Source organism: Leishmania major, chromosome 6 (assembly GCF_000002725.2).
Source record: "Leishmania major strain Friedlin complete genome, chromosome 6".
In the NCBI taxonomy this organism is placed as follows: Eukaryota; Euglenozoa; class Kinetoplastea; order Trypanosomatida; family Trypanosomatidae; genus Leishmania; species Leishmania major.
The window spans coordinates 1-516,869 of NC_007247.2; the positions used below are offsets into that span (position 1 = coordinate 1).

A 516,869-nucleotide genomic window follows, 5' to 3' on the forward strand; every position below is an offset into this window, starting at 1 on the left:
CCTAACCCTAACCCTAACCCTAACCCTAACCCTAACCCTAACCCTAACCCTAACCAGTACAGTTGTACACCAGTATACTAGTACACCAGTACACCGTCACGCACTTGTTCAGCTGGAGAGGGTGTCGCTGTGCAAGGAATCAGTGGAGATAAAGACCCTAACCCTGGCCCTGGCCCCTGCCAGCGGCGTTGGCAGCGTTCAGTTCCTCAACGCCAATTAGTATCGCTGCTGCCATCTTGTAGTGCACGTGCACCGCAGTGCTGGTGGTTCGGAGGTTCGCATAGCCGTGGGCTCCCGATGATGGATGCTGTAAGAGTCGTGCTAGAGATTCACGGATGGTGAGGCCAGGCTTCGCTGGAGCGGTGTTGTGAGGAACGATCGTGTCCTTGGTGGTGCTCGCCGTCTTCACTGGCGCGTGAGGCGCACTGGATGAAGTGTACAAGACTGTTCGGGCAGCAAGGTCCGTCGTTCTTGGAGAAAGTGCAGAAGAGTGAGAGGGAGGAGAGCGTGCGGCTCAGTTTTGTAAAGGCGCGGTTCGACTGCAGAGCATGCAGACAAAAGTGCACGATCACGCCAGAGAGAAAGATAGTGAAGAATTCCAAGAGCACACGCGGAAGAGAGATTCGGATGCACAAATCGCTTAAGGGAGAGATATTGAGAGAAGAAATGGGATTGTTCGGGTGTGAGAGTGCACCTTAGCACGCAGACGTGCGGTCTTATTCTTGGCATACGTTTTCTATGTCTCCTGTGGCGTTTCGTGGGGGTTGAGAAATGAGGTAGACGCGTTGATGGCGGTATTTGGCATCACATCGCTGAAGCAGCTTTGGAGCAGAGAGGGAAGAACAACAGTTGATGGGTATGCTGGAGAGACCGCCTGAATGGTGCGAGGCGATAATACTGTGAAGGCGATGCCAGGGAATCAAAAACGCACCACCATGTTCATCCGAGGTGACCAGTACAGTGGAGGCAGTGCAAAACAAATGGTCATGAAAAGAGAGACGTGAAGGCGGCCGTGGATGGAACAGAGAAAAGAGGAGTGGAGAGTACATCACAGATAAATGAAGGGTGCAGACGGCATCCAGTGACACCAGCCGTACGCCAGCAATGTAGTGCCCGATCGGTGGGTTTGCGAATTGAACTGGGCCATAGCGTTGCTAACGGGCAGGCGAGCGGCAAAGAAGCGGTGCGGTCTGCAGGTGCGCGGATATGAGGGGTGAAGCGTTTTGTATGGCCGCTTTGTCGTGTCGAGAGACGCTGGGGGAAGACGAACGGAGGAAAGAGAAGACAACGCGAGAGTCAGAGGTAACTGTTCTGATGTCTGGGAAAGGCAATGCCACTACAGGAGCGTATTCCACTTTTCCGTCCTTCAAGTGCATGAAAGATGCGCACAAACATAGGGAAATACGAAGAAATAGTCTTGGTGTGTGCTCAAGACCACATGAGCGTCGGTTGTGGCTGCAGAGATTCGCATCGTTGCCTAAGCGCAGCTCTCCTCTTCACCTCTGTTTGCTCCTCGTTGGCTTTCTTGCTCACGGTTTCAGGTGTCTTTTTTGTTCTCGTTTGGGTTGATGTTAGTCTCCTCCTCCGACAGCTTCACACTCAAACGCACACAGAGACACGCACGTCCATCGGCAATCACGTGTTTTTGTTGTGGTGAAACGGGGTGGCGGAGTGGCGGAGAGGGGGGAAGAAGGGGTAGGGCAGGGTAGGCCGGAAGGGAAGGGGAAATAGAGAAGAAAAGTACGGAAGCAAAAAAGAAGTCTATCGGTGGGTGTGGGCTGCGGGGAGTGCTGGTGTGCTGCCGACATGCCCAGTACAAGCTATGGTGTGGCGATTGCCTCACGCATAGCCGTACAGGATGTGGCCTTTCTGGCGCAGCGCGTTCACAACATCGCACGCCGTCACGGTCTTCTTGCGCGCGTACTCGGTGTAGGCCGTGCTGCAGCGCACAATGTCCTCCAAGTAGGCCTTCAGCACGCGGCGCACCTCTCCGTACACCTCGCTCGAGATGCGCTTCACGCCACCGCGGCGCGCCATGCGGCGGACGCAGCCGCGAGTGATGCCGCGGATGTTGTCGCGCAGCACCTTCTTCTGGCGCTTCTGGCTGCTCTTGGCATCAGCGGAGCGCTTGCCCTTGGCCATGTTTGGATAGGGTTCGGGGGGTTGGTGGAAAAGGGAGTAGTGAGAAGATGAACTGAGAACGCAGAAAGAGTCGAAGAGCTGTCGCCGCAAGCAGCGGGAGTTCGTTCAAAAGGAGTGAGGGGCGGTTGCATAAGGGACGGGGGAGAGAGGGTGAGAGCGAGTGGGAGAAGAGGCGAACTGGATGGAGGCCATTGGATCTGGGTAAGGAGGGCGTGCGAAGTTAAAAGAGCAGCGGTGTCAGCAGCCACAGGTGTTGTGGGGAACGAGGAAAATCACCACTCGACGCCGTACACGAGGTCAGTGCACCTTGGGAGTGGGGCGCAGCGGCTAAGGCAAACAAAAAGGCACTGCAGTTTTTCCCTTATCCAAGGGAAAAGACGCCAGAGCCACAGACGTAGGAGTCGACTGTACACCTGCGGGGGCGTTTACACATCTGGCCGGACAAGTCGATACACACCAGATGCACGATGGGGTAGTCGCTGACAGACGAGCAACAGGTCACGCGAAGATATTCGCGCATGCATGTGCATTTATGTGGCACAGACACATCGAGGGAGTGTGTGAGTGAAGCATGGGGAACAATGATGAAATGCGAAGAACGGAAGAGCTGAGTCAAACGTCAGGAATGTGTCACACAGGCACAGTGAAAGAAACAGAGAGGCACAGATGTCCAGTAAGAAAGAGTCGTGAGGCTCGAGGCGAGGGGGAAGTGCGCGTGGCGTCACAGAAGAGAGGCAACGAAAGAGAGAGAAGAAAAGGGGAAATAGCAAAAGGTAGAGCAGATGGTGCCGTTCGTTTGATCGTGTGTGTGCCGTGGTGTGTCCGATGGGGCATGCATGAGTCGGGGTGGGGGTGCTGAGTGTGAAATATGACGTAGCCTCCACCTCCACGCTCAGAGGCAGAAACAGAGATGGTTGATGAACGCCGGCACGACACTCACGATAAAGGCAGTGATCACTGTAGTGGACAAGGCGAAGCAAGAAGTAACCAAGAGAGAAGGGCTATCAGGGAGCACACACACACACACATAGAAGCACACCCATACAGCACGGAACGCAGCAACAGAAGATACACACGGAGATGGAAGGGTCACGGAATGAACGAGCGGTGAGTGGGAAGAGCATAAAAGGACATAAAGAAAGAGGCGTTTTCAGTAAAATGGATGGGTCCGCATCCTTCTTTGTGCCTTCGCGTAGGGGGATGTCGGTATTTCTGTTGATATAACGAAAATGGGAGGCGCGAAGAAGTGCTCGTGTGGGGAGAGTTGTGGAGGCTATGCTGACGAGCACATTCGAAGGAAGAGAAGGGAAGAGGAGGGGGGAGCAGACGCTGCCATCCTTGTTGTGCGATGAGAGCTGAACGTGGACTGGCACTGGACAGCATGTGTGCATAAGAAGCCCAGACTTCCGTGCCTCAGGCTGCTGTGCTCATGTATGAACATGTATATGTGTGTATCCGAGTGCACACGGGTTCCGCACTTGTGCATCTCACCGCACGGCACGATTCCAACAAACACGAGGAAGACAAATGAGAAGCAGATCCTACGCAAGACAGTGAGAGAAGGAGATACGCGAAAAGCTGAAGAAGAGCGAGAAGCAGAGATGTTTGTTGCACAGGTGACAGAGTGTAAGAGAGGAAAAAAAAACAGAGCCTCATGTTGTACCGCCGTAAGCGGCAAAAGGCAGCCATAGAACTGGTGCCACGGAGCAGAGTAATAAGCGAAGAAAGAGCGTGAGAACAAGACAGAAATGGAAAGTACAATTGAGGGCTGGATAGAAAGTGAGAGAGCAGCGAGGGTCTGCCTACGGGTTCCCTGACACCGTGACGGCTTTGGTGAACAAGATGTGAGAGCACATCAGCTCCTCCCACAACGCTGAAAAAAAAAAAAGAGAGGAAGGGGAAGGGAGTTATGAGACAGTGCATGCGTGCGCGCAGACACAAACACACATATATCCACTGGTGTCACGCGTACATGAAGGGTGTTTGAAGAAAGAAGAGGAAAAGAGCAGCATCCAAGGAAACGAAAGAAAAGAGTCTAATCACCAAATGAGAGATGCAGATAGCCCTTGCTAGCGGTGCCACTGTCTCTTCCGCTCTTGAACACACTGGAGTCATCTCCATCAAAGTGCACAGGGGGGGGCGCTGCAGGGAAGGTGGTCTGGTGCAATGCGTGTGACACCACATCAAGGGGCGCCTAAAAGTCCGTGCCAAGAAACACCTGATGGCTGAGCCGCACGCCGCGCTCCTGGAGAGAGGCGCCCTCGCGCTCAGAAGCAGTGCTCGAGAAACGCGTGCCACCGATGCCGAGGTAGATGAGGTGAGAACAAGCCGCCAAGGGGGTCAACGATGTGAGTCCGGTGCACACGTGCAGGTGCAGCTTTGTCAGCTGCGGACACTGCGCCACGGCCTCGAGGGCGGCGTCGTTGAAGGCCGTGTCGCAGGCGCCGACCTCCTCGAGTGATCCGAGGCTGCCAAGCGGCGTGAAGTCGCTGACAAGACGACACCCATTGAGCAGGAAGACGCGTAGACTCGACGCAGCGGTGCAGAGAGTTGCTAGGCACGTGTCCGTCACCGGCGAGCAAGAGAGGTTAAGCTCTTCCAGCAACGAGAGCCTTGCAAGTGGAGAGAAGTGCTCGATGGCGGGGCAGGCGCTCATGTTGAGGCGTAGCAGCTGGCAGCACCGCGCGACAGCCTCGACGCCGGCGTCGTCCATCCACGTGTCCCGCACGTCAAGCATCCGCAGCGTTCGCAGAGCCGCCAGCGGCGTGAAAATGTCGACGACGCGGCATGATGACATGTGCACTTCCTCTAGCTCTGGGAGAGCATGGATACGCTCGAGGTCAGCGTTGCGGAAGCGCGTTCGGGCCACGTGGAGGTACGTCAGATCATGTAGCAGCGCTAGAGGAGAGAAGTCGGTGATGCGGTTGCAGCTATTCAGTGCTAGAAAGAACAGCTGTGGACAGCTGCAGCAGAGGTGGAGAAGGTCCGTGTTGTCGAGGCGCGTGTGCGACAAGTCAAGCTGAGACAGGCGCGTCAGCGCTGTCAAGGGAGCGAAGGAGTCGATGCCGACGCAACCGCTTAGTGTGAGGGTGTGCACGCGGTGGCAGCTTGACAGTGCCTGCACGACGCCGTTCGTGGCACCGGTTCCACTCAGGTCTACTTCCTCCAACTCTGGCAGGTCGTGCAGGGGGAGATGCTTAACTAGGTAGAAGTCACCAACAACGAGCTTGCGCAGCTTACGGAAGACCGCGTGTAGCTCCTGTGTCATGATCATGGGTAGCTGGCGAGTGGACTGCAGCACCGTCGTGTTCTTCATCATGAGCTCGCGCAAGTGGACGAGGCGAGAGATGGCACCGAGGCTCGAGATGTGATTGTGGCTGTCGCAGCGGGCATTCAGGTTGAGTTTCGTTACTGTGGACGCGCAGAGAGGCACACGGGCGAGGACATCCACAGACAGTTCCAGTGCCGAGCTCAGACAGAAGTACACACTGCGGAGAGGGTATGGGTACGGGTCGTTGTCGACGGGGCAGCGGCTCCGCACCATCCACCACTCCGCATTCTTCAAGTGCTGCGTGTCAGTTATCACAGCAACGCGCTCCATGAGGGACGGGTCCATGCTCAGCATTGGCGTGTGCGGTGACGCAGCATGGCCATAGCAGTGCGCAGGGCAGGCGAAGGCAGCGAGTTCCCCTGCAACTCGCCCAGCAGGCGACACGCTTGTGAAGGCGAGGGGGACGGAGGCGGAGTCGAAAAAGTCTGCGATCGCGGTCAGCCCCTCCAGAGGCAGTGAGCTAATGGACATGGATGGGGGTGGGCAGCAACAGCGGTGCGGCTGTTGGCCGTGATACACGTGTGCAGTAACGAAGTGCGTCTCTGTGACAGCATGCACAGGGGTGCACGCAAGGAACTGGTGGTGGACCAGAGAGAGGGAAGAGAGAAAACAGCGGAGGTTGCGGCGGTAGTTGTGCTGAGAAATTGGGGAAGAAGGTCTTGGAAGCTGTGGAAGAGTTCCCGTGAAACAGCCGACAATATAAAAGCATCGTCACGGGTTCGGTTGTGCACTCCCTCCGTTATGGCGGCGAGAGGAGAGCGACAGGGAGCCTCGCGATGTGGTGAGTGAAGTGCAGGGGATACGGAGACCGGGAAACAGGCAACTGTTGGCCTTTCACTCCACGCGAGTACGATTTTTTCTTCAACGCATCATTCCATCATGAGCAGGTCAGCAAGTGCGGACATACACAACCACAGCTCACCTGCCTCTGTCGCGCTGCGGCTAGATCCCTCTCCTCTAGGACAAGCTGTCCGCCGTCGAATCAGGAGTGGCGTCAAAAGGGATTGACTTGTCCTTCCTTACCACACCCACCCGCTTCACATACGTGCGGCGCCATCGGCGCTAGACGAGCCTGGCTGCACTGCACCCTCTCATACAAGCAGGACGCGCGCCGAGTCCTGCTCCAAGGTACGAGGTGGTGACGTCTGTCGTGCGGGTAATAGGGGGTCGCCTGGGTGCAGGCTGGATGTGCTCAGGGAGGAAGCTGGCCAGCGTCCGGTTAGGAACCTCGGATACCCTGCGCCCATTCGTTGTGTCCTGTATTCCCAGTTTTCCCTGGCGCATTTATCAAGCTCCCCGATGACGTGGGGCCACCTCAGCGCGTGGTGTCTCAATGTCCAGTGATGCCACGCTCTGTGTGGGGAGAAGCCGAAGCAGCCCCCCCCCCTCCCCTCCCACTCTTCTTATCCCCTGCCAGTGCCGAGCTACCTGTGGTGGTGACAGGGTCAAGCGCCTACAACGGAGGGTGCGATCAGAGCGATGTATCGCTGCTGATGTCGGCGGTCAGGCCGTGGACGGCGCTGCGCACGAGCGACCGGCGACAGTGAACGCGTCTGCGCGAGCCGTAGAATAGGCGGAGTGTCAACGTGACTCGAACGTCTCACACCCGGCCCTCTCGCACTGCCTGCTGGTGTGGGGAGCCTGGGCCGCCGCGAGGGGGACGCGCCAGGGGTGGCGGCCGGCGTGATGTGGGAGCGGCTGTGGAGCGACCTGCGGAGCGGATGGTGGGTAGAGTATGCTGCACAAGCCTTGCTCCAATAGCGGAGTCGGCGCATGGCTGTAAAACACGTATCTAGGGCTGCTTGGCGGCGCACGATGGGGCCTGTGGCAGGCCGAGGGGGGGAGGGGGTCGAGTGGGGTTGCGCTCGTGTTCTATGGATGAACGCGCAGGTTTACAGATATAAAATGATATGGTCAGCCGCAGGCACGATGTTTAGTGCGGTGCTACAGAAGTGAGCATGACCCCAAGTCTCTTCGGCACAGCGCTAGCGGAGACGTCTCCATCAATACCGTGTGTCGGCAGCCGTACCCTAAGGCAGGCTACGGCCTCATGGCTGCCTCACAGATGGAGGCACCAGACCCTGATACAACGGTGAGGTGGCTGGCATCATCAGGGCTCCCAGGCAATACGTGAATATATGTATACATTTTTTTTTCGGTTGCAACGGCGGTGCGGATGAGAAAGAGGTTCATACGCAGAGACGCAAAAACAAAGAACAAACGCAAGCAGGGAAGGTGAAGGAGGAGAGGGGTGCTGTGTCTATATGTCACCCGCCGAACATCCCTCATGATAGTGCAACGACAAGAGCAGCAAGGTGTGCTCAGCGGCACGAGCAGCTGGACCGTGGTGCACACCCGCTGGGTGTTGTATGCACGGGGTGCCGCGCGCACTCGTTGCTGTCGATGACGGCGAGCAGAGGTGAAAGACGCGGTGGCCGGGTGAGTCATGGTGGTTCTCATCTGGAAGCACGCAGTTCGAGGGGGGAATGAGACGAGGGACAGCAGAGAAGCGTTCCACCGCCTCCCTCTTCCTCGCCTTTTCCTCACACGACACATCCGCTGTGTGTGTGCACGCGCAACCAAGTATAGAGAACGTTTTCAAGGGACCGAGCAATGGTGTGAGGCATTGTTCGTTGCAGTGACTTGTTGAAGAGATTTGTGTTCGGAAGTGGGTAGAAGACACCAGCAAACAATAAAAAAGAAGCGAGGACGAGAAAAAAAAAGCACAGCTCGCAGAAGCACGCATACACATGAACTCACACACAAGTGCACACGCAGAGATAGAGAGAGAGAGATCGAAATAAACAAGAAAGAGAAACGGCGAAGAGCGACCACACGAAGGAGCCTGAGTAGTCAGGAAAAGGGTTGATTCCGAGTCAGCTGACAGAAGCGCGCGACAATGTAAAGGGTTGCTGTCAGAAATGGAGTCGTAAGCATCGCACTCGTGTGTGTGTGTGTGTGTGTGTGCCCATCCTCCACTCTTATTTCTCTTTTGCGGTTTTGTATGCTCATCCGTTTCGCTAGCATCCTCCTCCAATGGGGTGGATGTGGCGGTCGATGTCCGTGGTGTTACACGCCAGCTACGGTGAGTAGCTCTTTTCCTTTTTCCAAGCACCGCTACGTTTGTTTGCCGGTCCGTCGCTGCCGTTTGGCACCACCCGTCGGCATAACAAGAGCGACAAGGGAAAACGGAACGAAAGAAAACGGCTAAGGAGAGACACACAGAGAGATGCCGACACACGGCAAGACGAGGCCAACAACGGCGCCGAGCACTAACGCACACATGCGTGTGTGCACTCCACATCCCTCCATGATGAGGGAAGTGAAAGAAAGAGAAGAGCGTCACTACGAAAGAAAGATCGAAAGGAAAGCGGACAAAGCACAGACCGGCAACGCAGCAAGAAAAGAGCAGAGGAGGAGGAGGAGGAGGAATACGTGAGAGGGGCAAATCGAAAGTGGGGGGGGGGGGGGGGGGGCGATGGCAATGGCGATGCTTCGCGCGCGCACACACACACACAAAGACACTCGCAGAGAGAGAGAGAGAGAGACAAAAACAACGGTCAATCCCAAAAATGACAGAGGAGGAGGAGGGAGATAAGAACAGGATGTAAAGGAGGTATCACAATAGGGAAAGGCAGTAGGAGAGCGTTTTGCGGGTGCCTGTGTAACGTGTTGGTCTGTTTGTTTGTCGTTTGCCTCTTTCATTGTGGTGCCTTGTCCGTGGTCCCTGCTGGATTCTTGTCTGTGTGTGCGAGCGTGTGTTGCGTGCGTTTCTTCGGTTATCTTTTTTATGTCTGTCCGCTTCTCCTCGGCTCTGCGCGGTCGATCTTCTTGTTTGGGCAACAGTAAATTGGGGAAGGGAGGGGGATGAGACAAAACAAAAAACGAAGAGATAACGACAATAAAGAGCATGGAAGAAGAACGGAAAAATGGGGGAACAGCGATACACAAGACGCTCACGATTGTTCTTCATGTTTGTCCTTTTTTTCCCGGCACACGTGCAAACAGTCTACAGTCACCCAGCACAACCAAACCAAATCAGTACAAAGGAAAAAGAGGTAAGCGAGGAGGCCGCGTAGTGAAGGTGAGAGAGAGAGAGAGAGAGACATAGCAAGAAGAAAAAAGAGCTGCCTCCGTCCCGTGGATAGAAAACAAGTGTAGCGAGACGAAAGGAAGGAGGGGGAGACAAAACAGCAGCAACAGCAACAACATAGAGGGAAGTAGACAAGTTGGGGAAGAGGCATTGTTGCCCCGTTTTTACGTCCCCCGGTAGTGGTGAGTACAATGCGCATGTGTGGGGCGCTGTGTGCCAAAAGTGAGGCAGTATTGTGCATGGGGGGTGTTCTCGGGGGTATGAGACGCAAGCTCGTCCTTGAAGAGCACACGGAACGTGTAGCAGCGTGTACCACCCACGCACATCACGCGCACAATCCACATAGAGTGTCCAACACTGGCCTACGTGTCAGCACACAAACGCACATCCACCAACAAACGAAGCGCGCTCACTGAAGCACATCACGCATACATGTGCGCAGCCGTATTGGAAAGTTGGGGGTTCGCCGGTCGGCCGCCCAATAATGACGTCACGCGTGAAAGAAAGAAAGAGCACACGAAAGGAGAGAGAAGTGGAAGGAAGGAACCACACTCTCACATGGCGGGTGTGCACACCAGCGTGTGCGACAACAAAACAAACACCTCTAAAAATAAGAGTTTGTCCATCGGCATTTGAGAATGGCGTCTAGGCGAGAGAGCAAGAATGAACAGCAAAGAGAAATGCACCAGAAAAAAAAAGGGGCGGCACCGGTGCATCACGCGGGTACGGGGATCTGTGGAGTGGGAAAGACAAGCACGCAAACACAAGATGCTAAAAGAGGGCACAAGAAAAGAGAAGAAGCGTCAAGAGTCGGCAGAAGTAAGAAACGAACCAAACAAAAAAGGGAGGGAGGGAGAGAGAGAGAGAGAGAGACGCGTGGAGGGCTGGGGTGACGAGGGAGGTGGAGGAATAGGAAGGAGTAGACGAGAGACGGAGGGGAGTGGGTGCTCCACTCCAAAGGAGAACGGAAAAAAAATTGCCCTCGAGAGGTGCCCCGACTGCGGATACCTGTGCACCGCCCTCCCACCTCTGTCATTCTCGTCGTGGTGACATCGACGCGCGCGATCACCTCTCTCTCCTTCTCCCTTTTTCCGCTATCGAGCGTTCGTTAGCAATGGAAAGGTGGAAAAGAGGGAAAGAACAGAGCAACATCCTTGACACCGATAAAGAGAATCGAAAAAAAAAAGAATAAGAAACACCGAGAGCGAATCGAGATTGAGTCACGAAGAGCTGCTGTGCTGGCATCATCAGCCACAGAGAGAGACACAAAGGCATGAGCGAGCAAACTCCCACAAACACAGAGAAAGAGACGGGTAAGGCACCGCAGCAAAGTAAACGAATGAAAGAAGCAAAAGGGGTGAAAGAGATGAGAGAGAAGTGGCGGGATGGATATGACTGGACGTGTATAATCTGTTGTATCTCGTCCACCCACCCTCCGATCGTCTTTTTTGTTGTTGTTTCCGTTTCCTTTGAGGCATCACTTTAAGAGGGCGCACAAAAGAGAAAAAGGCCGGGGGAGAGACGGAGTTGGAGGGGGGAGAAGCATGGAAGAGAGAAGCACGCCGAAGTTGTGGGGTAGGGAAGCGAGGAGCGTGGTGCCACTGGGCCGCAACAATGGCAGCAAAGGGGAAAAAGAGTGAAAGAAAGGACACGGCTAAGTGATATCCTCTGCCAGAGGTCGATGCGCTGCGAGCAGGACGTAGAGGCACGAAAAGCAAAAAAGACGCAAGAAAACGAAAAGGGCCAACCAACGGTGGTACTCATGCATTCGCACGCATGGCACCAAAACCCAATCAGGACTCGGTGGAACTGACGAGAGCGACGCGAAGAAAAGGAGAAAAGACAGTAAAGTGCGTGTGTGGGAGTGAATTTTCCAGTGTCGGTGGAGGGAGGAGGGCGGTAGGTGCGAGCGCTCTCTTCTTGAGATCGTCTTCAGCCCCGCATGATCTGCACAAGAAAAATGCGACCGTCGTTGTGCGTGTGCGTATCTGCATGCATGACTGCTGCCAAAAGGAGGAATGGTGTACGAGTACGGTGCCTGTATCACCTACCGTGTGCCTTCCCGCCCACACCTCTTTCTCAGTTTCGGCTGGTGCGTGTCCCTCCCGCCAGTGCTCACACTGCCACATTTTCCGCTGGTGCTCGACCTCAGCGGTGCCTGATACTCCACAGCTTGATCTTGTCATCAAGAGAGGAGGTGAGCAGCTTGTCCTCCCTGATGTCCATGTGGTAGACAGTGCTGAGGTGGCCGATGATGGTCTCTATGTGCTCGCCATCTGTGGTGCGCCACACCATGACACTCCAGTCGCGGGCGCAGGAGAAGATGTATGCATCGTCTTCAGAGAAGATGGCGTGGTGCACCGATGCCTTGTGCCCGTCCATCGAGCGCAGGCGCGTGCCAGAGATTGAATCCCAGAGAATGAGTTCATAGTCCATGCTGCCGCTGAGAACGTACCTGTCGTTGTGGGAGAAGACAACCGTCCAGACGGTGCCGATGTGGCCCACCAGCGACATGATCTCTCTGTTGGCGCCCCAGTCCCACAGCTTTATAACGCGGTCATCGCTGCCGGACACGACGAACTTGCCACTATCAGTGTTGCTGAAGGCGCACGAAAAAACGGCGAGGGAGTGACCCCTCAGCGTCATCAGCTTCGCCTGACTTTCGGCGTTCCACACGCGCACTGTTGTATCGCAGGAGGCGGACACAAGGAGTTCTCCGGTAGCGTTGTACTTGACGCAGTACACCTTGTCCTCGTGCCCTTTGAGTGTGGCAACCTTGTTGCATGATGACGTGCTCCACAGCTTGATAGTGCGGTCATCGGAAGAGGAAGCGACGCGGTTGCCCTTGGGCGAGTAGTCGCAAGATAGCACAAAGCCGTTGTGCCCCCCTTTCATCATGGTGGAGACACCGGTGCGCAAGTTCCACAGGCGGACGGTGCGGTCACGGCTGGCAGTAACGAACATGTCACCCCTGGGCGAGAAGCAGCAGCAGTAGACGGCGAGGGAGTGACCAGAGTAGCTTCGGATCTCGCTGACGTTGAGCTCGCCGCTCGAGTACGCCAATGCCTTGGTCGTTGAGACCTGCACACCGCCGAGGGACTGCTGACGGGTGTCCGTCAACCGGTCGTCCACCACCTTCTTTGGGTGCTCAGGGTTTGAGCAAATGAGGCGGACCTTCTTTGGGTCGTTCTGCATCGTCATTTCGAGGAACATGGTCAGCACGTCGTCATCATCCATCATGATGATGTCGTCTCCGTCGTAGAAGGACATGGTCATCCTGCGGCCAAACTTCTTCTCGACAATGTTATGAAAATCTTCGAAGCTCATGTGAGCCGTGGCGTAGATAAGCTTCGTGTTGCTGCTGTTCTCTTCCTGAAGGTAAACCGGAATCTTACCCGACATGCGCGCTGTCAGTGCCAGCTCCGTGTTGTCGTCCACGTCTTTGTGCCGTTTCGGATTTCCACGCAAGAGTTCGGCCACATCCGGCGCCGGCTGCTGCAGCACCTGAAGAATAAAGTTGTCCAGGTCGTCGCGCTCCCTCTCGGACATACCGGTTATGCTGTCCATGGTGTTGCTGCCCGCCGTGCGCGACGCAGCCGCGCCGTTGCCGGAGGAGCCTTCGGTATCCGTGCCCTTCGATTGGTTCTTCCTACTCTTGCGATCTTTGACTGCCTGCACCAAGAGCCAAATCTGCTCATCCGTGGACGGATCGTCGGGCAGGTTCATGTGGAACGTCTCCACTGCAAGCTCCTTGGTGAGCTCCTCCTGCTTGGAGAGGAGTTGCAGCACAGCGTTGCGCTTGCCGCTGAGCAGACCAGTGTAGGAGAGTTGCTTGCCGCGGTAGTTCAGTAAGATCTTCTGCGGCCTCTCCGCCTCATCGGCGGTATCCGGCTGCGGAGGGGCGGCGGCAGCAGCTGACTGGCCGGGGCTGCTGCTGGCCTTCGCGCGAGTCTTCTTCTCGCGCGCCGATTTTGCTTCGCTGTACATCCCCATCACCTGCGTGTCGCTGTACTCTTGGTGGTTCTCGATGTTTTCGCGAAAGGTGGTCACCACGACAGCTTGATCGACGCCCATTTTGACCAGGATGTCCATCAGGTCCTTTGGGCGACGCTCAGGGTAGCCCTCGTAGGAGACGTTCTTCCCCTTGATCTTGAAGCCGAGCTTCTGCTTGGCCATGGTTGATGCTGGTGTTGCGAAACGTGAAAGAGAGTAGGAGAGGTACAGTCACAGTAAGAGGTGGGGGAAGGAAAGGGCGCTGCAAGATAGTGTACGGAGAGGAAGAGTGCCTCTCTATGTATCTGTGCCGCTGTGCGTGCGTGTGCGAGAGGGGGGGCGCTGAGAGGAGAGGAAGCACAGCAAAGACTAAGGGAACGAGCGGTTGATGAAACAGAGAATCGCTCGCGCCGGATGTATACAATGAAAAACAATATGCTATCGCAAACTCCGCGGTAGTGGGAGGACTGCGTAGGAGCGAGGGAAGTGCGGAGGCACACACAACCGGGAGCGAGAGAAGCAAGAGAGGCGAGAAAGAGGAGGAGGTCATGAAGTAGGGGGAGCAGGGAAGAAAGCACGCGTGGTAAGGATGTAGACAGACAGAGACACAGACAGATATGTTGACAGAGTGAAGAGAGGTGAAGAAGGATGCAGCAGAAAAGATGCGCACAAAAAAATGTGCAAGGTGGAGAGAGCGGGCCTAGTCGCTGGCCTCTCTCCACGACAATGCGGCTGCGCAGTGTGTCGTGGATGCACGCGTCTGTGCGTGGGTCGTTTGGCCCTTTTACTTCGGCGGCTTTCAAGCGCGTATGATTAATGAAGAAGGTAGGCGCCCACTCACACGCACGCAAACCTAGACCCGACGTCTTCGTCGTCGTCATCCTCGGACAGCCGACCCGGTAACGCTCAGGAAGGGAGAAAATCGGAGCTGTGACGGCGAGGGAACAAGGGACCATGAAAAAAACAAAGGGGCACGCGCTCAAGGCCACACTACGCAAGATCGAAGAGAGAGAGAGAGAGAGCGACAGCGGCGTTCTCATTAAGCCTCGAAGGTGCCGTCGGCGCTGATGTCGAGGAGAGCCTTGAGCAGCTCTGCGCTCTTGAAGGTGTCGCTGTACTGCAGCAGCTCGTGCCGGGTCACCCACGCGTGATCCTTCGGCTTGGGCTCGAACGAGGCAAACTGCGGGCGGCCGGCGAGGTACGTTGCCGCGTAGATGAATAGACGTGTGTTGTCGTCCTTCAGGAACACTGTCGCCTGCGGCGCGTTCGACCATACGTAGCAGTCCAGTCCCTCGCTGTTCTGGGAGGAGATGGCGCGATCGGCCGTCATGCGGAGCGACTCATCGTCCTTGCGCGCCGTGTGTGGAATGGTCCACTTGCCTGTTGCCCCCTCCTGGACGATAAGGTACAGAAAGTCATCTAGCTTGCGGTGCAGCGTGTGGCGCGGCGGCGGCGCGTCGCCCAAGGCGTTCGGTTGCCACAGGTCAGCGGATGTCAAGCGCTTCTCTGGGGTGTAGCGCTGCATCACCACCTTCATGGCATCCTGGTAGAGCTCCAGCCCGAAGAAGTTGCCTTTGATCTGATTGGGGTCAGTGCGGCCGAGAATGTCTATAGTCTGCCCGCGACTCGCGAAGAAGGCTGTTGCCGACTCGGCAGACTCGTGCCGGCTGTACCGCTGCTGTTCGCGCTCGAGAAGGTAGCCCATCTCTGTTTCAAGGGGGTGTGGAGAGTGCTTCACAACCGGATGACGATGAAGGTAATAGCCAACGTGGATTCGCTGCGCCGTGGGCTCGTCATGGACGTGTACTTGAGGGATGATGGGAGTGCGATGCTGCGAGTGAAAGGTGCGGCTCGACGAGAGCACTGACGACGCCCTTGCCAGGACCAGCGGGCGGCTTGGTCTGCAGTAGCGCATCCTCCTTGTTGGTACGGTCTCTTTCTACCGGTGTGCGTGTGTGCGCACGAGACTACAACGAAGCATGAGACAGCGTCTGGACCGCTGTCAGAAGAGGTGGTGAGGAGGTGGCAACGACCCTGCGGAGAAAATTGGCGCGGTGCCCTTCGGACAACGCGGGGGGAGGAGGAAAGCAAGGTGCGGGTGGTGAAATAGACGCAGCTGACTGAGGATACGCGCAAGAGAAACAGTCGCGGAGGTAAGCGGCGACGGCGCCGATGGGATCGAGGGTCGCAGCGTTGGAGGCGAGAGACAAAAACAGAAAAAGGAAGGTTGTCGCTGGACGGTGAAGCGCACTTCACTCACCGAGAATGTGTGATGTGAGGACTGAGGTCGCGGGAGAGGTTGTTTTGCTTTCTTCTTCGTTGATGGCGTCTGCGAGGGACGAAAAGGGAGCAGTCAGACACACACAGTACCAGTGCAACCCCGCGCATGTGTACGAGTGAGCGGGGGAGAGTGCCGTAGAGCGAAACACGGTAGACCGTCAGCTGCCGTCGGCGTGCACAGCAGCTGAAGAAGTCTGTGTACACCGATCAACGACCTCCGCCTTGTGGGAGTCGGAAGAAGTCTTGAAGCGGCAGGCACGCCCTTCTAGATTCGTGGCGCACTGTACATAGTCGGTGAAAGCAGCGTCTACGCGGCTCTCCGCCACGAGGTGCTGTTGTTGGAGCGCGCAGGGAACTTCGATGAAGAGCGCGACGTGGGGGAAGAGAGGTGGAGATTGCAGGGCTCGGGGGGATGCACCGCCACTTGACTGCCACAGATCTCAGATGGTTCTTTTGCACCGAGTTCGGCGGAAGATGAGGGCGGACGGGAGAACAGGGCTACGTGAGCTGCCGCTGCGGTAGCGCTTGCCTTGGGCGTCCGTGCAAGCAGCTTGAGACGGTACGGGCGCTGTGGTTGCAACAGCGCCCCACCACCACCACCACGGCACAGGAAACGGACGCGGAGATCGGTCGCGGGGTTCGAGAGCTACGCGTCCTGAGTGACCAGTGCCTCTAAAGTGTCATAGCCGGCGTCTTGGATCTCCAGAACTCTTGCATTGATCCCCATGCTCAGTGTCACGACGCCCGCATGCATGACTCGTAGCTTCAGACACGGGGAGACAGCGTCGATGTGAAAGGAGAGTGAGGGATTGAGCGACGTCGCTGGGGCCTCCCGCACCGCTGTCTCTGCCCCCTAATCCCGCCTTCATCCACAAACGCATAGCATCAGCGGCTCGGAAACACATCGCTGTCGCCTCAGCTGCACACAATGGAGCACACCACCTCAATACTCATGGCGGAGTCGTTCAACAAAGAAAATGAGAGGAGAGGGAGAGAGAGACTTACAGCGAACGGGGAGAAGGCGCGGCGGTAACGGAAATCGCAGCCGTATTGTGTGTATGTATGTGTGTGTGTGTGTGTGTGTATGTGTGTGTGTGTGTATGTGTGTGTGTATGTGTGTGTGTGTGTGTGTATGTGTGTGTGTGTGTATGTGTGTGTGTATGTGTGTGTGTATGTGTGTATGTATGTGTGTGTGTGTGTGTGTGTATGTGTGTGTGTGTATGTGTGTGTGTATGTGTGTGTGTGTGTATGTGTGTGTGTATGTGTGTGTGTGTGTGTGTGTATGTGTGTGTGTGTGTATGTGTGTGTGTATGTGTGTGTGTGTGTGTGTATGTGTGTGTGTGTGTATGTGTGTGTGTGTGTGTGTGTATGTGTGTGTGTGTGTATGTGTGTGTGTGTATGTGTGTGTGTGTGTATGTGTGTGTGTGTGTGTGTGTGTGTGGCCGCCACGGTGTTTACAGTCGCGGCGTCAGATGGCAAGTGCTCAGGAGAGGCTTTCGCATCCTAAGAGCAGGGGGGGGAGAAAAAAAAAAAAAAGAAAGCCGGGAAATGAGAAACATGGACAGTGAGGGGTTCAGATCGGAGATCAGGGGCGTCAGCCTCAGGAACCGCTCGCAAATGCTGCCTGGGCGCGCAGCAGCTACATAATGGCAGAATGCGCGGGTTGAAGTAGAGCTAGCGGCACGCGGGCTGTTGAGCGATGAGTGCCTGCTCATGGAAAGAGAGAGAAGCATCTGCCCACCACCTTGATATGCGACTCCCACTTCCCTTTTCGTCTTTCCCTGCACGCGTGTGTCCTGTCTTCACGCATGCTGCGCAATACGCCATACTCGGTGTTACCCTGAGTAACCACCTACGGCACTACCGCAGCCACCTCTCTCATTCATAAGGGCATTCTCCGCATTGTGTCTCTGTTTCACGTTCTGCTCGTAGTTTTTTGATTGACGCTCAGCCTAGTCACCCCTACTGCACTGAATTCCGCTGCTAATCCAGAGTACCACACCAGCGAGACACATGAAGGAGCATGCCCTTATGCACCTACATAGGCGCACACAAGACAACCAACTCGTTCATGTCGCACGCGTTGCTTCACACGTGCGTGTGCCCAAGCCGAGCGACTCAACAGTCTCTGGTCGCTCCATCCGTCGCCCCCGCGGTGCATGCATATATGTCTGTGGGTGCCTGGATAGATCAAGAAAGCAGAAAAGGGGGAAGGATAACAACATCCATGTCCGCCTCAGGACCCCACATTCTCGACACCTGAGAAAAACAAAGACTCCTCGCGTGTCTATAGTCCTTCTCTTCAACGCATCGTCACCGCGGTGTGCTTGCGCGGGTTCGGGGAAGAAGGTCGGACTCTACTCCTTTACGGTCTGTTTCTGTGTCTACACTCAAATCTACGCACGCTTCTCCATAGACACACACACACACGTACTGGAGAGTGCGCTACTACTATGTGCGCTCTCTTGGGAGACGGAGACTGAAGTAGGAGAAGAGAAGGCCGAATGGGCTATCAAGACACGAAAAGACGCGAGCGAGCAGCACCCATAGAGGAGAGAGAGAGAGAGAGAATCGGGCATGGAGGACGCTGATAAGAAGGAGAAGGCTGAGTATGGGCAACATCAGCGTGAAAACAACGCGACGTGCGACTCACCGCCGGATGGAGAAGAGAGGAAAAAGGTGGAAAAAGAAAGCCCAGAAGAAAAGGGACAGAATCAGCGTATACAAACGCGGGCGCGCGCACCACCACAAGCCTCGCAACCCTGTGTCAACATGTTTCTGTCTGTGTGTTTGCACACCGACAAGACGCTACACACACACGTACATGCACCGTTGGATGCCTCAGTCTCCTTCCGAGACCGAGACCCACGTGCTCAACACCAGCAACAGCGAGAAGATCGCGACTTCAGCCCGCACGTAACACCGAAGTGAAACAAAGACAAAACGAAGCAGCATGGGAATACGCCCTTACAGCTACGGCTCGAAAACGTGCGCATCTGGGTGTGTGCGGGTGCGGGTGCACAAGCATATCGACACATCTTCGCCTTTCTGCTGCCGCGCCTCACCGCAGACGCACACAGGAAACAACTATGCCTAAAACCCACATTCGCCACTAAGTGTTTCACATGGCACACCTTCTTCGCAACGGCGTTGGCGGTTTCCTTGCTTATCGTCCCCCTCCGCACACAGCCCACCCTCTCTCCTTTCACACGCGCACGTGACAGTGACGTCGAGGACAGCCGCCTCCGTACGTCAGGACGGGGTGCATGTATGGCGCCAGACACGTTCTTTATCGAGTCGCTGAGTGCCTTGTCTCCCCATCTTACTCCTTTTTTTCCCTCCCCTCCCGTTTCAACTACGTCGTTAGAAATAGCTCGGGCAAGGAAGGAAAGGGCAAGGTGGCGGTGTGTGCACCAGCGCGCTCGTAAGCAGGGAACGGGGGTAGAAGAGAAAAACACGAGAAGATGCCGAAGTGCCGAACAGGAACGATGCAGCAGCACACAACACAGAAAACAAATTCAGCAACAGCGAGCCACAGACGCCGTCCAACACTGTGAGCGACACGCAGGTGATTCACATCCCACGTACCTACAGCTTCCGGGAAGAATGCACGCAGAGACGCGCGCACACACACACACACACAGAGAGAGAGAGAGAGGAGCGAGCACGAGAGCCATTTATGAAAAGGGAAACAAAGGCAAGAAAGCCGAGGCGCACATCAGAAAATCTGGACAGAGGGCACAGCCTGCCTAGCCGGGGGGATCGAGGAGGAGCACCACACAAATCAGCAAGCACATACGGACAGAGAAAACATCACAGGTGTGGAGACGTGTGCACTTGTGTCCGTGCACGGGCACTCCGACAGGCACCGACAAAGGCAAACATTGTGGGTTACCAGCTACGCACAGGCGACGCTGAAACCCCGCTGACGGCGTCACCAGCGTTGCGGCCGCTAGCGCGGGGTGAGCTACAGGTCCGAGAAGAAGGGGAAGATAAGGGGAGACAGAAAGGGAAGCGAGTGAAAGGGGTGTGAAGAGATGATAGAGGCCTTTCCCCTTCGTGGCCACTCTCTGTCATGGAACACGAGCGCAACCCCACTCGACCCCCTCCCCCCCCCCTCGGCCTGCCACAGGCCCCATCGTGCGCCGCCAAGCAGCCCTAGATACGTGTTTTACAGCCATGCGCCGACTCCGCTATTGGAGCAAGGCTTGTGCAGCACACTCTACCCACCATCCGCTCCGCAGGTCGCTCCACAGCCGCTCCCACATCACGCCGGCCGCCACCCCTGGCGCGTCCCCCTCGCGGCGGCCCAGGCTCCCCACACCAGCGGGCAGTGCGAGAGGGCCGGGTGTGAGACGTTCGAGTCACGTTGACACTCCGCCTATTCTACGGCTCGCGCAGACGCGTTCACTGTCGCCGGTCGCTCGTGCGCAGCGCCGTCCACGGCCTGACCGCCGACATCAGCAGCGATACATCGCTCTGATCGCACCCTCCGTTGTAGGCGCTTGACCCTGTCACCACCACAGGTAGCTCGGCACTGGCAGGGGATAAGAAGAGTGGGAGGGGAGGGGAGGGGGGGGCTGCTTCGGCTTCTCCCCACACAGAGCGTGGCATCACTGGACATTGAGACACCACGCGCTGAGGTGGCCCCACGTCATCAAAGCCTGACACAAACACAGGTACGAAAAAGAAGACGGGATGGGCAAGTCGTGCGGAGCACGCGAGCGGGGAAGGGGGGCAACAGTGCAGACAGAGCAGGTAAACAGAGGCTGGGGATGCGGAGGAGGAATAGAGTTGCGGCGCTCCCTTGGAAATGCTTGCCACCAGTGTCAATCGCCTCTTACCCTCCCTCCTTTATTCCCCCCCCCCTGCTTGTTTATCTGAGAAAGAGGGGTAGAGAGATAAGACGTATCGGAAGTGGGGCTCGCGCGTGCATGTCGGTGATCCAAAGGAAAGAGAGAGGAGGGAGCTGAACAGAGGCGGCGGCGGTGAAGAGGAGAGGAGCAGAGAAAAGATGGCGTGTAGTAAAGGCAGATGAAAAGAAACAGATAGAGAACAGGAAAACATGCGTTGTTGCAAGCACAAACACACGCACATCGTAGAAAAGAAGGGAAGGAATCAACGAGGAACCATTGTACAAGAGAAGGACAGTGGAATCGAGAGAAGACAAAAGAAAGAAGAAAGGGGGCCATCCATCACTACCATCATCGTCACCAAGGAGCTTGTCATTGCGTTGGCACCTATATATACATATACATAAACACGCAAACCCGCGCCGAAACGCAAGCACTCGCACAGAAGCGCGTGAACGTCGCGTCGTATGATGGAGGAGGAGTCAACACGGACACACACGCAGCGATTTCACGGAAAGCCCGCTTGCTTTCGTTGGTGTCAGCCACCGTTTGCACCCACGACTCGAATGACTCGCGTGTGCTGTGTTTCGCTTGTTTCTTCGCTATCAAGTAGGCGGCTTCCGTTCCCCGCGTAGCTCCTTCGCTTTGCACTCCCTCTCATACGGTTGCGCGCGGGGGGAGGGGAGGGGGGAACAGGAAGGAGACGGGGCTAGGAGGGAGGAAGCCGTTTGCCGCTCTCTACTTGTTCATGGCATCCACTGGAGTGGTGCCTGCGGGGGCCGCCTTGCTGTAGAGAGCGTCACAGCGACTCTTCAGCTTCGCCTCGATCCGGTGCCCGTACGGACTCGTGTGCAAGAGCGGCGTGACGGCGTCGTAAATCAGCCCATACTCGTACTGGTTCACCGCGCTGCCAATCACAGCCTGCAGGACGTAGTTGCCGAAGCTGTTCTGCATGAGGCACTGGAGGTGCGCGACATCAAAGATGAGTTCATTCACGATGCGCTGGCGCAAGCTCCCCTGAAGCATTCCGACAATCTTCTCCATCACGTTGGAGCTGTACTTGTCACACGACAGCTCCACCCAGTGCCCCTGGAAGCTTCCAACCAAGTCGTTCAGCGAGACGTACCCCTCCATGTTCTTGAGGATGCACTGCACCACGTAGTTGCCGAACTGGTTCTTAGCCAGTGTGGAGAGGAGCGGCACAAGGGCGCTGATGAGCGTCCGCTTCTGCGCCGGCTTCGCGTACTCGATAATGCGAATGATCGCTATGCAGCCCTGCTGCGTGACCGAGAGACGTTGGCAGTCCGACGTCACCACCTCAACGATCGGCATAAGCGCATCAGACTTGTGGTGCTCGAAGATCGCCTGCAGAACGCGGCGTGTGTGCTGCGTGGTGGTGGCCATCTGCCGAATGACATGTAGGTCTATGTACGGCACCAGCGCCTCCATTTGAGGGGTCGAAATGTATTCGATGAGCGTGCGCGCCACGTGGCAGCCGTGCTGGTCCATAGCTATGATGTTGAACTGCGGCACAAGCTCGTCGTAAATCATCTGAATCTTATCCATGTGCTGCAGCCGGAGCACGTTGAGGAGAACATGGCGGCCACGCGACGACATCGCCGTCGAGGGAATGTTGCCGAGGACGCTGAGGAACTGGTCCTCCAGCATGTTCGCCAGTGCGCCGGCCTCACAGCAGCTGCCCTCCGACGCGGCGTACACCGGGAAGGTGCTGGCGCAGCTGAAGTGCGGCGGCGTCATGGCAGTGGTGCGAGGTACCATTGCAGTCACGTAGGGCGAGGTGAAGCTGCTGCTCTCCATACTGGTGCTCTGCGCAAGGCACGCGGACGGGGTGGTGCAGGTAGAGGCGTAGGGGTTGTGGGTGTACATCTTGCCCGACTGCTTCGAGGATTCGATAGTCTCGTGGCCGGAAATCGGAATGAGCACCGTCGGGCGGGGACCGTGCGACGGCAGCATCCGCGGGCTCTGCAGCGCCATGGGCAGAGAAAAAGGCTGCACCAGCGTAGAGGCAGCGGTGGGGTTTGCCGATGCGCTGCTGTAGCACGGGCTGCGATACGGCTGGGGGCCTTTCTTCGGTGGCGCCCCCATCGCCGTCGGCGGCTGGGCATCGGGGTAGTTCGACTTCAAAACCATCGAGGCGTAGAAGTTCTTCGATCCGGCAGACATGGCTGTGAATGAAGGGGGGGGGGGACGGAAGGCAGAACACAATGTGCGGTGGGTCTGGAAGGAGGAGCAGAAAAGAGCGGAAAGGGTTCGCCAGATGATGGCCACAAGCGCGCACGGTGAGAGAGGGAGAGGGAGGGAGGGAGGGAGACGCTGCAGCGAGGTACGGCCCTTCCACCGAATCGCAGCACAAAGGGAAAAAGCTGCTCTGCCTCTTCTACCGTAGTGGCCGGTGTCGCTGCGCGGGGAGGGGGAGGGGGAGGGGTTGGGAAGCACAAAATAAAGGGAAATAGAAACAGGAGAAGAACACAAAGTCAGAGGCGGGAGGAGATACGTAAGGCGCGATGTATCCGAGCTGGGAAGTGGCGGCGGGGGAAGGGAGGGAGGGAAGGACTCGACAAAAGAGAGAGAGACCAAGAAGAAAGTGCGCGGAGGGAGGGCGAGGGGAGCGAGGAAGGGAAAGGAGGGCAACAAAGAAAGAAAGGGGGACAGAGGGGAGTGGTGATGATAGTGAGAAGTGTACACACACGCACGCGCATGCAAAGCCACAGAGAGGGAGACGGAGAACGAGAACCACCTTGAAACTCCCTCGTAGGCACTACTACTACCGCTAGACGCTGGCTCACAGGCACACGTAAAGATAGAGAGCAGAGAGGCTAAACGGGGGATGAGGAAGGGAAGAAGTAGAATTGTAGACTTACCTCGTGTGTGTGTGTGTGTGTGTGTGTGTGTCTGACTGTGTGTCTGACTGTGTGTCTAACTGTGTGAATGGAAAAGGACAGGAACAAAGAGGTAGCAGAGCCCCTTGGGGGTGGGGGGGTTCTGTCAGCGATCAGCCGTCGGGGAGGCGAAAAATACGAAACGAAGTGGGGGAAGGAAGGCGATGGACAGCGCAGCGGAACGAAAAAGGAAGGGGAGGGGAAGAACGAGGAAGAGAAAAGGCAAGATGGTTTTGTATGGCTGCCGGGGAGCTACAGTGGTAAACAGAAAACAAGAGAGGGTCACTGAAGCGGGGGAGAGGGAAGGGGGCGAGAAGGACAGCCAACGAGAGGAGATGAGAAAGAGCCAAGGCAGAAGGAGGGGAACGCAGTCTGAGTTTGCTTGCTCCGTTCTTGTTTAACGCGCTCTCTTTCTTCTCGTGTGTGTGTGTGTGTGTGTGTGTGTGTGTGTCGCGTAACGATGCGTATCTTTTCGCTTGTCGACTGTCCTCCCAATGTGTATCTCTCCTGTGCGAGTATCTTCTCAGGACACAAGAAAGGAGCAGAGCGCGTAAGACGGCGGTGGGGGGAGGGCAGAAGAGTAACGCAACAAGGACGAGAGAGAGAAAGAACGCGAGCGAGAAGGGGTGTGGGGAAGTAAAGAGCGTACGTTGATAGGTTCGTGGAGGAAATCGGGGCGGAGAGAAAAGGAAAGGGAAGGGGAGAGAGACACTCGATCAAGCATACACACGCACGCACACGCACGAAACAAAAAAAAGAGCGCAATCAACGTATGACTGATTTTTCTGCGTTGGGGGTGGGCGGGTGGTCGTCGTCGAGTGGATGGCTATATAAGGAGAGAGCGGAGGGGAGGAGGACACACACACACACAGTAGTGATGAATCTCACGCAGGGGGCTCACACTGGATCTGTAGAGCTGCACGAGATGCGTGGCGGCAGTGGTGATGCGAGAGTGAGCAAACCGGGGAAAAGATGGTCAAAGAGAAGAGATGAAAAAAAAGGGAGGTAAGAGGACGATGGAGACGCATGAGCGAGGCAGGCAGAAGGGGGAGGGGTAGATCGGCCCATGCGCCGGGAGGTAAAGGGGGGGGGGGGCGATGTGGCCAAGCGAGTAGCCAGGGATGTGGAGGGAGGAAGCAGAGACGGGGAACACAGGTGTGTACAAGAGAGACAGAGATACACACAAAGGTCGAAGGAGGGAGGGAGAGAGGGGCGGCACAGGAAGCCTTCTGCGAAGGCGCGTTGGCAAGGTATAACCACACTCCCGGCACAACACGTTTCTCAGCCCCCACCCCCACCCGCTCTCTCCATATTTTAAGGGCTAATCGTGTCGTCTTTTTCTTTCCGGCTACTGTACACGCGCGCGCACGCGGAGTACAAGACAAGTCACAGGCGGGATGAGCAGCGGTGGACAGAGAGAGGAGGGAATAGGAAAGGACGAGGTCACCTTAGCGGCAGTGGAGAGGAACACAGAGAAAAAACGAGCCACAGGAAGAGCGAAGCAGAATAGGTAGACGGTGTGTGGGGGAGGGGGAGGGGGTACGCGGCGAGCCAGGCACACACACAAGAAGAGGGGGACAATGAGCAACGACAGCATAAAGTGGGCTTGGAGATTTGAACGCAGGAGAAAAGGCAAAAGAAAATCACATCAAAGCGGTAAAAGTATATAGAAGAGACGGACTGTGCGTCGAGGGAGAGCACAGCAGCACCGCAGATAGTGCAAGCGTGAGGTGACTCCGGCGACGGCGCTACGGACAGCTGCCACGGTTCTGCGGCGGCAGGGAGCACAGAGAGAAAGTAAGCGAAAAAAAAGAGGAGGGCAACCGACACACAACCGCAGCTGGAGAGAGAGAGGGGCGGAATTGCCCACCAACGACGACAACACGCAAAATGACTAAGCGAGGCGGTGGCAGGAACAATGCAGGGAAAAGGAGCAACTCAAAGCGATGCAGGTGCGACAACGTCATGAGAAGATAGCGAAAGAAACAGACGTATACAAACAAGTGTCTAGTAGGAAGGGATGAAACAGTGCTGCCCACCCACTCCCTCCCATCCCTTCCCACTTGATCAGCATCCTCTTTTTCCTTCGTGTTTGGGAGGGGGGCCGCTGTTGCTGCCTACATATGTGCGGGGCAAAGGCAGTGCGCTCTCCCTCTCGTTTCCGTGTTCTTCCTCGGCGGCTGTGAAGCTTGCGCCCAGAGACGCGCCTCTGTGCACCGTCGAACAGCGGCACGTTTCGCTTCATAGAAGCAGCAGCCGAGATTGCGAAGAGAGCACCGAACAGGAAAGGGGGCGGAGAAGAGGCGAGTGATGAGGGTGACAGAGACATACTGGCAAAGCCCCTGCCTCTCCCCCGCCCCTTCCCTTTCGGCCTCTGCGTCGATGTATGCGTGCGGAATTTCAGCTGGGCATTCGCGGGTTGCTGTCTCTCTGTCCCTGCGGCTGCCTGCCCCTCCTTCCATCGATGGCTGCGCAGCAGCACCTGCGAATGCCACTGCACGGCTGCTGTTGTTTGCCCGCTCGCTTCCGTCTGTCAAGGACGAGGGAGAAGACGCGAGAGAGTTGGTGAACGGACTGGCAGATACGCACGCTACGTGCGCCAACTACTACGGCGTCATACAGAAACGAGGGAACAGGCGGAACGCTGCACATGATGAGCGCCGCGGGAAAGAAATACAACAGAGAAGGCAGAGGAAAGCAGGGCAAGACAGGAACAGACTGGCAGCCATCCTCCCGCGAACTCCGCCTACCCACGCATCAGTAGGCAACCGGCATAACTCAGTAGACCATCACGAAGGACTCTACTGAAGTCGCAGAAGACAGTGAGGCAGAGAGAGAAGAGGAGAGAAGAGAGAAGCGAGGAAAGGAGGAGCAGCGAGGAGGAGTAGGAGGGGTTGCGGACGAAGAGTGCGAGGTTGGGCATGGGAGAGCGTCTGCAGTCACAGAACCAAAATCGAAAAAGGACAACAGAAAGCGTGCGGCGGGTGCCTTGAGCATAGGATGTACACAAAGTGGCACGCAGACATGGCGAGAGAGAGAGAGAGAGCGAGTGCGCGCGGTGTACGCACGCGGTGAGCTGCGGGGTTTCTTCGCGGCAGCATCGCGTAGTGAGAAGCCCCGCAGTGAGCCTCGTACCCGTCCACTCACGCGTCGCCAGCACCGACACCCATGACTGCACATTCACACCAACCCCGCCGAAACCTGTCGTTTGAAATGGCCAAATATCACCACAAGAGACGCGAAGTTGACCGAGCTCGGCAGCGGCCAGAGCCATCGCCTAGCCTCCGTCTTGACACTACGGTCTGCGGGGCCGCAGTGTGTAGAGAACGGTGGAGCGTGGGAACATGACGCTTCCCTGCTCGATAAGGCCGAGCAGGTCGAGGGTGCTGGTAGGCATCCAGAGTTGGCGACGTGACGGCGTGCGTCTTGTCCTCGATCTCTGCAGGGGAGGGTACCACCTCTATCGTCTTGAGCGCCGCCGGCGGAGTGCTCATGTTTGTGCGAGAGCGGCGCAATGCGACGGCGACAGATGCGTCTCCGCGTTCACGTGTTCGGCTGTTGGCGGGGGCAACGAGTACGATGTCGTGGGCTGGGGTGGTTGACAAGGGAGCAGCTGTGAGAGTGGCCGTTTGTACGACACGTGAAGTGGCGAGCACACCGGCTCCTGCTGCTGCTGCTGAAATACCTGCGGTGCGGGATGCAACTTCGGTAGCTGCGCGCTGCGGCTCCATATTTTTCGGGTCTCCTCCGGCGTCCCGCTGTCAAGTGATAAAGAAGCCGATGCGGCGACACGCACCAAGCGAAGCCGGTTTACGGCATAGCGATGCACATCCTCCTCAATGGAGTTGATCTGGGCTCTTGCGTAGCGCTGGTTTGCGTGATCAAGATGACTGACCGCGGTGGTCGCCAGTGATCGCCACTGCGTGCACTCGTACGCGCTGACCTCGCCTTCCCTACGGAGCGTTTCGAGGTGGTGGACTAGTTGTTGGTTGCGCTTGCCCGTCGCCTCTAGAAGGTGCGCGGTGGCGACACTCTTCGCTTCGGCGCTGCTCACCTTGGCCTTCCACACATCCTTCTCGCTCTGCGTGTGCAGTTGCTGGGCGCACAGCTGCGCTGAAATGGCGCTCACCTCCGCGCGCAGCTCGTCGACGAGGTCGCTGAGCTTCTTGTTCTCGTCCTCCAGCGTCCTCACGCGGCGTCGCAGTTGCATCTCAGATACGTAGGAAAGTGTGCCTTTGCACCCATCCTCCTTCTGCGCGGCCTCTAGCGGTTTCACGCCGGCCCGCCGCAGTTGGGCCCCGAGCTCCTCTACGCACTCCTTGAGGGTGCTGACGAGCTCCTTCTGGCGAAGGATGATGAGTTGCTGCTCATTGATGGTCTGCAGCGTGAGGGCATCAGGGCCGCCAACGAGTGGTGCCTCGGCACCAGCACTCCCGCTACTGCCCAGAGTGTTCATGACACCAGGCCCTTCAAAGGGGAGCCGCGTGGTGCGTGTGCGTGTGAGTGAGGGCGAGCAGAGGATCTGAGCAAGCGAATACAATCCCGTGCCCGCACATCTGTGACCTTTGCGCCAACAGAAGAGAGGAGCGGAGCGCACAACCACACAGGCGCACCGAGAGAGTAGGATCTATAAACACCCAAAACAAAGAAGAGGAAGAGAGGGAGGGACGGCACGCACAGCCACAGCAGCAGCACTGTGGGGGGAGGGGGTCAGTAAAGCCCTCAGTAGCGTTCTAAGAAGGCGAGAGCGTCTAGGACGAGCGCGAGGATTGGTAGAGCAAGCAATGTACACACATGGAGATCGGCACAGAACGCGCGCTGGCAGACCGTGCGTGATGGAGAGATCAGCCGCTGAAGAGCGATGAGCGGGAACGCGTGTGGCGCGTTGTGTTTTGGCTGCCTAGTTGGTGTTTTTCTCGTTTTCCGTCTTGGATGTCTAGAGACGAGGCGCCCGCGTGCGAGTGCAGGTGGTGGGGGCGTACGGTCGTGCGCAGTCGTGAATCGATCGATGGTGTGCACGACGGCAGAAACAGAGGCAGAGCCGGAGAGAGAGAGAGAGGTGGAGGAGAGACTCAGTCACGGACACATACACAGAGACAGTGATCAGAAAGCACGCACTCGCTCGGTACATTAACGAAACTAAAGTACGCGGGACTTCTGCGGATGTACTCGACGTTTCTGTATGCCTGTACGCATGAGAGTACGAGAGAGGCGTAGGCTAGAAGGTGATGATAAACTACGACACCGACTCGGACCGAGGGCGCCGATGTACGACTAGCACAGGAAGAGGGGAGAGACATGTCGGTACGACAGGCCACAACAAAATGGCCAGCGATAATGGCGGTGGTATGGGGCGGAAGAAAGAAGGAGAGTAAGTGTGCCGCAGCCACCACAGAGGAAGAAGAGAGCAAGAGAAACAAGCGGATGGAAAGGGGTGAGAGAGATGAAAGGGAGAGAGAGGGGGCGATCTCTGAAAGGTGCACACATACAGAAGAAAGGCTTAACGCGCATTAGTAGCAGAGATTGCGTTTGCGTGTGTCTGTGTCTGTGTCTGTGTGTGTGTGTCTGTGTCTGTGTGTCTGTGTGTGTGTCTGTGTCTGCGTCTCTCTGATCGCGCATGCGTGAGAGTCCGTCGGCGAACGATGTGCGAGCCGTATCAGCTGGTGATGGGCCCGCTGCACCCCCTTCAGATTCGAAGGCAGCCACGCACACATGCATCCATGACGACGATCGACGTGATGCACGCAAACCAGAGGGAGAGAAATCGAGAGGTCAAAGTCCATGCGGGGTGGCGCAGCGGAGAGGGAGGCACAAAATTAAAGCGGGGGGCACATCGCGTATACGCATTGACCCGGTCCGCCAAGAAAATGAAGACAGAGGAGGGCGTGCGGCACAACAGCGGAGAGTTCGGCGAGAGCGCAGAGGCAACTCCGAGAATCTTGGCCGGAGAGTAGCAAGCCAAGCAGCAAAGCGCGCACACGCGCGCGCTGACGCGGACCGACACAAAACACTGCGCCACACCCACACACTCGCGAGATGCTGGCCGTGGTACACAACGAAAGCAAGCGAGCGAATAACGCGAACAATGTGAGCTTGCACGCGTGGAGTCACAGCGCTAACGTGAAGAAAACAAAAATCGGCAGCCGGCTCAACAACACACACGCCGCTCTCCGCCGTATCCCGGTGCGCGCTCAGGCCAGGGCCGCGGAACCCGACATGCACTCGAGTGTCTCGCGCACCACTATGACGCGCAGATCCTCAACATCGAGGAAGCCGTCATCGTCCTTGCGCATACTCGAGGCGCTCCTTGAGAACTTCACCCTGCGAGAGACCGTTGCGCCGTGTTGGGCATCCAGGTACTGGTTGCACGTCGTCTCCACTGACGGGAATTCATCACCGCTCTGGTAGTGGAGGCCAATGGTAAAGCTCATCGCTGTGGTGCGATCCACAACACAGAACGTGGCCGTCCTGCGCATCGGCGGTGGGTGCTGCTGCTGCTGCTGTTGCGGCGACCACGGCAATGGCAGTTGCGGCGTGGCACTGTCAACCGTCGCGGTCAATGCTCTGCAGCTCGCGCTGACGTCGATTGGGCTGCCAAAGTCTGCCATGAGCCCTAGAACCAGCTTCATAAAGTGCAGCGGCTCGCGGATGCGGCGGTACAGCGTATGCTCCAGTCGTGGAATATGATCCAGGAAGCCGGCACCCTGCTGCGCCATAGATAGTCGCGGAAGGCCGTACAAATCGACACAGCTGTGCAAAAATGAGATGAGGGAGTCGGCAGCACGCCCCTCCGTTGTGGCACCCGCTTCTCCGCCAGCAGCAGCAGCGTCGCGAAGGCGCAGCACTACCGACTCTGCAATGAGAGTAATCCTGCCAGTGCGCTGAGCCGTGCGGAAGCGCGTGTGCACGTCGGCCTCGACGCTGGTCAGCTGGTACGATGGCTTCCACTTGACATGGGACATCGTGCAATACAGCACTGCAACGTTGTTCAGCGATTGAAACACCTTCGCTGCCCGCCCCGTCACGAACAACGGTACGGTGAAGCTGATGAGATGGTGGCCGCTGCCGTCCAATGCAGGCGCGACAAGACCACGCACCGTGCGCTGCCCATCTGCCGAGCTGATCAGCTTCAGCACCGAGTCGTATTCGAAAGAAAGTGCTGGGGAGGCGCTGCGCAGGTGGTCAATGAAGCGTGCGGCGTAGTGCGCCGCATAACAGGTCTCCATCCAGTGCTTTAAGCGCGCCTGGTACGCTACCAGAGCCTCGCCAGGCACCCGTGATGGCTGCGGCTGCGCTGTGAGGAAGGTGTAGTCGACGACCTCACTCGTATCGTTCATGGCACTCGCCTTCGCGCCGTAAAGCACAAAGTCGAGCTGAACATCTTCGTTCTCCGTCCATGTGCCCCCATCATGTGGTCTTTGCTGCTGCCACCGGTCTTTCTGAGAGATTCGTGCTGCATCAGCGGTGGCGGAGGCCAGCAGCAGGCTGTGGGTATCTACGGCAAACCACGACACATGGCACACGGACACTCCGGCGACAACGAGCACGTCGTCGTGCATGAGGGTCATGCTGATAGTGGTGGAGCGCCGTCTCCCTTCCGAGTCGCCCCAATGGATGTATTGGTGTCGTGTGACGACCGTGGGCCTTTGCGTGGAGGGGGGAGGGGGAGAGCGAGCCAACCGCCGAGCAGGCACGGGCACGCACACTACACGCGCATGTCGGGAGGGGGCGAAGAGGAGCGCGGTGCACCGTCCGTTTGCACGCGTATACACGCACAATCCTGCGAACAGAAAGACGCTCGGTGAAGCGATGCAAGGTATGAGTGGGGGGACCACACAGGAGCAGCGAGCACTCAACTGGGCTGTCAGGTTCGCTCTTGTCTGTGCGATGCCGTGTGGCAGGGTGGTCCAGAAGAAAGTGGGGGAGAGGGGGTGGGGGCATCGATGAAGGAGGCGCGTGAGGGAGGGAGGGACATGGATGGCGCCGTGGAAAACCGCAGAAAAGAGAAAGGGAAGAGGTGCAACGACCTTCCCACGAGAAGGGCACTTCAACACATTGGACAGCAAGCGCGAGCTACCAAGACCGTTGGCGCAGAAAGAGACAAGCCCACACGTAGTCCGTGACGCCCGCTTCCATGCATCTTCAGTATCGAGGGCCACGTCAAGGTGCTCCGACATTGCCGACAGAAGCGGCTACCTTCTCGCACGCGCTTGCGCCGTGGCTGTTGACTTCGTCATGCATGTTCTGTGGCGCGCATGGCGGAATGCATGCATCTCGGTACGGAACCGGCCCACGAGAACAACCACAAGTAGGGCACACTGAAAGAAAGAGTGTGGGCTGGGCAAGCTGGCGCGTCACCGGGTATATGTGATGGCGGAGCGTCGCCAGAGGTCGAAAGAAGGAGATGCGCAGGAGTAACACGAGTTGAGTGGTCTTTGCCGGAGAGCGGCTGCAGCTGCGGGTGTCGAAGTGAGCTCGCCCACCCTTTCCCACGGTGACACCCCGTCCAGACAGAGACGCGCAGCCATCTCCCACTCACGGCGGTAACCTGGACACAAGAGGAAGTCGTAGCGCGAAGAGGTGGGAGCGCGCCAACACCTGTCGCACTGAAATAAAACGAAGCAGCGGTTGCAACGAAAACACAGCACATGAAAAGGAAGCAGAGAGAGGGAGAGAGAGCAAGCGAGAGGGAGCAGCCGCTTGGCGTCACCTCTCATCTCTCTCCTCCTCCCCATACCACAGCACGTCCCTCGCTTCAGGGGACTCGCATGCACGAGCATCCCCACAAAGGCGCTCACAACCGCCAACCACTCCACGGCGCACAACCGTAGTTGTGATGAGCACACGCCTCACCTGCATAACATCCCTCGCCGTGCGCACTTCTGCTAAGACCCTCATCCAGTCCGTCCCCCACCGCCACCACCACCCACGACCCCGAAATGCAATCACTCCCGATTTCTTTTTCTCCTCTCTAATCCGTCGCTTCTCCGGGCTTTCGATCTCGTTGTTTGTCCGCGTCGGCGTGCGCGTCTCCTCGTGAGACACGTCGGCTGTCCTCGGCTTCGAGGCGCTGACGGAGCGAGAGATGAGGGGGAGGAGGCGTGAGGGAGACGGAAACACACATACATATACACATACGTGTATGTATGTGCATATGTATGCACACGTATACACGTAGAGATGTGCAGATATTTTATTCAAGCGAGAAGACGAGGGAGACAGCGCCGGCGCGGGTTCGACCAACCTCATACGCCTGTGCAGGACGAGAGAGTGGGGAATCCAACGAACGAAAAAAAAAAAAATGAAAGCGCTGCGCTCATGGATGTATGCCCAGACGCACACGCACAGACACGTGCGAACGCGGAGAGCCGCCTCACTATCGTCGAGAAGACGAAGGAGTGGTTGATGGGAAGCTCCGGCCCCACTCCACAAGCCGACGTGCTTCACATCGGGGCATGCCGCTGGAGGGAGAGAGACAAATTTGAAGCGAGAGCTTCCTGGTCACTGCGTGAGGATTGCCGCACGCAGGAGCGGCGAATAGGGGAGTGGGGAAGAGGGGAGGCACAACAGTCGTCGCCGTACTCAAGATGACCGGGGCGCCGTGCCGCACGCGACTGTGCATGCAGATGAACGCATCGGTGCCCGTCCGTGCGCACCTCTCTTGTTGTACGCCGGTAGACGCACGCTCCATCGCCCCGTCCAGCTCACCCCCTTCGCCTCTCGGCGCCCTCCACCTCGGCCACTTCCTTTCCTCACATCGTCAGAAAGCCAAAGCAGGCGAGCACAGAAAAGGGCGTGGGGGCCACGCGCTGAAGCAGCGGAGATGATGGAGCAGATCGCACACAGGCGCACACGCGCGTAGGAAAGCAGTTCGCATGATGAGCGGTGCACGCTGGACAAGCGCGCGCAGTGATGCCCGTAGCCCCCACACAGCGGGCAGCCGCAAAAGATCAGCGCAACAGGGGAGCGCCTGTGTGTCTGCGTGGAGTCGAGCGAGAACGAAGACGAGGGGCACGAAGGCCAACAGAACGTAAAGAAAGATGGGCGAGAGGAAAGTGGCACACAGCACTGCAGGCAACCAACACACACCGCAAGCGGGGGCACAGCCGTGCTGCACGCGACACAACAAATATGTGACTACGAGGGGGGGGGGAAGAGAGAGAGGGAAGGCGGGTGGATGTGCGCTGGGGACGGTACAAGTGGTATGCGGTCACCCTGGCAAAACAAGCAGGAGGAGCACAGAGAGCGTCCGGCACAACACCCGCACGCAGACGCGACCCACCAACAGAGAGAGCAGAGGCGTGCCAAGGAAGCAGAAGGCAATGGAAGAGAGAGAGAAATCAATTCCTGCTAGCCCACGACGGGGCACCGGGAGAAGAGAGGTGGGCAAAGCTCTCCATGCAAGCACAAACGACACCAGCATCACGGCCATACGCCGAAAAACAAATATGTATAAATAAATATATATATATATGTAGCACAGGAAGTGCAAGAAAGAGGGAGGGGGCTAGAGTGGCAGGGGCAGCCAAACATCACGGGCACCCACATACCAACGCACACAAACCGATGCACGTGAGTGCATCCCCACCCCGCCTGCCCACGAAAAGAGAAAAAAAATGAGAACCGCGGTGAGTGTGCGACGCGGTCATGCGAGAGCGTTCCCCTTCTCGATCTCTCGTCGTGACAGCGACAGCGAGAGAGCGAGAGAGCTATAAAAGTTCAGCAGGAAAGAGAGAAGCAGACACCGGCAGCGGCCGTCGGAGAATAAGAGCAGATCTCATACACACAGCGTGATGTGCACCGAGAGGCGGGCTCCAGCGCACCTTGCCTCATCCCGTGTTCACGCGCATCACCTGTTGAAACAAGAGGGCGGCAACGCATCCGCTGCCGACTCACGACCTGACAGTGAGAGGAGTGGTCGAGAGGGGTGCGGCACCGCGAAAAAAAAGCAGAAAGCACTAAAGGTGTCCGCAGCGCCCTCGACAGAGCACGGCACAACTCGGCAAGAGCGATCAGAGCGCGCATATATATTCATAGGCTGCCGTGCGCGGACAGGGGGTCTCCCGACCTGAGATTGGCCTGCCCCACATTCACCGTCACTGCACATCGATGAATCAATACCAGCTATACACCGCTCCACCTTCTGTCCTTAACCACCACTAGGCCCACCGGAAGGCGAAGCGGTGTCCTCATTCTCCCTCTGCCAGCTTTCACCACGGCCAGACGCCACAAAGCCGCATGCTGCATTACCCAAAACACCCGTTACGCCGCACAGCAGCTTACAACACTAAGTCTTCTCGCGAGCGGCCACCATCAGCACGATCACGCTGATACTGCGGAGCAGGAAGAACATAATCGCAAGCGACACCCACATGTACACACTCGCCGACTGCGGATCCCCGTCAAACCCAAGCAGACGCATCACCGTGCGTCCGTCACGCGCCTGGTTGATGCAGTACCCGTCGCCCCAGCGGTAGTAGTCGCACGCAATGTGGGGCACATTGTGCAGCTCATTGCGCAGCACGAGGATGTATGCGTGGCGCATGAAGGACGGCTTCTCCAACCAGTACCAGTACGGGCGCAGACGGTCCGTGCTGGCGAGCAGACCACCACCTAGATACAACACCATTAAGGAGACCGACGCCAGGGCAGAGCTCACCACAACCGACGGGCACGAGGCGGAGATCGCGAAGCCGAGACCAGTTGCCACCTGCGACAGCAGCGCAATCACACCAAAGTAGTAGAAGAAGGAGCCAGGATGACGATGCAGCCCCACCATCCAGTAGAGGATGCAGCTCTCCACCAGCACTGCAAGAATCTGCACGGGAAACTCGGCGAAACTACGACCAAGGAAGAACATCAGCGGCGAGTAGGCACCAGCTTGCTGCTCACGCATGAACACGGCACGCACGTTGTTGAACGTATTGATCATGATGAACGTCGAGCTCATCGCGCGGTTCATCACGGTCATGAACAGCACGCCCTGGCGATCCTGGATCCCTTCTACGTTGGCCCGCACATTCAAGAAGATCAGGCCTACAACGATGGCGAAGAAGATCGCCTGCGCCATGTACGAGAACAGATACAGGTAGTCGCGCGAGATCTCCGTCATCGTGCGCCGCGTCAGCTCGTACAACTGCACAGCCGGCGAGCTGCCGAACTTCGCAATGTATGCATCCAGGAACCGCGCAGCAGACGACTCACCGCGGCTCTTCGCGAGGCGCACAGCGGCAGTGTGCGGCGTGCGAGGTCCGTTCTTCAGGTACTTGCGCCAACGCTTGATCAGGACCTTGCTCGTCACGCTGTCCTGCAGCAACACCATGTAGTAGTCCGTCGGCGTGTACTTGCTCGGGCACGAGAACCCGATGGACTCGAAGTAGTCCAGCGACGCAGCCATCGTCCCGTGGTACGCAATGCGGCCCTGCGTCATCAGCATCACGTCGTCGAAGTACGACAGCACCTCCGCAGTCGGCTGATGGATCGTGTAGATCACAGTGCGGCCCGTCCGCGACAGCTGGCGCAGCAGGTGCACCACCTTCGCAGACGTCACGGAGTCCAGCCCAGACGTCGGCTCATCAAGCAGCAGGATCTTCAGGTCGCAGATCAGCTCGATCCCGATGCTGCACCGCTTGCGCTCCCCACCAGACAGCCCAGACTCCAGGCCGGGAATGCCGACCTTCGTGTCGCGGCAGTGCTGCAACCGCAGGACGTTCAGCATCTCCTGCACACGCTCCTCCGTCTCCGCACGGCTCGTCCCGCGCCGCGTGCGCAGCGAGAACCACAGCGCGTCGTACGGCGTCGACAGCGGCGAGATGATGTCGTCCTGCGCCACAAACCCCATCGCCTTGCGAAAGTGCCGCTCGAACTCACAGTCGCCCAGCTGGCGCCTCCCGCTCAGCCTCAGCTCACCGCCAGACGCTAGTCGGTCGCAGATCGCGTTCAGGAACGTTGTCTTGCCGGCACCGGACGACCCGAGGATCGCGAGGCATCGCCCGGGCAGTGCCGTCCCCGTCAGCCCGCACAGGATACGCTTCTTGCCAACGCTGTAGCTCAGCCGGTGCCACGACAGCGGCAGCGAGTAGCTGCTCGGCACACCAATGGCACGCCGCGTGCTGGAGTCGGATTCCGCGATGGAGCCGTGCAGCTGGGAGTCTACCTTGCCATAGGAGAGGGTTTGGTGACCGTGGTTGCTGGTACCCTCTTGGTCCTCCGCATCGATGGAGATCCCGTTGCATATTGGTTCGTTGCGTAAGCGGGGCATCTGGGTGGAAGGGAGGGAGAGCGCAGTAGGGCAGAGCAGGCCGCCAGTAGGATCTTTGAGGAGACGCGCTGTCCGCACCACTGTAGGGACGTCGGTGACATGCGCGGTAACGGACAGAGAGGAGAGGTGACGAGAGGAGGCAAAAGAGAGACAGTGGCCCCAGCGCAACGGGGCGAGGCGGGGAGAGTGAGGGATGCGGGTGGGTGCCGAAAAGGGAGAGAGCGGCGCTGCGCGTGACGAAGTAGTAGCGCCAATACTCGGATAAACGAGCACTCTCCAGGACGGTTGCAGGGGCATCATCCCCCCTCTCCCTCTTGTCTGCCCCCACACTCAAGCCGACTTGCACGATAAAGTTTGATCAGAACGCCTACGGTGTTGAAGTGAGTGGGTGCGGAGAGTGCGCGCAGTCGGCAGAGATGCAAGACAGCGGCAAGCCGGTTGTTCCAGAGAAGGCTGAGGGGGCGACGCACTATCGTCATACCATCCCAGCGGGACGCGCTCCGTTGTTTTCTCTTTTTCGTTTCTAACATTCAATGAGTAAGACGTATGCTGGTGCAGTGGCGCGGCTTGTTGGGGGACGGTTGCCTCCGCACGCCCCACCCGCCCCACAGGCGCAGACGCAGGGGTTTATGTCGATGCAGCATGCACGCGTGCCGGTAACAGCGATGCGCGAAACGAGAAAGAAAGAGGGGTCGCAGAGACTGGGAGGGCATGCTGCTGGATGGGCACGGTGGATGGAAGAAATAGCGCGCAGTGGTGGTGGATAAGAGCGGGTTCGATGGAGCGACAAAGATGGGGCGGGGGAGGGGAAACGGAAGGAGCGCACGCTCGCGCAGACGCGTGCGCAAGTGGAGGCGAACAATGACAAGTACAAAAAGAGCATCCGCACACGCGAGCGTGAGAAATCGAGACGAGGGAGATGAAAGATGAGAGAGAGGCGCAGGTGAGCGCGCAAAGACGCTGATGAATGCTGGAAGGTGAAGACGCACGCGCACAGAGAGAAGAAAACCAAACAAAAAAACGGCAGTTAAACAAATTGAACCACGTTATGAGAATGGAGAATGGAGAGAGCGGACGAGAGCATCGGCAGCGTGCGTGCCCCCTCCCCCCTCCCCCTTCGTGTCCCTCATCACAATCCCGACGATCACCGCGGCCGCCGCCTCCCCCATTCCGCATCTGCAGACGCACAGAGAGAGAGAGAGAGAAACGAGTGCGGGGGAGAGGGGCTGCATGCAGATTAAGATGAGCAGCCGAACAACTCCGCGACGGGAGGCATTGAGAGGAGCGCGGAAGGAGAGAGAGTGGGAGGATGGAGAAGGAAAGAGAAGCGCGCCAACGAAAAGGCACAAGAAGAATAAGTGCGCAGGCGCTGAAGATGTTCAGTGAGCGCAGGCAGGCGTGCAGGGAGACACACACACACACACACACACAACGCACATGCACGCACACCTGTAAGCAAGTTCTTGGCGCATAAAAACTTGCCTTCTGTCCTTTCAGAAGAGCAACGTGTCCCTCGCACTCCATCCCTCCCTCTCGCTCTTTCTCCACCCTATTCTTGGGGTCCTCTCTCTCTCTCTCTCGTCAGTGACGCTCTGCCCTTCTCTCGTCCTCCCTCTCTGTGCAGGACTGGGCTGCGAAGGACGAAGACCAAGATACAAGACGCATGACAAGAAGCGAGGGATGGGAAGAGGGAGTCGTGCGTGAAGTCCGCGCATGCGCGCTGGCCAATGGCGGCGGCAGCGGTGGGGGGAAGGGAAGGGAAGGGAAGGGGGGGGGTGGGAAAGGGAAGGGATGGACGGGGAAAGCTGAGAGAAGCAGCACAATACAACAACAGCCAGCCGCTGCAGCACGGAAAGCAAAAAAAAAAAGACAGACAGACAGACAAAGGAAAGCTTAAGGAGAGGGAGAGAGAGAGAGAGAAAGGCTGGGCAATCCAAGAAAAACGGGGCGCAAGACACACACCCGAGCACAGCCAAAGACGCGCACACAGGATAGACAACCACGGCATCCCCACCCCTTCACCAATCGCGTTGATAGGCAGCCTGTGCGTGCATGTCCAGTTGGCTAGAGGAAGACGAGAGCGTGTGGGTGTGTGTGTGTGGGTGGGTGGGTGCGGTTCGACGGAGGAGGGTGGTGGCTCTGGAAGCAGAGGGGTCCGTGTAGTGCCCCACCCCCTGGAAACGCACAAGTAGAAAGCATAACAGTCAACACCGCCGCCACCACCACAAAGCACACAGATACAATTTCGAGCGAGAAACACAGTTGAAAAAAGGGAAACACGAGAGGCCACACTCACGCACACAAAGCAAAACACACGAAAAGGCCTGTCAGTACAGCGGGATGGCAGCAGTGCGATAACATCCACCCGTCGACACATGCATGTGTCTGCAGATGACGGTGGCGTAGATGTCGGTGAGAGAGAGAGAGAGGCTTGTGTCTGTTTTTCTCCCCATCGGCCTTGTACTCCGCTCCTCTGCACCCGTATTGTGCGACGGGGCATACCGTCCCCGTGAACAACATCACCGGCCATAAGCGTACTCGCAGTGACAGCAGCCACCACACCCACAACTCGCCCTCCTGCCCCGAAACCCTCACAGTCCCTCTTTCAATCCACAAAAAAAAATACACCTCTGCGTACGCGTGAACGCCGGAAAGGGAATGCGAGGGAGAGCCAGAGCGGCACACATCAGCAGCACTCGATGCGAGAGAGAGAGGGGCACGAAGACGAAAACGTTGCTGAGGCAAACACACAGAGCGATGACGAGGCCAAGACGAAAAGCAGAAAAACGGCACAAACTAATCGTGCACATGATGTGCCACTGCCATCCACAGCACTGACAAAGGCGATGCCCCCGCCGTGCCGGCCGCTCTCTACGCCCATCTTCCGCCTCCTCGCCTACACCCCCCCCCTTCACGGATTCCATCTACCTCTGATGCTCTACCCACTTACCCCTCCCCCTCCCTCTCTTCTGCGGCTGATACCGCCGCGTCATCAGGCGCATGCGCACGCACCCGCAGAGACAGACAGACAGGCACAGCGATCTATGATGTTACAGTGAGCCCCGGAAACGTATCAACGCACCACAAACGGAAGGACAGCGAGTCAGCGCACACGGGCAGTGGAAGCGCGTGTCAACAACACGCCGACACAAAACACAAAAACATAGAAGAGAAGCGTGCGCGCGCCCGCACCGACGCGCACAGAAAAACAAGAACAATCGGATGAGACAAGAGACGCACGTTCGCGCATCGCGGTCACACGCACACACACGCCCACACACATACACCTCATCACAGCTGCCCAGATGCGCTGCTCATGCGCGCGACACGTCACGGCCAGCTCATGGCACAGGCACCGCAAAACAGAAAGCTCGAAGCTTCGCCACAGTCACCATTTTCACCCGAGTGCTCATGCCGTTCTCGCACAGCTCGCCACGGTGAGCGCGATCACGCTGATACTGCGGAGCAGGAAGAACATAATCGCAAGCGACACCCACATGTACACACTCACCGACTGCGGATCCCCGTCAAACCCAAGCAGACGCATCACCGTGCGTCCGTCACGCGCCTGGTTGATGCAGTACCCGTCGCCCCAGCGGTAGTAGTCGCACGCAATGTGGGGCACATTGTGCAGCTCATTGCGCAGCACGAGGATGTATGCGTGGCGCATGAAGGACGGCTTCTCCAACCAGTACCAGTACGGGCGCAGACGGTCCGTGCTGGCGAGCAGACCACCACCTAGAGCCAGCGGAATCAAGACCAGCGGCGCCAGGGCAGAGCTCACCACAACCGACGGGCACGAGGCGGAGATCGCGAAGCCGAGACCAGTTGCCACCTGCGACAGCAGCGCAATCACACCAAAGTAGTAGAAGAAGGAGCCAGGATGACGATGCAGCCCCACCATCCAGTAGAGGATGCAGCTCTCCACCAGCACTGCAAGAATCTGCACGGGAAACTCGGCGAAACTACGACCAAGGAAGAACATCAGCGGCGAGTAGGCACCAGCTTGCTGCTCACGCATGAACACGGCACGCACGTTGTTGAACGTATTGATCATGATGAACGTCGAGCTCATCGCGCGGTTCATCACGGTCATGAACAGCACGCCCTGGCGATCCTGGATCCCTTCTACGTTGGCCCGCACATTCAAGAAGATCAGGCCTACAACGATGGCGAAGAAGATCGCCTGCGCCATGTACGAGAACAGATACAGGTAGTCGCGCGAGATCTCCGTCATCGTGCGCCGCGTCAGCTCGTACAACTGCACAGCCGGCGAGCTGCCGAACTTCGCAATGTATGCATCCAGGAACCGCGCAGCAGACGACTCACCGCGGCTCTTCGCGAGGCGCACAGCGGCAGTGTGCGGCGTGCGAGGTCCGTTCTTCAGGTACTTGCGCCAACGCTTGATCAGGACCTTGCTCGTCACGCTGTCCTGCAGCAACACCATGTAGTAGTCCGTCGGCGTGTACTTGCTCGGGCACGAGAACCCGATGGACTCGAAGTAGTCCAGCGACGCAGCCATCGTCCCGTGGTACGCAATGCGGCCCTGCGTCATCAGCATCACGTCGTCGAAGTACGACAGCACCTCCGCAGTCGGCTGATGGATCGTGTAGATCACAGTGCGGCCCGTCCGCGACAGCTGGCGCAGCAGGTGCACCACCTTCGCAGACGTCACGGAGTCCAGCCCAGACGTCGGCTCATCAAGCAGCAGGATCTTCAGGTCGCAGATCAGCTCGATCCCGATGCTGCACCGCTTGCGCTCCCCACCAGACAGCCCAGACTCCAGGCCGGGAATGCCGACCTTCGTGTCGCGGCAGTGCTGCAACCGCAGGACGTTCAGCATCTCCTGCACACGCTCCTCCGTCTCCGCACGGCTCGTCCCGCGCCGCGTGCGCAGCGAGAACCACAGCGCGTCGTACGGCGTCGACAGCGGCGAGATGATGTCGTCCTGCGCCACAAACCCCATCGCCTTGCGAAAGTGCCGCTCGAACTCACAGTCGCCCAGCTGGCGCCTCCCGCTCAGCCTCAGCTCACCGCCAGACGCTAGTCGGTCGCAGATCGCGTTCAGGAACGTTGTCTTGCCGGCACCGGACGACCCGAGGATCGCGAGGCATCGCCCGGGCAGTGCCGTCCCCGTCAGCCCGCACAGGATGCGCTTCTTGCCAACGCTGTAGCTCAGCCGGTGCCACGACAGCGGCAGCGAGTAGCTGCTCGGCACACCAATGGCACGCTGCGTGCTGGAGTCGAATTCCGCGATGGAGCCGTGCAGCTGGGAGTCTACCTTGCCAGAATCCCTTCGCTGGTGATGGTGTACATCAGGCTCGTCGATGCTTATGGGAGTAAAGGAGTAGTCGGTGTAGGTGTCCTCTGTAGGCGCACGTGTTGCTGCGGGAGGGGGCATCTCGAAGGCAGAGTGTCACGGGGACGGCGCCGGCGAACGAGAAGCCAGTGGAAGGATGTGCAGGAAGGAAAACAAGACACAAACAGGGCCTGGGAGACGCTGGCCGGTAGACAGGCGGAGAAGGCAGGGAGAAGAGAGTTTAAGAAGATCGTCCGAGCGCGTAGGGACACCGGGCGGCCACTCGAGAGAGAAGCCGCGAAACGGGCGAGGATAGATAAAAGTGGTAGCCAGAGAGAGGGAGACGAGAGGAATGTAGGACCAACAAAAACGCGTGTCCGCGACGGAGGGAGAGGTGACAGCAACAGGGATAGCGGCCATGGCACGAGCGCCGTGAGCAGCGCGGTCGAAAGCAAGCGCGCGGAACTGGGGCACACGGGGAGTGACGAGCGACACCCAAAAAAAACGTGAAAGGGCGTAAGGAAGACCCGGGTCCAGGAAGGGGCGCACGAAGCAGCTGGCGATGGGCAACGCGGGGCGGGGTGTCAGGCTGCGCGAGACGCACACTCGCACACACACAGAAATGTGCAGAAACAGGTGTGAAGTCGACAGGGAAGACGGATGTCGGAAAGAAGAAGTGAGCAGGCACAGAGCAGCGGTTAGGCAACTAGGAAAGAGAATTCGACCCCATGAAGGCGAATGAGCACGAAGGGCACACGCTCGCACGAGCCAGACGTTGCTGAGCGAGACCCGCTGCTGGAAATGAATGGCGGCTGTAAGAGACGAGAGAGAGAGAGAGAGAGACAGCGAAGGCAGCTACAAATGCGCTGGTGAGTCAAGAGAAAACGTGGAAGGAGTGCGAAGGGACGAGCCGCTCCGTGGCTCGATGCACAACCGTGTCCGACGCAGAGACAGCGATATCTGCGCACTGGCAGAGAGAAGGCAGAGTGGGTGGGGGTGGGGAAAGACCCCACACGCCATGTTACCTCGGCGCACCGGCGTACACCAAGGGCGAAAAGAGGCGGAAGGAGACGTTACGGGCCCTGAGGAGGGTCCGAAGCGACAGACACCGTGTGGAGGGGATGGAGAAGGACGCGGAGATGAGTGTCGGCCGGCCGGCACGCCTGCCCGTCTGTATCTATCGGGGAAGGTAGTGGGGGGCATCTCTGTGCGTCGTTGCGCGTCGCCGGCTAGGTAGGACGTCGTCTTCACAGAAGCGCACGCCGGCACACTTCCCTCCACCACATAACAGCGAGTCCACATGGTGCCGTGCTGGACCCCGTGCACTTCCCGCTCATGTAGGAGTGCAGGTAACGAGAGAGAGACGCGCACGCTGTAATGCGCAAGGGACACCGAACCGATAACACAGATAAACAGCGATCGAGAGATACGCCGCACCAAACAGCCCACACAGACAGCGTGAGGGGAAGAATGGAAAAGAAAGAGGGGGCGCTGTCTACGTGAACACACGAAAAAACGATGAAGATCAGGCCTACAACGATGGCGAAGAAGATCGCCTGCGCCATGTACGAGAACAGATACAGGTAGTCGCGCGAGATCTCCGTCATCGTGCGCCGCGTCAGCTCGTACAACTGCACAGCCGGCGAGCTGCCGAACTTCGCAATGTATGCATCCAGGAACCGCGCAGCAGACGACTCACCGCGGCTCTTCGCGAGGCGCACAGCGGCAGTGTGCGGCGTGCGAGGTCCGTTCTTCAGGTACTTGCGCCAACGCTTGATCAGGACCTTGCTCGTCACGCTGTCCTGCAGCAACACCATGTAGTAGTCCGTCGGCGTGTACTTGCTCGGGCACGAGAACCCGATGGACTCGAAGTAGTCCAGCGACGCAGCCATCGTCCCGTGGTACGCAATGCGGCCCTGCGTCATCAGCATCACGTCGTCGAAGTACGACAGCACCTCCGCAGTCGGCTGATGGATCGTGTAGATCACAGTGCGGCCCGTCCGCGACAGCTGGCGCAGCAGGTGCACCACCTTCGCAGACGTCACGGAGTCCAGCCCAGACGTCGGCTCATCAAGCAGCAGGATCTTCAGGTCGCAGATCAGCTCGATCCCGATGCTGCACCGCTTGCGCTCCCCACCAGACAGCCCAGACTCCAGGCCGGGAATGCCGACCTTCGTGTCGCGGCAGTGCTGCAACCGCAGGACGTTCAGCATCTCCTGCACACGCTCCTCCGTCTCCGCACGGCTCGTCCCGCGCCGCGTGCGCAGCGAGAACCACAGCGCGTCGTACGGCGTCGACAGCGGCGAGATGATGTCGTCCTGCGCCACAAACCCCATCGCCTTGCGAAAGTGCCGCTCGAACTCACAGTCGCCCAGCTGGCGCCTCCCGCTCAGCCTCAGCTCACCGCCAGACGCTAGTCGGTCGCAGATCGCGTTCAGGAACGTTGTCTTGCCGGCACCGGACGACCCGAGGATCGCGAGGCATCGCCCGGGCAGTGCCGTCCCCGTCAGCCCGCACAGGATGCGCTTCTTGCCAACGCTGTAGCTCAGCCGGTGCCACGACAGCGGCAGCGAGTCGGGGAGGGAGGCGGTATAGGTCGCCTAACGCGCCGCCCTAAAGCTCCTCAGCGGATGCTGGCCAGCAGAGGGCCTACTCGACAGGCGATTTGAACGCCGGCTCGTGCGGCTCATCATAGCCAGGCGCGCGGCGGTCAGAAGTCTCATCTGTCTGCCAGTAATGCGCTGCGTGCTTGTTGCTCTGCGGGCGGCGAGTGCGTCGTGTGCCGACAGCCGCCATCAGTCTATGTCATGCTTGGCGCTCCGGTAGTGTCCGTCGTGCAGAGCCAGGAAGGAAAAGGTGTGGCGGAGAGGCGAAAGTGGACGGCGGGAGAAGAAGACACGCACGGCGTCGATGCAAAAACAGAAGCAGATAGAGGGTACGTGTCCAAACACAATGGTGTATTCCCTGTAGAGAGAGCTGCAGGGCCGGAGAGAAGTCGGCGAACCAACGTCGTCAGTCGAGCACGCCGCGTGCGCGTACTGTCATTGCTTCGGTGGTGTTGTCGTCGGTAAGAGAGGAAGGAAGGACGGAGAAGAGAGCCGAACAACGCAGGGTGTGCGGTGGCGGTGGCGGGTGAAGAGACGGAGTAGTCGGACGCAGGCACGGAAAAGAAACCGCCAGAGAGTAAGAGAGAGTGAGTGCAAGAGTCGCCTGGTAGAGGAAGGGGGAGGGGTTGTTCGACGTGTGTTGGACCGTATACACGCGCGGAGAAGATGGGAAAGGGATGGAGGAGGAGGATGGGGTGGGTGGGTGGGCGGTAATGGTGGTGGTGACCAATCACACTAACGATACCACCACCACCACCACCACCCTCCTTTCGTAGTTGAGCGCGGGTCTTCCAGTTCGTCTTTGCCAGACTGCTTATCTTCTGCGAGTACATGGCTTGATGCACACGCAGAGGTACCGAGGGAGAAAGACGAAGCCAAGGGCTGAGGAGCGGAAAGGCAAGAGGCGAGGGTGGGCAGCGGGCTGTTCGGGGAGCGTTATGCCTCCCGTTTTCGTGGTTCTCTCTCCTAACCTCCTCGCGCTCGCCCTCCGATTGGGCGCATCGCCGCCGCCGTTGCAGTTTTTCTCCCTTCAGCTCGCTGCCTTCCGCTTCAGTTTTTATATGTAGATTCTAAGCCGTGCAGAGCTGCTGTGGCTGTAGGGTGCTCATGTGTGTGCGGCTCACGCTCGTCGCCGTCTTCCGGATGCCTCTGACATCTGTGCACCGGAAGAGTCCACTGGTGCGTGTGTGCGCTCTGGAAGGAGGGGGACGTTGACGTATCGACACCAACGGAAGGGTTGGCGGGGGGGGGGGGGGGGGAGTGGGGGCTGCAAGTGCAGTTGAACGGGCGGTGTGAAGACGTGCGCAACAAGTGCAGAGAGGACGTAACACACTAGAGTCCACATGCACTACCGCGCTTGTCACGCGCATCGTCACGACTCGCCTCCGGTGCTGGTCCAATCGACACGACGACCCTCCGTCACCACCTTCAGCAGCCCCACCTCGTTCAGGTCCACCGTGCTGCGCACCCCGCCGTACACGTCGTGGTAGTAGACGTGCACCACCGCGGCAAAGGCTAGTATGGCCTCCATGAGCGACGTTGGGCCTTGTCGGGTGGACAAGAGCGTCTCGTTGCTGCCCTGGCGGAAGCGTACGTAGAAGTACGGTTCGCCTGTGTCGCCAACGTAGAGCGCAAGGTCCTGCGCCTGCAGTCCTGTCTGGTAGCCGAACAGCACGTATTCCTTTAGCCCCTTCACCGACGTACGCAGGACGTGCAGGAGGAGATGGGCGTCGCAGGGGAAGCCGCTGCGCCACGTCTCCACATCACCGCCGCTACTGTTGTACGAGATGAGATAGCGTTGCTTGGCGAACGTCCGCAAACGCTGCAGCACGTACTCGCGGCAGGCCGTCAGCTCGGCATTCGAGGGTGGCGCCGCAGACGAGGAGGAGAAGGTCCCGCTGACGTCGAGACGCACTTCTAGCGTGAGGCGCTGATCGTAGCGCAGCGCCATATCCAGATCCTGCATCCCCTGCTGCGTCTGGCGACAGCGCCCCTTCTCCCTCAAGAGGGAGACCAACTTGGTTTCGTGCTGAGGAGCGGCGGCTACGGAGGGTACCGGTGCCGGGGGACCCCAGCGCATTGTGGGCGCCGGGGCCATCGCTGCCGGCTGTGGATGCGATGGCGGCGCCGGTGCAAGCTCCTGCAGGGAGTGGTGGCAGTCGTACGCCTCGATCTGATGCTCGTTGAACCAGCGGTCGCACTGCTCCACGTCGGCCACTAGGCGGCGACACACATCGCTCATCCACTCCCGTGTGCGCTGGAGGGTCTCCTCGAGGTGGAAGATCCCGAGGTCCGCCCAGGGGATGGACAACGACGACGACGAGGGCGAGGAGCTGTGCACGCCGAAGGCGGCGGGTGCCGCAGTGCCGCTGCGGCCGCGCTGATGCAACGGCTTGCTTTCATACAGTACTGAGATGACATCGCGCTCGGCAGCGTCCACTGGACCGCTGTCCACGCCACCGCCACCCGCCGCAGAAGCCCCAACCCTATCGCGGTAGTGAAGCGCGACTGCGCCGGAGAGGGCAGCTTCCGCCGAGCGCCACTGCTGCTGCTGTGCGTTCTCGCACGCCAGGAACCACTCGAGGTCCTTCTCAGTGCGCATGGGCCGCGTTGGGTCAAATGTGCTCTTCTGCGGGGCCAAGGCGGCGGCGGCAGCGGTCGCATCCGCCGGCACAGCGCCGCGAGTGCCACGTGGCAGGTTGCCATCAGATCGGCGCCGAGCCCATGCCGGCACCGCAATCGTGCTGATCTCCTTCATGAGTGATGGCTGACTTGCGTTGTGGGCGGTTGCGGTGGCGGCCCTCGTTCGGCCACCTCGCGTTCTCTCGCGAGCAGTTGCCGTGGCCCCAGTGTTGCCGGCCGGCGCTGCGCTCGCAGCGGGGCATAAGACGCAGTGTAGGAGGACGCGGAGGGCGCCGCAGCCGAAGCTGCCGTAGAGCAGCCAGGGTCGTGCCCTCTCCACCCAGTCGTCCTCCACCACCTCCACGAGCACACTGTCGATCCACACATGACGCACCGGCCGCGGGTACCGCCACACGTTGTACGTGCAGACGACGTAGAAGCCGAGAAGCACCAAGGTGAGCCACGTCAGGTGCCACATGCGAGCCTGCCACCCGTGGCGGCCGTCCCGCTGCTGCCGCTCCACGTCGAGAAGCGTGCGGGAGTGCGAGTAGCGCATTACGGACTATAGGCGTCACGTCGAAGTCTGCCTAAACTGCTCCCTCGAAGATGTGGGAGGGACGCGCGGGTGGCAGTCAGCGGCGGCGTTCCTCAGAGCGCACAGCAGCGCCAAGTCCCCCCTCCTCTTCCCGATCACTGCCGAACTGGCCAGTGGAGGTGGAGAGTGAGAGAGAGAGAGAGAGAGTTATGGCTGGAAAACAAGAGGCCACAATGATACGCGATGACAATGATGTGCGAGTGGCCCAACACGGCATGAAGAGAAAGACGGGGAGGTGGTGGCCGACGCCCCCGCCTAAACAGGGGGTGAATGTAGAGGGGAGGCAATAGCAGCCCACCTGAGCCTTATCTGCGTTTCTCTGCGCGCACACGCTCACGCAGCCACAAACAAGGATGCGTGAGAGATTGCTGAAGACGTGCACGGGCGAGTTGGAAAGAGAGAAGGGGGGATTTGGGGAGTATCTTACTCACATCGACGTGCACGCACTTATGGCTGCAGGGCCTGCATAGGGGCAGGAGAGGGAGGTGTGAGGGAGGACGTGGTGTGTGTTTATGTGCGCGCCGTTCGCCGCAGACCATCCGCGTGAAGCAAGAGCAAGGCAGAGGGCAGGGGAAGGAAGCACAGAAGGAAGAGGTACATCTTGCTGCTATCCCTCCCTCCCTCACCCTCCCCCACTTGGAGACACGGACGCGCATACGTGTGCACGATGGCAGTCACGACTCAGAGGGCGTACACACCCCTAGCACTGCCGTTGCACGTTTAATTGTTCCTTCCGTGCCTACACAACCACAGCACCGCCACACCCGTACACGAGGGGGAGAGAACAGAGAAAGAGCCCATGCGAGACGACAATGAGGGGAGTACTGGCATCGACAATCGGGAGGAGAGGACCATTCTATCGGGCACGTGCGCGTGCACCACCTCCATCTCGAGCATACGCACAAGAAGGAGAAGGGGGCGGACGTGTGTGTGTGTGTGTGGGGGGGGGGGGGGGGGCATGGAAGAGAAAGAAGAGGGAAAGCACGAACAGAGAAGATCACCAGAAGGCACATGTACACACACACACACACGCATGAAGAACAAAATGAAAAAAAGATTACGAGCTAGAGGAGAAAGGGGAAGACATGCAGCGAGAGGCGAAGAGCGGGGCGGAGCACGCACACGCACTCTTGAAGCAGAAAATCGAAAACGAGGAGAGGGAGGGCACCGCACTGTCGGTTTGAGCGACCTCTCGCCTCAACCTCCCCCTTCCTTTCTACGCCTCTCCCCATGCTGCTTCTCCGTGCACCTGACACCACATCACATGAGCACATCTTCACACCCAACACTGCCACCACCCAACGCACTCCTTCACGCTCTACAGGTCACCACTGGCAACGATCTTTACAGGCTTCACCGGGCGATCGTGGCTGTTCGTCTTTGCCTTCTCGATGCGAAGCACCACGTCCATACCATCAAGCACCTTGCCGAACACCACATGGCGGCCATCAAGCCACGGCGTCGGCGCTGTCGTGATGAAGAACTGCGAGCCGTTGGTGTTGGGGCCGGCGTTTGCCATGGACAGCGCACCCACAAAGTGTTTTATCTTCAAGTTCTCATCCGCAAACTTTTCGCCGTAGATCGACTTGCCGCCCGTGCCATCGAAGTTGGTGAAGTCGCCGCCCTGGATCATGAAGTTGGGGATGACGCGGTGGAAGATGGAGTCCTTGTAGCCGAACCCATGCTCACCCGTGCAGAGCTGCCGGAAGTTCTCTGTCGTGAGCGGCGCATCCTTGCCGAACAGGCCGATGGTGATGCGGCCAAGCGGCTCGCTATCCATCATCACATCAAAGTACACCTTCGAGGTCACCTCCGGCTCCGCGGCGACGTTGAGAAAGGAGAGGGCGCACAGCACCACCGCCACGACAGCCACAGCACGCATGATGAGGCGCACCGAGACAACTCCGCGGAGCGATGTGATAAAGAGTGAAAGTGACGGAGGGCAAGAAAGAGGGGAGGCAAAGACACGCATGCAGACCCCTACGCCACCACGAAGATGAGAAGCTTGTCTTATCGTCTGTCGACCTGTTCGCGGCGGTGGTGGTCGGTTGGTATCGTCGAATGGGAAGAGGAGGAAGAGATGCTGTATTGTGTTCGCTGAAATCTACGTTGCCATCGTCATTGCCGCGGTGGCAGGGCGGATGCACAGATGTGGGGTGGGCGAGAGAGAAAAATAGAGCGACGTGGCGAAGGGGAGAGGAGTCGGTGTCCTTGCTTACGCGCCAACTCACATCAACGCATACATTCCGACATCCATACCAGCTCACGCGTGTGCATGCTTGGTTGCCGCTGTCCATGGGAAACTATGGGCCGACGTGGCGAGCCGTGGCGTCGTTGATGCGAACGCGGACACCCACGCTTACGGGCATGCACTCCGACGCACACACGCGCCACTCGCGCACGAGTGCTGTTGATCGCAGTAATCGGCTCTTGCTGCCGAGATGACAGAGATCGGCAGAGGGGAAGGGAGGGGAGGGCATGCCCGGTCCGAGAAGCTTAGACACCGACGCGCAAAAAAAAAAACAGAAACATGCGCGCCTAAGAGGAGAGCGCGTATGTGTGCCGCGGTAGGGCCAGGGCGGACATCGATCCCGCCACCACCACCACCACCACCTCGTATTGTACATGATCATAGCCCCCCCCTCCCTCCCTCCCTCCCTTCACGAGCACGTACCCCCATTTGACATGGACAGACGCCAGCGAGGCTCCGGTAGCGCGCCAATACATGTAAGAGGCAGTCGACAGTAAAGGGAAGAACGCCCGTGAAGTGTTGGAGGGACCACGACAAGAGGTGAGGCACCTCGAAAACGAGCGTCGCGCCCTTCAGCGTCCTCGGACCCGCATACTATGTGCGGGTGGCAGGGAGAGCGGGAGACTTGGCGGCTGCAGACTTACTATGCCTGCCAGAGGCCGGCGGACGTTGCTTCTGCCGCTCCTCCTCGCTATGTAGACGTGCACGGACCGCCATGCTCACAACGCCGAGCACGTTCTTACCCTTACCGTCGCCGCCATCGCCCCAGAAGTCGTCTGTCGGCGTGTGGTAGAGCAGCAGTGAGGGCTGCGTGCTGAGGAGCACCGCCCGCGCTGCTTCGTTCTGCTTGAACTTGAAGTACGTGCCAAGCAGCATCACGTCCACCTTCACCTTGTTCCAGTTATGGCGCTGATACCCCTCCTCCTCCGCCGTCTTGACGAGGCGTTCCAGCGACCATACCGTCGTCGCCTCCGCCATCCACTGCTCCGCCGGCGAGCCTTTAAAGCGTTCGCAGAGGAAGTAGTGGTGCAGCGAGGGATACTGGACGTGGCGCACGACGAGGGGGCTGGGGGAGAGCGGACTCAGCATGCCGTACAGCGGATCATGCACTTCAGAGAAAGTGACCACATTCTGCTTCTTTGAGGACGACGGCATCTTGCCGGGCGTGACAGACGGCCGCCCTCTTCCACCACTACTACCAGGAGTACTGCTACAGCCTCCACTACTGTAGTGGGTGGAGGCAGCGAGTGCTGTAGTCGGTGGCTCTTGTGAGGAAAGTGTACAAGTGGAGAGACGGAGGCCGAGAGGTACGTGGGAGCTGAAATACGTAGCAGCCAGCAACGTCGCCCTCGCTGGAGGAGTGGGGGGGGGGGGGTTGCAACGAGGTGTGTCGGGGGGGGGAGGGGGGGGAGGGCTACGTAGTCTCGTTTGGGTATGCACGCATGTGGCTCTAGAGTGGAGGTTTATGGGTGTTGGTGTCGGTGCAGCAGAGTCTTCGATGAGAGGGGGGAGGGGGGCATCACCGGGCGGAGAAGACGATAGAACGAGAGAGAGAGAATGCGCACATCACACAACGCCCAGCGGAGCCTGTCCTTCCACAGCAAGCGTGAGCAGGTGTGCATGTGTGGGAGTGAGCACACACACACACACAGAGGCACCGGAAGCGCTCTACGCACCCACCCACCGGCAGCTGCGACGCTGGTTGGAAAGAAAACGGCGGTGGAGAGACGCCGGAGGTGAGGCTGAGGCGCAGCAGACACTCTCACACATAACACGAGAGGAAGACGCGCTCTGTTCCTCTCCATGTCCACGGCCTGTCGCGCACCTGCCCCCCCCCTCTCTCCCTTACCTGAGCCGCTCGTTAGCGATCCACTTCCGCCTGTACGTGTGTGTGTGTGTGTGTGTGTGTGTGTGTGTGTGTCTGTGAGAATGCGATACATAAACACAGACACACACACGCGCGCTCCTCATCCACGTTTTTTGGTTTATGTGGAGGCGTGCCGCTGCGACACGGCGGCTTTCCAGTGCCTTCCCTGTTGCCGTTTCACCAGATATGCAGACACGCACACGCGGCGTCACAAGACAGAGAGAGATACGTGCTCACATGCTTTTCCACGAGCAGCACCGCTCAGCCCCCATCGCGCACCGCCATCACGCGCGTCTCACAGGAATAGAGGCACATCTAAAAGGGTGCGCGCCCACGCACACAAACGGAGCCGCAGAGACACCACGTGCGTGGGCCCGCAGCGTGTACAGCGCACACACATACGCAGAGAGAGAGAGGTGGAAGACAGACAGAGAGACAAGAGCGGGGGGCAGGGGAGGGCGATAGGGGCTGGCCGGCTGCAATCAACACCGCCGTCACTATCATCATCGAGCATCGCACATCAGGCGGCATCATTCAACAAGGACAACAACAGAATAGAAGGAAAGGGGGGAGAGAGACGAGACGAGGCGAGGCGAGGCAAGGCGAGACGCCGCAGTAGTCAAGAACGGAAACGAAAAACAAAACATGTTGTGCATGCACAGTCGATGCGGGAGGGAGACGCGAGAGGAGGACAGCGCTGGCCTCCTCTCACCACCTGGCTGGCTGCCCCTTCCCCCTCCTCTCGTGCTCGCTCTCTGGTGCACGCACACAGAGACGGAGGGAGGGGAGAGGCAAGGGGATGCAGCCACGGCTACTCGCGTGCGCGTGCGCATCAGTCCTTGCGCAGCTCGAAGCTCTCCCGCTGCACGCCGTCCTTCGTGATGATGAAGAAGGAGACGGAGTCGCCAGTGTAAATGTCGCGCTCGGCTGCGCCGGTGAAGGCGTTCTTGAGCAGCGCCAGCGTCTCCTCCTTTGTCATCTCCGGCGGTGCCTGAGCGGTCATATGCTGGCGGTTGATGAGGCAGTCGAGCACCGGCTCCAAGAAGCTGGCCGCACTACCCCGGGTGCCGTACAGGAAGGGCTCCGTTGAGCCGACGGCGTCGTAGCTGTAGCACACGCCGTGCCCCTCTTCATCCAGACCAACGACCATATTGAATGTGTAGTAAGGGAAGAAGCGACGGTGGTACAGCATCGTGGACATGAGCTGCGCAATCGCCTTGGTCGGCGGCACCTTACCGCCGTTGTTGTACTGGTACCACTTGACGCGGTACTTGAGCATCTGCTGGAGCTGCAGTCGGTCCGCCTGCATGCCGTTGCTCGCCATATACGTGTACGGCGTCAGCTGGAAGATCTTGCTCTGATCATGGCGGCTGTGAAGGCAGTAGTCACCGTTCAGACGAGTGTCACCAGCGAGGATGACGAAGTCCTTGCCAGCGATAGCGGCCGTCGTGCCGCCATTGTCATGGTAGGGGCTCCACTGCTGCTGCTTCACCCCCTGCTTCGGCAGGGTGAGGGTAGAGCTGGCCAGCTTCTGGGGGTAGTGGCTGTGGCCGTACTCGGCGTGGTCCTCGATCATGACTGCGTGGTGGGGAAGAGAGAGAGAGAGAGTGGGTGTATAAATAGCGGTGGGCGGGTGGGTGCGCTTGTGGATGAGCGGAGGGGCACTACGACGTCGTCGACGGAAACAGGCGGCGATGATGACGTGTACAGCGGTGGCACGCACGCAGGTACACAGAACGAGAACCGCAGAGAGGATGTGCACAACACGACAGAGTACTCAGAAGGAGAGGTGGATGACAACAACAACTGCGAAAGCGATGGGGAGGAGGGCGATGAGATGGTGAGGTAAGGGCAGGGAGATGCAGCCACAAGCAATGAGTAGTGAAAGAAGGGCAAGAGAGAGGAAGCGAAAGAGCGGGAGGTGCACAGAGACACGCACACACAGTCGTGCGCGGATACTGCACTGCGCGCTGGTGAGTCAGCGCGCGACAGCAGCACCTGCGCTGTACATGATGCGTGGCTGTCGTCGCAGAATGGGGTGCACAGACACGAGGCTTATATACCCAGCCCCACAAGGAGGTCTGCGCCCCCGCCCTCCCTCTCCTCCCTTTCAGTGTTTTCTTTTCTTCTTTCGCTTCCTTCTGCACACAGGCACACACGCGTGTGTGATCCGACGCCAAGAGCTGCAAGCCACCAACTACACAGACGCTAATCTCACAGGCGTGCCGTCCGCCTCGATCCTCATCACTGCACGGAGCACTGCGTGAGCCGTGCCCTCTCCCAAAGGGGAAGCACCAAAGGACATGACCAAGAGGATGAGCGAGAGGCGGAGAGGGGGCGAAAGGGGCAGGCGGCAGCAGCGCTTGAGCCGCCACAGCAGCAGTAGAACGAGAAAGAGAAGGTTGCCGCCTCCGTGTGCTAAGACGCATGCGGTTTGCGCAGCTTCAGGCTGTACTGCGTCTGAGCTTCCGTCTCCCGCTCTCGCTCCTCGACACGCTTCCGGTAGTGCGCCCGCGCAGCCTCGCAGGCGCTGCAGGTGTCGCCGCGCTGAAAGATGCGCTGGATCTGCTGGTACACCTCGAAGGCGAGCATCGAGGTGAAGACGACCGCCGTGCCGAGCCACATCATGTAGTTCTGCGACCCCTCGTGGTAACCAAAGTCGCGCACGTTAAAGATCTCCCATGGCCGCTCACGTGGACGGCGGCACTTGGGCAAGCGCACAAGCAGCCGACTATTGCGCCGAAACATTCTCGTGGTCCACGTGCACGCCCGCAAGCTGGCAAGAGGAGCAGCGCAAACAAGAAGATGAACGCAGGAGAAGACGGAAGAGGGGGGGAGCGATGCGGGGAAAACGAGCGAAGGAGACGACGCATGGGCATCATGGGGCTCGAAACAACAACCATACGCGACGCGCAGCACATGCACGCACACGCAGGCGGGCCCGCGGACATCGATATGCGTGATAAACGTGTGTCCGAAAGTGAAGACCGCCCCGCACGGAGTAGCAAGGGTGTTCACTGACCGTAGCGTCAGACATGGGTGGCGAAGCTGTGGCGGAGTTGAATGCTGGACGCCTCGCAGAACGCACATGTGCGGGCCCTCGAGTCCTTACTCTCGCCTACGGGACATGGCGTCACGTTTCACGGTGGGGCGTTGGTGTGTTTGTGTCATCGTCGTCGCACTGGCATGGCAGGAAGACAAGAGCGGCGAGGAACGGAAACGGCGGCGGCGGCGCACACGCCTCCAGCACGATTGGCTGGCTATAGAGAGAGCGCGCGCGCACACGCCTCCACCCGGGCTACATCGCCTACCACCACCTTACCCAAAGCGCTGCCGCTCCCTCTCTCTTTCTCGCCCGCCTCATTTTGTGTTGTAGAAGGGCAGGGAATCGGTGAAGAAGGCGGCGTACTTGGGGTCGGCGTTGAGTCGCTCGCAGGCGCGCTGCACCGCCCCGTTCGTTGGGCGGCGCTCAAACACCATCAGCGTACGCTCTTCAAACTGGAGCGGGGTGAAGAGCGGGCTGCCGTGTTTTAGGTCCTCTGCAGGCTTCAGTCGCGTGAGAGGCTGTGACGGCTTCTTGGGGTTGAAGAAGAGCACGGACTCCAGCGGATCTTCCGTGCCCTTGCCCTGGTTGATTACGACCACCTCCGCAATAAAGTCGTCCGCATTGAGCGGGAACGACGGGTGGGCGTGCTCGAGAATGGCCGCCGGCCAGTCCACCGCCGCCATTGGCGCCCGCATCGTGATGTCCAGAGCGGACGAGTAGGCGACGCGGTAGATGTCGCGGGTGCGGAGGCGGTGCAGAATGGCATGCGCCTCGGCCAGATGCGGGGCCTCGCTCGCCTCAATCGCCTCCAAGATCCAGTCGCCGAGCTTCAGAAAGAGCGTCTCGTCCTGAGCACACTCGACGAGGGTGTGGCCGCCCACCCTAAAGTGCGGCGCCGCAGCATGGATGACGTCGCCGATCATGTGGCCAATTGCCTTTGTGACTTGATGCTGGTACACGTTCTTGTGCAGCTTCGCCCGCAGCGTAAAGATCTCGCGGAGGGAGAGGGCCAGCTTCTGCTCAAAGCCCAGCTGCCACTGACCCTCTTCGCACACTATGCGTGCAGAGTTGAAGAGTCGATTTACGCGCACGTCGACGGTGGGCTTGCCGAAACAGCACATCGAGTCACGAATGAAGTAGTCGAGACGGTCCACATCGATGCCGTTCCGCTTGTTGCTGATGATCTCGCCGTATGTGATACCCAGCAACGCCTTGCCGCGCATCAGGCCCACCACCACGTCCACGTGCGTCTGCGGGACCAGGTCGCGGAGCACACGTCGCGCAATCTTCTCCGACATGTCTTCATGGTTGAACTCGATGCCGCAGCGGCGCGAGACGACGTCCTCGAACAAGTGAGAAAAGGGGCCGTGGCCGACGTCGTGGAGCAGCCCCGCCAGCATGCCGAGCTCAATGTCCACCTCACTCAGCCCCAGGTCCGGCTGGTGGTGTTGGATATTTAGCAGAAGGGTGCGGGCCATGTGGGCAACACCGATGCTGTGCTCGAAGCGCGTGTGCACGGCGCCGGGGTACAGGAAGGAGGATGCGCCGAGCTGGTGCAACGACCGCAGTCGCTGGAACGCCGGCGTGTCGATTGCCGCCACGACGAGCGGCGGCAGGCTAATGTGCTCATAGACGCGATCCAGGATGGTGAGCTCCCGGGGACGGTGCTTGCGCAACATCTCTTCCCGTTTGGTCCACGCCCCCCCACACACACACATACCACACACACCCTAGCCTATTTTGAAACGCGCCTTGACGGTAGGTGCGAAGGTGCGGTGGAGACGCATGCACGCGCAAGCGTGCAGCGCGCGACTCGCTGCGAGCTCCTGAAGGGTGCGCCCTAGATGCGTGCGTGTGCGACTCTATCTCGCTCTCTCGCTGCTGCTTCTAAGTACGTCAGTAGGCGTGTGGCAGCTTTGGAATGGGGACGAGAGATGGGGGCTCCATGTACGCGCACACACGAACACACGCCCGCTTGGTGCGCACGTGTCCTCTACACGAGAGTCGAATAGAGTACACGAAACGAGCAACGGCAACTCCTGCGCCAGAGCGGCGGGGAGTCACTCGACGGATACAGAGTAGGGAGCTGGTGTCCCTGTGTCGCTGGCTGTGAGTGCTTGCTGGCGTGTCTGCGTGTGTGTAGGCCACGCGTGAAACGGCTCGCGCAGATGCACGAAGAGTCTAACACAACAGGCATGCCCGCGTGCAACATGGCGGTGGGAGGAGACCGGAAGGAGAAGCGCACGAGCAGCAGCAGAATAGCAGCAACAGAAAAATGGACAGAACAAACAGGCGCGAGAGGTGTGGAAGTGGATGGCAAGGTGGATGTGAGGAAAGACGGAGAGGGGGCAGTGGATCCGTGCCGCGCACCCGCCGCCGATCATTACTGGTGGAGAAGGTGTGGGAGGGATGCTTCACAGGGGGCAGCACCAGCTGCCACGCAAGTAACTGAGCGTGCTCGTCACAAGCGCGCACACTCACGACCCCCAGGGGCTACTCGTTGTCACTGTCGCACATGCAAAGATCTACTAAATCGTAGCCTTTGAGGGCGCTCGTGCCCTACATTTTCCTCCTCTCGCTCGCCCTCCTCCTCCCCCCCCCCCACGCGCACGCGCATATGAGGAGGATCATAACGGTGGAATGAAGAGAGACAGACGGAATCGATCTCTGTCAATGTGTGCCTGTCGGTGGTTAAGTGCATGCCTGCTGCTGCTGCTGCTGCTGCTGTGTGTGTGTGTGTGTGTGTGTGTGTGTGTGTGCCTGCGCACCTTATCCGAGACGGCTTACGCGATTACATGAACGCCTCGGCTAAAAGATATTTAAGTACAGAGAAGAGTGCATCTGAGCGCGCACACGCACGGCCTCGCCACTCGTCACACGCCACGCCACACCCGCCGTGCCATGGCCTTCACCCCCTCGCTCGTGCACGAGGCAACAACGGCGAGACAGGCGAAAGCTTGAAGGGAAGAGGGCGATGATACGGAGAGGGCAGGGAAGGAATGAGAGAGGCACATCGGCGCACTCGCTCACTCAGCGACGCACACTACTTCGCCTCCGGCACGAAGTTGGGAATGAAATCGTTAATCGAAAACGTCGTCTTGCACGCCGGGCACTCCAGTGTGCCATTGCGCACCGCCACGACATTCATGGCGTAGTGCGCTGTGCGCAGGAACGCGCTGTGGTCGCTGAAATCAGCGCCCTCCATCGTCTCTGGCAGCTCAGAAGATGCCAACGCCCCCTCGGCCGTATCAGCGCCCTCGTCGTGGGACGGCCCACGCACAGACTCGTGCGCCTCGCGCAGCGCGTGAAAGGTGGTGCGCAGACTTGCGTAGTCGACACGCGCCAGCATGCGGCGCGTGAACTCGGCGTCGTACTCCACCGGAATCTCCTCCATCTCCGCGGCGGTCACAAGGAGAGGGTACGTGTCGCACTTCAGGCAGGCGAGAAAGTTATGCGTAAGCAGCCGCATTATGTAGACGGCAGTAGAAGCAGGAGTGAAGGCCTTGAAGGGAGATCAGTGGCGGCAGCAGCGTTGCACGCCTTTTACCAAGCGGGTGCGAGCAGCTGAAGCACATGTGCACGCACGCCGCCGGTTGCCGTAGAGAAGAAAGGAGAGCGCATAAAAGATGATGCGAGAATGAGAAGTGAATGGGGCAGTCCGTGCTAGCTCATGTGTGGACGCGAAGTCACTGACAGAGAGGCAGCAGGGAGGAGGAGCATGCGCGCGATAGAGCGCCGGGGAGGCGGCGTGCACCCCAGTGACACCACCATCCTCTACGCCTAGATCTGTGCGCACTCACACGCCCGCGCGCCGTCAGCAGCAGAATTGGCCTGACATGCCCTGAGGTGCCCTCATGGATGCGAGTGCATCCGGCAGAAGGCCCTGAAACGGGAAGCAGAGATGCAGTCCAACGGGGGGGGGGAAGACGTGTACGAACCGCTGCAGAGGCGCACGCACCAGCAGCAGCGACAGACAGCTGCGCGTACACTTACTATGTCTGCATCAACCGTGTGTCCGGAAGCGCCTCCAGCAGGTCCAAGATGCTCACCGCGGCGGCTCGCGGGACACTCGACGGTAGATCGGCGTTGCCCGTGGCGCTTGGCGACCCATCATCCGCTTCGCTCTCCGTGGAGGACATCACCACCGTCTGCGGTGATGATGTCCGGAGGCCGACTGCGCCTGATGCGGCAGTGGCTCCATTCGACACGAGTGGCACGGCAGGGCGCGACGGACTCACCCACGTCGCCGGTCGCTGTTGTGGCGGCGGTTCCTTTCGTGAAGTCGAGGACAGCTGTGGAGAAGTGGCAGCACTCCGTGGCGATGCCTCATGCGGAGGTGTAGCAAGCTGAGCCGCGGCCCACGCGCGATGTAGCTCTTCCAGCCGCGCGTCGACTTGCCCGTCCTGCAATTTGCCGACTCGCGGAAGCCCCAGCGCGCGGCGCAGCAGCGCATTCTCCTGCCGCAGTTCCTGCACCTTCTCCTCAAGGGCCATCCGCGCCTGCGTCGCGGCGTCGACGTGCACGACCGGTGTCGCGCGAATGTGGCGCGCCCGCTCCGCGTAGTGGAGCGTGCGCAGGGACTCCTCGAGGTGCAGCGCGCTCGGACTCACGCAGGCGACCATCACGGTTCGGCCGTGCCCATCCAGGCTGTGCATGAGGAGCTGAGTGAGAACGCTGGAACGGTAGGGAATGAATGGCGGCTGCTGCGTTGACGCCTTCGCCGGTGGCATAGCGTCGGACGGTGCTGCTGATGTGGGCACCTGCGTAGACGGTGCAGGCGGCGAGGCGGAGAGGAGCTCCAGCACACGACCGAGGGTGAAGAGGGACTTGTTGATAGACCCCGCCTCCGCATTACTAGTCGAAAGCGTCTTCTTGAGCCGCTCCGATCCAGCCAGATCCACAAAGACGAGTCGCCCGTACCGGGTGGACGAGAGGGGAGCTGAGGCGCCAGGCGGCGGAGAGGACGACGGTGCGCCGTCACTGTCGACACCCTCGGCAGAGGTTGCGACGACCGCCTCGTCTCGCACTTCGAAGAAGACGGTGAAGACGACGTGCGAGCGGCTGCTGTCCAGGTTGAGTGCGTGGCTGCCGCGCTGCCGATTTCTCTGTCCCTCGCGCAGCACAAGCAGGAAGTCCTCGCGGCCGCGGCACTCCACCATCAGTGAGCCCTCTACAAAGAAAGACGAGGCCGCGGCCGACCAGCGGCACCGCACCCCGTCGCCACCGTCTGGCTGGAGCAAGTCGTAGAGGGACTCTTGGTAGAGTTCGACGTAGGAGCACTTCGCCGTCACCACCGTGGCCCCGGAGGCAGAAGCTCCAACAGACGCGCCGCTGACGCCACCATCATCGCCGCAATCGGCAGAGCCCTTTCCGGCGCAGTCGCTGTCTCCGCGCTTGCTCTTGAGCCTCCTTGACGACCGACGCAGCTCCTTGAGTCGACGCGCGATGTAGTGCACGGCCTGGTACTGCAGCCCATCCTCGGCGACCAGCGGCGTAGGGGCGTCGGAGACTGGCCCCGCAGTCGCCGGCGCCGGGAGCGTCCGGCCGCTTAGCGAGTACGTCTTGCCGCTGCCTGTTTGCCCAAAGCACAGTACCGTCACCGTCTCACCCGTCAGCGCAGCCTCGCAGAGCGCCGGCATCTCCAACATGTCGAAGAACTCCTCCTGCGTCGTGCTGGGGCCGGCGCAGTAGTCAAAGGCGTAGACCCTCGCTGCTTTGCTGCTGCCCCCGCCGCCACTGCCGCCGTTCCCGAGGCGATGCGGTAGTGATTGACGGGTAGGCATGGAGGGCCGATGAGCGCTGCGGCCATGGTCGGTCCCCCCGGCCGGCGGCCGCAGCACCTCCAGCATGTACGGACTAGAGATGGGTCGCGTGAGTCGGCCCGCAGCTGTGACCACACGAATGACTTCGGAATACAGCAACTTCGTCTCGCCGGTGTCGCGCGTGTGGCCGTCGCCCTGCAGCTGTGTCGGTGACGATGCGCTTGGCGCGGGTGCCATCTCGGTCTCCATCAAGGGGCGGACACGCACCGCAGCCTTCACACGAGTCGGCGGCGGTGGCGGAGGCAACGGAGCGACCGAAGCAGTGGAGGAGCCAGTGGTCGCCACTGCAGAGATGCTACTAGGTCCATCTGTGTTGCCTTCAGTGACGGAGCTGAGGCGCGAGCCACGCCGCGTTATCATCCTGCCCAAAGTCGATATAGTTTGACGTCGGCCTGGCCTGCGCGCCTATCTGTATGTGTGTGTGTGTGTGTGGGGGGGGGGGGGGAGTGTCAAAGGACTGCCTGTGGTACGACTGCTGCACGGACGTGGTCGTTCGTGTTCGGCTGTGAGTGACGTCGACGAAGGTCAGTTGACCGCTGAGCCCACCCACCGCCTCCTGCGCTCTTCGCTCTTCCCCCGTCACGCAGTCCGCCCTCCGTCTTTCACCCTCGATACGTTTTACGAGAAGACGCACCGCCGCCACAGTCGAATGCACAGAACAACGCAGAAAAGGTCGGGTGCGTCTCTTTATTTCTTCAGCGCGTCACTCCACAACGAGCAAGTTGATACGTGCGCGCATGCACGACTGCAGCTCACCTGCCTCTGTGGCACGGCCGCAATGTCAAGGGAAACAGGGCTGGCCAACACCGCCTGGCGTCGTTCAGCCCACCTCAGACAGCGCAGGCTCAGTCCAGGGCGGCGCTCAACGCCACCCGAAACGCAGCGAAGGCAGAGGAGCGGCCGACAGATGCGTGCGATCGTCGAGAGAGAGGAGATACCAAGGAAGGAAGGGAGGAGTGATGAGTGAAGGATATAGTCGGGGGAGGGGTGGAGGGCGCGCGCATGCAGACATACGCGGCGGAGGTGTTTGCGAAGAGTGGCCGTAGTAGAGCCGGTGCACCAGCAAGAGAGACCCGTGTGCATACGGCTCCAGACCCAGGAGGGGTAGGAAGTGCTCGCGGAGCTTCATGATCGCGCCAGCAGTAGCAGAAACTATCCTCACGCGCGCCTCCGTCCGCCTGCACGGATCGGCAGAAGGTCTGAAAGGAGCTCGTTCGCCCCCCCCCCTCCGCGTTTGCACAGGCAGGCGCGGATACGCATCTCTCTCTCTCTCTCTCTCTGTTCACACATCAGTGCTTGGCGCGTCACCAGCAGTGCTCACTGTAAGATGAGAGCACCCCGTACCTCTGCGCAAAACAATACACCATAGATGCGAAAGGAGAAGGGCAAGGCAGGAGACGGGGCGCCAGCACAACGCCCGAGCGAGGAGACATCGACAGGCGGCACCTCCGCCTCATACCCATCACATTCAACGCTTCCCTCACCACCACCGCCCCCCCCTCCCTCCTCCTCCTCCTCTCCCTATCGCGCCTCCCCGGCATCGTCTTTCGGTCCAATGAAAAACATGCAGTGAAGGGGCATATGTACATGGGTGAGTTGGTGGGGAGACCTCTCCCCCGCCCCCGACAGCGATGACACCGTGGGCGTTCCATGCGACGGAGCGTGGCGCCCCCCCCCCGGTGTGTGGGAAGCGCTGGCATCACTTTGCCGGTCGTGGCGCAAGTCCCTTGCACTTGAAGAAGCCGCCCTTTATTTCACTGCAATGAGGCGCAGGCGCAGGCAGCTGAGGAAGATGCACAGGGGCGCAGGCGCCGCTACTTCGCCTTCCTTTTCCTGGGGGTGCTGACGCCGCTGCTGCTCGCCCCGCGTGAGGTCGTCGGCTTTGATGCTGCCGCAGCAGCGCCGCTGCCGTCGGGGCTAGCGCCAGCGCTATTGAGACGATCACTTTCTGCCGATGGCGTTGACAGCCCAAGCGCGCGCTCCAGAGCCACAACACGCTGAAGAATGCGTTGCTGCCGCGCAGCCAACGCACACTCGATGCTTGCGTACACCGCCTGCACGGCCTCGTTTGTTCTCGGCTTCTCGAAGAAGAGATGAACATCGGCGGCGTGCTGCTCGGCTCGCTGATGTGCCGCCGTTTGCGCAAGCTCCTCCTCGTAGGCGGCCTGGTACGCCGCCGCCTCCTTAGCCTGCTCCGCGCGTAAGGCCTCCATGGCTGTCGGCGGTACCGTCAACTCAGGCGCTGCGGGGAGATTAGAGGCGGCAACAGCCGCGGCCTCGGCGGCAGTAGCGGCGGCGGCGTCCTTGGAGGCGCCCTTGATGGCGCGCTTAGAGTGTGCACGAGGCCGCCCGCTCACCGGTTTGCCGTGCCCCGGGGCGGCTGTCGGGCGAGGAGGCTGCTGCGGCGTCGCGGCACCACCAACGGTCGCATCGCCACCCGCTACTTCATCGCGTGTCGCGGACAAGGCGGAAACGTTACCGCTGCCACTACTTCGTTGAAGAGCAGAGAGACGAGCGGCCTCCCGCAGCGGCAGCACAGACATTGGCGTCTCTACCTGCACTGAGAAATGCACGGGCGCGCGCGCCGACCGCGAGAGGGTGTTCATCGGCTGCTGAGCATGCGAGGTCATACACATGTGCAGGGCAGTGTGCGAGAGGAGATCCTCCTCGACGACAAACTGCAAGAAGCCGTCAAGCTCGTCCTTTGTCAAGAAGATGTTCTCCGGCGGCATGGCCGCCACGCGTGCCAGCCGCTGCTCCTCAGCCTCCATCTCCTGCTGCTGTAGCTGCTGCAGTTTCGCCTTCTCGGCGCGAGACGGCTTTGCCACGCCGGCCGCAGTCATGCCGGAGGTGCTGCGCGTAGGGCCGCTGCTCAAGCTTGTCGACCGTGGTAACGTAAGGGCCACAGCTGCGCTCACGACCGGTTCGCGGGGCACCTGCCGCCACGCCCACTCGTGCTCCAGCTCCCATTGAACAAATCGCTGCAGCTCCCCATGGAGCGCCTCGGCGTGCGTCGCGTACAGCAGTGGCGTGGGAGCGGCGGCGGCGAGGCTGGCCGCTGTCCCCGCAAGGCCATCCTGCTCTGAGCTAGGCATAGTTCCCGCCGCCGTGATCGTGCTCAAGCGGCGCCCCTTCTTGGACGCCCTGCCGCCGCTGCCCTCCTTGCCGTGAGACAAGGCCGAACCGCCGGCCGATCCGTGCTCCCCACCACCGGCGCTCCCACAACTCGCATTGCCGCTGTGGAAGTGAAACGGTATGGTGTTCCTCTGCGGGTTGCCGTCAGACAGCAGCAGCGGTGTGATGGGCGTCTCTGCGCATACATCGGCATCGCCACGGACCAGCGAGCGGTACTGCCGCCACCAGTTGAGCAGATGCATCGTCTTGAGCGCCCCGAAGCCCTCTCTGGCGCAGTACTGAATGAACTCGACGTGCTGGTCCACCTCGATCTGATGGCCAAGGTGCACCCAGTAATCCTCGAGGCGCAGCGCCTGGGCGACGAGGGCGGTGAGGTAGAAGGCACTGGCCTCCGCATTGGTGAGCGTGCTAGTGGCGCCCCCGCGGCAGGAGCGATCTAGCATCGCGTTCGCAACGCTGAGCTCACTCCAAGTAGACGCCGCTCCTGAGAACGTCGAGGCAGATGGGGAGACCGAGCAAGGGCCGGCGGGCGCTGCTGCCGTCGTGGGCGTCGTCAACCGCGTCTCCCCACCGACACTAGCGGCGCGAGCGATGTTGGCAGAGGACGAGAAGGGCGCCATGGAGGCGCCGAAGGCGTGCTCCGAGCCATCTGCCACCCCGCTCTTTGCGGGGCCACCGGCGCCGTTCGGCGCCGTGTTCAGGCCCTCGGCAGCGGCGATACTCGAGAAGTCGCCCCCAGCAATGGACAAGAGCTGCTGTACAGTGTCGGTGGTATCGAGGGAGGGATCGGCGAAGTTGAGCCCGGGGGCGTCGTTCAGGCCGCGGTGGGAGCCGCCGATGCTGCCCTTGGGCGGCCCCATTTTGTGGGCGCTCGCCGGCGAGATGGCAGCCACACGAAGCGCACCGCAGCGCGAGATGCAAGAGCGAAGAGGATATGAGAAGAGGGAGAACTCACTATAGTGCTTCCGATCTGTCTGTGTGTGTGTGTGTGTGTGTGTGTGTCGGGAAAAAGGAGGAGTTCGGGTGGTGTGAAGATTGCAGCGGGCAGTTCGTGTGTGCGCGTTGGTTGGTATCAATGCGATCGCTGCGCAATCAGAGAGAGAGAGAGAAAGAGTGGAAAGAGAAGTACAAGAGAGGGGAGAGTCGCGCATGCGCACATCCGCACACTCGAGGGCACAGACATACGCATGCGTATGTGCCTGTGGGAGGCAAGAGAGAGAGAGACAGGGGGGAGCAGGAGGGATACCTGTAACGGTGTGCGTCTGCGAGAGAGCCGCCATGGGCACACGCCTGCGGTCCCTCACCCGTCCTCCACCATCACCACAGGTAAGTCATCGGAGTACGGCAGTGTTAGTGCGAGGGCGAGGGCGAGTGCCGCCCCCGGGCATTCCAAGTGAACTGGCGCACACAGACGCGCACATCCCCCCCACCGCCACCACCACTAGGGATCACCTCCTCACTGCATGCCACGCACGCCCAACCGTGACGACGACCACGATGATGCCACGGCAGTGGCGGGCACTGTGTGCGTCCCCTTCATTCGTGTAGTTGCCTTTCTTTGCGAGGTCAAGAGAAAGAGAGAGTCTATGTCGAGATCTAAGTGGAAGACAGCGAGCGAGTGAGTGAGAAGAAGAAGGGGCGGTAGACACGTGCCTGCATGCACGTGCACACACACACACACACACACGCAGGGCCAGGAGTCGCTGGACAGCACAAGGAAGAGATGACACTATTTTGGCAGGGGCGCGAATGCGGTGTCGGCCAATCAAAGAGAGGGGGAGGGCACCGACGCGGCCTTGCGGAGGCGTCGTCTACACTGCAGCCATGCAGACCAGCGCGTCGTCAGGCAACGCCGCACGGAGGCAAAAGCTGAACGAGTCAGTAGAGTGGGATGTGAGAGAGTGAGAAAGGGAGAGAGGGATAGGCGTGTATGTATGTGGGTGGATGGAGGCGCCATGCACACTATGGTGATGCGCCTGCACGTGCGCCTCTGCGTCTTGTATCTTTTCATTCCTCGTCGCACAACCAGGTGGACTGTTGGGGAGGGGGGAAGGCTTCGGCAAGCCACCGATTCGCCCCACCCCCTCACGTACACAAAACACGTACCGCCTCACACCACGTGTCCCTGATGCCTTCCCACACCTGTCGCCGACCGCATACACCTTTATTGATGCGCTTGCACGCATGCACACAGTACAGGCCAGCCCTTCTCGATGATTGCGACACCAACAGCAGAGAAGAGATACAGATACAGGAATGAGCTGAGCGGAGCGGAAAAAGATGCGTACGCGAGCATCGACGTATGTGTGTGTGTGTGTGTGTGTGTGTGTGTGTGTGTGTGTGTGTGTGTGTGTGTGTGTGTGTGTGTGTGTGTGCGTCACCGGGAGGAGGGAGGGGGTGTGCGGCGGCGTCAGCGTCGCTTTAGGACGTTGCGCAGGTGATTCGCCTCCGTCGCCGTCGCAAAGCCGAAGACCACCTGCGAGGGTCGAGTCGAAGTGCGCGCGACGACGGTGTACTGCCGCTCTTCGATGTGCTCGTCCTCCTGCACTACTCTCGTCGTGAAGACGTCCAACACGCTGGCCAGTGGAACCTTGATGGTCTGCTTCCCTCCCTTCGGATTGCGCTGCGACCATTGCAGGCACTCCTGCTTCAAGTTGATCGTGACGAGGCCGCTCAGCGACGTTTTGAAGGTCCCGACCAGACTCCAGAGGGGGCGGACGCAGTAGCGCTGCTGCACTGGACCACCACCCGCGGCGGAAGCGGTGGCAGCATCCATCACGGGTGCAGCGCAGACGGTAGAAGTACAGTTCGGGTGCAACGCATCCGCACCAACAAACAGCTCCTCACCGACTGGAATCGCGCTGAGCCCGGCGAACATCCCGGGGCAGACGCGTGGCGCGGTAAGACGCTGCGCCACGCTCTCCGCCGCTGGCTGCGCCACATAGAATGACGGTCGAGAGGCGGACGTTGGCTGCTGCGATGCTGCCTGCACCGGCGGCGGCGGCGGCTCTGCCCAAGAGCGTGCACGCTTGTAGGAGCTCACGGTGCTGCCCATGCTACTGTCGTTACCGCTGTAGTCGCTGTACTCGCTGCGGTGGCGGCGCGTGTGCGAGGTGATCGGGATCGTGGGAGGCAGGCACAGGCCTCGACGTTCCGGCTGCTGTACCGGCAGCGAGGACGTGTTGCCACCCAGCGCAGAGGTAGCTGCGCGGCCTTCGTCGCGGGTGGCGTTGCCACCGCTGAAGGGGCGGCGCAGGACGGCACCCCCGGCGTGCTCGAGGGCGGCCGTCGCGCGGCGGACCGCCTCTTCGTCCTCGGCTCGCTGGCGAGACGTTGGCTGCTGCCGCTGCTTCACCGCAGAAGCATCCGCGTGGTGAAACGTAGAGTGGCTGCGCGAGGTGCTCGTCTTAAGCGGCCACTGTCGCCTCTCCGTGCCGCTGTTGTTGCTGAAACCCGCCTCCTCAAAGAAGTTGGGCAACGAGCGACGAGGGTGCGCGTCTTTGCCGCCACTGCCACTGCTGCCGCAGCCGCTGGCAGTGGTGGTGATGGTGGTGGTGCGCGTTACCGACTGCGCTGACGATGGCGCGAGACTGCACGGAGCGCTCTTGTCATGGGATGGCCCGGTCTCGTGCAACATGTTCACGTCCATCGCACGCAGCGCAGTACGTCTTGACGGGAGAGCGACACCCGTGACTTCCGGGCGGCCGCCGTACGCCATCTCGTCGCCGCCCCGCTGCGGCTCTCCGCGACGGAACCCAGAACGCAGGAGAGAGGCGGTGCCTGGCGTGACGTGTCCGCTGCTGTAGGCCGAGGAGGCGACGCTGAGGGAGCGGGATACGGTAACAGCCTCCGAGTTGGGCGAGATCACCTTCACGCGGGGGCCAGTACGAGGCGCCATCGTGCTCTCCTTCTAAAGGTGGCCTTTTGCTTGTTTGTTTGTTTTTGGAGGGGAGTGTAGATGCGTGTGCCGGTTGCTGGGTGAATCGTTCTGGGCGGTTGCCTTCCCTCCGTCTATATGCTGCCTCGATAGGGCACTCAGCCAAACGTGAAAGCGTGCGAATGCTGCCGCGTGCGCTGCTCACTCGTCGCCCTGGGGAGCATCTACGTTGTGCGGGTGAGGGGGAGGACGAGGGGTCAAAGAGGGGAGAGGAGAGCAAGGAGAGATGAGGCGCGCAAGTACAGCAACAACACGCATACAGAAGAGAGGCGAGAAAGGGATGGAGGAAGGCTGCGAAAGCACTGCAGGGGCACCGGCACGCGCCTGTTAGCCTATGAGTGCGTGGTGGACGAAGAGAGAGGGCGAGGGGAGGGCGCGTGCATGTCTACGATGATCCGCTGCTTTGGCCGAGCGCGCTGACAGCAGCGCGTAAACACACACAGACAGACAGAGAGGGAGGCTGCCAAAAAAGAGAGTGAGTCGCGCAAGCAGTGCCGCATGGGGAAGGGCGGAAGAGCAACCCGCGTGTGTGAGGCACACACAGGCGTATCTGTATATGGCGTGCACCCACCACACACACATACACACATCTGCACACGCCCTTCGTCATTCCTTTAATCGCTGTCCTTTCTTGGACGTCCTCTCCGCCTCTCTCTCTCTGTTGGGCATTCCTACGCCTCTCGTACCGTATCCCTTTCGCTGCCGCTGCTCGGCGATGGAAACGGTGATGGAGGAGCGACACGCGCACGGGCGCGTGCTCCTCCCCCTCGCGCCCCTCCCCACCACCACTACCCCGACCCGCCGCTCACCATGAGAATATCGACGTAGTGGAGGGGGGTCAAGATGGAGTGATGGGCGCGCGCATGTGTACCCGGGTGTGTAAAGCTGCGTGGACGGTACGAAAACCAATGGTACGAGCACACAAGCCCACACGCACGCGTCCTACTGGGTTGTGGGGGAAGCAGGGCCTTTAGCGCCCAACAGGCTCTGTTTGATGGCCGCCATGAAACCATCCGAGGCGGCAACTGGCTGCATCGGCTTCCACGCCAGCTCGCCCGCCGCGTCCTTCGGCACGCCCCTGCCTACGGTGGGGTCCTCGTCGAAGTACTCACCATCATCGTCGAGCACCACGTGCTGAGGCGGCAACGGAGACGATGACGCTGGTGCAGATGGCATGGATGTATGTGGAGGGCTATGTGTCGTTGTGTGTGTGTGTGTGTGGATAGCGAGGCGGGATCGCTCATCATACCGTAGACGTGCTCAGCCAGCGAAAGAGAGAGCGAAAGGCGGAGGGCAGTGAATGAGCAAGCATGGAGAAAGAGAGGCAAGTCGGTATCACACGGGGCAGCGCATACGTTTCGGAGTCCTGCGAGAACAGAACCGACTGACAGTCACCAGTCGGCGATCCTCGACGACGTCGCTATGGCGCGCCATCACCCGCTGCTGGAGCGGATATATCTGCCCCTGGGCCGTTGGAGGGGGAGGGCTGCGATTCACCTACGTAGCGACGCACGCGGAGATAGCGTGGGTTCGGAGCGAAAAGGAAAATGGCACGCCACGAAGGCCGAATCGAACGGCTGTGAGAGCAACTCACCTACGGGTTTGAAGCCCGCACCCAGCACCAGCTGAGCTCATCGCGGCTCTCGCTTTTCTCAAACAAATCACCTCAGCGCGGGAATCGAACCCGCGACCCAATCTGGGTCGAAAGGCGCATCCGTTGCAGCCAGCATCCGGATATGCTACCGCGGCATCAGTATCAGTGTGCACCTCGGGCACACTGACTCCGCAGGGCTGTGAAGAAGACGTTTGTGTGCGTGTGTGTGTGTGTGGGGGGGGGGGTCGAACGAGTACGAGTTGATGAAGGCAGCCGGCAGGAGAAGGATGAGGGTCAGACTCGATGGCAGCAACAGTGGGCAGCACGACTAGAGACGTGTACGCGATTCGGTGCCTCGACGCATGGAGAGCGCGGCAGAGGAGGTGCTCCGCGGCGGACTCACCGAAGGAGACGCGCTAGCAGAGAGGGGGGGGGGGGCTGCACACGGAAGGGTGCACAGCTGCCACCGCAGACCCGCCGGCGCTCAGGTGTTTACTGGTGTCATGTCGCTGCTGCGTCTTTTCGCTCGCTCTCTCTATACCGCCTCGCGTGTGAGGCAGCGAAGCGGGTGGGCGGGAGGGGTGTATACGGCGCACGCGTCCCCGGAGAACAGGTAACAGACAACATGAACAAGGAACGCTGGAGGCGGGCGAACGCACCCACGCGCACATCCCGCTCACCGCCTCAGTCGCGTCAGGGGTGGAAAAAGATGTACACAATGGCGGCTCTATGAAGCGCTGCCTCGGAGGAGGAAGCGAAGGGGCAGCGGCAGCTGCTGCCGAAGTAACTCAACGGTGGATGGTCGGAGGTGGCCGCGAGGGGGGCCGGGTGACCTCGCAGAGAGAGAGAGAGGGAGGCGCACACAGGCACATGCACATACGCAGGTGGACAGAAACGCGCGTGGTCTGAGACACACTTCACTCTTCTTCCAAATCCTCCACAGAGCACGTTTGTGGGGCATCTCCCTCTATCTCGCTGCTGCTGCTGCTGCTCGCGCGGAGACGGCGCTGGCGGGTGCAGCAAGAGAAGGGGATAAGATCACGTCAAAGGCAGCGCCATCCACAACAACCGGCGCCGGCACCTTCTGCGCTGCGTAGTACAGCTTAAAGTGCATGAGCCACGCCTCGAAGCGCGCGGCAGGCGTTAGCGGCGACTTCACCACATCAGCAGCCGCAGTATGAGTCGGCTGCGCCGCTACAGAGGGGGTCTTCTCCGTCCTCTTGCAGAACTTGCGTGTGTTGCCTTTGGTCACTTTAGAGCGGCCGCGACCGCTGCTTCGGGCTTCATCAGCGGGAGCCGGCGCAGCTGCGGTCCGCTGCGACAACTCCCACACCACCCACCGGCTCTCCGCTGACCCGCTCAGCACCGCGGCGTCCACGAGGGGCAGCTGGCACCCGTCCTTCAGCTCTACAGCGATGCCCAGCCGCTCCGGGCAGACAACAACCGTTGCCAGAGACGTCACAGGGAGCATGACATGGAAAGGCTTCGTCGCTCTGCCACTCCCACCACTGTCGTGGGGTGCAGCAGCAGCAGCAGCGGCAGCGGCGGCCTTGTCCGACGGCGACCGCTGAAGACGCGACCACATCTCGTTGGGGTTCGGCATCGTCCACTTAATGTGCATCGGCGTGAACGTGAGCTGGGTCAGCGCGACGACGGCAGCATCCTCGTGGCGTACCCGCTTTTGCTCCTGCGGAGTTGCCGATGCGGGCGAGTCACGAAGGCGTCGCTTGCCGCTCGGCGTGGCCGACTCAACGTCCTCGTCGACGTCAGCATCCGGGTCCGCCTCCAGGTCGCGCTCCTCCCTCGCCACCCCACGTGCGTAGTAGCTGACGTTGCCAAGCCGCACTGCGTCGTACACGACTGCAGCAGGTGGATCAGCAGGGACAGCTATGGCGACGGGATCATCCAAAGGCGTGTGAGTACTGTTGGCTGTGTCTTCCACACCGCTCGTCTCCTCTGCCGCCTCCATGGAAGTCACCTGTGCGTCCTGCGAAGCGACTAGAGACACGCTGCGCCGTCCGCTGCTACTAGGCTTCTGCGCCTCCCCCACTTCTTCCACCGCCGTCTCTCGCGTCGCGTCCTTTTCATGAGAAATCGGCGAGGTGAATAGCTGCTGCGGTACGCCGCGAGGGGGCGTGTCGCATCGGGTGTCGAAGGCAGCCAAGCAATGAGCAGCTGAATCCCCCGCCGCTAGGTCAAGGGAACGCTGATCTATCACCGCCGCCACAGTAGAAACCGCTGGCGTCGCCGAGGCTGGCGTGCGCATTGACGGCAGCATCGGCTTTGCGAGTGAGCGCTGGGCCGTGTCCAACAGCGCACGCTCCTCCACCTCTAGCACGCTCCTCGCCGGCAGTACCAGCGGCGTGGATGTGTACGCAAATGTCTCCGGCGGCCGCTCCGCCGACAGGCGCAAGTCCACGCGCCACTGCACTAGCTCAGGGCCGTCGTAGGCGTCTGGCGGAAGAGCCTCGCCCACGGCCACGTCACGCATGCCGCCAAAGATGCACACGTCGCCGTGATTCAGCTCGGTCGGGTCGGTGCCGCTAATGCGAATGCCCTTCACGAAGGTCCCGTTCGAGCTGCACATGTCCGTTATGTACACTCGAGTGGTACGGTCGGCGTGCCCGCCATCACGGAGGGTAGGCTGATGGAGCGGGGTGCTTGGCGTGTCGGCTGCGTCGATGGGGGTGTCCTCGCAGTGCGGAGCTGTGCCACCAGCGCAGGAATGGTTAGGCGTGGAGCTGGCGTCGGCCGTCATCGGGGTGTCGGTGGCAGTGGTTGTGGTTGACGTTGACGGTGCTGTTACCACGCCCTTCACCTGCATGGCGAAGAGGCTGCACTGCACCTGGGAGGAGAAGAGCAGAGACGGATCAAGTAGCACGGCGCAGTGCGTGGCGCGACCCACCGTCACGGGTGTACCGTTACTCGGGAGTGTGACACGCATGCGCCGGTCCAGCGACCAGGGCCCGCGCACGAGCACAAAGTCCACCTCTATGTCATTCGCCATCTCGAAAAACGTGTATGCAGGCGCTATGCTACCCTGCTCCTCTATGTGTGTGTGTGTGTGTGTGTGTGTGTGTACGAGCACTCTCGTCTTCTCTGAGCGGCGGTGTGTTGGCCTTCGATCGTTATTTCGGTGCAGATATACCTTCTTGTCTGCGGGTGTGGATCTGTGTACGCATGCCCCTACGCGTGCGTCTCCCCACACATGCTCTGAGGGGCAATGGTTGATTTGGTTGTTGCTGATCAGCCGTGTCCACGTTTGTGTGTGTGTGTGTGTGTTGGGGTGGCGGGTGGAGAGAGGCGGGATGGAAGTACCAACGGGAAAGAGAGAAGTGAAGAGGAGGGATGCACCAGGCAAGGGCAGGAGCGCAACAAACACATCGCGGCCCGTCTGCAGCACCGCATCGCCGCTCTCTTCGCCGGTGTGGGAAGCTTCGGTGAGGGAGGATGGGGCTGGGGGAGGACCTCAGAGGTGCGTGTGTGCGTGTGTGTGTGTGTGTGTCCGGGATGAAAACAAAGGTGACGGGAGTGGCGCTTGCCGCTCCCTCCTTTCATGTGTGGCGGTCCTCTTAACATATCCGCCTTTGTTGTTGGTGTTATTCGCCCTCGTGCCGGGATGGGCAATGTGTGGGTGGTGGGTGTGTGGGTAAGGTGTTCATGGAAGACGCGAGGGGTGGCTGAGACCCTCACGGGAGAGAAGAGAGGGGGTAGAAGAACTCGGCACACACACACACACACACACCTTCCCCTCCCCTCCTTCGCCATGAAGACAACACCCAACACACACGGAGACACGTGCACGCACCCTTTTCCTATTGTACATGCTGAGCCCCAGCTTGGCGCACACACGGGTGTTTGTGAAGGCACGTCTGCGCAGAGTTGCTGCCAGACTCGAGAGGTGGCCTACCTTGTTTCCTTCTCCCTCCATCCCAGTCTACATGTTCATAGATGTCGCCCCACCAGTGCGCCGCTTCAAGTTGCGTGTGAACTGCTGTGGGCGGCCGTGCTGCGGCAGCTTGTAGTCCGACGGCGTCAACTCCTTTCCGTACTCCTCGTTTGTTGTCGTGTAGAGCGGGTGCTGGCGGCCCTCGCCGAGCAGACGGCTCAGACGGGAGTGGCTGCGGGAGCCGGTCAGCTGCGCCGTCGCCTGGCTCTGGTCTAGCTTCGGTCGATCGAGGCAAAACGCCCGCGTGCACCACAGCTCAAAGTCGGTGTCATCCTTGATCCGCATCGAAACACCGACGCAGTACATGCGCATCTCTGCCGCCGTCAGCTGCACCATGGGTGTGCCGTCGGCCGCGCAGAAGTTGTCGAAGAAAGCAAGCAGCACATCGTCCTCGGAGCGCGCGCCGTTTCGCACCTCCGGATGCCGCAGCACGTCGTAGTGGTCGCTGAGGGTCATGTAGGAGATAGTACCGGTGCCCTTGGGGTCTAGCTTGCGGATAACAAGGTCCACCACGTGCTTCCTGCGCGGCGTCAGCGGGGCTGTGCTCAGACTCTCAAGGAGAGCCGACGTGTCGATCATCCTACAATCCGGCTGCCGTCCGTCCGTGGCGCCGGCGGCGTAGGCCTCGCACAGGTGCGCATCCTCCTCGTCGGAGAGGAAGACGCAAATGTCCCGCAGCGCATCGCGCACCACATCGGCCGGGGCAGGCGATGGGAGACGCTCCAGCTGGCTCGCGAGGCGCCACAGCCGTTTCTGGCACAGCCGCTCTGCAGCCCTGCGGAGGATTTCGGCCAGAAATGGCTTCGTCGTCAGCTCTAGCGACGAGGACGGGGCCACCGTTGAGTGCTTCATGTGTGTGTGTGTGTGTGTGTGTGTGGGGGGGGGGGGGGGGGGTATATGTGAGAGGCGACGGGCAACAGTGAAGCTGCTCCCTGTAAAGGATGAAGGGGAGGGGAGGAAGGAGGAAGGAGGGAGGAGGGAAGAGGTGGGGTGGTGCCCAGCATCTCTATCAACGGAAACACGCCCGTCTGCCTTTGCCCGTTGCGTCTCTATGGGGTTCCTCCCTTCCCCCCCCCACACACACACACATGGGAAGGGAGAGGAGGGGAAGGGGGCGACAACCAAGAGGGAGACAAGGGCATTGTCGAGCTGCACCCGCGGAGCGCCCCTTCTCCTTGAGATACACAGCCGTGGAGCTAACGGGTGCGGGGCCGAGATCCAGAATTCGCGTCGTGTCCGCTGCACCGCGCCTCCCTTGCTTACTGCCTCTCCATTCTTCTTCCCTGTTACGTTAAGCGGCGTGTGAGTGGGGGGGTGTGGCACCGGTGCACACGTCTCCAGTTTGAGGGGCGAAAAGACGGTGGAGGGTGACGCCGCTTCGGGGTGAGCTTCAGTGCATGTGCTTGTCTCGCTTGGCAGGCAGAACAACCACAGCGAAAAGAGGTGGGAGGAAGCGAGGATAGCAGCCACACACCCTCGCCTTCGGAAAACGATAAGCATAAGGAAGCACACGCGCGCAAGCAACACGACCTTCAACGATGTGGCCATCCGCCATCGTCGGCTGAGCGCCTTGCCCGCTAATCTTCCTTGTTCCCCCTCCCCTCCGCCGGGGCACGGAAGGCAGTGGCCGACGCCGCCGTCATCAAGGCAGTCGTCAAGACAGTACCCGCCATCGGCATGCCTGCCGCGGCGCCAGCAACGGCACCGACGACGTGCAGGCCCCACGCAGCCGTCGCGGCCACAGGCTGCCCGGTAGTGAAGCTCCGGCACATAGCAAGCATCGTGATAAGGGTAAGGTATGCCTCGGCGCCAGACGCCAAGTTGGCCGCCTCGAAGCCGCGGCTGGACATCGAGTGGTACCACGGGAACCAGCGGAAGAGCACTGTGTAGCACAGGCACCACATCGTCGCCACCGCCGCACCTGTATCGCCGTCTCCGCAGTCGTGCAGGTGCATCACCTTTACCGCCTTGGCGTCGTTCAAGATGAAGAAACAAAACGCGACCGTCACCAGCGGCAGCAGCGCGCCCTGCACGCAAACCTGCGCCGCCACCACGTCAGGTGGCACTGCCATGGTGATGGTGGACTGCGCTAGCTGCACCGCGGCCATCACAATGCTCAATTTCGCCAGTCTCCTCAGCGAGATGTTGTGCCCCTTCACCATGGCGGCTAGCGGGATGATCATGAGACCATACACGCTCATGTTCAATATGATGCCCATGTTGCCTCCTTGTTGTATGACCGCGTGTGTGTGGGTGTGGGTGTCCTTGTCTAGCTCACGTCGATGGTGGAGCACCGTCGAGTGCCTGTGCGAGTAAGCAGGCGAGCGGGTGGGTGGGTTTCCTTTTCTCTGTATGTTGCAACACTGCGCGTCTTGTGATTTGCGTCCCTTGTTGCGTTGCTCCTTCACATCCAAGCACGGAAACACCTTCGACAGATAGAAGGACGTGGACGTAGGTCGTGCGGCCGATTGGCAGTGAGCGAGAGAGAGGGAGAGGGGGGGGAGGAAGGTAAGAGGGGAGGGGCAGAGTGCTGCAAGAGCAGCACGCACGGGCAGACGCCTACACATGCATACACCGGTGCACATGAAGGGGAGGCGGCGGGCAAAACATGCGGTCTTTCATCAAAAAGGAGGCGCGTAGGAAAGGAGGGGGTGTGGTGAAGCGGTGTCCGCCCTCACACACACTACACACACCCTTTCTTCAGCCTGTCGTCTTGAGTGGTGTTCCATACCCTTCTTGTGGCAGCTGTTCTCTGTCTCGATTCGAAGTTCAGGATTGTACGCACCTCATCACCATCACCATCATCCGTCCTGCTGCACGCATGCACACACACACACACACGTGAAGAATCAGAACCCGAGCGAGCGAGGTGCACGTGGGTGCGCCATCTCGGAAGCATGTGCATTCTCATGCACCGATGCGCAGCAACAACCGCGAAGACCAAGCAAGTCCGGGGCGAGGAGAGCTGCTCAAAGGCGATACGCACGAGCGCCCACAACCTTCGGCACTACGAGAATCGAGAATATCAAGGACGATGCACACGACATCGGCGCACGTCGGACAGAGAGCGAAGCGGGTGGAGAACGGCGATGGAAAGGCTCATGAGGGGAGGGGAAGGGATACATCGGTGCCACGTGTCCACTGTGAAACGAGGAGAGCAGCGGCGAGGTGCGCCGTGGTCGTGCCACGCCCTCCCTCTCCTCCCTTGCCCACCTCCACAGCGACCACCGCCACGCGCATCGCGCATCGCGTCACAATCTCCATGGCGTCCGCACCCCCCTCCTTGCCCTCTTCTTCAACGCTTCAGTTACCGCGCGGAATGGGTGCCAAGTACATCGCAAGTGTTTGAACCGCTTGCATTGACATGCCCAGCGTGTACTCAGAGGCAGAAGCCTGGAAGAGGAAGGCATTGCCCTCGCAGCAGACGACGATGGCGACGCGCAGCGGGTCGTCCAGCTCCTCTTGCGAGTGCTGCAACTCGTCACCCCGCGGTCCGTAGTAGGGCTGACTCTCCTGATCGTCCCTCGTGCTTGCCTCGGCACCACCACTCGCCGCAGCACCGGCGACAGCGGCCTTCCGCAACGACGCAGCTGTCACTGAAGTGCTCGCCTTCCCGATCGTGCCGGAGGACGCAGGCGTGAGTTGTGGCTGCTGTTGCTGGCCCCAGAGGTAGCTCGCTGGCGGGGGTGGAGGTGGGAAGTACTGCGCGAAGGGGTTCAGCTGGCCGATCTCCTCCTCCAACAGGGCATCCCGGGCCCCTACCCAGTCGGACGTGGCCTGCGAGCTGCCACCGCCACCACCACCGCCACAAGCCTCGTCCCAGCTGGTCACTGAGGACGCCGGTGGCGCGGCGCTGCCGCTACCCCCGCCGGTGCGTTGCGCGCCTCCGTCCCCAATGTCCCCCGCGTACCACAGAGGCTTGAAGCACACACGGATGGCCGGCATCGCGTCCACCGTAGTGCGCTCCTGTGACACAATGTGCACGCCGCCGGGGAACTGGGAAAGGTAGTAGCGGATCATGTGCTGCAGTTGTCGGAAGATGGAGCGTTGACGAGTACCTCGGCGCTCTGCAATGGGGCGCGGTGGGAGCGCCTTGGACGGCGTCAGGGGCCGGCCATCCGTCGTTGCCGTGGCCGCAGCAAAGCCAGTACCACCGCCGCCACTGCTGCCGTCCTCTACCGGTGACGTGGTAGACGTGAAGAGCGGAAACACGCGCACTGTCACGCCGACCTTCTCCACCCCGTACGTGGCCTGCACCACACAGAGTGGATCAGCCAGCATGGGCTCCTCGACAGTCGCCATCCCAGTCGGCGGCAGCGACAGACGGAAAGGCAGCACGTCATGCCGGATGTTGCAGTACAGCACCGACACGCTCTGGCCGTAGTGGTTGCCGAGCGACACAGAGTTCATGACGGCGGCACAAAAGGAAACAAACTCCGTCGAGGTGTGCCGCAGCGCCGAGGCAATGAAGTGGAAGCTCACGCATGCCGTGCCGACGGGCACGTAGAAGGCGCTCCAGTACGCCTTAACGGTGCAAGCCGTCAAGTCGGCCACCCCCGTGAAAGACCGCGAGCGAGCAGCCGCAGCAGCAGCAGCAACGCTCTCTAACGCGTCCGGGACGAGGGTCAGATAGGCACTGTTAACGTCCACGCGCACTTCGCGGAAGAGGGAGAAGGCGGTGACGAGCGCCACTGCGTCGCTGTCCTCCTCGCGGGCATCGTCACCAGCGCTGAAGTTCCCCTTGAGCGCGATCGACAGCGGGTACGGCTCTACCAGCAACGTCTGGCGCGAAGGCGGGTGCGCGGCGTCGGGGGCCTGAAAGACGACGTGCGGTGCACAGTCATCATCGCTGCTGCCAAGCACGAGGCCCAGCTGGCGCACAGCCTTGCACACCTGCTGTTCGAGGTACGTTTGCCATGCATACGGGACCCCGCTGCCACTCGTCGCAGCTGCCGCGCCGCCGCCGTCGAGGGTGCACGTCGCCGTGGCGACACCCGCTGGCTCGTACGAAGCAATGAGCCCCATGCGGCGACCTCCACGACTCATCGCCGTTGCGTATGGCACCATCCACGCGCCTTCATCGCCGCCGCCGCCAGCGTGGCCAGTGTAGTAGCAAGAGGGATGGCAGTAGGGCGGGTATGCGGCCTCGTCCGCACCTGCAGTACCTCGTGTGTACGGCTGGGGTGCATTGATGCCGCCGGGGAAGGTTGACAGAGGCCCGCCACCACCGGCAGTCATAGAGGAGGTGAAGAGGCGGTCCTCGACGCCGTCGCTCTCCGCAAGGCCCTCGTGGACGAGGAAGTCCAGAGGCAGGTGGTACCCCAGGCCTAGCCGCGGTTCAGACACGAGAAGGTACGACGGTGACGGAGACGGCGTGGCAAAGGCAAGGAAGCGCACAATGTCGTAGACGGCTGTCGGCATCACGCTGCGCACGCGAGTCGGGGCCACGTACTGCACCGTCACCGCGAGCCGCCTGTGTACTACGAAGATGGAGAAGACACAGTTCATGGCCTGATGGTCATCGACGTAGCAGTACTCCGCTGCTGGATGATCCTTGCTACCGATGCGCGTGGTCGATTGCCCTACAATCTTGGCGCAGTCGGCAATCCGGCCGAGACTAGCCTCTCTATACGCCGCCGCTGTCTGTGGCTCGTAGAGCTCCTCGACAGTGATCGCCATGCGGTGCGTTGGCTCCCGCACCGTGCAGAAGGTTAGCAGGATCAGCGGCGCCTGCCGCTCCTCTTGCTTCAACTCGAAGAAGACGGGGGAGAAGGGCAGCTGAATGCCGAGCTGGGCGTCGTACCACTCCATCAACTTCGCATTATGCCGCTTCACGTGCATGGAGGCGCGAACGGTGAAGTAGTTTCGCGGTGGTAGCTGAGGCCGCTCCGGGGGGGTTCGCGTCCCCGTCGCTGCCACCCCACCAGCGCTGCCGCTGCTGCCCGCTACCACCACCTCGCTGTTATTGCCACCACCACCACCACCACCACCACCAGCAGCAGCGGCGGTGGCGGCGGCGGCGGCGGTGGCGGCGCGTTTAGCTAGCCATGTCCGCACATTGACGTAGGTGGCGACGCCGAGCATGACGGCGGCGCACAGCGACACCTTGCCGAGTGAGCCTGGAAGGGCATCCAGCCGTGAAAACGCCGTCGGGTTTACCACACCCTTCGTGTCCGGCATTTCCAGTGCCTTCTCGGACAAGCGTGCGCGTGGGCCCGCGTGGGCGAGAGAGATGCCCTGCGAAACTGCGGCTGCTGCTTGAATGCAAGGGCTCTTGCCCACTTCCCTTTTCCTCAGCGCATGAGACAGACTCTTCGCCTGTGTGTGTGTGTGTGTGTGTGTGTGCGCGCGTGTGTGTATGTGTGCGTGCGCTCTAGCCCTAGTGGTGGTCGTCGTGAGCACCAGAGCATGCAGGGAGAAGAGAAGAGAGGGTGGATGGAAGGAGACTCCAAGAGCTGTGGCTGTTGCCGCGGTTGCGCGCAGAATCCTACTCAGGGCTAGTACACGAAGAGCAAGACACGCACGCAGCTACTGCCATCTCCCAGGCAGGCATACGTGCATGATGGCTGATGAGGAGACGACGTCGGCGATGGTAGTCGCCGACGTTGTCGTGGCCTCTTTTACACGGTTGGCGGGGCGAGCGGGTCGTGCAGGGTGCACTTGACGATGAAGAGAGACGAGGGAGAGAGAGAAAACCATCCGTGAGCGAGTGGCCAGTGCTTGCGCAGGGTCCTGTAGGCGGATGTGTGTGTGTGTGTGTGTGTGTGTATGTATGTATGTAGGGAAGGGGGTTGTCCGTGCCTTCACTTCGAAGACGCACACGTACGTGCACACGCACGGGGAGGGAGGAAGAGGCGCATACACCCCCCCCTCACGCACATATGAAAGCACCAGGACAGAGGCGGAGGCGGGAGCGCGGCACCTCCTTGGAGGGGAGAGCGATCGAAAGATAGGGCGAAAGAGGTGCGGCAAGGCGAAACACAGTTGCTGACTTAGACACCGTCATCCACTCGGGTTTGAGTGAAAGGGGTGGCGGGCGGCGCGGACGGAGGCGCCGTCGTGCGAGAGGATGGACGTGAGAGGGAGGGAGGAGACAGACAGAGGATGCACACGCACACACATGCAAGGCGGCAAGAAGAGCACACAACCGAGGAAAGGGCACACAAAAGCGGCTGCTCACCGTCCATCTGCCCGTGTCGAGAGCAGCACACACACACACACACACACACACACACACGCAGACACAGGGCCACATGCAAGCAAGCAGTGTCGCCTGATGTTCAACTCCTCACCTCCTCTTCCTCATCGCAACCCGTTCACCCCATCCATTCCATCCACTCCATTCTCTACGACGCCACAGCCGTCTCCCGCTCAGTCGTCCTCGGCATTGATATCGTCGCCGTAACGGGCGAACGACGGGTCGTAAGCAGCCAGCCGCTCACGCATCATCTTGAGCTGCTCGTTGCGCTGTGCCAAGAGATGCTTCACTTGCTGATACTGCGTCGACTGGTGCAGCCGCGATGCGAGCTCTCGCTTCGCCTCGGCCACCTCGGCGCGCAGCTCCTGTACGGTCGCCGCGAGCGATGGGTCCTGTCCCTGGCACCGGCGCGCCAGCTCGGCGGCAAGGCGCTCCTTGTCGTTCATTGCATCCTGCATCGACAGCAAGTTCTCCGTGTCCGACGAGCGGCCCCTCATCACCTGTGTATAGGCGTCTGTCACTTGCTGCAGTTTCGCCTGTAGCCGCTTCACCTCTGCGTTCGCCTCTGCCAGCTGCCGTGCCGCCTCCCCAGAGGCCTCCTCCACGGTGAGGGGCGCCAAACGCCCTGTCGGGCCGCTCATCAACTGACGGCCGTGCTCCCCCATCGCGTTCACGCCGCCGGCGTTGTTCAGGACCGATTTCACGTCAATGTCCAGAGTCACCCGCTGCCGGTCAGCCTCGCGCAGCACCGCGCGCATGAGTTCGGCTGAGGCCGCCGTCGTTCCCTCCATCTGCGTGTCCACGACACCGAGCATCAATGCCAGCTGTCCATTCAGCATCTGCGCCACCTCTGCCTTTGTGTATTGCTCCCGCCACAAGTTGCCGGCCTGAAACGCGCTCGCCTCGACGGTCAAGTCGCGCTTGAACTTGTCGAGGGAGAGGCGCGACCAGCGGAAGAAGTCGTCGATCACATTTCGCGACCCCGTCGTGAGTCCCGCCAACGGGTCCATTAGTGCCTCTCTTCGCGTGGGTTGTATAGGATGACTCTATGTGGGCGGTGTCCCATGCAGGCGAGAGTAGGGAGACGGGAGGGAGCCGTCCGCGATGTGTGGTTCGGTGTATGTAAGGAGCTACTACTACCGCAAAGACGGCGACGAGGATACGGCCGATGCTCGGGATTCGGGGTGGCCGTGAGGTTGGAGGGGCCGCCAACGGGCGCGGCGGTGACGTTCTCAGAGCAAAGTGTGTATATGTGGCGGGAAAAGGCAGCCGCAGGGCGAGGGAGAAGCAGCGATCAATCGCCTCCGCGAGCGCCTCTACACGAGCGCACGACAGCAACACGCAGACACACGCGGGTGACTGGGGAAAAGAGAGAGAACGTGCGTGACGTGTGTGTGCGTGTGTGTGTGCGTGTGTGTGTGTGTGTGTGCGCGGTGCGTGATTCTTGACAAGACGAAGGCCGTGAGAGCATGCGTAGCAAGACGAGGGGCAAGAGGAGCAAGAGGTGGTGGCGTACAGCGATCGCAATCTAATCAAAAGAAAGCGAGGCGTTCCTGCCTGGTCGTCGTCGCGGTTGTGTGCGTGTGTGGACGTCCATACATGGATAACAAAGGACCCGTCTTCGCGGAGACGACGGAGAGAGAAGAAAGGACGGGGGAGGGGCAACTTGGCGGCAACACCTAAAGGTGCGTGCGTCTCGAGTCCCCTCTCCGGGTAGCGCTCTGATGGAGAAATGGCGGGCAAACATGCCCGAAAAGGTACACGCACACACACTTGGATGCAGCTCGCAGCAAAGGACTCCCACCCCACCCCTCCTCCCTCACTCCGGATACATCTCGACGAGGCACTACTTGTCCGTAGGCGTTGAGGGGTGTAGCTGGCGTGTGAGAGCAGCATAGCGGAGGGGATGGGCAAGGAAGACGAAGAGCAAGCGAAGGAGGCCACATCAACACGCACGCGCATGCAGCTCTGCCGCCGACCTCACCAGATCACACACGCGAGTGGTCTGTGATGGGTATGGTGCTGCTGCTGCTTCCTTATCCTTCGTAATGGTATTTCTGCTGTGTGTATGTTAAGATAGAACAGTGACAAGGATGGAAGGGGGGAAGGAGGGCGCAAGACACCCGCGGCACGCCAACACATGAACGCCCTCCTACAGGCAGCAACATACACAGAAAGAGCGCGTGCGTGCGCGCTTGAAAAGCAACCAGAGAAGTGTTGGAGGCGGTGAAGAGAGGGAGAGGCGATAGACACGTCCTACGCGACTCACCATTACGGAGAGTGGAGAGGGAGGGCGAGGCCGCACGGGTACAACTCTCTTCCTCGCCTCTTACGTACCGCTATCATGGCTGTACTCGCTTCTTTCATTTCGCTGATCCCATCGTGTCATCACCAGAGCACCATCGCTCTCGCGGGGAGGGAGCGATGGCATCAGGGGGCACGAGCAACGCTGATGCGACCACATGAGCACGTACGCCGCACACGCGTACACGCTCTCGCTGTGTAGAGAAGACGATGGGGGCAAACACACCGGCTGGGACGGAGGCAGGCAGAGGATGAGGGACGGGTGTGCTGGTGCTGGTCCTGGTGCTGGTGGCACACGCACGGGTGACACACCATCATCGACCGAAGACAACAGAAAATGGGGGAAGGGGAGGGCGCTGGTGAGACACGGAAGACGGCAGACGCGACACAGCTAAACGAAACAGCACAGAGAGAGAAGCTCACACAGAGGCGATCATGCGCGTCAACGACAACAGTGGCACGCACCCACGCATACGCGCTGACTAGCGCGCGCGCATCCTTAAGCAGCCTTCACACGGGATTCGCATTCCCCTCTGCCTCCAGCTCGGCGAGGGTCTTGCGCACCGCCTCCGCCGTGAAGGTGTCCAGCCAGCTGCGGAACAACGAGCCTGTGTTCGTGTACTTGATCTTGAACCGTCCACTGACGAAGTCGTCCGGGATGACGTGCAGGTCGCGCGACTTGCGGCGCGTGTTCGAGTCGGAGGCAGTCTCGTCCGACTCGTTGCTTTGGCTTGGCAAGGCGGGATGCACCGGGTGCTGGTGCTGCTGCACAGACTTGGGGGCCGGGATGGTGATGCCGCTGGGCGCCGCTGTCGTTGTTGCCGCAACTGCAGCCGACGGTGGAGCGTGACTAGCCGGCGAGGCGACAGTGGCGGGTGAGCGCTGGGATGTGGAGGCCGGCAAGTGTTTGGCCAAGTCTTGCAGGCTGATCCCGCTGCTCCCTGGGGCAGCCGTGATTTTGAGGCTCGCGGGACTGCCGTGGGTCTCTCTGGTGATTGGCGTTACCGAAGAGGTGGAGGACAAGTGGGCGGTGGCGGAGGCAGGGGTGGAGCGCTTGCCTAGTGTCGCTGGTGCCGATGTCTGCTCCGTCGCAACGGCACTGCGCGGCCGCGGCACAACGCTTGTACCGGCGCCAGCGGTGCTGCTATGGCTCGCACCAGAGTCGGCCGGGGCAGTGCGAGCCGCCGCAATCGTGGGGCTCTGAAACGCTGCAGGCAGCGATGGCGGCGACACCGTGGACTTGCCCGAGGGGTCTACGTGAATGCCGTTCGCCTGCAGGAGGAACTCCAGCTCCCGCAGCTTGGCCGACCCGTTCGTGGCGGCGGTCGCAGCGGCCCTCATGTCCGACTGTGTCTGTGGCTGCGGCTGTGGCTGCTGCACATCCGTCGACTTGAGCACTAGCAGCGCCGACAGCTTCGTAATGGCGGCGCGAGTGTCCTTGAGGCGGCCATCGAGTCGCGTGCCTCCCGTGAAGGGGGTATCGTACACGACCTCTGCTTCCCTGCCGCTGGCCAGCAAGCGCACGATCGTGCCTTGCGTGCCGAAGGGAACGATGCCCGTGGCGCGGCAGTTCGCGACCCGCGAGCCCAGGTAGAAAGTCTGCTCCTGCGGCAGTGGCAGCGGCACGAGGTGGCCGCAGCTGCTGCGCGTGACAGGAAAGTAGAGCTGGTTGCGGCTTACCTGCCGCAGCGAGAGCTCCTTGAAGCTGCGGTTCTGCTGCTGCTGCAGCGACGCCTCGAGCTGCTCGAGAAGCTGCTGCGGAAAGGCCTCCTCCGTGGCCGTGATCATCGGCGTTTCGCGCAGCCCCGACTCGATTAAGAATGTCTCGATCTCCGTTAGCACGTCGTCGACATCCCTGTCGCGCCACTTGCCCGTCAGGAACTGCTGCGGCTCAACGCTGTTCGAGTTTACGCCGCCCGCCTCGATGTACTGGATGAGTGGGCGGAACCGCTTCACGTAGTCGCAGATCAGCTCCTGCGCGTCGCGGGAGAAGTACCACGTACCGCTGCCCCCACGGTTGCTGCTCGAATTGCCCGCGAAGTCGCCCTTCTCGCCCATCTCCAAGTGGTAGCCAATATCCTCCGTATCCTTTTCCATGCGGGCGAAGATGTCCTTGTTTCCAACGTACCACGGGTTCAGACTGTGCTGGACTAGCTTCGCGTACCCGACCTTGGCGATGCACCGCCCGGTGAACTTTAGACACAGCCCCAGCTCGCGAGAGCCGAACTGCGGCGACGTGACGATGGAACTGCAGATGCTCGTCAGAGTGTGCGGTAAAATGTCGAGACTGATCGCCACCTGCGGTAGCGCCGTCCAGTTCCGCTGCGCGGCAAACTGCAGCAGCTCCGCCGGCAGCCGCAGCGGCTCCTGAAACACCTTGAGGCGAACCGTCATCTGATCGCCCTGCTGCGTCGTCGTGTCGTGCTGGCCAGCCGTCACGACCGTGCCACAGCTGCCGTACACGTCCATCTGCGACTTCTTCGACTTGGGCTGCGGACCGATGTAGACGCAGCGGGCACCAAAGGCACTGTCGCCTTCGCTTCGGTCGCGCTCGATGCAACGGCTGTCCTCCTGCATGTCTATGCTATCCAAGGTGCAGATTAGCTGGATTGGGTAGCACGTCCAGGTGGTGGCGAAGTGTCGCTCAATGTGCCCCTTGCGCGTCACCTGCATTCCGTTGAAGCGGTGCACGTACACGAGAACGTCGACCTGCTCCACAGCGAGGCCCAGCTGCGACTTCATGAAGCGCGCGTGCGTGTCCGCCTCCTTCACGAAGGCAGCCGACTCGTCGCGGTTGTTCTTGTGCTCCTCGGTGCCGCTGAAGGTGCCCTCCTTGCTGTACGAAGCAGTGATGGACTTGTGCGCATCCTTGAGGGAGGCGATGCGGGCACGCTTGTAGTGCGGGAAGCCGACGAGCACCTCCTTGCCGACGAGAGTCGCCACCTGGTCGACCGACTTGGCCTTGAAGAAGTCGCGCATCTGCAGGATGAGACTGTCGTTCTTGGTGGGACGACCAAAGATCGACACGACCCCAGCCTCGAAGACCGGCTGGATTAGGTCACGCTTCGACTGGAGGGTGCTGAAACCCTCCAGCTGCCGCGTGCCAACGCGCACGCCAGAGCACAGCTGCGGAATGAACTTGTCGATGTGAGGGAACGCGTACGTCTCGCGCCTCACGAGGACGTTCCGGAGAGAGCCGAACATCTCATCCTCCAGGTCGTACAGCGGCATCTTGCCGTCGTAGCAGAACCGCAGCGGGGGGCCATTCACGTTGTTCGCGGCGTCCTCGGGGCTGACGTTCTTCTGCACCGACTCGTAGGCGGCGAGCAGCGTGCGCTCGTCGATGAAGGGGATCAGCACAATCCCCTCCCACGGCGCGCGCGCGCCCTCGCGGTCAATAACGATGTGCTCGGGCAGGTACTTGGCGAGCGGGCTACTCGGGCTGCGCAGAAGGGGCCAGTAGGCCTTCGGCATGGACAGGTATGACATGGGCGGCAGCACGGCCAGCAGCTGCTGGTGCGGCTGGAAGGGCTTGCCGAGTTCGAACGAGACGTTGGCGGCAATAGCGGGGAGGTTCACCATGTCGCTCGCCATGGGTGCGTAGTAGTGCGGAAAGAACCACTTCCATGAAGGCACGCCTTGATAGTAGTAATGCATGACCCACATGAGCCCCTCCACGTAGTGCTCCCGCAGTCGGCGCATGTCTTCGCTGCTCGCGTCCCAGCCGCCAGCGAAGCCGTGCTTCTCGCCGTAGTAGCGCTGCTTGAACTCCAGGATCGATGTGATAGGTATTACGGAGGTGGTGTCCACCTCGTGGGTAGGGTCGCGGCGAGCGCGGTTCTTCTGGAACTCCGCCTCCTCCTGCTGACGTCGGCGCAGCGTCTCAAACTCGAGCTTGCCGACCTCGTTCAACCACACCTCGGCGCTGCGCCAGTCGATCTCGCCTTTGTGCGTCAGGTACTTGTTCTTGCTGAGCATGTTGTCCACGTAGATGCGCAGGAGCGCCGGTATACTGCCATCGTTAATGCCGATGGTCGGCAGCGTCGGCAGGAAGTCGTTGCCGATAAAGAAGCACATGAAGACGAAGTCGTCGATCACTCGCTCAAAGTCGACACTCACGCTGCTCTTCGCCTTCGCCAGGTAGCTCTTCACCTCCAGCTGCAGGTAGTCGCGGAAGACGTTGATGTGCAGCAGCACAAACTCGTCTGCCTTGTGGTACGCCTTGTCCTTCACGAGGCCCTTCGCCTCATCCTCCTCTTGCCGCTCCCGCTCCTTGCGAGAGCCGGGGCCGAACGCAACCACCTCGCGCAGCAGTACAAAGTGCGGCTCGTGCGTGGCGAGCGCCAGCATGACGAGATCGGCGTCGAGGCCGTACATGCAGTGGGTCTCGTTGGGGTCGTAGTTCGGCTGCATCTTGCGCCGGCGAATAAAATCGACGATCTTGTGCTCACCCTCGCCGGGGCAGTCGTGGCCGGAGAAGATGATCTGACACCCCTGCCACGCCGGATCGGTGGACAGCTTCATGGTGATGAAGTACTGAAACTCCTTGCTCACGCGCACCATGAACGGGGTGCCGGGGGTGATGCAGTTGCTGTCGAACACGTCCTTCTCCTCCGGCACCTCCTCGCCCATCGCGAGCGCCTCCTCACGCGCGATCATCATCTCGTAACCGGCGCGGTAGCGGCGCTGGCGCTGCTGATTCATTTTCGCGCGCGGCGCGACACCATCGACAGCAAGCAGGAAGTACTTGCGCGGCTGGATGGCGTTGAAGAGCTTCTCCAGATAGACGAACATCGCCTGAATCATCTCCTTCTCTGTCGGACTGCGCCGCGTCGCGTCGACATCGTTCGGGTGCGTGCAGTTGTGGATGATACCATTGATATCGAGGTAGAGGTTGTCCACCGGCGGTGGCGAGTCCTTAAAGGGGGTGATGATGGAGGGGAAGCGCTCCGCCGCCCAGCGGAAGAACTTGGGAACACCCATGACGGCACCTGCTTCGGCGCAACAAGAGCGGCAGCACCTAATTCAGCTATCACGCACTGGTGCGCGTAGCCGCGAGTGCGGCGACAGTGGCTGATGGAGAACGAAAACGAGGGACAGCGAGAAAGAAGAAGCCCCCGCAAGGCTGCACGGAGATGGTGTGTATGCGTGTTAGCCCCTGTGCGCGTGTGCGTTGGTGCCTGCGTGCGCCAACGGCAACCCGCTCCAGTGGATGCTGTGGAGTGGTGGGATGGTGGTTATCTCGCTGTCCCCTCCCCTTCTCGCTGCAGTGGGCACCGGAGAGGAACACGTTAAAGCGGAAAAGATGTGAGGAGCCCTGCAGACCGAGAAGTGAGAGAAGCGAAATCACACAAATGCCGAAGTCGCACTTGAATGGGCGCTTACCTGCGAAGAGGGAAGAGAGGGGTCGGTCAAGCACACTCACGCACGTAAGCCTCCGCCAAGGCAACGCCAACAACAGCAGCAACAACGAGCAAGAAGAAAATACCGCCGTCCCCACTGCCCCCCCCATGTGTGTCAGCAGGGCGTTCTCGCACAACGTCAGTCACAACCACAGCAGCGCGCAACAACAACGCACGCACGCACAGCGCGAGAGAAAGAGAAACACACACACACAGACACGCAGGCAGACAGACAGAGTGATCGCGGTCACGTGCTCATGTACCTTTCCACGCACACACACACACACACAGGGGGCAGATGACGATGCGCGTGAGCAACACTCGATATGGCTGCCCCAAAACGTACTCGAGAACGTGTGTGTGTGTGTATGTGTGTTTGGGTGGGAGGAGGCGTTGTGCTCCGATGTGTTGGCAAGGCGCGTATCGATACCCTCCTCCAGAGCGGAGACACACACGCACGCACAACGAAACGAACGAGGTAGCCGTCGAGTGATAGAGATGGCTTGGGGGTGGGGAGACGATCGTGAAGCTGAGAGAGAGAGACGGGGATGCCAACAGAGAAAGACAACAGAAGATGTATACGTATGTATGCGTGTACACTGTATCCGGCACACTCACGTGCGCGCGTGTGTGGAAGTGGGAGTGGGAATGGGAGTGGGAGTAGTGCACGCACAAGCAGGAGACCGAGAGACACACACGCAAGACGAAGAATGGGTGTGGTGGTGGTGATGGTGCGAATTAGGCAGGGACGAGGAGGGATGCGCCATGCAGTGGTGGCGGCGCATGAATCGATCGCGAGCCGTCCATTTAAGATGGGTGAGGCGGAGATTGCATCACGATGCCAAGCGTCACCGAGGGAAGTGATGCAATGAGAGGGTGGGAGGGGATGCTATGTGGCCGAGCACGTTGATGTTACCCAGCGTGGCATCGCCGCCTCTCCACGAAGTGCACGCGCACGTATAGAGGGGAGGTACAGGGTAGCAGAGGGCCACCTCTACCCACGTATACGTGTGCGCATATGGGTGTGTCAGCCTGTGTGCATCCATGTATGGGCATATGGACAGATACACGCGCGCACAGACATCAGTCTGTCTCTACAGTTCTTTCAACTCGGGTGCTGCGATGTGCTTTCCCTGTTGCCTCCGTCATTGCTGCTGTTTGTGGATCTCGGAGGACAACTTTACATATACAGGCACATACACACATACACAACACACATGTATATGCATATTCTGCCTTGCTCAACGTCCCATGTCGACGCACATGCACGCGCGTGAAGACTTGGATCGCGTCTCGCTCTCCCGATCTCCATCTCTTAGATGCGTGTCGCTGGCGCACCTGTGTCTCTCCGCAGCCCACGCGCGCACACACGCCACGAAGAGGAAGACCGAGAAAGAGCGACGGCAACGGGGAGGGCGGCTAACGCGCGTGCTGCAACGGGGGCGCGAAGAGCAGGCGATCTCCGGAATGCAAAACACATGGAACAAAAAACGGGCGGGAAAGATACACAACGATGGAGAAGACCAAGCAACGACTGTACATCAGCAAGCCAAGGAGGCCATCACTCCTTCCCCTCCCTCGCTGTGCATGCGTGCGTGTGTGTGTGTGTGTGTGCGCGCGCGCGCATGCGCTTCTGGCCGCACGAGTGCGAAGGAAGAGAAGAGGCGACACGGGGTGACAGTGGATCTAAGGGCGCGGAGAAGTGAGAGAGAAGCAAAGAGCAAACCGCGGTGGGGGGCGGCGGTGCTGCACACCGTACAACAGAGAAGGATCACAACCCGTCCTATCCGTACACTCATACACACATACACACACACACACGCACGCATGCACGTCCACCTCCGCCTTTAACAGGTGAATACATACTCCTACGCCGTCTCCTCGTCGGCTGCCGGGGCGACCGCGGCAGCGACAGTTTGGCTGTCCGCCACTCCCGTACAGCCGAAGCGCGGCTTGCGGGCGTGGCGGCGGCCAACAATGGAGGAGTTCGCCTTCAACGTACCAACGGGCGAGTAATCCTTCTTCACGAGACGGTTGCGGTGGTCGACCGTCGTCCCTTCGCACGCGAAGTCCATCGTGTGGTCGCCGACCTGAAACACTTCGTTGCAGTGGCAGTGGCGGCTGGCGTGCGATGTCCCCGTCGCCTGCTCCGGGCGGAGGTACGAGCGCGGGCGGTAGTCGCAGCTGCTGTGCATGAAATTGCTCTGCACATTGCGCACCCCGTGCGGCGGGTCCTGAGGATTCAGCAGGAAAGTGTTGTAGCTGATCGGAGTGAAGTCATAGCCGGGCTGGGACAACACCGGCGGAGGGCAGTTCTTGTAGAGCTCCTCTGGAGCGAAGGTGCGTGGGATGGGCTTGTTGCTAAGGTGGTGGCCGCGCTCGTCCACCAGCGGGCGAAGGCGCGGCTGCTGCTGTGCGCGGCGCATCGTCGACAGCGAGAGTGTCTCTGCCTTGAAGGCATCATTGGGACTGTACGTCGTGGTGCTCTGAAGCGAGTCCATGACGGACGGCGCCACCCGCTCGAACTGCTCGTACCGGCCATCGGAGAAGTTGAGGCGGATCTTGATCGGTCCCCACGGCTTCGCGTTGGCCGTCTGCACCGCCGACACGGCATCCTTGTACGTGCACCCGTCTGGAAGGCTGAACGTCTTCCAGGTGGCGAGCGGGTGCGTGGCAAGGCCGCCGTTGTAGTTCACCTCATCCGGGTTGTAGCCTTTGCGGCGCATGGTCGCCTTGCTCGGCAGGCTCAGCACCGCGTAGCTGGTCGGCACGGCGGCGCTGCTTGGCTCCTTGTACGTCGAGTCCATACCTAGAGGGAGAGGGGTGAAGCGGATGATGTGATGTGCACGTGTGTGCGGTTCGGTGCACCGGGAAATGGTACAAAATACAAGCACACGCGGAGACACGCAGAGGCAGACGACGGGGGGAAAGGGGAAGAGCTGTTGCACGTGCCTTAAGACGCGCACGGCTATATAGATGTGTGTGGTGTGTGCGTGCGTTGATGGATATGATTGCTGAAAGTGGCGAGAATCGACGGTGCATTATTGGGCATGCACAGGCGCGAGTGCGTGTGGTAGGCGTTGATGCGCGATGGTGGTGTCATGCACGCATCCAAATGAGAAGAGTCGAAGGAGAAGGTCATCGTGGCCATGGGGACAACGAGTAGGCAGAGGTGTGCATGTACACCCGAGGAAAGACCAAAAGAGAGGAAGAGATGCAGATGGAACACAGAGAAGGGGGCGGCAGGCGCCTCAATCGTTCCGTCCGCCCCCTTCCTCCTTCTGTGGATCACTGCGTAACACGTGACGACGGAGGTGATGAAGCCGCCGCCTCCCTCCCCCCCCCCTTTCCTCTCCTCTCCTCTATACACCGGTGGCAGTGTCACGGCCCGCAGCGAGCATAGGCGGCAACAGTTCTTCTTGGTTTTGCCGACTTTGCCGATGGTACGCACACGCGTGCACACGCACGCCCAGAGAGGGACAGACACGGGCATTCTCAGAAGATGCCGTCAATGTCGAATATGTGAAACACGGCCGAGTCTTCAGCTGAGGCGGGCACGTCCCCGCCACGACCACTACGCGTGGCGGTCGCTTCGAAAGACCCTGCCGTCATGTCCTCCTCGTCTTCCACAGACACGATGTTGTCCGCTGGACAACGGCTCGCCACGCGTGCCATGCCGCCGCGGGGAAGACGATTGGCAGGTGTCCTGGCTGCTGCAGCAGAAGCGCCGCCACGGCGTCCTCCCCGTCGTGCAGCTGTTCCCCTCCGCCTGCTAGATGCATGGTGCGCCACGGTGTCGAAGGCGTTAAAGGCAGCACTGGTCGCCTCCGCAACGCGACTCGCCAGCCCGCCGTTGCCCATCACCACCTGCTCTGGCACGACATTCTCGGCGTCCACCGTGGGCACGCGAGCTGTCAGCATGCTGGCCGCCAGCTGACGCCGAGCGCGGTGCTCCTCAAGCTCCACCAGCGGTTCAGGAGGAGGAAGCGCCTGCTTCACAAAGAGCTTCGCACCGCGTGCAGACCCGACGGCGGCAGCGGCAGTTGCGCTCGCATCGGCGGAGGCGGCGTTGGCGTCCTCGAAGCAGGGATAGGGGGGCAAGGAGTAGGGCCCCACAAGCAACTCCACTGTGCGCACAGTTGCACTGCCGTTGGGCTTCTTGTCCGTTGAGAGCCCCGTGGCCAAGGGTGCAACGGTGGCAGGCCTCTCGAAGCTCACCCACCCATCTACGTCCTCCTTGCGTGGTCTTCGATGGACACCAGTGTCGCGCATATGACTGTGGCCCACGCCGGCGTCGCTGCCTCCTACCAGCTCCGGGAAGAGCGGCTGCGCATCAGTCCGGCGTCCCTCATCACTGTCTTGCGTGTGCTCCTCCGCCGCCTCCTGCGCCGTGGCCGCGGGCAGGGTGGATACCAATGCCGTCGCCGCCGACACGCGAGCCTCCACCTCCTCGAAGGTCCGCGGCATCTGCGCATCGGCCGGGTAGGGGGGCAGCGGCAAGGGCCGCATTGTCACAATCGCCTCGATCAGCGTGCCGTACTCGACACTGCAGAGGCTCAGGCCGTGCCGCACAACATCCATGCACCCCGGCCATGGCAGCAGCGGCTCTGTTTCGTTGAAGAGCAGGACATGCCGCTGGTGACGCACAAAAAATGACTGTAGCGCCTCAAGCGCCGCTCGCGAGGACGAGGTGGACGCGCAGAGCGGGCCTGAGAGGCCGCCAACACCGCTATCTTCCCACACCACACGGGCACCAGTGCCGTCGAGGTAGCTCAGCACCTCCTCGTACAGCGGCCACTGGAGAAGGAGAAAGGTGATACCGCTAAACAGCTCTCGGCGCCGCGGGTGTGGGGCGAAGTAGCGCAGGTGCGACGCCGCGGCAGCTGCAGCGGCTGACTCGCCTGCCACCGATGTCACCGTGGTGGCGGGGGGTGTGAGAGTGAACGCGGTCACCGAGGCGTCGCCCCCACAGTGGCGCGGTTCGTCGGCGGACGGCCGCACGTGCGTCAGGAAGTCACGCCACCACGAAGACAGGGGTGGCAAGTAGCGCGACGGATCGGGCAGCGGAATCTGCGGCGAGGCGCGGTCACAAACGGCCATGAAGAAGGCGGGGGTGACGATGGGCACAGCCCTGCAGAGCATCGCAACGACCGCGGTCGAGGGCTGCACCGTGCTCGTCACCAGAAAGTTCACCGTGTTGTAGCAGCGTAAAACGCGTGAGGAGAGCGCTGCTTCGCCAACAGCCGCGGCAGCAGCGGTCACGGCAGTGGGAGACGGAGTCGCCGAAGGCGTGCCTGCCACCGCTGACCGCTGGCTCAGGGAAAGGCCGCTGCCATCGGTGCGCGAGCGTCCCACAGCGCTGCCTTGAGTCTCGGTCGCACTCAAGGCTTGGGTACTGCCAGAGACGGTCTCCTGCCGCACACCGCAGCAGTGCAGCGCGTGCAACAGGTTTGGCTGCACCTCCACGTCTACGTCCTCGCACAGGGCCGACACGTCTAGCCACACTAGCTTCAGTGCAGCGCCATGATGGCCTAGGTGAATGGTAAACTGGTGCCAGGAGGAGCGATACACCGGCACATGGAAAGGGACTTCCTTGGTCAGCTGCAGGGCAGGCTGGGGTGCCCCGCGGCCCGAGGTCGAGCCGGAGCGCTGCCGCTTGCGGGGTGCCGCTGCTGCAGCGGCCGCGGCGGGGGCGTAGCACAAGCCGAGAACACCCATCTCTGGTGCAGGCGACGCCGCCCCCCCGGCACCGCCGGCATGGCTATCACCTCCGTTGTGTGGAGTGTCGTCGAGTGTCTCGGCGTCGTCGGCATCCTCTCCGCATGCTACGATGGCAGTGCCGTAAGTGGATGAGTCGAGCAGCGAAATGGGCTGTGGGGCCCACTCCCCGGCATCACGGGCCCCCGTGGACGACTGCAAGCCTACGGTGATGGTGAGGTGGGTGCGGCTGATGCTGCGGTCATCCTGAATGACGACGTGGCAGTTCGCCTTGCCGACTCGGTAGGACTCCCCGCCGACCAACCAAAAGTGCGGCGTGTCGTGGAAGAGGACGATCCACATCGGTGGGGGCGGGGCCGTGGCAGAAGCCAGAGGGGAGGGCGGTGCAGCTGCGCTCAATCGGCAACGAATGTAACGCAAAGGAGATGAAAGTCGTAGTCGGTGCACCGCTCACCCACTCGCTCCTTCTCGGTATCGATGTATGGGTGTCTGTGTGTCTGTAGTGCTGGTGGAGGTCTATGAACGGGGGGAGGGGGGAGGGGAGGGGCCTAGTGCGTGTGCACACACACGCACAGACGCAGACACTGGTGGACGCGTGTGCTGCTCACTCCTGTGGTGGTGTCACTGTATCAGCCTCCCTCTATGCGTGTGTGTGTGTGTGTGTGTCAATTGGGCTCCGCCCGGAAGCCGTGAGGGGCAGCTGCAGAGGATGAAAACCGAAAGACAATGGAAAGTCACCACCGCACCACGAAATTGACATGAAAACACAGGAGAGCGGAGGCGCAGGAGAAGACCGCGATGGGCAGATGGCGTGGGTGATATCGACGATGGTGCACACGCACCGGCGGTAGATACCCTACCCTCCCAGCTTTGGGTGCATTCGTAGCATCGCAAGAGAGGACAAGCACACGCACGTGTACAAGAGTCTGCCCAAGTCGCTCACTCGCGTGTTTTTGTGTATGTGTGGTTGTCTCTCAGCTTGCATGGCGCAGCTACACAGCAACAGCAACAGCCAGAGAGCGGTGAGGGGGGGGTGCAGGCCCTCCTCCACGTTTGTGGAGGGAGCTTCTCCAGCACTCTACCACCGAGACACGTCGAACATGCGACAGTGACTAAGGCAACTTCTTCCTTCAGCACACCTCAAAAGCCCCTCGCCCTCGACCACAGCAGCCAGATACTGTGCGCCGCAACCAGCGTCAAGATCGTCATCAACACGGTGCCAATCACGTCGTAGCATCGTATGAGAGGGTCCACTAGTTCGGCGGGGCACTCGGCCGCCGCAGCAATGCAGTGGCCCCCGCGACAGGTGGCGTTCGAGCAGGTGAGCAACGCTGCATTCAGCGCAGCAGCAACCGCGGAGCCGAGAGGAGACTGCCCCCCTCTGCCTCCCACGTCGGCTCTTGCGAGAGGGCTGGCAGCGGTGGGGGCGTAGCACCGAATCAAGGGCTTCTGTGAAACAGGCTCAGCTGGTGCTTTCGTCGCGGCGACGGACTTTTCGCCAGCGCGGCAGTATACCCCACCGCTTTCGACACACTCGCGGCAGGTGGGTCGGCTGCCGTAGAAGCACGTGTTGAGGTCAATGCACGGTGTTTGCCCCTCACACGTGCAGTCGCTCGCCGAGTAGCACCGCATCGTTGTCGGGCACCATCGCTGCGATGCATTGATGGTGCACTCGCTACAGCTCGTGACGGTGTACAGTGTCGGCAGGTCGCCTGAGACGGGAGCAGAGGAAGAGGAGGATGACAACGGCGTCCTAGACCTCTTTGCAACGGCCAAACTGCCCGACTGCGTCAGCAACAGTGCCCCCACAAGCAGCACATGCATCACCGAAATCAGCAGCCTCGAGAAGCTCGTCAACGACGCCAGTGCCCGGCATCGACCTCCATGAGCCCCGCAGGCCTCCCGTCTTACAGCAACGGACAGCCACCAACACCTTCTACTAGCATACATCGTGTACACGCCGAGGGGATAGCGATAGAAGCATTGTGTGTGTGTGTGTGTGTGTAGGTGGCTGCACCCCGTGGCACTCTCTCTGTCACCTATGAACTTGCGATATCGGCGCTGTACCAGGTAGCCGTGTGCATGCGGGGTAACTTCGGACGGCGCACCACGAAAGCGGAGTGGAGAAGCCGCGACCAACAGACGAGCTGACGGCAAGGTAGCGAAGTACGCAGAGACGCAGGTCGAACAGCAGGATGCATGGGGTGTTGAGGTGTGGTGGGTAAACGGAGTCGGAGGGAGTGAGAAGGGCCAATGCCGACTGTGATCAGCAAAGAGATGGTACGCGACGAGTGACCTCTCGGGGAGGGGGTGGCGCAGCGTCCGACAGCGCAGGGAAGAAGCACCTCGGGTATGTCGGTGAAGGCTTATGTGCTTGCAAGAAACGCTCGTGCGCAGCGAGCGGGACGCCAAGACAGGCGCGTGTGCTTGTGTAGTCGTTTGCGCATACATGCAGCTGTTACCTCGCGCTCCCTGTGTCACGCATCCGTCACGGGTACCTCCGCGTCTACACACACGCACGCACGCACGTGCCGCGCTACGATCTGTGCAGCCGAGACCCCATCACCGCCAGAGAGTCAGCCATCTCGTTACCGTGCACCTTCGAGTGACCTCGTACGTGAATCAGCTCAACGCCCTCACTCTTGTCGTTCCGGGCGTTCTGGCACGTGTACCGTACCAGCTGTGCAAGGTCCGCCTCGCTGTGGTGCCCGTCACCCCATTGACACGCGCGCTGCTGGTCGTGCTGCTGCCTCGCGTAAAGCGTGTTGTACCGGTCGCGCAGCCGGATCAGCTGCCTCCACAAGTCCTGGTTTTGCACCGGCTCATTCGTCGACAGCACGAAGCCATTCTGCACCCATTTCTTTGCGTACCGGGTGAGCCCATCAATAACGTAGCGGCTGTCTGTGTAGATGATGAGATGCGGCAGTGGTCGTGTGAGGTCGACGAGGCGCCACGCCGACGGGTCGACGAGATGGGTCGCCTCCAGCGCATCTGCAGGGGCGCCGGCATCGACGAAAGCCTGCACAATCGCATGTATGACGGCACGCACCTCTCCACGGTTGTTCGTCTGCGACTCCGTCAGCGGCACCGGACACGAGAAGTTGCGCGGATCTGACATGGAGCCGTAGTACCCGCCGTAGCCGGCCCGCGCCTGGGAAGTTCCATTGTGGCTGCACGCACCGTCCACGTAGACCACCTCGAAAGCCCCGGGTGAGCTGGTCGTGGTGGTGGTGGCAAGCGGCTTCGAGGCTGTCGTCGAGGGAGTCGCTGCAGAGAGAGAGGCCGACATTGAGGACAATTCAGGAGGAGCAACGGCAATCTGTGCATGATCCGCGCGGCGCCGTCGTGCCTGCCGCTCTGCCACCGATTCTTCACCCGCCAAGAGGTCTTCCCTCGTCTCTCGCTTCAGCCTCCCCTTGAAATAGTTGCTTCCGAGGGCGGCATGCTCGCTACTGGATGGATACGGGGCAGCGACACTGCTGCTGCTGCCGCCGCCAAGGCTCACGGCGGAGCCAGTGGAGGGCAAGGGATGCGCGGCCAAGAAGCTTCGGGCCTCGTCCAAAGTCCGGAAGCCCTTGTAGATGCACCCTGGATACCCCGTCACCTGCTCGGAGCACTGAGCCCACGTTGAGTAAATGCCACGCGCTTTGCCGACGGCCACGGCGTAGAAGGACGGCTTCATGCGAGACGCAGAGGATACGCCCGTGGTCTTAGCAGGAGCGGCGGCGGCGGTGACGGTGGCGATGCGTTCCGCTGAGAGAGGCCAAGAGACCGGACAAGAAGAAGCTCTGCAGGCCTTCCAGCTTGCCTGACGCGACGATTGGATCGAAGCCAGTCTCCCCCCCCCGCCTCACGCTCAGATGCCGGCTTCACATGCGGCCTGCACGCCCTCCATATCCCCTCCCGGCCTCCTCTACTCTACCCTGCCGAGGAGAGCCGCGCTGGGGTAGGAGGAGAGACCGGGTGACGAGGCAAGCGCACGATACGACGCGGAGCAGCGGCAGCCGCGGCACGTGACGGAGTCTTTCGTGACCGGAGCCCCACGTGAGGAGAGCGATGAACAGGGGAGGTGGGCACGCCAACAACGAGCGAAAAGACCCATGCACAGCGTACGGCACTTTTCCAAGGGAAGACACGGCGGTGCCGGAGAGAGGGGAAGGGAGCGGGTTCTGAGGCGTTGTGTGGTACGGTGGCGATGAGCACCGAGACAGTGGCAAGCTCAACGTTGAAACGGCAGAGTAGCGCGATAAGCAAGAGCAAAGAAAACGGCGCGCTCCGCTCCGCACTCGTACACGTATGTGTGTCGGTGTGTATGTGTGTATGTCAGCCTGTATCGCGCTGTTTATACGAGAAGCAGCCACAGAAGTGGTCGCGGGGAGAGAGGTGATGCGACGTAAAACGGGAAGGAGAGGAGGGGAGCAGCGGGTGTTGCGTTAGGCCTGTTCTCAGTGAAGCGACTGGATCTTGCTTTGCACCGCCCTCCCTCTTGCGCGCACTTGTATTTCCTGTGATCGGCTTGCACTGCGGATTGGATGTGCACACGTAGCCCATCAGACGAAGGCATATGTGTATGTGTGTGCATGTGTGTGTGTGTGTGTGTGTGTGTGTGCCGATGATGCGTAGAGAGGGGGAAAGCGAAGTACATTAGTGGATGGCGTTGCCAAGGAGGTGATGGCGCGCGCGAGAGGCATACTCAGAGAAGGTAGAAAAAAACAAGCGCACACGCATGGAGACGTGCACGCCCAGACAGAGGGGGGGGTGCATGTTGTTGCGGTGTAGTCCCCGCTCAATCGCGTTGCGCTAGAGCAGTGCACCGCTCTTTATCATCCAAAAGGTCATCTGCCACTGCCACTGCCTCGCCTCCCGTTGAGCGCACGTCTCCCCACCTCATGTGCATGCGCCTGAGGCAAGACACACACACACACACACAGAAGTTCGCGTAAAACGAACCACAGTGCCGCTCTCTCTTTCTCTGCCCGTCTTTGTTTACTTTTCTCGCCTCGGCGCATTCGCACGAGGCCCGGTGCGCCATGTCAAGCGACTGTCCGGTCCGTCTTCTTGTCTGCGTGCAGCATACACACAGGCAGCTCACGCCGCGATATACAAGATGTATACTGCAGCGATAGATATGAACTATGGAGTTATGATGACGAACAGAGGCTGGAGAGGGAGAGGGAGGGAGGGGGGAGGAAGCAGAACGCGATTCATGTGACTGTCCTTCCCCCTCCCTCCCTCTCCCCCATGTCCGTCCGTCACCGCTGCCCAGCCCCCTCCATCCGCCCTTTTCGAAGCCATGCACGTGTATTCTCATGTGCGGCTGGGCGAAACAGCACGGGTGTACGTGTGCGACGCGCACTCTGCAGAAACGAAAGCGGCACACACGTGCGCACACATGGAGACAGCAGACCCTTCGTGCGATGGGCGTGAGCTGGGGGGAGATGCAGTGGGTCGGAACAGTTAGCAGCAGCAGCAGCAGCGCTGCGGTGTCGAGAGCAAGAAGCAGCACGAAGAACCTGAAGGGGGTCACCAGAAAGAGAGGCACGCGAGCGTGTGTGTGTGTGTGTGTGTGTGTGTGTGTGTGTGTGTGTGTCAGTCGACACTGCGCACGTCTACCGCTTCTAACCTTCCCTCTCTCCCTCTGCGTCATTCTTCACCTACCCGGGGGCACACACCTGCTTGTGCACCTTCCAGTCTGCCTTCTGGCACTCGACACTGCAATACTTGGCCACCTTGCACCGACTGCAGCGCTGAAGCGGTACTGTGGCTGCGCCCCGCGCCCCCTTGTGACAATGAAAGCACCCGTTGGGACTCGGCATCCCCTGTGCTGTGGTGGCATCCTCCATGTCCATCAAGTACCGCGACTTGGCCACTGCCTCGCAGTTGGCAGAGTTGCACACCGGCTGCGGCAGGTCCTCCACACGTGGAGGAAAGGTCTCGGCAAAGAGCATCGTGTGGTGAATCAGTCGTGTCGCAGGTGCTGCCTTGCACTCGCAGCAGAGCGCATCCTCGCCCGTCAGCTGCTCGAGAATGGTGGAGCTGACCTCCTCGATGGCTTCGTTCACGTCGAGCTCGTACGTCTCCTGCGTGAGCTTGTTGATGTTGGTGGAAAACTGAAACTCCTTCTCCCCCACGGCGGCGTGGTAGATGTGAAGCACCATCGGAAGGCGCGGTAGGCTAGCACGAAACCTGGGAAAGGATGACGTGGACACGTGTGTGGTTATATGTGCGTGCGTGCGGGTGTGGGGTGTATGTGGGTGTTGCGAAGAAGAATGACGCAGAGGAAAAGGAGGAGAGACAAGAGTGGCAGCAGATCAGCAGGGGTCTGGTCGACTCATGGAAGGCATGGCAGCATACACCCTTCACTGGCGAAGGACATCGGCAACTCTCTCAGACAACGCGGAAGAGAGAGAGAGAGAGAGCGTGCAGAAGAGGAGAAGGCCATGAAAAAAAGGGGGGTGGAACAGCGCTCGTGTTGGCTGCAAGCACACATCTAGAAAACAGGGCGAGATGGACTTGAGTCACACCCGTACGTGTACCTCGTCCAGCACTGAGCTGAGAAGGAGCTACCTTGTTTCTCGTTTTCTTTTGAAGTTTCTCCCGGTAGACTCCTGGACTCGTGGGTGTGGGTGGTCGGTGCCTCTCTCGCTCTCTCGTTAACCACCCTTCCTCTTCTTCCCCCGCTTGCAGGCGCGCGCGTGGGCAGGAGGAGGGAGCAACCAAGAAAATGCTATTGGGTGCAACGGAGGAGAGGCACACACACACACATGCGTACGCAGAGAGGGGGAGAAAGACGCGCTGTAGAGGGGAGGAGCAGGAAAACAGAAGTGACAAGCCGTTGAAGGCAAGAAAGGTGCTCACGATGCTAACCGTTACGATCAACGCCCGACACACACACACACAGGCACACGCATACGCATATGTAATAGAATGTGAGAGTAACCCTCATCCTAGCTTGTCCGCGTGTGTGTGCGTGATGAGGTGTCGGTGTGTCGAGAGCGGAGGAGGAGGGGGGCAAGAGAGCGCGCGTAAGATGGCACAATGCCTGCGCGCGTCTGAGTCTCTCGCTGCCAGCTCTTCCCTCTCACAGAGTTGCAGCCGTGCACCTGCAGCGAAGGCCCGAGCCGCCTCTACGTTCCTCCTTCCTCTTCAGTCCCCCCCCCCTCCCCCTGTTCGTCTGCCTCACACACCTTCTCTCTCCGACAGCACAAACACACACAGGCCCATGGACAGGCGCTGAGACAAACCCACCGCGACCGCCACCACCATCACCGTCAGCAGCCGGCGGCCTTCAAACAAGACAACAAGGGAGAAAGGGGGCAAGAAAAACGGAGGCACACGTCACACATGTCAATGCATATAAGAGGGGAGCACAAGAGGGAGGGAGGCGAATTTTTTGTTCTGTTCGACGTGTACAACACACGCACTCCCACGCCTGATGCCGCGGCTACCGCACCCCTTGAAATCAGAGTCGCGTATCTGCTCTCCGTGGGGGAAGGCGCTCCCGGTGTCCGCGGGACAGGTTTGGACTGGCGGTATGCCGAAGAGACGTGCGGTCAAGATGGCATTGGCACCAGCTCACTACGGAATCGTGTCGCCGATTCCACAAAGATCGACACACCCACGCCTGTGAAAGGCGTGCGGGTGCAGAAGGTGGAGTACTCCATCCCGCCACGAACTCATGGCAACGTCCGCCTGTCGAGACAGGTGAGGGCAAGACATCCAGACACGCCTCCCCTGGCGATATCGACGGAAACAAAAAACGAAGACAGCGAGTCACACCTTCCCCAGACTCCCATGCGAAGAGACGCCGCACCATACTGTGGAATACCGCAGCTTTAAGCGAACCAGGTCGAAGCATGGCACACAGGCAGAGTGCAGTGTTTCAGAGGTCCCTGACCTGAGGCTGGCCAAACATTCTCCTTGAGACTCATCTGGCACGCACCTAGACTACCCCCTACCACCCTGCACGACGCCCGCCACCGCTTTCTGCCCTCGAGCAGGACCCTGCACGAGGCCCGCCTGAATCGGAACACGCAGTGCAGCCAGGTCTCCATCTGGTGCCCATCGCACAGCACGTATGCGAAGAAGGGACGAGAAGAGCACGCTAGACGCATGGTCCGATGCAACAGCGGACGACTCGTCCGAGATGAGAAGGGCGTAGCCACAGTGCCACATAGTTGTGACGCAGGTGTGTGTGTGTGTGTGTGTGTGCACACTTATCGACTTGCTCGTGGTGGAATGCCGCGTTGAAGCAGAAAAGAGTCGCGCCCTTCGTTCGGCGTAGGGGGGGGGTGCGAAGAAGTGCACAAGTCAAGTCATGCGTCGCTCCGTCCAGCGAACAAGCGACGAAACGGAGAAGCGACCGGGATGCATGCATGCGTATGCATGGTCGTGGGGGGGGGGAAGTGATGGAATGGAAGGATGAAAAGGAGAGCTGTAAAATAAGAAAACAAGCAGTCGTCATCGACGGAACAAAGCACAGAGAGAGAGGCACACACACGCACATGCAGCCACACCTACACATACACACACCTGCGTGCACACCGTACAGAGAGAAGAGAAACAGCACTAGAAGCTGAACAAGAAAAAGGGGGTGAAAAACAACAACAAGGAAAAGGATGCAGAGGGAGGGAGGGAGGAGAGAGGGGGTGCGCGCAGTGGCGGTGGTGATACCGGTGATCGCTGCGGCTGCTACGGTGTTGCTGCTGGTCACCTCCTGCTTAGTGGGTTTTCGAGAGTGAGTGAGGGTATTTAGGTGTATTGTATGTAACGCGCTCCACTATGGTGCATACACACGCCCCTCTATAATTCTCATGCGGACCTCCCTCTTGCCTCGCGAGACGCAGTGGCCCTCCTCGCCTCCCCTTCCCCCCTCCCCCCCCGCCCCTCTTGTTGCTTTCAAAAAGGGGAAACCAGGGGCCGCTGCGTTCGCTGTCCGGACGACGGTTGGGAGGAGGGAGTCACCATTCGGGCAGATGACGAAAAGCTACACGTTGCGGCAGAGGTTCGACTCGGTACACCCAATGCACCCGACTGACGCGACTGCGGGTGCCGTTGCACCTCCACATAGAAGCGGGCTGGCTTTGCTGTGACCATTCGGCCCCTGTCGCTGGCGCACGACTGTGACGACGACGACCACATTCGTGGGTTCCCCCTTTAACGACCACAAGAGCATGAAAAGAGAAGACGCTCGGAGGCAGGCGCCTTCGTCTGCTCGAGCGTGGCGAGTGGGAAGAGAGGGAGTGTCCTGAAAACGAAACAAAAAATTTTGAAGTTTCCGTGCACCGACGCGTATAGAAAAAAAAGGAAAAAGAGGAGGAGGGCGTGTGTGTGTGTGTGTGTGGGGGGGGGGGGGGGGTGCTGCCGCTGACACGATAGACAGAGGCACAAACAGACGGGCAGACGGGTGGTCTTTTAAGGGTTGTCGACGATGGCGGTCGGTGTGAGAGAGAAGAAAAGAAGGCGGGAGTGGACACAGACCGTCGTCACACTTGGCACCTTCACTTCTTGCGCTAGCCACATCCTCTACCAGCCCCATCGCTCACCCACTTATTCACTGCCACCGTAGCTCCCCTCACGTCTTCTCACCAATGCCGCTGTGTGCGGGGAGAGGGGGGAGAAGGAAGGGGGACATTTGCAAGCGGCCGCTCACTCTTTCAGTCGCCCTCGCACACTCACCCTTTATAGAGGTAACTCGTTGATCGGCTCCCCGGCCTCGCGGCGCTGCTTGTGGTGCAGCGACTGCGCCGTTTGCTTGATGATGTTGCCGCTGACGTCGATGTCATCGCAGATGCGCGCGGCCGGCACCAGCACGAAGCTCAGCGGCACAATCAGCATCGGCAGCAGGATGTGCCCAATCAAGAGCAGCATCGGCACATTCGAGAAGTCGCACGTGCCCTTCGTCGTGATGGGCCACTTAAACTCCATCAGCAGGGAGCCCACCGTGTTGGACATGGAGGCACCCAGGTTGCCGAAGCCGGCGACCAGCGCGTACACCATGCTCTCGGAGCCGCGTGGGCAGATGCGGGACAGCAATATCACCGTTGGCATCCAGGCGAGGTAGTAGCTCACCTCGTACACAATGGCGTCGCCTAAGAGGTACATGGCATGGTCTGGGATGCCAATGTATAGGTTCCAGCGCTTCACGATGATGATGTCGAAGGCGGAGGCGAGCACCTGGATGAAGTACGTGAACATGAGCGTGAAGCGGAGGCTGTGCTTCGAGAAAAGGTAGGGGAACGCAGCGACAGCCGCGATACCAGCCAGGTTGCCAATAACGGCACTGATCGTGTTGTAGAAGACGTAGGAGAAGTGCGGGCCCTCCGGGTAGCACTCCTTCGACGCCATGTAGAAGCTGTCCAGCGCGCCAGGCAGCTGCAGGTACAGGAAGGCGTAGCTGAAGAAGTAGATGCTCACCTTGGCGATGAGAAATGGCAGGGCCCAGAAGGCGCAAGTCCCACACGCCAACACCACTGCAATGCAGGAGTACAGCAGTTGCCAGCGCGTGCCCAGGATGGTGACGCACATCATGGTGATCACCGAGCACACCATCAGTAAGCTGTACACAAAGATGCGCCAGTTGCGCATGCAGATGCCCTTGTTGATCTCCACGATGCCGCCGCAGCAGCTCACAATGCTCAGCGCGGGGGCCTCGTCCTCGGCCGTCTCCCCGTCGTCGTGCAGCGTGTCAAGAGCAAAGTCGCCGCTCAGCTCCCCCTCAGGGTTGTAATAAGCAGCCGCCTCTGCCGACATGGGCTTCTCGAGTCCTGAGTCCGCCTTGTCCTCCTCCTTGCCGCTGCCCGTGGCCCGGAACGACGACGCCAGCTGGCGCTCCCGCAGCGCGCGGTTCAGTTCCCTCTTCAGTGTCAGAGCATCTGCCAGCTGCTCCTCGCGGTTCGTCCCCTCACCATACCAGTTCCACACAAAGAAGACAGCGCTGAGGAGCTGCGTCGCAGCGGCAATGAACAAGCCCACCTGAGGTAGCTTCTTGTCCGAAAGCGGCCCCTGGATAACGGCACCGAAGATGGTCGCCGACAGGATAAACCACCAGATCCAGCTGATGAGGGAGGGGCCCGACGAGGGGCGACGGCGCATGAGGCGGCTGTAGTGGCCCTCGGAGAGAATATCCACGTTCGCGACGCAGAAGCTCGTGAGAAAGATGAATCCGGCCGCGATGTCAGCACTGGACTCCTTCTTCGGCAGGCAGCCGTACCCTACGGTGAGGGCGGCGCCAACGATGCAGGCCGCCGCGCAGTACCAGCGCTTCGTGTAGCCGAAAATCGCGACCGAGTCGGACGTCATGGCAGCAAAGGCCTTGATGGAGAATCCCAGCTTGGCAATGCTGGCCAGGCGCTGGTAACGCACACCCGACACGCCGAAGCGGGAGGTGAACATAGCGAAACACGCGTAGTTGATCAGGCTGTACCCGAGACCCTTATTCAGGAAGTACACGAGGCCCAGAGACAAGGTGCACCGAGGGCCGTAGGCCTGGCAACTCTTGCCGAAGATCGGGATGTGCTCCAGGCACGGCGTCTTTGCGAACAGCGCACGTGCATCGGGGTGGATGTAGTGGCCCTCCTCCCCGACAACCTCGTCGGGTTTGTCATCAGCCTGATTCACATTGTCGATGTAATCGATCGCAGACAGGTTTACGCGAAGGCGGCTGTTAAACTCATTGTCCTTCTCACGGTCTTCTCGGTAGTTCGCTGCCATGGCTGCAGGCTTGTTGAGCTCAGGAAAGAGAAAATGGCGGCGAGGGGGAGAGGGAGGATGCCGCGTGCGTGAGAATCGGTGTTGGTGGGTGGGAAGTACAGAGACACACAAACTGGCGTGTGGCGAGTGGAAAGGGATCAGCGATCGTGACAACAAGAAAGGGGAGCAGAACCCCGAAAAAGCGAAGAAGAACCGAGAAAGAAGAACACCGGAGATCAGGTAGGTGAAGGAAGAGTGAGCGCCAGAGAAACAAGGAGGGAAGGATTGCGTGGAGGGACAGCGGTGGGCAGATGGAAGAGGCAGAGAAGAAGCTTGATGCGCGGGGAGCGGGGGGAGGGGACGACCTGAGTGCAGAGAATCTCTCTCCTCAGAGCCGCCTCTACCCACCCAGCCCTCGCCAACCCCCCTCCTCTGTGTCCGTGCAAAGCCGATGGCAGAAGGAGAGATGTACGCATACGTGGGAAGAGCAGAGGCCTTTGTGTAAGTGCACAAACACCGAAAAAACGGGGTGGGAGGGGGAGGGGTATCCACGTCTTTCACCAGAAGCGCACCCCTCTCGGAATTACGTCAGCAGTGACGCGTACCCTGCCGCCCAACTTGCTGTTCTTTCGCCGTCGTTTCGGCCCCAAAGCACGGCGCAAGTGAGGATACGGGGGGTGCTCCTTGCTGCACTTGCTGAGCTCGCCCCGTACGTGCACCAGAAAGAGAAGGTGGTGTGAGTGCGTGTGTGTGTGTGTCTTGAGGTGGCGGCTGCACCTCGATAATCACTCTGCGGCACCGACGCACACGCACAGAGAGGGGGAGACGGAGCAGCACAGAAGCCAACAACAAGAAAAATTGCCGTGCGAGCACACGGAACAGAGCTGGCGAATCATCCGCACTCGCGGTCTGCACGCGCTAGCCCGGGTACTGCTCAGCAAACTCCATCACGGAGGAAACAAACGTGGCGTACTCCACAGAGGCCTCATCCGCCGTACCACGCAGCGAGTCCAGCAGCGACGCACCCTGAGTGAGCAGGCTGTGGCCCCTGTGGTGGTGTTGGCACCAGGCAACCACACGGCGACACAACTCTCGGGTGGCACGGACCCTAGTAACACCATGTCTCTCCAGCACGCAGTTCACCGCCTCGGCGCACGTGCCGTACGTGACTCGGCTCTCCTCCCACACCGACGAGTCAAGGTGCGAGCTGTAGGCAGTGCCGCGGTCCGATGTCGGGTTGCTGCGACGTTGCGCCTGCCCTCGTCCCCCATGGCGACGTCGCATATTCGACTCCTCCACAAGGAGGAGGAACATGAGAAGCAGGTCCCGCGCATGCGGCCGCACTGCCTCGCACACGTCCAGCACCAGACTCAGTCGTGCTCGTTCTTCCTCCGCTGCAAGTCGCTGCCCCCGCAGCTGCTCCTGCGTCGCCACGTAGTCCGCCGCCGGCGCGATGAGCCGCGCGGAGCGCACGCTCGCTCGCGCATCGGCGTACTCGTGTGACGTGGTAGTGCACCTGCTGCTGTTTGGAGAGCACATCTGTCGTGCGAGCAGCGTGTGCAAAGCTTTCCTACGCCCTCGCTGCAGCGTGAGTGAGCTGCGCTCATCAAACCGAGTGGCGGAGCTCGACGACAACGGAGTGGCTTGAATACACTCAACGGAATTGTTGACATGGCGTGATTTACGGAAGGACGGCGTGGAGTTCCGGCCCCCCCGCACCTCGGCTCCTTCGCAAGGCATATCGGTGATCCGCAGTGGAGGGTGGAAGCCGCGGCCAGGTGCCGGCGCCTCCTCAACCGATTCGATCAGGTGCCGCACGTCGTGCAGATCCGGAGATGAGGCTTGTGGGAGGTCGTCATCAAAGCCAGCAGCACGATTTGCCTCGCGTGATGGCCGGTGAGTGTACGTCCGAGGCAACCATTCCCGCGACACCGTCTGAACGGCGTCACACTCGAGGTGGCTGGGCTGTGGCAACCATGAAGCCTCTCCCCGCGGCCAGGCCCAACCCTCTTCCCCGCCTTCCCCCGTCGCCTGCAGTTGCTCCACATCCTGCGAGGCCGCACACCCTTCTCTGCCCTTCTTTGAGAAGGCTGCAGCTGACGCAGTGGCATCAGTCGCGCTGGTTTTGAAGAAGGGCTGACACGGCGGCACTCGGTGACGAGGACGGACCTCAGGCGGTGCACTTGCGCCGCGGCTGGCACAAATCGGCTCTACAGAGTACCCGCACAAGATGAGGGACTCATCCTGCCGGCTGGGCTCCAGCTCCTCGGTTTGCACGCTGAAGTCGATCAAGTCCGGCATCGTGTCCACCACCTCCTCCTCCTCCTCCCACGTCTTGGGAGGTGACAGAGAAGGCGAGGCATCGATGTCGTGGTGGTGCGGCTCCGGCTGCTGGTAGGCCACTGTGGCTGGGTCGCCCCCAATGAACTGTGCGTCTGTCAGTGAGACCAGTGGGCTACCAGAGCGAGCGACTCGGTAGGTGCGGCCGTGGAGCACGCCCGGGCTTGGCGTGGGTGAACCGTTCGAGGCGTCACGACCACCACGGCCGCCTCGCCCTCCACTTCTCAGCAATAACACCCCCTCCGCTGAGACGGACGAAGAGTAAGAGAGGTCGGATCTGTCACCCGTCTCCTTGTAAACGCTTGTGTGGAGACCAGCTGTCACGGTATCCTCCCCATCGCCCTCGTCGTCATCCATCATTGTGTCGTCGACAAGAATGGTCCGCGTTCGGGTCGGGAAGTGCCCTGTGCACTGAAGAATCAGTGGCACCCCGCGCGGCGGACGGTCTCGCACCACACGCGTCCGCGGACCCATCAGCGCCGTGGTCTCTAGGGCTGGGAGCATCGTGCGCGTGCGAGGGTCGTTTCCACGTGTGTGCTGCGCTGCGGTCGGCGTCGCCGTCACGGTAATAGGGCGTGGGGGCGGCGAGTTGGCGGCAACACTGGTGTCATCGGGCGAGAACGAGACGCGAGCGTCACAGTCACGCGGAGTCACGCGTGGGGGTGTTGTCGGTGTAGCCGCAGAGGCCCCCTTGCCTCCATCGCAGCCTTTGTGGTTGCCGTTCGTCAGCACATCTGTAAGTGACAGCACGTGCACTGCATCGATAGTGGCCAGAGTAGACGCGCGAGAAGACGAGGCATAGTTTGTTTGTCGGTACCCACGTGCGCCTTGATCAGCCGTGCAAGAAGCGGCACCGTTCAGCTCTGACACTGGTGGCGGCGACGGCGCCGCTGTACCCCCGCGCACCATGACCGAAGAAGATCCTCCGTGGTAGGGCAGTGTGTCGGTCCGCCGCTCGAAGCGACTCTCGGGCCTGCGAGCAGGGGTGTGTGGTAGCACTTGGCGCCGAACGGGCACGTCTTCCGACAGCTGTGGCTTCTTGGGGTGAGCCGCAGCTACATCCTTGGAGTACGGTGTGGACAGGGCACGCAGCGGGTCAAGCCAGCTGTTCCTGCGCCCTCCCTCGCTCTTCATAGGCGGGGAGGGCCCTATCGTTTCGGCCGAACGGCCAGCAGCGTCCAGTGCTAGCGCAGGCGCCGGGAAGGAATCCTTTCTATGGTTCGCCATGATGGACTCATCATCGACGTCGCAGAAGCCGTCTGCATCCCCCTCCGCAACAACGTCCGTCACCACCTGCACGCTGTTGTCATCGCTACAGAGGTGCGGTAGCAGTTTTCGACTGCATGCATCGCCCTCTTTCTCGACCTCACTGCCAAGTGGCGCTGGAGGCGGCAACGCTGCCTGTTCATCGCACCTCGCTTCCCCTCCTGCGAAGTCACTGAAGTACGATGCGTCCACATCCCTTCTCACCCCCTCCACATCAGTCGAGCCGTCGTGCTGAGGGGGGCTGGCCTCCACCTCAAGGTCCGGCGCTCTCTCATCGTCACTGCTGCAACGATCAGTCGAAATCGTAGACGCGTACAACTCGTCCGCATCGGCCTCATTAGTAGACGCGTGATATGCAGCAATGCGCATACACTGACTGACGGGCATGGCATGTCAACGTCGATGTCACAGCACTGTAGAGGTGGAAGAAACTGAGCCAACACGTGGAGCGACGTAATGGATTGACGGAGACGTGCAGAGACACGCGAGCGGCACACGCGCACGTGACCCAACCAAAGAGAAAGGGATAGAAAACCTTCCACCACGGGAAGAAGACGAGAGAGAATAGGACTGGGGATAGATACAGCAGTGGCGGCGGCTCTCGGTAAAGGTAAAGGTGCCAATCAAAGACGAGGTTGTCGCGGTCGATAAGGGCTTCCGTGTGACGGTCCCTGTGGCAGCGTGCGGGTGCGGCTGTGTCTACACGCAAGAGGCGTTTAGTCACACGCACACACACACACACAAAGAAAAAGAGGTGTGTTCGTTGCCTATGCGTGTATGCTCCCGGCAGCGGAGGAAGAGGAAGGCTGAGAAACCCCGAAACGAGACTGAGGGTGAGGAGAGATCTACAAGGCACACATACACACACACACACACACACAGAGATGCATACATGCACGCGTCTCTGTCGGAGGCGGGAGGAGGGAGTAAGGAAGGGTTGACCAAGAGACAAAAAATGAAAGAGAGCCAGGTTGGGCAGAGTGCCAAATCATAGAGAAAGAGAGGGGCGGAAGAGAAAGGAATGACGAGGAGACGGCACGGAGAGATGCGCGCGTCTCTACACCTCTCTCCCTCCCTCCCTCCCCCCCCCCCACACACACAAAAAAAAAACGTGAGGCGATCCTTATTCACTTCCTTTCTGCGTTCCTCCTCTGTGCTGTACGCGGGAGGTGAGCCGTGTGCCCATACACACACCACACACGCGCCTCACACCGCCCTCGAATGTGCTCGCACGTGGGCGCGGAAAGAGGATGACGGGGTAGATGGGTTCGAAAGAACACAAAGAAGAAGAGGGAGGAAGGGGGTGTCTCTTCCCTGCTCGTGCTTCCCGTGGGCAAAATGTGGGTGTGGGTGTGGAGGGGGGAGGCTATGCGTGCCTGCTTGAGCATCCATGCCGCTACCGGCGGGTGTGGGTGCGCCAGTAATTGAGGGGCAGGTGGAGAGGTAGGAAGGGAGGACCGAAAGAAGGAAACAGAGGAGGTGGGGCAGCACGGAAGAGCGGTGGGGTCGCAGACATATCCAGGGAAGGTGGGTGCGCACCGTCGGCCACCGGGAAGGCGAACGAGGAAGACGGTGGGTTCATTGGTTGTAGCGGTACATGAATGCGTCCTCCTCCTAGAAAGGACGCTGGAGTTAGAAGAGAAATGGGGAGCAGTGAGTTGCGGATGCCTGTCCATGAGCTTCTCCCCGCTGCCCCGCGGCCTTTCCGCAGACATAACGTAGGCAGTGTGAGCGGTCAGCCGCTGTGCACCCATATGCGCTTGCCTCCTCGCCCCCGATCCCCTCTCGCCGCCGCTGGACGCGAGCGGGTGATGTGGGCGTCGTCTGCCGTTACTACTGCCGAGAAGTAGAAGCGACAAGCCTAGACCGCAACTCCCGGGCCCGGGCACCTGCTACTGCGTCGCCGAGTGCAGCGGCGCGGTCGTACAGTTGCAGAGCCTCCTGCGGCTTGTCGAGCAGCGCCTCCAGAAGCACGCCGTAGTTGTATGCGGTCATGCGGTCCTGCGGGTCTAGCTGCAGCGAGCGGGCATACCACTGCGCAGCTGCCGCATAGTCCTTCTCGATCGCCTCCGCAATGTACGCGTGAGCCTTTGTGCCCATCACGTCGTTGGTGCCGTGAACGCGGCACACCGCCGTCCACGCACGATGCGCTGCGGCGACGTCCCCGCGCCTTAGTAGCGCCCATCCACGCGTGAGCGCCTCCTTCGCAGAGAGGGCGCTCATCTCACCCCCACCATCCCTGTCATCGCTGGCGGGGACGGGGACGGGACGAGGGCGGCTAGCAAAAACCGCCGTGCTGAGATCCAGACTCGGTTGCTCGATGCGAGACGATCCTTCTGCAGCAGCCTTTTTTCCATCTGCGTCAGCAATCGCAAGATACTGGGCGTACAAGCTGCCCGGCAGCGGTGAAGCGTGCTTTGTATGACGCGTGGACGGGGCACGCGACGCGTGTGGCGCTGCGGATCCTGGCACGCGGGATTCACGCCCGTCGTCAGCCGAGGCCTCCGGCAAGCGACTCTCATTCAATCCCACCACCACCGGCGAGCCTTTTGAGCGCACTCTGGAGGTGGGCGAAGAACGAGGCGGCAATGCCGCCGGCGGCCCATCCAAGGGTAGAACAAGCTCCAATGGAGCCGACGGCACCCGCTCCTGGGCCCTTGCCATGAGCTGCTCCACCTGTCTCTCCTGCTGGATGTGCTGCAGCGCATTCACAGCGGCAACTGGCGTACGCTGCTGCATAGCAAACGTCAGACGCTCACCAAGCCCATCCACAGCTTCCAGGGCCGCCTGCACCTCGGTGCGCTCGGCATTGATGCGGGAGAGCTGCGCCTCATCCTCTAGTTGCACCTGTCTGCGAATCCTGCGAACGCGCTCCTCCGTCTCTTTCTGCAGCCGGTCAATCTCGCGCTCCGCCTCTACGCGGCGAGGCGCGGTGGGCATGCTGCTCTCTTCGTTTTGGAGCTGGTTGGCGTAGGCGAGCATGCTCTCTTTCAGCGCGCTGACCGTCCGCTCGACCTCTGCCAGACCCGCCCGCGCCATCACCGCGGCTTCCTCGATCGGCGTCACCTCCTTGCCCTTGTAGGCACCCATCACTACACAGCGGCTGCACGCGAATGCGTGGCTTTCCATCACGTAGTATTCAACCGGTCTATCGGGGTGCGCGGGGCACGGCTGCAGCTGCGGGTCGACGACACACTGCAGAAGAAGTCGCGGTAACACCTGCTGGCGAAAGTAGACAGCAACAACTGGCCCGTTGGCTTCGTCAACGTAGGCGCAGCTGTCGTACTTGGCGAGGAAGTCGGCGGCTGGCCTCCGCGGTGCGTGCGCGGTGGTAGGGCATGAGTACATCTCACCCACCGCGACCTCGCAGACGAGAAGGGCACAGGAGTGCTTCTCCGTGCAGTGCCGGAAAGGCTCGCGTAGGAAGATAAACGGGCTGTCGCCTGTTGTCGCACTTGCGTCGTGGACCGTGGCCGAGGAGGATGCAAGCACATCTCCGTAGCGACCTGCGGGGTCCGCCGCGGCGCGAAGGCCAAAACGGGCGACGTCCATGAGATTCTTCCAGCTTCCGACCAGTACCAGGCGCTCCGTCTTGGCCCGTTTCGCCTGCCCTTCCACGTACGCCACGAACCCGGCGTACTGCTCCTTGTGAAAGAAAGAGCTGACACTCATCACCTGCAGATGCAGCGGCTGGAGTCCGGTCAGACGCACTGCCTCCTGCACGGCAGCCGCGTAGTACGCATCGCCTGAACCCAGTGCTTCTGTGCGAAAAGCGTGATCCAGGCGGTGAGACCACTCCTCTACCAGCACCTGCACCTCCCCTCCGTCCGGTGCCTCACTGAACGCATGCAGGGCGCGCACCGCCGCTGCAAACTCGTCTTGGTCTAAAAAAAAAAGAAGGTGCTCCCGCCACGGCTTCGAGTGCTGCTGCCGGGTCTGCATCATCGAACACATCTTGCGCCACAAAGCGTCCCGCAATGCGGTGACGTCTCGCCGGCTCGCACCGATGGTCGTGCCCGACACGATCACTTGGTCCTTTGGTGTGGTGACGGGCTTCGTTTCATGCCGATCACCCGTCACAGTAGCCTTGTGTTCGCCGCCACGTGGAGCACCGCCATCAACGGCAAAGCTAGGCGATCGATCAAGCGAGCGCGCCGTCTCCAGCGGTGCCTCCCGATTTGGAATCGGTGTGGGGAACATGGGCACAGAAACATACGGGCGCTCCGAGGCAGGCGTCGGCGGACAGCGCTGTGGAGCAGCGGCGGCGGCAGCACTCGCTCCTGCGCTACTTCTCGCGAGCGACGGGGAGCCGTGATGCAAAGAAGAGTGGGAGTGGCGGTGGCTGCCGGTCCCCACCGAGACTCCACTAGTCCGCGGGGGTGATGGTGGTGCGGGGGTGTACCGAGGCGTGGCGAACAGGTACGTGCGCGGATCGGGCTCCGGGCCGTAGCGCTGCACTAGAGCAGAAAACAGTCCCGCTGGTATGCTCGCCTCCTTCTCGCCCGCATGTGCGGCCAATATCTCTTGTACGGCAGGGGAGTTTTGATCAAGCTGATAGGCAGCCAGGTACGCGGTCAGTCGCTGGTGTTGATCGATCGTGGTCACATCTGGGCCATTGTCGAGCACCAAGTTGCGCATCAGTTCCTCCTCTCGGCCTTCCCACTGCCGCAGTAGTGATGGGATTTCGCTCTTGTACTGAGGGCCGTAGACGTCAAAGAAGCGTGCCAGCCGTTCCTCGTAGTTTTGAATCGAGTAGCGCCGATACAGCTTTGTGAATGTGTCCAGCTCCGAGACGACCTCCACCACGTTGGGCACAAGCCGCAATCCTTGCGGGTTGTACGCGCGCAAGAAGCTCTCCAGGCGGTGGCGGTACCCCGCCTTGTCGCCTGGGTCTACGGTGAAGGAAAGCCCCACCTGACCCATTTCCGTCCCCACGATCCGTGTGGTGAGTTTGTGCACCTCCACAATGTCCTTCGCGTTGAGCGGCAGTGGAGCTGAGGTGCCCACGACGCGCGTGCCATCGAGATCTCCGTCTGCGCGACGACCTGGACGATAAGGAGAGGAAGAGCCTCTGATACTGCGAGTGATTTCTCTCACCACCACCACCACCTCAAGCTCCGGCACCGCGCATCGCCACACCTTTGGCCCGCCCCCGTCTCCGTCAGAAGTGCACCGAGCGACATCGTCGAAACGCACTTCAAATAGGTTTGGAGTGGTTGACACCACGTCGTCCGTGGTGAACGTCGCCGTGGCCACTGGAGCAGAGTAAGCGGACACGCGAAGCACCATGTGTGCCTCCACGACGAACGACCGCAGGCCGTTCTCACAGGCAGACAACGGGACATTCACGAGGTTGTGGATGGTAACGAGTATCGGCCATGACGGCATGATGATAGCGCCAGTGCACGTTTCTCGCACCACTCGTCGTTTGATTCGCTGCTAGTTGAGGTGAGCCGATGTGTGTGCACGAGTGCCCTCTCGGATGCCGGCACGCTCTTTATGTGTGTGCGTGTGTGTCTATGCGTGTGAGTGCCGCTGTGTAGCGTGAGGATGGCGCGCCGTGGCCGCGCGCGCATGTGCTGAGCCGATTCTGTCGGAGGCGAGAAAGGAAAGAAAGGGCAGGAGGGAGAGAAACGTAGTACGCAAATTTTAGTGTGCCTGTGTGTGGGTGCACGGCACCGCCTCTCGCCGCGCATGAGCACAGATGTAGACACCCCCTTCTTTGCCCCGTACCATGGAGGCATTGCACACAAGGTCTTGTGTGAAAAGTCGAGAAAGGAAAAGAGGTGTGACCCCGCATGGCGGCCATGGCGGCGGCACAAGTACCTTCGATGTTTGCCCCCACCTCCACTCCCTTTCGCCGTTCGTGCCCGTCTCTGTGTTCTCCCACACTGCAGCCATGGAGGCTTCACGAACAGGGGGCGCGTCGGCTTCGGCGACGGGGGTTTGGAACACAACATGTGAGTAAGCACTGTTATCTTTTCATTGGTTTTCTGTGAGAGCTACGGTAGCTCACGACGATTGTACACATCTGAATCATCCTAACGCACACAGGGTCGACGCCATCCCTGCGCGCACATACCACCGCCACGGAGGCACTTTGCACACGCCATCGTAGACTACGGCTTCCCGCGTTGCTCCTCTTGATAGAGGTTGCGACCGGTTGCCCTGCCAAAGCCCCCCACCTTCGCCCCAGAGCGAACGCTCTCTCGGGCGTCGCGTTCCTTTGCACGAAAAATTTCGTCCACCTTTTTCTGATCAAGCTCCGAGTCCGTCGGCACCCAGAAGAACGGCTCCTTCCGAGCCTTCACCGCGCGGAAGTTCGGCTCCCAATTGAAGGAGTTCAGCTTCACGTGGTAGTCGATGCGCTCCCTCTCCCAGTTATCCCATTTCAGGAACACCTTTTGCTGGTCGTCGTGATCCATGGCACCGGTGACGGTAAGGTTATGCATGTGGGTCATGACATCCATGTCGTTAAGCATCTTGCCAGGACCCTCAAGGTCCAACTGCGAACACAGAAACGCAAGCTCCTCGCAGATGTTCTCTGTATCGCCCCAGAAGTAGTGGCCGCCGCTTGGCCGCATGCGCAGCACCAGAGGGCGAGCAACCGGGTCCACGTCCTTGCGGGTGCGCTGCTGCCGCAGTTTTGCCACGTACTTGAGCGCGTTCCAAGCCGGAACACGGTCGTCATCGAGGCAGGCCGATATCATCATTCCAGGGTACGTCACACGGTCGTTCAAGTTGTAGTACGGGTCGTACTGCTTGAGCAAGTCCAGGTCTCTCTTGTTGTTGAGCGGGTCACCCCAGTCCTCGCGCTCGGCGATTGAAAGCGGGAGGTTAGAATCTATCATGGTGTTGATGATATCCAGGAACGGCGACCGCATTAGTACATTGCCGAACAGCCCACACCCGCGCATGTTCATGGCTGCCGCAATCGGTACACAGCCGGCGCTGGCCCCCGCAGCCACCATCAGCTCCGGCTTTGTGTAGCCCATGTCCACCATGTGCTCGCAGCACGCAATAAAATCCTGGATAGACTTGATTTTGTTCTCTCCCTTCCCCAGCTGTGCCCAGTTGGGCAGCTCGCCGCCGCCGCGGACGTGCGCGAAGGCAACGGTCCAACGTCGTCGCAGCATCCACATGTACGGGGCCAGCTGGAAGTGCATCGACGGAACTTCGCCGTAGGAGCCGTACACGTAGATGAGGCAGTGCTTGGGCGTGTTGGGCTGCGCCTCAAAGTCCGTCGCTTCCTGAATGAACGCGTCACGGCGCTGGCATATCGTGATTGGGATCTCCGTCCCGTCTTCCGAGACGCAGACATCGCGGTAGATGCTGTAGGGCCACATGTAATCCCACGGCGTGAAGTGCTCCGACTGGCGTTGTGTGAAGAGCGCCTCAGACGCGCACAGCCTCGCCTGGCTAGACGTTATGTCCGAGTCGAAGTTGAAGACGCAGTCGCGCGGCGGCTGAATCAGGCTGCTGTAGACGAAGCTCATTGCCTTCTGCCTAAAGTTCTTGTTCAGGCCTGGGGTCACCGTGCTTAGCGGGGGAAAGTGCAACACCACGTCCTCGCTCCGTGGCGTCTGCGCAGCGGCGTCGAGGCCGCCGTCGCACTTGATGACGCGGATGTGCTGAATGCGCTCGAAGGCGAAGTGCGACTCGTGAAGAATGATGCGACCGTGGAACAGATCGACGTCATCGATTTGCACGTTGTCGCGGTGCGGCACAAGCTCTTTCCACTCTGCCTCCTTCCCATAAGCCAGCGCCACCTCGTCGCGAATGTACACCACACGGTAGTTCGGCCCCTTGTCGGATGTCACCATGACAAAGTTGCCGTTGTAGTGATCCAGCCAGTTCCATCCTGACTTCCCTGCAATCTCGAGCGGCTTGCCCTCCTTGAAGAAGGATTTGAGAGGGGTCGGAATTGCAGGGAAGGACGCGGGCACGACTAGCGCGTTGCAGTTCACCTTCGAGTCCGACGTTATCGTGACGTACTTGTTATCTTTCGTCTTGCGCACATCCACGAAAAACTGCTCGTCGTCGTCACGGTAAATCTCCACCGGTGGCTCTAATATGCCGGGTCTTATTTCCTGCATCATGACGCGGTGAGGCCGGTTCAACTCGTTCGACTCGGTGTAGAAAAACTGGTTGCCGGAGCCAAACTCGATGCTCACGATGTTTGTCCCGCGAATCACGTGAAACAGAGTGGCGTTGTCAACACTGCGAATGTGGCACAAGTACCTGTCGCCACCCTCCACCGAAAGGGTGTATGCGAGGTAGCGGCCGTCTTCTGAGACGCGGCAGATACCAATGGAACAGTCCTTGTAGCCGAAGTGTTGCTGAAGGAAGAGAGGGTTGATGAGTTCCTCGGCCAGGAGATCAACTTCCCCAAATCGCTTCCGGTAAAACCCTATCGCATTCGAGTCGTGCCCGGGTACGACACGGGTAAAGTACACGTAATCACCGATGCGCTCCTCGCCCTTGTCGTATCCGCCCTCACGACTGCTCACCACCACCTTGGCATCAAGCTCCGCCCACAAACGACCCTTGGAATGTCGAAAGTCAAACTTGCTGCTAATCAGGGAAAAGTGCTGCATCTCCTTTTTCGTATATTCTTGAGTGTTCCGGTCGAACAAGTCTTCCATGTAGCGGAACGGGTCCGGTTTCTGGGTCTCTCCATGCAGCTCGAGACCCTCAGGCTTCTCGGTGGGGAGCGGTCCGTCCAGCATAGGAAGCGGATACGAAGTGCGGAGTTGTGGGCACCATTTGTTCACCGCCCTACGCGATAAAGAGTAGCCCAGATTCGACGTCGGCACCCACGGAAAAAGTGCAGCCATTATTCCCACCTGCCATGCGTCTTGCAGTCGGGCTAGGCTCGGGAGAGTTGCTTTGTGTTTTTGGGTCGGCGAAAAGGGGGGAGGGAGGCAAGGCCTATAGACCGTCGTGAGCAACGTTCGATTATGAAATCCTCAAAGACGCAGAGGAAACGCTACGTGAAGTAAAAAGAAGAAGCGAAGCCGAAGGAAGGAAAACTGTCAAGCGAGCGTGAGTGAGCCAAAGAGGTTGAATCAGCCTCCCTACTGGCTGCGCATGATGCTCTGTCACGCGAACACCCGATGGTAAGACGCTAGCGTCGACCACGAGCGCTTGCCAGTGAGAAGTGTGGGTAATAGCACAAAGAGATCGCATGATATGTACTTTCGTCTGCGGGGCGATATCACAGCCCTAAGGTCAGAGAACTGCAGCGCGCAGCAGCATTGCTTCAAAACAGAAAAGCATCATGCACTGTTTTTTTGCTGCTGCCCGTTTCCTCTGGCGCGGCGCGCAGTATATTGTCAGCACCTTCAGGCTTTCCACCGTCCGGGTAGTGGGCTGTCTAAAATACACAAGGGAGTCAGATTTCAGAAAATCCACAGAGCCGATCGCATACCAGTGATTATTCTTCATTCTGTTCGTTGATAGTGAGCCGGAGCTTGCCAATAAAACGGGAGCTTGTGGCACGCACACGCACGCACACACAGGCGAGAACAAAGAGATAGGAGCCGAAAAGTGGCGTTGCATCAACGTTTTTCTGTTGCTTTTCCGGTTTGTTACTTGTCCTTGCGGGCTTGGATGTTGATCTTCTGCTGCGATCCGGAAGAAATGCCGACTATAGAGCTGTGATCCTGCTTCTTGAACTTAGGCAACCAATTCAGCCTGAACCATTCGATCGTATCGTTCCAGCCATCCCCAAAAGGAATGATGGGTTGAAACTCGAGATCGCGCTTCGCCGCGTCGACCCGAAACCAGCGATTCATCGTGAGAACAAAAACGTTGAAGACGTTGAGCTTGAACGTTGTCCCCATCACCCACCCCGCCAGTTCCGCGAAAAGCGCTGCAATGTAGAGGAACCAGAACGGGTAGTGAACTTTGTTCATGATGGACCCAAACCCCATCCTCACGATAGCCTTGTCGACCTCCTTCCAGAAAATGCAGTACGCCCCCGGCTCAGGATGCGTGTCAGCATCGGTCACAATGTAGAACCGCCCAAGGTACGGCGAATTCTTGTACAACTGCTTCTCCGCAATGATGAGGCCATGACAGTAGTTGTCCACGTGGGTGAAGCAGATGCGGTTGTCGCCTTTGCCGAAGACGCGCAGCTTACCTGTACCCGCAGCCTCCAGCATGTTGGGCAAAAACAGGTTGTCGCGTGGGCCATACACCTGATGCGGAGCGACCGCAATAGACCAAAAGTCATCGTCGATGGACTCCCGCATCGCCATTTCACCCTCCGCCTTTGTCTGCGCATACATTTGCATGTAACGCTCAAGCGGCAGTTTCGGCATTTCATCCTCCGTAAGCCCGTCGACGTTCGGGCGGTGGAAGAGACTACCGTTGAACCGAGTTGAAGGCGATGAGCTGAAAATCATCTTCTTCACACCGTGCTCCTTGCACGCGCGGATCACGTTCACTGTGCCCCCATAATTGACACGCCTGTATAAGTCGTGTGGGTGAAAAGGCCCCACAGCAGCTGCAAGGTGCCAAACGCAGTCACTCCCCTCTATGGCTGCCGAAACATCAGAGTAGGACGTGATATCCCCAACAACGTACTCGATTGCCGGGTGGTCCCAGACACCAATAGCCTTTTCTTTTGGAACTATATCAAAGCACACTACTTTCTCGGCGCCTCGTTCGACTAGCATCTCCACCAAACGAGTTCCCACAAACCCCGTTCCCCCGGTTATCATGCATTTCTTGGGAACCGGGGGGTAGCTCTGGCTCGCCGCCCTCTTCTGCTCAGGTGAAAGCAGTGGATTCAGCTCTTTCGGCGGCATTGAAGATTCTGAAAAGGCCTTAACCTGGTTGCCTGAATTTAACAGGCCTTTTGATGCGCCACAACACTATTGTTCTGGTGCAAGTGATAGAAAGACTATTGTAAAAAGAGCAGCGCCGCCGATAAAAATCAAGCAGTCGATGGGAAAAAGAACGAAACAAGGCTATGACAGTTCTTTCACCAAAAATACGTCCTTTCCAATTTTGGAAGCTTGCCGATTTGGTTGTGGATGAGAGGAAAAGAAATGAAATTAAGTGCATATGCGTGCAATGCAAAGCAAGGAACAAAATGCTAGAAGTAGCTACAAAAGTGAGACAGCTCTCATGCCGCTGTTGTTTGCGTTACAAGGCAGAAAAAAACACTGGCAAGCCCTGTGGGATACAAATTGCTTCTTGCACGATTCGCTTCGTATCACTTCACCGCCCTGCGTTCAGAAGTAAAATAGTGAAAGCAGTCGGTATCATTTGTTGTTTTTGTTCGTTTGTTTGTTTGTTTGTTTTTATCACTATTTCTGTGCGTCACATGAAAAACGACAGAAAACCAAGAACAATACTTGCACAGTCAACAAAAGTAGACAACATCATGCCGCATCTTCCCTCCACTTGCAACATAGCCTTTCTAGTGTCACTAACGCATCAGTATCAGTTTTTTCAAGCATGTTGGTCACAGCAGACTTGACAGGAATAAAGCAAGGCCCATCCGAGCTTGATATACCTCGCGTCCTTTTCCTGTTGAACAGCATATCACGGCGCCTGGAAGCGGAAATTCCGCTTGCTATATTTTTGGCGGTTGGCACAAAAAGACAATCTCGGCATAAATATGCCAGTTGGTCAAAATCACGACAAGAGGAGCTGGTGCCCATAAATCCGATCTCATTTGGGATACTCTCCATTAGCTGTTCCTTTACGCAGTCTGCACGACGAAGCGTCAACGACTTTTTGCCTTCTGTTGCTGGTTTCGCGCTGTACTCCGTTGCAAAGCTTGCGCCGATCTCGTAGTGCTCTTCCTTGATACCACTACCCATTAGAAAGGGCATGACACGCGGATCGATGAGCGGTACTGTGTCCACAGAGGCTGAAGCAGATCGCGGATTCACAGACAGGCACAATGAGCAAATGTCCAGAAGAGGAGACAGGAGCTCACTGTAGCTAACCTTACGTCCATCTAGTTCAACCAGGCGCGTCGACCAGCGCGAGCTGCAGAGGAATAAAGAGAGGTTTCTAGCTTCTGGAAGGCTCAGGTACTCGGCAGCAACAAGAAGGCACCAAAGTGTGAGGAGAAAAATTCTCCCAGACGACCAGTCACATGTGGGACTGTCCCAAAGAATGTGCACTTCTCCTCTTGTTTGCTTCGGGAGCTCGCCGCGATGAGAGATAAGCGTGCACCTTGGGAGCACAGTGTTGATAAACGTGCGCACCGCAGAGGCGACTGCTGCGGACTCCTTCACATTTGTGTAATTTCCAACTGTCGCTATTCTCAAGATACGTTGGGCGGCCTTCACGTATTCGAGGTTTTGTTCAGCGTTGGAATTATCAGGAACGAGCATTTGAATTGGTACGTGTGTGCTCAGTGGTACTGCAGTCTGGCTATTGTTTCCATAACAGCTGAGCTGCTGGAACACGCATCGGCGGTCCTTTGACTTGGGGTACATTGAGCTCAGCAGCTGGACGGCGATAGCTTTCTCTGGTGTTGCAGAGAGCGCGCATGCGCTTGTGTGTTGATTCAAAAGCTCCCATATTGGCATGCAAGACACTGTCGCGAGGGCCGATCCATCTGCGCTGTTCATTGGAGCCTCGCACCACACATGCAGCAGAAATCGTTGATATGTCGCACTAAGCCTATCGTGGACCTCGTTGCTGAAGAGACTATCAGAGGACGCTAACACGTCCTCGATGTCATCGACACAAGTTTTCACTTTGTTCTGAAGCTGAGACATCTTTGCCTCTTCTTCACAGAATGAGGTGGCTACTGAAAGGAAAAAAAGTGGGAGAGGAGCAAAAGTAACGAAAGTGGATTGGCAAAATAGTTTGATGAAGGGCAGTGCGAAAAACAAAACGCCCACGTTCGCGGAGATCAAGTGCCTATTGCTCCTGTGGCGAGTTAGGCAGGACGCTGCGTTTCTAAATTCAGAACTTTGTTCCTAGTTTGGCTGGCACTCCACTGTGTTACCACAGTCTTTTGAGAAAGGGGCAGGAAACGATCCCCTAGAAACCACTCGATAGTCGTGGTCGCAGCTGCTATGCAAAAATAAAGATCTGTTTTTAGCAAAGATATTTAAAAACTCACGAAGCAGCATGAATACTGGGCAGAAGTGAACCGTAAGAACAGAATGCGGCTCTTTGCCAACGCGTCCTTTAATGCTAGGCCTTTTGGCTGCTGACCTGCTCCAGTTTAGAACCATTTGCCGCAGTTTCCTTGCAGCGTCGAAACCATCAACTTTTGCAGTTTGTGTTACTCATCTTCACGAGCCCCGTGGGCCTCTTGCTTGAAGCTCTGCGCTAATGCTGCGGAAAAAAGCTTTGTTCGCGCCTGTGGGGCTGCCATGGTTGCACATGCTCTTTCAAACCACAGCGATCACTTCCACCAACTCTTTTCATACTTTTGCCCCCCCCCCTTGCCGCACAATGCCCTTGGCAACCCCAACGCCCCAACATGGCCCAGCCCCAAAGCCACACCAGCACAGTGCAAAAGCGCAACCAGCATGACCACAGAGATTGATGCAGTCCATGCCATTTTTCTTTCGAAGCAGTTATATGTGTAGCACATTCAACAGCCTTCCAGCAACCAAGCCCAAAACGAAATAAGAGGATTGCCCAAAAGCAAAAACGCCCCACCTTCCCAACCATAAAGCTGGAAGCAAAACTACCAGAACGCGCTTGAGCGGGCGTGTGCCTGGATTTGGCCTTCGTAGAAATTCAGCTAGTCCCCCTGAACCGCCAAACCCACCACCATTTCGCAAGCCCAAACCCACAAACACAGCCGCAAAGCCCCCCGAAGGCCCGGCGGCCCACCAAACCCGCACAGAAAGCACGGACCATCCAATCAAAAGAGTATCCCGAGGGAACCCCCGAGCGCCCAGCGCACCTCTTTCCCTAGGAGTTCCGCGGCTGCCTCAGCGCGTTTATTTTTTGCCCGCTGTCAGCCAAAAAGACCCGCTAGTTTTCAAGCGGGCCGAAGAACCAGCCGGACACAAGCTAATCGACTTTTCATGTACCATGGCCCTTGAAAAGAAGGGGCAGGGCACGCCATAACCCCCTTTTCTCTGCAAACACACTTCCCCCCCCTTTTTTTGACCATTTCGAACGCACCTGGCGCCCCACACGGCGTTTCGTTTACCCAGCTCTCGCAGCCCCCGTTCCTGCAACCCAGAAAAGCCCACATCCCCCTTCAAAGTATCTATGACATCCGACCCAAAGAAAAACCTGAAAGCACACATGGCGCCGTTCAACGGCAGCCTGCTCGAGAAGAATCCGTGGCACGACGGCCTGGCCAAGCGGCCCCGCAAGCCCCACAGAAAAGCAAGCGGGCTGCACAAATTGCCGGACCCCTTTTTTGGAATCAAATGTATGCGGAGAACCGCTATGCGCAATTGATGGAAGAACATTCAGTGGTGTGAGTGGAGGGATGCCGTGCTTTCCTGTGCGCGCGAAAAAAGCCCGCGCAAAAGCCGCTTGGGGAGGGATAGCCGGGGCCGGCCGGTGGGGCTGCGTTCATGCGTTAGGGGGGCCGCGCGGACCTCTTCAAAAAAAAAATGTGCGGAAGAAGAGGCTATCTTGCAAGAAGAGGCGCTGTGTCATTTTTCCATGCAAACAGGTTTTTGTGTTGATGCCACCACTGTGCTCCAGACTCTTCCCACTCATAAACCCGCCAAGAGTTTTGCGTGGCAGGGCCGGGGCGGGCCCTTTAGAATGACCCCCACCCACCACCCGGCGCCGAAACGCACACCGACAGCCCTCTGGCGACTATAAGCCCCACAAAACCGTATAATGAAAAAGTTAGCTTACAACACCCGGATGCCCCATGTGTTGTCCAACCCGGGGGTATGGCATCGCGGTGTCAAAAAGGCACTCGGCGCGCCTAGTTTGCTCGATTGGCAAAAACCATGGCGGCTTTTCGCCGTTCAAAAATTGGCAAAAGGTTTAGAGCAGATCCCCCCGTCACACTGTGCTGCAACAAGCGCGCCGGCTTGGCCTCGCCCAGGGGCGGGTTTGGCGAGGCGGCCGCAGCACAGGGAATGGGAGCTGGCGGGCCAAGGCCTGCCAACGTCATCCGCGGCACCCGCGGACCCCCACTGCCGCAAAAAAGCCGCAGGGGGGGGGAGCCATACCACCCCCTGCGGCGACTTCCGGTAAGACCAAACCCCAATCGTCGATTACGGCTTTATACTGCAGGTGCGCATGCTTGGGAACCCTGTTGGTGCCTCGCGGCGCGCCGTCAACGCCGACGCCGTACGCCTCAGCGGCGCAAATAGGAGCAAGGTGGTCACCGAATGGGCACTGTTTTTTTTCCCAAATTCTCACGCATTCATTGAATGCTTGGGCCTCTGTCGCCAGACTGTAAGGAGTGGCTAAGCCTGGGTTTAGGCAGCTGAGCATCATTTTGGTACGTGCCAGAAGAAGCGAGCCACACTTTCAGCCCCTCCCCCCCCCTCCTCCCCCGAAATTATCGCCACATGGGGGCCTGGTGCGGAAAAGGCAAGAATGAAATCAGCCCACGTTTGAAAATTTCTGCGCTTTCTGCTTTTGTTAGCTGAATCACTGGATCCAACGATAACACAGGAGAACCACAGGGGTTTGTGGCCTGGGCTCCGGCGCGGTGTGTGTGTTTTGGCGCTCTCCACGGCTTCCTCGTGACTACGCCGCCTGGCGGGGTGATGAAAACGGCGGGGGGGGGGGGGCGGCACCCCCCAGCCCAAAGGACGAGGACAAGCGGCAAGGCCACGGAAACGCCCCCCTCTTACGCGAACGAGCTGGCGCGCAGATATGCGGCCAACCGGTTGTGCAGCGCGGCGTGCCAAAGAGTATTTGTGTGGCCGCGGGTCGGTTTTGTGATGTGGCTCGGGGCGGCGGCTGGTTCTGTCCTCGCGACCCCCCACGCAAAAAAAGGAAGGCACGAGGCGCACCGGATACCCAAGATAACGACTGCTGAGAAAAACTAGCTTGGTGGGCTTCCTGGGAAATTTTCCCAAAAGCTTTCAATACACCAAAGGTTTTTGCGCGCTCGTGGCCTGGGGGTGGCTTGTGCGCGGGCGCCGGGGCGGTTGGGAGCATGTGGCCGGCTGGCCTGGGCAGAAAAAAAGACCCAGGGGGGCGAGTGGGGGGGGGGGGGCAGCGCGTCTTTTCGCTGGCTTTTGTGGAAAAAAAATCCCGCGCGGCGCCGCGGGGGTGTCTGGGTTGTGGGCGCCGTTTTGTGGTTGGGGCTCGGGGCGGCGCGGCCTGGGCCCCAGCAAGGGAGAGGTGACAAAGCCAAGCCGCCCAGGACCGACGGGCCCCGCAGACAACAAAACCGAGCAGAAGCACCCCACTTTCGAAAATGAGAACAAAAAACCCCACCCGCGCCTGGGAGGGAAGAAAACCGGGCAAAGCACCAGACGAAAAGGTCACTGGAAAATTTTTGTTTGATAAGAGTGAAGGCCTAACATGGTGACGGCGCAGGGTTCGCCGACAACGTGCGCCCCGCCGCCGCGACGGGCTTATGCTTACGCGATGGCTTTCCATGCCGCCAAAGCAAAAAAGGGGACCGCTTGGATGTCCTTAGAGCCATTCTGGTGGGCGGGTTTGGGCCCGTGCCAAAGGGCGCCGCCATTTATGACCCTTTTCCTAAGCACGGCGCACGCAATGTGAACATGCTTGCGGTGGAAAACGGGGGGGGACAAAAGGTCTTGAACTGGGCCTGTGCTCTTTTTCCCAGAAAAGTTTGCTTATAGCCAAACCTATGGGGCGGAGGAAAAGGACAGGCGGGTTTAGCAAAGTTTGGGGCGCATTGGGGCTGGGCTTTCGGTGGCGATCATTATGCTTCCCCCAATTCCTTTGTGAAAAAGCCAGTCGTTTTTTTCGGTGGAAGCAGGGTGCTTTCTCGGTTTTTTATCCGCATGGGCCGGCCGCAGGAAGATCCCAGGCAAATCAAAAAGCCACGGCGCCGGATCTGCGCCGCTTTTAATCTTTTTTCACCGCGTGGTTTCCTCTTTCATGTTCTGTGGCCTCCTTAATTTTCGCAACGGTTGGCGCGGCTTCCTGGTTCTGGTGGGTGTCTTCGCTAGGCGAATTTGAAGAAGAGGGGCTGGGGCCGCGGGCTTGCGTGTTTTGCACGGGCTTTTCCAAAAATGCGCAGGGGCTCCCCAGCACGTTTTTTGTGGATTTTGCGCGGGGCTATAAAATCCTGGGTTGCTTTGCACCGCCCCGGGGCAGATAAAATAACAGCAATTTCATATCATGGGCCCGTTCCCGGCGGTGGTGCGGTAAGGTTTTCTGCGGTTGGGGTGGGCTTGGGATTTCTCGAAAATTCCGCGGTGGCTGCCGGAAGTTCTGCGGGGCCGCGGCATCGGCTACCCTTTGGCGGCTGGTCGGGGTATGGGGTCGCATTCGTGAAAATTTGTGGGTGCTCGCTGAAGCGGTTCTCTGCGTGTTTGGGTTGCGTGGGTGGGGCTTGTTGTCTGGCCTTTCGTCTCCGGCGGCCGCGGGCACAGCGCGCCGCTGAGCCGACGGCGCCCGCGGCGGGCCCTCTTTTTTTATGCGCGATAATACCGTGCCGGGGACGGCGGGGGCAGCACACTCCTGCTGATTAAAATGGTGTGTGCGCTGCTGGTAGCGCTGTGTCCGGTGTGAAATGGGTCCTTTGCAAGCAGTCACCGGTTGAGGATTTTGTCGAAATGAATGGTGGTGAAGGCGTGTTGGAAAAGCGGTCGGTTTCGTCAGGGGAATGGGAAGTCTTGGCGGCTTGTTGGGTGGTGGTGTCTTCCTTCTCGGCATTTAAAAGCAGCTTTGGGCGATGAGGGGGGATACCGTGGGCTTTCGGCGGGCACGGCGGTATCGAGCACTACGGGCAGCTGTTGCCGTGCGTGCTGTTAGTGCTCGGTTTCGCCGCGCTTTTTTCGCAGCGGTGGATTACGGAAACAATCTGGGACTTTTCATGCTGCGTTCTGAGCGGTTCCGCAGTGCTGCTGCTGGTGAATTTTTGGTGTTGGCTATATGTGTGCTTCTTTCTCAACGTGGGATTCGGGTTCGTGAGAAAGGGAATCGCATGGTTTAGGATGATGGAGGGGGAAGAGAGGAGCATTGCGGAGTTATTGCTTCATTTCGATGCGGAGCTTTCCGCTTCGCTTCGGCAGGTGTTGCCACGCCGATTGTGAGTCACCCGAAGGGGTGTGAGTTGGGGGGCTGGGCCCTGACACGCGAGATTCATAAAGTTTGCTTGCGAACTGTGAACAGTTGAATGATGTTGCGGTTCCTTTGGCGACGGCTGGCATGCGCAGGGGGGTTGTGGCGAGCGCAAAGAAGGGGGGGGGGACATGGATCTTATTGCCGTGAACTCTTTTTTTTCCCGACCACAACGCTACGGATGACCTGCGAAGGCGGGTCGATGATATCCAGGGGACCGTTTATCACAACGACACATTTCTGTCCAAATAGGTTGCTTTTCAGGTGGGTAAATGTGGCTTCGCGTGTTTACAGACATCGAATAGCATGCCGAGAACGCTGATGAAAGCAGCTGTGGATGCGGTGGAAGCGATGGACTGTTCTGGAATCGCTTTTCGTTTGACTGGAAAATCAATTTCTGTAAACATCTTCAGAAGCTGCCGCAAAGCCGATCCCACCGAACTTTTTCCCCTTTGCCAAATAATTAAGTCTATGGGTGACAGACATACACAGAGGAGTGAGAGAGGATTTGAAAGATGGCATTGGGTTTGTGTGCGTATGCTGCGAGGCGGAGCTGCTACAGATGAATCTCGGTGCAGCTTTCTTTGCTGCACTTGGTTGCTTGACGTACTTCCTCATCTTTGCCACTCTTCTTTCAATCACGTCCCTTTTTTCAACCGCTATAAGTATCGACAGGTAGTGTATTATCCACTCCTAAGGCTGGGTGATTGCCTAAAAGCGCATTGCTCTTCTCCCACTACCGACAACACGGCAACAGCAGCAACAAACTCAATCACAATGTCCTCGTCAAATAAGCAGACCGTGCGTGTCACTTACATCTGGCTGTCCGGCAAAGATTCACACCATGATATTCGCAGCAAGGACCGAACTATGTACCTGTCTCAGGAGAATGTCGCAAAGCACCCGAAGGACCTGCTTGCCAATGGCGTTTTCCCGGTCTGGAATTTTGACGGCTCTTCCACTGGTCAGGCGAAGGGGGTAGACACTGAAATTCTGCTGAAGCCTGTTAATGCGTTTCCGTGCTGCCTCCCAAGGACGTCGTCGAAGATTCCGTGGATCTTGGTGCTCGCCGAGTGCTACCTTCCTAGCGGCGAGCCGACAAGAGACAATTCTCGTGCCACAGCTCGCGAAACATTCGAGCAGTGCCCCGAGGAGCATCCGTGGTTTGGCCTGGAGCAAGAGTACTTCATCATGGGACGTGATGGGCGCCCTTATGGATGGCCCGCTCACGGATTTCCCGCGCCGCAAGGGGCGTACTACTGCAGCACCGGCTCGAAGTCAGCGTGGGGTCGAAAGTTCTGCGACCAGCACTACGAGGTGTGCCTCCAGATGGGGCTGAACATATCAGGCACCAACGCGGAGGTGACTCCTGGGCAGTGGGAGTTCCAGATAGGCCCCTGCGAAGGCCTCGAGATGGGTGATCAGCTGACTGTTGCGCGCTGGGTGCTTTTGCGTCTGCTGGAGGAAGAGAGTCTGGATGCGGACTACCACGCGAAGCCGATTCAGGGTGACTGGAATGGAAGCGGTCTGCATACAAACTTCTCGACTGAATCGACCCGCGCTGAAAACGGCCTTGAGGTCATTCATCAGTATATCGACCGCCTCAGCAAGACCGTTAGCAAAGATATTGTATTTTATGGCTCCGAGAACAACGAGCGGCTTACAGGCAAGCACGAGACGTCGAAGGTATCAGAGTTCAGCGCTGGCGTGGGTACCCGCTGTACTTCGATTCGCATCCCCAACGCGGTCGCCAGTGAGGGGAAGGGGTACATGGAGGACCGCCGCCCTGCCGGTGATGCCGACCCGTACTTGGTGACCTCACGTCTTTTTGCCTCGTGCATCGGCTTGGAGACACCGTCTCTCGATCTGGCGTCTCCAACACACGAGAAGGACTGGATGCGTAATGCTTTCAAGTAAAGAGAAGCGACAGTGCGTAAGCTTGCGTCGGTATATCGCAGCCCCAGAGTTGTGAACTCTTTGGTCGACTCATCCGTGTGACGAAAGTTTTATTTCAAGTTGCTTTGGGGCGTTCGAATTTGATACCTTGCCCATTTCCAAATCGTATTTGCAACATCAGGACCGACCTTCGGCAGAGTTAGGAGGCACAAAGAAACACCGGGCGACAAAAAGAATGTAAACGATGACAGATAAATGATTCGCTTCCTGTACGGCTACTACTGTGACTCTTTATGGAGACTCGAGTGTGTTCAGCCAGTGCGAGAATGTTTTGCCGTTATAATTAAAACAAAAAACGGTGTGGTCGCATCTCTGTGATTTCAAACTCTTTTTTGCGTTTTTTGTCTCTTTTTTATCATCTACCCTTTAACCAAAAGAGCCTATTTTTCGCTATGGCCCAACTTGATTGAACCGTTGGGCATAGAGACGGACTTTGTCTTGAGTGTTTAAAAGGAGTGAGGTCTGTGAAAAGCAACGCGACCGTGAATGCTGTAGTAAGTTTGCTTTTTTTTTTCGTTCCCCGAGGAGTCCTATCGATAGCGTCTCTTTTCGGTACCATTGAGAATGTTTGGGGTCGAATTGCCAATTGAGAGAAACTGAAAGGCAGTGGCCCTGAATGCTGAAGTATTGCACGCTAACCACGTCCTTTGCTCAGGCATACTTTTTTTTTTACGATGTGCCATACCTTGATGAGGACTAAGGCAGTGGCTGTTCCTCAATCCAATGGGCTTGGGGTTTGTACTGCAATGTTGTTGCCAATAAATGTCTCAGCTACTACCGCGCCTTTTCCTGGCCTTCTTGTTCTCTCCAACCGACACACTGATTAGCTTCCCTTCAGCAGCAATGATACCTCAAAGACAAAAACCAGGCGGCAGGATAAAAAGGAACTGGCAAAAGAAGAAGAGTCTTTATGATGAGTACCTTGCTGACTCCGGGGACAGCGAAGGCACGGGAGCCGATGAAGAGCGGGAAGAGACGTTCGAGTGCGAGCAGTACTGTGTGCATATGGACGTGAATATTCTTATCCAGCAAACGGTGCAGAACATCGTTCAAAGCGTATGTCTCGAAGACCCAGATGGCTTCGCTATCTTTGGCGATCATGAGCTGATTTGTTTTGCGGCTGCGGTGAAGCACAACAGCTCGATCATGTCTCTGCAAATACGCTACTTGGACGTTTCCGATGTGTCGCTGATTCCGCTTTGCAAGGCTCTTGAGCAGCACCCTAGCATTCGGGCTTTAGATCTTTCTGGGACTCACGGTGGAGAGGGCACTAGCAAGGCATTGCGACAGCTGGTGTGTACGAATCCAAACATCATTTTCATGCGCCTTGAAGACACCATTGTGAATCCAAAGGATGCAAGTATCATTGAGAAAGCAACTCGGTACAACTCAATGCCATGTCCAGATCCCAACAACAACCCCTTTCATTTAGGTCTGCTACGACGAATGGGCGCGATGGATGAGGAGCACAAGTTTCACGAGCAGCTTCACGCGCGCCCTTGGCTGCTCGGAAACGGGTCGTCCAATCAGAGGAGATTCAAAAAGACGGTTTTGAGCACAGCTGCGTCATCTCATATCGGCGGCGAAATCTGCGCTCAATTCATTCAAGGAAGATGCCCTTACGGCTCGCGGTGCAAGTACATTCACCCCGAGCGTACTGTTGCTCTGAAGAACGTCGTTGCGTCTAGTCTGTACAGCCGTGCAGAGCAAAGTGGAGGCGGCGACGCTGTTTCTACAGCCTTTTCAACTACATCCGTGTCTCGGCAAAGGTTGCAGAGTCGCCTACGACCACCTGCATTTATGCTGAAGAAGCCGGAGCAATGCGAGAGGGAGCAAGAGAATTATGAAATATCAATGGAGTCTCCACCGGCGGCAGACGTTACTTCCACCCAACCTCCGGTTTCTTCATGGTGGGCGATGAGTGTAACCGTCGTGTGTTGCTGCGTGATAATAGTTGCAGCTTTGTAAACGAGCAGACCGCTTGTCACAAAGAACAATACTATTCATTATAGCAGTTGCTCCCTTTCTCCTGCGACCACTTTCAAACAGATGTGACGGAAAGTAAAAGTGTCACACAGTGCTGTTGTCATCGCAGCTCTACAAAGAGCAATCCTTTTTTGTGTTGGAATGCACACACTTCTCAACTCCCCACTTGCAAGCCTTTCTCAATTCCCATTTACGTCTTTTTTTTTTCTTGGCCTCTCTTTCCACACTACTCTAAATCTCCACATCGAATGTAGCGACTTAAGCAACTCAATCACACTCTAGTGTTCCTCAGAATGGCAGAGATACGCGGAGGACAGCATGTAATTGTCATTCTGCTCTGCCCTAGACCGGTCGCCCTCTGCGTGGGATGATATGCGAACCGAGGCGATTTCTGCGACGCACTATATTTCCTTTCCAATGACGAGGCTGAGGGTGTGACCATTGGCTTACTCGTAGCCGTTTCGGCTCGAGTATGAAACTGGAGACTGTTTTGTGCAAGCACCCCACCTTTTTGGGGAAGGCTGCCTGCACTCACGCACTAGCATCCTTACTCTCTCCCTAGTGAAGTGTGCGTGCAGAAGCTGTTGGTGACACGTTCTACTTTTTTTTGTTCTCCAATGGTCGTTAGAGGGAACGGACAACATTAGCGAGATGTCGAATGGCGGTTTGCTCTTCACAGATGCCGATTCTACCTTTTCGTTGACTAGATGAGCCTTCTTTCCGCGCTGCGTAAGGGCGCCTATTTGTTGACTTTGCCGACTGGATTTCAGTCCATGCATGTATCACGACAACTTTCTTTCTCCTTTGCATTTCTTTGTTTGCCCCTCTCGCAGCCGCGAATTCAGTTTTCGGTTCTCGAGTTCATTTTAGCAGGCCAAGTAAGCGGTAGAAAACGCTTAGCTCATTCTTCGACATCAGCAGTTCTTGGCTCGATATGGCCTACTGCATACCACCACGCGTAGTGCGGCGGCTGTGTGACTCGGAGTGGTTCAAAACAGAGTTTGTAGACAAGGAGACTGGGACTGTCAACAACGATCTCGCCGTGGTCAGCAGCCAGTGCAGAAGTGTGGGTCAAGCAAGCAACCATGAGTATGCCCAGCTCATTTCTTCATCCTTTCGGCCGTTCATTGAGAAAGTGCTTCCTTTACCGGCAAGTGCATGCGACAGCGGTGCGGCAGAGTGCGGCGGGTGCTGGTTTTGGGAAACGTATCGGCATGCTCTGTTCGGCGAGAACGTGCTCATTCATCTGGGCGGCTCTGGCATTTCATTGGCAGAAGACAGACTCGACGCACAAGTCGAGCTGCGATTGAGGATGTGCGCAAGCAACAACTTGGCTTTGCCACCCCAGCACCGCACAAAGGCGCTGCTGCATGGGTCAGCAAAGCTAGAGGTTGTTTACGCTCTCGCTCTGTCTGTCGCGCTGCATGTGGCAAAACAGCCGCTGCTAGAGCATGGGGAAGGGCCTCAGGCGCTGGTCTTGTGCGCGACCAAGGACCAGTGCGATGAGATAGCGTGCGCTTTGAACGAGTTCTGCGCCTCACTACATCTAATTGTGCACAACCTCTTTGAGCCATATCCACCGATGCCGGCAGACAAGCGCGCTGAGGTTGTCGTCGCCACTCCGCCGTTATGGGAAAGCTTGGCAAAGTTTGCACAGCACCCCAGTCATGCACGCCTGAGCACCGCGTCCCAAAACGAAGGATTGGAGGACTTGCTTCTGAAGGTGGAAGGAGAAGGCCAGGTACCACCAACGTATGACCTCACACGATGGCGTCCTTACAGTCTTACGCACGTGGCGCAGCTTGTCATCTTCGATGTGGAACTGCAGATAAACATGGGGTTTGGGGCTCTTCTACAGCATCTTCTCGGACTTCCACATGAGCCATCTCCTGTACGCTGCAAATCGGAGAGCTCCTCCGCCGTGGGCAAGCTGCCTCTCTCGTGTCAACTGTATGCCGTTGCAGGTGGCGATCGGTTTGCCGTCGCAGCAGATACCGTGAGTTCAGTGCTCGAAGCAATCCGCACCAATGGACGACTCCGGTTCAATCATGGTACTGCAGAGCTTTCACTGATCAGCCCCTGTCCTGTACTTGATTCTGATGAAGACGGTCGCGCACCGCTCTCGCACGGCGTTCGCAAACGACAACGGACGGTGGACGGGGTGGGTGATCACAGCGGGGAGGAAAGGCCGTGGAAAGCCAATGCCACCACCTCACGGCATGGCAACGGCACGACTTTCGAAGGCATTCTTATCCGCAGCGCATTGTCGCACGGACGACTCCTCGCCGACTTCACTGCGTTTACTGATTTTGTCAGTCGCGTGATGCAGGAGGCCAGCACCTTTTGGGAGAGCTTTGAGAGCGGCATTTGCGACGACTCGGGCTCGCACGGGACGCCGTCACCGGCCTCGTCACCCCTGACGACTGGAAACAAGGTGAGGGATGTAGATCACTTTCCTACCTCAGCCGCTTCCGCATCTTTTCTCCAGTGCGCGCGCGTGGAGCTGGCTCTCATTTGCGCTAACTCAGCCAGCCCTGGTTCCCAGTCATGCCTTGCAGCGTCCGAGACCTACCGTGCGCAGGAGGTGGGTGTGTGGGTGCATTCTGCCCCGTCCTCTCCCGCAAGCCTCTCGTCCCGTCTGACGCTCTTGTTCCAGCACTTGAATGATCGGTTGAATGGCGAGCTGTTTGACGGCAGCGTTGTACAGTGCGTTCTGGCAAGTGACGTGGCGCGTCTGCCCTTCACACTTAGCCCCATCACCGCATCAGCAACAGACGGCCAAGGCAGTCGTTTGGTGCAGCACCATGAACTGTTCTGTTATGGCCCCAATCTCATGCAGCCAGCTCTGCTGTGTGTTGCCCGAAAAAGTGGGGATGAGGCTGCGGCTGCAGCAGCGACGCGCAACGCCGAACGCATTGAGACTCTATCTGTGGTGGAAGAGCTCACCGCTGTTGCGAGGGGCGCAGAGAGGTCTCCTGGATGTGTGCCGAGGTGTTGCTTCTTGTCAACGCCTCCCCACGCAGGCCAGGCCGCCTCATCATCGCTGGCGAGCACCGTTGCTCCATCGGATGTCAGCACTGTGTTGGTGGTGCGCCACGTAGCCCCATCGAGCGTTGCCTTGTGCGGTGGAGAGAGAACCACCAGCTCACAAACGCGTCCACCAGGGGAGGTGAAACCGCTTGCGCTTTACTTGCTGGAGGAGTGCTGCCAATACGGACGCGTTTTGTCGTACTACGCTTATGAAGCCACTCGGACGACGGTCATGGACACCGTAGAGGACGGGCAGGAAGCTGGAGGTAGTGACGGGGAGGGGCTTGCAGCGCAAACAGAAACAGCGATGGAGCGAGGGCAGCCATGTGCCACTGAGGGACAGCTCACAACTGCGTCTCTCTTTATTGAGTTCGCCAGCGCCGATTCTGCCGTAGAGGCGGTTCGGCTCCTTTCGCGCCGTTTTGCCTTCCAACACCAGCAGCCGCAGTCGCAAGGTGCAACTGCTCGCCTTCCGCGGGCTCGCCTGTTCACCAATCGCACGTACTACGAGGGGGTGCTGCAGGAGTTGTCATCGCAGAAGCGTTACGACGGAGCTATGGGCAGAGACCAGAGCAGCGATGACGACAGTCGCTTCAGTGACCTTCACATATCCTTACTCGCGGAGTAGCTTCACGGCCGATTAGCTGCACAGCCGAACACCATTACGCTTCCTTTTGACCTTTCTCTGCCACAGCTCGTAAACCCTGAAAACAGGTAGCTCCGGAAATGAGGGCCCTGACACGCTTAGGGCTTTCCTCTACCCTCCACGTTGTACCGCGTTGCGACGTCTTTCCTTCCGCTACCCCATCCTCTCTGCCCTTCTCTCGACTTGTCCACCCTTCTCCGCCTCACGCACACGCACACATGTTTCTAAGCCCCACCACCCCCGCCATTTCGCTCGTATCCACTCTCGCACTTTTTCACCCTCGCGCCTTGCCTCTCCCTTCCACAAGTAACCAGCCGAGCATGTCTACTACTACTAAGGTACTATGGTCGCAGCTGCCCGCGTATGGCCGCATGCGCAGAGGCTACGAGGAGAAGCTACTGGAGACGGCGCTCATCCTCGGGGCGGACGAGCCGAACGTTGTGTAACGCGCCGTTCACGCCGATGGGGTTGGGGAACACGCTGGAGAACCGCCGCAAGTTCCGCGTGATCCTGCTGGAGACGGAGGACCTGGGCAAGAACGTTGGCGGCGTGATTCTGAGCAAGGAGACCGCGGAGAAGAACTGCCGCAGCGGGACGATGTTTGCAGAGATGCTGCCGAAGAACAGGATCATGTCCGGCATGAACGTCGACGGCGAGCTGCACCCGTTCTACAAGGGTGCGCCAGGCGAGGAGATCATTGCCAGCATGGGGCGGCTACGTGGAGAGCGTGCAGCACTACTACAAGCTTGGCTGCCGCTCGTGTAAGTGACGCAACGTGTTCAAGATCCAAAATGGGAGCGTGCCTGAGTTGCTGATCCAGTTCAACGCAGACACGCAGGTGCGTTATGCTGTGCTATCGCCGCTGAACGGGCTTGTGCCGGTCGTGGAGCCGGAAGTGATGGAAGGCACGCACGGCGTGATCCTGACGGGCATGTTCCTGAAGCCGAGCATGGTAGTTGCGGGGCTCCAGGCGGGGCGCAAGTGAGCACCGGATGAGGTTGCGCTTGCGACAGTGCATGTGCTGTCGCGCGTGGTGCCGCCGGCGGGGCCTGCGATAGGATCCCCCGTCTTGCGGCCTGAGCGAGCTGCAGTCTTCGGGGGTACCTGAGAGCGGTCAGCGACACGCCTGTGCCGCGGCTGCGGGACCTGACGTTCGCGTTTTTGGGTGCGCTTTCCTGCAGGGGAGCGCGGTGAGGACGTGGAAGGGCAAGGACGAGCGCACCCCCGAGACGCGCAAGGCGTCCCTGCATCGTGCGAAGGTGAGCTTGCTTGCTGCGTCCGGCAAGTACGATGCGGAGCTGGACACGTCGGCGTAAGTGCGGTGCGCACGTGAAGTGTCGGCCTCTGTGTGTGTTGTTTGGACTCGCGAATCTCGTCTGACACTTCCGGGTTTTCAGCTCTCCCCTGTCAACGTATGCCAAGCTGTAGTGCACGGATGCATACATTGGGCCCAAGATCTTTGCGAGGCTTCATGAAAGCGACTGATCCTCATTCCGTCCCAAGGCGGCGACGTCGCCGGATCGAACGCCTTTTTCCATGCACGTCTCTCCCTTGCATTGTCTGGTTGATAGTGATGTGTGTTTGCCGCCGTCATCACATCTGTTTTCTGCTTGTCAGGTTTGCTGTAGTCTTACCCGGTTCGTCCGTGTGCTTGCTTTTCACTGGGGTCCAAAGACGCCTCTCTTGCTCGGCAAAGGCTGGGAGGAGGGCGCGCGATGTCGGGATCACGTGGACTCCCGGCAGCACCATCGCTGGAGGGTGCCGCACACGATTTCACATACATCCAACGGTGCGTTGATTTATCATGGCACATGTGCGTGTGCAGAGGATGCTTGTCCCGCTCTTGGTATTTGTGTTGCTTCTCCACACACATTTTCGTGTCCCGGATGAAGGGGAACACGCACACACGCTTCTCAGTGCGTGCTGTCTCCGGGTCCGGTACAACCGCACTCTCTCTGCCTGGGGAGAAGCCGAAGCAGTCCCCCTTCTCTCCCCTCCTATGCCTGCCGAATGCCGAGCTCACCTCTGGTGGGTGACACAGGGTCAAGTGTCTGTGACGTAGGCGGAGGTCCGCGCGATGCATCGGTGCTGATGTCGGCGGCGAGGGCCTGGGTGGCGTTGCATCGGGGCGACCTGCGACCGTGTGCACACGCCTGCACACCGTCTGTGTGATGGGCGAAGCGTCAGCGTGGCTCGAACGCACGCCGCACGGCCCTCACACTGGCCACTGGTGGGGGCAGCCTGAGTGCCACGCCGAGGGGTGTGCATCAGGGGTGGCGACCGGCGCAATGGGGGAGCGGCTGTGAGGGCGACCTGCTCAGCGGGCATGTGGGCAGGGCTCGAGGCAGAGGCGGTGCTGAGACGACTGGGTCGGCGCATTGCTGTCGTGCGCGCGTGTCTCGGGCTGCTTCAAGTTCACTCTGCCTGGTCTGCCACAGGCCCATTTCGTGGTACGAACTCGTGTTGTAGGGAAGAATATGGAGACGTTGACGAGAAGACCCCCACGCCACCGTATTTTGTTTGCTGATGGCCTGGAGTCTCTCTCGCCTTCGCTGTATGTGTGTGTGCGCTTACGTATTCCTCATCACCATTTCTGGCCCGGCAAACCAGGAACACAGAGTGGGAGAACGAGGGCGATGTGCACGCTATGGACATGGTCGCCTTCAGCCAGAGCCGCCGCCGCCATTGCAGACACACCCACATGCACGTACACCCTCACCCCGCGTACGTGGGTCTCGGCGACTCGCAACCATCCTGCTTGCGTGTACACATTGTGTACCCTAGTTCACAGAACGTAGGTCTTGCGTGCACGGGCTTGCTTCCAGGACAAGTAAAACCTGTGCTTTTCCTAATGCAGGAATGTCTCCTGTCTGAACGCTCGCACTCGCTTCTTCGGCACTGGATGATAGGGAGAGGCGGATTGTAGCGGTGGTAATGACAAGCACATGCGTTACGACAGCTCTGTGCGCGCTGGTCGATCCTTGGGTTGCAGTTAAGGTTGTGCGGGGTAGCGAAGGGGTGGGGGATGCATCTCCTTGATCTCGGAGCTGCTCGACGTAGCCTCTGCGTCCTCCCGCCTATCTCCCACCGATTACCCAGCCTGCCTGCACTCCCTTCTTGTACATGGCACTGCTAGGGCACCGCCACCCCCTTCTACGCGCCAGATGCTACAGTCCTATCCTCCACGCCCTCTGTTCATCGCTTTCCTACTCTCTCGCCTCTACTCGTTTCTCTCCGCCACTGCCACCACACACATTGATGACCCCTCTCTCCCTCTCTTCCTCCCGCCACAGTTTTAAGCAGAACGAAACGCAGAACATGGTGTCTCTGAAGCTGCAGGCTCGCCTTGCGTCGAGCATCCTCGGCTGCGGCCGCGCCCGCGTGTGGCTGGACCCCAACGAGGCGGTGGAGATCCAGAACGCGAACTCGCGCAAGAGCGTGCGCAAGCTGATCAAGGATGGCTTCATCATCCGCAAGCCGGTGAAGGTGCACTCGCGCGCGCGGTGGCGTAAAATGAAGGAGGCGAAGGACATGGGGCGCCACAACGGCGTTGGGCGCCGCGAGGGTAGCCGCGAGGCCCGCATGCCGAGCAAGGAGTTGTGGATGCGCCGCCTGCGCATTCTGCGCCGCCTGCTGCGCAAGTACCGCGCGGACAAGAAGATTGACCGCCACGTGTACCGCGACCTGTACATGCGCGCGAAGGGTAACGTGTTCCGCAACAAGCGCAACCTTGTGGAGCACATCCACAAGATCAAGAATGAGAAGAAGAAGGAGCGCCAGCTGGCGGAGCAGCTCGCGGCGAAGCACCTGCGCGACGAGCAGAACCGCAACAAGGCTCGCAAGCAGGAGCTGAAGAAGCGCGAGAAGGAGCGCGAGCGCGCGAGGCGCGACGACGCTGCTGCCGCTGCGCAGAAGAAGAAGGCGGACGCCGCGAAGAAGTCCGCCGCGCCTGCTGCGAAGTCCGCCGCGCCTGCCGCGAAGGCTGCTGCCCCCGCCACGAAGGCCGCTGCTGCTGCCCCCGCCACGAAGGGTGCTGCGCCGGTGAAGAAGTCGAAGAAGTAAGGTGGTGGACCTGGGGTGTGTGCGTGCCTGCGCGCTCACGCTCGCCCTCCGCCTCTCTGTGCGCACGTCCGTGTGGGTGCCGCTCTCTTTTGTGGCGAGCGCACGCGTGCGCTCACAGGTGTGGGGAGGGCGAGCGAGGTGTGCGTGTTTGTGCGCGTCATGATGCTGCCGCCGCCGTTGCTCTCCCTCGCTCTCGCGTCTCTTCGCCGCTGCTTCGGTGATGCGTCGCGTGCCGGCTCTCTGTCTCTCTTTTTTTTGGTTTTCGCTCTCATTTTGGTAATTTTCTCGCCGAACAAAACAACACGCAAGCGAAAGGGGTGTGTGTGGGGTGTGGGGTGGGGTGGAGGCGCAACATCACCGCGTCGAACTACACACACACACACACACACACGCACAGACAGACAGACACGGACTAAGACGAGGATACGGGAACACACCGACATCTTCGTGACGTGACACGCAGCATCGGGCTCTCTTGTTTCTCCCTTCGCTTCTTCCCTTTTTGTGCGCCTCTCGTCTCTCTCTCTCTCTGCTCTCCTATGCGGATGATGGAGGGGGGTCGAGAAGCCTGCGCAACCAAGGAAGGAGGAGGAGGAGCGGGAGGCGGCCAGTGCTGTTGGTGAGGTCTGTAGAAGCGGGGCGGTGGTGCAAAGGTGTCTCGCGATATGGTGGACGTCTGTGTGGAAGATGTCACAACGTGCCTGGGTGTATGCACGTGTGTGTGTGTGCGTAGCGCACTGCTCGCGTGAAGCTGCCTACTGAGCGTCCACTCGCGCATGCGCGTGTCGTGGGCATTCTTGGCGCTGCTGCTGCCGCCTGCTCGCGCAAGAAGGGGGTGTGCTTGCAAACAACTGCACGAGATGCTCTGCCGTTTCACTACAACTCGTCTTTCCTCAGCCGGTGTCGACTGTGTGGGAGCACTTCTTTCTCGTCCTTTTTTCTCTCGAACAACAAGTACGGTTATCGGCGGCAGCAGACGATAAAAGTCGCACGGCGCCGCTGCTGCCCCGCCCCGCTGCACACCCATCGAGAAACACCATCACCGATTCGTATTGTCTTTGTGACGGTACACCTCCCTTCCCTCGACCGACGGCCTACACGGTCCCCTCCACACACACACACACACACACACACACACACACACATACACCTCCCTATCACCCTTTCTCTCTCTCGGCCACGTAGCCGAGGTACGTTTCGAATCCGCCGCCTTCCTGGCCACGCACGCACGCACGCACCCTCTTCTTCTGATCATCATTATTGGTTCTCTTCCTCCAACTCAGACGTTCGTCACTCGTTCTCAGTTCCACACCCCTCGTCTCCCTTTTTCTTTTCGCTGGTGACACCCACACGCCTATACATCTGTGGCCAGCATGTCTCACATGACCGCCGATCTCGAGTACTTCAAGTGCGACATGTGCGGGGTGTACATGCATCGAGAAATCTTCTGTGATCATCGACGGGACTGCCACGGTCTGGGTAGCACGCAGCTGAAGCGCGGTGAGTGCCAGCGAATTGCCGAAGCGCTCGGGCGGGAGACCCGCGAGCTGCTGCTGAGAAAGGATGGCGGTGGCATGCGTGCGGCCTCTTCGAGCCAAGGTAGTACACACGCTCAGACTTGCGCTGCTTGCACGACCACGGTGACTGCTGGGGAACGCAAAGACCTAGAAGCGCATGCTGAGTCGACCAGGGATGCCGAAGGAGCGGCGGCGGGGTCCTCCGGACACGTGCCGCTCCCATCTTCTGCTGCCGTGTCGAGCGTCCGTGCCGGCGGCGCGGTGCCGATCAGTGTGACGTTGTCGACGAAGGCGATGGAGAAGCGGCAGGAGGCGCGAACGCGGCGCGCCGTGTCGGATCGCTATCAAGCCGGTGTTGATGCGAAGATCAGCTCATTGCTGACGGAGGGCAAAAAGGCAGCGTTGCTAGACTTCTTGAATTCTTGAGAGAGAGGAGCGAGCGCCTGCACTTGTCTCCCAGGTCCCGAGAAGGACCGCATGTGTGCGTGTGTGCCTGTCGTTGATGTAGAGTACGTTATGCGTTGGCCCTCGCCGTTTGTGTGTGCGTGCGTGTGTGTGTGTCTTGGCGCGAGCAAGGCGTTGATGCCCTTCTCTGTATGCCTTTGTCCCCCTCCCCCGCTGTTCGCTCACCGTCATGTTCTTCCCCTTCTTCCCCTCTATGCTCCCTCTCTGGGCGTCACGATAGGGCGGGGAGAGGCTCAGAACACTTGGTGGTGCAGGGGTGCAGGTGCTGACGAGTAGAAACACACGCGAAGCAAGCAAAAAGCAACCGAAGGTGAATATGCACCCGTTCGCCACAAGGACGCGCCTACCAGCCACGCGACCCTCAACCTCCGGGTGATCGCACGCTCCCCCCTCCGTCCGCCTGCGCCGCGCGTTTCCTTTGCGCAGGCCATCTCGAGTCAGCATCCACGGCGATGATGCCATCCAGTGGTCTCCACAGCCACCGTTTCTGCTGCCCTCACTGTCTTCTCTCTCTCTTTTCATTGCCCTACTTGCTGTCGCTGTCGCATGCACCACTGCTGCTACACGCGAATGCGTGTGCGCGTGCATGTGTCTCTGTTTGTTCCTCACTGACTTCTTAACTGTGTATGCTTCCACTCGTTCCCACCTCTACCAAACACACATGCGCTGAAACCTCACCTTCACTAGGAGAACATCCGCAAACCCTCCCCCTCCCCCCACAAGGCAATGGTGTCTCTGAAACTGCAGGCTCGCCTTGCGTCGAGCATCCTCGGCTGCGGCCGCGCCCGCGTGTGGCTGGACCCCAACGAGGCGGTGGAGATCCAGAACGCGAACTCGCGCAAGAGCGTGCGCAAGCTGATCAAGGATGGCTTCATCATCCGCAAGCCGGTGAAGGTGCACTCGCGCGCGCGGTGGCGTAAAATGAAGGAGGCGAAGGACATGGGGCGCCACAACGGCGTTGGGCGCCGCGAGGGTAGCCGCGAGGCCCGCATGCCGAGCAAGGAGTTGTGGATGCGCCGCCTGCGCATTCTGCGCCGCCTGCTGCGCAAGTACCGCGCGGACAAGAAGATTGACCGCCACGTGTACCGCGACCTGTACATGCGCGCGAAGGGTAACGTGTTCCGCAACAAGCGCAACCTTGTGGAGCACATCCACAAGATCAAGAATGAGAAGAAGAAGGAGCGCCAGCTGGCGGAGCAGCTCGCGGCGAAGCACCTGCGCGACGAGCAGAACCGCAACAAGGCTCGCAAGCAGGAGCTGAAGAAGCGCGAGAAGGAGCGCGAGCGCGCGAGGCGCGACGACGCTGCTGCCGCTGCGCAGAAGAAGAAGGCGGACGCCGCGAAGAAGTCCGCCGCGCCTGCTGCGAAGTCCGCCGCGCCTGCCGCGAAGGCTGCTGCTCCCGCCACGAAGGCTGCTGCCCCCGCCACGAAGGCCGCTGCTGCTGCCCCCGCCACGAAGGGTGCTGCGCCGGTGAAGAAGTCGAAGAAGTAAGGTGGTGGACCTGGGGTGTGTGCGTGCCTGCGCGCTCACGCTCGCCCTCCGCCTCTCTGTGCGCACGTCCGTGTGGGTGCCGCTCTCTTTTGTGGCGAGCGCACGCGTGCGCTCACAGGTGTGGGGAGGGCGAGCGAGGTGTGCGTGTTTGTGCGCGTCATGATGCTGCCGCCGCCGTTGCTCTCCCTCGCTCTCGCGTCTCTTCGCCGCTGCTTCGGTGATGCGTCGCGTGCCGGCTCTCTCTTTTCCTCATCTGTGGTTCGCTGATGGTGTGCGGTCCCCCTTCCCCTCTTTTCTGCCCACCGGGCTTTTCATCGCAGGTGCAGTGCCTACAGATGCGCACACACCGCACGAGAGGGTTTGCGCCCATATGGGAAGCACTCCGCGTCCGTGCGTGTGTGGGTGTGTAGACGCGGGATCGGTTTGTGTGTCTCTCTTTATTTCGTCCTTTTCATCCTTTTCGAATGTCATTGTCCTTGAACGAAGGCGCCAAACAGCCCTGCGGCACCCACCGGGAGACAGTGGTGGGGTGGGCAAGCACCGCCGGAGTGGACGAACAGCCAGCATGGGGCGGCTCTCGCCACGGAGCGAGAGGGAGAAGAGACGGTCGCTATGTTCTCCTCTCCTGCTGCGGGGGGGGGGGTGCGAGCATTAGCGGCGGCTGGGCGCTCATTGTGCCGCTACCGTTCCTGTCCTCGCACCTCTCACGACGCAAGCGCCGCGAGGGGGAAGGCATGCAAGTGTCGGCTGTGTGTGTGTGCAAGAGGAGCAGATATAACGGCACACACACACACACACACAGCTGAAACACAAAGAAGCACGCATACGTCTCTCTGTTTCGTTGTGCAGTGCTGCACCGCTCCTTGTATGAACTGGGGCGCATATGATGCCTCCATCTAACTCTCTGTATCTAAGCAGCGCACTCCTCCCTCTCCCCGTCTTGCGCCCGCCTCTTTCTCTCTTGCACACACCTGAGCACACACGCACACGTACATAGGATTGCTGATGCACCCCTTCATGCACAAGTGACCGCCTGCGCTGTACTTTACCACGGCCAGCGTCTATACCGATCTACACATATATATATACACGCCTCTGTGATCATCATAGAGAGCGGCTCCCTGCCCCCCGCTGTCTAACTGCTGGTGGGCACACCAAGCGCGTGTGCACGACGGGCTCTTTGCTCCTTCTCAGCATTCCCTCATCTCTCCTACATCTCTCTCTCTCTCTGTGTGTGTGTGTGTGTGCGTGTTTCCTTTCTTCTTCTTTGGCTTCTGGGCTCTCTACTCTCTCTACGTGCTCGCGTACACATCACACGTCAGCGTGTGCCTGTGTGCACCAAGGGCACGTCTGCAACATATATGCTGTTCCCTTCTACATGTTGGGCTGACTGTTATGCCATTGTGTCTCGCCACCCCGTCATTGTTTCCCGTGTCTGTCTGCCTGTCTTTGTTTGTACTGCTGCTGCTGCTTCTCGCGCCATCTGGAGGGTCCGAGACACACGGCTACATATCGCCCATATCCCATCACCGCATCTTCTGCTCGTGCACACCTACGCAGAAGTTGTTGTCGCCTAGCTCGCGGTCTGTTTTTGTGTGCGCCCTGCTTTTCTTCTTCAGCGGTGTGTGTCGGTGCTCTTCTCCGTGCTTTCCTTCTTTTTGTAAACTTGTTGAACATTCTCGGAAGAGAGAGCGCGTGTGCGTGAGTGCGTGTGCTACAACCACTCCTACCACTTTTGGCTTCGTTTCCGGCCTGCTTCTCGTCTCTTCTTGTTTCGCTTCGCTCAGCTGCGCGTGGTCGGAGGGCGAGAGGTCTGACGAGGGGAGAAAGTCGGCGCGTGCCTTCTTGCCGTCCTCCCCAGTCGGTCCTTCCACCTCCTACCCCTTGCATCTCGGTGTCTCCTTTTTGAAGGACACCCTCCTTGTCTTCCTCTTCTAACGCATACATCAACGCAGCGCTCTGCGTGTCGCCCTCTCTCCCTGCCGTGCGCTAGGACTCGCTCAGTGCCACAGAGCAACGAAAATGATCCCTGTGCTCAACATGAACAGCATCCATTGCCACACCACCGTGGCTATCCCTGCAGTTGGTGGCAGTGGCGGGGCAGGCTTGAACAGCAGCGGTTCTGGCAGCGGCGGTCCACGGTTGGCGACAGGGCGGCAAATCTCTCCTCGAACCTCGTACCTGACCTCCCCGGGAGAGACGTCGAGCTTGCCGTCGGCGCACCTCCAGCGGCGTGCGGCGGATGTGGCCAGCGTGCTAGAGATGAACCCGCTACAATGCCACAGCGTCGGCGACCTGCAGCGCAAGCTGATCGAGACAGCGGAGTGGGTGGTGAAGCTGCGCCACTGGTACACACATCAGCTCCAGGAGCGAGATCTGTGGTGCGAGAACCGCCTGAGAGGCTTGGAGGACTCCTTCCGTGCAGCCTTGGCCGCCTCCACCGCAGCGGGAACGGCACACGCCACGGCTGGTGCGGGTGCGGTCTACACCGCCACAGAGGGCAGCTTCACGGAGCACGCGGCCCCTTCTACTATCTCCGCCTCCCGCGCCGTCGCCAGCGGGGCGCCTGCGGGCAGTGCGATAGCGGCGACTGCTTCTGCGCCCGCGGACAAGGAGGCCGGTAGTGGCACACCGCTGCGGCACCGTAGTCGCGCCCACAAGAACTCGGCTTCAGAGGTATCCGAAGCTGGCGCCAACGCTGCAAAAAGTTCTCATCCAGTCGAACGGAACCAGGCAGCAGCAGCAGCAGGCACTGCCGCTGGCGTAGCGGGCGGCGGTCACAGTGGCGACGGATGCGGCAGCGCCCCACTACGCGCGGGCTCGCCAAAGCGGTCAGCGCTGTTGCCCATCGCGCAAGACCGCCTCACAGCCTCTGCCGGTTCCCCTGGTCGGCAGCCGCTGCACCCGGAGGACAACGAGCCTCCGTGCACTAGCGTGGCAGCCATCGTGATCAATCGAGGTGAGTCTCGTCCGACCCTCGCGGCGCGCGCCGTTGCAGTCACGACGCCGGGGATTGTGGAAGGCGACTACGACGCACCCGGTGTACCACACCATCCATCAGCGTCCCCGCACCCACGCGTCAGCCGCGCCGGAAGCATCTCTTTCACATCCTCCACCGTGCGTACACAGGTCATCGGCATCCCTGCGGCCAGTGCTGTCAGAGTGCGCAGGGATGTACACTCTTCCAGGATACCGCTGAGTGGTCGGCCGGCGTCAGCGAATGCACTGCTGTCGACTGCTGGTGCTGCGACAGAGTCCCCGGGCCGCCTCTCCGCCAGAGCGGGTGGCAGCGGAGGCCGCAGGAGTGATGTCGCGCAGAGCGAGCGTAGGGGATACTACGCTTCCTTATCACGCACGGGGTCTGGCAGCATCAATATCAGCTTGCCGCACTGTGCCCAGTACTTGGACGCCAACACTTCACGGAACCCCATCGCGGCAGAGGTAAACACGGGAAACAGCGCCACTGACGTTGCCGCCCCGGCGTTCCACAAGACGGCTCCTCACTTCAGCAAGTACCTCTATCTCCTAACCAGCGGCGACGACAACCACAGTCGCAAACCGAAGCGGCGCAGCCTCAGCAGCAGTGGAGGTCGTCACGTGAGTCGAGTGTACCCAACCAGGGAGGTGAAGCAGAGCGCCACGGGTCACGGCGCCTCTAGCCAACACCGAAAAGGAACCGGGAACACCGACGCAAGTCGGCACAGCTCGCCCAGTTGTTTCATCCGCCAGCAGTCGTGGACATGAAGGAAGCCCTCGCCTCGCACAACACAAACACACACACACACACACACACACAGATGTGCGCCCGGTACATGCGCGTCTTCACACCCACACATGGGCGCATTCGGAGTATTGGACGACGGCCTGTGTGTGGGCTGTGATGCGCGTGCCCGGTGTGTGCGTGGCGGCGCGGATGACCATCGTCATGTCTGCCGCATCTCGGGTTATAGCTTTCTCTCTTCTCATGCCGTCTTGTTCTTCTTTACGCTTGCGCCCTTCACACGATGACGTATTCTCATCCTCTTTACCAAGAGCAGCAGCAGGACCGAAGCGTCGCACACGGACACGGCGACTGGTGCGGCCGTAAAGGGCTGGAAGAGAGAGAAGGATTGCTTTGGTGAGCTCCATCATTCTTCGGCTGGGCGCGTGCGTTTGTGTGTGTGTGTGTGTGTTTAACCGCGCTGGTGTTGGTGAAAGCCGGCCCATGGGGACCGTTTCCCTTCCCCTCTTTGTGCCTCTCACATCGCCTTCGCATCTTGTCGCGTCTCACGAGTACCACACGCGCGCGCCTCAAGCGTGTGCCGGTGCATGTCAGCGACGACATGAGAGGGAGGGAGCGCAGAAGCACATACACACACACACACACACGCACATTCTTGGAATGTCCTCCATCTTCATCGCCTCCTTTTCGTTCTCTCCTTCGCTCTGTCTCCTACGAATGGTGTTTGCTTTGCCGCAGCCGTAACGGCGTGTAGGAGAAGCTGGTGCCTCTCTCTCTCTCTCTCTTTTCCCCTCTGTGCTGCCCACGCACACGCACACACGCGCAGAGAACAAAGGACCTCTCTTTCCCTCTCCGCAGGGCGCGCTCAATTTTTTGTTCTTTGTTTTTGTGTGTGTGTGTGTCCTGTTGATCTCACTCCGGCAGCACCGTGCACGCACCTCACTTGTGACTCGTGGCCCCGCGTGTGTTATTGAGTGACGTCTTGACGCAACGAACGAAGGGCACGTGTGTTGCTGGCCCTCGCTCCACGAGTCCAGGCGTGCGCCGCCCCCCCCCCTTTCACCTCTCAAAGACCGAAAAAGAGAGAGCGATCTCTCTTGCGAACGTCGTTGTTGCAGCCGACGGGGCAAACGTGGGCAGAGGCCCCCTCCCCCCCCCCACACACACACACACAAGCCGACGCACGCACTGAAAGACGAGGAGATCATATGCATATGCAGAGGCCGACACGGACGTCTTCGTTTCTTTCTCGCGGATTCCTTCGCGTATTGTGTTGCTGTTAGCTCATCCCTTAGACTGCTATATCTACAGAGACTCGCGTAGGTAAGTGTGTGTGTGTTTATCACCAAATCCACCCGCACCACGTCTCTCCGCTTCCGCCCTGAACTCGAGTCACGCATCAGCACGTACAGAGGCAGGCACACCGCCATCAGGCAAGTCTACTTGACGCCTTAGCGCGTCAGTCTGTGTGTTTCCGTTGGTCGGATACGAGCAGAATATCGCCGCCTTATCGTGGAGGGCAAGCCGTGTACGGCGTCGGGTGCGGACCGAACCGCAAGCCGCATCCGCGACTCTGTCAATATGGACGCCTTCAGCCGCAGCAAGTCCTACAGCCAGGCAGCCTCGACCTCCACCCCACCCCCATCGCGTTCTGGGGCCGCCGCGCCAGGTTCCACCGCCGCCCAACAGCAGCAACATGTCTTCAAAAACATTTTGAAGAGCGTGGAGAGCCACGTGCGGATCATGTCCGCGGTGGAGCGGACGGCGACGTCGTCGAGCTACACGTCTTTGCGTGTTCGCCAGCCAGACAGCGACGGCGTAGGTGACAGCCGCACCGCTTCTTCATCGCAGAGCCCGCAGAGCAGCCAGTCCGCCGGCGGGTGGTCGCAGCCGTTCAACGTCACCCGCGTTCACCGTGGTGGGACGACAGCGCGCTTCTACGAGGAGGTGGTGGCGCCGTGCGTGTCGAACTGCACATCCGGGCAGAGCTACGTCTTTCTAGTGAACGGGCCACCTGAGAGCGGTCGTAGCCAGACCCTCTACGGCAGCCCTCACCACAGCGAGCTGGGCATCGTCGAGCTGGCGGCAGCCGACTTTCTGGAGCGGATGGCGTCCCGCGGCAAGGTCATCATGCGGAACCATCGTGATCGCCCGGACGCCACCGGGAAGGAAAACGAAGCAGCCAGCGGCACACAGTCGTCGACCACCGCCAACAGCGGGCGGGAGGATGTGTCGGAGGTGGCCACGACTGGTGGCATCACCGTGACCTACGCTGCCTTCACCACCCGCGGTGGCAAGATGCTTGAGACGGAAACGGGCGAGCCTGTCCCGCTCGTCGAGTTCCCGCCGCCCCTGGGGCTGGTGCCGCTCCCCCGCATGCGGCTGCTCGAAGATGCCAGCAAGTCGGTCCTGCTCCCGGAGCGCAAGCATGTGGATACGTCGTGTGTGATCCAGTTCCACGTGTACGCGCCTGTGGACACAACAGGGCGGCGCTCCATGGCGACGCTGACCTTCGTCGATGTCGCTGCGATCCGCGAGCCGCTGTGCAAGGAGGTGTCGCATCTCATCGAGACTGTCGAGCGGGTGGCCGGTGTGTCCACCAGCGGAGGCGACCCTAACTTCAAGGAGACGAAGCTGACGACCTTGCTAGAGCCCGTGCTAGTGGGGTACATCACCCTCGTCTCCATCACCACCGTCAGCGGCCGCGCCGACCTCTACGAGTCCACATGCACGGCACTGCGCTTCGCCAGCCACCTCAGTCGCATTCACCAAGTTCTTATGCTCATCCACATGAACGCGCCGCGATGGATCTTCGACACGGCGGTGAACCTGGAGCAGCTGCGGGTGCGCCGTGATCAGCTCATGGCGGAGCACTACGCCCGTGGCGTGTACGACTGCTATCAGCGCACCTCCCGCTGGCTGCAGGCCAACGTGAGCGATGTTGGCGGCAGTGTCGATGACCTGCTGCAGGAGACGGCGCGTCTTCGCAAGGACATTGCGCGGGCTGTGGAGGACATCGCAAAGGAGCTGCAGGCAACCATCGAGAGAGAGGATGCGAACTGCCGGGCCGAGGTGGAGGCGGCGCGGACGGCGTACGAGGCCACGTCGCAGCTGTTCGAGGAGGTGCGGCGGTTGGATGAGATCATCACTGCCCAGCAGCAGAAAATATCTCAGACGGACATGCAGAGCAGCCAGCGCATTAGTGAGATGCGGCTAGAGATATCCGCCCTAGAGGCCAAGGCTAACAACCGCCAGCAGCAGCTTCAGCAGCTCGAGAAGGAGATGAGGCTCTATTTGCTCAAGAGCGGCGAGGTGGCCGCGACGTTGAGCAAGGCCGCGGAGGACACGCAGTATGTGCAGAGTAGCTACGCCATGTCGCACGAGCTGCTGCAGATTGGATGCAAGCGCAAGCGTCTCGAGGCTGATTTGGAGCTGGCGTCGCACGTGGCGCAACGTACGACGGACACAATGCGGGTAGATCGGGAGCGACGCTCGCGCATTTCGCGACTGAGCGCGATGCAGCAGCGTGTCCATTCCCTGCGCGATACAGTGTGCTGCTCCACAAGTAACCCGACGGCGGCACCGTCGCAGCACCCACAACAGCCGCCGCAACGCACGTTCTCCGCGGGGGGTCGCTCCGGTCAGACCCAATAGGCGAGTGTGTGTGTTTTAGGGACATCAGCCAATGGCTGTGGGGCGTAGTACGTGTTAGCGATGCAGAGAGCGATGACGTGCGTAATCGTGTGTGTGCGTGCGCATGCTTCCCTTCCCCTCCTTTCGCACTTGTACAACTCTTTCTTATTTTGAAATTTAGATTCTTGTGCGTGCAACGCGTGCGCGCTTGCTTGTCTGTCCTGTTGCGGGTGTCGATGCTTCGCATCCGTTGTCGACGGCCGGCACAGACACGCATACCCACGCATGCAATGGCAGCATTATGTGCGCGTGCGCATGAGTGTGTCTCTGTGTGTGTGTGTGTGTGGTCTCCGTGCCGTGTTCTCTGTTTTTGTGTTCTCTTCCTTCTCTCTCCCCTCCGTCTCCGTCTCAGTCTCTTGTACGCGCTACTCAATACTTCAGTTTTGTGTTTCGCTGTCTACGTCTGTTGCGGATGTGATGCCGCTCGCCTCCCCTCCTCGTCGCCCTTCTCGATGTCTACGCTGTCTTTGCAAGCCGTGAAAGCCAGCAAGTAAAGGACTCACCGCTGACAGTCAGGGATACTACGTCAGGCTGCGGTTCATGGACGTTGAACTCGTGGCGGTGAAGGAGTATGCGTGTGTGCAATGCTACCCATTGTGGGCTCTCTCTCGCCGTAGCCTCCTTCTCTTCTCCCCCGAAGTTGTTGCTCGGTGGATGCCTCGTGTATCGTAATCACGGATGTCTGTGCGCGCTTGTGCCTCGCAGAATGTGCTGTCGTCTCCAGATCTACTGCTGAAGTAGGGCAGCAGAGCGAGAGAAGAGCGGTGTGTGTTGGGGGGGGGGGCGTTGCCGGTGCTGCGCCTTGATGCGTACAAAAACGGAAACGCATTATCCTTCGCTGCTTCTCTTGTCTTTTCCTTCCTCCATTCTCTCCTGCCATCACGTCACCTTCGTTGTCTGTCCGTCTCCGTCTGTGTGTGTGTGTGTTTGTGTGTTCGTACGTACTTACGTACGATACCCCAACGCTGCACATCGACACCAACTACAGCGCCACACTTGCTCGTTTTTTTTTTCAGTGCCAGCGCACACACACACACACACACACACACACACACACATACACCCGCACGCACGCACGCACGCACGCACCCGCACAGATACACGCGTGTTGCTCGCACTCGAGTTAGGGGGAGGGGCGGTCACCGAAGCCATCGAAGATTTCCGTTGCGTGGCTGAGCCGAATCTTCGATTTACCATCCAAAAACCCGTCACCGCACCCCGACACGCACGCTTTGAACACACAAATACAAGACGCAGTCTCAGTGATGTTGCACGAAGGCCAACCCATGTACGACACTGCGCCGCTCAGCGTCTTAGACACGGCGGACGCTGCGGAGAGGGACATGCTCGCCTCTGTGGACAACACTTACTCCCCCTGCCACAGCAACTTATCGACTTGCCAACAGCAGCGGCACCAGCAGCGCATGCTGCGTCACAGCATGAGCGCCAGCGGATCCTGCATTGCGGCGATGCGCTGCATCAGCTCATTGCCGGTACCGCAGGGCAGCGTTGGCTCTAATCCACTCTCGCCGCCAGCCGCCGCCCAGCCTCAGCTGCCCTTTGCGCCAGCCGCTGCGGCTGGCACGGCAGACTGGGTTGACCATGAGCACTCCATCCCCCAACAGCTGCGGCAGTTGCAGGAGCGAAACCCGCCGCTGGGGGTGCCTCCGCTAGCCCCCGCCGCCGAGGACTTTGTGCACGAGATACTGGCAATGAACACGTTGGCGATGGAGCAGTGCTACGCTGGCATTGCCGCGACCAATGGTGCTACCCTTGTCGGCGCTGCCGTCGCCAACTCCACCCCCAACGTCACCGCTGCCTCGGAGGAGCCCATGAGGATCCTGAGTGAGGCCTACATGCGAGTCGACGAGACTTCCGCGCAGGATTTCCCGGTGCCGTTGCTTGATGAGCTGAAGACCACGACCCTCAATAACATGGGTGTTGTGGAGTGCAATCGCGGCCAGCCACGGCAGGCGCTTAGTCACTTTGAGGCTGCTCGGCAGCTGGAGGAGAACAACGGCATGGCCTCGCCCTCCATCGCTCTCAATATGTGCGCTGCGTACAATGCGTTGCGCATGTTTGACAAGGCAACAGCGGCCGCGCTGGAGACGATCGACCTGCTGCGCTCGTTGGCGCTGCAGCGACGGCGTAATCGTCGACTGAATGCTACCGCGACCGCCCTTCTCGGCGGCAGCAGTCTTCCGTGGCACGGCAGCGGTGGCGGCGCGATGGACGGCGCAAAGGACGGAGACACGTCAACGACGGACCTGCTGCTCGAGGCCGCTGCGGCGCCGAAGATTGCGGACTCGCAGAACGAGGCGCTGTGGGGTGCCGCGTGGAACAACTTGGCAGTTGCGCAGATCAACACAGCTCGCGGCACCAAGGACATGAGTGAATATACGAACGCGCTGTCCCTCTTCCAAAACGCGATGCGGGCGACGCAGGAGCTGCTCGGAATGCAGCATCCCATGTCGAAGGCAGTCGTCGAGACATTCCGCGCGGTGCGGCGAGCCTTGCGCTATCACGGTGCCTTCAAGCAGCACCGCTCGCTGCTGCGTGCGCCGCTGCCGCCGGTGGACCCGCGGGAGCAAGAGTGGGAGGAGAGGCAGATCGAGGTGATGCCGGGCCGCACCCGCCACGGCACCCTGCAGCAACAGAGGCAGCAGCTGACCATTACGTTTCGCGGCGAGGTTACAGGCGGGCAGAAGGTGGTGGAGCGGGTGGACAGCACCCCATACCCCGGCGCCGCCTCCGAGCCATACCAGAAGCAGCAGCGCATGTGTGGCTCGAACAGCGGTCGTGGCAACACCGCCGCTGCGACTGGTAGCCGCAACCGCAGCCGCTCCGGCAGCAAGAAGCAGCCCAAGGAGCAGAGTGGCATATCGCAGCTGATGCGCAGCATACCACTCAGTAGCACCCTATGTCACGCTAGCGCCGTGTACGGCAATCCGCACCCTCTTTTCTACTCCCCACCACCGTCAGGGCAGTACGCGGAGTCGGCCCCGCTCTCCTTTTCGGGCAGCGTGCGTATGACAGTCAACCAGTACGACGGCTTTGCCGCCGCCCCTGGACGTGCCATGTCCGCCGCCGACTCGAGCCGCCAAGGCCGCGACAGGGGCCAACACAGTCACACCACTAGAAGCCGCAGCGGTGCAACAGGGCGCACATCGCCGCAGCGGCAGCGGCAGCAGCAGCAGCACCCGCCAGCCACAGCAGCAACGGAGAAGGGTGGAGGCAAGCGGAACAAGTCCCGGAGAACAGGAAACCACCACTTTCAGATGGCCCCGCACCCGAGCTCCTCGCGTAGCTACCCGCATGACAACGTGGTAAGTGCAGCTGCAGCGCCTCCTGCACCGCAGCCAACTCGGCCACCGGTGTCCAAGACGCTGCCACCTATCGATATGGGCGCCGCTGCTGGTGGTGCTGCCGCTACTGCCGCCGCCTTAGCAGAGTCTAATGAAGGCTATGCAGGTGCTGCTGGTGCCGTGCCTCTTGGGTACGCCAGTGGCATATTCAGCGACAGGTCCAGCAAGCCCACCGTCACATCTGTCTTCACGCAGCATCAGCCGCAGCGGCCGTCGACAATTACTCCGTCAGCACCGCATGAGTCTAGGTCTGTCTCTCCTTCAGCGGGTGTTGCCCACAGTGGCGCTGCGGCCACCGCACATGTGCAGCAGTCGAAAATGCTTCTGCTGGCCACGCCGTCGAGCGGCGTGGCCACGACGACGACCTACTACCCGCTCGAGGTCCCGTCAGAGGCAGTAGCGAAGTCTGCGGAGCACTGCGGGACGATGCCCACGCCGGCGACGGCGCAGTCCGCTTGGCACGACGCCGGCGACCCGAGCGCGGGCACCCACGAGCTGTTCCGGGGCATGTGGGTTACCGCTGACCCACACTACGTACACCGCGGCCCGCGTGTATTCGGCCGACCGGCGTACTATACCATTGCAACAACGCTGGGCGTGACTGAGGATGGCGTAGGCGGTGGCGCTAGTGTCGCCGGCACCGGCGCTGCGGCTTCAACGACACAGACGGATCCAGCACCTCGCCCAGTGCTGCCTACGCTGACGTACAGCAGCAGCGGCAGCGAGGAGGACAATGACGCTGAGGGTGAGGACGGCCATGGGTGCGAAGGCGGCGCGATGGATGTGCGCCACCACACCTCCGTCTCCACCGATGCGCCGTCGTCGTCTGCGACGCCAAAGAGGAACACGCTGGCGGAGACATCACGGATGGCGAGCAACTGAGTTTTTGTGTGTGTGTGTGTGTGTGTGTCTGCGTTGCCGCGCATCGAGCACAGTGTGGGTGGACGAACGCCCTTCACCCTTTTTTTTGGACTTGCTTGCTTGCTGCGCTTCTCAGGTGCCACTACTGTGGCGGGGTGGTGCTAAGCGTCGAGGGACGCCAAGCCGTCTTGTCTTTGCCTTTTTGTGCAGCACACATTAGTGGCATCGCCATCATCGCACGTGCCCGTCTGCGTCTATCCTTCCCCCCTCCCCCCTCTCTGTGTGTGTGTGGGGGGGGGGGCGCACGATGGCCGGTCGGGTCGACTGTTTTTCTTCCTCAGTGTGGTGTCTTCTGTGTTCGACGGGCCTTGGACGCATCGGCCTTCGTGCGGACCCTCCGGCTGCTCCCCCCCTCCCCTCCCCCCGTATCATCGTTGTTCTGCCTGTCTGTGTGTATACCAGAACATTGCCGCTAGTGTCTGTGCCTGTATCTCTCTCTCTGTGTTGGATGTACAGTAGCCGTTTATTCGGTTTGTCTTTTCTTCGGATCGTTCAAGTGGAAAAGCAAGGGGCGGAGGGGGGCGTGTGGGGTGGGTATGGGGGCTGTCCATGCGTGTGCGTGCGTGTGTGTCGGCATCGCCTTCCGCCCACGCCGCCCTCCCTTCTCCGTTCATCTCCTTATCTTCTGTTTGCGTGGTCCTCTTCGCATTTCATGTATCAGCACCGCTTGCCACCTCCACCCGCAACGAGTGTGCGCGACGTGTGCCGATGAAGGAGGATGGTCTCATGTACATCTTTCGTGCGCGCCGACTTGAGAGGGGCCACTGGTCAGTGCGTCTCTGGTTCGCTCTATCTCTGGCTGGCTGCCTCTCTCGCGTCGCCTTAGACTACCCACACCGACGTGCGCATAGACGCGACGTTTCTCTCTGCGCATGCGTGTGTGTGTGTGTGTGCCGGTGCCGCGCTCAACCTGTCAATCAAGAGCAACAGCAGCGGCAAAGATATGCGCACAAGAGTGCGACAGCGGCAGGGGTCGACGAAGCTGGTTTTTGGTGGTGGTTCGCCGGTGGTGGGAGGGTGGATGGCTGTGGACTGTGGCGTAGTGGCGCCTCTGTCCGCCCTACCTTCGGCAACACGTCCTCCTCCTGCTCTTCGCCAACGGAGCGTTGAATTTCCCAGGGCGTCGTCGTCTTTCTCTTGGTGTATGTGCGAACGCATGCTGTGGTGAGGGTGTCCTGTGCGGGCGCGAGTGCGCAGCTGCGGATCGCCTCCGCGCATGTCCCTCTCACCTCTTCTCTTCCCCCGCTCCCCCACACACCTTACAGCGTATTCCGCATGTGCATGGGAGGGTATGCGTGACTGTCGCAGACGCCCTGTCTTTCTTCACCACCCTCTCCCTTTCTCTCTGCCCCTCTTCTCGTTCTTCTGCCGACTCGCAACGGTCACGGCACCTTCCCTCCGCATAGAGCTCCTCTGCACGCGTCGTGTCGGGCTCCGCGATGACTAGACCTGCTGCAACGCACTTCTTTCGTGGCAATAAACACAAAAAAACAGAACGTACTCTAGTGCGTGTGCGTACACACAGCGCCGTGCATCGCGTGTGAGAATGCGTACTTGTGTGTGGCCGCTCCCCCGCCTCTGTCACCGTTTGTTTGTGCGTCTGTGCGTCCTGCGGGCAGTGGAGGCAAATACCACAGCGGCAGACGCACATCGTGTCGTTTCGGGGGAGGAGGCCCTGGGTCTCACCCATTTCCGCGAGAACGAAAAGCAGAGCACACACGCGCACGACATGCTCGTGTAAGCTCTCTTGGGCTGCCTTTCTTCGTTCGCATTCTCCCGTCCCTGTCCATCCGCAACGCCAATCACACACACACACACACACACATACACACACACACACACATACACACACACACACACACACACACACACTGAAGAGTACGCTGGCTGCCTATAAAAAAAAACGTATAGGGTGCGGCTCGCGATTAAGCGGCAGCTCTCCGCCATGCCCGCTCATCGCCGCTACTCGAGCGTATCATCCTCGTCGTCTCGTGCCTTCAGCGAGCCGAGTGATGGCGGCACCAGCAGCGTCAATGATAGCAACTCTTACTACTCCGAAGGATCCGGCTCCTACCGCTCCGTGTCGTCCGTGTTGGCCTCTCGGTCCGGGGCGAAGACCACCGCAGCCACGACAGCCAGCTCCACCTCAGCCGTCGACTCGTCGTCCACAAATACATTCTCAGATGTGCTGACAACATCGTCGGCGTACTCGCACTCCTCAGCACCGCCCAGGCGCGCAGTGACCCGCCCCGCTGCCTCCAGATCCGAGGCCGTTGGGCACAAAACTACCAAAGGTGCCAGTGGCGTCGTCGTCGCCGACCACAATAACACGGGGGTAGGGGAGACGCTGGCGCAGCGGACAGCCTCCACTTTCACGGCGCCCACCACCGCCAGCAGTGTCACTGTGGACGGCACCGACGGGCTCGTGCGTGCGCCGCAGTCGCTGATGCTGCAAGCGGCACTCGCACCCGTCTCCAACCGCACCGCGAACGTCGCCAGGGTGAAGCCTTGCAACGTCTCTGAGGAAGAGCTGGTGCACCACCCATGGGCACCGGTGGACTGCGACACGACCGTGGACGCGAGCAAGGAGGGCGGCGATCGCGGTGGGTTGGCGCTCAATGTGTTGGACACGATCCACACGGTCCCGATAGCGGTGCCGCTGCCGCCAGAGGAGGCGCCGCGACGCCGCGAAGAGGGCAGCCCGACCTACCCGAGCCGTCTGGCGTTCCGCGTTGTGCCCAGCTCGTCACCATTGCGCCACAGCGACAGCGCTGTGACGGAGGACAAGGACGGCACGGGAAACGGCGGCGGGGGAGCGGCGTTGGGAGCCGACGGCGCCACCGCCCCACGTGCGCGCAAGACCTCCATCGCCTGCTGCTGCTGCTGCTGCCTCCATGGTTGCGGTGAAAAGGCTCCGTGCAACACGAAACGTTACACGGCGACGCGGCAGAAGCCTCACCATCCCCTGCGCAGCCATCACGTGCCACTGGTGAGCTTCCGCACGACGCGTGAGCATGGGATTCCGATGGAGGGCGTACAAAACGTGTTGCCGAGCGTCGAGGAAGCTGCCCGCTACCAAAACCTCAAAGTCGACATGATGGGCACAGAGGAGTTCCCGAAGCTGATGCGGAAGGCAATACAGCCACGGGATCGACTTGCCGGCGGCTTGCGCCTTGAAAAGTCGTACGCCTTTGGCCACGGAGCTGGCGGAGGGCGGGGCGGGGCCGGGCAGTCTGCCTTTGTGCGCGACGGCGATCCGCAGGGCTTCTGGATCGCGCATCTGCACAGGTGCGCAATCGTGCGCCTCGAGCCTATCGGGGCTGAGTGAGGCTTTCATCAGCACATGACGGGGGGGGCGAGAGCGCGCGTGAGAAGGTGAGGTGGGGAGAGCTGGGCTGGAGGGTGCGTAGTGGTGCGTACGGTTTGTGTGCGTTGGCGGGAGGGGTGCCGCACAGGCATGGACGGAGACGCTCACGGCACCATGCTCTCCCTTGTCTCCTCTCTGGCGCAGCTTCTGCAGCCCCCACAGGCGTGTGTGTGTGTCTCTTCTTCCGCCTCGACCTAGCGTTCTTTTTCCGGGTACGTGAAGCGCACAGCTATACACGTCACGACGTTGCCTGTTCATGCGCTTGCATACAGGCGTGTTTGTGGATGTCTGCTAACTACCCCATCCACCCCACCCCATCCTCTCTCTCCGTGTGTTTTGCACCTGCGTCTATACCACTACACCTCTCTGCTGCGGTTGTCTTGTTCTGCGATCTCTTTCTCTCTCTGTGTGTGTCTCTTTCTGTCTTTCTGATGCCCCCCTTCCCCCATCCTTCTTCTCCAATCCTTGACACTGTCACGACGCCTCAGCGCCCTTGTGGGCCTCTCTCTTCCCCCCCCCCCCCCCCCCACCCACACTCGCTCCGCACGTGCCTCCAGCCCCTCCGCCGCCCGACACGCGTCTCTCTCTCTCCCCGATCTCACGTGTTGGAGTCGTTTTATTCGTCCAAAGCCCCCGTTCCCGTCGCGCTCGTACGCCCTGGTTGCACACCGGCTCTCTCCATTCTGCGTCTCCTCGTGCGTGTGTGATGGAGCAAAGCTGGTACGCAGAGCTTTAGGCGAGAGACTGGTGCGGTTGTGTTCGTGCGCCGGGCGAGGTATACTGTTGGCAGAGCGAGCGAGCCCGAGAAGACACGAAAGAAGTGTGCATCTGTGCATTGTGTGTGTGTAGGTGACGGATGGCAAGCACATACATACGCACCGAGGGGTGGGGTTGGGTGGGGTGGGGAGGGCCATCACTGCCTTGTACACCTGCATCTCTCTTCCGCTAGAACAAAGTAATGGACAAGACGGAGGCTCGCCAGCCGAACACGCTTGCACGCCGCTGCGTGAAACAGACGGCAGCTTCCGCATGGGGGATACCCTTGGCCTTCTTGTTCGTTTCTCTTCCGCGCGCCTCCACCTTTCTCGGCGTGTCGGTCAGCCCGTCTCCGGCGCCTTCGCGCATCGGCAGTTGCCGCAGCTCTTCCACACATACGAAGAAGGTGGAGGGTAAGAGCGGAGGCCACGCAAGGTGGGAGGAAGAGAGGTCAGAGAGCCGGTGACGGCACACTGCCAAGCGCGCGCGCAGGTCTACCAGGAACCTGTGCGACCCGCGTCATCGTCGTCTTCTCCTTGCCACAACCGCAACCGCGACACGTGCAGGCGGGGTGGCGATGGTGGCTGTTCAATGGATGAGACTCGTTGCGCCTCTTGTATTCGAATCCTTTTCTGCTGCACACAGACAGACGGCGACCGACTGGTGCACACCTATCTATCTCTTCCTCCGCTCTCCTCTCTCCGTTCCCTCTCGCCCTTTCACACGCCCCCCATACACACACGCACACAGCTGCCTTGCACATTCCGTGCTTTCCTTCTTCTGTAGCTTTCCTTCCTCCCTCGCCCTGTGTGCGCACGCCTCTTTTGCCTTGTCTCTCCATCTTCTTCGCTGGCACCACCACCATCTGCTGCAGTGTGTGCGTGCGCGTGTGTGGGCACATCTCTTCTTCCCTCCCTTGTGTGTGTGTGTGTGTGTGTGTGTGTGTGTGAGGGTCGAGAACCCCAACTCGGTCGTCTTGCCGTTCACACGCGTAACGCGTGCAACACGCGTGTGAACGGCGTGACGCTTCGCAGCGCTCCCCTTGTCGTTCTTTTTGGCATCATTCGTTGTGCCTACCTACTCGCTCACTGATATCCCCACACCCCCCACACTCCCCACACGTATATGTATACGTATATACATGTCTTGCGCAGCAATCGGAGCAGCTCTCTCCCCCCTCCTCCTCCTCCTCTTCCTTCTCTCTGTGTCGTTGTGTGTGCGTGTGTGGGTATTTCTTAGTCAACTCCTCTTCTCCTCTCCTTCCTGTAGGCTGCTGCTACTTCTTATCATCGCAGCCATAGCAATCATCGCTGCTGTGTGCCATTGTGTTGGTACTACTGTTGCTCTTGTAGGGCGCCACTGTGTGTCTGCTCGTGTATGGGAGAGGGGCAAGAATCCAGAGGAAGATCTGCTGCCGACTTTCAGGATAGCGAAGGGTGTGTCCCACCACGACCAACCTGCCGCTTCTCTCCTCGCCTCTCGCCGTCTCTCTCTCTCTCTCTCTGTGGGTGAGTGTGGGTGTGGGTGCTTGCCCTTTTCCTCGTGTGTTGGTCACGCGGTATTTCGCGCGGAGCACCACTGACACGTTACCGTCACCGCTGTTCCCCTCCCCTTCCCCCCTCCCCTCCCGCATCGAAAGCCGCCGGCTGAGCGAGACGCGCCAATGCGCCGAATGCAGGTGGCGCTGTGCACCAGCGGTGACCCGTATCACGTGCCGTCGCTTGCACGTGTCGCACTTTTCCCGCTGCATCTGGACCCGCCAACGAAGCAACATCGCGAGCTGTTCCGGCTGCTGCTCGGCGCGCCAGATCTCGCCGCTGGGCCGTCGATGCCCTCCTCTACAGCATCAAACCTCGCTTCGCCATCGTCGAGCATTTCTACTGCTGCCAAGTCGGCGGCAGCGGTGGCCGCGTCGTCTTCTCCCTTCCCTCCGCAGTCGCCTTGTGTTTCTCCCGGGTTCTTATCCGCCGCCGCGGCTCCTTCTCATGCGAAGGCGATCCAGTCCGGCGTCACTGCGCGGGGGCTGAACATGTTCGATTGCTCCACTGAGGGGACCATGAGTACGTCATTGCCACCGTCACCGGTGGCACAGACCGAGTCTGGTGGCGAATGGCAGCAGGGCATTCATTTCGCGAGTGCGACAGCACCAACGCCGTCGACCGACACCGCGTCGTCCTCTGGCATCTCCAGCGTCAACGACTTTGACCCCATCTCCTGCGGCACCTCGTCGCCGTACTGGTACATGGAGGCGTTCGCAACGAGCCTGCGCGAGGACAGTCAGCTGGCGCCCTTTGACTACATCATCCTTATCCCCAACACCCGATACCCTGTCAGCCTGCGTCAATCGACGCACCTCGCGGCGCTGGCGGTACTTGCGGCGCGCGGCTTGGCCCGCGTGCACGTCGACTTCACCGCGCTGGAGCACCCAGACGAGTCGATGCCCATCGTATACGAGCTCATCTGCCGCTACCCCAACAGCGTGCTGGTCCACTGGCTGCATGACGCGTACGAGGTGCTCAACTGGAGCCACTTCGCCGACTTCAAGTCGACGGTGCCGATGCTGCTTCTGCAGACGCAGAGCTACCCACCGAAGGCGCTGGAGCGACAGCGGCCGGTGGGCAGCGTGTCGCGGCTCACGTCACGACAGTATCACTCGCCGATGGGCCAGTACATGCGCAGTCCGGAGGAGGCGGACTACTACCGGCGTGCACAGCGCTTTATGAAAGCTGCATCCAAGTACCGCCGACGCAACGCGACGCCCATGCCGACGGCGACAGCAGACGGCGTCGATGCGGAGAGGCGCTACGAGAGTGCCTCGGTGGTGGATCTGGAGTCGGACTACTTCGACAACGTTCCCAACGTGCCGTCGCCGCGACGTAAGCTCGACGAAGACGTGCCAGAGAGCGGCACCGAGGCGACCTCTTCGTCGCTACAGCCGGAGTACGCGAAGGTGCAGGCCCGCTCGCCGCTGCTGCGCGGCGTCGACACCACGACGCGGACAGCCTCCACGGCCTCCAGCTCGGTCTCTATCTCCACCGCTGGAGGCCGCGCGACAGGCCTGAAAGCGGGACTCCCGTGGCGGGAGTCCTCGTCGGTGCACGGGGAGCCGGGGGTGAGCTACGTGAACTGCGCCAAGGGTCGCTGGTGGAACACGCCTGGCGGCCGCGGCGATGACGAGGTCGAGGTGAGCCGCTCGTACTGGAGCTCCACTAGCAGCAGCTGGCTCGGCGGCGGCACTGCATCATCTGCGGCTCCGCCCGAGTGGATGGAGGAGGAAGGGGTGACGACGGCGGACCACGCGCGGGAGAGGCACCAGCGCCGCCGCGTCAGAGACGCTTCTACCGCCGCTGCCGAGGTCCACGAAGCCGGTGACGTCTTCGAGACGGGCGACCGTTCCGGTGAGAATGATCAGCAGTCGCAGAAAATGGACACGGTGGTGTCTGACGACGGCTTTGCGCTCATGGAGGACACTCCGGCGGACGAGGGAGTCGGGGTCGGGGTCCCTCGAGCAGGCTCGAAAACGAACACAGAGAGGAGGCAGCTCTCTGTGACCAAGTCAGCGGCTGATACGGCGTCTACAGCCACGAGAGCAGGCACTGCGCCCGCCGTACCCACCTCGCCGGAGGGTCGCGAGGCCGCCGACGAAGACACGCGCAAGCGCTTTCTAACGCGCGAGATCGAGGAGGTGCGTGCGGAGCTGAAGCGCATGCTGAGGCCGGCCAGCGCCGCCGCCGCCACCGCGGTTTCCATGATCACCACGGGTGGCGTCACCACGGGTGCTGCCGCGGCTGCTGCAGGCGGGAACTCCCCTGACGGGGTCGCAGTGGCGAAGTCGAGCCCAGCATCGGGCGGCCGGGTATCGAAGACGCGCGCCAGCATCACGGCTCGTCTTGCCGCCCACTGCGCTGCCGGTCCTTTCGGCGCCGAGGATGCTCGCCACGAAGAACACTACCCGGCGCGACGCCGCAACCGCACCGTGCGCCAGCTGATCGACGAGCTCTACCCGCCGCGCGCGTATGCCTCCGTGAGCGCTGGGACTAGCGCGAACGCCGCGTCCGCGGCCACAGAAGCCGGCGTGGTGGGCGCCACATTCGCCACGGACTCATCGCACTTCTTTTCGTCGCCGCATCCGATGCTGAAGCCCAGGGCAGAGCCGCAGTCCTGTGCGGCTGCGATGCCGTCCGACCAACACGACGGCAGCAGCCACAGCTACGAGAGCGGCGACCGCAATAGCAGCAGCTGCAACGCGTTCATGGACCTCAGCGCGTGGTTGGACGCGCCAATGGTGGAGGTCCACCCCATCACGCGGAGCACCGGCGCGGATGTGCGACAGGCGCTTTGGGAGCAGGAGATCCACCCCTCTTTCATCTTAACTGATTGCGTGCAGCGGTACGTTGAGGGGCATGGCCTCTACCGCGACCCCCGTAAGGCAACAGCCGCCTCTCTCTACGGCAGCGTCGGCGTCAGCGGCGACTACGGCAACGGCGCCCGCAGCGGCAGCGGTGGCGGTGGCGGCGCCTCCGGACTGGGCGGCAGCGCCGGGGCGGCGGGACAGATGGGTGGCCCCGATGCCGGGTTCCGCGACTCGGCGGCGGCCGGCGTGTGTGGTGCTACCAGTGGCGTCGGCGGTGGCATGGGCAGCAGCGCCGGTGGCAGTATTGGCATCCGCCGTGTCGTTGCCCCACGCGACACGGCCACTCTCTCCTTTCCTGGGCTCATCCCTCGTCTGGAACTCCACTACGATCGCAACAACCTCCTTGCACGGGAGCAGTACGAGAAGCTGCGCATCTTCCAGTGTCAGGACGGCGAGGAGCCGGACCTGATTGTGCCTATCGGCGGCGATGGGTACATGATGCACTGCGTCCGCAAGAACTGGCGACGCTTCATCCCCTTCTACGGTGTCAACGCCGGCCACGTCGGCTACTTGCTGAACGACCGCTCGACCTTGGAGGAGCTTTTTTCCTCGCCGCTGAAGCTGCACTTCACGACAATGCTATACTGCCAGGCGGAGAAGGAGGGCGACACGGGCGAGCGGATGTTGCTGTCGGAGCTGGCGTTCAACGATGCCTGGGTGGAGCGGTCGAGCGGGCAGACGGCGCTGATCCGCATCCTCGTCAACGGGCAGGAGCGCATTCGGCGGCTGCGTGGTGATGGCGTGCTTGTCTCCACGGCCGCCGGGAGCACGGCCTACAGCCAGGCCCTGGGCGCGTCCCCTGTGCCGGTGGGCGCACCGCTCATCCAAATCGTCGGAAGCAACGTTGTGTCGCCCGCGCAGTGGCGACCGGCGCATCTCGATCAGGAGGACCAGGTGGAGTTCGAGGTCATCGACAGCACAAAGAGGCCGTGCCGCTGCTACGTCGACTCCGTCGATGCTGGTAACGTAACGCGCTTGCTCGTCCGGTCCAGCCGAGTCGCCGGCGTGACCCTCGCCTTCTCGAAGAGCTGCGATCTGCAGCACAAGTTGTACCAGATGCAGTTCCCCAAGACGCTGTGAAGGTAGCCAGGTAGTCGGGGCCTGAGGGGGAGGGAGGGGATGGGTCGTGGCCGATTCTGCTCATGCATGTCTGTCTCTGCTTCTGCCGTGTGTATGCGTGCGCGTGTGCTGAAAAGGAGTCCGCCACTACCACGGCCGCGGCGGAAGCAGGCGCAGCTTACGATCTGCGTGCACCCCGTGCCCACATCGGCCGACACACGCGCCACGGCGGTTTTCCTCGCCGGCCTCGCCGTCTTCCTCAAACAATCGTATGGCTTCTTCTTTCCGTTGCTTGGGTCATCGTGTGTGTGTGCGTGCGTGTGTGTGTGTGTGTGTGATGCTCACGGCGCATCTCTGTCGCTGCCGTCTCTCTCTCTCTCTCTTTGTGGTGCGCATTATCCATCTTCAAACCACGATGTGGCGGATGCCGCAACCCTCTCGCACTCCCTGGCGCAGCCGTGCAGTGAAGGAAGGGGTCAATGAGGTGATGGTGCAAGAGGTGAGGAGGTTGTGCGCATACAAGCATACACACAGTGGCGTGTGCGTGCGTACTCCCTCCGTCTCTCCTCCACCGCCACCTCTCTGTCGAGCGTGCAACTGCGCACAGGAACGCAAGGCCCACTGCTTGCTGCTCCCGCCAAGCGCACCGACAGCATCTCCACTTATTCTCCTCCTCACCTTCCCTCCCCCGCCTTTCGTCGCGCACCGCTGCTCTGTCTGTCGCTCTTGCGCGAGCGGGTGTGTGCCTGTGTTCCTGAAGTGCGGTCGTAGCCAATCGACGGCCACTGCTCACACGCAAGCGCATCCATACAGAGGGGGAGACTTGGGCATGGATTTGGTTGGTCTGATACTTCGAGTATTTCTCTACCTGTTAGCATAGATAGAAGGTGGGGGCGGCGGGGACATCGACCAACTCCGCCCCCGCCCCTCTTCGGCGCTCTGCTCGATGATTTTCCCCCTTTTTCATCGGTGTTAGCACTATTTTCGCTTTGGGTGTGCTTGTGTGTGTGCGCGCGCGCCTGTGCTTGTGCAGACCCTCGCATCGCGCGCTGAGCTTCTCGGGTGCCATCACATCAAAGCAGGCGCGTCGCACATCAAGGCCTCTCTTGCGGGAGGACGTACGCACGGTTTCTCGTTTCCTCTGTCCGTGCCGGCCTCCTTGGAGCTGCTGCGTTCGCATCGCGTGAGGGCATCGGCGCGGCGTGTGTGTCTGTCCTGGGCCTTGTTCCTTCGCCGACCCTTTGCCGGCGAGAGAGTAAGGGTGCACGCCTCTCCCCCTCCCCAAGCACGGATAATATGCACACGCCAGAGCCGCGGCCCCGCAGCGGCTGTGGCGGGGCCGCGAGTACCACTCCCCAGGTCGACTCGAGCAACGCCACGCCGACGCCGCGGGCTGGTTTTCTGCGCCGCGGCGGTGGCGACGGTGGCGGCCACACGCTACACGACGCCATCGCCGCCGGGCCGTCTGTCCTGTTCGACGAGGAGACAGGCACGGCCGTTGCCGTCAATGGCTCTCCTCAGCCCACTCAGCTGACGCAGCAGCAGCAGCAGCAGCAGCTGTATCCTGGTCAGACCCGACTGCCGCGCCAGCGCCCGCGCTTTCACACCGTGCAGGACCTTGATGTCGCCCTGAATCAGGCCATTGAGGGCAAGATCACCAGCCGCAATGCGTGGGCCAGCAAGGAGGCGAGCGACCTACTGGAGGGCATCACGCACACCATCGAGACGACGCTGGACAACGCGTCGACGGACGACTACGCTGGCTTCGCTAAGGCGGCGACGGTTGTGGAGGGCTGCTCGAAGGTGTGGACGAGCCGCGTGGACAGCACGTATCAGCGGAGCAACCAGATGGTGCAGCGCCTGCTACGCAACGATGACACGCCAGGCAAACCGCCGACCGGCGACAGAGACGACGGGGAAGGTGGAGACGGCGAGGAGGGGGAGGAGCAGCAGCGCGCGAAGAGCCGCTCGCGTAGCGTGGCGGCCGCCACTGCGGCTGCCGCTGCCACACGTACTCTGGCAATGGAGGCTGCGGAGATCAACCTCGACAGCAAGAGCCGCACGGCGCTCACGCAGACCCACGTCAACGCGCAGTTCCGCGCGATCACCTCGAAGTTCGATCAAGGCAACGCGCAGGGTCTTCTCATGAACAATGCGCCGATGGGCCGGGCCGGCAACATCATCTTAGACGTTGACTACTCCGTCATGCCTGTTTCGGATGCCGTCGACGGTTGCAGCCGGCAGGGTAGCCGCTGCATCTCCGGCACCAGCGCGCCATCGCCGTCGGGGGGCAGTGGTGCGGAAGGCCAGGAAGCTCAGGCGGGGACGGTCACGCCCTCGCGCGTGTCGCAGCACGCCTCCGTTGAGCTCGACACAGCCGTCTACGAGACCGTCGCTGATTTGCCCCCGTACCACGGCGTGACGACAGCTGTGCCGCTTACTGGCCAGCTGAGGAGCACCCGCGGCTCCGAGTCCTTCCCACAGGCGCGTGACAGCGCCGGCGGAGTCAGTTCTGCCGGCGACGCGCGTGGCAGTCAAGCAAGCGCCATCGACCCGCTGCTGCTCCTCCCACACGCCTCGCCGCCGAGGCAGGACTTGAGTAACCTTGCCCGCGTGTCGCTCAAGTCCGACGCACGTGAGGGCTACAACGGCAGCGGCGCCACCGCTGAGGCAAACAGAGAGAGCCGAAGTCGCATCACGTCTCACAGTGACAGGACGGCGACCGCCGCTGGTTTCGATGATGCAGCAATGAGTGCCTACGACAGCCAGCAGGAGCAGGAGGCTGAGGGCGGGTTTGCCACCCGCGGCAACGGCAACGACGACGGTGTCGATGGCGATAACGCCGACTTCGATAATTGGGGCGGCGTCGGCGACGACGACGACACCGACAGCAGGTACTACAACAACAAGGCAGACACCAGTGCCCGCACGGACAGTGAAGGTGCCGACCGCGGCGCCGAGGCCCGCCGTCTTGTGTCAGGCGCTGCGGAGATGGAGCTGCTGGACACTCTCTTCCACGGCCACACCCAGCTGGCTCTTGAGGCAGAGGACCCGACGTCTTGGTGCCCGCTGAGTGAGGTCTCTGCGAACCCGCTGGCAGGCGTGCAAGGGCTTTCGGCACTGTCTCGGCTGCACCGCGAGCATCGCTTCGCACAGTCGCCAAAAGGCGCTGGCGGCGACGACGCCGCCCGAAACAGGGACGGGGGCGACCGAGGAAGCAACCGCAGCAGCCCAGTCGGAGCTCAGCTGCAGCCGCCGACAAGGCGCGTGCGCAAGGAACGCACCGTGGTGTTTCAGTTGCCACAGTCGCCGAGCTGTGGCCGGGGGGCTGGCGCCAGCAGCGTCGCCTCTGCGACAGCCACGTTCGCGACGGAGTCGAAGCTGCTCCTCGATGACAGTGCGCTGCGTCAGGCGACCACCGCCGCGCGCAATATCACCCCGCTCGGCAAGCAGCTCCTCTTCGCGAGGAATGCCGCGCAGGAGGTGCTGCTCTACACGCAGGGCGCTGTGCAGCGCAGCAAGGCGGAGCAGGCGGGGCTGCTGCTGCCTGAAGCGCCGATCCGAGGGAAGACGATCCCGTCGTACATGCCGTTCCCGGTGCACACGCAGGACTACTTCCAGCCCTTCAGCACCTCGCTGACGCACTGGAACCTTCTGCGCAAATCCGCGACCGGTCACCTCGTCGACAGCACCGCCGGCGCGCGCAACAACGAAGGGCCGTCGTCGTCATCCGTGATGGCGGGGGGCGGCAGCAGCAGCGGCATCGCTGGGGACCGCAGCAGCCACCTTGCTCTGGCAACACGCACCGGCGACTACTTCAGCGCCGACGCTCTGGACGAGGATAGCTACGGCGGTGTCGGTGCCCGGTACGGCGACGACAACATGCCAGTCGAGTTCTTCCCTGGCGGGGCGGAGGTAGAGGCTCAGGATGGCGGTGAGGCCGGCGGCGACTATGCTGACTACGCTGAGCTCTACGGCCCCGACGACAACGACAGCGACGAGGAGGAGGAGAGCCGCTACGTGCAGGGCGGCTTCCGCAGTTCTGCAGATGCGCGCCTCATCGCGGAGATGGAGCTGGCTGCGGCTGCTGCGACATCCGCGACGGCCTCTGGCGACTCCTCGACGCGTGGCAGCGGCACCAGCACTCATGCCCTTCTTGCCGACCCTCTGGAGCTGCTGAAGGTGCTGAGCCCACCCGAGGCAACCCTACCGAACCAGGTGGACGTGGTGAAGCTCCGGCAGCTCATGTGGGAGGCGCTGCAGGGGCGTCTGGCGGCGAACCAGCAGGAGAATGCCGTAGACCTCGCGACGCTGCGCACCGGTGCCGCAGCGGCGGTATCGCAGATGGCGGAGGAAGACGAGAATGGCGTCGCCACCTTGCGGGAAAAACGCAAGGTGGCGATGGTGAAGGCGCACGCACAGACGGCGCTCAACGCGCTTCGAAAGCGTGTCCGCACGACGGACGTCGGCGAAGATGCGCAGTCTGCTAACCGCACCGAGGACACCGTGGCAGACCCGTTCCTCGCTGCAGAGTCAGCCGCCACTAGCGTCGCTGCTGCTGCTGTGACGCCGGCGGGGGTGCCACCGACGCGGTTCAGCGACGTTGTCCGCTCCGTCCTGCCACATATCTCAGGTGTGTCGTCTACCAACACGCTTTCGCCTGCCTTTTTCTTCTTTTCCATCCTCTTCCTCGCGAATGAGCACAACGTGGTGCTGCAGAGCGTTGAGGAATTGAATGATTTGGTGGCCTGCGGCATCGCCGGCCGCGTCGGTGAGTGATAGCGTGCCTGTGCGCCTCCTGCCCTCCTCCTCTCATCACGCAGCCTCTCTCTCTCTCTCTCTCTGTGTACGTGGGTGCGTGTGTATGCCGCAGGGCACTGTGGGGACTGCGTGGATTGGATCACGGGTGAAGAGAGAGAGGGTGAGGCGAGGCGAGGAGGAGGAGAAGGGGGAGCCTCAGGCGCTGTAGACATGCGCATGCACATGCACCCAACAGACGCGTGCCTTAGAAGTCTTCAAGCACACACCACTTTCTGTGTGCGATGCTTTCGCTTACTTCTTCTCAGAGCTCATAGAACAAGGACAAGACGTGTCGCTAAGCGAACAGCCGTGCAAGCAGAGATGCGGGAGGAGGAGGAAGAGTGGGGCTTGTTGCGAAGTGTCGGTGGCATGCAGACCTGCGAAACTACACACACGCACACCCACACGTACACACACACACACACACGGTGCAGTGACACTTCCTCCCTCTCGAGTCTGTGCTGCTGCGTTCCGTTGCGGAGCGGAGGCAGTGCAAAGCAAGACAAGACGGACCCGCGCGGTGTAGCGGGATGTGTTGGGTCGCTCACTGCGTATGCGGGTGCGTGCGTGCGTGTGTTGCTGTGATTGCAGTGCCAGACGTGAGGGGGGGGAGCGACAGCGTGGCGCCTCTTATCATTTTTGTCCTGCCCTCCCACGCTGCGGCGGTGCTACTGCTGAAAGGCTTCTGCGCCACCCACGCGCCTCTGTCCACCTCATCTCTCTGCTTTGACTCCTTGATGGCTGCCACGACGCCCGTATAGCGTTAGTTTCGCCACTTGATGGGCCCGAGACACCCACCCACACAGGCCCCGCCAACCAGCAAACTGGGGAGACAGGTGGAGACCAGAGGAGGGGTACGACCCCCGAGGGCAACAGTAACAGCACCCGCCTCTCTCTCTCTCTCTCTGAGCGTGTGCGTACGCGGCCGCTTACGCACACGCACACGGACATATACGTATCACTCGTCACGCCGTATCTGAAGTCATGCCGCACATCCCACGCAACCATTATCTCGTCGTCCACGACGCCATTCGCAAGCTTCTCGGCCCCGATGCGCAGCTGGCGGCGTTCGTGAAGGCACAGCATGCTTTCCAGTGCGACATGCTTGTGAACGACGCTCGCACGGATCCAGAGGAGCTCACGCGCGCAGGGGCGCGGCACAGCGGTGGAGGCATCGGTGACGATGCAGCCGCCAAGGCTGGCGTCGGCGAGCTGGCGCGTGGACTGCAGGCGGTGCTAGGCATTTGCGACGTGGTGCCCCACACCCGCCGTGTCGACGTCATCTTCCGTGATCGCAGCTTGATCCAGCTCGCCCTCGGCGCCGCGAAGAGGGACCTTCCCTATGCACTGGAGACCGGCGCGGACGTCAACCAAGAGCCGGACTGGCGCCTACGCAATCGACTTCGTATCTCCCTCGGGTACGACGAGGAGCTCTTCCTCGCGCAATGCACCCGCAGCATGAACGTGGCAGCGCGCATCTTGGAGAAGTGTGCCTTCGACTATGCTCGCTACTCGGCCTTGATGAGTACTAACGCGGCGATGGCGGCGATGTACGAGGCGAGCGGCCAGCGGTGGCAGGCGGTGCTGCCTCCGGTGACCTACTGGCAGGCGCACTGCTACTCACTGATGAAGGCGTACCCGTGTCGCCACTATCAGCAGATCGTCGCAACTGTCGAGCACAACTTCGCTGCGTACTATGGCGAGTTCCCAATGACGAACCCGTACTGCGACGGCGAGGACCTCAACACGATTCAGGTGGTGAGGTGGTTGTGTGAGGCATTCAACGCGGGAGCGGCGGTGTCGCACGTCACATCGGCTGCATCATCACCGGTTACCGTCAACGAGTGGCAGACCGTGGATTGTTCCATGCCTGCAGCGATGGAAGACGGTGATGCGGAGAAGGGTGCTGCAGTCATGGACAATATGGCTGATGGCAGGTCGAGCCAGGAGGGGCGACACTGATGCACTCGATGGGGGATGTGTCGGATATCACGGGACAAAGGCAGCGTCCTACTCGTTCCTGTGTATGTGTGCGCCTCTTTCCATCGCTGTGCGGGACACACAATACAGTACAGTGGACAGGAAGGCGGCGGTGCTTCTTCTACACACACACACACACACACAACTTCGAGCTACCACCCCCTTCATTGTGTGCTTCGCAGATGAGCAGCCTCTTGTGCCTCCACCTCTCCCGCCCCGAACGCCCGTTGCACTGGAAGGGTCAGGAGGGGACGCGGAGGCGAGACGGGGACCACCTCAAAAGTGAACAGGAACACCAAAAAGAGTCATGGGGCACGTTGGAAGGCACCAGCGGCAGCACCGCACCGCACAACGGCGGTGACGGCCACAACGGGAGCAAGAGAGAGAGGGAGGGAGGGAGAGAGGAGGCGAAGATCAAAACAGCAAGCCGGTGACAGGGCGGCGCACCGCACATGAGCACCTTCTCCGACACCCTCCCCCTCCCTCTCCCTCTCCTCTCGACGCCGTTCACCGTTGCTCATTGCATACATGCGTAGGCTGTCCTGCTCGCCTCTCTTCTCTCCGAGCACACGGCTTTCAATGGGCCCTCTCTCCCTTCCATGGTGTTCTCCTTTTCGGTCTTAGGCGGCGTGCGGTGTCTCTCCGTTGTCGACGCCCCACCTGTAGTAAATCTTCACCTACGCCTGCTGCACCATCGCTCCACTGGCGAGCGACACACAGGCAACGACACCCTCACGCGCGAACACACGCACACACGCACATAAACAGTAAGCATATCGTCTAGCAAGGGGGGGGGGCGACATGGCAGCGGACAAGGACACGCCCGACTCGCTAGGGCATTCGCAGACAATGGCAGCAGAGGGCACCAAAGGAGTTGCGACGGAGCAGCAGCCACAGGCCTCTCCATCCAGTTCTTCCGCCGCCGCTGCCGCAACGTCCATGTCTGTCGCAGAGACGACTGCGACCGACGCGACGACAGCGGCGGCCTCGCGCAAGGCACCGGCTCCGCACGACAAGGCGGTCGCGGTGAATGAAGGTAGCACTGCGAGAGTTGCTGCCGCATCTTCCTCCTCTTCCACTGCGTCGTCGTCGGCGAGCGTCGATGAGCAGCGTCGCCGCCGCCTGGCCCTGTACGGCAGCCGTGCTATGGCTGCAGGTGGCAAGAAAGGCCCTGCCCTGGCGGCGGACCCGCATCACCCGTCCACCCCGCATGGAAGCGCGCACGGCCGCCACGCCCTCACTGCCTTCGGCGCTCGCCGCGGCGGCGAGCTCGCCTTCTACATCCAGCAAGGCGGCGATCTCACCTCTCAAGGTCGCTATCTAGTCATCGGCGACGGCTTGATGGCGCCGTTCATGGCGCTCTGCCTGCGTGTGCATGGGCTCGAGTGCGATCTCGCACACCACCCGTCGCAGAACGACCTCGACCGCGGCACAGTTGTGCTGACGCCGTCCGTCACGCAGCTTATGGGCGATGTGCTCAACGTCTCCGTGCCGTCTGGCAGCGTCGTTGGGCGGGTGCTCACGTTCGATCACGTCGGCAACGACATGTGCGACGTCGACCTCAACGAGTTTCGCGAGAAGGGCGAGAGCCCGACGTTCTTCTGCTGTGACCGGCTGAAGGTGGAATCAGCGTTGATGTCGCTGTGCCGAATCGGCGCGCACAGCTGCATGGTGCTGCCGAAGCCTCAGATTGACAAAGGTGGCCTCGAGCCCCTCGAGAGCGGTGGGGTGCGGGTGCGCTTTACCAGCGGTCTGCAGCAGGATTACCTCGGCGTCATCTGCACGGCACGCAACCAGGAGCTGGTACCGGAGCTGACGATCACAAACGAAGAGCTGCAAGCGCGCGCGGAGAACGCGGAGAAGTACCGCGATACTTTCAGCAAGTCCGTGCGGTGGATGGAGTTGTGTGTGCCGCCGCTGCCGGAGCTTGGTAAGTTCGAGAAGCGCTTCACCCCCGGTTCGCAGGAGATTGTCGAGATCCTAACGCCGCGCGACGCCAAGATGACGGTGCGGCCGACGATGATGGCCACAAAGCTGTTCTACAATGTCACGCTCACCATCCCAGACGGCACGGCGGACCCGCGGCTGAAGAGCACCAGCACGAAGCTGTTCTGGGACGATGTTGTCATGCACTGGACGTCGGGTGTGCCGGGGTACATCTCGCACACGATGTTTCGGCCGATGTTCACACACCTGCAGCAGAACTTCACGAAGTCCAGCGCGCTTGTTTACCGTACGCCGCTCTTCTTGATGCCGCACTGGTCGGAGGGTGGCGGTCGCGTGATCAAGGTCGCCCATGCCGCGCACGGCTCGTGCTTCGACGCGGTGGACGTGTCCGACGCGCAGGGCTTCACCGACTGCTTCACCCTGGCGCGCACGATTGCCGGCGGCGAGGACGTGGCGGCGTTTCTCAAGGAGCGGCGGCTGCAGGTAATGGAGGAGATGGACCACCACTCCCGCCTCACCTATTACGGTCTCAAGGAGCGGGGGCAGATGGCGTACATGATGTCCCGCTTCAACATGAAGATTATGCGCAAGTACAAGAAGAGCTGGCGGTCCATCCTGCAGAACTATGTTACGCTGATGCCCAAGAGCATCCCGCGATGAACACGCGTGTGCGGTATGGCGCGTCAGGCGCACTGTTGCCGTCGGCTCCGTCGTCCAACCCTTCTGCGCGACTCCTGTCTGTGTGTGTGTGTGTGTGTCTGTGCCTGGGTGTGACGGAGAGCCGGGGATGAGGGGAGGAGTGATGGCTGTGTGCTGGAGTGGAGGAAATGTCAAGTGCGAAAGCCCATGCACGCACGCACTCATACGCAGGGAGGAGGAGGAGGAGGCCGACGGCGCTTGTTAACAGCAAGGACTTCTCACACTCCTCCACGAAAAAAGGGCGTAAGCCGTGAAGCGAAGCGGGTGCAATCGAGCCATCCATCGTGAGCCACATCGCGCGATGATGTCAGGGATGGAAAGGGGTGCGGGATGAAGTGCGTATGGAGGTCGACGGCACTGCTCTCTCGCGCGCATGTTTGCGTGCAAGTGGGTGTATGGATGGGTGTCTCCTTTTGCCGCTGGTTGTCAGTGACTCACCGAACTCGCCGCGTATGCGGCGTGTCTCTCGCCCTCCAAAGTTGTGTTCTCTCCCCCGCCCGCGTCGACCCCAGGCGCCGCCCTCTCTCTTCCCCGGTCTCTACGCCAGCGTGGCGAGGACGGTCGTCAGGCTGGCGGTGCGCCGACCTTTCAAGAGGTAGAGAAGAGGTGGGGGTGAGGCGGTGGATCAAGATGCCTTAAGGATACGGCGGCTCTGCTCCCCCCCCCCCCCCACACACACACATGCACACAATACACTTGTTCGTCTCCCTACTCGTAACTCCTCACCACCCTTTCTTTTGCTCGCTCGTTCTCGCTCTCTCTCTCTCTCTCTCTGCGTATGTGTGCCAACGCGCATCTCCATCTTGCATCCGCCATGGTGCCGCGGCTTGTTGGATGACTTCCACTACACGCGCACATCTGCGGTTGACGGATGACGCTTCGCACCGCTGCCCCACTGACGGGCCTTCGCTCCAACCTTCTCTTCGCGACGAGAAGAGGGGTGGAGATTTCTGTGTGTGTTCGTCGACGCATCGTCCGGTCACACTCCCATCATCATTTGACAGCCACGCCGCAACCTCCTCGCCGCACGACGTGCAGCATGGCTGCGCCGGCCTCCGCATTCGTGCTGCGGTGCACGCGGCCACTGCTGGCGTACAATAAGTCTAGCGGCTACCGCTGGAGCCCCATCCCAAAGCCACCTCCCCCGCACTACGATCGCCTCTACGGTGTCCACTCGGTGCTGAACACGCTGCGTGTGGCGGCGCAGCGGCAGCAACAGCAACAGGAGACCGATCCACTCCGAGAGACCGCAGACACACCAGACTCGACCTCTGCAGCTACAGCTGCAGCTTCCACTGCTCGCCATGACGCCCATCAGTCGTCAGCGGCCGCAACGCCTGTGCCGCTGCTTCACCCGCATCGCGCGCACCTCGCGTGCCTGTACGTTCGCGATTTCAGCCTCGAGGAGGGTGGAAAGGGCGTAGAGGAGCTGGGGGGCTGCAACGCCGACGATGCCGTTGCCGATGATGCGGTGAGCAGCACCGATCCTGGGTCCCGGCCGGACAAGCACAGCCACTGCCCAGGGCGAGGGCGGCACATTCGCAGGAAGAAGGTCATTCCTTCTCGCTACACGGCGGTGCGCTGCATCACTGCCCTGGCCAAATCGTTGAATGTTCCTGTGCGGTTTGTGCCACGCGCGGAGCTGGTGCAGCTCTGCGGGGAGCGACGGAACCAGAACATCGTTCTCGAGGCGTCGTCGTATAAGCCGCAGCGGATACGACACCTCGGTGAGATATGGGGAGCGGAGGGCACGGCGGCAACGACCACAGCTGCCGCCTCCGCTGGCCTCGTCACGGTACTCTTCCTCGAGCACATCGTCGACCCCGCCAACATCGGGGGCATCCTTCGCACCGCGTTTTTCTTCGGGGTCGATCATGTGATTCTGAGCCGGCAGTGCGCGAGTTGCACGGCAGCCGTCTCGCGCACAAGCACGGGCTTTCTGGAGCACCTGCGCGTGTATCAGGCCTCCACATCCTCCACCGCCTTCCTGCGGGCCTCACAGCAGGCCTGGGCATCGGCGGCGCCATCGTTGTCGTCGTCCATCACCGGTGCCAGCGGGCTGGAAGTGGTCGCGAGTATGGTGGTGTCGCGCACGAAGGTGCAGCGACGCGACCCGAACGAGAGCGCTCCGGCATTGCAGTCTCCCGCCTCCGACGAGTGCGCGCCGTCCGAGGTGAGCGTCGAGAGCGGCAGCGACCACGTGCGCGTGTGTGCCCAGCAGCCGAACTCGTGTCCCCCTGCTGTGCGCGTGCTGCTGCTCGGTAACGAGGACGCCGGCTTGCCGCCAGATCTCCTGCAGTGGTGCACACATGTGGCGCACATCCGCTCTCCACGGCAGGCGCGTCTGCGTCACACGCGCACCAGCATGCAGGGAGCGTCGCACGAGGAAGAACCAGAGACGTGCGTTGTCGATGCCGCGGTGGGCGCGACAGACGTGCAGCTCTCCTCCAACCCCCTCGACAGCACCGCCGTCGCATCCGCGGCTTCAGCGGAGGCGTTCGATAAACACCAGCACAACATGCGCCGCCTGGCACGTCTCCGCGACAAGGAGGTGTCGCTGAACGTCAACACAGCCGCGGCAACACTGCTGTCCGCCTTGTGCGGGGTGGAGGGGCCGCTGGGGAACGGCGGCGGTCAGCTGGGGTTGGTGGATGTGCAGCCGCTGTGCTCGCCCTGAACCCCATCCCTCACCCCTGCCTCGTCGGTTTGCTTATCCATCCTCACCGGCCTTCACAGTAACGCCCCGTGTAACTCCCTTCCAAGAGATACGCATGAGCACAAGCCTCAATGCGAAACGTTAATCGAATACGCAGAGGTGGATAAGGCCTCCCCCCTCCCCCACAGACCCACACGCACAGACACATACGACTATGGACTCGATGCATAGCAGTGCTCATGAGGGAGGGGGGGGGACAGGGGGCCTCTTGCGCCTCCTTCACCGTTGGAGAGGAGTGCGCCTTGCCCGCGGTGCGTCCAGCGTTTCTCTTGTGAAGCGCTGCTCCCTCATGCTCCCTGGCCAGCGCGCGAGTACGTTCTTGATGGTTATCGCGACCACGATACATGATGCGCGTTGCACACCCCATATCAAGAGGCGTCTCTGTGCGTGCTTTTCAGGGCTCTGCTGCTCAACTCCGTCTCTCTCGCTCTCCGTCTTTCGTGTCCGTCTCTCGCGGCGTGTAGGAGTGGGTGTGTCTCGGTGCACTGTACGCGCTTAATTACGCAGTACTTTCACACACACACACAGGACGTGCGCGCGTGTGTGTGTGTCTGCGAGTTGTGCCGATCGGGGGAGGACTGCCTCCGCCTTCTACCGCCACCAACCACCTTTGCTCCTCAGCTCGTCTGGCGCACGGCTGTCTCCATGTTTCTTCTCCCTCCACGCGCATCACCGTCACCGTCTTCTCAGTCATGCAGACAACGAACTCACCTCTTGTCTCGAGAGCTGTGGCGCGCCTATGCGCCATCCTCGGCGATGAGCTGCTCCCGGTCGTGATTTGGCTTTCCATGTTTGGCGCCACGCGTCTCGCACCCTCCCTGGTGCTGCACTTATCAATGTCTCTCCCGCAGGTGATGGACGTGCCGCGACTGCTGCTGTGGCGACGAAGGCGCGGCGTCTACGACGGTGCCCGGAACAGCAGTTATTTGGGCACAAGCATCAGCGCCGCTGCCGACGCCGCCGCCGCGCATCTTGCGGAGCTGATCAAGAGCACACCTCCGGGCTCCAGCAGCGACGGTATTCTCCTCGGTGGCGACAGCAGCAGCGGTGGAGCTTATGACGCAGCGCTCCGCGCGTCGTGGCAGCGTATTTACCATCAGTCGCTCGAGGTGCTCGTCTCCCTCGTCACGTACCCGACACGTTTGTGGACGTATTTTCTTTTCCAGCGCGGCCAGCGCGCGTCGCTCAGGGGTGCAGCCGATGCAGCGCGCAGTGGCGGGAACGGCCGAGCAGCGGTGGCGGAGCTTCTCGTGCGCCTCGTAACCAGCTTCACCTCCACGTGGATTCACGCGAGCGGCAGCATGCTCTTGGACACCATCGTCACTTACCTCAGTACTCGCATCGGCAGCTGGGGTAGCGGCAGCGTCGGTGGTGGCAGCGCCATCGGAGGCCGTGGCAGACGCCACAGCGGCTGGCGTGACCTGCTCGTCGCGTCGTGCGTGTCGACCGGGCTCAACTTTGTACTGCAGACATACTGGGTAGAGGCATTGACGAGCATGGGCGAGCTGCGGGCGCTGCCGCTGGCGACCACAGCTCAAGAGGCGCTGTCGCTGTCCTTCAGCGAGCGGATACAGCTTGCGCTCTCAGCCCTCTCTCGCCTAGGCAGCAAGGAATTCCTGTACCGCTTGTGCCGCGTGGCGCTGCAGCCGCAGCCGGACCAGCGGACTAGCCCCGCCGAGGGGGAGCGGGTGTACGCGTCGCCGCCGTCGCCCTCAAACACAGCAGCGCTGCAACCACGCACTCCCGCGGCCGATTCGTCGCTGCTGTCCTTCCCAGCTTCCGCTACGCCGCGAGCGCAGTCCCAACCGGCGCGTGTATATCTTTGTGGCGGCAACGCCCTCGTCTTCGCCCTCAGCGGCTTTCGCTTTGCCTACTACGGCGACCCGCAGCAGCTCACGACGGCTGCGTCCAACTGGTTTACGGACGCCTTGGACCTCGTGCTGCGGCAGGCGCGCCAGCGGGCCGCGGCGCAGGACGGCCGTGTGACCGAGGCGCTGCTGGAGGGGCAGGTGTGGCGACCACCTGTGTCGTCGTCGTCGCCCTCACACACCCACGACGTCGTTCTTGCTCCCGCCGCCTCCCTGCAGCTCCTCCCTGTGTATATAGCGAACTTTGCCGTTGGCGCCGGCGTCGGCCTTGTGTGGCGGAGGCGCCACCTCCTCACCGCGGCCCGCCGTGTGCCGCTGCTGAGAAAAGTTGTGAAGCTGCTGTTCCCGCTGCCGCCGCCGCCACTACGGCTGCCTGAGGCGTTGCAGGAGCTGAGTCCGGAGTGCCATGTGCTGCTGGTGCACCCGGATGGCCGGGTCGAGGTTTCCGGGGACGCGCCGCTGCCGGAGTCTATTTCGAAGGCCGATGCGCCGGCAGCGACGACGACGATGCCAGACACGTCCTCTGCGGATGCCTCCCCCTCGCCAAGAGTAACACGCATTGTAGCGGCGCAGGACTTGTTCTGCCCTATCAAGCGCACACTGATGTGTGACCCGGTGCAGACCGCTGACGGTTTCACGTACGACCGTGACAGCATCGAGGAGTGGCTGCTGGCGCACGACAGGGCGCCGCTCACGAACTTGCGTCTCGATAGCACGGCGCTGCGTGTGAACTGGCGAGCGCGGCAGCTAATCAGCGGACTTGTTCTGCAGTACACCGCTGCGGCAGGAATGACAAGCATCTGAGGAGGCCAGTGAGCGCAACAGGGCGGACTTGATGGACGGGGGGTGGAGAGGGGGGGGGGTGAGGGATTCGGAGAATGCAGGAGAGAGAATTTCGGCGAATGTGCGTGTATGTATGCGACCCCTTCCTCCTCCTCCTCCTCCCTGCGTCCGGGTCCGCTCCGGCTGCTCCATATTATGTGCTTTATCACCGGTCACCGCCTTGATGAATCACCGATCGCGATGACGATGACGACACACGCACACAGGTGTTTTTTCTGTTGACATGCTTGCTTGATTCTCTGTCTCTCTCTATGTGTGTGTATACGCACCCTCTTTCTCTGCTTGCTTCGTGTCTGTCTCTCCGCTATCAACCCATCTGCCCCTCCCCCTTCCACATGCCTGTGTATTTCTCTCACGTCCGCACCACCCCCACCTCTCCTTTCCATGCACTCGCCCTTGTTCCGTCTCTCTCTGCCTGCGGTCCCGTCTCCTCGATCCGCGAGAGGCCTCATCACCGGCTTCATGATGCGTACACAGACACGCACAACACACCGACGACAGAGCTGCGCATGTGAACTTACGCATGCGTGAGAGTGGGCAGGCGCGTGTCTGTGCGGGGGTGGGTGGGTGGGCCTGCCTTTGATGGCGTCTGGTTGCCGCTACTGCGGAGACTGCTTCTGCTCCTCCTCCATCTTCGTACACGGCCGTGCCGTCGCGGGTGCGTCAGCACGTGTCTGGTCGCCCTCTACTTTGATGCTGCGCCATCTCGCCGCCTCGATGACGTGGGAGGTTACACCGGACCCCCACACACGCTTCTCAGTGCGTGCTGTCTCCGGGTCCGGTACAACCGCACTCTCTCTGCCTGGGGAGAAGCCGAAGCAGTCCCCCTTCTCTCCCCTCCTATGCCTGCCGAATGCCGAGCTCACCTCTGGTGGGTGACACAGGGTCAAGTGTCTGTGACGTAGGCGGAGGTCCGCGCGATGCATCGGTGCTGATGTCGGCGGCGAGGGCCTGGGTGGCGTTGCATCGGGGCGACCTGCGACCGTGTGCACACGCCTGCACACCGTCTGTGTGATGGGCGAAGCGTCAGCGTGGCTCGAACGCACGCCGCACGGCCCTCACACTGGCCACTGGTGGGGGCAGCCTGAGTGCCACGCCGAGGGGTGTGCACCAGGGGTGGCGACCGGCGCAATGGGGGAGCGGCTGTGAGGGCGACCTGCTCAGCGGGCATGTGGGCAGGGCTCGAGGCAGAGGCGGTGCTGAGACGACTGGGTCGGCGCATTGCTGTCGTGCGCGCGTGTCTCGGGCTGCTTGGCGCCAGGCGGATGGGGCACCTGAGGTGGTGCGCGGTGGGCGGAGCAGCACGGCGTGGCGTTCGAGCTCGTGCTGCATGGTGGAGAGTGAGCCAGCTGAAGGAATGTCTTCTTGCCACCCCCTCTGCAGTGCCGGCGGTGGGCGGAGCGGGTCGGGGAGGAAGGGGTGATGGTGAGAGCGAGAGGACAGACACGACACCACCATTGTCACACCGAAGAAACCAAAGAAATGCGTTGGCTGCTCATCCCTTTACTCCGCCGTGGGTGGCACTCTAACAGGAGGGTGGAGAGTCGGTGAAACTGTTACCCGACTCGCCGTGCCCGCAGTCGTCGTAGACACGCGCGTGCGCGTTGGTCTGCACATCACCGTCAACTCCATGTAGCCACGCATGCGTGCACACACCCACATGCAGATGCATGAACACATTCACACATACGTGCGGTGCCAATCACATTGATGAGGTGCGCTGTGGGACTGCATGCAGGCGCCGCGCATAGACTTCTATCATATTTCTCTCCATCTCTTCTCAAGTGACCTCGTTCTCCGCATACACCTCGACGCAGTCTCACCGCTGCCGCTACGTCACCACAGCCACGACCACCGCCACCACTAACCACCCCTTACACAGTCACTGCCACACCGTGTTTCAGTTGAGGAACGTCGCCACACACTCACACACCCGCGCATATTCCCCATCCACGCACGCGTGCGTGCCTGTCTGCGTTGCTGCGTGTGTGTTTGTGCAGAAGCCTGCTCTCGAGCTGAGCCGTCACGGCGAGTTCGATGCGTTTCCCCTTCCCTCCTTCCTTCTGTTGGCCTGCTGTCGACTTCATCATCTCCGTGACTCGCTCGCTCGCGCCTTGTTCTTTTTCTTCGTTCAAACGCGTATGTATGTATCCGCAGTGCGTGCACGTCTTGCTCGTGCGTGTGTGCTTCGTTTCTTCATGGTTTGAGAGTGCTTAGGCGGTGGCGACTTCGTTGAGCGCCCCGCCCTGCGCCTCTTCCCTCCTCTGCTTTCTCTTCGCGGGCGGCGTGGCGGAGACACACACGCACACACACACACACACATTTATTTATATTGGCTCATTCATGATTTTGCCTATGGTGCTCTCCTCCGTCTCTGCCGGCGCATCTGTTTCTCCCTCTACCCACCCCCGCTGCTAGCACCCAACAGACACCAGACACATACACACACACACACACACAAACACAAGACACGCGTGCAGCTCAAGGTGTGAAGGAAGGATGGCGTCATTGCCGCCGTCGCAGCCGCGGTGCGAAGTGCCCGCTGCCGTAGCAACACATGCGCTGCGGCCGCTTCATTCTCTTCCTCCGCTGCCCACTTCAGCGCCTGCTGGCTCGAGTGCTGCGTTGTATGAAGGTGTGCGCCTTACCCCCAGTGCGCTGAAGTCCATCATCGGGTACTTGCCATGCAACGCCACCGCTACCATCGGCAACACAGCTAACGTCCACAGCAACGGCGGTGCCGTGATCAGTGTCAGAGGTGATGCAGACGGCCGACTAGCATACTCACCGCTCATCATGGCCGACACGCTCTTTGCAGCGGCGGCACAGGCGCCATCCACATCCGCAGCGACCGCTACCTCCGCTGGCGCACCGTTGACACCGCCGGTGCCGGTGACCGCGACGAGACCGCTGGCATTCATGGCGGCGTCTCCGCAGTCGCGGCGCGGGCTGGAGATGCACCTCACCGGTGGCTGCGCGCTGCCGCCACTTGGCTCGCTGGTTCTGCAGGTTCAGTCACATAGACCGTCGCCGGTCACCGCGATGCGTCCGTTGCGAGTGGGTGCGCTGCACGCGTCTCGACGCCGCATGGCCTCCCCAGCGCAAATCGCGGCTGCCCATCGCGATGAGAGGGCGTCAGCCGCGTTACTCCCGGCACTTATTGTATCGTCTACAAACGTGGCCATCCCGGCGCTGCCGTTTCAGCCAGCGCGCTCGCTCTCGAGCTCGCCAGTCACGCAGCCGCAGACGGCAGCGATGCAGTCGACGTCATCAACTCCGTTACCACCAGCAATGGCAGCGACCCTCGGCGACGATGATGTCCGCACATCGGGCAGCTTTTCGCCAGCACCCCAACCGCCGCCGCTACCCTCGGGGTCTGCTGTTCGTCAGAGTCGCCGACTTCCAGTGGTTGCCGCAACGCCGCCCGCTGGCTGGTCTCCATTCACCTCGGCACTGGTGGCGCGGACACGCACCAGCCCAGTCTCGGCTTCGCGCCGCTCGCTGAACACTGCGTCACCGACCTCGCCAGCGCAGGAGGTCTTCGGTGCGGTGGCGGCGGGGCCCGACAGCAAAGCCACCTTTCCGTTAGGTGCCAGCGAAACCCCCACAACGCCCGCCTGTGCTTCCACCGGCGCGTCGCCATCGCTGCGGCCTGCGCGTGTAACACCGCCTGCTACTCCTCCTCCGCTGGTGCCGCCTCCGTCGTGTAAGTCCGCCGCTCTGCAGACGCTCTGCCACGCGCTGTGGTGGGTGCGCCGCGGTCCGTTGCCAGTGTCGCTGAGTCTCTGGCGGTACAAGCAAGCGGACATGCCGTTTGTGTGGGCGATGCTGTCAGAGTCACCTCCGCCACTCCTGCAGGAGGCGGCGGGGCTGGTGATGAGGGAAAAAAACACGGAGAAACCACGACCTCCTCCCTCATCACCAATGCACGAGCGTCGCGGTCAGGCGGCACACGCGCTTGATGAGCCTCGGGAAAACTGTCATCCTACTCCAGCGAGAGAGGGCGATGACGTGCGCGGCTTTAGGGCCCCTGTCCATGACCCGGGCCATGGTCTCGTGGCTGATGTGAGTGGCGCGGCAGTGGTGGCTCCCAGCGCCGAAGGGGTGACCGACACAACACAGTCGCCTGGCATCACGGAAGTCACTACGACCACCGCTGCCTGCAGTGGGCACTTGTGCCTTGCGTGTCATTCTCCGAACTTCAATCCTGCATCGACACAGCCGATATGGCCCCCAGGAGCACCAGAAGGAGAGGGAGCAGCTGCCAACGCCAACAACAACGACGCACTTGCGCATCGACTGGGCAGCCCTGCCGACACCCTGCTGCCGTCGTCTTGTGCACCGGCGGCACCAGCGAACCCCATGCTTCGCTCCCCTGTGATGCAGCTGCATGTCCACGGCAAGGCGGCCGATGCCGCGCTGACGGAGCTGCTGCCAGCCCATCCGGAGGTGCGTTCGCTGCGTCTCACGCATGGCACCCTGTCTGACGCGCAGCTGCGACACCTCGCCCGCGTCTGCCCCGACGTGACGCATCTGTCGCTGGCCATGAACAGTCGAATCCAGACAACTGCCTTTCTGTGCCCGCCAATGTCGGATACCTCATCCGTATCGCCCTCGGTCACCACGGTCACCACGACGGCGACCTCGCGGACGGCGACCGTGGGCTTGCCCAAGCAGGACTTTCAGCACCAACTCACTCGCCTGCATCCGGGAGGGGTGTACCACACTGCCGCCACCACCGCCCAGACGGCACCGCCGGTCTTGTCACCACTCTCCTCTCGGCCTCCCTTTGCGACGCGTGGCGTGAGCGACGACGCCTCGCACGCGCGGCAACGCAGCCTGCTGCGGGGGGCAGCGGCAGCGAGCGACACGGCGGACGCGCTTGGCACTCGCAGCGAGGGCAGCCGTGGGACGGACGCCTCCCCGGCGCAGTCACCGTCGTATCTGCCACACAGCCTGTGCCCGCCGTACCAGAGCAGCCAACTCGACCTCTTCGCCCCGGACGAGGAAGGGGAGCTGGAGATGCGGATATCACTTTGGCAGGCGGCGCAGACGAATGCGGAGGAACGGCGCCAGCCCGTCTTCATTGTGCGCCCGCAGGATGTCATGCTGGGCAGATATGGCGGAGCAGCAGGCAAGGACAGCAGCCGTCCTGGTGCCTCGCCGACTGGTGGTGGCAGGGATGTTGCTGCTGGCGCTACCGCTGCGGCATCCTCGCGCACGCTGCAGGACAGCGCCATTGAGCAGTGGACGGCGTCGCACCAGCGGCCCTTACCGCACACTAAGGCTGCCACCGTCGGAGGCACGTCGACAAGCACAGAATCAGCTCACGCTTCTCGGAGGGCTGCACCAGGGGCGCCACCCCTGATGACCAGCACAGCGGCCTGCCCTGCGGATGTGTCCGGCACGATACTCAGCCCGCTTCACCTGTCTTCAGCCGCACATACACCGACGCTAGCTTCAGCTTCAGTTTGGGCTCACACAGACCCTCGACACGGCCTGCGGCCGCGGTCGAGCAACGCGTCGTACCCGGAGCTGGTGGTGTCGCTGCGGCAGCCCTCCGCGCCGACGTCGACCTCCGTCACTGCGGCGGCCTCGCCGTTAGCCTTGCCTTTGTCCACGCCTCCCACTGCTGCTGCTGCTGCTGCTGCTGACAAGGCAGGGCGCAGTGCGACTTCAGACGCAAACCAAGCCGATGGGCATGCGTTTGCCGTGCCAGCCGGCCTGCCCGCACCTGCAGCGCCTGTGCATCCCAGCTCACCATCCAGTGGCAGTGCCATGGAACCCGCTGCGCCGTCTGCTTCCCCACGCCATCGCTCTCGCGAGCGCCGCCGTCATTGCGAGGGTTACGCCGGCTCTTTGTTTCGGCCGCGCCCCACGTACTGGGCCGACACCTTGGTTGACCTCGACCTCTCTTACACACAGGTGTCTGACGAGGACGCCACCCGTGATCTGCCACAGCTGCGCTGCTTGCATCGCCTCTCTCTGGAGGGATGCATGCGCCTTTCGCAGGTCACATGGGCGCCGCTGCTGCTCCACCTGCGCGAGCTGAACTTGTCGCTGTCCTCCCTCCAAGGGCACGCACTGCACCCGCTGGGGCGCTGCCCACGGCTGGTGTGGCTGAAGCTAGAGGGGTGCTCGTCATTCACCGCCGTTCATCAGCTGTGGAACAGGGAGGCAGACACGGTCGATGCAGGAGCGGGGGGCGATGGCAGCGGTTCGTCAGCCGCAGTCGCGCGCATTGTCGCTTCCGCCACGCCTTTGGTTCGTCACACCACCATCGGCGGTATTCCAGCCATCACGGTGCTGCCCCCGCCTGCAGGGCTGATTACGACTTCCACAGCAACAGCCGCGCCAACGGCGGCACCAGCTCTGAAAACCTCTCCCTCTACCGGTGCGCGCGCGGCGACAGCAGCCGGGGGTGTGGCGGTGGCGGATGCTCATGGCGAGGGCAGCGCCGCCGCCGCTGTCGACGAAGCGATGGCAGCAGGAAGTGCCGAGCCCGTTCCTCTGCTGAGTGCGCTCTGCGTCCTCATCGCCACCAGCACAGGTCTGACCGATGCCGGGCTTCGTTTCCTCAACAGGTTGGTCGGGCTCGACTGCTTGGTGCTGGACCGGTGCCCTGGGGTAACAGACGTTAACGTCGCTGCAACGCTGCCGTCTCTGCACACCCTGGACGCCAGTCGCACCCGCGTGACGTCGGAGGGGGTAGCGGGCTTGCGCCTCTCTCGCACACTGAAGCAGCTGCGGCTGCAGGAGTGCCTGGCGTTGTCGCGCCTACCGGTGCTCTTGCTTGAGCCCGGCAACCGTGAGACTACCACGGCTGGTGGTGCTGGAGACGAGGCATCGGGGCCACGTCGACCGGAGGCGAAAACGCCCGGCATCTCGCGTCGTCTGTTCCACAAGTACCCTCCCTTGACGGTGCTGGACCTTTCCTACACAAGGCAGCTCACAGCCGACGGGTTGGCGGGGCTTGTGGGCGACGAGGCAGCCGTGACGGCGCAGGCTGCTGCTGCCGTGGTAGAGCAGCTTGGAAGGCGAGAGGTGGACAGTGACGACATGGGCTTCGCCCTGGCTACAGACGAGTCGCTGTCGCCGGTATCGATCTTTCCGCACGTACGTCACGTGCTGCTGCGTTCGTGCGACGCCGTGACGCAGCTTCGTCCACTGCGCGGCTTCACGAACGTCGTAGAGCTTGATCTCTACCACACCAGCGTCACGGAAGCTGCTCTGACGGCTGCGCTGGCGTCTTGGACGTGTCTGGAGGTGCTCAACGTTGCAAGTACGCGAGTGCGCTCGCTGGCGGCGTGGTGTCCGTACGAGCCAAGCGAGGCGGTGGTGACTGTTGCAGCGACTACCGGACGGGGCGGGGATGGGGGTACAGCGGAAGGCGACGGCGACCTGCATGCGCCGCTGCCACCGCTGCCGTGGCACGGTCGACTTCCCGCCTTCGCAGCCACGCTGCGCGTACTCGTGCTTTCGAATACCGACGTCACGGCCTCGGGGCTCGCGGCGTTGACGTTCTTCCCTCAGCTGGAGGTTCTGCAGCTGTCGAGCTGTCCGCGACTCTTGTCCTTGCAGTTCCTGGCGCTGGCTGCCGGCGGTGCAGCGCGGCGCTCAGCCCTGGGTGAGCTTACCGTCACTGAAGCAGCGTACCTCACAAACGCCGAAGCTTTCCCGTACATCGCGCGCTGCCCTGGTCTTCGCCTTCTCTCGCTAGTGGGGTGCGTGCAGCTGGGGAGTAGCGGTACTGCACCGTCGGCGCGAGGGACGCAGCACAAGCATCTGTCGTCCCCAACTGACGACGACGTGGGCGTGCTTGGCCGTCTGCGGGGGCTGGCAGAGCTGAACCTGTCCAGTACCGGCGTCAACCTTCTCGACCTGAAGACGATCCTGTATGCGTCGACGTCTCCGAGTTTGCTGACAGCGACCGCATCGCAGCACAAGCATCTCTATCAGCGCGTGTCCTCGTCGCTGCAGCGCCTGTGGCTGCGCGGGTGCCGCCACCTGGACGAGGGCGCGCTCATGTCCACAGCTGCTACAGCCCTTGAGGACAGCGAACACCCATGCGACGGATCTGGCAGCGGCAGCGGGCGTCCCATGACATGTCGGCTGCTGCCTCTGCTACGCGAGGTGTACCTCAGCCATGGCAAGTACGGCGCTGCAGTGCTTTCTGGTCTGCTCAGCTGATGGACTCGCGTGCCACCGTCCCTGCTGCTTCTCCCCCCTCCCCTCACACACATGTGCGTAGCTCTTCTCCCTTGAAAGGTACCAGGTCTGCAAAAGGTCGGAAAGACGACAGAGCGCGCGGCGTGTGCTCCCCCCTTTCTCACCATGACCTCTTCCCCTCCACGCGCGCGCAGGCATCGACCACGCGGTGTCGGACATGTTTCCATGCATTTGCCGTTGCGTGATGAGGACGGAAATGTACGTGATCACGCGCACGCATATGCATGCCCCTCCCCCTTTTCGGAGGCACTGACACCACTTCTCCGTCGCCCTTTTCCATCTTCCCCCCCCCCCTCTCACGCTTGGCGTGTTGACGCAAGTGCTCGCGTCAACACGGAGCATACACGCATTACGCACGCAGCAGCAGCGGCCCGAAATAGGAACCACAGCCCTCCGGCCTCGCCTTCGCAGCGAACACCACTTTCGTTTTGTTTCCTCCCTCTTCTCTGACACCATTTTGCAGCGCGGAGGTCGTTGACGTCCGGACGGCATCGTCTGCCCGCCCCATATCTGCCTCGTTTCTGCCACGGCACTATTGCTGGGCGTCTGGGTGCGAGGGCGCTCCTCCAGTAAACCACCGGCCTTCTCCGCAAGCTCTCACTCCTACTTCCCGTCCCTTCTTCCTCTCTACGCAATCCTCTGCGCTGGCACAGGAACGATGAGCAGTCACGCGCTCTCGTCTGGGTCGGCGCCGAACGTGAGCTCGGCCACCACCGGCACTGTGGCGCAGCAGGCTGACAGCCTCACCCGCAACTTGCTCTTGGGTATTCCGAAAGAGGGGCTCTCGCCGGACAGCCCCGAGGCGGCGGACCTGCAGGCCGCCGAGGCCTTCGTCAGCGACATTCAGCAGGAGATCCTCGCCTACGACATTGCCAACGCGAAGGCCATCGAGTTGTACGCGGTGCGTTGGTGGAGCGCCGTGCCCTTCTTTGGCCGCCACGCGAAGCGCGCACTGGCGGCCGAGTCAACTGCGGCTGCCGCGGCAGCGGCAGGGGAGACCCACGAGAGCACAGAGGCTGCTGCTGCTGCTGTGGCGGTGGACGGCAGCGCGAACTCTTCGGAAGGGCACGGACTTCGCCTCTCCCCCGAGGAGGCCGCCGCTGCACTTCAGTCAGGCGGCGCCTACCTGCATCGGCAGACGTCGCAAACACCACGTGGCTTCAAGGTGGAGCGGACATCAGCACTAGACCCGGGGCAGCTGTCGCAGCTGGCTGGCGGTGCCAGCGGCGCATCTGAGTCGAAGGCTGTACCTGTGCCGAAGGTGAACACGTGGCTCTTCCGTCGGCAGCATCCGAGCTGGGTGCCGCTGATGCAGCGCTGGTGGGTGCCGTGGCTCTGCTGCGGCAGCATCGTGCTGATTTGGACCCCCGACGTGTGGAAGCTGCGCACACTGTACTTCTGCGATCACCAGTACGCGCTCCTCCGGCAGTCGATCCACAAGGCGTACTGGTGGGCGACGATGAGACCGGAGGACTACGCGGAACACATAGCCGCCATCGCGGCGGAGCGGCCGTCGAGGGTGAGGGGTACGAGTTGCCCATTCGAGTAGGTATTGCTTGCATGCGTAGGGTGAGATCACCAGCTACCACAAGCACTGCGCGTGCAGCCAAAATGGAGGGCGAGTGCTGATGGCCGCTCTCCTCTTAAGGGGGTCTTCTCTGTCAGGTCTGTGTGTGTGTGTGTGTGTGTATGCGAGAGAGAAAGTCCCGGCCAGGGAGGCGCTTCGCGGATGTGTTGATGTCGCTGATGAGGGAGGGGGGAGGAGGAGGAGGAGGAGGACGCCCATCGGCATCGGCGCCCGAGTACCTGTCTGTGTCTGTGTGTTATCATTACTATTTCACATGTCTCTCTATGCTTTCATGTGCGTGTGCAGCTGACGTGGGGGCTGCAGGCTGCGCCATCTCGCCGCCTCGATGACGTGGGAGGTTACACCGGACCCCCCCACACGCTTCTCAGTGCGTGCTGTCTCCGGGTCCGGTACAACCGCACTCTCTCTGCCTGGGGAGAAGCCGAAGCAGTCCCCCTTCTCTCCCCTCCTATGCCTGCCGAATGCCGAGCTCACCTCTGGTGGGTGACACAGGGTCAAGTGTCTGTGACGTAGGCGGAGGTCCGCGCGATGCATCGGTGCTGATGTCGGCGGCGAGGGCCTGGGTGGCGTTGCATCGGGGCGACCTGCGACCGTGTGCACACGCCTGCACACCGTCTGTGTGATGGGCGAAGCGTCAGCGTGGCTCGAACGCACGCCGCACGGCCCTCACACTGGCCACTGGTGGGGGCAGCCTGAGTGCCACGCCGAGGGGTGTGCACCAGGGGTGGCGACCGGCGCAATGGGGGAGCGGCTGTGAGGGCGACCTGTTCAGCGGGCATGTGAGCAGGGCTCGAGGCAGAGGCGGTGCTGAGACGACTGGGTCGGCGCATTGCTGTCGTGCGCGCGTGTCTCGGGCTGCTTGGCGCCAGGCGGATGGGGCACCTGAGGTGGTGCGCGGTGATTTAGGCGTGCAAGTCACGCAGAAAGCTTGCATCTCGTGCGGTGATCCTTCACTGGCGTGTATCCTCCTCTCTCTACCCTCCACCACCTCCGCCCTCCGGCTGCAGTCCTCTTCTTCTCAGAGTACGCATGCCCCCCCTTCCCCTTCCGCCCTACGCCACCGTCATTGCATGTTCTCCTCCTCACTTCACCCTCTCCCACTCCTACTCCTCCTCCTCTTGCAACGACTCGTGGGCGCACTCTCCAGCACCGAATAAACGACACCGATAGACACTCTACACGCGGGGCTTCGAGGGCGGCTGGTCTCGTGCAGCGCTCACCCTCCCTCCCCATCTGTCGAGGTATGCAGTCCACTGCAACAGCGGCAGCAGCCGCGATAGATTCTCTGTGTGCAGACGCCCACGATGCTGCCACCGCTAGCGAAGTGGAGACAAGTGAGGCCGATGGCGCACCTGACACCACTGCTGCCGTACTCCCTGTGCAGCAGGCAGTGGATGCGTCAACCCCAGCGCAGGAAGGGCAGCAGGCAAGCGCAGGCGAAGCGGGCGATGACTTCGGACATGGCTTGTGCGAGGTGCAGGTCACGGCTCAGGAGTCTCTGCAAGCTCCTTCTGACCAGCCGGCATCGCCGCAGCTGAGTGCACCGACACACGAGGTCGCGATGACACCGCTGAACTCCACGGGGGTTGTGCCGAATATGCCGGCTGTGTCGGCGGTGAATGAGGTTTATGTGCGGGGACTGCCTTACATCGATGCGACGACGACGGCAAGCAACGCACACAGTGCTGCTGCTCCGGAAGACGACGCCGGACCACTGGAATCGAGGATCTCTTCCGCGGAGACGAGGCTCGCCACGGCAGCAACAGCCGATGGAAGTGACAGCCAGCAGCAGCAGGATCATGATCAGGTGGATGTCACCGCATCCAGCCCGCGTGGAGTACCAACGGCTGCTGCGGCGGTGGCCGACTCGCAGGCCTGGGTGATCAGCTTCGCACCCAAGAAGCCGATCCCGACGCGCAAGATGACGAAGAAGGAGAAGGAAACAATCGAGCAGTTGCGGCTGCGCAGTCAGACTATCGGCGCAGGTGCACCGACTGCCACCATGACTGCGCTGGCAGCCGGTGGCGGCCTCGGCGCGGACAGCGAGGGAAACACTGTTGTCACGCTTGGCGTCGGCACGTCAGCCGCATTGCCGTCTTCGCCGCTGCAGGTAGTTCACCTCGAAACCCCCGCCGTAGACCTCGGGGCGCTCATTCCAACGAACCTGCCGACGACGCGGGCCGACCTCGAGGAGCGGCTAGTACTGCGCCTTCCACGCCTGCTGTGTGTAAGCAAGCAGTACCCGCGCGGCTGCGGCATAGCCTCGCTGGCGTCCGTGTACAACTACCTGTACAGCTGGCTGGGCGAGAGCGCCGTCGGGGCCAACCGTGCACCGCACTCGCAGGAGGAGCTCATGTCAATCCTCGGCTTTGAGCCGCCCTTCGGCGACATTGCGTGGGGGCCGTTCACTGGCAACGCCACGCTGATCCGCTGGTTCCACGCGCTGAACCGACACTTCGGCGTGCGCGGGCGTGCGTATATTTTATACAAGGCCCACGGTAGTGGCAACACAGCGCACCTCTACGCCAACAACACCGAGGCGCTGGCAGCCGTGAAGGCGGCGCTGCGCGACCCGCACTGCGCCCTCATATACCACTGCTACAACCACTACATGGTGCCAATCGGTTACCAGGACATTCCGCTTGCGCAGACGGACTTCCTGAAGCCGGACGTGCCCGAGTCGAACTGTGACACGACCATCTTCATTGGGGAGGTCAGCCGCGGTCGGCACGAGGCGATGTACGCGCGCAAGTGGTCGCAGATCGTGAAGGATATCGAGTGCAAGTCACCCTTCTTCTTCAACATTCGCCATCCTGAGCAGGGCGTGCAGCGGCGCGGGCCCAAGAAGTCGTGCAAGGAGGGGGTGAGCGAAGGTGCTGGCGCCGCTGCCCCGCATGCGATCACCGGCGCTACCACCGCGGCGGCAGCGGCAGCGGCAACGGAAGCGACGAAGGAGGTAGAGGCATCGCAGCCACCGCAGCCGGAGCCGGAGGGCCAAGGGCAGAAGGACAGGAGCTCAAGCGGGGCATACAGCGCCGCTGCGACCATCCTAGTTGCATCGACGAACGCCCCTCCGGGCAGCGCCGCTACTGTGCCGTGCGACATCGACGACAACGATGTCGACGTCGACGTCCTTGAGAATGCAGCGCGCAGCACAAACAGCGATACGGTCGAGATGATGCCCTTCGCCGCCGCCGCCACACCATCGCTGCCGTCGGCGGCGTCGCCGGCACCTTTGCAGCAGCCGCTGTCGCACTCCTCCCCGACCCCAGGGGTGTCAACCAGAGTCGTTCTCAAGCCTGACTTCGCTGAGCCGTCGGGGGACGCAGCCGGCAGCTTGTTCGTCACGGCAGAGCTGCAGCCGCAGGTAGTAGCGGAGGAAGAGCTGGTGGCTGCGGAGTGTGGTGCAACCTGTGAGGAGAGCGCTGGTGCGTCTCCCGCCACTCGGTCGGCATCACTGTCGCTCAGCGACGCGCGTGGAGCTCCTCTTGCGGACAATGCCATGGCTTCGGTGAACGAAGCCATCGGCTCAGTGCCCGTACCCTCATCTCCACCAGCGTCGTCCTCACCGAGGCAAAAGCCGACGCAGCTTGGCAATGCGTGTGCGGGTGCAGGCAAGACAGCGGAGCCTCCACACTCTTCGCAACCGGCGCGGTCGCCAGCCAAGTCGAAGAAGGGGCAGGGCAACTTGCACTGCATCATCTGCTTCCGCAATGACGAGGTGGAGCCGCACCTGGAGCGGTACGAGGACGCACCGGTGCCACTTGCCGGAGCCGCCGAAGAACCGCTGTGGAGGTCGTTGTCCTTGTCATCCGGCGACAACAGCTCGAGTAGTAATGCGGACGACGCATGACCATGTCTGTCAATGCGTGCCACGTGCAGAGTTGCCGCCAGCCGATGCGATGAGGACGTGCACGAGAGGGTACGCCGTTGAGGGTGGGGGTGCATGTGCATGCGTGTATGTGGCTGCTGCCTCTCCGAGGAGCTTGCTCGCCCGCTCCCACACTCGCTCTGTGCACGTGCGCCAGCCACTGCGTTAAATACGTGTGTCTGTAGCCGCCGTATCGTTACGCTCTCCCTCCTCCATAGACACCAGGCGAACAGGATGAAGCTCCCCGTGCCTCCCGTCATCACGATGGTGCCGATGCCGACTCCTCCCGTCCTTGGTGGTTCACCTTTATATACGTATGTGTATGCGTGCGTGTGTGTGTGCCTCTCTGTCGACCGTACCACGCTCCTTCCCCTGTGCTGAGGTGGGCATATGGTGACTTCCTGCACGCCTTTCGACTTCTCTCTGCACTCCCTTCCTCTTCCCCTTCCGTCGTATCGAAATCTCTCCGCGGATTTGGAAACCCATCATCCACGCCCCTGCACTGCCTGCGATGCACTGCAGTTGGACAGAGGGCATCGGTGCACCCTGCGATAGACGCGCACCACCACCACCAGCACCACATCCACTTACCACTCCGTACGTTTCCCGCCGCCTCTCTACAGCACACTCACACACCAACACACCCACTCTGTGCGCGTGTGCAACACCCCTGGTAAGGTGGTCCACTGCCGGCCTAGTCGCCTACACGAGCAAGACGTAGGCACGTCCAGTCCTGCGCCTCGCAGCCTCTCCCGCCTTCCCTTTCTGTTCTCCAGCCCTTGCTCGTCCATACGGCGAGGACAGTCCTCTGGAGGCATAGACGTCTGCGTGGGAGACCCCGTTACACACGGCAGCGTTAACGAAGAGGGGGCTGCTGGCGATGGACACCGGCCGCCGCCGCCAGGTGCGCAATGCGCGTCGGCTGCGGCGTCATCAGCGCAGTGGGGCCGATGGCAACGACGCCCAGGAGATGCGCACCGGCTCGGCCGCTGACAGCGGCCGCTCTATTCCGCCACCACCCAACTCTGCCCCAGGTGTGATGATGGGTGCTGGCGCAGCGGCATCTGGAGCTGTTGGTCACCGTACCTTGGTCGTCGCGAGTCGCGACGAGGCGCAGCGACTCTCCGAGCGTATGAAGCAACAGCGGCAAGTGAAGAGCCGCGCGGATCAGATACTGTCGCAGCGCGAAGCGCTCATCCGAGAGCGGTACGCTCCAAACGCGGTCGCCGCCACCGCTCACGGGCAGTCGCAGCAGCAACAGCAAGCCTCTGCCTACGCTTTCGACAAGGATGACTTGCTGGCAAACCTTATCGGTGAGAGCAAAGCGAACTTTCTCAAGCTGGACCACGACCTGACGGAAGACCACACGATTGCCACGCATCGACTGCACACCTCCGTCTTTTCCCACGCGAAGAGCTTCCTGCTTCTGTTCCGCGACGTCGACCGTGCCAGTGACCTCGTTGAAGCCCTCAAAGCCAACGTGCAGGGCACCAAGGCCGCAATCTCCAGCATCAGCAAGTACTCTGCAAACTTCGTGGCTGGTGGGTCGATATCTTCGGCAGGCAAGCTGCCTGGCTCCACCACTGCCGACGTGCGTGGTTGCAGTGCCGGGAGTGGCAGCGTGTTCAGCGCAGCGCTCGGTGGAACCTCTAGCGATGGCGATCCGCGATGGTTAGCACGACCGAGTCTCGTATCTCGCCGCATCACGCAGCGCTACGCCTCAGGCGGCAGCAGCGATATGGCGTGGCTGAATGACGGCGATATCGGCCTCGGCTGGAGCACCGGAGGCGCCGACAGGTCCAGCCGCACCACAACTTGGGCCTCGACGGTGCATCGCAGCGTCGTGGCGGATGAGGAGGGAGCGGCGGCCGACGGTGGCGCGGATGCCGTGACCACGAACGCCGGCGCCTCGCGGCCGACGACGCGCGGGCTGAACGTCTCTTCGGTGCGACAGTGGAGACACACAATCGGCATGGGAATCGGCCTCGCCGCTAGGGGCAGTGCCGGTGACCGCGAGGCGGCGGAGAGCAGACTCACAGCTCCGGGGCGACAGTTGCGAGGTGGGTCTGGGCCGAGGGCGAAGTCCCGCGCATCGACAGGGCACACCACCACCGCTGCCAGGTCAGAAAAGGAAGCCGCCGACACCACCGCCTTCGTGGACATCCTGCGCGAGGAGGTGAACCAGCTCCTTACGGAGCGGCGTCATGTCGACGCGGCGGAGCTGCTGTACCGCCTTGCCGACGAGGCGACGGCGAAGGGGTGCGTGCCGTTCCTGCTGGACCTCGAGGCGGCCCTCGTCAGCAGTGTCATCACGAACGTTGTCAAGATTCCAATCACGCCCATGTACGTTGAGAGCCTGCACGTGCCGCTCATCCAGCTGCTCCTCCGCTTTGGCCGCTCCCGCAGCGCGGCTGCCGTGTACCTGACGATGCATACGTCGTGGCTGCATAGCGAGGTGCAGAGACTGCAGTCGCGTGTGGACCCACGGTACGCCAGCCTCATCGCCGTTGACTTTCTTGTGCGAGCGACACGGGCGACGGTGCGGCGGCAGCGCACCCTCGGCCTTGCCCTCGCCGCAGCGCGGCCTTTCATGGAGGACGGTGGCGCCGGCACGGCCGGGGCGGCTGCGGCGGACAAAACAGACGGAGGGCGACCTGCCGTGGGAGCCAGCCGCGCCGCTGCCAGTGATGGTGCTGGCGCTGCCACAACGCCGAAGCCTGCGCCGCTGAGGGGGGCGACGGCCGCTTCACCGGGATCATTGATCCCGCCGAACTCGGCGGTGCTGTTGTGGGTGCGCCGCAACGTGGAGCTCTTTGCGTGCGACGTGCTGGCGACGCACCTGCTGAGCTTCGGCAGCGGCACCGACGGTGGCGACCCGACTCGCCTGCGTCAGGCGGCGCTAATGATCGCGCAAACTTCGCGCGTGATGCAGACGCTCAGCAGCGACGGATTCGCCGGCTGCGACACCCTCATCATGCGTCAGCTGACGCCGAGCCTGGTCATCCTCGAGGACGACTTCACGCGGCTGACCGGGGAGCGGGTGGAGCACGGCGGGCGCGCGATGATGGAGCAGCTGATCATGGGCAGCCTTGCATTCTATGAGACGCACGCGGCGAACACGGCGGCCGCTGCGACAGGTGCTGCTACCACGACCGCAGACGCGAAGGCGGCGACAGCGACGCCGCCGCTGTCGCCGATGCGGGTGCAATCAGCGCCGCGACTCGACACGCCTCCCTATCAGCCCTCCCGCTGCGATGACGTCGCTCGAAAGGTGCGGGTGCAGTGCCAAGGGCTGGTGCAGCTGATTCGGTCCCTCCCGCTCTCTGGCCATTCGCTGCTGGTCCAGCTGCTGCTGGCGCCTGCCTCATCTTCATTGTTCAAGAACGTGACCTCAGCTGGCAGCGCAGCGCAGGGCACATCGTCGCCGCTGAGGCCCGGGTCGGCGTCGCGTAGCTTCGGGTCCGCCTCCGGCGCGACTGGCGGTGCAGCCGCCTATCGCGCGCGTGGTGGCGGTGGCGCGACGGCGCTGCTCAGCAAGGCTGGTGCGACCTCTGCGGCGCCACCCGCTGCCTCCCTCACCACCCCTCTGTTCTCCACGGCTCCGCCGCCACTGCTGTCGTCGGAGTGCTTCCGGTTCCTGCGCTACGCAAACGGCTGCTCCAGCACGCACGTGCGCCTGCTGCAGTCCTTATGTGGCTACGTGGCCGCGCTGACAGGGACGGACCAGCTGCCCGCGGAAGTCATGGCATCTGCGGCGGCGCAGGAGCAGGAGAGCACCAACTCGGCCGCAGCTATGGCGATGCGGGTGCAGCAGGCGGAGTGCGTAGCGTGCCTGCTCACGAGCGCGGTGGTAACGGAGTCGATCGACGCGGTGCTCTGCAACTTGCTCTCGCACATGATGGTGGTACTTCTGCGCCAACGTAAGGCGCTCGTGCGGTTCCTGTCGTCAGAGGCGTTCCTGACGAACCACCGCCGTGCCTTTCCATCGGCGGCCGCGAAGTCAGCCGTGCCCGACGCGCCGTTCTTCTCCGACCCTGCCTCGTCGCCGGCGTGGGTGCTGGATAGCACGCTGTGCCTGCTCTCAGACGTACTCGGCCTCGGCACGTGGGTGTCGTTCTTCACCAGAGGCGGGGCGATGGCGCATATGCTGGCCGACGCGCAGTTCGGCTTCCGCACGCAGCACTTGGAGCGTGTGCAGTGGGAGATGCCGCGACTTGTGCAGGGGTGGATGTGTGCGGCACTGCTGCTCAACGCTGATGTGACTCGCGCCAATACCGTGCTCGCCCCGCCGACGACGTCGGTAAGGGCTTCGGCGCCATCCACGGCGTCCGGGCGGGGCTTGCCGGCACCTACGCCGCTCCTGACACCGCAGCAAAGCATCCTGTTCGGCTCGCAGCCGCCAGACCGCGTCGATGGCCGGTCGCCGACGCTGTGGTCGAACAGCAGCGTCTCGTTTTCTGCAGTTGCCGCCGTCGCCGCAACGGCAGCCGGGGCGACAGCGGTCACTGCGGCAAAGAAGGCGAGCAAGGCGGGCGCAGACGCGGCCTCGGTGCTGCTGTCTATTCCCATCACGTCGCCTTCTTCAGCCACGTCGCTGTCCGCAGCGGCAGCTGACAAGAGGGACGCCATCACTGCCCCGTTCTTCGCTGACGCCGGCGTCCGGGAGGAGCGGGTGCTGAAGCTCATCATGGCGTTTCTTGATCGCAAGTACTCTACCCCCGCCGGCTACACGGTGCACCGCTACGTTGTTGACTCGGCCAACGCGTCGTCCGACGGGAGCGCGGGCGCCGGACTGAACGGTGTGTGGGCGGTTCGCAGTCGGCTGAGCAGCTACCCCGAGTTCCCGATCGGCGAGATGCGCGAGCACCGCGGCGACGAGGTATTTCTGTTTCACTGGTGCGTGCAGGTCTCGTTGCACCTGCTCACCTTCTTCCAGGAGCGTCTCATCACGCCGAGTTACGTGATGAACCAGCGCGCAGCAGAGGCGCAGGGCGGCATGACGTCCTTTCTGAATGCGGGGCTGCCGTTCCCCTTGGAGGGCTGCATCACGCCGCAGGAGGACACTGTACTCGCCGGGTGGTGCGCCGGCGGTGGCAACTACGTGACAGCTGTGGCACTGTTGCAGTTTTTAGTGATGCGGGTGCTGCGCGACGGTCTCTGCCGTGCCGACACGTGGTCGGCGGTGTACGGCTGCCCCATGGCGCAGTGGCGCAGCGACGAGGCGGTGCTGCGGCAGCAGCTCTTCTTCTTCTCGCTCTTTGCTTACCTATGGGCGCCACTGTTTACTGGCGGTCGCACACCGCGAGCGCGCGCAGCAGCGGCCGGCTCGTCTCCGACCAAGGAGGAGACGCCGGTGAGTTCGTATGTGGTGGACGGCCTCCCCTCTCTGGCGGTGCTGGAGTGGATGACGTGCGGTGGGGTTCTCAACCCGTCGACGAACGCGGATTCCGTCGCTGCAGCGATGGCGTCTGCCGCGCTCGCCACTATACCGGCCAACCTCACTGCCGTGGATGTGCTGTTTGCCACAGAGGGCACCATCCACATGTCATCGGGAGGCGGCGAAGGCGCGGGTGCTGGTGCTGCGGGCGCTGCTTACACCGCAACTGGCGGTGGTGCGGCGTCATGGAGGGCTAAGGCGGCTGGCAGAGGTACCACGGCGCCGGCGGTGGCGACAGGTGCATCGGTCGCCTCGCCGGCAACGCCCACCAACGCGATGCTGGCAAGGCGCGAGCTCTTTGGCTCATGCGCCTCCCACATTCCAGATGGCCCGTTGCGGGTGCTTCGACACTTTTTCGAGGAGCAGCTGGGCGAAAGCCGCGCCGCTCGCGCCATCACGTCGGATATCATGCGCACCCGCGTCGAGCGAGCCATGGCGGAGATCAACCTACTTGACTTTGTCGGCACATCGCTCGGCGTGGGCGACGAGGGGGGGAGCGAGGATGACGCCACTTCATCGACGGCGACCCGCTCCACCGCAGACGCCGGCTCAGCGAACAGGATGTCGTCGTCGTCGCAGAAGGTGACCTTGCAGAACTTGCGCGACTTGATTGCCGTGTACACAGTGCCGCTTTCTTAGCCCCACAGCGACAGTCGATGCGCTGCTGTAGTGTTTGTGTCGCTGCGCACCCCCATGATGATGGCAGCAGCTTGCTTGCGTGAGACTTTGTATTAGAGCCTTTTGTTTGTCTTCGCCTCACTTCCGCCGAGTGCACCCCGAAGATGGGCACCCGCAAGTCTTGGTCGCACAAAGGGCCGTTCGGGTGCGCCGCCGCCCCTGTTGCCTCCGCGCCGCGCCCCGGCATCGCAGGGGTGGGGGCGTTGGGCGATGTGCGCGGCCTGCGTTGTCGTCGGGTTTCTCCACTCTCCCCGCTTTCCCTTCGCTTTCCCGTCCCCCGCCTCAGCGCCACGGGTGGGCCGGCCGCTTGGTCGGTGTTTCTCCTTCGCCCTGGAGGCTCGGGCGCCGCGCCTCGGGGGTTGCGCCAGGGCGTGGCCGCGGGTTTTTTTGGGGCGGGGCCCAGGGCCCGCGCTTGGTGGCCACGGCCCACCGGCCCCCCCCCCTCCTCTTGGGGCGAGGCGGAGGGAGCCCTGCCGCCGAAACCTCGGCGGCAGCGCCAGGCGGCAAACGGAGCGGAGCCGCAAATAGCGCTGCCGAGGCGCCCCGCCATCGTGTTGGTAGTTTTTTTTTAGTGGTGCCAAACAGATGGGGATACAACGGTGTTCGCCAAGTGCTTATTGCCGAAGCGACAGACACCACCTAATGTGTATTTCTTCTCGATCTACGATGGTCACTCCCGACTGTTGAGTATATGCTCCGCTGCTTGATGCATGTTTTTGTCCTCTTGCTGGTAACATGCACTCCTTCTCGCTGCACAAGCTGCTTACTGGTTCCTTTTAACCCCTGCTCCTTCTTCTCGGGCCACCCGTAAAGTTCAAATCCCCTACTTGCTCGCTCACAATAGAAGCATAAAACTACTGCACTCAAAAAGGGAGAAAGACGATGAAGCGCGCTCGCAGCGCCAATATTCCAGGTGCGATTCTGCACTCCTTGGCAGAGCTGCAGGATGGCCTGAACGCGATGATCGACCCTTCCTGGCGCGCTGTTCGCTCGCTGGACAATTGGGCTCTAGCCATCACGATGGAGTCGACGGAGCTGCTGGACTCCTATCCGTGGAAGTGGTGGAAGAACCTCAACGCTACGCCTGATTTGGCCAACGTTAGGATTGAACTGGTCGACATCTTTCACTTTTCCCTTTCGGGCGCTATGCAAATGCGGTCTACCCCGGACGATGAGATTCCCGCCGCTTCGCTCAAGCCTCTGAAGGAGGTCATGACAACTTTTCTGCCGGCTAAGGAGTGCACGAGCGACCCTTACGGCTTTGTGTTCTTTCCCCTCACCGATACACAGAACGCCATTGCGAGCTTTCGTAACATCATTCAGCTCGCAAACGCCTATCGCTTCGATGTCATCATAGAGTGCATCATATACGCCGCTGAGGACCTGGGGTTTAACTTGGTGGCGTACTATATTGCAAAACACACTCTGAACTGCATTCGCCAGCTGAGTGGCTACAAAGACGGCTCTTACGTGAAGGTGAACAATGGTGTTGAGGACAATTCACTTCTGCACAACTGCATCAAAGACGTATCCCTCGATGAAGTTCTCGACGCTGACAAGTATGTCCAGGCGTGGAACAGCATCATGGCTAACGTTTACGAAGCTTTCCAGATTAAGGAGTCTGACCGAAAGGATGCGGAGCGCTGGTTTGCCCTCGCAAAGGAAAATCGGCTGGCGATCAAGGCATAAAGCTCTTCTTCCCAAATCCTCTCATGCGAAAGGATCGACTTTTGTTTTCTGCTTAACTACCAAGCTTCAGACAGTCAAGTTGTAGACATGCCTTTTCTTCCGACATCCATTTTACGCCTTTAGGCGAGAGCTCATCGAGGAGGTAAGCGCTTCTTTCTCCCCTCTTTTTTCGTCTCTTCGATGTCTTGCTTCCGCCATAAACGTATCCATCGAGGATCTTTCTCCTGAAAGGGTCAGAGGATCTCATCGATATGAAGTGAAAGTGCTCACCGCTTTTCGGCTCTGTTTCGCTCATCCATGTCCATTTCCTTTGCTATATGTATATATATATATATACATAAAGACATAGAATTTTATAAAGGAAGGAGGGAAACGAAAAGAAAGATAAGCGAGGCGGTCGAACGGCCGTGCCCTTCTCAAGAACAATAGAAACAAAAAAAACAAACATGAAGCTCAACACTGTGAAATGAAGAGTTCATCTGATTTTATTTTGCGTTTTTGCACACGGTCTTCACCCACGTGTTTGGCACGTTGGAAGGGTGTTTTCAAAACGTGTGATTGGGTTTCGGGGATTCTGCCTCAACGGCGTGATTCCCCTATCTGCGGCCACAACATCGTGAGGGTAAATCTAACCGGGTGTTTTTCCCCCTTTGACTACACTATTTCTCGCCCAATACCTCTGCACCAGCGGATTGCAGCTCAAGCATCACACCGAACGTTTCAAACGCAGCAGCCCGTTGCGAGCTAACTGGATATCTAACAGGAATACCTTGCAGCTGGCTTGATTCTCACTTTTATCCTTACAGGAGCAGATTCAGTGGGAATACCTTGAAGGCTTGTTAGTTCTCCTTGCTCGACAAACTTACAGGGTGTGGGCGATGTTTCAAACAACATCTGCGTTCGACAAAAGCAATAGGTTTGCTTAGACGAATATGCTGAGTCTGCTCTTCCCTTTTTGTTCGAGAGTCTGCGTGGGCCCCTCATAGCAGAGAAGAATGCATCAATAAGGTTGCCTGGCTTGGTTACGACTTAGGCCCAGATATTTTGTCGGATATGCAAACAAGGAAGCACTGGAAGGAAAGTCGAAGGGCTTCAACTTTCTGAATCTCTCACCAGCGTTTTCGCATCAATGGCCCAATGCGAAAAACAATCCCTGTACCACGCATGAGTGTACTGCACTTGCCTGTATGCTATTGTCTGTATCTGAGCCCCACTCTCCTTTTCTCCTGCCCTCTCTTTTGTTCCTCAACACTTTTTTCGCTTTGGTGTCTCCACATTATTTCTAAAACGGCCTCTTCTCGCTGAATCTAATACCGCGTGCTCATTTCCCAGCAGCCATTCATTTTCATCATGCCTCCTGCTCAGAAGACCGCCAAGAAGGCCGCGCCAAAGGATGCGAAGGCGACCAAGGTCGTCAAGGTGACGACGCGCAAGTCGTACACCCGCCCCCAGTTTCGCCGCCCTCACACCTACCGCAAGCCGGCAATGGCAAAGCCGAGCAACCGCGTGACCGTGGAGTCGAAGGATATTGCGGCCTTCAATGTGATCCGCTACCCGCTGACGACAGACAAGGCGATGAAGAAGATCGAGGAGAACAACACCCTGACCTTCATCGTTGATTCCCGCGCCAACAAGACTGAGATCAAGAAGGCAATGCGCAAGCTGTACCAGGTGAAGGCCGTGAAGGTCAACACCCTGATCCGTCCGGATGGTCTGAAGAAGGCGTACATCCGCCTGTCTGCGGCCCACGATGCTCTGGACACTGCCAACAAGATCGGTCTTGTCTAAGCAGAATTTGGATGATGCGATTACTTGAGATAATTTCATTTTATCAACAACGAAAAAGAAGTGCTACGGTAACTTTGGTGCACCAGAGGCTGGCGACGGCTCTTAGGGTGGTTTAATGAGGTGTTACCTCTATGGTAAACTGAAGCGATCAGCTGCGGTATCTTTGTGCGCGTCGAGGGTGCGCTGGTTTCTGCATCTCCGAGTTTGTGATTCTCTCTGAAGATGTATTGCAAAAAGCGCGCTGCGGCGCTGCTTTTCTACTCCTGCGCTGCTGTTCCTTCAAATGTGTCGACATGTCCGACTTTCTGCAGCTGCTCACCTCCACTTTCATCTCTCCCTCTTCCTTTTTTTTTCTGTGTGTCCATGCGTCTCGTGTGCGTCTCAACTTGCGACAACTTTTCTTGCGCCCTTCTGTGGAATACCATCTGAACAGCTTTAGGGCTTCATTCGCAACGGATCATGCCTCCTGCTCAGAAGACCGCCAAGAAGGCCGCGCCAAAGGATGCGAAGGCGACCAAGGTCGTCAAGGTGACGACGCGCAAGTCGTACACCCGCCCCCAGTTTCGCCGCCCTCACACCTACCGCAAGCCGGCAATGGCAAAGCCGAGCAACCGCGTGACCGTGGAGTCGAAGGATATTGCGGCCTTCAATGTGATCCGCTACCCGCTGACGACAGACAAGGCGATGAAGAAGATCGAGGAGAACAACACCCTGACCTTCATCGTTGATTCCCGCGCCAACAAGACTGAGATCAAGAAGGCAATGCGCAAGCTGTACCAGGTGAAGGCCGTGAAGGTCAACACCCTGATCCGTCCGGATGGTCTGAAGAAGGCGTACATCCGCCTGTCTGCGGCCCACGATGCTCTGGACACTGCCAACAAGATCGGTCTTGTCTAAGCACGTTAGCTGACACTTCTTCCATGGACAAGGTTGTGAGGCGACTTGAGGTATCTCTGTCTCTCTCTCTCTCTGCGCCTTGCCTCGGACTCACATCTTGCTTTGCTGCGAGAAGCTGTGGATGCGCCGTGGCTGTGTTTTTCATTTTCTCAGTTTCTACGCCTTTACGAAGAAAAGTGATAACAGAAGGTAGTCAGTGCTGTGAAGCCGGGGGAGAGCCGGAGCACTTTGATGGCGCGAGGAAAGGGGATAACCAAATCTCTTCTTTCAAGCGTCACGCTTCGCCGTCACTTTTCCGTCGCTTCAAGTGCTGGCGAGACGCCATCCCGGGACGTTCTACCCCTGCTTCGCCTCTTGATAAGAATGAGCCGAGGCCAGAGGACGCTATGACGGACCCACCCCTGTTTGCGTTGCTGCCTTCGGCACTGCAGCGGCAGGGTAGCTATTGTCTGCCGGCGGCTTGAGGAGAGGCAAATTTTTTGCGCGATTTTTTCTGTCACGGGTGTCGCTATGCAGCCCCGCACATCATATTCACGGATTTGTTTCCATCACCTCTCCGTTGACCGTTCCCGTCTCGCTCTCGCTCTCCCTCTCCCTTTCCCTTTCCCTCCATCTTTTAATCTGGCACATATTCTTTCGTGGTGTTACTGCGTGGGCGCACCTTCTTGCACCCACTCGCATCTGCCCTCTATGATTCCTCATTATATATATACACGCATATATATATATATATATATGTTTGATTGTTTGCTGCTTGGAAAACAAATCAACACATACTCGGACATTGCGGTTTTCCTCCCTCTTGCACGCGAGCATCATGTAAAGCTAACCACGTACTCATCTCTTGGAAGAGTGGAAGAGGAAGCACGCATCTTCCACAACGAGAGCTTCGCATTCATTGTCGGCGATATTGCTCCCTCTCCACGGAAACTGTTTTGCCTGTCTCGTAGTGACTTCTCCCCACCCTCGCTTGCTTGTTGTGTACACAGCTTTGAGTCAGCGTTCGCCGTGTAAAAGGGAGGACGAGGAAGGAGAGAGTGCTTCGACGGGGATGTCGGACCGCCTCTGCGCCCCATGTGACGAACGCACACCAAGACGCGCACTCACGCACCTTCTGCCTTTCCCATTCTGTCGTGCTTGCGCGTAGATCGGGGCTCGCCATCACAGACGCTGGAAGGGAACAATAGAGGGCGAGAGAGCGACAGGAGGAACGCACCGGCGTTGCCCATTTTGTTTTGCTTTGCCTCCCTTTCTTTTTCCCTTGCTTGGACTCGCAGAGTCGATAGAAACCTGCCCCGGCGGTGTGTGTGTGTGTGTGTGTGTGTCTGAGGGCTGGATAGAAGGCTGCACACACAAGGTTGGGTTGGGTTGGGGAAGGGAACAGGTGCCGTATCACATCCGTTGTCGCCGTCTTCTTTGTCCTGCTTGTCTCGCCCTTTGCTGTGACCTGCCGCATTGCTGCCGTTCTTCCGTTTACTCGCGTGCGCGCCGTGGTGAACCTTTCCGACGCCGCGCACGATGGACTTTCGACGTATTGTGCGCATCCCCGGCTATCGGGGATGCGCACCAGCTGCGCACGGTGATGCGCTCAAATCCTGTCCTGATAGCTACGTCATGTGCGAGTATCTTAGCTTCTCTTCCGGCGGGGAGCACTCCTCGCGTGATGATCAAGCGGCAGTAGTGTCGAGGTTGCATGTGCTCACCTCCAAGTACGCTCAGTTTCAGCGCAGCATCGAAGGCTGCGTCTTCGCCATGAGCAGCGGTATTTCGGCGTCTCTGTTGGGGTCCGCACCTGCAGCACGCCAGGCATCCTCGCGTTCGCCCAGCGAAGGACTCGTGCCTTTCAGTGCTGCCGACAAGGGACGAGCGGCAGCTGCGAGCAGGATGGGGGCCATCGCCACATCGGCATCCACCGGATCGACCTCACAGGTGCCAGACTTGGAGTCGTGCTGGATGTCGACCTCTCCGCTTCCCCCGACGGCGGTGCTTGCGGCGCTGTACGGCATGACACCTCTACATAGGATTTCCTGGAGCGGCAGTGGCGGAAGAGACCCCGATGCCGGCGCCGGGGAGAACGTGCGCACTGTGCCGACTGTGGATGCCCGCAACCTCGGCGACACTGACTCATCGACGTCTTCGTTCGAGCTTCAGTGGTCGCTCTGTCGATGCACCACGGACGCGATGGCAGCGCAGGGGCGGTATCAAGTCACTTTCAGGGACGCGTTTGCCATGACAACGGTGGTTACCCACATGGCGGCCTCTAGCGCTGACGGCGGCAGTAGTTGGCAAGGCTCTACCTCGCTTCTGCCGCCGCCGTCGTCGTCATCGTCAACGTCGTCGTATTCCCTCGCGCAGCAGCTGCGACGGGCCTCTGCCCTGCTCGGTATGGACAGTGAAGGGTCGCTGCCAGAAGCGTCGGCGGCCGCGGCACCGTCCACGTCGTTGCTGGATTGGCCAGAGGAGTTCTTGTGGAACTTGCTGGTGTCACTGTTATCCAGTCTTGCGCTTGTGCACAGTGCCGGCCTTCACTTGTTCGGCCAACTGACCGCAGCTGATGTGATGTGCGTGGCCTGCGCGCCAACACTGCCGCGGCAGCTCGAACAGACGTGGGCTGATGTTGCCGCAGCGACGGCAGCGGCGGCCAGCAAGGAGGATGTGAGGGGGGCGGTGTCCGGCACCGTCTCCAGCAGCAATATTGATGATGATCGTGTGTCGATGCACAAGGAGGAGGATGCCATCTTCCAGCGCTTCTGCTCGACAGCTGTGCCTAGCGTGTTGCTGCCGCAGGCGATCGTCACCGCCGCCACTCCGTGTCATCACGTCTTCTTCGTCCTTCATCCATCGCCGGAGTTGTTGCAACAGCAGGGCGATGGCCGCGCACACGTCCCGCGACAAAGCATGTCGAGTCTCTCCGCAGCGCCGGAAGCAGAGCAGGCGACACCGGCGCAACAGGCACAGCACCAGGCGTCGGACTTGGCGAGCGTGGGCCGCTTGATGAGCCTCTTGATGGAGCTGCGAGCGCGGTGGCGTCAGCGTCGCAGTGGGCACGCGGAACCAGCAGCAGCAGCCCCTAGCTCAGAGCTGGCGTTTCTGGTTGGGCGGCTGTGCGAATGTGGTGGGGCGAGCGCGGGCCTTGCAGCGCCAAGGCAGAGCCCTACGGCTCTGCAGCTTCTGCAACTCCAGGCGCTGCGGCTGCGCACGGAGTCGTGGTACTACCGCCGCCTGGCCGAGGAAGCGTGCGATCGCCTGCTGCTTGCGCGGCGGCGGCTGGACAGCACAGATGCCACACTGCCGCAACCCTCGTGGGACACGGACACAAAGGAGCAGAGTCGCGAGGCGCAGCTTGCGGCGCGAGAGTCCAAGTTAAATCTCCTGCTGGGGCTCTACGAGCTCACGCATGAGCACTTGGACGCGCTCAAGCTGCCGCAGCTGCCCCCAGCTCAAGGGGGGACAAAGTTGGCAACGCTTTCGTCAGCGTTGCCATCGGCTGCAGCGGCAGCAGCGGCGGTCCATGCCTCGGCAACTTCGACGGCGCACAACGGGGGTACTCGCGGCGCTGACGGCGTTGAGGCAGAGCAGCGAATGGCGTCGCAGGTGTCACAGGAGGACTCGCTAGACCGCCTGCTAATTCAAACTCTACTCCAGCAGCAGCACCAGCTAGCAGGTTCCGCGGGAGCACTGTTGGCAGGCGCGCCTGCCGCATCCGGGGCTACACCGGCAGGCGTCCGCGATGGTAGCCATTTGAGTCCCCAAGCCACCACCACGGCGACCTCCGTTGCTGCTGCCGACGACGAGTTGCTCGGCTTGTCTCCTCTTGCGTGTTGCACCACCGCGGATGACGGACTGCTCTCGACAAGCGCTGCTACGCCGTCAGTGGTGGCGGAGACACTGCCAGCGCTCACCACGCATCGCCATGTGGACGTCGAGAGCGTCCCTGGAGGCGGTGTTGCGACACTGACGGCGGCGGCATCGACCGGCCATCACCCCAACAACGAATCCCGCGTTGCCGTGGTGGAGGTAGACCTGGATGCAGCAGAGAATGATGGGTATGGCATCAGCATGGCAAGCCAAGGGAGCGCAAGTCCGACGGCGATTCACGCTACACCTGCTGGGGGATTCGAAACACGCGCGGTGTGCGGGTGGACGCCAACGACGACGTCCCCGTCTGCGTCGCTCTCGACTTCAGCTGCCGCTACGCTTCGGCAGGGGGCTCATGGCTCGCCACCGCCGACCTCCCAGCAGCAACGACAGCAGCGACAACTTTTCTCGCCCCCGCTGCACGCCTCCCCGTGCCAAGACATGCAGACTCCCATGCGCACCCCTGCGCTGCCCAACATGGGCTACGTGGGGGGTGCAGCCGGCGGTGCCGTGGCTTCCCCTGGCGCAGGCTTCAACGGTGGTGGTGGTCGTAGCCACAGCAAGTACAGCGCGCTGTCGCTACTGCGCACGCCTCCGTCGGCCCGCCGCGTTGGCACGGGGCCGGGAGCTGCTGCTGATGCTGCAGTAGCCACAGCAGTGATGAGGGCCGCGCCGTCCTTCTTCCGTTCTCCATCGTTGCACTCGCCAGACAGCTATCGCTCCTCTACTAGACCGCATAACGCTGCCACGGTCGATGTCTCGGCTACCGCCGCTGCGGCGTCCTTTCCACATGACACGGCGGAACGTTTCCTTCCGCAGCCGCGCCAGCAGCGACGCCGATCAGGCTCTCGTGGTAACACCAGCAATAACAGCGGCGGCGCGTACACGGCGACCTTGGGTGGTCGCTCACCACGCACGGAGGACCATCACCAGCACAAGGATGGTGTCGCTGCATCATGGGCACATCAGCAGTTGACAACGCTGGAGGAGATGCAGACGGCGCTGAGAGCGCAACAGTCATCAACACCGCGTAGTCGTGCGTTAGCCGCGGCGGCGATCCGCAGCCGCAGTGCGGACATGGCGGCGCCTCCGCGCATGCGGTCCCCGGCGACCCCACCGCTTGCGCCGCGCGGTGCACCGCGGCTGCATTCCGCGTCCACGCTCGCATCCTCGGATGTGACACCGGTACGCGGCACAACGCCATCGTACTACGGTGATGACTCCGCAGAGATGTTTCGCGTGGAGAGCGCTCACATGCGCAGCAGTGACAGCCGCAGCGGAGTCCGCCGTGGTGATGACTGGGGCGGTTCCGCTGGCGCTGCTCGCGACTTTGGTGGCGTCGTCACTGCTGCACCTCCTCGGGTGCTTTTGTCCTTCACGCCTCCGTACAACACGCCGCCGACGTCGTCGCCTTACATCTACGAGGCCCCTACAGCGACGACGACGGCCGCTGAAAGTGGTGCGAGCCTCGCCTACGCAGCTACTGGACCCTCAGCAGCACGAGATGGTGCCGCCGGGCAGCATGCACCACCGCAAACGCAGAAGCCTACCGCAACGGCGCTGTATCGGAGTGCGCCACAGGAGCCCGACTCCTCTCTCTCGCCGCAGATACTGGCGAAGCTTGTCGGCAGTGAGACCGTTGCAGCCACCAGACGAGGCAACAGCAGCCGCAGCGGTGTCCCGAATGCCTTTCACGCATCCGCCCCGTCAGCGCGCGGGGCTTCAGCACGTGGCAACGGCGCAGCTGACCTGCACCAGCGCACTCCGCCACATCATGCGACCTCGTCTTCCGCCATAGTGTCTACGGTGAGGGCGGCGGCGTCCGCTTTCGGTGTCTCCGCGGGGATATCCGCTCAGGGTACGGGTGGCAAAGGTTCTCACCGCTCTCTTAGCTCACGAACGGCGTCCGCAAACGCCACCGGACACAGCGCAGGTGGCACGAGCGCTCGAGGGACCACAGTGAGCACCTCTAGCGGTCGCGCTAGCGGTGGCCATGGCGGCGGAGGTGGACTGCTGCAGCGGTTTGGCGCTGCCTATTCTCCGTCATCTTCGTCGGCATCCTTCGCCCATGCCGGCGCCTCGCGTACGAGTTCCACGACGGCGGTGGAGCTGCTGCGGCGACTGCGCGCCAACACAGGGGCGTGATGGGGAGAAGCGTGGGTGGGCCTGCGTGTACGCTGCCGCTGGCACGTACAGCATACACGTACCTAGCCAAACGGAGGCCGAGTTTACCGCGAGCAACGTGCAGCGCGTAGCGCGTGAGCACACGCCCGCTCGCTTGGGTAGCGTGTTGAGAGTTGTTCAAGTGGTGAGACGAGTTGGTTGCGGGAAGGAGAGGGTTTGGGACTCCGTCGATGACCGCAGCTAGCCTGTAACGGCGGCCGCCACCTTTCGACCTTCCTCCCCCTGCCTCCTGCCTTTCTCTCTCGTCCTTTGTGACTATGCCCCCCTCCTCCCTCCCAACATCATCGCTGCCTCTTCCTCCCCATCTCTCCTATCTCTCCGCCGGACCACTACCACAGGCTTTCATCCTTCCTCACCTCAGGGCGCACCGCAGCGAGACACACGCACACGCACGCATAGGCGTACACCACTCGATAGACTTGCATCAAGACACATCCGCGTACCCCACACAAGGCGTGCATCACTGAAACTGCTGCTGCGGGCGGTGTGGGCGAGGAGAGGACCACAAGCGCGTCGATCCGCGGTAGCAGTGCTGTGTGCATCCGCCTTTCGTGTTGCCGACCAGGCGGACTTCCTCTTCATCGTAGCACACACGCACGCATGCAGGAGCAGTATGTGCGCAAGGCGTGTGTGACCATTGCTAGCCAGATCATCCTTGTGACGGCTGGCGATGGCACCAAGCACGCGAACACCACCACAGGCAACAACAGCAGCAGGGTGATGGCGGCGACGCGCATGGCTACCACTCACCCTTCAGCGACATCAGCGGAGACCAAGGCTGTCACTGGTCTTGATGATCTGCAACGTGCCTGCGACGCGGTGGTGCGGCACGCCATGACGCTCTATCGGCTGTGTCGCCGCCCCGGTGGAAGCACCATCGACATCGTCTCCGTTGGCACAAGCAGCGGTGGCAGCGGCTCCGGGGCGGCGAGTGCAACCGAGGAGGCCGCGTATTGCGTCTGCGCGGCAGTCATGGCGCTGGAGCCGAATCTGTGGGGGTCTCTGGTGCGACGAGCACAGCTGCTGCGCCCACGCAAACCAAGCTTTCTCTTCGTCGCCCCTGTCGCCGTTCCACCGGTCGTGGTGAAGGACGTGGTGCGTTTTTTTGGGCGGAGCCGCCATCTGATGCGTTCCACCGCAGCACCTACAGTGCTCACAGGTGGCACCCCCACTAGGGCAGACGCAAACACTGGCGCTGCAACGTTGTCCTTGGCTTGCACAGGGGTGGCAAGGGCACCCGCACCAGCCACTTCCGCATCCGCTTCGCCTTTTGCCACCACCAGCACTGCAGCCACCTTTGGACTGCCGGCCCGGCAGGCGGAGGCTGTTGCTGCATGTTTCTTCTTCAAGACCATGTCGACAGCGGAGAGACTGCGACGTCGTGACGTCTTTGAGGTGCACGTTCGGCTACCCGATGCAAGTCGCGCTGTGGGGGCGTCGGCCGACGCCAATACGCTCACCACAGCAGCAGCACTCGCCAGCGCTGCGGTGGGCGCGCCTGCCGTGGATGAAAGGGATGGTGTCATCGCGTCGTCTTCTCTGAGAAAGCTCACCGGTGCGGTAACAGCTGCCACGGCTGCGAGCGCGCAGGAGCCGACTGCAGACCCCGGGAAAGGAGGGCGTCGGTCCGGGCTTCGAGCAATGGCACGGGGCGCTGCTGCTCCGGGTGACACCGATCGCTCCTTGCACACACGTCCGACACGATCAGCGGCTTCACTGCTGCTGTCGCACTTGTCTGCTACATCGATGCTCTTCAACGACGGTTTGGGTGGCTGGGGTGGCCAGCAGGTAGCTGGCAGCACTCACACGAATCCCTTGCCGCTCTCGAGTACGCGCAGACCCGGTTGCGTGGACGGCGCTGAGGATGACGCCGGGGTCGGTGGCTGGCCAAGCGGGATCAGCAGTGGGAGCAGCTCGCAGAGTCGGGGCTCGAGCCCAGGCGACGGAGACATCGGCGCGGGAAAGGCCCAGGGTCGCCATCCGTTGGCCGTCAAGGGCGATTCTGCACATAACCAGCAAGCGGCCGACACCGTTGCCGTGCTTACGCGACTGTACGCGTTGGCACTATCGGCAGAGGACCCAGCCGCCGATTTGCCTCTGAATACCGAGGCCGCCACACAGCAGCAGCAGCAGAGCAGTGGTGGCAGCGACCAACATCGTGTCGGCGATGCGGCCGCCTTGTCCATGGGCACTCACACCCTCTTCTCAGCTGCTGTCCCCCCAGCCATGCTCTCGTCGGACAGCGGGCTGAATCTTGTTGCACTCGGCGCCTCCGTCACGCACGCATGTGATGCGCTGCACTGGGGTCGGCTCCAGATGCTGGTGCGGTACCCGCTACTGTTTCGGACCATTCCAGCTCCTGCCGAGGCGAGCACCACTGTCGCGCTCGCAGGCGGTGGTGAGGCACTCACGGTGGAGGCGATGGCACGCATGAGTGGCACCTTAGGTAGCGCGTGCACCGCCGCCACCGTCTTCTCGCCGGCTTCAGAAACGCCGCCTGACTCGATTGCACGCAACTGCGACGGGACGCCTTCCCCCTCTGCTTCTCTTCTCGCCTACATGTCGTCTGTGTACGGTGCTGCCGACTCCATCTTCAGCCCGGCGCGTCTGCGCACGTCATGGCCGCCGCTGCTCTTGCCTCCTTCACCGAGCCGCGTCACGGATGGCTTCTTGTTTGCTCGGCTGCTGATCTGCAGTGCGTGGCTGCTCGTCTACGCTGACGGTCTCTTTGGCAGCGACGACAACGCAGCGAATGTGGAACCGACCCAGTCTGCCAGTAGCGGCAGAGGCCGCGGTGGCGGCGTCTGGCCACGAGTACGCCCCACCCCAGCCGTGCAGGCCATCGTTGCCTACTGCGTTGCGGTCGTGCGTGAGGCTCGTGAGATGAGCGCCGGCGTGACCGCCGCTGCCCGCTCAGGTCACGGCCGCCTCAATGGCACTGTTTGTTGCCCCGTGTGCGATGACCTGGTCAAGGAGAAGCAGCCGGTGCTGTGGTGGTCAACGCTGTGTGATGACCGCGCTTCATGGCGAGCGCAAGTTCGCTCTGTGCTGGAGAACAGCAGCACCAACGGCGATGAGGCGGAGATTGCGGCGGCTCTGACCGATCATCTCTCCTGCGAAGGACGCGGCCGCCGGTGTGCGACACCGTTGCTGAGTGGGTCTGAAGGGGCGCCGTGCCGAGTAACCGCGCTGCAGCAGCGATGGGGGGCGTACATAATGCGGGCCGATACTTCGGCGACCGATTACCGCTCCACCGCCTCCACTTCTGTCACACGCCGTGGCGCAGAAGCTAAATCCGTTAGGGTTGACGCTGTGGAGGCTGATGCGGACTTGCGAACGGGCGGCGCCGCCGCTGACGCGCGTGGCACGGCTGGTGACAGCGCGAAAGAGGTGGCAGCGTCAGCGGAGGCGCTGTGGACGGCGCTCACGCAGCGCATCGCAGCCGCCACAGACTTCTGTGTCTTTCTCTCGGCGCACCCGACCGAGTCCGCCACTTTTGATTCGCCTGCGGCAGCGTCAGTGACCAGTGGCCGCCCGAAGCGTCCTCGAGCCGAGTACGACGAGGACGCGGCATCCCGAACTTTTCTCCGCCATCGGCGGCAGGATAAGCACCACCGTGGTGAGCACGCAGTCGGCTCTGACGACAGCGGCGACGGCGAGTGGAGCGATGGAGACGGCACTCGAGCCGACAAAGCCTCGCGTGCCGGCGTCGCGCTGCGGGGGAGCCGACACGCCGTCGAGGAGGCCGAGGAGTGGAGCCGGCTGCTCTGCCGGTGCGGCTGGGCAAACGCGGCCCCACCCTCTGGTGCGACCTCCCCGCGCGTGTACGAGGAGTGGGCATTGTCATTGTTTTTGCCGTCTGCCATCCCAACACCTCAGCAGGCGGCCACGCTGCGTCGCCGACTCTCGCGCTACAGCCTCGAGGAAGTTGTGCGTAAGCTAGTGCTTGGCCGTGGAGGCAGCTGGGATCGCTATGCGCGGCTACTGTTTGGCGACGACGTGCGCACCGATGCCACCGCATCACCGCTCTGCCCACCGCCAGCCATGGAGGTAGGTGCTGCTGCCACGAACGACGCTCCTGCGCAGCCGATGGCACAACCACCAGAGTCACATTCCCCTCCGCGGCCGAGGGCGCCGTCTCTCTCGCTACTAGAAGAGCCAGTGCCAGACGCGGAAGGCGTGTACGTACCACACACGCATGTGAACCCGCGTGCTACGCAGCTATCGCCTCCCCCGCGGCAGCTGATAGCCGCAGCGCAATCAACTCCGCACTGTTCTTCAGGCTTCGCGCTATCCCCACCGTTGTCCTCCGACGCAGCCCCTGCCAACGCTGACGCCGACGCGAACCACGCCGTTGCTGCGGAGCGGTGGGCAGCAACGCCAGTCGGTAAGGGAAAGGTGCCGTCCATCCCGCTGCTCGTCTCGCCGCTGACGCGGCAGCACCAGATGAGGGCTGCTTTGGGTGCTGCTGCTGCACCACCACCACCGCTGCCGTCGCCGGCAGATGCGGTTGATCGCGCGACAAGCGTGGAGCCCGAGTGCGTTTCCGAGGCAGACGCGGCACCTGCGCGGCAGAAGGATGCATCGGCGAGGATGTCTCTCTCTGTGCCTCTAGAGCAGCTTCGTGCTCAGCAAGCTGCCTTGTACGACCTGCTGCGTTTCCGACCACGCCTGCCGCCGTTGCGAGAGGAGGACGCCGTGCTGGAGTGCGCCTCGTGCTTCTCGCTCTTTCACCAGGAGTGCATCGCGCCGGTGCAGCGGAACTTTATGGGGCAGACATTCCTGTGCCACACATGCCGATTGCGGTGGGCGCGGCCCTACGCAGCAGGATGTGGGCTCGTGCACCAAGCACCAGAGCAACACCACGACCCTGAGGTGGCAGGTAGCCGCTGTGCAGCTGATCGGCCTTGAAGCTTTGGTGAGGGTGGGAGGCACCGCTCGCGATGCTTCGTGAAGCGACGCGCTTCACTGAGCGTTGTCCTGCAGCGCAGAGATGCGTCTGCGGTGCCTCACTTGCCTTTTCACACACGCGCTGAGACACACACGCACACAGACGCCAGTTCTGCTGATTTGCTTCGCGGCCCCTCCCGGTTTCCCACTGCTGCAGTCCCGCCATCAAACGTCCTGCCCGATTTCTTCGGCTCTCTCGCACTATTTCTTGCCATTTTGGACCCGTGTGTGTGTGTGTGTGTCCGCACATGTGCTTGGTGGCACGCCTAGTTTCGATGGGCAGTCCACACAGCTGCACCCTCCGTCACGCACAACGTCTGCCATACATGCGCGTCCCTGTGGATTAGTGTCATAATTCACCGGCGCGCTGCTAGCAGCCGGCACCCGGCCTACACGCAGACACAGACACGCCCGTGCCTTCGCCACGCACGCATTGCGGCTCACTGCTGTTCTAGACGCCCCGACTGCATCTCTCACGGCACAAATACACACACACACACACACAAACACACACACACACGCACACACGTTGACTGCTCTCGGCTTACACTGCTCTCCCTTCTCCACTCCCCGACTCTTCTGTTATCACCTCGCAGGTGCTGCTGCTTTCCTGTGTCTATCTCCTCTCCGTCTGGCCGTCAACACTCTCGTTTCGGGTGGGGGAGCATCGTTTTCCTTTCGTTCTGCCGCGGCGCGGCTGCACACGCTTTATACGAACGCCCGCACGAACTATTGAGCACATGCTCGCTAAGCCTCTCGGCTTGGGTTCCGGGGGTGCGCTGCGTCGCACTGCCGGCGCCGCGGCTGGGGTCGCTTCGATGCACCCATCGGCGGCGGCTGTCGTCGCGTCGCGTCGCACGCACTCCAAGGTGACTCATCCGCCGCATCCTCCGCCCCGCCAGAACGATCGTGCACGCCAAGCTTCCGCGGGGCTGTCGCCGAGCAGTGACCTCTTTCCTGCGTTACCCTGCAGCGCACCCATGTCGCTGTGCAGCTGCGGCTGCCCGCACCCCACGAAGCCGACGCTTGACGTGCCCTCCATGTACTTCTCCACCACACCGGAGTTGCTGTGCAACCGCAACGTGTCGGAACCCTCGGCGAATGCGACTCCTACGAAGGAAAAGCTTGCCAACCTCGTTGGCGGCCGCCTTGTTCAGTCTGTGCAGCGTGAGCAGCCGCCGCGCGGTAGCGGTATCCAGCCGCTGCTGGACTTCAACAAGCACTGGGCCGGCGAGATCGTGCAGCTGAACCCGGACTACTTTGTGGAGCTTGCGAAGCAGCAGAAGCCGCAGTACCTGTGGATCGGCTGCAGTGACAGCCGCGTGCCCGCCAACGAAATCGTCGGTCTCTACCCCGGCGACATCTTTGTTCACCGTAACATTGCGAACATCGTCTGCAACAGCGACCTCAACGCACTCGCTGTTATCCAGTACGCAATCGACTGCCTGAAAGTGGAACACGTGATTGTATCGGGGCATTACAAGTGCGGTGGCGTGACAGCCGCACTGCACGAGGACCGCGTGGGTCTTGCCGATCACTGGATCCTGCACGTGTCGGCCGTGAAGAAGCGTCACTGGCGGCGCATGCTCACTGAGCTTCCCACACGCAACCACCTCAACGCCCTGTGCGAGCTGAATGTCTTGGCGCAGATGGAGCACATCGTGGAGACGCACCTGATCCAGCGTGTATGGTCAAGGCGGAACGCAGAGGATGCCGCGGCGAAGCGCGAGAACCGCCCGTCGCAGAACAAGCCTGAGAACGAGGTGGAGATTCATGGTTGGGTATACGGGCTGGAGGATGGCTTGATTCGGCCGCTGCTGACGCTGAACCGCCGGTCAAACGCGGAGAAGGAGCTGCACAACGCCGCTGATGCACTCTTCTGGCGCTACGGGCAGCTGTAGCTGCTCCTTTCCTCCTCTGCGCGCTCGCCTGCCGGCTGCTACGTGACGTGCGGTACATGCAGATGGAGAGGCAGGAGGAGAGGGCCAGGAATTGTCCTTGGGGAAGGGGTGATCATGGATGGATGAGGTGGCGAGCTTGCGCGGGGGCAAGGGGGCGTTGCATCGGGGCGACCTGCGACCGTGTGCACACGCCTGCACACCGTCTGTGTGATGGGCGAAGCGTCAGCGTGGCTCGAACGCACGCCGCACGGCCCTCACACTGGCCACTGGTGGGGGCAGCCTGAGTGCCACGCCGAGGGGTGTGCACCAGGGGTGGCGACCGGCGCATTGGGGGAGCGGCTGTGAGGCCGACCTGCTCAGCGGGCATGTGAGCAGGGCTCGAGGCAGAGGCGGTGCTGAGACGACTGGGTCGGCGCATTGCTGTCGTGCGCGCGTGTCTCGGGCTGCTTGGCGCCAGGCGGATGGGGCACCTGAGGTGGTGCGCGGTGGGCGGAGCAGCACGGCGTGGCGTTCGAGCTCGTGTCGCATGGTGGAGGGAACGTGTATGCCCGCTCTCTGGCAAGCAATAGGCACATCGTCTCATCACTTCTCCCCCTACTTCCCTGTTGGTGTTTCTCATCCTCTTCAGAATTGTGCTGCTGTCTCCGACTCACGCACGCGCGCACGGGCACAAGAACAAAATCAGCGAGGGCAACCAGCGAACGGGGAAGGATCGATGGTGCCGTTGTGCAACCTTCCCCCCTTCCCCCGCTCCGCTGTCGTTCTTCTCGTTATCACCATTGCCGCCATCATCCGCGTCATTCGCGGCGGTCCTCCACCTTCTCCCTCATCTCCCCAAATTTCTGTGCTGGTGCCTTCCCTTTCGTTCTCTGTTCTTCCGTTTGGCGAGTTCGTGGGGCCCCTCCGACGAAGATTCTGTAGATTTGCAGCCCTCCCCCTCCCCCTCACACACACACGCGCACGCATCCATCTTTGCCCGCATTGCTCTCTCACATACACACATACACACTAGAGAGCTCTAAAATGAAGGGCATCGGCCGCCAGTCGTTCCTCATTGTGTTTGACTTTGACCACACCATTGTCGACTGTAATACGGATGAGGTCATCCCGGCGGCGCTGGGCCGCCGCGATATGCAGCGGCGCATGATGCTGGAGAAGAATCGAATTCAGTGGACGAAGCTGATGGACACCATCATCGCGCCCTTCGACAAGGAGGAGCTGAGGAAGGCGGCGCAGGACAGTGTCACCATCGATCCGAAGATGCCCGAAGTCTTTCAGTATCTGAGAGATGCACAGAAGCAGTACGTCGTCGTGGCGCCTGGGTCAGCGTCACCTGGCGATGCGCGTGCGGCGGCGGTGCAGGACCACGTGCCGGGTTTTATAGAGATGAACATTGCCAGTGATTCAAACCTTCTGTTCATTGACGCGGCGCTCGATGCGCGCCTCCCGGGTGTGAAAGAGTGCATGTCGCAGATTCACAGCAACCCGTACTACGACCTGACCGCGCCTGGCGTGTCTCAGCATGCCGGCTTCGACGCTTGCTATGGCGCACACCGGCCGGCCGGCAGCCTCAACGTGAACGATGAGGCGGACCGTAACGCAATGCACAACCCGGGTATGACGCGCAAGTCGCGCGTGTGCTGGTACGAGCCGTACGGCCACCAGTGTCAGTGCTGCCTCGCCGGCGGAAAGCCGAACATGTGCAAGTCCATTATCATCGAACGTCTGCTGCAGACCACGTCGCTCATCGATCCAACGCTCATCTTCATCGGCGACGGCGCGAACGACTACTGCCCCGTGCTGAACGTGCTGCGGCCGCGCGACTACATGTTCGCCCGCCGCGACTTTCCGATCCACCACATCCTCGCCGGTGCGCCGCATCCGGCATCCAGCAAGAACGGCGGCACCGGCGACGTTGGCGGGTGCTGCCACATAGGCCTGTGGAGGAACGCTGCGGAGCTGCGAGAGCTCTTCCAGGTTGCCATGGAGCACCCTGGCGCACGACTCCCGACGCTCGTGCGGTTCCGCGATGCGGCTGCAACGGAGTTCCGCTCTGTCACGATGGCAAAGCGCATACCATCCGTGCTGAGGCGTACTTTGGAGGATCTGCGCAACGCGTCCGCGGTGTCCGAGAAGGGACGCCAGCGTGTCATGGAGCTCATGCGCGATGTAGAGGCGAACGGCATGGTGCCGCCGCTGCCGGGTCAGGCGTGCGTGCCGGCGTGGCTGCGCAACTACGCATACGTCTCTGAATACGACAACGTCAACGCCACTGATGTGGCACGGCGCGTGAGCCCGCCGGCGGCAAAGGGAAAGGAGCATCTGATGGTGCCGCGCTGGGGCCAGTTGCCGTGGCTGCATGGGGAGATCTACTTTTACCATTTGCTGTGGCAGTGCTTGATGATGCAGGACGTGGCCGAGGGGGCAGCGAAAGAGGACGCGACAGCCGCCGCGGGGACGGCGGCCACCTTCAACGTTGTTACTCAGCACGCCTTGCACAACCCGCTGTTCTCGCAGGAGTGCCGCGTTACGTCGACGCCGGGATTGGTCAGCCCGCCGGCGATCGCGCTGCAGAGCGCACGGAACGTGGCGCCGCTGGTGTGCCGGCCTGCCTCGATCGCCGAGAGTGTCGTGGTACGGCGGGTGCAGCCCGGCAGCGATCGCCCCGCTAGGCAGGTGCCATACGCGGAGATGGTGCGGCAGCCGAGCGGCTGCGCCATCCCCCCAGCCGCAACGTTCTTCTCCCAATACCGCGACATCTTTGCCCACGAGAAGCACGATGTCTTGATGGACTTCTTGAAAGTACGCGTGGTGCCGATGCTGGCGTGCCAACCGTGGGGCGCAGATCGCGACTACGGCGGCATCTTGCTGCGGTGGATGCTCTGGGGTAATGGCATCGACCTCTCCATGTTCACGCTCGATCAGCTGGCCGACTCGCATGGCAAGGCAGCGGGCGGCGAGGACAAGTCACACGCAGGCGATGTGGCGGCGCTGCGGGAGGCCGAGAAGGCTGCGTCCCTGGCGCAGGATGCGAAGCTGGTTGGTAACGAGGTGGCCAAGGTGGAGGCCTACCTGCAGCGGCTGCTGGACCCTGACGACGCGTGCATCGGCACTCGTCAGGTGGACGTCGTCATGGACAACGTTGGCGTGGAGTGCATCTCTGACCTGTGCTTTGGTTTGTGGTACGTGAACCAGGCGGCCAAGCTCGGCGCTGCGGCTGCTGCCGGCAGCGCGCGTGTTGTGTTTCACGTCAAGTCAATGCCGTACTACGTCTCCGACGTGACGCCGCGCGACTTCGACCTCACACTCGCCGCCTTAGAGGATTCCTACACAAGCGAGGCCTTCGAGCCGGATGCGGCGAAGCGGATGACGCTGAAAGCCGTGCTGGAGCCGTTCATTGCGCAGGTGCGGGACTGCTTCGCGCGTGGCACCTTCGCTGTCGACGCCGACACCGTGTGGACGCAGCCGTCCGAGTACCGAGACCTGCCGCCGCGTGTGATAAACCTGTACTTCTTTACCCAGTGCGTGTCGGCACCGACTTCTGCTCGTGATGCTGCCACGGCGATGGCGGGGTCGGGTGTGGCTGCGGCGCTGGCCGACACGGCCTGCCCCGCCTCCTCGGCGGCCGGGCTCTACCGCATGAACAAGGCGCACGTCCAGGCCCGCAGCGGGTTGGTGCTCTTCAAGGGCGACCTTAACTACCGCCGCCTGGTTGGTGATCGCTACTGGAACCGCACCGACTTTTTGGCGACGCTGGCGAAGGAGGAGAGGCCTGACCTGCGCAAGGCGCCAGAGAGCTACAGCGCAGCGGAGCAGTCCATCGTGGCGGAGTTGACGCAGGACACGCCGGCGACCGCGCTGATGGACGCACCGACCTTTGCCGAGGTGATGTCGGCATATTGGCCAACGCAGGTCGTTCCAGTGTGCTCGATCCGCACGATCAAGAGCGAGTGCTGTCTCGGCGTGCCTGGCGACGTGAAGGCGAGGCTGGACCAGGAGCTAGGGCTGCCGTGGCGCGTCAGCGGCACGTACGGAGAAATTCTTTTTGCGTGCTGAGGGCAGTCGCGGCCCCGGCGTATGGGCACCGTGACGGGTCCAGGAGGTGGAGGGCACGGGTGGTCCGCGCGCGCGCGCAAGTGAAGGACGCGCTCGATTCCTTGCATCCCTTCTCCGTCTTCTCGCACCCTCCTCCCCCCCTCCCCCCTCCCCCCTCCACGCACACACACGGCGCGACTGATCGTCGTACGATGCGCCTGCCTTCTTCTCTGGTTGGATGTCGTCGGCATCCTCTCCCGCCTTCTGGGGGTGGCCAAGACGGGGAAGCTCAGCAAACGACGAGGCCCACCCCCACCCACTCCTCATCGTCATCACTTGCCGAAAACGCAGAGGACCGCGCGGAACGCGGACAGGCACTTCCGCCTCCAAAAGGGAGACGCACACGCGCCATGCCCCTGCATGGCGCGTGTGCGTGTGTGCAGGGCCGCTGCTGCCGCGCGACTGTGGCTTTCGCGTCCCCCTGCTTGCTTAAGGGGTGTTGCTTCTCTCGTTACCGGATTCCTGACCTCTGTTCCGCCATGACGCATGCCCGTTGGAGGCACGCGTGCGTCTCTCTCTCTCTCTCTCTTCCTCTCCGTATGCCGTTGGTCTTCATCTTACGAAAGAAACATGTCGTACGTGAGCAGGGGCGGGGGCGCGCTGTAATGGTGATGCACGCGACTTCCCCGCCACACCCCCTGCCGGATTCCTCGCCACCTCCCGGGCACCTTCCCCGATTTCTGGCCCTATCCTCCTCTCCCTGCGTCATGGGCCTTTATGGATCGGCTGCCCGCCCACCCTTCATTCTCTTCATCTCGCTTGACGGCGAACACGTCTTCTCACTATTGTTCCTCCTCCCTGCTCTTGGCGTACGCGCTTCGGTCGTTGTTATGTGAAGGATGATGGCGGCGCCGAATCCCTGATTCGCCGGTCCGGTCACCAAGTTCATGCGCGCATGCGCACAATCATGAACTCACACAGATGCACACAGCTATCGTTTAGCAACCCTATCGCAGGAGAGCGCTGTCGACCGCGACTGCAACGGCGAACACCGAGGGAAAGGGCTCGAACCCCTCTTGGTACTACTACCTCCCACTGCTACTGCCTATACGTTAGAATTGTATCCCCCCTCCCTCCACCCCCTCCATCAGCCACCTTGCTCTCGCCCTCTCCACACCTCCATAACACTGGCCCAGACCCACACAGACACACGCGCGCACCTCTCTCTCTCTCTCTTTCTTATCGTTCCTCCTCCCTCTCTTAAGCTTACGAGCCCGACTTCACTGAGACGACGATCACCACCACCGCTGCTGCGCGCGCGCGTGCGTGTGCGTGTGTGTATGCATCGGAGCTTCTCTTCTGCGGTTATGTTTCTGTACTGTTTTCTCTCGCACTCCTCTTCGGGTTCGTGACTGAGTGTCGCTGGACGCCCTTGTCCGATTACTCTCCATCGCGATTTCTCTCTCTCTCTCTCTCTCACTCTCACTGAGGGCTCTGTGCGCGCGTGTGCGTGCTCTGTGTCGTCTTGTCTCTCCCCTCTCCCTCCTTTCCAGTTCCCCCGGCATCGTTGGCAGTGTGTTTCACGTCGACCACGCCATCAGCCAACTCCCGTCCCGCTGCACGCCTCTCTTCCTCTTTTCCATACCGTTGAGCACACTTAACAACAACGTACGAACGCATGCCGCGACTTCATCGACAGCAGGCGCGTGGCGTGCGTGCTTCGTGCACCGCCGCGCCTCTTGCGCATCCGTCTCGGGCTCTCGGCAATGCCGGCGGCGCAGAAGTCAGCCGTCGCCGTGTTGCAGTGCCACCCGAACATGCTCCTTCGAATGGCTCTTTATCGTTGTTGCGGTCGTCATCGCAGTCGCTGCCGCCTCAGTCACTGTCGGCGGCGCCGGTAGGGCGGGCGCAGGTATCTTGCAGACACCAAGGGAGACGCCGCGGGCATCAATGGACACTGATCTGTGTCTCGTTCGCTCTCGTGGTGCTTGTCGCCCTAATACAGATGCTCGCGGGACCGGCAAGTACAAGCACCAGCCACGTCGGCGGCAAGGCTATCATCTCTAGCGGTCTTCGCGGCCGCGTGGGAACCGCCACGGCTGTGAGGGCGCACTGGTTATGTGCGCACGATAAATACACAGCACCCGCGCCGCCACAATGTAAGGAGTTTGCACCAAATATCTCCAGTGCGGGCGACGCGCTGTGGAAGGCAGCTGATGCAGAAGGGCATCTCGCCGCATGCCCTCCGCGAGGCGATGGCGACAACGTGAGCGGCACCGACGCCGACGGGGCGGTGGAGCACATGGAGGAGGTGGTCTGCGGCGGATCAGAGGCACAGGGGGACCGTGGGCGCGGCCGTTACGAGGACGCTCGGCAAATGGACGGTTACATGCCCACCTTTGATGGCTCGTGGACCCGCCTGCACTCGTCTTCGTCATCGTGGTGGCTTTCACACAGCAGATCCTCCACTGGCTGCAACGCTGCGCCGCCCTCCGCGACGCGACGAGGCGTGTCAGGTACTCCCGGCGCCACTGCGTCCGCCGCATCGGCTGCCGTGAACCCCGAAGTCGCACCGCAGAACGAGGTTACCCTCAACCTCGCGCGTAACGCGCAGACCCGGTGGCGGGAGCACCGCTTGAGCTACCCGACGCTCCGTGAAATCGTACACCAGCTTGCGCAGGCGTGCAAGGAGGAGCAGTGGATGAAGCACGCATGCTTGTCCGCCATGAGGGCCGCTGCGGCCGCGCGGTATGGCGGAAGGACCAGTGATAACGGCATCAGCAGCTACCGCTGCTGTGGAGGTGATGGAGATGCACACGATGTTGCTAACAGGACCCATAACGATGCGTCACCGAAAGCAGCACCGGCGGCAGCCACGTGTGCCGCTCTCCCAACCCTTCGCACCTCTCTGGACTGGGTGCGGCACCTGCTCTACGTGCCCATGTACCCCATCGAAGAAGCGATCGAGCACCTCGAGCACAAGCAGGACGACGACATCCTCTTGGCTCTCTTCTACTCCCCCGACTTGTTCAGCGCGTACAACTACGTGCAGTGGATTGGCCTGATGGTGACGACGACCTGCTCGCTGCTGCGGGCTGGCGTGCTGGACCCGATCACGCACATCCGCGGCGACGACGACGTCGACGGCGTCTTCCCCAGCCGGTTTCCGCCGAGTAATTCTACGGGAGCCATGAGGAATAGCGGCAACCGCCGCCAGCCTCCTCTCTTCTGCCGTGATCTTGCGCTACCATCGTTGGAGGGCATGCTTAGCCCGGGGGACACCACGCACATGCGCGACAACAAAGTTCGTGTCGCCATCATCGATGGCTATTATCCTCTGTGGAACGTCACGCGCACGGTGCGGCGGCACATGGGCCGCGACACGTTCCACGTGCACGAGCGGTACTGGGGCTTCGGGTCAAACGACGGCGACGACAGCGACCACTATGCCGAGGCAGAGGCGACCGAGGCAGCGGAGACGGTGGAGGCGCCAACAGCGAGCGGCGTCGGAAGCCTTGGCGTGCCCCTCGATGTAGAGGGGCATGAGGAGCTGCAGGCACATGCGAGCGCGGCGGCGTTCACTGGCTCATCTGCATCAACCTACTCGTCGACATCCGACTCAACATCGACCGCGCCAGACCCCGCGGGTGACTGGGGACTGACATCTGCGCAGTACCGCAGTGCCCTTCTCCATCTGCTCGCCCGCGAAGGTGGCCGGTCGGACGACATTTGTGACGCACTGAGGTCGATGTCGTCGCCAGCTCAACGTGGTGACGCTACTAGCATGGCGGAGACCGCCGAGGACGAGATTCACGACGCGCGTGCGCAGTGCGACCAAGGCTGCGGTGACAGTCGGCGGGACTGGAGAGAGCAGCAGCGAAACACGCACCGGCCGCACGCCCGTGAAGATGCGACAGTGCAGACCGCGACGGTGGCAGAAGCGAAGGCAGGCAGTTCAGAGGTAAAAGAGCACACGGAGGCGGCGCGCAAGACGTCCATCACCGCCGCAACCGCCGACACCTCCTCCACAGCTGCTCCGTTTTTGTCGCTTCACCCTTTCATGCGTGCAGAGGAGGCACGCTTCTGCCCGAGCGAGGGCATCCACTTGCTCGCTCGCCACATCATCGACGAAAGCGAAACGTTTCTGCTCAACCGCCCCAGCGTCCTCTTGGACGCGCTGCAGAATTCGCTTCACCGCGTGCGGCATCGGAGGCAGCTTCTGGTAGAGCGGATCGTCAGCTGGAGCCAGAGAATGACGTGCCGGCTGCACGTTAACGTGTCCGCGCAGCGCATTGACGCGTTGTTCTCAGACCACCTGGGCGATGCGCGCTATCAGGCGATGCCGCACGCGAGTGGGGTTACTGCATCCGCCGCAGGAGGTGGCGACACCGAAGAGGAGTTGGAGGACGAGGAGGCGATGGGCGACGACGTCGTCATCGATGCTGGACTAGTGCAGAGTGGCTTGAGTGCCAGGACGAGCTACTTCTATCACCAGCGCCTGTGCAGCTCTCACATGTCGGCAGCGCTCGACTCTGCATCGGCGCTGCAGTGCGGAAAGAAGAAACGCCGGTATCGTCGGAATGGGCCTTCCGCCCCCATGTCCCTCTTAACTGAAGCAACGGCTACGCTGTCGACCCCGAAGCTGCAGCCTCAGCAGCACACCGCACCGGCCTCGCCGCCACCTTCTGTTCTGTCGTTCACGCACGACAGTGCCGACGAGTCATGCGAGTCGCTTGATGTGCGTGTCGCGGACGCTTCTGTCGCAGCCACCCTGACGACTTTGGCGACGGCAACTGCAATGGCCTCAGGGGCGCAGGGCGACGGCGGCGACAGCAGCGGCGCAGACAATGTCAGCGACGACGCAGAGGGCGAGGACGAGGTGCTTGAGGATGAGGCGTCTGGCTTAGACGACGATGCGGATGACGAGTACGGCGCACATGAGCTGAGCGCGCAGGACATCGACGGCATGCGGGAGCTCGAGTCGGAGGAGAAGGTGTTTGTTGTACGCCGAGCGGATGAAGGAGCTGCTGGCAGGCCCACGGCGGAGGCATTATCGATGTACCCCGACAACGGAGCTTCCGTTCAGGGGGCTGGATCAGCATGCGGTGGTGGCGACGCGAGTGGGAGCGCAACCGGCACGCAGGGTCTTTCCGGCACGAGCACCGCGAGGTCTTCCGCCACCTGTGGGTGGTGTCTGCTCGGCACGGCGGCGCATCGCCACTACCTGCTGCGGCAAAGCCCCCCGGTGCTGCTCTTTCCACGCAAGCAGGGCAGCCGCCCGTACCTCTTTCCGCAGACGCTACTGCGCCTCGCGCACCTGAGATTCCCAAAGCTGCGAGGGCCGCCGCCGCCGCACGAGCACGCGCGTCCTATGCGGTCGCGGTGGGGCTGCATGCCTGTCGCCAGTTCGTCCACCACAGAGGGGGTTGCGGGAGAACCGTCGATGCCTTGTGGCGGCGCCGCTGCCAATGGTGGCGGGGGTGGCGACAGCGAAGACGTTCGTAGGGGGCCCAACGGTGCATGGGCGGTGGCAGAAGGCGAAGGGCAGCCGCAAGGCAGCTCGACACGCTCGGGCCCGCGTCCCCACAACGGAGGTGACGGCAGCAGCGTGGGTGCCGGCGCAGCGTCGTCGTCGGCGTCAGAGGCAGCCTCGCCGACACTACTGCCGACGCCGGCGACGTACCGCGTGATCAGCGTGCTTGACAACCCGTTCAGTCGCATCGGGGTGGAGCATCTGCACTACGACTTTCTGCTCAGCGGTCCGTCCTCGCCGATGTCGACCGTGCAGCTGCTCGTGGAGGAGTCGAGGCAAGCTTCGGCCCCAGGCGAGCTGGAGGCCTGTACGCATTGCGAGTCTGTCTACCGCCTGCAACGACGGCAGTGGATGGAGGCGCGCGCGAAGGCTGCTGAGGTGACTGCCGCGGCTAGCAGCGATGGGAAGGTCGACAGCGATGACGGTGCCGGGGGTGCTGGTAGCGCAGACACAGATAGCGCAACGGAGGCAGTGTCGCGGCAGCTCAGCAGCGAAATGACTGAGTTCTTCTCGCATCGACGCCCAACGCACGCGACCGGCGCGTCAGGCGACCACGGCGAACCCCGCAACACCACCGACAGCCACCGATTGCATGACCGACTTCACCGCAGTCGCCAGCACCGCCTCAACAGTAGTGTCTGGACCCGTGCCGAGGCGGCCGAGACCTTCTTTAATCACGACGCCTCCTTCCGCCCTGACCCCGACCGCTTCACCGAGAGCGCCCCGCTGACGCTAGAGTTCTTCCTGCGCACGCCAATGCACATCATCGAGGAAGCGATCATCGCGCCACTGCGGCAGCAGGTAAAGACACTGCACCAGCGCTTGCTGGACGCGATTGTGGAGGAGGCGCTCCGCTACGGACGCTGTGAAATCAGCGGCCAGCGCTACATGCAGCTGCTGGCCGACGGCAGCAATGCTGTGTGCGCCAACGGCACGCGCCAGCCGGCGCTGGCGAAGAGGGTGACGACGCCCGTGGCTGAGTGCTCGGTGGAGGGGGCCTTGGATGCGGTCACGGAGAGGAGCACCTCGGGCGGGGTGCTGGATGATGATGAGACGCCTGCCATCCCATATGGGTGCACGGACGACGGCAAGCTGCTCCTGCATTCGCTTCGCCACAGCGCCGCGTTGTCCGTATGGCGCCTTACAGCGGACCTTCAGCAGCAGCTCTTGCAGGCCCTTCGCGCCAGCCGCGCCAGGACCTCGGCATCCGCGTCGCACCCTCCCTCGAACGACGACGAGATGCGCGAGCCCATCCCACTCCCCCGTGATCTCACCTCTGTTGTGGAGCTGCTGCACCAGCCGCACGATGTGCTCCACAGTAGTCCACCCCAGTTCCGGTCTTCGTCATCGTCATCCTGTTTTTCGGAGCTCTCAGTGTTGCGGACCACTGATGCCGCAGACCCGGCCACGGCACCAACAAGTGGCGCCGGCAGCACGAATGCGGGCGAGGAAGACGGCGACGGCGACGACGACGCGGGCACGCCGTTCTTCCTTGCCCATCTTTTCGGGTGGGAGCACGACGCTATGGGCCTCGACATGTCCCACGGCGGGTCGGCGGCGAGGCATCAGACGTTCCTCCAGCGTCGGCAACTGCAGGAGCGCCTGTCCATGCTGCAGGTGGCGGTGCGCGCGCTTCTGAAGCGGTCGAGCCCGTGGTCGATGGACTCGTTCTTCCAGCTGATCTCGGTCGAGCCAGGGGCGGCGCTGCTCGTGGAGACGTCGCCGCGGCCACCCGAGCCCGCCGCCACCACGACACCGGGCGACGGCTCTGAACCGTCTCCGTCACCATCAAAGCCACCAGATTGCCTGGGGCAGTACAACGCCAGCTACCTCGCGGTCGCGTACCTCTTCTTCAACGGCACCGCCGAGGCGTACTTCCGCACCCACTCCCTCAACCAGCGTCGCATGCACTTGCTGCACCGGCTCGACGAGGCGGTGCGGCTCTCACTGAGGGCGCGCTTGATCCTATTAACGGCGACAGAGGAGGACTACCGGGCGCGCCACGTCGAGACCGCGATTCAAGACGCGGCCCGACGCCACTGCATCTTTCGGCGTACTCGCTCCTCTCACGAGGAGAAGCAGTCCTTCCCGTCTTAGCAAAGCGGCGGGGTGTCGACGCGGGTGGTGGCGGTGTGCTGGCGAGCATCGCGTCGTCGTTGGTGATCATCACCGGGCCGGGCGACGGCGGTGGCAGTGATGTGGGCGGAGTGCAGCGCTACCACCTCGACAGCACCGCCTTGATCTATGCTTCCACTGGGACCCCGATCGACGGCAACAGTCCGAACTACGATCGTCTTATCGGGCACTGCGTGCGTCGTCTGGCGAGGGTGGACGAGGAGCCGGAGAGAGGTGACGTTTCTTGGAGCCTCCCCGACAGCGGCGCGAAGGCTGCCACCGCCGGTGACGGAAAGATGGCGGATGACGACGACACCGAGTCGCATAGGCCGGAGGTACCACCGCCGTCTGCGGTGATCACGGACACAGACGCCACCGAGCGAAGCTTATTCGAGGAAGAGATACTCACCTGAGAGCGCCAACATCGGCGGCAGCGACGACGACAATGATGGGTGACGTATGGCAGGCGGAAGCCAAAGGTGGCTCGGCCGACGCGCACCATTTCGTGGACGACAGCAGCGACATTGAAGCAAGGGTCTGCGACGACGTCGGCTTGCCGAGCACTACCGTCATGTCCTGAAGCTGAAGCAACGGCTTATTCATCAGCGGCTGCGGTGGGTGGCTTCCCTTTGGGCTGACCAGCAGCGTCGATGGGCGCCGGCGCACGCAGAGCAAACCCACTCGCAGTGCGGCTGCGAGGCGGCGCAGCGGCAGCGGTGCTGCATGTGTGTGTGTGTGATATATATATATATATATAGTTCGGATGCGAGTGTCGCTCATGCGCCGTTTATATTCTCTCTCGCCTCTATTCTCTTCGGTGCCTGTGTCGCCATCCTATCGTGAGATGCATACAGTACAAGAAAAAGAAGCTCATCAGGAGCTGCAGCCGCAACGGCGTCAATGATGCCAACGCGCACTGATGGGATGATGGCTAAACGCGGGAGTGATGATGGCTATGAGCATCACTTGACCAGGGGGAGGGGGATAGCGTATGTGCCAACGTCCCGTGCATCACTTCGGCTTTGCCTCTCTGTCTCTCCTCATTGTCGCTGTGCATGTGTGTGCGCACTCGCGGGCGTGTCCGCTCAGGGGGTCTCGCCCGCCTCTCCTCTCCACACCTCTCATCACCTTCTCTTCTGTTCTTCGGTCGCTGTCCCTCTCGCTCCCAAACGGACTCAACACGGCACCATTCACCGCTGCTCTGTCCTTCTCACCACGCCCGGCCCCATCCGGCACTTTGCCGGCTCGCTTCGCCCTTCCCGCCCTGCGTTGCCGCACACGCCCCCCAACCCTTCCACCTCCCCCCCCCCACACACACACGTGCATGCTGTGTCCTCAGCATTCTTCGCAAATCGCCTTCCATTTCCTCCACCACCACTGTGTGCACACCGCACTCACAGGAATCGAGCGTGGGCAGCATTGCTCACTGCACATTGGCGCGTGTCGCTTGCTCCCTCCCTTTCTCTCCGCGCGCGCTGTGATTGACTTACACGCGTCTCCTCGCCACAACCCCTCCTCTTCGGCACTTCCAACTGACACCACTACACTCAGGCGGGCAGCCTTGTTTCCTCCGTCGCTCCCTCTCTCATCGTGCGTGTGTGCACGCGTGTCTTGTGTTCAAACCCCACACCTGTTGTAGCCACCGCGACGGCTGACATCGCTCTTGCTGCCCCGCGTTTTCTCCTTTTTCTTCTGTCGTACCCGCGCCTGTCCGTCTCTTTCCTGCTCTCCTCAGCACCCCCCACCCCCAACAGAAGGCAGAGAGGGGCGAGGGAGGGAGGGAGGGAGAGAGAGAGAGAGAGGAGGGGTCGCCTCATCATCATCATCCATAGCAGACGCCGTCTTGCACGTGCGCCCCTGAATGTGATAGCGGCTTGTGTTTTCTCTCTTCTCTGTTCGTTGGTGCTCGCCTTTTGTTTTTTTTGTTGCTCGTTTTCCGTGCGCGCCATACCCCGTTGGCTGCTGCTGCTGCTGCTGCATCTTCCTCTGTTAGATTTGCAGGCACCTCTTCCCCCCCCCTCTTCCCCCCTCCCTCCTTCCAGCCCCGCTTGTGCTGGCGCCTGCATGTTCTCCTGTGCGCCTGTCAGTGCTTCGTTGTCTTAGCGGAGAATGCAGCCGCCTCAGCTCAAACCTGCGCTAGCGGGTACCGCCGATGTGACCCCGCCGGCTGCCTTTGCGGGGCCCAGCATGACCTACGATGTGAGCAGCGGCAAGTGCGAAAACTTAGACTCGAATCCGTGCTCATGCGAGGAGAGGGACGAGGGCGCCGGCACTTACTCGGCGGACTACCGCGTCCACCAACAGCGCCCTGGCGACATGCACGACGCGACGCGGCGACGATCTTCATCGGTAGGGCAGCTCTCCGTTGTGCAGGTGCTGACATCGGCTGCCCCGCTCTCCTCTCCTCCCCAGCCTATGGCCGCGCGAACGCGTAGCAGCCGCTTGCCGCATGTCGACAGCACCTCTGCGGATCGCTCTGCGTCTGTATCACTGCCGCCAGCCTATCCAGATCGATTCAGCACCCATGCTGTGGGCGACTGCCCAGCGCATCATGGCACTGGCTCCTCATGGTGGTGCTGCGGCAACACCTGTGCGAAGTGCACAGGTGAAGCGAATGGAAAGGTGCCGCCAGAGGGTGACGGCTGTAGCGAGCGCTTCTCGCCGCATCGCGTCGGCTCAGCATTGCTGAGCTCCACAGCGGAGACTGCACCTGGATACATGCTGACACTGATCGGTGTTGTAACAGGGGTGCTGCTGTTCCTGCCATGGTCATCGAATCCGGTGCACATTGCACTGATGGTGCTGTCGTCAGTGGTAGGGTGCGTGTGTGGCCTGCTCTACTGGATTTCGGAACGGCGGTGGTACCGGCGGTGGCGGCGTGGCTTCTACGACGCAAGCGGCGCAGCAGCGGCTTCCTGCAGCGCCGGCAGTGCCTATGGCTGGCACGTCGAGTCTGCCGCTGGCAGCGCTGCCCCGCGGTATCACGACCACGACGCCGATGATGAGGTGAGAAGCGTTGATATGTGCTGCTGCGCTGGCTGCATGGGCCACCTTATTGATCGCCAGCACTTCTGCGTTGTGCTGCCGACGGTTCAGCTGCTGCTGCTTGGCATCTTTGTGCTGGTGTCACCCCAGGTGATGGCAACGTGGACGGCCCCGATGGCGTCAAGGACTGGCCGCGGCGGCGGTGCCATCCTCGCCGACGGTGGAGCAGGACATGAGGCTCGCTACGGGGCCACGCTTTATCCTGTCGAGGCGGTATGGAAGACTTGCCTGCTGCACGCGTGGATTGGCATGAGGTTTTCACTGCCGCTCCTCTGGAGCTTGCTGGTGGGCCTCGTGCACATGGCGGTGCTGCTGGCGCAGTGCCAACACGCCGGCCCTGGCACGCTGCTCACGCTGGTGGTGTGGATGAGCGTGCCGCTGCTCTGCTTCGCTTTTGCGATGTGCATCACCAAGCCCCGACCGGCAATCGTGGAGGAACAGCAGCAGCACCGACTGCTGCGAGGCCTCGCCTCTGGTGGGGGAGCTGCTGGCTACTCAGCCAGCTACGGCGCTGGTGTGGGTGTGCCGCTGCCGCCTTTTGTGAACACCACCATCGGCCGGGGCCGTGACGCGCTCGAGGCCACGTGCACTTCCGTGTCGTACTCCAGTCCTCCGACGGTGACACCAGCTGCTCCTGCCCCAGCCACGCAGTACAGTGCCCACCCATCTCGCCGGGCGGTCCTCCCTCCGCCACCGGTCGCGGCGTACTCGCCTGCTTCATACGCACAGATGCTCTCCGCTGAAGGCATCGTCGGCAGTTACCTTGCCAGGCTGAAGGTGGGCGAGTTCGGGAGTCTTGTACGCGGCGGCGGCGGCGGAGTGGGCATGGCAGCTGCCCGGTACCCCCACGCCAACTACGGTGGCCTTGGCACGGCAGTGTTCAGCCGTTACGAGTCCGGACAGCGACTCATTGCGCCGCAGCGGCCCTTGCGCCCACGCTACAATGCCGCCGCACGATCGCCGGCGCCGTGTGTGCAGCAGGGCGCGCTGCTGTCGGCGCCAGAATTTCTCGACAGTGCGGGTGTGCCGCCGCGCGACGACCTCATCGGCCTCGCGACCCCACGTGGCACGACCCTGCCTCCGCAGCACGGGCAAGCACGCAACCCGTCTGCACCCTTGTACTCTCCCAGTTCTCCTCGGGCAGTGCGCGAGGCGCGCTACGAGCCTGCCCATCGCCCCATCAGCACCACGGTTGAGGTGACGTATCCCACGACATCAGCAGCAGCGATGCTCCCATCGTCTGGAGACGGCACCCATCCATCTCTGTCACCCCCGCAGGCGTCGCGCCAGCTCGCTCCGCCCTCGCGCTTGTCTATCGTCAGCAGCAGCACCCCTTCGACAATGTTTGCAAGCAATCTGGAGCCGGCGCCTCAACCGCGGCGGCAGCTGCGCAAGCACGTGCAGCAGGCGGCGGCTGGAGAGGTCGAGGAGGCCGGTGCGTTTCGTGACGACGCGGTCGACAGCGACGGCGCCGCGGCGGCGATAGTGCCAGCAGACTCGTCGCATCAGGAAACTCTGCAGCATCGGCGAACAGGATCGGCGGCCGCCGAGGGGCAGAGAACGTGGAGCGGGGTCGCCCCCACCGCCGCAGCCGCTAAGAGCATGTCTGCAGCTGCGCTCGCGGCGGATGAAGAGGGCTTCGCGAACGGCGTTGATGTTTCTAATTTTCCTGTCAACGGCCGCGGTGACGACGGAGAGGAGTGGGACGGCGAGCCACCCGTACCGGCTGGGGCCTCGCTGGAGGACGCGTGCGCGCCGTACCTTATCCTCGACGCTGCCCTAGTCATTGTGGACGTTGGCCCGTCCCTCTGTCAGCTTCTCGGCACCACCGTCGACGCTATCTTGTTCCGCCGGCTGCCGGACGTGCTCGCGTGGCTCGATGTTGTGGAGCGGGAGAAGGCGGTGATGCTGGTGAGCGCTGTCGCGCGGCCCCTGCGCACCGCAGCCGCCGCAGGGCGAGGCGAGAAGTGCGGCGCAGGTGCCCACCCTACCAGGGACGAGAAGGCGAAGAAGAAGAGCATGAAAGGGCGTCACAGCGGCGCCCAGGACGGCATGCAAGAGAATCATCACGACACGAACGAGAACCGCAACGCGCCATCGGGGGCGGCGAAGCAGCTCCCAAAACCGTCGGAGAAGGAGGTGCGCGACAACGTCGTCGAGGGGGCGCCTGTGCGGCGGATCACGCTGCGGGGACACTGCCCTTACTACGTAAAGGCTAGCGGCAGCACGAGGGAGAGCAGCGCCGGTCGATGCAGCCGACGGCCGCCGTTCGCTCTTTGCTTCGACGTCTGGGCGGAGCGTCTCGCCGCACCAGCACCCTGCGCTGCCGGCTCTTGGCGGAAGCACAGGTCCTCGGCGGTGGGTGGCGGCCAGCCGGTGCCGACACCCTTCGTGATCATCCTTCGGCGTCCTTTATTGCATGGCTTGTGCGATGCGCTGCCGCTGCCTGTTGCACTGGTGCACCCCCGAACGGGAGAGGTGCTGTGCTGGAATCGCTACGCCGCGCGGCTGACGGGGTGCACCGCTTATGACATGCTGGGGACGCCTGCGTACAGCAGTTTCGTGTACGAGGGATTGCCCGGTGCTGCCACGACGGCGGCAAGCCAGGGAGGCTTCTCAAGCACTGGCCGCCATCTCCTGCCGCCGCCGCCATCGCCGAGTGAGGAGTTCGCGTCCTCCGCGCATCGGCGACAGCGATCACCCAACACGGCTGCGCTGTCCGCGGCGGCAGCGGTCGGCACCGTGCCCGATGGCGAGGTCGCCTCGAATGGCTTTGCGCCTCCGCCTGTCAAGTCAACGTCGCCCACTACCGCGGTGCTGCTGCTCTCCTCACAACAGACAGCGTCGACAGCCTTCTCTCCCCTCCACAACGCTCGGCTGCAGCGGCAGCACGGCGGCGCCGGTAGCCCAACCTTCGTAGACCAGGCATCACCGCCGCCGCACGCGGCTGGCCTCTATGGTACTTTCACCGTTGCGGCCTCGCAGCAGCATCGCGACACTCCGCTTCCTGGCTTCTTTTACGTGCCCTGCACACGTGCTGCGGCTGCGTTGGCGGACGTGCCGCTCTCCGCTGCTGGCCACAGCGGGGAGCTTGCAACGACGAGCGCTAGTGGTGGTGGCGGCGCTCGACCAAGCAGCGCCTCGAGCACTAGCGGCGGGCCGCACCAGATCTCGTCTTTGCAGCTGCCTTGGTCGCTGGCCGGCCGTGTCGGTACTGCAGCAGCAGCTTCCGGGCACGCAGATCGACTGTCCTCGCAGCTGAGCACCGCCTCACAGTCTCCTCTTTCCTTCGGAGTCGATGGCGGTGGTGGCGGCAACAAGAACAGCACCAGCGGCGTAGCAGTGGGTGTGCGCTGTCCTCGCCCACCACCGCCACCGCCCCTCGCGGCAGGACTTGAGCGTGGGACCGACCCCTACGCCGAGGCCGGAGTCGCCACCGCCTTTGAGACAGACGGGGACAAGGAGGCGCAGGGAGACGGCGACGAGGATGTGATGGCGGCACCGTACTGCTCTTCACCTGTCATGGTGCATGGACTGCTGTTTCGCGCCACCTTGCGACCACTGCGCGGCGTTTTGTGCAGCGAGGAGGGTGGCGTAGTCGAGAACCAGCTCGGCGGGCCGCTGCGGACGAGCGCTAGCGCCGTGGAAGGCAAGCACACCGGCGGCTGTGGCGCGGAAGGAAACCCCTTCTTCAATCAGCCGCCGCGTGCGGCGGTGGAAGGAGAGGACGCAGAGGAAGGGCAAGCGCTCGCTCGGAAGAACACGCAGGCCTATGACGACGACAAGAGCGGCGACGACAACAGCGGTGAAGCATTGCTGTCAGAGCGGCAGCCGCATCACCGAGACCACCGTCTACACCGCACTGCCGCAGGTGCACGCATGCGGAGCAGCGAGTGTCAGAAAGACAGCGGCGCCGAAGACCAGTCGGTCATGGACGACGACGATGATGACGATACTCCCTTCGACGAGGACGACCTCCCGAAGGCGATGGCCGGGACGATGAGCGGCGGACCGACGCTCGCGGCGACGCTAGAGCAGCTCTTCGCGACCAAGGCGATGGCGTGCAACTTCGGGTTGGACAAGGAGTCCGCAGCAGGTCCACGTTGCAGTGCGGCATCGACCGTGACAACGACGGCGACCGCGGCCTCTGGAGCGCTGCTAAGCTCCGAGCTGCTGCCTCAGTACAGCCTCCGTGAGGCACTGAAGCAGCTTGCCGCAAGTGAGTCACCTCTCTTGCTCACATTTTCCGAGCCCCCCGTCTATGCCACCGCGTGTGCAAGTGCCGAGGCGTTGCTGCAGGAGCGACGGTTAAGCCACCGCCGCGTAAGCAGCGCTTCCCTGGACGAGCACGGCCACTCGGGCGTGCTCACGCACGCGAATGACAACGGCGTTGCTGCGGCGGCCAGCGGCGGTGGCTGCACCAGCGGGGTGCCGGAGAGTTACCTCGGCACCCCGCTGGTGCCTTTTCTTCGCCGGCAGCGCCCGCAGGTGCCGGCGTTGTGGGGTGACGGTTCAGCCAGCCTCAAGTTCGTGGCGGCCGTGAAGGAGGCGGTGGATTCGTACCGGGAAAGCATCGAGGAAGATTCGAGCGGCTACACGGACCTCCTCGGCCTTCTCTCACTCAGCGGTGGCAACGACGGTTGCTGCCCCAGCAGCGGCTATGCGGCGCGTAACTCGGCGTCCTCTCTGACGCCCACATCCTTCGGCGGTGCTCCGGATGCCGCCGTGACGACTGCCATCACCGCCGACGCGGTGCGGCAGCTGCGCCTCCTCAAGTCCCTCTCTGATCACCTGCTGCAGGCGACGGCCGCGTACAACCGCACGCGTCAGTCGATGAGTTTCGCCACGTACGGGCTCAGCGGCGGCGATGGCGGCGGCGGCGGTGTTGCCGCGCGCGTGTCCCCCTCCTCCTCCGCCTCCTCCCCCCCATCACTCTTACTGGGGCTCTTTGCAGCCCCTTCCGTGCCGGACGCCGACGCTGCACACGAACGCCACCTTCACGCGCGTCGCCCCCGCTCCGCCAAAACGCCGTCGCCGTACAAGGACCGCCCTGCCGGCGGGCCGCTGGGAGTCTCTGTGCACCAGTCCCCGTTCCAGCCACCGCCGCCGCCTCCACAGCTCGCTTTCACCGCCGAGGAACCGGGGGGCGCGCATCGGCGCCTACAAGGCGACGGCTCACACTGGCGTCAGCCGGGTGAGCCAGCAGCGAGTGCGAGCACGGGCGGCAGTGGGGCACATACGGGCATCTACCGTGACCCCAACAGCACGCCGTTCTCCGTTGCATCGGAGGATGTCACCGGTGTGGCCCCCAGCGCCGTCGGCGATAGCAGAAACTGGGCGCTGAAGGAACCACCGCCGCCGCCACATCGCGGCGCCACACGCCCCAGGGGCAGCGGTGGGAGGAGAGACATACAGGATGGCGGCGTGTCTCCCGTCAAATCGCGGCCACGCCATGCAGCGAAGTCGTCTACGGCAAGCGCGCCGCTGAAGGCGAGCAGGGGCAGGCATACTGGTGCCCGTCACGGCCGCCGAGGCGGCGCCGGCGCCTCTACCCCAGCCCCCAGCCCGCCACTCGTGCCATTGGACGCGGCGGTGGACGTAACGAAGGAGCTGCGCAGCTTTGGTTACATGGCGGAGATCAGCGGCAGCACGCCGCCTTCTGCCTCGCCTTGCGGTGGCGGAGGGTCGGGTCGCACCGCTGCCGCCGCCCCTGCCGCGATGTCTTCCTTGAACGCCAGCACATTAGTGGCGGCGGGGTCGGAACCGGCGATGTCTACCCCTCGCCCGCACGCCACGGGTACCGGCGCCTCTGCCCTCGATGTGGCAACGCCGCAGACGGAGTTGCACCCCTCTCCGCGGCGCTGCGACACCGTTGTGACCTCCGGCGAAGGCGAGGCGAGCGGTGGCGGTGGCGGAGCGGGCGAAGACGCTGCCGCTGCGGGAGGCGTTGCCAGCCGCTTGGCGACTTCGCCGCGTTACAGGGGCAGCCTCTTGCTGAGTCCATCCTTGGCCACAGCGGAGATGGGGGAGCTGGAGGCCAGCTACGGCACCGAGTCGCGCCACCAGCAGCCGCAGCATCGTAGCAGTCCCAACATCATTTCTGGTGCTGGCAGTGGCAGTGGCGCCACCGCAGCCATGCGAGATGCGTCGCCGCGGCGTTGCTCCAGCGCCGTGTACAGGCGGGAGAGCTCGCTCGACGTGCTGCCAAGCGCGCCGGTTGGCAGCGGCAGCTTCCGTGGCAACGGCGGACTCGTGCCATCGAGCAGCAGCGTGTCACTGTCGGCGGGTGCGGGCGCGGGAGGGCAGGGGACAGGCTCGCCGTCGCCGCATCCGGCCCGGACTGGCAGCGGTAGCCTCAACGCCAACGCTACTGCCACTGCGGCTGCCACCGCCGCGGTGCGGTCGACACCGCGGCGGCCCGGCGAGGGCGCCGTCTGGGCAGTTCTTGTTTCACGTGATGAGGCGACGATTCCGTCGTGCTGCATCAGCGTCAATCTCGGGGATGAATTTCGGCTCGGCCGCAGCAGCAAGTGCACGGCTGTCGTGTCGGACAGTTTTGTGAGCAGCACGCAGTTCTCCATTGTGCGAACCGTGTCAGCGTCGACAACGGCGCAGGACTTGTGTCCCGGCAGCGGCCGCAGCGAGCGAGGCTCGCGTCGAAGCAAGGCTTTCACGGTTACTCTGTACGACCGCAGCGCCAACGGCACGTACGTCAACGTGAAGAAGCTTGGCAAGGACAAGAGCTGTGTACTGCGCGATAAGGCTCTCATCACGTTCCGCCTCAGCACCTCGCAGTTCTTCTTGGGCTTCGTCTTTATGCTGACTGACGAGCGTGGCGTGCCGCTGGACGACCGCACTGGCATGGGGGGTGGCAGCGGGCTGCGCAGTTTGCTCGACGCACGGCTCTCACCGCAACCGCAGACAGGGCGGCGAACCAACGCCTCGTCGGCCGGCGGTGGCGGCAAGGAGAGCAGCAGTAGCCAGAACACGGTCATGGCCTCGCCCACCGCCCTCTCCACTAGCGCCGCCCGCCGCAACACCCCACGCGCGGTCTCCACCCCGGACAACTCGAGCTTCGCGAGCGGCACCCCGAACGGCTCGCGGCGCGCCGGCGGTGGGGCCCCGCGCAGCAGCCGCCACGCTCATCGCGAGACCATCGAGTGGAAGATTGGCGAGGAAATGCTCGGCAAGGGCGGCAACGCAGAGGTGTACCTTGGCATCAACCTGACCAACGGCCAGCTGATTGCGGTGAAGCGGGTGCGGCTGCCGACGTTTGCCCACGGCAGCGACGCCGAGCAGGACCCGGAGGCGAAGGCGATCCTGCAGCAGTACCGCTCTCTCCAGGAGGAGATCAGCGTCTTGTCCAAGGCGACGCACCCGAACATTGTGCAGTACTACGGCTCCTCGCAAAACAGTGCGTACTTCAACATTCTGCTGGAGTTCGTGCCAGGCGGATCGCTGCGGCACCTGCTCGACAACTTCGGCGCCCTGAGCCCTGGGGTCATCCTCTCCTACGTGCATCAGGCTCTCGAGGGGCTGGCGTATCTGCACCGGCACAACATCGTCCACAGCGACTTCAAGGCAGCGAACATCCTCATCACAGAGAAGGGCAAGGTGAAGCTGACTGACTTCGGCACCGCGCGGCTGCTGAACCGACCGCATGCCACCGCCGCCCGCGGAGGCGGTGGGGAGGCGCAAAGTGTGACCTCGCGCACTACCCCTGGGCAGCGCAAGGACGACGTTGTTTCTGCTGGCGCCGGAGGCACGTTGCACATCGCCGGCACCCTGCGCTGGATGGATCCGGCCCTCTTCCACAACCCCCACTCGAGCGGCGCCGCCGACGTCACGGCTGCCGTCGCGGCGAAGGACTCGTCCAACAAGCTCGGCGGCCCGACGAAGGCAGGCGATATTTGGTCCGTCGGCTGCACGATGATTGAAATGATGTCAGGGGAGGCGCCATGGTTCGAGTACGACTTTGAGAGCGAGGAGCAGATCGTGAACCTGCTCACCTACACAGCGGAGCCGCCGGAGATACCCGAGTGCCCGGAGTGTCCTGACTTGGTGACTATCGCGCAGACGTGTCTCAAGATGGACCCAGCGCAGCGCCCCACATGCGAGGAGCTCCTCCGCATTGTCGAGGAGGCGACGGCACGACTGCAGGCGCAATCGACGAGTCCGTCAGTGAGCCCGTCGCGCGAGGTGTCGCAGCTGCAGCCTGCAGCCCGGGGCTCTGTGTCAGGCACCGGTACGGGTGTGCGGTCCAACAGCACTCTGTTGTGTCCTCAAACGGAACCTGGCACGAGCCATGCATTCGCGTCACTCGCGGCCAACCCGGCGGCGGCCGCCTCCGGCCCAGGGACGGACGACCGCCGCCGGGCAGAGCGTGTCGGTCGCCCGAGCGACTCCACGCCGCTTTCATTGGCCGTTGGCGGCGACGGAGGCAGCCCCGCTCCGCTGTCTGCCCGCGACGCCGCCTCCTCCACGGCGCTCTAGCGCCCCTCGGGCGGGAGAGGCAGAAGAGTGGGGTTGGGATGGGTGATGATCGTTGTGTCTGTGTCCGTGTCTGTATCTCTCTCTCTCTGTGTGTGTGTGTGTGTAAGCTGTTCGCGGCTCGCAATCGACGTGTGCGAGCATGGCGGCTGCCGGTGGTGCTCCTTCCTCTACGTCTGTGTTGCCGCCATCGCCTCCCCCGCTTCTTTTCATCTATCAGTGCCTGTGTGCAGGCCTCTGCGTGCTTGTGCACATCCACGGAGCTTTGCCTACGTTGTACAACAAGACGAGCAAGCGAGTAGGGCGGAGGGAACGCGTGTGCAACCGGCTACCCCATGCACAGGCGGGGATGGCAGGGGGTGGCAGATGTATCGCAGGCAGCAAGTCTCATGCGCGCGGCAACGGAGCGTCTGCTGCGCTTGCTGTCATGATGTCTGCTGTGCAGGTGCTGCGAGAGTGACGGGGAGGGTGGGTGGTGGTGGTGGTGGTGGTAGGACGGGACAGAGACGGAGAGGAGGCGGGTACGAACTTGCTGTACGCAATACTATGTGTGCATGTGTGCGTTCGCGAGCACGGCTTTCGCTCGCTCTTGCTACCGTTAGCGGATAGATCCCCTCCGACGGAAGCCCTTTGCCATGCCCCTTCTCTCGCTTCCCTCATCCTGCTCTGCCACTGGCATGCCATCATCTTCAGCTGTCCACTAAGCGCACTCGCTCTCTCTTACACTACTCCTCTCTCCACACCTTCCACGCTTGCTGCACGACAACTCGTCGCTGCGCGCACATGCATGTGTGCGCCTATGCGTGCGCATCCGTCCTTTGCGCGCCACCTTGACGCCCACGCCTCCACACCAACCACACGCGCTGCAACACACACACGTCGGTGCAGCCGCAAGCAGCTTGCGTATTCGTCCGCTCATCACTTCTTCGTCTTGCTTCTTTTTTTTTTTACTGTTTCGGTGCTTCGCCTTGTGGCGTGCGCGTGTGCGCAGGTGCACGTCATCGTTGCTTGGGTGCGTCTCTGTTTCCCCTCGTCTGCACGGCCTCTCTCTATCTCGCTGTGCGTGCGTGCGTGTGTGTGTGTGTGTGTCGGCAGTGTAGGGGACCTTTCGGGGTAGGCATATGTATATATATATATATATATATATATAGGTATCTATATCTTGTTGCTCTTCACCGGCCGTGACCTTCTCTCGCTCGCCTTCGTCGTCCAGCCTGCCCACGTGACACACACACACACACACACAAGGTGAGCGAGGAAAGTATGCACACCAACAACGGACAGTCCTCCTCGTCGAGGGCCGCCGTGTCGGGTTCGCCGACCAAGCCACACGAGACACGCGTGAATGGCCTCACCACCAGTAGCTGCGACAAACAACGCAACCGACCGCGAGGCGCCGTCACGAGCGCCGCTGACTTCGTCCCGGACATCCTGCGCAGTTTCTACGCGTGCGTTGCGGCCATCGCCCAGCCCTATGCGGCGGAGCACACGTCCTTTGTCGAGTACCAGCGTACCCTGCCCGTGCGCACCGTCGTACCGGAGCCGCCGAACACGCTGCGCGACTACATCCGGCGTCAGCTGTGGCGCGTCGGCCGCACTTGTCTTCTCTTCTTCTTTTTTCTGTTCACGTGGCCAGTGTGGTTGACGCTGCATCTGCTCCTGAAGCTGCTTGACGTGCATCAGCGGCGGTTGCGGCTGCAGCATCACCGCGCTTGGGTGCACCCAAGCATGCCCCACGTCCGCGCCAATGTGCACAAGCCCTCGAAGGAGTTCCCGCTGGACTCGTGGCACCTGCGCTGTGAGGATGGGCGCCAGCGGTGGTACTTTGGCGAGCCGCTGCGCGAAGGGGAGGAGCACAACGAGCTCGCCATGGCGCAGCTGTGTGGCTTGCACACCGTCGGCGACTATCATGCGCTGCTTCGCCAGCGCGCCGCATCGGACTCGGGTGGTGGTGACGAAGCGCAAGACAGCAGAGGTAGTGAGCTCAACGGCACCGGCGTCATCAACAGTCGCGTGCCCTGGCTGCCCGACATCCTCCAGGAAAAATGCTTGAAGCGGTCCTTTGTGGAGCGTTACCACATCGGCCTCATCCCCGCCTCGCCCCCGCAGCCGCGCACGACGTCGGAGGCGGCCATGGACGACGGCATCCGCTTCCTGGTCCAGCTGCAGGACCCCTTCTCGGGCCACTGGCCGAACAACTACAGCGGCTGCATGTTCCTCGTGGCCGGCTTCGTCATCACCAAGTTCATCGTGGCGGGAGGTGAGACAAACCGCCTGTTCCCGCCGCTCCCCGACCACCACCACGTCCGGCTGGACTCCAGCGGCGCGAAACGACGCAGCAGTGGGGGCGACATCCCAGAGCGCGTCTTGGGTGTCCCCGCCTCCGAACATGCCGGCCAGGTGGGCTGCCGGTGCGGCGAGGCCACGCGTCAGGAGCTGATTCGGTACATCCGCAATCACCAGAACCTGGATGGCGGGTGGGGGCAACACACGGAGGGCCACAGCACGATGATGGGAACGGTGCTGAACTACGTCAGCATCCGTCTGCTGGGGGTGCCGGCGAGCGACCCGCAGGCGACGTGCGCACGCAACTGGATCCTGGCCCACGGCGGCGCCACCAAGACGCCGATGTGGGGCCGCGTGTGGCTGAGCATCCTCGGCGTGTACAGTTGGGACGGCGTGAACCCGATCCCGCCGGAGATGATTTTGATGCCGGACTGGATTCCATTCTCGCTGGGTAAGATGTGGTGCCACAGCCGCGTCATCGCCATGCCCTTTTCATACTTCTACGGCCTGCGCTGGTCGGCGCCGGCGTTCCCGACGACGCTGGCGCTGCGCAAGGAGCTCTACACAGAGCCGTACGACGCCATCCCGTGGCGCAGCTTCCGCGGTGTGGCGTGCGAGCTGGACGTGTACACGCCGACCTCACCGCTGCTACGCGTCGCCATGGGCCTGTTCGACTTCTACGAGCGGCACCCCATCCCATTCTTGCGGCGGTACGCGCTGGAGGAGAATTGGCGGCACATCGCCTACGACGACGAGAGCACGAGTTTTATATGTCTGGGCCCTGTGAATAAGTGGCTCAACATGCTCGTCACGTGGCTGCGCGAGGGCGAGCACAGTGCCCGCTTCCAGAAGCACTGCCATCGCGTGCAGGACTACTTCTACTTGGAGAACACCGGCTTGTCCATGAGCGGGTACAACGGCTCACAGCTGTGGGACACGTCCTTTGCCGTGCAAGCGATCTGCGCGTGCCGCCGCGAGATGATGTTCCCGGCGGAGATGGAGCTGGCGCACCACTACATCGATGTTGCCCAGGTGCAGATGGACCCGATGGCGGCCGCCGACTTCTACCGTCATCGCACGAAGGGGGCGTGGAACTTCTCTACCAGGGCGCAAGGGTGGCAGGTGTCGGACTGCACGGCGGAGGGGCTGCGGGTGCTGCTGCTCCTGCCGCAGTACGAGTTTCCAGTGCGGCGCATCTTTGACGGCGTGGACGAGGTGCTGTCGCTGCGCAATAGCGGCTTCGGCGGCGATGGCGGATGGGCGTCGTATGAGCCGTCACGCGGCCCGGCGTACTGCGAGCTGCTGGACTGTGCGGAGCTCTTCAAGGACGTCATGATCGACTACAGCTACGTCGAGTGCAGCAGCAGCTGCATCCACACGCTGTCACTTTTCCGCGAGCACTACCCGCACTATCGCCGCCGTGACGTGGACCGCGCCATCAGCGAGGGTATCGCGTACGTGCTGGGCCAGCAGCAGCCGGACGGTGGCTTCTACGGCAGCTGGGGCATCTGCTACACGTACGCGGCGTGGCTCGTCGCCGATGCGCTGCAGGCGTCGAAAGAGCTACCGGACATGGCCGTGCACCCGCACTGTGTGAAGCTCGTAGACTTCCTTCTCTCCCACCAAGGTGCCGACGGCGGCTGGAGCGAGGACGTCAGCGCATCAGCGCGGCAGACGTGGGTGGACAGCCCGGACGGAAGCCAAGTGGTGAACACGGCTTGGGCAGTCATGGCCATTATCTGCGCCGCGGGCAAGGCCGCGCACACGGAGCCGACGCGTCAGCGCAACATCCGCAGAGCCGTGGACCGTGGGGTGCAGCTCATCATGTCCCGCCAACTTGCGAGTGGTGATTGGCCGCAGGAGCGCATCAGCGGCGTCTTCAACGGCAACAACCCGATTCACTACCCCGGCTATAAAAACAGCATGACCGTGTGGGCGCTCGGCAAGTACAACAGCTGGAAGCGCGAGTATGTGGTGGCTGCGTAGCGGTGGACGCTGGCGGGTTGATGCGTATGTGTGTGCGTGTGCGTGTGTGCCGAGGCCGCGAGAAGGCCCGTTTCAGCGCAGGTAGAGTGGGACGTGAGACCAACAGACACACACACACACACACGCTTCTCAGTGCGTGCTGTCTCCGGGTCCGGTACAACCGCACTCTCTCTGCCTGGGGAGAAGCCGAAGCAGTCCCCCTTCTCTCCCCTCCTATGCCTGCCGAATGCCGAGCTCACCTCTGGTGGGTGACACAGGGTCAAGTGTCTGTGACGTAGGCGGAGGTCCGCGCGATGCATCGGTGCTGATGTCGGCGGCGAGGGCCTGGGTGGCGTTGCATCGGGGCGACCTGCGACCGTGTGCACACGCCTGCACACCGTCTGTGTGATGGGCGAAGCGTCAGCGTGGCTCGAACGCACGCCGCACGGCCCTCACACTGGCCACTGGTGGGGGCAGCCTGAGTGCCACGCCGAGGGGTGTGCACCAGGGGTGGCGACCGGCGCAATGGGGGAGCGGCTGTGAGGGCGACCTGCTCAGCGGGCATGTGGGCAGGGCTCGAGGCAGAGGCGGTGCTGAGACGACTGGGTCGGCGCATTGCTGTCGTGCGCGCGTGTCTCGGGCTGCTTGGCGCCAGGCGGATGGGGCACCTGAGGTGGTGTGCGGTGGGCGGAGCAGCACGGCGTGGCGTTGGACTTGTGTCGTGTGGCAAAGAAACGGAAGCGTGAAGCAAAGGAACTCTCTCCCCCTGATGGCGGGTTGGAGTGCATGTGGCGCGGTTCACCTGCATCATCGCCGCTTCATCGCTGTCCCGCCCCACACGTGCACCCATCAGCCAAGCACAACTGCCGCATAGACGGACATGCGAAAACGCAAAGCCGCTCTCAGGCTCACGGCCACGCATGCAGCGTCTCGCACCCCTCCCTCCCTCTCTTGTTCTGTTCTCTTCTGTTCTGTCTGCCGCCTTACCGCCGCGCAGTGCCGCCTCCGTTAAACAGCGCCTCGCGTTACTCTTACTTTGCTTGTGGGCACCATCCACGACGAGCGTCCACACATCCGCGCGCGAACTCGCCGCAGATGCTTTCCTTGCGCGACTCCCCCCCCTCCCCCCGCGTCTCTGTCGTCTCTCCACACGCAGACACCAACACGCGATCTCTTGACCAAGTACCCATTGTCACCCCGTCGTCTTCCTTATTCCCTCTGCCTCGCTCACGACCCTCTTCGTGGGCCTCCCCTCGCCGCTGCACACCAGCTCACCGACGCACACGCGAGCAAGGAAGGCCGCTCACGCGACACGAGTCACATCAGCATCAACACCATCAGTGCCACGAAGGCGACGCGCGCATTCGGATTGTATCTACATATATATATATATATGTATATACACACACACGCATACACGCGAGGGTTTTCGATCTGCCCGTTTCCCGTAGCCCCACATCCGCATCGACTCGTTGTTGGGTCACGTGTGTCGCCTGCCACACCTCTGTCTCCCTCCGCCTCCCCCCATCCCCCGCCTCGCTCTCGTGCGGATACAGCGACACACGGCGGTGCCACGCATCACGCCCAGCCACCGAAGCGACTCGCAGAAGGGGGGAATGGGCTGCAAGTCCACAAAGACCAAGGATAAGAGGACGCACGAGGGGCCGCCAGGTGCCTCCGCAGAGGACGCAGGGCACGAGGCGGTGCAGTACGCCAGCACTTCCGAGCTGGATGAAGCGATCGTGGCCGAATCGGCGCAGCCCTCCGCGACAGCGAGCACCCCCCAAAGAAGGGATGAGGGGAGTCCCAGATCGCTGGAGCGACTGCCGGAGGAGGCCGTAGCGGAGCAGCAAGCAGACGATGCGGCGGCTGCCGTTGGTGCGCCTGATGACTCGACGCAGACGACGGCAGAGATGTCGGTGAAGCCGAAGCAAGGTGATAATGCTCCAGCAGAGGCCGACGACGCATCCAAGAGTGTCGGTGTGGTGCCGCGCTCGTCCACAAGCCGCACCTGGACGCCATCAGAGCAGCAGAAGCCCGAGCGGGAGGTGGAAAGGGTTGGCAGCCAGTTCGACTTCGAGGTGGAGAGCAACGACAGTGAGGAGAAGGCGGCGGCAGATGATTGGGAGGTGGAGCTCTCGCAGCCGCGCTCCTTACCGCCATCGACGCAGCAGCAACCGGAGCCCGCACCCGTTCCACCAGATGCAGTTACAGCGACGTTGAACGACGCGGAGGCAACAACGCCGGTCGCCATGGAAAGTGTCCCGCAGCCGATACCGAAGCGCGAGTCACCACGCTCGCTGCCGGACGTTGCCAATGGTCAGAGCACGAGCGCTGCAACGTCGTCGAACGCACCCACTCCCGCGCCGCGCCGCCTTTCGCGGAAGCCGAGCATCGCGAGCTCTTCGCCCGTTTCCGTGCGGCCGTCACAACGACCGTCGCAGCGCAAGCTGCTGCGGCCATCGACGCACAACGGCGGTAGCATGCGGGCTGCCCAGTACGTCGCCTCTCCCGTAGCTGCTGCTCCACCCCCGCCTCTCGCCCTCCCTAGAGACAAATATTGCGCTGCGGCAGCGGTGCCGCCGTCACCGACACCGTCGATGGCCTCGACTTCGGTGACACGCATCAGTAACAAAGCCTTGATACCGGTCGGCAAGCCGTCTGAACGCATGGAGGCACTTCACCACGGCGCTGACACCGGCCGCGAGACGGTGGCGTCGCAACAGCACCTGAACCGGTTTCTCTACCGCGAGAGCTCGGTTGGCCTGGGCACGCCATATTCGCAGCTGCCGCTGCAGCCTGTGTCTGGACAGTGGCGGCGCGGCTTTCGTTCGCCCATCCCGTATCGTCGAGGCTACACGGACCCGAACCCCGGCGCTGCCCCTCAAAGGCACCGCGTATCAGCGACGACGTACATGCCCCCGCCCACGGCGTACATAATGGGGGCTGCCGGGGGTGCGCCGCCGCGGCTTTTGCTCGACGCTGCAATGCTTGCCACCATCAAGGCGTCCACGACTCGACTGCTCGAAGCGCACACGCTGCGCCTAGCCGGCGCCCACAACGGCGCGGCGGCGATGATAACGGGCAGCGGCCGCGTGAACGGGGCGTCCGTTTCTGTGCCGCGATGCGTTGCGGCGCCACCGATGTCGGTGCCACTCCCATCACGACTGCCGATGTCGCACCTAAGCGATCCCGTGTCTACCCTCGCTGCGTCGGCAGCAGGGGCGGCTGCTGGTGCTTCCGCGCCACCGTCGACAAACGCTGGCTCTTCGTACTTGCGCGGCAGCCAGAAACCAAAGTTGGCCATGCCAGCACCTCGAGCGCAGCACCAGCACTTTTTCGCCGCTCTCCACGCTGCAGAGCCGTCCCCGGTGCAGCACACGTCTAATCGCGCAGGCATGCCAGCACGAGCTGCGGTAAACCGGACGGCGAGGTACGACGACGATGGCGTCGACGCTCTGAGTGCGGATGTCTCGTACGGCGCGGTGCAGGAGCCGGGCGTGTACGGGCAGCAGTACTGCAACACGCTCGAGCCCTGTGAGGACAGCGTCACCACCTACGAACCGTCGGCCACGGATGAGGTGCCGACAAACGCGGCCGCGCTGCTGCCTGTAGGCTGCGATGAAGGCAGCTCATCCATTTTCCAGTATCCTTGACGACGCGGACCCTGACAACACTCACGCCCGAAAAGGCGGCGGCCACGCACGCGAGTCTCCGTCAGCGGGGGCCAATCGGGGCAGCTGCGGCGCCTAACACCGCCACAACACGAGCCGAAGTAGCCTGCGGCAGTGGCCAGGCGAATGGTGCGCAAGGACCCTGCGTTGCAGCCGCTGCCGCCGCCGCCGCCGTAGAGGGGCGAAAGGCTTTAGAATGTGGCCAAGATCGTGGCGCAGATGTGCATCATCGCGCCCATGTAGCTGGAAGCAGCGAAAGGACTGCGGGAGAGTGTAGATGCGTCGCAGTTGATAGGAAGTGCAGCCGCCTTGCTCTCCCTCGGCACCATACAGCCGTGTGGGAGCGGCGCCGCGGACGCTGAGGCGGGTAGACGAGGGAGCGAAAGTCGAGAGGCAAGCGTAGGGCAGGCCTCTCGCCTCATCAGAGAGCACATGTGAGCGTGCATCACCGAGCCTAGGTCACTGTGCAGCTGTCTGCGTCTCTCTACTCTCTGCCTGCTTTGTTCGCGTCTCGCTTCGCTTCCTTACTTCCACGTGCCGTTGCCATTCTCTTGTCGCTTTGGTTGTTGATGACTTTGCATGAGAGAGCAAGAGAGGAGGGTGCGGAGGGGGATGGTGGTGGGTGGGGGGTGGGGCGCAGCACCTTCCTTCGGCCCTCCGGCCCTCCGGCCCCTCCTCTGTCGCTGTGTGCGAGTGTGCACGTGCCTGTATCGATGTTCCTGTGTGTCTTCTATTTCGCTCCCCCAACGCCGCCACCACCGCTTGCGTGCGTCGTCTCTGACTTTGTATGTTTGGTCTCTTAGAAACTCTCTTCTCTCCCATTGTGCTGCGATGGCGGGCGTGCATGCGGCAAGCCCTCCCCCACCTCATGCATCTTCCCCTTCTACTCACCGCCTTTGCAGCTGCGTCGATGAACGGATGACGAGTGGATGTTTTGGAGCTTGCAACGTTGTGGTAGGCCATGCACGTGCTTGTGTTGTGTGCAGCGCCTTCGTGGTGTGTGTGTGTGTATGAGTGGGAGGCGGGTCCCTCTCTCCTTCTCTCTCTCTCTCGCGCGCTCGCGCGCTCTCGTTTCGTTTCTTCGCATCTCCGCCGCTGGTCTCCCGATCTCCATGCGCGTGTCTTCTATGCGCCTGCCTTGCCTGCTGCGTGCAGCGGCACTGCTGTCATCGAAGCCGCGCCTCGTCATCCTTTCTGTGGCGCCGTGCGGATGCAGGACGCGCATGGCCGGTCGGCGCGTAGAGGCGTACGTGTGCCTCGATAGCCCTGCTGTGAGGGGCCACCCCACGCCACGCCACCCCATCACGACCCGACCCTCTTAACACCTCTTGCGCCCCTTCTGTACTTCTTCTCCATCCCTGACGACACACCCACACGAGCGCATTACCAAAATCTGTTTCTTGTTACCGAAAACGCTTAACCCGCCCTCGCCGGTGCAGGAATTCCTGAGGTGCTTCGCACCCACCCACCCACCCACCCACCCACACACACACACATATATATATATATATATACGGCAGCACACGCGGCACTCCCCACCCCTGCCCATGCAAGCCAGTGCACGCATCTCTCTCTCTCCTTGTCTCGTCTCCCCTTTTATATCGATCTATCTATCTACCTGTCTGTTTCGCCTTGCCGTCCCCTCGCCTGAGCGTCCATCACCACCGGCTTCCACACATTCTTGTTGTGTTCTCTTAACTGTCTTTCCCCACTTCCTGCGCAGGTGTGCGTCTTTCGTCACGCGTCGCACTCACCACCACCACCACCACCAACACCCGCCACCGGAGGAGGAGAGCGTGCTTCTTTCCGCCCTCTTCGTCCGTACGCGTGCCACAGCGCACTTGTCGAGACGGGGTAAGCTCGAGAAGGTGCGACGTGGCAAATCTTGCGTGTGCTCACCACCTAACACACACACACACACACACACACACACACACACACACACACACACACACACACAAACGCCGCCGCGTGCACAGAGGGAGAGCGCGCGCACGCCATATATCTATCACCTTCTCGCCGCCTTCTCTCCTTTGCTTTCCGTGGTCGTGACTGTAGGTGCCTCACTGCCGCCACTACCACCGCCGACCCGCACTCACAGATCACGCACACCGACCGCCCCATCGTCGCCTGTGGAAGCGTTGCGATCACCAGTGCTCACATCATCATCATCATTGCCGTCAGTGCTGATTTTCATCATCCACAGCGCAACACGCATCGCGGCTGCTTTATCAGCGCATTTCGTTGTCGGCGTCGTTGCCTGTGCGCTCCCCGCGCTGCGCCCCCCCCCCCTCCCCCCCTCCCCCCTCTCTCTCTCTCCCATTCTAGCACGTTTCGCTGTCGACTCTTACCACACCCCAAGACGGGAGAAGAGGAACGGACGACAGAGGCGAAGCAGCACGCGTCGGGCCGTCTCCGCCCATCCCTTCCCCCCACTCCGCCCCCGGGTCTTATCATTGCCAGCTCAGCCGCTCTTGCCATCGTCGGTGTCGTGGCTCTCTGCTGAATTGTGGCTTCCTTCAGCGTCGGTAGTAGTGAGGGATCAGGCGAAAAAAGATGGGCGGCGTCTGCTCATGCGCCACAACGAAGCGCGCGCCCCACGACCGGGGAAGCGCGGCTGGTAAGGACGCCAACCCAAACCATGGCAGCTTGCCAGAGTCACCGGCTGCGAGCGCTGCGCTGGGCGGGAGCTCGAGCACTCACGTGCGCGTCACCGACCGAAACGGTGGTGCCGGCAATCCTGAGGCCGGTGTCTCGGAGCGGCTGCTCAGTGGCAGCGCCCTGGTCCTCCCCGCCAGCGTCGACGCCCGAAGCAGCAACGCCAGCAGCGACTTCACCAGGAACACCGACCTTCTCTCGGGGAAAGCAATGTTGCGTGACACGGAGACAAAGACGAGCAGCGTCGTCACCGCCATCAGCTCCGCCGGCGGTAACTTGGCCCCGCTGATGAACAACGGCGGCGCATGCCCAAGTTCTGCGCAAGCGGGATCCCGCTGCGACGCCTACTTCCCTCCAGGCCACGACGCAGGGATGAGGCTAGGGGCTGACAAGTACACCGGCGTCGGCGCGAGCCCGCTTTCAGCGTTCAACTCACCCGATCTGCAGAGTGTCGCCTCCACCGCGTCCACCGACAAGGAGAGAAAACCGTGCGACCAAGTCGCATACCCCGGCATGGCGCGGCCGCATGAGAACCCGATGATTTTCACGGACGATGACACGTGCGTGGTGGAGACAGCGAGCTCGGCGTTTGGCACGCCGAGGGAGCTACGCAAGAGCTCGAGCAGTATTGCTGGCCTCCCTCGCAGTGCCTCCATTGTCAGCTGCGGCAGCATGACGAGCCAGCAACCACACGGCTACAACTACTATAACAGCACCGCGATATGCGCGGAGTACCGCCCGATGCTTCCGCCTGCGTCGCTTCCACTGAGCGCGGCCACGGCATCCCTCACCCCAGCCGCGCCGAAAGGAAGCGAGAGGCAGCAGCTTCAACAGAAGTCGAAGCTCTTCTCCCCCGGCCCACACTCCCGCACGACCCTCGCAAACGTGCGCGCGAGCCAGCAGGTGCTGGCGACGAGGAGCTCCGGCAGTGCACGCACGCCGCTCACTCGCGAGAGCTCCATCGTAGGGTCGGACTGCTTCCACAGCTGCTGCAGCTACACTGACCTGACTCCCGCCACCCCAGCAGGTGCGGCTGCAGAGGCGGACGTGCACCTCCTCTCTGGCGGCTACCCGGCGAGCACCGCCAGCGGAGCCTCTTCGAAGGGGCGACAGCTCTACACATGCCGCAGCGCCTACACGCCGTCCACTCATGCCCGATCACTCTCTTCCCCTGCGGCAATCACCCACAGCCAAGGCGGGACGATGCCCTCCAGCGCGCGGGACGCGTCGCTGTTGCCCCCACGCTCCCCGCTGCTGACCCCGGGTAGCGCTGCGGGGCCGTGCAGCACACCGAATGCGCAGCAGCTGTACCTGAGGCGGCAAGCAAGCCTCTGCTCCGGTATCGAGGACGCGCCTGCGTCTGAGGACTTCTTCTCAGTCCCGCCGACCGCCCGCAGCTTCTTCCTCGAGCGGTCCTCCGCCGCTGCATCGACGCCGGCCAACCACTCTGCCCTTGGCAGGGGCTTCGCCGATACCGCGGCGGCGGCGGCGAACGCAAAGAAGTCGAGAAGGGTAGCGAAGCGCAGCATTACCTCTCCCGAGTCACGCTACTCGCGCGCCCTCGACGAGGCAGCATCACGATCATCGTCGAAGCCCTTTTCAGAGTCCTTCAACTCCGGCTCTGCTCCGTTGTCGTGGACGGACGCATCACCGCTGACCGAGAAGACGCTGTCAGAGGAGCAGCAGCTCAGCCACACGTCCGCTGTGACCGGAAAGCAGGCCGCCAGCCACGGCACGAACAACGGCGGCAGCAGAAAGGGAAGGCGGCTGCGGAAGCGGCGCCACTCCCGCGGCAACTTCCTGCTCGACCTGAACCCGCCGCCACAGGCGGCGCTTGAGATGGCGGCAGCAGCGACCAGCAAGGCGAACCCTTCGCCGTCGTCCGCCTCTGCTGCAGATGCTATGGAGACGCCGCCGCTGCCGAGTGTCACCTCGAACACTGTCGCGTTGGTCGACAACCACGGCACCGAAGCGGCCTTTGTATCCTCCTCGACCGCGAGCAAAACAAGCATGCGCAAGTCCGGCGCTGATGATGACCCTGTAGCTGCAAGGGGAGTACGGTTGACTCAGGCATACACCGAGACCCTTCCGCTCGCGTCAGATGCTGCCGATGCTGGTGGTAGTGGTGGCAATACCGCGGCGTTGCCCACCTCGCCCTCTGGGAGCATGAGCTCCTTCTCCACGGTTGCCTCGTCGTACCAGCGCGACGTCCTTGTGAGGGCGTCGTGGCGGGGTTCGTCGGAGGTACCGCGGCAGTTGCAGCGGCCGGAGAGCGACACTGCTCCTTGCAGGCGGCGGCACTCCTCCCGTGGCGCAGGCGGTGGCGCTTCGAAGCTGCGTTCCAAGGAAGCCTCTGCCACCTTCAGTGATTCCGTGGCACATGGCGGGCCGGCAAGCCACGCTCCGGCTGCCAAGGCCACCAGGGGTGCCGGCGCTGCTGCTGGTGCTGAGGCAACGTCTGCGTCATCGGTGGTGCCGCTCACAACGAACCCAAAGCCGTGGGTGCCGAGCGGCAGATCGGCGGCGGCTACTGCCGTCCGTGCTGACCCACGCAGCACCGCGCACGTGATGACCACCGCCGCCACCACAACAGGGCCGCCCGGTGACACCAGCCGTCGCTCGTCGCTGACTCACGGCAGCTCGCCTCCAGAAAAAAGTGGCGGCGCGCGGCCCGCTTCTGCCACGACGGCTGCGACTGGGCGTCGCTCCCTTGGCGGCGCTGCCAAGCCTGGCTCCGGGAAAGGAGCGCCGCGGCGGACCTCGACGTCGGGCTCCCTCGTGCCTCCGTCGCCCACCGATGCGCGCAAGCCGACAGTGAAACGGACAGCCGCGGCCGCAGCTCTAGCGGCAACAGCCGCCGCCGCCGACAGAGAGCCATCGGATGCTGAGAAGGCCGAGTCCGTCGTTGAGTACGCCATCGATATTGGCGATACAGGGGAGAGCGAGGGGTCAGGGATGGACGCCGTGCACATTGGCGGTGGCAGCAGCGACAACGGTCTGCAGACCGCGCTAGGGGCCACTTCTCCACAACCACCGCTACCGCAGCAGCACGCGGACAGGACGGAGGACGCCGTAAAATTCAACGACATCAACGATGGCTTCCCGGCGCAAGAGCGCGTGCCGCAGCCGTGTGGCAGCAGCGCAGATGGCGCTGATGAGCCACGTCTCGCGGGCTTCCAAGCCTCGCCTGATGTCTCCAACGCCACGGTTATCACGTCGTTGGCGGATAGCGCCTTCCTCCAGTCGTACACGGAGGCGCAGCTGGTGACGATATTCGGCGGCTCCGCAGCTGCGTTGCGCGGTTGTGACAACGACTATCAACACCTTTGGGTCTCTGATGAAGGAAGGGGCGGGGATGGCGCGGCCCAGGATGGCGACGACTCTGAGGGCGACCGCGCCGCACTTCCCGCCGACATGGCGGTGGTGGTGGCCCACCGAGCGGTGTCCTCCACTGACAGCGACGGTCAGGGGTCGTACTCGGTCTCCGCAACCTCTGCGGAGGAGGCGATGCTGGCGGCGACACCCAGTAGTGCTGCACGGAGTAATGCCGGATCACCCACCGCAAAGGACAGGGACGCACTAACGCTGCCGAAGGAGGATGCGGTGCCCCCAGCGCTCGCCGTCAGCAACGGCGGCAACAGGTGCGAGGAGGCCACGGAGTGCTCACCGGTGAATATGTCGCGCCGCTCTTTTTCCCCCGGGTCCGACTCACACGCCTCAGAGGTGCAGGTGACCACACCGCGCTGATGACGCCGCGATTGAAAAGTGGATATAAGCCCACTGGCTCTTTCTCGGTCCGCCCCGCTCCCACTTGCTGGATTTTGTGTGTGTGTGTGTGTGTGTATGCAGAAAGAGTGCCTCATCTTCGTTTTCCCTCCCTCCCTCTCCATTGTGGTAATGCCGTCCTTAATCGACTCACCTGCGCACGTCGCTCTTCACGGTGTGAGAGCAACAACACACAGAAAAAATCAATGTTGGTCGCGTGCAAGTATGTGTGAGTGCATGCGCTTCCCCCTTCCTTCCTTTTCCTTCCCCTCGACACATCCATCCCGTCGTTCACCTTGTGATGTAACGGTGTGTGTGTGTGTGTATGTTTTTGAATGCCGATGCTGCTGCTGCGGCGGCGCTTACTTTTCCGTTCCATCGTTCTCTGCGGTTGCTTCTTTCCCCCTTTCGGTGTACGTGTGTGTGTGTGTGTGTGTGTGTGTGCGCCCATGCACCCCGCCGTCCGCTTTATCTGATCGACTTTGCTTGCGCTGCTTTCTGATGCCTCTGTCTTCCGTCCACTTCCTTTCTTCGTAAAGAGCCTCCGCTCTCCCTCTGTGCGTCTCTGCGCATCTGTGTGCGCGCACCGTGTGCAGTCGGTGCGAGCGGTGCGCACGCATCTGTACCTCTCTCTCTCTCTCGCTCGCTGTGCGCGCGTCTGTCTTGGTGCTTGTAGAGAGAGGGGTCTTCACGGAACCGGAGCCGATGGGCGTGCGGCTCTCCAACCGCACAAGCACCATCGCACGTGCACGCACCCAGGCGTAGGCACACGCGTGTGCACGCTCAATACCAGCGCCCATCCGAGGTATTGCGCGGTGGCGCGGTGGAGGCGTGCACGCACGTGTGTGTGTGTATTTTCTCTTTGGGTACTTTGGCACATCGGCGCTCTCCCTCTCTCCTCCTCCCTGCCGCCCTACCTGTGGGCGTGCGTGCTCATGCGCATAGGTCTGCCTTTCTCTGTCCGTCAGCTGTGAGAAGGAGGGAAGGGGGAAGGGGGGAGGGAGGCGGCGTGTCGCGTCGCGTCCCTTTCCGTCCTGTCTCGCTCTGTCTGTCTCTGGCTTGTGGTGTGCGTGCGTGTGTGTGTGTGTGTGTGTGTCTGTGTGTGCTCTCCATCTCACGTAGATAACGGAACACAGGGAAAAGGAAACCCTCGACTATTCTTTGAGCGGATGGCCAGGCACCACAGTGCATGCGCGCAGACGCACACATGAATCGCTCTCTCTCTCTCTCTCTGTTTCTGCCTCCCCACACGCCATTCTGCACGCACCACGCGCTGCTCTCCTGCTCCTCGTACAACGCCCCGGCGTCTTCTCCATCTCTGCCCTCCTCCTCTCGCATCTTCCTTCTGACACCTTCCCTCTCTGCCGCTCCCCCACAGTAAAAACGATTCGGAAGCGGTGAAACCACAGAGTCTCCCTCTCTCTGCGCGTGTCTGTCTGTGTGTGTGTGTGTGTCTGTGTGTGTGTGTGTGTCTGTGTGCCTGCGTTCTGCCACCGCTGCCGTCCCCTCCTCCTCCCGAGCACCTTCATCACCGCCACCAGCGGGGTCTACAAGGAGAGCGCCTTCTCGCAGGTCTCCCTCACTTCCTGCTGATCGACTGGCGTCTGTGCTACCAACGCAGAGATGGGCGCCAACGGCTCAAAGACGGCGTCCTCGTCATCGGCAGTGCCGGCTGCCACGACCACCACTGGCGACAACAAAGGCACGGTCAACCGGTGGTATGGCGCGGTGAGTGATGCGAGCGACGCCGACCTCGGCCTCGCGCCAGACGTCTCGCTCAGCTCAGATATTAGCACGCCAGAGGAGAACGCGGCGAAGCGCAAGGCCTACGCGCACCTGCAATCGCCATATGCGAGGCACCAACTAGCAGCATCGATGAAGGGGCGTGGCAGCAGCGGTAACAACGGGGCGGAGGCATCCGCTACCGCACACGTCAACCTCATCGAGCAGATCTACAACGAAGACTTTGAGACTATCGACCACATCCAGGCACTGCGCCTGCCGCCCATGGTGTCGCAGCAACTGAAGAACACTGTGCGGAGCGAGGCGGAGAGGCGCTGCGCGGAGGTAGAAAAGACGATGGCACGCTGCCTGCAGGACAAGATGTGGACCTCGTGGAAGTGCCAGAAGGAGCGCGACACGTACTACCACTGCGTCGAGGAGATCGAGCAGCGCAATCTTCGGCCGGACCCGACGAACCCGCACTGGGTTGACATGCTCACATCCTTCCGTTGGAAGTATAACCTTGGCGTCTTCCATGGCGAGATTATCGGGCGCAACAACATTATGAAACAGATTTGGCGTGAGCACTACCCAGATCGCGAGTTGCCGCATCCGTGGGTGAAGGATGCATAAGCCATGTAAGCGCATGTGTTGCGCGCCCCCTATCCCCTCCCGCGTCGTCGTCGTTGTGGCCAGCGAGAGAGGAGGGCGAGGGGACGCGCCCCTCTTTGTCTTGTGCCTCATGTCAGGGCTGTTCCTCGCGTGTTTTGCGCTCACGTTGTGGCGTGTGCTCTGTTCTCTGTTCGACGTCCGTAACACGTCCCACCTGTTCACATCCGCACTCTTCGCCGGTGCGCCCCGACACACACACACACACTTAGTGATGGCTCAAGCAGGACGTGACGGGTGGTACACAAGCAGAGAAGGGCGCTTGCGCACTCGCGCGGGTGTGCATCTGCCGACATGTGCACTATCATACGCTCTTGCTCTCCTGCTACGACGCACACCAGGCGCGAGCTGCCCTCTCTTACCCCATCTTCCCCCCTCCGCCGACCTTTGCCTCTCACGCGCGCACGCCCTCACCATCTCCTCTCAACCGCTCCTCGTGCTTGCTTCTTTGGGCCCCTCCATCTCCCTCCCTCCCTCCATCTCCCTCCCTCCCTCCATCTCCCTCCCTCCCCTCCCCACTGGCTCGCATGTGTGCGTGAGCTGATGTGGCTGGTGTTTCGTTCATCAGCGGACGTCCACAGTGACGACAACAAGCACCGTGCAGCGCAGCAGCACTACCAAAACAGCATTAGCGTGAGAGCACAACGGAACCCTTCGGCAGCACGAGCTACCGTGTTCGCCCCTCACCCCTCACCCCACCCCGCCCCAACGGATGATCCGCGTCTTTGCGAAAACCGATGTGCCAGTGATGGACATCATCGAGCTGCAAGGCAAGATCGTCATCACAGAGGAGGCACTGAGGGCCGCACGAGACGCCAAGGAGCGGCGACGTGCGTCACGGCGTGAGCGGCGCAGGAGGGGGGCAGCCAATAGCGACACCGCGGTAGGAGAGGACGCCAGCGGCACGGGCGACGATCTCATGCCTCTCTCTTCGGCCCCGTCGTCATCGTATCCCTCCTCCAGCTGCAGCAGCAGTCGCTCTAGTAACAGCACCGGTGGCGATGATGACGACGAGGGCGGAGATCGTGCCACGGCAGATCCCGGCGAGCTCGTAGATGTCGTGATGCCCTGGTATACTTCACACAATAGCGGCGAGCAGCGCGGCGCTGCAGACTCGACAAGTACAGCTGCATCAGCGCTGCGTGGCACATCGTCCCCAGGCTGCCCTTCTCCCGCCAGCCCTCGACGGCCGCGACCGAATTCGCCCACCGCCTCCCGTTGCGCCGCCGTCGTGGAGGTGCCGCTCGGCCACGTGGAGCAGGACCGCCTCGACGAGAAGCGATGCACCCTCTGTATCGAAACGCTGCGGGTGCACGGCAGCCGGTCCAGCTTCAAGCGCCCGTGGCTTGTACTGCGGGAGTGCACGCCTGCGCGTATGCGAAAGCTGCGTCGGCAGATGGCACGGTCACAGATATCGCGTGATATCACAGAGCCGCGCGAGCTGCTGGCGACAGGGGATGGTGGTGGTGGTGGTGGTGGGGGTGCAGGAGTCGCGGAGCCGGCCGATGGCGCGTCATCGTCACCGACGTCGGAGACAACAATACTGTTCTCAGAGTGGCTCGGGCAGCACCCAGAGGCGCTCTCCCTCAACTCGCTTTTTCTCGACGACTTCGCTACCGGTGACGGGGACGACGTGAGCACACGCAGGCCGACTGCAGCCGATCCCGCATGTGCTGCGTTGGCATCGGCGTCTTCGGGGAGAAGCGGTAACGGTGTCGGGGCACGCAAGCGCCCTCGCGAGGCGGAAAATGTCGAGGGTACCGTACTGGGCGGCCCACCGTTTTCACCTCAGTTGCCACAGAGCGCCTCCGACGTCCCCTCAGCGGCACAGACGACGAGAGCGACGGCGTACAAAGACTACGAACTGGTCGGCGTTGTGCGCGGCTCCGTCCTGTTCAATTCTAAGCCGGCGCGTGTCTTTCAGTGAGGACGCGGATGCCGTGAGAGGCGTGCGTCTGTGCGCGTGTCTGTGTGAGGAGAGTCCTGGCGGCCCATGTGAGATCGGAGGGGAGGCGGCCAGCAGCCTTCTATGGATATATATATATATATATATATGCGGTCAGGTGCGTCCGCCGCGACAGAGGCTGCCGTGGCGACAAGTGGGGAAGAGGATGGCAACGACAAGGGGCCGCTGGCCCATGTCGGTGGCTGCCTGCCTGCGTTGCACTTGCGGGCCTGTCTGCCTGTCCGTTGCTCTTGTCGTGTCGCATGGTGGCGGGGAAGGCACACGGTCGTCATATCCTACCAGTGCTCTTCCTTACCTCCCCTCTCCCTAAAGCGTTCACGGCTGCAAGACGAAGTACACGAAGGCAGCTACGCAAGCATGGCTACTCACCACTGCGCTTGTGCGGAGCATCGTGTGGCCGCCTCATTCTTCTCTCGGAATGCCACCCCTCCTCGCTTCTACAGACGCGAGCCCACCTCCGTTGGTGCCTGCCGTTCAAGGGCCCGAGGGTGGACATCGATGGCGTGAGGGTTGGGGGCGCGGCACCGCTCTCTTCATGTGCTCAAATGTCACGGACGTGTATGCTTTTTTCTCCCTGTGTGCGTCGTGCTCTTGCGCCATCCCGCCCTCTCCTCCCCGCTCTCTCGTTCCATCGTGGGGCAGTAGTAGGCGTAGCAGCAAGGTGTGCTTCGCTCACCAGGCACTCCCCCCCCCCTCTCAACACACACACACACACACACACGCGCAGAGTTACCGCTATCGTCACCGTCGTCGTCATCCTTCTCGAAGCTCTCGTTAAGCTGCGCCGAAACACAAAATTGAGCTGTCATCACCGCCAAAGGTACACACCCACACACCTGCACGTTTTCGGGGAGATTTCTTTCTGTTTCAAGTCGGTTTCCATCTGCACCACCGCACGCGCGTGCGGCGGCTGAGACAACCGAGAACGAGCTTGCTCGCGCACCAGCGGAAGCCCGGCGACCCCCTTGCCACGTCGGTGAGAGTGCGCGCGTTAGAGGTACCGCCCCCTTCCTACCCTCAGGACCCGCACTCGCGCGTCAACACCGGACAGCGGAAAAAGCCCGACGGGCTCGTGCCGCCCCCCTCGACGCTTCGGTCTTCGCCGTCAAGACACCCACAGTGGGCTTGGCGCTGCCCGACACCGCCGCCGTCACTGCAAGCTGGTTCTTCTGCGTACGAGGCAACCGCCTTGAGTAGGTACGCTGCCATGGCCACGGTCACCGCTGTTGTAACCGCTGCATACTCGGGACGCTGCGCCAGCGTGTGTGCAGCGCCGTCGCGAGCCCAGATATCGTCCTCCTCGCTGCTGACGGCCCCAGTGGGCTCAAACGTGACACCGCTGCCGTGCGGTGACGGTGGAGGCCACGCTGTCTGCGTACCCGTGGCGCGTGCCGCGACCACGATGACGGCGGTTTTTTTTCTGCCGGGCATCACGCCGCTGGACGGCGTTCTGCTCCGCCGCAATGGCGGCGATGATGGTAGCTACTGGCGCACAAGTGCTTGTCGGAGCGTGGCAGGGCTGCGAACGCTCGCCTTGGCGTCGACGATACTTGCAGCGCCCGCTGGCCTTCCCGCGGCGTCGCCGCTCGGCCACGCAGCGCGACACGCAAGCACCTACACCGGACGTAGCAGCACCGGCGCAGAGGCGTCCTCTCACGAGCCTTCAACGCAGTCGTACGCAGCGGCCGCCACGCACAGCCGCGGCCATGCCGAGGAGGAAAGTGGCGACGGCGAGGCCGTGCAGACCACCTTCAGATCGGCGCATCACCGAGGCTGCTCAGCATCGCCTGCCACATCTTCTCGTTCTCCTCCCACGACGCTGCGCCACGCGGCTGCTAAAGCTGCTGTTACGCGTGGCGGGGGCGGTGACAGGGTCTCTGGTGCGGCGCTTGCGGCGGCCATCATGCGGCATCACCGCCTTCACACATCTCTCCACTACCTCGCCATGTCCTCTGGCGCTGAGGTGCCGGAGTGCGCTGGTGGCGCCTACCACCTCCAAGAACGGCCACCGCTGCTCCACAGCGCCTTCGACACTTCTGCGGCTGCTGTCAGCGGTGACCGTGGCGGCTATCTCACCCGCTCCCGCACCTGTGCTAACAATGTGCGCATCTCTGTATTCCCCGCGGCGTCGTTGCGGCCTGCTCCCGGCACCGGCGGCGTTTCGTCATCTTCTGCTCCCTCGCCAGATGGGTGGTCCTCATCCCCGTCGACGTCGTCGGCCACGGCTGCGCGCGCGTCGCCGACGGTGCTGCATCGCGATGCGGTGCACCTGCGCGCACAGCAGTACGAGCCCTTTGACCGCCTCCTGCACCGCTACCTCGAGCGCGGCCACGTGGCACACATCACGCAGCGACTCCTTCACCACCCTGATGCCCCCGCACCGGCCGTCCTCCTCGACACGATCCTGCGGCATCGGCTTCCCGCGCCGTCGTTTGTGTGCCAGGCGTTACTCGCCACGATACACACGGCTCGTCGAGATCGCAGCACAGCTGCCGCCGCGGGCTTAGCGCTCGACCGCGTTGCGGTGCGCCTGCGCACCGACGAGAAGGCGCGCCTGCTCTACCAGACTCCCCAGGTGCGGGCTTTGCTGCTGGAGGCGACGCTGCAAGAGTCACTCTTCGACACCGCTGTCGATGTCGTGACAGACATGCCGGTTGAGTGGATCACGCCGCATGCGTGGTCGCAGCTGGTGGTGATGGCAGGGAAGTCGAAGTTGCCACACTCGCAGCTGCTGTGGCGGCTCTTGAGCCTGCGCGAAGGGGCTTCGTCAACGTTGCGGAGCTCTTGTGAAACTCCGACGTCTGCGCGTCCAGTTTTGACGCGTGCCGGTGAAAGCGCGCTCCTCGGCGCACTGCGCCAGCGTCCACTGAGTGCTTCCCCGAGTGCTGTGCACTTTCGCGACGTGGTGGCGACAGTGGCCGCCACCGCAGTGCCAGATGGGGCGCTCGACGCTCGCGCGTGCGCCACAGTCCTCGCACCTGCGAACGGTGCGATCGGAAGTGCCGTCTTCGCCGACGCGACTGTCGCGGGCGAAGAGCTGCCTAGGGACGAGAGGGGTGAGGAGAGCGCACAGCTAGCATCAGAAGGCAGCGAAGACCAGCCGTCAGCAACACCGGTGACGGCGGTGGTGCCTGCAGGCAGTGCTGCAGGCGGTAGCGACGGAGCCCGCTGGTGCGCGGTAGGAGCGGTGGAGCTCGGCTACGCGGTGGAACACCACAACGGCGACGCAACGCCTGCGGCAGGCGACTTCCGGGCCACCGGTGCAGCCGGCGCGCTCTACAGCCACTCGTCCTTCCAAGCACTGCTGGCGGATGTGGAGCGGGAGGGAATGCAGGGGGGCGGCGCTGCTGCAACGTCGCCGGCGGCTCGGGCGCGTGCACTGTGGGAGACGACAGCGCTGCGCATGATCAACTCGCGCCACGGCATCGTCTACGGTCTCAACGCCACGATGGCGGCGCAAGTGATGCTGCGCTGCGGTGTCTCCTTCGCGGCGCAGGCCTCGCCGCTGCTGGCGTTGCACGTGCTGCGCCGTTACCTGCGTAGTTGCCATCTCCTGCGCGATCAGGTGGTGGCGGCACAACGCCTGGTGGAGGCCCAGCTCGAGGCGGCAGCGGAGGGCTCTAAAGACAGAGCTGCAAGAGCTGCCACCACCACCACCACCATCGCCTCGACGGAAAACCAGCCAGGATCACACCATCACGGCGCGACGGTGGCAGACGCCGACTCCTACCCGCGCCTCGCACGCGCTGTCGTGCCACACCCCGCACCTTTCCTGGTCTTCTTCAAGGTGATGCGGGATGCCCGCGACGTGCTTGCGCACGCCGTCTACGGCGGCGACGAAGAGGACGACGCTGTGGCCGCGCTGTCCGCGGCGCGACGGTATCGTGGCACGGCCGCCGCTGCCGCCGGCCGAGCGCACGCGTCTCTGCCGATGATGCACTGGGAACTCGTCTGGCACACGTTCCAGCAGCTAAATCGCGAGAATCCGCACTGGTACACGCAGCTGGATGTGCCGGAGGCGGGCGACCTGTGCCTCGACGCGATGGAGGTGCTCTGTCACGGCGCGGATCCGTGGCTGACGCTGAACGTTGCACGTCGCGTGTCGGCGCGGCATATCATCGACGGCGTGGACATGTCGCTGTGGTTGCTAAATCGCTTGGACCCGTCACACCACACCGACGAGGCCCGCGAAGTGGCGCGCAAGCTGTTCCGCTGGCTGCTCGTCGACGTTGGCGTGCACGTGCAGCCGCCGCTGCATCGCCACCTCGTCCCCGCCGCACGAGCGTTGATCCGGCTCGGATTGCAGGAGGAGCTGAGCACCCTGTACAACGCCGTGCTCGACAACGTCTTTCTGTTCACCTCAGAGCACCGCGACGCCTTCATCCACGTGTTGCGCGACCTCATCTGCCCCGCGTGCGCCAGTGTACTGCCGGAGGTCGACGTGTACGTCGACCGTGCGTGTCCGAACTGCATGGCAGTCGTACCTGCGAAGGACCCCGACACCATCCCAAGTTTTCGGCTGTCGGCAGAGCATGTGGAGCGGCAGCGCGCGCAGCGCAAGCAGCGGCGACAGAGGACTCGCCAGCGACTCTCGGCCAGTGTGCGTCGACTGCAGCAGGGCGGCGAGGGATGGACGCGCAGCGACGTCGCACTGTGCCCTCCGCCACGCGACGCGGCTGACATTCTCCGGTGGCACCTTAAGCGTGACGGCACCGAGCAGGGAGGAGAGAACGGCGCACTTGACGTGTCGCTGTCGTCGGCGCTGCTAATGGCCACCGGCGCCGCCGAAGAGGCGACTTTGGTGCCTGGTGTCTCTGTGTCGACAGAGTTGGCGCTGTTCCCCGTTGCAGGCGAGGCGGCGAGCGGTGTACAGGTACTGGGCGTTCGGGCAGCCATGGAGGAGTCGTCACGCCGTCTTGAGCTACAGCGCGCCGCACGGCGGCACGTGCTGGCGCAGCGCGGGGTGCGTGACGTCGCAGACGACGGCGCCGCCGGCGCCGCATCGCGCGTCGTCTTCGCGACACTTCCAACAAAGCTGCCCGTCTCTGCACAGGCGCTGGATGCGTCGACACTCAAGTACTTATCCACTCCGGCGAACGCCGCCGCGGCAGCGGGGTCGACATTGACGTCTGCGCAGGCTGTTGACGGCGCCTGGGTGTGCGTGTGGTGCCATGAGCACAATACCGAGTGGAGCAGTCGAGTGCACTGCAGCGCGTGCGGGGCTGAGACCGGGCCGGCAGCGCCCTGGCGGAACTTTTTGTACGCGGCAGCGAGCGGCGATGCCATGGAAGAGCTTCGCGGACGCATGTCTAACTGCGAGGCGCGTCCCGTTGACGCGATTGTGGCTGGCTACTTGCTGATGTTGTACCGGCGCACCTTCCAGCTGCGTGCGACGCCGGCAGATCAGGACCGCCTGCTGCGGCTGGTGGAGGTACTCTGTCGGCTGCAGGAGCGCGTGCTAGCCGGCTACGTGTACACGAGGTTCATCCCTGTTTCTCAGCGGCGCCTCGGCATTCCGCTGTCTTCACTGGCGCAGGCATGTGGCCAGGATGTGTCGCCTGCCTACCAGGCGCTGACGCAGGCAGACCTCACGCGGCCAGACGCGGACGACATCTTCTTCAACGCCGTCTTCGGCGCGCAGACGTGCCGTGTCTGCCTTGGCCAGCACGACTGGCGCCTGTGCCCGATTGTCACCCGAAACTTTGCCGTGTCAGCGTCGGCGGCCGGGGAGGGCCGTCCGCGCACCGCCATCAGCCTCAGCCCGGAGGAGAAGCAGCGCGCTGTGCTGGAGCGACTGTCGCAGCGCATCCAGCAAGCAGTCACGTCACTGGCGCCGTCCGTCGCGGATCCCGAGTCTGCGGCGTCGTCGTCATCTTCTTCCCCGCCGGTGCTGCTGCCGCCGGGAAAGCCGAGTGCGCGGCTTGTCGTGGACGCCTACACGGCCTTCGTATCCTCACCTTTCCGCGAGATCTTCGCCGAGCTGCACTCGTCCGACGCCAACCGTCTGTCGCTGCTTCTGAGCCGTGTGCAGCAGTATCGCCGCGCCGCGTTCGTCCTCTGCCACGTGCCGCCGCCGCAGCGCGCGACGGAGGCCTACCTGCGCATGGTGCACTACTTCAACGTCACGGAGGCGGAGGCGCTAGCGCTGCTGGAGCGGTCATCGACACCGACGACGCCGTTGAAGGGACCCGCCGCCAGCGGCAGCAGTAGAATCGGCCACCCCACCTCGGCAGCGAGGCAGGTCAACTTTGTCCAGGTGACGCAGACGTGCTGCATGTGCCTTGACGCACGCCATGCATCACACATGTGCCCGCGCCTCGACGAGTGGCTCAAGGGGGTACAACGTCTGGCCCTGTCTGGCAGCCGCAGCACCAGCAGCGGAGCCGCTGGAGAGTCTTCGCTGTCACCCGCTGCCGCAGCTTTACTCGACATTGAGGGCGACGCGCGCCTGCGGCGGCGACTGAAGGCGCAGGTGGACGGCTGGACCACGGCGGGGCCGGAGCGGCTGCATGCCTTTTACCGGTACTTGATTGCCCACATTGATCTTCTCCGGCCCGCGGCGTTCGCGTCTACCGGCGCTGGGCAGCAACCGGCTCGCCGACGTGCCGACTTCGACGACCCGCTCGTGTACGCCGTGAACAAGACGATAGCGAAGCTGTCCGCGGTGGGACAATGTAGTGAGACGTACCGTCTCTACGCACACGCGCCAGTGGAGTGCGTGTCCACGGCGACAACGGCGACGGTGTTGCGCATGAACGGCTTCTCGGACGAAAGTGTGCGGGTGTTGCTGACACGCGCGTCTTCTTCCTCCACCGACGGCACAGCGATCGCCAGCGACAGCGACAGCTTCGCCAGCTCGCATTGCTCGTCTCTAACGCAGCCCGCCCCGCTCGCGGCTCGCGCGGCAGCTGTGCCGGTGCGGCAATACTGCCTTATCTGTTTCTCGCCCGATCACGCCTATGTGGAGTGTCCAGAGCTGGCGGCGGCGTCAACAGAAGTGGAGCGGCTGCTGCTCGTACTACGCAACGTCGCCGGGATTGCCTGCGTGCACGACGGCATCGGTGCGGCGGCGGCGTACGTCTACAGCGAATACAACCGCGGTCGGCTCTCGGCGGACATGATGCGCTCGCATCCGGAGCTTGTGACGGAACTGCTGACGTTGACGCGCCGCTGCTTCGCCACGCGTCAGCTGTACCACGGCGTGCGAGTTCTGCGGCGTATTCCAGTCGAAATGGTGCCGCCCGACGCCGCCTACGTCGATCTCTGGCGCGCGGCTGGCCTGCCGGAGGCTGAGGTGGAGCAGAAACACGCGCAGCTGCTGGCCCTCTTGGATGCGGAGGCGGTGCGGCCATCCATCGACCCACCACCACCGCGGCCGACCTACACGAATGCTTTTTTGTCGAAGCTGAGCCGCACCCTGCACGACGACTTGTGCCGGCACTGCTACGAGCACGGCCACACCATCGCCACCTGCCCTCTCTTCCATGCGGAAGTGAGTTTCGGCCGCGACTACGTGGCCGCGTACCGCATGAGCATGATGTCGGAGCAGCTGGATCGCGCCTGGCAGGAGGCGTACTTGCTAAAGCTCGTGGACTTCTTTGCCGCGCACTACCTCTTCATGCCGTACCACATCGCCGGCGTGGTGAACGCCCTGAACGCGATCGCCTCCATGTGGAGCTTCCGCGGCGAACCGGGCATCGCGCTGCGCCATCTGCTGCGCATCCCGCCCGCCTACCGTCGCCGGCAAGCCTTCAAGCACCTGCTGCACTGCCTGCGTGTGCCACCGGCGGAGATGACGAAGCTGCTGGGCGACTTCTACTTTGCCCCTGATGGCAACGCCACGGCGGTGCCGCCACCGCAGCAGAAAGGTAGCGGCCCACACAACACAAGTAAGTACCACGCACAACAGCAGCAGGAGGTGGTGATGGCGCAGCATCTGCTGCTGCCAAAGCCCGCCATTCGCGATTTGGCGCGCAAGCAGATATTCGATCAGATCCCGGCGGCGATCGCGGCGCTCGAGGAAAGCGAGGAGCGCATGGCGGAGATCCGTGCCTGTCACGAGCGGCGTGGCGAGGGCGGCGGCAGCATCACCGCGGACGTGCGAGAGCGTCTTCTTCGCCAGCAGAAAAGAGAACAGCCGGGCCGGCGTTCTGCAGAAATAGGCGACGCAGACTTGCCGCACGCCGCGGCGTCCTTTCACGCCCCCGCGCTGCGGAACGTCATGCAGAGCGGCGACATTGCTCAACTGCGTGAAGACTTCGACCCGATTCTGTCCGAGCTGGAGGACGCCGTTGGCATGAAACTCGGCAGCCGCCACACGCTCTTCACAAGCACCGTCGACATATTGTCCGCTGCTGCGGCTGCGGCTGCCGCGTCGAACCCGGCGCCGGCACCGCTGTCGCCATCAGCGCTCTCAAGCTCGGCTTCGTCCAGTGCGAGCACCGGCGAGAGGAGTGGCATAAACGCGACTGCGTCGTCGGCGGCAGCGCCCTCGTCGCCGACCTTCTCGCAGACGCCCGAGGCGGAGGTGGTGACGGAGGTGCAGACGCGCCACGCTCCGCCGCGTCGCCCCGGCTCCTCGGGAGACCGGTCGCACAGCTTCCGTCAGCCAAGCGCCACCAAGGCGCCTACGACTTCGTCGGCTGCCGCTGCTGCTGCTGGTGCGGCACCGTTATCAGAGAAGATCCAGCACCACGCGGGAGAGGGTGATGCTTCCAAACCTGCGGGTGCGTCTCCAGGGCGCAGCAGCGACAGCAAAGACAACGACCGTGGCCGTGGCAACATGAGCGGCCGCGGCAGCCGCGCTGATGATGGGAGGAATGAGCGCCGCGACGCTCGTGACTGGCACAGCAATCGCGAGCGAAAACCGCGCCATCGAGGCGGTAGCCAGTCGCCGTCGCACGCCTACAAACACGACCGCGGCAGCCGCTCCCGCCATCACGGCAACCACCGCAATCGCAACGATGCCTCGTAGGGCAACGAACAGCGGAAAGCGAGCGGCGCCACTCAGGTGAGACGGGCACGCGCCTTGGCGGCTCGTACGTTGGGCTGCACAGACACAGACACAGGCACATATATATATATATACATAGGTAGGTAGGTAGATCGAAATGGGTGCGCAGGCACCACCCCGTCACCGTCACCATCGTCCTTTCTCTCTGTGTGGGTGCATGTATGCGATTCTAACGGGAAAATAAAATATATTCGTAACTCTCTTGTGTTTCAATGATCCCTAACCCGAAGTCCTCCCCCCTTCGCCACACCACCCCCACCACCACTAGCACACATCGACAGCAGAGCTTGTACGTGCAGCTGTAAGCATCCACACGCACGCAAGGACATATCTATGTACAGATAGAGGGCATGTATGTACGCAGTCGTCGGTGCGTTCCTGTCTCTCCATGCCCTGTCATACATGCATATATATATATATATATATGGGTGTGGATGATGGCCTTCCTCGAACCGGAGAAAGGAAGGGGGAGGACTAAGACCTCACTGCACGAAGCATTGTATGCGTGTCTCGGTCACACTCCTCTGCAAAGGAGATGGAGTGCACGCGTCACACGCGTGCGCACCCTCCCCCCTCCCCCTGTCGCCGCCGTAGCTGAAGGCTGCAGGGGCAACGGCCACTCTTCGTGCACTGCCGTTCACCCTGCCGTTTTCCTTCGCTGACCACCGACTTGCCTCACAATCTCTCCCTGTGCTTCTTCACGGTATCACAACGCTCACTAACGTCTACACATCCGGACATACACACGCTCGTCGGTTCGGCTCATCATCGTCATTACTCTCTCTTTCTCTCTCACTTCCATGCGCACACGCAGTCTCTCTCGTCTTCTGCGACTCTCCTCCCCACCACCACCGCCGCGGCCGCCGCTTGCACGACAAACATCCGCTACTCATCATCGTCGTTGTCTTTCCTTCCTCACTTCCTCACTTCCTCGCCCTCCCCCTTCCTCTTCCTTCCCTCTGATCAATTCTCTTCTTCAGCCCCCCCCCCCCCCCCCCCCCTCACTCTTCCCCCACTCCTCGCTCGCCGCCGCTTTGGTACGCTGCAATGCCGAACGCCGTTGTCACGCTGACCATTGTAAAGGCGGAGGCCCTCGTCGCGCTCAACCCTGGTGGCACGTCGAACCCGTTCTTCACTGCCACGATCGGTGCCCAGAGCGTGACAACGCCGGTGGTGTGCAAGACAGTGAACCCGGAATTCAATACGACCTTTACTTTCTACGGCTGCCCGCTTCCGGCCATGTTGACGCTGCGCGCCTTCAACAAAATCCAGTTTGTGGACATCGAGGACCCGCTCGGCACCGCCACGGTCACCCTCTTCGACGTGCAGCCGGAGACGTCGACGAAGGTGGTTCAGCTCAGCCACGGCGGCGTCGCTGCGCTGGCGCAGCGCGCACTGAACGGGTGCGGCGCGGTTACCATCACCTACAGCGTCGCGCCGATGCCCGCTGAGGAGGCGGACCCCACCGTGGAAAACTCGGCGTCCAAGCCGAGCAGCCTGCCTTCTTCCACCGCCGCGCCCCTATCCGTGCCCGCTGCCCACAACATCGATGGCACCGGCCCGGTGTCTATCCCCGTCGCCTCAGTCCCGCGTGAGAGCGCTGCCGGCACGCTGGGCTCCGTCACACACGTCGGCAGCAGCAACCTGCTCGCCTCCGATCCCAGTGCCACGAATCCAGCCGCGACCACCGCGAGACTGAAGCCGGACGAGGGTGCGACGGCCGCTGCCATGGAGGGCGCAGCCCCGTCTTTCCCGGTGCTTGGTGCGACGCCGCAGCAGAAAAGCCAGCTTACGCCGCCCAGCCTCGCGCCTGCTCGGCCGCCGGCGATCGCCACCTACCTCGTGCCGCAGGTAGCGCCACCCCCATCGTCTCCCGCCACTATGCACATGTCCGTGAAAACGGTGCCGACGAACGGATACGAGAGCTACGCTGTGCAGGGCGCGAAGCTCCCGCCGCCGCCGCCGATGCCCGAGGAGGCCGCCGCCGCCGATCAGGTGCCGCCATCCACGTCAGCGGAATCTTACTACGCGAACAACACCGCTCACAACGCCTCCGCGGCGCCGCCATCGAGCGCCGCTGATGCGCAGTCCTTGGGCAACCTCGCTATGCTTCCGGTAGCGCCCAACATCCCAGCCTCGACTCGCTTCGCCTCCCTGCAGGAGTCCACAAGTGCCGCGCTTTCGTTTGATACCCAGCAGCAGACGGCGTCTGCCAGCTCCCTGTACACCAGCGCAGCGCAGGCCCCGGCCACGGCGTCGCAAGCGAAGCTGCTCGTGATACCGCCGCACATCAGCAGTGCCGCGACTCCGACGCTCCTCCACGCCTCGCAAGCCTCGTCTCTCGAGGGCTCGCGTCTCCCCTCCGCCGCCCAGCTCCCGGCTTCTACGAAAAACCCAAGCGAGTGCTTTCCTGCTCACGTCCAACCGCCGCCACTGGCTGGCGCGCTCCCGGTGGCGACGGCACCTCGGTCGCCGTCGCTTACCTCGAGCACGACCAGCACCCTTCGCTCCACCCCCGCCGCGCAGTCTGCGCACAGACCCCACCATACCGTTTCCTTCGCGGCCAGTCCGTTTCCTGCCGAGAACTTCGTCGCTGCCCCTGCCTCTGCGTGGACCGGTGCCACCGCAACGTGTCGTGGTGTCGCACCGGCGTCTGCGACCGCCGGCCCGCAGCGCAGCGCTGGCGCCGCCTTCCCCAGCGGTGCCGACCACTGCGCCACCTACGCGTCGGCTTCTGTGGCCAGCGGCACGACCTCGCCGAGGCGCCGCAGTCCCCGCAGCGAGACCGAGCCCGGCGCCGAGGCCTCCGCCATCACATCTGCCTCGGAGCTCTACGCGGACAAGGAGTACCTGTTTGAGGTCGCCGCCACTGGTGCTGACGTCGAGGTGTTCCGGAGGCTCCGCCACGTCGATCCCACCCTCACGAACGGTTTCCTCGAGTGCTTGGACTACTCGGGCCGAAGCCTTTTGCACATCGCGGCATGGAACGGACAGCTGCGCGTGCTGCAGATCCTGCTATGCCCCCAGCCCGCCGAGCCGATGATTGACCTGCGCTCGGTTGTGGCGGCGAAGAGTGGCAACACAATCCTGCACGCGGCAGCGTGTGGCGGCCAGGCCGAGGTGGCGCAGTGGTTGCGCTACTCGCATCCCACGGCTGGTCCACTGCTGCTGTCGATGCGCAACGCCCGCAGCATGACTGCGGCCGAGTGTGCCATGGAGGCAGGCTTTCCGCATGTGGCACGCCTGCTGATGCCTAACTGAGCTGTGCTCTGGAACCGTTTCTGTCGACCCTCAGCCGCGGGTGGCCCCTGCGCACCCTGCACGGCTTGAAAAAACGGAAGCGGCGGGGGGTTTGAGCAGCAGCAGCAGCAGCACCGCAGCAGCGACGGCGCGCCTACCCACGGCTCGCACACGCATGCGCGCATACCTTCGTGCGTATGAGCGCGTATGCGTGTGTGCGCTTCCGTGTGCCCGTCTCGCTCGCTCTCTCTCGCTCTGCTACACGACTTTCGTTCTTTTTCCATCGCTCGCACACACACACACAAACGCAACTACACACACACACACACACACACACACACACACACACACACACACATGGATAGCCTCCAGCAAGGGGAGCGAAGGAAAAGCACTCCCAAGCCGAAGAGAGTGGCGTTGATGACGCACATGCGTAGATGTCACGTGTGTGTGTGTAGACGTGTGTGTGTGTGTGTGTAGGTGAGTGCTCGTCTGCGACAGGCGGTGTACGCTGTACGTTGTACGAGTCGATTCTCTGCGTCCTGCACGTCTGTGGCGGTGTGTCTGTGCGCGTATTACGGGCAACATGCACGTAGGTAGGTAGGTAGGTAGGTAGGTAGGTATGTGTGTGTGCACGTCTACATAACAGCTCTCGTCGTTGTTCTCTGCTCCGCTGTCGACGACGTGTGTTGTGGTCGTCCCGCGCACCTCTCTTCTTCGTCGTCCCTGTTCTGTCCTGTAACCTCCCTCGCCCTTGCAGGGAGACCTCATCGATGTTGTTGTCAGTTGTGTATGCGTGTATGTATGTGTGTGTGTGTGTCGATATAGCTTCGACCCCTCCCCCTCTCCCTCCCCCATTAACATATAGAGCGAAGGCAGGCGACTAACTGATGGCGGCGGTGATGACGGCCACCCAGTGGTCCTCGGCTCTCTTCTCTCTCCTCTCTGTTTCTTCTTGTTTTTCTCCGGTGTTGGTGATGCCCCCCTCGCACTTTCTTTGCCTGCACGTGTTGACTGCTTCGTGTGGCGCTTGCATGCGTCTGTCCACCACTCCTCCCCGCTACGGAGAGCGAGAGGGCGAGTGAGGCAGTGGTGCAGGCGTGTACCCTACACCCGCCCCTCCTCCACACAACGACAAAATACGGACATACAGGGGGAGGCGGAGGGGGAGGGCAGGCATGGTTATGGTCTTCCGCTCCTTTACGCGCTCGCTGTTTAACCGAAAGACGCGGAGTAGAGTCGTCGTGCGCACACGCGGGCTCAGGAGAGAGAAGAAGCGACGCACACTAGAAGGCAACACCAACGAGGGCAAGAGCAGGGGGCGGGCACGAACATCCAGCCAGCGAGCACCTGTGGTGCAGTGGAGGCGAAGGCGAAGAGGGAGGTGCGAGCATGAGAACGGGTCGGAGAGGAACAGCGACAGTGCGGAGCCACAACGCAACAAGGGAGGTGCGCACCTCCTTGCTTCCTCCTTGTAGCCTTCCCTCCCTCATCGCCTCTTATACCTTCTCACGTGCGCGTGCGTGTGCGTTGGACAGCTTCATCGCCCACGCTCCTCCCGTTCTCTTCATCGCCGTTCAGCTCTCCCTTCTCCCGCCTTGACTTGAACGACGTGGCCTCGCGTCCTCCTTCCCTCCTTTTCTGTGTTTACATTCATTTTGTATATCTCTGTCGTCGTGGTCGATGTTGATGCTGGCGATGTTGTCGGCTTCGTTGATGGCCACCGCGACTTCTACGCATCTCTCTCTCTCTCTTGCTCTTATCGCCAATGTGCGGGCCTGCGCCATGTTTGCATGCCGACACGTGCGTGGTATCTTTCGCATCAGTGATGAGCAGCTACGTGTCTGCTCATCTCTGGACTGGTCTCACTGCTGGTGTGCGTGCTTGTGAAGGCCGACAGGGAGCATGAGGGGCGAACCTGGGATCGGCCTGTCCTGCTTCGCCGCCCCGCATTGCTTTCCTCAACCGCCTCCAGTGGGGCACATGCGGTTCTGCATCTGTGCAGGTGCGCGTGAGTGTACGTGTGTCGGTGTGGTGCTTCACCTGCATGCCCGTATATATATATATATACCCTCTGTTGTTCTTGTGCTTCTCTCTCTCGCCTGCTCTCACGCGTCCGTCGGCGAGGCTCCCCACCGCCGCCGCCACCGCTGTCACCACCTCTCCGCTTGGCCCCTTTGCACTCAAAAACAGCTGACGGCGCCCGTTGGCAGCAAGCGGTGTGTGTGTGTGTGTGGGGGGGGTGGATAACGCATGTTCCACAGCGCGAATGGGTGTGGGGCGGGGGCTAGAACAGGCGCACGCAGGCAGCAGCACACCCGCACAAGTAGGCACATATGCGTATGCACACGCGCGTGCGCACAGGTAGCGATGATGCTACGAAGCAGATGCTGTCACACTGGGTCAGCAGTGGGAGCTAGAGAGCTACAGCAAGCGAGCGATCAAGAGAGAGAGAGAGAGACTGCCGCATCAGCAACCGCTTGGTGTGTCTGGAAAAGGATACATGCACCCTAATCTGCAGGTGGCAGAGAGGGAGGGAGGCTGTGGCTAATCCAAGTGGGTGTGAGGGCGAACAAAACAACTCGAGCCACCCCCCCCTTCCCTCCCTCCCGCCTTCCCTCTCTGCACGCATACCCGCCGGAGTCTGCTGTAGTGTTGTACTACGACTGAATGCTTGCCTCTGTGTTTTGTGCCCGTTACGCGAAGGGGAAGCGGCGACGAAACCTGTATAGAGTGCTTGAGTGTGTGTGTGTGTGAGTGTGTATGTGCTGGAGCTCCGCTGTTCCTCCACAAGTTTTCCTTCTTTCCCGTTTGGCGGATGTGCTTGGTGTGCGGCGTCCGCGTGACACCTCTTTTTTCGAGCACGCAAACATTAGTGTTGCGGTCGTCCTGTACGCTTTGATTCCCTTCAGTTGCGTCTGTCGCGTTGCTGCCCCCCTCCTCCTCCCTCCTCCTCCCTCCTCCCCCCACCCCTACTCCCCACCCCGCCCATCGCAGACGGTCATGGGTAAGAGTACGTAGGTGTGCGTTGACTGTGCGGTGCCAGTGCCGCCACTACCGCCTTCTCCGTCGGCCTCGTCTTCCCTTGCCGTTCTTCGTCCCTCCCTCTCTGGAGATCACGCTCACGCCGACCCCTCCTCCTCATCCCCCTCCCTCCCACGCCTCTCTGTTGATGGTCGATTTCGAGCAGCTCTCTGTGTCCCTCCCCCGGTCTGTCTTCCTTTGCCTGGCCTGCTTTCTTGCAAAGACGCGCGCACACACGGAGAGGAGGGCGCGATGCTCTGGACATCCGTTTTACCGACTTCCAACGCCTGTGTCGCCCCCCTTCCCCCCGCGTGCCTCTTCTCGGGAGTGGTTTTCCGTGTTCGTCTCGCCGCTCTTTCTCCGTCTATTCGGTGACACAAACACACGGGACCTCCCCCCTCCTTCTTCGTCTTGTTCTTCGTCTTCTTCGTCTTGTTGCTGGACTTTTAAATTTCCATCTCCACCGCCACACCTGGCTAACTAAAGCAGGCAAGCACACACACACAAGCACACACATTCTTATTCGCGTGTATGTGTGTGTGCTTGTGTGTGCTTGTGTGTGTGCATGAGCACGCGCGCTGTACATGCACGGATGGCAATTTCTTTGTGGCCGACTCTTGAGCAGGCGGTTGCAACGCAAAACTGTAAGAGGGGGGGGGCAGGCAGGCAGCCACAGGCACGCGCACCAAAAAACAACGTGCAGAAGGGGTGTGCACCAGCGTTGGCCTTGGTGTGCTGGTGCGTCTGCCTGTGTCTGCCTGCCTGCCCCCCTTCCCCCCTCTCTTTCTCTCCTCTGCGTGAGAAGACTTTGTGGTCATCACGCGCGCACACGTACAGCGCGCTGAACTGTTTTTAGGGTGCCTCCACAACGCCCTCCCTAACTGATGCAGGAATAGGAGACCGCGCGCAGAAAACGGGTTATCAAACACACACAGCGCCTCCAGCGCGGGCGCTGTGCTGGTGTGCATGCCGGTCAGCAGCAGCGACGACGCAGCGGCGTTGGACGTTTCGCGCGCGCGTGCCCGCGCAGGCAATGAGGGGGTCGTTAGTGAGTGTCAACTTTCGTCATTGGTGTGTGTGTGTGTGTGTGTGTGTGTGTGCAGGAGGGCTCCAGCGACAGCGCGGCGCTCCTCAATCATGAAGGGACATGGTTGAAAAGGGAAGACGCGAGCGTGCAACGCGTCAGGATCCGCAAGTGAGTACCGACGACACCGCTAAGGTGGCGGGGAGACACACACACACACACATGAACAGACGCCCGCAGAGGTGTGAGTCAGTGTCTCGCTCTCGCTCTCTGACGATCTCGTGCATCACGGCGACTGCTACTTCTTTCCCACCATGCTACACCACTCTCTCTCATGTGCTAACGCACGTGCTCGCTCTTCAGCTACTCTGGAATCTCTGTCGTCGTCTCGCGCCTCTTCTCCTCGATCGTTTCTTCACTTTTATTTTCGTCTCGCGTCCCATGTCGATGGCTTCACCTGGCAGACGCAACTCACGCACGCACAACACCCGACGCGGCGCCCAACGAGTCGTGCAGCGCCTGCCCCTTGCCCTTGTCTTCTCACGATATCCTGGCCGTGCGTGCATGCGCTTCCCCTTCTCCGATCATCATATTTTTTTTTTGTTGCTGCTCTTGCTCACGTTTGTGCCAGCCACCGCGAATCCACCACCACCCACCACCGCCACCGAAGCGACCGCTGACGGCCTTGTGTGGCTGCTCCGAGGCCCGCCGTTGCGAGCCGACGGGGATGGTCTACTGCACGTGCAGCCACGGTGCCCCGCGACTTCAGAAGCCGCAAATGATGAGGGCGGGGGCAGAGGCGCGAATACCGACAGCGGTGGCGGCGATGGCAGCGCCGCGGACACGGTGCTGACCACGCTCTCTCCAACAATGGCCACAGAGACAGCGGCCGCCAGCCGCAGCAGTGCCACGGCAGTGGATGGCACAACTCAGACGAGGGACCTCTGGATGCCACCCCTCCCACTCCAGGACCTGGTTAAGCAGTTCACCCACCCACACCATTACGGCCTCACCGAACATGCGCCGAAGGCGCTCGTTGGTGCTACGGCTATGGTCAGTGCTGTCGCTGACGCCGCCAAGGACGAGGCCGGCAGCAGCAACGGTGAACTGCATCGTGCTCTAGAGGACTTCTCCCAGTACACCCACGAGACGGTCTCGGTCGAGTTCAGCGTTGATGTCTTCGACCCGATTCGGGGCGCATGCGTGCCCTACATGCACCCGCTTCGTGCGGCAGCAGCTCGAACTGCAAAGGCTGACGACGCTGGTGAGACAGCGTCGCCGCGGCACGCGTCAGACCTGTCCATCGTGCATGGCTGCAGCGGCTGCGCCCTCCACTCCCTGCCGGGTAGACGTGGCGCTTCAGGCTGGGCGGCACCGGTGGCGGCAGCGACATCCATGTCGTCACGCAAGGCTAACCAGCGGAGACGGAGGAGCGCATGTTTATGCGCTCAAATCTTCAACAATGCCGCGGACGAGGCGCTGTCCTCCTTGCGCGGGCTCCAAACAGCGATCGCGACAGACTCGGAGGGGGCGGCCGCCGCGCCGGCTAACGAGGACGGGGGGGGCCGGCGCTGTAGCTGTCGGCCGTCCTTGCACTGCCTCCTCAGACGCAGCAAACACCAACAAGTCTGTCGAAGCCTCCGTACCGATGGTGGTCGGGCCGTTGTCAGCCCCCGAGCAGAGCACCGGGCAAGCACGCCGATGCAGTGAACACCACGACAGCGCTGAGAGGGCAGAACTCTTGGCTCGGCGGCGCCTGTCAGGGAGCGCACAACCGCGTAAAAGGTGCCGCGCTCAGCAACGGTACTGCGTGCGTCTGCATGCTTGCGACCGGCTACTCTCCCCCGGCAGTTTTTCGCCATCTCGTGGAGGGAGGACCTTGCGGCGGCACGCGCACTGCTGGTCGATGCATCCGCGCTGCTGCAGTGCTGCTAAGAGGTTCTCGACACCCTCCTGACCACCTCGCCTGCCGGGCCGTCGTCGCCTTTCTCGGCGTCCTCTGCATCTCTGCGCGGCCTCTCCGGGATCCGCATGCGCGGCTGCCGTTCCAGCCGCACTGCGACGCGGGTCCCCGTTCGAGGTGCGCGGCCAACGGTTGCGTCAGCGGCTGCCTTACCTGCTCTGTGGCGAGGAACCGGCCCCGCTCATAACGGCAGCGGCGGCCCCTGCTGAGGCGATGGGGGTCCGCTGCACCGTGTCGTGTGGTACACACTTTGGCAGCGAAGCTGCCGTCAGCCCCGTCGTCGGCGCTGTCTGTCGCTTCTTCGCTGAACGCGAGGAGAACGACCGCAGCGACGGCGACAGCGCCGTCCGGCGGCGTGCTGGAAGACGGCTGTGGTGTGCCTGCGGGAGGGGGGTCCGCTGCGACTCCGCCCATTGAACTACTCGCCGCGGCGTTGATGTTTTCAGCACCGTCCGCAGCAGCTTGAGCGACGACGCTGGTCGCCCGTGTTCCGCTCGCTCTCGACCGTATCCTCCTCACGGCGCTCCCATAGCTGCATCCGGCCATCCTAGTGCTCACGCTTGACGTCCGCGAGGACGCTGTGGTGCCGACGGCACTGCTGGAACGCGTACACAGCGGATGGCAGACGCGTGCGGCGGCAACGCCCGTGCAAGGCGCGTGCAGCGCTGCCGCTGGCCACCACGACCGCTGCACCCATCACCGCATCTGCCGCGTCGAAAAGCTCGCGCGCTAGGGCTGTGAGGCGCAAGCGTGCGGCTGCATCTGCTGGCGCTGGTGATGTGGGAGACGAGGAGGGCATGAATCTATTTCACCATCGCTACGTCTACTTCCGTGAGTGCTTCAGCTCTCTGGCCCACCTGTACGCCGAGCTTCCAAAGTTGCGCTTGAGTGGAAGGGAGGCGTGCACGATGGCACTCTTCTGCCTGCCGCGTAACGCGTCGCTGCGGGCGCCGTCGGGGGACACAGGCGCATCGGCCGGGCTGTTCAGCCGAGGCTCAGGACAACGTGCGTGTCGCCATCGCGCTCACAGCGCTGGAAGAGTCGGCTGAAGACGCACTAGCCGTCGACTTGGCCGTGGCAGCTCCCCTGCCCCCAACCCCATCCATCCGCCACGTCGCCCGCCGGGGATGCTTCCTTTACGCTTGAAGTCACCACTGCCGCGTTGCCTCACGGCGGCAGGGTGGACCTGCTCAAGGACGCCCGTGCGTTTCTCGCTCGCTGAGGTGTCTGTGCGCGCTGTCGCCGCCGCGGCCGCCATTGACGTCATCATTGCACCTCTTTCCCACTCTTCACATTTCGCTCCGCCCCCGTTGCCGCCCTCGAAGCGTCGTGACACCACACACACACACACACACACGCACACGTGTCCGCAGACAGAGCCAGGTAGGCGTGCATGCGCATGCGTCTCCTCGCTCTTGCACGGTATACCTCTTGCACTACGGCAGTGCCACCGGACCGGCGCTGATCATGATGCTGCTCATCAGCTGCATCGCACGCGCGCGCGCTGTCTGCCTCTCTGCGCCCGTGCATGTGATGTGCGCTCTGTCGGTGGCGAAGGTAAGGCGAAGTGCGAGCATGGCGTGCCAAGCGCTCGCGAGCACCAGCAGCAGCAGCATCAAGCAGCGAGGCCTTGGAAACGAAGAGAAAGACGGCGCAGCTGCAAGGAGTGCGCGCGCGACCTCATGATCTGCAGGAACAGGCAACAGAGAGCGGACGAGCGCATGGCCATGCGCACGTGTAAAGTTGCGTCATTTCGTTTCCCCATAACACCGAGACAGCACTCTTGCCGTCGTGTTGCGTGCATCTGCGTGTGCGTGTCGCTCTCCCTCCTATGACGCGGCACCGACCTTGAGTGAACGCACTGCACGGATGCGTCACCACCACCACCTTAGCGGGAGATCGGAACCCCGCCCTTTCCATTCCTCCAGTGACAGCAGTTGTGCTGAAGTTCAGCCCTGCTATCTTCCTCCTCCTACGTATGTGTCTCCAGCTACTTCTCAGCCTGTGCTGCACGTCACGACGGCGACGACGATGACATTGCACAACACTTCATTGCCCTTCCGCCGCCGCTGTTGCTGCTGCTACCCTCTCCCTTCTCCCCCTCTCTCGCTCGGCCTGTATCTCTTGCCCAACCTCTGCCGCAACGCCTCTCCCTGCTCCCCACAACACACATACGCACACACACACACACTCACGCATGCGTGATCCTCGGCAACAAGCATTCACGCGCGTGTCGGTGCCACCTCTCCATCGTGACCACCTCTCCCTCTCCCCCCTTCTCTCCCTCTCAGCGCAGCCTCAGAAAGCGAGTCAGCGGAGGGGACGCGGAGAAACGGAGCCCAAAGTGGAGACGAGCAGAGAAGCGGAGGCTGGCCCCCCCCCCCCCCGACACGAGATCACTGGTGCGCGACCGAAACCCACGCACGCACCCCCCGGCGTCCTTATCTCGCTCTGTCCGCGTGCGGGTGCGGGTGCGTTTTTCCATTACCCGATAAGTGCACGGCGACCGAGGGCTGAGCTCAGCCGCTGCCGCTCCTCCAGCTGCTCCACGTCTTCGTGAGCAGACAGCGGTCTGCCTTTGGGTGAGCTCTGTCCTGCTGTTCGTCAGCGCGCACACGCGTAGAGGCACGCGAGCAGTTCCAGTAGGAGACCACCACCAGCCATGTACCATCCTCTCCCGCATGGGGGTGGGGGCAGCTCGAAGAGTGTTGAGCTGCACGTGGACGGCCGCGTCTCGCAGGTTTCCCTGCAGGCGGCGGCACAAGCCACCGTGGCGGACCTTCTCTCGACTGCCGTCGCAGCCTCATCGTCCACCATCCCAGCAAACACGCTTTCATCGCGGGAGTTGGCGAGGGGGTTTGCCTGCACCGATACGGCGGGCAACAGGGTCAACCTGAGCGCTCTGGCGGTCTCCGTTCCACCACAGCTGGTGGTGACGCACATCGGGACTGCCGGCCGCGGTGGTGACGGTAGCGCGAGCGTTGTATCAACCGGCGCGGGCCGTAGCGGCGGCTCTGGCCGCTCGGTGTTGTCAGCGTCGGCCCCTGGCCGTGGGCGCGGCCGTGGTAGGGGGCGCGGGCGTGGGCGAGGCAGCGGGCGGGGACGTGGCGGCGCCGCCGCTGCTGCCAAGGCTCAGATCGCGGCCGGTGACGAGGAGGACGGCGTAGATGGTGTTGACGCCGAGGACGGAGATGACGGCGAAGAGGCGGAGCCCGGCGGTGCTTTCAGAGGCATCGCGAGCGACGGCGCCACAGCAGAGGACGACGAGAGTGGCAGTGATGAGTCCGACGGTACGTCGGAGAGCTACAGCTCCGACGACGAGGACAGCTCCGAGGACGAGGACAGCGACAACGCCGACTCTTCGCTGACCACAACGAACACAAGCACCACCACGACGCGCTCACGGGGCGACCACGGCGGAGCGACCACGAGTGCCGGTCGTGGGCGTGGACGTGGTCGCAGCGGCAGTGGGCGAGTCGCGAGTCGGACGTCAGCCACGTCTTCGCGCGGCTCCTCGGCGCCCCCCACGCCGACAGCGGCGAGTGCCACGGCTGCGCGGCGCACTCGCAGGCGCAGTGCCTCGGGATCGCCGCTGCTCCTCACCCCTGACGGGCTACCTATCAAGCGCAAGCGCGGGCGACCACCAAAGAGTCAGCAGCTGGCGTTTGCGACCGCCGCTGCAGCTGCTGCTGACGCCGCGGCCGCGTCGAGCGGCACCATGAGCACTGCCGCTGGTGAGAAGCTGCCGCGACGGACGCGGCGGGGCGTCAAGGAGGCGCCAGCTGAGGCTTCAACGAGGGAGGTGAAGCCACGCCGGGGTGGGCGACGCCGTCGCGCCGACGCGGAGTCGGAGGAGGTGAAGGGGCAACAACGCGCAAGTGCCAGTTGCAAACTCAAGGGTCGCAGCTCTGCCGTCACCGTCGCGTCAGTTGACGACATTACCGGCACTCTTAGCGGCAGCTGCCGACGAGGTGGATGGCGGAGGGGTGTCGATGACGCGGCCACTAAGCGCAGTCGGTCGCCGTCACCGCCCTTACAGCCGTCTGGAAGCAGCAGCGCCACCACCACCACGGCGGCGGCCCCGCTATTTACTGCGTCCGCTGTGATCGTGACCGCTGTCGATGGCACGGGGGGCGGATGCGCCACTCCGCTTGCCCCAGGCGCCCTCACCGCATCGGCGAGCGGTGCAGCCACGGATGCGGCCGGTGCGACGTCTGCTCCTGGCGCTCGCACGATCGCCCCCCTCGAGCAGCAGCAGGAGCAGCTGCTACGTCAGCAGCGCCGCCGTGTGCGCCTTACGTACAACGCTTTCTACCCATCATCCACTTTACACGCTGCGGTGCCAGCCACCATGGGCACCCACAGGGGTGGCGGAGCGGGCGAGGGCACCGCGGGGGCACGCGCGCATCAGGCACACAGCGCCGCCGCTGCAGCACCGCTGGAGGATCCTTCGGCGAGGCTGATGAGGCCGCGCTACGTGTGGAACGGCGGAGACCGCCCCCGGCAGCACAGCTTGTCCTCCGCGGCGTCATCGTCACCTGTCGACGACGTGCAACTTGGTGGTCGTGGCGTGCCGACGATTTTCAACGAGGCGTGGACCACCCTGTGTTCTTGTCTCAGCAGCGCTACAGAGCGCCGAGGCGCTTCATCCGCTGCGAGCGCGTCCCCCACGATGGTGGACCCCTCACACACGGCGAGTGCAAGCCAGCTTTACGTGCAGGCGCAGCGGATCGTCTCCTTGTGGCGCGCCGAGCAGCACCGCACGCCGTCAATGTTGCTTAGCCACCCCTACAGCCCGCTGTTGATGCCTGGACTGCGCGTGTATCAGCACCCGCTGCCGCTGCTGGCGGCGACACCCGCACCTCTCGCAGCGCCGGCGGACGCCAACACGGCGACGCTCAGCACTGATCGGCTCAGTGCCGTAAAGGTGGAAGTGGATGACGAGGAAAGCAACGCGGTGTCGCGTCATCGCCGCCATCATCGATGTGGCGCTGCGCCACACACAGCATCGGTGGCGGCCGCTGGGCCCGGTGCGGAGTGCGGCAGCAGCCGTGTGCACTGCTATCCGAACCAGACGCTGGTTGTTCCCGTGGTCGTCGGCGGCTGCGTGCAGCTCGTCAACCCGGAGAGCAAGGACAAGAGCCACCAGTGGACGGTGTACGTGCGCGGCTTGTGGAACGGCCATCCGGAGGAGGTCGCTGGTGCGAATGTGCGGCCGCCCTCGTCGTCGCACGTGCAGCAGCTCAGGGCATTCCCCTCGTCGCCGTCCTCGACACCACCTGCTCGGTCGAACAACTCGCGCGTCAGCCTCGGCGATAGCAGCGCGGCTGCTGACCGTGGTGGTGGCGGGGGCGCTGCTGCGACTGCTGCCGCCCTTGGCGCGATGGGCGATTCTCAGACCTCCGTCTTCAGCGCCTCGACCGCATCGCCGGACGACTACCTGTCGGACTTCATCGATAGGGTGGTGTTCGTACTGGACGAGAGCTTCGTGCCGTGTGTGCGCACCGTCTCCTCGGCTCCGTTTGAGCTGACGGAGGTGGGGTGGGGCGAGTTCATTGTGTCCATGCACGTGTACCTGAAGGTGCCGGTGCACACCAGCGCCTCCCGGCGGGCACAGGGGCAGCTCCTCGAGTACTACTGCGGGTTCAACGGCCGCACTGCAATGCAGACGTGCGACGGTCGTGGCACGAAGCCGCACGACCCCGTCTCGACGTACGTCACTGGCGGCGTGCGTGGCCCGAGCCACTTGTGGAATGCACTGACGACGCCACCGCCGAGCACGTCGGGCACTGTACCGCCCACTCCGGCGCTGTCGCTGCACGAGCTGCGCCACGAGTGTCACTACGACAGCTTGCTCGACATCAACTCGAACAGCGGGGCGCGCGCGACCTACTACCGTGGCCCATACCTGCCGGTGCACTTGGTGACATGCGACGCGACGTCTTCCTCAGCCTCCTCGCAGTCGTCATTGTCATCGAGTGACAGCGACGCGGATGGTGGCGGTGGTAGCGACGGCGCACGCGGCCGCAGCGGCAGCGAGGTGTCTATCTGTGGTGGCAGTCCCACGGACAGCGCCCACGCACTCTCGTACCCGACCAAGTCCGACATGAGCGGTGACGGGTCGTTTTCCTCTTCCTGCAGCGGAAGCGTCACTCCCAGTCCGGCGCCAGCGCCTCAGCATCACGCGAATCTGTCCTCGCAGCAGCACGAGGCGAGGATGGGTGGGTCGAACACGGCACACATCAGCAGCAATAGCATCGCTGATGGGCTGCCGCTCGCCGGCATCGCCGCCGGCGTGATGGACGCGTCTTCGCCGCACGCGCGACCGCCACCGCTGCCGGTGCCGCCTGTCGGTCGCGGCACCGGCCGGCGTCCCCGCCGTTTTGGGGCTTCGCGAGCGCGCAGTGGCACGCCCCGCAGCCCTGCCAACTCAGGCGCTCCCGGCGCTGCCGGTGGCGGCGGCGTGCACCGCACCTTCACAGAGGTGCACGTCGGCCACGGCAGCAACGTGGTGGTGCTGCAGCACTTGCTGCGATTTAGCCACCGTCCTCGCTACGCAGCCGCTGTTCCGCCAGCTCGAGACCCGCGCACGCAGGGAGTGCACCCGGAGCTGCTGGGCTACACGATGGTGGCCGAGCCCGTCGTGACGGAGCAGTACGACGAACTCGTCATCCCGCTGGAGCCTTTTGCTGCCGTGGCAGGGCGGATGCGCAGGCAGGCCAGCCGCCGGCGGCAGACGACGCAGCGAAAGGGTGGCAACACATCGCCGAAGAAGCCTGACGCCGCGGGTGTCGAGGCGAAGCTGCACCACCTGATGGCAGCATTGGGCAGTCTCGAGAGCCACCTGCGCGCCACGTTGCGGCGCCAGCTCTCCTTGATGGGCGATGACTCGCCATCCCAGTCGTGCCACGCGCTGCCACCCCTTTCCAACAGCGAGGCACAGGCGCTCGGCCACCCGGGCGGCATCTCTTGCTGGCCGCACGTCCTCGACTACGGCAACGGCATCGAGCGTGACACATCCTACACCGCTGCCTACCTCGCGAGCATCGCGACGAGCGCAGAGACGGAGGGCTGGTTGTCGCAAGCACTCGCGGCACGGCGGGTGGCGCTGTTTGGCTGGCCGGCGGCGTCTTGTGCCTGGGTCAACACCGTCGGCGACGCTGAAGAGCCTCAGCCGCAGCGTCACGGCGAGGCAGCGGGAAGGTGTAAGACGGAGGGTGAGGGCTGCGATGGAGTGGCGAAGCGACTGCCCGGCCGAGTGGCCATTCCATCCACCATCCCGAATCCGACCACCACCGGGACGTGGCTGACCGCGCTGGAGTACGACATGGCGAGTGCACTCTTGCGCCTCGCCGCCAGTACCTCCGTGGTGACGGCACACGACATCTTCTTCCACGTTGTTCTGCCGCGCGCCGACGACATTGGTGCAGCCGTCTGGTGCAACCTCCACGAAGGAACCCACGCAGCACTGACACGGGCGAGCGCGGTCGGAGACTTCTCTTCGGATTCCACTGGCGCCACCGCGCTCAGGGCTGAGCCGGCGCTTGGGTGTACCACAGAACTGCAGCAGGAGGCCAAGAAAGGTGCAGACGTTCGAATGGGGCAGGCGCACGTCGACGAGGCGCGTGGTGGTGACGAGTTGCCGTCTGCGCCCTCAGCGACGGCACTTTCTCGCGGATATCCCCTCTGCTCCCTGCGCCCTAGTGACACCGGCATTGCCGCGCTGCGGAACGTGCTCTGCTCCAACAAAGGCAGCGGCTCCGTCAGCGCCGCTCACCACCCAAGCCAGGAAGCGTTCATGGCGTCGCTGCTCCGCGACGGCCAAAGTCGCGGTAGCTTCGGCCACGACAGCGATGTGGCGCAGCTGCTGACATGGAAGGCGGCGCTGGAGGACGTCATCGACACCATGCGCGTCGAAGCGGCGCGCCGGCAGGCCACCGCAGTCATGGAGGAACTGTAAGCCGACGTGGGCGTGGTGGCAGCGATGCAGGTGAGCGGGGCGAGATCAGCGCGGCAACGCCGCTAGGTCTTGTCTGCGCAGGTACGCGCGTGCCACACAGCAAGGGAAGGGGGACAACCCAGCCGGCGAGGCTCCCTCAACGCAGCAGAGACTAAGAAAGTCAACAGGAACAACACCAACGTCGAATTCAACGACGTAGACAAGAGTGAGACATGCGGGGGGTAAGTGGCACCGATGCACCTCTGCTGCACTCACAGCAGGGTGTAGAGCTACGAGAGGGAGGCAGGAGAGTGGTCGATGATGGAAGTGGGGACTCGCACACGCCGACACCAAACACAGCGGCCCAGGTGCTCGGCTCCATCAGCGCCACTCTGAACGGTGCAGCAGACACCTTCTCTCGCTCTCCTACCCACGCTCTCACACGCCTTCCTGCTGATGTGCAACAGCCCCCTCCCTGCCCTTTCCTTTCGACGCATCAAACACAAGCAATTCGCGTGTTTTCATTGCGTCTGTCTGTCGCTCTCGCTCTCGCACACACTTCTCCTCCTCCTCCTCCTCTTCTCTCGACCTCGCGCCACACATCACCGCCGCCAAACACACGCAGCAGGTGCAGCCACATTCTTCGACTGCCTCTCTCTCTCTCTCTCTTCGCGTGATCAGCGCCACTCTGCCTTCTCTCTGTTTTCCTTTTCAGTTTTAGTTGCCGAACGCCCATTCCTTCACGACTTCCCCCCCCCCCCCCCCCACCCCCTCCACGGCATCCGACACGTCTTACCTAGCCCCCCTCACCCTCTCCGCCCTCCTCTTAGGTGTAGCCGAGACACGATCAACGAATCCTGCGGAGGTCTGCGCAACCCTTTTGCTCTGAAGCCTTCTATATACACCCACGCACAGTCACAGTGGCGCGCGGGCTTGCTGCCTTTCCACCTCCTTTCCACCGCCGCCGCCTCTGTCGTTTTCCCTCGCCAGCACACGCGCGTCTCGCTCGCTCACTCGCGCCGTCTCTGATCTCGTGAGCGCGTGCGTGGATGCGTGTCTGTCTCTGCAGCCGGCCGCGCAAAACTGCTGCTGCTGCTACGCGCGGATTACACTCTTGGCGTGCCTGTGGTTGTCTTGAAGGGCGCTGCTTGCCTTGCACTGCTTTCGCTTGTCGTGTTGTGGGCCCGTAAGCAGAGTAGCCGTGCATCGCCAGCGCTTCGCTCGCACGCACTCGACCATCTGCAGCCCTCTTCCCCAACGGTGCGACGTACCCCGCATTCCACCCAGCCCTGCACGCGGAAGGGTCTCGCAGAGACAGTATGCCGACCTTTAGCGACATCATGGCGGCGCGCAAGGCGCTGGACGGCTACGTTTATGAGACACCGATCATCGAGAGCAACGCCCTGCATGGCAAGACGCGGCACGAGAGTGTCCTGCTCAAGTGCGAGAACCTGCAGCGCACCGGCAGCTACCACGTCCGCGGCATGACATACCGCGTGATCCGCGCCAAGGAGGAGGATCTGGGTATCAACAATTTTGTTACCCACAGCAGCGGCAACGGCGGTGCAGCGCTGGCGTGCGCGGCGAGCAACTTCCAGAGCACGGCGCACGTCGTCGTGCCGGAGGACACCAACGCCCTCATCACGCGCAGCATCCGCCTCTACCACGGTAACTTCTACTACTGCAAGCCCGACCTGAAGAGCCGTGTCGAAATGGAGGCGCGGCTCCACTCGGAGTTCAACAAGGTGGCCGGCAAGAAGCGCAACCAGTGCATGCTCGTGAATCCGTACAGCGACGAGGCCATCATCGCCGGCCACGGCACGACCGGCATCGAGATCATGCTCCAGACAGACTGCTCGGTGGACTGCGTTGTTATCCCGGTCGGCGGTGGTGCACTGCTAGCGGGGGCGGCGATCGCTGTGAAGGGCATGAAGCCGCATGTCGGCGTCTTTGCGGCCGAACTGGCTGTGCCTCCGGATCACTACACGGTTTTCAAGCGCGGCGAGGTCATCGAGGCACGCAAGCTCAAGGGCGATGAGAAGCGCCCCAAGGGCAACAAGCACGGCATCCGAACGGAGCTGACGGACCTTGCGAACAGCTACATTGATCGCTACGTCGACGGCGTCGTGCACGTGTCGAAGGAGGAGATGTGCTACGCCTTCCGATATGTGTACGAACGCTGCAAACTCGTCGTAGACACGAATGCTGCCATCGCCGTGGCAGCGGTGCTGGCCTGCCCGCAGGAGCTGAGCAACTACCGCCGCATCTGCATTGTGCTTTCAGGCGGTAACGTGGACCTCAACGATGTGCCGAAGATTGCGACGGCGCGGCTGTGAGGTGTGTGTGCGTGGGTGTGTCGGACGCCTGTAGCAGGCCTGTGCCCGTGATCACGCTCACGCTCGCTCCTCGTGCAGCGGCGGCGATTGTATAAGCGCTGCTTCTCTCTCTTTCCCGGTTTCACCTTCCAACGCCCGTGTGCGCGGCTGCTCAAGTCGTTGACACAGCCGCACGGACGCACACACACACACACACACACACACACGTGCACGCACGCACGCACGCACCCATGCGATCTCTTCTTTTCGCCGTCGTCCTCCCAATCAATCTGCCCACACCAGCCCACCGACTGAAACAAGCAGGGAGAGAGAGAGAGAGCGCAAGAGGGGGAGGAGCTGAGAACGAGCGAGTGAGCGCGCTGTGAGCGTATCGGTGCAGCCGTTTGGGCGCGTCTCGCTCTCACTCCAGACGCCTGTGCGTGTGCGTGTGCGTGTGTGTGTGTGTGCGTGTGTGCCGGCGCCAAGACTGCGGAGAAAGACGAGTTCACACGCATCCATGGCGGCAACGGATTAAAAGAAGTGATGTATACGCTTATAGCAACTTGTTAGCTTTTTGTTTTACAGAGCATGAGTTCAGTTCTACTCGACCCCGCCGGCCCTGTCGCCGGTGTCCAATCGCGTGGTGCGAGGCAGCCCTAGGCACACACGCGCTGTAGAAGCGCTTCAGCCCAGTCACCTTAGCACGGCCTCTGCCTCGAACCCTGCCCCGCATGCCCGCCTCGCACGTCGCACCGACGCCGCGCTATCCGGGCCGTGACGGCTGACGCCCGTAGCGATACATTGCTCTGACCTCCCCCACGTTATGGGCGCTCGACCTCGTCACCGCCAGAAGTGGCTGTGCGTTGGTAGAGATAGGGTGAAAAGTGTGTGTGTGTGTGTGTGCCGGGCCCTAAGACACCACGCACTGAGAGGCGTGTGCGTGTGCGTGCGGGTGGCCTCCCCCCTACCCCACCCCACGTCATCGAAGACGCCTCTGAGAAAGAAGGAAGGAAGTTTGGCTGTGGTAGAAGACTCCCCCTTCCACTTCTTTCCCCGATTTTTCACTTGCTTCACCGGCCGTCATCGCGCCCTGATGGCGCAGCAGACGTCTGCCGGTCAATTCGTGCCAGCGCAGGGCATCTTGGCATGAGGCGCAGGACGCCGCTGCTCGATGTATTGGGGCTTGTGTGGCGGGCCACCTGCTGTTAGCGGAGTACCCTGATCAGCCTCTCCGTCTTTTGTCTGCTCCTGCGTTCGTTGCTGCTGCGTGGTCAAGTGTTCGTCGCCCCACTTCCTCTTCCTTCCGCTTTCGTCCTCGCCACCCTCACGCGCCCGCGCCGCTGTTGTGTTGTACGCTCACACAGTTAGACACATATATATATATATATACGAGTGAGCGTGAGTCACCGAGCTGGTATATATGTGTGTGCATGTGTGTCCTCTTCTGGGGCTACTGCAGGACCTCTTCCCTCCCCTCCCTTCTTCCACCCCGTCCCCTCGCATCAGAAGGCGGTTATATCCGCGTGAGACGAGCGAGACGCGAAGCGCAGCGAAGTGGCGGCACTTTCGAGTTGCAACATTATCCTGTTTCGTGTTGTTTGGTGCCTCCCTGTGGCTCATGCTGGAGGGGGGCTTATCCATTGATGCATACCAACCGAACAAAACTCGATGACGGGGGCGCTGAGCGGATGTGGGCGAGGGCTGACGCCGACGCAGTGAGGGAGGGGAAGTGAGGGAGAGGGAGAGGGAGAGGGGCATCTGTGTGTTATCGTCCTCGCCCTTCTCGCTCTCTTTTCTCACACTGTCCGCGTTGGCACTTGTGTGGACGGGTGTGCTCGTGGCGCTTCCGAACGATGTGTACGCCTGCATTCTCGTCTCGCAGTGGCCATGCCTCTCTTCAGGCGCGCGTGCGGCGTCTGCGAGCGACTCCCACCCTCCCTCCCCGCCATCTGTGAGGCGTGCGAATTCTCGTCGCCTGAACACTTTGTGTGCGCGCAGCCGAGCCTGCGTGCTTGCGTGAGTTGCTCTCTCCCTCTCTCACGTGCAACCCCGCGTGTGACGACGCTCTCTCCGTACACGTTTGCACGTGTGCGAGCATGTGTCTCCTGCGTGCGCCGCTCCCGTATCTCTACATGTCCCCATCTTTCTCCCTGCTGGTTCTCGGTGCGACCTCCTATCCTCTGTCGCACACACACACACACACACACACACACACACACGCGCACGCACGCACGCTCTCTCTCTCTCTATCTCTCGCTATGCAAGCCATTCTCGCGCTCCGCCATGATGCTTTCTTCATCCTCGAGCTCGTCGTGTCGGTGGTGGCCACCACTCGCGCGGCCAGCCTCTCCACAGCATCCTCAGCAGCAGCAGCAGGGGGTGCTGCAGGGGAATGCCCATTTTATGTCTCTCCTGCAGCGACCTCCAGAGGGCCCTCCGCTGCCCCAGGCGCCCGCGCACAACGCCGTCCATGCTCCGCGTGTCGCCGCCGCCTTGCCGCCGCAGGAGCAGGAGCAGCAGCAGCAGCAGCAGCCGTCCTACAAGTCATCCTCCTCTGCCGCCGCTGCGGCCCTCTCGCCGAACGCGTTTGTGCAGGCGCCGCCGCAGCGGCAGCGTGAAGGCGAGCATCCGCAGCACCGACGTGTGCCGGCCGATGGCACCAGCGCGACAGCGACGAGTGGTGGCGGTGGCGGCGGCATCGATGACTCATCTTCTGCCCTGAGCGCTGCCAGCGTGCCGGCGTCGTGGTCGTGCGAGAGTTCTGTTCTACCGCACCACGATGAGGACAGCGGCAGGTCCAGCGACGGCACGTACCAGTTCACCACGACCAGCTCCACGATGACCGAGCGACGCCCGGTTTCACTCAAACACGCTATATCAGTGGGGTCGAGCGATGATACGATGCGCTTGGCTGACCTGCGGCGGCGAGCGGCCGCTCAGGTTGAGAAGCGCGGCCCTAGACACCCAGCAGCGCCGGGTGCCGTCGGCGCCAGCGCCGCTGTTGTGTCACCATCGTTTTCGACGTCGTCGTGCGGGTGCCCAACGAATTGCGCGTGTCGAAGCGACGCGTCAGACGACGACGTCTTTGGTGTTTCGGTCGATTTTCACGGAAGAGCGAGGCCGGCGTGGCGTGTGCGCCCTGCAAGTCGGCCACGCGTGGCAAGCGCTGATGCGCGACGTGACGCGTGCACGGACTGCACAATGAGAGCTGCACAGGACATGACACTCTGCAGCGACACCTCCTCGGAGACAGGCACAACACCGCTGCAGCGGAGCAGTGAAGAGGACAGCGATGACCTCTGCAGCTCCTGCCGTCAGCATCGCTGTGTTTGCGGTCATCCTTTCTTTGAGTGGCGTCCAGCTCAGCACGGCGACGGGGAGGTTTCACTTAAGCTGTCAAGTCAGGGCAGTTCCGAGGGCGACAGCGGGGGCGGCGACGACGCTTCACTCTGCAGACTCTGCAGAGCCGCCGCTCGCACACGTGCAGTGCACCAGGATGGTACTGCCGCATCCTTCGCTCACCACGAGGACCCGCTCAGCGAAGGTGTGCGCGAGGATAGACGGTGCACGGGGGTGCCCCCGCTCCTACGCCTTTCTATCCCATGTTCGTCTGCTGCGACCAAGCGCGACAGCGCGAGCGACGCCGCGACGATGACGCAGCGCGAGCGGGCTGATCGACGGATGATATACGTACAGAGCGCCGCCGCACTCGCCAGTGACGCCGGCGGTGAGCGCCGTGGTGCGCACGACGCTACCGTTGCAGCGGCAAGAGAGCTGGATCGTTGTACGGGCAGCACGCAGACAGACGCCGTCGTCCCAGCTGCCGCGACGGCTAGTCTATCGGATGAGCAGCGCCGCCGCCACGCGGAGCAAGAGGCCGCGGCGGTGAAGAGCATCGCTGCTGCTCACTGCGCCGAGGTGACACTGCCCCTGCTGCAGGGCGAGCTGGCCAACTTTGAGGCCCGCGCGGCCGTGCAACAGCAGGCGCGCTTCCATGTAGTGGAATCGCAGCTGCGGGTGTACCTTGACGAGTTTCGGCAGCGCGTGCAGGAGCTGAGTGATCTCCAGATGCAGCAGCATGCTGATCGGCAAGCAGAAGCGGAAGTGGCACGGCGCGCTGCTGCCCGTGTCGACCGTGCCACCTCCCCGATGGACAGTGCTCTCATCGCCGACGCGGCTGATTCCACCCCGCAAGCTGCTCCGTCGCCCGTGCCACCACAGCGCACCGTCGGGACACAGCACTCGGACGGAACCCTCGAGTTGTTGACAGTCGTGCGCACAGAGGCCGCATCATGGATGGCGCAGCTGCTTCTCTCCATCGAAGCCGAGCGACGTGATGCCGTGACGCAGGACGAGACCGAGTCTCGCGACCGGCTCCTACACGTTGTGGAAGAGCCTCGCCGGCGTCAGCTGCTGCGCTATCAAGCGGAACTGCTCCACTGGCAGCAAGAGTGCGCGGCAGTACGTCACCGAGCCTCCTTCGTGTCTGATTTACGTGCGCTGGAGCTACGTGAGCGGCTTGCGCGGCAGGAGCTGAATGAGGAGGCGTCCGCGGTGCGGCGCGAGCTTGGCGAAGTCTTTGAGCGGCAACGCTGCCAAGCTGCGGAGGCGGCGGCGCACTCTCAGATGAAAGCACTCGAGGACGAGCTCGCCAAGGTGCGATCGAAGCTGTCCATTGTTGAAGCCGAACACGCCGACACCCTTGAGCACGCGAAGCAGCTTCGCCTGCAGCTTATCCACGCGTTGCGCATGCCCACCGTGACGCTCGTCGATTGCTCGGGCGTGTCTGCAGCAGCTCGTGGCGCTGGTGACGCCGCCGCCGCCGCGTACGCCTGCCCCAACGCGAAAACAGAAATGGGGCGCGGCGACACGTTGGACATGCGTGGGAACACTCATCAAGGCTGTGAGGATCGCGCTCCGAAGGCTCACGCTGCTTCATCGACGGGCTCAGCCACCGGCGTGGCCCCGTGGCACACTGTGCCGAACGGAATCCACGGAGGCTGGGAGGACTTGCCTGTGCATCAGCGTTTTGCCCGCGCGCATCAGGAGGCGCTGCGCGTGACCCGGGCACAGTGCCGCACCGTCTGATGCCTCTCCCGATGCCCGGAGCGGTTCTGTCGAGTCTTTTGCTGTCATTGTGCTGTGCGATCGACTGTGGCGCGCGCGTGCCCGGCGGCTGTCGCCCCCCTCCCTCCTCCCTGTCGCCCCTCATAGAAGAGCACCATAGACTGTAACGGAGCGGCAGCGTGCACGTTCTTTCTCCTTCTCTTGTGTGTTTTCGCTCCTCACGGACGGCAGAGGGAGTGTACTTGTCAAAGACAGCGGCGTTTCCGCGTGCGAGCACGGAGGCCCTCGTGACCACTGTTCACAGCATAATGGCAAGGGCCGCGTGTAGTGTTGGCGTACGTGGCCCACCCTCTACGCCCTTTGATGCGGCACGTCCGCCGCGCCATCCTTCTTGCCGTGCCGTCATCCTCCCCTTCGCGTGCTTCGCCTCTGCCGGCGCACGCTCTTCGAAGGCTAACAGGGGAAACGGAAAACAAGAACGTTGATTGGCGCGCATGCGCATGCGCTCCGACTGCATGTGCTGCGTCTCTGCGAATGATGCTTCCGCTCACATGACGCACCCCCTCTCCCTCCTCCTCCTCACGCGCGCATGAGGCAGAGAGAGAGAGAGAGCGCAAGGCCAAAGGTGCCGCGTGGCGCACCGCGCGCACACACGCCTGGTGACCTCCCTCAACGCCTTCGCCCTCTTCTCGCCCTCTTCTCCTTCCCTCCCTTCTGCGTGCACCTCACGCAGTCAGCGTGTGTCTCGCCATCTCCCTCTCTCTCTCTCTCTGTGTGTGCCTGCTTTCAGCGGGAGGTGTGCGACTCCAGCAGCCACTGTCCATCGCTACCGATGGACCCAAAGCACACGAGACGCGCCGGCCTCCCCACTCGGCCAGGCGCACCGCATAGCGGCGATGACGGTGCTCCTGTTGCGCCAGCCGTGGCGATGCAGCGAGGCCATGGAGGCTCTTCGTTATCGTCGTCTGATGGCCCTTCTCCAGCTGTTCTGTCCTCTGCTGGGTCGTTGTGGTCGCGTGTGGGCCGCGAGGTCGCCAGCTGGCGCCGTGGCACTGTCTCGATCCACGAGGTGGACGCGTGGCTACGCTTCAACCCGTACATCCGCCGCGGCTTCCGACATCGCTTCTTGCGCAAGCGCGAGGCCCTCGGCTCGATCGTGCTTTACTTCCATAACGAAACCTTCAACATTGTGTCCCACCTGGCCATGGCGGTGCTGCTGGTGCTGCTGCTGCTATGGCCGCCGCGGTCGACGGCAATGAGCAGCGGTGGTGGGGCGTCGGAAATCTACGACGGAGCTGACGGGGGCTATGGGCTGTACACCGCCGCCGCTTCTGCCGGCGGGCAGGGCGGCGGCGGCGCACATTTCGGAGAACACGCAGCGGGTGCGCCGTTTCGTGGGCACCGCAGCGAAGCAGCAGAGGTGCCCTCGTGGCTACGTGGGTTGCACGGACTCGCTGCTGCATCTGGCGCAACCGCGGCGGGCACTGACAAGGACGGCGCGCAGGGATACGTGCCTTCCCGTGATGAGGCTGCCTCCCCACGACATGCGCTGAGCGACGCCGCTGCTGGTGCCGCAGCGTCTTCGCCATCGTTTCGCGTCTTTGCCTCTCTCTCGGGAGACTCGGCAGCGCCATCGTCGCCGGCATGGATCGTGTCAGGCATCGACACCGCGCTGCCACCGCCGCCCATGAGCGTCGCCGCCCGTCTCTCCCTCTCCCTCACACCACTGGTGTTCAGCCTCCTGCTGACGTTCGTGCTGTCGGTGCTGTATCACACCTTCATGCCATGCTGCCGCTCCCGCCGCGGCTATCAGCAGCTCCTGCAGTGCGACGTCATGGGCGTCGTCTGCGCCATCTCTGGCAGCGCCTACGCGTACTTCACATGTGGGATGCCGTGCGCCGGTGAGTATGTTCAGGGATGGACGGCGGCACTCATGGTGGTAGCGACGCTGCTGTGCATCTACGTTGTCGTGTTGGCGCCGATGTGGGACGTGGTGGCAGATGTGTGTGCGCTGGCGCTGCACCTGGTGCAGTGGGTTGCAGCTGTTGTCATCGCTGCTGTGCTGGAATTCTTGATGGGCTGTCCGCTACCCTCTGCGCCGCCATGCCCGCCACCGCTGCAGCGTAGCGGGCGTGAGCGTGATCGTCAGCCGCGCCCGTCGCCACCGCCAGCGCACCACTCGCGCCAGCACCTTCTACCAGCCTGGGTGCAGCAGCATCGACACCTATCCTCCGCTCGACTCGGTGACCCGCCGACGACTGCCGCGACAGCGGTGGCGGCAAACACCGGCGTCGATCCGGTACCCCTCAGCGCACTCCAGCGCGCCACCGTCGTCGGCGTCTACTGCCTCCTGCATCTTTGTGTGTACGTGGCGCTGGTCTATCCCAAGAGTCGCGCAGCCATGGGCGGGTTCACGCAAGCCACGCACTACCACAACGCCTCCTACGTGTGGCTATGCCTCGGCGGCCTCATCAACGCCGCTCGCTTTCCTGAGGTGGTTGTGTTTCACTGGACACGACGAGCGGCGCGTCACACGCGGCGTGTGGCGGCGGCAGAGGCGGCCGCTCGGTGCGCCGAGGCGCTAGGAAGGGATGCCGCTGTGGCGGAGATGGATGCACGAGGTGCACCGGCGGCTTCGTCGTCGTCGCGCGGCTCTGCGCGCCCGCTTCGTGCCTCCCCCGGCGGCGTTGCAACCGAGCTGGCAGCGCAGGCGCCCTCCGTGTTAATCACGTCTTCGCCGCCCGCCACCGCGCCTACCTTGTGGGACCGCCTCTGCGTCCCGAAGCTGATGGTCACCTACGTCGTCTCTGCCTCCACTCTCGACTACATCGGCAACAGTCACAACATCTGGCACGTGTGCACCGCACTGAGCGCCTTGTCAGCCATCCTCGGCGTCTACCACGACTGCATGGAGTACGACCTCGTCCAGTGCGGCTGATGCGTGGCGTCGGCACTGTCTCGTTCTCTCGACCAGGGGAGAGACGGAGACGGTGAGCGAGAGGGCGGGTCGCCCCTCCCCCGTCCTCCTTTTGCCTCGGAGCGAGCTGATGGCGGTCACAGGGCACCAGCCCTGCATCTCTCTCCACGAGCCCCGAACTCGGAGCTCCAACACACCGAAGGCAACGTGTGGAAGCTCATCGACGTCTCCGCGGCGGCGTACAGGAAGCTCGCCAGCGGGGCTGTGTCGACTCACGAAGGCCGCGCCGGCTTGGGAGCGGTGCGAGCTGAGATTGCCGCACTGCGCGCACGCGCGTCACACAGCAGCCTCAGCCGTTGCCTTCCCGCCCCGGCACAAGCGACCAACGCCTTACGGGGCTGCTCCCCACTCCCCATGCGACGTCTGTGTCATGGTGCAAGGCGCTGCGATGGCGCTCGCTTCCGCGAATTCACAAGAGCGGGGCGGGCAGCCGAAGAGACTGCAGTGCGTGGCACACCGTGTGCGAAGGCCGTGGCGCGCTCGGGCCGCCGTGAGATGCGATTCCGTGGTGACGCTCGCCAGCACGGACTCACGCTGATGGAGACAGTGCGCAGAGCACAATGGTGCGCCCCGCTTCCTCTCCAACGAGCGAGGCCGCTGAACTGAACTGGCGTGCGTCGGATGTGCCGCCGCACGCCACCTGCTGTGGCGCGAAAAAAAACCAACGACGAATCGATGGCACAAGGTCCAACGCCTCGAGCTACGGACGCACCGTCCGCCTACCGGGCGACGCCCCAAGACGCTTGGTGGCATCGCCCCTATACCCGGCTAGACAATGATGATGGAGCCCCTTCCCACCCCTCATCCACACAACAAACGCCTTCTCGTACCTCCTCCACCCTTCTTTTCTCACACCGGCGAGGGCAGGCGTTCTACACGTGCATAGATCAAGTGCTCGTGTGTGGGTCGGAGCTATCAGCGCATCCCGCTGGTCTCGTGCGAACCGGCGCACCTGTGCTGACTCTCGCTCTCTCTATCTGGATTGCCTCCCTCCCCCTCCCCCTGCTTTGCTCCTTCACTCTGCAACGCGAGACACACACACACACACACACACACACACACATACACAATGATGTTTGGGCTGCACCATCGACATCAGCCGCTGGCACGAGAGCGTCTGCTGCCACAGCCGAAACCAGTACAGCTGCACGAGTTTGGGCAAGAGGTGGGCTCTTCGCCAGAGGCATCACAGTCATCAAGAACGTTTTCGCCGTCGTGCAATGTAGCCGCTGCTCGTCACAGCGCATGCCCGATAGGCAGCGACCTCGTGAGCAGAGCCGCATCAGATGCACCCATGCACCCACCGGCGCCGAAGACAACGCTTGCGCAGCTGACTCATCCGGGCCACATCTCTGGTTGTCCGCCAGCCGAGCGGCCGTGGTCGTGCACCACACCGCCAGGCAGCGACGGGGCGACGAGGGTGTTCTTGCCGTGTGCGGACAACACCAGTGCCACCACCGCGGCCACCCCTTCTGCGTCGCGATATCCGTCCGCGTGGCAGACGTTAATGGCGGCCACACAGGCCACCGCGGCGTACGCGGCGAGCGTGCAGCAAGCGCAACAACTCCTCCGTGACTTTGAGGGCTATCAGCGCAGCGTCGGTGCGTCACCGCTCAACCACGACCAGCGGCGCGCGAAACTCACACCCGGGTGTCTCGAGAGCGGCAGGGGTTCTGCTGGCACAACGAACTGTCCTCGCTTAGACGTAGATGCGCTGGGGCAGCGTGGCACACCTTCAGCTATCATCTCGACCAAGGCGCGCGGGAGCGTACCCAGCGTCGGCACTGGGCATCCTGCGCAGCCGCCCCGCGCATCGCCATCTTCATCGCCGTATCTCAGCTTCCCGCTTGATCCCGCTGCGTACGAGCTCGCGAGGCGGCGTTCCCTGCAGGCGCTGCACGACAACGCGCAGGCACGCGCTGCGTGCATTGATCAGGGGCTGTGGCTCTCACGGGCAGTGCACGCGGGGTTGCTGAAGCGTCCGGGGACGGCGATAGGCGATGTGGTTACTATGGAGGGCTCATCAGGCCACCTCAAGAGTACCGCGGTGGCACATAACGATGGACAGGCGCTTCCGCCCGCTGCGGGGGCCGGTCATGCGCCGCCGACCTCGAACGCCGCCGCCGGCCAGCAAAAGACGGATCAGCCGCCTATCGCTGCGGTGCCGGTAATGAGTGTAGCGGAGCGGGCGGCTGCCACGGCAGAGGCGGAGCGTGCCCTGTCTCTTCTCTGCACCATCCGTGCGGTGCGGAGGCAGACGGAAGAGCTGACCGTGCTGCTGCTGCACGCCTGTGGTGAGTGGGGCTGCTGGTCGGTGCCCACCGCCGAGGAAGGTGTTGCCTGTGAGACGACACGCACGCCGCTGCCTTCATCACCGCTGCCAGGGCGCATCAGACACTCGCAGCACCTTTTCGCTGACCTGTTCGTGGCAGCACCTCTGGCACCGACAGCGTTCTGCACATCCTCATCCGTGTCTCTCGTGGGCGTCAGCGACGGCACCGCCAAAGCAGATCTGCTAGATCTCAGCGCGGGGGAGGATGCTGACCCGGCGCGACTCAGCGCGGCGAGCGTCTTCGCCAAGGAGTCGGCCTGCCGTCGGGAGAGGGCGTGCCAGGCGCTTCGGCAAGCGCTGCAGCAGCAACAGCAGCGATGGTCGCTGTCCACGGCGGCGGCCGCCACTGCGACCCTAGCTGCTGGTGCTGCTTTCTTGGAGATGGCTTTGGCACCGCCGCAGCGTGCGGTGCCGCCGCCACCACCGATGTCTGTGCAGCTAGACCTCTACGCTGTGCAACCGTGTGCTCTGCAACGTTCGATTCAGGAGTGGCGACCACGGGCTGCGCAGACGACTGCCGCCGGTGCTACGAAGGCAGGTGGCACGTCACCGCCGGAGGAGGCAGCGTCTCTGCACTGCTCCCTGCAGCAGCTGCTGCACACCCTGGGAAGGCAAGGACCCCAGCTCCAGAGCAGCTACGATGTGCTCCACGCGGCTGCAGGGCAGCGGCACCGCACAAACACCCGCTCGTGCACTGATGAGCAGCGAGGGGTGCCGCCTCGCGAGGCGACCACCGGAGTCATCAAGGCTGCCGAAGCGAGAGCAGTGGTGCACAAGACGCACGGCACGTCGGCGGCCGCGTCTGATGCACCACAGGAGGTCGAGGTGCCGCCGCTGCCATCTTCGTCGTCCCCACTAGCAGTTGCGCCTGACACGCTGCGCCGCACACCTTCCTCCTTGCCACGGCAGCACTCTTCCACTACCCCCAGCAGCAGTTCACAGGCTTTGCCATCCTCCGACACGCTGCTGAGCTCGCCTGTGCAGCTGGCTGTAGACCACACGCGGCTGTGGGCGGACCCGCCGACGCCATTGCAGCGGGCCGATTTCTCGTGCGCTGCAGCCGCCGCGCCGACGAGCACCGAAATATCAGAGAGGGGTGCACGAATCCCGGTACATCAGGCGGGTCGGTCGGTGCTGGAGGACGCGAGCTCGCATCGCACGAAGGGCAAGCCGGAGCTGGAGGCACACGTCGAGGTGGAGGTCATTGGTGGGAACGCGGATGGAAGCCATGCTGCGGCCGGTGCATCCTCATCCAACTCGACACAGGTGACTAATATGCGGCGCACATCCTTGTCTTCGTCGACGTTTTTCCATTCCCCCGTCGCCGTAGATGCGCGCGGCGGCGTCGTTGGTGCACTGCGAGAGGTATATGAGGCATCGTGGCAACCATGCTCGAACGCCAGGCCCTCCACGCGCCCCGAGGCAGCACACGCCGTGGCAGTGGCAGAGGAGAAGCTAGCGTCCCAGCATCAGGAGGAGCGCCGAAGCCGAAGATGTGATCGAGGAGGCAGCGCCACCGCTGTCGAGCTCGAGGACTCTGTGCGGCGCCACCTCACGCGCTGGATCTCTCAACAGCCGAAGCATACGGCGTCTGACGCAGCAGCATCGCTGTCATCGCTAGCACTCAGCCCACATGACCTCAGCGCTGCTGCTGGGTGGCTGCGCTCGACGAGTCCGCGTTTTGCCATCAGCCAGACGGCCGCTGCTCCACCTCCGGCGGTGGTGCGGATCCTGAAGCATGCGTTCCCAGATTTTGTGGCGCCTTCATCCTGGAACACGCTGAGGGCGGCCACGACTGCCGCTGTGGTAGTTGAAGCGGACCAGCCGGACGGAGATGAAGAGCCACGAGCACCACAGCAGCCGCAAGGGCACCCGCCTTCGTCGACCATCACCTCTACCACGCCCTCCCATCCTTACTCTGCGGAGACCTCATCCGTGCCGGAGGCGGCAAAGCTTCCAAGGCGGTCACTTCCGCAAGCAGCCCTTGATGGCCCCGCCGTTTCCCATTCGCCGACGTCGTCGATGCAGTCCTCTCAGACTCCTTCTGGGGGAAACCACACTGCGGCCGTTGCGCCTCCCGGCCGGCTGCTTCTCGCACCTGTAGCAGCTGCCAATCCTCGCCCGGCACCGCTGAGCGCGCCGCCGCCACCGCCGCCGGCGTCATTGCCCAAGGCCAAGCCGACGAAGGATGGCGGCTCTGCGGGGGTGACGAAGCTGCCGCAGCGGCAGCGGCACCGTAGCTTCTTCAGTCGTCTCTTCAGGTGCGGCGGATGAGCGACATGGGGGAGAGTCGAGAGGAACACGCACGCCGCGCATAGAAGGGCGGAGGGCTAGGTGAGGTCCATCCTCTGTGTGTGCGTGCCTGGCAGAGCGCCGCATCTGTGCACGCTCTCTTACGTTTCCTGCCATCGCTCATCCGTGTACAGGTGTCGGGCCAGCTCGGTGGCGATTGCAGTGCGTAGAGAAGGCAGACGGGGATGGAAGAGGCGGCGCTCAATCTCTGCGCGTGTGTGCGTGAGCCTGAGCGGGCAGGAGCGTGCGGCAGGGGGGGGGATAGAGTCAGGCGCAAGCGCAGCGCACGGGTTGGGGCAACCAACGGAGAACTAACGAAAAGCATTGGAGACGCCAGCACAGGACCGCTAACGGCTTCAGCATCACCATCTGAAGAACGGCTAGATATTGAGAACATGCGAAGTTGCGAAACTTACTAGGAAAAGACGCGATAGACATGTCTGTTGCTGCGAACGTCGGTCAGCATGGGCGTCCGTATGTGTCACGACGTACTGCTGTGCTTTAGCCCACGATCACCGCGCTTGTCTCTCCACGTACGCGTGCTGGCTTGCGTGCTCGTGCATGTGCATCGTGGCACATGGATAGTTGCACACTCCCGACCTACACCGACGCCCACGTGTGCAGCAGTCGCTCTTCCTTCCCTTTCCTTGAATTTGCCCACAGCTCTCCCTGCGTGTGTCTGTGTGTCGCCACCCCTCCCCCATCCTTCTCACATCTCCTCTTCTCGCGCTGCCCATGTGCGTAGTCTCCGCCTGCCGCCTCGTCCCTTTTCTTTTCCTGACAACGCCCCCGAACGTGAACTCACTCGCACTGACTTCCTCACAAGCGCACGTACACACCTTGACCCCCCCCCCCCCGCCACTACACTCCCCCTTCTCACCGCTGCACTGAAGCACTCACAAGAACACAGGTAGCACGCATTACGAAGGTTTGGCCGTGTGGCTTCTCTTTTATATTATTTCTCGGCATCCAAGGAGCCCTCCCCCCTTCCCTCTCCCCATTCTCTTCTCCCACTTTCCTCTTCAGCGTATATACGAGAGGGAGACGTTCATAGACCCGTCTCACTCTCACACTGTGTCTAGCCCCGTGTGCGTGCGTGTGCCAACGGGGTCGGCGTAGCGTCTTTTGCTTTTGTCTGCTGTTCGCATCATTCTTTCGTCGCTGCACCACACTACCCAGACCACCACCACCCACCCACCCACCCACCCACCACTGCCACACCGACAGGGCCCCCTCCTTCCATCCCTCCTCCAGGCCACCCCACCATCCCACCCACACCTACATCCCTCCCCCCCTCCCCCCTCACCGGTACGCCTCCGGCAACCACGCACGCTTCCCACACCTCCCACCTCGATACATCCCATCGCATATCTTTTCGTTTTTCGTTTTTCGTTTCCCTCTCCTCCCTCTCCTCCTCCTTTTGCTCGCCCGCGCACGCACCGCACGCACGCGCGCTCTCTCTCTCTCTCTCTTCGCCTTCCCCTGCAGGGAGAACGTACTTGTATCCATAGCAGCAACGTACCCTCTCACGCCCATACGCGCACGCGCACCCCCCCTCCCCCACGCACACACACACACACACACACACATCATATACCAGAGGCCGTCTATCTTTTTCATTGTTTTCTCCCTCTCTCTCTCTTTCTCTTTCTCTGGTTGTCTGTCTCCGAGTGCCATTGTTGGTGTCCATTGTCATCTTTTTCCCGCTTGCGCCCGTCCACCGCCACCGTCGCGCCATTGCTTTGACTGCTTCCTCTGGCGTTCGTACGTCGCCATCATCATCATCATCACCGGCGCACCTCCGCTCCGCCTCCCTTCCTCGTCTTCAGTTCGTTGCTTTCCGCCATTTTTATTATCTCTGTTGGTCGTTGTTGCTGGTTGTTGTTGGTGTTGGTGGTTGTCTCTGTCCTCCTCCTCTCCCTCTCTCTCCCTCCCTGTGTGTGTTTGTGTGTGTGCATACTCCCTTGCCGTCATCCTTCATCGTTTCGCCTCGCCTCGCTTCGTCTCTCGAGGCCATCCTCCTCCTCCTCCTCCTCCTCCCCCCCGCTCCTCCCTCTTACTCCCCTACTCCCTCCTGAACAAGCGGCAGATTCTGCTTTCGTCTGTATCTCTATTTACCTTGATGGGGGGGGTTCCCCACAGTATCACTAGCTTCTTCCCTCCACTATCCTCTTGGGCTGTTGGTGCCCACCCTGTGTACAGCTGCGCGCATCCCCCCCTCCCTCCCTCCCTTCCCTCCTTCCCTCTCTGTGTGTCTGTGTGTGCCTGCGCGTGTCGGTCTCGAACACCTTCGTCGGGGTGTCCCTCCCTCCCTCGCTTGCACAGGTGGCGGCGTCGGGGTCCCTTGCGCTCCTGCATGCGTGCTCACACACACACACACACACGCATACACATACACATATGCATACATATATGCTGTACACATATATTTTCTATACCAGAGCTTCCTCCTGTCCCTCCCCCTCTCCCTCCCTCGAAAAACAAAATTGATTTGCGTGCGTGGCGGCGTGCGTGCCAGACCCACCACCCACCCACCCCTTCTTCCCCCTGCCCGCGTGTGTCTCTTATCTGATCGTACATTTTTTTTTTAGTTAACGCGCCCTGCACGGCCTTCTTCTCCTCCGACTGTCCTCCTCGCTCTCCGCCTGTTACAGATATTGGCGACACGCTATTCGTCGCGTCGGTGTCGTGGTGGCTACGGTGGTTGCCGCTGCTGCCAGCCCCCCCCCCCCCCCCTCCTCCCCCTCCCCACTCCTTCCTCTGCGCTGCATCGTTGTCCTTGCCGTTCTTCTATCGTGAGGCGCGCATTGACGTCACACACACACACACATGTATGTATATATATATATATATATACATATATATATGTGTGTGTGTGCGTACATGTGGATGTAAAACGAAACCGGAACACACACAGCAGCAACAGCGGTCTTTCCGAGAGCGAGCACACGAAGCAGCGAGGGGCGACGAGGGATCGAGGGGTACAGAGACAGCGCGAGAGATTCGGTAGCGAGCAGAGCAGGAGCGCCACATCCTTGTGCGTATATACATGCACACACATATATACACATATATACACACACATATATATATATATGCATGACAAACTGAATACGTCAAGCACAAGGTCAAGGCTATACTCCTAGGTGCACGCAGACACAACAGCATCACCGCCGCCGCCGCCGCCGCCCTCTCCTCTCCTCTCTTCAATCTTTTCTTGCCTTTTTCTGCTTTTCTCCGCGTGTGCGTGTGCGTGCTTTCACATCATCTCTGTTGGGGGCAGCAGCTGCTGAGAAGAGCCGCGTGTGTCTGTCTCCGGGTTTGATCGCTCCGGCTCTGCCTCTGTGCTCTCCTCTGCGACGCCGCGAGACTCTTCGATTCGTCGAATGGTATCGTGCGCTCCTCCCCACACGTGTCTTCGCTGTGGTTGGTCTTCTTGCTTTCTTCTCCTCTTCCTCGTGCGTGCGTGTGCCTGCCTTCTTGTTCTCTCCATCCATCTAGCTCTCCCACTCTGCGTGACTGCCCGTGGCGCGCGCTTGTGGGAGCGCACAGCGCGTCAGGCGTCGTTCTCTTCTGCCTTTCAGTTCCTGTTGCTGTTGCGTTCTCTCGCGTGCGCTCCTTTCGTTGCCGGACGCGGTGGCTGCTTCCTCTGCGCGTGTGCCGCCCTGCCCCAATCCCACGCTCGTCGCCTTCCGTGTGTTCTGCGGTCTTCCTAGCCTCCTTGCCTCGGTCTCTCGCGCGCTGTCGCGCGCAGGCATTGAGAAGAAAACGAGGGCGCGGAGACGTCGACCACCGCGGGCGTGCATCGCGAGGGATGGAGAGGAGAGAAACATCGAGACCGAACGCCTGCTCGAAAGGGCAGCTGCTGCACATCTCGTATGCAATGCGCGCCACTGACGACTCCGACATGGCGGCGCCGGGTGGTGGTGATGGCGCTGACCGCCACGCTCTCGGATCACCTGGGGAGGGTGTCGGTGGCGCCGGGCCGCAGCCGCATCCGCTGCGAGGACAGTTTGGTCTTGAAGAATGCACGGATGCGTTTAGAAGCGACGAGGGATACGCATCAGCGGTACCGGAAACAGCCAGCGGTGCGCCTCTCCGTGGTGAAGTCGACGTCTGCAGTTCTTCCCTCACCGCCACGGCGCGTCATCAGAACCTCTTGAATCATGGGCTGCTGGGTGGTGATGGCGAGTTCGCGCCAACAGGTGGGCCCGCCATTCATAGTGCACCGTCATCAGAGCAGGAGCTGATGGCATCCGGACCAGCTGTTGCGGCGACTGTGACGCATCTGCCTGTTTCTTCGGCGCCATCGCCCTCTTTTTCCTCCCAAGGCCAGCCCCTCTCCGCCATCTTGGTGCCAGCCAGCCGGAGCGACGACTCAGCAGCAGCAGCACGCTGTTACATTGACCCGTTCGCGGCAGCAGTTGGTGGTAGTGGTTCCACCAGCCGTAGTAGCAGCGTCGGCATCGCTCGCGCAGGTACGAGCACAGGGATGGACGGCCTGTACGGCGACCACTACGTAAATCCACTGCTGCGGTCGCGAAGTAGGCGGAGCAGTGGCAGCGGCGGCTTCTTCGGGGGAGCAGACGACGATGAGGACGGATCGGCTGCCCTTCAAGCGGCCGTCGATGCTGCCGTGCGCTTCGACGACCTCGCGAGCGAGGACGATGTGGTGAGTGGCGGCGGTGAGCGGCGCACATTGCTGCGCGCTGGCCCCACAACAGTGTCTCACTTGCTTGCGGTGGCGAGCGACACCGACGACGGCGCGCTCACGTGCGCTCACCGCGCAAAAACGGATTTCTCCACCTCCTTCGGTACACCCGGCGGCCCCGGCGATGGTGAAAACGAGCGGCATCCGCCCCACTCGCCGCAGACGCCCGGTATGCCGCAGTGCAGTCGCTGGGGAGACCGGAGCGCCGATGGTTGCCCGCAGATGCCGAACCGCGCCGCTATCGGAGCGGCTGCGGTGCCATCGTCGGCGCCCTACTTTGTGGCCTCCGGCAGCGCGATCGTGTCGCCACTCCAGTCGATGCAGCCCCTGCCCTCGCCGGTTACTGCCGCTGCCGATCCTGCGACGGCCATCGTGACGTCCGCTCATCCGGGCTACACAGCTGCGCACGCACAACAGTCGCAGCAACAGCCGCTCTATCCGTACATCTTAACCAGCGCCGGCACCGTAGCCAAACCCTCCGCCCCGGCATCTTTGACCTCGCCGCAGCAGCCCTCCATCCCTGTGCCGCCGTCTCGGAACGAAGCTCAGCAGCTACAACAACAGCCGCAGCTACAACAACAGCCGCAGCTACAACAACAGCCGCAGCCGCGGCACCACCACCACCACCAGTGCTCTTCCTCGCTGCATCCCTCGCCGCATGGCCGGAGAGCGTCGCCGGTAGCGGTGCCGCGCACCTGCCCTGCTGGTACGGCTGCGATGCCAACGCTGGGCGACGTTGACAGCTTTCGGTACGTGTCTCCGCCGCAGGCGTCCATCGCGGCCACCCACTACCACAGCGTCGGCGGCGCCTCGATGTGCGGCAGCACTGCGGCACAGAACAGCACCGACGTCGGCTTTGCCGTTCAGCCTGACACAGCGGGCATTGGGACGGGCACGGGCATGGGGGGGCAGATGCTGAGCAGCTCGCTCTTGTCCTCGCCCAACGCTCAGCCGTTTTACTTGTATCAGGTACCACAGGCGACCGTCGCCATGGAGTCGCCGCCGCCACCAGGCAGCACGAATGTGCTGCTTTACTCCCCACCACAGGCATACGTTGGGTCAGGCCAGGTGGTGGCGGCACATCTGCATCCCGCGCCACCCACCACAGCCGCTGCGACCGCCGTGCTCAGCGACTCGTCGAGGGCGCGTTCGACGTCGACTCCGAGCGGCTCGTATGAGCGTCCTGCTGTCACTCAACAGCAACAGCCGCAGGTCGTCGGAGGGTACACACTGACGCCGAGCGCCACCGCCGCCGCCGCGGCCGCCGCGGCGGCCGCTGCTGCCGCCACCCTGTCGGGGGAGTCGGGCCGTGCGTCGCGCAACTTGTACTTCCGCAACCTCCCACACTCGTGGAACACGTCGATGCTGCGTGAGCTGTGCAGCCGCTACGGCGCTGTCCTGTCGGCGAAGGTTGCCCACCATTCCACAACGAATGCGTCGCTAGGGTACGGCTTTGTGCTATTCGAGCATAAACAGAGTGCTGTGACATGCATGGCGATGCTGAACCAGGCCCATGTTCACGCGGAGGGCGAGGAGTCGCGCACGCTGCTCGTGCGGATGGCCCACGCGACAGCCGCGCCGGGCTTTCGGGAAGAGGGCGCTAGCGACAGCACGGCCTCCAGCCTTCGCCAGCCGACGGAGCTGACGCCGCCGTCGGGCTCGGCCAGCCGGGCGGGCGCGGTCGGGGGCAGGCTGCCGCAGTGGATCTTGCAGCAGCAGCAGCAGCAGACGACAACGAGTGGGCTCCGTTCCCCGCGCACACCGCCGTCCGGCTCTGCGTCGGTGATGCTACTGTCGCCCGGCTCTGCGCCGCAGTTTTACAGCCGTGAGCTCTCCGGTGCCAATGTGGCCGATGCACATCGGGCGCAGGCGCGCCGCCACTCGATTTGTGACAGCAGCAGGACGAACGCGAATGCCTCGTCGAACACCTCGTGCGCCGGCGGTGACTCGCTGCGTTGCACCTCTCCAGTCGGCGGCACCGGCAACAACAGCTGCATGGCCATCTCCAGGACGTCCATGCCACCGTCCTTCTCCGAGATATGCAACTTCATGGGTGGCAAGGGGGTAGCGAAGGCCTCGGCGCCGCCACTGCGTGGCCTTTATCGTGTTCCCTCAACGAGTACGACGCCATCGCTCTTGTCCCCTCATCAGCCACACCAATTGCAGCAGCAGCAGCAGCAGCAGCAGGAGGGCTCTCTCTCGTACTTGTCCGCGTCGGCGAGCAGGTCCGCCACGGCCGGAGAGACCGTGACAGCGACCGCCATGGCAGCAGCGGCGGCCCAACGCGCCGGCTGCAACTTCTGCAGTCCTCTCTCGCTCTCCCCCAACGACACCGCCTCGCTGCTGCTACTATCGCCGTCCGTGTCGCACCCGACGGTGCAGCTGCCACAGTCGTTCCGCGCGCCTTGCACATCCGTGTCCGGCAAGGCGTCCTCGGCAACGCCCGCCCCCGCTGCCTCCGCCTCCGCGACCACGTCGACCCGTAATGTGTACATCACGAACCTCCCTCTCACCTGGAACACAACGAAACTGCGTGAGCTGTGCTGTCGGTACGGCGAGATCGTCTCCGCGTCGGTGGCGCACCACCCGGAGACAAACGGGTCGCGCGGCTACGGCTTTGTGTTGTTCGCGGAGGAGCGCGACGCGGCCTCCTGCGTGATGGGGCTGCACCAGTACCGCGTGCCGGCCTCGTCCCATGTGCTGCGCTGCCGCTTCGCGAAGGACAAGGCGACGCCGTCCATCGCGCACACGCTTCTGTCGCCGTCGCCGGAGTCCGGCCGGGACTCCGGCGGCAGTGGGTGCGGTAGCCCCCTCCCCACGGCCACCGTTGGCGGGTCGCCAACTGCCGCAACGTCAAGGACGATGGTGCCGATGATCGCGGTGGGCGGCGATGCCGATGTCTTGGAAAGCAGCCTCGTCAGCAGCGGCACCGGCAACACCACCCGCTGCAGCGTCAAGGGCGCTGTCCAGGATGCGGTCTGCATGCCGATCGACGTCTTCTGCACACTGCAGCAGCGGGTGCACGCACAGTGCGTGCAGTACCTCACCCAGAAGCATCAGCTGCAGCGCAAGGACACGGAGGACAACAACGAGCCCACGAGTGCCGTGGTCGCGGCAGAGGTGCAGTCGGAGGAGCTGGAGAGAATGATGCAGTGCTGCGTCGTCTACGGCGCTCATGTGCCGACAGAAGGATACGGCTGCGTGCGCCCGATGGACTGCCGCAAGGCATCCTTCCGGAGGGCTGTCGCTCGAGCACCCACAGCCGCCGTTGCCGACGACGCCGAGCAGCTGCTCAGTGGACCTCCTGCAGAGCCGTCGACGCCGGCCTCATCAGGGCTGCGGTCAGTTGGCTCCGCCCTCTCCACCGAACGTGGCGACCCGAGTGGCGAAGTCCTTGACGCCACCGACACGGCCGCGCCAGTGACGCTGTCGGGAACGGTAGTTTGTACGCATGCCATTGCCGTCGGCCGCGCGCAGCCGGCCTCCCCCACACTCACCGGTACAACCACGATGCCGGCAGCCCCGAGCACCCGACGTAGCATGAGCGACGAGCCGTCGTGTGCGCCGCCGCGTGGCGTTGGCGTGTCAGACGCGGAGAGCGCGCGTGGGGTCGCGACGCCAGAGGTGGCGGCATGGCCAGGTGCTCTGGTGGCGCTGTGGTACACCGGCACGCTCTTCACCACCGAGGCAGCGGCAGCGGCGTTTGTCCGGGCGGCAGCTGAGGCATCGTCGGGCTCCGGCGCAACCACCATCGCAGAGCGTGGCAATTTCGGCACCCACAGCGGATGCGTTGTGGAGGCGTCGACGGTGCCGCTCTCCTCTAATGGCAGGGACACGCCGGCGGATACCACTCTTCCCTCTCCGTCGCCGGCTCTCGACAAGACGGCCAACCTTCAACAGACACGCTTTGGGCTCTGGGATCAGGTAATGGTGCTCAGCAGCGCGCCGTTGGCGGTGCCGGCGGCCCCGCCTTCCACCTCCTCCGCGAACAACACGGCAGCCAACAGCACGCGCCTGCACCCTACAGAGGAGCCGTATTCACAGCACCGACCCACAGCCACGCCTCCCCAACAGCAGCACCAGCGGCATCACTTGCGCCCGTCACATCAGCTACCGCCACCAACGGCGCTGCGTGCACAGACGAGGGCCGGCAGCGCGGCCGCATCCACGACGCAGCCGCGCGGCTCCAGTCTCTTCCCTGCAACAGGCATCGCTGCGGTTGCTGCGTACTCCTCGGCTTCCACGGCTGAGCTGCCGCCAAAGCCTTCGCAACCGCCGCACCTACAGCAGCAGCAGCTGCTGTGCTCGCCGTCCCCTGCCGAGACGCTCCTCTGCTCTCCGCCATCGCATGCAGCACACTACACCTCCGCGCGCGTGGCGCTGACAAGCCCTGCCGATGGTGTATCGCTGACGAGTCCGACACCGCTGATGATGGTGATGGGCGGTGACGGTGATGGCAGCAGCAGCACCAGCAGCACCGCTGCACCGTTGACTTTCCCGAAAGACTTTGTGGCCAGCGCTTCCGCCGGCGTGACTGGCCGATATCCATCAGCGACAGCCGCGGAGTGCGCCTACCTGCTCGGCTCTCCTGCGTCTACCTCGCCCGTTAGCTTGAGCACGGGCACCCACATCCTTTCCGGCTCGGCGACGCCGCCGCTGGGTGTGGCGCTGAACTTCCCAAGCGCATCGAGTGGGTACTCGACGCTGTTCAATGCGGCAGGAGCGGGTATCCCTTCGGGGCATCCGGCGTCGGCGGTGCACGCAGCCCCCGCTGTCTTTGCCGCTGCGCCTTCACACATGGCCGCCGCACACGCTTGGAGGGCCGCTACTAGTGGTACGACAGCTGCGATGTCGAATGTGCTCAGCGCACCCCCACCGGTGACTTCTGGACCGTCGTCGCTGTTGTCCACCGAGCAGGCACCGCCACCGCCACCGCCCATTTCTTACCCGTTTGGCAGCGTCATCTATGCGGTGCCGGAGGCGGCGGCCCTGACGGCGTTGGCCACCGGCGGGCCGCCGGTGTTGTTCAGTGCCGCCCCGATCAGCGATGTGGCCAGTCCGGCGACGCCAGCCTCGTCGGCGCAAGTGTCGTGCGCGACGCCCGACGCTACGTCTCAACGCTCCGCGTAGCCACTGCACCCCTAGCAACACAAGCAGCAGCGCCCACTCAAGCAGAGGCGCCAGCCCCAGCCGCATTCGCTCAACCTGCTCCACGCCGGCGCCGTCTGGAGCAGGGTGGGGTAGGTGGGCGGGGGAGTGCTGCCTGGTCCTTCTCTCTGGCGCTACAGTACCCTCCCGACCCTTGCTGTGCGGCCCATCATCGTGATAGTTGACGTTGCGATCCGTCCGCCTGCGCCCAGCCCTCCGTCTCTCCCTCTCTCTCTCTCTTTCTCTCTCTCCAGTGGCCAAAGAGCTGCGCACGCGTGATGGCGTGGAAGCCGCACTTCCGTCATGCGTGTTTCGTATATGTTTCGTTTTTTTCTGCTCCTTCGCGCGGTGCGTGTGTGTGCCGGTGCTGGGAGAGCACACTGCGCTCTCCCCACCGCACACCCCCGCCCCCTCCTCGTCTTCTGTCTCGCGATCCTCTCCTTCGCTGAGTGGTACGTTTCTGCGTTGATGTGGATGGTACGCGTGCATGCATGCGTGCGTGCCCTTCTCTCTGTTTCTCCTCCCTGCGTCTTCCCTCCTGTGCGCGTCTGTTGTTCTGTAGAATGTTGCTTCAGTTTTGCTTCGTGTGCTGTGGCACCGCCTCGTCGCCCCCCCGCTCCTTCTCTCTCCACGCGCGCGTCTGCCTACATGCCTGCCTGCCTGTGTGTGTGTGTGTGTGTGTGCACGAGGCAGGCGACAAGGAGGTGGGGTGGGGTGGGGGCTCTTCCTCCCTTGCATCGGTCTTCTGTTGGTAGTCGTCGTCGTTGCCGCCTTTGATGTACGCCACTGAATATGCGGTGCGTGCCCGAGCAAGGCGGGGCGCTGTCGACGTGCGAAACGGCAATGAGCGGTCGTGATGGCGAGGGAGGGAGGGGGGGGGGAAGAAGTAGAGCAAGAAACTCAGTCGGGCTGCTGCTGCTGCTGCGGCGGCGGCGGCAGCTTATTGTCGTGCAGGTATGCCCACTTGCATGCCTTTCTCTTCCCCTTCCCACTTCCTTCCCTTCCCTTTCTTCTCTCTCTCTACATGTGCTGTGTTGTGAACCTGTTGCTAAGCCTCCTCTTCTCTCTCCCTCCCCTTCCCACTTCCTTTCTCCTCTCGTTCTTTGCTTTAGCGTGTGCTCATGCGCGCACGTCTGTGTCGGTGATGGGTCCGCGATGCCGCGAGTCAGTGTCCGCGAGCGTGTGCGTGTTGGTCTGTGTTTCTGCGTCTTCTCCCTCCCTCCCTCCCTCCCTCCCTCCCTCATGTCATGGCGTGCGTGTCGGCTGTTGTTCGGCGCGACCGTCATCATTGTCGTTCCTCTTTCTATGTGCATGTGTATGTATGTGTGTGTGTGTTTTCGTCTACCGTCGTTGCTGCTCTCTAACACCGGTATCGCCCCTGTTGGCTTCTCTGTCTCGCCCTCCCTCTCTTTCACGCACACGCACACATCCACACGCACACGCACACGCACACGCACACGCACACGCACACGCGCACATACACGCGCGCGCTTGCCTGCCTGCCGGCGTGTCAGAAAGAAAGCGGCCGCAGCACGTTGGTACACCGCAGGGCCCATGCCTACACCTCTCTCTCTCTCCTCCTGCGGCTGCTGCTGCGCAGCCAGCGCAGCGCTTGCACCCATCACTTCTAGCCCTGCCCCCGCCCGCACACCTATGCCGCGTCTTGTCGTATCTACAGCAAGGTACGAAGCAACAGGCCAGGCGAGGAGAGGGCCCGGCGACAGGGCACTCGTGACCGGCGGCAACGCCGTCGTCTTGGAGGCAGGCGTGCTCGAGAGCCGCCTGGAAAGACAAAGAGCGAGACGCGGCCATCGGAGGAACCGGATGGCATATGTGCGAGTACCGATGTATCACGTCACATTGTGTAATGCGCCGTGAGGGGGCAGAGGCTGAGGAATGGGTTCCGTAAAGGGTTGCCACTCCTGTGTGCGTGCTGGATGCTGGCGGCATCTAATGCCGTTGCCCGCCCCGTGAATGGGGGGGGGAGCCGTGTTGGGAAGAAGGGACGGGCGTTGTGGAGATGAGGACAGCGGCGTAGCGGCACCTGCAGCAGCACAGTGCCGTCTCCTTCTTTTGATTCCTGTTCATACGCGCGTTGTTGATACGCCCCCGCTCCTCTTGTTCTGCTGCGTGACCCCGCGTACGGGGAGGGGCGTCCATCCTGCCCTGAGTTGTCAGAGGACCAGCCATGGAAAGAGCAAGAGCACGTGCCAGTGAGCCACGCGGCAAACACATGCGACTCAGGAGGCGAGCGGTAGGCTGGGTGGGCCAGAGGTCGCGTGTGGAGGGAGGAAGCGCTGGGGAGCCGACAGGGCACCAACGCCGCACCACCGTGGCCGGCGGTCCTCGTAGCAGCGAGCTAGTGGATCTGCCGGTTCGTGTGGGCGCATCTGTGCATTCGCTTGTGACGCAGCAGTGCATCGATGCGGGTCCTCTGATCGCCACTCCGTCTCTTCAGATATATTCTGCTTGTCTGTCTCTACCTCCCCTCTCGCGACTAAGCGATGGAAAGAGTGACTGGCCGGGGTTTCGCGGTCTGCCTGGAGCTCCTCTCGCCCTCTCCGCCCGCTGAGCTCTTCCTCGTCTCGAGAGACAGGACACGTGCACCGCAGAGGCCAGGGCACCCATGCCCGATATCGATCTACCTCTCTCCTCCTCGCTTACTCGAGTGACTGATGCATGCTGCGGTGTTTTCGTCTGCCTAACCCACTCCTCTCTGCCTTCTCCACTTTACTTGGTCTCTCCTTTCCATTTTCCGGGGCTCGCATGCGCTGCTGCCCCCACGACTCTCGTACTCGCTCACTGAAGTCGAAGGGAAGCCACAGGCACAACCAGGGCGGGGAGTAGTCGTGTGCGCGCTGTAGCGGGCTCGGTGCTTCGGTTCTTGTGGTGTGGCGTGCTTGTCAAGGCAGAGGCACAGCTGGAGAGGAGGAGGGTGCAGTCACTCATAGCCCCCCCCCCTCCCTCTGCCCCAAGCTCACCCCCCACAAGGGCACACCGTTGCGGACTTGTTCGTGTGTTGCGGCGCGGCCCCAAAGGTGCAGGCACCGGACAGTGTGTGCACCCACCTCATCCTTCCTTGCCCTCCCTCCCCAAACAGGAGCGCAGTCGCCTCGTCCTTTGTGCGGCGCGTGGCGTCCTTGATAGCTGCGAAGTTGTGAGAAGGGGGAGGGGGCTACGACTCCGCTCCTGTACGACTGTAGCTCTTGGTGTGGCAACGGAGTTGAACGGACACCAGTTGTGCCCTACCCCCCTCCCGTCCCTCTGCTCTCGCTTCTCACCGACGTGAACGGATTTGTACCTCTTCCGGAGACCGTCTTTTCCTGCAATTCGCATTCGCGTGTGGCGCCTCTCTCTCTTCCCCAGCCCACTTCTCTCCGGTGTGTGTGCGTGTGATCGGATTTTGGGTGTCTCCTTTAGTCTGTTGAACGCTCTACACATATTCTCTCTTGATATGTGCCTACTTCTCCCTCGTACACCCCTCCCGTTCTTTTCATTTTTGTTGGTTTCGTGTGTGCGTGCGTGTGTATTCCGTTGTTGGGGCTCGCGTCGGAACGCACTCGCGTGCCATCCCCCTATCTCCTTTCCCCCCTCCATCTCTTCCCTCCCTTCCGTCCTCGACGACGACGACGACGACGGTAGCAGCCGCAGTCACGTCAGTCACCGCCACCACCCGCATCTCATCCACAGCGGGAAAGGGCACGTTCTGCCGGCTCGCCCGCTCTATTTACACGGTCCGCCTGCTTCTCTTTTCGGCCGTGCTGTTGCCGTGATACATCTTCTGATTGCCCCCTCCCCCCAAAGCAAAAAGAAGGGGCACGCGTGCCAACTCCACGTACGCTGCCGCCTCGATTTTGTGGAGGGTGGAGCCCCCCCCCCCCCCCCCACACACACACACACCCATACATGTATAGCTCTCTCTGCCTTCGTTATACACATCTCTCTCTCTCTCTCTAGCAGTGTGCACGTGTGTGCGGTGGTCGTTGTTAAACATCATTTGTGTATACCTTGTCATCAATATTGGTCTCGGCGGCGAATCGACATCTGCCAAGCTCACTGTCGGACGCACGCAGGCGAGCCGTGGCGCGTGGTGCGCGGTGCCCGCGATACTTCAACTTCCGTGGCCCGAAGACGACACCTTTCCAACTGTTCTTGTTGGGGTTTTGGGCGCTTCCCCTCCTTGTTGCTTCTCTTCACGTGTTTGTTGGTCGCCACCTCTAAGACGGCTAGGACTGCCGCGCCTGCGGCAACATCAACGGGCTCTACTCTGCCGCGTGCGCGGTACTGCGATCGACTACACCTGCACCCCTCACCCTCGCTCGCTCGCCGACCTGTTTAGGTTTCTTGCGTGTGCTTCCTTTTGTTTTCCTTCGGTTGTCGTTGTGTCAGACTTGTTACACGTGCGTGTGTGCGCCGCTGTCCCTCGGCTGGTTCCTACGTCACATTCTTGTTCGCCCTTGTTGCTCTCTCTCTCTCTGTGCATAGTGTGTCGGCCTTCTCACGCTCAGAACTCAGCCGAACGTCTCGGACGCACGCGTATTCGCAACGTCTTGCGGTCTCCTCCCCTTCCCCCCCCCCCCCCCCCCCCACGCCCACGCCCCTGCCGGGGTGTTGTGCGTGTAGCCGCTTGTGACTTTCGGCCGTTGCTGCTATTTCCTGTTGGTGGTGGTGGAGCTGTCGCCACTGCGCGTGGTGGCGGTAATTCAGGCACATCTGCGGCTGCTGCTGCTGCGGCCCTTTGCGCACGCGCGCGCGTGTGTGTGTGTGCTTCTTCTTGAGGGAGACAGGGAGGCAGGGGGACGGGCCTTCGTGTCTATCGAGTTCTCAGGTAGCGCATGGTGTATAGAGACGCGCAAGCGTCTCGAATTTCTCTGTTCATCTTTTCTGTTGTTTGTACTGGTTGGGTTGCTCGTGCGCGTGGCCTCACTTGTGCGTCGTCGTCGTTGGCCCACTCGCCAACACACGGGCGCGCACACGTCGGCCATCCAGCGATGCCGCCTCCCTCACTCTCGTTTATGTGAACTTACTGGTCTGAGAGTTTGCTTCTGGCCACGGTTTGAGTGTGGCGGCGCCTGTGCGTCCGTGTGTGTGCGCCCTGCTTGGGTCCTTCTAGCTCTCTACACATCACTTGTGTAGTGCACAGGTGGACTTCCCGCAGCGTTCTCTCTGAACGCTTCCGTGACAGGCGTCATCCATCATCATGGACGGAACCCTCAGCAACGCCAAGGGCGGTGATGGCGTTGCCGTCTCTGGTCCTCCTCCGGCTCAAGTGACACGTCTGTCAGCCGCCCCTGTTGTCGGTGCGAGCGGCAGCAGACGCGGTAACCGCACCCGTTCCCCAGGGTTGAATGCAATCACTAGCCGCGTTAGCCGCAGCAACAGCCGCAGCAACAGCCGCAGCAACAGCCGCAGCAACAGCCGCAGCGGCGTCACTGTCGGCGGAGCTCATTCCGGCGTTAAGTCTACCGGCGCCGTTGCCCCCGCGGTGGCTTCGAAGGCGTTTGACATGAGGCGGCACAGCGGCAGTGATGCTCCGACTTCCCCTCTGCCGCCTAGCGTCCCATCGGCGCCGGAGGCACCACTCAAGAAGCCACGACGCGGCATGGGTGAGGCCGTGGCAAGTAGAGACTCGTCTGCCTGCGTGTCCTCCCTCAGCGTCGGCATCAGCATCCCATCGCACGCCCCGGGTGACACCCCTCCCGTGCCCACAAAGGAGGAGAAGAGCAACGAGCAAACACAACAGAGAGAGCTCTCTGGTCAGCAGTCGCCAAACTGGTGCGCCGCGCGCACGTCGCGGGTGCACCACGGCAGAATCGGGGTCTCGGCACAGCTGCGCCGCCTTAGCGTGACGAACTGCAACAACCATGCAAGCCTTCTTAGCGGCAGCGGTAGTCACATCGGCTGCTCTCCTGTTCTGAGGGAGCTTGCACGTGGCAGCTTCAGCCACGCCACCGCATCGGATGACCATGCTGTGAAGGAGGGCTCTGCTTGTGGACAACGCGGTGGCACCACGGCCACCTCGTCCTTGTCGTCGTCGTCAACGGCGCCGCGCAGACACAGTCTGATGCCACATAACACGGACGCCAAATATGGCGTCAGGGCTGCCCTTGTACCCACTCCACCTGCTGTCGCCGCAGTTGGGGCGTCGTCGTCGTCACCACCGCACGACATCGGAGGTGGAGCGCGCCCGGACACTCACTCCTCGGCTTACCATGGGAGCGACGCTGCACGGCGGCCGAGTCTCCTTGCAGGGGTGCACCCGGCACACGTGAGCAGCGGCGGCGTAGGCGGCGAGGGCAGTGGCGAGGGCGGGTGCGCTCAGCTGCCATCCGTGAATAGAGCGGGTCTCTCGTCTTCGCCCTTTGCGCGCTGTCCGAGCTTGGTGTCGAGCACGAACGCGGGTGGCCCCCGTGGTGGGCCGGCGAAGCGCTCTGTGGCTGGTTGCCCCTTCGCCGCGGCCCAGCCAACCCCTCGATCACCGTCGGTATCCTTCGCCGACACCACCACAGGCGCCAACACGACCGCCTCCTCGCCTGGCTCTCACACGGAGTCGACGATGACTTTTGGCACCTCCGCGACGGTGAGGGCGCTCGCCTCAGCCACCGGCACCGCAGCCATGCCGCGGTTAGACAACGCGGCTGTCAAGAAGCCGTTGATGACTTCAGCTGTCGCGTCGCCGCACTTGATGGTGCCGCAACGCCTTGCCCGATTGGCTTCCGGCCTCCCCGCCAGAACGTGCTCGGCAGCGACGACGAGCATCATCCGCACCGCCACGAGAAACCCCAAGAACATCTGCAAGGCAGCGCTTACTACGAGCACGACCGCCACCTCGGTAACCCCAACGAAGGGGCGGCGTTTCAATTTGCGGCTGTCGATGTTCCCCGCGACAGCTACCGTCGCGACCACCACCGCAGCCGACTGTCGACTCGGGAGCACGTTGCCAGACGCAACGCATGCCATTACAGAGTCTGCCGCCGTAGCGGTCATGACGAGAGCCTCTGCCACTGCTCAGTACACCGTCTTGGAGCCGCTCACCTCGCCATCCTCGTCCAAGTTCATCGCCTCCAGTATAACCTCGGCGATGTCGCCCGACAAGCTTCACCCAGACCGTGACAGCGCTCAGCTCTGCCGTCGCCTGCGCGGCTCCTCAGAGCTCGTCGCGAGCATGCCCAGTATGCCGTCCGCCCCCGAACATTTCTCCGGACGAACGCCGCTGGCTGAGGTTAGCACTTCGACACAAGGCTCTCATCAGTCATCGCCGACACAACTGTCTCGACAGAGCCAGCCGGCCGACGACGTGAGCAAGGAGGGTGGTAGCACCGTGGACATGCCGGTCCTCACTGGCCGCGCGGCTTCCGCGCACATTCCGGCCGCCTCGGCAGCGCCGCCGCCGCCGCTGATGCGCAGCCCCCTCTCAAGCGCATGCTCATCGTCCGCGGTGAATCCGTCCTTCGTGCGCAGGCAAGGCTCAATGCCGCTGCTTTCAGCCTCGCATGCCGGGGCTGCCATGACGGAGGCCATCGAAGACGACCACGGTGGACAACAGGCGCCCATGATTGCAAAGTGCGGTTCTGCCGCGTCGCCGCTGCGCATGCCCCATCATCCGCGGCACGCCAGCAGCGAGGACGGCGCCGCATCGAAAACTGAGGTGCTAGAGGTACGCGCGCGCCGCACCGCGAGCCCGCATCTGCGGAGCACTACCATCACATCTAAGCTGAGTGCCAGCGGCGGTGGCGGGACGCAGTACGAAGCGCCGCTGACGCTCTCATCACTCGACATTGTTGGCGTTGGCGAAGACGAAGAGGGCGGAGTGGATGTGGATGTTGCCTTCGTTGATGGATCAAGCCCACTCGGGGGGAAGCCAATGTCTGTCCCTGCCCACCACAGCAGTGGCGGCAACGACAGGGAGGACGCGCTAACGCTGACCCCGCGCCTCGGGGAGGCGGAGCGGGGGCTGCAGCAGCAGGATGGTACCACACCTCCTCCCACTTTCTCGTCTCACGCAGCAGAGGTTCCTGCTCTGGCGGCTTGTGCTTCGTCAGCTGATGGTGCCGATGTGGTGGCCAGAGCCAAGGATGCAGCAGCTGCCAAGGCGATGCCACCAAGCAGCCGCTCCGCGGGGCCGCTTGCCGAGGTGGGGCTCGCGACAACGCTCCGCACCGTCCCAGGGCGGCCGAAGCCAGGAACCTCGGGCAGCCGCATCGACTCACGCCTCTCCACGCCTTCTTTCGACACCTCCTTCCACGAGTCTAAGGCAGGCAGGTTCATCTGTTCCTCGGCGCGGTCGTCTGTGCCGATGGCGTCTTTGGTGAGCACGACGCAGCTGCAGAGCAACAGTGCCACGGCCCTTCTGCCCACGCCGGGCCTCGCGACGCCGCGGGCGCCGTCGGCGTACCCGTGCGGCACCCACTCGTCCCCCAAGACCCTTTCTTCTGCTTCTTCTTCCGCGGCGTCGTCGCTCCTGATGCGGGGGTCTGCTGCCAAGAGCCCCGTGGCCGGCGCATCGGGGCCTCGGCCATCCTTGCCCCACCTTGCCGCGGCGGCGGCGGCGTCAACTCCCTCGATCGCGAGCGATATCGCCCCAGTCGCGTTGCTGGCACTGGCCGATGTTGCTTCGCGTTCACCGCGTCCTGCTTCGCTCGGGGACGGCAACAAGGTCGCACTGGCTGTCACGCAGCACCGGCGGACGCTGAACGCGTTGGCGGCTGGCACGTCGCGCAGCACGGCCGGCTCCGTGTCTATGCGTCAGCCGTCCTCGCTCTCTCCTTTCCCAGCAGCGAGGGCGCCAGACGACGACACCACTACCTGGGTCACGCCACCTTCGGGCACTAACAGCGGGGTTGCCGTGTCTACGCAGAACCCGCCCCAGCGAGCAGATGTATTTCCATCGATGCCACCGCCGTCCTCCTTGAGCAGCACCGCCGGCGTCAGCAGCCTCGCATCTCACGGCGTGCGTCCAACGACGACGGCGAACGCGCACAGGTTTTGTGGCTGCTCCGACGGCTCATTGAGCGACGTCGGCGGCTCCATACTTACTCACCGCTTCGTGCCGTCCCCGCGGCTTGTCTTCGACGCTCCCACTACCCCGAAGCCGCCCCTTCACACGGGCACGAGCGCCGCAACAGCAGCGACGGCGGGGGCGGCCGGCTCATCTGCGGGTGTGTCCGGTGACGACGTCACAGTAGCGGTGGGGACGAGTCGCGGTCACGACGAGCCGCCCGCACACGACCGCCTCACGCTCACAGAGGACGCAAAGGGGGATGAGAGGGCGGCGGTCGGCGGTGGTGGCAACAGCGCAGCCACTGTCTCCACGGAAGCCGGATGCGCCGCTCAGAATCCTGCACACACCCAGAAGACGGAGAGCTCACTGTCGAGCGGACGAGACAACAGCACCGGCGGCAGCGGTGGCGATGGGGGCCACCACCCCAGTGCGGCGCGGTCGTTCTCTGGTCAAGCGACACCAACGCACCGTGCCGCAACGGACAACACGGTGCACCACCTTAGCGCGGCATGCGTGATGGAACTACCTGCATACCGGCCCATCGCATGCCTCTCGGTGGAAAAGAAGAGAGAGCCGCACTGCCGCCATCACGATGACTCGAAGCAGCAGCAGCAGCAGATTGAGCAGATGACGTCCTCGCACACAGTGCAGAGCGACAGCGGCGCAGGACGGCCACGGCTCACCTCTCTCTCTTCCATGACCGCCTCTGCGAACGGTGACCCACTCCACCTATCGACTTCCGCGTGTTCGTCGAGCAAGGGTGTACCCGCAACGCCATCGCAGCGCATCGTCATGGATGGCGGAGGCGACTCTTCCAGGCGACTCCACAAGTCGAAGCTGCCCTCGCTGTTGACCGTCGATCGGCTTGTGTCGTGGTTGCGCAGTACCTCGGCAAATGGAAAGTCGTCGATGGTGAGGTCATCCGCAGAGGCGGACATCGGCGCGGACGGCAGCGCCACCGAAGGGCCGGGGAACGATGCACTGCTGCAAGCCAGCAGCACCACCGCCGTCGCCACCTTGGCCGTGAGCAGTGCGAAGGGTACCTCGCTCCGCGGCAACGCATCCAAGACGATGTCATGTGCCGATGGCTCCACCTCCACGAACTCCCCGCTGCTGGTGCGTGACGGGACGCGGGCGGGGTCATCTATGTGCGCCCCCTCTCTGGTGAAGCAGTGCTGCTTTGGTGACCCGCACACAACAGCCCACATCGCGCCCACTGTGCCGAACACGGCTGTCGTTGTGACGGCGACGGCCTTATCACTGCGGCTCTCGCAGTCTTCCACTGTGTCGGTGCATGCGTCCATACCTGCGGATGTGGGCGGCACGCTCTGCGACGGCAATGACGCCCTTTCTCGTGCGCCGCTGCGCGGCATGGCGCTGTGTGGGTCGCTGGGTGCAAGGGGCAGCGTGTACCCGCATGCAGTGCCTTCGCTTCCTGCGGTGTGTCAGCCGCATAGACAGCGCGCGGCGTCCACGCTCGGCTGCGGTGGGCCCCACGCGAAGACCATGGGGTCGTCCGAAGGGGTGCAGGTCATTGTCAACAAGAACGCATCGGCAGCGGAGTGCGACCGCGAGACTGACGACACCCGAGGCGCAGCCGCCGAGTTTTCGGCCTCCACCGCTGTGGCCGCGTCTCAGCTGTCAGTGGCGCAAGGGAACCACAATCCCCGATCGTCGTCGCGACTGCCCGTTGCCCCATCAGCCCCCAGCGACACCGCGAAAGCAGCCGAAGCTGCTGCCGGGTGCTGCTCTGCGGCGTCCGCACCGGCATTGACCGAAGTGCGTGGCGCTGGCGACACACATGCCAACGGCAGATGCGGTGGTGGCCCGTCACGACCGTTACCGTTGAGCTCAGTGATGATCAGCGACGGCCACAGAACCGATGCCGCCGCCTCTCACACGCAGTCGCAGCTGCATGGGAGCTCGAACAGCAGCTTACCGACGCTACGATCTACCTTCTTGGGCAGCGTGCAGGGCGCGATAAAGCGGTGGGCGATTGCTGTGCTGCGCCGACACCGCCACTCGCGCAGCAGCGGCAGATGCATCGGCACAGAGAAGGACGGCGCGGGCTCTGAAGTGTCATCGTCGTCGTCGCAAGTGTCGTCCCTCCGCGCGCGAGCCGGCGAAGGCAGGAACCACCCACCTGCCGCGTGGAAAGGGGTGGAGGTGAAGTCAGTGAGGCCGCTCTACGCTGGGCAAGGCCAACAGGCAGGCAACCTCGTCCAGAGCGGCGTCGGCGTTGCCATGGCGAACGGTCCGGGTGCCGCACCGCTGTTGTTGCCAGCACGGCCGCTCGTGCCGGCGGCGTCTTCGCTGTCAGAGGCACCGCTGCCGGAGGTCAGGGGCAACTACACCTCCTGGAGCAGCTCAGCGACGTCACGGAGCTCCTTCATCGGCACAGCCTCATTGACGCCGTTGTTTTATTCTGTGCTTGACTACGCCGCCGCCAGCGCCGATAATGGTGGACCGCACACAGCTGAGGTGTCCTACAGCGTGCTCGGAAGTGCGGCGAGGGCTTTTAGGCGCCGCTTCAACAGCGCGACTGCCGGTGGCGACGGCACGAAGACCGCCGAACACAAGCGGGCCTCCGACGCTACCACCACCTCTGGCTCGCTCGCGTCTCTGCGAATCAGGCACGCCGCGTCGCCTACCAGCAGCACAGTCGTGGTACCGCCGGGGGCACGGAACTCCGTCATCACACTGGCTGCCGCGGCGCAACGGAAAGTCTTTCGGGGAACGCCGCTGAGTAGGCGCACCTTCCGGAGCGTCCTCTCTGGCACCACTGCACCAACGCTCGATGCCGCAGACGACACAGACGAGATATCACTCGCTCCGCCAATGCCCGATCTGCCCGCCTGTCCTGTTACTACGAAGACGGTTTCGATGCTACAACCGGGTAGTGACCAGCTCAGCGGACGGACCTCTACTCTGCGCGTCACGGACTCGACTGCTACCTCCTTGTCGACGACAATGACGGCGCCATCATCGTCTTCACTGCGCACGACCCAGCCCTCCAGCAGCTTCGGTGCCGCTGCTGCCACGGCCTTGTCCTCGCTTTCGCCAGAGCCCAAGTACACACCGACGCCGACTAACGCGGCAGGCGGCGCACAGTCGCCCGGGTCGGCGTCACGGCTTCTGGAGAGGCGGCGGAGGCACCACAGGTCAACGGGCGACCGCGATAATCCGTTGGGCGGCACTGCCGCCCATCGAACCCTCAAAGCCGACAAGTACGACCAACAGCCGCACCACTCTTGCCACCTCGCTGCCGCCCGTCTGTCGCTGGAGCCGCAGCCGCAGAATACGCGCGCGCCAGCTACGGCGAGGCGTCCGTTCAGCGGCTGCTACGGCGAAGACACGACCACCGTAGCATCGATGAGTAGGAGAGGTAGCGCAGCCGTCACGCTAGAGGGCTGCGGCGGCAATACGGTTGTGGTGCTCGATGCAGCACACGCGAGCCCTCTACACACGTCGCTGGCACCGAGCACGCGGTGCTTCGCCACTACCACGCCAACTGTCGCTGCCAAGACGTCGTGCGGGCGCCGTGGTGGCAATCGCTGCTTCAGCGCCGGCCGCTCACCTCTGCACCCGCTCTCGGCACATGAGCGGTGGCCTGTGCCGACCGAGAAAGCCGAGTCCGCGTCGGTGGCGCACGACAAGATGCCGTTGCAGAGCGTGCTCGCCACCGCGGCGACGACCAGCACCATCACCACCTCCACACCATACTCGGTGAGCTTGACCGACACGAGCAGCGGCGGCGGCGGCTTCGAGCGTGGCGCCGCTGGCGACCCTGTCACCGCAGACGCGACAGAGAACAGAGCGTGCGGCACCCTTTCCAACAGCGCGGCTGTGCCTTCCAGCCGGCAGCGCTCGCACACGGGCAGCGTCGGCGGTGGAACGGTCAACGTCGCTGCGACGACGTCGTCGCGCGTGATCGTGCGCCCCCTTGCGCCATCGTCATCTCTACCCTTCACAGACTCCGCCGGGCTGGTGCACCGAAGCAGCGGCAGTGGTGGCAGCATCGCTGGCGGTAGAGAGGGTGCCGTGAGCCAGGCATCCGTCATCACAGCAACGGCTCCATCGATGGGTGCTGACGAAGACAGATCTGATGACGACGCCACAAATGAAAACGCCGCCACTCCGCCGCCAGCGTCCACGAGGACGGCTGGTGCGAACTATTCGCCGCCGCCGGTGCTCTCGTGTGACGCCTCGCCGGCGCTGTTTCCCCTGTCGAGTCCCTTGGCCTTTCTCCACGATTGCCATGAGAGCTTTACGAACGGTGGAATCCCGGTGCTCATGCCCGGTGACCACGAGCGGAACTCGCAATTGAGTTCACCGAAACGACCGCGCAGCGACACAGAGGTGCCGCAGCCCGCTGCTCTGTGCAGTGCAGCTGCGCGCGGTAGTGTCTCGCGACAGCAGCAGCAGCAGCAGCAGGACCGAGTCGTGCCGGTGCCGGCGCCCCTCAACTCGCCAGCGCGACCCTCACGGGCCCCGTCATGCGCCGGCGCGACCGCAGTTATTCCTTCCCCACCAGCAGCAGCATCCGATTAAGGCGTGTACGCGATCACCCGAACGACGGGGGCAGGCGGAGCCTACACGATGCTGTGCGGAGGCAACAGCGGTACTGCTGGTGCTCGCGCGGGCAGCTTAACCACGACGAGTCATAGCGTCCACGACGCTCCCTCCTCTACAGTCGATGCCAGGGCGTCGGCAGCCGGGGCTGCGTGGCCGTCAGCGAACACACCGCCGTTCCACTACTCGCTCGCACACAGTCCTCGTGCAAATCCGTCATCGCCACCGAGTGGTGCCGAGTGCGACCTTTCGACACCTGTGCCGCCGTGAGACGCCTCCGGCAGTGGAACCCGCAGCGGGAGCGGCAGTCTTGGGGGCGGCCACAGCGTGCGTACGTCATCTGAGTTCCCCAGCCGCACGCTCTCGTCGCTTCTCTACATCCCCCCCTGAGCTACGCCGCGGGCCGCAATGGCGTCATCTCAAGCAGCACTTGGGGGGTCTCAACATCTCCTCGCCCTCCCTATCGGCGATCGCACCGCATCGCAGAGGCCGCGTCGGTGATGCTCGCCGCAGCTTCTCACATCGACAGGCGGCACCAACGTCGTCTCCATCGTCGGCGGCCCTCGCCGCCGCACCAGGCGTAGGCGCGGGTGCGAAGATGCCGACACGTGTTTCCTCGCCGCGGTCGCCCAGTGAGCGCTGCATCGCGGCAACGGCGTCGTCGGCCAGGCGGCGGCGCGTCAGGGACGGGTGCGGCGACAGACTCGACTGAGGAGCAGCGCTTCTCGCACTCGTTTAAAGCGGATCGCAGCTACAAAACGTTTTTCCTATCAGGTGATCGGCATGCGTCCTCTCAGCGACGACGTGAGTGAGCTCTCCCTCGTTTCTGCCGTCGACAACGCGACAGTGGCAACGATGATGTCGGAGTGGCCGAGCGGGAATAACGCGAGCAGCCCGGCAATGTCGCGCGAGAGCACGAGCATGCACGCGAGTGACGTGCTGCCGACCACTGCAGCTGCAGCGGGGCCCGTGGTAGGTGCGCGTCCGTCGCACGCTAGCAGCTCCAATGCTGTGCACAGCAGCGAGGAGGATGAGGCGAACAGGGATACTGCTGCCGTGACGGCTGCTGCGCGCGGCGGCTTGCCATCGCGGTTGCTGCTGCGCCCGACGCACGAGCGACGCTCAACTCGGTTGCGCGAAGTGGTAGGCGATGGGCGGCCGCTCCGCGTTCCCGCTGTTGTGATACAGAGCAACGCCGACGTCGACGAAGGCCACAACCACCCTGATAGGGGCAGCAGGGATGACGACAGCGACACGGAAGCCAGCGCGAACACGCCTACGGCGTCTGGGAGCATGCTCTGTCACCCTCGTCTACCGAGGTGATGGCCGCCACGCCGACGGCGCTGCAAGGGGCGGGTCTTGCTCGCCATTGCCTTCCACTCTAGCACCACTGGCTGCTCCGAGTGGTTTCAGGACGTGACATCCCGAGAAGGCGACTAGGATAGCCGGTGCAACAGCACCTCGGGGGGCCGTCCTCGGTCGATCGCGAGCGGCGCCACCAGCCGTCCTGGGGGCCGGGCGTGCCACAGCAACGACCCATCTTCTACGTCGCTGCCGCACACGATGGCCACGGATCCCGTGCGTCACATGCGCGTGACGCGAAGCGTCCGCAACGACAGCACGGAGACGTCGTGTTGAGCGCAGCTGAGCCACGGCCTCTGGCGGAACTCTGCAGCAACAGCATCAGCCATCTCCCGTGCCCACGCGTCATTCTGCGTCGGATCCCAGGAGGCCCACCCTCCCTCTTCGAGATGGATCGTCCAGGCCTTCTTTCTATGGCAGCCGAAGCAGCGGAGCGACGCGATCGTGAAGGCGACATCGGCGCCCTCGAACATGCCTCTCACCACTGAGCGGCGACGTATGCCGCACCCTTCCTTCTCCTCTTATGCAGCCACCGCGCTCGTCGCATCGAGGCAGCTGTAGGAAGTGAGGCCACCGGCGCGCGCAGGGCCGTCAGCGATAGCGGTGGTGTGTGGCTGTGTCCTGTGTCGCCGCTGCTGCCGCATCCGACCACTAAAATGTAGCTCGGTGAGCTGCCTGCGCCGTTATCGTCGTCTTGGGCCCAACTTCTAGTGATTACCGTGGCAGGTGACGCAGTTGTCGACGTCCGAGTGATGGCTGCTGTGCTGCAGATACAAGGCGGGGCCGAGCATCCGGCGCGACGGTCTTTGGGCGCGGTGTGGCAAGCAGCAAGGCGTTGTCGTGCGGCCGAAGAGTGTGGCCAAGGGGAGAAGTGCAGGGAGAGGAATAACGGATCGTGGCAGACGGGCGGCGCGCCAATGAAGCACACGGTACAAAGAGCCGCCGCAGAACCGGCGGCAGCAGCAGCGGTGGCAGGTCGCCTCCCCGCACGTTGCTCCGCACTCGAGTGGGCGAGTTGTACCACCGAGGCTTCAGCCTCGGTGGAGAGGTGATAGACGATGATGTGCATACTGGCTTAATCTTTTTGGCGGCTTCGTCAGCACGCTGCTGCGATAGCCTCTCACTCTCCCCCCTCCCCGTCTTCGTGGTTGTGTAGGCGTGTACATGCAGTGTTGCCTCCCTATATATATATATATATACGTGGGATGGATATATGTTTTGCTCTTCAAGTAACCGGCCGAATCGCTCTCTCCCCCGACCGAATCGTGTAGGCCTTGCCGACCCCCCCCCCTCTCGCCGTGACTAGACGGCGGCGAGCGCTGCCTCTCTCACGCTCTCTATCTTTTCTGATTGGTTCTGTTGTGCCTTATCCAGCCGTTGAACGACCGTCGGCTGCGTAAGCCGACATGGACGCGGACTGTAGACAGGCCTGCCCATTCCTAAGCGATTTGAAGACGAAGGTGGGCAAGTACACGTGCCGTCTCTCCTTGTCCAAGGGCGTTTATGGGTTGGAGCACGCGCGAAAACAGACCCAATGGTGCCGTGCGCGTGCCTCTTCATATTTTCTTCGGCTCCCGTCTCACGTCCGTGCGCACGGCACCTGTGTGCGTCTGTCCGTCTGTGAAGGGGGGACGTCGTGGACGGCGCGAAGACCCAAAGCTCACAGCCGATGTACACACGCGACAACACGCATGCCGTGTGACATCACCGCCTCCGCGTTTTCTCCTTGCTTATCATCGCCACCTTTTGCATGCGTGTGTGTGCGTGGGGGGGGGGAGGCACCGGCTTTACAAGGTACGTTTCACTTTTATCGTCCGTGATGCCATCCCGGATGCTGCGGATGCTGACGCGCACGCCCGACGAGACTAAAACACGACGCAAGGAGCCAGAGAGGAGCTGCCTTGGTGAGTCTAGGTGCAACGAGATGCTCAACGCGCCATGGCGACGGTGTGCCGTGATGCTTGGGGTAGTGGTGGTGGTGATGAGGAGAGATGAGACGGCTGTTATCTGGGTGCCGCCACCAACACCCGTCGGCATGCGCGACTCTGCGATGTGAGCTGGTTCACAGACGGCGTGTGGCGCCCCCTTCCACCTCTCCCCCCTCCCCACGTCCTCACGGCCACTTTCTGTTCGGTGCGCACCTTCCCATCCGAAGCCTGCGATTAGCGGCTTTAGTCATGGACCGCAGGGGCATCCAGAAGGGTTGTCTACTTCGCCCTGTCTACGCAAGAGCAAGCTTCCACCACCGCTGCACACCTACAGCTCCGTATCGGCGCTTGCGCACCTGGAACGAGTGAGGCTCCTTCTGCAGGCAGAGAGAGCATCCTCTCTCGATAGGCGGCGCACCTACATGCAACCCCTATCGCCTCGCCGCGCCTCTCCCCTTTCCTCTCTCGACGTGCCCCGGGGCCACTCATTGCATTCCTCTCTCCCTGAACATCGACACCCGAATCCACACCCGCGCAAGCGAAGGGGCGCGTTCAGGCAAACATCAGCAGCAGCCGAGCGAAGAGCGAAATAGAGGAGGTGCCCTCCTTTTCAGACTCCCGCAGCGAAGGCGTCCGACCCGTGCAGGAGGAGACCCCACACTCTCCCTCCCTCCCTACCAAAGGCCTCCTCTTCTCAGTCCGTCGACGTCATTACCGCTGGAGCCGAGTCATGCCCACGGGCACAGAGAAGGGACGGACACAGCCGTGTTGCTCCCTTTTTTCTGTTCGGTGACGTAGTTCGGAGCTTGTGCGTGCTGTTCGTAGCTCCTCGACCACCGTCTCTTTCCGTGCACCGCGCCCCAACGCCGCCACTGCGGCGTTGGGGCGTCCTCGTCGCTGTCCCTCGCTGTTGCTGCTGCAGTTTCCATTGCCTGTGCTCTCTCTGCTTTTAACGCACCCGCTCTGCAGACGCGTCGTGATGTGAGCACGCTGGCGCATACGTCTGCGCCTGCTTACATGTCTATGCGAGGAGAGGGGGGGGGGAAGAGGTCGATACGCCGGCGGTGTGCGTTGTGGTGGGCGTGAGTGGCTTTCTGTTGCGGCGTGCACCCCGTCCACCGGTATGCAATTCATCGGTCGCCACCTTCTCAACCATGAAGCTTACCCCACGTCTCCTTCTCACTCCTCCTTGCTGTGATTTTATTTTTTTTTGTGCTGATGCGTTGCATTCCGTGCTGCATGCCGCCACGTGTGGTTGACAGTTTTTACCGCATATCTCGTCTTCCGCTGGGCGCCTTGTCCGCACTGCGCTCGTCTGCGTGCCGTGCACGCACGGGCGTGTCCGTTTCTGTGCGCTTGTCTGTCGGCGTCTCTGCTGTGCGGAGCTTCGCGCTCATGTCTCTGGCTTCGTTACTGCTTGCTAGCACACGCGCTTGCGTGCTGACCTGCTGTCGCGCGCGCGCCGGCTCTCCCTCCTGCTCGTATCTTGTCGTGCTGCTCACTTGCCTCATCTCCACCCACTGGCCCACACGCACACCGGCGCATGTGGACACAACATCGTGCAAAGTGAACCACGCGTGAAACCCCCTTCACAAGCCACTCGGCTGCACCCCCTTCCTCCATCCGAATGTGGCCTTCCCAGACGCAGCAGAGGCTACCGCGACTGCTACTCGTGGCTACGGGGACGGCGACGGTGGCGACGGCTGCGGGCGAGACAGCGGACGGCATCAGCCATGATTTTTGGTGGTGGCTCGCCCTCGGGTTTTCCGGTTTCTTCATCGTGTTGCTCATGTTCACGCTGCTGTTCTCCTGGAGCCGCTCCCTCGATGCGTCTGCCTCGGTGCCAGCATCGTCGCTCCACAGCAGGCGCCGCCAGGAGAAGCAGGACAGCGTAGGACTTTTCGATAGCGCGACCTCCGTCTCGCCAGCCATGACTGCGGTGCGTCACGCCAGCACCGGTATGGTTGGCACAAACCACGGCTCTGGTGAGGCTTCTGTGAGCTTGCTGCAGCACGCGGATCATACAAACCGTTGCGAAAACACCGAGATGATGGCGGCTGCCCTCGAAGGCGGCGTCATGCCACTCTCGCACTACGGTGAGCCTCCAGCACCGCGGCCGCCGGTGACGACGACCGTGCTCTTGGAAGGGCACAGGCCCAAGAAGGTAACGCCGGCATCGTCAAGACGATCACCCGACATCCATTTTCGCAGTGCTGCTACCGTGTCTCCGCGTGCGGCGTTGGATACTCCGCCTGCCGCCGCCAGCCTTCCCAAGCAGCCTCAGTCGTCTACGCGAGCGCAGCGGCATCGTCGTCCGAACGACCTGGGAGAGGTGACGCCCGAGGCGGACGTGGATGCCGCTGTCAGCTCATTAGAAAACCCACTGACTGCCGCTGGTCTTCACAGAGCGGGGCCGAAGCTGCTAGTAGACCTCGTAGGCGGCTCCACGCTACACTCCACACCAGGCGCAGCGGCAGGGGAGGGGAGGGGTGGCAACGACACCCCTCGCGACTTCTCTTTGGACGAGCCAACATTCTCTGGTGTGCCTGCGCTTGCGTGGCATGGCAAGCCCGCAACGCAACCCATACCCCCAGTGCCGTTGCAGCGAGCGTCTTCGCAGCCGCAGCGGAGCAGCTCGTCTGATGCGGTGAAGCAGTACTACTTCGGCTTCAAGCGCTCGCAGGATACTGCCGCCACGGCAGCATGCTCGGAGTTCATGCCGCGACGTGCGTGGCACGAGGCCGCACACGCACCGGCGCAACGCCGCTCCTCGCAGGCTCGGCGGCGTCCTGTTGACGTTGAGTCAGAGCCAGCGCCGGGCGCAAGCCGTGAAGCGCCGCTCACGAACGCACCCTTCACGACCGCGGCTGCGGCTGCACTGGCTTTGACGCCACACGACGGCGCCGTGTTCAAACCACTGACGCTGACGCTGGCGACGATGTGCCCGTTTGCCGCGCGTGAGAGTGGTGACGCCACCTCGCTGACGGAGCTGGAGCCATCTCCGCAGAGGCTTCACGTGGCTGGCGAGGATGGCGCTGCTGCAGCGGGTGCGGCCGCGTGCCGGTCGTCGCCCTGCGAGTTGCAGCACGTCTCGTCGCTTTCACCGCGGAGGCTTCGCTCGGAACTGTTTCGTGCGAGCGGTGAATGCGGCCCTGCAACAGTGAAGGCAGCTGTGTGCCGCGCGCAGCTCGACAAGCGCCCTGTCGCACGGCTGCATTCCACAGATGCGAGGCCCACTCGGCAGCTGCTCATTCTACATGCTGCGCCTGCATTGGCTAACTCGAAACTACGTGGGCACTGGCGTGACCGCCCTTTGTCGTCGCAGCCGCCCGTGCGCTCACGCAGCGGTGCTTCGTCGTCGTCGGCAGCTCAGCGAACCGCATCGGCTGGCAGCGCGACAGCGGAGCGGTCGGTGAGCACAACAGTGACGAAGGGCGTGCCGCAGCTGTTCTTCGGCAAGCGTGGCGCATCGCCGGTACGGCCGCCAGTGGCAGCAGCATCTTCCCAGCCCACCACGGCGGCGGCGAAGGGAACTCGGAGCGGCAGTGGCGTCGCAGCCGCGCGTAGGCCGCCCATTGCAAAGCCTCTGTCGGTAGACTATCTCACCGAGGCCCTCACGCCTGCTCTGGTGTCGCCGTCGGCTCTCTCCTCTGTGAGCCCGCAGCCAGCGGCAGCCTCGGCGGCGCGGGGCTCGTCCACACCAACAAGGTTCACCGCTACCGGCGGCGCATCCGTCAGCCCGTCGGGTTGGGCGGTCGCGCCGCACCGCGGCTCCTTCAGCTCCTCGATGAACGGCCGCTCGCCGCTCCGTAACAGCCCGCGACGAAAGCGGAGCGCAAGCCTGGTAACGTTCCTCGACAAGGATGATGTCCGTGTCGGCAGCGGATCTCGTGGGGGCCACGCGCCGCCGCCGCTCGCGCAGCAGGTGCAGTTGCCACAGTCGTGCGAGCTCTCTGCCGGGTCGCCCTCCTCATTCTATGCCTCTCTCTCTGTAAGCGGCAGTGGTGGAGCAGCTCGGCTGGAGCGTCTTTCCGACCCTGCAGCGGGTATCGCCGCAACCGGCGTTGATGTCGCGCCAGTCCTGCGGAATGCCGGCGTGAGTGTCGCACAGGGGCATCGCAGCTGCACGCTGCCGAGCGCCGCCGCGGCGGTAGAGCGACGCCAGGTGCAGAGCCCTGCTACTCGTGAGCCAAGCGCTGCTGCTCCAGCGACGCCGCCCCACTCGGCGACGACAGCAACGCCGCTGGAGCTGGCTACCGACGTGGCAGCGCGCCGCGCGCCGGCGGCGTTGGGACCACCTGCGTTTGCCAGCACCCGCCACCGGGGAGGTGGTGCAACAGCGGCTGCTGCTCTGACGGCAGGCCCAGCTGAAGAAGGCGGCCGTGTCGGCGCCGAAGAGAGCTGCGACGGCGATGATGGTGACTCTGTGAGCAGCGGGGCAAGCACCATTGCCGCTGGCATGTTACCAGATGCTCCACGCTGCCGGCGAGGCACGTTCGCCATAGTGCCGCCTGCTCCAACGGTTGCCTCGCAACAGCAGCAGCTGCATTCGACTGCGTCAGGCTACTCCGACGGTCGTCAGCAGCTTTTCTGCACCTCTGGAATCGAGGTGCCGCGCATCACGCACCCGACCGGTGTGGTACAGGAGTCACCTGCACCGCCTTCTACCCTGGCACGAGATCCCCGACACTGTGACCTGACGCACACCGCCTCGTACTACCCGTCCACAACATCAAGCCGCCGCCTCCTTGCTGCCCACAGCAACGCAGCACTGCCGGCTCGCCCCCACTTCTCAGGCGTTCAAGTCGCGCAGGCGTCGGCGACCCGCAGCAACGGCAGCATACATTAGAGGGTGTTGGAGCGGATTTAGGGAAGGGGGAGGGGAGGCTCTGTCAGCACACGTACTCTACGGACAGCAGCGGGTCCGCGAGTAAGCGGGTGGGTGCACCCGCACCACATGTGCACGGCAACGTGCCTCCCGCCTCCCTCTCCCTTCCTTTCTCTCGCCGCACTGGGCGGGTGGTGGTGGTGGGGGGGGGGAGGACGCCTGGCGAGGTGAGGTGGTGCTTGGTGCTGGTGGTGGTGGTAGTGGAAAAGGGGGGAGCAACGCCTGTGTGCGTGCGCGATTGTGTCTGTGTGTCTGTCTTGGTGATCGCTGATGCTGGATGTCTCTCTCCTTCTCACTCTCCGCTGCCGTCGATCTCGTCCTCGTCTCGCTCCGTCGTGTTCGTCTCTGTCGGCCCATATGCGTATATTCTTTTGTTGGTATAAGGTTCTGTCCATCCTCATCCTTATTGCGGTGCGCGTAAGACACCCCTTCCGCCGATGCGTCCCCCCGCCCTCTCCCATCCGCTTGCCCCTCCGCCTTGACTGATGGGTGGGGGGCTGGTGTGGGTGGGCGGGGGAGTACAGGGCACTCGTGCGGTTGCTTACTTGGTGTTCATCACTGTCGCTCCTTTACGCGGTCTTCGTGTTCTCCTTTCATCTGGTATTGTTGCGGGAGGGACCCCTCCCCAGACGTCCCTTGATTGCTGATGAACCTTCCAGCCGTCGGTGGTGCTCGCGGCAACGCATACACGTGCACTAGCACACCCCGGCGCACGCCAAGACAGGCGTTCCTGTGGAGTGCTCGCGTTACCTGTGTCTGCCCCTTTACTCATCTTGATCGTCACCGGCGATGTGACGCATGTGGGGTCTGCCCCCTTCCCTCCCTCCCCACATTGCCCATCATCCACTGTGTCTCGCTCTCCTCTCCTCTCCTCTCTCGCGCCCTCTGCCTCTCTGTGCTCGGCATGTAAGCGCGCAGACGCATGGCTGCTGGCGGCTCAGCTGTCGCTGTTTAACATTCTCAACGGAATACAACCAGCAGTGCTAGCACCCCCTCCCCCCTCCCACACCTCCTCCCCGCCCTCGCGCATCGATCACGTGTCATGGCAGCGACAGCGTCGAACGGCACCGCAGGGGCGGCTGCCGCGGAGATAGGGCCGTACATGAACCCCCTATCACCGCCACAGGAGTCATCCACGAGTGTACAGCAGTGGCAGCTTGTGGATGCTGACAGAAACTTTGCAGCGTCGGCACGCCCCTCCACTGTTGTGTGGTCCATGGATTCTTTCAGAGAAACCACTCTAAGCTCTCCGAGGAGCGACGACGTGGAGCCAGCGATGGTGGCGCCGCCACTATCGTGGAAGGAGGAGCGGCGGCAAACGTCGCAGGCCACCGCTGCTGGGCGCCAATCACCGCTGTTGTTAGACGACCCCCTGCCCTTGCAGGATCATGCGGCGGTATTGCACCGACCGCAGGATCGTCGGATCAGAAACAGGGCTCAGAGGCAGGCCGTGTGCAGCAGCGACGCGAAGGAGGATATCACCGCCGCCGGTGATGGAGAGTGCCGCTCCTTCACAAGGTGCATGGCGCACTCGGAGGCCACAGTGGAGAAGCGGTTGGTCTCCGCGGCGAGAACCCCTAGCACCGCTGCGCCACAGCCTCGCCTGACCGGCGAGCACCCGCAGCGTGCGCCCCCCTCGCAGGCGCAGCAACCCCACCCAAAGCAGTCGCTGTTGCCGTCCTTCTGCCAGCCCGCACCTCACCGGCTGCCACCGCAGGCGGCGTGGGTCTCCGGCGGCGGCGGTGGCGGCCGTGCCGCCTTGAACTCAGGGGACGAGCCACTTAGCACAACGTACACAGCGGCGGCCACCTCGGAGGCAAACAACAACACATCAGGCATCTTTTCTGCTTCACAGTGGATCCGGGCTACGCTGGGGGTCACCACAACGCGTTCTCGTCCCTACAAGGAGACGGTGGCCACATCACCGTCGCCTCCACAACCGGCGACGTTGGCGTCTCGCAAGAGCCCGCCTGCAGCACAGGTGGCCGCGCAGCTGCACGAGCGTCGCGTGGCCGCGGCCCTGCAGTCCCAAAAGGAGATGCGCGAGTTCATGGCGATCATGCGGCGTATGGAGGCTGCGGGCGGAGCCAACGCGGCACGTCAGCGTCGCCGCCGCAGGCCCTGCGGCGGCGCCGAGAATGGCGCTATGGCGTGTTGGCGCGCGTCGCGCCAGGCCAGCACGCCCCGAAGCAACAGCACAGTCAGCCATCCATCCGAGCAGCCATCGCTGCAGGGCAGCGCTGGGGCTCGTGACGGCGGCCGCGCCAGCATGCACGGCGAGGGGACAGACGAAGACGAGGCCAGGTCCTCGGTCACCTTCTCCGAGATGACGGAGCTCGACGAAGACGACCAGATTGTCGCCACCCCAAGCCCCTACCTTCGCACGGATAGTGCAGCTAGGTCTGTGCAGGCTAGGCGGGTTCGCGGACGTCGCCGCGGAGCGCGCGGCGCTTCTGAAGTGGTGTCCCCCGAAACGTCAGCTGCCTCGGCGGAGGTAGCTGCTGCTGTAACCACGTCCCGCATGGCCGTCTACAAGCTGCGCGATCGGACGGCGCGGGGGTGGGTTGCGCTGCAGCACAGACGGGTAGCGCGCATGCGCGCCGGGACGCCGGTGCTACAGCGCGAGATTCAAGCGAGTCAGCAACGACTGCTGCGCGCCTACAAGGGCAACACAGAAGGCGGTGGTTCGGGAGCGCGGGCGCAAGCGGTGCCCCGCAAGGCCATTGTGGACGCCGCGAACACGGAAGACGGGCTGATGAGCGTGGCAGGACTCCCAGATGGTACACCGAAGCTCTTTAAGATACCGGTGGCTGGCAATCTGATGGCGCTGACCGTCTCGTGGGGCGGCATCCCCGAAGATGTGCAGCCCGACGACGGCGCTGCCGGTAGCGACGGCGACAGCGTTGATAGCGATTTCTCGAGCATGAAGCACTCAGCGGCGAATGCGAAGCGTGTGTCGCAGGCACCAGAGGTGGACGGAGAGGCAGAGGAGGTCAGTAGGATGAAGAATAGCGGTGCTGGTAGTGGCATCGGCGGCGGCAAGGACTCGGACTCGCTTTGGGTCGGCGGTGATGCACCCCTCGCGCCGATTGCGGCGCCGGACCAGCGCAGTACATCGCTGGCGCGATCCTCTTCTACGCTCAGCAATGGCACCTTGCGCACCGCCAACGCCCAGACGCTGACATCCACTTCGCGTCTTCTCGGTGGCGACGTGGCGACTTTAGAGCAGGCGGCAGACAGCACCACGTGCCTCTCAGCTCGTGCGTCCGTGGCCGCTGCCGCACCTGAAGCCGCGGCAGCGGCGAAAGAGGAGCAGTACCTACGCAACGAGCTACAGCGACGCCTGGCACAGGCAAGCGAGTGCACCATATACGGGCTGCACAATGCGCTGTGCGGCGCGCGGGGTGGCCGCCCATCCAAGTCTGTGAGGACGGCAGCTGCTGCTACAAGCGCCGGCGTCGTTGTTGGTGGTGCTGCTGCGGCCCCGCTCAGCTCACCGATGGTGGCGGCGCGTCGGCATCACTCGGGGCAGTGCGCTACGTCACCCGCTCTGCGATTCTCAGCGCAGCAGACGTTGAGTCGGAGCACGTCTGTAAAGATGCCTTCCATCATACAGACACGCAACGCCGTGGTCACCACTCCTGCATCCGCGGCAGCTGCCGGCGCGCTGGAGCGACGTGCCGACGCATCCCTCTCTCCCCCTGACTCCTGCGGCTCCCCGAATCGGCGAAACCGTCAGAGTGGCGCCCAGCTCGGAAGCGACGCGACAAACTCGATGAGCATACTCAGCTCCGTCCCCGCTGCACCGCTTTCGTGCGTCGGGGGCGGCGACGGCACGGCGGCGGCTGCGCGACCGCGCGCTGTGGCGGCGCAGACACCCGCGGGCAGCGTTGCCGCCGCCGCCGTCTTGCCGCCGCCGTCCGGCCGCCCCCGACGCAAGAAGAGCGTTCGAAAGCGGAGCACCCTGCATCGACGCAAGCCGTTGCTGCCTGTCATCGGCGTCGGCGAGCACTCAGCGGTGCTGCTCCAGCAGGAGTTGCTGGCGACGCGACGGTGGGAGCTGGAGGCGGACGAGGCGCGCGCCCACGATATTGAATGTACCTGCGCCATGCTGCAGCGACTGCGCCCACTGCGAGAACAGATGATGGTGGGCGACACGTGCCCGGGCACGCAGCGCACTGGCGCGGCGAAGCGTGTCGCTGAGGAGCCAGCCGATCCACTGCTGCTGATGCGCAGCCGCACACTGTTATCACAGATGGAGACGCCACCGGACACGGCGCTCGCGACGCCCACGCCGTTGCCGCCGCCGCCGGGGCTCTCGAATGCACGACTCCGCAGCACCGCTGCGACTGCCGCGGGGATAGCGCCATCCCCGCCCCTGCAACGCAACGAGGCGGACGCCGCCATCGCCCGTTCGCACCTGCCGCAGGCGGCGTTGTGCCGTCAACGGCAGCTGATCTACGACGAGGCGGTGCGGCTGGACACAGGGAACCGACTCGAGGCGCGCACCGCCTACCTCGATGCCCTCACTCAGCTCGCGCACAAGCACGTGTCCTCCGTGTCGTGGCCTGCGGTGTTGGCGCTCATAAGCGAGTTACGTGATCGATTGCAGCGCGAAGCGCAGCTGACGATCGGCGTTTCGTCAGCCACGCGGGATGGCACAGCTAGCAAGCCGACTGTGCAGGCGGCCGCGATATCGTCGTCCTCGTCGGCGCTGGCGCTGACGGCGACGAAGCCAACCGCGAAGCGGCGCAGCTCATCCTCCACGATGTCCTCACTGTTGCGGACCTCTGCGGCACTCCAAGCAAACCCACCAGCGCTACCGCCATCCGCACAACAGTATGGTGGTCTGCAGCAGCTCATCGCCACCCACCTCGGCGTGCTCGAGTTGACGCAGTGGCCGGTGCAGGAGGTGTTGCAGCACCTCGCAGCTCTCTATAGCGTCCCGCTCTCCCTCCTGCACGAGTGGATCGCTGAGCAGCAGCGGCGCTACTCGCGCTCGTACAGCTACGAGGAACGGTTTCTTGCGATTGATTGCACCATTGCCGGACGCGCGGCCACGACCGACACGGTGCTGCGGCTCACACTGCACCGTTGCCGTCGACCACCATTGGCACCGCTTCAAAACTCGCCGAGGGCGGCGGGTAGCGAGAGAATGGGCTACGCCAGCGGCGTCCAGCAGCAGCAGCAGCCTTCTGGAGAGGAAGGGGGCCTGTACTACATTCGGGTGCGGTCGCTAGTGCAGTCCGTGGCGTCCACGGCGGTCCCGCTGAGTTTGACGGCAGCGGCCCCGTTCTCGGGGGCGGCCGCGCCCCTGCGCGCCTTTTCGGCGTCGCCCAGGAAAGTCGCGCACTCGTCGACGGTGCGCTCGCTCTCTGCGATGGCCTCCGATGCCTCCGCGCTGCCGCCCTCATCGTGTGCCAGGGCTCTCAACTTCCTCGGCCAGACCTTGATTGTGAACTTGCTCTCCGCTGCCGCTACCGCCTCCGGCCGCTCAAGGGATCACCGGCGCCGCACCGTGACCAGGAGAACCCTTGTGCACCGCAGCAATGGCAGCGGCGGTGCTGACGCCGACGCGGAGACCGACGACTCTGTACTGGCGGTGGAGCTGATGCAGGCAGGTAGCACAACCCCTCTGGCGTGCGGCGCGCTGAACCTGCGCAAGCTCGGCTTCAACGCGCACAACCCGAACAACGGTGGCGGCGGCGGTCAGATGCGCGCGCAGAACGTGCAGATCGCGCTGAGGCGCAAAGGTTACCGAAGCGCGATGCTGAGTGCAACGCTGGAGATGATGTGAAACGGTGGCGGTGGTGGTGCTGGCGCGTGCCTTCACCACCACGTGGGGATCTCCTTGACGACAATGTCGCACGCGTCATTCCTTCCTTGCCATCTTTTGCGATGTATGTGCCGGAATGCCTGCTTGCGCGCATGATGTACGCTATCCAATGTAGAGAGAGAGAGAGAAAGAGAAAGAGCCTGAGGCGAGTCAACACACAGGCGCTGGCCTCATTTACCATCCTCCTCCCTCCTCCCTCCTCCCTCCTCCCTCCTCCCTCCTCCCTCCTCCCTCCTCCCTCCTCCCTCCTCCCTCCTCCCTCCCCCCTCCCCCCCGACACGCGTTTCTGTGTCGGCTCTGTGTAAAACTGCCGCTTCTGAACACCAGGCCCCGCACCTCCTCTCTTTTCTCCCTTGCTCTCCCCGCAGATTTGCTCAACTCGGTTGGCGCTCGGCAGGAGCGCAGGCGGGTGAAGGGACTGCCAGCATCGTTCGGAGCAGCGGGGGCGAGAGAGCGGTGGGCCAGGCGGGTGCCTGCCTGCCTGTCTTTCCAACTCTCTCTCTCTCTGTCTCGCCCTCCTCTATGGCGTGAACACGAACACAGGCACGCAGGCAGCGGCACGCACGACGCGTGCTGGCACTCCGCGAACGTGCGCTCATGTAACAAATATGTGCCGTCCATGGTCTTGTGGCTTCCTTGCTTCTGGCTTGTTCCCCCACCCCCACCTCCACCCGCTTCCGCCGGCGCGCATGTGCCTTTACGTGATTTGTGCAGCCTCACGCTCCCTTCGCGGCCGCGTCGAACGTTGGCGTTCGGCTTGCGGTCGACTCCGCATCGTGCCCGTGCCTGATGGCGTAGGCTATCGCCCTACTCCCTTGCCTTCACCCCGGACCCGATGTGGCGACCTCTGGCGGTCCATTCCTCTCCTCGTCTCTGTCTGTCTCGTAAACGCTCGCTTGCGAATTGCTCAGCAGCCAAGCTGAAGGAGAGGCTCGGCCACGATACTGCGTGCATGACAAGACAGAGGGAGGGGGAGGAGAAGACGCTGAAGTGGCGGAGCCCCATCGATGGGTGCGCTGACCAGGGGTGGGGCGTGGCAGCTGGGATACGTTGTGCACACGCGTCCATGTGCTCGCGCGGGACAACCCTCCTACCGTTGCTGCACCATCGTGCCGTTTGCCTTCCAGGCCTCCGGCTGTTCTTCTTTCTTGTCCAAGTGGATGGCGCACGCATCCGCATGCGCGCACACCTCCCCTCCCACTGATCCCCCCGCTCTTCTTCACTCTCCGTCTACTTCCATGGTGGCAGTGCAAAGCCAGCCGACACCCCCACCCCCGAGAAGAGCGGTTGGCACCTTCAACACCACCACCACCACCACCACCAGCGCGATCATCAGCGCGTGTTGTCTGTCTCCGTCTCTGTCGGCCTCCTCGTGTGCTGCCCTCGAGCGCTCTTTCCTGCCCTCCACATCCTTCGTCCATCACCCTATCACGAGCGTCTACCTCGTGTGACTAAAGTAACGCAGCGGCGCGAAGGCAACAGGCGCAGACGACATCTAAGACGGTCGACGGAGAGGTGGTGCGCTGTGTGGGGCGAGAGAAGAAGGGAGGGAGAGAGGGGGGCCTGTCAACGTGCGAAGGCTATACCAGCGCGCACACATACGCCCCTTCATCTTGTCTGTCTCGCTGCGGGGGCGGGTAGCGGCTCAGCGAGACGGCGGGTCTTTGACGCTGTCTGCGGGTCGACTGCATTGCTTCACCGGTGTTGTCTGCCCTCGTGCGTGCGTGCGACACGCTCCGCGCACCCGTCCGTCACCCCCACTCCTCTTCTTCCCGTTGTGTTTCTGTTCGGTCTTCGCTCCCGCTCGACCACCGTGTGCTTCGCGGCGTTGTCCTTGTAGCGGGCTCGAGGCACACGAGTAAGGAGAGGGCTGCTGCGGCTGCGATGCAGCGACGCGGTTGGCGCCCTGGCCATGACCCTTCATGGTTCTCACCAGTGACCTCGCCTGCTAATGCGCGTCGCACTTTCTCCTACGCTTCATCGTTGGCGGCGCAGGGCGCGCTGGTCGGTGGCACCGCCGCCGCCGCCTCGATGGTGCAGCAGCAGCTGGCGGGCGCAGCGGCAACGCAAGCGAGATGTCGCCGCGTTTGCCGCTGCGGAGGCGCCGCCACGCCGCTACGGCGATCGAGCCTTCCGTCGCCGACTCGGCGCCTGCAGTCCTCCACACTTGCCAGTGCCCCGTTTATGGTCACGCACAAGCGCCCACTGCACACGGCGTCGTCGCCACCGCCATCTGCCGAGCCTGCGCCGCCGGGCCACAGCGGCGATGACGGCCGTCTTTCTGTGCCGACCCCATCAGTTGCAGCGGCTGCGACGGCCTCGACGCAGCGGCACGTGGTGCCCCGCAGACGACAGGCGAAGCGCGCCGAGCAGCGCGCGAGTGAGGAGGCGGATCGACACGGTTGTGATGTGCGTGACGCCCGCAGTGGTCACCCCCGACTCACCAACCAGCCCCTGTCGGCCGCCGCCGCCGCCTCACAGAGGGTGCTCACGCCAGCGCGGCAAGACGAACGCATCCCGGGCGACGGGCCAGCACTTCTGGATGCGGCCCGACTTCCTGCTCCGCCGACGCGGTGCAACGCCACGCCGGAGTCCATCTGCAGCTACCTTCTCACCCTTCGCCGTGCGGTCAGCTGCAACCGCGCCGGAACACACCTCTCAAGTATGACGCGCCGATCTGCCATGGTGTTCATGCATCAAATCCTGCCGACACTCATGACGATGCCTCCGGTACCGGAGGCTGATCTGCTGACTGGGTCAACGGTGCCAACACCCGGGGGCGACGCCGCAGCTAAGCGACATGATGTGGAATCGGGGGCAAGCATTCACAGTGCCGACGCCGCGCGCGCGAGCTGCGACGTCGAGCCGCTCGCTCATCCTTCTTTTCCGCCTCCGCCGCCCCCGCCCGCGCCTCATCCGAACGCGCTCGAGTCGCTTCCTGCCAGTGTCGATGCGTCCCGGCAGCTGAGGGAGTGGGGCAAGGGGACCGTTCCGTGGACAGAGCCGCTTGCGGAGGCCATTCTGCTGATGTGCAACAAACTTGATTGCGAGATGCGTCAGATGTGGGTCGCGCGCGCCGCGCTGCTCTACCTCGTGTTCGAAGAGGGGAAGGACTGTGCCGACGCCCTGCAGCCACAGCCCGCTGCGTTGGGCGCCCCTGCGAGCAGCCTGACGCGCACGCCAAGGAGTACTCTGAACGACAAGGCGCAGCTGGCGCTCGCGCTGATGCGGACGCTGGAGGTGCATCGTCGTCAGAGTCGCCTGATGCGTGAAGTGCTGCGCCCGGTGACCATGCGGTTTGCGGTGCACTTGCGTGAGAAAGCCAATGCTGCTGTGTCTTCCGACGCGCTCGGCAGCCGCAGTGAAGCTGCAGCGGGGGCGCTCTCGGAGCTGAAGAGCCGTGATACGCGTGCTGCAGGCGTGAGTGGCGACGGCAAGGTAACCACGCATGTATCATCCGTGCCGCGCGCCGTTGCCGCGCCCTTGCCCCGGCGTGAGGGTTCCTTTGTGAATCTCGAGCGCTACCTTGCAGATGGGCTGCTGCCGCTGCTCTACGGCGAGTTCGTCCACTACTGCCGCGCCGTTGAGCAGTGGCATGACTGTAACTACCGTGCGGTGGTCTGTACCACCGTGGAGGCGACGACGGCGGCCGCTGCACCACAGCAGCAGCACGCTCCCCGACCAAGTGCACAGGACGGCCGCACGTGCTTGCCTTACATGTCGCGCGCTGACATCGAAACGTTTTCACTGCTCGCCGCGGTGCTGCACCGGGCGCTCGGCCTGCACAGCGTGGCTCGCTGCGGCGACGAGGTTCATTTTGACTTGAACGGGCACAGCGCAGATGCGTACACGTCTGTGGCGCCGAGGTCTCACGGGGTCGCCAGCGACCCGAGCGGCGGTGTGGGAGCTTCTGCCGATCATCTCCAATGCGGACGAGAGCGGTTGCGTGGGTCCATGGCAGATGCTGCACCTGCTGGCGCACCGCGGCCTCCTCGGAGGCCGCGGTGCCAGCCGGCGGTGTCACTGCGGGCATTGCGGCTCACGATTGAGGCCATCACCGCGCGACTCGACGCGGATGGCGGGCCTCACACCGGAGCGCAGGAGTTGGTCTCCCGGAATTTGATGCAGCAGGCGGGCGCGGGCTACGATGTGCGAGCCTATTCCCCGCCGCCGTTTGTGCCGCCGCTGCACGCCCGGGGAGCGCGCGGCGGCGGCGGCGGCCCATCGTCGTCGTCAGCGTCATCGCCCACATCGAGGTTTGGCGGGGCAGCAGCGTCCTCTTCCGCGCGATCACCGCGCACGCCCTCGGCAACGGCGCCATCGCTGGAGGCCATGCGAGAGGGACGCTGCAGTGGTGGCAAGGGCCACGACTGCATGACGACAGGCAGTGGATCACCGCGCTCGACGGCGACGACGCCGCCGCTGTCGGACAGATTTGGGAACTTTAACATCGGTAGCTTCTTGCCGATTCTCAGCCTATGCGCCCACGACCGGTCTTTCACCATTTTCGTGACGACTGCAGCAGACGGGACCGGTGTCCATGCTGCGACGACATCGGCCACTGGCAGCAGCAGCCCCGCAAGTCCGACGCCAGCGGCGGAGCCCAGTGCACCGTCCGAGGAGGACGTGTCGGCGCTCGCCGCCGCCATCTCGAGGCTTCTCCTCCTTGGTGTATACTGGGCACCGCTCTGCCGGACGTACCAGCTGCCCGCGGTGCTGACCTTCTTCGCTCGGGCGACGACAGCGGAGCTGACGCACGCCGCTGCAGAGAAGAGCACGTCAGCAGCAGCAGCAGCGTCCAGCCCGCACCCCGCTTCGTCACACCCGACCGCAGCCTCGCGGAGCACAGGGCCGGCGCGAGAGGCGGAAGCGGCGCCAGTGGACACGAAGGTACTTCAGCTAGTCCGTGACGCGCTTCTGCCCCCAAGTGACGATCTTGCCGCGCCGTCGTCGCCGTTCGTGCAGCAGCTGAGCCGCCTAGTCTACTCGAGCGGGCGCTACATTGAGTGGTTGAACTTTGGCACATGTGCGACCATCGCCGCCACTCTCGACCGAGTGCTGTCCCAGTGGCCGGTGCATCGTGCCGACGTCGCAACGGCGGCCCCGGCGCGCTTCCTCAGCGGTAACGCTGATGTGGGATGTGGTTGCGCAAGCGACGACCGCGGGGGCGGCGGTGGCGATGTCCGTGTGGCTACGGCCGGCACGACGCCAGTGGCTGATGCGGCTGGCACTGTTGCGGTACCACATGCCACGGGATCGTGCGTCGTCTTCCGTGCGCCGGTCGCGGCTGGGATGGCTACCTTGCATGTTTTCGCCGCCATCGCAGATGAGTTCTGGTCTCGGGAGCGCGGACGCATCATGTGGCAAGCGATTTCCAGACAAGCGAGACAACGCCTGGCTGTCATGTCGAGCACGGCGCTCATGCGGGCGCACTCGACGAGATTCTTAGGGTTTAGCACGCACACCTGCACTTACACACGACTTCGAGTGGCAGTACCGAAGGTCAACGGCGATGGCACGACAACGACGACGGCGGCGGCGGCGAACGGGGTTCGAGAAATTCTGAAGGCGCCCTTCTACATACTGCGGTTAATGGGAGTGCGCAGCGCGGCTGCCGAGCGTATGGGCACGCCTGATGAGGTGCTGAGGGTGTACCGCACGAGCGAGCGTGCGGAGTCCTACATGGCGGTGCTGAACGCCCTCGGCTGCACTACGGCAGCGCGTCCGCTTATCGGCGAGTATCTGAGGAGCGACTTTATGTGGCGCACCATCCCGAACGACACCTTTGTGCCGCTGGTCACGGCTTTGGTGGAGCTGGAGTTGACAAGTATGACGGTGCCGGAGCTCTTGTTGGTAAGTGGCAGCCTGGAGCACAGCACTGGCGCGAAGCATGGCTGGACCGCCAGCTGGAGCCTGCCGGGACGGTTGGCTGGATGCTGCTCGTCGCACACGATGACGAGCTTGAACGCACGCGTCGAGCCACACGAGCTGCGACTGCTGACCGCAGACGATGAGGATGCTTACACCTTCTGCATGGAAACCGATGCTCGCGAGCTGCAAGAGATGGCTGGCACGGACACTCGCCACGGCGGTGGCAAGCTCCCTCTTCTCCAGTTCACACTGCGCCGGATCAGCAGCGATGGCCGTGTGCTGGATCCGCCGCTGTCAGCGACAACGACATCCAGTGCCGCGCACGGGCACACGGGTGTGCGAGGCAGTGCCACGCCATCGTCCACCGTCCGTCAGGTTTCCCGCCAAGGCGCTGGTGGGGCTCGAACACGGACACGCTTCGTCGGCGCACCGACGTGCTACAACCTCGAATCGGTGGCGAAGTTGCTGTGGGAGCCTGCCTACTCAAAGTCGCCCAACGAGAGCGCACGAATGCCGCTGACAGCCTTTCCGCCGCTACTTCGATCTATAACGCTGCTGGCGGAAGCGGAACGCCGCGTTGGCGACGCCATGCTGCATGACGCCGCCGACCTCCGCCGCGATGGCGCCTCGCCCGGCAGCAGCAAGTGTCACGCAGGCGCAGCGCCCCTGCGTATTTGCAGCGTCGAGCTCATCTTGCGCATGGCCTGGCGGTTACTCTTCAGCTCTGCCTCTGAGGCCTCCGCAGTGGCAGCGCCAACGGAGGCGGTGTCGCTGGAGGCCCTCGTGACGTTGTACCTGAGCCTCACCAGTGTCGCGAGTCAATGGACCGTTTCATCGAACACGCGCGCTCTCGACGCGCGTGCTGCGTCGCGTGAGCTGGCCGAGACGTCTCCCGCCGCGGGCGAGCGCGCGCGCAAGATCGGGGGCGCCGCCAAGGCGTTGGCGCCGCCGTCCATCTTACTGGCGGTGGATTGTTGTTTGGCGCACTGCGAAGTCGCCCTGCGACCGCGGCTGATGGCGATCGCGCTTCACACGGCCGGCAGCAGCGCGGGTGACGCTGCACACATAAAGCCGGAACACGTAGCGACAGACCTACGGGTATTGCTGCAGCTGGCGGTGCTGACGGAGAGACTCCTGCCATGCCCGGCAAATATGGCTGCACCGGCGACGGCGACGGCGGTGGCGGGTATGCCCGTTCACGAGCTGATCCACCGGCAGTTGTTTCGTGAGCTGGGGGCGAGTCTGCGCGAGGCACCGCTACAGCGGATCGCTGGAGAGGTGTCGCGGCTGCCGTGGTGGGTAACGCGGCGCGCGCATGCCGAAGTGAGCGGGGACGGCACGTCGCCGCTGTCGCCCCCGACCTCATGGGTCGAGACGCTTTTGCTACGGGAGATTGGTGCCCAACGGCTGCCGGTGGCCGAGCGCGCCCCTACCGCCGCCGCCGCGCCATCGGCGGCGTCGTGCTCGAGCACGAGTCACCACAGCTTCGAGCTCTTCGAGTGGGCATTGCTGCCGTTCTACACGAAGCTGGAAGCACGCCAGCACGATGCGAACGCCGCCGCCACGACGGCCGATAAGGCTGCGGCTGCTCCATCGCAGTCACATTCGACAGCAGCGCCGATGATGGATAGCTTCTTGTGCCTGGAAGATGCGTACCGTGACTGTGCCGCTGGGCTTTCCACCGGCTCACCGTCCGGCGCCACCACGGATGCCACTAGCGTCAACGGCGACGGCAGCACGACGGCGTTCCAGGCCAATGACCGCTCCGCTGCGCCACACATGGCGACGCTCGAGGCTGCTCTGCACGCCTTGCCAGCCCAATGCGACTCGTTTCACATCCTTCTGCACGTGGTCCGGCAGCTGTTCCTGTCGCACCCGGTTCTCCTCTCTACCGCACCTGACGCCGCGCTTTACTATGAACTACGCACTGCCCGCACGGCGCCCGACCACGCAACGAGCATCGCGTCGGCCACTTCAAGTGCCTCAGCGCCGGAGCACGTTCTGGGGGCGGCAGTGGGACGGCAGGCGTGGGCAACGCTGCCGACGCAGCGAGTGGAGCTGCCACACGACCTGCGCCAGCGCTACGTCGACGCCCTCTTCCGTTGCTTCAAGCGACTTGTGCCCCACCACAGCTGCACCGCAGAGGAGCTGGTGGAGCTGCTCCACCTTCTGTGGCTGGCGGACCCACACGCCTCCCGCGTGGCTTCCTCGGCTCCGTCGTCGTCGACGAAGGCATCGACGTCGCAGTGGGCGAGCCTCTTCGCACGATGCCGCGACTTCGTAAAGGGGTCGATGGCTGAGCTGGATGCTGCCGTCGAGATGCACGACACAAATCCCAGCTGGAAGGATGGCAAAGACGTCGGCGCATCACCGTGGCTACTCCGGAGTGTGCCGGATGTGCTTCAAACGGTGTACCGCACTGTGCACTACGGCCTCACCAAGAGCATCGTGCTCAAGCCTCGAGAGATGCACTGGCTCTCCGTTAACGCCATGGCTCTTCACCCACGATCGATGGTGCTCTTCCTGCACTGCCTCAACATTGTAAAAGGGCTGGAGGAGCAGCGCCAGCAGTGTGCCTCCACGCCACAGCCACCGTCAGAGCCGCCGTTGCCGCCGCGGCAGCAGCGAGCACAGCACTCGCTGAGCAGATGGCACCAGAGCACACTCGAGTTCTTCCAGCCCTTCGTCGTGTATGCCGCGATCACCGGAGAGGCGATATCGGGAGTGGCGACGATGCGCTACATGCCGCTGATGCTGGGCTCTTTGAGCGAGATGGACCCACAGCTGGTGCTCGTCCTCATGCAAGCCACGTTTGCAGGGGCCATGTGGTCCGGCGATGCTGGAAAGAATCCACATGGCCGTGGCGGGGGCAGCAGCCGGCGTGAGCGAGCGAACGCGGTGAACACCGTCTTCTATCGTAAGATGCTTGCTGCCTCACAGACGGGCGTAGGCTCCGGGCGGATAGGCCAACATGGTCATCTCCAGCCCGCCCGCGCGTTGAGTGATGGAGGTGTGCAGAATGCAGGACGACTTTCGGAGAGCATTGCGGCAACGATGGCGGCGTTGCTGATGGTGGCAAGCCACGTGCAAGCGTCGTCGACGGTGTGGGCCTCGAGCAGAGGAGCAGGAGGGCACGAGGACGCATATTCGGCCATGACCACACGTGCGGCGCCGCAGCAAGCGCCATCGGCGCACATAGGCAGGGCACATCATAGCGCGCTCATTTTCCTTCGCAATTCTCTTTATGAGCTGCTCCTGATGGCGCGCTCGCGCCGACCGCTGCAGTGCGCGTCCGCCGTCACGGTCGTCCAGGTAATGCAGCTGGCGGTGGTGCAAGAGAGCCCGCGAATGGTGAGGCTGCTGGATTGGCTCTTCTTGAGCCTGCTGATACCACCCGTGCAGATCATAGAGACGGCGATCGTGCCCGCCGCCACCAATGGACCGCCTCACCGCGGGAGCGGGCTCGCCGCAGCTCCTCTGGAGCACCTCTCCTCGCCTGCCACCACCACCACCGCTGCTACTCTCGCTCACGGCGACAGCGGCAGCGACGGCGAGAGCAGTGACAAGCACAGCCTCGTCATCCGTGCGGACACTGTCGGGGCCACACGCTTCCCAGCCGCGCACGAGGCCGTGCTGCTGCTTCGCCTGCTGCCGGTGCAGTATTGGCGCTCCCTGCTGCACCGTGATGTCTGTTGGCCCAGGTACCGCGGGTACGCGCTGCAGAAGTTCAACAGGCGTTGGCAGTCGCTGGCCGTGGCGAGAAGCGGTGACTACACGGCTGATACGATGCGACATCCCACACTCAACAAGTGGAATCAACTTCGCGGCTCGCTGTCGTCACTCTTGCTTTCACTGGACGTCGAGTCGATCGCGTGCCTCGTGGCGGAGGCGATGGGGCCGATGGTGCTATTGGTGGTGACGACGGAGCTGCTGCGCGTGTTGGCGCGGCAGCGCGCCTGCTCGGGCGACAGCCCTACCACCGCACGCAAGGAGGCGGAGGGCACGCCACGTGCCGTATGCGCTGCGATGCGAACTGTGTCACGCACCGATGGCTGCCAGCGCGCGCAAGCTGACGAGTGGCCAGCGGGGAACGCTGCGCAGAGTGACGCAGGCGACGACACCCCCTCGCCCGCATCGTTGACGTCGTTTGAGGTGGTGCGTTGTTATGCCTCTCCTAGGTCTGTGCTGACCGACGAGGCGGTCCAGCCATGGCTGGAGGCGGCGTGCAATGTAATCGATCAGCTGGCGAGTACGCGGCATACCGACTTCGTGGCAATACTTGAGCGGGAGGCAGAATGGCAGAGGCGTGTGACGGAGGCCTCTTCATATCGCGGCGCGGCGGCGGAGGAGGTGCCCCTCGGCGTCTTCCGCCAGACTGCCGTTGAGGCAATGGCGGCGGCGAGAGCGCCTACCAAGGGAGGTGCCCGTGAACCCGCTGCGCCCGTGCTTGACGTCGGTGAGGATGGCGTGACTGAGGTCAGCGACGCCGTCGACCGTGCTGGGGCGCGCGATAAGGCTGCGCTTGGCTCCGCCGCCGGTGCGCCGGCGGCAGGCGACGATGTGAGCGCTCTTGGAGGCAGCGACGGATGCGGTGCGCCGACGACGGACCTCTTCACTACCACGGCCACCGCGCCGGACGACGCCGTGGGCGAATGGCCTGATGACTCGGACACGACGGCAGAGCGGCCGCTCGTGCTTGACTGGAGGCCAATCGCCGAGTTTGTGCGCGCAGTGCGTGAGGTGGATCCAGGCATCGTACAACGACAGGTGCGACTGGAGTGTTGGATGCGACAGCCGGAGCTGGCGGTGGGCGCGCCAGCGGAGGCACGGGCGCTGCCAACGGCGCGCACTCGCCCCTTCTCGCCAGCAACGACACCAGCCGCTCCGTCAGCCTCACTCGCAGAGGCAGCCGTGGCGGGCGTTATGGATGATGCTCGTGATGCGTTGCACAACGCTGCTGGTGCCATCCTGCAACATGCACGCGCGTACTGGCAGGCGGCGGATCGAGCACATGGTGTGCGGCCGCTGCTGATGATGAACTTGTGCGACGCGCTGAACCTTTATTCTCTCGATGCGCAGCAGGTCTGCCATGCCGGTGACAGCGCCGCTGGCGGGCAGCTGGTAAGCCCCACTTACGAGGGCGATGCAGCCAAAGACCCGAGCGACACAGCCTCCTCCGCAGCCAGGGTCAGCACCCGTGACTCTGCCGAGGTCGTGGAACAGGCTCGCTGGCTAGAATACGTCACTGGCGGCAGCGGCTTCGACCGCGGCAACGGTCCTGCTGCGTCCTGGAGCAGTCTCTCCACGACGATGGTACTCGGGCTGGTACGCCCCTGCCCCGCCCTCTCGGTGCCGTCGATTTGCGCGCCCAGGGCAGCGGGTGAGGCGACGACGGTGGGCGAGCACAAGCGTCGGCGGATTGCCCTGCTCCGACGCGCCGGTGTGTTAGCCTCGGCGCAGGAGATGGCAGAGCGGTGTCGCGCGTACGGGCTGCGCTGTGCGATGCGGCATGACGGCGCGCACACCTGGCAAGCCAGGTGTGCGACGGATTTCTGGCGCCGGAAGTCTTGGCGGCTGCAGCGCGAAATTTTCGAGTGTGTTGTCGGTGACGAGGTCGTCGCGGCGGCTGCCCGCGCACGCTTGCACGCCTCGGACAGTGGCGTTTCAGCGAATCGCCATGCAGAGGCGGCCAGGCAGGAGACCGCAGCAGCCGCGTCTGCGGCCGGGCGGCCCGTGACGGATGGGTGCATGTCTGACGTGGAGCGTCGTGCTCGCCACCGACTCCAGCTTCTCCGTTGCGATGACCTCGCGCAGCTGCTGTTGCTCATGACGGCCAAGACGTCGGCGGCGCCACCGTTGCCGAGTGCAGAGGCTGGCGCTAACATGGAAACGGATGCATCGCTCTCGCTTCTAAGGCTTAAGATGCGTGTCGTGATTGAAACAATGGCGGAGCTGCTGCCGAGCGCCTCCACGAACGAACTGATGCAGGTGGTGCTCGCGCTTCTCAAGCTCTCGATCTCTGCCGCAGCGACTGACGCCAGCAGCACCGACGCGACCGCGTCCCAGCTTCTTCACTACGTGTGTCTCGAGGCGCGGCGCGTGCTGGCGAATGTGGCGGTGCTCGTCGCCAACGATGTGGAACGCTTCACCTCTGGCGAGTTGCTTTGGCTCATCACGCGGCTGCACACCCCATGCATTCGGGCGGCGGTACCGCCTCACGCACAGTCGGCTCAGCAGGCGGAAGGTGGCGCGGCGGCGCGGAGCGAGACGTTTCCGAGGCCTACGCATGACAAGACGTCGGGAGACGAGCCTCTCGATGTGTCGATGTCTTTCGTGTCAGCAGCTGTCGCGCGCGCCATCCGCGTTGTCATCGAGGGCACCAGCGACCCCACGGGCAGTGAGCGAGGCGACAGCGCTGACCCTGCAGATGAGATCGGCGATGGCACTGATACCCCGACTAACAGGACAGCTGCTGTCGACGACGAGGTGCCAGTCAATGCTCAGTCGGCGTCACCCGTGACAGTGGCGCTGTGGGCCAACGCCGTCGCTGCGGCAGAGCAGCTGCAAGGGAAGTCGCAGATGCAATACCTGCTGCAGCTGGTGGAGCGCTCGGCGGTGTAAACGAGCGCTTGCCATTGTTGTGTGTGTGTGTGTGTGTGTGTGTGTGTGCGTGCCATTGCTTGTGTGCCGGGTGTAATGTCTTGGGGCGTGGATGCCGCATATTCGGCAACGTGATGGGCAGGAAAGGGGCGGCCGGCGGCACATATCTGTGGCACCAATCACCGAAATGCGAGCAACGTTGAGGTTGCAGAGGGGCCAGGGCAGTGCTGCGAGCAGAGTATGGAGGAACGCGGAGGACTGCGGACGGATGCGCACGCAAGAGAACACGTGAACTCATGAATATATCCAAAGAGGCTCTGCTGTCGTTGCTGCTGCTGCTGCGGATGATGATGATGATGCTGCTCCGAGTTGCTGGTGCCAGCAGGCTCCATCAGAGGACGCGCCGCCCGTGATTTGAGGCGAGACTGATATTCATACACGTCTGAACGTGTGCGTGCGTATGCGTCAGCTCCCATCGTGCTCTGCATGCTTGACACCAACAGCTACAACACGCCGCCATGCTCTCGTTGCTTCTCGGAGCTGTAGGTGCGTCTTTGCATGCTCCCCATGCTTCGCGTCTTCCCCCTTCTGCCTCCTCAGCGTCTCCCGTCTTTCGCCGTACCACTCTCTTTCTCTCTCTCTCTCTCTCTCTCTGCGTGTGTGTGTGTGTGTTTCAAGACCACTCGCCTGAGCCTCCAAACCTCTGCTTCCCCCCCCCCCATCTCCATCCCCATTCCACCCCAGCCGACCATCTAGCGGCGCGATGAAGCGCTCCATACATACACTCGAACAGCTGCAACTGCGCTTAAGAAGTGACGCGGCGACCACCGGCGGCGGCAGCGGCCGCACTGGGACCACCGTTGAGCAGCGCCGTACCGCTGAGGCAGCCAAGCAGAAGCGATTGGCAACGCTGACCCCATACAAGCAGGCAGAGTACCGCTGCGTCGAATGTGTTGCAGAGCTGCGGCAGGCGTTGCGCGACGTGGAGGAGTTTGAGGCTGCGTTGGGGCGCCGAACCAGCGCCGGCGTCGGTCGATCGAGAGAAGCGGAAGAGACAGGAGACGCCGTGGACGCGGACGATGACGAGAGCATGAGGCTGCTCCGCCGACAGGAAGGGCGCCAAGGGTCGTCAAGCTCCACTGAAACCGCTCTGCTAGAGCAGGAGCTCGCTCGTAGCCGGCAGCAGGCAAGGCGTGCTCATCAGCGCCTTCAGCAGCTGCAGCGTGAAGCCGCGCGACTCGCCTCCAGGGCGGCTGCCAAGGCGCCCGCAGTTACGTCCTCCGCTGCCGTTGCATCTGTCGGCGACGCCTCGGCTCCCTCAGCAGCACTGGAGGCGCTTGAGTGGCAACGGGCACTGCCGCACGTCGAGCGGGCCAAAGGGTGGTACCGTGGCGTGTTTGGGATAAGGGTGGTCTCGTCTCTCGACGATCCGGTGCTGCAGCTGAACAGACCCGCACAGCCGCAGCAGTCGGCTGGCAGCATGGCGCACTTCGGCAGAGGCGCCAATGCCGTTCCGTCGTGTGTGACCGCTGCCGCAGAGGGCTCCTCCTCTCCCTCCGCACAGGCGCGGGGCAGTGAGGCGCGCGCAGACGGCGCCGCGACGGCATCGCCGCTACTGATGCTCGAAAGCGCCCGCGAGGATGCGGAGTTTCGCGAGTTCTTTGCCTCGGTGCAGGCCAACGACGAGCTTATCGACGCGGCCATGGATCGCATCAGCGACGGCGTTCACCGACTCCTGGAGAACGCGCGTGGCATACAGGACGAGTTGGTGGTGCAGGAGGCGCTGCTGCAGCAGACAGAGGCCTCTGCGGAGGCGGCCGAGGCGCAGCTCACGCAGATGAGCCGCCGCCTCAGCCGTGCCATCCGCGAGCTGGAAGATTCGTCGATCTGCATGTATGTCGTGTGCCTGCTCGTGCTGCTACTCGTCCTTGGGTTGCTGTTGCGCGTTGCGAGCTGAAGCGCGTACACCCGCCTTGAGGGTCCGGGCCCGCGTGTATCGTGGCCGGCTAGCTTTTCTGCGCCCGTGGCCTAGACATTGCTCACTTCTCGTTGCGTGTTCGCCTCCTTTGCTCTGACTGAGCTCGGCACCGCACCGCGCTGTCGGTTGCTTCTTCTCGCTGAGGTTCCTGCTGGTTTTCGTCTCGGTGGCTGCCGTCGGCGCCGCCGCCCTGCTGTTATGCCGTGGCTTCGCCACACGTGTGCTTGGACCTACAGCGCCCCCCCCCCCCCTCCCCCTTTTGTGTGCGCCATCACATGTGCGTGATGTCTGCGCTTGTTGTCTTGAGTGGACCGCGGGGACGAGCGAGCGGTGTGCACGCGCAAAGAAAGTGGAAAACAGACGTGCGGCACCTGCGCGTCACGCAGCGCGAGCGCTAGCGTGTACGACGTAGCTAGCCATTCTTTCTCTCCTTCGGTTCTGTCGGTCAGTGTCGCCGTGTGGGATCGGAGGCCCAGGGAAGGCGAGGACGGCGTGCGGCGCACGCGTTTTCCGCGCAAAAGGGTGTGGGGGAGGGGAGGTCGATGGTGATGTGTAGGCGCTTGCGTACGCGTGCCTAGGTGTGCGCGCTGCCAGATCATATTCGAAGCGTCCACAGTGCCATCCACTGCGTCTCTTTTCCGCTTCCACCGTTGCGCTGCATCCCAGTCACCGTGACGACGTGTTGAGCCGCTCGCCGGCGCTCCTTCGACTCGCACCAACGCCTCTACCACTCGCTCTCCCGGCCTCGGTGACTCGTGTGAATATGGGTGCCCTTCCAGCTCTGCGGCGCACACCCTCAGACACTCCGTATGTGTGTATCCGTGTACACATGCGCGTGCAACGGCGAACATGCCCCAGCCTTCCCTTCCCATCCCAACGCTTCTCAGCCTGTGTCTCCGCGAAAGCGAGTAGCGCACGCGCGCACACGAATGCCCGCCGTGTGGCAGCGCCGTTGTCTGGCCCCAGATGGCCAGCGGGGTGGCGCACGGAAGACCAAAGCGGAAAAAGAAGCGTCGCCACAGCCATTGCCCACCAGCTGCTGCGGCGGCAGTCGTTCGATTTTCCATCAGGAGAGCCCCTCTTCTACCTTGCTCCGCTGTGGAACGGGTGAGGGGGAGCGTCGCCGATCTCTTTCAGGTGTCGCACGCACGTACACGGCCACTTCGATACTTGCCCAGCGACCGATGTGCACATATGCGTGTCTGTGTACGGTTGATGGTGAAAGGCGTGCCCGTGGACTGTGAGCGCTGCCGACGAAGTATCCCCCGCACGCTTGCCCCCTCCGTCTGCTGAGCCAGCGCGTGAGTGCGCACCGGGCCCCGGCGGCTGACATGTTTTTGGTGCCGTTCTCCTGCGCGTTCACGGAATGTCTTGCGGTTGCACGCGTTTCCGTGGGCGCAACACGGCGGCGAGATCGGGTGGGCTGACCGATGGCGTCCTCGTTTCTTCGCCTCCGTGGAGGTGCGACGTCTGTCCCGCCCCTCAGCGACACGTGTGGCCTTCTACTCTCTGTGGGCACGGCCCCCTCCCTTCTCCCTCGTCATCTGCATGGTCCGTGCCTTCAGAGGGCGTCCGACCACGCCCCTCGTGTCTCCGCTTGGTGGGCAGGTAGCGGGCAGGACGAAGCGGGGGCGATGTCCCACACGCCCACGCACCGCCCAGAAGTCGGATGCCTTGCGACGAATCTGCGGACTCGCTCCGTGGCCTCGCGCTACCATGCACGCCGTCTCTGCCTCTCCACCGCCACTCTCTCTCTCTCTCTCTCTTCTCCCTCACACGCTGCTGAAGGAGCGAAGGTACGCGCATGCGCACTGGCCTTGTCACACGCACACACACACACACACACACACACACACGCACACACACACACGCACGCACAGGCACACACTTTATCGGCGTCTCGGTGCGCGTGCGTCGTTGTTGCTGACCTTCGTCACGCCCGCTCTTTTCCCCACCTGCGGCGCCCTCGCACGCCGTCGAAAAACGATGATCTCGACCCTGGGCGGCCTCTTCAACCTCAACCACTTCGACCAGTCGAGCTGTGCCAACGATGTCATCGTGATACGCCACAAGGACGGCTCGCTGCGCAGCACCCCCTTCAACGTGCGCTTCGGGCGGGCGCAGATGTGGAGCTACGTCGGCCGCGTCGTGCAGGTGGAGGTGAATGGTGAGCTGACGGCTGCTGTGATGAAGATCGGCAAGGGTGGCAAGGCCTACTGGCTGCAGCCAACCTACGGCGCCTTCGGTGAGGCCAGCCACGGTGCGGCGGCAGCCAAGCAACCTGAGAACGCCGGAGGCGGCATACCGCCTGCCGCCGCTGCCCTGGCGGGGGTGTCGGGCGCCGGCTGTGCCGCAAAGGGCGACGACGAGGAGCTGGACATCGTGGGCACGCTCGTCAGTGCTGTGGAGGAAGTCGAGGCGTTGGTGCTGAGCACGGCGGAGCTGCAGCACCTCCCTATCCGCCCCGAGTCGCCCCCAGGGCTGCTGTCCTTTTCAGCAGCGGATTGCGACGCTTGGGAAACCGGCGAAAACGCAGCTGCTGAAGTTTCGCCGCCATCGGGGGCGCTGCCACCTGTCCAGCGGCACTCTGCGACTGGCGCCCCTCGCCCTGCTAAAGAAAGTGACGTCAAGTTGCATTCTCGCGATGCGGGCTGTCAACGGAGGCCCGGCGATCCCCACTCCGGCTTGCAGGACCCCGGCTCCAGTCTACCGCTTCTCCACACGGCCGATGATGGGCACCTCACCATCGAGACGCGCGCTATCCACTCGGCCGGCGACGCACAGGAGGCGCGACTCGCCCTTCGTGCCATGGTGGCAGCCGAGAAGTCGCGAAAGCGGTTGTCGAAGATGAGCTTCGGCGACGACCCATACCTGCTGAAGACTGCGCGGGAGGAGGGCCACCTGGGCGACGACGAGGGCGACGACGAGGGGAGCGATGTCGGCGCGCTGGGCAATGAGGGCGCTGTCGGTGACGATGACGACGGCGACCACCACCTCGGTGGCAGCCGTCCCGAACCGCCTGCGGTCGAGATCGTGGTGGACGCTGCCGATGTGTCGCCATCTTTGCGTGAAGCGACAGTGAGGGCTGCCGGTGGCGGCCGTTTCGCACAGGCATCGCTCATCGTCACGCCGGCGGCTGCAGATGATGGCACGGACACGCAAGCCACCGACCAGCTTGTGGCCCAACCCGCGACGGGGACGAAGGAAGGTGAGTCAGCGGGCCTGGCCCCGGCGCCGTCGTCGCCGCAACCGCCTGTGGAAGCAGCCACTGCAGCGTCATCAGCCACCTCGGTGACGGGGAGCACGGATAGCTACAAGGTGGTGGACGAGGATGCCTACTTTCTCGACCCCATGGACACCGACCCCGACTACGCCGCGCTCTACGGAGAGGAAGAACTGGCTCTGCTGAAGGGCGCGTCCTTCGAAAGCAGCGTCACGAGCGGTGTGTCGCTGCCTGACGTTTCCATTACGCTGGGCACCATCGCTGGTGACGCAGCCACCGCGCACCGCGGATCGGCGAGTGCCAGCGAAGGTGAATTGTGCACTGCAGTGGAAGGCAGTCGTGCGAGCCGCATCAGCGCGTCGCTTCTCCTGGAGCCACAGACTGTCGAGGCAGCGATCTCCTCCCTCAAGCAGCTGCCGCTGCCATCTTTGCCATCGCCATCACAACCGACAGTCGAGAACCAGGTCAGCAGCAGCGCCAAGGACGCCGACAAGGTCGCTGTGCCTCACGCGAGCACCGGCGTGCCCTTCACCACCGTTAAGGGCGGCACCGCGTCTTCCGGCGTCTTGAACGCCCCCGAGGAGGTCACGGATGCGGAGGGGCGCCCTGTGAAGCTGACGCCCACCGCGGGCGGCGCCGGTGGTGGCCCGTACTTCATTCGCACCCTTATCCCGGTCGAGGCGGATCTGTGGAAGCTGCACCTCAAGGAGGGCTGCAACACTGTCCGCTACCTCGCCCGCAAGGACAAGGGCGACATCGTGTCCATCTCGTGCAACATATTCCTCTGGAACTGGACGGACCGTCTCGTGGTGAGCGACGTGGACGGCACAATCACGAAGAGCGACTTGCTCGGCCACTTCTATGCGATGCTGGGCAAAGGTGCAGACTGGACGCACCCCGGCATCTGCAATCTCTACTCCAAGATTGAGCGCAACGGGTATCGCATGGTGTACCTGACGGCCCGCAGCGTGTCGCAGATCAACCAAACGAAGTCGTACCTCTTCACACTGCAGCAGGACGGGGTGCGGCTGCCGATGGGCCCGGTGCTGACGGCGCCGCAGCGCTTCTTCACGGCACTCACGCAAGAGGTGTCGAAGCAGTCTCACGTCTTCAAGATCGCCTGCCTCGCGAGTGTGCGCGCCACCTTTCCGCCCAGCACAAAGCCCTTCTTCGCCGGCTTCGGCAACCGCTACAACGACGTCATCAGCTACGATGCGGCGGGAATCCCGACGCACAAGATCTTCATTATCGACCCCTCGAGCGTGCTGCACGTGTGCCTGGTGCGGCAGACGTACCGCGACCTCGGGCACCTTGTCGACGTGACGTTTCCGCCTGTTAAGCGGCACCCCGTCGTGCTGCGCGCGCCACGGCATCTTCAGCGAACCCAGGACACAGGGGCGAGTACGTCGCCGGCTAAGGATGTCGCACCCGGTGGGTGCGACCGACACGTCTACACGCGCAGTCTGCTACACCGATCCTCCTCTGCCTTGTCGTCCTCGGCCACTTCGCTCTCTTCCGCAGCGTCGTCGTCATTGGACTCTCTGGATCTGCACGGGGAGGCGAGCGGCGGCTCCTCCGACCGTGGCGCGGAGGGCCCTCCACATCACACGTCCGGGTCTGGGGCCTCCTCCGGCGACGGCTTTGTCGCGGGCCGTCATGCATCCGCGGCGTTCAGCTTGGTGGACTCGGAGCGTGTCGAAATGATCGCCGCGAGGGCCCTGAGCGGCTCCGCTGCCAGCCCGGGAGAGCCACCGGAACTCGCCAAGGGCGGCGGCCCCACGTTTACCGGACTGCTTTCGGGGACTGCTGCTGAGCTATTTGCCGCTCCAGTCCCAACAACGGCCTCCTCCGCAGCGTTCTCGAGCCGCCCGCCCGGGGCCGAAAAACCAGGGGCTCCTTCGACCGCTTCTGCCTTGCCTGCAGTGAAGCCCAGCACCAGCGCCGCCAGCGTGCACAGGCCCAAGTACAACTATGGCCGGCGCACAACCTTTGCTGAGCTGAACGACGACGACGATGACGTGTTCCAGGAGGAGGAGGAGGTGCCGGCGGACCCCGAGTTTTCGTCCTTCGTGTACTGGCGCATGGACCCACGCGACCTCATCACCGTCCCCGCGGCGACATGGAAGTCCTCTGTCTCTGCGACCCGTGCCAACACCAAGGAGACATCGGAGAAGGAGAAGCCGGGCGCGGCGGCCAGTAGCACTGATGCGCCGAAGAAGGTCGCCACAACCACCACGGCTGCCGCAGCTTCCACCGAAGACAATGGCCACGCGAAGTCAGCGGCGGCAGCAGCACCCTCCGCACCTACACAGACGGGAGGCGCTGCCTTCGACACGGCGATCTCCGGTGCGGCGTCGCCGAGCGGAGTCGCAGCTGCCAGCGATGCAGCAGCACCGAGGCCCGGCGGCGGTGACGGCAGCTGCCTTTCGCCTTCCTCACTTACGGTTTCGAACCCCGGCAACGGGCCGCCGATGCAAGGTGCGACGAACTCGCTCGACAAAGGCCGCGCGAGAGGCTCTGCCACGGGCGCGGCGGCGGCGACGACGGGGATGACTTCACCCGATACCCTCTCGGCAACGCAGAAGGCGCAGCCGCGGACCTCCAGCAATCCCGGCAGCAACCAAGCTGCTGCCGCCCGCCCGTGCGACGACTGGAGGGGAGCGGCGGAGACGAACGCGGACGCGGCCGGGCGATCACTCCCGCCGCAATCGCTAACACCGCTGCTGCCGCCGCCGCCGCCGCCGCCGCCGCCGACGACGACGACGACGACGACGACGACGACGACGACGACGACGACGACGACGACGACGACGCAGCCTGCCGCGATCTCGCCGTCCACCAGCGGGGGTGGCGGCACCCGCGGCTTCTTTTCCGCTTTCTCATTCGGACGCAGTCGCGTCGTCGAGTCGCCGTTGTCGCCCACCTCGCAGAGGGCCGCGCAGGTGCGCGAGAACGCAAAGCAGCGCGCGTTATCGCACCCCGACGCGCAGTACTACTATGCGGCACTGCAGCAGCAGCAGCAGCAGCAGCAGCAGCCCGCGTCGCAGCTGGCGCCGCTCCCTGGTGACGGCGCATCATCGACGGCGAAAGCTAGCGCTCCGGCACCGCCGCCGAAGTGAAGCGGCGCTGCCGCGGCGGCGAAGGCGATGGTTCGCTTAACGACCGAGTTTGACGGCGCTACATCAGCACTCTCCATCGGTCCGTTGTCGCCCCCTCCCCTTCCTCTCCCTCCTCTATCTCTCTCTCCCTTCCGCCCGCCCACCCGCAAACCTTCTCTGTCCGTCTATCAGTGTTTCCATCTCTCTCTGTATCTCTGTGTGCGTGCGTGTGTATATATATATATACATATATATGTGCGTACGCTTGTCTGCAGCTTGCAGTGCTGTTTCGTGCCCAGGTATTGCACACCCCGCCTTCCTTCCCTTTTTCCTGCCCTCGTCCTCTCGCCTTTCGGTTCACACCGCTGTACGTGTGCGTCTGTGTCCTGGATGTTGCCCTTGGGTGAGGGAAGAGGAAGAGGTCGCGGGGGAGGGTGTGCGCACGGCGCAGCTCTCTCCTGTAAGGAGAAGGGCCGCATGTATGTGGGCACGCGCCCAAGGCAGTCTCGCGCGCGCTGGGAGAGTGTGCATGCTCGTGTGAGCGTTCGCGGAATCGGTCGCTCGTGTTTATGCCCGTCTTGGTGTTGTGCTCGCAAGGCGGTGCAGCAGGATACCGTCGCCCTCCTCTCTCCTTGCTTCTCTGTTCTTCAATTCGCGATCTCACAGAGGCCGGCTGTGCACGCCCTTCCTCACCCTCCTTTTCCCACCTCTCGGCCACCGGTCGGCTCCGTTCCGTCTGCCGTCGAGAAGGGACGGGCATGTGCAGCTCCTCCCTTTCTCTCGCGCGCGCATCTTCTCTTGCTTGTGGCACTCACGCTCATGCGTCAAGGCGGCCCCACGCCGAGCCCCTGCGCTCCCTTCCCTCTTGCGCATCCGTAGCGCGGATGCCGTCGATGCGCAAGGCCGGCATGAAGGAGCGCGTGCCCTCAAGAGGGCACACTATCATGCCCTACGTGGGCCACGCAGCGATGAGGCCGGCTTCGGCGGAGATGCGTCACGCACGTGCCAGATGATGCGCTACGCCTTCCTTGACTTGCGCCCCCCTCTCTTCCTCCGTCTCTCACTCTCTCTCTCACACACACACACACACACACACACACACAAAGCTTCCTTGCACACAACGTCCCCCTCGTTGTGCGGGCTGACGCCTCCCGTTGACAACTTGCCTTACGCACGCAGCACTCGGCCAGCCAACGAGGCCGCAGCGGCATCACGTGTATCTTTCCACAGAAACCGCGTGCTTTCGGATACTCTAGTATTTTTGTTTGTGGTCGACGTTGGTTTGTCTCCTCCGCGCGTCCGTGTTTTGGAGCCTCGCTACCGCACTGCCTGTTCTGACTCTGTCTCGCCTCTGCCCCCAATTCCAGCTCTCGCGCAGGCACACACACACACACACACACACACACACACACAGACAGACGTGTACGAGGACCCTTCCGTGCCATGGACGTGGACAGTGAGGTGGAGCCACTGCTGCGGGAGATGTCGAGGCGGCTGGCCGTCGTGCGCGCCGATCTCCTGCCAGCACTGCGGCGTCTGGACGAAGACACACTTCTTTCGCACTACTCTGTCGATGAGCAGGCGCGCCTGTACCTCTCTGCTGCCTTTGCGTTGACGCTGTCCCTCTACTCGCTGGACAAGATCACCCATCGACAGGTGGCATCCGGGGGCGGCGCGGCGGCATCCGTCATGGCAGCCTCGCCATCAGTATCGTCGGCTTCCACAGACACGCAGCTGGCGCTGAAGATCGAGCGTATTACGGAGTACATCAAGAAGTTGCAGGAGCTCGTAACACTGGAAAGGCAGAGGAGGCGTGCCGCCACTGCCGCGGCTTCTGCGGCCGATGCGTCGACTGGCGTTGTCGCTGCCACTGCTCCCGGTGCGAAGCGTTCACGTCAGAGCGCTTCGGCCGACACTGCCTCCATCGCCGCCACCGCTGCTGAGCAGCCTGCGAAGAAGGCAAGGAGTGAGAACGGCGCGAGCGTCGCGACGGCACCGGCGCGCGACGAGGAGGATGCCTTTGGCGATGCGCAGATGTTCAGCGTCGTGTCGCGGGTTGCGGGCGAGACAGGAACGCTGGTGAGCCGCTTGGTGAAGCAGGCCAAGTCATCCTCCTCCGCGTTAGCAGCAAGCAAGGCCGAGTAGGGCGCGCACTGTCTGCAGTAGCTGAAGCATGCCGTCGCCTCGTCGGCCCTCGTTCTGTCGAGACTCGGACAGGCACATGTAAGAGGAAAGGGGGTACGGCGTCATGAACTCCACCCCTGAGCCGACCGCTTTAACCCCCCTCCCCTCCCCTCCCCTCCCCCCGCCTCTCCTACCGACCGTCTCCCACGCCCTCACTCCGCCTTCCGTTGTCTCGCGCCACGCAGCATTTCGTTCGTTGACAGTGGGAGGAGGGGGGGGGGAGGCGTGACGTGCAAGGGCGGGCGGGTGCGCAGAGCACACTAAACCGTTAAGTCGAGAATACGGCGACAACGGGTATATGCCACGACGCCATGTAAGGATGGGAAAGGAAAGGTGCACGCACCAAGAGAAAACGAACGTAGGACACATCGACCGAAGCAAGGTTGCTGTGTCTGCCAGCGTGTGCGGGTGTGTACATGTGTGTGTCTGAGTGTGGCACCCCGCGCGGCACCTTTGTTGTCTCCTCCTCACCCAACGAAAACGAAAAGTCTTTCTCGCTCTTCACCAGCATCCCCTCCTGCTGCCTTCTCACCTCTCTCTTCAGTGTCTGTGGTCTCTGATGGCAGAGATGCGCATGCGTTGCCCACAAGTGCGTGCGCATCTCTCGCGCGCTCTCTGCGTGTATGTGGTGGTGGTGGTGGCAGCGCCTGACAGCTCACCTGATCCTTCCCTTCTTGACACTGCACCAAATCGCTCCTGTCTCTTGCCACTTGCGCTTCTCTCCTATGCGGGGCTCATCGCGCGGCGCCCCCTCCTTTTCTTGGTGTCGGTCATGCACGTCCGCCCCCTGCGCTCGCCGAGGTCGGAGGACGCGTGCTCGAACACCTCAATCGCTGGACGATACACGTACTACGCCACCCCCGTGACGCTCACCGCACACACGCGCGCGCGCGAGAACACGAAATTGTAGTGTTGCATACACACGGCATCCCGCGTTTTGGTTCATGTGTTTTCTTTCCCGTCGCTGCTCTCGTCGCTGTTCCTGTGCTGACTTGGGGGCTGCGAGCGCGTGCGTGCACCACATTCTTGCTCGCTCCAGTAACGACATTATCTGCTGCGGTGTGGCCTCATTCTCTCTCCCTCTCTCTCTCTCTCTGCGTGCGTGTGCGCACGCCACGGTGAGCTCCTTACCCACTCGCACGCGTTCGACGTAGCTTCCTGCGCACGTGCACGCGCATATCCGCACACACCGCTGCACGCCGTTCTCCGCGGTGTGAGAGACTCTGCGTGTGCGTGTGTGGGTGAGGTAGGAAAGGGCAAGCGCAACACGGTGCCGAGAGTGCGACACAAGTGCCGCTGCCTCCGCGTCTCTCTCTCTCTCTCTCCCTCTCTCTCACCCTCTGCAACCGCAATCATCGTCCCTCTCTCCCCGCGTGTTTCCTCAGTGGACGCGGCAGAGCGTCGACAGACACAGGCACATCTCTCCCTCTCTCTCTCTCTCTCTATATATATATATATATCAGCGTTCTCCCTGGTGCCGCGTGCATCGCTCTCACTGTTTGTCGCCTCCTGCCCTGAAGCGTTTCGGCCATCGCATATCGTCATTACCGTTGTTGGTGCGCATCTCGCTCGCTCGCCCTCCTCCTTCCCCCCCCCCGCCCCCAAACACGCCGACCCTCGCGACCCGCACCGCAGCCCGCAGCATCATTCAGCTGCAACGCAGCAAGAGACAGAGAGACAGAGGACGGAGTTGCATCACAGTCGACTGCGCAGGTGCACCTTGCCAATCCTTTCTTATATCTGCTCACCACATACACGCACACACACACACACACACACACACACACACACACACACAGCGAGAGGAGCAAGCCCCGTCTTCGTTTCTGGAGCCTCGCGACAGTTGACGCGCACGAGGGAGGAAAAGAGACGGCGTGTGTGTGTGTGTGTGTGTGTGTGTGCGTGTCCTCGCCTGTACTTCCGAGCGTAAGCGCGGCGGCTGCTCAGATGCGAAGAACGGTGCCGAAGACAAGGACCTACGAGAGGACCGAAATCCCCGAAACAAGACGACATAGCAACGCAGCGCACCCCGGTCAGCGGCTTCTCTTGCTCTTCCCTCTTCACCCGCGTTCACCCTCGTCATGGCGACGACGGTATCCATGGAGTCTGCGTTGCCAGAGTCGGTGATGTCAGCGCCGGTGGCCATGTCCTCCTCCTCCTCATCCTTGACTAGGCTTCGAACATGCCTTGCAATAGGCTGCGGCGTGGGGCTGCTGCTCTGCGCCGGTGTCGTGCTGCGGCACCGCCTCGCTCGTCCGCGGCCACCACCGCCGTGCCCGTGCCCGATGGCGGACAACACGATTGCCCTGCTGCGCGACCTGCACGACGGCCCGTTCCGCTTCGGCGATCCCACGCCGTTTGCCGTGGCCGCGCGGGCAGAGGCGACGCGGCGTATTCGACGTCAGCAGCGGGAGCGCCGACGGCTGCGCCGGCGCATGCGGTCGCAGTTGTGTCGCGCAAGGAGTTCTCAGCAGTTGCCGTCATGGCGTGCGGGAGCGACCGCGGCGGCCTCCGCGCCTGTCAGAAACGTCCTCGGAGCCGGCGGCAAGCAGACGTTTTTGCGAACGGCGGAGAACGCACCCGCGCCGCAAGACCCGCTGCGGCAGGGGCGCGATACCCCCAGCAACGAGCCCACGAGCGGCGAGGCAGCAACGGCGGCGGCGAAAGAAAGAGAAGGCCGCGCTATGGCAGAGGTGCTGTCAGAGCGAGAGGGCTCCCTGTTGCCCTTTGCCAACTCCGTTGCCTCGTTGTGCGCCGTCGACTACGACGACGACGACCCACGCGACAACGACGGCTATGATGAGGGCGCGTACTCCGCGAACGGGACACTGATGGCGAGGAGCGGCGGCTTCCGAAAGATGGCATCGAGCGAGGTGTCGTTCATCTCATCGACGACGACGGTGAGCAGTTCCTACGACTCGGACCACTCGCGCTCGCCGAGTACCAGTGCCAGCAGCGCCACCGCCAGCGGCAGCAGCTACTACTCCCGCATCAGCACCCCATCACTCATGCAGTCCACGGGGTCGTCTGTAGACTCGCAGGGTGGCGCGTCGTCGCTGCTGGCCATGACGGCCGGCTCTGTGGCGAGCCCCGACGGCATCCCATGGGTGAAGGCCACGCTCGATGGCGGCAGCGTCACGTGGGGCGGCCTTCACGGCTCCCACGACGCACCACAGCCAGCGCAGCAACACAGCCAACGCCATAACCACCAGCCACCGCCGAATGATCCAGCCGGAAGCTTCAGCAACATCGCTCAGAACATGGTGTGTGGGTCGATGTCTAACCCACAATCGTCTTCGTCCCCACACTCTATGCCCGGCGCGATGGCTGGCCAAGGGGGTCGCTATCCGGCGCAACCGCTGTGGTGTGGTGCCTCCTCGTCGGCCCCGAGCATCCGTGCATCTGGCGGGATGCCGTGGCCGGGAGCAAACACGACATCCTCGTGGACCTTCGGTGGTGGCGGCGGAGGTGACAGCAGCGGGTCCCCAGAGGTAGCGTGCGCAGCGACCTTTGCCTTCGTGCCCGGGCCGGCGCCATCGCTGCTGGCCAGTGGGAGATGGGGCGGCGGGGCGGAGGACGAGGAGCCGCATCGGTACACAGCGTCTGCCCTCATGTATGGGCCGCCGCTGTTCTCGACGGAGATGGACGTCACGGATGCACTGGCGGAACTGCGCAGCTCGGTGTGCTGCAGCGGGGACCGGCAAGGCAGCAGCTGTCTCGCCGGCGGTGCCTCCAGTGCAATAAACACCACCTCCTCTCCCTTCGTGAACTGCAACGTCACCGGCAGCGGCAGCGGCATCATGGCGCGCATAAACTCCTCAAACAACGCCACCTCCCTCCATCAGCAGCAACTAGGGATGTCGTTGTCCTCGGCGCACTACCGCTCTCAGCAGCAGCAGAGCACTCACCATCACACTTGGAGCCACCCGCGAAGTCAGGGCTACTTCTCGGGCACGTCCATGAGCGCAGCCAGCGCAAGCGTTGCGCTCCCCGCGTACGCTCGGCACACGGTGCACTACCCGGGCGGTGGCAGTGGCAGTAGTAGTGTCCAGCCGCCGAAGCATCAGCACCATCACCATCACAGTAGCAGCGGCTACCATCGCGTATCTTCTCGCACCAGCGTTCGACGTAGCGCGAACTGGTCGCCTGCGATCTCGCAGTGGCTACCTGAGACGCTATCGACCGTGCAGCCTGTCTACGGCTACGACAGCGCGCCTCGCGGTTTGGGCAGCGGCGGCAGCGAAGGTGCCACAGGCGAGAGCACGACCAGCGGCGGGAACGGCTCCTTCACCCACGCTCCCACCGAAACACCCATTTCGCAAGCGTCGTCGGCTCTGCGTCGTTTCATGACGACTGGTGGCCGCGCGCACCACTCATCAGTGCACGGTGACATCAACAGCAATGCCCACCGCTCCTTCCGCTCCGTGAACTCCGCGCTGCGCCACCTCTGCCAGTACGGACGGCACTGCTGTAGCGGGCGGCTGCGCCGGTGCTGGCGTCGGTGCCGGCGACTGGTGCGTCGTCGCGTCATCGTCAGCTGCGCCGCCGTCCAACTATGGGTGACGCGCATATTGTGTGCGATGCGGCGCGGCTCCAGTGCGCTCGGCGGAGGCTGCGCGAGAGGGTGGCGCTGGGTCATCCGCCAGTGGCGGGAGAGCGCCTCCGCTGCGTCTGGCAAGGTGTTGGCGTGGCTGCGTCGACCACGATGGTCATTATTGAAGACTGGCGCGATGGCAGCCGACGAGACAAGTTGCACCGCGGCTGCTTCTGTGCCATCGAGTGAAGCAGCCAAGCGACATCCAGGGCACACTTCCACGGGTGCCGATACTGCGGCGGAAGCGGCAGCGGCGGAGGCCAAGCGTGGTGGCCTTCTGATGACGGACACGGCCGACGAGGCTATTAACAAGATCGTGCAGCTGCTGGAGCCGACACCTGGGCGTGTGCCAACGGTCGTGGTTATTCGTGCCCCGCTCGGCTATGACGTGTCGACTGATGCGGCGAGTCTCTGGAAGGCGCTCCACCTCGACAGCACCTCATCCGAAGAGGGCCTGATCGACATTATCATCATGGAGGAGCTAAAGACGGGTCCACTGCCACCGGCGCAGGCCCGGGCAGCAGCCGCGGCTACAGGGACATCATCACAGGTGGTCAGCTTCTCTGCGAACCCGGCGGCGCCGCCGATGCCGCCGTGCACCGGCACATCCGACGGTGAGAGGGCGGCAGCAACTGCGGCACCAGCGAAACCGCCGACGTCACCGCTACAGCGGAGGCGGCCACCGCCGGAGCCGTCTCAAGCATCCGCTGTTGTTGCTGCTGCTGCCACGACGGCGGCAAGAGCACAGGCCCAGCTGCGCATCTCCTTCGAAATCTACCCAGCACACCTGTTTTACTCGTTGATCTTCCGCGCAGCGGTGCTGCAAGAGAAGGACTGGGCGTTGCGACGTGCGGCTGCGGAGCTCTTCGGCGGTTCCGCTGAGATCGAAGGCAGCGGCAAGGGTCTCGGCGCCAGCGCAGGAGCCAACGCCAGCGCCGGCGGCGGTGTCAGTGTCACGCCGGGGTCGCCTCTGTCACTCGTGCGCGCGCTGTCCTTCACCTTCGGCGTCCAGGCGCCGGCGGGAGACTGCGGCAACAACAACAACTCGATGGACCCCTTCAGCCACCACCCACACCACGGCACAGCCCCCGTGGGGGGCAGTGCCACCGGCTTGGAAAACTACTGCCTCTCTCCACTGTCGCCGGGGCATTTCTGTCGAGTACCGGTCTCCCCGAAGCTGACGACGCCGTCGCTGCACGTGGGTATCAGCGGTGGTGGTGGTGGTGCTGCGGCTGCGGCGGCCGGCGTCGGTGTTGCTAATGCGTCCCCCGGGATGGCGGGCGCCACTGTTGCGTCGCCTGTGACCTTGCCAGCGTCTGCCTTCTCCTCCGTGGCGGCGACGACATCGCCCCAGGTTGTGGTGCGCCTCTCGGAGAGCTACAGCTTCCCAGCTCAGCCGCCGCAGATGGTGATGTCACCGCCGCTTGGGACGCAGCCCGGGTTCAAGGCGCCGCTCGGTGCGCTGCCGGCGGGCTTGCGCTGCTCCGCATACGGCGGGGGTGGCAGTGCATTCTCTGGTGTGAGCCCTGCCGGGGGCGCCAGCGGCACTGGTGTGCTGCCGTCCAGCGCCGCAGGTCGCATCATCTCCGACAACGAGCTTCTTTTCTACATCCACGTGCTGCGCACGGCTGTCGGTGACGGTGTCAACACGACGGCGCTGCCATCGAGCAGGGCCTCCGAGGTGGACGACGACGACGCGGATGCGAATAGTGCGGGCGCGAAGGCAGCAGGCGCGCAGCGGGGCGGCGCCGATCCCGGGAAGCGAAATCCGCGGACGCCGAGTGGCATCAGCGACGCGGCCCTTGTCAGCCGCGACGGGCGGGACGCTGTGGAGGAGGACGACGATGACAGCGAGGACCTCACCTTGTTGGATCTGCGACAGCGCGAGATCGAGCCACAGGTGCTGCTACGCTATCGTTTTCGTGTGTTCCAGCAAGGCTGTCGCTCCCGCAAGGCCCTCGACGCCGTTGTGCTGTACACGCAGGACCACGTGGAGCCCTGGTACGAGGAAGCCAAGGCGATGCTGCAGGCTCTGCCGGCCACGGAGAGCTGCCAGCCCCTCTCCTCGTTCTCTACGCCGTCGCTGCGAGTGAACGGGAGCAGCCCCGCGCTGCCGCCGTCCGACAGCGTGGGGCGGATGACGTCGCTGAGTGGGGGTGGCGAGGCGACGACAGGCGTTGCTTCAGGCCGCCCGCAGCGTCGTTCCTGTCCGCGTCCGGCAGGACTGCCGCTGCTTTCTCTCGGCACCGCGGCGCTGGCAAGCACGCCGGAGCTCGACCGGGTGGACTGCCGCACCACCGTGGAGAACAGTGGCCCGCTGCAGCTGCCGGCGTGGGCGATGGAGGTGCTCATCCGACGCGAGAGCATGCGCGAGACGCTTGTGCGCGACCTGAAGGAAAAGGCCTTCCGCGTGTGTGCCGTTCCACTTCCGGACATGCGGGTGCACTGCATCTTGCCACCGGCAGTGCCGCGCTACGTCACCGCCCACGCGCGCGGCTTCCCTCTCAGCCGCACCTTTGCCGAGGAGGTCCTCTCACAGCAGCGTGCGCTGCAGTTCATTCTGCTGCAGAGGGAGCAGGAGAACCAGCGCGCCATCGCAGCGCGCATCCGCCAGGAGCAGCGCCGGCAGCAACGCCGGGATCGGAGGCGACGAGAGCGCCGCGCTCGCGAGGAGGCGTCTAGGCGGGCGCAGCAAGAGCGGAAGCAGCAGAAGCGGAGCCTGAACTCCCAGAGGCGCGAGTCGGGCGGCGGCGACAGTTTGAAAAAGTGTCTGACGGGGACCCTGAATCCGGCGACCGTCGTGTCGCGCGTCGTGTCCATGGTGAAGCGTGCCAGCGTGGGGAGCGCCGGCCGCGACTTTGGCGACCTGTTCGTGCGTGTGCCACCTCGGGGTAGCGACAGCGTGCGCAAGACGTGCACAAGCGCCGACGCGGCTTATCGGCAAGAGTCTCGAGCGCCAGCGCCGCTTGGTGAGCCGGACGCGCCGAGGACCTCGCCACCCCTACTGCCGCCGCCGTACCGACACGGCTACCCGGCTGCCAGCGGCGGCTTCTACGGTGCCTCTTCGCCAGCTCGGCGGCAGAGCGCCGCACCAGAGGGCAGCGCGCGAGCTGGTGTCGTCCTCTCCCACGGCGAAAGCGGCCGCGCTGGCTACGGTGATGCGGAATGCAGGAACACCGCCAGTGCTGCCTCACCCACCGTCTGCAGCGTTAGGCAACACCAGCGCTCGACCGATGAGCCGAGCAGCTCCTTGCAGGTGTACGCGGTGCAGCCGCCGCGCGGACTTCAGGGCATGCACGCCCCCTCTACCGCTGCCGTCACTGCGACGTCGGTGCAGATCTCGCCGACGCTGACGGAGGTGGACATACACTTCCTCGGTGGCAGCTCCGGCAGCGTCTCCGTTGAGGTCTCCGCTGATGCTTCGCTGACGGCGAATGCGGCGGGTGTGAGTGCCCCGTCCTGCGCCGCGGACGCGGCACCGCGCTCGAGCGAGCGCGGCGCGGGCGGCGACACAGGCGGCAGCGATCGAGGACGCGCGCTTGCCTCAGCTGGAGCGCCGAGTCCTTCGGCGACATCACCGACACCGTACACCGCCACGGCACCGATGATGCTACTGGCGCCGCCGCAGCCCTTGTCGGGGTCGCCGCCGCCGCAGTCGCAAACCTGTCAAGGCGACCACAGTGGTGGCGGAGGCAGCAGCAACTCACCCAAGCCAGTTTCACTGGCGTCTGCAAGCTCCACCCGCAGCGCCCACTGGACTGCCGTGCACACGGCAACCAATGCAAACACTTGCGTCACGCCACCGCCACCCTCCTCAACGGCCTCCGCAGCCGGCAGCCCCGCGGTGCACGTCAGCAATAGTGGTAGCAACGGTGGCGGCGCCGCCAACGCCGTTGGCCACGGCCACGCTCAGATGACGCCCGCCTCCGTCAGCGTCGCTCTGCAGAACCACTTCGGCTCCTCGCCTGCGACGACCACGACAACCTCGTCATCGGTGAGTGGGGCCAACAACACTATGCCGAGCTTTAGCAGCAAGGGCGCCGCCGGCTTCCACTCCGGCACCACTTCGATGTCGGAGCGCGGCTTTCCGTTGATGCCATTGCCGCCACCCCCCCTACTACTGCCCGCGCTCAGCTCATCCTCTCCTCCCGCGCTTGGCGCGGGGACCACTTCGTCCTCGTGCATGCTTTCCGTGCCAGACGCATCGGCCGCCACACTTGTGACCACCCGCGATGCGAGCCTCGACGTCTCAGCGGGCGACCATGGTCACCATCAGGACGCGACTGTACTGTCGCTGCCGCCGCAACAGCTATCGAACACCAGTCAGCCGCATCGCTCGGTGCAGAACTCGGCGTCACCTGCGCCCGACACTTCGCTTCTCAACGCGGAAGGTGCCACGCACCTCACCGTGAGCGGCGGTACCGCGCCGAAGCACATGAGCAGCCGCAACAACCACTCGCTCCAGCTGCCCGACGATGGTGGAGTGCCGGCCGCCTCGCTGACGCCCATGCCGCTTGCAGTGCCCAACAACAGTATGTACGGCACCTTTGACGCGTATTACGGCCACAGCGTCGTGACACCGCAGGCAGTGCTGCTGCGCCAGCAGGCCCAGGTGGCGGCGACGGCCTCTGTTGCGCCCTCGTCGGCCATCCGAGCGCTGACCTCACCGCGGCACCGGGCAACCGCCAACACAGCAGCGCCGCTGCCAGCAACCGTGACACTGGCGGCGGAGCGAGACGCTCGAAAGGGTGAGCTGCACAACGGTGGGTGCGCCGGTGATCACGACGTCAGAGGCCCTGCTGGTATGCTCGGCAGCGCCACGTCGACGCCAGCTGCTGCAGGGGCTGCCGCTGCTGCTGCTGCTGCTGCTGGGGGCAATGCGCAGCAGCTGCCTCCGCCGCCGCCGCATTTGCAGGCCCCACGCAGCGGGCCGCGGCGAACCAGCTCTGGGCTGCTGCCGTACACGTACTCAGCCGACTCCGTGAGCAGCATGTATGGCACGACGCACTATCCTCTCTACCAGTACCCGGACGACCCGAGCGGCGCAGCGGCAGCGGTGCACACGGGAGTCTCGCCGCCCACGTTATCGATGCCCGGCGCGGCAGTGATGGGTGGTGGCAGCAGCGCCACAACGACCGCGCTGGCTGGGTCCACCCACGCCGGCGCCTCCGGGGTTCACACGTACAAATCTTCGGGCTGTAGCAGCAGCCACGTCTTCGGGGTGAGCGCCACCGGCGTCACGCAGGTCTACACGTCTCCCGGCAACTCCGCCGCGCTCTTGGGCATCGGTGGGGCTGGTCGCCCCGAGAACTGGAGTTCTCACTCACAATCGCCGCGCGTGCCGGACTCGCCGGTGGACGTGAACGCCAGCGTCATCGCCCCTCTGTCGCTGCCGCTTGCGCAGGATACGCACATGAACCGCCTGAAGCAGTACAACAAGCTTCTATCCGACCTCCTCGGCGTCGCCGGTGGCCCGATGCGCAGCGGCATCTCCTTTTACTACACCTACGGCGATGCCACGGCGCTGCTGTACAACGCGTCCATCCGGGCTCCCTGTGACGAGAACATTCTCGAGCTGCTAGACCGTCAGCAATGGGAGAAGCAGCAGGAACTTCGGCAGCTGTCACGCACCGACGGCGGTGGCGGCGGTGCTTTCTCCAACTCTGGGGGTGCGTCAGACAGCAGCACGTCGGGCGGCGATAAGATACCGATGCACACCAGCAGCGGATCCTACTCCATGTCCAGCTCAGCGACAGACAACACTGGCACCTGGCGTGTTCCAGTCACCTTAGCCGGCATTGGCGCGTCTCCTCCAGCTGCACCGCCGCCTGCGCCTCAACTGCAGGCCACGCTCCACGGCAGCGGCAGCGCAGCTGGAGAAGACGCGAATGCCGCTGGTCAAGGGGTGTGCAATGCTCGAGAGGACTCCACCGCTGCCCGCGCTGCCGCTGCCGCGGCAACCGAAGATGAGGGCTGCTCGTATCTTGAGTACGGCGGCCTTGCCGGGTTGCAGAACACGATGGACGCTCTGGAGTCCGAGCAGATCGAGGCGCAGCGGGCACGCAACACACGCTTTTACTCCGTCTTTGAGCACCTCCATCACGCCTACCACGACACTGTGTTGGAGGCAATCGGCAACGGCAGTGCCCAGTCTGTCGGGCTCAGCCCCGTCACGGCCGCCACCGCGACCGGCTCCCTCTACACGGGGCTCACTGGAGGGGTCGGCACAGAGTACTTCTTCCCTTCCGCCGCGTCTGCCGCCGGCGCGGCGGGTGCGGAGCGGCACACTGCGTCTCCACACTGCGTCGGCCACGCCACCGCGCCGGGATCGGTTACCCCTCCACCTGGCCTGCTGTGTGGCGGGACGGGTGTGGCGGACACAGTGGGCCTGTCGCGCTGGAGACGGCGGCTTTGGGGCCGCGTGTGCGCGCTTGTGGCATGGGTGGGCTCCCTCGTGGGCCTCGCGCGCACGCCGCGCGCCGACTCGGCCGCTGCGGGAGTGCATGTTGCGGGTGGCGCCACCGATAGTGGTGTGGGGATGCTGTGGCGCTTGTCGCAGCTCGCCCCAGACGGCGCGAAGTTTGGTTTCGATCCAGCCAAACTCGCCGAGTACTTCCCGGGCGAGCGCATCGTGACGTTCGGGGACGAGTGGTGCATCGCCTCGCGGCTGGACATGCACAATGGACACTTCGGCCTCTCGCCTCTGCAGGTGTGGATGGCCACGCGCTACTCGCGCCGCTTCGCAGGCGAGGTGTACCTGATGGACGTGATCGCAGCCGGCGGCGACCCGTACTACCCAGCTGTCCGTGTCTTGGATGAGATCGTCGCGCATGCCGTGCTCTACTACCACAACCACAGCCTGCGGGACTTTGTGGAGGATCTAGAGGCGGAGCTGGGGCTCGTGTACGTGCCGCAGACGCTCTGGGGCAGGCGCGCGCTGGGGCTCCCAGATGACGATGCCGAGGTGCAAGAGCTGGAAGGGCTGCTGTACACTGCCACCCGACGTCGGCAAGACCGCCGCCGCCGGCAACGCGCTCAGGAAAAGTATCGGCAGCGCCGCCGCTGTAGCGACGGTGCAGGGGGCGGTTTCGAGAAGGGCCGCGCTGCGACGCCCCGAATTCCACTGCCTACCACGACAGGCGTCTCACGCTCGGCCGCCGCTGACGGGCTCCGCCACACGGATGGGGCACCGCCGCCGCCGCCGTTTCCTCCGCTTGCGGCCGACGCGGCGCGTGAGGGTACGAGGCAGGGAGGCCCGACGGCGGGCAGCCGCCTCGACCGACGCCGCTTTAACAGCCCCCAAGCTCCGCCGATCAGCAGCGCAGCTACTCAGGGCAGCGTCGGCGGCGCCAGCGATGCCTGCCCGCTACTGCCGAGCCCGGTGAGCAACGGCGATGACCTACCGTCTGTCGCGGCGATCGCGGCAACAACGCCAGCGAACCTCTCCCCACCGCTCCAGCCGTATCACCGTCCTCGGCGCCACGCTAATGCCCGCCTCGAGGATGAAGAGATGGCCGAGTACACCTGGATCCAACTGCAGGGCAAGGACCAGGAGGAAGACGAGGAGGTCTTCTACGGCGCAACGGCCGCAGCCGCCGCGGGACTTGGCGGTGGCGACATCAACATCGCGCCCCACGTGTACGACGCGGTGATGGAGCGTGAGGTGTATGACGAGCGCATGCTGCTGCGCGAGCTGGACCACTTGAAGGAGTTTCTCGTTGACAACCGCAACGTCCTGTCGTCGGCGATGCTCACCACGGCTGGCTCCAACTCGCTTGAGGCCGTCTTTGGTGTCCCGGCGACCGTGTTCCCGTTTCTGCTGTGCGCGCGCGAGAGCGTGCCGTTCGTAGCTTCCATCTTCGAGTCCCTCTCTTACCACTACGGCCCTCTCACCTACGACAACTTCTCCAAGTACGCCTACGATGTCTACCACCGTGAACGGCCCGACGTGCTGCGCCACACCCCGCGCATGTTCCGCATGGTCAACAAGAGCCGCCGCGGCTGCATTACTTACGAGGAGCTGTGCCGGTGGATGGCGCGAAAGCTGAGCTGCGGCAACAATGTTCAGCCGAACGGGCACCTGCTGGCGACGAGTATGTCGCTGCGGCTGCCGCTCGCCCTGGTGGCCGAGTCTCGCGACGAGTGGGACGCGTACCGTTGCGTACTCAAGTCGCTCTCCGACGGCGATGACGAGGAGTACTGAGGGTTGTCGATGACGACGAGGTACATTACACATATCGTTGGGTTGATGTGTGCGTGTATGTGTATGCGTGTATGTGTGCCGGTCGAGGTGGTCGGGCTTCGTGGGGCGATGACCGCACGGTCGCGCTCGGTTTCTCTAACGTTATTAGCGTGTGTGTACCTCCGCGTTTTAGGTATGCGGGGGTAGCCCTTTCCGTCGACGGGGTGATGGAGAGAATGGTTGACCATGAGGACGCCGATGGGCGATGCGCCAGCGCGTGCTTGCGTACTTCAATCGTTTTTCATCTTGATTCAGAGCTAAGTAGTAGCACACCACAGCAAGCGTAATCATGTAGCATGTATGCAGGTGTACGAGTAGGCACTCTCTGTCTCTGTCCGGCATCTATGATGCTCTCCGGCCGCGTGCGCGCGACGCCTCTGTGTGAGTGCTCGTGTGAGTGTGTGAGAGCTGTCCAGGCCTTTCCTCTGCCTACTCGTCCCACGCTCAGGCAGGCACAGAGGAATGAAAAGGAAGACGAGGACGCAACGCCAGGCGCATCGACATCGCGCACGTGTTTGCGGTGTACTGTGCGTCGATGATCGAGCGGCCAAGCGTCCAGCTTCACGCGAGGAGGACTGCATCGCTGCTCCTGTGCGCGTGCGTGCACGCGTCAAGGCACGCTCGATTCGTTCCCAGGGTGGATACCCTCCCCCCTCCCCCAGCTGCAGACAACCCCCACCCTCTCGAGGCTTGCACCCAGGCTCGTCAGTCTCTCTACCACTTTCTGCCTTCTGTAGTGCACCCCACCCCTGCATTCTCCTCTCTCTCACACACACACACACACACACACACACACACACACGTACACACGTACACACACGTGCGCATGCTTGACGCATACGCGACGAATTCGAAAGCTCACCTCATTCCTCCCTCCTCACACCATCATCGGCATCCATAGAGACACGTGCGCGTAGAACGATACAGCTCACGCGCACAGAGAGGCGTGTTCTGGTCGTGCGCATCATCGGCACAGCACTGGCGGACGAAACTCGCACACAGGCACGCCGCCTCCTTTCACCCGTCATAGATAGTTGAATTAGACGCCCTCCTCCTCCCTCATCATCGCCGTCGTCATCCGGGTCCGAGCACTACGAAGATGTCCAGGGCAGCTGCGAGGTTTAAGATTCCGATGCCGGAGACGAAGGCAGACTTTGCTTTCCCCTCCCTGCGCGCCTTCTCCATCGTCGTGGCCCTCGATATGCAGCACGGCATCGGCGACGGCGAGTCGATCCCGTGGCGGGTGCCGGAGGACATGACGTTCTTCAAGAACCAGACGACGCTGCTGCGCAACAAGAAGCCGCCGACGGAGAAGAAGCGCAACGCCGTCGTGATGGGCCGCAAGACTTGGGAGAGCGTCCCGGTAAAGTTCCGACCACTCAAGGGACGGCTGAACATCGTGTTATCCTCGAAGGCCACCGTCGAGGAGCTTCTGGCGCCGCTGCCGGAGGGACAGCGCGCGGCGGCGGCGCAGGATGTGGTGGTGGTGAACGGCGGTCTGGCCGAGGCGCTCCGCCTCCTCGCACGCCCGCTGTACTGCAGCTCCATCGAGACAGCGTATTGCGTCGGTGGTGCGCAGGTTTACGCGGACGCCATGCTGTCGCCGTGCATCGAGAAACTGCAGGAAGTGTACCTGACCCGCATCTACGCGACGGCGCCTGCGTGTACGCGCTTCTTTCCGTTTCCGCCCGAGAACGCGGCCACGGCGTGGGACCTGGCGTCGTCTCAGGGACGCCGCAAGAGCGAGGCGGAGGGCCTCGAGTTCGAGATCTGCAAGTACGTGCCGCGCAACCACGAGGAGCGGCAGTACCTTGAGCTGATTGACCGCATCATGAAGACGGGGATCGTGAAGGAGGACCGCACCGGCGTGGGCACCATCAGCCTCTTCGGCGCCCAGATGCGCTTCTCCCTACGCGACAACCGCCTGCCGCTGCTGACGACGAAGCGTGTCTTCTGGCGCGGCGTGTGCGAGGAGCTGCTGTGGTTCCTGCGCGGGGAGACGAGTGCGCAGCTGCTGGCAGACAAGGACATTCACATCTGGGACGGCAACGGTTCGCGCGAGTTTCTCGACAGCCGCGGCTTGACAGAGAATAAGGAGATGGACCTCGGCCCTGTCTACGGCTTCCAGTGGCGCCACTTCGGGGCAGATTACAAGGGGTTTGAAGCGAACTACGACGGCGAAGGGGTGGACCAGATCAAGCTCATCGTGGAGACCATCAAGACGAACCCGAACGACCGCCGCCTCCTAGTCACTGCCTGGAACCCGTGCGCGCTGCAAAAGATGGCGCTGCCGCCGTGCCACTTGCTTGCTCAGTTCTACGTGAACACAGACACGAGCGAGCTATCCTGCATGTTGTACCAGCGCTCGTGTGACATGGGTCTTGGCGTCCCCTTCAACATTGCCTCCTACGCGCTGCTCACCATCCTCATTGCCAAGGCGACGGGTCTGCGGCCTGGTGAGCTTGTGCACACCCTCGGCGACGCCCACGTCTACCGCAACCACGTTGATGCCCTCAAGGCGCAGCTCGAGCGAGTCCCGCACGCGTTCCCGACCCTCATCTTCAAGGAGGAGCGGCAGTACCTCGAGGACTACGAGTTGACGGACATGGAGGTGATCGACTACGTTCCACACCCGGCGATCAAGATGGAGATGGCCGTATAGAGAGAGGGAGGGTGTCATGTGCGTTGTATGCATGCAGCCACCGCCGCGACGCTGCCACTCACCTGGCTCCCACCTCCTCGTCGCACGACGACCGCCCCTTGCGCAGACTCGTTGGGTAACCATGAGCGGCGCGGAGGGGTACGCGCCTGCGTTTTCTCGCACATGGCTGCGGCTGATATCCCGCCCGCACCCGCGCGCGCTCAGGCCGCGTGTCGTCGTGCTCTTTCCATTTTTTTTTTGTGTGTGGTGGTGATTTGAGCTGCTCTCCGTTGTGTGCTGGGGACCCTCCTTCCCTCGATCTCCTCGTGCGGGGTCTCCGACGCCGCAGACGCGGTGCGTGCGAGCGTGCACGTGGCTGTCGCCGTGGCTGTAGTTGCGAGCGGAGAGAGAGAGAGAGGGAGGGAGGGAGGGCAGAGGGCAGAGGACATGCGGGTGGGAACGTGCACCGGCCTCGTCTCACGCAGCTGGAGCCCACGAATGCCACCACCACACCCTTCTTCCCCCCCCCCCTCCCTCTTCTTCCCACGGCGGCGACGACGACGGGGCTCAGCTCACGCTTCTGTAGGGTATTATATTAAAGCACATGTGCGTGCTGTGCTTCGGCTTCTTGTTGGTGGTCGTTCGCTTTCAAGTCCACGACTCCTGCCGTTGCTCACCGCCGGGCTGTCTTCTTTCGCCCCTCCCTCGGTGCCTCTTCCGCCGCCGCACGCGTGCGCTGATCACGCGTCTTGCGTGATGTGCCTGTGTGTATACACACCGTGCACGGAGAGAGCGAGCGAGCGAGAGAGAGAGAGGGCGAGAGGAAGAATGGCCGGTGCCTCGCGTGGGCAAGCGTGCGCGAGTTTGTCGTGTCGCTGCGCCGCGTGGATGTCGCGCAGCGCAAGACCCCGTGCGCCTGAAACGTGAAGGGAGGTCGAGAAGCGTGCCGCATGAGGCCTTAAGGCAGGAAAGTGAAAAGAGCTCGACGCGAGTGCAGCACGCGCGCATCGACAGGACGGAATAGACACTCAGCCCCTTCCCCTTTCAAAAACTGAATGGACGGACATCGTAACGCGCTTCTCTCCCCTCCACTCCCCCTGTCCCTGTCTCCTTGACGTGTGCTGCTCTCGTGAGCGACAGATGAAGCGAGGCGTAGAAGGAAAGGGGGGGGGGGAGCAGGCCTGCACACACACACACACACACACACACACACACACACACACACACGAAAAGCAAGTTTGAGGCAGACGTGGTTTCACACGATTCCTGTGCAAGATGCGTGCCTGCGTGACGGGTGTGGCTGTGTATGCATGCGTGAAGGGTTACCGCAACGATGCGCAATGGACTCCCCCGCTTTCCATTTCGTCACCTTCCGCCTCTCTCTCTCTCTCTCACCATCTACGCGTGCACATCATCAACTGTCTCTTGTCGGTGCTCACCACCCTCAACCACCCCTCACTTTCAAGGCTTCCCGAACGCACACAAAAGGCGTGAAAACCGCTCGCGGTGTGTTGAGCCGTCCACCGTGCCCTCCCCCTGTCCCCGGGCTTCGCGTGCCGCGCGCACATCTTCTTTGTCCTTCGCTTCTCATCAGCATCAGCACGTCGTCGCCTCTACGATCCCTTCGCGCGACCGGCTGCCTTGACAGGGCTCCCGACGCACTTGTGAAGGCTATCCGTGCGTTCGCGACCTTGGACCGCACGCCCCCCCCCCCCCCCCCCCGGCCTGAGCACCGCGCCCCTCGGCGTCTCGTCATCACTGTCCCACCCTCGCCAATCTTCCAGCAGCCTCCTCCTCCTGTATCCCGCCGACGCGCGCGCACACGCCATGCCGCCGAAGCAGACTTCCGCCGGGGGCGCCAAGAAGAAGACGTCGACGGCCGCGACCCGTAACAACCGACACGCGCACCCGCAAGCAGACATCGGCTTCCTGCCGCCAGGTGCGAAGTACCCAGCTGAGGCTTCCTGGAACCACCATGAGCACCAGCAGCGAAACTCGGCCTCCTACAACAAGCAGGGGGACCGCGACCGCAACAAAGACTTCGACTACCGCTTCGAACAGCACATCTTCGTGCCGCCGCGGCTGCGTCGCGTGCCGGCGGCGCTCGTCGAGGCCGTTAACGACTTCCACTACGCGATGATGAACGACCTGCCGCGCAACGAGTTCTACTACAACATGCTGAAGAAGCACATCGTGCCTGGCGAGTCGGGCGTGCTCGAGATCGGCGCCGGGTCGGGTCTGCTGTCGATGATGGCGGCGAAGTTGAATGCGAAGTGGGTCGTGGCGGTGGAGGGGTCGTCGGAGATGGCGTCGCTGGCGCGTTCAAACATTGCAACGAACAGGCTGCAGGACAAGGTCAAGGTGCTGAACATGCTAAGCACGGAGCTGAAACCGTGTGATCTGCCGGAGCCGCCGAGCATCCTCGTCTCCGAGATCTTCGGCACACTACTGCTCGGCGAGAGCGCGCTCGACTACATTGCGGATGCCCGGCAGCGCCTACTTCCGAAGACAGCGAAGATTCTGCCGCAGCACGGCGTGCAGTACGCTGTGCCCATCGAGTGCGAGACGCTGGGTCAAATCTGCGCCGTCTCCAGCTGGAACGGCATCGACCTCTCGCACGTCATGGCGCTGCAGGACACGACGAGTGTCGTCTTCACCAAGCAGTACGGCTTCCGCATGAGCTCCGTGCCATTCCGCCGCCTCGCCGACCCCATCCCGCTGCTGACGATCAACTTTGCCGAGACGAAGCGCAGCACTTTCAAGAAGGTCTTCCCGGTGGAGGTGCCGGCGACGGCGAGCGGGACGGCGCACGCGTGGCTCTTCTACTGGATCTCCACCGACGGCGAGGAGGTGATGTCGACGGCACCCGAGGACACCCTGCACAACTTCTCGCGCGACATGCAGTGGGGCCAGGCGCTGCAGCTTATCGATGCCGGCACGAACTCGCACACACCGACCGCGCTGTCGATGTCCGCGGGTGAGTTTTACAAGTTTGACTGCGCGCTGTCAAGCGACCGCGTCGTCATGAGTCTAAAGTACACCGGCAGCAGCAGTGCAGCAGCACTACTGAAGGCGGACGCCAACGAGGCCGAGAAGCGACGCGAGACAGAGAGCGAGCAGCAGTGGCTGCCGCCGAGCGAGTGACGATGAACGCAGCAGCACTTAGCCAAGCGACCAAACGGCAGCAAAATCACGTTTGGCGTATGTGCGTGCAACATCTGCCGGCCCTCTCCCCTCCCTCCCACTTTCTACCCAGTCGCAGATGCACGCACGCACGCACGCACGCACGCACGCACGCGTCCGAGGCATCGCTAAGCACACGATATAATGCCCTCAAAGAACGGGTTAACAGCTGTAAAGAAAACGAGAACGAGAACCCGGTGCGGACAAGGCGTGCGACGGAGACGCACGGGGAGACGTGAGGAGCGGGCGGAGGGGCAACGACGGAACCGCGTGCGTGTGCACCCGCGTGCCACAGATGCACTCGACCGCACCTCTGACCTCCTCCCGCTCTTCGGTGCACCGCCCCAGTCCCCACCCACCCCTTCTCTGGCACCTTCTCGTGCAGAACGCCTCGACGGAGCGCACTCGGTTTGCCTGCTTGCCATGCAGGGTAGGCGAAGGAGGAGGAGGCGCGTAGCATCCACAGATGGACAGCCTCTTCCGTGGGGGCCTGCATGTGCGTGACACGGCCACCCGCCTCTCTCTGTTTAGGCACGGCCTCATGCCTTCAGTGGTGTGCACCGGCCCAACCGACATCGACTGTTGCCTTGCACACCCCCCTCTCCGCACTCTCTCTTGCGTTCTCGACATCCGCCGATGTCTTTTACTGTGTGTAGCGACGAGAGGTGAGCCTGCGTGGTGTCTGCGTGTGCGCGTACGAGCTCACCAAACACGCACCGACGCCACGCAGAAGCGCGCATACATAAGTGTGACGACGGCTCAGCAAACTGAACACACGTCAGCGAGGCGAGTACGCCGCCACCCGCTCCCTACCGTTGCCCTCTGCTGGATCTGCGCGTGTGCACGGATGCAGCGGAGGTAGCGAGAGAGCCGGCGAATCCTTGCGCACGTGGGCGGAGGCCGCAGGGAATGCTTTTCGGGGGTTGGAGGAGCGAGGGCTCCCTTACTCGCCCGTCTCTCTCCCGACTCGTGGTATGCGTGTATGCCTGTGCGAGCGCTGAAGAGGCACCCCGCCCACCGACACACATCACCGCATCACCCTCTTCTCCCCGCTCTCTAGTTGTTTGACGCTGATGTGGTTAACATCCCACACTGCGCCGTCGCGACACCGACGCAGGACAAAATCAAGCCATCCGCCGCCCCCCTCTCCTCTTCGTTGCCACGTTGGGTGTGCGTACGTCTGAATGCGCAGACACGCGATACCAACACCCCATTCTTCACGCGCCACCCTTCCCCCTCCCCTCTCTTTCTCTGGCCCTCTTCCGTTGTCGCACGGCAGTGCACTGCCGCTCGCTCGCTTCGGCTCGTAACACTCACCCCGCACACTCCCTGGCTGCCTTCGCTTTGTGTTTTGACGCCACCAGTGCAGCCGCTCAGCGCATCACACGCACCCCCCTCCCCCCTCATTACCTGCCACTTGCCGCACACGCACCTTGGCCATCCGCGACATGCGCACCACTTTGAAAGGGATGATGACGCGGTGCACGGCGCCGCTGCGCAATGCCAAGTCGGCGGACTTGGGCACGTTCTTCGGCGCCTCGATGCCCGCAGCCCAGTCCGCGGCCGGGTTTTCGTTCGGTCTCACGGAACAGCAGCTGCAGTACCAGGAGACGGCGCGCAACTTCGCCAAGGAGAAGATGATCCCTGTCGCGGCGGAGTACGACAGGTCGATGAAATACCCCCACGATGTGTACAAGCAGGCGTGGGAGCTTGGCTTGACTAACATGCACATCCCTACAAAGTACGGCGGCCTCGGTGCGAGTGTCATGGACGGCTTGGTGGTGCAGGAGGAGCTCGCCTACGCGTGCTCGGGCATGGCGACTGCGTTCGAGGGCAACAGCCTCGCCGAAGCGCCGCTCCTCATCGCCGGCACGGACGTGCAGAACGCTAAGTACCTCAGCCGCATGGTCGAAGAGCCGCTGCTGGCTGCGTACTGCGTGACGGAGCCGACGGGTGGGTCGGACGTGGCTGGCATGAAGACGGTTGCGAAGAAGGAGGGCGACAAGTGGGTCATCAACGGCTCCAAGATGTGGATCACGAACGGCGGCGTGGCGAACTGGTACTTCGTGTTGGCGCGCAGCGAGGGTGGTTTCACTGGCTTCATCGTGGACGCCGACACGCCTGGCGTGTCGCTCGGGCAGAAAGAAGTGATGCTTGGCCAGCGGTGCAGCGACACGCGCAGCATTATGTTCGAGAACGTGGTGGTGCCGGAGGAGAACGTCGTGGGCGAGGTAGGCAAGGGCTTCCAGGTGGCCATGAGGGTGTTTGACTTTACTCGTTCTGCGGTCGCCATCAGCGCTGTCGGGCTGGCCCGCCGCGCCACGGACGAGGCGACGAAGTACGCCCGCGAGCGCGTGACAATGGGCAAGCCGATCGCGCAGCATCAGGCCGTCGCGTTCATGTTGGCAGAGATGGCGGCTGGCGTAGAGGCGTGCCGGCTCATGACGTACCGCGCTGGCTGGGAAACGGATCAAGGACGCCGCAATACGTACTACGCTTCATGCGCCAAGATGATGGCGTCCAACCTTGCCGAGAAGTGCTCGACGAACGCGGTGCAGATCTTCGGGGGCAACGGCTACAACACAGGCTACCCGGTGGAGAAGCTCTACCGTGACTGCAAGATCTTCTCGATCTACGAGGGCACGACGCAGATCCAGCACGCAATCATCGGTCGTTACGTGACGGGCATGCGCTGCTGAGCGCGGCGCGAGACATGGCAGGGCATCCGCCTTTTGAACAGTGCGCCGTAGCGCAGACGGGCACCGTGATCAAGGACAGAGGTGCGTGCTTTCTTATATGTATGCGTGCGTCTGTGCATGTGTAACGAGCTCCGCGCGTGCTGCCTGCACTTGCTAGACGCTGGTTGTGTCGCCGTAGCACGTGGGCGCCCACCGCAAGAGAGATGTGTGTGTGTGTGTGTGCCTGAACGCTTGATGTTGTTGTCTTGCTTCGTTTCTTTTCTTATATTTGTTGTACAGGGCCTTTGCTACCCCTCCCCTTCTCGATCTCCAGAAGAGTCGATGTTCCTTCCCTTTCCATGACAGCCCCCCTCCCCCTTCTCCACACACACACACACACATACGTAGGTATATATATGTATATATATGTGCATGTGCATGTGTGTGTGTGTGTGTGTGTGTGGCGTGTGTGTGTGTGTGTGTGTGTGGCTGTCGGTGCTATCGCGTGAGTGCGCCCTCTCCCTCCCCCCTTTTCCGTGTTCTTGCGCCTCTTTCCTTCCGAACACCTCGCTCGCTGTCACCCCACGCGGCTGGCGCCTCCTCGCTTCTCTGCTTCGCCTCCCGTTTGCTTGTTCCGTGTGTGTGTGTGTGTGTGTGTGTGTGTGTGTGTGTGTGTGTGTGCGTTCTGGTGCTCGCCTACCCCGCTTGCTTGCTTGCTTGCTGCCGACGAAGTATCCCCCGCACGCTTGCCCCCTCCGTCTGCTGAGCCAGCGCGTGAGTGCGCACCGGGCCCCGGCGGCTGACATGTTTTTGGTGCCGTTCTCCTGCGCGTTCACGGAATGTCTTGCGGTTGCACGCGTTTCCGTGGGCGCAACACGGCGGCGAGATCGGGTGGGCTGACCGATGGCGTCCTCGTTTCTTCGCCTCCGTGGAGGTGCGACGTCTGTCCCGCCCCTCAGCGACACGTGTGGCCTTCTACTCTCTGTGGGCACGGCCCCCTCCCTTCTCCCTCGTCATCTGCATGGTCCGTGCCTTCAGAGGGCGTCCGACCACGCCCCTCGTGTCTCCGCTTGGTGGGCAGGTAGCGGGCAGGACGAAGCGGGGGCGATGTCCCACACGCCCACGCACCGCCCAGAAGTCGGATGCCTTGCGACGAATCTGCGGACTCGCTCCGTGGCCTCGCGCTGCCATGCACGCCGTCTCTGCCTCTCCACCGCCACTCTCTCTCTCTCTCTCTCTTCTCCCTCACACGCTGCTGAAGGAGCGAAGGTACGCGCATGCGCACTGGCCTTGTCACGCACACACACACACACACACACACACACACACACACACAGGCACCCGCACACGCCTTCCAAACCTTCCGCGATCGATGTACGTCTACGCTGGTGTCTAGTCGCGCTGCGCTGCTCCGTGTATCTCTGCCGTCTCCCTTGGTCTACCACGTCGTCTTACCTCTCTTGTTCAACGCGCACCACTGTTCAGCTTGCAGCGCGGGGCGCACGCAGCGAAGGGGCTGGGGAGGGAGTAAAGGGGGAGGAGGTGGTGGTGGTGGTGGTGGGATACGTGAGCAACGACAGTTTCGAGGTGGGTGTGAGCTCTGCATCTTCGGCGTCTTCCGTCTCGACCTTGCGGCGCCTCTTCCTCGGGTCGGCGGATATCGTAGCGCCCATTCGTTGAAATCGGCCCACTCAGCACGAAACACGTCTTTATACCGGTGTTGACGTCGGCCGCGGAGAGAAACAAAGGTGTGCGTGAGGGGCGATCACCCAGAAGCGGGGGCGCGGCAGCAGAGCTGCTCACGCAGCACATCCCAGTGCACGCACACACGCCCACGTGCACTTCTCTGTACGCCGAGAGCACACTCTTTGAGGCGGCCATGGACGTGAAACTGGGCACCATCATCAGCCGCTTCACCTTCACCCTTCCCAGTCTCTACGATGATGGCCGTGACGACTACGACGCCACGGTGTCCTCTCCAGACGACGCAGCCACCGAGGAGAGCTGTGGCGTTGCGTTCACCAGCGGTACACATTGTGATGAAGCCCGAAAGACCCCAAAGACGACGCAGGCCGGCTCGAGATCGCACGTCGCGCGGTTCGGCGCGCCAGCGTCACCGACGGAGAAGCTGGACATCACAGGCGCATACGCGTTTGTGAGTCACGGCGGGGCTGCATCGTCCGCGTCGCTGGCCGCACCATCGTCACCACCACCTCTTCTCGGTCGTGCTGCTGCCCGCGGCGACCGCAACAACAGCACCGTCGCGGCACCTCAGCACGACGTTGGGGACCGCGGGGGTGGCGCTGTGCGGTATGGTACGTCGCTGCACCTACCGGACCTTGTGCAGCTGGCGGCGCATGCTTGGAACGTGGAGCTTCACTGCGGATCGACGGGTGCTGCGAGTCACTGCGTGCTGCGGCTGCCCCCGTTTGTCCTCGGCAGCACCCTCTACCGCGGCCCGGTGGTGTATGTGCTGGCATCTGGGGTGGTGCGCATGGCGACGCACGGCAGCGTGGCTGCAACGGAGCTGCTCGCCCGGCGCGTCCGTGACGCGCTGCACGAGGCCTGCAAACCGTTGGCAGTGCGCAGAGCAGCCCGGGAGGAACTGCTCTTGATGCGGGCAGTGCTGGAAGACTCTCTCTCGGACATGCTGGAGGACGAAGGCGGCGAAGAGGGGCCTGCGCGACACCTCTGCACTGCTGTGCTCAAAGCCGAGGCGAGGCTACCTAGCAGCGGCGTGTCTCTGTCAACCGCACTGGCCGCAGATACGGCGATGAGCAGTCAACACGGGCGCAGGGCCGCCTTTGGATCTTCGGCTGCTGCTGCTCGAATAGGGCCCATGGCACGTGACAAGGCGGGGCACGGTCTCCCAACGCTCGTCTCAACTCCATCAGTGCTCTCTGCGAGGGGGTGCAAGATCGACTTTTTACAAGCGGTGGCGACCCCGCGCTGGGACGAGATCGTCGGCCTGCGTGCCTCGCTCTTCGCGCCAGCCTCAGCAGCCCCTGGCAGTGAGAACAGCGGCGGCGGCGGCGTGGCTAAGGCGGATCGGGACGCCGAAGGAGCCCCCCGCGTATCGGTGCGGCGCGCGAGTGTAAACGTTCGCGGTGATGCGCCGATGGAGTGGTGGCGGTGGTACCTCGGTGTGCAGGCCGACGATCACGGCGTGGGTGGAGGCGATGGCAGTGGCGCTGCCCGCCGTGGGGGAGGCGCCCCGTCGGCTGCTGCCGCGAATTCGGAGGAACCCTTTCCAGGAGATTGTAGTGGGGTGCCACTGCTGGGGTCCTGGCTCAGCGGCGATGCCTCCGAAGGAGGCAACGCAGATGCTCGCAGTTCCAACAAGACGACGGGCTTCTGGACCTGCGCTGGGTACGCGGACGCATCTCCGGAGAATGCCGCGAGCTTTGTGCACTTCCTGCAGCGGCGACGAGCGTTGTTGGCACACCACGTCGCCTCCTTCAAGCTGCGCCGACAAGCCACCCAGAATAGCCTTCAAATCCTGCTGGACTGGCGAACAGCCACCCCGCCGACACCACCAGCACCACCAGCGCCTCTCTCTGCAGCAGCGGCGCCGCTCATGGGACGCCCTCCACTCGCTCGAGCGTTGGTGGGGCATCCGATGGCAGTGGCACAACCGCTGCCTGACTCCGGCACGCCATCGGTGCCTGCTGCTCCGACCAGGACCAACATCAGTGGCAACACTTGGGTGACGGAGGCGAGCGCGGCAAACTTCTTCATGGAGTCGACCTTCATTGCCGAGTCTGCGGCGCCGTTTGAACTGGAGAGTGTGCGGATGCCAACGGACAGGATGTCATCCGCCGACCCCGCGCTGCCGGTGAGCATGGCTTTGGGCGACAGGAACGTGGCAAACCCTTGTGGCAGCACGGCTCTCGCGCCGGACAGTGGTTGTGGCAGCATGTCTGCGTTGCTCGAACCCAGCGTAGGCCACTCCGTGCTGCGCTACGACAGCAGCAGCAGCAAGGACGACAGGACCGCGGCCAAGGCAGCACCCGAAAAACGCATGCGCGGAGTTGCAGCAGCCCAGGCATCGGCGGCAAACAGAGATGAGGCGGCGTCTGCGGCGATGGAGCATGTCACGTGCCTTATCCACCGCACTGGCCGTGTGCAGATGACCGCCGCTTCGGAGCTGGCGCTGCGGCAGATGTGTGCCATGCTGCTCATTCCTTTCTTGGTGGCCACGGCGGAGGTGGAGCTGTGATGCATGAGGCACATCGTCTCGATCACATACTTTCTCTCTCCACAACAGACCTGTCTCGGGGATGCACGCGTGATATGCCTGGCAAGGAAATGACCACCGCGCTCACCATCATCACTTCGCGTTGCCGCTGTCATGATCGGCGCTCTCCAAGTCTGCGTCGTCTGTACGTGCATCCGTGCCCACATCATTGCAGACGCGGCTGCGTGCAGACCCAGCAGTCGCAGCAACACACCCCCTCTTCCTCCTCCTCTCTCCCACTCCCCCCCCCCTCCTCCCATACCACCCCCTACTCTCTCTTGTCTGTGTGTTGTGCGCACGAAGTACACCTCCGCAGAAGGAGGCGTGACACTCGTGCCGCTTCTTATCTTTCTGTTCTTTCCCCCATCGCTCACGCTGATTGGGCTCCTCATAGACGGGCGACGCACCCCGAGAGACTGCGGCGACCGGCGCGTGTTCCTGCTCCTGTGTGCTCGCAGTGATATAGACCCCTCCACCACCAACACCAGCAGACGTGGACAGCATAGAAGGATACGAGCCGAACGGAGCTGGCTCGTCCTCGGCCGCCCCTCCCCTACTCTCTGGGGCCTTCACATCCACTCTTTCGCCAGCTCCTCTCAGCGCGCCATCACTAAAGACAGACACCATAACGACCTTCCTCCTCCCTCCCTTCCTCCCCCTCACACGCACAGGGCCTGAGCGTGGGCGCTCTGTCACATCCAAGAGCTGATCTATACACGTTCTATGCATACGCTTGCCTCAACGCCGCGCGCTATTCGGCAGAGAGCCTCACCACGGCTGCGCGGCTCTCTTGGACCTACACACACACACACACACACACACACACACACAAGCCTCCCGCCGCTCGCCTGCAGCCGCTGCCGTCTTCCGCTCTGTCTGCCCGTCTTCTCTGTTTAGTGGCGCGTCGCACTGACACAGCGCCGCGGACGGCGAAGGGGGCTCCTCAGTGCGCCCTGCAAGGCGCGGTGGCACCGGTGGCAGTGGCAGTGACAGTGACAGAGCAAGCAAACTAAAGGAAGGGCGAAGCGAAGACGTGGACGCGTGTGTTGCCGAGCACCGCACGCAGACCCGCTCCTCCCCTGCTCTTCTCCGCTTCGTTTTCTTTGCTTGCGTACGAGTGTATGCTCGCGTTCGGTGATGAGGGAAGCAGTGCCGTTAGCGGCACTGAGCTCACCGTCGAGCAACAGTGACGCGTCGGCAGGTATTGCAGGGGCACCGCTATCAGACGAACTTGCGGGGGCGGTGGTGACGGCCCACGAGCGCTGTGGTCTTCGTGCGGCATCACCGACCGCTGCCCCTGCCGGACGCCATCGCAGCGACAAGCGCTGCCGGGAGCCTTGCGTCCCCCGATCTCTGTCTCACAGCACCGCCCCTCAGCGCCAAGACGGCGGCGCATCCGAGACGCCGTCTTGGCGAATGAGCCCTGAAGAGAGTCGCGGTTCCGCTCAGAAATCTGAAGGCGGCAATCTCCTGGAGCTCCTTACCCGCGTGTCCTCGACACGTAAAGACCTCGACGCTGTCTCCACTGGTGTGGTCGCACCACCTTCGCCTGGCATAATCACCTCTGCACAGATGAAGGAGCCAGCAGCGTGCTCGCAGTCCCTGGATGCGCCGCTCGGCGGCGCGCTGTCGGTGTTTGATAGCCCCAAGGTCGGGGATCCCGCGAGGGGCGGCGTGGCCGAACGTGCCACCGTCGACAACCTCGACGCTGATGAGTACACACAAACACCGTTATTCCGCGTACTCTCGCTGCCACGCGGACTGATCGGTGATGATGCGGCGCCGCGCACCAGACGCTCCGAGGTGTGGCAGCCGGCTGTGGCGGGTAGCGAGAGCAAAGCCAGCATCGCGACGATGCCAGCGGCGTCGGGAAGGGCGCTGCAGGAGACAGACAGCGACGACAAGGACGCGCCATCTCTAGTGCTCCACGGCCTCGTCGCACCGCAACTGTCGCCAGGGGGCATGCGAAGCGGAGACCGCGGCGTCGAGGACTGCGGTGCCCCCGCTGCGTCGGCGGAGTCTACACCGTTGCTTCCCCTCTGTGCGTCTGTCAGTAGTGGCGGCAGCGTGTTTGTTAGCAGGCAGCTGCGCGCTGAGTCGCCTGGTACGGCGCTGACCACGCCCACCGACGTAGCGATGGCAACCTCCGCAGCCGCACGCAGTCGGTCTGTCACCAGTGGCACACCGCTGCTTGACTCGTTCCGCATCGTTCTCTCCCCATGCCCCAGCAGCATCGCGCCAGCCTTCTCCCTCGTGCCATGCCCCACAACGCCGCGGGTGTTGTCGCCGGTGTTGGTCTCAGCGCAAAATGTGCAGCAGCGATGGCGTGATCGGGTCCGGGCTCGCACGAGGGTCGGTGTTGGGAGTGGGAGCGGCACCTCTCCCCTAACATCCACCACGGGTGCGCTGGACCCTCTTGGCGGGCATACTTTGTGGACTCAGCCTCCGCTGCACCCAGCCCATGTAGCGGGGTTCTCGGGTTGCGGCAGCGCAGTCAGCGACGGTGACTGGCACGCGGCGTCTGTGACACCACTGCACGACGGGGCACCACCACCATCGCGGCGGCCCGGTGGTAGGGGTGACGCAAGTGGGATTGCCGGGCCGATGCCCCTTAGCTCCTCCTGCTTGAGTGCCGCGGCGAGCCTGTCGAAGGAAGTGCCCGGGGTGAGGCGGGGGCACGTCAGCTCACTACTATGCGGTGCGCCACCGTGCAGCGGCCCCGGCAGCGGTCGCGACCACGCGGACACGCTGTCGCTTCGCCTTTCCCTCCCCCGGCCAATTTGCACCTCCCTCGACGCAACGCCGCCGCCTGCACGCCAGCTGCAACAGCATCCCGGCAGTGCGCACAACCCGCATGCCTCGGCAAACACCATTACACAGAGCCTGTCACCTTATTTGCCTGCGGCACGCGCGTCGTCGCCTCCATCGCTGCCGCGGCAGGCCGAGCCGCCTCGTTCGCTGCGTCCGGACCACGGCCAGCGTGACAGCGCCGACAGCAGCGACGTGCCACCGTGGCCTCCCACGCCCGTGACGACGGGGCACCACCACGACGGCGGCTTCCGCACCTCTCCCACGGATGCAGCATCGCACTCCAGTAACACCTGCCCGTTGCCCGCGCAACCCTTTGTTTTCTCGGCGTCGGCATCGCAGCGCCGCCTCCAGCCCTCAGCGGTAACGGACTCGGTCCCATCGCCGTCTGCGTGCGCCGGGTTGCAGCCGCGCGCTCGGCTGTATCGCGAATCAAGGCACTTCGAGCCCCTCTGCGTATTGGGCGACACCGCGCCGATGAGACGGTTGTCGCCGCTGCAGGCCGACTCGTTTGCAGACGCGGCCGGCCGGTGCGTTGGGGACGGGATAACCGTGCTAGCGGCCGCTTCGCTCGAACAAACGGATGTGGAGGGCTTGGTGTCGACGTGCTCGACGCCGCCGCCATCTCTGACGGTGGTGCCGCCACGGCCCTCGCTGTTGTTCACCTCACAGCGCGTGTCAGGGCGCACTTCGTCGGCCAGAGGAGAGGATGTGCGCCTATGGAACGCGACGCCGGCCAGCGCGCAAAGGATGACGCTGACATCGACTAGTCTGGAACGTGGCAGCCCGTTGGCGCGAGCAACAAGGGCGTCGGCAACGTCTTCGTGGGCCCTGTCGCTCTGCTCATCACCGACCGCAGTGGCAGACGTCGGCGGCGTGGGCAGCAAAGGCGGGACGACGCCTACGTGCCGCGGGGGCAGGAGGCCCCACGGCTCTGCCGCGCCGCACACGTCCCCCGCGGACGGAGACGGCCTCGGGCACTTTGGGGTGGAGTCGAAGCTCCGTGGTCTGCAGCGCATTCGAGACGCGCACCCTTCCTCGTCGACCGGCGTGAGCAGCGCCGTCTCCGCGTGCACCGGGGTCGTTGTCGGGGGAAGCCAGCAAGCTGCTCCATTCACACTTCGCGTCGACAGCGAGATTGGTGGAGCGGGTAGCAACGACTCGGGCAGCTTCGGCGTCTACGTGCCATCGGCACTGCTACCGGGGCCACCTCCGCCGTTGGTAGCGCTGCCGGCAGGCCAGTGTCCCCCCTCAACAGCCTCTCTCTGCAGCGGCGACTCAGCGCCCCCAGCGGCGGTCACCAGCACTGCGGCCACCAGAGCAACATCCTCCGCCCAGTATACCTCGCCGCTGCAGTGCCCCTCGCCGGTGCTGTGCACTTGTGAACGAAATACCGTGCTGGCAGCTGCCGCGGCCACGAATGAGGCTCTGGTTGAGGACAACGATGTGGTGACAGCGCTGGAGGAGGGTGCTGCTCAAGCGGACATCTCGGCAGCACTTGACGCGTCTCTCGACGTCAGCGCCACTGCTGCCGAAGGCGTGCCGGCACTGTTGCCCGCGTCGGTGCCTTCGGCGTCACCCGCTACGCAGTTTCGGTGGGCGTTTAGCTCGCTGCGCGGCTGCCGAAGGAGACAAGAGGACAGCGTCATGATGGTCGCGGACCTGCCGGTGCGCGTGCGGAGAAGCACCCCTGCAGCGCCGGCCACTGCCACGACTGCTGCCGCTCCTTCTTCCACTGGAGCAGCCAGCGAAGCGAGTGCGCGAAGAGAAGCCGGGGCCGTGCGCGAAGACACGGAGCGGGCCGATGCGGACTCGATGTCAACACAGGAGGTGACGGCGACGGCGCGCCACGCCACGAATGTGCGAGACGAGGTTGTCTTCGCCTGCTTTGGCGTCTTCGATGGCCACTGCGGCGACACCGTGGCGTCCCTGGCCTCGCAGTTCTTTCCGGAGCACTTCGAGCACGCCCTGCAGGCTTACCAGAGACAGCTGGAGCAGGGCCAGCGAAATGGCAGAGGCGCGTCTCGTGGTACCGACAGCTCCGCACAGCGGAGGAGGGGAGACCTTGGAAGCTGCAGCGTATGTCCCGAAGGGCCACGGGCGGAGCGTCTACGTGGCCATCACGAGACAGCGCCGATGGAAGCGGTCGAATTTCAGCGGGTTGTGAGCGCTGCCCTTGTGCAGGCACTTTTGCACCTGGACCTGACGTTGTACGACCTCCTCCACCACGCTACACACGGCCTCTCCTCCCAGCATCGTGACGCAGGGTCGACCGCGAGCGTGGCAACGTTTTTCAAGCTACCGACAACGTCTGCGCCGCACCACGGCGGTGCGAGAGCGGTGGTGGGCAGCTGCACAAGCGGCACCCTGTCGTTGGCAACAGGTGCCGGTGACGCGCCGTCAAACGGTGGCGGCTCTGCCGCCACTCGCACACCGGCAACGCTGGATGAACTAGGGCCGCAAGGGGTGCCTGGCGAGGCGTCCACCCCACCGACGCCGGCCGCGCACGCAGAGGACACGTATCGGCTCTGCATCGCGAATCTGGGTGATAGCCGTGCCATCATCGGCAATCTGCAGACGGGCGAGCTTCTGCTCAGCACCACTGACCACCGCATCTCTGCCTACCCGTCCGAGGCAACCCGGATCCAGGCCGCCGGTGGCGTCGTCGAGCTTGGACGCGTCGACGGCAGCCTCGACGTGACGCGGGGTCTCGGGGACTACCGGTACAAGGTTTCACCGGCGCAGTGGTGGTCCTCCACCGCCCCAGCATCAGCGACCGCTGTCTCCGCAAGTGTGTCATTGACGTCGCTTGCGGCCTCTGCTGTAGCGACCAACGCCGCCACCACGGCAACACTGACAGCGATGGGGAGGAGCAACTCCGCGACCGCCACCGCCACATCGTCGTCAGCGCCCGTCAAGGTAGTTGCAGAATCGGTGCCGCCCGCGAGTACGCCGCGTCACAGCGATGCCTCCGAAGGCTGCTTCGCGGTGCGGGGACTGCGCTGGCAGTCGTGCTCAAGTACACTTCGGAGTCCGACGGGTGACAACATGGAAGGTGGCGGTGCTTCAACGACAGTTTTTCTGTGTGGTAGCAATGCGCGCTGCACTGATGACGAGGTGAAGCCGGTGCCTGCACCCCCATCACAAGGGCCGCCTCCATCCGGCGCTCCCGAAAGTGGAGCCTATGCACCCGCGGTACAGGAACAGCGCTGGCAGCAGGTGCCGTCCCCAGGCCCCTCGTCGCCCATCTCGCCGCCATCGCCGTTTTCCTCGTGGTCTCCGCTGGCGTCGGCATCGGCTGTCACGCTGACACACAACGCCGTGAGCAACATCGCCGACGTGTATGAGTGGGAGGTGCGCCGTGGCGAGGTGCTGATCATGGCATCCGACGGCGTCTGGGACCGTATGACGTCCGAGGACGTGCTCGCCTTTGTGCGCCGTGAGTTGGCAGCGGCACAGCAGCAGTCCAAGGGAGGTGCGACGCGGTTGACGCGCAGCGGCGGCGCTGCAGTGGAAGCGTCGGATGGTGCGGGGATGGAGGGGAGGGGGTTGCCAGAGGCTGGTGGGGCGGATGCAGGGGCATCCAACACAACTGAGGTATCACTGTTGCTCCTCCGCGAGGCGCTCGAGCGGACTCCGCTGCGGCAACCGTCACCGTGCGACGAGCAAGGGTGTGCGAGTGCTCGCTCCTCCCCCGCTGCCGCGCTCTGCACGCCAGGCGGCAACGGAGCTGCCGTGTGTGACCAACACGACGACGAAGCGGCGGATTCGTTGTCGAGCACGACCGGCAGCGCGCCATGCTTCTTCGCTGTGCAGGCGGCAGCGCGGCGGTTGACGGAGCACGTCGTGGACAACCTCTCGGGCAGCGACAACACCTCCGTCGTGGTGGTAGCCTTTGACTGAGAAGCGACGTGCGAGTGATGTCGGCTTTGCGGTAGACGGGTGGGCGGCGCTGGGGGGGGTAGATTGTGCTGGGCTGCGGCGGCCTCCATGGTGCTACACTCTGCCGGCCCCTCGTACCTGAGGCTACCCGGGCGGCGCGTAGGAGGGTACTCTTTGTTTCGTTCCCCCCTCCCTCTCTGCTGAACGCGCCCACACACGCACACTCACACGCACGCTCACGCGTACATGGAGATGCGCACGCCGCCCGCACGCATGCGCAGCGAGGGATAACACAGCACATTCAAAACATAAGGATGGCGACGCAGGCGGCGCGCCAGGGCTTGGCGAGGATCAGCTTCGTCTTCGTCGTCCCCCGCAGTGCGCAATATCTGAGGGCGGACGGGATGGACACGCGTGTGACCGCGTTGAAACGGAAGACGTCGAGGGGCAAGGACGCACTGCGAGCAGAGGAGGGGCGGGGCGAAGGTGTGTGTGTGTGTGTGTGCCTGCTGCATGCCTTTTCCTATGCGCACGGGCGCGTCTGAGCGCATGGTGCCGCCTCCGGTTACGACTCGCATGGAGGATCTCGACATGAGGGCTATCACCGAACACGCCACGCCCCGGTCTCACGGTTTGTCTTACACTCTCCTTCCCCCTCTCTCTCCTACCCCGCCTTCTCCTTCACGTGGATACGCTGTGCAGGCCGAGGCGCACGCAGTCGCGCTCACGCAATTCTGCTCCGTGGCACCCTACACAGCGCTTGCTCAGAGGAGAGAGTGGGTACGTTGGGTGCGGACTGTTGCCGGAGTGCCGCTGCGCGCACCGCCTCCTCGTACTGTTTTCGTTGTCATACGTTCTCCCCAGCTGCGGCGTCGCCTCGCCTCACCTCGTCCCTCTTCTCTCTCCCAGGCACCACCTCTTCATGGACTACGAGGCCGCGGTGGCGCGCCTCTCTTCGCCCACCTTTTTCGCCATCCTCCACGCGGCCCTCGGCGGCGCTGGCGAGCACGAGGCCGCGACCTCGGCGGAAGTGGTGCGGAAGCCGTTCTGGGCAGGGTTTTCGGTAGGCTTTGCCCTCACCCTTGTTGCGACGCTTGCGGTCATGAAGGGCTTCGTGGCGTCGCTGTTCCGCCGGCCGTTGGCGAAGTGCCGGCAGTTGTGCAGCCTCGCTGCGACCGGTGAGCCGGTGAAGATGGTGCTTGTCGTCCGGAAGGATCTCAAGATGAGCAACGGCAAGATCGCCGCGCAGTGCGCGCATGCCGCGGTGGCCATCGTCGAGGAAATTCTGGCCTTCAAGTCAACCACGACGAAGAGCCCGCGGTCTGGCCTAAACCCCGTGTCCGCGTTGTGGGTACAGTGGTATGACGCGTGGAGGGCCAGCGGCTGCTCGAAGGTAGCTCTGCAGTGTCCTGATGAGGCTGCCATGATGGCGCTGGCGAAGCACGCGCGGCAGGTGAACCTGCCTCACTACGTCATCCGCGACGCCGGCCGCACGCAGGTGGCGCCGGGTAGCAAGACCGTCGTCGCCGTGGGACCGGGGCCGAAGAGTTTGGTGGACGAGGTGACTGGGCAGCTGAAGCTGCTCTGATGAAGCGCACACGTGTGCGCACGCATGTGCGTCCGCTGATTGGATTCGAGCTGTTTGGCGGACCTCGTGAAGATGGCGGATGCAAGGGGGGAGGAGGTGGCATGCTTTGGAACAGCGGTCGCGGCGAAGCAGCCGCAAGTGTGATGCGCAAAAAACGAAACCAAGGAACGCACGCACAAGCCCGTTGGCAAGACAACGGCGTGGCGCGAGACGATGCTGTGCCTAGGCACGGCCTCACCCTCTCCTGAAGAGGGGTGGGCTTCCATCGACTTTTCCTCCGCTCCGGCATTGTCGTGAAGACAAGCACACACACACACACACACACAGAGCGATATACAGACATGCAGTCCGTTGTTGAACGCCTTCTGGGTGGATGCACGCATTCGACATTGACTCGCTCCCACCTTTGCCGTGCCCTCTCTCCGTCTCCCTCTCTATCACACATATCGGATCTGAAACGACACCACACACACACACACACACACACACACACACACACATCTGTGCGCGCCGCGCTCCCGCCACTCGCCTTGCGCGGCAGTTCTCGCGCAACGAAATTGCCTCCGCCTCCCGTCCTCCCCCATTTTCTTGTTTGCTTCTTCGTGCCTTCGCTTGCTCTGCCACGCAACCGGCGGCGTTGCCCACTCCCGCTCGCAGCCGATCTCCTTCCCTGCTCGGATCACCTCTGACCGCTACCAGCCATGACTCAAAAACTGCTGTTGGCGGAGGGCCTTGACCTGCTGCGCCAGTGCGAGCAGCACGAGTACGACGTGGATCGGACAAAACTTCGCATCAGCAGCCACAACCGCTACTGCAGCGAGCTTGGGCGGCTGCTGCAGAGCTACGACACGGTGTACCACCAATACGTGCGTGGCATCCAGATCTTGAACTACGTGCGCCACACAGCCCTCGCGGACACGAACCCCGTAAACGCGCAATACGCCAAGAACCTGTCAGAGTTCTGCGCTGCTAAGATCACGGCGTACATGACGCGGTGCAGCAACATCATTCGCAAGACTGACGGCATTCTTGTGCCCATCGAGCAGATCGACCTCATCACGAAGGAGGGCTACGTCCCGGAGGACACCATCTACCTGCAGGACGGCATCACGTACCCGTTGTCGCGGAAGGAGAAAGTCATAGCGAAGGAGTTCGCGCTCACGGCCGGCACGTACGTCCTGACGCTCAAAAACCGTGACGACTACACGCTGGCGGCGCCGGAGGTGGACGTGGCGCTCGTGGTCCTGCCTCAGCGAGGCAGCGGCTTTGAGCCGTCGCGCGTAGAGATGAAGTTGCCGTGCCAGTGTGGGTGGCGCAAGGTGGTCGGCGTCGCGGATGTGTCGACGGTGCAGCTGGAGATCCGCTACAGCGGCATCCGCGATGCGCACGTTGACGTGATCTTCCAAAAATGGTGCGCCATCGAGGACATCGGCCGCTCCGGCGGCGTGGTGAACGGCCCCGGCCCAGCGCTGTCGCCGTCCGCCTTCGATGGTGGTGATTACAACTCGGTATGCAAATCCCCGCCAAACCGCGGCGGTAGCGGCGGCGCTGCGGGCGGCTTCTCCCATCACTCGTGCACGCCCGCCCATGTGTCGGCAAGTGACGCGGGGGCGCCGGCGCACCAGCAGCCGCAGCAGTGGGTGAACAGTCTTCCGCAGCTGCCGGATGATGAGCTGGCGACGCTGGCGAACTACAACGTGCCCTCGGCGAGTCTACCAACGGTGCCGGACCGCCCCGCCGACGGCAGTGGAGCTGCTTCGTCGGCAGCGCCCTCCTCGGCCGAGGACCCATGGACAGCGCTCGCCAACCTCAACGTCCCGTACGCACCAACGACGCGCAACGCACCGAGTGCGGCGTCCGTCATGCAGGTGCCAGAGCCGGTGGAGGTGAATCCGGCTGGCATGACGTGTCGCCAGCGGCTCGACAAGATCCACCAGCTAATGGACGCGTGGCCCTCGATCGGTGTGGTCGCCTGCGCGCTGCCGGCTGAGCCACAAGGCTTCATGCAAGGCGTCCAGGCTCTGCCTTTTCCGCGTGAGCTCTCAGCGTGAGCTCTCGAAGAGTGGAAGGGCGTCGCGCATAAGCGTGTCTCGCGTGCTCGCTCTCGTGCCTCGTTCCTTCTCCTCTGTATTCCACTCGACACCTCACCTAGGGTGGCGTCACAGGGTTCGCCACCCCACACTCTGTCTAGGGACGCCAGGTAGCCTACGGCCGGCCGTCGGGCATGGCTGGGCGGGCTCTTTACCGATGGCGGACAGCTGGTCGGAGCTGGCGCTGTGCGGAAGAGACCTGCCGACATGGCCACGTTCGGAGAAGCTCACTGCGAATCGCGTGAACGAATCGCCATGTGTACCCACCCACTCCTTCTGCCGCGTTCGATGCGCTGCGGGCGGTGATGAGTAGGCTCGGTGTCCTTGACCTAGCCGCTATGTAGCGGGGGCCGATGAGCTGTGTGTGTGTGTGTATGTTTGTGTGTGTCCATGCAGCTGCATTTTATGTTGACGTGCTCGTGGTGGGTCGCTGCGTGGGCACGTCGAGGGGGTAGGTGGGCGTGTGGGTGGATGGCGGACGGGGCAAAAGGATGGCTGCCCTCCTCGCTTACTACAGCATCGACCAAATCGTTGCTTGCGCGCACGGCCGCTCTTGCGCTGTGCGACATGTGGGCGCAGTGGACGGCGAGCGACGGTGATGCTGCGCTTCCGACGATGTGTGCTCGCTCATGCATACGTATGCCATTGTCGCGCCATCTCCCTCTTTCTTTCTCTCTCCTCTGTCGATCGCCCGCTGGGTGGATGACGCATATATCCCCCAGCCTTCCCTCTCGCCCGTTGCCCCTCGTGTGGTATTCTGTCCCCGCCGGCGTTCAGCAGCCACTGTGTATGCTGCGAGCCTCATCTGACACGGGAGCGGACGAAGGGGAGACGCATTGACTGCACCGCGCGTGAAAACGGGGCCGATGCGCGTGCATGCGTTGCGTGTGTGCATGCAGCAGGAGAGGAGACGGCAGCGACACACGCACTAGGCGAGGGGGTGCGTAGATAGAGCCACACACACACACACACACACACACACACACACGAGACCATGGTTCGCGTACTCCGTCATATGCAGACGGAAAGAACAAGTCTTCCTTCATGGTTTGCTCTTGTCCACCTCCATGTTTGTCACGCGGCTTCCCTGCTGTCCCTCTCGCTGAGCGCTCTCCCTCCTTTCCGTTCCGCTGTGCGGCGGTGCGCGTGGATGTGCGTTGAGCTCTGCTGCGTTGCATCTTAAACATGCATATTTTCGCTGTCGCTTCGTTTCTGTTCGTAATCCCCACACTCCGCGACGGCGCCCGTGTCGGTTGTGCGACTGTGAGCCATTCTGCTTGCGGGGCTTTCGCGGTGAAGCGGTCTCCTGCTTGTCCCCCGCCCCCCTCTCCCTCCCTTCGTCGCTCCAGCGGATGCGTTCTCCTTCGCGCTCGCTGTCGCTGTGCCGTTGCTCTCCCTCAGCACCATCGCGGATGCGTGTGCGTCTGTGTGGGCAGCGCCGAGCAGCCTTACGCCGAAGAGTCCGCCACGGTTCTTCGGAGAGACCCGCGCTCACGACACAGAGGGTGTGCGAGCGTCCGTTCATTCGATCGCGATGCTGAGAGAGAGAGCGCGCAGTGGCAGCGCCAACAACTTCCCCCTCCTCCCCCCAAAGACTACGTGACGTGATGTGACGCTGTGCCACGGCGACGGCCGTCCCCTTTGCCCTCTCCTCTTCGCCCTCCGCGCTGCGGCTGTGCCACTCCCCACCCCTGCTCTCTCACGCCCTCGAACACGGACATCAATGCTCCTCTGGTGTCGTTACCCAATACTTTCTCCTCTTCTGCTGCGGACGTTCGGCCTCCGCCCTCCCCGGGCACACACGCATGCACGCGCACGTGTTCCACTTTGGACTCGGCAACTTCCCTGCGCTGTGCTGCCGCACCGTCCCCATCCCCCCTTCCCAGCACTCTACTCAAGGCAGAGTGCTCGACAGCGGCCGCGGTGTGGGGGGATCGCTCATACGCAGCCGCACTCCCCGGTGCACGCGCAAGCCGCCCGGTGCTCCTGCACACGCCGATCCTTCCTCTGCGCGCTTCTCTTATCGCGGGCCCAGAATTGTTCGCGCCCCCCCCCCCCCCCCACCCCCACGCCCTTCACGCGCTGATGGCAGCCAGCTTTACCTCCTCGACCGGCAGCAGCGCCGTGGTGCCGGCGGTCGCGTCGCGGCTCTTCACGCCGATTCGGATTGGCCGGCACATACAGCTGCCGAACCGCTTCTACATGCAGCCCATCTACCTCAACATGGAGAGTGAGCTCAAGTGCTACGGCGACGAGCACATGGCCGCGATGGCCGCCTTCTTTGGCGAGCGGGCACACTACGGCGCGAAGCTGATCGTGGTCGGCGGCATCGGCACGTCGAGACTCGGCCGGTGGAAGAAAGATGCACTGATGCTTGGCACCTTCGACGCCGCCAAGGCGCTCTCGCGCGTCACACAGGCGGTGCACAGCGAGGGCGGTTACGTACTCGCCCAAGCCTTCCACGCGGGTCGCGCCGCCCGCAAGCGTTATTTTGTGTCCGCCACGTCAACGCCGTCGCCGGTGCAGCCGATCCGCAACACGCACCCGTACAGGATACCTGGCTCTCTGATAGACTACGTGGTGTCCGAGTACGAGCGGTTTGCACGGCTAGCCGAGGAGGCCGGGTTCGATGGGGTCGAGATCCCCGTCAGCGAGGGCAGCCTCCTGCACAACTTCCTGTCCTCCGCCGTGAACACGCGGCAGGACGCCTTTGGCGGGTCGCTGGAGCGCCGGCTCGAGATCACAGTACGCGTGCTCGAAACCATCAAGAACTCCCTAGCGAACCCCGACGGTTTTGTGGTGGCGTTGCGGCTATGTCTGCACGACCTGAAGGTCGGCGGTACGCCGATGGCCGAGACGCTGCGGGTCGCCGAAGTACTCGCCAAGAGCGGCCGCATCGACCTCTTGAACACGAGCGTCGGCATGCACGACTCGCCCGTTCAGACGCTGTCAGCCTACGTGCCGCACGGCACGTTTTCGCGGTCCTGCCAGCTGCTGAGGGAGCGGCTGACGGAGGTCGGCGCAGCGGATGTGCCGGTCGTTGCGTCGCACCGGTTGCACACCATCGAGCTCTCTGAGAAGTTGCTCGAGAAAGGTGTGTGCGACATGGTCGGTGTCGCGCGTCCGCTGCTCGCGGACCCGCAGTACATCACCAACGCAGCGGCGGGTCGCAGCGAGGAGAGCATCCCTTGCATCGGCTGCAACCACTGCGTCAACCGGCTGTACAAGCACCAGCGCATCACGTGTGCGTTGAACCCCATCTCGGGCTACGAGCTCCAGCGCGGATGGAGGCCGGCGAAGTACCGCAAGTCTGTCGCCGTTGTCGGGGCAGGCGCGGCGGGCGTGACGTGCGCGCTGACGCTGTGGCGCCGTGGCCACGACGTCACGCTATTTGAGAAGGAGAGCGTCATTGGCGGCCAGCTGAACCTCGCGAAGCGCGTGCCTGGCAAGGAGAACTACCAGGCCGTGCTGGAGTACTGGACGCGGCAGCTGCGGCAGTCCTCCATCAACGTCCGCCTCAACACTGAGTTCACCCGCGAGGAGGTAACTCGCAACCACCAGTTCTTCCACGCTGTTGTCATGACGCACGGCTCAGTGCCGCGCCGCATCTCGTCCCACGTCATCGCCGGTGCGTCCGAGTGCCCGCTCATCGTGCCCTTCTCGCGCATCCTCGACGGCAGCGTCACGGCAGGTCGCCGCGTCGTCATCGTCGGCAACGGCGCCATCTCGCATGACGTCGCCTCCTTTCTGCTGCACGACCCCCGCGTCTCGCGCGAGGTCTCGCTGTACCTGGACGAGTGGGGCGTCAACCTTGAGGACGGCAGCCTGTTGGGCAGCCCGGAGCTGCGGATGCCGCGCAACAACCGCGTGGTCACCATCTTCAACAAGGCGGACAAGGACGCGGACCTTTCCAGAGGCTGGGGCTGGACACAGAAGCTCTGGATCCAGCAGCACGCGAGCACTGTGGTGAAGCACGGCATGCTCGAGAACTTCGACGCCGCCGGCGTGCACATCTCCACGTTGCCACCGGACAGCCGCAAGTTCTTCGTGCCGTGCGATACCATCGTCTGGTGCATTGGCATGCTGCCGAACATCACCTACGGCACATGGATCTACGAGTGGATGAAGGATGGCGCGAAGGTGCGAGGTGAGATGATTGGTGACTTTAGCATCTACACGGCCGGCTCGTGCCGTGACAGCTACACCGGCGACGGACACGGCGAAGAAGATCTGCTCCAGTGCGTCCACGAAGGGTACGAGATTGGCTACAAGATATGAGGCTGACATCTCGATAGTCGCGGGGAGGCGGCGGCCTGTGCCTGGTGCAGGATCCACACATCTTTCCCGCGCTTTGCGTTGCTCGCTCGTTGCTAGCCTGCCCTGCAGCGCTGGCCTGCTTGCGTGTGGGGACAGGGTGTGGGGCCTCCGGAATGGCTGATGTGCAGCGAAGAGAGGGCCGGGGGAGGGGCGATGCGGGGGGGGGGGATGTCGCCGCACCGCTGCGGACGCCATCTGGTGTTCAATCCAATGCACACACGAGCAAGGCAAGTCGACAGAAAGCGTTTGCGTGGCAGCGGGGGCGAGTCGTAGGAGCGGCGACGAGCGGCACAATGGGCCGTGTTGGTGTGTGTAGGTGTGTTGGTGTGTAGACGTGTGTGTGTGTGTAGACGTGTGTGTGAAAGGGCGGAGAGGGCGGGGCCAATGTGTCTGAGATCGAGTTTGTTGGGCGTCGCCTGGTGCTCGATCCTCAATCTCGCGGCCCCCCTTCACCTCCGCTTCCGCACATGCATGCAAGTGCGATGACGAGGGCTCAGGGCATTGGGAGGAAGCGATGTACAACCGCAGGTGAGGTGTCTCGATGAGGCAACGTTGGCTATGTGGCAGCACGCAGGTGTGTCTCGCTCAATACTCTCATCAGCGAACTCAGATACGCGGTCGTACGGATGTGCAACACCAGCAGCGATGTGGCTGCATCAACACCTCTCGCCACCACCACCCCTTCACTTGCGCACATCGCCGCCTTGCATTCTTCACCGTTTCGGTGCCTCGGTAGGTGTCCGAGATATGCGCTCATGCTGATCGTCGTGTTGAATTCGTCCCTCTTCCTCTCTCTCTCTCTTGCGCCTGTGCGCGTGCGGCGTGGAGCGCAACACCACCACTCTTCGCCCTTACCCGCTCACTGGCACACCTGCGCGCGCACACACTCACATACACACACAACCGTCGAAGGGGGGAGCCACGAATACGGCAGCAGGTGCTACGCCAAAGTGTAGATTCTCGCCTCGCCTATCCCCTCAACCAGCAGCTGACCACACACTCACTCACTCAGCAGCCCTCCTTCCGCATTTGTGAGAAGACGCAGGGCACACTCGCACACCCGACTCCTCGACCCCCCTCCCCCTCCTCCCTCCCCTCACCCCTTACGGAGAAGCTCTTGACCTCCTCCCTCAATAATATTATTATTACTGTTGTTGTTCCAATCGACCTCCTCCCCTTCCCCATCATCTCCACTCCCCCCCTCATCATCCCCCCACCGCGCCGTTGCCTTTTCACTTTCTGCAGATTTTTTTTTAGCGGATTTGTACGGCGCTTCGTCTGGCAGCGTATCTCGTCCGCATCGCCGTTCACCTCTCCATCGTTATCAACATCGTCGTTGTCCTTCGCGTGTTGGCGTGCGCATCCGTACGCATTCGCCTCACGCTGTCTGCCGCTTCCCCCTGTATGTGCGTGCGTGCCTTCCCTCCCTCCCTCCCTCCCTCCCTCCCTCCCTACCCACACACGTACGCGCGCACGCCCTTAGCTGCTGCAGGCATCATCAGCTGTGCATCCATCGCGCTGCGATACGTGCGACATGTCGCTGCCCCCTCGGGGCCCCTCATCGCCGCCGGCGAAATGTCCGCAGGAGTGCGTTGCCTCTTCATGTGTGTCGCTTCCCATAACACCACCGTGTATCGCCCGCCGCGTATTGCCTCTCTTCCCGCCACCGGGTTGGCACATGTACGACGCCTACCGCAACTGCTTCCAGTACCGGCCAGATGTGCAACGGAAGCTTGTCAAGGCGGTGCAGCGGGAGAGGCACCTGCGGCACCTGGCTGCACCACACGCAGGAGACGCCGCTACTTCGAGTGCGGAGGTGAGTGCTGCAGTGTTGCGCAAGGAAGTGATGGAGATGGATAGCACATGCTGCTGCTGCGCTCTGGATGCAGCGCATCTATTCGCCACCCCAGAGGACATGCCGACCCCGCCTCTGCCGCTCTCTCGCTGCGAGCTGCACGAGGTCCTCCTGGCGCTGTCGCCGCGCTGGCAGAGCTACCCGTGGCGGCTCTGTTTCGACACCGCCAGTGACGGATTCAGCCTCTCCAGCCTCTACCGCTGCATGGAGGCGGTGGATGCGAAGCAGTCGCAGGTGAAGACCGTCGCCTTCGGGCTGTTTTTTGTGCACTCACGCGAGGACGCCGCGCTGACGAACGCGCAGACCGCGAGCCCGGTGGACAGCCTCTCGGCCTCGTCGACGAGCCCCTCGTACGCGTTGTGGCCACCGACTGCCGGCGCACCTCATTCGTTTTGCGAGGCGCACCACTCCAGCTCCCGCCGGTACGGCGCCGCCCACGGCGCGCTGCAGCATAGTGTGCTCGGCTGCTTCACCCCTGAGGTGCCGTGCCTCGGTCGCCACGCTGCTAACATATACTTTGGCTCCACCGACACCTTCGTCTTCCGGCTGGATCAGCTGAGCTGCGCTCCGTCGCGTGGGGCGTGGATGGCGACGGATGTGGAAAAAAAGCAGAGCTCACAAAGGGCGCAGCAGCAGGAGCAGCAGCAGCAGCATGGCAAGGCTGCTGAGCCTCACACCTGTGCCCCGGCGACCTCCACAAGAGCAGTCGGTGCAGCACCAGCGTACGGTTACGCGAAGCTTGCCCTCGCCGATGACGACATTGCGGGAGTACCGGTGCCGATGCCGAGCCGGGTGACCATTGAGCACGCCGGGGACTCGAAGCACGCCGTCGACAAGTCGATGGTACACTCGTCACCACTCCTACCGCCAAGCGAGGTGCCGCCGCTCCTGAATCCGTCGCCTCTACGGGCAGCCGTCGTTTCATCCAGCAACGCGGCTGCCATGTCCAGCGTCCACGGCGCACCCGACATCGTTGTGCCGTCCCCGCGGGGTAGGTGGCATCGACTGCTGCGCCCTGTGCAGCCGGCTCGAGTGGTGCCACACGCGCCACTGTTAGAGAAGTTCACCTGGTGCGGCAACATGCACAATAGAAAGTTCATCGTCTGCAACCCCCACTTCTTCGCCATTGGAGGCGGCCAAAGTGGGGCGGCCCTATACGTGGACGAGGCGCTGCAGTACGGCACGAGCAGCACTTGGTGCGAGACATTCAACGCGCCGTGTCTCTTCGGCCCGCGCATGGGCAGCGCCGACGTATCCTCCGTACCGTCGTTGGTGCAGTCGTACATGTCTGGAAACGACAGTCCCTCTGGCGGCCCTGCGCGCCCGACCAGCGGCTTGCCGCACGTCGAGTTCGCTATCAGCCGCGTCGTGTGGTTCAGTGTCACAGAGGACAAGCGTACTCTGCGCATGATGAGCGCCGCCGACGCATCTTTACCCTCTGCTGAGGCGCACCGCTGTGGCTGTGGGCGTTTCAGCTGCGCTAGCGCCAGCCACACCACCACTCTCGATCCGATGTCAACAGAGAAATCAACAGCGCCATCGCCGCCACCCGCCTCGACGTTTCTGCACCAGTGCGACTTGCTGCCGTTCGCGGCGCCAATGTAGAGACAGGCGCACGCACCTTCCAGGTGATTGTCGGGGAGGGGCAGAGCACAGGCCTACGCATCTCTCTCTCTCTCCAAAGCGGTGTGTGTGTGTGTGTATGCGTGCGCTCGGCAGATATCCGCTACCCGCATGAAGGCATCCGTTCCTGTATTCTTCTCCGGTCACGATGGAGACTGCACATCACCGCTGCTTCGATCGCTCCTCTGCTCGTGTGTGTGTGTGTGACTGTGTAGCGGTGCGGTGATGCTCCGTTCAAAGTGCTCCTGGCGCCCGCCTAAAAGGTTTCTCTGCGTCTCGTCCAGACCCTTCCCCCCTTTCTCCTCCCTTCGTTCTGTCGCCATACGTACGGCTGCCTGCAGATACGCGTCTACATGTGTATACACTCCGACTCGTCTACCATCTCTCTCTCTCTCTCTCTCTCTCTCGGCGAGTGTGTGCACACCGCCTCGGATCAGCTGCACCTGCCGCTGTCGCATGCACACACACACACACACACACACACAGACTCCCATAAAAATCGTAGCTTGCCTCTGTTCATTGCCGTGCGCGCGCGCCCCTTTCGGATTTGATTGCCTTCCGTGTCTTTCACGCAGTGCTTGACCCTCACAGCACATCACGACGAGCCGTCCCCTTCCCCTTCCTTTCCCGCCCTGCGCGTTGCATCATCGTTAACGCTTCGCGGCTCGCAGTCTTTTCCGAACCCCCTCCCCCCGCTCATCTGTGAGCCTGTGCGCGCGCACCCAGCCGTCGGGTGCTGCCCCTCTCTCGGTGGTCACCGTCGTCGTCCCCCCCCCTCCCCTCCCCTCCCCTCCCCGATGTGCGGTATCTTGGGCTACGCCAACAGTAACGTGCCGCGCACGGTGGAGCAGATCTTGAGCATTCTGCTCTGCTGCATCCAAAAAGTAGAGTACCGCGGCTACGACAGCGCAGGCCTCGCCATCGACGCAAACATCGGCAGCGACAAGGAGGACGGCACCGCCGCCAGTGCGCCGACGCTGCGCCCTTGTGTGGTGCGCAGCGTCGGCAACGTTAACCAGCTCCGCGAGAAGGTGTTCAGCGAGGCGGTTGCCGCGACGCTGCCACCGATGGACGCGACGACGAGCCACCACGTCGGCATTGTGCACACGCGGTGGGCCACGCACGGTGGTGTATGCGACCGCAACTGCCACCCACAGCAGAGCAACAACGGCGAGTTCACCATTGTGCACAATGGCATCGTCACGAACTACTCCGCGCTGAAGGAGCTTCTCAAGGGGGAGGGGTACGTCTTCTACTCCGACACCGACACAGAGGTCATCAGCGTCCTCTCCGAGTACCTGTACACGCGCAAGGGCATCCACAACTTCGCCGACCTGCTGCTGGAGGTGTCACGCATGGTAGAGGGCAGCTACGCGTTGCTTGTCAAGAGCGTCTACTTTCCTGGTCAGGTGGCGGCGAGCCGCCAGGGGTCGCCACTGATGCTCGGCATCCGGCGGACAGATGATCGCGGCTGCGTGATGCAGCTACAGACGCACGACTTGACCGACCTATCGGGGCCCCTCGAGGTCTTCTTCTCCTCCGACTCGAATGCGTTCGCCGAGTACACGCGCGACGTTGTGTACCTCGAGGACAGCGACATTGTTCACTACTGCGACGGCGCACTGCGCTTCTACAACGCAGCGGAGCGCCAGAGGTCAATCATCAAGCGCGAGGTGCAGCACCTGCAGACGAAGCTGGAGAACCTGTCTAAGGGCAACTACGCGCACTTCATGCTAAAGGAGATCTACGAGCAGGCAGAGTCCGTCATCAGCACCATGCACGGCCGCGTCGACTTCAGCAGCGGGACAGTGCAGCTCAGCGGCTTCACCCAGCAGAACATCCGCGTCATTCTCACCAGTCGCCGCATCCTTTTCATCGCTTGCGGCTCCTCGCTCAACAGCTGCATCGCTGTGCGGCCGCTCTTCGAGGAGCTCGTGCCGCTGCCGATCTCCGTCGAGAATGCCTCCGACTTCATTGACCGCAGGCCGCAGGTCCAGCGGAACGACACGTGCTTCTTCATCTCGCAGTCTGGCGAGACCGCTGACACGCTCATGGCGCTGAAGCTGTGTAGTGAGGCTGGCGCGATGTGCGTCGGCATCACGAATGTCGTTGAATCCAGCATCAGCCGACTGACGCACTGCGGCATCCATCTGAAGGCTGGCGTCGAGGTCGGTGTGGCGTCAACAAAGGCATACACGTCACAGGTGATCGTGATGACGCTGGTGGCGCTCTTGCTCAGCAGCGACTCGGTGCGGCTGCAGGAGCGCCGCAACGAGATCTTGCGCGGTCTGTCCGAGGTGTCAGCAAGGATAGCCGAGGTGCTTAGGATCACACACGACCCCGTGAAGGCGCTGGCGGCGCGCCTGAAGGAGAGCCGCTCTATTATTGTGCTCGGCCGCGGCTACGACCTGGCTACCGCGATGGAGGCTGCGCTGAAGGTGAAGGAGCTGAGCTACGTTCACACGGAAGGCATCCACAGCGGCGAGCTCAAGCATGGGCCGCTCGCGCTGATTGATGAGACGGTGCCTGTGCTGGCGATGTGCACCAGCGACAAGCACTTCGACTTGAGCAAGGCAGCGGTGCAGCAGGTAAACGCTCGCAACGGCGCCGTCGTCGTCTTTGCGACCGAGGTAGACGCTGAGCTGAAGGCGGCCGCGAGCGAGATCGTCCTCGTTCCAAAGACGGTGGACTGCCTTCAGTGTGTCGTGAACGTTATTCCGTTTCAGTTGCTCGCCTACTACATGGCGCTGCTGCACGGCAATAACGTGGACTGCCCGCGCAACCTGGCCAAGAGCGTCACCGTGCAGTAGTACCGCATGCACGCTTGTACGCGTGTGTGTGTGTGTGTGGACGTGCCGAGTACTGAGGCTACGGGGATACGGCGCGAGGCTGTCGCTTGCGCTGCTTTTCGTTCACTCTGGCACACTGCATGTGCGTGTGTGTGTGTGTGTCCGTGCGCATTGCCACACCTCCTCTTCCGCCCCACTGCCTCCCCTCTCATCTTCTCTCCTCCCCTCCTCTCCCCTCCGCGGCACCGGCAGCTCCTTCGCGCCTGTCGGCTCTGTTTCGAGTGCCGTCTTTGTCGTCGTGTGCTGACGCTGATGTGTATCATTTCTTGGCCACCCCCTCCCTCTTCCGCCCTTCCATACGCGTTTGTCTGTGCGCTTGCCGCGGCCTGTTCCGTGCCCCTACCCCCTCCTTTTCTCCTCCCCCCCTCTCTTCTCGTCCCGCCGCCGCCCCCGCCTACAACAACACCCCCCACCCCCCACACTCACCTCCCAAGAGAAGGATGCGATGCGTTGTGCGGGCGCGTGCGTTGAGGCGGATGGGCCGATACGCGTGCGCGTGTTTTTGAGTGAAACCGAAGACGCGAGTGAAGGAAGAGTGCGAGCCGCGAACGGCATGCGTGCGCGTGAAGGGGACGCGCGGTGCGCGTGGCGTGGAAGGATCTGTGGCTGGCTGCCTGTCTGCTCGTCTTCCTCATCCTCTGCGCGTGCGGGTGTCTCTGCTGCCTGCTCTCGGTGCTTCGCTTCTCCACTGCTCCGATGTCTTTCCTTTAGTGTGTGTGTGTGTTATTTGGCTCTCTGCCCGCACATGTGGCCACGACGGAGATTCGTGTGGTGGTGTTAGGGGGGTGGGTGCTCTCGAAACGCTGTTTGATGCTCACTTACACGCATGTATGTGTGTGTGTGTGTTGCGTCGGCTGTGTCGGCTACCACCACCACCACTCTCCCCCTCCCCCTTTCCCTCTCCGTTGCCTGCGCTCCTCACTTCAGGGATGTTTTCTCGGCAGGGGGTGGGGGCGCGACCCTTCGCGTGTGCGTACGAGTCGAGTGTGCAAGGCAACCAAACTAAGAAGACCAGGGGTGGCATCCGTCTCCCCCGCCGAGCAGACGCGGCTGCTGGCACCCACCAACACGCAAACACAAGCACAAGAGGTCCGCGCACGTCATGCCGATGTAGTTGTATCTGTGCATGTCGCCTGGCCACCCGCTTTCCGTTCCCATGAAGGGCTGCTGTAGCTCCTCGCAGCACCCTCTCCCCGGCCTCCGTGTCGCGTGTTGCCATCCAACCGAATCTCCTCTCCTCTCCTCTCCTCTGTCTGCCCACCGCACACCACTGCATTGTGCAGAACGTTAGCAGCCCGCGCCACTCCCCGCCACCCGCCTCTCTACGCCTTTGCAGCGCCGTTCGCCGCTCGCTTTCAGTTTTCTCCTCCTCCTTTAGTTGACAAGAACGATCGATCGATCGATCGACCGATCGACCGATCGAGAGAGAGAGAGAGAGCAGGGTGGGGGAGGCTCAGGAGAGAACAGCACGAGACGCGCAGCAGACCTCGGCCTTTGCATGCGCCGGGGAGTGGGGCGCCGACACATCCAGCAGCCGCACCCCGCCCCAATCGCTAGCGTAGCCATGAAACTCTTCGGCAGCTCCCTCTTCGATTCGGACAAGACCTACCGGCCGAAGAAGAAGCACAAGGAGGGAACGGAGCGCTACCGCCTGCACAACTTTGCACGCTCGCTCGTCAAGTCTGGCGACCTGCGGCAGGCGGTGCAGCTGCCCCCTGGCGTCGACAGCAACAACTGGCTTTCGGTGCACACCGTTGATTTTTACAACATCACCAATGTCATATACGGTTCGCTGACGGACTACTGCAGCGACATGAGCTGCCCCGTGATGTCCTCCGGGCCGCGGTACGAGTACCTGTGGCGCAACCCGCCCGAGTACCCCAAGGCGACGAGGGTGTCGGCGCCACAGTACCTCGACCTGCTCATGAAGTGGATCGAGCGGCAGATCAACGACGAGCGTATTTTTCCGTCGGAGGACTACAACCCGTACCCAGCCGACTTCAAGAGCTACGTAAAGAACATATTCCGCCGCATGTTCCGCGTCTACGCGCACATATACTACTCGCACTTCACGAAGATTGCGGAGCTTCAGGAGGAGGCGCACATGAACACCGCCTTCAAGCACTTTATGTACTTCGCGTGGGAGTTCGACCTCATCCCACGTGAGGAGCTGACGCCGCTGCAGGAATTGTTGAAAAACCTCATGGGCGACTACGCGAAGGAGCGGCTAGAGTGAGCATCGAGCGTTGGACGCACATTGGGGGCAATGAAAACCTTCCTGGCCTCCCACCCTCCCCCCTCTCGCTTGCTCACGGTGTGTGTGTGTGTGTATCTGGGGAGGTGACCTCTTATCGAGTGCACGACGTGCAGAGAGGTGGCGGCGGCCGTCTCCGGTTTCGGTGCTGGCATGTTATGCCGTACCCGTATTCTCTCGCCTCCTCTGCACTCGTTTGGCTCTGTTGCTCTAGCAGCCGCGGCGAGCGGGGAGAGAGCGGGGATGATGGTGGTGGGGGCGGTGGGCGGCAAGCGCAGCAAGACTTGGTGACGCGTGCATCTGCGCTTGTCGTTGAGGACCCTGCCGGCAGGCCGGCATGCACGTTTTCCGTCACGTCCTCCTACCCAAGTCGTCTCTGTTCCGCTTCGCCAATGCCTCCGCTTATGTCGACACCGGACCTCTGGCCGACGCTTGCCACTCGCCATCTCCACCTCTCCCGTCGTATGTGGGCCTGCTGATAAAGCGTGCGCCGCCACGTCTTCGTGCCTTTGCCCGCATCCGCAACACACACACACACACACACACACACACACACACACACGCACACACGCACACACACGCACACACAACGCGCATGCTGCCGCTCTTTCACTTGCGCAGTATTTTTCGTGTCTGTTGTCGCCGACGCGGCTATCGATGCTTTCTCTTCCTGCGCGCGTGCGGCTCTTTGGTGCTTGTTTTATATCGTCGCTAGCGTGCGTTGTCAGGGGCAAAGAAAGAGAGAGAGAGGGATGAGGGGGGGGGGGGCGGATGTCGAGGACGCGTGTGCGTCGCAGTGTTGCAGGGCATACGTTTGTGCACCGGCGTCACGGCCGGCCTATGGCGACACTTGCACGCACGACTCCGCTTCACTGTCGCGGTAACGCAGACGTGATTCGCCTTGTCGTGTATTTCTCGTAGACATCCGCAAACTGTGATGGTCCCCACTCGCATATCCACCTCTTCTCGCACAGGCCTCGCTCCGTGCTCAGCCGCCGGTACACGTCCGCTCCTGTCTCACCTCCCCTCACTCCCCCTCCTCCAACTTCCGTCTCTCTCATGCCCGCCACTCAGCCCTCCGTCTCCTCTTCGCCTGTTTTACCGACATCACCGCATCACCTTCGCACACGCCTTCATAACTCCAGCTTCCGCCATCACGAACGAAGCCTTGCGCTGATCGCGACGCATAATGCAGCGGGCCGACAACGGCGCGCAGCTCCAGATGCTTCTGCGCGTCAACGAATACGTGCAGGAGCAGCGACAGACGTACATGACACTGTCGTTAGGCGAGCAGCGTCGACGTGGTCCGCTCCTGTTAGAAGACTTGCTGACCATGGTGATGCACAACCTCCTTCTGGAGCCAGAGAACAGTGAAGGCGACGACGACGGTGGTGTGCAACGACCAAGGGCGCGTGCGGGGATGGCCAGCGGGGCCCGTACCATGGAGGTGCTCGCTTCGTCGACGAACTCGTTGCCCTTCGCTCTCCGCGACGTTCCTGCCCTTGCCAACGTGGCGGCGCTGCAGCTTCGGCTAACATCCACTGTCATGGCAGCCATCAGCACTCGAGCCATCGTAACGGTTCACGAGCTGGAGGAGTGGGTCTGCGCTCAGGAGGGCGTGGAGCACTTCGCCGAGCTCGGGCTCGGTGTCGGCTTGCAGGTGTTGCCGGTTGTGCAGGAATACTTTCAGCTGCGCGCGAACTCCGTCGTGTTCCCAGTGCGGGCTCGGGACGTGATCGCGTTTCTGCTGAGCGATACCACGGCGAGGGACATGTTGCTCTACGGCGGCGGCGACACCCGCGACTTGCTATACCGCTTCGCCGCCTTCTATGAGCGTCACGTACTCCGCAACGCCTCGCCGTCGTCCGCCCCTGCAGCAGTGCGTGGACAGGGCCGATTGCTGAACGTGCGCCAGCTCGGCATTCACGTGCAGGACTACACCGCGCTGCTCGCGGCGCTGACGCAGGAGCTGGCGAGTGCACACCAGCTTGAGCAGCAGCAGTACCAGCGGTGGATAGAGAGCTGCGCCACCGCAGAGACAGAGGTCACCCAAACCGCCAGCACTCGCGACTCGGCGGGTGTGGCGGTTGCGAAGGATAGTGCCGCTGGTGAAGATGCACTTGTGAGAGCCGCGTCTTTCGAGGTGGCGGCTCGGCGGGAGCGGAACCGGGCACTATACGAGCGTGTATTGCACTCCTTTGACTCCGCCTGCGCGCACGCGGAGCTTGTCGAGGGCATGCGACGCACACACGAGAAGGTGCTCTGCGCCAGTCTCGGTAGTGACGCCGATGCTGTGCCGCGCGTGAGGCCTGCCGGCGCCCGCGCCATGCAATTTGCCGTCACCCTCACTGAGGCGGAGGCGCGCACCTACAGTCTCCCTCTGTCGCTGTGGCGCACAGCGCCTCTGGACGATGAAGCATGCAGCTTACTGGCGGGCGGCAATGGATGGGGAGGAGGGGTTGAGCTGCGCTTCCACGTGGGTGCGTTGACCGAGCCGGAGGTGAGCCGGGCAGCGCAAGGACCCGCACAAGGCAGCAGCGCGTCGACAACCCCGCGGGCAGCCCCTCTGGACTCTCAGTGGACCGCGAGCGCCGCGAAGGGTGAGAAACAGGCTCCTGGCCAACGCATCTCCAATGACAATATCAGTGGGGTGCTGCCGCCGCCATCATCGGCGATGCGTCGGCGACGCGGCACTGTTGTCTCCGACATACCGTCTGCAATCTCTACGGGGGCACCTATCGCTGCTGCTGGTGCTGCGGCGACGACGGAGACGTGGCGGGTGACCTCACCAGACGCTGCGCCTGCTCTCGTCGGCGCCGCCTCCACAGTGCCAGCTGTAACGGCAGCATCAGCCATTCCACTGCTCTCCTCGCTGCTGGCACCGGCTGGATCGCTCGGCCTGGCTGTTACGAGCAGCGTCACCACCGTCGACGCACCGCCGAGTGTGTCTCCGCGAAGCGCTGACACCGCTGTCGAGCGCGCGCCAAGCGTGGAGGGCAAGCCATCAGCTGCCGATGTGGTTGGAAGCTCTGTGGAGACGCCCACCGAACCCAAGACAGCACTGGAGAAGCTTGGCGACCTGCTGAGGCAGCACCGACGGTGGAGTGCAGCGACGAAGCGACGAGACGCACCTGCAAGCGAGCAGCCGACGGTCCTGAGCACAGGCGATACGTGGCTGGACCTTGCCGTGTCGGCGTTCGAGACCTTCGCGGTGGGCGACGTGGTTCCCGTGAAGCTGCTGTACGAGGCATGGGCGATGTGCGCGGACTGTCGAGGTCCGGCCCAACCACCACCGTCGCCGCACTCGGCCGAGGCACACGGCGCCACTTCAGGCCACTTTACACATCGTCGCTGCATACCTCTCTTCCACCCCTTCGTCACCTCGGTCGACCGCAGCAGCGCCGGGTCGCTCAGCCCGCTCGCGTTGCTGCGGCGGCAACTTGGAGCAGGTGACACCGGCGGCGCGCCGCCGGCCGCTGCCTCAACCCCCGATGCCGAGGACGGAGCGACCGGAGAGAGAAAGGAAATCGTGCACATGGCAACGCCGGTGGAGGTGTGCTGGCTGTCATGGTGGGGCCCAGCGCCGCCTGACGGGCGCCCTTCACGCGAAGCGGCGATCCTCACCTGCGCCTGCTTAGAGCGCCATTACCCCTCATATCTGCAAGACGTCTTTTGCGGCCAGCTCCGTGTGCGTGCAAGGCCCACCGTCGCGGCGTGGTGCACGGCAGCAGTCGCGTGCGCGCGTCGGCTGTGCCCGCTTTCGGCGCTGACGCCGTCGTTCGCGGACGCGTACGTGGCGTCGTTTGCGTGCTGCGTGGACGCGGATGTCGCAGCGTGGGTGGCAGAGGTGCACCAGGAGGGGACGCCGACGACGGCGCCGACGCCCGGGTCCGACTCTGTCGAGCTGCCCTTCCTCCAGCGACAGCAACGGACGGCGCAGGTGGCCCTTCGCAGGGTGCTGGCGAATCTGCAGGAGTCGCTGGCGGGGGCGTCGCCTTGGCGGGTCGGTCTGTTTCCGTGCAACCATGCCTGGTGCTGCGGCCTCGATGGGCTGCTCTACGCGACGCCTCAGTGGTGCGGCTACGGCGGGGTCCTGCTGACGGCGTCGTCGCCGTCTTTGCCGGCGCACACGTCGGTGGCGGCGTACCTTTCTCAAGGCGGCAGTGCCAACGGTGCTGGCGCCGCCCCTCCGCTGCGTGTTCTGAGCTTCAGAGCGCATGAGCCGTCGTGGGCAGTGTGCTCGGTGCTTCACTATCTTGGTATTCGCCCGCTCTCGCAGGTGGCAGAGACGCGCGTGAGCTTCCACACCACCGTCGCCACGGATGCCAGTGGCGTGCTGCATGACAAGATCGCCGCCATTGTGCCGTACGTGCAGGCCTTCTGCCGCGCCTCTCTCCCTCTGTGGTACGGTGTCGTGTACGTGTCGATGCGCGAGCGGCTCCGGCGGCTGCGAGTGGTGCTGACAGCTTCGGCGTCGCCGGTGCAGACGCTTCGCCTGCACATGAACGGACACGTGTACGCGCATGAGCGACAGCTTCGGCTGGGGTACGTTGCAGCGCACAATGTCGTCTACGGCGCCGCTGAGGCGACCTCGGTCCCGATGCTGGCCGAGGTGCTTCTGCCGCTGTTCATGCCGGTTGGAATGTCGGCAGAGGCCGACGTGCGACAGCTGCGTGACGTGATCCTTCGCCTCCTCGGCGCCCTGTCTTCGCTGGACAGCTCCGTCGAGTGGCGCGACGGTGCTGACACCTCGCCACAGCAGCAGCAGTGGCGGCGTGAGCAGATCGAGCACGTACTGCGGCCTGTCGCCATGCATTATGGCCTAACCCCCTTTACTGGCGTATCTAGCGCAGCACTCCCGCCCGCGTCCGGCGTGTCGGCCGGCGGGGTGGGCTCCGCACACGACAGCGATGCTCACGACGCTCAAGCAGAGGCTCCGTTCACTCTCTCGTCGCGCGCCTTCATACGCTATATGCCGAACTACCCCCCAGGCACCGACGCCATGCGGCAACCACGCGGGTCTCAGCAAGCCCACACGGGGCATCGAGGTGGAGAAGCATCAGGCACGCAGTCGCTGACTCAAGCAAGCGCGCAGGAGCTCGTGGGGCATGCGAGGCCCTTCTCGTCACGCACAGCTTCCATAGCCAGGGCCGGCGGCGGCCTCATGCAACGGCTCGGCGCGAACGGGCAGCTTTCCGTCACCCTCTCTCTCGGCGGCAGCACGGCGGTCGTGACGTCTACGGGTGCTTGGTCCAACTTCCCCATGGAGCTCGACCTGGACGCCGTCGTAGCTGCAAGCGTCGTGGTCGGGGCTATGGATGGCAGTGGTCGCGGTGGAAACGCGACTGCAGCAGCGTGCGACCATCAGGGAGACGGCGACGATGACAGCAGCTCGACGCCGGGTAGCGATGGTGACGTAGGCAGCAGTGCCGCTGTTGGAGGCGGCGAGGAAGAGGAGCAAGATTCCTTCCTCACGTTCCAGTACCATCGCCGGAGCGGCACCGCCTCCAGCGCGCTTCGAGGCAGCGGAGGCGGTGCCGAGTCCCGTAAACGGTTGCGCGCCGGTAATAGCCACGCTGCTGGGCACGTGAGAGGACGACTCCGCGACGACCCTGCCGGGCGTGATGTGCGCGCTGCCGGGATGTGGCTTCGACCGCCTGCTGCGTCTGCCATGACCGGCACGGGTGGCGACACCCCCGAGTACGCGGTCGCTGCAGAGCGCTACGTCTACGAACTACTTCGAGAGGAGTACGCCAAGCAAGTGTATCAGGACGGTGTGCGCGTTATTTGGATGAATGAGAGCTGCGAGGCCGGCTCGCCCTTCGACATTCTCGTCATCAAGCCGCGACGGCTGAGCAGCATCAGCAGCGGCAACGCTAAGGTGAGCTGTAGCAGCTCCGTCGACAACAGCCGCTGGGACGTGGTGCAGTACGTGGAGGTGAAGTCCACCTGCACCGCCAATCGGGAAGACTTCGAGATGTCCATGTCAGAGCTTCTCTTCGCCGCGCGCTTCGGCGCCGCCTACTGCGTCTACCGTGTCTTCGGCGCCTCGACGGACGCGCTGCATCGAATGAGGCATCGTGTCTACACTGACATTGTGCAGCTGTGGCATAGGGCGCGGCTGACCATTACCTCCGACATCCGTGTCACGCCGTCGACATGACGACGCACGATCACCACGTCGCTCCGCGCTTCGCTTCACCGCTTGCTTCTCTCGGGCCTTCTCGGACTTCTCTCCCCCTTCCAACGCACGCTCGAGCGTGTTTCTTGTCGTGGATAACTCGTATAAACGCATCGCACTGACACGTGCGATGATCAGCAACGCCAAGAAAGGAATGCCAAGGCAAGGTGCTGCGGTTGCGGTGCAAGCGACGAGCATGCACACACACGCGCACGCACACACACACACACACTCTCTCTGAAGAATGAAGCAGTGTGTGTGTGTGTGTGTGTGTAGTGCGAAGGCTTTTATCCGCGGCTGCTTCTCCATCCTCTCCTTCAGCGAACCCTCCCCTCCTCACCGATCTCCGTAGCGCATGATAACCCACTCCTGCAAGTCTCTTGATGTGTGCGCGCATGTGCACACAATACCGGGCGGTGTCGCTGTCTCTTGGCCACCTTCCCAGCCTCGTCACTGATTCTCCCCCTCCTCGTCCACCACAGGTCACCGCCTTCCTCTTGTCGTCTGCGTGGTGACAGCAGGCCCACCATCACGTCCAGACGCGCGTGTCAATCAGCGCCGCCTCTGCTGCACTCCCGCTGTCTCTTTTGTCGCTATTGGGGGGGGGAGGGGGGCAGCACCCTGAGCTCCTCCGCTGGCACACACCATCTAACTCGTTCACCTCCACGAGCGTGTTCCCTCTCCTTCGCCTGTGTGTATCTCCCTCTCTTTCTCGCTGCGCGCGCGCCTGGGCCTCTGCGAGCAGTGCGCGTGTGTGCATGTGAGAGGGAGTGAGAGAGGGATCACGTACGCCGCCACGCACACGCACACATGCGCGCGCACACGCATCTCTCTCTCTGTTTATCTCACTGTCGATCTACGTTTGCGTGCCTCGAACCCCCTTCCTCACCTCCTTCCTCACCCCCTCACCCCCTCACCCCCTCCCCCTCCTTCCTCCTGCTCTCCCTCTGTTTGTGTACGTGAGTGTGTGTGCGTATCTCTCTTGAACGCCCTGTCACATGGTGTGCGTCTCGGCTCTCACACACACACACACGCACGCAGCGCGCACGGGTTCTTCATTATCTATCCACTATCAGCTCCCACCGCACGAGAGGCGGTCCAGTTCCACAGAGCGCTCACGTTTCCGCCGACGTACACCAATATGGGGTGCAAGAACTCGTCTCACACGATGTCTGGCAGCAGTTCCGTGGCAGGCACCGCTCCTGGTGCCATCGAGGACGCTGGGAGCTCCTCACCAGTCTTCGGCTCCGGCGTTCATGTCGGTCGCTCCGGTAACGCGGACCTCTCGGGGCGCGACCTAGATGTGCTCGGGCCGCAGATGGTGCACATGATCAATGAAGACGAGCTACATCGCACTGCAACATCGCTAAGACTATCAAACAACAGACTGTATGCGCTGGCCAAGGAACTGCCACTGCTGTCGAACCTGCGTGAGCTGGATATCGACCACAACCGGTTCCAGCGCTTCCCCGAGGTACTGGTGCGGCTGCCGCGTCTGTGGCGCATCAACGCCAGCTTCAACCCCATCGACAGTGTACGCGGATTCGACGTGTTGCCGCGTCTCCTCTCGCTGCGCTCGCTGACGGTGCGGGATTGCAGCCTGAAGGAGATCCCTATGGCGGTGATCCAGTGCGAAGTTCTGGAGGAACTCGACGTGGGCAACAACCCGGAGATCAAGATCACCGGCGTTGCCTTGCATCGGCTCAAGCGGCTGCAGAAGCTTGGTGTGGCGAACTGCAACCTCGGTGGGCGCACCCTGCCCAACGCGATCAAGCGCATGAGGCTGACATCGCTCGACATCTCCGGCAACGCCTTCACCTTCGCCGACCCGAACTTCTTCGGAAGGAGTATGCCGCACTCGCTGACAGAGCTGCACCTCGTCGGCATGAATCTCACGGCGCCGCCGGCGGTGGTGGCGCTTCTGAAGAAGCTTAACTTCCTCGACCTCGCTGAGAACCCCATCGAGACGCTCGACGTCCTCGCCGGCCGCGTGGTGAAGCGGCTGCATCACGTGGCTAGCAACGGCACGGTGGCCACCGCCGGCACAAACGGCTTCTCCGATGCGCCAGCGGAAGAGGAGGACGACGACTTCGAGGGGGACGAGACGGCCACCCACGCCTCCGGCGGCGTCGCCAGCGCCGCGACGAGCCACGTCAGCCTCAGCAAGGCGAGCAGGGAGGGGATCGTATCGCACGTGACGCAGCCGATTCCGCTGAAGCGGCTCTCGCTGCGCGCGTGCAACTTTCGAATGGTGCCCAAGTACTTCCACAAGCTGGACCAACTCGAAGAGCTCGACCTCTCCGATAACGCAAACCTCGACGACCCGAACATGACACTCTTCTCGCTGCAGAGTTTGGTGACGCTGAACATTGTTGGCTGCCCCTTCGCCGAGGACCCGTCGCAGTCGCGGAACGAGTGGTTCGATATTGGCAAGCTGCGCAACTTGCGCAGTATTCAATGGGAGGTGTGGAAGAGTGACCACAACATGAGCCCCTATCGCACCAAGATCCCGATCGAGCTGTGCGCGCTGCGACTGCGCACGCTGAACGAAGTGCAGCTACGCCGCAACCTCTTCACCGGCGACATTATTGAGACGGTCATCAATCTCTTGTCTGACGGCTACTTCAAGGTGGATCTGTCCGTGGACGAGATGATCCTGCACAGCCACGTCGCCGCCGTCAAGGCCTTCACCGAGGGCGAGCGCTTCTTCTTCCCCAAGACGATCACCGAAGTGCCGAACCTTGAGTGCGGCATCGACCCAGCCTCGCTCGGGCAGGTGCACCTCAAGATCGCCCTCAGCCGCTACATCTTCTTCCTAGCCATACAGGCGGCCAACTACGACGCCGTCATCATCCCGCCACTGGATGTCATGATCATCCATTACGCGCAGCTCACTGTCCACCCGCTCCAGTACCGCACCGACTGCGAGGCCGTGTGTGGGCGCATACTGGACTGCAACTATCGCACCTTCTTTGCGGAGCAGAAGAAGCACCAGGCAGAGGCGAAGAGTGTCGTGGATGCGTCGAGACGCATCTGGAATTTGATGGTGCGCTCCGCCCAGCGCGATCTCGCATGGCTGCGGTACGACTTCTGGGACAAGCGACTGCGCGCGTCGGCGGCCGATGGCGCCGCTGGAGCTGCGTTCTCTGGTGAGCATACAGCGATCCCGAAAACGTTGCCGCTGCTGGTCGGCAAGACGGCGGCCGAAGTGACGCAGGACTGGCAGGCGATGGTGTTCATCGACTCGGCGCACGACTTGGCCGGGGTGCTGGACCAGGCCATCACGTCGCACTTCTCTGAGAAGGGCGTGGAGGATTTCGGTGCGTCGATTCGGCAGTTTTACGAGGTAAACCGCTGCTTCCTGTGCCACGAGGACTCACTGTGGAAGGCAGACCTCGACTGGAACCGGTACGTGAAGTTCCTGACCCTCTACGCCTACCGGTGCGCCGTGCTGGAGGTCGATACGACCTACGTCGTGGAGCCGGTCGCGGACGAGGAAGGCAACCTTGTCGCGCCAGGCCGCACCACCTCGATGCTGGGCAAGCACTACGACTCCATGCACAACTTCAGCTTCGACGACTCGGGCAAGTACCTGCCGAAGCCACAAGACGGGGGGCCCTTTCTGCCCCCCGTCAACAGCGTGTGCGAGCACCAGGCCGAGTCTAGCGGTGTGCCGCAGACCCGCACCACCAGCGGCATCGTTCGTCCGTCCTTGTCTACGCTGCAGAAGGCCAGCAAGTCGAACAAGCGGCTGACGATGGTGCGCCGGCTGGAGGGCAACCCCGTGCCCACGATCGGTATCATCTTCATGCTCCACGCTCACCGCACCGCACACCTCAAGTATTATCAGTCCATGTCGCTGTTTGCCATCGAAAATGTTGATGTCGTGTGGGGCGCCGCGGGTTACAGCATCTTGAAGCAGACGCAGGGCGCATGGATGGCCCTGTATGACGAGGCGTACGTCAGCGAGAACAAGGTGATGCCATTCGGCTACCTCGTGCAGAATGGCGTGCTGATGCCGACTTCAGACCCGTGCAATGCCGCGAACACATTGGCAGGGGACGGCTCTGCTACAGCGAAGAAGTGGGGCGGTACATCGCAGCAGAAGCATCGGTACGCCTACGAGGCGGACGTGGTGCCGCGCAGGTCGTGCATCAAGGCGCGCACACGCAGCGCGGACAACTCCGGCCGCCGGGTGACATTCTGCAGTGGTGACACGGAGTTCGGCGTCTTCTAGTCGGGGAGGGAGGGGAGCCGGGGAGCAGCGAGCGTGTCAGTGCACGGGTGAGTGTGCGTGAGTGCTGCCCTGCACATCACCATCATGTTCGTGGCCTCCTCCCACCCACCGCTCTCCGTCTCTCTTCCTTACTCTCTCTTGCTGTGCCTGTGCATGTGCATGTGCCCTTGTTCGTTCTTGTCGACATTGTTTCTACTTCGCTATTCTCTCTTGGTGGTGGTGGTGGGGTGCGTCCGGCTCGCCATCCTCCCCGCGCACTGCTCGACCGCCATCAACACCGCCACGTGTGCTCCGACATCCCTCTCACCCTCCGTTTCTCTACCCTTCTCTCTAGGCGTGTGCGCACGCGACGACGCTGACGAACGTTGCCCGGCTCCTCCTCCTCTTCGCGGGGCCGCCTAGCAGGCGGCAGGGACTTCCTCGCTTCGCTTCCTTGGCCGACCCGCTTGATGGCGACTACTTCCCCCCCCCCCACACACACACACACATATGAGTATCTGTCTGTGCCGCACACGTGCGGGCGTGCACCCTTCTCTTCTCCCCTTCTCGTCGTCTTCGTGTATATATATATATATATATACTCTCCCTCTCTCCATCTGTGACTGTGTGTGTGTGTGTGTGTCTTTGTCGTTGTCGTTGCGAAGCAGCCCGTGCATCACGCATCATCACCTTCTCCTCTGCTGATGTGTGAGTGGGGATGGTGCGTTTCTGGTGGACTTGGTGACGGTTGTCGGCGAAAGCCGACATGGACGTCGCCATGCCCCGTGGACTCTCTCCCCAGTCTTCTCCTCTCCTCGCATGCCCCTCCCTTCCTGCTTCGCACCTCGCCCCTGCCATCGCGCGCCCTTACCACTGTGACGCTCGCTTCTGAAATAGCTTTCCTGTGTGATGACTGTGTTGCGTGCGTGCCTGTGTGCATCACGTCCTCTGGCGTGCCTGCCAGAGAGGGCACGGTCAGTGCGGTCGGGAAGACACACGTGGGGAAGAGGTGGGGGGGGAGGAGGGGACGGCGGACAGCGAACACGACAGGCAGACAGAGGACACGTCTGTGAGCGGCTGGGCAGGAATCAAGCCAGTCGGCGAGGGAGCAGGTCCCCGAGGAGAGGAGAGGTGGTGGCGGTGGTCCTTGGGCAGGGGACAGCGCGTGGTGGAGCACACTGAGCAAGGAAAGGTTGGTGGGCGGATGCTCTGTAGCTGCACGCGCCTCCTCGTGATGCTCGCGTGTGAGCCATGGCGCGCCTGAGCGCAGGCCCGAAGAGGAGAGGAGCGAGATAGCGGCGACGCGTTGCAGTAAGCGATAATCGTAGCGTGCGCGTGCGTCTATCGGTGCACGAGTTGACGGAACTCTCTTTCTTGGTCGCATGATGGACTGATGTGAACATTGTAACAGGCGCTGCGTGGAATGAGTGAGCTTCCGCGTGTGCGTGCGTGCGTCGCTTTACCGAGCGGCGTGCAGTTGGAAAGGAAAAGATCGCGATGGCTGGCGCGCAAGCGGCCAGCAGCCCATGGGAAACGCGAGAGAGAGGGAGGGGAGGGGGGAGGGCCGGTGTGGCGGGGATGCGGGTCGCTTCTCTACCACACGTCACCCCGCGTGCCGTCGCCTTCCCTCCCCTCCGTCCGCCCTCCTCTCATCGCTGCGCTCCCTCACGCCCTTCGTGTCTCTTTCTCTATCGAACTCCTTATCACCTCAGCCTCGGCGGCAACAGCCGCAAGGCGGAGCACGTGCACCGCAGCTCTGCAAGGCCGCCTCCACGAGTGTCGTGTGTGGATGGCGAGCGGTGGGTGTCCACTTCTCCAGAGAGACCCCAATACGTCCAGGAGAGAGCGACCGTTTCTATCCGCGCCGGCGCGCACTGCCGCTCTCCGACCTCCTCCTCTCTCGCTCCGACCAAGAAGACACGCGGCAGCTGCTCTTGATGAATGACAGTTCCTCATCGCACACAACCCTCCTTCTCCACCCCTTTCCCTCTCCACTTGATGCCGACAACGCGAACAGAAAGGTGCGCCGATCTCCGATTACCGACGCACATGAGCATCGACCGGCGCGTAGCTGCACTTGCTTTCTCTTTCTTCGTTTTACCACCCCTTAGAATCTCTCCGTGACCTGCCGCTGCCGTGCTCGCACACGCGACCGCACGCGCCGTTGTCGGGCACAACTGTGTTTCCTGCATCTCTCTCTCTCTCTCCCTCTCTCTCGCTGTGTGTGCGTGTGTGCCTTCAAGGACTGTGTGCGCTCTGCCCGAACCCCCTTCCACTGCATCGGTCCCTCTTCCATCTGCCATTGTGCTTCTCCTCCGTTTTCCTAGCTCCACACGGGGTGCACGCAGGCGCAATGCGTAGCTCCGCGTCAGCGACTCCGTCGCGCCGCCCGAGGCGGCCCAACGCTGGCGCGTCCGTCTCGCCTTCTCGCACGTCGCTCTCGCGCGGCGCCTCGCCTGCCAAATCCGCGGCAGTGCTCTGCGAGAGGGGCGGCAGCGTGTCACCGTCCACGAAGAAGAGAGTCCGTCCAGGCATCGCCGATGATGCGGCGACGGTGCACAACGGGAGTGTTTCGGCGTCCCCCAACGCCGGCCACGCTACCGGCAGCACAGCGTCACCGTCCGTAACGGGGGTCTCACTCTCGCACTTCGCGCAGGACGGGAGGCGCCTTGAGCCGAACATATGCGAGACGACCTTCAGCTTCTACGGCCAGTACGAGCACATCACGGTGGCGCATCGCACGGCAACACTGTGGTGCGCCAACACCGCAACCGGCGCCATGGACCTCTACAGCTGCGTCACGGGCCAGTTTGTTACCTCGCTTCTCCCACTCCACGAAGAGGTGGTGGCGCGGCGGGCGGAGCTGTCGGAGCTGCCGCTGAATGTGCCGAGCGCCAAGGGCACCAACGGCAGCGCCAAGGGTGCCACGGGCGGGTTGCTTGGCTCGCACTGGGGCTCCACGGCACTCACCCCTCGCAGTCGTGGACTCGTTCCCACCGGAGGAGGGCGGCGGCTCTCGACGCTATCATCCACCAGCGCCACAGCCCATCACCATCACACGGCGTCTAACAGCCTCTCGGCATCCAGCCTTGCCTCCGCGTGGGCGCGCGTGCCTGAGGGCGACCTTCGCGCCACCGCCCTGTGCGCCACCGCCACGCACATGTGGGTCGGTTATACCAATGGCACCATCGCCGTGTACGACGCGCTTCTTCTCAAGCTCGTCACTTTCGGTCGGCTACACACCGACCGCATCGTGTCCATCGTCGCGCTCTTCAACGGCCAGACGGTGTCCGCCTCCACGGACGGCCTCTTGATCCTGTGGGATACGGAGCAAGGTGGCTTCGAGGCGGTAACACGGGTGACCGTGCTGCTGGACGCCGTCCGCGAAGGCGCGGGGGCGCTGTGTGCCATGACCTCCATTCCACCCGCCACACGCGTGTGTTGCGGGTTCGAGTCGGGTGTCGTCTATAACGTCCGTGTCGCGAGCCGGCCGCAGGAGCAGACCGCGCCGCAGTCAGTGCGTGGCCACCATGGGCGAGTGAACGACATGGCGGTCGTGCGTGATGTGCTTTTCACTGCCGCGGAGGACAACACCGTGTGCGCGTGGTACTGCGGTGGCGCAGCCGGCGCGCAGCGTCTCGACGGCGGCGACGGGGGCGGGTCCGTGCCGTCGAGCCTCTTCCTGAGGGCGGCCCACGATGCCAGCCGCGCACGCTTGGGGCCTCACAAGGGTGGCAGCGTAAGGATGCTGAAACGAATCCCCGTCAGGCCATGTGTGCGGTGCCTCCTGGCAGAGGAGCAGACGCGCAGCGTGTGGGTAGCGTACGCGGACGGTCTTGTGGAGCGCTGGAGCGCCAACCCAGATGACGACTACGGCGTGGAGGAGGTGGTGGAGAACGCGTTGGCAGCATCGCTGTCGGCCGGCAACGGCGGCGTGCGCGCTCTTCTCTCACTGAGTGTGACGCAGACGATGCAGTGGCTTGCTTTGTCCAGCAACGGCGTGAACAAGGTCTGGTATGGGCACAGGAACACCTTAGAGATCGACCTGGCGCACTCCATTTCGACGCTGGCGCAGGTGGTGGAGCAGGACACTGTGGACGCTGCGGCGTGGCGGGAGCGGGTGAACCTGCTGAAGCAGAAAGAATTGGAGCGAAAGGAGAAGTACGTGTGCATCCTGGAGCAGCTGAGCGAGCAGCGGGTGCTGCTGCGTCACTACGACATGTGGAAGCGCTCCGTTTTCTTCTTTGGTACGCGGCGTAGGCGAGTCGCGGCGATCGCCGACACGCTCGAGAAGAAGTCACGCCTGCAGCTGGTTCGACGTTTCTTTAACAAGTGGGGGTCTTTCTACGACGCCCAGCAGCGGCACATGCGCGTCTACGTGCTCTCCATGGCGCTCTCCCGCGCCACAGCGCAGCAGCAGCTGCAGGCCTACTTCCTCCGGTGGCAGTCGTACCTCGTCCATCGCCAGGTGCGTCGGAATGCGGTGAAAAGTGCGCAGGTGCTCGCGCGCATGGTGGACGCCGCGATCATGGGCTCATGCTTCCACCGCTGGCGTGCGGCGGCAGCGGCGACCACGCGACGGCAGCGCGGCCGCATCTCGGCCGAGCAGCTGGCGCTTCTCGCCCACAAGGCGCAGCGACAGGTGCTACAGCGGGTGCTGCGCCAGTGGGTGGCACACCACGACACGCAGAACGAGCTCCCGCGACAGGTGCTCACCGCTGCAGCGGAAGGGGCGCCTCGAGACGGGCTGCCGGTGCCTGAAACTTCAGCGCTGTCTCGTTTTGCTGGGCACTACGCTCGGCTGCAGCAGCAGCGCCGAGGACGCCACGTTTTTCAGGTGTGGCGGCGCTGGACAGCTTGGCGCGCTCGGCAGGCGTCGCTCGCGGCGGTAGCAGCCCTACGTGAGCAGCAGCTTCTCCACGAGGTCCGTCAGCGCTTCTTCTTCCGTTGGTGTCAGCGCGTGCACGCGCGGCGTGTGGACGAAAACACACAGCAGCTGAGGATGCTCGAGGTGGAGCTGCGCCGCGCTGAGGCCGAGCACGGCGACATCTTTGAAAAGCTGCAGCTGCAGCGGCAGCTGGACCTCGTCCTCGAGCGGCAGGCGGCGGAGGAGGCACGCTTGGCGCAGGTCAAGGAGCAGCTGGCCTCTGCCGAGCAGACCTGCTCTGACCTGCGTGCGCGTCAGCTGCAGCGAACCGCCGTTGGTAGCAACGGTGCGGCGCACGCCGGCTCGGGCGGCAGCAGCGTAAAGGCCTCAAGTGGAGCGGCAACAGGTGCCTCCGCTGCTGTGGAGCTGGCAGACGCGTCGCGGCGCTCATCTGTGGCACGATTTGCTGGCACCGACACGGATCTCTCGCTGTCGACCACCAGTGAGGGCCTGCCGCTTGCCCAGCAGCAGCAGCAACAGCAAGTGGTGCTGTCCGCCATGAGCCGCGGCCACATGGCATCGAATGCCGCATGGTACCGGTCGATGGTGGACCAGCAGCGCCTGTCGCCCATTGTGCTGTCGCACATGTCGACGGAGGAGGCCGTGCATCACGTCATGGGCCAGCTGAAGGGCAACGTCGTTAACCTCTACACCGATCTGGCACTCTTTCGGCAGGTCAAGGATCGCCGGCGCGCCGGCATATCGGCGGTTGGCATTCTGCTCGAAGCCTTTGGGGAGGTGAAGCTGCTCATCGTGACTACGGTGCGTGGCACGTCGGCGAACGCAGCATCGGCGGCGGCGGCGCGCATGGGCGGCAAGGCGACGCGGTGGCCGCTCAGCATGGAGGCGCTGGACTGCATTCCGGCGCACCACTGCGCCACCGTGCTGAGCGCCATCAAGACACTGGTCGTCGCGTACGATCTCCTGCAGCCCGAGGACATGATCAGTGTGCAGACGACCTGCGAGGAGGTGGTCGTCAACGCCGACTGGATCTTCCTGATCGCGCGCGCCTGCTACCTGCGACGGAAGCCCGTGCCGCCTGCGAACAATCGGCAGCTTATCTAGACGTGAAGCGTGGGCCGGTGTGTGTATGTGTGCATGTATGGGAGTGCGTCGGCCATCAACATGGCTCGCGTCTCTTCCTCCCTCCCTCCCCCCGCGCGCGCACACACACACACACAGACACACCTTACCCCCTCCTCATTTTGCTGTGAAACATCTTTAGAGGCGGAGTTCTGTCTCATTTCTCGTCTTCGATTTCTTGTGCGGCGCACTACTTCACGGTGCGTCGTTCGCGTGCTCGGCTGTTGCCATGTTGGGTGTATGGAGAGGGTACCAGAGGGAGAAGTGGTCGCATCTACAGGGTGTACGTGTGCGTGTGTGTGTATGGGTGTGCAGTAGCAGCGGCATCGCGTAGTGGACGACAGCGGAGTGATATCATGCGTAGATGGCTGGTCGCAAGCACCAGCACCTCTCGGGCTCATCTTCGCCCTTTCTCCTTCCGACCTCAGTGACCCGCTGTCACCTTACTCAAGCCGCTTCACGACAACCGACATCAGATTGCCCCACCCCTTCTCCCTCTCCCTCTCGCTCTCTCTTGCCTACCACCTCCCTTGCCGCCGCCGCTGCCGCCTCGTGTAAGAGGTGTGGGGTGGGCTGGGGTGAGGGGGGCCACAAAGCAGCGCAGCGGCGAAACGCCGAGTTAGTGGCGATGGAGCCAAGTGGCGCGGCATCGCTCCGCTCTTCCGCTTCTTCCTTGTGTTGCGCCACCTCCTCTCCCCTCCCGCTCGAATCGACGGCGGCCATCCTCCTCCGCTGAGCTCCAGCCCTGCCGCTGCGGTGCCGGCGGTGCGGGTCTCTTCTACTGGCTGCTTGACAGTGTCTTCAACCCATCTCTTCTCTCTGCTCTCCGTCCCCCACAGCGCCTCCTTCTCTCTGCTCCGGCTCTCCGTGTGCCGCTCACGAGCTTGGCGCCTGCGTGCATCGGCTGACGAGCGGCAGAGAGATGCACTACACCACCGTCCTCGCCGTTGCTGCACCACTGGCGGCCATTGCTCTGTGCGTGTGCGCCGGTATAAAGGATGGGGCGGCGCATTCACTTTTCCTTGCCGCAGCAACGTTCTGCAGCGGCTTCGTCATGTGGCTGCGCTCCCGCTACATCGCCGCCTTGTACCTTAACGAGCTTCAGGCACGGCGGCAGCACTTCACGGACTCCTTGCGTCGGCGATTCGGTGACGGCGGCACCGCCGCTGCGGTGCGAGAGGCTAGCGCTCAGCACGATGATGCCCGAGCTGCCGAGGCGTACGCCGCGCCCCCGCCTATGTCACGGCCGCCGCGGACAGTGGCGCGTGTCTCACCCGTGCTGCCAGCCTTCCTGGCGTGCTGCTTATTCTTGATAAGCATTCTTTCCACCATCTCCGCCGCCCTGCACGCCATTGCATACGTGCGAAGCCTCGATACGGAGCAGCCGTGACCCCGTGCGAGATAGAGGGGAGAGAAAGGGGGTCTTGCTGAGCTGACCGGGAACCCCGAGGGCGTGTGCAAGGTCGTGAGTGCGCACGCCCGCCTGCGTCTCTTCTTCGTTGAACCACAAGGAAACCAAGGAGGAGGGGGAGGGAACTGAGGCCGAAAGCCGACCCGCTCATCATTGTGTGTGTGTGTGTGTGTGTGTGTGTGTGCCACACCATTTCTCCTCGGTTTGGCTTCCCACCCGCGCCATGAAACGCACCGGCGTGGGTGAGAGGAGGTGGCGGTGGGACGACGCTGCACTGCTGCGGCAGCGCCGTTCTGCCTCTTGTCTTTCGTTCCTCGTACTGCTGCTCTCGCCTTTCCTTCTTCTCTCCCCTGCTGCTTAGCACCGCTCGCCGCCTGCGCAGCCTCCATCACGCGCGCGCGCATCGCCACCGAAGCGGTTGAAGTAACGAGTGCGAAGGCCGTTGCTGACGAGAGCTCTGCCCCCCTCCCCACACACGCACACTCGCTCTCTCCCTCCCTCCCTCCTGTGTTTACCTCGCATCAGCTCGGCGTCTTCCCTGCTGTCATAATGCCCCGGCTGCGTGCCGCTCGCGCCGCCTGGTATGCCGGCCAGGAGCTCGACACATACCTCCGTCAGCGCGCATGGCACTGGACAGTGAAGCGTAACTACGCTCTCGCGGCGGACTACTGCATTCGACTGCTGAACCGGCACCCGCAAGACACGCTGGGGCTCGTCCTCGGTGAGGTGGCGGGCCGGCACGCCAGCCAAGACATCTTTGTATCCAAGTGCGCGCAGGCACTGCAGGACAGCTGTCAGCGTAAGGGTGTGGCCAGCGTGACGGAGCTCGTGCAGGGCACCTTGGTGACGAGGGCGACCACCCCGCCCTCCTCGTCGACAACGGCGACTGCGAGCCTCACGCAACTCCCTTCCGCTAATGCCGTGCTGGCGCTGCAGGCCGATGAGGCTAAAAGGGAGGCGGACGCACGCGATACGGGAGCGCACACAGGCGGTCTCAAGGGCGAGTCTCTCTACGTGCACAACAGTGAACCGCCGGACTCCATCAACCAAGCGGTGCGGCGCTCTTGTCTGCGCAGTGCGACGCCGCCGCTGGCAGAGCTCCTGGAGCCGGTGCAGTCGACCTACGGGCGGGGACTTTATGCGACGCGGCACATCCAGCCACGAAGCAGCATCCTGTGCGAGTCACCGCTGCTCGTGCAGCGCTTCGATGGCACGAAGTGCGCGCACTGCCTCGCGCCACTGTCTGCCCGCCGCGTCAGCAGCATCACCGACACAGGCGCCAGCGACCCCCTCGCGTCTGGTGTGGCGTGCCCGCACTGTGAGCATGAAACCTACTGCTCCGAGGACTGTAGAGATGCGGCGTGGGAACAGTACCATATCTGCAGCTGCGCCTCCAGAAACCCTGAGCTAGCGCAGTGGACTGAAGGTATGCGCGAGCTGCTGCACCGCGGCGGCGCTGGAGCCGCATCAGTGGCGTCCGATCAAGCAGGCGTCGTGAACTCCGGCTCCGAGGCGCGCGCAGCACTGTCGTGCCTGACAGTGGCGAAGATATGTGCCATGGCAACCGTGCAGCAAGTGCACCCGCTGAGTCTGCCCGGGATCTCGTGTCTGCGCGGCACCGCTGACTACGAGCCAGCAACAGCCCTCAGCGAGATTGGCGCTCTCGCAGTCGCCCTGAGCGCGGCTCTACGCCAGCCGAACCTGTACATGGAGGAGGTACTGTCGCTCTTCGCACTGCTACGCATGAACGAGTTCTTCACAGGGAGCGGCGTCGTGCTCTACTCGGTGTTGAGCATGTTGAACCACAGCTGTGACCCGAACTGCGCCTTAGTGAGCGCGGCCAACTCGCCGGTGGTGGGCGCACACGGATCAAGAAGGCACAAGAGTGCCATGGAGAAGTACCTCGTCGCGCTGCGGCCGATCCGCGACGGCGAGCAGCTGTTCATCGACTACAATGCCGCCCTCACCACGAAGCTCGACTACGAGGAACGCAAGGCGCTCTGTGCGCAGCGGCACTTCGAGTGTTACTGTTCCCGCTGCATCCGCCGCGAATGATGGCGCGAAAGGGGAAGGTCAGCACCGCATGTGCGTGCTGCTGCGTGTCGTTGTGCACAGAGCGCTATGGTGGGGATGTCTTCACAGGACTAATCAGCCAACCTTGCCCCCGTAATGGGTGCGGCAATGATGTGCTTGCACTTGCGCTGACCCCTCCCCCGAGGGCACCGCCTCTTTCCTTATACCTATCCACGCAAGCGCAACGCTGCACCCGAGGGGAGCGCGATGGGGTAAGCGCCTGCACAGGCTGCCAAAGGAGTGACGTGTGCAGACACCCAACGGAAAATGACGACGACGAGCGCTTGGGATGCCAGCGGGGGAGAGGTGCGCAGGATGACGCCTGCTGTATCGCGCATGGGCATGGGGCAAGCGAGAGACAAGCACGCACGCACCGGCTTTCGCAAACGGGCGGGAGATGTGCTTCTCTCTCTCTCTCCCTCTCCCTCTCCCTCTCCCTTTCCGCGGTAGGAGAGGTGTCGCTCGGTATTTGATCGCGCTCACATGGTCCACACGCGTACGCGTGCACGCGTGCTGCTGCCTTAGCTTCTTCTTCGTGCATCGCTGCCCTCCTGCGTCCCTCTCTCTCTCTCTTTCGTGTTTTTCTTCGCCCACCCGCCACCCCACCACCCACTTCATCATCAACGCCGTCATGCGTCTTCGCGGCGGTGTGTGGGATGGGGCAGAGACCCCGTCGTGAACGAGAAGGGCGCCGAGCAACCGCCTCTTATCGAGCCTGCCCCCCCGTGCGCCGCTATTCGTGCCGCGTCGTGTCTGACCGTTGCGACGGGTGATACGGTGCAACGCACGTGGATGCGGCTGCTGCTCGCGTTTCTCCTTCCTTGCCCCGATACACACTGTACAGCCGCAGACGCGTGCTACCATTCACGAGCTTGATTTGGACATCAGACGCTTCGCTTGCCCTCCGCCCTCCACGATGTTGCGCTACACACCGATGTGGCGTTGCAGCGCGGCGGCCATGCAAACACTAAGCGCCTGGCTTACAGACCTCGCCGAGGAGTCGATGGCCGTGCCGTCGGCCACTGCCGCGGACCTGCAGACGAGGCAGAATGATGGGCAAGGGCCCACCCGCAAGACACCTGCGCAGCTGTGGCGTGAGTTGGAGGACGCTGCCACTCACGCGAACGCCCTTCGCGAGACCGACACGTTGTTCAGCATCCTGCAGTGTCTTCTGCTCAAGCAGCAGTATCCCACCGATGTGCACGCGTGGGCCCGCCTCGCGAAGCAACTGCTGCCATACAGCGGCATCGAGCAGAAGTCGGTGCTGCACTACCCGGGCCGGTCCGACGCCTCGTACCGCAGAGACGGGCACCCAGGCGGCAGCAGCCTAGCCAATCTCTCCTCATCCAGCGACCCTGTGCTCACTGACGCGGACGGCGGCTTCGGCGACGATGGCGCATCGCGTCGAGGCGGCGGTGGCGCCCGGCGAGGCGGGGAGTATGCAGTGCCATACAGCCTGTACCCCTCGCGTGAGACACTCTTGCTGAGCGGCGGGGTCGTGCCGCTCAGCGCGCGTGTGCCGTGCGGCGACGGCAGAGCGATCTCGTTGTTCGTGCGCGGCTTTACTCGGTTCGTGGAGGGCCAGCTGGGCGTGCAGCCGCACACGCAGCTTACCTCGGAGCTGTTGCAGGTAGTCAAAGATGTGTCGGGCGCCGTGACGGAGGCGTTGGCCGTGAACGCAGACTCCTTGCAGCTGGAGCTGCTGCTGCCGGCGTTGCTGGACTACATGGAGCTGCTCCACGTGCTAGACTTGCGCACGGCCACGGTGGCCGCCTGTGGGCCGCTCGCGACGGAAGAGGAGCGCCGCGATGCTGCCGGGGCGACGGTGAGAGACGACGAGCCGAACGGGCACGGTCGATCATCACCGCCACGGCCGTCAAAGCCGACGCGGTTTCTTCAGAACATGGTTCATGACCTCGCACAGAACGCCATGGCTGGTGCTGCGCGTGGGGCTCGCGTCGTCCTCTACTACCTGAACGAGTGTTTTGCCGCTGTTGTAGAGGCGTACCAGGCAGACGCGGCGGCCACCTTCACCGATAAGATGTACTGGGCGCAGCAGCGGTACCTGCTAACTCTCACCCGCGCCTGCATGTGGGCCATCAGTCAACATTACACGTCAGCCACCACCGCTGCATTGTCTGCGGCGTCAGGGAGCGTTGCCTCGTCGCCGTCGCCGCACGTGCAGGGGCTGCGGCCCACTGTCGCCACAGCGGATCTCGTCGCCACCGCGCCCATGAACGCTCACATACAGGCGCTGTACGACCACATCGATGTGCTCTTCCAGCGGAACACGCATGCAGACAACCCACTGCACCTGACCGACGAGGAGGTGGCGCAGCTGAAAGAAATCCACACAGCCGCGCTGCTGCGTGCACTGCGCATCGAGGAGGCCGCCCCGGACGCGTACCTGCGCCGTGCGTTGGAGGTGGTGGATCGGGTGCCGGCGTCGATGGCCATCGAAGGCGAGCTAATCGCAGGCAAGGTGCGGCTGTTGGAGCTGGACAGCGACACGGTGGACGAAGAGGGCAGGGCGGCCATCTACGACGACTTGTTGACGTCGCTTCGCAGTTTGGTGGAGATGCGGCCGCGGTTTTTGAGGCACAACGGCGCTCATCACGCTGCCGGTGGAGGTGCTGCGGCTGCCGCGTCGGCAAGCACCCCCGCCGACGGCGGCGGCGGCGGCGGCGAGGAGGACGAAGGTGACGGGGAGCAACTGCGACTCGACGCGGCAACGCAGGCGATCTTGCAGCGTGCCCACTTCGACGTCATCACAGCCTTCTGCGCGGCGCACAAGGAGGAGTGGTCGAACGAGGCGTACAACATCCTCGTCGCGCACAAGTACCACGGCGTCAAGATCACGAACGACCTCATACGGCCGGTCCTGGAGGTGTTCAGCCGCCGCGGCGACTGCCGTGTCTTCAGCTTGGTGGATTTATGCGTACTCTACAGCAATGAGCCGATCGACATGCACACCATCGCGCTGCTGTTCCGCACATGCGCGGCGGCCGGTGACCACCACCGCGCTCGCACGTTCCTGCAGCTGGTGAACGAGATTATACATGGGTTTCTTGTGAAGTGTCCGGCCTCGGTGAAGGAGTCGCTGCAGGAGTTGAAGCTGCTCGACCCGCCGCCGCGGCACCTGTTCGTGTCGACCGAGGATGATCTTGTGCAGAGTGCGCTCGGCGAGCAGCAGCGCACCGTACGCCGGCTTCCTACCGGGTCTTGAGGAAGTACCAAACGAGGATGGTGGCCATGCTACTCGTCGTGGTGGCAACATCCGAGATCCATCACCTCCCTCGTCCCGTTCACCGCGGATGTGCGCGCGGGCCAGTTCTTGCGCACGTGCCGGCTCGCCGGCTCACATGAGCCGACATCGACAAACCCCACTCGCACGCGGCGCTCGCGTGCCGGAGCCGCATCACATGCGAGGCGAACGAGAGGCAAATCACGGACAAGGCGATGCTGGTGTTGTGGCACTGCTGGCAGTGCGGAGAGCGGCATGCGTCTCTCCGTCCTCGCCGCAACGAGATGCCGATCTACGTCGTCTGGCAGGGCGGTGTGAGGGAGGCGGTTGCTCCTATCACTGGGGGGGGTGCTTGTACTCACCGCCGTGCTCGCACCGCCTTCTCCACCGTGACGGACGCCCCAAGAAACGCGGTCGATGTTGTTCATCGGACGCAACGCAGCACCCTCACCTCCCCTTCCTTCCTTCCGTCCCTTTCTCTCACTCCCTCCTCCCCTCACCGTGGCGCACGTGCTCACGCGCACTCGCTTGCCGGCGTGCTATGTTAGCGCACACACTCCCTGCTGCTTCGCCTCGACGACTGACACACACACACACGCACACACACACACACACACACACACACACATCGCACGCGCCAGCACTGTCGTCGCCATGAGCACAGATCCGAATGGCACTCGCTGGTCAAACTCCGAGAAGAACTTCGGCAAGGCGCTGCTGAAGAAGTCGGGGTGGACAGAGGGCACCGGCCTCGGCAAGGAGCAGGATGGCGTCGTCAATCACATCAAGGTGACCCGCAAGGATGGCGTGATGGGGCTTGGCTATCAGGCTGGGGTGCAGGAGACGTGGACGACGCAGTCACTCGGCTTCGCCGACGTCCTCACACGCATTAAGGCGTCTACTACCGCCGCCATCAGCGATTCAGACGACGACGGTGAGGCGTCGCCGTCGTCCTCGCCGACGACCAACGGGGAGGCGAAGAAGATCGGCATGAGCCGCCACTACAAGATGTACGCCAGACGCAACGCCCTGAAGACGGAGCTCATCCACGGTGGCGGCAGCGCCGAAACGGAGGTGAAGCGGTTGGAGATTCTCGGCAGCGCGGCGATGAAGCGTCGGCGCGACGCGGACAGCGGCGAGGATAACGACGGAGCGGGTCAGAATTGCAGCCAGCACACGTCCTCCGCCTCCACGCTCAAATCGCCACTGCTGCTTCGGCTTATGGCGCGCAGCACCAAGGACGAGCCGAAGCCGACGGCGGGAGACATGACACCGGAGCAGCTCATCACCATAACGAAGCCGCATCCGCGGCCTCCAAAATGCACGGATACGCCGTTCCTTGCCTAGTGGTGGTGGTGGTGAGCCCGATGGCGTGGCTGTGGGACGTCGTGCGTTGCGAAGGGGCGGACTGCTGTAGGCGTGTGCACGCCCTCTTGGCCTTCACCTAGCCTCCTCTCTCCACACTCTCACCGTGCGATGCCGCTGCGCGTTGGCGGTCGTATCGAACACGACGAGACTGAGTCGTTTAAAGCACGCGGAATGGAATAGCGAGGTGGCCTCGAGCAGCCGCGGCAGCGGTGCGGATGCCTCGTGGTGCGTCCGCCTTCCTCCCTTCCACGCAGCCACCGCATACACACACACACACACACACATACACACATACCCATCCATCTTCTCTGAACAGAGGCAGTAGAGAGTGCTTGTGGCGAGAGGTTTATGAGTCTTGTGAGCATGTGCCACGAGCGCCCCCATCATCCCCACCACTCTGTCTCTGCGCGCACGTGTTGTGTGTGTGTGTGTGTGTGTGTGTGCCTCATGCATAATCGGGAGAGGCGCGTCACGTCTTTGCTCCTCGATCCCTTCATCAACACCTGCGCATGTGGGCGCGTGGCAGGAAGAGGGGGAGGGATCGCTGCACGTAAGATGCGCGTAACAAGCCCCGCAACCACAAGAAGAACACTCGCGCGAATGCTAATGGGAGCCGTGGCGCCATTGTGTGGATGACCTGCCCGTCTCTTCAGCTGCGGCAAGCGTCTGCGACTGTGTGTGCACACGCGCGCTGGAACAGGGGTCATTGGCATACTTGGAGGCCAGTTATGGCTGCGCGACGCGGGGATGCATGTTGCCTGGCAAACAGTGGTGCTCATGCGTCCTCCCACCCCGAGGGGCTGCTCAATGAAGCGCTGCTCTCGCCGGCTACCCTATCTCGCCACCTCACCCACCCACATGTGCGCGTCTTGTCATGCCCCCTCTTCCTGTTGGTCTCCACTAGCCCTCCCCCTCATCCTGCCTTCGTTGTTCCACCACCACCACCACCACCACCACCACCGCGGCGGCAGCCATCCATGCACGGGACGGGGGGGAGGGGATTTTGTGACGAGTCTCGGCAAGACGTGCAAGGGACGTGTTCGGCTTATCGCGCATCTCCGTACGTCCCCACGGCGCATCTCGGCACACACCGACACGGCCGTGCCCGCAAGCACCGCAAGAGCATCATCCATCAGGCGACACATTCACACGTGCGCGGGTGTGCGTGTGCTGCTCGACAGAAGTGTACTGCTTCATAGAGATTACGATTGACAAGCCTGCGGAGAACGAGACGTGGCAGTGTCCTTCCAGCCTCCCTCACCCCAACACGACGGCGTCTTTAGGCGGGTCACGGAAGCCATGTCGGAGCGCGTCCATGTTGTTGTGCGTATCCGCCCCTTCATCGCCTCTGACCCGCCCGATGCGGAGCTGAACACGCTCGTGCTCGACCCAACGCACGTCAGCGTGGGCAACGGCCGCGTCTTCAAGGCGGATCGAGTGTACATGATGGAGGACGCCACGGAGGTCATCCACGCCGAGTCTGTGGCGCCGCTGATCACCCGCTTTCTTCGGGGCTTCAACGCCAGCGTCCTCGCGTACGGCCAGACAGGGACGGGCAAGACCTTCACGGTGCAATCCCTCCTGCCTCTGTTGCTGACGGACATCATGGCGGACAAGGGTCTGCGCAGCGGCGCGGCAGGGGCACCCAACGCAGAGACGTCGACGTCGCTCATGGCAAAAGTACCACTGCTGTACCTGCAGTACGTTGAAGTGTACGGTGAGGTAATCCGCGACCTGCTGGAAGGCCCAGCCGCCGCCGCGTCGCGCTGCGACGGCGAAGAGCCCAGCAAGATCCGCCTCGTGACGACAACGGCACCGGGGGCGAGGGCGGCCAGCCCGTCTCCGGAGCGCGCGGGCCGGCAACTGTTTCCCATAGACGAACGTGACGCCGCAGTATCGCCGACGGCAGGTTGTGCTCTTGTAGGCGCCACCATCGTTCCCATCTTCACGCTCGCGCAGGCGGCGGAGCTGATCGCCCGCGGTGACACTCGACGCGCGACCGGGTCTACAAACGTGCACGCGCACTCGAGTCGAAGTCACGCCATCCTAACCCTCTTTCACGCTCGCTACGCGTGCCGGCTCGACGTTGTCGACTTGGCTGGCTCAGAGCGAGAGAAGAAGACGGGAAACGTGGGCGTGCGCTTCCAGGAGAGCATCGCCATCAACACCGGACTGCTGGCGCTGGGCAACGTCATGCGTGCGCTGAGTCGCATCCATAGAGCTGCCAACGGCAAGGAGGCGGGCCGGAGTGGCGGGGCAGGGCATCAACGGTCGCAGCACGTCCCCTACCGCAGCAGTCGTCTGACGCGTCTGTTGCAGGACACCCTCGGCGGTAACAGCGCCACGGTACTCATCGCCTGCGTTGCACCCGACACGTACAACCGCGATGAGACGCTGCGGACGCTGCAGTACTGCTCCCTCGCACTGCGCATTCTGAACGAGCCACTGCAGCAGTACGAGCGACTTCGACGCGCGCAGTCGCCGCTGTGTCGTCGTGGAAGCCCCTCCGCCGCCGCCGCGGTCTCGCCACTGTCGCTGCGCGAGGGCACACACACGGCCGCCGCAGCTACGAGGGCTCGCAGGGACAGCGACGCGGCAGACGAGCCGAAGGTAACCCAGCTGAAGGTGCTCGAGCTGCAGTCTGCATACGCCAGTCTCCAGCAGCAGTACGACGAGCAAGCCGAGGTGATCGCCAGCATGTGCGCGTCGCACGCGACAACGAAGGAGCGGCTGGCGCTGTGCGAACGGGAGCTCCGCAAGGACGAGGGCATCTTCACCCAGCAAATACGTGCCATGCAGGAGCTCGTGTGCGAGAACCGAAAGCTGCGGCGGCGGCTCGCGAAGGCGTGTGCCCCCACCACTACAGCAGCAGCGACCGCTGGACGCGATAAAGCAGCCATGGCGCACGACCCGCTCTTCCGTGGCGGTGATGACCTGCCTCAGCCCGCTTGCACAGAGATGGACTCGCACCATGGCGACAAGAACCTTACGGACGCCGTGCGTCACCTGCTGCTCGCTGGTGATCGCGATGCCGCGGGCAGAATGGGTGTCTCACTGCAGCTTGCGCCCTCGCACTCTCAAGGCCACCGTCAGCAACACTCAGCCGCAGTAGCTGCCGCCGCAGCTACTCGACCGCCGCTGTCGGCTCATTCGCCGCACCGCCCCCAGGACGTCAGGGATGGTGTCACAGACCGCACTCAGTACGCGCCACTCGAAGAGTTACCGCTGGCAGTGGTACACCAGGCCGGGGTGCGGGTCGATGATGGTCGCGGAGGTGCAGAGACACCGACATACCCAGCGGCGGAGGGCCGCACAGAGGCTTCTCACGCGCTGGACGGCATGACGTCTGGCGGTGCTGCTGCTCCAACTCCTGCAGAGCCTGCTCAGTCGTTCATCCGCTACATCCTGGGCCTGCATGGCATCGATCCAGAGGCTGAGCAAGCAGGTGGCGTTGACGGTGGTGACGGAAGAGGGCGAGCAGGAGCGGGAGCGGTGGCGGCGGCGGCCACGTCTCTCCAGTCGTCCATCCGCAAATCCGCGGCCACGAGCGTAGGTGGGGTGGCGCTGGAACCTGCAGAAGTATCGGAGACAACCGCAGGGAGCAGCCGCGATGGCCACACGCGACGGGAGGGTGCGCCATCGCCTCTGGGCGACGCTCTGTCGCGCCGCGCCGACTGCTTCACCGCGTCCCTTCCTCCGCACACGATGCAGGCGCTCTCTGAGGGAGTGCACAGCAGCTGGGAGAGGCAGGTGGATCGCCGGGGAGGCGGCACTGATGCAGCTCAGCAAGACGGCTCGACGGTGCTGCTGCTGGCGACGGAGGTGCTGCGTTGCCGAGGAACGAATGCGGAGCTGCGCAACCAGGTCCAGGTACTTCAAGCAGAGCTGGATGGCAAGCAGCGAGAGGCAGCGCTGCTGCGTCTGGAGCTGCAAGAAATGAAGGAACTCTTCACGACGTAAAGGCGGCCTTCTGTCCCTCTGTGTGTCGGTCAAGCTCCCTCGCACGCTCACGCGTGTTGCTCATACCCCGTATCACCCGCACTCAATACAGACCGATGCGCACGCGCAAACCTCGGCTCCGTGGGCTGTTAAGCTGATGCACGCAACGTCACTGGGCCCATACGCTTGGCACTGGTCCGAGTCCGTCATGGACATCATATGCGATGCTGGCAGCAGACACATGAGTCTGTTTCTGCTTGCTGGGTGTGCACCCCCTCCCCCCCTCCCTCCCTCCCTCCCTCCCCACGCGTACACACGCACGCGCATGCGCCGTCTATCCCTCCTGCCTCTCTCCCCTTCCCCACGCGCACGCGCGCTCTCTCACATCGTCGGGCGCGTTGGGGTCTTCCGTCTTGTCGAGGTTCATCGCACGCGTGCACACACGCGCACAGCGTAGCGAAGAGAGAGCGAGAGAGCACATCGCAGGAGCAATGAAGGCGCCAGCGCCACCGTTCCATGCCCCGCGCCCTCCTCTGACGGCCCGCAGCGACCCGAACAGCATCGCCGTCTCGCGCGGCGGTACTGCTGCCACGGCGGCAATGCCAGAGACGCAGGTGCGCCGTCAGCTTGCCGAGGTAGAGATGCGGCTGCGTGACATGGAAGAGGAGGAGAGGCGCACCCGCGTGCTGCAGGAGCAAGAGATCGCCAACCTTGAGCGTGACAACGTGAAGCTGCGCGAGCGGCTAGAGGCAATCCGCATGGAGGAGTGCATGTCGCTGGCTGAAGCGCACACGCTTCAGGACCGCGCCAGCCATCCGCTCACCGGCGATGCGCCGGCCGCTCACGCAGAGTCGAAGCTTCTTGGGTCGACCACTCTCAGGTACCGGAGTGCCAAGGCCGAAGTTCAAAGGCGGCGACGCGAGTGCGCCCAGGCAGAGCGCCAGCTCGCGGAGGCGCGGGCCCGACTTGCCGATGTGCGGAAAGCTCGCAAGGGGCTGAAGGGACGGAGCCTCGCGGCAGAGATGTCGGCCTCGATGCGCGTCGCGGCGGCGGACAACTATAGGGCGCTCATCCACGAGCGGCTCCGCGGCTTGGAAGAGCAAGTGGCGCATGAGCAGAAGCGCTTCAACAGCATTGCGACGGAGGCGAAGCAAGCACGCACCGAGATTGACACGCTGCTCGTGAGCCAGACGAGCAACGAAAAGATGTACCGCTACTGGTACGATGCGCTGCTGGTGAAGCGTCGCGAGATGGCGTTCCTGATGGAGGTGTGCAACCTCCTGTGCGAGGAGCGTCAGCAAGTCGTTGCCGAGCTCACGGAGGCTCAGGCGCGCATGGCAGAGCAGAGTCATCAATACGAGGCTGCCTTCGACGAGCTGACGGGGGTGCAAGGCGAGAACGCCAAAGCGCAGACTGCGAACCGCGAGCAGCTGGAAGAGCTGCGTCGACTCATCGCGCAGACCCGGGCAGAGCGGGAGGCGCTGGAGGAGGAGAACAGATGCGCCAAGACCGCCATGGAGCATCAACGCCGTCACACCGTTGGCCTCCGTCTCAAAGACGAGGCAAATACCAGGACCACCAGCGCGGCAAGCCGAGGCAGCAGGGCCCTTGATGAGGAGCGCGGCATCGTGGCCGCCGGTGAGGCCGAACGTGTTGGCGAGGATGGCGGTGCAGAGCTGCAGACCCCAGAGAGCGAGTCGTCGATCGACGGCAGCCAGCAGCAGATCCGCATGTTCGACGACTACTACCGGAAGCTCTCTGCCATTGTGCAGAGCGACGCCATCGAGGACGTGGCCGGGTTCATGGATGCAGCCGCCGATGAGCGGTACAAGGTCTTTGATGAGATGAACGCCATCGAGCGCGACATGGTGGCGCTCGAGACGGAGAAGGCAGCGCTGATGGCGCAGCTCAGTGGGGTTGGCGGTGTTCGCCCAGCCACCGTCCCGAAGTCGGTGCAGCAGCCGTTCACACCCACCGCGCTTGCAACGCTCGCTGGTGCTGACACGCTCGAGGCCCTTACCGCGGTCACAACCGCCGTGGCAGCCAGGAAGAGCGGCGGCACGGGCACACTTGGCGCGTCGACCGACGGCACGCAAGAGCGCTGTGATCGCATGGCAGACCTCCTCGACGATCTGGGTGCTACGCGCGACCTTGTGTTTGAGCAGCAGGAGGAGCAGGAGACGAGCGCGGCGGTGCTGGAGCAGGTGGTCGCGCAGGTGAATCAAATGTTTCACGGGCTCGGCTGCAGCGTGGACGAGCTCCGTGCCCTCACCGGGATGGAAGGGGTACAGCAAACCACCCTGCTGCAGTGCCTCGCCATGGTTGAGCAGCGCGCCAGTGAGTACCTGATAGCGTACTCGCGTCGGCAGCGGAAGCGATCTTCGCAAGTGGTGGGGGCGGGGGTGGCGCCCTCCCCTCGCAACGCAGCACGCACAATCCTTCGGCGATCCGACTTGCAACCGAAGGCACACACACATGCGGTGGAGGCTACCGTGATGCAACACGCACTGCCTCGCTCGACGGACGCGACGACAGGGACGCCCACCGTCGCCGCGCTTGCCATCGGCGGCAGCTTCACCTTAGATGACCTTGTCGGGGAACGTCCCTTGTCGACGGCGGAGCTAAAGGAGGTGGTAGAGGCGAGGCGCATCCTGACACAGCCGTGAGCGTTTTCCCATTCCCCACCCCTGCTCCCTCTAGCTCCGCCGACCGGTGCTTGCGCTAGAGCTGATGTAAAGACACACATGGCACCCCACATGCCCGTTGCTGTTATGCCGTCTCGCTTCCTTTTCGCCGCGCGCCCGCCCCTCCGCCCATTTTTGCTGGGCAGCTGCCCTCGTTGGCGATGTCAGACATGTCGCGGAGCTCCAAAAAGACGGCCCAACACGAGAAGGGCCAAGGTGAACGGCTGCGCGTGTGCTTGTGTGTGCCAGTCTCTCGGCGAGCGACGCGTGGGCTGGAGAAGACGTGTGAAGTGGATCACCGCCGCTGATAGACACCCCCGTTCCTTAGCAGACGCAACCCTTGCTGTTTCGGTGTTTGCGCATGTTAAGCTGATCGGCAGCACACGGGCACACATGCGCGTGCGCCCATGTGCACGACTGCCTCAGTCGCCTCGCATCTTCACCCACCCCTGCGATCGACGTGGCGGTGCCTTTCTCCTCCCGACTCCGTCCCGTGCAACACCAGCCATGCAGACCGCTGGAGCCGCTTCGCCCTTGGTCGGTAAGCGAGGGGAACGTGGCAAGGAGGGAGGTGTTAGAGCTCGCGCCCACCCGCGGGTGGGGTGGGGGGTGGGGCGTTCGCGCACAGCACGCGCATCGAAACACGAAACACGTTAAAGTAGCAGAGGCAGCCCATCGCGGTCCTCGCAGCTGCCACGTGCGCACGTAATGCCTCCGTATCTCGCCGCCACTCATCTCCCTCCAACCTGTTTTTCCTTTACATGTGCCTCGTCGCCCACGTCGCGTGCGACAATCACCACCCTGTCCACGCCCGCCACACCACATCATCACTCCAATGACCACCACCACGCCAACGATTTCGTAACCAGAACTGAACGGGGCTCACGGCGCCACAGTCGAGCTCATCCACAGTATCCGTGTATTCTGCCTTCTGCGTTACTGCCCCTTCTCTCGCACTCCCCTCTCTCTGTGCTCTCCCCTCTGCCGCACTTCGCTATTAGCCATGTTGCTCGTCCGGAAGACACTCGCCGTCCTGCTGGCGGTCGCCCTCCTTGTCGTCTGCGCGAAGGCGGAGATTGTCGAGCTCAACCCGGCGAACTTTCACAAAGTTGTGAAGGACCCGTCCAAGAACGTCTTCGTCATGTTCTACGCCCCGTGGTGTGGCCACTGCAACAACATGAAGCCGATGTGGCTGGAGCTGGCGGACAAGTACCCCACCGCGGAGGACGTCATCATCGCCCGCATCGACGCCAGCGAGTACCGCGGCATCGCGAAGGAGTTCGACATCCGCGGCTTCCCGACACTGAAGTTCTTCTCCAAGAGGGACAAATCAGGTGAAATCGAGTATGATGGCCCGCGCGAGCTCTCCGCCTTCGTGGCGTACGTGGCGACCAACAAGCAGTGAAGGTACCCCGCTGCAACGGTGCACCTTCGCTAGGCGGTAATTTTACTGGCGCGACGTAAAAGAGTGTCAGAGCAAGGCGACCTGGCTGGGGAGAGGGGGCCAGGGACAGCGTGGGCGGTGAGTCGGCGAGGTGCGGCGGCGTGGACCACACGGCGAGGACAGGCAAGGCGCCCCCTAGTGGCATCGACAGCAACACACGTACAGGCAACGGGCCTGCGCACAGTATGCAGGCGGGCCTGCACGTCTGTATGGGTCTATGCCCTCGACACCCGTCCAGGAGAGCCCTTCGCTGCCCACGCTCTTTCTTATCACGCTCATCTCTGCCATCAACGCGTCGTCCACTTGTCTTCCTCATCCCGCCTGCCCCTCCCCGCGCCCTTCTCCCTTCATCGCGGGTGTCCCGCTCTGTCTCCGCGCCGCCTCTCTGCCTCTTTCGTTTTCTATTGCTTTATTGATGTATGTTCGTTGGCCTTATCATCAACGCCTCCTACACACGCATGCACGCACACACGCCATGGTGACGAGGTGCACGGCTGAATCCTCTGGTGGTGCGGATCGCTGCATGACCGCACCTACACGCGAGGCACAGGGGGCCGGATGTCTGCCTCCTTATCTTGCGTAGGTGTACATTTCTAGTCGGGTGAGTGGGCAAGAGATCTACTCCCACAACGAGGGAGGAGCGGAAGGCAGCCGTCGCCGTGCCTCCACCTGCCTGTGCGAGCAGTTGCTCCCAAGGTCGTGGCACGAGGTCATCGAATAGCGTCGTCATGTGTCTGTGTCTGCCGCTCTCACCCTGCGACATGGCCTTCTCCCGTTCTCGTTCTCTTGAGTGGAGTCCATCGCGCGCGCACATGCTCCCTTGAGCCACTGTTGGATACTGCACCCTCTCCCTTACACACCTCTTGCCCCTGCCCCCGCTCTCCTTTCACCGCCTGCGCGACATTCCCCACGTGAGCGTGCGTGCACGCTCTTTCCTGTCGGCATGTGCCCCTACCAAGGGCAGGCCAACACGTATACGCCTGCAGCCACAGATCCTCTACCGCTGTGGCACCACGGCGTCAGCCTCATCGTCTAGGACGAGCCCGTCCTGCCGGCGAATCGGGGCCGTGCGTCGTACGCGCTCCTCTCGTCCTTCCTAGCCCCTTCTTTCGCGTACGTGCTGCACGATCGGCACTGACCCGGACCTGGGTGTGGACTGCATCGCCTGATCCACAGCGGGCCGTGTCCAGGGTCCTGCTTGAGGGCAGAAGCGGTGGGCGCCTGTCGTGCGGGTAACAGGGGGTGGTCGTCGAGGCGCATGCTGGATAAGCTCAGGGAGGCGGTTGGCCAGCCTCGGGTCAGAGCCCTCAGAACTCCCCCGTACTCTGCCTGCATATGTCATGCGACTCCCTCTGAGTGGCTCCGCGCCGCGGCACTCCAGAATGTGGCGCGGAGACACTCCGCATGAGTGTCCGGAGGATTCGATGATGCAACTCGAGGGTGCTCTCCTCATGCTTGCGGCACCTGTGTCTCATCAACGCCCGCCTGGTCGGATACGAGAGATGCCGCGCATGTTTCGCGCACACACACTGGGGGCTCATTGGTATGGGTGTCTCTCTTTCGAATACTTGTGGAATCGGCGTCACGGTTCACGGTGAGCGGGTGCAACCCCCCCCCCCCCCCAACTATGACCTAGCATCTCTTCGGCTCGGCACCGGCGGCAGGCTGCCTGGCTTCCCCGGACAGAGCGTGTGTGTGTGTGGGGGGGGGGAAGGGAAGAGGGAGGCGGGGGTGCCTGGACTGCGTGATACCGCTGTGAGTCGATCGGTCTTTTCGTGGGCGCGCACTTGTGTGTCTGCCAGCACGAAGCGGCACACTTGCAGACCCTCGCCCGCCAGACGGCCACCCCTCTGCTGTCACGGCCGCGGCGCTTCTCCCCCCCCCCCACACACACACACACACGCACACACACTCCCCCTACCCCACCCCACCCTTCCTCCTCTCTCCACCCTGCCATCGGATCACCCTCATCTACCTCCTCCTTCACTCTTGCCCACGCCCGCGTAGAGCATAGAGCTGTCGCCGCGCGGATACAAAAGACGAGGACCGGAGATAGAATAGCACGTGGAAGGTGGCGGCCACAGTATCTCATTTACACCCACGCCCACGCACTGCCCGTGATGTGGACGACTGTCGTAGCGTCGGGCGGGGGCAACAAGGGGAAACCGCCCACAGCGTTGCCGGCAGCGGCGTGTGATGGAAAGCCGATGACCACGGCGGGACCGCAGGACCCAACGGCGGGACCGCAGGACCCAACGGCTAGAGATGGGCGGGGGCAATCTTCGCTGCTGCGCCAGCGCGTCGCCGCCGGGGCTAGCTTCAAGAACGTGGCGCTGTCCCACGCCGCAGACATTCTGCGCTCCGAATCGGCCCGTGTAGACGCGCAGCTGATCGACGACTTCAGCTCCATTTTACGCGGCAACGTCGTGTACATTCACAACTTCCTCTGCGACGAGAAAGACATGCGACTCTACAACTCCCTCAAGCAGGAGTTGGTCGCGGCGACAGGCGCCAAGATGCTCGGCAGCGGCGGCTTGATCGACTGGAGCAAGCACCAAGTCTTCGATAACCCGTCCGACATCAGCCAGACCTTCAACGAAATCATCGACATGCTCGCCGAGTACTTCGACGTTGACGTGTACGCAACGCGGCTGAACTACTACCGGGACGGGACTCAGTGGAAGCCTCAGCACCACGACAGCCACGCCTACGGCGGCCGCGCGCTTCGCGAGGACTTCACGGTTGGCCTGTCGCTCGGCGCAACGCGTAGCCTCCTCTTTGTGCACGAGGCTTCGCAGCGCGACTTCAATTTTCCGCAGTTGAACGGTGACTGCTTCGCCTTCACGGGGGAGGTCAACAGCTTGTTCACCCACGGCGTGCCGCGCGTGCACACGCCAACGGGTGATCGCTTCAGCATTATCGCCTGGGGGCGGCGTCGCAACTTGAATGAACGCAACGGTGGCGTGCCGAGTAGCGCGGCGGCGCAGGTGAAGGGGTACCGCATCAACACCATGGAAGACGCGGTCGAGGTGGCAAAGCAGCTTGTGGCGGCGGAACCGGGCGCTGCGGCAGCGAAGAAGGCGATGCCACCGCCGTGCGCCTCGGGCGACGCGAGCAGCGGGGGCGTTGCCACGGCCACACGACCGGCAAAGCGTCACAAACGCCGCCTCCAGTAGCCACCGTGTGCAGGGCGGTTGGTGAAGCGGCTCGCAAGGTTCTCTGTGTTGCTCCCTGTGCCCCCTCACCCCACCTCGCCCCTCTGCGCAGCGTGTCTCTTCGGTACGCGGTCCCACCCCCTCCCGCTACCAACGTTGGGCGCGCAAACACAAACACACACACACACACGCGCATACCCCATGATGACGTGGCGGAGACACGCCTCTCCCTGCGCGGCACCTCGGCGTCCAGCGCCTACGACGATGCGTGGGAGGGAGAGGGGGGGGGCGTAGGGCAGAGCGGTGTGGCGCTACGCATGTCGGCCATCCGATCCTGGATGGCGTTGCGCCGGAGTCGCCCGCGACCGCGGACATGTTTGTGGCACCCGTATGACAGGCGAGATGTGCGCGTGCCTCGAACCTATCCCACCCACCCCCCGGCCTTCACCGTGCCCACTGCTGGTGTGGCGGGGAGCCTGAGCGCCGCCCCCGAGCGGGGATGCACCAAGGTGGCGGGCCTGCGAGGCAGCGGTGTGGGCAGAGGTTGAGGCAGGGGCCGTGCGCCGATGACCGCGTCGGCGCATTGGTGTGCCGCGTGTGTCTACGGCCGGGTGTAGAGTGGCGTGGCGCTGAACTCGTGCTGTATGGCAGAGAGATGGGCCACACGCTGGAAGCAACCCGATGAAGGCACAGCGACGCGTTGTTGAGTGAGCTACGGGAGGGAAGGCCGCCGTAGGAGCAGAGTGGCGGGCGGCAGAGGGAAATAGTCATGTGCGGGCTTCTGCGAGTTACGCCCCACCACCTTCCTCCAAGGAAGACAACTGCAGCCCGAGAGAGCGAGAGCGCGAGCGACTGAGGGAGGGTGGCCGAGTCCGGCATAACACGAGTTGGAGCCGCGCCACGGCAGGAGAGGGAGGCCTCAAGGCTACGTAATGGATCGAAAATCGCCGATGCAGCGGACCACGTGATGCAGCGGCTGCTTGCCAGAGCTTCTCCGTTGCCGCCTTGCGGACTCGGCAGCCAACATGGTGAGATGAGGGTGGAGAATGGGTAGCCGCGGGGACGTGTGAGGGTCCCCTTTAATGAGCACCCCGTGTCCACGGCGCTCCGAAAACGAAGCGCCGTGGCGGTCGACGTTGATCTTTCTATGCTGACAACGAGAGGGAGGTGCTTCATGGCGCGCAGAGTACGTCCATGACCCAGCACCACTTTCCCTGCCCTCATGTATTTGCCTGTCCATCCCCCGTACCTCGTCTCCCGCTGCACCAGTCTTACGCTCTCTCCATCTCGTCCCTCACGGTGCCCCGCACGTACACACAAAACCCACACATTCGCGTGCCCGTAAAGCTTTCGGTAGACCGTCTCGCGCACGACGTGGCCACGTTGTCATTCCTCGCCTCCGCGCCGTCTCTGCCTCTCCGTCCTCGACACCGATCCCCTGCCTTCACCGCCCACCGCCATGTGCGATCACCAGTCGACGGCGAAGGTGGACCTCGAGATGCTCCTTCGCCCTGGGCGCAAGGGCAGGCTCAACGACAAGATCCTCGAGCGCGTCCGCTTCCTCGCTGCGGAGCTCGGCCTCCCCGAACTTGAGGAGAAGTTCACACACTTGAAGGAGAGGGACGGGGCCTGGCGCACCGGCAGCGCTTCCGACAACGTCGACCTATCCGCGTACATCGATCACACGCTACTCAAGGCGGACGCATCTCACGCGGCCGTTTCGCAGCTGTGCGAGGAGGCAAAGACGCATCACTTCAAGGCCATCTGCGTGAACGGCTGCCACGTGGCTCGGTGCGCGCAGCTGTTGGCCGGTTCGGAGGTGCGGTTGGGGTGCACCTGCGGCTTCCCGCTGGGTCAGATGACCCCTTCCATGAAGGTCGCCGAGGCGGCCGAGGGGATCTCGAGCGGGGCACATGAGGTGGACATGGTCATCAACGTCGGCGCCCTCAAGAGTAAGTGCTACCTCGACGTCTTCAAGGATATCAAAGGCGTCTGCGATGTGTGCGCAAGCTCAGCTGTCGTGTCCAAGGTCATTCTCGAAACCTGCCTCCTGTCGGAGGAGGAGATCATGGACGTGTGCATCATGAGTGTTGCGGCCGGCGCGACGTTCGTGAAGACCTCCACTGGCTTCAGCACGAAGGGCGCGACCCCAGAGGCAGTCGACATCATGCTAGCCGTTGTCGGCAATGCAGCTTCCGTGAAGGTGAGCGGCGGCGTGCGGGACCGCGCAACGGCGATGCAGTACGTTCAAGCCGGTGTGAAGCGCATTGGCACGAGCTCTGGTATCGCTATTGTGTCGCCCTAGAGCAACAGGACCCCCCTCCCCTTCCTCGAAAACCACCAGCATGCAGCGCGAGTCGGTCCCGGCTGTCCGCCCGCCGCCCACCACCGGCACGCGTTGATGCGGCGGTAGGGGGACTTCACCTGCTCCTTGGTGCAGCGGCACGCCATGGCCGCGTCATGTCACGTCTTCGCCAACGCATAGGGAAACGTGTGCCTTCTCAGTTCAACTAACCAACCAAACATTTAGTGTGTCGATGGAAATGCACCCGACACGGACGCCGCGAGGCGCACGGGCCACCGCATCGACAGCGCCGAAGACCCTCGACAAACGACAAGCGTTGCTCGCTTCCGTCTCGTAGTGCCGCACTGCCGCAGATGACTGGAAGCTTCAGTCAATGTCGTCTGTCGCGGCGGGCATGCGCGCCGTCGTCCTCGTCCCCACGGCAAACCGTCACGGAGGACGGTTAGGGCGACACCGACGCGGGGAAGCTGCCGCATCGGCCACCGTGCTTGCGAAGCTCGCCGTCCCCCACTGCGCCCCTGCCGAGGACGGCGTAGGCCTCGAAGAGGTCCACGACGAAGCACTGGAGGATTCCGCGTCAGCGGGACAGTCGAAAAGCAGCACGAGTGCATCGCCTTCACCTGTACCGTCCAATTCTTCCCGGGCTGCGGTGGATCAGTGGTGGCGTGCATGAAGGCTCTTCCGCAGCAGCCTCGACTCCTGCAGAGGTGGCCGTAGCACTCCAGGGCATGGTCAAGAGCGCCCATCTCGATCCGTTATGTCGCATTGCCGCGTACCAGGCAGACCAGAACACCGATCTGCAGGCGCTGGAGGTGACCCTTGCGGAGGTGCAGCAGCAGGTGCGGGTGATGACGGCCAGTCGTCAACCTTGAATACCCGGACTCACGATGCGCCACGCAACTGAGGAAGCAGCACCCGTCCCCCCCTCCCCCCCCCCGCTACCACACTGCCACACCCCACGGCGCGCTCCAGCAACGGCGGTAGTGTACGTGGCAGCTTTGGTGGACAGCCAGAGGCCGAGGGTCGTGCCGCTGCTGCGGCTGGTGCTGCAGCCCCGGCACCCCCGCACGGCGACAGCGCCATGCAGGCAGGCGTGTCGTTAAACTGGATGCAGGCTTCGCTTCGGAAGGCCCGCGATGGCCGGCGCGTCGGGAGGAGGAAGCGGGGCTCGCTCGAGCCGATGGTGAGAAAAATTGAGCAGCCTTACACTTGCCTCACAGACTCGCGAGCCGCCACCTTTTCCTAGGCACCCTACACCATTGCGTCCGCGCGAGGGGGTGGGGAGGAAGCACGGAGGGCCGGCGACACGGATAGAGGCACCGCTGCCTTATCCGTTGTGCTAACGCTTTATTTTTCCGTCCTTCTCATCGGGCACGCGTCTCGCACCATCACGATGAAAAACTCAGCCGCCCTTCTCCCCCAAAACCTCAAGTCCGTCTGTCAATCGCCGTGCTCTCTGGGACCATGTGCGCACAACGCAGCCGCCCTCAACACGACCCTCGTCAAGCTTGCTCCCTCGCCGATGCTTCACTGCTCTATGTTCTCGCTCCCCAGTGGCTCTGTATTTCCTTCGCTGCTACTCTTCATTTCGAGCGCGCGAAATGGTCTGCCGCGCGCTGCACTACTCTGACTCCATCATCGTCTCCGAAAACCACGCCGGCCATCACAGACGTACGCGCGTGCAGTTGCGCGCTTGGGGGACATCGCCTGCAGTGGCCGAGAGGCGAGAGTGAGCGACGGCCATTCCATCGTGCACAATGGGAAACTTGTGTTGTCGTGACGAACACCAGACGGCCGGGAAGTCCGCCGCAGGGGTGCAGGCAAGCCTTGCATTTTTCGATGCGCTGCCACCTGATGCGCAGGAGGCGACGGTGGACCACGTCTACGATGGCGACACGCTCACCATTCGCGAGCACAACCGCATGCGGGTGCGGCTGCTCGGCATCGATGCACCGGAGCTGAAGGAGCGCGAGCCCTACGCAAAGGAGGCGGCCGACTACGTGAAGAGGCTATGCCCGGAAAATTCGAAGGTGTGGCTGAAGACGCCGCACGGCGACCAGAAGGACCGGTACAACCGCATGCTCTCCCTCGTCTTCGTGTCGAACCCGTCTGGCGGCCCCGGCTTTGTGTGCATGAACATCGCCATCGTTGAGCAAGGCCTTGGCACTTTCTACTCCCCTGCCGGCTCCCAGGTTGACTTCCGGGGCCAGCTGCTCGAGGCACAGCAGAGCGCTATGCAGCGCAAGGTGAACATGTGGAAGAAGCAGAACGTTCGCAAGAAGGTGTTCTGCACGCCGAAGGGCATCGCCTTCCACACGTCTGACTGCCTCACTATTCAGCAGACAAGCCCGAGAAACTTGCGAACGCTGTCGGCCGAGCAGGCGCTGTCGAGGGGGTATAGCCCGTGCCGCGTGTGCAAACCACAGCGGTAACGTACCGTAAAGGCTACGATCTGTGCGCTGCTGCTTCGTCTGCGCGCGTGCGTACGTGTTTCGTTGCTTCTTCGCTCTGATGGCGGAGGGGACACCTCCGTGCGTGGCATTTCAGGGTCCAGTACCCCCCCCCCCCCCCATCCTATCCCTGCCACACGCCGAGCCGCCTCTGGTGTTGACAGGGTGCAGCACCCGCGACGCGGCGAAGCCGGGGTGATGTGTCGCCACGGATGTCAGCGGTCGGGTCCCCCGCATGGCGCTGTGTCGGAGCGCCATGCGGCAGTGTCCGCGCGCCTCGAACCTATCCCACCCACCCCCCGGCCTTCACCGTGCCCACTGCTGGTGTGGCGGGGAGCCTGAGCGCCGCCCCCGAGCGGGGATGCACCAAGGTGGCGGGCCTGCGAGGCAGCGGTGTGGGCAGAGGTTGAGGCAGGGGCCGTGCGCCGATGACCGCGTCGGCGCATTGGTGTGCCGCGTGTGTCTACGGCCGGGTGTAGAGTGGCGTGGCGCTGAACTCGTGTTGTATGGCAGAGAGATGGGCCACACGCTGGAAGCAACCCGGTGAAGGCACAGCGACGCGTTGTTGAGTGAGCCCGCCCGCCCGCCCCCCCCCTCCCAACTCGCCACTGTGTGGCTCTCTCTCTGTGGCAAGTGTGTGCGGAAGAGGCGCACAGCGGTGAGAGGAAGTGCGGCGGAGGAAGCCTGCTTGCCCTGACCCACCGGCGCACGCACTGCTCTCCCCACCTATCGACATGCAGTAGTGCCGAAACACGGCATGCAGCATGGGGCCTGCGTGCCCGTGTGTACCTGCCTTCTTTGCTTTCATGAGATGCCTCGGCTGCGAGTACTGCAGCGCCTCTGCGCATCATCGACACGACGCGCGTCTTCAGCTGTGCCGACCCGTTGTTTGTCATGCGTGTCCCCTACTCATCCTGGAAAGCACAAGTAAAGCGATCTCAAGCAACGACCGTGACGTGCCCTCCGTCGGGTCGTCAGAAGAGGGGATCCACCGCGCCTGCCTCCATGGATCTCCGACCACTATGCGCGTGGGCTGTAGAGAGGTGTGTCTCTCACGCGGTACAAGCGCTCTCGTCGTTCCCAGCTCACCGCTGCATGCTAGACCTTTCCCTCATTGCCCACTTGTTGCTCACTTGCACCGACGTGCATCGCAGTCACCGCCACCGCTCACACCGTTGTCGCTCTCTCTCGGCCCGCTCTCGCGCACTTTCTCTCGGTGCCTCTTCTCCGCTGCTTGCCGCTGAACCAGACGTGCCCGTTGGTCTGCCGCCCCGCCCCCCTCCCTCCCCCTTCTCCTGCCACCCCTCCCTTTCCCAAGCGCTTCATCTCCCTCCTAGCTTCTGCACGATGCCCCTGGAGCGTGTTCAGGTGCGGCGGCCGCCGCGCGGTGTCGAGGCGCCGGGCAACGACCGCGGTCTTCCTGCAGCTGCTGTTCGCGGCGCGACTGCCCCAGCAACGCCCACGACGGAGAGCAGTCGCTCCCACTCGCCAACTGGCACAGCGACGTCGACGGCGTCGTCTTCCTCGGCACTGCTGCAGCAAGGCACGCTCGCTCAGCAGGCGCGCCGCTACGAGGACGAGAACATTCGGTCGCTGCTTCATCAGCTGCCCAGCTCACCGAGGCAGCTGGTCCGACGCCTGGAGCAGCAGCAGCAGGAAATCAATATGCTCAAGGAGACGAACATGCTCCTCAAGTCGCGTGAGGTCGAGATCTCGTCGCTGACGCTGCGGCTGCAGGAGCGCATCAACGCTACCCAGAGCCAGGTTGATCACATCAAAACACAGGTGCATCTGCAGCTGTCGAACCCAATCACGGAGGAAGAGTATCAGCGCATCGAGGCGCTCACAGAGGCGCAGCGCGACCTCGTCGACGTCATGAAGCTTGGCATCTATCGTCAGCTCGGATCCCTGCGCGCGTCGCAGCAGGCGGCAACGAAGCGTGCCGCCGAGCTGAGCACGTCGCTGGCGCAACTGCAGCAGGAGAACAGCGACATGAAGGTGCGCCTGGCCGAGTGCGAGTCCCACGGCGGGACGGAGAAGGAGAAGGCGGAGAAGACGGCGCGGCAGCTCGAGAATCAGCAGGCCCGCATTGCTGAGCTCGAGGGCCACATCGCGTCCCTCGAGGCAAAGAACAAGTCCATGTACGTGGACCAGGAGCAGTTCCTCTCAGCGAAGCTGACGGCACAGATCAAGACGGACGAGGTGGCGCGTCTGTCGGTGCGGCTGGAGGAGTCCGAGATGGACATGCAGCGGTACCGCGCCAATGCCGAGTGCACGGAGCAGAAGCTGGACATCCTAAAGTCCGAGTACTACGAGTTGAAGCTGCGCAACGGGCAGCGTGTTCTCGAGCTCGAGAACGCCTTGAAGGCGTCGGAGGAGAAGCTCAAGACACTCGGCGACCTCGAGATGGAGTCGCAATTGTTCATCTCCAATCTAGCGACATCCTCACAGGGCGATGTGGCCTTCAGCACTGGCCCCGCAGACACGTCCGCTGGTCGCCCGACGGACGCCTACGAAGGGTGGCTGGCCCTGCCCCGCTCCCGCAAGCTGGCACACACCCTTGTTGTCACGAAGCGTTGCCTGCACTTGGAGAACAAGGTTGCGGCGCTGGAGCACGACCTCAACTTCAAGGAAGCTCAAGTGGCCCGCCTGCAGGTTGCCCTCGACGGCGCCCGCGACGCACTGCACAACATCAACAGTCCCTACGTGCTCGTGGAGAAGGCGATGACAGAGCTCACGGACGAGAACGAGGCGCTGAAGCAGAAGGTGAACATCCTGGAGCAGGACAAGAAGGAGCTGCAGCTCAAGGTGCAGCAGTACGGAAGCAGCCTGCGCACCTTGACGCACCATCGCCAAGAGCTACTTCGCGTCAAGAAGCTACTTCGTCAGCTCGGGCTTCGCGAAGGGTTCGTGTTCCCCACAGACAACGAGGAGACAGGGCAGATGGAGGGTCAGCAGCCGGAAACCATGAAACCGCGGCCCACGCGTAGTGGGAGTACAAGCGGCGGTAACTTCACCTCCTCCACGCAGCCAAGGGTGTCGATGGGGTCATCCGCCAGCGAGGCGCGCCGCACCTCTGGCAAGGAGTCGCCTGGCTCGTTCGGCGCTCTTCGGCCAATCGAGATGACTTTCTGAGCGGCGGCACGCTGACGACGCGCGTGCGTGTCGCGTTGCCGTTGCCCCATAGAAGAAGGGCTGGGCGGGGGCCGGGCGGGGGGAGGGGGTATCGTTATTGGAGCACGTCAATGCGGAACTCGGAGCGCGTGCACAGATGCCGTCGCATCATTTACTGGCTCCTATCGCGCTTGCACGTCACGTGAGTTCCGCGTGCGGGCAGAAGCGAGGGAATGGGAAGAAGGACTGTTCCGGCCTGCGCCCTCCTCCATGTGCCTCCGCACTCCCCAGCCACCATAGACCATACGATGTCTGCTTGTTCGCGTAGGTGCATGTCTGTGAGTGCCGATGTGGTGTGTGTTGCATGCACCGATCCTCTGTGCACATGTACGGCGGTTACGAGGAGCGAGCAACGAGTGCTACACGCTCGCGCTTGCGCGTAGCGTGGGTGTGAGGGGGCAGCGCATGTGGTGCGCACGGAGAGAACGACGGGTGTGTGACTGGGGAAGGGGAGGGCGGCTGCAGCACACTCTGCTGCCGGTGGCGCCTCCTCCTGTTTGCCTTCCACTCACTCAGTGTGCTTCCCTGCCACCGTCTCGACATGGCCCTCTCAGCACGACCACGCATCGATGTATCGCCCCTGCCTCCCTATCACGCGGGTCGACCTCTCTTGGCGTTCGCCCCAGATCGGCCTCCAGGCACGAAGGCACCAGCTCTATGGCGAAGAAGTCAGCACATGCTCCGCGTAGCCTCTCTCTCTCTCTATCGCTGTTTCTGTGGCAATGTTTCACGGGAAGGGACGGGGGAGGGGAAGGAGCTGATGATGACCACCACCCATGCGGGGCGTATGTCTACGCGTCTGCTCGCTCTTGCCCATCCTCCCTCCGCTTGACCTACCAAGCTTCTTCTCCACGCCTCCCTTAACCTGTGGACCTGCACTCGAGGTCCCACGCAAGAGGTGAGTCTACTCCCGCCCTTCTGCAGTCTTCGCATACGTCCACACGCACTGATACGTGCATCCCCGTCTTTTTATTCCTTGCTGTTGTGATCAGCGTGCGGTCCATCCCGCCAACCGCACTTGTGCATCCGACGTCACACACACACACACACACACACACACACACACACACTCTCCCTCCCCTTTCGAAAAGGAGAACCTCTACCCCGCGCAGCACCCTCGCCATGCTGCAGACCGCAACGCATTCAAACGTGTTGCCGCTGCGCGGCGGCCGCAGCGCGCTGAACCACGGCTACTCGATGCACACCCTCGCGCGCAAGCGCTTCAGGGAGAACACGTCTGCCTTAGCGGTGACGGTCGGCTTTGTGCTGCCGGCGTTGAACGGGGTCAACAAGCAGCTGGACAAGCACGTCGACGCCGGCACAGACGTCTCCATGGATGAGCTGATGCAGATCTTTGCCAAGTCTGGCAGGGATGCGGTGGCGCTGTACGCCGATCGCATGGCGCGCATCGCCTGTCAGACGGGCCTGGCCTGCGCCCTCATCGAGAGCAAGTCCGCCTACGGCAATGCCGCCGTATACCTCTGGGACCTGTACCCCCGCCTGCACCAGCGGTACGTCGGCGCCGTGCTCAGCTGGCTGCGCATCCCTGTCTTTGTGAGCAGCCTGCTGGGGCCGCACCCAACAACGCAGGATGTAGCCTTCCTGCAAACCCGCGTATCGGGCATCTGCGCCCTCGAGGACAGCCTCCGCCGCGACACCATTACCCTGTTCGGTGACCTCCTCGTTGACACGGCGCGAATATTGATCCGCCGCGATGTGGACAACCTGTCCGAGGCCATTGCTCAGCAGGCGGTGCTGCGCGTGACCGTCACTGTTGTCGGCGCCGTTGGTGCCGGCTTAGGTCGCGCTGCCGCTGGGGAGCGTGGTGAGTACTGGGGCAACATCGCCGGCGTGATGGCGGGCCCTGCCGTTGCGGTGCAGCTGTGGACAGCGGTAAGGAAGATGCGCATGCTGCGCCCCCGCCGCTCCGTCGACGCCGCCAAGAGTCATCGACACCGTCACAGCACGTCTGAAGGCTCGAAGGCTGCTGCCGCCACCGCCACCGCCAGCGGTGCGCCCGTCACGGCGAAGGCGTAGCACATAAGGAACAGAGAATGGGGCGCCACAAAGTCGGCTCGCACGGAGACGGTGTACTCGGTGCGACATGTGTGAAGGTTCGAAGCACTTACGTGAAAGGAAGAGCTTCGTTGTCGCGCCGCATGGTTGCCCAACCCGCCGCCGCCTCAATCAGAAAGACTTGTGTCCACTCACCTGCCCTACTGTCGTTAATATGTTGCGCTCACATAGACATGCATACGGCCCTGCACCACACACACCTCGTTATCCATCTGTGCTGTGGTTGTGTTCCTTCTTTAGCGACCCTGATGGTGGAGGGGACACCTCCGTGCGTGGCATTTCAGGGTCCAGTACACCAACCCCCCCCCCCCCCCCCCATCCTATCCCTGCCACACGCCGAGCCGCCTCTGGTGTTGACAGGGTGCAGCACCCGCGACGCGGCGAAGCCGGGGTGATGTGTCGCCACGGATGTCAGCGGTCGGGTCCCCCGCATGGCGCTGTGTCGGAGCGCCATGCGGCAGTGTCCGCGCGCCTCGAACCTATCCCACCCACCCCCCGGCCTTCACCGTGCCCACTGCTGGTGTGGCGGGGAGCCTGAGCGCCGTCCCCGAGCGGGGATGCACCAAGGTGGCGGGCCTGCGAGGCAGCGGTGTGGGCAGAGGTTGAGGCAGGGGCCGTGCGCCGATGACCGCGTCGGCGCATTGGTGTGCCGCGTGTGTCTACGGCCGGGTGTAGAGTGGCGTGGCGCTGAACTCGTGTTGTATGGCAGAGAGATGGGCCACACGTTGAAGGTGTGCATTTCGTTGTAAAAGCTTGTAGTGCGGGGAGAGGAGAGGCGGCCGGCGCGCCTCGTCGACCCGTGGCTCTCTCTCTCTTGTGTTTCAAAGCCTCCGCGGGGTCGTGAAGAGAGATCGGAGATGGCTGAAACGTTGCTGGATTTTTTTCAGACTGAAAAGTGCCCGCCCTCGAGAACACGCGCGCATCAGGCTGTCTCTTCGGCGTCCAGGGACAAGGCCATGATGTGCGCAGTCTCGTGAACCAACAACCCACCCCCTCCTTGCCTGCATGCCCTCTGGCGCCGACCCTCTGCTTGCACAACATGGCAGCTGCAATGCACACACACACACACACACACACACACGCCCCTCTCGCTCCGTGCAGTCTCTCCTCTCCTCTCTTGCGGCAGACGACACGCCAGCTCCACAGAACGAGTGTTTTAAGCTCATCGCTTCACCAGTCACCACCCCCGACAGCGACCACCATGGCCGAGCATGTTGGGTGCACCGAGTCCGGCAACGGGCGAATGCAGGTGTCGTCTTGCAGTGCTTGAGAGGTGACGGGCTGGTGACGCAGCAGAGGCACTAACAGGCCGAAGATCCTGGCATTTCTCTCCGCGCCAAGGGGCAGCACCAGCCGCAACAACAACACACAAAAAACTCGGAAGACAGGGCTGCCCAGCGGGCGACCCGGTGATCGGCAGGTGGCACTGGAATACCGCTGTCGATGAACCGCGCAACACGGCTGCCCTGCTCGCGCCTCACTCTGCTTCCGGCCCTCTTCTCCACATCCGCTCACGCTGTATTTTCTCACTAAGTGCCTCCTCTATCTCTCTTCCGTCGCCTCTCCATGCGTTTCGCGGTTAAGCGTTGAGGGACGGCATGCCTATCCTTCGAGAGACCGAGGGCCACCGGCGTCTGCGGCGCGGCGGGAGTGGCTGCAAGGCCAATGGGAGGCATGCTACACGTCTTCGGCGAGGATGGCGCGAGCGGGTGGGGGAGAGGGCTGAGGGATGTTGCCGTTCCGGCGAGAGCTGCAGCGCTTGGGGATGTACCGCGACCACCCGTAAACAGCAACAGAATAACGCACACGCGCCCGCGTGCTTCGGAAGATCAGCACTGGTTGCTGCGCGCGCACACACACACACTCATACGCATGAACTTCCTTCGAAGTCGTTTCCCCGTCTCGCATTCTCGTCTTTTCGGTGCACCCTTGACATGAACACCGCTGCCGCCGTCGCTCTGTGTCTACCGGTGGAGCTCCTGCCATGGCACCTCTTCACCACGATCCACCCGCTCTCTGCTCCTCCTGTACACGACATGCACACACTCTCCCCCCCCCACACACACACACACGTCAGTACGCGCGTCTTGCTCCCCTTACATTGTCCCGTTACAATTGCAGCCGGCGTTGGCGTGTGTGCGTCGCGTCCGTGCCACTGCTCTTGCCTGCTTCGCTTGCGCGCGGCGTTCTCTCTCGCACTTGATTTGTTCAAGCTCTCTCTTCGACGCCGTTAGGAACGCCGCATCGCGCTCATCCACGATGTCTTCGCACTCGCAGAGGGCGGCCTCGCTCGGCAGCAGCGGGGCTCATGAGGATCACTCCTTGCGTGGGTGCCACGGCACGGGCTGTCGTGGTTGCGTCGTCGAGGATTTTCACGGCCGCCCTGCCTCCTGCCCCCTCTTGCCGTCCGTTGCACCCGAGCGTCCTCATCCACTGTCGCACGGTGCCGACTCGTCGAGGAACCTGTCGTTTAACTTCGGCGAAGACGCGCGCTTCTCCGGATCGGAACTCTACTCATGCCGCGCCATGGCAGCTCCCGCCGCAACGGGGAAGGGCGGTGCTAGCGCAGATGCCCGTGCAGCACTCGCCGGCGGATGTACAGCAGGTGCGGAGTGCCCTAGCAGAGGCGGTAGCAACGCTGCCATGGCTAGTTTCGCGAGCGAACTCCACGTCACGCACAACGGCATTGTGATACCGCCCATTCACGGAATGCCATGCCCCGGAGGACTGCCGTCCGAGAAACTGGCCGAGTACGCGAAGGTGAAGGACTGTCAAGCGCCGCAGCGGCTGCGGATGCCGGCCAAGGGAGCCTTCTCCAACGTGACCAGTCTCGCCGTTCTTCGGCGGGTGCAGTCGCTGGTGAACGCACGCCAGGTAGAGCCGGCGGGGTGGATGCCGATCGACCCGTCGCCGATGCGCGTCGGCGCTGTCAGCGACGGAGATACAGCGGAGGAGGAGTCCGTGGCGCAGATGCACCGGCGCGCCGCAGCAGCGGATGGAAAAGAGCCAGAGGTGGGAAGGGCTGCGAGAGACGCTCGCGTCAGTGCCGCACACTCCCCCTCTCTGGCCCCCCATGGGTTTTCCGAGGCGTTGTTGATGCCATCGGACGCGATGACGGTTGCTGAGAAGTCGGAGGGCGATGCGGCAGTGGTGGCGGCGACACACGCCATGCAGCACGCTGAGGACCGAGGCGGCGCAAAGGAGAAAGGGACGCGCGTTCAGCACTTCATGCCGGTGCAGCAACACCTGCGGCAGCAGCAGCAACAATACCATCACGAGGGCCGGACAACCCTAGCACACGCGCGGGCGCCGACGCGCTCTACATTGTCCCCTGCACGCCCCTGTACTGAAGGTGACACCCAAGATGACAGTGATGACGAGCAGTCGCCCCACCGTCACCGCACGGCTGCGCCGATCGCATCCGCGCGCTACGGCGACTCGATGCAAGATATCGCCCCGTGCGCGGTCCGAACCGCCGCCTTGGCACAGCGCTCCCCTACCTGCACACGCGCCTCCGGCAGGTCACAAGGCCCGCTGTCTGCCTATCGTCCCGATAGAGCCCCCGCACTCACCGCGGCGATAGCCACGGCTAGCGCGGACCGCAAGCCCTCGTCACGAATGCCGCGTGGCTTCGAGTTTTTTGTTGAGAAGGGACAGCAGCGCCGCGCTGAGGCTGAGCGCGCACAACACGCACGCGCAGCCGAGTCCGCCGGCGAGCTCTTGACTGCCGCCTCTGAGCAGCATCACAGCAACGGCGACACTGCGCCCTCGACGGGCGACCGGGCTGCCACGCGGCTGCGCATGATGTCGGTTATGCCGCTGCCACGCGGGTACGAGATGTACGCGCGGCAAGGGCAGTCACGACGTGCCAAAGCCGAGCGCGAGGAGGAGGAGCGTCGTACCGACGACATCGTCAACTGCACGCACCATCCGCGGGTGAACCGCCATGGAATCGTGTCCGCTTCCTCCGCACGCAGCGCTCGCGCCCTACAGCGATCCCCACACCCCCAGCTGCTCACATCAGCGGCAGCAGAGGGGGACGGCGCACCGACTGTCGAGACGCTGCCTCTGTCGGTGTTTGAGCGCCTCACCAGGAAAGCCGAAGGACGCGATCAGCGCCTGCTACAGCTCGAGGAGTGCTGCGCGCCATCGCATCAGTCGCGCTCCTTCAAGTCCGCTGCTGCAGCAGCGGCGGCGGCGGAGGGCTGCAGCAGCGGCGGTGGCTCCATGAAAGGAGGCTCTGCCGCTGCCCACAAGCATAGGGCGACCCAGCAAACGGGGGAAGGAGGTGCGCAGCGCCACAAGGGTCGTGGTGCTGGCCGCAACGTTTTCGAGGACCTCCACGCACAAGAACGCAAGGCTGCGCAGGCCGCTACTGCCGCATCCGCATCCCCGAGGAGCCTCGCTTCAAAGGTGTATGGGAGGGGTGCAGCATCTGGGCGCGCGTCGGCGATGGCGCCCAACAAAACAGGGACGGGATCGGCCGCAGCGAGCGAGGCGGCGGCAGAGGTGACGGTGCACAGGCGGTCGCAAGCAGAGATTGAGCAGCACCTGGCACATATGATGAGCCGCGAGGCGGAGCGCTGCGCCAAGTGGGAGAAGCACCTAGTGGCCCAAGCGGCCGAGGAGGAGCAGGCGAGGCATGGGCACGTGGTGCTGAACCCAAAGACGGACGAGTTGGCGGAGCGGGCGCGGACGCGGCACCGCATTCGCGAGGAGCGGGCAAAGCAGGAGCGTGAGCGCGAGGAGGTGCAGGAGGTGGCGGCAGTGGCAAAGAAGGTGCCTCAGCGCAGCGCAAGTCTACGCCGGGCACCTCGGTCTCCGAAGCCTGCCGAGGAAGGCGCGCAGGCAGCACACAAGGCTGTGGGGGGGACAGAGCCGACACCAACAGCAGCGACACCGGTCAGCTGCGCCGCCGCGGACGACCTCTACAAGCACCAGCTGCGCGCCAAGGAGCGCAAACAGCGCCACCTTGAGCAGGTGCGGCTGGAGTGTGCCGAGGAGGAGCTCAGCGAGTGCACGTTTCGCCCACGAATCAACCAGGCGTCTGGGAAGATGGCGCAGCGCCTTGTTGTGGAGTCCTTCCAGGACGGCTACGTGGACAACGTGCCCGATAGATTCGCGTCAGCCACGTCGCCATGGGAGGAGGTGGTCGGCTCTGACGGGTGCGCTGGGAGCGTGCCGCAGCTCGCCGAGTACTGCGACGCTCACCGTGATAGCCTGCTCGTCAGCTCGCGCAGCGGCAGCCTCTTTCGGGAGCTGAGCCAAGCATCGGTACCGGCGCACTACGACGTGCCGAGCCTCTCGGAGATGCCGCGCCCGCGGTCAGCGGGGCGCGGGTTCGACTCTTGTGCTGGGATGGATTATGACGATGATCACATCCACAGCAACACCGAGAGGTCCACCTACGGCGTGCCCTCCGTGGCGTCGCTGGGAAGGGAGGTAACGACGCTGCCACCTCATTCGTCCGGCCCGCTGGTGGAGCAGCTCCGGAGCCTGGAAGAGATGCTGCACGAGTGGAAGGAGATCGAACGCGAGTGCTCGCCCATTGTAAAGCAGCCTCGGAAGGCCGGCGTAGTCGATTAGGTTGAACAGGTGCCGCCGAAGCAGGAAAAGAGTGAAGGCGGGAGGGGAGGGGGGGGCGGACGGCGCCGCATCGTGGTTAGACAGACATGCTGCCCTCCATGTACACGCCGCGTTCTGCGCGAGCGCTCACGCCCTTCCGTCTCCTTCCTCTCCTCGCGGCCTGCCGCGGGGCTCGGGCTCGCGGGTGCAGGCGGGTGAGAGAAGGAGGGTGCTGTTGCACAGCCACACGCCTAAGAGCGGCTCTTCTCTCTGTCTGGTGCGGCTTGCTCCGTGTCTGTGGGGTGCGCGTGTGTGTACGCTGGACACGCCGGTCGACACACCAGTAGGCCGCCCTTCTCTCTCCCGCACCGCAGCGACGCGCGTCCTCATCGCTACGTTTCTGTTTACATGCTTTCGGTGTGTCTGAAGAGTTGGCAATGAGGGTGCGCCGGCAAACGGTGCCTGACGCGTCCCTTTCCCGTCCTCTGCTCTTCTCGGTGACGCCGGTGCAGCTGCTGCTCCTGCGCGCGTCGTGGCTACAACCACTGGGGAGGAGGGGGAAGGGATAGGCTGGTGGGTATCCGTTGATGTTTCCGTTTTCAGCGGCTGCTGCCGTGTGTCTGTGCACGCGTCTCTGTGCCCGTTGCCCGTGTGCGAGTGGCTCCCCACGTCTCTTTCAGGCTGCTGCAGCCAACGACGTCATCACGGTGATGGGGTCATGGCGCGTGCATTTACACTCGACCCGCCCACCCGCCAGAAGGAAAAGGCTGCGGATGGTATTGCGCCCCTCAGCTGGCCGCCCCAGCTTCCCCCTCCCCCGAGTGCCTCCCCTCTTCCTCTGCACCGATCTCCCACGCGCTCTCTGGCACACCCCTCAGCGCACGCGAACGCAGCGAGCCTTCATCATCGACATCGTCTTATGTTTTGCGCATGCGTGCAGGAGTGTGCGCTGGGGCATGCGTATCCGCCTTGTTCATTTCGCTGCCACATATTGTTTTTCTTTGTGGACCCGCTCCACGGCAGTTGCTGATCACGATGCGGATGGAACCCTCGCCAGCGCCTCTGCCACACCACCTCCCCTCCACTGCACGCGTGAGCTTCTGAAGAGACTTGCGTGTGAGAGTGTGCCGTTGTCGACGCACCTTCACTCCCCCCCCCGCTTCACCCCCACTCCCCCCTCCCTTCTGTTGGCGCGTGCGTCGTCTAAGACGTGCCGAACCCAAAACGCTGTACTGCAGCATTAAATCTCTTGACATCTTCTTGTGTGTATGCGTGCGTGTGCGTGTGCGTGTGTCCAGGTACTTACGACGATGCGTGGGAGGGAGAGGGGGGGGGCGTAGGGCAGAGCGGTGTGGCGCTACGCATGTCGGCCATCCGATCCTGGATGGCGTTGCGCCGGAGTCGCCCGCGACCGCGGACATGTTTGTGGCACCCGTATGACAGGCGAGATGTGCGCGTGCCTCGAACCTATCCCACCCACCCCCCGGCCTTCACCGTGCCCACTGCTGGTGTGGCGGGGAGCCTGAGCGCCGCCCCCGAGCGGGGATGCACCAAGGTGGCGGGCCTGCGAGGCAGCGGTGTGGGCAGAGGTTGAGGCAGGGGCCGTGCGCCAATGACCGCGTCGGCGCATTGGTGTGCCGCGTGTGTCTACGGCCGGGTGTAGAGTGGCGTGTATGCCGTGCTCTGCGGCAGAGACATGGGCGCGTGAAAGAAATGTGACGCTGTACCTCTGTGTTGGTGTCTGTGCATGACAGTGACTGTGCGGTGTCGGTGCCATTCTGCTGCACACATCCGACATCATCGTCATAGCTGCCGGCTGCCGCGGCGGTGTGCGACGCTTCCTCTACCGCACTGTTATCACGATCGTCAATACTACGAAATCACGACAACACTCTGACGCCTACACCCGCGCGCACACGCTACCTCTTCCAACCCACCACCCGACTCACCCGCCTCGGCGATAGTCACGCCTGTCTCGCTTTCCTTCCATTCATCGCATGTCTCTCGGGGTCCACTCCGCTCAGGCCTCCGTCTGCGTGTCGTTCTGTGCACTGATGCGAGCATCAACCGCATGTGCTACCGTGCAGATATGCACGCAGACACCGGCACCACACCGTACACGCACCCAAACATAACGCTGTGTCAGGATGCCTCATCTAATGAGGAGACGGATGGGCTTCGATGATCGCAGCGCAACGGAGGAGAGTGGGGAGGGGGCGTCACAAGTGGAGCGCTCTGCCCCCACCCTGTTCGTGTCGTGGTCTCGTGAGCACCACCCGCCGCGGTCATCGTCACCACAGCCGCCTCACCGAACCGCATATACGCGGGCGTTTATGTGCACCCCACCTCTGTATACCTTTCACAGCATCGACGCTGGACGCACATACGTCATGACACTGTCGCCGCCGTTCTCTCACCCTTCCACGCCAACCCCCTCCCCGTTCATCTCTTCTGCGCCTCCTCGTGCTCCGAATACAGTGTGCGCCATCCTCACGAGCACGACAAGAAACAGCGCGGGAGAGTGGGAGCTCGGCACGCATCTGTGGCCCTCCCCCCTCCCCAACCCCAACCCCCCAGTCTCTCGCCACACACACACACACACACACACACACACACACACACGTACGCACACTTCTGTCCGTCTGCCTGTCTCTGCCGTCACGTTCTTTCCACTTTCTCCGCTGATGTCGCGCGTAGTAGTTGTGATGGCACTGGCGCTGTGCCTCGCCATAGCAGCCGTGCCTGCCGTCACCACCGTGCAGAGGGGTAGCTGCATCTTCCTCACCTCTCCGCCGTCGTACACGTTCATTGGCGGTGGGTTTCACATGCAACTCGCGCTTGAGTATCCTCTGCCGGCCAAGGACGTGCGCCTCAGCTTCGACCTCCCCAAGTCTTTCTTCATTGATGAGGCGGAGGCCGAGCAGCTCTACCGGATGGAGGTGCTCTCTGCCGACCCGATGACGCAGGGAACGGCCGCTGTCGTCGTGGCCGACGTGACGCGCGCCTACTCGTCGCTGCGCATGTCGTCCCAGTATGCTTTCGACATTGAGGCCCCCGTGTTCAAGGTCAACTACACGACAAACCATGTGGTGCTGACCTTCCAGCAGGTGGGCGGTGATGGCGCGGGCAGCGTGCTTGACGCGTACCTGGCGGAGGACGGTGCGCAGGCGCAGGTCCCATTCCGGGCGCGCCTCGTCATCCCGATACACTCCCGCTACGAAGTCCTGGACACCAAGATGCCCTTCTCACTGTTGCGCTTCATCACTGGTGAGGGTGCCTACGTGCGCCGGTGCTTGACGAGGGTGGACGTGGCCGGCCGTGGCGACCCGCGCTGCTCAGCAGGCACGTACCGCGCCAGCGCCGCTGTGACCACATCAGAGGAGAAACCACATTACAAGCACTGTGTCGACCTGCCCGTCGGTCTGCTGGCCGACCTTCCGTACGTGTACCACGTGCTTATGGGGCTCCTGGTGGCTGGCGCCGCCCTCCTTATCCTCGCTATTCGTTAGCTGAGCCGCATGTGTCTGCAAGCACAACCATCGGTGATTGTTGCGCGCGATACGCGATGGGACGTGCCCTTCCTCTGTCTGCACACTGGCCATTCTAGTACCGCTGTGTATCGCGTTCCCTAGTTGTCTTCGGCACACCACGCAACCGACCTCGCTGCACCATCAACTCTTTCACTGCACGTGTGCATTCCTGTGTCGGTTGGTGTCGTGCAGGTATGGAAGGGCACCGCTGCAGATGCGTGGGCGCGCGCACCTACGCGTGAAGGGTCGGCAGTGGTGGTGTCGGAGGTGGTGACACCACGGACATGCACGCACACACACGCTCTCTGTCTCTCTCGGTATGTCGCTGCTCGCGGCACCACCGCCTCCTCCGCTGTCTCTCACGCTGGCTTGGGCACGTTGCAGATGCACACGTAAATGGGTGCGGTGCCGCAAGGAGATGTGGCCCCCGCGCGCGCGCCAACGGTCGACGCACAGCCTGCCGTCGTGCGCTGCCTTTGTTATCTCCGGTTGTGCTGGCACTTCCTCTGCGCTGACCGACACCATCTGTGACGACTCCTGCCCCCTCCCATCCGCCGCCCCGCCCTCCAGCACCGACTACCCATTTTTCTCTCTCTGCCCATCCATTTGTGTGCGTGTGTGTGGTGTGTGTGTGTGTGTGTGTGTGTGTGTGTGTGTGTGCCGCTGAGACGACGCACGCGCTCGTCATCGTCCCTTTCCCTCTCGGCTTCCTCTCTCGTCGTCACAGAGGGCCACACGACCGCCCTTCACACAAGCGCTCGCTGCGCTGCCGCCACACAAGCACCCGGCGGTTGCCGTTTGCCTTCGCAGAGCGCCGGCTACACGAACACAATGAACGGCGCACTCACGCCGCGCCACGAGGTGCAGCTCTCGCACGCGCCAGCGCTGCTGTATAACAATCTGCAGCCGCACGTAGGTGGCGCGTACGTGTCCTACGCAACGAACTCCGCCGTGCATACGGTCCGGGCGTCGACAGGGGCTCCGTGCTTCGAGCCCCTTCACTTTCCATGTGATCAAGTACAACACCTCGCCGCCTTGCAAGATGACGCAGAGCAGAACATCATCGTCGTAGTTGTCCTGTCCGCCTGCATGGCCGTCATTGTTGTGAACGGGCGGCAGGTACACGTGCTACCAGAAAAGGGCGGTGACACGGCGCTCACCTGCGCAGCTGTGGCGCGTGTGCCCGGAAAGGACGAGATGGTTGTGGCGGTCGGCGCATCAAACGGAATCCCGCTGTGCAGCCGGTGCACCCTCGGCGGGCACCCGGTGGCGTCCGTGGAGGTCACTGCGCCAGTGCAAGCGCATGCACAGCGCAGCATCACGGCCTTGGATCTCGAAGCCATGGGAGAGGGGTCGCGTGTCGAGATGGCATCGGGCGACGCCGGCGGCCACGTCGTTCTCTGGGTTGACAACAATCCCACGCACACGATCCCACCCGAGAGCGATACCGACGCCGTCACGTGCGTGCGGCTGGTCTCCGTCAGCAACGCCGTCGCTGTGGCGTACGGTGGTGGACAAATCAAGCTCATTCAACGCAGCAGCGGCGCCGTCACCATCGCCATCCAAGCCCACTCCCGCTGGATCAACGCGATGGTATACAGCGCCGCCCTGCACTGGTTGGCGTCTGCCGCCGAGGACGGGCAGATATCGGTGTGGGATGTCACCTCCGTTGACCCGAATCGCGTCTGCATCGCGAGTGGTACCGTCACGGATGAGCTGCCCACCGGGCTGGCGTTCCTGAGCAACATGGGTGACCTTCTTGCTGCGTCGTACGATGTAGGCAAGCTTCGATGTTTTCCTCTCCCCGGCCAGAGGCGCTAGCGTGGCCCGCACAGGTAACGGGCTCCCCCAGGTGCTTGCAGGAGGGCGACGCGGCCGCATCTGTGAAACCAACAACGAAGCGGCGCAAGACCAGCGACAAATGGAAGAGGAGAACAAAACACAGGGAGATGCACGCGCGGAGAGCGCGGATATCGATGCGGCGATGTAGCCGCAGCCCGGCTGTCGCGGGGGGTGGGGGTGGGGAGGGCGGCGGCGAAGCGTTCTACGCGTTTCGTGCCGCTCACACTCTGCAGAGCAACTGCATCGTGGCCTCGGGCAATGCACAGGAGTACCATACCGAGCAACAAATCCGCCTCCTGGACTGTCATACGCACCTGCAACTCTGCACCTCTTCTCGACTCTTCCTCTTCTCCTCGGTGCTGCCGCTGTGCTCAGCAGACGACTCATCTCTGCCGCTTCTCTACCGTGCATCGATGTCGCTGACGGACATCGAGGAGGCCGAGACAGTGGAGCTGCTCTCCGAGGACAGCTGCTCAACTATGTCCGCCTCTTCTGAGGATGTCGGGGCCACCACGGTCGATACGTCCCTGCCGCTGACCGCTAACGCAACTGAGGAACAGCTGCGTCGCCGCATGCTGCACGAGTGTGCCTGTATTCCAGAGCTTAGGCCACAGCCCGCGTGGCTCGAGGAGAGCGGCGCCGCAGGCGACGGACCGTCCGCATCAACGACGGAGATGAACTGGGATGTCGCGCACGCTGACCATCTCGTTGTTGCTGTGCGGTGGCGGGTGGCGCCCACGTCACCCGGCACAGGGTGCCCCTCACTTCACACAACCCCGTGGGTGCCGTATGCGGTGCCCCTCGCAAAGGTCATCGCTTCCCGGACAATGGCCGCGACGGACACAGCGAGCACCGTCACGAGCACTACCAGCAGCAGCGGCGGTGGCAGCAGCGCGACAGTGCAGCCCCTCGGCTCCGTGCAGCTGCCCCTAGGACGCTCGATGTTCCTCCTCGCTGCACAGCGTTCCTCTCTCGTTCCACGCGCGTGGGACAGCGGCGTTGCAGCAGAGAGCCTTGTCAACGTGGCTGCCTCCATCTCACGCGCGCAGTGTACACTGCACCTCCACTACGCGGCAGCGAAGACACCGCAGGCGCCATCCTCGCTGCGAACCCGTCCCGTGTGTCGCTCCTTCGATGTGTTTGCGATCTCCCCAACCACGGCGCTCCTCGGCATCGCCTTGCAGCCACACCAGCGCTACCACATCAAACGGAAGCGGGGTACCGGCAAGTCCGCCCACGCCTCGGAGGACCAACCATGCGATGCGAACGGCGTCCTCACCTTGCGAGTGGGACCATACTGCCACGTGGATGTGGCGTTGGACGAGTTGCCTTCCGAGCCTCGTGTCAGCGGCAGTGCCGGCACGTGCCCCTCCATCACTATCAACACATACAATGGTCGTCATGCGCACACCACGCGGAGTGGTCAGACGCAAGACAGCCCGGCAGTGCACCGCACGTCGGCATGTCGGAGTGGCGTTGCACGCGAACCACCCGCGGCGGCGATGCAGCTGCAGCACGGCTCGACAGCATCCCTCATCACCGGCGACAGCACCGCTGTCTTGGCGACGCTGTCTGAGATGTCGGACCACGTCGCGCTGAGCGAGACCAGTGGGCATGAGCACGACGGCCCTGTCGTCGCCGGGAGCCAGGAGGTGGCCGCCGCGCCGTCGCACACGTCCATCACAGGGTCTCTGAAGCGGCGGCGGCCAGCTGCAGCTCGAGGGCGCGCTGCAGAAGCGGTGGTCCGGCGAGTCGGCAACGCGGAAGCTGCGGAGGGGGGCGATGTTGACGAGGCAGACGCCGCCGTGTCGCACTCCGTCACCACGACGCCCAGTGAGATTGTTCTCTTCACGACAGGGATGCGGCTCAGCGACGCGGAGGAGAAGACGCTGAAGGAGCTCGGTGCCCTCGTGAACCCGCATTTGCGTTTGGCACGCTACGCCCGCGTCCTTGCAGCGCAGCGGCCGCTCGTGCGCAGTGTGAAGCTGCTCACCGTTCTGCCCTACGTCCAAGATGTGGTGCATCAGAGCTGGCTCGACGCGGTCCTGCGCACCCGCAGCCTCGACCTCCCGCTGGAGGGATTCGCCTACAAGGAGCGGAAACTTGCCGGCAGCATCGAGAGCGAGAACAGCTTCGACCTGCGTGAAACGATGCGCAAGGCCCCGACAGAGCGCCAGCGGCTCTTCGCGCAGCAGCACTTCTGGGTGCACAAGTCCGCGACCCCGCAGGAGCCGCCGATGAACGATCTGAAGACGGTGGTGGCGGCCTCGGGCGGCATCATCACGCGGTGCGTTCTCGACGCAGACGTCCTCGTTCTGCCCAAGCACAAGCCCACCCTGTCGTGTTGGCGTGGTATCGCGCAGCAGCTCGGCGGAACCGGCAGGGCGTCGACCTCGTCCGCGTCCGCGTCAACGACTCCGACGCTCGCACAGCGCAAGCAAGCCGGCGTCTTGTTTGTGGTGCCAGACGACATCTTCAAGTGTGTGCTGCAGCAGCGCCGTCTCTCCGCCTCCTCCGTCACTCTTCCATGGCAGCTCCTGACGGAGGCCGCCGCCGCTAGAGGCACAACCGGCGCAGCCAGAGTTGGCCGACGCCCCTCTCAGCCAACACGGAAGACGCCGCGCGCGTCCACGACGCAGCGGTCTCCACGTCGTAAATCGTGCAAGCGCTCGCAGTAGGGGTCGGGCCCCACGAGGCGGGTATCAGAGCATGCGTATAGGTATGAGTTTGTGCATAGACGCAGCCCAACATCGATAACGTCGCGGACGCGACCACAACGAGAGCGGTGAGGAGGGGGCACCGTCTATCCAGACCTCAATGCCCCCTCCCTTCCCCACCCGCATCCGCGGCAACCACGGCCGTGCTGATGTATGGGGTGGTGCGTACGTCGGCGTCATCGGCGAGCGTGAAAACGTGCGCTAAACGAAAAGTGAGCGACACACCCGCACGCCCGCACACATGACAGTGGACCTGACAACTCCAACTGGTGCCTCTCCCCTCCATCCTTCCCTCGCCCTCGATGTGTTTCGCGATGCCAGCCGCTCCGCCGCCGTCTTGCGCGTATTTGGAGGTCTCCGTGGCACACGAAAAAGTGGAGAGGCCACCGCACGCAGGTAGACACACATGTCTCTCAGGCAGCTTCCGCCGGCACCTCACGGCATGCGTCGCGGTCTCTCCGTTGCGCTGTGCACCTCTATCACACTCGGATGCACAACGTCCGTACACCACGGCTGTTGTATCCACCGCCTGTGCGAAGCGCCCGTAGGCCCGTCGAGCACAAATACCAACTTGGCAGTCGCGCCAGCTGTCGGTGGCGCCGCGCCGCGCTCGACATCCACGGCATGCTCTTCACCGCTCTTCTGGTTTGAACTGGATCGGCTTCCACCGCAACTGCAACGCGAGTTCGACGTCGACGCGAACCAACGCGCTCTCCGCCATCTGTGGCGCCCCACACGCGCGGGCACCGACACTGATGGCGCCTCAGCAGCCCCGTTCAACCTGCCCGTGACGCCATCCAGTGTTCACCCGGTCGTCTGGCGCTGCACCCACTGCCAGTCGCAGTGGTCCGCCCGACCCTCGGACCGCACAAACCCCCAACTCGCTGATGCGCACCGATGTCCGCGTTGCTACGGCGGCCAACGTTTACCCTCTGGATCGCTCGACACCCCAGCCGCGCCAGATGCTGGAGCACAGCCGGGACCGTCCTCTCGGCCGTCCACCGCTGCCACCGGCGTCGGCTTCTTGTGTGACGCCTACCCTTTACTCGCTGCGCAGTGGGACCCGCTGCGCAACCAACTCCTGCAGAATCAGGTGCTCCAGTCTGTGACGGAGGTGCACACGTCTTCAGCCTCCAAGGTGTGGTGGCGCTGCCCGCTTTGCTCGTCCTCATGGCTGGAATCTGTATCGAGTCGGGTGTCGCGATACAGTCTCGCCGTGCAGTGTCACTCTACGCACTCGAAGCCAAGCCTTTCAAGCACGGGCACCACCCCTGGTAACGACCCTGACAGGCCCACTGGCGAGCTCGTGCTTCTCTGTCCGTCGTGTGAGCGTCGCGGCGCGAGTTCCAGTAGCGCCATGAACCCCGCCAGCCCGCGACGCTGGCTGGCTGATGACGCTCTGCTCCTCGGCGAAGCGCTCCTGCGTCCACATCAAGACCCGCAGCGAGTCTCGCTGACAAGCGAAACAATGCTCCAGTGGCGGTGCCGCAGCTGCCAGTTCGAGTACGCCGCCACGGTAGCGAACCGTTTTCTTCGTCATGAGCGGTGCCCGCAGTGCTCTGGGAGGACGAAGTCCGTGCACAACCTGCTGGTGGTGCAGCGGCCGGATGTGGTGAGGGAGGTGAGCAAGCACATCTCACGTACGCGGCTGCGCTACATCACCATCCACGACGACGTCGAGCTCCCCTTTGTGTGTCGCACCTGTTACGCGCCGTACCGCATGACAGCGCGTGCCCGCTGCGCCGTGCCGCGTGGTGTACCGGCGTGCTCTAAGTGCTTCCTGACGAGCTCACAAGTACTCACCGAGGCCCAGCAACAGCACCAGCACGGAGGCGCCAAGGCGCTCTCGGCCCGCGCGCGGCGACGAGTGCGCCAGAGGGCACTGCAACTCAGCCGCAGTCACCGCCATCGGGAGCGGCTCGCTGCCACGGTGAATGAGCTCAGCCACCACGACAACGCCTTGAAGGACTGAAGGCACGGACACGTCCGTCTCCCTGCGTCTCTGTCTTCGCGTAACACGTGGTGCGTGACAATACAGCGGAAATTTCCCTAGACCTCATTGCCGTTGATGGATGTAAGCGGGAGGGCAGAGGGCGCATCGCCGACCATGTCCCGACTTCCACACCGGCAACCGAGGCTAAGACACCCTTCTCCTGTGTGTGTGTGTGCCCCTTGTAATTTCTCGGACACCATGATGATGCATGACTGGCTAAAAGCGACATGCAAGAACCTCTCCACCCACTCGCCCCTGTCTCGCAGCTGCGACATCTTCGCCACCTCCATCTGCACCTACTCCACTCCTCTCCCGACCACCTCCTCCTCCTCCTCCTCCTCCTGCCAACCTTCCTCGCCACACCTTCGGCGCGCCCACCCCCACCCCTCCACCCGGATTAGGGCAGAGGGCCACATCAGTCAGCGCCGTCTTCGCCTTCGCATTACCTTTGTGCCGGGGCCCATTCCCTGTGCCTCTGTCTCGCTCCTACATACCACCCTCTCCCGCCTGCCATCACCATGGATGTGGATGTGGCCTACGCCGAGTCCGTGCCGCGCTACGTCGATCTTGCGCTGTTTCTCTGCGGTGAGGCTCTGCGGCTCATCAAGGATGAGCTCCGCCAGCACGCAGCGGCAGCGGCACCACTCTACGCTTGGCACCTTCACAAGGTGTGCTTCCTGCACGCTCTGCCGAACGATGGAGACGCCTGCGTCGACGGTGCCGCGGCGGAGGACGACGCTAACCGAGCAGCAGCAGCAGCAGCGGCGGCGGCGCGATCAGGGTACACGGGTCCATCGAGTGCCGCCCCGTCGCTCGGCCAAATAGATGAAGAGACCACCTGGGACGTGGCACCGGCGCTGTCGGCTCAGAGCTCGAAGGAGATCAGCTTTCGGCGCGCCTATGCCCAGCTGCGCCGCCCGTGCGGCGTCGACTCATGGATGGGGTCGAAGGAGAAGCCGGATACACATGCTGCCCCAACAGCGGCCGGCGCCCCTACCAGAGAAGACGCTAGTCCCAGCCAAGTGGCAGGGCAGGTTCACCCGCGCTCACCACGCGAGGGGGAGCATAGGTGCGTCAGAGTCCAAGTGCCGCAGCCGTTGCACCGCCCCAGCGCGACACCCACCGACGTGGGGTTTGCCCTGCTATGCGACTTTCTGCAGACGGCCGCGCAAGCAGGAGGAGCACCGCTTATGCAGCGCCTCGCCGCCGTCCTGTGCAGCCTTGTGACTCGGCCAACAAAACGCGGAAGTGCCCCGGACGCGCACCTTTCGCGTATGAGGGAGCTGCCGTCATCGCCGACGATCACCGTCGCGCAGCTCTCGGACCTCTTCGACGAGGACCTCTTCGACGACGAGCTCAGTGCCGAGGCCGGCAACGCCACGCGCAGCTTTCACATATGGGTGAACTACGAGTGGGCCAGCGCATCGTTCGCGCGACAGACGCAGCTGGCGGCCGCCGTGACGAAGTGGCTGGCCGCCCTTCGCCGCTGCCGCGACGGGTCGCCGTCGGGGTGGTCACCAGCGCCAAAGCAGCGCTCCGCTGCATCGGCGCTGCCTCCCCCGCTGGCGTCGGCGGCTCCGATCAACGTGCGGTGGATGCAAGCGGCACTTGAGGGCGTCTTCGAGGGTCACGCATGCACGCGTGCAATGCTGATGGAGCTGTCGTTGACGCAGCGCACACCGCACCTCACCGACAATGCGCTTGCCAAGTTGCTCGCTCTCCAAGGACCACCGACGTCAGCGATGATGGCGCGATCTGAGCTCAGCAATCGCGGCACGCAGCCGATCCTCATGTGCATCACCAGCGGCATGCTTCTCTACGCACAATACTACATTTCCTTTCGTTCTCTGGCAGTCGCGCGGCAGTGCGCGCGCGTCGCACTGCAGGTCGCTCAAGAAGTGCAGTCTAACGCGATTCTCGCCTTGGCCCACTACACCGCACACGTGGTCGCGACACATCAGGGCAGACCTGCCGACGCCGCGAACAGCATTTCGATTGCCCTCCAGCTGACGTTGCCTAACGGGTCCGGCCGCGGCAGTGGGCAGAGGGGCGACCCCGCAGACGAGTCGCTCTCGTCGCTGGCACCGACGCTGTCGGGCATGGATGCCCAAATGGCTAGCCTCGCCTTCGCCGGGGCGGCGCAGCTGCTCCTGTTTTTCCCCGGCGCGGTGGGCCCGGCGCTGCGCTCCATCCTTTCGACCGGGCAGCGCGGCGATAGCGGAGGCGTCGGGAATGGCGGTGCGGAGGCGCAGCACACGGGAGGAGCGGAAGACGGTCGTTTTGCGGAGCCGAGCGACCTCGTCGCGAAGCAGAGCGGCGCTGTGACGGTGCAAACCGTCGCGCAGTCGATTCGCCACGCGCTGCTGCGCGCTCATGTGGCGCTGCTGCAAGCGTCGCCGTTGGAGGGACGATGGATCGGCGTAGTGGCGAGTCTGCAGCGAGAGACGCTGCTGCTCATCGGAGCAATGTACGGCATGGTATCGTCGCCGCTAGTCATCACGACGACGACGCTCCGCCAACTTCTAGAGGAGGTGAAAGAAGAGACCTCGACCGCATCGCCGGTGTACAGTCACTACCAGAGCCGCACGCTGCTGTGGGAGGTGCTGCGGCACGCCGCACACCACGCCTTGGCCCTGCAAGAGGGTTTCCTCGCACCTGTGAAGCATGCTGAAAACGACGCTGGCGCTGACGCTGCTGCGAGCGACGCGCTTCATTGCCTGCACTCGGCTCTGACAGCTGTTGGCGACCACTACGGCGCCTCAGCATCAGCCGCGGCCAACGAGATCGTCTTCTTCTCGTCCGTAGTCCGCTACTGCGCCGGGTGCCGACTTTACGCGGACGGCTACGTTGCCGCCGCCTACGATGTGTGGTCGAGGCTGGCAGGGGCACTGAATCCCAGTGCCTGCACCAGTGACATGGACGGGGGGCAAGACCGGCGGCATCGCGCGGACGAAAAGCCCGCCGACGCCGATGCGTCGGCGAACCACGCCGGCTCTCTGAAGGAGACGAACGAGGCACACTTTTGGCCCCCGGATCATCTGCTCCTGTACGCCCTGGTGCAGCGCCGGCGTGCGCAGGCGGCAGCGTTCCTTGACTACATCGCGGTGCCTCACCGGCTGCAGCAGGAGCTGCTCGCCATCTCCTCGCGGTATGCCTTTTCCTTTGGTGTTCTCACCGCGCAGCTTATGGAGGCGCAGGTGCACCAACAGCACGGCCGCTTCAGTGCCTCGCTGAGCGTGGCGCGCGATGTGGAGAGAGCGGCGACACGCATCGGATACCCGAGCCTATGTGAAGCGGCGCGTGCACTCCAAGTGACGGCCTACGGCAACAGCGGCTGCTGGAGAGAGGCGCAGCGCACCCTGGCGCGGTGCCGCCCCACCACCGCAGCCCAGCGCACCGTTTTCCTGCTACAACAGTATGCGGCGCATCTGGAGCCGCTGCTGCTCCAAAATCCAGGGTCAACAGGAATGGTGGAGTGCCTGACACGCAGTTGGGTTGCCCTGCTCGTGCGGGAGGGTATCGTGACGGCGCAGACCATGCGCGACGATGGCGACTTGCGCGTCTGCGCGACCGCTTTCGGGATATCTGCAGTCGATGAGTTGTGCGTGTACAGCTCCCTGCAGCGAGCCTGTGCACTGCTGGGCTGTCGCACCAACACCATCGCAAACCAAGCGGCCAACTGTCTGGAGACGCTCAGCGCACGGCAGCAGTGCCCTGCGCCTGACGTGTGCATCCATGGGAGCTGCGAGGAGATCTGCCGAAGCGACCTTTACGGTGGCCGGCCATGCGATGTGCGGAAAGCGATGTGGCAGAGGTAGACGGCGGCGTCGCCGTCGCTAAGCGATCCCGCCTTGCCCTCCGCTGTGGCGGCGCGTGCCGGCGAAGATGTGCGTGCTGTCGAAGGCGGCGTTGGTTCCAGCGCCATAGCGCTTCGCTGTTGCACACATACACACCTCCGTTGACGCGGTTGTTTCAGGAAGAAGACAAAAGGAACGACATTACGTCAGCGAGAGGGCGTGCGTGCGTAGGCGTGTGCAGCGCACGATCCTTTCCCCATGCTGGCGCGCTCGCGCATCTCTCTGCTTGGCCTCCCTCGTAGGCAATTGGGTGTGCCGTGGCGAACCTACAGCACATGTGGGCGCCTACTCCTGCACATGCTTCACCCGCCGCCGCCCCCGGACATCCAAGTGATGGCATCCCCCCTCCTACCTCCTCATGCATCTCTCCTTCTCAGGTGATCAGAGGCCGGCATGTTGCGCAGAGCTTGCCATGTCTCTGCTAAGCTGCATCAACTCCATCTTCTCCCTATCTCGTCTTTGTTGTTCTCGCTGTCGGCCTCTCGGTCGTCACGGCCTGTGCGGGGCCGCGTGCACACGGACAGCAGCCTTGTCGACCCACTCGCTTCTACCCCGCCCCCTCTACTCCCCGCACCTGCAGACGTGCACTCGCACGCGACCACCAGCCACATATAATGGAGCAGGGTGCCTTTAACGATGTCGCCAAGAAGGCGCTGGAGTTCCGCAACCGGTACTACAAGATGCTTGATGATCCGCAGGACCGCCTGAACGTGGCAGGCCTGTACGCCCCCGATGTGCCCATGGTGTGCGAGTGGAACGGGCACCCACTCTCCACGGTCGATGACGTGCGCAACTACATCAGTGCTCTGCCGAAGACGTCGCACCAGGTCGACATGGTGGACGCACAGCCGCTGCCCGACAACCAAGATGGCGACTCCTTCCTGCTTACTGTCCACGGCATCGTCACATACAACGACGAGCACCGCCGAGAGTTTTACCAGCGCATGGTCATCCGTCGCTTCGAGCAGCGTTACTACATACTGAACGACTACTACCGCTGGCTAAGTGAACGCTCGCAGTGAGTAGTGAAAGGAACGAGGAGCAGCAAAGTATGCTGCTCCGTGGCTCGTCAACTCGAGTTGCTGGGTCCGTCTTTCACCGTTTGGCCCTTGCCGCCCCCCCCCCCCCGACACACACACACGTGCACACAGTTATCCAGAGAGAGATAGCATATGTGTGTGTGTGTGTGTGTGCGAAACTCTTTAAACGAACTAAGTGAGCTGGGGGTACCCGCATGGCGCCGGCTTGCACGCGTGAGAGTGCGAGCATGCGCATCTCATGCCACGGCGATGTCGAGTGCGAGCATAGCTTTCGTGAGGTGTGATCGGTTGGATTTGCAGCTCTCCCATCGGCCACCTCCTCTCGGTGTCGGTGCACTTCTCCTCTTGCATGTGCGCCCGGCTTTCCTTCTCTTCCTCGCACATCTTCTCTCCCGCTTTCGTCGCCGATCGTGCTTGGCATGACGACCAAACAAATCACCGCTGCTGTGTGCGAGGAGGGGGCCGGTGCTGTGGTAGCGGCCAAGGGGGGTCTTTCGCCGCCGTCCTTGGCGCTGACTGCGGACGGGCTGGATGTCTTGGTGGTGTTGTGCGGCCACACGTGCCGTATGGCCGCTCGTCTCGCCTCTCTCTCTCTCTCCGTCGTTGTTTGTGTCTTTTCCGTTCTCTCGTAACACCACACATGACATTGCCGCACCCGGTCCGTGCACCATGTGTGGTGCACGGCCACTACGCATGAGTCCACGCACGTCAGGATCTCGTTGTCTGCATGGGCCCCCTCGAGGCCGCGATGCGCCGGCCACCGCTCAGCTCTGTGAGTTTCCACCACCACGGCCATCACCCCTGGAACGGAAACTCGCCGCTGCAAGGGAGTCCCTCTCCTCTCCTCATCCTTCCATCACTCGCTCGCTGTTATCGTTTGTTTTCGCTGCACCCCGTGCGCCCGCTCTTCTCTTGTTGGCGTGTTGTTACGGTGTGTGTGTGTGGGGGGGGGGCGCGCTAGTGCCTCGTTGGATTTTGCACGCCTCATCGCACAGACGTACGCATCGCTCCCCTCCACACGTGCTGCCCATATCTCCACATAACCGAAGGACGGTAGAGCGCACGTGGTCTGGCGTGGCACCTTCCGCGAGTCGCCTTCACGCCTCGCCCGCACTCGCTCTTTCCTGAGAGCGTCCATTATTTGGCATCGACTTGCGCACGAGGACGTGTGCCAGCATGAGCCAGAATCCCGCCGCGCCGGGCGGTGACAGGGTGCCGAACATGTCGAACGCGCGCCGCGGCGAGACGTCCGACGACTACGCGCGACACAAGGCGGCCGCCAGCCGAGCGTTCCTGGAGAATCACTATCAAAGTCTGCTCGCGAACACGCGCAACGGTGTCGGCCGCGCTGTCGGCCCGCGGCAGAAGGAGCCGTCCTTCTCGGACTTCCATCTCTTCAAGTGCATCGGCCGCGGTGCCTTTGGCGAAGTGTTTGTGTGCAAGTACAAGAGCGACAAGACCGACACCCTCTACGCCCTGAAGCGCCTGCGCAAGTCGGACATGATCACGAAGAAGCAAGTCATCCACGTCCGCTCGGAAAAGGACGTCCTGGCCGAGGCGGCGGCGTCGAATCCGTGGGTGGTGCACCTGTACCGCAGCTTCCAGGACTCCCTCTACCTCTACATGGTAATGGAGTACATGCCGGGTGGCGACATGATCTCGTGGCTGTGCGACAAGGGCATCTTTGATGTGGAGAGCACACGCTTTTACATTGCCGAGCTCTGCGCTGCCGTGGCGAGCGTGCACGAGATGGGATTTGTGCACCGCGACATCAAGCCGGACAACATTCTCTTTGGGGAGTCTGGGCACATCAAGCTGAGCGACTTCGGCCTCTCCAAGCGCTTCGTGGAGAAACGTGGCAACCTACTTGATTACGATGACCCGCCCTCCTCGTCGAACGGCGCCGAGGCATCGACGGATGAGAAGAGCGCGTACGAGTCAAGGGCAGACGCGCCGCCGGGGTCGCTCCCCGGAGACGACGCTGGCACCGGCATCGCACACGGCCGCGTTCGCGAGATGTTCCAGTCCATCGTGGGCAGCCCCGGCTACATCGCGCCGGAGATCCTGCTGCGCAAGCCGTACGGCGTCGGCTGTGACTGGTGGTCGGTCGGCGTCATCATGTACGAGATGCTCTACGGCATCCCGCCCTTCTTCTCGCAGAACTCTAACTCAACGTGCCACAAGATCAAAAACTGGCGGGAACACCTCGTCTACCCCCCGCAACGCCACGTTCCTGATGACGCAGTGGACTTCATGAAGCGCCTGATCTGCGAGCCAGAGAAGCGCATGACGTACGATGAGATATGCCGCCACGACTTCCTCAAGCCGATGGACATGAACGGGCTGCTTAAGTTGCAGGCGCCGTATGTACCGGCCCTCTCCAACCGCCTGGACACCAAGTACTTCCCTGAGATCAAGGAGCCGAGCGCGCCGATGCAGCTGAGCGAGGAGCAGAAAGTGCGCGAGGTGGACCCCCGCGGCGTCATGTTTGCCGACTTCCGCTTCAACTACAGCGGCGACCAAGCCGGTCCAGCAAGCGCGTAAGCGGCTGAGAAAAGGAAGAAGTGCATGCGTGTGTGTGTGTGTGCGTGCGTCTCCCTCTCTCTCTCTCTCTATATATATATACATATATATGCGTGTGTGCATGCGTGTGTGTGTGTGTGTGCCCTGTATTCTCCTGTATTTTGTTGCCCCGAGCGCTTGCAGGTACTTGCATGTGTTTTATTGGTTTTCCTCCTTTGCGCGCACATGCACGCACACGCCCTCATGGATATCACCTTCTCACTGTGGGCGCTCATCTCTCGGCCGCTCCCCTTCTGTGTGTTTTCGCCCACCCCACCTCCGCCACAGCACCCCTCTCCGACCACCTATGCAGTGGGGGTGCAACACGAACGCGAGTGGTCCAGGACCACCTCTGGTTCTGCTGTCATCAATGCCGTCGTGTGGTCGTGCGTGTATGCTACGTTGTGCTTGGCTCCTTCTGCGTCGTTCTCTCGTTACGCGACCATTCCTTTGCTCCGTGGCGCTCTCCGTGTGCGGACGTCGCTGCCCTCCCACCCGCTGCCACACGCACGTGTGGACGTGTGAGCCCCTCTTTCCCTCACGAGGCGACGGTTATTCGCACTCCTTGTATGGGGGCGCTTCCAGCAGCGTTATCAAATCGACTCGACGTGATAGGGGAAGTGAGTCGAACATTGGCCTCCCTCAAGCCCAGCTGCGTCCCGCATATCCGCAACGAACACGGCGGCCCCCATCGTCCTACCTTCTGCACCTTCCCAACTCCTGCTCTACCTCCTCCCCTGGCGGCTTCTCTCCATGCCTGCACACGGAGCGCGTGGGCGCGCCTCGCTCACGCAAGCGCATGTACACGGCGCGCCCCAAATCCGTTACTTCGTGCCACTTCACCACCACGGGCACAGGTGAAAGATTGCACATCTGTGTTTCCTCTACAAGACGCGCTAGCACCAGCGTCCCCCGAATGCGTCGCACATACCACACCAAAACCACTGCTGTCCCGCTGCTGGCGGTAGCGCTGCTGCTGCTGCTGCTGCTGCTGGGGGGAACCGCACACAGTGCCGCCGCGGCTGAGGCGTCGCGGGTGGTGGAGCTGACTCGTGACACGTTCGATGCGTACGTTGGCGGGCCCGACTCGTATACGTTCGTGCTGTACTGCGTCACGTGGTCTCGTCAGTGCAAGACGGTGACTCAGCTGTGGGATCGCTTGTCGATTACTCAGTCGCAGAAGGAGCTGCGGGATGTCTTCACCGCCGCGTACGTGGACGGCGACAAGTACCCGGACTTGGTCAAGCGGATGAATGTGAAGGGGTTTCCGACGATGCTGTTCTACACCCCCCTGCACAGGGAGGGGCTCGAGTACAATGGCCCTCGCGAGTCGTACCTTCTGGACAGCTTTGTGTTTCAGTTCTCGTAGAGCCGGCGCGTGTATCCGTGCGCGCATGCGTGGGCGCGTGCGTTGCGGGATTCATGGCCGGACAATCCCTATCGTACTTCAGCACACGACACCGGCGCATCCACACGCACATCACGCGCGTGTGGCGAAGGTAGTCTGCTGACGCGTCAGATATGGATCATTGTCTGCGTGCGATCCGCGATTCATGTACAGAGAAGAAATGTACCATAAAGATGCTGATGAGCTTGAGAGCGTGCCAGTGTCCGGGCGCGACTGCTGAGCGCCAGTGCACGCGTCAGCGTGGTGTATGCAGCGCGGTCTTGCCGGCATGACTGTGCGCGTCATCTCTCCCCTCTTCCCCATGCCTTGACTCGTGTGAGCTGCGTAGCTTGAGCGCCTCGCGTGAAATCTCTGGCTCACCTTCCACTCTGCCCCTCCTTCTTCCCCAACTTCGTTTTCATGCACGTTCCGCTGGTCCGCTCCCCACGCGCGCACCCGTGTGAAATGCAAAACAAAAAACGACGCCTGGCGGGGAAGTGCCTCCGCTGCACCACGAGACATCGCGTGACTCGCTTTCACCTCACCCCCCCCCCACACACACACCGGCACACACAACCACGCAACTTGTGGGTCGTCTTTCCACTTCCCTTCCATTCTTCTATTATGCTCGAAATCTCTTACTCCACCGGTGCATACAGCAGCGCTGGCAACGGCATGGTTGCCGTGACTTCACGCCGACTCAGGCAGCGCCGCATCGGCTGCTGCGCAGCCCCGACAGCCACCGTGGAGGGGGCCACGTTCGACAATCCGCACGCCGAAGGCAGAACCCGGTCGAGGTCTACCGTGTGCATGGACCACCACATTCTTTCCCGCATGGAGGATGACTTGCGGCGCTCCGCGATGCGACACGAAAATCCTGAGTCGGCGATCCCAGGCCGCGGTTACGCGCACGACCAGAATGTCTTCCTTGCTGTCGAGGCGTATCGCGCGATGAAGTCGACATAGAGCGGCCGCACCGTCGTCGACAGCCACCACCCCCGTGTCCAGCGGCAACGGGCTTATTGTCGGCCGCTACGGCATACTGCGCCCTCTCCGGTTGCGGCCGTGTGAGCAACAGCCCATCACGCACGTGGCACCGGTAGCGCGGCGAACACGCCTGAAAGAGAGCACTGCTCAAGGGGGCACCGGCCAGCCACTGCAAGGGGGACCGTACGTCGCGCATGTCCAACCTGGGCGGCCAGGCGCGTGTGAATCTGCACCGCTCGCCCTCGCGGCGTGAGGGGTCGAGATTCGCACACCGGTCGCAGCCGCCTTATCCGGCCAATGACCGGCTGGGGCCGATCGAGACAGCGTGCAAGACGCCGATGCAGAAGCACGAGGAGGACTACCGCTCCAGCGCTGCTGCCAGGAGCGCTCACAAGCTCAACAAGCAACTCTTCGGAAGGCTTCCCGACCTAGAGGAGGGGCACTGGCAGCCGATGGCCCCGGACTGCAAGCGCGAGCGACGCCTCCGATCAACGGACGAGCTGGCCAGGCACAGGGTGTCCGCGCAGCTTCGAGTGCAACGATAAGGAGGAGGGAGACGAGGGGATGGAGAAGTACGATGTCCATGTGTGCGTGTGATGTGTGGGGGCCTACCATGCGCGACGGATGAGTAATGCCGCCCCCCCCCCTCCCTCCTTCCCTCTACACTGTCCATTGTCGCTCGCCCTCCTCTCTGCCGCATGCCTCGACTGCGACTACCTCTTCCATGCCCTGTGATCATGTCTTTCCCGCTGCGCGGCCGTTGACGCAGTGCGTCTTTGGTGTCTCGCGCATGCCGTAGTTTGCCTTGATGTTTTTCAGCTTTCTATTCTCTCTTCTTCGACACCTGCGAATGTATGCCCGCATCCGCATCTGTCTCTGTCTATTTCCTGTGACGCAGCAATACCCGTCTCTCTCTCTCTCTCTCTCTCTCACTCGCTCGCACGCGCGCACGCATGACTTTGATCCTCCATGAGCGGTTTCATGTGCGCGATGTCGACATCTCTCTCTCTCTCTCTCTCTCTCTCGTGCTGGTGTTTGTCCAACGCCTTCCCGAAATGGTTTTTCCTTTTTCTATTCCAGTGCAGCAGCGCCACGCCTCCACCCCCCTCCCCCATGTGCGTGTCCCCTCTCGTCCTGTACGCATGTGAGCGGGAGACGGGAGGGAGGTAGATGTGTAAGTGTTTCGTGGCCCAGTGAGCCTTCATGTCATCACCCCACCCCATTTTGCCTTTTGCACCGTCTCTTCTCCGCATCCGCCGCTTGTTAACAGACATGTGCGCATGTGTGTCTGTGTGTGTCTGTGTGTGTGTGTGCGTGTGCGACATCGCTGCCGCACCAGTGCGATATCACACGCACGCGGACACGCGGACGCATCCTTCTGTGATCGGATTCCTTTACTTGCTATGCTTCTCATTTTTTTTTCAGATGCCCTCCCTTCCCCCCCCCTCTCTCTCTCTGTCACTGTAATCCTGAGTGCGTGCGCCAGTACGCGCATGTACTTACTGGTTGTTGTAGAAGCTCCTCATCAGTGTGGAAGGGCGCTGCGCATGTGCGCCGAGCCTCCCCCCTCCTCCTTTGGAGACAGATAGGCAAGCGCTTGCTGTGTGTAAGCGAGTGTGAGCGAGGCAGGGGCAGACGTGACTGTGGCGCCGGCTGCGAGAAGGCAAGAGGGGGGCACCTATCGGCCGCACACGCCTTCGCGTCGGTCTCCGCCTCCGTCTGCTTCCCTCTACGCAGTTGCACACCTGCAGGACGCACATGCGCATCTGAAGCTCTCCGCTCGATGGACATCCACGGTGTACTCGCCTGTGCCAGGATGGAAGTCCTGCGTCGACGCAACGAACATGACCGCCATCGTTTCCCCTGCCCACACACACACACACACACTCTCTCTCTCTCTTTCTCTCTCTTGTTGCCTCTCTGCTCCCCCTTCAAGGACTCACTACCCTCCTGCTTCGCATCAGCTGGGCAAAGCAGTGGACCCGGCTGTCCGCTGCTGCACCGCGCATACACTGAGTAACGTCGACACAGACAACAACACAGGTGCGAGACGCGTCTAGCAACCCTCGTTGCGCTTCTCTTCCTCTGCCTCACACCCACACCCTCGTCACTGCCTACATAGATCAACCATCTCCCATAGACCCAACACCAGCCGCCGCAACAACCACGACAGCACCTGCCCAACGGCACTCAACTGACGACATACACACCGCTGGGCGGCCAATCATGTCTGCCTACCCTTACGTCGGCCCCGAGGATCGAAACACGCAGGTGCAGTGCACCCCTCCGCGCCAGGCAGGCGACGCTGCTCGCATTCTCGTCCCAGATAGCGACAATGATGACAGCCTGGGCCTGCCGATTTCACAGGAGTCTTCACCCAGTGTCTGCGTGCCGGCGGCCCGCACCTTCTCGAAGCGGGCGGCGCGCTGCGCAGAAGCCTTACTCCAGCGTCACGACGCCGCCGCCTCCGCTGTGCACAAGCACAGGTGTATGCAGCAGCTTGGTCGTCTCGGCGGCGCCTACCGCGCTCTCGCCCATGGTCAGCCCGTCACGATTTGGGTGCGCTATCAAGACCTCAACGCCCGCGTGATTCGCGAAACCGAAGCGTTCTTTGAAGGACACATGGCAGACCACCTTGCCCACCCGCACGTTACACGCAAGAACGGGGTTCTGGCAGCGGCGCCGAAGGCAGCCTTTGGCTTTAATCCTCAGCGACGCTTGCCTGAGGGCTCCCTCGGCTGCCGGGCTCCACTTCCCTCTAGCCCATCCCCAGCTCATGCTGCGCACGCCATGCTGAGCAGTGACGGTGCCGTCGAGGCGCACGCGTGTCCACCGCAAGCGGGCTACAGCCTCTCCAGAGGGGAGCAGTGTGCTTTGTCGTTGCTGTTCATAGAAGACACCGTGGATCCGAATTATACGTCGAGCCCACTGCCGACGTTCACCGCGCATTACACGTCAGATGACCGCAGTCAGCGCATGGGTCTGAGCGAGTCCCTGTGCGATACATGGTCTCACGGGAGTTACCTCTCCGATACTCACGCAACAATGCCGTTCTGGATGTACGGCGAGGACGCAGACTCTGTCCGATGCTCTCCCACCCCGGCAGCGCACCGCGGTGACAGTCCGAGCGCGGCACGGCAACATCGTAAGCGCGGCCGCGGCGACACCACTGGGGCTGAGCCGCAGCACCTCAAGGGGCGACGAGGAGAGAGGTGCACGGCAAGGGCACTCGCCTTCGACGAGCTCAGTGCGTCATCGTCGTCACAACACGCGACACCTCGCGAGGAGAGCACCACGGCTCGCGGCGGCACACCGGTGGCCCCCTCGCTGTCCGCCACCGTCATAGAACTTCAGAATCAGCGGGTGCAGTGCGATCTCCTCCGTCGGCAGTCCCTCTTCAGTCTGTTTTGAGCGCGGTTTTGTGTGCGTGAGGGAGAGCGGACGACGGCGATGTGGGAACGCGTGGAAAGGCACGGCGTCGCGCTGCAATGGAAGCGCTCCCTTAACTACCACTGCCCGCTGGCCATCGCCGCTCCTCCGCTCCTCAATACTGTTTCTTGCCGTCACTCGCTTCAGCATGCTCGCGAGCTGCCCACCTCCTCCTGCCCACCACTGCCGCAACGATGCTCGGCCATGGACGCAACCAACAGGGATGCCCTCGCAGCCGCGTGCATACATCTGCGCATGCGCGGCGTATCATTCCTTTCACGAAGAACAGATGTCTTCAGCCCTTGTGTGTGTGTGTGTGTGTGTGTGGAAGGGGAAGCTGCCAGTGCACACGTACCGCTGGGCTGCCCCCCCCCTCCTTCACACACACACACACACACACACACACACACACACACACACACACACACACAGATACCCTCCATGTCTCACTCGCTCCTCCACCCCCTCCTCGCCATCAACACCACACGCGCACTCGTAAGCCCACAACACACGGGGTACAGCCACCGCCACGATGCTCGTCTCGGAGAGGGCGCAGCCGGTGCGGCTCTTTAACTGTTTACTTCTACGCGCTCACAAAGACGACGAATCCGACGGTGCGGCGTGCGCCCTTCACAAGAACGCCGCCTCTACCTCACCAACCACCGACCCCATCGCCGCCGCAACAGCAGTCGGTGCGACGCGTCTGTACTTCACTGAAGGCGGGCCGTCATCCAGCCTGACGGCGCTGCAGCGCTACCTCAAAGTTGAAGAGGCGCACACCACATGCCCGCTGCTGCGCGTGTTGCAACTAGCGCCGCAGGCGCCAACAGGCAACATGCAGCCGCTCGTGTACGTTGAGCTGGATACACCGAATGCCGTATCGCTATCCGACGACGCGCAGGGGCGCCGTGAGGCCGTCCTGACGACCTGCTCCGGGGTCTGCACGCAGGAGACGATGCCGTCGCGGTGGTATCATGCGCCTGTCAAGGCCACCCTGTGCGTCTTCCAGGAGTTCATGCGTGCACCCACTACGTCCGCGGCCAGCGAGCCGGCCTTCTGGGCGTTTCTCGAAAGCGTTGTGCGATACCACGCGCGTGACTTCTACTGTGGCGCTGTCCAAGTGGAGCTGCAGTGCGTTTTCGTGCCAACGTTTGAGGAGAAGCAGAACACGGCGTACAGCGTCGACGTCTTCGGTGACTACGTCAATGAGAAGGAGGGGCAGGCGCAGCAAAGCAGCCCCGCAGCTGGTAAGGGCAGGACAGCAATGAAGATTTGCGTGAAGAGCACTGAGGCCTTCGAGCACGTCATGGCGTATCTGAAGACACAGTGCCCGCTTCTCGAGGCCGACTTCCGGTCGTCCCACTTGGTGGTGTACGCCAAGTGGTCGTCGCAGTTGTCCGCTGTACGCGACTCCAGCCATTCGCAGCCACCAGCTGCAGACGCCACCGGCGCAGTAGAACAGGCTGCATGCTTCGTGTGGCTGCAAGATGACGCGGGAGGCGGGGGGCGGGACGGTGTCTACGCGGATGCCGCGCTTGAGGCCCTCCTCGACGAGCTCACCCTCGCCGCCGCGTCGATCAGCACGCCATCGAGGGCGGCCGCTGTTCTGCAGGAGGAAGGCGTCAGCTCCTTCTTTGAGGCGTGCTGCCTCACACACACGCTGAAGAGAGTGATCCGCAAACACTTTCAGGCAGTTGTGCTGCGGCAGCGGCCGCTGTTCCACTGGGTTATCTCGCTACCCCCGTACGCCCGGCTGAGTAGGTCCACCACAAGTGCTGCCGTCACTGCGATGCGTTTCAGAGACAACGCTGCGGTGTCGCGGGCGGTGTGGGGCGCCACCCAGATGCTCGTTCACTGGCAGCAGCTGTCCAACTCCGCGCACGCGCTAGCAAATGAGGCGCTAAAGCAGAGTTTTGGCCGAGGGAGCGGGCCGTCTCGGCAGATCGTGTCTGCCCCGGCGCGGGTTCCGCGCCAGCGCCGCGCCATCCAGCAAAGCGCCCTCTATGGCGACACCTTCTCCGGTGGCTCTGCCCTTGACCGCCAGCGCGGCAAGGTCAACGTCCCTCACCTGTACGGCGCTGACGAGGGGCACGACGCATCCATCAGCCTCAGCTCCGCTCAGCGGGGGTCGGTCATGGCGGCATCTGGGTTATTCCACAACCTGCGGAGTATCAAGGAAGACTCCTTTAACAACACATCGGTGCTGGATGCTGAGGATGTGTTTGGTAGCAATCCTAAGCTCACAACACGCGTTGTCAAGCGACTCGCCCAGAGCCGGACGAGTGTCCACACGGCCCAGTGACGTTGCGAGATTGTCTTGTGCGTGCGTCGCCTCAACACACATGCTTGCACGTGTGTGCGTGTGTGTGTGTACGCACGCATATCATTGCTCGCTCCCTCACTCTGTTCGCTGGAAGTACTTCGCTCCTTTACAGCCAGCGATCTCGTCATCGAGCCACACACACGCACATACCCCATGATGACGTGGCGGAGACACGCCTCTCCCTGCGCGGCACCTCGGCGTCCAGCGCCTACGACGATGCGTGGGAGGGAGAGGGGGGGGGCGTAGGGCAGAGCGGTGTGGCGCTACGCATGTCGGCCATCCGATCCTGGATGGCGTTGCGCCAGAGTCGCCAGCGACCGCGGACATGTTTGTGGCACCCGTATGACAGGCGAGGTGTGCGCGTGCCTCGAACCTATCCCACCCACCCCCCGGCCTTCACCGTGCCCACTGCTGGTGTGGCGGGGAGCCTGAGCGCCGCCCCCGAGCGGGGATGCACCAAGGTGGCGGGCCTGCGAGGCAGCGGTGTGGGCAGAGGTTGAGGCAGGGGCCGTGCGCCAATGACCGCGTCGGCGCATTGGTGTGCCGCGTGTGTCTACGGCTGGCTGGTGCACGATGCGACGGAGGCCTGTGGCCCGGCTGACGGGGAGGGGAAGAGTGGAGGTCGTGCTCTGCGGCTGAGACATGTGCCGCACGCTGGACGCGGCAACGGATCCTTCGCTTACATTGGCTTCTCTCCTGCTGTTTCGTTCACCATTCCCGTGATGTATATGTCCGAGGGAGGGATGGGAAAGAGGGAGCGGGGAGGGGGCGCGTCACGCTGCACGTTGTCTTTTCCCCGAACTGTTCGTGTTTGGTTCCCCCGCCTCCCTCTCGCTCGTTCTCCTCTGGTTAGTTCATATAGTTTGCCTGCAAGTGATGCTGGGTGGCTCTTGTGGACGCACGTCGTATCATCCCGTGCGAGACGGAGGAGTAGAGAGAGGGATGCTCGCCGCTCATGAGGACTACTGCCGACTTTGCGTGTTACGGACACTAGTACCATTACTAGCTTTGTTTGCACGTAGTCTTCTCGCTCTCCGTGTCGTCTCGATGGTGCGCTGCGGTGACTCTTCGCGGGTACCCTTGTGTAGGCACGCCTGTGCGTCCCCGTCAAGAGGATGCCGTCGGCGCCCGCAAAGAACACAGCAAGCACCTGTACACTGCATGCACACGCACGCACGCATATTCTTCCCACAGCCAAAACGTGAAAGAAACAGCAGAGTGCCACAACTGCCTGCGCACCCCTTCACCCCCCCCCCACCGACTGACCCATCCAGTCGTAGTGGATGCAAGCATGTAGCCGCACACTACGCGGCTACGTGCTCCAGCTCTGACATGCTCTCTACGCGTGCTGAAGGCGCGCGTGAGCAGAACCCCCTCTTCCCCTCCCCTCTCCCCTGTGATCACGCTCACCGTGCACTCCCCCACTTTCCTACTCTCCTCGCTTGCTTGCTCTTCCTGTGGCAGGACGGACACGGTCGCGCGCTTGTTTTGCTTGGAACCGGAAACAGGCGCGCGGACGGAAGCACCGCGGCGGAGGGACGTCAACGGATTCTTGTGGAGCTGCTGTCTCGGCAAAGACTGACGTGCAACGGCTATTGTGTGCTGGCGGGGCAGTCGGCACCACTGGCCTCTTCTCTGTTGCGTGTGCGCGAAAGCTGGTACGATAGACCGTGACGGTGCGGTGTCAGCGAGCTCCTGTCCTCTCTCCATTCCGCCCTGCACACAGGCATGAGAGGCGGGCCGCCATGAAGCTATTTCTGACCGTCGTGGAGCGCCACAACTCCACAAACAGCAGCGATGTCACTCCCACAGATGATGTGGCCCTTTTCGACCCCGGTGTGTGGAGCCGCACAGCAACTTCGGAGATGGCTCGCCGAAACGTTTCGGCATCCTACGTGGCGCAGCAGGTGTACCGACACGCGGCGCTGACGCAACTGGCGAAAGTCGCACTTTCCAGCGCGGTATGCTTTCGATACGGCCCCCGCCCACCACCACACCTCGACAGCTTTCTCTTCCACAAGCGCTGTCGCCCGACCGGACATGGAAGGTGCGGCACGCCACCAGCGGCAGCGGCGCCGCCCGTGTGCGCGCCGTCGCCTCTCATCTCATCCTCATCCTCGTCCTTCTCCGTGAACATGGCGGCCACTTCACCTGGGACAGGCCAGCAACGAAGCACTGCCGCCGGTGCGAGCGACTCGGCCACTGAGTATGACAGCCTCCTCGCTCTCTGGCTGAGGGAACTGCTCTCAGGCACCGATAGCTCCGTCACCGTGACAGCGTTGCTCCTGTTCGTGGAAGGCACCGCGATCGATATGGCAACCGGCAGCAAGGTGCACACGCCCCTCAACATAGGCAGCGGCACCGCAAGACAGCTGCGCACGCACGAGGACGCCATGGCGTTTCTGCACGCGTGCGAGTCCACGCTACACCATAGCGCTGCCGAGTTTCCGCGGTGCCCGTACCACGTCTGCGTCGCCGTACTTGTCGGCACTCACGGTGGCTCGCACGGAAAGAACCCCGTTATATTCCTCGACGTCGCCGCCGCTGCGCCGGAGAGCGCTGGCGCCCACCAAGAGGTGCGCTTGCGGGAGCAGGTGGCCCTCTTTGGCCGGCAGCTCGGCGCTGACGCGACAACGGCCACACCTCACGCTCGTCAGCGGACGCGCAAGGCGGAGGACGAGCAGTGGCTCAGTCTCCTGCAGTCCTGCCAACTCTCTCGCGCAAGCCTGGTGGGGCTCGTCTACGTCGCGTGCGAGGCAGGCCACGATCCGTTTGGCCATTCCCGCGTCGAGGGGACCGACTGTGACCCCTTCACCCTTGCCAGTGTCCTACGCCAACGCGCGCTCTTGGAAGCGGTGAACAACGGCGTGTTGCACCCCCAACTACGAAAGCTGTCCCGCGCCCGGAATCGCGCAACTGCGCGAGCGGTGAAGCTGCCCGCGAGCGGTGCCACCACAAGGTCACGCGCGCCGGCCTCTCCACTCAAGGGGCGGCCCAGCAGAGGGCGGCAGCGGCCGCAGCAGCACAGTCCGAAACTCCCTTATCTGGCGCGCGACTCGGTGCCGCCGCGTCGCACACAGGAGCACTCCATAGTCTTTTATGGCGTTTCTCGCTGCGGCCGCTCCGCGGATCTGCTGGCGCGCATTGAGGAGGAGGAGCACCACGCGCGGGTGGCGTTGTCAAGCGCGGAGCAGCGAGCCTGGAACCTGGCGGAGTTGCGCTGGATTCTGCGTGCCCATCCACCGGGCAAGTCCATCGACGCCATGCTGCGGCGCTTCGCGCACAACGTCGATGGAGTGAGCCGACCTGAGCAGCAGCACCCACACTCAGTCCCACCTCGCTTCTTGCCGCCGCCGCTGAACGTGGCTCAACTCGCCACCGCCATCAGCCGGCCTTCTACCACTGCCACGCGACGGTCGTCCTTCGCCTCAGCGACGCGCACGCCCGAGTCCACCTCACCGGGCGGCACGGTGCGGACGAGGGTAACCGCTTCGATGCTGCCCACATCCCCGTCTCGTCTAGCCTTGACAAGCACCTTCTTTACGCGGCGCATCACGACACCGCTGTTCTTCCGCGAAGCGGGCTCTCCACCGCAGAACCAAGACGATCCGCGAGCGCACTCCGCCTCATCGCATGTGGCCGTACGCGGCCACAACGCCACAGAGCTCGAGCGGCGTCGCCTAAAATCTGGCGCGACCTTCTCCCTCGCCACGGACTCCCCAAACGCACGCGCGTGCACCACCGCTCGCCGACTCTCTGCCATCGAAACGGCCCTACTCGCGCGCGCGCACTCTTCTAGCCAGCGCAGTCTTCCTTCCCCCTCTCCGTGCACGGGCGAGGTAGAGCGACTCTATCCCCTCGTGCGCGCGTTTCACGTCGAGATGTGCGAGCAGGACGCGCTGATGGCGGAGGAGCTCATGATGCGCAGCTGCATCGAGCACAAGGAGAAGAACTGCCGCAAGACGCTGAGTGTTGCTCGCGCTGAGTCGGTGCGACGACTATCCGTGTGGTGGCCGTCTGAGACAGGAACGCAGCCGCAACGAGAGCCGCAGGTGCCCGACAGCCCCCGGTGGCGCCCAGCGAAGCCACTTCCTCTGCGCATCTTCTTCCAGCAGTAGAGGACGTAGGGCCGGCGAACACACCCGCGAGCGCCATCAACGACAAGCGTCGCCCACGAGCGCATCGTCGAAGAGGGAGAGAGGGTGGAGGCGGGGGCGACGGCGACTTCTACACGCACCCACGGAAACGAACAAACGCGTGCGTCGCCTCCGCTGCTGACTGCCATGCGACCCCCTCCTCCCTGGGCGCTGCACAACAGATGCGCGGGCGCCCGTACGCGCCCATCTTGTCCCTCTTCCTCCCTCCCATCCTTCCTTCCTCATTCTTCTATGTTTCATGGTGGCTCATTATTCCCTCTACCGCACACCGCACATTTTATGTATATACGCGTTCGCGTGCTCGCCCTCTGCGCTCCTTAAGGTGTGCGCGCGCGACCAGGCGGTAGCAGGAGGGGAGGGAGAGGGAGGGAAAGAGGGGGGAGGGGTGCAGGGCGTGGCCGTTCGTGCGTGGTCGGACAGACCTGCGCCATCACGTACAAACACGTGCCCTCCACTTTCTCACCCAGATCTTGTGATATACGTGCGCCTACCCGTCGTCGTGTGTGCCGGCTGCCCGCTTTCTACGCTTGCGTCGCGCAGCTTCTGTTGCCTCGCTTGCCCTTCTCATTTTCCACGTGTGCGTGTGCGAATTCGTGCCTGCGTGGGTGGGCGCGAGGAGCTGCAGCCGATGCTGCCGACAGTGCTGGTAGGCGGCAAGAGAACCCGCCGTGTGTCTGTCTCATTCGGCCACGGCCTGGCCGTTCCCCCATCTTTCTCTTGTCTTTCAGTTGCACAGACACCGATTCACTCGCATCCACAGGCACGTGCGCGCTGACCCCGTCGCCTCCCTATGTGCAAGTCGTCACGGTGGCATGCAGACAACCCTGTAACCCAACAATCATGTGGGCGGCGACGATGATGGGCTGCACGACTCGTCGCGCAGACGGGCAGACGCGTCCGTATTGTCCTCTGTCCTCACCGTACGCCCTTCCGCAGCGGCAGGGAGGTGGTGATGTTGTCGACCACGCCTCTGTGGCTTGCAATGGCAGACCGCAATCTCACGCTATTCATCATCTTCCCCGTTCTCTTTTCCCTCAGATGAAGAGTTCCGGCCGCCGTGTACGCTCTGCGTGCACGCCACTCACAACCTGCAGACCACGGATGAAGCGCCTAATCCAGAGCCTGCAGCACTTCTCCGTGACCTCGTCGGAGCACGTGGAGTTGTTCAGCAAGATCACGCTGAGAGACTTTGGTTTCTACGTCAGCGACGCAGATGCGATGAGATATGTGGCGGACGAGGCCTACTCCATTGCAGAGCGAGCCTTTCAGCTTGAGAACGCACTGCACCAGCACAGGCTCAGCGCCAGCACAGCGCAGGTCTCCCCCATGGCGTGGAAGTCGTCAAGTAACGACACGGTCGGTTGCTCGACGCTCTACCAGGACGAGGCCGTCACGCTGTGCTGGTTTGTGCTCCCACCTGGCAAAGTACTCCCGCTCCACGACCACCCGGGGATGACGGTGTGGCAGCGCGCCATGCACGGCCGGCTGCATCTCTGCTCCATCACTCGAGAAGCTGTCTCACAAACCAGCACCGGTGCATCGACGGCGCCGATCAACGGCACTGTGGTCTTTGACGGCGAGCTGGACGGGGTCGGGGATGCGATACCGGCGTCGGACGTGCTGGGATTCACACCCACAGACGGCGACGGCGGCGGCATGCTGCACGAGATCCGCAACATCGACGCAACGCAGCCCGCCTTGTTTGTGGACATCATTTCACCTCCATACAACCAAGCATCGTCCAGCATGGTATGCGGGTACTACACCGCCGAACCCCTCAATGCCACCGCCACGCTGCTGCCCGCTCTCGCGGCGGACTGTGGTGTGCGCCATCAGCTGAAGGCGGGCGACAAGGTGCGCCTGCGCCCCCGCACCAACTACAGCGGCCCCGCCATGAACGCGTTTCTGCACGTGGTGTGAGGCGGAGGTTGGGGAAAGAAGGGGAACAATGTAACACGAGGCAACCGCCGGCGGCGATGGAGAGATGGTGAGGGGTTGTAGGTACACACAGGTATGCTTGCAGCATCAGCAGCAGTAGCAGCAGTAGCAGCAGCGGCGGCGATACCATCGCGAAGAGACTCCGCACGTGTGGTCTTGACACTCGGCCCCACCCGCCCTCTCAGCCGGCACTCCTCCATCCCCATCTGTATCCGCCGTGTATCGGGCACGTCACTATCACATCTACAATGAACGCGTGTCCGCTCAGCGTACCCACCACAGAGGCCAAGGGGGGTGGGGGTAACTCCAACCGTTTTGCAAGGGGCAGTGGGGTGCAAGCCTCAAGGAGCGCTGCACCCTTCCCCCCTCCCCTCATGCACCCAGACCTTCTCTTCCCCTCTGCACTGCCATCTGGTGTCCACTCTTCTCCAGAGAACACTCCTGCTTTCCTCCCTCGCCCACCGCCTCTCTGCACCTCCACGCTGCCCTCAGCAATACACGGAGTGCCCTTTTCCTCTGCAAGGAGCCGCACCTTTCACCTATAACCGTGCGACGCGTCATTCAAGCCCTCTTCAGTGACCATCGTAGCCGCCGTTACTGTGGATGCAAGTGAGAAGGTGGCGGCCTGTACATCCCTCGCTTAGCGCCAAGCCGCCTCCCCCTTCCTTCCCCGCGCCTGCTCGCTCGCTCTCTGTCTCCCGTCTGCGTCTGCACCCACTGCGCTGCCGCGCACTTTGCCGATGCTGCGCCGCAGTCTGTGCATGCTGGCGCCGTCGCCGGCAGCTGCGCAAGGAAACGAAGTCATCGTGTCCGGCGGTGGTCTTGTTGGGGCTGCCATGATGGCCTCTCTACAGCAGCTGCGCAGCCATCTTCACAGAAGCAGCGCCGCGCCGCTCCTAGCCTCGCACCTGGCCCGTCTGATGCTGGTAGACTCGGGGAAGCGGCCGGTTTACGACGCTGCCAACATGATGCACACACTTCGCACCGTCAGCATCACGCCCGTGTCAAGCAAGATCATCGACAGCCTCGGCGCCTGGGACCAACTTACCACCAAGCATCCGTACTACCGCATCGCCGTGCGCCACGAGCAGGCGAACAGCCCCTTCCTCGGTGCAGGCGGTCGCTCCTCATCCTTCTTCATGACCAGTGTTCTGGGCAATAGGACGAGCTGTGAGCCTCTCCTGGAGTTCACCGACTTGCGCAAGCCGGTCGGCTTTATTTGCTTCAACGCGGAGCTCAACAGCTGCATGATGGACGTAGTGGAGGCTGGACAGCGCGCCCTCGTCGACACCGACGGCGCTCACGACACGCTCTGCTTTGGGGCGCACCTCGAGGGAGTGCAGATCCCGAGCCAAGAGACGCTTGAGGGGTCGTGGGGATCGGCGAGGCTTGTCTCCGGCGAGGCCAGCACCGATGTCGCGTTCGGTCTGCTTCTCGGCTGCGAGGGGCGCGGCAGCTCACTCCGCGACGTCCTCTCCACGCCCTCGCTGCAGCAAGACTACGCGCAGACGGCGTTCGTGTGCAGCGTGCGACTGGAGAAGGCAGACGACGGCAACGTGTGCAGCTTCCAGAACTTCTTCCGCGATGGCAAGATCATTGCGCTGCTGCCGACCTCCGAGGACACGGCGAGCATCGTCTTTAGCACCACGCAGCAGCACGCGAAGGAGCTGCTGGCGAGCACACGAGAGGACCTCGTCGCCGAGCTGAACCGCCGTCTCTCGTCTTTTGCGCCCAACGACATACCCAGGATCCGCGACGTGCCGCAGACGACCACGCCAGATGGAAAGGTGTGCCGCGCGCAGGGATCCTTCCCGCTTAAGCTAAACCTCGCGACCATGCCCTACGCCCCACGCGCAATCCTACTCGGCGACGCGGCCCACGGCATTCATCCCCTTGCTGGACAGGGCCTCAACCTTGGCATCTACGACCTCTGCGCCCTCACGTCGGTGCTGGAGCAGGCGATCCGCAGCGGCCAGGACATCGGCAGTAGCATCGCCGTGGGGCAGGTGTTCGCCGGCCATATGCTCAGCCACACCGCACCCATTATTACAGGCATGGAGATAATCAAGAAGCTCACGCACTGGACGCCTGGCCTGGCGTCTGTAGGGATGAGAGCCCTGAATAGCGCTCCACTCGTCTCCACCTTGGCGAAGGACGCCATTCTGCAGGTGTCCTCTGGCGCCCTCTTCGCTGCACAGCACAAGTGCTGCTTCCTCCTTCAGTAGCCTCCAGCCGTGACCGCGTCGCCTTCGTTGGCGCACACGTGGAACGACGAACAAGAGAAGAGAGATGACCCAGCGTCCGCCGCCTGCCCTCATGGTCGAGAGAAGGAGGTCGGGGTCCTTGGGGATGGGGTGGGGGTTGTTGGCGTGTCCATTCTCAGCCGCAGAGCACGACCTCCACTCTTCCCCTCCCCGTCAGCCGGGCCACAGGCCTCCGTCGCATCGTGCACCAGCCAGCCGTAGACACACGCGGCACACCAATGCGCCGACGCGGTCATTGGCGCACGGCCCCTGCCTCAACCTCTGCCCACACCGCTGCCTCGCAGGCCCGCCACCTTGGTGCATCCCCGCTCGGGGGCGGCGCTCAGGCTCCCCGCCACACCAGCAGTGGGCACGGTGAAGGCCGGGGGGTGGGTGGGATAGGTTCGAGGCACGCGCACACCTCGCCTGTCATACGGGTGCCACAAACATGTCCGCGGTCGCTGGCGACTCTGGCGCAACGCCATCCAGGATCGGATGGCCGACATGCGTAGCGCCACACCGCTCTGCCCTACGCCCCCCCCCCTCTCCCTCCCACGCATCGTCGTAGGCGCTGGACGCCGAGGTGCCGCGCAGGGAGAGGCGTGTCTCCGCCACGTCATCATGGATAGGAGGGCGGCGCACGCGCACACAGAGAGGGAGGTTGGCGAGTGCGTTTGGGGGTGGCCAAGGAATGAGGCGAGGCGATAGCAGCGTACCCTTCTCCAGCCCCATCTCACGTTCCTCCCTGTGTGCACACGTCTCCGGCCTCCCCCACCTCCTGTACACCACTCCCTCTCGGCCATCGCAGGATCTGACGCGTGACGGGATGCAAGGAGAAAGTAAACATGCAACTCGACAGCATCAGCCCAGACAGACGCGAAGCCGCCTCAGTGACGCGCGTGAAAAAGTGGCCCGGGTGACAGGGACGCCATGACTGCAGCACCCGCCTCCCTCTGAGGCACGCAACGTCGTTCTCTGCTGCCCCTCCCTCCCTCCCTCCCTCCCTCAGTGCACATGCGCAGCCACCGGCAGGGCCTTCTTCATGTTGCTTCCTTCTCTTCTCCTTGCCTACTCGTCCCCTATCCACATCACCACTGGTCTCGCTGCCCTTCTCCCGACGGTGTTGGCAGCGACGCCGATCCGCCACCACGCGCACGCCCACACGCACGCAGAGATACTCACCTACACGCATGCCATGGCCACGAGTGCTGAAGACGGCCACGTTGCCTACGAGGCACTCACGAACGCACAAAAGGCGGAGCTTGCCGCTTGGGTGCGAAACCAGCTGGATAGCACGAGCAGCGCCTCAGAGTGGCGTCGGCAGACGCAGGCGATGATCCGCCAGGCAATGGCGCGCAGAGCCGCGTCCGGTGCACCACTCGACGCCGGCGACATTCTTGATGAGATCATGCCACACGTACGCTCTGCTATCCCGCCAGAGGTACGCGAAGGTCTCTTCCGCCGCGTGACTGCGCAGCTGCACTCGTAAAATGCAGAGCCCATGCGCGCCCCTCGCAATCCCATTCATGCCGTGTCTGCTAGCTGCAGTCACGCCGATACGGCAGCGGCAGAGCCCACGGAAATCACGTTACATCCGGATGAGGACGTAAACCCCTGCACAAGGAAAAGCAGAGCAAACATCTGTTGATGACGCACGAAGCAGTGCAGCACCAGAAAAGCATGAGCCACCAAGTCCCTCTCCCAGTGTACCGCCCCACTTCTTGGTCTTTGGTATGCAGGCAATCTGCTCCTAAGCTGCGACGTCGGCGTGCCCGTCAGCGTCAGCTCTCTCTCTCTCTCTGTCGCCTGTCTCTACACACGTGTGTTATAACACACCGCATTCCTCAACGACTTCGCCTATTTCATGCCTCGCTCTCTAACTTCCTTTCTCTGTTTCTCTCCGACACCCCCCCGCCCCGCCCCTCCGAGCGCCGCTTGCGTGCACGTGCACCACAGCACTTGCGTGAACAGCTGCACACGCGACTCGCATCTCTGTCGTCCTTCGTTTTCCTACGTCCAACGAGGAAGAACTTCCTCGCCGACCGCCCTTCATCATCCATCCTTCCGTCCGTCCCTCGTCGCTCGACGTTGCAGCGTTGTGAGACGAGTGTACGTGCTCTTGTACACAGTGCTGCTCAGACAGCTTCGCCCCCCTCCCCGCTCCTCCTTCGTTTTCTCTCTCTCCTCAGCACGCGTCCGATGTCGTCGGTGTCGAATTCGGAGATTGCGAAGCGTATCCGCGAAGGAAATCAGAAGCGTAGGGAGGAGGAGCGCAAGAAGCAGCAGCTGGAGCAGGAATACCTCGAGGTTGTCACGAAGAAGCTGAATGAGCAGCGGCAGAGTCGCAGCCCGACGCGGTTCCTGCCGAGTATTCTGATCTGCCTTCTTTTCGTGAGCTTCCCACTCTGTGAGCAGGTTGTCGACTGGTGTCTGGTGGGCATCTTCTGCGTCCTGAACACGTTTCTCGCCTTCGCCTTCACCAACCCGTCGGAGTGGCTAAGCATCGCCTCCACCGTCCTCATCAACTTCTCCCTCGTCCGCTTCTCAAGTGAGATCTACAATATTCCGCAGCGGTTGGCGCAGGTGCCGCTCATCCTGCTCGTCAACTACGTCGCCATAAACCTGCTCATCGTCGCCGCGGCGTACTTCCTGTACGTGAGTCCGCGTTTCCTTCGCTTCTCGCGCAGCTACGGTGGGAAGCGGGGGCGGCAGACGTCTGCCACGCACAGGGGCCACCACTCCAACGAGTATGACATGCTGGAGGCGTTTGCAATGCAGAAGGAGGAGGCTGAGCGCCTGGATCTTCTCCTCTGTCTGCTGTTGCTGCTCAACGTGGCGGTGCTCATGTACTTTGACGTCATTCCGTTTCACCTGGTTCTGCAGAATGGGCTTAATGTGTTTCGACTGCTGAAGTAGAGAAGGGACGGCCGCCCCCCTCCCGGCTTGCCGATGTCCGCGGGTTTACTCGTGTGTGGTGTGTGTGTGTGTGTGTGTGCGTGTGGAGGGGAGGGGGCACGGACGCTCTCGCTCGGTGCACTCTGCCGCCATGGAATCCTTTCCTCGTTGCCGAGCCTCTTCCGCTTTGTGCTTGCTGGCCATCCCTATCCCATCCCATCCCACCCCCATCCCCAAGCTGAGGAGCCCGTGTGGAGCAGGGATGGGGTATACGCATGTGTGCGCATCTTTGTGCAATCTTTGCCCACTGTGCGCTGCAGAGACCGAAAGGAAAACAAAACTGGAAAGGGCATCAGCAACGATTCCAGAGACCCCGTTCAGGCCCATGTGACGCGTGGCACTCCCCGGTGAAGAGCTGCCGTAGGCCGTCACCGTGATACCCCACGTGTTCTGCGTTGTGTGCGCGCGCTCCATGCACACGTGCGCCCCGCACAGTTGCGTGAGAGCAGAATACCGCCTTTCGGAAGAGTGGCATATACATCTGGCAGGACCTCGTGCGTCCTGTGCCCACGTCGCATGTTACCACGCCCTTCCCTCCCTCTCTCTTTCACCGCCCCTCGCTTGCTTCGCTAACACCTCCCCTTCCGCTGCCCCTGTCGTCCGAATTGTTTGGCCGTCTCTGCAGCTCTCCATCCCTCTATCGCGCGCGCACACTTTGCCGGTCTCTCGCCGCATCTCCTCGTATCGATCTCCTTCGCCTCGGGTGCTCAGATCAGCAAATGGGGAGGCGTCGTAAAAGTGGTGGCAAGGGCAACGGCAGCGCCGCCGTAAACGACAGCCCGTCGGATGGCGAGACACCGACGCCGACCCCACCGCCGAGGATTAGTGGCGCTGAAGGGAGGAGTGCAGCGCGTGTCGTGGCAGAGGCGGAAGCCAAGTCAGCAGAGCCGGTCATACTCATGCCCTCTGTAGAGCCGGCGCAGCAGTCAGTAGCCGCGGAGGTGGCTACAGCGGATGCGCCGAACACCTCTGACGCCGTGGCCGCGCTCAACACGTATGCCTACCAGAGCTCAGTCAACGAAACCGCCGCCGGTGGCATCGTGGTCGAGGACGACGACGCCGACGACAAGGAGGCGGCACCGACGGCGAACTCCTTAGCCGCTCCGGCTTCGCCTCCTCGTGTGTCTGACAAGAGAGTGGTCGTCACATCGGCCGCGAGCGCCAGCTCTTCGAATCACGAGGAGAAGCTGCGCGAGGCGCAATGTGTGGAGTCGGTGTGCACCTACTGCACCCTCATGTAAGGGGCTCACGCGATGACGCAAGCATATTCATCTCTATTTCGTGGCGCTCATGGGTGCTCTAGCCGTTCGCTGTGCACTGCGAGGGGGTCGGCGTGGGGTGCGTGATCTCTCCCAGCATCATCGGCTCCGTTTCACACGCCGGCATCTCCCTGAAAGACTACTGATGTAGAGTGTGCTGTTCTCGGTATCCCCAGCTGTGCCGCTGCCCCCCCCCCTCATGTGGTGTCCTGGGTCTCACCTCTCTTCTTGGCGGTTCCTCCTCGCCTATGTTTTCCTGTCCGTCTTCCGCAGCGATGCTGTCCGAGAAACATCTGAATACACGCAAGGCATCAGCACAGCCCGCCCCCCCCCCCGCCCACCCATCACCCCACGTGCTGCTGGAAGGTGTGACGTGACACTGTCGCGGCGCAAAGTGCCACGCCGTTGCGATCCCGCGTTGGCGTCTCCCTCCCCACATTCCGCTTTCCCCATGACGGCGCGACGCCGCAGCGCCCCCAAATCCAACGACGCCCGCCTCTTCTCGCCTTCCCTCGCTTGCCTGCGTTGCGCGGTGCCGCTTTTCGGGTGTTGGCGAAACCGCGCGTCGGGCGCCTGCCTGCCTGGCGCCACGACCAGGTGGGGCAGGCGCAGCCGCCCCCTCCGCCCGCGCCCATTGGGGCCCGCCCAGCAGGACGGGGGGGGGGGGGGGCGGCTGCGCCGGGCGCCACCGCAAAGGCAAGAAAAAGGAGCGAGCGCAGAGGGAAACAGGATAAGCGCGCAGAGGGCGAAGGAGGTTCGATTCTGTGGCACGCGTGCGCGTCAACGGCATGTCCAGATAGCGGCTGACGCTGCGCGAAGAGAGCGCGTTTTGCGTGGAAAAGCATCGCCGTCGACGTGGTTCAGCATTCGTTATTGTTGTGGTCTTTTTCTTGTCAGGTGAACACCGTGGTGCCCGCGAAATGTGGAGAGCTTCGATGAACAACAGAGACAAGCCATATCATGGCGAGTGGTTATTTGAAGACAGGCCGTGCCGTTTACGGAGGAAGGGTGGGGTAGACAACAGAATGAGCACGGAAAAGCAAAAATAGAAGCGGCCTTGACTCCACTGTTTTCTTTCGTCAGCATATACGCAGCACACTTCGGGCAAACGAAAATGAGAGGGAAATCTCGAGCCAAGTCCAAGACAAAAGCGAACTGGAAGACGACGACGACGACGACTTCGGGTTTGCAGGGTCGGATGCCTTCTCTATCAGGAAATCACTTAAAAGAAAAGCAAAACAATCGTTAAAGTATCCGAACAAAAGAACAAAAAAGAACGCATCAGTGACACAACGGGGGTGGCATTGCGCAGCGTTGCTGCGCACACATACACACACACACGCAAGTACGCAGTCGGCTCTACCACCACCCACACGCCAAAGAGCATTCCTTCTCGATATTGGAAAACGAAAAAGAAAAAAGACGACGTGGCTGCTCCGGCTGAGCACCCTGGGAGCTGCAGGCGCGGAACTGCGCAACATTCCTCCTCACGCCTTTCGCCCCCGTGAGTCCCCCTGCTTGGTCTCCGATCCTTGCCCTTCGCCGTCGAAGGCTTCGTGTGGTTTGACAACAGGGCAGCGCCGCTCCTGAACGGCCTTGGCGTCCTCTGCGATGATGTTGCCATCAATGTCGATGCGGTCGCAGATGCGTGCCTTCGGCAGCAGCAAGAACGCGAGTGGGATGACCAGCAGCGGCGTGCACAAGTGGCCCGTTATGATCAAGTACGGCACGTTCCTGAAGTTGCACGGCGGCTTTGCAGAGACAGGCCAGAAGTTCTCCATTAGAAGAGAGCCCACGGCGAGGGACATCGAATTGCCGGCGCTGTTGAAGCCAGCCAAGAGCGCGAATGCAATCGTTTCCGTGCCGCGCGGGCACAGGCGGGACATGAGGATCTGCCCCGGCATCAACGACATCACAAAGCAGATCTCGTACACGATCGCGTCACCGAGAATATACATGGCGTGATCAGGGATGCCAATATACATGTTCCACCGCTTGACAATGATCAGATCAAAGATCGAGCCCAGTACTTGCAACAGTGTCGTCGCGATAAAGACAAAGGCGTACCTGTGCTTCGAGAAGAAGCGGGTGAAGAGAACGGCACCGGTCACACCACCGGCGTCCGTGATGAGGGCGCCGACAGTCTGGTAAAACGTGTACGAAAAGTGCGGGCCGTCCGGCAGGCAGTTGGGCTTCGCGAGGTAGAAGTTGGAGAGCGCGCCAGGGATCTGCAAGTACAGGAGAGAGTTGAGGTAGATAAAAACGGCTGCCTTGGCGACGATCAACGGCAGCGAGAGAAAGGCACCACCCATGAACACGGTGGCGATACCAATGCAAGCGTACAGGAGCTGGCGCCGGGTGCCAAGCACCATAACACAGGCCTGGGTGATAATGCCGCACGTCATAATCAGCGCGTACACAATGAGCCGCCAGTTCCGCGCTGCAACGTCGACGTTCACCTCCACTGCGCCGCCGAGACACGAACCAATATCTGGCTCCACGAAATCTGAGTCGTCATCCTCTGGCGAATCACCGGCGACCTCGACCGCTGCAAGCTCCTTCACGTCACCAGAGTCCGCGATGGACTCTACCACGCGGCCATCGACAGCCTTGGCGGCCTGCTGCTGCTCCAAGCGCTTCAGCTCCCGAAACTGCATGAGGGCGTCCTTGCGGCGGTTCGTGCGGTTCTTCTTTTCGCCGTACATGTTGAAAATGAAGAAGAAGATCGTCACGAGCTGCAGCGCAGCCGAAACGATGATGCCAACGTACGTCAGCTTGGCATCTGACAAGGGTCCCATCATGCAGGACGCGAGGATGGTGCCGACAAACGTCATGGCCCACACCCAGCTCACCACCGATGGGCCCACCTGAGGGTGTTCACGCATCGACCGACTAAAGTGGCCCTGGGACAGAATGTCGATGTTGGATTTGCCAAAGCAGGTGAGAAACACAAACGCCGCAGCAGCGTTCGCCGACGACTCCTTCGCGGGCAGCAGTGCGTACGCCAGAGCAGCCGCCGTGCCCAGCACTGCCGAGAGCGCCATGTACCACCGCTTGGTGTAGCCAAAGAGCGCGATCACGTCCGCAATCGAGGCGATGAACGGCTTCAGCGACCACCCGAGACTATACATCGTCGCAAGGCGCTGATACCGTGCAACGTTCAGTCCGTAGCGGACAATGAACATCGGCTGGCGAGAGACGTTGATAATTCGGCTGGCTGCACCCTTCGACAGCGTGTAGGTCAGACCGAGAGAGAGGGAGAACTTGGGTCCGAAGGCGGCAGTGACCTCGCCGAACAGTGGGATGTAGCGCAAGCAAGGCGCAGCCTTGAACCACTTCGTCGCCGTGGGATGCTCATACTCTGAATGGGGAGCCTCAGCCGCGTCATCTTCGCGGTGGTCGGCAGCGCCGTCGTTGCGCGTCTCCTGAAACGGCTGTGCGGACGCCATGGGAACGCAAGAAAAACGTATGAAAGGCAAAAGTTGTACGAAAATGTATGAGCAACGAAGCAAATAACGAGTCAAACTGTTGCGTTGTGTTGTTTTTTTTTTGTCTTTTTAGATGGTGTAGTTGCTGCTTTACTGAAGTTGTGGAATTACAAGAAATAGCATTACTGCGTCACTGTGAGACACTCGGCACGCAATGTTGATGGAGAGAATAAGTAGGGGGTGAGAAGTCGAGGAATGACAGAAGGAGGGGGGAGTAGTGACGTCAAGTCACAATGCTCCTTGACAGAACAGCTTTGTGCCTGCCACGTCGTCAAGCCTTCCATGACGTTGCCGGCAAACGACAAAAGCAAACCTCGTTTATCCCTCAAGAAAAAGGAGTTGTTGCCCTTGTTGGTGTTCGGTATGCGTTGCATCCTTCATGTGCATCTTCACACCGCCACCGGAACCCTTGGCAGAGTTTTCCTCCAGCAAGTAAGGAGAAAACATGTGCTTCGTAAACGCGCAGTACAGGAACACTTGCGGTCACCTTCAAACCACCGATGCCCCTTTGTTTGGACGGCCTTCTGAGGGCGTCGCGATGCCCTCCTCTTCAATATCAGCGGCGGTTGACTCGGAGTCTTAGCACCTCAGCACACCAGAGAAAGTTGATACTACCAAACTGCTCCCCATGAAGTGGCGCGACCAGCACTCCTTCGGTTGGTGGGAAAGCGATCGGGTTCCAGAAGAAAGAGACATAGAGTCGATGAGTATTGGTGGTCGCAATCACTAGCAGCGCGCACGGCTTCATTAAACCGACAACAGGTACGTCAGCCACCGCAATAGAATACTAAACCGCGGGTTCGGATGTGGTTGTGAGACTGCGCGGCTGCCTAGCCAGCGTGGAATACCGCGTCATTCCCCCGCCACTGGAGAACATCTGAAACGCAAGTCGCGAAGCACTGAAAATCGCCATTGGCGAGCCATTTCCGAAACTTCATATTAGTGCCTTCAGGCGTTGGTAGGGGAGAGGAAAAAGATCGATGGCGTTAGCAGAGAGTCTGTGTTTCGATAACGCGCTGCAGGGGGCACGGAAGCGTCGCGGGCACCACCGCAGAGTCTCAATCATCACCGCAAGTGCCGCACACTATACATGCGCGCAGAGAAACAACGGCCAGCTGCACTGACCACCAGAGCTACGTCACAAGCACGGAGAACACAGTGTCCGCTGCGTTGTGTTTTCACTCCACACAACAAGTGTAAAAGCGTAAGAGGGCCGTAATGGTGTGAAAGAAATGAAAGAGCCATGGGGCACCCTTAATTTTGCTTTCGATGGCACCCCAGTGCACCACGCAGCACTTCATTGATTACCTCGCTGCAAGCCAGCGCTCGCTACGCCCTCCGACTGTGTGTCACAATGTGAGCAACCCGACCGTTACCGCAAGACAGTGGAATCAGGGAAGAAAAAAAAACTTGACAAACGAATGATGTCCGGTGCGTGACTCAAAGCACGTGATGGTCTAGCACAAGCCACGTAGGATGGTCGCTGCTGCTGCGCTACCGTGCTTCCGACGACCAACGGAGTATTAATTCAAACTTGATGGAACCCGCTGAGGAGAAAAAAGGAATACGTGCAGGCTCCAGCAAGCGAGGTACCGAAAAAACACACGGCTGCGGATGCACCTTCGCTGCCCGCACACACAGCAAATCACGACAGTCACATAGCGAAATATAAGTATGGGATGTGCATGGCACCGCGATAGAAAGAGTGGCCTACACCCACTGCCTCTTCGTCAAAAAGTACTCCGTCAACCGCGCCTCCGGCGTACCAGGTTCTGGCTGCCAATTGTAGCCCCAGCGCGCGCGCGGCGGCAGTGAAATCAAGATGGACTCGGTGCGACCGCCAGACTGAAGGCCGAACTTCGTGCCGCGGTCAATCACCAGGTTGAACTCCGCGTACCGTCCGCGGCGGAACTCTTGGAACTCCACCTGCTGTTCCGTGTATGGTGTGTTCTTGCGCCGGTTCACAATTGGGATGTACGCATCCATGTAGCCCTTGCCCACTGCCTGCACAAATTCGAAGCATTTCTCAAACGGCCACTCGTTCAGGTCATCAAAAAAGAGGCCGCCGATACCACGGGCCTCGTTTCGGTAAGGGATGAAGAAGTATTCGTCACACCACCCCTTGAAGCGCGCGTACACGTCAGCGCCAAAGGGCTTGCAGAGGTCCTGTGCAACTTGGTGGAAGTCGCGGCAGTCTTCCTCCACAGCATAGTACGGCGTGAGGTCGAAGCCGCCACCGAACCACCACACCGGCTCCTTGCCTTCCCTCTCGGCAACAAACAGACGCACATTCGCGTGCGATGTGGGGACATGGGGGTTCTTTGGATGGATAACAAGCGAGACTCCCATCGCCTCGAAGTTGCAACCAGCTATGTCCGGGTGCCGCTCTGTCGAAGACATTGGCAGCCCTTTCCCGTACACGTGTGAAAAGTTCACGCCTCCCTTTTCGATCACAGCACCGTCCACCATGACGCGCGTGCGGCCGCCACCGCCGCCCTCGCGTGTCCACTTATCTTCCACAAATGTTGCCTGTCCGTCCTCCGCCTCGAGAGCTTCACAGATGTCATCCTGAAGCTTCAGGAGAAAGTCTTTTACAGCTTCGACTGCAAGCGACATTTCTAGAGACAATAGTTTTCTGGGCCACGCGTGGGGGTGATAAGCTAACACTACAGTGATGGAGAAGCGCGCTCCTGTCTCTTTTCGACTTGTCCTGAGCCAACGATGCAACAAGGACGAAAAAAAAGGCTCATGAGAGAGCGAGTGCTTCACCGTGAGAGATGATAAGAGGGCAAACAGAAAAAAGAACAGTAGCAGCGGGCACACACTGTCACAGCGCAAGGCAGTTGAAAACACTTGTCAACAACACAAAAACTGCCAAGACCACAAAAAGAGCTGGAAGACGCAACTGTGACACTTCAGCTGTGCTGCACAAGGCTCTTGCCTGACATCGTATAAAATCAGATGCTACATACACTGAGGGATGCCAGCTTTTTTTTCCATGAGGTGTTGACGCCCGCGTAACATTTTATCCTTTCGAGAACTGTCGGATGCGCCTTTTTGTGTCGAACACAAGCGAAGAGGGTTTTCGTTGCTGTTGCCTTCTCTTCGCATGTTTCATTCGCCGTACAAGATGAAGTAGACACCACCCCACCCGGCCTGTAGCACGCCCCACTGGCTGCTGCAAAGCAACCGTAGGCACGCCCTACATCAGTGCACCAACCCAGTCATCTCAACAAGGCCTCTTTCTCAAACTCTACCCACCAGCCGCCTTGCAGATCCACACTTGGCGCATCCCTATCAGGACGGCTAAGGATTCTTACCGCGGTGGGCAGTCTGACAGCCGGGTGCAATAGGTTCGGGTTGCATTGGCCCGTCGTCCATCATCTGGATGGCACAAGCCCGTTCACTGTCATAGGTCGCTTCGATACTACGCCATGCACGATCTGACCGCCGACATCCATAGCGCTACATCGCTCTCATCTTCCCCACGTCGTAAGTGCGTGACCCTGACACCACCAGAAGAGGTTTCGCATTCGCAGGGATAGAAACGCTGCATGCCTTTCACACAGAATACGCACCGGACACTGAAGCCACCTCGAGGTGTCTGCCTTCGCCAGCACAGAACTGAAAGCCCATGAATGAGCACGCTTCATCCGCGTTTTGCAGCGATTATACGGATTCCAACAATGACAGCCGCTGACATGCCAACTATCGCGAGCAAGCAGTGCGCACCGCTGCCACTTCTGAGAATGCCGTCAGGCTTCTCGACGGTGTTCGCCTTCGGTCGCGGTGGCACTGCCAAAGGTAGAGCTGCGAAGTCAGACGCAAACCGTCGAACAGCAGCCCAATCAGTGTACACGATTTCTTTGGTCGAATCCGTTTCTCCCCCTGTCACCTTCATAATGAATTGAATCAGGACCCGATCAAAAAAGTTGTAGCGAGGGTACCACAACGCGCCTGCAAAGACACCGACAAGTTGAGGAGACCACGATGATTGATTGAGAAACTTGCGGGTGTAAACGTTAGTCGTAGCGGTGTTCTTGTCCAACTTGCGTGCTGTGAGATTGACGCTGAAGAAAGCCGACGGCATAGCACTAAGCTCACTGTGGTGCTGCTTCACGTAGTTGATAAAGGCAGCGCTAAAATGCCCGTAGCGAATGGACGCGCCAAGGAGAACCTTTTCGTAGTCTGCCAGCACGTAGCTGTTACCGTCCTTGATGTCGACAACATCGCACCGCACCTTTGTCTCGTCGGCGAGTTGCCTTGCTATTGTATCCATAATCGTTTTGGTATGTCCGTCTGTTGTAGAGTACAACATTAGGCACTTGGGGCTCTGTGACGCCATTGTGAACAGATCGAAGCTGAAAGCTGACAAAATTGCCTGAAGCGCCTCACTTCAAAAACAGGCAGCACCTCTGATTCAAGGCAACAACTCCGCAGATGGTGAAATTGTGAGAGCGACAGAATACATGCCAACACCTTGCTGTCTCTGATTTAGTGTTTTGCGTGAAACCAACTCCCACGATGAAAGCGAGGAAAAGCGATGAGTCCAAAGCATAGGCTACGTCTCAACAAGATCAGGAAAATGATCCGTCTTCGTCGTTGCAAACGTTCTTCAGCCGACGACCCTCAGCTGATACACATGCATCGCCTCTTCTGTGTAGCACAGTAGTACCGAATGCCACAGGTTCACAGTACGCTGTCTCAGGTGTTCCTTCTGTTACAACCATTTGTCTTTACAGAGTAGTCCCCTTCACGCTCACTCAAATGGCCTGGAAAAAAGGCGAAATAGAGAAAAAGGCCAAGAGAAACGTATGGGTTCTCAGAAACGGACAAAAAAGCTGTTTGATATAGAGAGAGCACTTCCATATCAGTAAATAAGGCCAGTCAAACATAGAAACAACTAAATGCGTTCGTTTTCTTCGGTATCATGCTCCTTTTGCGGTACAACATGAGGTGGACTCCACTCTACCCAGCCTGTCAAACACCAACCTATTGGTGCGCAACCGCCGTAGGCACAGGCGATACAGCAATGCACCGACTCCATCATCTCAGCACGGCCCCTGCCCCCAAATCTGCAGACCTCCCTCGTAGGCCCGCCATCGTGGTGCATCCCCGCCCGGGAGCAGCTCTCAGGCTCCCCGCCACACAAACAGTGAGTGCTGTGAAGAACGGGGAGTGGGATACGTTCGAGTCACGCGGCCGCTTCGGCTGTCATGTAGATGACGCGGGCGCGCGTTCACTGTTGCAGGTGGCTGCGATGCAACGCCATCCGGTACCTGGCGGCCGACATCAGTTGCACTGAACCGCTCTGACTTACCAATACCGTCAATGCTTCGTCCTAGCACCATGCACAGGTGTCCACCATCATGAAGGGAAGCACTGAAGAAATTCAAAAAAATGCTGCGACCCCAGAATCACTGAAAGGAAAGGGAGTGGCACGGAGAAAATATTTCGAAAGAAAAAAAAATTCAAACCTGAACGCGCTGTTCACACATTTTACTCTTCCTTCAGTGCTTGCGCATTTCCACTGCAGTTACAATCGAAGCGATTCCGAATGCGATGAGAAAGCGGTTCCAGCGCTTCGACTTATCATACTCCTTTTTCTGCTGACTTTCATCATCCTCTCCAGCCTTGCAGGATGACGCGGACTTGTAGGCTTCAGGGAAATGTTTGCCATCAACCAACCACTCATTCAGAATTACCGCCGCATCGACGGAGTGGTTCATCTTCTCAAAGTCCTTTGTGATGTCGCAGTCCTTATACCGCATCAGAATGCTGCTGCCACCTGGATGCATGCGAGTTGCAAACTCCAGCGGAACATCGTACTTGTTTCCGCGGTAATAAACGCGGATGGAGGAGGGCTCGGCAACATACTGCATGGTGTAATGTTTACAGGTTATGTTGGGTTTGTTGGTTGCACAACAGTTGGCTGACTTATAAAGTTGAAAACTGCCTACGCAGAAAGGAAAAGACAATCGCGTCGCTCATTGACCAATGGAGAACCAGATGAGAGTTGAATACAAAAAAGGAGAGATAGATGAGAGGCCGCAACGGGCACAAGAGCGGAACGCATCCACACGCCCATTTGCCCTGCGTTGTCGAGACAGCCACTGCGACGATACTCGGATCAGCTCTTGCTCCCAAGGCGTGTCGAATTCGCAGCCAGCATGTCGCCCTTTTCTGTTGTCTTTTCCTCATTTCAGGTCACATGGATCATGGTGCACGGGTGCGAGAGAAATGCACGCAGAGGTTGCGAGCCGTAAACGAGAAAGAAACGTACACAATGATTCCCGCTTACACAGAGCCCCGATAATTGCATGACTGATTACCATTCCCTTCGGCGCACCTCTATCGTGACAGAAGAATCGGTGATACAAAGGTGAAAAGACAAAGAGCTTGCGCGCCGCTTGCCCCCTATTTGAATTTGCTAGCTCGCCAAGACTACTTCCGATTGACTGGCCATATTGCAGAACAGGAGCGAAAAGCACGCGAAACAGAAAAGAAGCCCGGTTTCCAAGATGCGCTTGAACAAGATCAAGTGATCCAGTCAAAACTCTCTACCCCGAAATAGAGGCCGTCAGGTAGATTCCGTTAGGAAGAATTCAATCCGAATCCCTTGCGCAACGCGGTTATTGGCTGTCTGTCGCTGCGCTCGGAAACGGCGCTCAACCCATGCGACTTCAACGGTGCCTCACCCCCCCCCTGTTTTACAAGTTGCCTCGTATTTGTTTTCCACCAGCTGAGACAACCGTGCCCTTGCCTCCGCAAATCTTGCCGGGGGAGAGCGACAGGGAGGCGATAAACAGCGTAGCAGCTACGCACCAAAAAGTAGCGGCGGTCCGTTTTACCCCATGTGCAACAAGGAACTCTGACTGCAGTGCCAGTGCGGCGTCAGACGTGCACCGTTCCGGACGCACCGAGAAGCGTGGTGCTAGCCTGAGAGACACTGGCGCAGGATCAAGAAACTCATTTGAGCCTGTGTATCGGCCCTTTAGTGTTTTGCTTTGTTTCCTGCACCCACTCTTCGACCTCAGTGTCACTCTATTTTACTGTAGCGCTTTTTGTCTGAGCGCCAGAGCAGCCAGTAGCACCCTTCTTTGCTGCAGTTCATCTCCACACTTTTAACAGCAACAGCGGCAGGCAGCTTTCGCATGATAATTACTGAGGTTCCACAGAACGTAGCGGTGGAGACGCCACTCACCTTCCGCGTCGCGCAACATCCCTTCGGCAGCGTCTGCATAGCCTTCACCGCAGCCCAAAGAGCGAAACATCCAATGCTCACGTGATGCACCGGCGACGGTGCAGATTGCAGCTTGCCCCTCCGCCGACTGATGGCCCGCTCGTGCATATTGCAAGCTTCTGTGGCAACGACTGCCCTCTTGCCCCCATGGCTTCTCACCTCAGACGACTTGTTTACGCAGAGATGCGTAGGACCGGCACTTTCAACAAAGTCGCCGTACAGCTGCAAATGGGTGACGAAACAACAGTCATCACTTTGGACAGAGGGCACAGCGCCACGCTAGACCCATAACTCCTCTGCATCCCGTTGCCAGCGGTGCTCTGCGGGCACGTAATGCATGTCTACCTCGATCTCGTGAAAGGAGGTGGTGTATCGTGCTCGCTGCTCCTCTACCGTCACGCGTTGATGGGCGCCGCTCAGAGGTTGCATGTTTTTTCGTTGCGCACTCACGACAACGTTTTACTGCTCCGTTCGCCATTTGATGCCCTCTGGTACTGCGTTTCCCAACCTCTTTTCCGTCTGAGAGGCCTATGCAGCGCTTCGGGAGCTGCACCGGGATCCCTTTGATGTTGTCCATTTACCGCTCTGCTGCAGCCCACCACATCTTGAGGAAATTTCACACTCACAACAACATAGGATCCGTCGACGAGGTCCGCTTCGCCGTGGCTGCTCAGCTACCGTCTCTGGATATGGGTGCCAATAGTTGTTTGTATGTTGTCGACTTGTCGCGCTGCCGAGCGCTCGATGTGTACGGCATTTCCACTGTGTCGCTTCCCCGCGCTCTCTTTCTTGTTGAAGCCCCGTTGCTGCGGAGGGTCGGCGCTGTGTGGAGTGGGCTGCGCAACGTCCTCGCAGGCGCTTCATAAGGAACGCGGGAAAGTAGTGCTGTTCTGTGACGCCAGCTTTTGACCTCGCTCACTCCACCGCAGAGGGCACCTCATCTGCTCTGCATCGATGCTATGGGCGGCCGTTTGACCACCGTGGTCGGACTGGGCTGTTGACCGACGCTGGGAGAACTTCAACTGACAAACTGCGAAGGGCAGGCTCACTTCATGCACCCTTGCTGACGCACTACAGCCCCGTCATTTTAGTATATATCGGATAAAGGCGTGTGGAACGGAGTAGTGCTGCGAAATCGTTCTTTGCCCTAAGAACTGAATGCTTCGTGGCGCACAGAGCTGGTGGACCTGCCACTTCTCCGTGAGGTTTCCAATCCGAAACCTCTGGTGACCTGATTCAGCGAAGTGGAAGACACATCGGGTCTCAGCATCTACAATACTCTGCAACACCTGGATGATAGCCTATGTGATTCGCTTGTTTCGTTTTTCTCCGCCTAGGGTAGTGGCGTTTCATGCTCTGACGATCCAAGTCGATTCGGTGATCAATTTCACGGACCTTGAGGCAGCTCACCGAGGATACACGATTTGCGTTCGTGCTCACTTTTGCCAGTTGTTCCAGCAACTCTAAATTCGCTTCCTGTCGAATCGACTGCCCACGATCACTTTTCTCATTGATTTTCCTCGTGAAGCAGGGCTGTTGTTCGCTGCAGCGCATGTGTCTCGCCTGCATTCTGCACGGCTGTCTTTCAAGCTGTGAGTTTCGCAACCGCGTTTGCGATGCAGTCGCACTTCTCCCGTTTGTGTGTGGACTGGTCTCACATCACTCAGGGGATACATCATGCCACCCCAATGCGTTTGTTACGTGCTCGGTGTTGCCCCCTTTTTTCCTTTTCCGCAACGTTTGCTAATCAGGAAGATGGAAAAAAAACAACAACTACACAGGAATCAACCAAAAAGTTGCTCCACTGTCCTTACCATTCTTCTGTGTTGCTCACGATAACGCTTCCTGTTTTGCATTTTTCGCTGCGCTACTGTACGTCAGCGTAGGTTCCGCAGCTTTGCTGTGCTCTTTCCATTTTGCCGTGTACTGCATCGGAGGCCGTCTGCACATCGCGCACAACACGAAGAGGCCCAATTATCCTGGAGCTCACTGGCTCCAGATGCAGAGAAGGACGTACACTTCATTTGCTGCACGTGCGCAAAACAATTCACGAAGAGTCCCATGAAGATTACGTGCGATACGCGCTTCTGCAAGCGATGCGATGGCCATCCTGTACAGAAGACTCTCTAAGGTACTCGGTAGAGAGATAGCTATACATCGGGGCGTCGCACTGCAGCTAGCACGAACCTGTTGCTGTGAACGCTTGGGAAGTGCTGGGTTGTTAAGCTGCGGTCCGTTTTTCACCTGGACTTAACTCACTCTCTCAGTTTTATATTGGCCTTCGGTTGCGGGTGTTAACCTTCAGTGTGTTCGCTTTCAAGAGTTGTATTACTTTCCGTTCAGTCTCTATCGCAAATGAGCAATGCACTGGCGCGTTACAGCAACGCGTTTTTCTTTCCCTTCGCCGACCTCACTTCCACCATTTTTCTGTTTGCTCACTATGCCCTGCGTGTTCAAAGTCTAGATGCAAAAGCCCGGATCAGTTGCCTGCATCAGGAGAATTTCCCCTGTAACCACTCAGAATGTGAAAGAAGTCAGAGCGCAAGCGCCCCGATACCTCTTGGACGTGCGAGTTTAGCGACTTTCTGTGTAGGCATTGCATCGAGCTACTACACCGAGAAAAAGACAAAAGATGCCTTTGTGACATGCACCACGGATACTCTTCTGCGTCATTTTGCTCCTGATGTAGGGGGACACCTCAGTGCGTGGCACCGGTGCCCAGTGCCTTAGTCTATGTAGAAAGCCAGGCAGCTTTTCTATCCCAGCCAGTGCACAGCCACTTCTGGTGGTGACAGCATCAGGCACCTAGGGCGTGGTGATGTCAGAGCGATGTATCGCCACTAATGCAGGCGCTCAGATGGTGGATAGTGTTGCGTTGGCGTTGCCTGCGGCAGTGGACACGCCTGTGCCATTCGTCTGATGAGCAGAGCGTCAGCGTGACCTGAACACCACCCACCCGACTCTCAAACTGTCTGCTCGTGTGGGGGGTCTGAGTGCCACCGTGAGGGGGGGATGCACCACGAAGCGACCCGCGAGGCGGGTCGGTGGCGTTTGAGGCAGGGGCTGTACTGAGATGATTGCGTTGACGCGTTGCTGTCCCGCGTCTCCACGGATACTTTGCACCAGCTGACGGGGCTTGTGACATGGCCGGGTGGCGTGGCGTTCAACTCATGTCGTACCGCCGAATGGACACTTTGTTGAGGATCTCTCTTTGATGTATCAGTCACTTTCCCTCATCCTGTACCCCTTTCTCTTATACTTACCACACACGCCGAAAGGCTTCCTCAGCTTTCCCTCTCAGTCAGAAGAGTATCCACGCACGGCCGACACTCTATGCATTGCTAATAGCACCGCACCATTTCCGCACTTCCTGTTGCTGTCTCTCCACAGTAGCAAGCTGCGCAACTCCTGCCCACCACACGTGATTGATGCGTGGCGTTGATGGGAAGGGTGAGCCTGGCCGGGAGGGCGTCGAAGTGGACGCCGTTGCGGGTGTGGTCACTGAAGACTTGCGGAAAGACGGCGTAGTGGACAACCCGTCCATTTCACTCTCGCAGAATGAGCCCAGCGGTATCGAGGAGAGTGACCGCTACAAGCGCGACGCTGCGACTGTACACCGTCTGTTCAAGCGCACGATCATCCGCAACAGCGTCTTCCTGTGGCTGGTGGGCTTCATCAACAACTTCCACTACTGCCTCATCATGTCGGCTGCCGCAAGCCTTGCGGAGGGCTACGGCCTCAAGAAACTTGTCGCCCTTATCACGTGGGCGAACATCTTTTTCGGCATCTTCGCCCGCGTACTGAACATGTTCATTGCGACCCGTGTGTCGTACAATGTGCGCATCACGGCGATGGCTCTCTCCTCTTTGCTAGGCATCTTCTTTGTCAGCTTCGCGGCGCCGATCGGAGGATATAACAACGTGTCAGCGTTTGTTGTGATGCTGATTGGCGTTGTCCTGCTTGGCACTGCCTCGACCTATGGCGAGAGCGTGATGCTAACCTTCGTACAGCGCTACCCCGACTCGATTGTCGGGGCGTGGAGCAGCGGCACAGGCATCTCCGGCGTCGCCGCATCGCTCATCTTCTTGGGCCTCACCAGCGCCGGCTTGACGCAGCAGCAGACGTTCCTGGTGACCACACCTCTATGCATCATCTACTGGCTGTGCTTCATGTTAGGCATGGTCTCTCCGCGCAAGGTACTTGTCGCGACACGCACGAATGGGAACCGAGAGGATATCATTCTTTACTGCCCGGAGGGGGAGGAGGACGCGCACATCTGCCTGCTGCACGAAAGGGCGCTTGCTCGACACGACGTTGTCAGCGTGTCGGAGGACTACACGATCAAAATGGTCATGAACATCCGCGCCGTGTCATGGCACCAGTCGCCGGTCGTACACAAGCCCGAGCCCAGCGCTGAGGAGGGCGACGGCCTGTACTACCCGTGCTGCCGCGTTATATGCGGGTGCTGCTCGCCGAGCAACGGGCTGCGACGCTGGTGGCGCGACGTGGGCCCAGACCTGATCTTCATGCACAACACTATGGCCTGGTTCTTCTTCAACCTCGCTGTCGTGTATATTGCTGAGTACGCTGCGCAGCTGATGGCGCCGTTCAGCTTCTACTGTGAGCCGGAGTGGAAGGACAACTTCTGGGTGAAGAACTCGTACGTTGTGTGCCAGTTTTGCTACCAGCTCGGCGTGCTCATCTCGCGCAGCTCGCTGCTGATCGTCAAGATCCCGTATGTGGGCGTCATATCGATCATCCAGGTTGTCAACGCGGTGTGCTGGATTGTGCAGGCCAGAGTTATGTACATCAAGTCGAACACGAAAAGCCGACAGGTCGGCCTGTCCTTCATCCTGTTCGCATGGATGATCTTCATTGGGTTGATGGGCGGTGCCTCGTACGTGAACGTGTTGTACCTCATCCTGAAGCGGAGCACGACGTTGCGCGAGCGCGAAGAGCGCGAGGCCGTGGAAGCGTATCTCACAAGCAAGGCCCGCGACGTGAGTGGGCGCAGATATGCCGAGGACACTGAACTGAGGAAGAAGGCCGCCGACGAGCGCGCGGCACTCGTGGTAGCCAAACTGGAGGGCAAGCCCGTGAGCGAGATCATGCCCAAACCCTCGCAAAGTGATATCGCCAGCGCTGCACCACAGTCTCAGATTCTTGGGCTTGCCCTCACCCAAGAGGAGCGCGATGCTATAAAGGCTATTCACTGCAATCTCAACGACGTGTGGGCGGCCCGCCGTGAGATGGGCATGAACATCGGAGCCCTGTACGCGACTGTCGGCATCACGCTCGGCACTGTCGTCGACCTGATCTTCACAAACACGATGCTCAAGCACAGCAAGAGCTGCTAGCAGCTGATCCCCAAAAGTACGGCCGGCGAAGGGGAAAAGAAAACAATAGCAGCGCGGACGGCATCTGCGACTGCAGAAGCAAGGGGAGATGACGGGCTTGCGAAAGTGAGCAAGAGCTTTCATCGCAGCGAACGCACTGCAGATGCGGGGAGATTTCTACGCGTTTTTTTCCTCTTTGTTGACCGTAGTGGCTCTGCTCGTGCAGCACTCATTCGTACTAGTCCGTCGCCCATGACCTCTGAGGTTGCCTCTTCCCCAGAGCCCGTCGTACCCCATAGTGGGTAGCATCGCCGTCAAAGTTTTGTTTTCTTCCAACATTTCTTACGTCTTTTGTTCAGATGTGTGTGCTTGCGCTCAGTCGCCATCGGGTGCGATGGAAAGAAGGCCTCTTTTGTTGGATGGGGGTTTCCCTACCATGCTGCTGAGGAAGCACGATGCGCTCATGGCGAAGTTCGGCAGTGGCAGGGCCTTTCTCATGGGCACTGCGGTTCTCGCCAGCTGATCATCTGCACCTGCTGCAGGCGGCTCTCTCGAAAAAAGCTGTGGCGTATGCCCGCTCAAGCCTCCATCTCGTGACACATACACTTTTTCCGAATCCGACCTCTTTTTTTGCGGGCTGTTGCTCATAACCGCGCTCGCTTCTTGTGTGCGTCGTGACTTTTTGCTCTGTTGTTTCTTCACTTTGAGGCCCTCAGCTTTTCCAGGCACGCTCTCCGGCAATGAAGTCTGGACAGCCTACCACTTGCTTAGTCTCGGCTCGCTCGTTGTAGAACTCTGATAACCTGATTCGTAGAAACGATTCCTGCGCAGTCGGTGTGTAGCAGCGATCGGCATCCTTTCCTTCTTGGTCTCAGTAATACGAAAAGAGAGCGCCTGCTGGAAACAGCACGTCAGAGGCAAACATCACTGCGAGCAAACTTATCACGCTTAGTTCGACAAAACAGCCAAAAAATTGACCTTCGCTGTTTCCTTGCTCGGCTTCAGCTTATTCTCCTGAGCGCTTCCATTGGCGCTTTATTACTACTACCTCTCTTGGGCACACAGCATCTTGATGCTTACGCCCGCGTGCGCAGTCTAAGACTTGATTCAAGTATTCTACAGCTTCACACTTGACAGTTATGCCGGAACCCAGTAGATAATTGATAGGTTCTGTCTCCTTTTACCGCAGCGACAAAACAGACAACAGAACGCCACATGCATAAATGGACCAACGTGCCATTTGCTCTTTTCGCATTTTGTCTCAGCCTCGCATTCACCTATGCATGTGAATGGGCTACGCTCCTGGGGAGAGCCATGCACACAGGCGTAGGTGACTTTGTTTTGTGATTGTGAGTGTGGGGTCGAAAAGTACGCTTGAAACGGCAGGCAGGTGCCAGAGGTGTGCCTCATTGTGCACAAGAACTGACATGCGCCTCTATCCAGCTCCTTCATTCTGAAAAACCAATGCGTAGTGCACGTGTACTGTTTATCAGCACGTGATGTAGGCAAAAGCGAAACTGCATGATGTCTCTCCTTTTCTTGCTTGCTGTTCTCGTCAAACTGCTTCTCTGCCGTGTGTGATTTGTGATTCGCCGGAAAACCAATCTTCGACACGAAACAGACAGGGAGACCAACAGAGGCGTGCCTCATTTTCGCATAGCAGATGGACACTCACCGCATGCGCGCGCGTAACAGTGCCGCCCCGCACTACCAAGGCCCCTCCTTACTCACTGCTGAGGACGCACGAGCATCCTTGCACACGCCAAGAAAGTCTCCTGTTCCTCTGCCACAATGCACGCTGTACATGGGCGCACAGAATCTCCTTCCCCTTTCTCTCGTCCCCTCGTTTGCTTTTTCGTGTTGGCTCTGCTTTACACTGCACAGCACCGACCGTACACTGCACCCGGGGCGGCGTTGCTCACCTTGAGCACACGCAAGCTCCCGTTCATGATATTGAGCACGTGTGCAGCGCTCACCACGACGAGTCTTGCACGCCAAGAGCGGTATTGGAAACGATGGGCGGTGCCCCGCGCGCAGAAGTACTCGGCTTTACTCACGTCGCTAACCACCTCACCCCGGCCTCGGTATTGCTGAAACCGCTTCTCTGCCCGGAGCGGCTTGTCGCTATGGCGAGCTCAGAGGTGGCCTGCTCCTTGCATTGCCAAAGGAGGGAACGGATAGAGGGCATCGCCCAAACGGGTGAGAGACTGCGCGAGGTCGACAGTCATCCCCTCCTCCTCAAGCCACCAGACCACATTGTCCTTTGGCTCCGAAAATACAGCCTCTTCTTCCCAGTGTAATGTCTGGCTGCTCTGTGTCGAGTGCTCTGTTTGCTCCTGCGATGTTGGATGGCGACGGCTGTAGCATGTTTGCCAGTGACCCGCGTACGTGTGTACGCTCCAGGGTTACAGTTTGTTTCTCCACCGATTCGTTGCACCGCGACACCCTCTCCAGCTGAACGGGTGCGTGACGGTGTACTAGTGTACTGGTGTAGGGGTGTGCTACTGTACTGGTTAGGGTTAGGGTTAGGGTTAGGGTTAGGGTTAGGGTTAGGGTTAGGGTTAGGGTTAGGGTTAGGGTTAGGGTTAGGGTTAGGGTTTATATCTCCACTGATTCCTTGCACAGCGACACCCTCTCCACCTGGACGGGTGCGTGACGGTGTACTACTGTACTGGTGTACGGGTGTGCTACTGTACTGGTTAGGGTTAGGGTTAGGGTTAGGGTTAGGGTTAGGGTTTATATCTCCACTGATTCCTTGCACAGCGACACCCTCTCCACCTGGACGGGTGCGTGACGGTGTACTACTGTACTGGTGTACGGGTGTGCTACTGTACTGGTTAGGGTTAGGGTTAGGGTTAGGGTTAGGGTTAGGGTTAGGGTTT

The 516,869-nt window shown here is 62.3% G+C and overlaps 134 protein-coding genes and 1 pseudogene across 134 annotated transcripts, besides 1 other annotated feature; 95 read left to right on the forward strand and 40 right to left on the reverse strand.

The window, feature by feature from the left end:
- Positions 1-1,839: 1,839 nt before the first annotated feature.
- Positions 1,840-2,142, reverse strand: LMJF_06_0010 (histone H4; the record flags this gene model as incomplete). The annotated part of the gene is made up of 1 exon (XM_001680718.1): positions 1,840-2,142. One exon carries the CDS (start codon positions 2,140-2,142, stop codon positions 1,840-1,842), a length of 303 nt encoding a protein of 100 aa, XP_001680770.1.
- A 2,194-nt stretch (positions 2,143-4,336) lies between these two features.
- On the reverse strand, positions 4,337-5,944 carry LMJF_06_0020 (conserved hypothetical protein; the record flags this gene model as incomplete). Its single annotated transcript, XM_001680719.1, has 1 exon — positions 4,337-5,944. The coding sequence occupies one exon, from the start codon at positions 5,942-5,944 to the stop codon at positions 4,337-4,339; it is 1,608 nt and encodes a 535-aa protein (XP_001680771.1).
- Positions 5,945-11,714: 5,770 nt separating this feature from the next.
- LMJF_06_0030 (conserved hypothetical protein) lies at positions 11,715-13,742 on the reverse strand (the record flags this gene model as incomplete). Its single annotated transcript, XM_001680720.1, has 1 exon — positions 11,715-13,742. One exon carries the CDS (start codon positions 13,740-13,742, stop codon positions 11,715-11,717), a length of 2,028 nt encoding a protein of 675 aa, XP_001680772.1.
- Positions 13,743-14,598: 856 nt separating this feature from the next.
- LMJF_06_0040 (conserved hypothetical protein) lies at positions 14,599-15,474 on the reverse strand (the record flags this gene model as incomplete). Its single annotated transcript, XM_001680721.1, has 1 exon — positions 14,599-15,474. One exon carries the CDS (start codon positions 15,472-15,474, stop codon positions 14,599-14,601), a length of 876 nt encoding a protein of 291 aa, XP_001680773.1.
- Positions 15,475-21,430: 5,956 nt separating this feature from the next.
- Positions 21,431-22,843, reverse strand: PUF5 (putative pumillio protein 5; the record flags this gene model as incomplete). The annotated part of the gene is made up of 1 exon (XM_001680722.1): positions 21,431-22,843. The coding sequence occupies one exon, from the start codon at positions 22,841-22,843 to the stop codon at positions 21,431-21,433; it is 1,413 nt and encodes a 470-aa protein (XP_001680774.1).
- Positions 22,844-27,082: 4,239 nt separating this feature from the next.
- On the reverse strand, positions 27,083-28,048 carry LMJF_06_0060 (conserved hypothetical protein; the record flags this gene model as incomplete). Its single annotated transcript, XM_001680723.1, has 1 exon — positions 27,083-28,048. One exon carries the CDS (start codon positions 28,046-28,048, stop codon positions 27,083-27,085), a length of 966 nt encoding a protein of 321 aa, XP_001680775.1.
- Positions 28,049-29,783: 1,735 nt separating this feature from the next.
- On the reverse strand, positions 29,784-31,160 carry LMJF_06_0070 (conserved hypothetical protein; the record flags this gene model as incomplete). Its single annotated transcript, XM_001680724.1, has 1 exon — positions 29,784-31,160. The coding sequence occupies one exon, from the start codon at positions 31,158-31,160 to the stop codon at positions 29,784-29,786; it is 1,377 nt and encodes a 458-aa protein (XP_001680776.1).
- A 3,719-nt stretch (positions 31,161-34,879) lies between these two features.
- Positions 34,880-36,853, reverse strand: ABCG1 (putative ATP-binding cassette protein subfamily G,member 1; the record flags this gene model as incomplete). Its single annotated transcript, XM_001680725.1, has 1 exon — positions 34,880-36,853. The coding sequence occupies one exon, from the start codon at positions 36,851-36,853 to the stop codon at positions 34,880-34,882; it is 1,974 nt and encodes a 657-aa protein (XP_001680777.1).
- Positions 36,854-40,262: 3,409 nt separating this feature from the next.
- Positions 40,263-42,254, reverse strand: ABCG2 (putative ATP-binding cassette protein subfamily G,member 2; the record flags this gene model as incomplete). The annotated part of the gene is made up of 1 exon (XM_001680726.1): positions 40,263-42,254. One exon carries the CDS (start codon positions 42,252-42,254, stop codon positions 40,263-40,265), a length of 1,992 nt encoding a protein of 663 aa, XP_001680778.1.
- A 1,145-nt stretch (positions 42,255-43,399) lies between these two features.
- Positions 43,400-44,488, reverse strand: ABCG3 (putative ATP-binding cassette protein subfamily G,member 3; the record flags this gene model as incomplete). Its single annotated transcript, XM_001680727.1, has 1 exon — positions 43,400-44,488. One exon carries the CDS (start codon positions 44,486-44,488, stop codon positions 43,400-43,402), a length of 1,089 nt encoding a protein of 362 aa, XP_001680779.1.
- Positions 44,489-46,130: 1,642 nt separating this feature from the next.
- On the reverse strand, positions 46,131-47,936 carry LMJF_06_0110 (conserved hypothetical protein; the record flags this gene model as incomplete). The annotated part of the gene is made up of 1 exon (XM_001680728.1): positions 46,131-47,936. One exon carries the CDS (start codon positions 47,934-47,936, stop codon positions 46,131-46,133), a length of 1,806 nt encoding a protein of 601 aa, XP_001680780.1.
- Positions 47,937-49,293: 1,357 nt separating this feature from the next.
- Positions 49,294-49,857, reverse strand: CYP2 (cyclophilin; the record flags this gene model as incomplete). The annotated part of the gene is made up of 1 exon (XM_001680729.1): positions 49,294-49,857. The coding sequence occupies one exon, from the start codon at positions 49,855-49,857 to the stop codon at positions 49,294-49,296; it is 564 nt and encodes a 187-aa protein (XP_001680781.1).
- A 963-nt stretch (positions 49,858-50,820) lies between these two features.
- LMJF_06_0130 (conserved hypothetical protein) lies at positions 50,821-51,381 on the reverse strand (the record flags this gene model as incomplete). Its single annotated transcript, XM_001680730.1, has 1 exon — positions 50,821-51,381. One exon carries the CDS (start codon positions 51,379-51,381, stop codon positions 50,821-50,823), a length of 561 nt encoding a protein of 186 aa, XP_001680782.1.
- Positions 51,382-52,925: 1,544 nt separating this feature from the next.
- On the reverse strand, positions 52,926-53,669 carry LMJF_06_0140 (putative 20S proteasome beta 6 subunit; the record flags this gene model as incomplete). The annotated part of the gene is made up of 1 exon (XM_001680731.1): positions 52,926-53,669. One exon carries the CDS (start codon positions 53,667-53,669, stop codon positions 52,926-52,928), a length of 744 nt encoding a protein of 247 aa, XP_001680783.1.
- An 842-nt stretch (positions 53,670-54,511) lies between these two features.
- LMJF_06_0150 (conserved hypothetical protein) lies at positions 54,512-54,841 on the reverse strand (the record flags this gene model as incomplete). The annotated part of the gene is made up of 1 exon (XM_001680732.1): positions 54,512-54,841. One exon carries the CDS (start codon positions 54,839-54,841, stop codon positions 54,512-54,514), a length of 330 nt encoding a protein of 109 aa, XP_001680784.1.
- A 612-nt stretch (positions 54,842-55,453) lies between these two features.
- Positions 55,454-56,857, reverse strand: LMJF_06_0160 (conserved hypothetical protein; the record flags this gene model as incomplete). The annotated part of the gene is made up of 1 exon (XM_001680733.1): positions 55,454-56,857. The coding sequence occupies one exon, from the start codon at positions 56,855-56,857 to the stop codon at positions 55,454-55,456; it is 1,404 nt and encodes a 467-aa protein (XP_001680785.1).
- A 1,325-nt stretch (positions 56,858-58,182) lies between these two features.
- LMJF_06_0170 (conserved hypothetical protein) lies at positions 58,183-58,608 on the reverse strand (the record flags this gene model as incomplete). The annotated part of the gene is made up of 1 exon (XM_001680734.1): positions 58,183-58,608. The coding sequence occupies one exon, from the start codon at positions 58,606-58,608 to the stop codon at positions 58,183-58,185; it is 426 nt and encodes a 141-aa protein (XP_001680786.1).
- A 523-nt stretch (positions 58,609-59,131) lies between these two features.
- Positions 59,132-61,150, reverse strand: LMJF_06_0180 (kinesin-like protein; the record flags this gene model as incomplete). The annotated part of the gene is made up of 1 exon (XM_001680735.1): positions 59,132-61,150. The coding sequence occupies one exon, from the start codon at positions 61,148-61,150 to the stop codon at positions 59,132-59,134; it is 2,019 nt and encodes a 672-aa protein (XP_001680787.1).
- Positions 61,151-62,775: 1,625 nt separating this feature from the next.
- On the reverse strand, positions 62,776-64,539 carry LMJF_06_0190 (conserved hypothetical protein; the record flags this gene model as incomplete). Its single annotated transcript, XM_001680736.1, has 1 exon — positions 62,776-64,539. One exon carries the CDS (start codon positions 64,537-64,539, stop codon positions 62,776-62,778), a length of 1,764 nt encoding a protein of 587 aa, XP_001680788.1.
- A 1,967-nt stretch (positions 64,540-66,506) lies between these two features.
- Positions 66,507-67,994, reverse strand: LMJF_06_0200 (conserved hypothetical protein; the record flags this gene model as incomplete). The annotated part of the gene is made up of 1 exon (XM_001680737.1): positions 66,507-67,994. The coding sequence occupies one exon, from the start codon at positions 67,992-67,994 to the stop codon at positions 66,507-66,509; it is 1,488 nt and encodes a 495-aa protein (XP_001680789.1).
- Positions 67,995-70,594: 2,600 nt separating this feature from the next.
- Positions 70,595-72,634, reverse strand: LMJF_06_0210 (conserved hypothetical protein; the record flags this gene model as incomplete). Its single annotated transcript, XM_001680738.1, has 1 exon — positions 70,595-72,634. The coding sequence occupies one exon, from the start codon at positions 72,632-72,634 to the stop codon at positions 70,595-70,597; it is 2,040 nt and encodes a 679-aa protein (XP_001680790.1).
- A 930-nt stretch (positions 72,635-73,564) lies between these two features.
- Positions 73,565-74,428, reverse strand: LMJF_06_0220 (conserved hypothetical protein; the record flags this gene model as incomplete). The annotated part of the gene is made up of 1 exon (XM_001680739.1): positions 73,565-74,428. One exon carries the CDS (start codon positions 74,426-74,428, stop codon positions 73,565-73,567), a length of 864 nt encoding a protein of 287 aa, XP_001680791.1.
- A 725-nt stretch (positions 74,429-75,153) lies between these two features.
- Positions 75,154-76,161, reverse strand: LMJF_06_0230 (conserved hypothetical protein; the record flags this gene model as incomplete). The annotated part of the gene is made up of 1 exon (XM_001680740.1): positions 75,154-76,161. One exon carries the CDS (start codon positions 76,159-76,161, stop codon positions 75,154-75,156), a length of 1,008 nt encoding a protein of 335 aa, XP_001680792.1.
- A 718-nt stretch (positions 76,162-76,879) lies between these two features.
- LMJF_06_0240 (conserved hypothetical protein) lies at positions 76,880-79,417 on the reverse strand (the record flags this gene model as incomplete). Its single annotated transcript, XM_001680741.1, has 1 exon — positions 76,880-79,417. One exon carries the CDS (start codon positions 79,415-79,417, stop codon positions 76,880-76,882), a length of 2,538 nt encoding a protein of 845 aa, XP_001680793.1.
- A 1,530-nt stretch (positions 79,418-80,947) lies between these two features.
- LMJF_06_0250 (conserved hypothetical protein) lies at positions 80,948-81,784 on the reverse strand (the record flags this gene model as incomplete). The annotated part of the gene is made up of 1 exon (XM_001680742.1): positions 80,948-81,784. One exon carries the CDS (start codon positions 81,782-81,784, stop codon positions 80,948-80,950), a length of 837 nt encoding a protein of 278 aa, XP_001680794.1.
- Positions 81,785-83,588: 1,804 nt separating this feature from the next.
- Positions 83,589-88,061, reverse strand: LMJF_06_0260 (putative 5'-3' exonuclease; the record flags this gene model as incomplete). Its single annotated transcript, XM_001680743.1, has 1 exon — positions 83,589-88,061. The coding sequence occupies one exon, from the start codon at positions 88,059-88,061 to the stop codon at positions 83,589-83,591; it is 4,473 nt and encodes a 1,490-aa protein (XP_001680795.1).
- A 2,287-nt stretch (positions 88,062-90,348) lies between these two features.
- On the reverse strand, positions 90,349-91,287 carry LMJF_06_0270 (conserved hypothetical protein; the record flags this gene model as incomplete). Its single annotated transcript, XM_001680744.1, has 1 exon — positions 90,349-91,287. The coding sequence occupies one exon, from the start codon at positions 91,285-91,287 to the stop codon at positions 90,349-90,351; it is 939 nt and encodes a 312-aa protein (XP_001680796.1).
- Positions 91,288-91,975: 688 nt separating this feature from the next.
- On the reverse strand, positions 91,976-94,540 carry LMJF_06_0280 (conserved hypothetical protein; the record flags this gene model as incomplete). The annotated part of the gene is made up of 1 exon (XM_001680745.1): positions 91,976-94,540. The coding sequence occupies one exon, from the start codon at positions 94,538-94,540 to the stop codon at positions 91,976-91,978; it is 2,565 nt and encodes an 854-aa protein (XP_001680797.1).
- Positions 94,541-96,734: 2,194 nt separating this feature from the next.
- On the reverse strand, positions 96,735-97,487 carry LMJF_06_0290 (putative ribonuclease H1; the record flags this gene model as incomplete). Its single annotated transcript, XM_001680746.1, has 1 exon — positions 96,735-97,487. One exon carries the CDS (start codon positions 97,485-97,487, stop codon positions 96,735-96,737), a length of 753 nt encoding a protein of 250 aa, XP_001680798.1.
- A 2,365-nt stretch (positions 97,488-99,852) lies between these two features.
- LMJF_06_0300 (MYND finger domain-like protein) lies at positions 99,853-100,356 on the reverse strand (the record flags this gene model as incomplete). Its single annotated transcript, XM_001680747.1, has 1 exon — positions 99,853-100,356. The coding sequence occupies one exon, from the start codon at positions 100,354-100,356 to the stop codon at positions 99,853-99,855; it is 504 nt and encodes a 167-aa protein (XP_001680799.1).
- A 3,523-nt stretch (positions 100,357-103,879) lies between these two features.
- Positions 103,880-105,910, reverse strand: LMJF_06_0310 (putative folate/biopterin transporter; the record flags this gene model as incomplete). Its single annotated transcript, XM_001680748.1, has 1 exon — positions 103,880-105,910. One exon carries the CDS (start codon positions 105,908-105,910, stop codon positions 103,880-103,882), a length of 2,031 nt encoding a protein of 676 aa, XP_001680800.1.
- An 897-nt stretch (positions 105,911-106,807) lies between these two features.
- On the reverse strand, positions 106,808-109,882 carry LMJF_06_0320 (conserved hypothetical protein; the record flags this gene model as incomplete). The annotated part of the gene is made up of 1 exon (XM_001680749.1): positions 106,808-109,882. One exon carries the CDS (start codon positions 109,880-109,882, stop codon positions 106,808-106,810), a length of 3,075 nt encoding a protein of 1,024 aa, XP_001680801.1.
- A 1,446-nt stretch (positions 109,883-111,328) lies between these two features.
- On the reverse strand, positions 111,329-114,883 carry LMJF_06_0330 (conserved hypothetical protein; the record flags this gene model as incomplete). The annotated part of the gene is made up of 1 exon (XM_001680750.1): positions 111,329-114,883. One exon carries the CDS (start codon positions 114,881-114,883, stop codon positions 111,329-111,331), a length of 3,555 nt encoding a protein of 1,184 aa, XP_001680802.1.
- Positions 114,884-115,614: 731 nt separating this feature from the next.
- Positions 115,615-118,332, reverse strand: LMJF_06_0340 (oligopeptidase B-like protein; the record flags this gene model as incomplete). The annotated part of the gene is made up of 1 exon (XM_001680751.1): positions 115,615-118,332. The coding sequence occupies one exon, from the start codon at positions 118,330-118,332 to the stop codon at positions 115,615-115,617; it is 2,718 nt and encodes a 905-aa protein (XP_001680803.1).
- A 753-nt stretch (positions 118,333-119,085) lies between these two features.
- On the reverse strand, positions 119,086-120,222 carry LMJF_06_0350 (NAD(p)-dependent steroid dehydrogenase-like protein; the record flags this gene model as incomplete). The annotated part of the gene is made up of 1 exon (XM_001680752.1): positions 119,086-120,222. One exon carries the CDS (start codon positions 120,220-120,222, stop codon positions 119,086-119,088), a length of 1,137 nt encoding a protein of 378 aa, XP_001680804.1.
- Positions 120,223-120,888: 666 nt separating this feature from the next.
- Positions 120,889-122,244, reverse strand: LMJF_06_0360 (conserved hypothetical protein; the record flags this gene model as incomplete). The annotated part of the gene is made up of 1 exon (XM_001680753.1): positions 120,889-122,244. One exon carries the CDS (start codon positions 122,242-122,244, stop codon positions 120,889-120,891), a length of 1,356 nt encoding a protein of 451 aa, XP_001680805.1.
- A 5,746-nt stretch (positions 122,245-127,990) lies between these two features.
- Positions 127,991-129,601, forward strand: LMJF_06_0370 (putative glutamine synthetase; the record flags this gene model as incomplete). Its single annotated transcript, XM_001680754.1, has 1 exon — positions 127,991-129,601. One exon carries the CDS (start codon positions 127,991-127,993, stop codon positions 129,599-129,601), a length of 1,611 nt encoding a protein of 536 aa, XP_001680806.1.
- Positions 129,602-130,402: 801 nt separating this feature from the next.
- On the forward strand, positions 130,403-131,608 carry LMJF_06_0380 (conserved hypothetical protein; the record flags this gene model as incomplete). Its single annotated transcript, XM_001680755.1, has 1 exon — positions 130,403-131,608. The coding sequence occupies one exon, from the start codon at positions 130,403-130,405 to the stop codon at positions 131,606-131,608; it is 1,206 nt and encodes a 401-aa protein (XP_001680807.1).
- A 952-nt stretch (positions 131,609-132,560) lies between these two features.
- LMJF_06_0390 (conserved hypothetical protein) lies at positions 132,561-135,284 on the forward strand (the record flags this gene model as incomplete). Its single annotated transcript, XM_001680756.1, has 1 exon — positions 132,561-135,284. The coding sequence occupies one exon, from the start codon at positions 132,561-132,563 to the stop codon at positions 135,282-135,284; it is 2,724 nt and encodes a 907-aa protein (XP_001680808.1).
- A 381-nt stretch (positions 135,285-135,665) lies between these two features.
- On the forward strand, positions 135,666-136,618 carry LMJF_06_0400 (annotated as a pseudogene).
- Positions 135,666-136,618: a sequence feature.
- A 1,942-nt stretch (positions 136,619-138,560) lies between these two features.
- Positions 138,561-139,364, forward strand: LMJF_06_0410 (putative 60S ribosomal protein L19; the record flags this gene model as incomplete). Its single annotated transcript, XM_001680757.1, has 1 exon — positions 138,561-139,364. One exon carries the CDS (start codon positions 138,561-138,563, stop codon positions 139,362-139,364), a length of 804 nt encoding a protein of 267 aa, XP_001680809.1.
- A 1,373-nt stretch (positions 139,365-140,737) lies between these two features.
- LMJF_06_0412 (conserved hypothetical protein) lies at positions 140,738-141,307 on the forward strand (the record flags this gene model as incomplete). Its single annotated transcript, XM_001680758.1, has 1 exon — positions 140,738-141,307. One exon carries the CDS (start codon positions 140,738-140,740, stop codon positions 141,305-141,307), a length of 570 nt encoding a protein of 189 aa, XP_001680810.1.
- Positions 141,308-142,072: 765 nt separating this feature from the next.
- On the forward strand, positions 142,073-142,837 carry LMJF_06_0415 (putative 60S ribosomal protein L19; the record flags this gene model as incomplete). Its single annotated transcript, XM_001680759.1, has 1 exon — positions 142,073-142,837. One exon carries the CDS (start codon positions 142,073-142,075, stop codon positions 142,835-142,837), a length of 765 nt encoding a protein of 254 aa, XP_001680811.1.
- A 2,022-nt stretch (positions 142,838-144,859) lies between these two features.
- Positions 144,860-146,581, forward strand: LMJF_06_0420 (conserved hypothetical protein; the record flags this gene model as incomplete). The annotated part of the gene is made up of 1 exon (XM_001680760.1): positions 144,860-146,581. One exon carries the CDS (start codon positions 144,860-144,862, stop codon positions 146,579-146,581), a length of 1,722 nt encoding a protein of 573 aa, XP_001680812.1.
- Positions 146,582-148,139: 1,558 nt separating this feature from the next.
- Positions 148,140-150,212, forward strand: LMJF_06_0430 (conserved hypothetical protein; the record flags this gene model as incomplete). Its single annotated transcript, XM_001680761.1, has 1 exon — positions 148,140-150,212. The coding sequence occupies one exon, from the start codon at positions 148,140-148,142 to the stop codon at positions 150,210-150,212; it is 2,073 nt and encodes a 690-aa protein (XP_001680813.1).
- Positions 150,213-151,516: 1,304 nt separating this feature from the next.
- LMJF_06_0440 (conserved hypothetical protein) lies at positions 151,517-154,498 on the forward strand (the record flags this gene model as incomplete). The annotated part of the gene is made up of 1 exon (XM_001680762.1): positions 151,517-154,498. One exon carries the CDS (start codon positions 151,517-151,519, stop codon positions 154,496-154,498), a length of 2,982 nt encoding a protein of 993 aa, XP_001680814.1.
- A 1,984-nt stretch (positions 154,499-156,482) lies between these two features.
- On the forward strand, positions 156,483-157,865 carry LMJF_06_0450 (hypothetical protein; the record flags this gene model as incomplete). The annotated part of the gene is made up of 1 exon (XM_001680763.1): positions 156,483-157,865. One exon carries the CDS (start codon positions 156,483-156,485, stop codon positions 157,863-157,865), a length of 1,383 nt encoding a protein of 460 aa, XP_001680815.1.
- A 2,458-nt stretch (positions 157,866-160,323) lies between these two features.
- LMJF_06_0460 (ATP-NAD kinase-like protein) lies at positions 160,324-164,154 on the forward strand (the record flags this gene model as incomplete). Its single annotated transcript, XM_001680764.1, has 1 exon — positions 160,324-164,154. The coding sequence occupies one exon, from the start codon at positions 160,324-160,326 to the stop codon at positions 164,152-164,154; it is 3,831 nt and encodes a 1,276-aa protein (XP_001680816.1).
- Positions 164,155-165,429: 1,275 nt separating this feature from the next.
- LMJF_06_0470 (conserved hypothetical protein) lies at positions 165,430-168,912 on the forward strand (the record flags this gene model as incomplete). The annotated part of the gene is made up of 1 exon (XM_001680765.1): positions 165,430-168,912. One exon carries the CDS (start codon positions 165,430-165,432, stop codon positions 168,910-168,912), a length of 3,483 nt encoding a protein of 1,160 aa, XP_001680817.1.
- Positions 168,913-169,917: 1,005 nt separating this feature from the next.
- On the forward strand, positions 169,918-170,895 carry LMJF_06_0480 (conserved hypothetical protein; the record flags this gene model as incomplete). Its single annotated transcript, XM_001680766.1, has 1 exon — positions 169,918-170,895. The coding sequence occupies one exon, from the start codon at positions 169,918-169,920 to the stop codon at positions 170,893-170,895; it is 978 nt and encodes a 325-aa protein (XP_001680818.1).
- Positions 170,896-172,059: 1,164 nt separating this feature from the next.
- On the forward strand, positions 172,060-173,520 carry LMJF_06_0490 (conserved hypothetical protein; the record flags this gene model as incomplete). Its single annotated transcript, XM_001680767.1, has 1 exon — positions 172,060-173,520. One exon carries the CDS (start codon positions 172,060-172,062, stop codon positions 173,518-173,520), a length of 1,461 nt encoding a protein of 486 aa, XP_001680819.1.
- A 1,078-nt stretch (positions 173,521-174,598) lies between these two features.
- Positions 174,599-176,236, forward strand: LMJF_06_0500 (conserved hypothetical protein; the record flags this gene model as incomplete). The annotated part of the gene is made up of 1 exon (XM_001680768.1): positions 174,599-176,236. One exon carries the CDS (start codon positions 174,599-174,601, stop codon positions 176,234-176,236), a length of 1,638 nt encoding a protein of 545 aa, XP_001680820.1.
- A 731-nt stretch (positions 176,237-176,967) lies between these two features.
- On the forward strand, positions 176,968-178,947 carry LMJF_06_0510 (hypothetical protein; the record flags this gene model as incomplete). Its single annotated transcript, XM_001680769.1, has 1 exon — positions 176,968-178,947. One exon carries the CDS (start codon positions 176,968-176,970, stop codon positions 178,945-178,947), a length of 1,980 nt encoding a protein of 659 aa, XP_001680821.1.
- Positions 178,948-181,485: 2,538 nt separating this feature from the next.
- Positions 181,486-187,176, forward strand: LMJF_06_0520 (conserved hypothetical protein; the record flags this gene model as incomplete). Its single annotated transcript, XM_001680770.1, has 1 exon — positions 181,486-187,176. One exon carries the CDS (start codon positions 181,486-181,488, stop codon positions 187,174-187,176), a length of 5,691 nt encoding a protein of 1,896 aa, XP_001680822.1.
- Positions 187,177-187,873: 697 nt separating this feature from the next.
- On the forward strand, positions 187,874-188,764 carry LMJF_06_0530 (conserved hypothetical protein; the record flags this gene model as incomplete). The annotated part of the gene is made up of 1 exon (XM_001680771.1): positions 187,874-188,764. The coding sequence occupies one exon, from the start codon at positions 187,874-187,876 to the stop codon at positions 188,762-188,764; it is 891 nt and encodes a 296-aa protein (XP_001680823.1).
- A 1,600-nt stretch (positions 188,765-190,364) lies between these two features.
- LMJF_06_0540 (conserved hypothetical protein) lies at positions 190,365-192,656 on the forward strand (the record flags this gene model as incomplete). The annotated part of the gene is made up of 1 exon (XM_001680772.1): positions 190,365-192,656. One exon carries the CDS (start codon positions 190,365-190,367, stop codon positions 192,654-192,656), a length of 2,292 nt encoding a protein of 763 aa, XP_001680824.1.
- Positions 192,657-193,554: 898 nt separating this feature from the next.
- LMJF_06_0550 (conserved hypothetical protein) lies at positions 193,555-198,750 on the forward strand (the record flags this gene model as incomplete). The annotated part of the gene is made up of 1 exon (XM_001680773.1): positions 193,555-198,750. The coding sequence occupies one exon, from the start codon at positions 193,555-193,557 to the stop codon at positions 198,748-198,750; it is 5,196 nt and encodes a 1,731-aa protein (XP_001680825.1).
- Positions 198,751-199,671: 921 nt separating this feature from the next.
- On the forward strand, positions 199,672-200,478 carry DUT (putative deoxyuridine triphosphatase; the record flags this gene model as incomplete). The annotated part of the gene is made up of 1 exon (XM_001680774.1): positions 199,672-200,478. The coding sequence occupies one exon, from the start codon at positions 199,672-199,674 to the stop codon at positions 200,476-200,478; it is 807 nt and encodes a 268-aa protein (XP_001680826.1).
- A 1,350-nt stretch (positions 200,479-201,828) lies between these two features.
- LMJF_06_0570 (putative 60S ribosomal protein L23a) lies at positions 201,829-202,266 on the forward strand (the record flags this gene model as incomplete). Its single annotated transcript, XM_001680775.1, has 1 exon — positions 201,829-202,266. The coding sequence occupies one exon, from the start codon at positions 201,829-201,831 to the stop codon at positions 202,264-202,266; it is 438 nt and encodes a 145-aa protein (XP_001680827.1).
- Positions 202,267-202,725: 459 nt separating this feature from the next.
- LMJF_06_0580 (putative 60S ribosomal protein L23a) lies at positions 202,726-203,163 on the forward strand (the record flags this gene model as incomplete). The annotated part of the gene is made up of 1 exon (XM_001680776.1): positions 202,726-203,163. The coding sequence occupies one exon, from the start codon at positions 202,726-202,728 to the stop codon at positions 203,161-203,163; it is 438 nt and encodes a 145-aa protein (XP_001680828.1).
- A 1,518-nt stretch (positions 203,164-204,681) lies between these two features.
- On the forward strand, positions 204,682-209,166 carry LMJF_06_0590 (conserved hypothetical protein; the record flags this gene model as incomplete). Its single annotated transcript, XM_001680777.1, has 1 exon — positions 204,682-209,166. One exon carries the CDS (start codon positions 204,682-204,684, stop codon positions 209,164-209,166), a length of 4,485 nt encoding a protein of 1,494 aa, XP_001680829.1.
- Positions 209,167-209,805: 639 nt separating this feature from the next.
- On the forward strand, positions 209,806-214,116 carry LMJF_06_0600 (conserved hypothetical protein; the record flags this gene model as incomplete). The annotated part of the gene is made up of 1 exon (XM_001680778.1): positions 209,806-214,116. One exon carries the CDS (start codon positions 209,806-209,808, stop codon positions 214,114-214,116), a length of 4,311 nt encoding a protein of 1,436 aa, XP_001680830.1.
- A 1,019-nt stretch (positions 214,117-215,135) lies between these two features.
- LMJF_06_0610 (putative carbonic anhydrase family protein) lies at positions 215,136-216,056 on the forward strand (the record flags this gene model as incomplete). The annotated part of the gene is made up of 1 exon (XM_001680779.1): positions 215,136-216,056. One exon carries the CDS (start codon positions 215,136-215,138, stop codon positions 216,054-216,056), a length of 921 nt encoding a protein of 306 aa, XP_001680831.1.
- A 1,023-nt stretch (positions 216,057-217,079) lies between these two features.
- On the forward strand, positions 217,080-220,112 carry LMJF_06_0620 (conserved hypothetical protein; the record flags this gene model as incomplete). The annotated part of the gene is made up of 1 exon (XM_001680780.1): positions 217,080-220,112. The coding sequence occupies one exon, from the start codon at positions 217,080-217,082 to the stop codon at positions 220,110-220,112; it is 3,033 nt and encodes a 1,010-aa protein (XP_001680832.1).
- Positions 220,113-222,393: 2,281 nt separating this feature from the next.
- LMJF_06_0630 (hypothetical protein) lies at positions 222,394-227,721 on the forward strand (the record flags this gene model as incomplete). Its single annotated transcript, XM_001680781.1, has 1 exon — positions 222,394-227,721. The coding sequence occupies one exon, from the start codon at positions 222,394-222,396 to the stop codon at positions 227,719-227,721; it is 5,328 nt and encodes a 1,775-aa protein (XP_001680833.1).
- Positions 227,722-229,848: 2,127 nt separating this feature from the next.
- Positions 229,849-239,277, forward strand: LMJF_06_0640 (putative protein kinase; the record flags this gene model as incomplete). The annotated part of the gene is made up of 1 exon (XM_001680782.1): positions 229,849-239,277. The coding sequence occupies one exon, from the start codon at positions 229,849-229,851 to the stop codon at positions 239,275-239,277; it is 9,429 nt and encodes a 3,142-aa protein (XP_001680834.1).
- A 1,260-nt stretch (positions 239,278-240,537) lies between these two features.
- On the forward strand, positions 240,538-243,546 carry LMJF_06_0650 (putative lanosterol synthase; the record flags this gene model as incomplete). Its single annotated transcript, XM_001680783.1, has 1 exon — positions 240,538-243,546. One exon carries the CDS (start codon positions 240,538-240,540, stop codon positions 243,544-243,546), a length of 3,009 nt encoding a protein of 1,002 aa, XP_001680835.1.
- A 1,595-nt stretch (positions 243,547-245,141) lies between these two features.
- On the forward strand, positions 245,142-247,181 carry LMJF_06_0660 (conserved hypothetical protein; the record flags this gene model as incomplete). Its single annotated transcript, XM_001680784.1, has 1 exon — positions 245,142-247,181. One exon carries the CDS (start codon positions 245,142-245,144, stop codon positions 247,179-247,181), a length of 2,040 nt encoding a protein of 679 aa, XP_001680836.1.
- A 2,574-nt stretch (positions 247,182-249,755) lies between these two features.
- On the forward strand, positions 249,756-253,604 carry LMJF_06_0670 (conserved hypothetical protein; the record flags this gene model as incomplete). Its single annotated transcript, XM_001680785.1, has 1 exon — positions 249,756-253,604. The coding sequence occupies one exon, from the start codon at positions 249,756-249,758 to the stop codon at positions 253,602-253,604; it is 3,849 nt and encodes a 1,282-aa protein (XP_001680837.1).
- A 1,641-nt stretch (positions 253,605-255,245) lies between these two features.
- Positions 255,246-255,977, forward strand: LMJF_06_0680 (conserved hypothetical protein; the record flags this gene model as incomplete). The annotated part of the gene is made up of 1 exon (XM_001680786.1): positions 255,246-255,977. The coding sequence occupies one exon, from the start codon at positions 255,246-255,248 to the stop codon at positions 255,975-255,977; it is 732 nt and encodes a 243-aa protein (XP_001680838.1).
- A 748-nt stretch (positions 255,978-256,725) lies between these two features.
- Positions 256,726-257,940, forward strand: LMJF_06_0685 (conserved hypothetical protein; the record flags this gene model as incomplete). Its single annotated transcript, XM_001680787.1, has 1 exon — positions 256,726-257,940. One exon carries the CDS (start codon positions 256,726-256,728, stop codon positions 257,938-257,940), a length of 1,215 nt encoding a protein of 404 aa, XP_001680839.1.
- A 1,942-nt stretch (positions 257,941-259,882) lies between these two features.
- Positions 259,883-266,953, forward strand: LMJF_06_0690 (conserved hypothetical protein; the record flags this gene model as incomplete). The annotated part of the gene is made up of 1 exon (XM_001680788.1): positions 259,883-266,953. The coding sequence occupies one exon, from the start codon at positions 259,883-259,885 to the stop codon at positions 266,951-266,953; it is 7,071 nt and encodes a 2,356-aa protein (XP_001680840.1).
- A 1,086-nt stretch (positions 266,954-268,039) lies between these two features.
- Positions 268,040-270,253, forward strand: LMJF_06_0700 (conserved hypothetical protein; the record flags this gene model as incomplete). The annotated part of the gene is made up of 1 exon (XM_001680789.1): positions 268,040-270,253. The coding sequence occupies one exon, from the start codon at positions 268,040-268,042 to the stop codon at positions 270,251-270,253; it is 2,214 nt and encodes a 737-aa protein (XP_001680841.1).
- A 4,150-nt stretch (positions 270,254-274,403) lies between these two features.
- On the forward strand, positions 274,404-275,990 carry LMJF_06_0710 (hypothetical protein; the record flags this gene model as incomplete). The annotated part of the gene is made up of 1 exon (XM_001680790.1): positions 274,404-275,990. The coding sequence occupies one exon, from the start codon at positions 274,404-274,406 to the stop codon at positions 275,988-275,990; it is 1,587 nt and encodes a 528-aa protein (XP_001680842.1).
- Positions 275,991-278,905: 2,915 nt separating this feature from the next.
- Positions 278,906-284,203, forward strand: LMJF_06_0720 (conserved hypothetical protein; the record flags this gene model as incomplete). Its single annotated transcript, XM_001680791.1, has 1 exon — positions 278,906-284,203. The coding sequence occupies one exon, from the start codon at positions 278,906-278,908 to the stop codon at positions 284,201-284,203; it is 5,298 nt and encodes a 1,765-aa protein (XP_001680843.1).
- A 1,298-nt stretch (positions 284,204-285,501) lies between these two features.
- LMJF_06_0730 (putative serine-threonine dehydratase) lies at positions 285,502-286,518 on the forward strand (the record flags this gene model as incomplete). Its single annotated transcript, XM_001680792.1, has 1 exon — positions 285,502-286,518. The coding sequence occupies one exon, from the start codon at positions 285,502-285,504 to the stop codon at positions 286,516-286,518; it is 1,017 nt and encodes a 338-aa protein (XP_001680844.1).
- Positions 286,519-288,384: 1,866 nt separating this feature from the next.
- Positions 288,385-291,585, forward strand: LMJF_06_0740 (conserved hypothetical protein; the record flags this gene model as incomplete). Its single annotated transcript, XM_001680793.1, has 1 exon — positions 288,385-291,585. One exon carries the CDS (start codon positions 288,385-288,387, stop codon positions 291,583-291,585), a length of 3,201 nt encoding a protein of 1,066 aa, XP_001680845.1.
- Positions 291,586-292,492: 907 nt separating this feature from the next.
- On the forward strand, positions 292,493-294,502 carry LMJF_06_0750 (conserved hypothetical protein; the record flags this gene model as incomplete). The annotated part of the gene is made up of 1 exon (XM_001680794.1): positions 292,493-294,502. The coding sequence occupies one exon, from the start codon at positions 292,493-292,495 to the stop codon at positions 294,500-294,502; it is 2,010 nt and encodes a 669-aa protein (XP_001680846.1).
- A 1,108-nt stretch (positions 294,503-295,610) lies between these two features.
- On the forward strand, positions 295,611-299,147 carry LMJF_06_0760 (conserved hypothetical protein; the record flags this gene model as incomplete). The annotated part of the gene is made up of 1 exon (XM_001680795.1): positions 295,611-299,147. One exon carries the CDS (start codon positions 295,611-295,613, stop codon positions 299,145-299,147), a length of 3,537 nt encoding a protein of 1,178 aa, XP_001680847.1.
- A 3,832-nt stretch (positions 299,148-302,979) lies between these two features.
- LMJF_06_0770 (RNA-binding protein-like protein) lies at positions 302,980-309,006 on the forward strand (the record flags this gene model as incomplete). Its single annotated transcript, XM_001680796.1, has 1 exon — positions 302,980-309,006. The coding sequence occupies one exon, from the start codon at positions 302,980-302,982 to the stop codon at positions 309,004-309,006; it is 6,027 nt and encodes a 2,008-aa protein (XP_001680848.1).
- Positions 309,007-314,224: 5,218 nt separating this feature from the next.
- LMJF_06_0780 (hypothetical protein) lies at positions 314,225-322,576 on the forward strand (the record flags this gene model as incomplete). Its single annotated transcript, XM_001680797.1, has 1 exon — positions 314,225-322,576. One exon carries the CDS (start codon positions 314,225-314,227, stop codon positions 322,574-322,576), a length of 8,352 nt encoding a protein of 2,783 aa, XP_001680849.1.
- Positions 322,577-327,514: 4,938 nt separating this feature from the next.
- On the forward strand, positions 327,515-330,736 carry LMJF_06_0790 (hypothetical protein; the record flags this gene model as incomplete). The annotated part of the gene is made up of 1 exon (XM_001680798.1): positions 327,515-330,736. One exon carries the CDS (start codon positions 327,515-327,517, stop codon positions 330,734-330,736), a length of 3,222 nt encoding a protein of 1,073 aa, XP_001680850.1.
- Positions 330,737-331,817: 1,081 nt separating this feature from the next.
- On the forward strand, positions 331,818-336,572 carry LMJF_06_0800 (conserved hypothetical protein; the record flags this gene model as incomplete). Its single annotated transcript, XM_001680799.1, has 1 exon — positions 331,818-336,572. One exon carries the CDS (start codon positions 331,818-331,820, stop codon positions 336,570-336,572), a length of 4,755 nt encoding a protein of 1,584 aa, XP_001680851.1.
- A 2,754-nt stretch (positions 336,573-339,326) lies between these two features.
- LMJF_06_0810 (hypothetical protein) lies at positions 339,327-349,103 on the forward strand (the record flags this gene model as incomplete). Its single annotated transcript, XM_001680800.1, has 1 exon — positions 339,327-349,103. One exon carries the CDS (start codon positions 339,327-339,329, stop codon positions 349,101-349,103), a length of 9,777 nt encoding a protein of 3,258 aa, XP_001680852.1.
- Positions 349,104-349,845: 742 nt separating this feature from the next.
- Positions 349,846-351,039, forward strand: LMJF_06_0820 (putative Qb-SNARE protein; the record flags this gene model as incomplete). Its single annotated transcript, XM_001680801.1, has 1 exon — positions 349,846-351,039. One exon carries the CDS (start codon positions 349,846-349,848, stop codon positions 351,037-351,039), a length of 1,194 nt encoding a protein of 397 aa, XP_001680853.1.
- A 2,007-nt stretch (positions 351,040-353,046) lies between these two features.
- On the forward strand, positions 353,047-357,402 carry LMJF_06_0830 (putative lipin; the record flags this gene model as incomplete). The annotated part of the gene is made up of 1 exon (XM_001680802.1): positions 353,047-357,402. The coding sequence occupies one exon, from the start codon at positions 353,047-353,049 to the stop codon at positions 357,400-357,402; it is 4,356 nt and encodes a 1,451-aa protein (XP_001680854.1).
- Positions 357,403-358,824: 1,422 nt separating this feature from the next.
- Positions 358,825-359,526, forward strand: LMJF_06_0840 (conserved hypothetical protein; the record flags this gene model as incomplete). The annotated part of the gene is made up of 1 exon (XM_001680803.1): positions 358,825-359,526. The coding sequence occupies one exon, from the start codon at positions 358,825-358,827 to the stop codon at positions 359,524-359,526; it is 702 nt and encodes a 233-aa protein (XP_001680855.1).
- Positions 359,527-361,646: 2,120 nt separating this feature from the next.
- Positions 361,647-372,362, forward strand: LMJF_06_0850 (conserved hypothetical protein; the record flags this gene model as incomplete). Its single annotated transcript, XM_001680804.1, has 1 exon — positions 361,647-372,362. One exon carries the CDS (start codon positions 361,647-361,649, stop codon positions 372,360-372,362), a length of 10,716 nt encoding a protein of 3,571 aa, XP_001680856.1.
- Positions 372,363-373,500: 1,138 nt separating this feature from the next.
- DHFR-TS (dihydrofolate reductase-thymidylate synthase) lies at positions 373,501-375,063 on the forward strand (the record flags this gene model as incomplete). Its single annotated transcript, XM_001680805.1, has 1 exon — positions 373,501-375,063. The coding sequence occupies one exon, from the start codon at positions 373,501-373,503 to the stop codon at positions 375,061-375,063; it is 1,563 nt and encodes a 520-aa protein (XP_001680857.1).
- Positions 375,064-376,869: 1,806 nt separating this feature from the next.
- Positions 376,870-378,186, forward strand: PRMT7 (putative arginine N-methyltransferase, type III; the record flags this gene model as incomplete). The annotated part of the gene is made up of 1 exon (XM_001680806.1): positions 376,870-378,186. One exon carries the CDS (start codon positions 376,870-376,872, stop codon positions 378,184-378,186), a length of 1,317 nt encoding a protein of 438 aa, XP_001680858.1.
- A 1,487-nt stretch (positions 378,187-379,673) lies between these two features.
- LMJF_06_0880 (putative acyl-coenzyme a dehydrogenase) lies at positions 379,674-380,924 on the forward strand (the record flags this gene model as incomplete). The annotated part of the gene is made up of 1 exon (XM_001680807.1): positions 379,674-380,924. The coding sequence occupies one exon, from the start codon at positions 379,674-379,676 to the stop codon at positions 380,922-380,924; it is 1,251 nt and encodes a 416-aa protein (XP_001680859.1).
- Positions 380,925-382,782: 1,858 nt separating this feature from the next.
- On the forward strand, positions 382,783-385,122 carry LMJF_06_0890 (conserved hypothetical protein; the record flags this gene model as incomplete). The annotated part of the gene is made up of 1 exon (XM_001680808.1): positions 382,783-385,122. The coding sequence occupies one exon, from the start codon at positions 382,783-382,785 to the stop codon at positions 385,120-385,122; it is 2,340 nt and encodes a 779-aa protein (XP_001680860.1).
- A 1,155-nt stretch (positions 385,123-386,277) lies between these two features.
- On the forward strand, positions 386,278-391,851 carry LMJF_06_0900 (conserved hypothetical protein; the record flags this gene model as incomplete). The annotated part of the gene is made up of 1 exon (XM_001680809.1): positions 386,278-391,851. The coding sequence occupies one exon, from the start codon at positions 386,278-386,280 to the stop codon at positions 391,849-391,851; it is 5,574 nt and encodes a 1,857-aa protein (XP_001680861.1).
- A 901-nt stretch (positions 391,852-392,752) lies between these two features.
- LMJF_06_0910 (conserved hypothetical protein) lies at positions 392,753-393,418 on the forward strand (the record flags this gene model as incomplete). The annotated part of the gene is made up of 1 exon (XM_001680810.1): positions 392,753-393,418. One exon carries the CDS (start codon positions 392,753-392,755, stop codon positions 393,416-393,418), a length of 666 nt encoding a protein of 221 aa, XP_001680862.1.
- A 701-nt stretch (positions 393,419-394,119) lies between these two features.
- On the forward strand, positions 394,120-395,469 carry LMJF_06_0920 (conserved hypothetical protein; the record flags this gene model as incomplete). The annotated part of the gene is made up of 1 exon (XM_001680811.1): positions 394,120-395,469. One exon carries the CDS (start codon positions 394,120-394,122, stop codon positions 395,467-395,469), a length of 1,350 nt encoding a protein of 449 aa, XP_001680863.1.
- Positions 395,470-397,593: 2,124 nt separating this feature from the next.
- On the forward strand, positions 397,594-399,786 carry LMJF_06_0930 (2,4-dienoyl-coa reductase-like protein; the record flags this gene model as incomplete). The annotated part of the gene is made up of 1 exon (XM_001680812.1): positions 397,594-399,786. One exon carries the CDS (start codon positions 397,594-397,596, stop codon positions 399,784-399,786), a length of 2,193 nt encoding a protein of 730 aa, XP_001680864.1.
- Positions 399,787-401,503: 1,717 nt separating this feature from the next.
- LMJF_06_0940 (conserved hypothetical protein) lies at positions 401,504-403,285 on the forward strand (the record flags this gene model as incomplete). Its single annotated transcript, XM_001680813.1, has 1 exon — positions 401,504-403,285. The coding sequence occupies one exon, from the start codon at positions 401,504-401,506 to the stop codon at positions 403,283-403,285; it is 1,782 nt and encodes a 593-aa protein (XP_001680865.1).
- Positions 403,286-404,100: 815 nt separating this feature from the next.
- Positions 404,101-406,113, forward strand: LMJF_06_0950 (putative glucosamine-fructose-6-phosphate aminotransferase; the record flags this gene model as incomplete). The annotated part of the gene is made up of 1 exon (XM_001680814.1): positions 404,101-406,113. The coding sequence occupies one exon, from the start codon at positions 404,101-404,103 to the stop codon at positions 406,111-406,113; it is 2,013 nt and encodes a 670-aa protein (XP_001680866.1).
- A 1,603-nt stretch (positions 406,114-407,716) lies between these two features.
- MOB1 (putative cell cycle associated protein MOB1) lies at positions 407,717-408,388 on the forward strand (the record flags this gene model as incomplete). Its single annotated transcript, XM_001680815.1, has 1 exon — positions 407,717-408,388. One exon carries the CDS (start codon positions 407,717-407,719, stop codon positions 408,386-408,388), a length of 672 nt encoding a protein of 223 aa, XP_001680867.1.
- Positions 408,389-409,595: 1,207 nt separating this feature from the next.
- Positions 409,596-414,569, forward strand: LMJF_06_0970 (conserved hypothetical protein; the record flags this gene model as incomplete). The annotated part of the gene is made up of 1 exon (XM_001680816.1): positions 409,596-414,569. One exon carries the CDS (start codon positions 409,596-409,598, stop codon positions 414,567-414,569), a length of 4,974 nt encoding a protein of 1,657 aa, XP_001680868.1.
- Positions 414,570-415,728: 1,159 nt separating this feature from the next.
- Positions 415,729-418,824, forward strand: LMJF_06_0980 (conserved hypothetical protein; the record flags this gene model as incomplete). The annotated part of the gene is made up of 1 exon (XM_001680817.1): positions 415,729-418,824. The coding sequence occupies one exon, from the start codon at positions 415,729-415,731 to the stop codon at positions 418,822-418,824; it is 3,096 nt and encodes a 1,031-aa protein (XP_001680869.1).
- Positions 418,825-421,156: 2,332 nt separating this feature from the next.
- On the forward strand, positions 421,157-424,795 carry LMJF_06_0990 (conserved hypothetical protein; the record flags this gene model as incomplete). Its single annotated transcript, XM_001680818.1, has 1 exon — positions 421,157-424,795. The coding sequence occupies one exon, from the start codon at positions 421,157-421,159 to the stop codon at positions 424,793-424,795; it is 3,639 nt and encodes a 1,212-aa protein (XP_001680870.1).
- Positions 424,796-425,735: 940 nt separating this feature from the next.
- Positions 425,736-426,203, forward strand: LMJF_06_0995 (hypothetical protein; the record flags this gene model as incomplete). Its single annotated transcript, XM_001680819.1, has 1 exon — positions 425,736-426,203. One exon carries the CDS (start codon positions 425,736-425,738, stop codon positions 426,201-426,203), a length of 468 nt encoding a protein of 155 aa, XP_001680871.1.
- Positions 426,204-426,773: 570 nt separating this feature from the next.
- LMJF_06_1000 (conserved hypothetical protein) lies at positions 426,774-428,279 on the forward strand (the record flags this gene model as incomplete). The annotated part of the gene is made up of 1 exon (XM_001680820.1): positions 426,774-428,279. The coding sequence occupies one exon, from the start codon at positions 426,774-426,776 to the stop codon at positions 428,277-428,279; it is 1,506 nt and encodes a 501-aa protein (XP_001680872.1).
- A 934-nt stretch (positions 428,280-429,213) lies between these two features.
- Positions 429,214-431,523, forward strand: LMJF_06_1010 (conserved hypothetical protein; the record flags this gene model as incomplete). The annotated part of the gene is made up of 1 exon (XM_001680821.1): positions 429,214-431,523. The coding sequence occupies one exon, from the start codon at positions 429,214-429,216 to the stop codon at positions 431,521-431,523; it is 2,310 nt and encodes a 769-aa protein (XP_001680873.1).
- A 672-nt stretch (positions 431,524-432,195) lies between these two features.
- On the forward strand, positions 432,196-432,888 carry LMJF_06_1020 (conserved hypothetical protein; the record flags this gene model as incomplete). Its single annotated transcript, XM_001680822.1, has 1 exon — positions 432,196-432,888. The coding sequence occupies one exon, from the start codon at positions 432,196-432,198 to the stop codon at positions 432,886-432,888; it is 693 nt and encodes a 230-aa protein (XP_001680874.1).
- A 1,320-nt stretch (positions 432,889-434,208) lies between these two features.
- LMJF_06_1030 (putative kinesin) lies at positions 434,209-436,869 on the forward strand (the record flags this gene model as incomplete). The annotated part of the gene is made up of 1 exon (XM_001680823.1): positions 434,209-436,869. One exon carries the CDS (start codon positions 434,209-434,211, stop codon positions 436,867-436,869), a length of 2,661 nt encoding a protein of 886 aa, XP_001680875.1.
- A 470-nt stretch (positions 436,870-437,339) lies between these two features.
- Positions 437,340-439,514, forward strand: LMJF_06_1040 (conserved hypothetical protein; the record flags this gene model as incomplete). The annotated part of the gene is made up of 1 exon (XM_001680824.1): positions 437,340-439,514. One exon carries the CDS (start codon positions 437,340-437,342, stop codon positions 439,512-439,514), a length of 2,175 nt encoding a protein of 724 aa, XP_001680876.1.
- A 1,021-nt stretch (positions 439,515-440,535) lies between these two features.
- PDI-1 (protein disulfide isomerase) lies at positions 440,536-440,937 on the forward strand (the record flags this gene model as incomplete). The annotated part of the gene is made up of 1 exon (XM_001680825.1): positions 440,536-440,937. One exon carries the CDS (start codon positions 440,536-440,538, stop codon positions 440,935-440,937), a length of 402 nt encoding a protein of 133 aa, XP_001680877.1.
- Positions 440,938-443,183: 2,246 nt separating this feature from the next.
- On the forward strand, positions 443,184-444,152 carry LMJF_06_1060 (conserved hypothetical protein; the record flags this gene model as incomplete). The annotated part of the gene is made up of 1 exon (XM_001680826.1): positions 443,184-444,152. The coding sequence occupies one exon, from the start codon at positions 443,184-443,186 to the stop codon at positions 444,150-444,152; it is 969 nt and encodes a 322-aa protein (XP_001680878.1).
- Positions 444,153-445,590: 1,438 nt separating this feature from the next.
- Positions 445,591-446,436, forward strand: LMJF_06_1070 (putative deoxyribose-phosphate aldolase; the record flags this gene model as incomplete). Its single annotated transcript, XM_001680827.1, has 1 exon — positions 445,591-446,436. One exon carries the CDS (start codon positions 445,591-445,593, stop codon positions 446,434-446,436), a length of 846 nt encoding a protein of 281 aa, XP_001680879.1.
- Positions 446,437-448,193: 1,757 nt separating this feature from the next.
- Positions 448,194-448,868, forward strand: LMJF_06_1080 (hypothetical protein; the record flags this gene model as incomplete). Its single annotated transcript, XM_001680828.1, has 1 exon — positions 448,194-448,868. One exon carries the CDS (start codon positions 448,194-448,196, stop codon positions 448,866-448,868), a length of 675 nt encoding a protein of 224 aa, XP_001680880.1.
- A 1,365-nt stretch (positions 448,869-450,233) lies between these two features.
- Positions 450,234-452,021, forward strand: LMJF_06_1090 (conserved hypothetical protein; the record flags this gene model as incomplete). Its single annotated transcript, XM_001680829.1, has 1 exon — positions 450,234-452,021. One exon carries the CDS (start codon positions 450,234-450,236, stop codon positions 452,019-452,021), a length of 1,788 nt encoding a protein of 595 aa, XP_001680881.1.
- Positions 452,022-453,182: 1,161 nt separating this feature from the next.
- On the forward strand, positions 453,183-454,097 carry LMJF_06_1100 (conserved hypothetical protein; the record flags this gene model as incomplete). The annotated part of the gene is made up of 1 exon (XM_001680830.1): positions 453,183-454,097. One exon carries the CDS (start codon positions 453,183-453,185, stop codon positions 454,095-454,097), a length of 915 nt encoding a protein of 304 aa, XP_001680882.1.
- Positions 454,098-456,395: 2,298 nt separating this feature from the next.
- Positions 456,396-459,722, forward strand: LMJF_06_1110 (conserved hypothetical protein; the record flags this gene model as incomplete). Its single annotated transcript, XM_001680831.1, has 1 exon — positions 456,396-459,722. One exon carries the CDS (start codon positions 456,396-456,398, stop codon positions 459,720-459,722), a length of 3,327 nt encoding a protein of 1,108 aa, XP_001680883.1.
- A 2,663-nt stretch (positions 459,723-462,385) lies between these two features.
- LMJF_06_1120 (conserved hypothetical protein) lies at positions 462,386-463,210 on the forward strand (the record flags this gene model as incomplete). Its single annotated transcript, XM_001680832.1, has 1 exon — positions 462,386-463,210. The coding sequence occupies one exon, from the start codon at positions 462,386-462,388 to the stop codon at positions 463,208-463,210; it is 825 nt and encodes a 274-aa protein (XP_001680884.1).
- Positions 463,211-464,062: 852 nt separating this feature from the next.
- On the forward strand, positions 464,063-465,052 carry LMJF_06_1130 (conserved hypothetical protein; the record flags this gene model as incomplete). Its single annotated transcript, XM_001680833.1, has 1 exon — positions 464,063-465,052. The coding sequence occupies one exon, from the start codon at positions 464,063-464,065 to the stop codon at positions 465,050-465,052; it is 990 nt and encodes a 329-aa protein (XP_001680885.1).
- Positions 465,053-465,207: 155 nt separating this feature from the next.
- Positions 465,208-467,751, forward strand: LMJF_06_1140 (conserved hypothetical protein; the record flags this gene model as incomplete). The annotated part of the gene is made up of 1 exon (XM_001680834.1): positions 465,208-467,751. The coding sequence occupies one exon, from the start codon at positions 465,208-465,210 to the stop codon at positions 467,749-467,751; it is 2,544 nt and encodes an 847-aa protein (XP_001680886.1).
- Positions 467,752-468,232: 481 nt separating this feature from the next.
- LMJF_06_1150 (conserved hypothetical protein) lies at positions 468,233-469,762 on the forward strand (the record flags this gene model as incomplete). Its single annotated transcript, XM_001680835.1, has 1 exon — positions 468,233-469,762. The coding sequence occupies one exon, from the start codon at positions 468,233-468,235 to the stop codon at positions 469,760-469,762; it is 1,530 nt and encodes a 509-aa protein (XP_001680887.1).
- Positions 469,763-470,301: 539 nt separating this feature from the next.
- On the forward strand, positions 470,302-473,601 carry LMJF_06_1160 (conserved hypothetical protein; the record flags this gene model as incomplete). The annotated part of the gene is made up of 1 exon (XM_001680836.1): positions 470,302-473,601. The coding sequence occupies one exon, from the start codon at positions 470,302-470,304 to the stop codon at positions 473,599-473,601; it is 3,300 nt and encodes a 1,099-aa protein (XP_001680888.1).
- Positions 473,602-474,254: 653 nt separating this feature from the next.
- LMJF_06_1170 (putative nuclear transport factor 2 protein (NFT2)) lies at positions 474,255-474,662 on the forward strand (the record flags this gene model as incomplete). The annotated part of the gene is made up of 1 exon (XM_001680837.1): positions 474,255-474,662. The coding sequence occupies one exon, from the start codon at positions 474,255-474,257 to the stop codon at positions 474,660-474,662; it is 408 nt and encodes a 135-aa protein (XP_001680889.1).
- Positions 474,663-475,856: 1,194 nt separating this feature from the next.
- Positions 475,857-477,224, forward strand: LMJF_06_1180 (putative protein kinase; the record flags this gene model as incomplete). The annotated part of the gene is made up of 1 exon (XM_001680838.1): positions 475,857-477,224. One exon carries the CDS (start codon positions 475,857-475,859, stop codon positions 477,222-477,224), a length of 1,368 nt encoding a protein of 455 aa, XP_001680890.1.
- An 817-nt stretch (positions 477,225-478,041) lies between these two features.
- On the forward strand, positions 478,042-478,611 carry LMJF_06_1190 (conserved hypothetical protein; the record flags this gene model as incomplete). Its single annotated transcript, XM_001680839.1, has 1 exon — positions 478,042-478,611. One exon carries the CDS (start codon positions 478,042-478,044, stop codon positions 478,609-478,611), a length of 570 nt encoding a protein of 189 aa, XP_001680891.1.
- A 3,231-nt stretch (positions 478,612-481,842) lies between these two features.
- On the forward strand, positions 481,843-483,027 carry LMJF_06_1200 (hypothetical protein; the record flags this gene model as incomplete). Its single annotated transcript, XM_001680840.1, has 1 exon — positions 481,843-483,027. One exon carries the CDS (start codon positions 481,843-481,845, stop codon positions 483,025-483,027), a length of 1,185 nt encoding a protein of 394 aa, XP_001680892.1.
- A 550-nt stretch (positions 483,028-483,577) lies between these two features.
- On the forward strand, positions 483,578-485,347 carry LMJF_06_1210 (hypothetical protein; the record flags this gene model as incomplete). The annotated part of the gene is made up of 1 exon (XM_001680841.1): positions 483,578-485,347. The coding sequence occupies one exon, from the start codon at positions 483,578-483,580 to the stop codon at positions 485,345-485,347; it is 1,770 nt and encodes a 589-aa protein (XP_001680893.1).
- Positions 485,348-487,113: 1,766 nt separating this feature from the next.
- LMJF_06_1220 (hypothetical protein) lies at positions 487,114-489,486 on the forward strand (the record flags this gene model as incomplete). Its single annotated transcript, XM_001680842.1, has 1 exon — positions 487,114-489,486. One exon carries the CDS (start codon positions 487,114-487,116, stop codon positions 489,484-489,486), a length of 2,373 nt encoding a protein of 790 aa, XP_001680894.1.
- A 1,077-nt stretch (positions 489,487-490,563) lies between these two features.
- On the forward strand, positions 490,564-491,445 carry LMJF_06_1230 (conserved hypothetical protein; the record flags this gene model as incomplete). Its single annotated transcript, XM_001680843.1, has 1 exon — positions 490,564-491,445. The coding sequence occupies one exon, from the start codon at positions 490,564-490,566 to the stop codon at positions 491,443-491,445; it is 882 nt and encodes a 293-aa protein (XP_001680895.1).
- A 758-nt stretch (positions 491,446-492,203) lies between these two features.
- On the forward strand, positions 492,204-493,688 carry LMJF_06_1240 (conserved hypothetical protein; the record flags this gene model as incomplete). Its single annotated transcript, XM_001680844.1, has 1 exon — positions 492,204-493,688. One exon carries the CDS (start codon positions 492,204-492,206, stop codon positions 493,686-493,688), a length of 1,485 nt encoding a protein of 494 aa, XP_001680896.1.
- A 1,060-nt stretch (positions 493,689-494,748) lies between these two features.
- On the forward strand, positions 494,749-495,195 carry LMJF_06_1245 (conserved hypothetical protein; the record flags this gene model as incomplete). The annotated part of the gene is made up of 1 exon (XM_001680845.1): positions 494,749-495,195. One exon carries the CDS (start codon positions 494,749-494,751, stop codon positions 495,193-495,195), a length of 447 nt encoding a protein of 148 aa, XP_001680897.1.
- Positions 495,196-495,905: 710 nt separating this feature from the next.
- On the forward strand, positions 495,906-496,622 carry LMJF_06_1250 (conserved hypothetical protein; the record flags this gene model as incomplete). Its single annotated transcript, XM_001680846.1, has 1 exon — positions 495,906-496,622. The coding sequence occupies one exon, from the start codon at positions 495,906-495,908 to the stop codon at positions 496,620-496,622; it is 717 nt and encodes a 238-aa protein (XP_001680898.1).
- A 2,785-nt stretch (positions 496,623-499,407) lies between these two features.
- LMJF_06_1260 (putative pteridine transporter) lies at positions 499,408-501,369 on the reverse strand (the record flags this gene model as incomplete). Its single annotated transcript, XM_001680847.1, has 1 exon — positions 499,408-501,369. The coding sequence occupies one exon, from the start codon at positions 501,367-501,369 to the stop codon at positions 499,408-499,410; it is 1,962 nt and encodes a 653-aa protein (XP_001680899.1).
- A 1,749-nt stretch (positions 501,370-503,118) lies between these two features.
- LMJF_06_1270 (coproporphyrinogen III oxidase) lies at positions 503,119-504,024 on the reverse strand (the record flags this gene model as incomplete). The annotated part of the gene is made up of 1 exon (XM_001680848.1): positions 503,119-504,024. One exon carries the CDS (start codon positions 504,022-504,024, stop codon positions 503,119-503,121), a length of 906 nt encoding a protein of 301 aa, XP_001680900.1.
- A 1,033-nt stretch (positions 504,025-505,057) lies between these two features.
- LMJF_06_1280 (protoporphyrinogen oxidase-like protein) lies at positions 505,058-505,753 on the reverse strand (the record flags this gene model as incomplete). The annotated part of the gene is made up of 1 exon (XM_001680849.1): positions 505,058-505,753. One exon carries the CDS (start codon positions 505,751-505,753, stop codon positions 505,058-505,060), a length of 696 nt encoding a protein of 231 aa, XP_001680901.1.
- A 1,165-nt stretch (positions 505,754-506,918) lies between these two features.
- LMJF_06_1290 (hypothetical protein) lies at positions 506,919-507,290 on the reverse strand (the record flags this gene model as incomplete). The annotated part of the gene is made up of 1 exon (XM_001680850.1): positions 506,919-507,290. The coding sequence occupies one exon, from the start codon at positions 507,288-507,290 to the stop codon at positions 506,919-506,921; it is 372 nt and encodes a 123-aa protein (XP_001680902.1).
- A 4,789-nt stretch (positions 507,291-512,079) lies between these two features.
- On the forward strand, positions 512,080-514,008 carry LMJF_06_1300 (conserved hypothetical protein; the record flags this gene model as incomplete). The annotated part of the gene is made up of 1 exon (XM_001680851.1): positions 512,080-514,008. One exon carries the CDS (start codon positions 512,080-512,082, stop codon positions 514,006-514,008), a length of 1,929 nt encoding a protein of 642 aa, XP_001680903.1.
- Between the last annotated feature and the right edge of the window lie 2,861 nt (positions 514,009-516,869).